Genomic DNA, 576,716 nt, shown 5'->3' with positions numbered 1-576,716 from the left:
ACCGAGAACCCTCACTAATGAGAGGGTTAGAGATTTTTGTGTTTTGTCCAGAAAACTTTTGCCTATTCCCAAAAATCAATGCTTGGTGCCTTTCCTGGTCAGCAGACAACCAAAAGTCCTTCTTTCATCATGAAGGATCAGTAATGTTACTTTTGTAACCATGGACAGGGCCTTGTTCTGGCCTTTACCTCCAGCCTGACATCTCCCAAAGGTCTTCTAATCTCTGTAAAATAAGAGAATCAGAATTGCAAATGATACACCATCTGAGAGGGTTCAACTTCCATAGTCCTTGACCTAAATATATACCCAGTATCAAGTGTATCTAACCTCACAGGGAGATTCTTTTTTGGCATACCCGTCATGCCCCACTCATTGCCTGAGACCCAGCCCTCCTCATGTGTGGTTGGAAGCAGGGCGCACCGGGGAAGAGAGTACCTCAACCCAGCAGAAAAACCCAAGTCAGCACCAGAAGTGATGTGTCAGAATCACCCAGATTCTTTGTGCTGGACCCCACTCTGCCCCCAGAGTCTCTGGGGCCTGAGAATGTTCATTTCTAACAAGTTTCCTGGCAATACTGATGAAGCTCTGCATTAGAGCTCAGGGCTGGGGAAAAGGGCAGGAAGTCAGAAGCCTCACACAGAAGTCAGGCAGCAGAGGGTGAGCAAGAGAAAGACCAGGACATAGGCGAGGGACCACACCAAGTTGCCAAGAGATTTTCTTACATTGGATGCTGGCCTCTAACAGTGGAGAAGGGGTGGGTTATTGAAACACACAGGGCCAGACCACACCTAAACAACACAAGTGTGAACCCACCCAGGCCTTCCTGCCTCAGTCCTTGTGGCAGGTAGCATGTATGTCAAGTTGGAAAGAGCAATGCCTTCTGTCAATATAGATGTCCAGTATGAAATGCTCAGTTGACACCGATTTTCAGACTTAGGAGATGGGAGCTGGACCATGTTGCTTAACTAATGAGACACAATTAGAGCACAGATGGGACAGTATGTTCTCTCTTGTTTGTAACATGTAAAATTTTCAGAACTTCCCTGGTGGTCCAGTGGACAAGACTCCATGCTCCCAATGCAGGGGGCCTGGTTTGATCCCTGGTCAGGGAACTAGATTCCACGTGCCACAACTAAGAGTTCACATGCTGCCATTAAAGATCCTGAATGCCTCAACAAAGATGGAAGATACTGCGTGCCACAACTAAAGACCTGGTGCGTCTTTATTACATTTTAAAAATGTAATATTTTCAGTAAGTCATAGATCCTCAGGTTAAGGCAGAATTTACTCTACAATGCTATTTCTTCCCTTCTTCAGCCTTGAGTCTGTTTTACAATCACTTCTTAGTTTATCCAGATTTTCTCCCCTTTTCTGCCCTTCCCACAAGTGCTTTAATTCCCTCCAGCCCATTCAATATTAATCCTTTTCCATTACCTTAGAAACTTTAATTAGCTATTTTGATATATTCCCTAGGAACTCTGGAGTCTGATTCATCAAAGTGATAACAAGAAATTATTTGGGGAATTTGTTCCAATTTAAGTGACAAAATTATGTCCCCCTTTGTTATTTATCTGCTTATAGATATTCAAAGGCTCAATACCAAATTTATACTTGGTTCTCTGTAAGCAAGCTTTTTCCAGTGTAAGTGGAGCACAGACTGAGAACCTGCGTTGTTTCCTGCAGCAGTACAATTGTATTTGGCTGTGCTGGGTCTTAGTTGCGGCATGTGGGATCTAGTTCCCTGATCAGGGATCAAACTCAGGCTCTTTGCATTGGTAGCATATATTCTTGGCCACTGGACCACCAGGGAAGTCTCTAGCAACCCATTTTTAAGCCAATATAAAGAAGTAAGACTGATTCAGAAGAAAATGGGCCTTGCTTGAACATATTTCCCTGGGAAGAGTGGTGTAGTGATGAAAGTGACATCTGATCAGGAAGGAAGTGGATCCCATGTGAAAAGGATTCCACCCCAAGCCTGAGGCTTCTGAAATACAGCTTTTCCACCCCTTGAAAATCAGGCCTCCTCTTTTAGTGGCTGGCCCTCCAAAGAAATAGAAGATGCATCACAGTGTGCTTCTTGTACAGATGGGACATGACTCTCCTACCTTGAGGGTCCATCTCTACAAAGCCAGAAGGCCCAGGGCATCCCATTGACTACAGAGCTGCTAAGGTAATTCTTAAGCCACCTGCAGTTTAGTGTCTGGTCTGCTTCCCTGACTCCACTTCTTCTCCCTTATCTGTGAATCCAGAAAATAAAGTACACTGTGAAGAGCTACTCAGGGCATCTGTTGTGTGGGCTTCAGTCACCACACAAGAAGAAAGGGGACTCACAAAGGAAAGAAATGAACATTTATTGAGGGCCTGCTGCTACAAGACTAGGCATTTTAACATATCTCATGTCCCGGGGGCCCATGAAGTGAGCATAACGGGTCAGTCATCTATCAGCGCAGTTGATAAATGAGGACACCAGTGCTTAGCTTCACCATGAAGAACCTTACTTAGCTCTTTTTATAAACAAAAAGAATGTGGAACTGTACTGCTTATTATATACTGTTGTCAGGGACTGTTTACTTAATCCTTACAACATTCATACAGGAGGGTACCTGGTGGCTCAGACAGTAAAGAATCTGCCTGCAGTGCCAGAGACCCAGGTTCGGTCCCTAGGTTGGGAAGATTCCCTGGAGAAAGAAATGGCAACCCACCCCAGTGTTCTTGCCTGGGAAATCCCATGGACAGAGGAGCCTTGTGTGCTACAGTCAAGGTCGAGGTCTCCGTAATTTGCTTGCTTTCTTCTTCATTGTCTTAAGATAGCTGCTCCAGCCATCAAGGCTAGGCAGGAAGGAAGTGGAAGGAGGGAGGGAAAGGGTTGCCCATTGACAGGAACCTCCTGTTACTCCAAGCTCTACTCATTACTTTTGTATTTGTCTGTGAGGGAGGCCTCTTAATGAAAGTCTCTTGGTGAAAGTGAAAGAGGAGAGTGAAAAAGTTGGCTTAAAGCTCAACATTCAGAAAACTAAGATCATGGTGTCTGCTCCCATCACTTCATGGCAAATAGATGGGGAAACAGTGGAAACAGTGACAGACTATTTTTTGGGCTCCAAAATCACTGCAGAAAGTGACTGCAGCCATGAAATTAAAAGACACTTGCTCCTTGGGAGAAAAATTATGACCAACCTAGACAGTTTATTAAAAAGCCGAGACATTACTTGGCCAACAAAGGTCCATCTAGTCAAAGCTATGGTTTTTCCAGTAGTCATGTATGGATGTGAGAGTTGGACTATAAAGAAAACTGAGCATTGAAGAATTGATGCTTTTGAATTGTGGTGTCAGACTCTTTGAGAGTCCCTTGGACTGCAAGGAGATCCAACCAGTCCATCCTAGAGGAAATCAGTCCTGAATATTCATTGGAAGGACTGATGCTGAAGCTGAAACTCCAATACTTTGGCCACCTGATGAGAACTGACTCATTTGAAAAGACCCTGATGCTGGGAAAGACTGAAGGTAGGAGGAGAAGGGGACGACAGAGGATGAGATGATTGGATGGCATCACCAACTCAACAGACTTGAGTTTGAGTAAACTCCAGGAGTTGGTGATGGACAGGGGGGCCTGGTGTGCTGCAGTCCATGGGGTCGCAAAGAGTCTGAACTGAACTGGACTGTGAGGGAGGCTAGGCACCTAGTCATCGCAGTGACTGCTATAGAACAAAGGGGAGAGTAGGGATCGATGAGGCAGCAAACAATCTCTGCAACAAGGTCCTGTTGGCCCAGGATTAGACAATCATCAACTCCAGCATCAATCCCCAAGCCTCTGCTGTCTGCTACAGAAGCCCGAGACTAGGCAATCATCAATTCCATTATCAGTCTCCAGGTCTCTGCTGCCCACTGCAGAAGCCATAGGAACAAACAGTGGGCTGCTTCAGCACTCCAACTGGCTTGGACCAAGATTCTAGGATTCGAAGAGCCCAGTGCATTTCAAACTGTGAAAGATCAAAATGAAGACAATCTATATTTCTAAAGCATTCATTTTTTAAATGGAGAAAGAACCCAAAATTTTTTTTTCAGTTTTTACTCTTACTTGTGATTGGTGTGTTGGTGTGGTTGGGTGCCATTTTCTATACTTGTGAGTCAGTATAGACTCACAAGAAATGTGGGTAGTGCATGTGGGTGGTGCCACAATAGTGGCCCAGTGCATCTACCAGCTGCCTCAACTTTTAAGAGATCTTCAGGAGCCATAGAAAAGACATATTCAAAGAGGAGAATATAACTATCCCCTTGTTTCGTTTTTTTGTTTGTCTTTAATTTTTATTTGGCCGTGCTGTGCAGGATAGGGATCTTATTTGCCTGAGCAGGGATCAGACCCATTTCTCCCATATTGGAAGCTCGGAATCTTAATTACTGGACCACCAGGGAAGACCTGATTATCCTCTTGTTAATCAAGGCTGAGGGAGAATAAGCCTAAGACATGTATCAGATGGCTATGCTGCTGCTGCTGCTGCTGCTAAGTCGCTTCAGTCGTGTCTGACTCTGTGCAATCCCATAGACGGCAGCCCACCAGGCTCCCCCGTCCCTGGGATTCTCCAGGCAAGAACACTGGAGTGGGTTGCCATTTCCTTCTCCAAGGCATGAAAGTGAAAAGTGAAATTGAAGTCACTCAGTCGTGTCCGACTCTTAGCAACCCCATGGACTGCAGCCCACCAGGCTCCTCCGTCCATGGGATTCTCCAGGCAAGAGTCCTGGAGTGGGCTGCCATCACCTTCTCCAATCAGATGGCTATAAACTATGCTTATTACCCACATTTCTTTTTTGGCCACACAGGGCAGCTTGTGCCCTTAGTTCCCCGACCAGGAATTGAACCTGTGCCCTGGGCAGTGAAAATGCAGAGTCCTAACCACCGGACCACCAGGGAAGTCGCTACCCACATTTCTTGCTCTGAGGATGTCTGGTCCTCGTATCTCTGTCTGTTAAAGCTTAGTAGAGAACAAATTAACAACCTCTTACCCCTCTAGAATCTGGGTGTCCAGGACTTTCCTTCACTGATTTTCCAAGAAACACTGAGAGCAGAAAAATGCTAAATAGATTATGATTGGATAAAATGCAGTATTTCATTCTAAAGTAGTTATAATACAATCTGAATTCCAAGGAATTGGGCAATGCTAGTGTTCAGGGAAAGACCCGTAGACTCTTTGGGATAATTCCTTACAGAAGCACTCATAGTTATTGGTGTTCAAACCCAGGAAAGCTCCAAGAGGCCCTATTGTTTCTTTTTCACTTCACTAAGTGTATTACCATGTTATCAAAGCACAGCTTGCAGGCGTCTGCAAAGACTGCAAATGGAAACAGAAGCTAATGTACCAGTGCATTTCGCTGGCTGGATTCCAAGCTGCACGCAAGTTTGCTGAACTTAGAATTGACTATAAACTTGGATGTCTTGCTCTTGTGCTGCCAACCACGCCACCAGCATCCCAGGAAGGATCAGCTGAGCCACAGGGGCAAAATACTGAGAGCTCTGAATCATCTTTGATTTTTCTGAAACAAGAGTTGAATCCCCTGAAGACGGATTTTGAGTCTCTGGGAACCCACACAAGATAGCAGCTATCAACATCAGAAGAGCTATTTGGAAAGGACACCAGGCAAGTCAGAGTCAGCTGGAGAACAGTGCCAGGCCCTCAGGGTGGACCCCCACTCCTCTCAGAGGAGCCACAAACAGCCCCAGCAAAGCAACATGGCATTTCCTTCTTGAATCATCTGAGTTCCATGCTCATGCTATGATTCTCCAAATATCACACCCAGTGACCCCTGTCCTTCTGAGGCAGACATGTGACTCCATATACGCACCTGCCCCTGCCTCTCCAAGTGAGGTCGAAGCCATGCACGTCTCCCTCCTGTCACAGCCAGAACCTGGGTGGACCTTTGACCGACAGGGGCTGGGAGATGCTTGTCTTCTTGGAGTTGACCCTCAGTGATCTTAGTCAGTCTTTGTTAGTATGAACTGAAAGGTGCAGGGCCCTTTCCTGCCATGGACACAGAGAAGTATAAAGCGTTGAGGGTCTTAGAACCCCAGATTGGGGTCAGGGAGCAGACTTCCTGGGGTCCTCTTGCTCTGCTTTCACATTTTCTATGGATTGTGGATGTCTTGATTGCCCTTGGATCCTGAGAATTGTATCCTTCACTCTCTCTAATTCTTTATTTTATTTATTTTTGGCTGTGCTGGATCTTCATTGCTGCACGCAGGCTGTCTCTATTTGTGGCAAGCAGAGGCTACTCCCTAGTTGAGGCATGCCAGCTTCTCACTGAGGAGCACGCACTCTAGGACACACAGTCTTCAGTATCAGCAACACACAGGCTTAGTTGCTCCACAGCATGTGGGATCTTCTCAGACCAGGCTCGAACCCGTGTTCCCTGCATTGGCAAGAGGATTCTTATCCACTGGACCACCAGGGAAGCCCCTCCCTTGTAATTCTGTATCTCCCCATCCCCTTATCCTTCCAAAACAGCCCTTGTTACTTAACTCAGTTTGGATGGATTTCTGGGTTTTTGCCAAATTTCTCCACTAAGACATTGAAGATCCCTCGCTTATCATTTTATGACAGATCCAAAGACAGTTTTTTACGTTCAAAAACACACTCTTTCAGAGGGGAAAGAAGATTAGTCTAATAAATACCTAAAACACAGACATATCCTAGTAAAATATGGAAAAGATATATATCCAAAACATGGTTCTTTCCCCAAATGTCATATATTTCATGGTAAAACAGTGCTGGGGAAAGCTATCATTTATTGTGTTCTCTGTGCCCAGCACAGCAATAAACATGTCACAAATGCTGGTTCATTTCGTCCTCACAACAACTCTATGTTCCCATTTTACAGATAAGGACACTGAGGCTTAGCCCTGGGAGGTTCTGTAAATGTCCAAGAAGACCCAGCAATTAAACCTCCACATCTATCTTCCTTAAATGTCTGCATTCTTTACGAGCACACAAACACTCTCTGGGCAATTTTCTCCACACTCTTGGCTCTGTGGGGAGTTAATAGCTGTTTGTTTCTGTTAGAATGCTTTTGCTGCAAGTAGCAAAAACAGCAATTTGAATTGGCTTAAAGGGTAAGGAATTACCATAGAAAACAGAAGTTCAGAGTCGAATGAGCTTCAGAGTTGGGTGAGTCAATGGGTTTGTTCCTCTTCCTCCTCCTTCATGGTGACACCTGTGGAGACTGTATTCTCCAAATATGGCCTCCGTGCTCTGTTCTTCTGTGATGTGACCTTGGCAGACTTCCCACTGATAGAGGAGTCTGCCTCCCAACCCTTTGTGTCTGGGTGGGCTTCTTTTAACCAGTAGAATGCAGTGGAAGTGATGTTTCCAGGTCCGCTGATGCTAGGTCAGCAAAGGCCTGCATTGTCTGCGTACTGGAACACTTGCACTTGGAGCCCTAAGTTGCCATGTAAGAGGTCCAGCCACCCTGTGGCTGCCATGATGTGAGGAAGCTAAGCCCCATGATGAAGTTGTTGGCAGTCCTGGTCTGAAGTCCTCCTAGCCCTGCCGCCAACCTCGTGAGTGAACGAATCTTCAGATAATTTAGCCCCAACTGTCGAGTCGCTCCAGTTTTTGTCTTTCCAAATGCGGTCTCAGAAAACATAGACAAACTGTGATCCCAGAACAAGGTCACTTTCAGGCTGGTAACAAGATGACGTCACAGTGAGACATGACAGTACAGAGATTAAAGAGGAGCCATCTCTTTCTGTGACTCTCTCTCCACAAGGACATAATGCTTCCCAAAGACCCTCAGCAGGCATCACAGTCTGTGTCTTTAAAAACGGGTCACATGAGGGCTTCCTGGCGGCTCAGTAGTAACGAATCCACCTGCCAATGCATTTGCAGGAGACACATGTTCGATCCCTGGGCCAAGAAGGTCCCACATGCAGTGGGGCAACTAAGCCCACGTGCCACAACTATTGAGCCTGTGCTCTCTAGAGTCCGGAAGCTGCAACCTCTGAAGCCCAGGAGCCCTAGAACCTGTGCTCTGCAACAAGAGAAGCCACCAGAATGAGAGGCCACACACTGCAACTAGAGAGTAGCCCCCACTCACCACAACTAGAAAAAAGTCTGCGCGGCAACCAAGACTCAGTACAGCCAAAAATAAATAAATACAGTTGTTGTTTTAAATGGGTCACATGCTCACCTGGAACAGGATGGTTGTTAGTGGACATGTCAGCTACATGTCAAACACAATGTCACCTACAATCAATTCAGTTCAGTTCAGTCGCTCAGTCGTGTCCGACTCTCTGTGACCCTATGAATCACAGCACGCCAGGCCTCCCTGTCCATCACCAACTCCCAGAGTTCACTCAAACTCATGCCCATCGAGTCGGTGATGCCATCCAGCCATCTTATTCTCTGTCGTCCCCTTCTCCTCCTGCCCCCAATCCCTCCCAGCATCAGCGTCTTTTCCACTGAGTCAACTCTTCGCATGAGGTGGCCAAAGTATTGGAGCTTCAGTTTTAGCCTCAGTCCTTCCAATGAACACCCAGGACTGATTTCCTTTAGGATGGACTGGTTGGATCTCCTTGCAGTCCAAGGGACTCTCAAGAGTCTTCTCCAGCACCACAGTTCAAAAGCATCAATTCTTCGAAAATCAGCTTTCTTCACAGTCCAACTCTCAAATCCATACATGACCACTGGAAAAACCATAGCTTTGACTAGACGGACCTTGGTTGGCAAAGTAATGTCTCTGCTTTTTAATATGCTGTCTAGGTTGGTCATAACTTTCCTTCCAAGGAGTAAGTGTCTTTTAATTTCATGGCTGCAATCAGCATCCGCAGTGATTTTGGAGCCCAAAAAAATAAAGTCTGACACTGTTTCCCCATTTATTTCCCATGAAGTGATGGGACCAGATGCCATGATCTTAGTTTTCTGAATGTTGAGCTTCAAGCCAACATTTTCACTCTCCTCTTTCACTTTCCTCAAGAGGCTTTTGAGTTCCTCTTCACTTTCTGCCATAAGGGTAGTGTCATCTGCATATCTGAGGTTATTGATATTTCTCCCAGCAATCTTGATTCCAGCCTGTGCTTCTTCCAGCCCAACGTTCCTCATGATGTACTCTGCATATAAGGTAAACAAGCAGGGTGACAATATACAATATTACCCAAGAAAACATTTATCTGGTTAACTACTGGCAAACACTACACTAAAAAAGGTTAAACTGATCTCTAACTATCAGTACAAGACAGCTCAGAAACATTTATACTAATCATAGTTTTAATTTCCAGTAAGGGAAATCATATGCCACATTTCTCATTCAAAATTCACCATGAAAGATTTTTTTTTAAATGTAGAGGTGGAGTGCAGTTGAAGAACATTTCGTTTCCTGGAACTATTTTCTACAGAAAAAAAAAAAAAAACTGGAAAAAAACAGTCCAATTATATATAACCTTTAAAGGTATTTCTGTTAAAATCAGAAACAAGACAAATGTGCCCATTACCAAAATTGTCATTTAACATTCATCTAGTAACCAGTGCAGTTTGTAAGAACTCTGCCCCTATTTAAAGAAATTACATAGAATTTTTTTTTCTCTCCTCTTTATTTCTCTAGTTCCTACTTTTTAAAAGATCTGTTTACACAGTATGGGATTTAAATTCAATGGATTATGGTTAAATTGTTGGGGTTTTGTATTATGTCTTCCCTTTTAAGAAGTAGCCACCTTATTTGCATTTGGTTCTGTAGTCAAGTCTATACATTTATTTCATTGCATTTTAGATTTGGATGGTTTCAGTTCTCAGAAAAGTTTCCATTAACCATGATTTCTACCTTCTGGAATTCCTTTTTTTTTGATTCATCTCTCAGTGGGCTGATAGGATTTTCAATACTTTATTTATGAAGGGTGTTGACTTTTTTGTTTTCTGAGCTCTTGGATAGCTGATTTATGCTCTGTTGCCATTGTGTCAAATTCTAAAAGCTCTTTCCTCTAAATCTCCATTGCATTTCACCACTGTCTCCTGGAGTTAAGAGTTGCATAGGACATGATTCTCTTACCCTATTGTTCATCCACTTTTTATGCCAAAATGTTTGCAGAATTTTATTCTTTATTCTTGCATTTCAAACACATCATTGACATACATCTATTTGTGTTGACAGTTTTAAATGATGTTACCTGCTTAACAATAAGCCCTAAAGATCCAGAGAATTAAATTTTTAGAAAGTGGGTGGGTTTGTTTTTGTTTTACTTTCCTCATCTTTACCATCTCTTACATGTTTTTCATCCCTGACTCCTTCTCTCTCTGTAGGTCAGAGCTAATGATATTTATTTTGCCATCTGAATCACTGAGTCCATTTTCTCTTCTGTAAATCTTGCTCTTTACTGCTTCTCTGTCCTTTCTGCTATGATATTATTAGAGTCTTAAAACACTGAAAAGTGAAAGTGTTAGTCACTCAGTCATGTCTGACTCTTTGTGACCCATGGACTGTAGCCCACCAGCCTCCTCTATCCATGGGATTCTCCAGGCAAGGATACTGGAGTGGGCTACCATTTCCTACTCCAGGGGATCTTTTCAACCCAAGCGTCGAACCTGGGTGTCCTGCATTGCAGGCAGGTTCTTTACCATTTGAGTCACCAAGGAAGCCCTCTTAAAACATTACCTCTTTTATAGTAACCAGTTTTCTTCTAATCAACAAATTTGTGTATATTTTGGATTGGCCAAAAAGTTCATTTGGCATCTCTGGAAGATGATTTGAAAAACTCAAACTTTTGGCCAACCTATGACTGCTTCAGGGAGCCTAATGCAATTGCTAGATAAAGGTTACTTTTATTCCCTATAAACATTTTTCAAAAGGATGTTTTCTTCCGTCTCTATAATGTTCAGTTCTCCTGCAATTTTTATGTCTTGAATCCCTTTCACAGATTGCAAATTTTGTCTGTTCTCATTTCCTTCAGTACAAGCGTCCTTTGCAGAAAGAAAGATAATTAATGGAAGAGAATTTGCCATAAAATAGTATAAGCCTCATTAAGGCAGCAACATTATTTGTTTGCTTTATAAATGTATTTCATTGAAGTAAACTTGATTTACTGTGCTGCGTCGGTTTCTGCTGTGCAGCACAGTGGTTCACTTATTGCCGTTGTTCAGTCGCTCAGTCGTGTCCGACTCTTTATGACCCCACAAGCTGCAGCACGCCAGGCTTCCCTGTCCTTTCCGTTCCGCTCTGTTCCAGTCGCTCAGTCGTGTCCGACTCTTTGTGACCCCATGGATTGTAGCCTACCAGGCTTCTCCATCCATGGGATTCTCCAGGCAAGAATACTGGAGTGGGTTACCATTTCCTTCTCCAGGGGATCTTCCCGACCCAGGGATCGAACCCGGGTCTCCCGCATTGGAGGCAGACGCTTTAACCTCTGAACCACCCCTGTCCTTTACCATCTCCCAAAACTTGCTCAAACTCATGTCCATTGAGTCAGTGATGCCATCCAACCATCTCATCCTCTGTCATTCCCTTCTCCTCCTGCCTTCCATCTTTCCCAGCATCAGGGTCTTTTTTAATGAGTCAGCTCTCCACAGTAGGTGGCCAAAGTATGGGGGCTTCAGTTTTAGCATCAGTCCTTCTAATGAATACCCAGGATTGATTTACTTTAGGATGGACTGGTTTGATCTCCTTGCAATCCAAGGGACTCTCAAGAGTCTTCTCCAGCACCACAGTTCAAAAGCATCAATTCTTCGGTGTTCAGCCTTCTTTATGGTCCAACTCTCACATTCATACATGACTCCTGGAAAAACCTAGCTTTGACTATATGGACCTTTCTCAGCAAAGTAATGTCTCTGCTTTTTAATATGCTGTCTAGGTTGGTCATAGCTTTTCTTCCAAAGAGCAAGCGTCTTTTAATTTCATGGCTGCAGTCACCATCTGCTGTGATTTTGGAGCCAAGTATGTCACTGATTCCATTGTTTCCCGATCTATTTAAAACATCTATTTCAGTTATACATATATATATATCTTCTTTTTCGTATTCTTTTCCATTACAGGATATAGAATATAGTTCCTTATGCTCTACAGCAGGACCTTGTTGTTTATCTACTCTCAATATAATAGCTTGCATCTAGTAATCCCAAACTCCCACCTCTTTCCCCATGGCAACCACAGGTCTGTTCTCTTTGTCCATGATTCTCTTTCTGTTTCATAGATAAGTTCATTTGTGTCATATTTTAGATGCCAGAATATAAGTGATAGCATATGGTATTTATCTTTCTCTTTCTGACTTCACTTAGTATGATAATCTCTAGGTCCATCCATGTTGCTGCAGTTTTTTATAACTGAGTAGTAGTCCATTGTATACGTATACTACATCTGCTTTATCTATTCCTCTGTTGATGGACATTTAGGCTGTTTCCATGTCCTGGCTATGATGAACAGCCATAAGGGAGCAACATTTCTTGGGAGCGCCAAGAGCATGGGCCGATCCATTAAAGGAAGTTCATCACTTTAGGGCTTCTTCTCCAGAGGGGTACACAACAAGCCTGCCCCCCACTCCAAACTCAGTGACTTAGAAAGAAGCACCGATACAGATGTTTGTGGGTCTGCAAGGCAGCTGAGGCTCAGCGGGAAGGCTCTGCTTGTAATGTGATTGGGTTCAAGTCTTCCCGGCATGTGTTCATTCTGAGCCCAGGCAGCAGGAACTCAGGGAAGTTTTTCTCATGGGTATGTCATCGTTTGAGAGGGTGTACCCAACCGCCTCCGCTCATGCCACACCCTCTACCGTCTCATTGGCCAAAGCAAATCACCTGACCAAGTCCAACGCCAATGGGGCAGGAATAGTCTCCAGTCCGCGGCAGAAATAGGAGGAGGAGTAAATATTTGCTTTGCAGTAATTCAACTTATAATATGGCTCTCTTCTCCAATGCTGTGATTCACAATTTCAAAAGAACTTAAGATAGACGGTCCACGGCCTATCTCATTGCTGCTCAGATGTCCTCACATCACCCATTCTGGTGCGGTTGGTGTGTTTCTCCCGGAATCCTTTGCCTCAACTCCCTAACTTTCTCCCAACGATCTCCACCTGGCTTTTCAGTGCTTTTATGGAGCTGGTGATTTTATGACCTCAGTTATTTCATTTCTATAAAATGTTTGTTTTTCTTTAGCTAATTAGAGTTTCACAGGCAACAAATAAAGTTTTAAAAAATGAGACCGGGATGTATAATTGAATCCAATAAAGGCGGCACTGCAGCAGCTTAGCCCGGCGCTCAATTTGTGATCTGAGAGTTAATGCTTCCCTCCAGCCGCGTGATCTGTTTATTAACAGGGAGAAGCCACTGCTTAACCATGGTCTGATGTTGTCTTTTGGTTCCTAAGTTGGAAAGTCCTATCAGGTACCCACATGCTCTGTTTGTGATCTGGTTACTAAAACAGTTGTCACTTTTAACCACATGCCTTATTTGTGATCTGGTGAGGAAAACAGAAGGAAGCACAATTTAACCCAAGGGCTGTATTTGTGATCTGGTTACTGAACAGGTGACCGTGCAGCTTGACCACATTGTTGCATTTGTGATCTGTTCTAAACAGAAGGCCAGGGGCTTAACCAAGTGCCATTACTGTGGTCTGGTTAGTAAAACAGAGTGCCTCCTACATACCCACACACCATATTTGGGTTCCAGTTACTAAAATAAAGAGGCACATGGCTTAACGCAGTCTACCTTTGTGATTTGGTTGATGAACAGAGGACCATGGACCTAACCTTGAACTCCAGTCTGGCTCTTTCCTGGAGGAAGAAGGAGGTCACTGAACTGCACAGGGTTTCTTCTGGGAAATAAAATTGGGTCAAGGATATTCTAACTAAATTACGGGTTCTAAGGAAAAAAATAACCACCTTAGTTTCACTTCTCAATCTCAGAACAAAGTATCTTAGTTCTCTTAATTTTTAACAATTGATCGTAATATTTCTATGGCATGGAAGGGACACACAGCCCTACCCTGCCATGCTTTTCGCTCACTTCTACATACTCCTTTTGTTTATTACACTCCACTTAGCCTAGACCCATTTGATTTTGGTCTTCTGATTTTTTAGCCTCTGTTTGGTCATCTTTTCTTTTCTTCATACACTTTGCATCCCGTGTTTTCCATATACTCTAGCTCTCTTCATTGTCACTAGATCTTGCTCCATTCCTCTTTTTGCTTCAATGCTCCTATCCATTCAAGGCCCCTTTCATTGAATATTTTCATTTGCCGTGTATTTCTCTTCATGCATGGAGGTCTTCCTTGATGCATTGGTTATTAATGCATTTAACCCATTTTTCAAGAAAACAGGCATTCATTCTCTCATTTAACAAATACTGATCAAGGGCTAACTTCTGCTAGGTACCTTGGAGATAAAACTGCCAACAGGTCTATTCCAAAGTATCTTGTAGTCTAGTGGACAAAGCAGAAACATCAGCTGGTGATCTTCATACATTGTTGCAGGTGTTGAAGGGCATTCAACCTCATGCGACACCAAAAGGCTGACCATAGCGATGTCAAAGAAGTTGAGGTCTTAAGGAGGAATTGGTTTGGAGGAGGACATGAGGTGGAGAGTGTGTTCTTGAGAGAGGGAATAGACAAAAACCCAGAGATGAAAGAGTATCCAACGCATATGGCAGCCTCGGAGGAGCTTAGGATGGTTGGCAAGTGGAGGATTCAAGAATAGGGGGTTGGATGAGGCAGGGTGGATGGCAAGGCCAGATGCTAGAAGCACGTGGGAAGCTGTGTTGTAGACATTGGACTCCATGGTGAAGGTGCCAGGGGGGTCATGGAAGGGTGTTCAGTGTCACTTGGCTTCTTGGCCTTGTTTCAGAATAAGTATTCATGTCTAGAATGGTCACAGTTCATGCAGACAGCATCAAGGTAAATTCAAACCTCATTCATTTGTGCAGCCTGAGAAGGTTTACAGTTTCTCTTTTTCTAATAGACACGTTTGTTTATTTATTTGGTTGTGCAGCATGTGGGATCTTAGTTCCCTGAACAGGGATCAAATGTATGGCCCCTGCATTGGAAGCTCGGAATCTTAACCCCTGGACCACCAGCGAAGTCTCAAAGATCCACATTTTCTTATCTATATTTGCAGTGGGTTACTGTATGGCTCTCCCCGCACCCCCACCCCTATCAGAAATGGCTCTCTTCTCCATCTGAAGGTACTCACCAAGAATGACTTGTCTAGGGTCACGGGTGTAGTCAAAGGAATGCTCCAGAGTGAGACAAGTGATGCAGTGACTCATCTTACTGCTTTGCTGAAAGCCAGATGGAGGCTGTCAGGAGCATCCTGAAAGCCTAAATGACATTCTTAAAATGAGAAAGAAAAGCTAGTATGCTCTGGCCAGGAGGAACTTAAGTCTCACGCTTCTCAGAGAGAATTATATGTTGGCCAACTTCAACCTACAGCCTGGAGCAGACATGGATACTACGAGCATAAATTCGAGATGAGTTTGGATAGGTCATCATTAACAGGCTATCAAAATTCTGCCTTATATTCCTATTGCCTTGCAGTTTTCGTTAAAAAGATTTAACCTTTCTTATTTGATTAAATATTCACAAAATCTCTATGAGGTGGATAAGGCAGATCTTCTTCTTGCTTTTATTATTGTTAATATCTCATTATTACTATTCTTATATTTTTATTATTGCTATTATCTATTCAACAGATGAGGAAATAGAGTCCAAGCTATTAAGTGACCTGACTAAGGACATTAAGATAGTGGCAGAACCTGTTCTAGGTAGTGAGTTGAGTCTTTGCACATAGGACATTTCCATCAATCTCCCCAAATACTCTGAACCTCTTTCTGTATTTATTTGTGTGATGGTGCAGATAACTCAGCTGATTAACTTTGTTTTCTGAAACTGCCACCACTACCAGCTAAAGTGTGAGGAAGGGACTTGACGTGGCATGTAGGCATCAGTCGAGTCTTACATCTGTGATAACTAACCCAGTGACTCAGGTTCCACATAACTTTTCATGTGTGAGCCCCAGCAAAACAAAGGGTTGGAGAAGCAAAATGTATGAAGTCCAAGGAACTGTGCCTTTGAGAATAAAAAGACCTTTATCCAGATAGCAACCCAATGACATGAATAACATTATCTCAATTCTCAATTTTCCTTTGTCTTTTTTTTTTTTTTTGGCTGCACCACTCTAGCCTGCAGGGTTCAGGATCTCAGTTCCCCCACCAGGAATCGAACCCATGCCCCCTGCAGTGGAAGCACGGAGTCTTAACCACTGGGCTGCAGGAAAGTCCCTATCTCTGTTTTTCCTAGGGAACACTGAGGAACAGAAAAGTTCAGTAGCTTTCACTGGATCATGCAGTCAGTAGGTGACAGTCTACATAGAACTTCATAGTCTACACAGAAATCAAGGTTACAGACTTTTTCACAATTTATTCCTACCGAGAACACATGCACGTGCGCACGCATGCACACACACACACACACACATGCTTCTTCATTGTGCCTTCCTTCCCCTTCAGTCATATCTGTCTTGCATTAACACCCTATCTCACATTAACAGCATGAATCCCTTGGGCTCATCAGCACACCCTTTTAGACGTGAAGAGGGGAATTTTTTATGTTTTTTATTCTCAAGAGTTGCTGTGAGGAAATGAATATTATTCCTGTGCTCTCCTGCATGTTTCCCATCTTCCCATCGCATCATCCTCAGACACCACAGACTCTGAAAATATCTCCCAGGAGTTGGCCAGAGTGGGTTCCCCATTAGGACCCTCTTCCTGTGTCTCAGGAGAAGAAGGTCTTCAGGAAAGCACTCACAGTTTATCCTGTGCCCCCAAACTATGCATCCAGGAACTGTGACACCTCACCCAACAAACCACGGCATACCCTGTGTCCAAACTCACAGACGAGATGACTTCTTTCCAGATCTAAATGTTTTACTTTACGAACGAAAACAAATGTAGGCCTGTATTAGATTCTTCTTGCTGCTGTAACAAAAGACCACATGCTTTGCAGTTTAAAACAACAGAGATTTATTCTCCTAGAGTTCTGGAGATCAGAAGTCTGAAATCAGTTTCACTGGGCTGAAACCAAAGGGCTGTGTTCTTTCTGAAGCCTCTGAGGGGAGACTGTTTCCCATCATTTCCTGCTTTTGATGACTGCCTGCATCCTGTGACTTGTGGTCCCTTCCTCCATCTTCAAGGGCATCACTCCAGGGACTTCTGTGGCAGTCTAGTGAAGACTCCGTGCATCCAATTGATCGGGTTCAATCCCTGGTCAGGGAACTAAGATCTCACATGCTGCATGGCGTGGCCAAAGAGTAAAACTTAAAAAAATAAAAAGAGCATCACTCCAGTCTCTGCTTCCTTCGTTATACTGCCTCTGCTCTTTAGCCAAATCTCTGTCTGCCTTCCGTTCAGAGGGACCCTAGTAAGTATAATAATTAGGGCCCACCCAGATAAGCCCAGGTAATCCCCACCTCCACCCCACATTGCAAGGTCCTTAACTTAGTCATATTTGCAGAGTCCCTTTGTCACATAAAAGAGCAGATGTGTACATTCCTGGGACTCGTATGTGGGTATCTTTGGAGCTGTTATTCAATCCACCACAAAACCCACTTTTCAGGGGTAGGACTAAATCAAACTCTCATACGTTTACACGTGAGCACACAGACAGTTCATGTCTGAAATCATATATCCCACCCCTTTGCTCCTTGCCTTCTACCACATTGTTTAACCTCTCTGAGCTCCACCATCTTTATCTGTAAGATGGGTGTAGTGTGGGCTCCACCTCTTGAATACATTAACCCCTGTGAGGCTTAAATGAGGTCTATGATGTACCTGGCACAGAGGAAGCTTGCCCTGCCTCCAGCCTCTCCTCCCACCTGCTACCAGACAGGCCAGCTGGATGCTGAGCATTTGGTATCCAAACAGTCCAGTCTTGGGGGACCTCCTTTCTCAGATCTACAGCCAGAGGACCCATCGATGAGCTCAGCTTCCAGGCGAGTTCTCTGTATCTTCATCTGGAAGGGCACTTGCCAATTGAAATGCAGCCTCCCCTCACCCGCACTGTGGTCAAACACATCTTCTGTGGAGCCTGATTCTGTCACAGGGCAACAGTCACAGAGAGTCAACCTGACCCTGGACTCTTGGCAATTGCGTGTCAGTACAGGCACAGTTTCCTCCAGAGCTTGGAGACCATTTCTCCATCTGAGCATCACTGATGTGGCTGTCTTGTGTTCAGGCCACGCTCTATAAGAAATTTGGAGCTGGAAGCACTGCTGCAACCTCAAGTGGGCAGAGCCACCTGGTGTGGAAATGAGAGCAGAGGGAACAGCAAAAGCCCACCTCAGGTGCTGGACGAGTGGTGGGGAGAAACGGGCCTCTTCAGCACCCCCTCCAGCTGCCCTGTGGTCCATCACCTTTGAAGAGGAGTGGAGGGAGAATTGCTCACCAGGAGGGCTGGGGTCTGAGCTGCTTCAGGAGCAGAGACAGGGGAGGGGACCTTGCCATGGGTGTGTCATCCTCTTCTTGCCTTCATTCAGAATGGAGACATTTCCAGAGGGCAAAGCGTGTCAGTGTCAGCTGCAGACTCTGAGTCACATGTCCGCCCCACAGGGCTGGCAGGAAGTGAAAAATTCCTTCTAGACCGTGGTGGTAAATAGGTGCTCAATCTCAGTTTGGGTGTGACTCTGGGTTTTCATCTTTCTTCTGAGTCGCCACTGCATTCCAGGGGGAGTTCGCAGAGGCTGAATCCCGTGTTACAACCCAGTCCAGGAGCTGATTTGAACAATACCTTACAGAACGAAACAGCACAGTGCTTTCCTTCTCTCTGTGTCTGCATGTCCTCTGTCCCAAGTGCCCGAGTCCCGATGGTGCCATCCCAGCCTGGCATCCACTGTCGGTTTGTTTTTCTCCAGTGCTTTTACCAGTCTCGATTCCTTGCCCAACCTGTGCACCTTGTTCAGGCCTCCAGGTGTCCCTGCCTCTTTGTTCATGGTTGGGGCAGGGGACTCCTAAAGCCTTTCGTTTCAGTCTCACCGTTTAATTCTTCGTATGGAAAAAATCTTGGAGCAGAAAGGACTTTAGAAATCTCCCTGGTTATGCTGGTGTTGCCTGCACTTCACATCTGGGTACCATTGGCAGGCTGATGGTGGGACACCCCTATGAGGGTCTCCTTTTTTAAAAATAAATCTTTTTAAACTTTTTTTAAACAAGTTTTATATTTTATTATTATTGTTTTAATTTTTGACCATATTCTACAGCATATGGGATCTTAGTTCCCCGGCCAGGCATCGAACCTGTATCCCCTGCAGGAAGGTGGAGTCTCAACCACTGAACCAATGAGGAAATCCCAGGAAGGTCTCCTTCTTAGACAGAGGAACCTGTGTTACCCATGATATAGCGCCAACCATGAAACAAAAGCTGCAGGCAGGAAGTTCTGTAGCTCTAATGACCTTGCATGACTTTGCCACATGAGGTTCAAGGCACACTTAGTAAATGGTTATATTTTTATGTTTGGATGCGAGAGTTGGACTAGAAAGAAAGTTGAGCACCAAAAATTGATGCTTTTGAACTGTAGTGTTAGAGAAGAGTTTTTGAGAGTCCCTTGGACTGCAAGGAGATCCAACCAGTCCATCCTAAAGGAAATCAGTCCTGAATATTCATTGGAAGGACTGATGTTGAGGCTGAAACTCCAATACTTTGGCCACCTGATGTGAAGAGCTGACTCATTTGAAAAGACCCTGATGCTGGGAAAGATTGAGGGCAGGAGGAGAAGGGATCAACAGGGGATGAGATGGTTGGATGGCATCACCAACTCAATGGACCTGAGTTTGGGTAGGTTCCGGGAGTTGGTGATGGACAGGGAGGCCTGGCGTGCTGCAGTCCATGGGGTTGCAAAGAGTCGGACATGACTGAGTGACTGAACTGAACTGATACTTTTATGCTGCACCGAGATAAATGGATGAGCCATGTGGGTGGGACTCTGCCCCAGAACGTATCCAGATGCCCCAGACTACAGGGGTCACCACCATGACAAATGTAACCATTTCCACCCCTGGTTGAGAAGCACTAACCCACTGACCTTCCCGGCAGCCCTCTGTCTCGGGGGCATGATGCCTCCTGAAGATGAGCAGAGGAAGGAATAGACGTGGGCCTGTCCCATTGCCTTCTCCCCAGAGGAGAAAGGGCTGTGTCGTCAAATTCATTTCACACCTTCTGTGAACTTTGAAATGAGTTAGGATTCATCCAAAAGCTGGTCAAGGAAGATGTGGCCTCCAGCTGTGCACATCTCCAGCTTGAGGCAGGGGTGGGACCTGGGGGCAAAGGTCTGGAGACCAGAGCAAACCCGCAGAGAGCAGAGGCTCCATCCTTTCAGCAGGGCATTTTATCTGATCAAGGATTCAGGAATTGCCTAGAGGCGCAGGGCCCCCCTGAGGTTCCTCTCTCAGCAGGAGAACGCATTCAATTTCTCGGCTTTTTCACCTTGGAAAGGTAGAGAATCTGATCATGGGAGGTTTCATTGCACTAAGAGCTCTTCCTGGGCTTCTCAGGGATGTGGCCAGGACGGTACTGGGTCGGGGAGCGAAGGCATGCAGGGAAGTCTCTGCTTTGGAGCCAGTGGAGGAGTCACAGTTATTCATTCAGCAAGCGTATGTCCTGCATCCAGCTGGGACCAGGCTCTGTGAGAGGACGGGGTGTAAATGCTGTGTAGGGCACCGTGCATGCTCTCAGAGGCCTCACCAGCTACTGGCAGAGGCTGATAAGCAGACAAAAGTAACTCCCAGTGGAAGAGCAGCGATAAAGAATTCCGAGGCTCCAGGGCTGCCTGCCTACAAACCCTCTGAACTGGTGGAGGGAGGGAGACGTCTAGAGTGTCCAGCTTGCAGCCGATACTGCATGCTCCTTCCTCTGAGTCCAACTAGGAGAGATGACCCCACCAAAAGGCCAGGGGAATCCTTTGACTCACCCCACCATCTATATCAATTCCCTAGAAGAGAAAAACAGAAGGGATCCTGAGAGAAGGATCTTTGTTGGAGCCACGGAGCAGCCTGTCTTCTATGACCCATCAATTCCGCTGTTTATGCATCTATTTATTTTTTTAAATTAATTTTTATGGTAACATAATTGCTGTACAATGTTGTGGTTTTACTGCAAAGTAGATCAGCTATGCTGCTGCTGCTGCTAAGTCACTTCAGTCGTGTCCGACTCTGTGGAACCCCATAGATGGCAGACCATCAGGCTCCCCCATCCCTGGGATTCTCCAGGCGAGAACATTGGAGTGGGTTGCCATTTCCTTCTCCAATGCATGAAAGGAAAAGAGAAAGTGAAGTTGCTCAGTCGTGTCCGACTCTTAGCGACTCCATGGACTGCAGCCTACCAGGCTCCTCATCCATGGGATTTTCCAGGCAAGAGTACTGGAGTGGGGTGCCATCAGCTACACATACATGTATATCCCTTCTTTTTGAATTTCTTTCCCATTCAGGTCTCCACAGAGCACTGAGTCAAGTTTCCTGTGGTTCTCATTAGTTATCTCTTTTATACATAGTATCAATTATGTAAATGTGTCAATCTCAATCACCCAGTGCACCTATTTAGAGATGATGATTCCCAGTTTACAATGAGGGGGAGAGCACAGAAGGCTTGGATGTTTCACCACCACAGTGGGCAGCCACATGCTAGGATAAGGGTCTCCTTTTTGAACTAGAACTTTATATACCTTCATACAAACATAGGTATATATGAGTGAACACATTCACCTATATACCTTGAGTGAACATCAGAATCCTCTGGAAAGCTAGAGCCTGTGATTCAGCAGATCTGGGATGGGGCTTTGTTGTTGTTCAATCTTTCAGTTGGATCCAACCCTTTGCGACCCCATGGGCTGCAGCACCAGGCCTCCCTGTTGACAGCTTCATTATCTCCTGGAGATTGCTCAAACTCGTGTCCATCATGCCATCCAACCATCTCATCCTCAGTCATCCCCTTCTCCTCCTGCCTTCAATCTTTCCCAGCATCAGGGTCTTTTCCAACAAGTTGGCTCTTCACATCAGGCTGCCAAAGTATTAGAGCTTCAGCATCAGTCTTTCCAACCAATACTCCAGGTTGATTTCCTTATTTGTCCTCGGGTCTGTCTTGTCACAGCAAAGATTTGGAGTGATGGACATTAATGCCCTCAGCGTGTCACAGCTCTCGGGTCTTCAACAAACCGTGTTATAGCTCTTAGACAAATCAGTGTTACAGCTCTATTTTATTTAGAAGATAGCAGGAGGCTCCATCCGCGAAGCATGAGGGCATGCTAACCCAAAGACGTGAAGAGAAGAGAGTGGAGGAGTGCCAACGCACAGAGGAGAGAGACAGAGAGCCCCAACCCTTTGGCTCCTCTTTTTATATGTTTATTTCCTCCCCCTGGGCCTGCCCTATGTAAATTGGACGAGCCAGGATTGCTGTTTGTTCTGCCTGAGGTCCTCACTCTGGTCCTTGGACCTTCTTTTGTTCTATTTTCGTGGGCTTTTCCCTTCCTTGTCTTTTAGCCACTGCCATTCTGGACTCCTGTTTCCTATTCTAACTACCTAACAGATTCAACCCTGGAATAGGGATGGGGCTGGAAGTTTGCATTTCCAACTGGTTTCCAGATGACTGCTTGTCCAGGCAACACACTTTAGAATTGCTGGGCTAGATGAATCAGGGATGAACAGCCATCTTCCTGCTTTAGGAGAACCAGGCTTCCTGAGCAAGAGATGATCTGTATCACAAAGCAGCAGCTGAGGAATGGCTGTAAAATTTGTGCACTGAGCTCATAGACACACACACAGTGTCTGATGCTCAGAATCCCCACAACCGTCTGGGCAGTAGGGCTCCAAAACATCCTCATCACTTTCTCCATTGGCTAATCCAGCATTTGGGTCACCAGTTTCTCATTTGTGTATTTTGAAACAATAATAACCATAGCACTGGATTAATTACAGTTTAGCAAGTCTAAGGAAAAGAGCCCAGAGAAGGAGTTAATAATGTGAGAAATGTAGAAGAGGTCTGTCACATGTTCCTTAATATTTTAATCTTTAAAATTGATGCAAGGGGGAGGGGATGAATTGGGAGACTGGGATTAATTTATGTGCACTGCCATGTGTAAAACATAGCTAGTGGGTAGTTGCTGTATATAGTACAGGGATCTCAGCTTGGTCCTCTGGGTTATCACAGAGAACCCTATTGGGATAGGGTTGGGGTGGGAGGGAGGCTCAAGAGGGAGGAGATATATGTACATACATAACTGATTCAATACATTGTACAACAGAAACTAACACAACATTTTAAAGCAACTGTACCCCAATTTAAAAAAAAAAAAGTGATGCAAGAGACTTTTAGATCTTTTTTTTTTTCAGAGCAGCAACCATAACCAAGGGGGGCGGGCACAAAAAGAATGGATAAATAAAATAATAATATAATACATAATACAATAAATGATATAAAGTAATAAGATTAGGGAAGGAAACAAAATTACACTGCAGAATTAAAATCTTCCCTGGAGATAGTGGGAACAGAATTAACAGTGCAAAAAAAAAAAAATGAGTATTATGAAATACAAAACAAAGTGGTGAAAATTATTAGAGAAAAGATGAAAACTTTGGAAACAAAGAATAGCGATCTAAGAAGCATTTGTGTTCTGGAGAAAGGAAGGTATCAGAACAGGAGAAAGACATGATCTAAAGTGGTTGTCAGGAAACAGGAGGCAGAAAATGACATGAGTGTAAAAATTATTGATAAAAGCCTGCTCACAAAACTCCAGCCAAGATTAATGCAAAGACATCATTTAGCAGAGTATGGAAAACATTTATTTTTAGTTTCACAGATAATAAAATTCCTACTCGTATCTAGGTAGAAAAAGGAAATTATCTTCAAAGTGAACAGTTAGGCCAATCTCTTTGCTCCTCCCCCACAATAAATAACACTGGAACTGAAGACGTTCCAAAGGAGCTTGGAGGGGAAATTTTGTGCAGCTCTAGAATTTTCTACGAGACTAAGTGGTCTGTCATGGGAATTGGAGAATGAAGCTAAGTATTTTCAGATTATAAGAACTCAGAAAAGGTAATGTTCACAAATGTTTCATTGTCAAACTTCTTTTTAAAATTTTGTAGCAGATAATTGGATGGAAATCAGGTACTCAGGTTTGAGAAAGTCATAGAAAAGTGCAACTGAGCATTGAAGTCAATTAAAATACAAAGGAGCAGCAGTAGCTGTTAGAAATGTTGTTACAAAATTAAATGTGGATGCCAAATACTGTTCTAGAACAAGATGGAAATAGTAGAAAACGTGCCATGATAAATCTCAAATAAATCTCAAATTAAACTTACAAAGACTTTAAAGTGTAGGGTAAGAGATAGGAACATGAAGGTTTATGAATTTTCTTATCATATGTAAAGAAAGATGAGAAAATGCAATTCAATTTCTTGAATTTGATAATATAAGCAATTATGAGCTAAGTAACGCGTTTGATAAATGGAAAGATATCCACCACTATAATCAAAATGAGGAATGCTGCAGGTTTTCTCTTTTTAAAGACAAAAGGCAAGGAAAGCATAAGGAAGATCCAAAGGCTAGAAAGCAAGAGATAAAACAATGAAAGTACAGTCAAACTTGTTTAAACAATAGATGAAAATGTAACTAGACTCCACCATTGAAGGCAAAGAATCTCAAGTTAGATTTTTTTTTAAAATCCAACTCTCTTGTCTTTATAAGAAACATGCCTTTTTTTTGAAGTTTTAAAAACATTTTTATTGAAACAGTTGATTTACAATGTTGGGTCAGTTTCAAGTGTACAGAAAATGACTCGGTTATATATATATGGTTAACTATATATATAGTATAATATATATATATATACTATATTCCTTTTTAGATTCTTTTCCATTATAGGTTATTACAAGATATTGAGTATAGTTCCCTGTGCTCTATAGTAGGTCTTTATTGGTTACCTATTTTATATATAGTAGTGTGTATATTTTAACCGCGGACTCCTAATTTATCCCTCCCAAGAGTCATACCTTTTATTTTTCAGCTTAATTCTCATGAGTCTTTATTTCCTTCAATGTTTAGGATAATACCTGTTACCTAGTAAGTTAGGTGTTCCTTATATGTTGTCCTCATTGGTTATAAATTGTTTCCTGGTTTTTATGAAAATAAGAAACGTTTTATTTTTATTAACATGTTTCTTATCATTTAATATGTGGAACATGAATTTTTAAAAATTTTACTGGAGTATAGTTGTTTTACAGTGTTGTGTTAAGTTTGCTGTTCAGCAAAATGAATCATCTATGCACTGACATGGATCCCCTCTTTTTTGGATTTCCTTCCCTATTAAGTCAGCAGAGCATCCAGCAGAGACCCCTGTGCTACACAGTATGTTCTCATTAGTTACCTATTTTGCACATAGTATCAGTAGTGTATATTTGTCGATTCCAACATCCTAATTCATCTCACCCTCCCTTCTCCCCTTGGTATCCATGCATTTGTTCTGTCTATGCCAAGAATCATACCTTTATAAAGAGATGTATTTAATATAACATAAGAGGCATTTCTTTCAATAACCTCAGATATGCAGATGACACCACCCTTATGGCAGAAAGCAAAGAGGAATTAAAGAGCCTCTTGATGAAACTGAAAGAGGAGAGTGAAGAAACTCAACATTCAAAAAACTAAGATCATGGCATCCAGTCCCATCACTTCATGGCTAATAGTTGGGGAAACAATGGAAACAGTGACAGACTTTATTTTCTTGGGCTCCAAAATCACTGCAGATGGTTACTGCAGCCATGAAATTAAAAGACGCTTGCTCCTTGGAAGAAAAGCTATGACAAACCTAGACAGTATATTAAAAAGCAGGCATTACTTTGCCAACAGAGGTCTGTCTAGTCAAAGCTATGGTTTTTCTAGTAGTCATGTGTGGATGTGAGAGTTGGACCATAAAGAAGGCTGAGCACTGAAGAATTGATGCATTTGAACTCTGGTGTTGGAGAAAACTCTTGAGAATTCCTTGGACTGCAAGGTGATCAAACCAGTCAATCCTAAAGGAAATCAACTCTGAATATTCATTGAAGGACTGATGCTGAAGCTGAAGTTCTTTGGTCTCCTGATACAAAGAGCCAACTCACTGGAAAAGACCCTGATGCTGGGAAAGGTTGAAGGCAGGAGGAGAAGGGGACAACAGAGGATGAGATGGTTGGATGGCATCACTGACTCAATAGATATGAGTTTGAGCAAGCTTCAGGAGATGGTAAAGGACAGGGAAGCCTAGTGTGCTGCAGTCCATGGGGTTTGCAAGGAGACACAACAGCAGCTGAACTGAAGAGAGACGTTTAATAGAAAATGCACACAGAGCAAAAACAAGCATAGCCATGTTGATGTAAAAATTGACTTTTTTCAAACAGAAAGCACTGAAATATTTTTTTAATAATGGATTGGGTATATTGAAAACAAGGCACACTACAATTCTATACCCATTTCCAATGTGTGGATTTTTTTCCCCACCACCAAGCAGTTCTCCATCATTGGCTGGGTGTCCTACCATTCAACTCAATTCTGACACTCTCTACCCAAAGACAGTATCAGATTCCAGAAATTAAGGGCTCAACCTCAAGACTGCCCACCCACTCCGCTACCTCAGATGCCAGTCACAAGTCCAGGTTGTCACCTGTACTTCCCCACTCCTTGGTTCTATTAATTTGCTAGAGCAGCTCACAAAACTCAGGAAACCAGTTTACTTACTTGTTCAGTCACTAAGTTGTGTCCAACTCTGAGACCCAGTGGACTGGAGCACACCAGGCTTCCCTGTCCTTCACCATCTCCTACAGTTTGCTCAAGCTCATATCCAATGAGTCAGTGATGCCATCCAATCATCTCATTCTGTCTCCTCCTGCCCTTAATCTTTACCAGCATCAGGGGCTTTTCCAATGAGTATCAGGTGGCCAAAGTTTTGGAGCTTCATCTTCAGCATCAGTCCTTCCAATGAATATTCAGGGTTGATTTCCTTTAGGATTGACTGGTTTGATCTCCTTGCTGTCCAAGGGACTCTCAAGGGTCATCTCCAACACCACAAATAGAAAACATCAGTTCTTCAGTGCTCAGCCTTCTTTATGGTCCAACTCTCACATCTGTACATGACTACTGGAAAAACTATAGTTTTGACTATATGGACCTTTGTTGGCAAAGTGGTGTCTCTGTTTTTTAGTACACTGTCTAGGTTTGTCATAGCTTTCCTTCCAAAGAGCAAGCATCTTTTAATTTCATAATTTCAGTCACCATCCACTAATCCACCATCCAATAATTTTGGAGCCCAAGGAAATAAAATCTGTCACTGTTTATACTTTTTCCCCTTCAATTTTCCATGAAGCAATGGGACTGGATGCCATGATCATTGTTTTTTGAATGTTGAGTTTTAAGCCAGCTTTTTCACTCTCCTCTTTCACCCTCATCAAGAGGCTTTTTAGTTCCTCTTCACTTTCTGCCATTAGAGTGGTATCACTTGCATATCTGAGGTTGTTGATATTTCTCCTGGCAATCTTGATTCCAGCTTGTGATTCATCCAGCCCAGCATTTCTCATGACTTGCTAGATTACCAGTTTATTACAAGGCTGTTAAAGGATATAAATTGATGGCCTGATGCATAGGGTGCTATATGGAACAAAGAGGCATCTACCTCATGAAGCTGGTGTGGCAGAGCATGGATGCATTCTGGTTTACTAACTGGGAGGCTCTCTGAACCCCCTCCTTTTGAATTATTATGAAGTTTCATGACATAAACATGATTGATTAAATCACTGGCCATGAGTGAGGGATTCAACATCCAGCCCTTCTCCACTCCCTGCATAGCAGGAGATAAGACTGAGAGTTCCAGCTATTTATGACTGATTCTCCTGGTGACCATCTCCATCTTTCATCTGTCTGTCAGAGATTTGCTCAGTCGTGTCCGACTCTTTGCAACCCCACAGACTGTAGCCTACCGGGCTCCTCTGTCCATGGAATTCTCCAGGCAAGAATACTGGAGTGGGTTGCCATTCCCTTCTTCAGGGGATCTTCCCGAACCAGGGATTGAACCTGGGTCTCCCACATTGCAGGCAGATTCTTTACCATCTGAGGCACCAGGGAAGAGGGTTTCCAAAAGTCACCTCAGTAACATAAACTCCGTTGTGGGTGACAGGGACTTGTTACGAATAACCAGATAGCCACTTACAGTTCAGCTGAGGACAAGAGACCAAATATGATAACAAAGAAACTCCAGTGCTCTTCTCACTTAAGAAATTCCAAGGGTCCGAGGAGCTGTGAGTCAGGAAAAGGGACAGAAGACCAAAATATATACTTATTCCTAATATCAGGCACACTTTGCCCATTCTGTAACGGAGGCTGCCCATCTGTTTATCTTGATATCCTCCCAATGCCTGGGCTTTTTCGTATTCAGTACACTCTTCCCAGGCATCACCATTCTCTCTGATGACTTTTATTTTCATCTGTATGCGAATGACTTTCAGGTCACCAGCCCATATCTGTGCTACCTCCTGCCTCTGGGGCTGTTCTGCTGGGTTGTCCCTCGGAACAGCCACAGGTCCACGTGTGACCTTTCTCTTCAAGGCTGCTCCCTCTGTTTGCGTTCAGCTGGACATAAAGCCCGGTGTTTTCCTGAGCAGCACGTGCAGCTTCAGCTTCCACACACAGGGACTCACCGTGGCCACCTCTTTCTCACACAGCTCTTGAATGATCTCTGTCGCCACAGCCCACGGGTAAGAACCGATTAAAGAAGGCAGTTCCGGTGATATCAGCAAACTTTACTTAACGCCTCATGAAGCAGACAGTCTCCATTCTGAGAACAGCACCATGGGGCAGAAGGCAGGACGCTTTTGTAAGATAAGAATAAAGAACAAGGAAGAGAAACATAGGAAATAGCAGATTGGCTGGGGTCACCAGGTCACCCTTGTTTGGGATGAGAAGGCCCAGAGTTGGGTTGGCATTTGGGAATTGGCTGACTGGACATCCTGGGTTTCTGGTCAAGAGAAGTGTTTACAGGGACATGAAAGTTACACAGGTTTTGATTTGCTAATGTGATGCCTCAGGTAGAAGTGGCTTCATCTTGGGCCTAGCAGCTTCCCCAATGGCTCATCAGTAAAGAATCCGGGAGATGCAGTCGCGGGAGATGCAGGTTCAATCCCTGGGATTGGGAAGATAAACAACCAACCAAGCTATGGGTGGACCTAGAGATTACCCTAGTAAGTGAAGTGAGTCAGACAGTGAAAGACAAATATCCTATGATGTCACTTATATGTAGAATCTTAAAAAAAAAAAGAGATACAAACAAACTTATTTACAAAATAGAAACAGACTCACAGACATTGAAAACACACTTACCGAAGGGGAGAGGGAGGGAGGGATAAATTAGGAATTTGGAATTAATAGACGCATACTGCTGCTGCTGCTGCTGCTAAGTCACTTCAGTCATGTCCGACTCTGTATGACCCCATAGACAGAAGCCCACCAGGCTCCCCCGTCCCTGGGATTCTCCAGGCAATAAACAACAAGGACGTACTGAATAGCACAGGGAATTATATTCAATATCTTATAACCTGTAATGAAAAAGGATCTGAAAAAGAACATATATACACAGACACTCACACATATATATGTGTATGTGTATGTGTGTGTATAACTACATCACTTTGCCCTACACCTGACACTAACACAACACTGTAGATCAACTATACTCGCATAGAAACAGCAGCAACAACCAAGCTCCGTGTCATGGCATACAGGTATTTATTGACTAGCCCCTCAGCCACAACTCTCACCTCATCCCCATAAACCTTCTGCTCTAAGTCCTTAGACGAACTCAACATATGGCTGTTTGATGGGCATTTCCCAGGGGTTTCCAAGCCATCCTGGGCTGCCCTTGTCACAGCCAGTTATCCCACTGAATTGAAATCGCTCGTTTGTTTGTCTTTTGAGAGCAGATCAACGTCTTGCTCATCTCTGTGTCTCCATCACAGCGTCTGGTGTGGAGCTGGCCTCCACAACTATTTGTTGAATTAGGAACTCAGTCGTCTTGCTATCAAGAAGAGCCCCATTTAAAAAATATTAGACTAAGAAAACAACATATGGAGATGTGATTCTTTTCCACGGACTGTAATGCGTTACTCATGGTCTTTGACAAATCAGTCAAAGAAAATAAGGTTACAGGAGATACAGATTATAATTATAAGGCTACATAATATAATTAACAAGGGCAACTATATTTGTGTAATTAACTCTACAGAGGCTTTACCATAATGGGAAACTCCTTAGAGCCTCAAAAACCGCAGATGTACAGGTTACATTCTTTAACCATGATCCACTAGAAAAATCAAACCTAGAAGGAAGGCAAATAGGGTTAAAAATACAAAATGAGATATAAGAAGTACTGAGAGAAATTTAAAATTGTGGTACTCTTGTGCATAGTTCCATGCTAACTATAATGAAAACCTTTCTGCTGGTTTTCTGAGAAAGGACATAATTTCAAAATTGACTCAAGAGAAATGGATTGCCCATGATGGAAAAAATACTTGTTGGCACTGTGCCCATACTGTTTCATAGTGACTTCTTTCAAACTTGTAAAAGATCTATTATGACAATATAGAAAACATGGAATTCTACTCAACTGATTTTGCTTAAATCATAGTATTCTAACATTCAACTGACCCAGAGAACCAAATAAAAGGAAAACTATAGATTTCTGGAATCTCCATTTTTCCTTCTCTTTTTACAGTCCTTGAAGTTCTTTTCACCTAATACCTGAATTTCAGCAAATTCTCAGCTGGGGAGAATTTTTCAGACACTGCAGTCCTTCGACTGGTCTTCCAGGAACTGGCTGCTCATTTTCTGAGTCTCTTTGATGTTGTCACTCTTAGTCTCTAACTGTGGCAGAGGGACCCCAAATTTCCCATCTGTGAGGTCCATCATCCTCACCATACATTTTTCCAGGCTTCTCTCAACATCCAGGCTAACAACCACATGTTCTCCTCTCAAATCTAAAGGGAGATGATGTCATGGGTCAACCCTAAGTGTATCTCGGAATTCACTTTCACAGTCAATTAAACTGTGATGCAGAAAACAAATCCACTTACACACACCCTCCCCCTTCAATTATTCTCACTCATATAAATGGCTTTGAGCTCAAGTCATTTAGGTTTCCAGCAAGTTCCAGTAACCCAATTTAATTTGTCAATTAAATTATTGAAAGCAAGGTGGCAATTGCTTTACAAAGAAATCAGGGAGAAAAAAAAACGTCTTTTTTTTTTAAAGACAATTTAAAAGACATTTTTAAAAAATGCTCAAACTTCCTTTCATTATGATCCATACTAACTTCTGAGTTACACTGCAGAAATCCCAAAGGTGTGGTGGCTGACAACCAGGGTTTATTTCCCACTCAAATTACACGCCCCTTGCGGATTAGCTCCATGCTGCGTTCATTCTGGGAGCCAGGATGAAGGAACACCCCCTATTTATGTGCTTTTGTGGCAGAAGAAAAAGAGAAACAGCAGGACACACTGACGGGTTTGAAACTTTTCCTTGGAATTCCATCACTTTCATATACAAATTTTGCTCTCATTTTATTGGCCAAAGCCTGGTGCTAATGGGCAGGGAGACATCCTCTGACAGGAAAGGGGAAGAAATCACTGGAAATAATATAATCTGTTACAGCCCACACTCTTGCTCCTAAATATTCAGTTCCCTCCCTTCAGACACAAAATGTAATCATCCCCTCCCCAAGGAAGACACTCAGAAGTCTCACCTGAGAATGACAGAAGACTCCAGATCTAGAATCTCAAGATGTACATGACGTCTCTTGATCTGGAGACATATGAACTTACAGAGACAAATTACCCACCCCCACCACCATGTATACACACGTATAATAATGGCAGAGTTGGGCTAACCACCAAGAACATTCTCATCCAGAAAACAAACAATGGAAGATAGACATCAGTCAAAGCCTCAGAGCAATTCTGAAATCCTGTTGAACAGACCTTGGGGTGAAGAATGTTACTTGATTAGATTAGACCCTAGTTCTGTTTCCTGGTGGCTCAGATGGTAAAGAGTCTGCCTGCAATGCAGGAAACCTGGGTTTGATCCCTGGGTCAAGAAGATCTCCTGGAGAAGGGAACGGCTACGCACTCCAATATTCTTCCCTGGAGAATTCCATGAACAGAGGAGCCTGGCAGGCCACAGTCCAGGGGGTCATGAAGATTCAGACACAACTGTGTGAGTCGTGTAGGAGGGTTCCCTTTTCTCCACATCCTCTCCAGCATTTATTGTTTGTAGATTTTTTGATGATGGCCATTCTGACTGGTGTGAGGTGAAAGCTTTTGCACAGCAAAGGAAACAATAAACAAGATTAAAAGACAATCCTCAGAATGGAAGAAAATAATTGTAAATGAAACAATATGACAAATGATTAATCTCCATAATATATAAGTAGCTCATACAGCTCAGTATCAGGAAAACAAAGAGCCTAATCAAAAAATGGGCAGAAGACCTAAACAGACATTTCTCCAGAAAAGACATACAGATGTCCAATAAACACACGAAAAGATGCTCCACATTACTAATTATTAGAGAAATGCAAATCAAAACTACAATGAGGTATCATCTCTGATTTATTTCACTCTGAGTTCATTTCTTTCTTATAGATGAGCAACCGGTTGCAACTAGACCCTGCTGCTGCCTCCCAAACTTTTTATCTAAATCCACAGACTCATTCAATATATATCTACCCTCTGAGTTATCACAGGCAATAATTTTACCAAATGTTTTGCTACTGCGTAACATGGGTTGTTATCTTCCCAGCCACCAATACCATTTTCTTTTTTTTTTTAATTTTGGTTGCACTGTGTCTTTGTCACTGTGTGCAGGCTTTCTCTAGTTACGGAGAGCAGGGGCTACTCTCTAGTTGTGGAATACAGGCTTAGTTGCCCCAAGGCATGTGGGATCTTCCTGGACCAGGGATCAAACTCATGTCCCCTGGATTGCAAGGTAGACTCTTAACCACTGGCTCACCAGGGAAGCCCCCAATACTGTTTTCTTATTTCCCACTGCCTGCCTGACCCGGGAATCCACACATCATATTTTAGAATTTTTGTTATGGTAGCTTCTCCTTACTAATTTCTGTATTGTTGACTCCAACCAAGTTATACCATAGCAATAAAGAAGCCCCAAACGTCTGTGGCTAATAATGACAAAGGACATTTCTTACTCACATTACTTTTCCTTTATGGGCTGTCTTCTCCACTTTATCCTCATTCTGGGACCTGTTCTTTTTAGGGCATGCTGTTCTTATCGCAGAAGGAAAAGGTCACAGACTAGAACCACATGACAGCCCTTAAGGCATCTGATCGATAATACCCTATGTGAGTTCTACTCTCATTTCACTGGCCAAAAAAGTGATAGAACCAAATCTGACAGAAATGGAGTGGAAAGGTTAATCTCCCTTGCCCGGGAAGAACATAAGTGGAAACGTTACACCTTTTTTCTCAGCTTTTCTTCATAAACATTACTTTGAACGTGCAAACGCGCATTTTTCTTGTTAGAACACGATACATAACTTAGAGCAAGATGAGAGTTGCTGGTTTCTTGGAAGGTTTAAAACTTTCTAGAGACATATGCATTGTCTGAAGTATGACACAACTCCAAAGTACGTGAGGTGTGGAGGGGTGACAGCAGATGGCTGGATGAGCAGGAAGAAGCCAAACGAGCAGGTGGCGTATTTTTCACCAGGAGTCTCGACGGAGCGGGGAATGTCGCACTCCCTGAATTCTGAGACGTTCCTGCAAGTTCACAAGTGTGCTTGGAGCTGAGTGTGGCGGAAAACTGCTCATCTGATGTCTTGAAAAGCTGGGACAAGTTTGCGTAGAGGAGGCTTGGGACTTGCTAGTCATGTCCCAGGTGGCGCTAGTGATGAAAAGCCCATCTGCCAAGGCAGGAGATGTAAGTTGTCGAAGATCGAATCGCAAGACACAGGTTGGGGAAGATCCCCTGGAGGAGGGCAGGGCAACCCACTCCAGGATTCTTGCCTGGAAAATCCCATGGACAAGGGAGCCTGGCGGGCTACAGTCCATGGAGTCACAGTCAGATACAACTGAAGCAACTACGCATCATACACAGCCATGCCCCAAGCTGAGTTCTCACCCCCGTGTGCCCAGACCTTCTCATGCCTCTCTTATCCCCACAGTTCGACATGCAGAGGATAACTCTGGAAGAGTTAAAGCACATCCTCTATCATGCCTTCCGGGACCACTTAACGATGAAGGACATTGAGAACATCATCATCAATGAGGAGGAGAGCCTGAATGAGACCTCGGGGAATTGCCAGACTGAGTTTGAGGGCGGTAAGTACCCTTTTTTTAAATCATCAGTGCTTAGTTTAAAAAGTAAGTGTTTATTTTTCATATTTATTTATTTATTTGACTGCCTGGGGTCTTGGGCTTCCCTGGTAGCTCAGATGGTAAAGAATATGCCCGCAATGTGGGAGACCTGGGTTCAATTCCTGGATTGGGAAGATCCCCTGGAGGAGGGCATGGCAACCCACTCCAGTATTCTTGCCTGGAGAATCCCATGGACAGAGGAGCTTGGTGGGCTACAGTCCATGGGGTCGCAGAGAGTCAGACATGACTGAGCGACTAAGCACATACATGGGTTCTTAGTTGCATCATGCAGGATCTTCTGTTGTGGTACACAGGCTCAGTAGTTGAGGTGCTTGGGCTTGGTTGCTCCACAGCATGTGGGAGCAACTTAAGTCCCCTGACCAGGGCTTGAACCCACATCCCCTACATTGCAAGGCAGATTCCTAACCACTGGACCACTGGGGAAGTTCCCGGTAAGTGCCTTTGCTTCTGCTCTCTGCCTGCTTTGGAAGAGGCCAATGCCTCCACATCCTCTGGATGAAAAATGTGTTTACAGACTCCTGGGGTGAAGTGGCCATGGATGGAACCCACAAATCCAGGACCAAAGCTAAAAGATCCTTTATGCAAAGATGCAGTAGGTTTCTATTGTTTCTATTTTTCCCCCAAACTGAGCATTTTGGCAAGACTTGTGTTGACCCTTCCTTCCTTTGGTGACTCTAAGGTCTGTGACTTGCTGAGAGGCTTAGTGATGTGGGTCTTTAGTTAGTGGGGGCTTCTTGGGTGGTATAAAGAGCCTGTTTGAGCTATTGGTGAACCTGGATCAAGTCCAGTGGCTATTTGTGTGACCTTGGGCAAGGGGTGTAACTTCTCTGAGTGTGTATCTTCACCTGTAAACATCAGGATAGTTACATCTACTTCACAAGATCCTTAGAAATGGATTACTTTTATGCTATGGTCTCTGAATGCACTGGCAAAAAAAAAAAAAAAGCCACACTCATGAGAAAAACTTTGATGAACCCCACCAAGTAGTTACAGAAGAAATAGGTTCTCCTAGGGCCAAAAATGAGATCATGAGAGGTCATTTCTCTTAGGTTCATGAAAGAAAAATAAAACCTACCTTATTCCCTAATCAGTAGAGAGTTCCAGGGAAGTTAAATAATTGAATCCTTCTTTCCAACTTTGAAAGTTAGAGCTGTTAAAACTCTGATGTACAGATATTTTTTTAAATTACCTTAAAACAGCATAGCAGGCTACCAGCAATTTTTAACTTAAGGTTGAGACTTTTTAAAAAGGTCTACTACTTTCTTCTATTTTTTTTTCTGAACATATTGCAACAAGCCAATATGTGCAGATGGTAAGCTGTCACAGAAAGACCAGAATGCAGTTTGGTTCCCTGGTCTTGGAGTTGCTGCATTAGAACCGGCTGAAGCCCACAACAGGCAGACAACATGGGGCTGAGTTAGTCCTGGGCACCTGTGGGCCCTGTCTGGACTGAACTGTTGCGGGAAATGGCTTATACTCCGTGATGGCAAAATTAACCGAAGCCTGGGAACTAGGCAGGAGATTGGGATAAACTTAAGAGCAGTGCATCCTTGTTAAAGGTGTTCGCATTCAAAGATTTCAAAAGTGCTGGCTTCCCAGGTGGACCCAGAAGTAAAGAACCCATCTGCCAACGCAGGAGATGAAGGCTCAATCCCTGGGTCAGGAAGATCCCCTTGGAGGAGGGCATGGCAACCCACGCCAGTATTCTTTTCTGGAGAATCCCATGGACAGAGGAGCCTCGCAGGCTACAGTGCATAGGGTTGCTATGAGTCGGACACGACTGAAGTGACTTGGCATGCATGCACACTGTGTACAGCAAACAAAACCCACTTGTGGTTCAGAAGGTGCCTTGGTCACCCTGCTTGGGACCTGGGCCATAGCATCAATGACTGCATTTGGAGTTGGAGCCACACAGACCACAGTAGGGCAGGAAGGTCACAGCCAATGCCATTTACAGCTGGGCAGGCAGGGGAAGTGGGAGGACGAACAAGGGTGAGGAGGGCAGGGATTGGATTAAAATTTCGGATAACAGCAGGCCTGGCTTCTCCGTTCCATCTGGTTCTTAGCTGATAGACTCGGTACTCAAACAGTAGAAGCATTGTGGGGTGGGTCCCAGCTGTCAGACACACTCTTGAGACGGGTAGGAAGAGTATTTCTGGGCACTGCTTTTTTCCACAAGAGCCTTTGTTTATGGATTGGTGTTTTATTCAGAGAAATGTCACAAGTCTTAGTAATTTGAGAAAGGTCAGACTGCCCTGGGAAATCATCTGAACTCTAAGCACTGTCTTTTTATTACCCAAAAGCTCATCTATTAATAAAATAAATGGCTGACTTAGGGGTTTTCTGGGTCTGCTTTAATGATTAGTACAAATAAGATTAGCCACAGTTCCCATTTAGGGGTGATTGATAAGGACCAGGAAACTGTGCTTTAAAATTCATGGTCTTATTTAATAAAAGAAATATTATTTGTAATTAGCACCTTGCTTTCTTGAGTGATCTATGTGACCTTGATTACACAATCCCTTTTATGTATTTTCACGGCAGAGAGGGTTTTTAAAGTATACGTCAGCGTTTTTGGCCCCAAACACAACCTCATGTGTTTAGTGGTAAGATTTTTCCAACCTGGGATATGATCCGTGTCACCAGTGCATTTATTTAATGCCTGCAGCTCTCCCCAGATTCAGGAAGGAGCCTCCCCAATTTTACTCTGGGCAAAGATGTCTGGAAAGAGACGGACACACGGACACAGAATTCACCCTGGTGCCCTAGGACTGAGAGTCCATTTGAGACCTGTGGTGATGTTGGCCTTCTCCCTTCCATCTTTCCCCTATGCCTGCTGCCCACAAACAGGGGCCTGTTGGCAGTTTGAGCCTCTCCCTGCTTCTGCCGCTGTCTGATAGCCTAGTTGCATGGCTTGTGCCTCCTGAATCTTCTTGGCCGTCAGCTTCTTCCTGTCTGCTCTCACCCTTGATCCAGGCTGCACGCTTGCCTGTCCAGTCACTTCACCTGTAGCCTTGCTGACATCTCAAAATCCCCCTCCAACCTGGCAGTATCCACCATCACACATCTAGGTTGGTAAACGCAGCATCTAACTCTGAAGGGACATGGTGGTTTCCTTTCTTTCTTTCGGTGATGGTCCTCTTTATTTATTTATTTTTGACGGCACTGGGTCTTTGTTGCTGCTCGAGGGCTTTCTCTAGTTGCAGCGAGTGGGGGCTACTCTCTAGTTGCAGTGCATGGGCTTCTTATTTTGATGGCCTCTCTTGTTACAGAACATGGGCTCTGGGTGGACAGGCTTCAGTACTTGCAGCTCCTGAGCTCTAGAGCACAGGCACAGTAGTTGAGGCGCATGGGCTTAGTTGCTCCGCGGCATGCGGAATCTTCCTGGACCAGGGATCAAACCCTTGTCCCCTGCATTGGCAGGTGGATTCTTAACCACTGGACCACCAGGGAAGTTCTGCGATGGAACTCTTCTCTCTCCAAATTTTATCTTCTTAGCAACCCCAAGTGACCGATGGAGAAAGGGAGCTGAGACATTCCCCCAGACTCCAGAGCCCTGCTCCCAGGCCACCTCCCCTCTTGCTGCTCCCCACCCAGGATGCTCTCTCCTCCTCCTCTTTTTAGAGCTTTGCTGAAGCCAACATATTCCCATACAGATTAGCTTGCCTGTAAAGCTGGGTGATCCATGGTGCTTGGAAATTCTGCTCTATTTGGTATCAGAGGAAGGAATCAAGGAGGAATAAAAACCTAAAGATGCAGGAAGTCTTTGCCTTAAAAAGGTGAAAGGGCACATCTGTTTCAGAGCAAAGAAGGAGGAGATAGCCAAGGAAACAGGCATTTTGCAGCAGAGTCAGAATCTGAAGAAGCCCACGTCAGATGTCTTGGAGCTCAGCAATGCTGGAGCTTCTGGAGTGTGAAGGAAGTTTGAAAATGCTGTAGTGTGAGTCCCTTAAAAATTAACAGGAGGGTTTTCAAAGGCCGTCAGCATCATTTTATGTCAGTGACTGTATTTTTTTAAAGGTCACTAGCCTTTTATTTATTTATTTAACAGTGAAAATGTGTTAGCCACTCAGTCATGTCTGACTCTTTGCAGCCATATGGACTGTAGCCCACCAGGCTCCTCTGTCCATGGGATTCTCCAGGCAAGAATACTGGAGCAGGTAGCCACTCCCTTCTCCAGAGAATTTTCCTGAACCAGGGATCAAACCCAGGTCTCTTGCATTGCAGGCAGACTCTTTCCCATCTGAGCCACCAGGAAGCCCATTTAACACTGATGGCTTTTAAAATATAGATTTGTGTGTTTATTTGGCTGTGCCAGGTCCTAGTTGAGGCATGCGGGATCTTTAGTTGTGACATGTGGGATATAGTTCCCTGACCAGGGGTCAAACCCAGGCTCCCTACATCGGGAGCCTGGGTTCTTAGCCACTGAACCACGAGAGAAGTCCCTCAATGGCTATATTTTTCACTTTTATGAATCTTGGGTCTGATACTTTCACAAAGGTGTTCAGATTCTGCTCATTAAGTTAGGAAGTATTGATTATTTCACATGAATGGAAAAATTTGAAGAAACAGGTCAGGAGTCTGAAGGGTGAGGTGCCTCTGATGGGAGAAGTTTCGGGGGGCAGTTGTCTACTTTTTAGGTTTCATTTTGCTTTAGTTTCATTTTATTTGTTGGATTTTTAGGTCAACACAGACCACACACCCACTCCACCCCACTTCATGCACACACAGCCCTTCGCACAATCCGATCTGCCTTATCTTCATGGTAGGTAGGGTTCTGCAATCATTAGGTAAGCATTACTTTTCTCATCTTCTCCCACAGAAAGGACCAGAGGAAATAGGATGAAATTCTGAGTTACATATACGGAAAGTTTTCCTGACATCTTCAAGAAGTCCTGAATTAGGGCCTCACAGCATGGGTAGATTTTCCTAGAGCCCCAGAAGAAGTCATTTACAGAAAACCCCAGGAAGAAAGAGAAGAGACTAGAAGACTCTAGAAGAACCTAACACAAAGATTCTGATGTGGACTTCCCATCATTCACACCTGGTTTAATAGGGAGAAAATCATCAACTTGAGTCAGACACTTGACAGGTGTCAATCCATGTCCTGGGTGCTTTGGGTAACAGGTCATTAACCCCACTAAGTTCAGGGGCTCCCTAGTGTTACCCAGTTGGCAGTCTCCGTGTCCCCAGTCCATTGAGGCTATTTCACTAAAAGTTGAACTTACAGGCCCACTCAACCCCTCATTTTAAAAATTCCTTTACTAAGAGTAAACTGATGGACTAATGTGTTGTCAGTATTTGTGTCCCAATTATTTGGTGAAATAAATAGGTCAGCATCTGCCAGCACAGGTCAGATATAAGACTTTGTGACCACTCACAATGCCCACTCATCCATCCCAATTGTGTGTGCTCAGTCGTGCCCAACTCTTTGTGACCCTATAGACTGCAGCCCCCCAGGCTCCTCTGTCCATGGGACTCTCCAGGTAAGAATATTGGAGTGGGTTGCTGTGCCCTACTCCAGGGGATCTTCCTGACCCAGGGATCAAACCCTTGTCTCCTGCATCTCCTGCACTGGAGGCAGATTCTTTATCCATTGAGCCACCCGGGAAACCCATTCATGCTAATAAGGGAGGTTTAAGATGATTTGCTTTGGTTGGACCACCTGTAATCACTGGCTATTTTGACTCTGGAGAAACATAAGCTTGGTGACACTAAGAGACAAATTTCACATTTTATTATTTGGTTCCAGTCACTTGACATATATGGAATTAAATGGCCTTGTGTTTGAATCATCTATTCTCTCATCACTGATGCCTTTTTCAGAGTTCTTACAATAAATCATGTTGAATTTTAAGTTCAGTAGTGTTTGCTTCCAGAATGTTTATGGCTTCATTCACATTGACCAGTCCAGGAGGATTGGAATAAGGGTTAGCTGTCTGGCGTGCCTGCCAAGTGCTGTCCATTTGTTAACACACTGGACTGACCTGTAGGCAGGTACTGAGGGATCAGTTCTGTGACCCCCAGGCAACAGATGAGGAAACTGAGGCTCAGCAAGGTGGTCATTTATCCAAAGTCAAACAGTGAGTAAGGATTTGAATCTGGGTCCACCTGACCAAACCATGCCCTGGCTCTCCACTCGTGGTCCTGGGTCATTTCCCCAAGCTTAGGCGTTTCAAAGACACTTTACAGAATGGCTCTTCACTGTCCTTACTCCTTTTCCATTTCTTCGAATGAAATCATATTAACATATCTGGAAGTAGAGTAGAAGTGCATGCAGCAGGATCTGTATGTGAGCCCTTTCAAGACACATCCCCCAAGTGTTGTCCCTAAATGGAATACCAGCTGTCAGGGTTTTGTAGACATTCTGACAACATTCACGGGAGAGGGAAATCAAGCAAAAGTCATCAACTGGGGAATAAATAGTTTCTCTGAAAGACACAGCAGACCTCTTCCATACCATTCAGCATGATGGACAAGAGAAACAACTGTCAGAGGGGTGACCCAGGCCAGGCAGCCCCAGAGGATTCCTATGCAGTCATTTGGGTTCTCTTCTCTGCCCTGTGTAGACTAGCCCTGTGATCCAGGGAACTTATTTTAAAACTCTCTGAGTTGTGCAGATATAAAGAACAGAGTTTTGGAAACAGTAGGGGAAGGAGAGGGTGGGACAATTTGAGAGAGTAGCATTGAAACACCGGAGAAGGCAATGGCAATCCACTCCAGTACTCTTGCCTGGAAAATCCCATGGACGGAGGAGCCTGGTGGGCTGCAGTCCATGGGGTCGCGAAGAGTCGGACACGACTGAGCGACTTCACTTTCATGCATTGGAGAAGGAAATGGCAATCCACTCCAGTGTTCTTGCCTGGAGAATCCCAGGGATGGGGGAGCCTGGTGGGCTGCCGTCTATGGGGTCGCACAGAGTCGGACACGACTGAAGCGACTTAGCAGCAGCAGCAGCAGTAGCATTGAAACATACATTGAAAGTGAAAGTCACTCAGTCATGTCTGACTCTTTGCGACCCCATGGACTATACAGTCCATGGAATTCTCCAGGCCAAAATTCTGGAGTGGGTAGCCTTTCCCTTCTCCAGGGGATCTTCCCAACCCAGGGATCGAACCCAGGTCTCCCGCATTGCAGGAAGATTTACCAGCTGGGCCACAAGGGAAGCCCAACATATACATTACCATTTGTGAAATAGGTAGCTGGTGGGAATTTGCTGTATGATACAGGGAACCCAAATCTGGTGTTTGGTGACAACCTAGAGGGGTGTGATGGGATGGGAGATGGGAAGGTTCAAGAGGGAGAGGCCATATGTATACCTATGGCTGATTCATTTTGATGTACGGCAGAAACGAACATAATAAAGTAATTATCCTCCAATTAAAAATAAAAATTTTTAAAAATGCCCTGCATTTAGCACAATGACACAAATAGCAGGTACTCAATAAATATTTGCTGAATGACTGAAAAAAAATTTTTTTTTTTTCATTCAATCCCATGGAAAGTTTGGACAACAATGGTGGTCACAAGTAGATTCAAATACTTCTGGGCTCCTTGAAAGGTCAGAAAGGATTTTGCAGCTGTGTCTCCTCAAGTCGTCCCTGCTGAAGTCACAGTGTCTCTGTTGGATGTCAGATGGACGTCTGGATTTGGAGACCTGGCCATGCACCTTGGGTGTCACATGCCCATCCAGCTGAAAAGGGCATGATATGTCATCCACACCATCTTCTCCCAGCTCAGCGGGGGTGATAACTTTACTAAAATAAAACCTGTTCTCCTGGGGTAGGTGTCAGAGGTTAAGGGGTAGGTGAGGTCCATGGCAGGTAGTGAGACAGCAGACAGTTTGAAAGAAAGTTAGGGCTTTGGACAAAAATAAAAGATTTTTCTTCTACTATTTGGGGACCTGTCAAAGCAAAGCTGTAGGGAGGTTTTTCTGGAGCTGTGAGAGTGAGGAGATTCTGAGATACATGACAGAGACCTGGGGAGGTCTCTACCCTGCCCATGCTCTATTTATTTTTGACAAATTGGTATGATGGTTAAGAACTCCAGCTCTGAGCTCTGGACAGGGCTTTCTTAAAATCTTGCCTCACCACATATGGTTTACATGATCAAAGCACTTAAATAAATACTAAGAGCTGAATATTTTTCATCTATGAAATGGGAATCATATCATGACCTACCTCATATGATTGTTCTGAGTATATAACACGTGAGAATTTTTTTAATTAATTTATTTTAATTGGAGGACAATTCCTTTACAATATTGTGATGGTTTTTGCCATACACCAACATGAATCAGCATAGGTAAACGTGTGTCCTCCCCATCCTGAAACCCCTTCCCACCTTCCTCCCCACCCTACCCCTCAAGGTTGTCCCAGAGCACCGGCTTTGGGTGCCCTGCTTCATGCATCGAACTTACACTGGTCATCTATTTTACATATGGTAATGTATATGTTTCAGTGCTATTCTCCACATGAAAATATTTAGCACAATGCCTAGCACATGACTCAGCTGATAAAGAATCCACCTGCAGTGTAGGAGACACAGGAGATGAGAGTTCAGTCACTGGGTCAGGAAGGTCCCCTGGAGAAGGAATACCCACTCTGGTATTCTCGCCTGGAAAATCCCTGGACAGAAGAGCCTAAGCGGGCTACAGTCCAAAGGGTCACAAGCAGACACGACTGAACATGAGCATGATTTAAAAAAACAAACAAACAAAAAGTACTCAAAACAAACAACCAAAAAAAACCTGGCCAATCCCTGGCCCCAGTTCTCTTCTTGTTTGTTTGTATTTTTCAACCTGGAGACATTGCAGAGTATGCAATGCTGGAACACCACATCTTTGAAAATGATCCAGGGACCAGATTTACAGGGTTTGAACCATATCCTCTTGATATGTAAAGTCAAGTCCTTGCCAACATTGGAGTTCCCATGAATATTGGTCAAGACTCTTTTTGCGTGTAAGTAACAAAAACTCAACCCAGACCCCCTCAAACTAAAAGACACTGGCTCACATAATAGGGGAAGTCAAAGGGATGAGCTTTGGTTGACTTGGACCCAAAGAGCTCAAGCAACATTTCTCCCTCCCCTCGTCTTGCTCTCCCTCTCTCTTTGTTCTATCTTCTCTCTTGGCATCATTCTTGGGGAGGCTGTCTCTCCCCAAGGTCAACAGGATTCTCTGTTAAGATTCAGTTCCCTTCCAAAAAGGGACTCCAATCAAATCTGCGTGGCCTGTGTGCCTACCTCTGGACTAAGCCAAGAGCTCAGGGTACTCTACTAGCCAGTCTGGTTTGTTATGGGGGAAAGGTGAGGCCCTGGATTGAGAAGTCCACCAGGTACAAAGGCACAGATCCCTAAACCAAAAGATGGATTTTGCTACATGATGGGGAAGGACAACTGGAAAGGCCACAATAACACCTGGCCACACCACGCCAAGGATCCTTGGAGGACCCGCAAAGCCAGACACAGCTGTCTGACCTCTAGAAACCCGAGAAGATTTTGTAGAGAAGAGACCAGCTCATACCCACACAATTACAGGTGGCCTGTCCTCCTCCTATGAAAGCATCAGAGGCACATCCTCCACCTCTAACTTCAGGTCTTATGTGGGTGCCTGGCCATTTCTGTTATCACTGACGTATAGAAAAATCTCTTTCACAAGCTCTTAATTAGTTCCACTCTAGGCTATGGAACTATCCAATTTCATACAATCATAAAGTGTCAGACTTGGAAGGATCACAGACCTCTAATAGCTCCCAGACCTTCTAGGTCTGGTTTATGAGTGAGAATCACCTGAGCTGGGTTATATATTGTTTTACCATTTCCTTGGGCCCCAAACTCCCTGCCAGGACTATCACTTACATAGGTCTATGTTGGGGCAATTAGTCAGAATTGTTATGATCCTGATTTGCCTTACTCGGGAGCCTGTGTCTCTGAAAATTGAAGCCAAAAAGATTTTGAACCCATTCTATCTAGGATCACCCAGCTGATCAGTGGCAAAATTGGTGTAGACTCCTGTCTCTGGGAAAAAATTCAAGAGCCAGTGCCTGGCATTTGCCCAGTGGAGCTGTGTGAATCTCTGTTAAAATAAGAAGGGGAAGGAACAGTCTATCACTAGACCTTTACACACCCAGGTCCTGTCACCGCAGCACTAATGAGCTGCACTAAGTCCTGCACAGATTCACTAATGAGCTTTTAAGAAAACAGGAAACCTCGCTTCTATCTCCTCCTGTGTCATCCTCCCCCAATGCACATTCCATCCCCATGTATTTTCTGGACTCCTATTGTGACATCTGTGTTCTATGTACTATGTAGAAAGAGATCAAAATCTACCTGGGGGACTTCCCTGGTGATCCAGTGGTTAAGAACCTACTCTCCAGTCCCAGGGACCGAGATTCAATCCCACACTAAGTCCAGGAGCGATCCCACATGCCTCAGGGTGACTAAGCCCACATGCCACAACTACTGAAGCCCACGTGTCTAGAGCCCATGCTCTGCAGCAAGATAAGCCCCTACCTGCTACAATTAAGCCTACACTCTGCAACTAAGACCCAACACAGCCAAAAAACTATATATATATATATATATACACACACACACACTCAGGAGAAAGACATAGAAAAGATCACCAATAGCATGATGCCATTTTCAGTGTTCAAAAAGATCCAAGGAATAGGTTCCTTGAGAAGTTAAACACAGACTTACCATATAACCCAGCAATTTGGCTCCTAAATTTGTACCCAAGAGAACTAAAAACAGGTCCACACAAACACTTGTATCAGTACATGAACGTTCATAGCAGCATTATTTAAAATAACAACAAAAAAAATAGAAACAACACAAATGTTGGTGAATGGATAAGCAGAATGTGGCACATCCATTCAATGGAATATTATTCAGCCACAAAAAGGAATGAAGTACTCATCAGTGCTACAGGATGGATGTACCTGGAAAGGATGTTAAGTGGTAGAAGCCAGACACAAAAGGTCACATAGTGTATGGTTCAGTGTATATGAAATGCCCAGAAGAGGCAAATCCATAGAAACAGAAAGTGGATCAGCAATTGCCAGGGGCTGGGGAGGCTAGGGGATGAGGAGTGACTTCTAATGTGTTTGGTATTTCTTTTTAAAGTGATGAGAACATTCTAGAGTTAGGTGGTGGTGATGGTTTCACAACCCATGGGAGTGTACTAAATACCACTGGATTGTACACTCTAAAAGGGCGAATTTTATACCATGGATTCTACCTCAATTAAAAGTAAGTAAATATTAAGAGCTGGTACAAAGAAGAACAGTCCTGCCTGTCGTGTCCAACTCTTTGCAACCCCATGGGCTATAGCCCTCTAGCCTCCTCTGTCCATGGAATCTTCCAGGCAAGAATACTGGAGCAGGTTGCCATTTCCTTCTCCAGAGGATCTTTCTGACCCAAGGATCAAACCTGCATCTCCTGTATCTCCTGCATTGGTAGTCTCTTAACTCAGAGACAAAGAGCTTCATTATTTAACAAAATGTAAATATGAGGCACTTTGAGAGCAGGATGATGTCAGGAGACGCCTCATGGAAAAGTTAAGTTGGGGTTAGGTCTGGAAGAAATGAGAGGGAAGGTGGGTGAGCACCATTAGCAGAGGCAAAAGTATGAACAGTACTGCAGTCTTAGAGAAGAAAGCTGCTAGGCTGAGACAGAGGTTACTGGGGGAGGGAAGGAGCCATGGTCTCAGAACAGAAGGAGACAGGAGGTCATCTGTGGTTCTACTTGTGAGCTCAAGAGCTGGACAGAACTGCTTCCCCCAGCTAGGCAGCGGGTGGGGGAGCTTGGCAGGGAGATTGCAGGGGGTGGTGACACAGAGCAAGCATGGCTCCAAGAGGGTGAGTCTGGCTGCAGCGCAGGATGCATCACTGAGGCAAGAGACCAGGGCCAAGTTCTGGGAGTGTCTGCTGCAGGCTCAGCCCAGGACTCCCAGCAGGAAACAGGCGGAAAACCAGCACCGCTTTCCTCTGGTCCTCAGAGGGTACAGGGAGGGGGCGGTGCGTTTCTCTGGCAAGTTTGGGTTGCACCTAGCTCTTACTTTTTCATGAGTTGGTTCACCTCGGAACTAATTCTTGACGTTAGCAGAACAGTTGTTATTGGCTCCTTTTACAGAGAGGGAAACTGAGGCTCAAAGAAGTTCAGCCTCTTGCCCAGGGTTCTTCCTCACTGCAGTGAGAAGTCCTGTCTCCAGCTTCCAGTGCACCCTGGGCTGACCTGTCATCTTGTTGGGGAAACCAAGCATAGACATAGAGAATAAATAAATACACCAAAGTATAGTGCAAGGCAAATATGTGATAGCCAAAGACAGGCATTCAGTTATTATCAACAAGCATAGTGATTAGTGCCACGTTAAACTGCTGACCACACCAAGTGTTTGAAGTGTATTTCCTTTTAATTAAAGTTTAAAAATTGAGACAAATGAAAGCAACATGTAGTTAACATTCTCTTTTTGGGAAGACTAAAGCATCTTCCTTGTATCTTTCTAGGCTATATTTTTCTATGGCTAAACAAATGATCAAGAGTTTGTACAGAACTTCGGAACCTGCATGTTAGAATCAGTTCAGTTCAGTTCAGTTCAGTCGCTCAATCGTGTCCGACGCTTTGTGACCCCATGAATCACAGCACGCCAGGCCTCCCTGTCCATCACCAACTCCCGGAGTTCACTCAAACTCATGTCCATCGAGTCGGTGATGCCATCCAGCCATCTCATTCTCTGTCGTCCCCTTCTCCTCCCGCCCCCAACCTTTCCCAGCATCAGAGTCTTTTCCAGTGAGTCAACTCGTCGCATGAGGTGGCCAAAGTATTGGAGTTTCAGCTTCAGTATCAGTCCTTCCAATGAACACCCAGGACTGATCTTTAGAATGGACTGGTTGGATCTCCTTGCAGTCCAAGGGACTCTCAAGAGTCTTCTCCAGCACCACAGTTCAAAAATCCCACCTTTTTCATTTGTCAAATGATCTTGGACTCTACTTCTCCGAACTTAAGAGCCCTCACCTACTGAATGAGGATGACATATCCAACTCATTAAGGACTATCACTAGCAATTCTGCCAGGACATCTATAAAGCACCTAATGTATACCTTACCCACTGATGTGCGTGTTCACTAACTAAAGAGATTTTTCAAGGTTTACAAAGGGGAATTAGAACTCACTAGGCACAGACAACATCCCAGTACCTCCCTATGTTCTTAATCCTCAACACAAGGTAGGTCTTATTAACCCCCATTTTACAGATGAGGAAACCAAGGCCCAGGGAACTTGGCTTGCCCAAGGTCACACAGCTACTGTGTGGGATAATATAATCGTGATTCAGATTTGGGTCTGGCTCAAGAAGTCATACTTTTTCACTCTGCCACACCACTTCCCTGTGAGTGACTTCCCTGATGGTCCATTGGCTAAGAATCTGCCTTGCAGTGCAGGGGACACAGGTTTGGTCCCTGGTCAGGGAACTAAGAGCTCAGAAGTGGTGGAGCCACGAAGCCCACATGCCACAACTACTGAGCCTGGATGCCACAACCAGAGAATCCATGTGCCTCAAGGAAAGATTCTATGGCATGCAATGAAGATTCTGCATACTCCAACTAAGACCTGACACAGCTAAATAAGTACGTATTTTTAAAAAGAGTAGAGCAATTATATTTTTAAAAAAAAACAAAAACTGGATGTGAAGGGAGTCTCCTTCTTGTCCAGAGTCTGAAAAACAGACTCCAATGATGAGGGGTTTCAGAGCGACCCAGGCGTGAGCTGGAGGCTCCCCTCTGCTTACAGGGCTCGGGTCTGGAATCCAGACTCATGGCCTCTGGAACCAACTATTAGGTCCCCAGACCTTCCCTCCGTTCTTATCTCTCCCCTCCCACCGCTTTGAAGGATTTTTAGATCAAAGGTGCAGCCTCTCTCCTGGGGGATAATCCTGTTGCCTGTAACCTTGTTTTCTGAGTGTCCTTCACAAAGAAGGGCTTCGGCAAAAAAATCCCTCCCTCAGCCCAGTCACACAGTTTTTCTTTCCCTTAAGCCTTCGCCAGCCCTCAGGATAGGAAGGTAGAAGTCTGCCTTCAAAAGCATTTCTGTGCTGAGGAGCAGCTCAGAATAAATTAGCTAGTCCTCAGAAAGTGTGAGATACACCACTTCCACATCCTCATCTTATTTTCTGCTTGGGTCCCTTCCTTCCCAAACGCTACCTCCCTTTTCCTTCCTGAGGGCTGCTATCTTTTCACGCTTTGCCCATTCCTGGGGGCAGGCACATCTCCACACCAAGGAAATTTTCTTCCTCCAGGTAAGAACTTATAAGATTCTGAGACCCAGGCATGATAAGCAAATGGCAGAGAACAGAGCCCAAAATACTTTCAATCACCCGAGGGAAGCAGAGGCCCAGTGGGCCCAGAAGGATTAAAGATAAGACGAGGCCTAATAGACAAAGGCAGAAATAACCAGCAGGTCGTGGGGAGGGTGACAGAAGCTGTGCTGGGGGCGCTGGGTGTCTGTGGAGTGTGACTTGCTAGAGGAACTTTCTGGTGGATGTAATTTTTAGAGGCCCCTTGACGTCTTATCTCAGGGGAAGCTAGAAACATCACACGCTACCTGCTTCTTCTCTGCTATTTCTAGGGCTTTAGATGAGCCATTGAGTGTCAAGGAGGAGAGGAACTTGAACTTTTTTTCAGTTTTTTTTTTAAAGGTATGTGGACCCTACTTTGACCATTTTCTTTTGCCATGCTTCTTTCCAGCAGAGAGTAATTTTAAGGGAAATTATATTTCTTTTCTCCACTTAATTTGGCCTAAAGAAAAACCAAGGTACAGTAGAATGTCTAGCAGAAGGACCCCTTTGCAAAATGAAAGATAATGTGAAAATGTTCTTCTGTCCTGGTCTTGGGTTTCCACAATACCCCCATCCCCATGTCCCTAAAGCTCGTACGCACGCGTGCACACACACACACTCGCACACGCACAAACACATGCAGTCCTCCTGTCCCCAGCAACTCAAACTCTTATCAGATTTTGGGGCCCCACCCAGATCTCCTGAATCAAAAACTCTGAGTGGGGGAGGGCCCAGAGATTCCCTAATCACCTGGTGCATGTTTACTAAGTCGCTTCAGTGGTGTCCAACTCTTTGCAGCCCCATGGACTGTAACCTGCCAGGCTCCTCTGTCCATGGGATTCTCCAGGCGAGAATGCAGTGGGTAGCCATACCTTCCCATGTTCAACCCAGGGATCGAACCCCAGTCTGTCTCCTGCACTGGCAGGAGGGTTCTTTACCACTAGAGTCTGGAGAGCTTATTAAAAATACACATTCCTGGAAGAAATCCCAGGATTTCTGCCTCAAGGTAGGTGGGAAACTATAAACATCACTGCAGGACCAGGAATGGACAGGGAAGGAGGTGGAGACGAAAAGAGGAAAAAGGAGGAAAAGAAATTCTGTCCTGGGAAACAATGCCTGGAGGAGAGACCTGTCCCTCTGTTTTTCAAAGCTTTTCCTTTCTTGGGACTTCCCTGGCAGTCCAGCGGTTAAGACTATGCTTCCAATGCAGAGGGTATGAGTTCTATCCCTAGTTGGGGAACTAGGATCCCATGTGCTGAGCAGCCAAGAAATAAAAAAAAGCTTCTCCTCTCTTGCTATTTCCGTTTCCCTATTTCCAGCCCACGTCCGTAACCCACGTTCCTTAATGCTTCCTTATTGAGACCAACTAACGGTTTCCTGTGGATCTTGTAAAAATGGTGACACAGGACCTCGCCCAACAAGAAGATTAAAAGAGTGCCAGCCCAGGATCCAAGGTTAGACCCTTGGGGCCACAGAATCTGGGGGCAGGGCCACCCTGCCCCTGAAAAGTCTGAGAGGAGTTTGTGCCTCCCTGCTTCATGCTGTCCACGGCACTCATGGTCCCCATGTCTCAGATTTCATCAGGCACCTGGGTAAACACAGAAGATCACTGGCCCAGCTCATGCATGCTAAGACATTTCAGTCGTGTCTGACTCTTTGAGACCCTATAGACTGTAGCCTGCCAGGCTCCTTGGTCCATGAGATTCTCCAGGCAAGAATACTGGAGTGGGTTGCCATTTCCTACTCCAGGGTATGTTCCCGACCCAAGGGTCAAACCGAGTCCCTTATGTCTCCTGCACTGGCAGACAGGTTGTTTTACCACTAGCACCACCTGGGAAGAACCCACTCCCAGAGTCGCCCATTCAGTAGATCTGTGGGATGCAGGGGTGGCCTGAGAATCTGCATTTGAATAAGCTCCTGATGATGCCATGCTGCTCACCCAGGAACCCTGCTCTCGAGACACTGACATGGATCGTATCTGCCATAAAGCCGTAAGTCGCTTAGAGTCATTTCAACCACCAGCCACCCTAGGAACAATCCTAGGGAAGGTAAGTGGCTTCCAGCCCAGCAGGAGTCTGCAGCGAAGCACTGGATCCTGGTTCTGTCTGTACCAGCTGCCTCAGACATGGGAGGCTGGCGCTCTGCAAAAAACGGGCATGGCCGGCATGAATGATGCCTTCGGTTAAACTCACTCTAAAAGGTTGCCTATTTCCTTGCTCTGAAATCGCTGTAGCTCCATTATCACGTCCAGAAGGCTGTACCTCCCTCTGAACATCACATCTGTCATGATTTTTGTTCTAGAAGTTTTGCCACCTCCTACCACCTGCCAGGACATGGGATGCCCAGTGTCCTCCCAGAGCTGACCTGGAGATGCTTTGTTGGAAGTGACCAGTCTTCATGCTCGGGGCTGGTCCCCGGGCTTTTTGAGGAAGAGGTGCCCGGTCCCCAACCCCTTCTCACTGTCATTTCTCTCTCCCCTCCCCACCCTCCCTCCCCGCCCTCTGACCCTCTGCTCCCCTCTCTCCTCTCCTCCCCGCAGTGCATTCCCAGAAGCAGAACAGACAGACCTGTGTCCGGAAGAGCCTCATCTGCGCCTTCGCCATGGCCTTCATCATAAGCGTCATGCTGATCGCGGCCAACCAGATCCTCCGGAGCGGCATGGAGTAGCCGCCTCCCCAGCAGCTGCGCTCCCGGCTCCGCGCATGTGCTTGCCCCGCGGGCAGACTCGTCCTCCACACAAGCGGATGCAGACGGTGCCAACCGTCCGGCGCAGCACCCAAGGTTGCAAAGCAACCCCGTGTCGTGGCAAACCCACTCCATCCCCTTGGCAGGCACACAAAAGGGCTGTCTTTAATGCTTTAATGGTCTTGTTTCCAAATGCAATAAATAGCCAGGAGTTTCGGACGACCGCTTCAAACGCCGGTAGGACCTCGAAAAGAGAAACTTCACGTTCATCTCGGAATTCCCATGGCCATCCAGATGGGCGGTGTGAGGGAGCAAGAGAGAGGCTGACCATGCAGTCACCACCGCGCCCCCGTCGTCCTCCCCAGGGGTCAACTGGAGACCCCCCCACCGCCACCCCCACCCTAGGGCGACCCTCAAGTCCCAAGAGGCTGACTTCTGGGTTGCTGCGGAAGTGGACGTTCCCGTCCACCCTGGCTTCCTTCCTCCACCCAGGGGAGCCCCCTCCCCGCCCAGACGCGAGGGGAAAGCCATTGAAGCGGGTGCAGCGCCCGGCGGGCTGCAGGGCGCACCCCCTCCGCCTCCGGTCCACTGCCTTTTCCACGGGACTCTCGTTGGCAGAGTTGGGGAGCTCTCGGTTTCCGTCGGCACTTGGCTTTCTGTTCCTAGAGCACATCGCGCACCAGCATTTTGGAATCTGCAGAGAGCCTGTCTCCCAGCTTTGCCGCCTGTGCTGCCGTTTAGACAACAGAGAAGCGTAGCCGTGGGCATCTCTGTAACCTAGACACACAGACAGACGTATCTATCGGGCTTCTTCAGGTGTGCCATCCATCCATCGTCCCTCATCGCTTTACTGCCGATAGAAGCCTGTCCTCCGACACACATCCCTGCCTCTTGGGGTGGGTCGTTTGGGGACGGGGAGGGGCCGCGGCTGGTGGTGAAGGAGGTGTGCGTTGCATGTCACGCCCCAGCTGTCCAGAGTGATGGAGTCTGAACACATCACCATGTGTAAGAGACCTCTGTAAGTCAGGGTCCTTGCGCCTCTCGCCTTTCTCTCATCTTCAGATTTGCTTTGTTAGTCTGTCTTTCCCAGATAGAGAGAGAAACACCGTCCCAACGGGAAAGGTGGAAGGATCCAACCATTGTATTTTATGTAACATGGTCCCGCAGTTGGATTCTGCAACTGACTCATTTTCACGAGAAAACGAAAAGATGTTCATAAGCTCAGCCGACTCCACGAGTAAAACACTTCTGTTGGGGAAGGGAAGCGAAGCCAACCCCATCTCAAGTCTCTGATTTCCGGACTTTTCCCAGTTGCCATATCCACCGCCGTCACTCACCCAAGCTCCAGTAGTCTGATTAGCCAGTAATCTTTCTAGCAGTACTTCCCTTTGTACGTTTCCAAGCTCAGGTCTCGATTTCTGTGGTGGGATTGTCTTGCTCCTCTTTCTTTCCATTGCATCCTAGAGCTTCAAGCTTTTCCTCCCTCCCTTTTCCCTTTCCATTCAGTATGGAGGTGCCAGACTCCTCTTTTGTGGCACCAAGTGGTTTTGGGAGTGCGGTGTGTGTTTTGGAATCCCTCCTCAAGCCTCCCGTCCCTTTCTGCCCTCTCCCTCCCGTCTTCTCAGACTTGGAGCATCCAAGCTGTCAGCTTGGGGTCTTCTTCCAAATTACCCCTGCAAGCACTTTGGACAACAGTCCAGGAGCAGCTCTCAAAATTTCCCCACTGCAAATATCCACAATGAGCACAAGTAGAAATCAGGTTTGAGCCATAGCATGGAGGGAGGAGCAGGAGTCAGCTCCCAGGAGCCTGGGAGGTTGCGAGTGAGTCCCTCTGTGAGAATGCCTGGGGGCCCCCACATCCAGGCCAAGCAAGGCAGCCACCTGCCCAGCCCTCTTGCCAATCCAGCCCTGCCAGGCACTGCGTGTCTGTCTGCCTCTCCTCTCTCCCCTCTTGCCTGACTCACCTCCATCCCTCAGGACCAGACTTCAGAACAAGAACAGGTGCAAATGCAGAATATAAATGCACAGGACAAGTTCACCATTAGTTTCCACCCTAAGCAGTTTGCTCCTTCTCTCTCTCTTTTAGCTGGATTTAAGTAAAAGGGACCCCATGAATGACTCAGCCATGTCCTCCTGGGAGAAGGGTATGAGAGACACCAGGTATGCTGGATCAAGACCCCAGGGATGATTCTTAACGGACACTGCCCTATGAGAGGGCAGTGCTGCAGGTGATGCTGGACTTCAGGGCAAAAAAAAGTAATTCTGTAAAGTACAAATTCTTCTGCCTCCACCTGGGGAGAAGGGATCTTGAAGGATATGAGAGTTAAACCTTAGAGAAATTAGAAGCGAAATTAGCTGCTGTGTAAGCAAGGAAATCTAGAAAGACACTGACAGCCTGTTTCCCAACAAGTCCTGAGCATCCTCTCCCTAAAAAGGACCCTTTTCATCTCTCCTAGTGACCAAGAAGTAAGTTCATCCTACCCAGGAGAAAATCTAGGAGAAGGTGTCCTAGAGAGGATGACTTCTAAGGGTGTTGCTAAGGAGAGAAGGCAAGAAAGAAGCCATAGACTTCTCTTTGATGGTCTTGAAGTTAACCTCCTACCGTGGTAACCTCACACACCGTGCCAGGACCTGAGTGTGTGGGAACAGCCCAGAGGCAGTGGTAACCTGCAGGCTCTGGGTGCTAAGAGCTTGCGCCCTGGCAGCTTTGCCTGGATAGTCTGTCAACGACACTGGGTATAAGATGTTGGCGTCCCACTGACCCACTCCAAGTCCTGTCCACACCCACTCTACTCCGAGCCAGCTGCGGAAGTTCCTGGATGCCTGAACGAAGACTCTAGGAGTCCCGGTCCTCCAGTGTGCCACGTGGCCCCTGGCTGGGGGAGACCTCTGCAGAAACTGAGAGGGAGTAACCCAACTCTTACTCTGTCCTCCCAGAGAGTAGACTTAGGAGTCTCCTGTGGGGTGGCTGAGTGACTGGCAAACCAAGCTTGGCTCATTCTTGCCCTCTACACCACCTCTTCCAACCACACGAGTGATGATTCGGGAGTCATTTGCTTGAGAGACAAGGGGTGCAGACCCTGATCCCCAAAGAAGCTGTCTCCCATCACTCCCAGAGCCCCCAGACGGGACCCAGCCCAGGAACTATTAACTGTGGCTTCCAGCATATGCGTGGGTCTCACATGACCACCAATCTGTAAAAAAAAAAAAAAAAAAAAAAAGGTGTTGCCATGGCAACCCTTGCATTCCACCCTGAGTGTGCCAAGGCACACAAAAATAGGGAACATTTCCTTAAAGAACAAGCACTTGGGCTCAGTCTGCTTGCATCCTGACTCCCTGAATCCATAGCCTGCTGGTGGGAGAACTTGGCCTGAAAGAAGCTCTGCCTTTTTCTCTTCTGTTTGGACCTGTCCTTCTATTTGCTCAGGAGAACAGGAGCCAGGTGGTACCTTCCCCACCTCCCAGATCCCAGAGCAAAGACCCCCTGAATCTGGGCAAAAAAGGCAGGAATGCCATCTGGAAAACAAAAAATATTTTAAGCCCATCTTTAAAAGCATCTGTTTGCCTGTTGAGAAGCTTTCCCACAAGCCAGAAACGTGAACTAAAGTGAACTGAGGTTTACATGTGGTCCTCGGCCAGTCCAGTGGTTTCAGAAGTTTCTAGGTGTTTGATTTTCCAAGAACAAGATGCCTACAACATGTCTTCTGTCTTGAAACCTGCTTCCAGTCTCAGTTTGCACCTGATAAATGGCCTCCTATCTGCTGTTAAGCCAAAAGAACCTAATGAAAGAAAGCACGCTTATTTTGATAATCATGTCCCCATCCCAACCTCCCATCCACAGAATCACAAAGTGATGTATCGGAGAGCTGGGAGAGAGAAATTTATCCTTTATTCAAAACACCTTCTCTCAGCTTACGTCCATACTCAGGTCATAAATCAAAGAGAGCTTTGCTCTTAACCAATAGCTAGCAGCCTCCCTGGGACAGTATGAGGGCATGACCAGAAAAGTAGGGTATGACCACCAAGCTCCTCGGCATGGCTGGCTTGGCCGTTTGCGGCTGCACGCCTTGAAGCCCTGTTCTGCTGTGCTCTTGTGCTCTATCCCCATGGAAGCTACTGAGTTCTGCTCCTCAAACCATATTGGGTCATTTTACTGCACTATTTGTCCAAAAGCCTGTAGTGACCGTGTTACTCATTCTATTCCACTAAGATACACAGAAGTTCTGGAACCCGACTGCAAAAAAAAAGGGCCCTTTTTTCTATAATACCATGATGATATAGATGGACTTGGGCTTCTAAACTTGGGCAATATAGTGGTTGTGTTGCCAGGAGGACTGTGGAGCCATATTCCCTGGAGATCATTTATCTGAAATAAGCTCAGATTTCTCCTTGGCCTCTTCTGCAGTCACGCCAGGGCGAAGAGTTCATAACCTAAAGATCTGGCTCTAGCCATCCTCCACCACCACCTCAACTCCCCCAGAAGGGGAAAAATATCCATCAGGAACAGAAAATAAACATTATTCCACAGCTAAGGTTTTCAATTTGAATTATTTAAAGCAATGGAAAAATAGAGCAGGGTTCAGGCTGCTTCTTACGGACACTGTCTCCATGACAATTTAAATATCAGAACTGTTCAGCTTCACTTCTTCCTTCCTTTGACTAAGTCACTCAGGGGACTGTCCTCCGTTATGTGGCCTTGTCATAGACACTTGGTTTGGAGGGAAAAGGTCAGGCATGCAAACCAGCCAAGCACTTCTCTTAGTGTCCTATGCGCTGTGCTAAGTCCATGGTCATTGAAATAACCATGGTTTCTAGTGAATATTGGTTTAGGGCCCTCTTTATAAGGTCTCAAGAGACCAGATAACAATACTCAAAAAGCCTTGGAGGCAAAATTAATTTGATTCAGTTGGCCTGAAATATAGTCACAAAGAATCAGGTTCTGCCAGTCCCCCAAAGATAGTCCTCTGAAGTTGGGAAAAACTTGCCAAGTATCCTGCCTTCCTGCCCTTGTCTTGGGTAGCTTATCCATTGAGCACATCCCCCCCCCCCCCCACCGACTCTGTACCCCCTGGGCGTAGCTCTCATCTGCCTCTTTTCCTTGAGAAAGCTGGCTTGGCTTTCAAACCCATGCTTCTCGCATTGTTACACATTATTGTCCAAGTGAAACAGAGGTAGAGGCTGGAATTTTCCAGGGGAGTAGAGCAGCAGGATAATTAGAAAGGAATATTCCAGGGAATGCAAAATTCAAGTATGATGTTGCTTCATCCCTGTACCTGGGAGAAAAAAAGTTTCTAAAAGATGGCTATGGCTGATCTCTGAACATTTTCCACGTACATCTGGTCTACCTTGGGAATCTAGATGGACTTGAGTGCCATAGTGCTGCTGCCCACCAACCTGATCCCAGCCACATGCACTGGGAACTTCAAGAGGGGGCTGGTAGCTCACCTTTCCTTAGGGGATGGTGATTTGCTGAACCCCAAAATGCCTTTCCCAGAGTGCTCTATCTGGGCTCAGACCTGTTGAACTGAGGCTAGGAGAGAAGACATTAGCACAGGATATGTAAGCAACTCTGTCAGCCAGAAAGACCACAGGAGGCAGGGCCTCTAGGTGCCTCTGCCACTCACCGGTCAGATAATTCTGAGCGATTTCCCCTCCCAGCCTCAGTCTTCTCATCTCTAAAACAAGAGGAAAGGTCAAGCTGATGACTCAGGAGAGCCCTCCTCTTGTGACTATCTGAAACAAATCAAAGTGAATGCCCACACTTGATAGGGTCCCTATGTCCCCTATGAATTGTATTAAGAACTTTATTTTTTTAAAAAATACAAATGCCCGGAGGCCGTTGTAATATAGTATCTCTTTTGGTGTCCTTTGTCTATAGATGAAACAATGCAAATAGACCTCTGTCCAGTGTGTCTGTAGGCAGGAGGTTTTGTTTGTTCCCTGAGGACTTGCTGATTCAAGGGAGCATCCAGGAAGGGCTTTGTGTCCTGTCTGAGCCAGTGTCAAAATGAAGGGCATGGGGTCACCGTACCACAGGTCACGTGGATCAGAATTCCTGACTAACTAGGGTAAAACAAAGCCAGATTCCGGGAAAAGATGCAGTTGCCCCATCTGAAAAAGCCTGACTGGAAGTTACTGAATATAAAGAGCACAACTTCTGATCATTTCTTTCTTTACTTGTTTTTCTGACCCTTGGAACAGCAGTTCCCATACGTGTGATAGTGGCTTGTAATTATTCGTACCACTGCAGAAGGAAGAGAGTCACGATCTCTGGGGATTGTTACGAATTCGATTAACTGTCTGGGGAGACAGGCACCAGCAATGGTCCTTAGATGGCTGATGAGTGATGCTGAGCACAGGTGCCTGCTTTAGAAGCGATCCACCCATGATGAAGGATAAAGGGCACAGAGAGGGCGGCTGCAGGGTCCACACAAGTCTCCGGCGCTTCTGCCAATGATGACCTAAAATCCTATGTCTCTCTCCTGTGTTGTGTTTTTTTTTCTTTTCCTGAAGTAAATGGAGGTCCCAGTCATTGTTCTGGTGAGCCCCAACTGCTCTTCCCTGCGAAGTCCTCGATTGGCCAGGGAAGGGTCCTCTCAGCTCCTGGTGGAAACTGACACAAGTCGCCATCAGCTCTCTCCAAGGAAAATCAAAGAATGCTCTTTCTTTCTAATCTGGAAGTCAGGCTTCGGGGGTCTTTGAATGGCTTCTTAGTGGGGCTTGGTTTTCTTTCCCAATTGTAAATCTAGGAAGAAGCTATTTGTCCAAGGACAAGGACTCACCAAAGACAATGTCCTTGGAGGAAAATCAGCCCCAAAATCTGGTCGGGGAATGGGTTGGCAAGCTGTCCTCTGCTGGGGGTGGGGGGTTGTTGTGATCCTAGGGGTCCTTAAAATTGAGACGTGAGTTTTTTTTCCCAAGCACAGTGGTAAATGGCAGGATGCAAATCGGAGCACAGATAAGGATTATTATAAGCAGAACAACCAGAGCTTGGCAGATCTCCTATCCAGAATGGGCCACTAAGACTGCAATCCTGGGTCACAATCTTCCCATTTACCTCATTCATATTCCATCTCTTTTATTTTTCCATTCAGTATTCATTGATGATTTCTGCTATTAAATAATGAGAGACTCAGCAGATTAGTCAGAAGAAAACCTTTATATAAAATGTAAATATTAATATAAATTAACTTGGCATGCAACTTAACTGATCTTATGGAGTACATATTATTATTATGTTATCTTAGTGTATAAAGGAAACCTGACTGCCATATTTACCAGATGTTTTCTCTAACCAAACTTGTCTGTAAATATATAATCTGTATAAAAAAGAGTCTAATTTACCATTATTTATGCAATAGAAAAAAATAAAAGTTTTTTTTTTTCTTTTGATGAGAGATTCAGCTTGTTATCTGGGGGTATGATTTGCAAAAGGGTCGTGAAATTCATTTCCATGACCCTGAAGGGCAACCAAATCTGTCTGATGACTGGCCAGCAACATCCAAGAAGCAAGAAGCCTGCGAGAAAGCTGCCGGGGATCTGGTCTTTGGCGGGGCTTTGGAAGGGAAATGATTGACAGCAGGGGCAGTAAGCCAGCTCCGGAGCATATGGTGAGAAATAGGAACCAGCTTCTGGCTGGGGAGCAGACAGTCCAATTAAGAAAACTTTGCAGACACCCAAGCTAATGGTGTCAGCCTCTGGGATTCCATTTGCCAAACCCTTCCCAATATTAGTATTCAGGCACTGCTTAGCTTTTGCTTAAACATTTGGAATTTTTAATGTTAGTTAAGCTTCTTAGGCATAGGAAAAAGAAACCACACATTCCCTTATAATATATATAAAGAAATGAGCTGTGCTGTGCTTAGTTTCAGTCATGTCCAACTCTTTGCAACCCCAGGGACTACTGCCCCCCAGGTTCCTCTGCCCACAGGATTTTCCAGGCAAGAATACTGGAGTGGTTTGCCATTTCCTACTCCAGGAGATTTTCCTAAATGTCTTAAGTCAAAAATCTTGAGTTTCCTGTGAGTAGAATCTCCCAGTAGGGTCCTCCGTTCTGAGTACTGCATCTTATATACCTTCTCAGGGGAAACTTAACGAGGTAAAATCACTAAGCTTTGCTTTTTGTTTAAAAATTCTAAATATAGAGTGTTCTACAAAAAGCACATGTCCCCCCCAACACACACCCCCCTTCTATTAAAGGGGGCCTCTGGCAAATTCCAGTGAGATAATAGCTTGGGTTTTATGGTCTCTGATCTGGGCTTTAAGAATTATTTTTTATTATAAGGGAATGGTTGGTGATGAATATTCATTCTTCTGGGTATTTACCCCAGCAGGGGGTGTCCTGCAGGACAAAAGACCCACCAGAGGGCTGAGAACAGAACTCCAGTCTGACCCATGACCATGGAGATCATGAAGCCTGAAGGCTTAGAGATAATATCCTGGGCAAAACAAAGCTATCCCTTAGAAGGTAAAGTATCTTTGAATTTACAGGGATTTTTCCATACTTCTGGTGATAAGTGAATGCCTTTGTCTTTTTCTTTTTTTTAAGGTAAGTGAATTTCAAAGGCTTTTCTTTCAAACAAAGGTATGTCTGTGGCCCTGTGCACAATTAGAAAGCCCTGTCCGGGGACTCCCTGGTGGTTCAGTAGTTGGGACTTCATCTTCCAATGCAGGGGTGCAGGTTCAATCCACACTCAGGGAGCTAGGACCCTGCGTGCCTTGTGGCTAAAAAGCCCCAAGACATAAAAAAGCAGAAACAATGTTGTAACAAATTCAATAAAGACTTTAAAAATGGTTCATGTCAAAAGCCTTTAAAAAAAAAAAAGCCATGCCCATCTCTTCTCCTGCCAGTTCTGGAAAGTGTACCTGTGGTAGGTTGCCTGGCCTTGAACGACAAAGGATGGGTGACCACCCTGATGGAGGAACTGAGGCCATGTTTCCAGGTTGGTCTCACTCACCCTCCCTGGTTTTACTTCAACCCAGTACACCTGTGCTTCACTCACTGGCGATGGTCCAAGAGAGGACGCGGCTGTTCTCCAGCCCACCGGCTAATCGTCCCCAGGTCCTGGGGCATCCACTGTACGTGGGGCCACGCTGCAGCCCCCCCAAGCACAGGCCAGTGTGTAGCCACAAGACTCTTCTGACTTGGGGAGTCTCCAGCCCTGTAGCAGTGCTCAGAGGCAGCAAGGCCCGCTCTCACTTCTGAATTTTCCACAATGAGGAAGTAAAGGCGCCATTGATGCTACAGGGCTGTGCCAAGGTGACAGGCTGGCAGACGCTTCGGGGCTTGGTGCCCCACTCTGGCTCTCATAACCTTTGTCCCCATTTATTTTCTCTACGCTGTCAAGATAATTTGAAGTTAACTGAGCTTTAAACATGGCAGCGGTTCCCAACCCTGGTTGCACATAGGAATTGCCTGGGGAAAAAATCCAAAGTCTTGGCACCAGCCCCAGATACCATGATTCCATCGCTCTGGGATGCAGCCTGCGCTCAGGGATGCTGGCTGTCCAGGTGATTGTCATCAGGGTGAAGCCCCAGGGCAGTAGGTTCCTATGCTTTCTGATCTGGATCATTTCCAGAGAAACAGGTCAGTCCTCTTAGCACTGTGCTATGCTCAGTCACTCAGTCATGTCCAACTCTCTGCAACCCCATGGACTGTAGCCCGCCAGGCTCCTCTGTCCATGAGATTTCCCAAGCAAATTGGAGCGGGTTGCCATTTTCTCCTCCAGGGGATCTTCCCGACCCAGGGATGGAACCTGCCTGTCTTGTGTCTCCTGCATCGCGAGGCAGATTCTGTGCTACCAGTGCCACCTGTCAGCACAATGGCCTTCAAGGTGGTCCCTCAACCAGAACCTGGGAACTAGTTAGAAAGGCAAATTCTCAGGCTACATGGAACATTTCCTGCCCTGTCAGTGAACAAAGGGCTTTCTTGGTAGCTCAGCTGGTAAAGAATCTGCCTGCAATGCAGGAGACACTGGTTCGATTCCTGGATTGGGAAGAGCTGCGGGAGAAGGGATAGGCTATCCACTCCAGTATTCTTGGGCTTCCCTTGTGGCTCAGCTGGTAAAGAATCCACCTGCAATGCGGGAGACCTGGCTTTGATCCCTGGGTTGGGAAGATCCCCTGGAGAAGAGAAAGGCTACCCACTCCAGTGTTCTGGCCCAGAGAATTCCATGGACCCTATAGTCCATGGGTTTGCAAAGAGGTGGACACAACTGAGCAACTTTCACTTTCACTTTTTTATCAGTGAACAAGGATGTCACAGTCCAGCGTGGGCTCCAGCATGAGCCGGTGAGCCCTTAGACACTTGGGAAGGAGAAAACACCTGCCATCAACAGCCATCCAACTGCAGCCACTCCCTACTGCGAGCCCTAAGGGAACTCAGTATACTGGTCCCAGACAGCTTATCAAAGGAAATGATTTCAATGAACCCAAACTCTTGCATCTTCCCATACATAGAAAAGTCCTAAATTCCTTTTTTTTTTTTTCTTTTTCCTTTCCTAGTGGGGTTTTGTGAGGAAGAAAAAAACTTATGTGTTCAATCCAACCCAAGTCCCTAACTCCTTCTTAACACATATTTTCAAAATATACTTAGCTTGTTGTTTTCCCCCTGACAAGGATAAGCACAGGGGAGGAAGTATGTTACTGCGAACAGACCAGTTTTTTGCCAAGGAAATCACATTTTTCCCCTCTGAGAAAGATTTTCCCTCTTGGGAAACTCTAAACTTATATTGGAGTCACTGCAATTTCAGTTAGATCCTAGGATACAACAGTTACCAAGATGTGGCCTTTGCCTTCAAAAACCCTATCCTAAACAAAATCATGGACAAAGGGAAGCAGTTGGAGAGAGACATGTGAAAAGCTGACCAGATGACAATCCTATCACCCGGCACAGTGCCTGGACCATAGCAGTCAAGCGCACACTGTTCCCTGAGTGAATGAATGCTTTATTGGTCTGTAAACATAGTATGAGATCACAGTGGAGGAAGTAATTAATTTTGTCTTGGGAGTTCATCTGGAAAAGTTTAGTTTTTATGTAAAAATTATTGTGACAAACTGCCCTTTGTCACAAAAATTCTATATAACCTGGCTCCTCCCCAAGCATGGGAGGAGATGCTGCCTCCCATGCTTGAAGTCCTAAAAATTCCCATTGAGTAAAACATGACTATGGCTTCCCTGGTTGCTCAGTGGTAAAGAATCTGCCTGCCAATGCAGGAGACGTGAGTTCAATCCTTGGGTTGCGAAGATCCCCTGGAGAAGAAAATGGTAACCAACTCTAGTATGCTTGCCTGGGAAATCCTATGGACAGAGGAGCCTGGCGGGCTACAGTCATGGGGCTGCAAAAGAATCAGGCATGACTTAGCGACTAAACAACAACTCAATTTTAGGTTGTGAATATTTTTTTAGGTCTACACACCCCAGACTATGGAATCTGAGATTCTGGGCGTGAAACAGACAACAAGCCGTACAGGTGATTTGGAGGGTGATGCTCCCTCAACAGTGTCACCTGCTTCTTAGTGACACTGTTTTTCACAATGATGGACAGCGGAATCAATATATAATTATGATTATGATCAGATTCACCGGGTGCTTTATAAATGTTGAAATGCTGGGGCCTCTCACCGCACATCTATGGGATCAGAACCTCAGGAGAAAGGGTTGTGGGTGGGGGTCATTCCAGAACCCTCTGGGTATATTTGGAAGGGAGGTTTGAGCTCGAGTCTGCTGAGCAACTAGACACAGCAAGCCAGGATCAGGAGCCAGTTCTTTGGTGGTGGTTGCTTTTCAGTCACTCAGTCATGTCCGACTCTTTGAGATCCCATGGGCTGCGGCATGCCAGACTTTCCTGTCCTTCACAATCTCCTGGAGCTTGCTCAAACTCCTGTCCATTAAATCGGTGATGCCGTCCAACCACCTCATGTTCTTTGGTGGCCCTGCAGAAATGCTCCCAGCACTGGGTCTCAGGAGGAACTCCCTGGGCATGGTCCCCAGGTCATCACCTGCAGTGTAGCCCACATCCCCTCAGGACAGCAGCAGAGACCCACGTGGACTGCAGAGACCTCTGCTCTCCATTGGCTTAAAAACCGGAGGCTCTCAGTGCCTTTCAGATGTCAAAGCCATGGCCACCAGGCTTGTCGCTAGGAAGCCAGGAGGTGGGGGTGGAGCATGCAGGATGAGTGACGCTCTCCCACTTTCCCCTAAGATTCACCCGGATGAGAGCAAAATAAAACTGAGCACAAAGAAGGAGAGAATTGTCGGGGGTGTGAATTACATCTCTCTAAAGCTGTTATAAAAAGTGAGCACACGTGCAGCTCTGAAAGAGGAAGAGAAGCCAGAGATGGAAGGCTGGGGATAGCGCTGAGCCGCCTGTGGGTCTGGCAGCCTCGGGTCGCCACCTGGGACAGCTGGCATGGGCCTCCCGATTGCCTCAGGCAGAAAGTCCTGCATCTCAGAAGCAACACGGCCAGGCAAGAGCACCCCATCCTTGAGCCTCGGCTCTCCCCTGGCCTGTCAGAAGGAAGAGGACCTGGCCTGGTCCTCGTGAGGGTCCAGGAACCACATGGACTGCTTTTTCCTTGGTCTGCGTCACTCCAGGGCTAGCCCTCCATCCCTCCGCCAGCCATTTCCTCTAAGGATGACGTGTCCACTCTGGAAAGAGACTGTGGGGGTTAGGAGTCCCTGGAGGTGTCTGCAGTGCCACCCAAAGGGAGGAGACGGGGTTGTGTGGACAGGGCATGGACAGGCTATGCGGAGACTCCAGTTTATCTGGGACCCTGGAAGGACAGTGACTTCAGTCATGTCACTAACATAAGGTTATTGAGCCACAGGATAGTTTATTTTGCTCATCTTTGCATTCCCAGCACCTGGCATTGCACTGATCGCATAGTGGGTGCTCAACAAGTCTTTGCTAAAGGAATAAACACAGCAGATTAGCTCACCGTGTTCAGATCTTCAGCCTCTCCAGTGGCTCAGTGGTCCCGGGCCCTCTTTCTCTCGGCCGCGTTCCTCTGTCTCCAGTCCTCTTGTGCCCCTGGTTCCCATGCCTCTGTCAAAATCAGGTGTGCCCTGTCTTTACAGGGTTTATTTGCTTTTAGTTTCTGCAGTCGATCCAGGAATTCTCTATCCTCTTTGAAGAACCAAGTTCAGGGATTTTCCTGGTGGTCCAGTGGTTAGGAATCCACCTTGCAATGCAAGGGACCCGGGTCAGTCCCTGGTAGAGGAATTAAGATCCCACATGCCTCAGGGCAACTGAGCCTGGCTGCCACAGCTACTAAGCCTACACGCTCTGCAGCCTGTGAACCAAGCTAGAGAGAAGCCTGCAGGCTGCAACAAACCACACGGTGCAACGAAGACCCTGCGTGCCACAACTGAGACTCGATGCAACCAAATAAATTAATTAATTAAAAAAAAAAAAGAACCATGTTCAGCCCCTTCAGTTTCTTCTTACGGGCACTCCCAACTGGCCTTTGGCGCCACAGAGCTGGACTCCCCTCTGGCAGGAAGACAAGCCCATCACCTTTCCTGAAAGCCACAGCATCAGTCCTCTTAGTTTGGTTCAATGCTGGGACCTTAAAAGTCGTCAATCCTCAAACACATCCTCCTGGGCTGGGATGAATGTGGTCCTGCCGACAGCTCTGTACAACTCTCTCTCATCTCTGGGGGCAGAATCACACCTTCAACTGCCAGTCCTACTGTGGGGCACGAGCTTTCACTATCTGGCTGATGCTCCTTTAAGAAACTAGCAAATGCCCACCAGGTACTGATAGGATTCAAAAAGAAACATAAACAAAGCACCAAAAGTTTCTAGTCTAGCAGAGAAGCCAGACAAGTAAGCCTGCAATGATAGCCCAGGGTCAGAAGGCCTAGGGAAGAACCCCCTCAGAAGATCATAGATCAACAAAGGAGGGGGCACTGCTCATTCTAAAACTTAGAAAACTAATGATGAACTATCTCACACACACAAAATAACAGACAATAGTACATTCATCACCCACATGGAACAGCCGTGAATGTTTTCACTGAGACATCTGTTTCTCTTTTAAGAACTAAAACATCACAGATATGGCTAATGTCGTGGCCCACTTCATTCATTTTTCCTCCCCTCCTTCAGCTGATGTGACCACCTTCCTGAAACTGATCATTCCTATCTGTATCTTTCTGTAGAGGGGTTTCTGGAGGGATAGGACAAAGGCACCTGGAACGTTAGGTCCATGAATCGAAGCAGACAGGAGATGGCAACAGAGAACATGGACATTTTAGGAATCAGCGAGCTAGAATGGGTGAATTTAACTCAAATGACCATTATATCTACTACTGTGGGCAAGAATCCCTTAGAAGAAATGGAGTAGCCATCAGAGTCAACAATAGTCTGAAATGCAGGACTTGGATGCGATCTCAAAAAAAATAGAATGATCCAAGGCAAACCATTCACTCTCACAATAATCCAAGTCCATGCCCCGACCAATAATGCTGAAGAAGTTGAACAGTTCTATGAAGACCTACAAGACCTTCTAGAACTAACACCCAAAAAAGATGTCCTTTTCATTATAGGGGATTGAAATGCAAAAGTAGGAAGTTAAGAAACACCTGGAGTAACAGGCAAATTTGGCCTTGGGGTACAGAATGAAGCAGGGCAAAGGCTAATAGAGTTCTCCCAAGAGAAAGCACTGGTCGTAGCAAACACCCTCTTCCAACAACACAAGAGAAGACCAAACATGGACATCACCAGATGGTCAACACCGAAATTAGACTGATTATATTCTTTGCAGCCAAAGATGGAGAAGCTTTATACAGTTAGCAAAAACAAGACCAGGAGCTGACAGTGGCTCAGATCATGAACTCCATATTGCCAAATTCAGACTTAAATTGAAGAAAGTAGGGAAAACCACTAGACCATTCAGGTATGACCTAAATCAAATCCCTTACAACTATATAGTGGAAGTGAGAAATAGATTCAAGGGATTAGATCTGATAGACAGAGTGCCTGCAGAACTATGGATGGAGGTTTGTGACATTGTACAGGAGGCAGTGATCAAGACCATACTCAAGAAAAAGAAATGCGAAAAAGCAAAAATGGTTGTCTGAGGAGGCCTTACAAACAGCTATGAAAAGAAGAGAAGCTAAAGGCAAAGGAAAAAAGGAAAGATATGCCCATTTGAATGCAGAGATCTAAAGAATAGCAAAGAGAGATAAGAAAGCCTTCTTCAGTGATCCATGCAAAGAAATAGAGGAAAACAATAGAATGGGAAAGACTAGAGATCTCTTCAAGAAAGAGATACCAAGGAACTTTTCATGCAAAGATGGACACAATAAAGTACAGAAATGGTATGGACCTAACAGAAGCAGAAGATACTAAAATAGGTGGCAAGAATACACAGAAAAACTACACAAAAAAGATCTTCACAACCCAGATAATCACCCAGGTGATCACTCACCTACAGCCAGACATCCTGAAATGGGAAATCAAGTGAGTCTTAGGAAGCATCACTATGAACAAAATTAGTGGAGGTGATGGAATTCCAGTTGAGCTATTTCAAATCCTAAAAGATGATGCTGTGAAAGTGCTGCACTCAATATGCCAGCAAATTTGGAAAACTTACAGGACTGGAAAAGATCAGTTTTCATTCCAATCCCAAAGAAAGGCAAAGCCAAAGAATGTTCAAACTACTGCACAATTGCACTCATCTCATACGCTAGCAAAGTAATGCTCAAAATTCTCCAAGCCAGGTTTCAGCAGTATATGAACCATGAACTTCAAGATGTTCAAGCTGGATTTAGAAAAGGCAGAGGAACCAGAGATCAAATTGCCAACATCCGTTGGATCATTGAAAAAGTAAGGGAGTTCCAGAAAAACATCTGCTTTATTGACTATGCCAAAGCCTTTGACTGTGTGGATCACAATAAACTGTGGAACATTCTGAAAGAGATGGGAATCCCAGACCACTTGACCTGCCTCTTGAGAAACCTGTATGCAGGTCAAGAAGCAACAGTTAGAACTGGACATGGAACAACACACTGGTTCCAAATCAGGAAAGGAGTATGTCAAGGCTGTATATTGCCACCCTGCTTATTTAACTTATATGCAGAGTACATCATGAGAAATGCTGGACTGGATGAAACAAAAGCAGGAATCAAGATTGCCAGGAGAAATATCAATAACCTCAGATATGCAGATGACACCACCCTTATGGCAGAAAGTGAAGAGGAACTCAAAGGCCTCTTGATGAAAGTGAAAGAGAGTGAAAAAGTTGGCTTAAAACTCAGCATTCAGGAAACAAAGATCATGGCATCCGGTCCCATCACTTCATGGCAAATAGATGGGGAAACAGTGGAAACAGTGCCTGTCTTTATTTTTCTGGGCTCCAAAATCACTGCAGATGGTGACTGCAGCCATGAAATTAAAAGACGCTTGCTCCTTGGAAGAAAAGTTATGACCAACCTAGACAGATTATTAAAAAGCAGAGACATTACTTTGCCGACAAAGGTCTGTCTAGTCAAAGATATGGTTTTTCTAGTAGTCACGTATGGATGTGAGAGTTGGACTATAAAGAATGCCAAGCACAGGAGAATTGATGCTTTTGAACTGTGGTGTTGGAGAAGACTCTTGAGAGTCCCTTGGACTGCAAGGAGATCAAACCAGTCCATCCTAAAGGAAATCAGTCCTGAACATTCATTGGAAGGATTGATGCTGAAGCTGAAACACCAAAACTTTGGCCACCTGATGCAAAGAACTGACTCATTGGGAAAGATCCTGATGCTGGGAAGAATTGAAGGCAGGAGAAGGGGATGACAGAGGATGAGATGGTTGGATGGCATCACCGACTCGACAGACATGAGCTTGAGTGAACTCCAGGCGTTGGTGATGGACAGGGAGGCCTGGTGTGCTGCAGTCCATGGGGTTGCAAAGAGTCAGACACGACTGAGCAATTGAACTAAACTGAACTGAAAGGAGAAACGATGGTGACCTCAGCTCAGAAGGGGAGAGTGGGAGTGGAGAAGGAAGGCAGGACCCGGAAAGGTTGAGGAGAGAGTCGGTAGGACTCGGTGACTGATTTGGTGTGTGGTGTGATGGAGAAAGGCAAGGATGACACGACTTTCTGGTTTGAGAAGCGGTGGGGGAGACATGAATTTAATCGATCATGATTCACTGGGGCTACCTGCAGGGTATCCTACTGATGATCAGACCATCTATCTGGGCTGTATCACTTTTGCTGGAAAAACAAAGCAAGGAGCAGTTTCTCAGAGCTATCTGAGATGCTCTCTCCTGGACTGCAGTCCTCATTTTACCCTAAATAAAATTTAACTTGCAACTCTCAAAACAAAACAAAACACAAGCGACCATTTGATCTGTCTGTCCCTCTAGAGGAGAAAGGCACCCAACTAGAAAAGTTTGTTTTCACACCCCATCCATTTCTTCCTTCCTTCTCCACCTTGTGGCCAGAGAGAAAACTGCAGCCTGCCTGGGGCGGTTTCCTCAGTCCAAACCTTTAGTTGTATCGCGCCTCCTGTCAAGCAATTCCTCACTTTCCTTTCAGTTCTTTGGTATCAGGTAGACCCGGCATCACGCTGGCTCTTCAGGAACTGTGAAGATGAGACAGTTTCAGGTGAGTGGCCGGCTAGGGGGTGGGAATAAAATCAGTCATCTTTGAGCTGTGGTAAGCAGGCTGGTGCCATGGGGACAGAGCATGGCGACTCAACTGCCCACACGGTAAGAAACCCTGCTGCTGACTTTGTCATGTTCCTTTGCAATCAGTCATGGCTTTGCAAAAAAAAAAAAGGGGAGAGAAACTCTACAGGGATTTCCTAGGGTCTGAATAGGCAGAGGTGGAGGTTGTGGGGTCAGATGATCACACTCAGAGCTTTGTTCTGCTCTGGTCAGGCGAACAGAAAGCACAGACACCTGGAAACCTTTCACAATGTGGACACCTAAGCGGCTGGTCACTCACACCCAGACCCCCCCACCCCACTGTCCCGCCACACACGTGATTCATCTTGACCTTTGCTCTATTATTGAACGGATTCCTTGCCAACTGGGGTTTTCATAAATGATTTCCAGGAAATGGGAAGGTTGAAATCAAGTTGAACTCATGCGGTTTTGCTCTTTAACTTGAGCTTCCTCTGTGATTCCTGGATGGTCTCGCAGCTCTGCCTTCCATAACCACTGAGGGTTGCTTGTTTTGACTCCAGGAAGCTCCGAGGTAATCTATCCTATTAAACTCAAATAGAATGTTGGCAAGTAAAAAAATGTCTGAGCATCAGCCCACACAGAAGAAGAGTTTATCTTGCCCGGGAAGTAGAAAATTAAATCTCCATCGCATGGGAGTGAATTTCCCTTGCTTGACTTTCACAAAAAAACATGCTTTGGACTCCCTCCCCAGAGGGAAAAATAAAAGAGCGAAAGTTCTTTGTTAGAGTCATTTTGGCAAGACCGCTGTCCCTTAGTCTGGCCGTCAGCTGGGAGACTTCAGAATTTTTACGAGTGTAAGCGCTGAGCCACTTCCCAAGCATTGTCACTACAACTGCATATTAAAGACCCTGAGAATCATTTTACACCTACTTTTTTTAAAGGCATTTTTGGCTATTATTAACTAATTAATTTATTTTTGGTTGCTCTTGGCTTTCACTGTGGCTTGCACACTTTCTCCAGTTCTAGTGCATGGGTTTCTGATTGCAGTGGCTTCTCTCACTGTGGAGCATGGGCTCCATGGTGCGTGGGCTCAGTAGCCGTGGCCCATGGGCTCAGTTGCCCTGTGGCATGTGGGATGCTAGCTCCCAGACCAGAGATTGAACCCGTGTCCCCTGCGTTGAACAGGGGGACTCTTAACCACTTAGACCACCAGGGAAGTCCCTGTACTCACCTGTCAGGACAGAAACCTTTAGGAAGAGCTGATATAAAAATATGAGACTTCACAGCACAACTTGATAATTGGAACGTCTTCTGGTTTTATGTGGCTGTTCCTTAGTTTTTAAATATACTTTAGCTCAATTATGAGATGTATACACCCATACCTGGCCCTGCCCGACAAGCCTCCCGTTCGCCATTCCACGAAGCAAACAAAGAAAGGCAGCTATTCACAGGGAACCATCTTCCAGTTTCTTATCATGGTTCTTTTCTCCTTGTTTTTCTTTACTTCACTGCTGTGTTCTTCTCAAGTGTGTTAGTCACTTAGTCGTGTCCGACTCTTTGCAACCTCATGTGTCAAAGCCACTCAAGAAGTTATAAGCGTGGTTAAAAGATAACGCTGCATTTTCCTTCTCCCCAATTCCATTCAAATAATCATGAAGATGGAAAAGTGGAAAAATACAGCACTGAAAACTGAAGAGTTTAAAGGAAAGTTTCTAATTATCACAGAACCAATGAGAATGAATAAAGAAATATAATGGATAAGATCAACTCACATTCTACCTTTTGGGCCATGACGACTCTGCCATGCTACAACTGGTAGAGACTCTTCAGCCAGCTTACAGCACAGAGGCACCTCTCTGACATAATAAGGGTCCCCTACTAGCCACTACTTCCTCCAACTTTTCAGGGAGCCAGAAACTCTGCACTCTAGAGACACTGATTGTTCTCTCCTTGAACTCATCAGGGGAAACAGCAACTAGGACCTAACGGCTGATTTCTTATCAGAGATCCTGAAGACTCAAAGCCAGTAGGATGACATGTTTATTCAAACTGCTGTCCTGCCCGTGTCCACCCAAAGCTTTTGGAGGTTCAACAGTCTCGAGGCTTTCAAAGGGGCTGCTCCCAAATACCACTCCCTGTCGTGACAATGCCTGTTATCCCACCGCCATGGCTGAGTGGAGTGGAGACTTTTCTGTTTCAACAGGAGTCTCCGTGTTGTTGTTGTTGAGTCACTAGGTCATGTCCGACCCCATGGACTGCATCAGGCCTTCACCATCTCCCGGAGTCTGCTCAAGTTCATGTCCATTGAATTGGTGATGTTATCCAACCATCTCATCCTCTGTGGTCCCCTTCTCCTTCTGCCCTCAATCTTGCCCAGATCAGGATCTTTTCTAATGAGTTGGCTCTTCACATCAGGTGACCAAAGTACTGAAGCTTTGGCTTCAGCCTTAGTCCTTCCAATGAGTGTTTACACTTGATTTCCTTTAGGACTGACTGGTTTGATCTCCTTGCAGTCTAAGGAACTCTTCAACAGTCTTCTCCAGCACCATGTTTCAGAAGCATCAATTCTTCAGTGTTCTGCCTTCTTTATGGTCAAACTCACAACCGTACATATTACTGAAAAGACCGTAGCTTTGACTATACTTGTGGCCAAAGTGATGTCTTTGCTTTTTGATACACTGTCTAGGTTTGTCATAGCTTTCCTTCCTTCCAAGAAGCAAGCATCTTTTAATTTCATGACTACAGTTACCGTCCGCAGTGACTTTAGAGGGGTCTCCTATGAGAATGCAGACATTTCTTAGCAGGAATTAGATGCCAGAGGTTTCCCGGCCCTGGCTGCACATTCAAAGCATCCGAGGAATTCTGAAGAAGTATGGGTGCTGCACTCCACCTCCGACCAGTTACATCAGAAAGGCGGTGGGGTGGGGGGAGAGAGGGGGAAGTACCCAGGCCATAAGATTTTAGAACTCCCCAGGGAGTTTTCATCTGAACCAGGGAAGGCTGAGAACATGGACCATTTGACTGCCTGAAATGTCAGCAGAAAGGGACTCTAGAAATTAGCAGAACCTTTTAGGCAGGTGGGGGAAACTGAGGCCCAGAGAAGGGCGGGTTGGGGAATCTGTGGCAGAGACCAGGCTGGGAGGGGTCACTCTGCTTGCTCCTCCACCAAGACTCCCTCTAGAAGTTCCAAGAAGGCAGTGGAGAGGCACTGGGTGGTTGAGGCACTTGTTGGCACCAAGATGAACTGCCAGATTCACCATTCTGTCCCCAAGGTCCTGGCATGAAGTCCCCAAGGCCAGGACTTCTGGCACAAGGCTTCCTCTCTCTCTCCCCTGTTTCCTTCTTTCTTCCTTCCCTTTCTTCCTATATGGTCTTTATTCAAAGCTTGCCCTCGCAGAGAGTTTTTCCCCCAGTGCCCTAGAAAATCATATACTAAAATTAAGACTTCACAGATGGGGTCTGGGGTACACAAAGACAAGGGGTGCGGGGGTGGGGGTGGAGAGGGGGAGGGGGTACCTGCCCACGGGGACACAGCAAGCTTCTCTCAGGGCTGGTGGGTGGACTTCCAGGAGTTTCTGTGGCAGAAAGGTTCTTAGCCAGCATCCTCTCTTTGGCTTCTTAGCTGGGAGTTAAGGACACCGGCCCCAAAGGGCTGCTCCGCCTTGTATGACATTGAGCAGCTGGAGGATGGAAGGCAGACTAGGGTTGGCAGGGGCCCTCCGTGTCTACAGGCACAGATTTCCGCCCACACCAGCAGCGTGGGCGCATCAGGGGTCCCCGGGGGATGCAATTAATTCTCTGAGCCATCCTGTGAGCCATGGGTGCCCAATTCTGCCAGGTGTCATCCCTGAAGGTGTGAACCCATGGTTGGGCACAGAATCAGGCAGATGGCCCGATCGCCCCAGTAAGGAGCCCCTGGGATCAACCTCAAAAGAGAGGTCCGGAGTGTGACCAGGAGGGCTGCACGGGGGCGGTGCTCCAGCCTGAACGAGTCGGGGGCCCACCTCTGCATACTGCGGCCACAGGAAGGGCGGAGCCGGGTCGGCCAAAGCTGCCCAGAGCGCGAGGGCTGGTGGGAAGCCAGGGCGGGGCGGAGGGCGGTGAGGACCCCACCGCAGGGAGCGGGGCGTTCCCGCAGCGCCCCGGGATCCGGCTGCTCCGAGTAGCTTCCCGCGGCGGCCGCTGGCGCCCTCTAGCGGCCAGCAGTGCTCCCTGCCGCCCGCAGCCGGCAGCTCGGCGTTGTCGCCTGCGTGCACCCCTGATCCCCAGCTCATCACCGAGCTGCCGCTGGCCCTGCTCCTATTGGCTGCTGTTGCGGGGTTGCACTCCCCGGGACCCCGCTCTCTGAAAGATTTTTGTCTTTATTAAATAATAACACATATCCATTACAAAACATCTGAAAAATTTAAAAAACGAACAAGATGGACCGAGGCAGCAGGTATCACAGCAGGAATTAACAATCCCGCAGGCAAAGGGAAGAAATAGGACCTTCGGCCCACCTCTGCTGCCGCCAGCCTCGCAGAGTGCGACCCTGTGCCCTCATGCCTGTGTGTGTACACAGCCACACGCGCTGCCTGGCACCAGGCTGGTGCACGCTTCTGCCCTGGGACGTGTTCCCTGCCGCTGCTCGTCGGCTGGGACCGCGCCTAGGTCTGCTTTAGGCCAGCCTCTCAGCTAAGGTGAGCCCAGACTCTGGCCGGATCTCTCCGGGTCTCTGCCCTCTGGGAGTTCTTTCTGTTGCTGCTTTCCATCTGTGTCTTTTCACTGGTGTGTGTGTGGAGGGGAAACCAATCTTCTTCTGCATTCTGAGAGCCTATCTTGTGAGTTATTGACCTCAAGGGCGATCTGGGGGTCCCCAACACACTGCCTTATGGGTGGCCAGACCAAGTGGTGCATTTAGAGAACAGGGCTCAAATCCTGGTATCCAGGCCGATTGCCAGAGGGGCTGAAATGGAGCCTGGAGGAAATGCCTGCTCCGGGTCCCCCACCACCACCCACTGTCTCCACCGACCCCACTCCCTCCCCTCCGCCCAACCGTACACATACATTCAGGCTCCACCAGAACCGTGGCAACACACAATGCTGTCTCCAATGGACTTTCACCAGCTTGCTCTCGAGGCTCCTTGCAAGAATACTGGAGTGGATTGCTATGCTCTCCTCCAGGGGATCTTCCTGACCCAGAGATAGAAACCGCCTTTCCTATGTCTCTTGCGTGGGTGGGTGGGTTCTTTACTTCTAGCGCCACCTGGGAAGCCCCTAGGAATCACTGGGGAACTTGATAAAAGCAGTTTCTCGGGCCTCTGTCCAGGGGATTCTTACCAGTAGGACTGGGGTAGGGCCCAGGAATCAGTTCAGTTCAGTTCAGTCGCTCAGTCGTGTCCGACTCTTTGTGACCCCATGAATCACAGCACGTCAGGCCTCCCTGTCCATCACCAACTCCCAGAGTTCACTCAAACTCATGCCCATCGAGTCGGTGATGTCATCCAGCCATCTCATTCTTTGTCGTCCCCTTCTCCTCCTGCCCCCAATCCCTCCCAGCATCAGAGTCTTTTCCAGTGAGTCAACTCTTCGCATGAGGTGGCCAAAGTGTTGGAGCTTCAGTTTTAGCATCAGTCCTTCCAATGATCACCCAGGACTGATTTACTTTAGGATGGGCTGGTTGGATCTCCTTGCAGTCCAAGGGACTCTCAAGAGTCTTCTCCAGCACCACAGTTCAAAAGCATCCATTTTTCAGCAATCAGCTTTCTTCACAGTCCAACTCTCACATCCATACATGACCACTGGAAAAACCATAGCCTTGACTAGACGGACCTTGGTTGGCAAAGTAATGTCTCTGCTTTTTAATATGCTGTCTAGGTTGGTCATAACTTTCCTTCCAAGGAGTAAGCGTCTTTTAATTTCATGGCTGCAATCAGCATCTGCAGTGATTTTGGAGCCCAAAAAAGTCTGACACTGTTTCCCCATCTATTTCCCATGAAGTGATGTTAATAAAAGCACCCCAAGGGCAGCAATGGTATCTACTGATGGCCCTGTTAGGCCAAGCCGGAGGCACAAGCCTACTCCACAGGAAAATTTGAAATAACTCGGTTTCATGCCTACCCCAAATATTAAAAAAAATTTTTTTACCCTAAAGACTCTGATGCTGGGAAAGGTTGGGAGCGGGAGGAGAAGGGGACGACAGAGAATGAGATGGCTGGATGGCATCACCGACTCTGTGGACATGAGTTTGGGTGAATTCCGGGAGTTGGTGGTGGACAGGGAGGCCTGGCGTGCTGATTCATGGGGTCGCGGAGAGTCGGACAGGACTGAGTGACTGAACTGAACTGTAAATAACTGCGTTTAGTCCCCGTGGGGAAAAAGCATTCAAGATCAAGGCAGTGCGCCACCTTGTGGACCTCGTTGGAAGGCCTAAGCATCGGCGACAAGAAGGCTGTATTAGGTTGCAAGCTCCTCCGGCACACAGCAAGTCAGCGACAGGAACCTACACGCTGCAGTCATGAAAAGCCACCTAGGGGATCACAGCCTTGCGCAGTGGCCTGTAGGGAGAAAGTAAGCAGAAGGATAAGAAGGAGGAGATGGGAGGAAAAAAGAGAGGTAGGAAGGGAGGGAGGAAGAAAGAGAGAGGGAAGAGGAGTGCCATAGAAGAAACACTAACTTTAGGGCCAGCAGACTGTCGTGCTCAGTCGTGCCCGACTCTTCACCGCCCCGTGGCTCCTCTGTCCATGGGACTGCCCAGGCAAGAATGCTAGAGCGGGTTGCCACTTCCTACTCCAAGGGATCTTCCCAACCCAGGAATCGAACCTGCGTCTCTGGCATCTCCTGCATTGGCAGACAGGTTCTTTACCACTAGCACCACCTAGGAAGCCCCAGGGACTGTTACAAAAATAATTTTTTTAAGGAGCGGGAAGAGTTTGCTCGGTTTTTCCCGTGGTCATGTATGGATGTGAGAGCTGGACTGTGAAGAAAGCTGAGCGCCGAAGAATTGATGCTTTTGAACTGTGGTGCTGGAGAAGACTCTTGAGAGCCCCTTGAACTGCAAGGAGATCCAACCAGTCCATTCTAAAGGAGATCAATCTTGGGTGTTCATTGGAAGGACTGATGCTAAAGCTGAAACTCCAATACTTTGGCCACCTCATGCGACGAGTTGACTCACTGGAAAAAGACTCTGATGCTGGGAGGGATTGGGGGCAGGAGGATAAGGGGACGACAGAGAATGAGATGGCTGGATGGCATCACCGACTCGATGGACGTGAGTTTGAGTGAACTCCGGGAGTTGGTGATGGACAGGGAGGCCTGGCGTGCTGTGATTCATGGAGTTGCAAAGAGTTGGACACAACTGAGCGACTGAACTGAACTGAAGAGTTTGCTCTGCCTTATATAACACTTGTAGGAAAATTTGCCTTAGCAGATCATGATGCTGTTGGCATTTACCGAGCCATTAAAGATAGTGATTCAGGAAAAGGATTATCTGCAAACTGTCTTTAATGCCAAGGACTTTGATTTGTTTTGAGAAGAGATTCCTTACAAAACGTTTATTAGCTGTGTTTTTTAAAATGTATTTAATGCTATTTTTAATCTCCTTCCAACCTTGATCTTGCCAATTACAGCTGGCAACAATATTTCCAGGTACAGAAACTGTCAAGAAGGTCTTCTGTTTCCAGGATGCTAGGGTTTCCGTTTCTCTGCGCCCCGTTTCCAGGACTGATCCATTTATGAGGCTGCCAGTCTGTCTGGCCACTGATTGTGACAGGGTGGGGAGACAGAACCCTTTCTTTTATGGAGCTTCATTTCCTCTGAAAACAAAAATGATTGGCTGAGATACCCCCCCAAGGTGCTTCTCGGTCTGATATTCTAGGTTCTGATGCCTTTTCTGAAGTCAGCCAACGGCCCTACTTGCTGGACCAGAATGAGAAAATTAGTGCTTTGGCTCTCTCACCTGTAAAGTTGGGGGTAGGGGATAATACTGCCTTCAGCACGACAAAGATAGGGGACTCCAATGTGCAAGAAGGTAATTATAATTAATTTTTATAAATTGAAACTGTAACAGCCTTTACAAACATGTGGGGCAAAGTACACCTTCAAGACCAGCCAGATAGATGCCTTAAAACAGCAGCTCTTAACTTTTTGGCAATTTGATATTTTGAGAATTTAATAAACACTTTGAACTCCTTTTCCCATCCCCCCACCGCCCCAAATGGACACACAGGCAAGTTGTGCTTAACCAGGGCTCACATTTTCTCGGATAATAATCCACTGTGTTTTCATTCCCCTAACCCCTAATCGTGCCGTTCTCTCCCTCACATATTAAATAAGAGGGGTCATTGCTTCAAAGCGCGGTTAGTGCAGCCTGGGACAGACACATCCTCGTTCAGTTCTGTATTTCAAATTACACTTTTCTGGGTCGATAGGAAGCTCACTGTTGTAGGCTTTGTTGACAGAGAAGAGGATTCCTAGGATCCAACAGCCTCCCTTTACAAAGCAAGGGCAAAGCTGGGTGGTCTGAATTTAGACTTTCATGTGGTTTCTGGTACAGGGAGGTCCTGTCCGCTCCCCTTTCCCCAACCAGGAGGGATGGAAGCCCCCTTTCTCTTTCAAGTATGGAGTTGTGCCGGGGAGATTTGGCGATGGAGGGAGAATAGGAAGAAGCCAAAGAAGACAGGTCTTTGGAATTTCGCAGGGAATTTCGCGGGGGAACAGACTACCCACAGGGTGCCCTGGATCAGCACATGGCCAGTGACAACGTGCTCAGTTGTATCTGACTATGCGACCTCATGGCCTGTAGCCCACCAGTCTCCTCTGTCCATGGTATCGTCCTTTAAAGAATACTGGGTAACCATTCCCTTCTCCCGGGGATCTTCCCCACCCAGGGATCAAACCTCAGTCTCCTGCATTGGCAAGTGAATTTTTTTTTAACCACTGAGCCACCAGGGAAGCCCAACATGTGGCCAGAGCACTGTGGAAACAGCGCGCAGCCCAGCCAGGGAGATAAGGCTTCTTTCCCATGGCCTCGGTAAGGTCCGTAGGAAGCCTAGAAGTCTCTGCAGACACCATTGTGGGGACCCCAAATCAGTGAAGGGACCGATGATACAGAAGAATCCTGGGGGCAGGATAATGTGGCCACAGAGATGGCCCCTTTGTGCCCAGAAGGTGCCTCTGATTATCAGAGCTGAAACCATCCATGAGGTCAGCAGTGATCCTGAGGCTGAAAAAGAAAAGGGAGGTCAGGGGCTTAGAGTCAGAAAGGGCTTTTCCTGAAGTTTAGTGGAGCTGAGGGGACTGGGAAGGTCAGCATTTTCTGGCCGCCCAAGTTCAGGGGCCAATTCGAGTCTCATCCGAAAACTGTGACACTTCCTCTCTTGCCCACTAGATGGCACTGCTGCACGTCTGCTTCACTCTGGGAGGTGGGCTCTCACATCCAGGGGCTTCCCAGGGGGCTCAGTGGCAAAGAATCTGCCTGCAGTGCAGGTGACCCAGGTTCGATCCTTGGGTCAGGAAGGTCCCTGGAATAGGAAGTGGCAACCCGCTGTTCTTGCCCGGAAAAGTCCATGGACAGAGGAGCCTGGCGGGCTACAGTCCACGGGGTCGCAGAGTCAGACACAACTGAGCGACTGAGCACACAGGGGACAGAGGCTCAGTCTGAGCCTGAACAGGAGAAACGGGCTGAAAATTGGTCATCGAAGCAGGTGACATTCGCAAGCCTCTTGGGTCCGGTGTGTGGCAAAGTGGAATTTCGAGCCCAGAAGGCTGGGAGCAAAGAAGAACAGGGAAGGGTCAGTTACCAGAACAAACTCTAGTCTGAGACCCTCGTGCAGTGGCTGAGAGACCCCCCTTCTGGCCTGCATCCTCTAGAGACCTGGGGCTGGGGGCTGGCCATGGCGACCCAGGAAATCAGCTGGGATACCGTCAGGTTATCTGGACTGGTGACAGGGCTTGGGGTGGGCAGACTGAACGTGATAAAGGCTTCTGCAAGGGATTGGCACATAAGACATTCTGGTTGTCATTTTTCCCTTGGGTGTACACTGCTACTATTATCAGTGACCGGGGGGGCCCATTCACTGAAACACTGCATGCCTTTAACTTACTTGGGAGTTTTGGCTCAAAAAAAAAAAAAAAAAAACTGTCTTGTACCATGTGGTGCTTTGGTGAGATGAGATATGGATAAGAACCTGTCTACGCAGCTTCCTAAGTTCAGGTTCATGGACTCCTAAGGGCTTCATGTGTAGGATTCAGGAGCCTGTGAACTCGGATGAGAAGGGAATGATGCTCTTGGTTTCTTTTACCTCTAAATGAAATTTAGCATTTCCTTCAATTGTGAATCTACCTGCAATGCACAAGACCTGGGTTCTATCCCCGGGTCAGGAAGATCCCCTGGAGAAGGGAATGGCAACCTACTCCAGTATTCTCGCCTGGAGAATTCCACGGACAAAGGAGCCTGGTGGGCTACAGACCATGGGGTCACAAAGAGTCAGACATGACTGAGCAATTAACACTGCTAATCAACTGTGAAAGGAGATAACAAACCACAGTAGGTCAAAAGTACCTGTACCTCAGTCACCAATAGAAATCACAGATAGTTTCATGTCTAATTAGTTGTTGTAGAAATCTTATAATACTTATATCCATACAACTTTATAAGTATATAAGTTATAGTGGTGTCATGTACCTTATTTAATGCACTAATAAAATGGCAAACATTTTTATTTCATGACATTTGTATGTTTCTATGTAAGTGGATTTCTTGGTAATCTTATGTATGTTATTCTACACATTTCTAAAATGTTATTCTAAGAAGGGATCTGTAAACTTCCACGGACTGCCTAAAGGGTTTGTGGCAAGGAAAAGATTAAACACCCCTGGTAAGTCCGACAATGCCAGAAGGGACAAGGTCAACCAAGGCTGGTGCCACCTACCAGACCAGAGGCCAGAGCACACAAAGATCCCAGAGGATGCTGGTCTCCTTGGCTCACTCCTTCCCACCTCCCAGGGAGTCTCTGAAGGGACACAGCTTCCCCTGGTTTCCTTTAACTCGTTTCAGAGGAAAGGAGCCGCGGAAATCCACGCAGGCGCCGGCAGGGGGTGCAGCCGCAGCGCGCTGAGCGCCCGCAGGGAGGCCGGTCAGCCTCCGAGCCTGGCCCGCCGCCTCCCACGCCGCGCGCCGCGCCGCCGGCCTCGGCAGCCACGGCAACCGCTCCACCCCAGGCCGGGCCGCGGGCAGCAGGGGCCGGCTTCCGATCCTCCGTCCCTCCCGACCCCGCCATTCTCTGTCCTTGCTGCAGTCTGGGGGCCGCGGGGTCCCCGCCGCGGAGGAACGGAACTCACGTTTCCAGCAGGGGCGCTGGGTGGGCAGGAGCGGGGGTGCGCCCGGAAAGGCCGGAGGTGACCAGCCTGCTCCCTCCTAGTTTTCTTTTTTTAAAATATCTGCCTGTCCATCCGGAGAAGGCAATGGCAAGCCACTCCAGTATTCTTGCCTAGAAAAATCCCATGGACGGAGGAGCCTGGTAGGCTGCAGTCCATGGGGTCACTACGAGTGACATGACTGAGCGACTTCACTTTCCCTTTTCACTTTCACACGTTGGAGAAGGAAATGGCAGCCCACTCCAGTGTTCTTGCCTGGAGAATCCCAGGGACGGGGGAGCCTGATGGGCTGCTGTCTATGGGGTCACACAGAGTCGGACACGACTGAAGTGACTTAGCAGCAGCAGCAGCCTGTCCATCACACTCTCTGCTTATCTCACTCTTTCTCTTCCATCTTTTTGTTTTTTCTTCTTCTCTGTGTCTTGCTGTAGGAATGTCTCTCTCGTCGCCATTTCTAACACTGCTTATTTCTCCCTGTCATTCTACGCCTGTTTCTTTCTCTAATTTTTCTCTTTATATATGTCTCTTTCTGCCTCTCTCCTTTCTTCTCCCTCCTCCTTCTCTCTCTCTCTCTCACACACACCCTCATGATTCCCCTCCTAAGGCTGCAGGCAGCTCTTTGGGGCTGGGGGCCAATCCTGCAGCTCGTAAAAGCAGGGTCTATGCTGAGGGATGGGGTGGGTGGGCAGTTGCTCTTTTCCAGGCTCCTAGGTGAGTGGTTTCTGTTTCCTGGCCTCACAGCTGGGGTTGATATACTTACAGCCTGGATGGGGCCATGGTAAGACAAACACGGGTGCTGGCCCCCCACAGCTGGTTCTCCGTCTACCACTGAGGACCCATGTAACCCTGGACAAACTACAGAACTTCTCTGGGGCTCAGCTTCCTTGTTTCAATGCCCTCACCAAATCGGAGTAAATGGTGGATTTAAGTAGGATTCTTGGGAGTTCTAAATATGTCTAGTGGGCAGCTTTGGTTGATCACTGCTTCTTGACACCCAGGTCCTGTGTACCCCCTCCCTGAGGATGGACCGGACCAAGCAATTGCTTCTAGCAAACGGAATATGGCGGAAGTGATGAGCTTTCACTTCTGAGGTTGGGCTACACCAGACTGTGATTTCCATCTTGCTGACTCTTTTTCTCCTTGGTGCTCTTGCTTGCTTGCCCAGATGAAGCTGCCAGGTGATGAACTTCCTATAAAGATGACCACGTGGCAAAGAACTGTTTGCTGGCCAATGGTCAGCAAAGAGCTGAGGCCATCAGTCCAACCGAATCCTTCCAATAACCATGGATCTTGGAAGGATCTCATCTATCAGCTGAGTTTTGAGATGATTCTAGCAGAAGACAGCATCTTCACTGAAGCTGGAAGGTCCTGAAGCAGGGGACCAGCTCAACTGCCTTCAGAAGCTGAGCCACAGGAGCCGTGGGATCATGGATGTATGACCTTACATGACTAAGTTTTAGGATTGTTTCCTATGCAGCAGTAAATAGCTAACACAGTACATGAAAGATCTTGTATTAGCTAGGGTAGGCTAAAGTGCAGGAGCAAATAGACCTAAACATGCAATGGCTCAGTGAAACCATCCTATGTCAGTATTCAGGTCAATGAGAGGGTGTCTCATGTTCAGGGCCTGAGAGTCCTTCCACCTTAAGGTTCCACTGTTCCTTAAGACCCCACTGTTGTCTGCATCCATCCCAGAAATGGAAAGGAAGATTGGTGAAGGCAGGGGGATTCCCTGGTGGCTCAGTGGTAAAGAATCTGCCTGCCAAAGCAAAAGACTGAGTCTCTGATCCAGGAAGATCTCACATGCTGAGGAGCAATTAAGCCCGTGAGCCACAACTACCGAGCCTGTGCTCCAAAGCCCAGGAGCGGCGACCGCTGAGGCCATGTGTGCCATGGCTGCTGAAGCCTCGCACCCCTTAGAACCTGTGCTCTGCACAGGAGGAGCCACTGCAGAGAGAGGCCCAAGCGCCAGACATTTTAGACCAGTCTCAATCAGGTTTCCTGAGTCTGCAGAGATTTTGTTTCAAAATTAGTAAAGATTAGATTCATATATCAAGAAACCAAATAACTGTGGCATAAACACTTGCTCCTTGGAAGAAAAGCTATGACCAACCTAGACAGCATATTAAAAAGCAGAGACATTACTTTGCCAATAAAGGTCCGTCTAGTCAAAGCTATGGTTTTTCCAGTGGTCATGCATGGATGTGAGAGTTGGACCATAAAGAAAGCTGAGCACTGAAGAATTGATACTTTTGAACTGTGATGTTGGAGAAGACTCTTTGAGAGTCCCTTGGACTACAAGGAGGTCAAACCAATCAATCCTAAAGGAATTCAGTCCTGACTATTCATTGGAAGGACTGATGCTGAAGTTGAAACTCCAATATTTTGGCTACCTGGTGTGAAGAACAGATTCATTGGAAAAAACCCTAATGCTGGGAAAGATTGAAGGCAGGAGGAGAAGGGGACGACAGAGGATGAGATGGTTGGATGGCACCACTGACACGATGGACATGAGTTTAAGTAGGCTCTGGGAGTTGGTGATGGACAGGGAAGCCTGGCGTGCTGCAGTCCATGGGGTTGCAAAGAGTTGGACACGACTGAGCAACTGAACTGAACTTAAACAGGAGGTTTATTTTTTCACTATATTTTTCTCTCATGTAAAGAAACCTTTAAGTAGGCAACCTGGGGTTAGGATGATGACTTCACTAGAAGCCCAGGTCCCATGATTTTTTGCCACAGTACCCTCAAAGTCACCTTCTAATTTAAAATGGTTGCTGCACCTCCAGCCATCACATCCATGTTCCGAGCAGCAGGGAAAGGGGCAAGGACCAAAAGGTACCTCTCCAACTTGAATGGGCCTCTTTAAAGACTATTTTCTGTCTTCAAGGGAGACTGGAAAATGTGGTTTCCTAGCTGAGCACTTTGTTCTACACAGTAATCCTCAGGTTCTATTATTGAAGAAGGGAAGTTGAGGAGGCAGCTGACAGTCTCTGATACATCCTCTCACTGCCTGCAGAAGCAGAAAGATTCCCACAGACCCAAATCCCAATTGGCTGTTTTGTAATAGCCGTTAATGGTATTGACGAAACTGTCTGTATCATTGCACTTTTATGGCTCTGCTGAAGGATGCCCCCAGGTCACTGTGTCTTTGTTACAGCTAATAGTGGCCGAGTATAAGAGAGTGCAGTGCTGTGTCCTGGGCAGATGGACAGTCACTTCCCAGACTCTGGCATACAATGCCTGAGATGATTGGATAAGACCATGCTCATGTCTTTTTAAATTTTTAAAATTTATTTTCTTGTTGACGTTTAATTGATTTTCAATGTTGTGTTAATTTCTGCTGTACAGCAAACTGAGTCAGTTATCCACGTACATACATTCTTTTTTATATTCTTTTCCATTATGGTTTATCCCAGGATGTTGAATGTGGTTCCCAGGCCTATACAGTACGACCTTGTTTATCCATCCTGTATATAATAGTTTGTATCTGCTAATCTCAAACTCCCAATCCATCCCTCCCCCAGGCCCCTACGCATCCGCAATCCCAAGTCTGTTGTCTGTTAAGACAAAAGTGTTCTGTAGCTGGAATATTAGGAATCAAGAAGGGTCCTTGGGAAAACTGATGAAGCCACTGAATATTTTGTAAAGCTTATTCGTTATGATCCTGTTGTAAAATAAGGAAGATGCCTATTGTAATCTCATACCATTTTTTGTTAGAAAGGTCACACCAAAGAAATCTGCAACCAGCATTTGATTTGTTCCCAATGTTTAATGTTCCCAAAGACTCTTCTCTACTCCTGATATTCCAGTTATGGAACACATTTTTTTTTAAATTTTAGTAGCAGGAGACTTATTTTAGAACAGTTTTAGATTTACAGAAAAATGAAACAAATAGTACAGAATTCTCATAATATACCCCAACACACAGTTTCCCCTATTCTTAATACCTGACATTATTATATTTGTTGTAATGAATGAATCGATATTGATATCATTATTCACTGCAGTCCATAATTCATTCAGATTTCCTTAATTTTTTTTACCCAATGTATTTTTTATTGTTCTAGGAGCCCATCCAGGACATTGCATTACATTAGTTTTCTTGTCTCCTTATTGCCCCTTGACTGTGACAGTTTCTCAGACAATCTTGGTTTTGGGTGACCTTGATAGTTTCTGAGGAAGGCTGGGCCAGTATTTTTCAGATGTTCCTTTAGTGCAAGTCGTCTAAAATTTTTCAAAAAATAATGATTTGACTGTGGCTGTGGGTTTTTTGGGTGAAGACCACAGAGGTAAAGTGCCCTTCTCATTATACGGCCAACAGGATCTGTTCTGTTCACGTTGACCTTGGTCGCCTGGCCACAGCAGTGTTTGTCAGTTTCCTCCACCATGAAGTTTTTCTCCCCACTCTGCTTTCCAAACTGTATTCTTTGGAAGGATGTCACAAGTAATACGGAGTGGGGAGTTAGGCTTCCTCTTCTTAGAGTGAAGAATCTCCATAATTTATTTGGAATTCTTCTGTACCTGAGATTTGCCTCTTCCCATGGAGAAATTTTAAAACTATGAGTCTGTGATCATTTCTTCTTTTCACTGCTACACCTAAAATAAACCTGTTTCATTTTCTGAAAGCAAAAACTTAGGAATGCACATTTTGATTTGGCCCATCATTAAATATGTAGCAATGTCTTTTGAAAAAAAAAAATGTTTTATTTTCTTCTTTGTGAGTCAGCCTGTTAAATAAACTATGAACTGTCAAGGCATTCTTCTCTTCAAAAGTGACATGTGACAAGGATAACTTTGATCTCTCAGCTGTCACGTGCATCTTCACGAAAAGACATTTTTCTGACATCCTCTCTGTCAACCAGCATACAGCTCACCTTCTTACCAGCTGGAACCATCAGAAGATTCCCCAGTGGAGTCACATAAGCGCAGGACTGGCACTAACATTAAAGGGCACCTATTCTGCTTGAACTTCTCCAGGAACACAACTTGCTCCCTCCTGAGACCTGATCCCAGCTTTGGGTGAACGGCTCTGTTAAAAGGCAGATTCTTACCGTGAGCTCTAAGCTGCAGTCTGGCTTCCATCCATTTGGCCCCATTCTGAATCTCCAGGTCATAAAAAGAAACAAATCCAAGCCATCTCTGATGGGTGTTCGCCTCCTCCCGGCCCATAGCACTAAGTCTTCAGAGAAATGACCATCTCCTCCGGGTTCAACATACTCGGTTTCTCCCTTAATAAGACTCTATACTTCCCCAGCTTCCCTCCTTTCAGCGGACTCCAAGGTGGCAGGACCACCATTCCTCCTGGATTTTCCTAAGATCCCATTCACTTCTTCTGGAGACTGCTGATCCCTACCGAGGCAGCTATTTTATAAAGCCCGTTTCTTTTAATACTTGATGCTTGCTAAGCTGTATCTCCCCCAGCACGCATTAGACCAGCTGGCTTTTTAGACCAAAGTACAGGAACGTCAACTTATCCCATTATATTTCATTATGTCGTGACCCCACTGTGTGTGATATCCATGAAGCTATAGTTACCCATATGCAAGGAAAAGGTAGGGAAGTATGTTCGGAAGTGCAATGAACAGTAGTTTGGGGGAATGGATCCTTGTATATGTATGGCTCAGTCCCTTCACTGTCCACCTGAAACTATTACAACATGGTTTGTTAATCAGTTATACCCCAATTTGAATTAAACTTTTTTAAAAAAACAGTAGTTTGAGGGGGTCTCTCTAGATGGTGAGATTCTTTTTTTTTTAATTATTTTATTGACGTATAGTTGATCTACAATGTTGTGTTAATTTCTACTGTACAGCAAAGTGACTCAGTTTTATATATATATGCACTTTCTCATATTTTTCCATTATGGCTTATCATAAGATATGGAATACTGTTCCCTGTACTATACAGTAGGACCTTGCGGTTATCCACTTTAAATGTAACAGTGTGTACCTGTTGATCGCAAACTCCCTAACTATCCCTTTCCTCCACCCTTCCCCTCCCCACCCCCCCCACCCCCCCCACCCCCCCACCGCTGGCAACCATAAGTTGGTTCTCCAAGTCTGTGAGTCTCTTTCTGTTTTGTAAATAAGTTTATTTGTATCATTCCTCCTCTTCTCTTCTCAGAGGCTTTCATGTTAGAAGAGAGGCCTTGGAGCAAAGCTGCTGGGCAGGTACTGTTGCCTTATGGTTAGGAACAAGTTCTTTTGAGTGAATTTGAATTGCAAACCTGCTCCTTCCAGACTCTGAGACATTGGGACACGCTTGGACCTGTCTGAGCCCTAGTGTCCTCACCTGTAAAGGGAAAACAATAGTCCTGCCCGGGAGGTTGCTGGGACAATCAAGAGAGAGGGTGCTTGTTAAAGTCTTTGCTGTATGATGCAGGGAACCCAATGCTGGTGCTCTGTGGCAACCTAGAGGGGTGGGTGGGATGGGGAGGGAGGTTCAAGAGGGAGTGGACATACGTATACCTGTGGCTGATTCATGTTGACGTGTGGCAGAAGCCATCACAATATTGTAATTATTCTCCAATTAAAAATTAAAGTTTAAAAAAAAAAGCCTTTGCCTACAGCCTGCACACCGACGAGCTTAAATAAAGGTGGCCATGATAGTTATGGTGACAATGACATTTTCCGTGCCCCACTCACAGGCACATGGCTGGCCCTGTCCTGCCAGCAAATCCCACCCCCTCCCTGACCCTCACCCCAGAATCAGCAGTTAGCACTAGACTGATGAGGAAACCAGCCCAGCAACAATGAAAATCCAGGGAAAGCAGTAGAAACCAACCAACAAAAAATGGCAAAACTAAAACAAAAACTCCAGGAGTTGGTGATGGACAGGGAGGCCTGGCGTGCTGTGATTCATGGGGTCGCAAAGAGTCGGACACGACTGAGCGACTGAACTGAACTGAACTGAAAACAAAAACAAACACTCTTTGTGCTTGATAAGAGACTCTCACCCACGCTCACCTTTGCCCAATTCAGCTACCGGTGGGAGACCTCCTCACCCTTCTGGATAATTCTTTTGGGGATAAGAAAGGTTTTTCAGCAGCAAACTTAAAACTAAACCCCAGAACTTCAGCCCCGATCAAAACCAAAGCATGGCAACGATAACAAACTTCCCACCACAGCGACCAAAAGTTCAGACTACTTCCTCCACGGAGATGGCAGCTTCCTTCCACTGAGAGGGCATCACGCACGTTTTTCCCACAGCTGTCAAGTACTGGACACTGTTTGACACCTTTGGGAGACTGCCACATGCACTGGGAGGGCCACAAAGAACTGAGACTCCCTCAAGGTCACCGTCAGGGTCAGGGTCAGGCTGGGGACCACCTGAGCACAGGGTGGATGGGAAGCGGAAGTTTTAAGGGTTGTTTGCTGCTGCTGCTGCTGCTAAGTCACTTCAGTTGTGTCCGACTCTGTGTGACCCCATAGACGGAAGCCCACCAGGCTCCCCCGTCCCTGGGATTCTCCAGGCAAGAACACTGGAGAGGGTTGCCATTTCTTTCTCCAATGTGTGAAAGTAAAAAGTGAAAGTGAAGTCGCTCAGTCGTGTCCGACCCTTAGCGACCCCACGGACTACAGCCAACCAGGCTCCTCCATCCATGGGATTTTCTAGGCAATAGTACTGGAGTGGCTTGCCATTGCCTTCTCCGTAAGGGTTGTTTAGAGAACCAATTTCCTCTGCTCCCTGCCTGCTTCCAGCCTAGCGCTGTGCTGGTTACTGATGAGAACCTCATGAAAAATGCTCCAGAAAGAAACGCAGGTTCACTCCAGGGGCTGGAGCAACAATTCCATCCTTGAAACGAATTCTAGAATCAGTCCCAAGACAGATTAAGAATTTTTGGGCAAATTCGTGGCAGATTAGGATTGGGCTCCTGGGAGCCAAGGGACCCTGAATTGTGATAGAGTGGAAAGGAGACACATTCTCAGTGTACATGGGAACCAGAACTTTTTTCTGGTTTCTACCTTGGTACTAGATGGGGGACACGCTTCACAGAACATTCAAGAAGTGGGTATAAATATCAGAGTGGTGGGACGCATGTCCAAGGGGGTCTCGGGGGGCACTCTGCAGCCATGCAGCTAAATAGCCTTCATTTTCCGAGCTTCACTCATAAGAGCAAATGTCCAGGCAAACACAGACTCAAGCATCCGGAATCCTGAATTAGAGGTCAGGACTGGAATGGTGCAGAGAAACCCGGACCCGTGAATTTGGGCATCAGAACCTTGGTTTGGTGACTTGGGCCAGCACGGGGAAGCTGCATTCTCTCCTTTGTGTGTTTTTTAGGGCAAAAAAGTCTGGCGAGAAAGTTCTAAGCAGAGCAGCCTGTACATTTAATAAAAGCCTGGACATTTTTTACAACGTTGCTTCTGTTTTTAATGTTTTGGTTGTTTGTCCAGGAGGCATGTGAGATCCTAACTCCCCAGCCAGGAATCAAACTCACACCCTTTACGTTGGAAGGCGAAGTCTTAACCACTGGTCTACTAGGGACGGTTTCCCCATTCTATGTTTTTACTAGTTAATTGCTGTTGATCTCCCATTGTGTCTAATGTATAAACTAAACTTTGTCACAGGTATGTATGGACAGGGAAAATACAGTCTAACACAGGGTTTGGTGCTATTGTGGTTTCAGGCTGTGGCCCATGGAATGTGGCCACCCAGCCAAGAAAGTGAACCACTTCACCAGGTGGCAGAGATGAGTTTTGTCTGTGATAAAGTTGCCGCCAAGGGAATACCGGTTGCTTCTCTCTCAGAGACAACTGGCAGTATGAAAGCTCCAAGGGGGCCCTGACTTAAGGTGCCAGGCAGATGTTAAAGGGGAATGAATCTTGTTTTTGCTTCCCAGGTGGCTCAGTGGTAAAGAATCTGCCTGCCAATGCAGGAGGTGCAACAGATGTGAGTTCGATCCCCAGGCTGAAGAGATCCCCTGGAGGAGGAAATGGCAACCTGCTCCAGTATTCTTGCCAGGAAAATTCCATGGACAGAGGAGCCTGGTGGGCTACAGTCCATGGGGTTGCAAAGAGTTGGACACGACTGAGCATACACACACACCTCTCTCATACCTGATCTTGTTTTCAGAACAGTGGGAAGTGGTTAGTGAGCCTCAGACTTTGCTTGGTTCACTGTCAGAAAGAGTTTTCTGCCCTAGGATGAGCTGACTCTAGAGTTTATCAAGCTAATGCTGAGTAATTACCTGGACAGGTAGGCGGGCATCCAATACGAGAGTGAATTAGATGGTATTTTGACCCTGGAGTAACAAGAAAGCCCAACCATTTACTAAGGGCGATGCTGACTGGCAAGCCTGACAGCCTCCGGGGTCCTGGAACAGGCAGCGGCCTCAGTGACTCCTGTCTGGCTTTCTCACGTCCTGTTCTGGGCGCTGTGCTTGGACGGGGCTGGGGGCCCACAGCAGTAGGCAGCAGACAAAGAGAAGCGAGAGCCACGCCTGTAAGCTCCCTCCATCAGCTGCAGCCTCTTTGGGGAAAGAACACTGGAGTCTGCTAACATGGCGGGGTCTATGGCAGACCCCGTCTCATGACCGCCCCAGCTCCAGGGGTGGCGAGGCCCAGTATCCTGTGTCTGTTCTCTTCTTTCACATATAAGCTTTGAGGGTAAAGAGCACGACAGTCGTCATTCATCACGGTGCCCTCCACTTGCTCAGTATCCGTGAGCTGCTGCTGCTTCGGTTGCTCCCTCCCTCTTGCTTCCTTCCTCCTTCTGCTCCTCTCTCCCTCCCTCCCTGCTTCCCTCCTTTTCTTCTTCCCTCCAAGCAGTCTTAAAAAGGACACAGAATAGGTGTCCAGATATATTTGTTGAACTGAACCAGAGTTTGGCGTCCAGAAAAGCTATGACAAACCTAGACAGCATGTTAGAAAGCAGAGACATCACCTTGCTGACAAAGGTCCATATAGTCAAAGCTATGGTTTTCCCAGGAGTCATGTACGGATGTGAGAGCTGGACCATGAAGAAGGCTGAGTACCAAATAATTGATGCTTTCTAATTGTGGTGCTGGAAAGGACTCTTGAGAGTTCCTTGGACAGCAAGGCAATCAAACCAGTCAATCCTAAAGGAAATCAACCCTGAATATTCATTGGAAGGACTGATGCTGAAGCTCCAATATGTTGGCCACCTGGTGTGAAGAGCTGGCTCTTTGGAAAAGACTCTGATGCTGGGAAGGATTGAGGGCAGGAGAAGGGGACGACAGAGGATGAGACGGTTGGATGACATCACTGACTGGATGGACATGAGTCTGAGCAAACTCCGGGAGGTGGTGAAGGACAGGGAGGCCTGGCGTGCTGCAGTCCATGTGGCTCCAATGACTTGGACACAACTTGGCAACTGAACAACAACAGCCCATCCCTCTCTGGAGCTCTCTGAAACTGACCTAAGTGAGGAAGCAGAGTGCCGAGAGACTCAGGGATCTGTGTTCCGGATGAGGAAGGGGCAGCTGACAAGGAGCTGGTGATCAGCCAGCCCAGCTGCTCATGTGAAGCTCAGATCAAAGCAGGAGGCTGACATGCTGGCAAGGAGTGGGGATCCGGAACCCGAGTCTGGCTGCCTGGCGGTTTCCAGACTCCCTGGACCACCTGGCTCCTCATGCAGATTCAGCTCCTCCCCAGTCCATGCTGGGCTGCTGGCACTCAGCCACTCTCAGAGCAGCCCTCGAAAGCGAAGTGGAAGGAGTCGAAAATGCATGCAAATCAGGGACAACTGATCACTGGGAGCCTTGGGGAAGTTGCCTGCTCTGCCCAGGCCTGACTTCTGTCCTTTGTGAAAAAGGATTGCTGCTGCTGCTAAGTCACTTCAGTCGTGTCTGACTCTGTGCGACCCCATAGACGGCAGCCCACCAAGCTCCCCCGTCCCTGGGATTCTCCAGGCAAGAGTACTGGAGTGGGGTGCCATTGCCTTCTCTGGAAACAGGGTTACTTTTCAGGATTAACAACAACAACAAAAAAAATCAGCTGAAAAAACATGGCTTCAGAAACCCAAGTCAAAGGGCTTGGGCTCATGGCTTAACGTCGGTGGCTTCTGGCCCAAACTGAGGTTCTCAGTCCTTTCTGTTTCTTCTCCTTCTCTAGCCCCCTGAATCAGCTTCCTGGTGGCTCAGGTGGTAAATTCAGTTTAGTCGCTCAGTTGTGTCCGACTCTTTGTAGCCCCATGGACTGTAGCACGCCAGGCTTGCCTGTCCATCACCAATTCCCAGAGCTTACTCAAACTCATGTCTATTGAGTCGGTTATGCCACCCAACCATCTCATCCTCTGTTGTCCCCTTCTCCACCTGCCCTCAATCTTTCCCAGCATCAGGGTCTTTTCAGATGAGTCAGTTCTTCGCATCAGGTGGCCAATGTATTGGAGTTTCAGATTCAGCATTAGTCCTTCCAAATATTCAGGACTGATTTCCTTTAGGAAGGACTGCCTGGATCTCCATGCTGTCCAAGGGATTCTCAAGAGTCTTCTCCAACGCCACAGTTCAAAAGCATCAATTCTTCAGATGGTAAAGATTCAGCCTATATTGTAGGAGACCCAGGTTTAATCCCTAGATCAGGAAGTTTCCCTGGAGAAGAAAATGGCTACCCACTCCAGCATTCTTGCCTGGAGAATTCCATGGACATAGGAGTTTGGTACGCTACAGTCCATGGGGTTGCAAAGAGTCGGACGTGATTAAGTGACTAACACACTTGAGAAATAATACATTCAAAGGCATAAGCTTTGATGGCTTGGGCCTGGATCAGGAATACCATCTCTGATATTTTTTCTCCCATATAAATTGAGGGAAAACAATGAATGAGAAGGAATTGGCCACCAGACGGAGAGTGGGCAGCTCCCATGTGAGAGGACTGTGTGGATGGAGGGAGATGCACAAGGGTCGTCAGAACTCAAGCCTGATGCTTGCAGCTTGCTGCCACGTCATCACGCAGAGATGTGGGTCTCTGGAACTTCTGCATTCCCCCAAAGCACTGAGACCCAAGGCTCCCCTGGGACCCTGCTTTTCTCTCCTTCTCCTTTGGCTATGGTTAATTTCTCTTCTCTGCTGTGGCCACTGGCCAGCCACCCCCAAGCCTTCAGGTCCATGGGGATGCTGTGGGGTGAAGAGGATGCTGATTGGACACCGGCCTCAGGCTCCACCCTTTGGGAGGAGCCAGTGCTGATATGAGTGGACTGCTGGACGCTGGAACCGAGGCCCAGAGCCAGGATTTGGAGGACACGTACTGGTGCCAGAAGGCTAAGAGCCTCCCACGGTCCTAAACCAGCACCTTCGTTCCCCACCCCCATGTAAACAAGTAAACCCAAGCTATCCTGTGACCCCGAAGAAAAGTAGCCATTCTCAGGGCTTCCCTGGTGGTCCAGTGGCTAAGACTCTGAGCTCCCAATGCAGAAGGCCCAGGTTCAAGCCCTGGTCAGAGAATTAGGTCCCATGTGCCACAACTAAGAGTTCACGTGCTGAAACTAAAGATCCCGTGTGCTGCAACAAAGACTGAAGATCCCTTGACACAACTAAGATCTGGTGCAGCCAAAAAAATAAATACATTAAAAAAAAAAGAAAAGCAGGAATTCTCTCTGGAAAACTCCAGGGCACTTCCTGCTCTCTGAAGGCTAGGGGTACAGCCTTGGGGAGTACAAATGAGCCCAACACACAGTGATCATGTCAGAGGGTGGGGGCTCCGACTCCACTGGGGAACCAGAGTTTGGATGTTGGGAGACACAGAACAGGTCTTGTGCTTCTTTGGTCAGAGTCCGTTCTGGCCCATTTCCTGGAGGATGAAGGATCCCACAAGGGCTCTTTGAGTACCTCATGAGGATTTAGGCTCAACGCCTCAGCTAATGGTAAAATGGAATATTTGCCCTTTTTGAGTTTTTACCTTGAGGCCCGTGGCAGGTAGGGGAAGACTGGCTCAGTAAGGGCAGGACCTGCCCCCCACCAAAGCACCACCTTGGAATACTACCTGAAGACCCTCTTGACCACACGTGGGGACCTGCTGATCTTTGGTTCTTTGGGCTTAATAGTTACCCTGAGATTCTGACATTTAAGTTTTTAAATTATTTTTATTAATTAAAAAACTTTTATTTTTTGGCTGTGCCCTGCAGCATGTGGGGTCTCAGTTCCCCAACCAGGGACAGAACCCGTGCCCTCTTCAGTGGAAACACAAGAGTCTTAACCACCAGACCCCCAGGGAAGTCCCCTGACAATGAGTTTGATGAATTCCTTATCACCAAACAGCAGAATTTTCCATCAATGTGCTCATGGACCCTGATTCTCACAGAGGTCCACAAAGGGCAACTGACAAGCATGTCTGGGGGTCAGGGGACACCCAACAAGTTAGATCTTCTTGGCTTCCTGGAAGGGAAGGGGCAGGGGGCTGTCAGTGCTGAGGGGACTTCAGCCCATTTCCTTCCAGCCCCATTTCTAGGACAGAAGGCCTCCCATCTTTTCAGATTTCACTTTTCCACAAACAGAAGGTGCAGCTGCTCCACCGCAGGCTCCCTGGTCTCGAGAGACAGAGTGGCTGCGGACAGCAGGAAGGGTGCTCAGCTGGATCACCCTCAACCCTCCTCTGCCACACAGCTGTCCTCACCTACCTGACCCTCCTAATGTGGAGTCGACAGGGAGTTAGCAAGCAGATGCCAAATGTCAAGTTCTGTCCCGCTTTGGGTGGAGATGAGCACAAGGGCAGGCTGGCTGTTCCTCAGCCCCACGGGGTGAACCATCTTTGCCTTTAATCAACCAAAAGCCCTCTGCCAAGTCCCAGGAACTACCTCCTGGCCCGAGCTCTGGAAAAATGATACCGATGAGTCTATTCGCAGAGCAGGAACAGAGAGGCAGATTAGAAAACAGACTTGTGGACACAGCAAGGGGAGGCGGGGGGGACGAACTGAGACAGTAGCATTGACATAATACACTACATGTGTAAAAGAGACAGCTAGTTGTTGTTTAGTTGCTAAGTCGTGTCCAAGTAGTTTGCAAACCTAGTTTGCAGGGAATGTAGCCTGCCGGGTTCCTCTGTCCATGGGGTTTCCCAGGCAAGAATACTGGGAGTGGGCTTCTATTTCCTTCTCCAGGGGGTCTTCCATGACCCAGGGATCGAACCCATGTCTCCTTCATTGGCAGGTGGATTCCTTACCACTAAGCCACCAGAGAAGCCCATGATAGCTAGTGGGAAGCTGGTATGTAACACAGGGAGCTCAGCCCAGTGCTCTGTGATGACCTAGAAGGGTGGGATTGGGGGAAGGTGGGAGGGAGGCTCAAGAGGGAGGGAATATATGTATACTTATGGCTAATTCATGTTGTTGTACAGCAGAAACCAAGGTAACATTGTGAAGCAATTATCCTCCAATTAAAAATAAATTTAAAAAAAACGGAACCAGGCTGAATTGGGAATTGCTCACATGTATTTATTTCACAAGTGTGTGGGGGGGGAACTTTCACCAGTAAGATGCCACCAAATGAGAGACACTGTGAGCCCCAAACTGGGCAGGGACAGAGTTTGGTTCTGGGCCACGCTTGTCCGGACAGCATGAGGCAGACAGATGGGAACTGGCGGAAGGGCAGCCTTCCATCTGGGGCGGCACACCCGGCAAGGCCCAGCCGCGGCCTCCCGGCCAATGAGCGTGGCCACCCCCCTCCCCGACCTCCGGCAAGCTTCTTCGCATCCTTGACCTGATCCGGGTGGACAATAAAGCGACAAGTCCAGGGCCACACCTCTACGTCTGTTCTACCATGCTCTCAGACGCACACACCCGGACACACACACACACCATGCACGCACTAACGCGCCCCACCAGGCACACACCCTCATACGCATGCACACGCGTCCATATATTAACTCTGATTTATAAGTGCACCCTAACCAGAGGGCAATTGGAAAATATGATTACTCTTCCGCGAGGACTTGGCTGCCTTCTCCCGTCAGCCAGCAGAGTGAGGGGAGACACGAGATGAGCGCCCTCCAGGGTCGTGGCCCCCCGTGCAGTGCTGACAGCAGTCCTTAAGCTCCCGGTGGAGGCTGTTTGCCGCCCCCCGCGGCGGCAGTGCAGGCGCGTCTGGGGATGCTCCGTCCCCGGGCAGGCAGGGCAGAGCAGCCGGTTCCCGCGGCGAGCCCCTCGCAGCCGAGGCCGGCCGTGTGCTCTCTGGCTCCCTCCTGAGGACACCTAGGCACCTTAGTGCCCAGGTGACCAGGGAAGCATCCTCCCAGGTCATCTCAGGGGCAGGAGTCCAGCAAAGTCCAAGGCTATCCGCTGGAAAGGTTTGGGGCGGTGATCTTGGGCTGTAAACGGGCATCTGGGCAGAGGCAGCCTGGGGGAAACTGAGTCCCAGGGCCTCGCTGCCTTCTTGGAGGAGGAGGAGCTGGGACGTGGCCTAGCCCCCCTCCCCTTTGCTGAAGGCTGTGGAGAAGCTGCCGCGAGGTGAGAAAAAGGAGGGGCCCCTGTCAGTCCAGTCCTGATGGAGGGTGGGAAGATGACCAAGAGGAGATGTGATGCGTTGCTTCTTGGTACCAGGTACACATCCGGGCTGCAGAAGACATGGCTTCTGGGTTCCCAGAGAAGGGTCAGGGGCCTTTTCCTGGATGCATGAGCCTCGGGAAGCTGGATGCCTGATGAAGACGCAAAGTCTCCACCGGGGGCCCCGGGCTGCCCTGGAGAAGCCCCACTGAGCACCCCCCGGTGTCTCGCTGTTTCTCTCCCAGTGTGGCTGGTCCAGAGGACAGCAGGCCCTGTCCCGGGGGCCGGCTCCCCCCACTACTTGATGGAGTTCTTGATCGTCCACCTCTGCCCCGTGCAGCTGCGGAGGGTGAGGTCAATGCCCGCCAGGCCGCGGTTCTCCACCTCCAGGCAGCGCCCCGTGCCTCTGTTCATGATGGCACCGTTCTGGGAGGATGCCCGGGTGAGAGAGGGGAGACAGACAGAGAGGGAGCCAGAGACAAGGACAGACAGATGGAGAAAGATGCAGAGGATGAGAGAGACGGGGAGCCAGAGACAGGGGAGGAGGCGGGGTGCGGAGAGAGAGAGTTACTACAGCGCCCGGCACTAAGAGGGAAAGGCCCCTGGGATCCCCCTGAACACGCTTTGAGTCTAGCGCCTGGCCTCAGCTGGGAGACCTTGGGTGCACTTTTTTGTTGCCCTTCCAGGGGAAGCCCGTGGCATCCTCACCTGCTCTGGGCTGCCTGCCCGGCATGTCCGTGGAGGGCTCACCTGGATGAAGTTCCAGCGCTTGTACAGGCTGCTCTTGACCTTGTCGCAGTCCAGGAGCTGGGGCAGCCGACTCTTGGCGTTGTCCACCAGGCAGCGGGTGTCAGGGAGGAGTGTGGTGGTCCCCAGGGCACCCAAGTGCAGGAAGCCCTCCTTGGTGTAACGAGCCAGCTGCGGAGAAAGCAGAGCGGCAGGGCCGTGGGCAGCAGAGGTGAGACCACGAGGGGACATGGGTGCCCCACGACTGTCTGGGCCGCAGTCCCGGCCACCGTCTCAGGCCTGGCACTGCCCCCCACCCCGCCACAGCCCCACTCACAGGATCGCCCCGCCCAGGAGGCCCTTGGCTTGTGAAGCCTGGACACAGATATCCCGGGCCTCTCTCTGATTTCTTCCTAAGCATGTCCACGGCCACTGTTTCAGGAGTCTGGCCTTCTGTTCAACCACACGGGGAGCAGGAATAAATGAAAAAGCAGGACATTCGAATTCTAATGTTGGCTCTGCTTCCAGCTGGCTGGGCCAACCTGAACAAGTCACTTGACCTCGCTGAGCCTCCATTTCCTCCTCATTTGTTAACTGGGATCAATTAAATCTACCCTGCTGCAAAAGGGCCCAAAGAGGCAGCTCACTAAAGAAGAAACACGCATGGATAAAAGCATTCAACACGCTAGGTGTTAAATAAAAATCAAAACAATAAGACACCTTATTTAAAAAAAGAGATTATTTGTATTTTGTCAAGGTGAGCCTAAAATGGGCTGGAGGGAGGGTAAATGACTACCACCTTTTGAAAAGGAATTTCAAAATATGAACTTTACACTTTTAAAATATTTCTCTCCTTTGATCCAGTCAATCTACTTTAAAACATCTTGGGAATTCCCTGGAAGTCCAGTGGTTAGGACTTGGTGCTTTCATTGCTAAGGGCCCAGGTTCAATCCCTGGTCGGGGAACTAAGATCCTGTAACTATGTGGCACAACCAAAAAAAAAAAAAAACCAAACAAAAAAATACTTCCACCTATCCCAAGAAAATAATTATAACTGTGAACAAAAGTTTATGTAGGGAGGGTGGGGGAGGAGAAGGACCGGATAAAGGCAGTCAAGAAGTACAAACTTCCACCTATGAGATACATAAGTACTAGGGCTGTAATGTACAGCATGATGAATGTAATTAACACTGTTGTATATTACAAATGAAAGCTAAAACAGTGAATCCTGAGTTCTCATCACAAGAAAAACATTCTTCTTTTTCTATTTCTTTAATTTTGTATCCATGTGAGTTGATGGATTCTCACTAAGCTTACACTGATAATCATTTCAAGATGTAAGTCAAATCATTATGCTGTATACCTTGAACTTATAGAGTGCTGTATGCCAGTTACATCAGTAAAGCCGGAAGAAAAAAATTTACATACAGGGTATTTTGCATGCTCCGTCGCTCAGTCATGTTTGACTGTTTGAGACCCCAAGGACTGTAGCAAGCTCCTCTGTCTATGGAATTTTCCAGGCAAGAACACTGGAGTGGGTTGGTGTTTCCTACTCCAGGGGATTTACTGCAATGTTATTTCTAATGTTGAAAAGGCAGAAATGTTGAAATGTGCAGTCCAGTGCTGGGCCTTGCCCTGTGCTCCATGTACTGCAACAAATGGTAGGTAGCACGGGTGGATTCCCAAAGCTGGCCACGTCTTTCTGGGCAACATGACTTTGCTGTAACTTCCATTAAGAAGTGGAGTCTCTCTCCTCACCCTGGAATACTGGCTGGCCTTGTGACTTGCTTTGACCAACAGAATGCAGCAGGAAGCAGGAGGTGTTTGTTCCTGTTTACAGCTTGCAAGTTTCCACCTCCTGGAACCCTCCTGCCACCGTGGCAGTAAGCCCAGGCTGGCCTGCTAGAGGATGATAGACACGTGGTTCAACCAACCGGCCGGTCAACCGTCAGACAAGTGACTGAGGTCATCATTGATCAGACAGCGTTCAGCCAGTCTGCTCACTGATCGGAGCCACGTGAGTGAATCCAACCCAAAGCATCTGAGCCTGGTCCAGATCACAGAACTGCTCACCTGATCTTTAGACTCATAAGTACTAATACATGTATACTGTTTTATGCCACTAAGGTTTGCGGGTAGTTGTTACACAGCAGGAGCTATCTGATACACAAATAATGTCGCCTGCCAACCCTTTGCACAACTAACTGTGAGTCCATACTAGTTTGGTGTCTTGGCCTCTCTTGCCTGCTCATGTTGTTTAAATCCCTGTATTCTAATTTTTGAACAGATACATTCACCTGTCTTTCACATTCCTTTGGGGACAAGGACTGTGTCTAATTTATTTCATTCCTTCCGAGGAGACAATCACAGACCAAGGGCTCCCACATGTTTGTGAATGAGCATATGACAAATGTGATGAACATCAGCATTTACAAAATGCAGCCACGGCTGTTTCCTGAAACTCCACAAACATGTCCTCTGGGTGCCCAGCCCGGGGACAGGCGGTGGAAATACGAGGATGTTCCCACTGAGATGATTCCAGTGCAGGCTGGCGAGACGCAAGCACGACCTTCATGTTTGTTCTCACGATCCTATGAGGGGCTGGAGCTGCAGTGATGATTATTAATAAACAAGAGATCCCTAATCCGTTACAAAATAATATTACCAGCCAGCATGCGTTGGAGGCATCCTTGGCCCCAGAGAAGAAATAATGTAATTTCTACAACAACCTATGAGTTAGAGCAGAAAAACAGCCCTGCCCAGGTCACATGTGCCTTTTCTCCAGGGGATAAGATCTTCTGTAGGGGATTTCTCTTCCAGTGAAAACAGCTCAGAAACCCTCTGCTCTGATCCCCAAAGCGAGTCTTCCTGATTTCCTCAGAAACAAGTGACAGGGAGTTTATTAAATGCCCATGAGAGAGAGGGAGATGTGGTTAACATGTGTTTTAAATCCAAATTAGTTTCAAATCAGAGTAATTGTTACAGGCAAAATGGTTAAAAAAAAAAAAAAATCAAAAGCCCTCCCCCATCCCTCCTTCAATAATGTCTCTCTGAATATATTCAAATTCACCAAATGCAAAGTGATGAATGACAGCAAGCTGCCTTTATGTTCAGAGGAAAGATATACACAGCTGCTTATTGAAATTATGAATCAATCTATTATCCAGCAGGCACACGAGCAGCGCTAAGAACATTAATTAACTGAGCGTATCTGTGACCCAGATGTTTAAAGAGCGAAGCTAAATGCCACTGGGATTAGAAGCTCTCCTTTCTGAGGTCTTTCAGGCCATGAAAACAGGAGACCCAGACTTCTGAAACCCATAAAGGCCAGCCCCCAGCCCCCAGCCAGGTGGGCAGGGCAGGAGAGGAGGGTACTGCAGGATCTCCGTTCTAGGGGAGGGCGGTTTCTCACACCAGGGGATGGATGCTTGGTTTGTTTCCACTTTGGAGCTATTCTAAATTACATCACTACAAACCGTCATGTATAAGTTTCAGTGTGAGCATCAGTTCTCTTGGTTATACAGGTTTTCTCTCTCTCTTTTTCTTTTTTGCCAACTCTATATGTGGGATCTTAGTTCCCCAACCAGGGATTGAACCTGCGCCCCCTGCATTGAAGTCTCAACCACTGGACCATCAGGGAGGTCCCCTCTTGGTTATACGGTTGACTCTTGAACAACACAGGTTTGAACTACACAGGTCCACTTATACGTGGAAGTTTTCAAGAAATACGTATAATATGATTGGTTGGTTCAATCTGCAGGTTTGGAACCACAGGTAAGAAGGGCCAGCTTCTTATGCATTTCCTCCTAAGATCCCAGCTGATTGTGGGACCTGAACTGCTGAAGTATGACTGGTCCTCTTCCCTCCAGCCCTTCCCCATTTCCATCTGTCCTCCCTGATCCTGCACATTCAAATCCTATCATTCTCTGCCTCCACCTGCGGTGGCTCCCACTGCCCACAGATTTACAAATACACTTTCTCAACCATGATCTTTTGCTATAGGTTCCCCAACTCATCTTTTCAGTCTTAACACTTGGTTTCTTGGCTTAGTCTGACAGACGAAGCTTCTCAAAAACAGCCAACAGTCTTCCCTGTATAAAATATACACTGGACATCGCTGGCGGTCCAGTGGTTAAGAATCTGCCTGCCTATGCTGGGGACACAGGTTCGATCCCTGGTCTGGGGAGATTCCACATGCCGAACGGCATCTAAGCCCGTGTGCCACAATTACTGAGCCCGCGTGCCACAATTACTGAGCCCGCGTCCTAGAACCTGTGAGCTGCAACTACTGAAGTCCGCTCACCCTAGAGCCCTTGCTTCCCATCGAGAGAAGCCTGTGTGCTGCAACTAGAGAACAGTTTGCCGCAACTGGAGAAAGCCTGTGCAGACCAAGGAAGACCCGCACAACCAAAAATGAATAAAATGATTTAAAAAAATTTCTATTTTGAAACCTATGCCCCCCAGTTATACCTACTCCTACCCCTTCTCCCTTCCTTCTGCAAAGCCACCCCATCATGTGGTCTATTTCAGTTTATATGCTTCTGTGTTCTATTAGCGTGTCTTTCCCTGTTAGAGACTTTTGTCTTTGCTGTTGTTTCAGCACCGCAGCATTCTACTCATTGTCAAATACCATAAGGACCAAGAAAAGTATCTCGCAAAAAGCAAACGCTCTATAAATGTCTTTTGAATTGACCAGGATTATTTTAGATTTGGCTGCTGGGCCCATGAGGAGAAATAAATGTCATTATCCACAACCCTAATGCATTAGGAAAAAAAAAAAAACCTTTGAGCTCAAATACAATTAATTCTCATTTAGGAGAAAAAGGAATTTTCTATTTGAAATGATCGAAGAGGTGCATAAAACTATTAACCCACATTTAACAGCCTTGAGGGAAAACTAAAATATGCAGGTTATAGCCAAATAAACAAAAGCCAGCCAAATAATTGTGGAATGACTTTGGAACACAGCAAAATCTATCGGATTGTCAATAAAAACATGGCTTGCAATTGCTTTCATATTAAGGGTCTCTCTCATTATTTCAAAATCAGGCCTAGTCAGGGTAGAAAACCATTGGTAAATGAAAAATGCAGTTTATTTAGCTTCTACCCAGGAGACAGAGAGATGGGTTCCATTGATTCAGAACTGCTCTGGAGTGAATTTATTTGTTTGTTGTGTGGCTGAAGCCATGAGAGTGGTTTCTGGGGACTATGAGTACACGTGTACATTTTAAAAAACAAACAGACTTTCTTCATCACTGTCCAGGGCATGCCAGAACTCAATTCAATCCAGAAAAAAAAATATTTTCAACTGTATCAGTGTATGCATGGTGGCTGCCTAGGATCTGGGGTGCAGAAAAGGAGCAGGAGGAATCTTTAGGGGCGACAGTGGAAATGCAAACATACACACTAACATACGTAAGATAGATAGCCAGTGGGAATTTGCTGAATGACTCAGGGAACTCAAACTGGGGCTGGGTGACAATCTAAAGAAAAGGTGGGATGGAATGGGAGGTGCGAAGGAGGCTCACGAGGGAGGGGATGTATGTATACCTACGGCTGATCAATGTTGATGTATGGCAGAAATTGACACAATATTGTAATTGTCCTTCAACTAAAACTAAATTAAGAAAAAAAATGGAAATGCAACAGAAACTTTCTGTATTTTGATTAAGCAAGGGATTTCATAGGTGCGTACTCCTGCCAGAACTCAGCCAACTGTGCACTTAAAGCAGATGCAATTTACTGTACCAACCTTATACTTCAACAAAGTTGACTGAAAAGTCTATCTGGGGATTTCCCTGGTGGTACAGTGGGTAGGAATTCGCCTGCCAATGCAGGGGACACGGGTCCGATCCCTGGTCTGGGAAGATGCCACATGCTGTGGGGGCAATAAGCCATGAAGCCTGGGCACCCTACAGCCCGTGCTGGCAACAAGAGAAGCCACAGCAGTGAGAGGCCTGTACCTGCAACCAGAGACTAGTCCCCGCTCACCGCAACTAGAGAAAGCTTGTATGCAGTGATGAAGACCCAGCACAGCAACAACAACAAAATACATAAATAATCATTATTTTTTAAAAAATCGATCTGGGAGCTTAAAGGCATGCTACAGAATTAGCTCTGTTTCCTGTAAAGAGGGTCAGATCCCAGCGGGGTGGTGGTCCCCAAGGCCTTCCTCCTCACCATTATGACTCATCATGCTGGATTTTTATTTTTATTTTTGGCTCTGCTGGGTCTTCATTGCAGGCTTCTCTAGCTGTGCTGTGAGGGCTTTGCTGCTCTGCAGCATGTGGGATCTGAGTTCCCGACCAGGATAGAACCCCCGTCCCCTGCCCTGGAAGGCGGATTCTTAACCACTGGACCACTGGATCACCAGGGAAGGCCTGCTGTGCTGGATTAGAGCGCGATATTTCCAGACAATGAATGGGGAGACACCTGCCTTTCTGGGGTCCAGCACTCTGGCTCCCTCACCCACCAAATACGGAGCTGCACTAGGGTCTGTCCCAGGACCCCTACCCCGCTGTCCCCTGCGACACAGCCGGAGCCCCATCAGCCTCTGCAGCTCTGCCCTCAGCACCGAGTTGGAATGTTCAGAACTGTCTGAACTGAACAATCAGAATATGAGGCTATTTGAACAGTTTGCACTTGCTTTGCTGTGTGTCATGGTGCGAAGAGCACAGAGCCCTTTTCTCCAGGTGGTTTCACCTTCCCCGCTTGTCATCCTTCAGAAGTAGTGATGTTTCCTTACTAATTCAATGATATGAAAACCACCTCAGAAATCAACATATTTCTTTGGGGGGAAAAAACGCTGAAAGCAAGCCTCAGAAATGATAATGGTTGTTTGAAGGTGGTAGAATTATAGATGATTTAAATTTGTCTTTTTCAAATTCACCAATTAGGTGCTGCACCTTTAGGAAACAAGAAAAAGATAAGGAGTGACTCACTTTGAACTGCAAGGCTCTGGATGAGGCAGGAAGGCTCAGCTGCTAATGTGGCCACCATTTAGTGTTCTGTCCGAGTGCCTTATTCCAAGCCTAACAGTAACACAAAAACCTGTCTGGAACTTCTCTGGTGGAACAGTGGCTAATACTTGTGCTTTTAATGCAGGGGGCGCAGGTTCGATCCCTGTTGGGGAACTAGGATCCTGCATGCTGTGCCTTGTAGCCAAAAACAAACAAAAACCTGCCTGGATCACTTTTGGTGTTTGGAGGAAGATCAATTCAACTTCTAAGGAGATGTAAAACTTTTAACCAAGAATCTCCACTGGAAAACAACTTATGACTGTAACTCTGATTTTCTGGAAAGAAGAGCTCATCAACCCCTTCTGGCAAGAAAGGAAAAGTACAGGAATTCCTCCTCCATCCATGGGATTTTCTAGGCAAGAGTACTGAAGTGGCTTGCCATTCCAGTGGCCACTCCAGGTGGCCTTAACCTGGAGGCCCCCTTAAACAAAACCAAATACACATGCCTTTAGTTCTGCATGCCGTCTAAGACATCATGCACTTGTTCTCTGTATGTGGTCTGCGAAATCCACTTTTCAGGGGTGATTAGGAAGCGAGAGCCAGGGATTGGAAATGGAAAAGCAAAACAGATGGTAGACAAAAAGGCTGGGGTCCCCCGCCAAGTCTCAGGGAGCAGAAGGGAAGTAACTCTGCGCTTCTCCCAGGTCTGCAGAGAGGGTGGGCGTGAGGGATGCTCCTGGGTACTGGATGAAGGGACCGCCCAGGAGTTAAGAGCTCAGAGCCCTGACATAAAGAACCCAGAAACGTTTTGAATATTTTAAGAGAAGATGAGTTAGAGGAACAACAACAAAAAGAGACTCTGCGGCGAGGCATCACGGACTTACAGCGCTGCACTGGAATGCAAGGGGAGGCTTTTGTTTTTTAATATTGCAGGTGCGTGCGTGCTCAGTTGTTTCACTCGTGTCCAACTCTTTGCAACTCCATGGACTGTAGCCCTCCAGGCTCCTCTGTCCGTGGGATTTTCTAGGCAAGAATACCAGAGTGGGTTGCTATTTCCTCCTCCAGGGGATCTTTCCAACCCAGGGATCAAACCCAAGTCTCCTTCATTGCAGGTGGATTCCTTGCCGCTGAGCCACCAAGGGAGCCCCAAATATTGCATAAGAGACAAGAAGTGGAGACACTGCAGCACAGAACCTCCAGGGTGTCCCACTTCAGGTATGGTCTTTCCTGTTTCCTGTGATCTCTGTTGTGTGTGTGTAGGTTTCCCAGACATAAAAAAATACCTGCCCTCACTCCTCCAACGCTTGTTTCCCTCAAGAGCTAAGGCTTCCCTGCTTTGCAGTGTTTTCCAGGAAACGGAGAAGGCAATGGCAAGCCACTCCAGTACTCTTGCCTAGAAAATCCCATGGATGGAGGAGCCTGGTAGGCTGCAGTTCGTGGGGTCACTAAGGGTCGGACACGACTGAGCGACTTCACTTTCACTTTTCACTTTCACACATTGGAGAAGGAAATGGCAACCCACTCCAGTGTTCTTGCCTGGAGAATCCCAGGGACGGGGGAGCCTGGTGGGCGTCCGTCTATGGGGTCACACAGAGTCGGACACGACTGAAGTGACTTAGCAGTAGCAGCAGCAGGCTTTGCTTCTTACAGAAGGTGAGACGTTTGCTCCCAGAATCACAAGCCTGCTTTCCGGGGCAGAGCCACCTCACCCTGGGGTGCAAACTCCAACATGCTCTCCGAGGAGCCGTCCCCTGCACCCCACCACTTACATGACTTTATCTGGAAGCGGAGGCTGCTGGGTGTCATTAACTTAGGCATTTTGAGTGCCTTCCACACACTAAGCCCCGTCACTCCATGGGGGCACCAGTGCCTTATTGGCAAAATGCATCATGGTGACAAGGTGTTTGAATGATGGATCATTTAAACGATGAAGCCATCAAAGAGGAAGCCCAAGATCAGATTACATTTAATTATGGGATAAAGGAATTCTCATCTATCACCCTGCTGATGAATTAGCTGGGGGAGGGAATGTGTGCTTCTCAGAAAAGGGGAGAGGAAGACTAAACGTGCTGACAGACGGACAAACAGGGGTGAGACCTGTGATACCCTCCCTGGAACTCACTGGGGAGTTCCTAAACAGAGCTGACTCCTCTCAGTTCCTCTCCAAGCGGCATACCTCATCTTCAGAAGGCCCCATCAGAGCTTGGAGCTCTTTCAAAGAGTGCTGTGTGGAGTCCCCAGGGCCCCTGCCCTTGGAACTCTTGCTGGCCATGCCCTGTCCATGGCGTGGCTACTGGGTGCTGCGGTCCTCAGCTCAGGGAGGAGGAGACCGCACTGGAATCGGTGAGGCTGTACGGATGGTGCACAGGAACTCTCCCAGTGCAGCTGATCCTCAACTTGGATGTGGATAAAAGCACTTGGGGGCAGAGGGAGGGACAAATGAGGAGGGGCTTCAGGGGAGTGTTGGGGGGTGTGCAGAACTGCTCTTGATTGTGGTGGGGTTACCTGACCATATGCTTTGTCAACAACTTGCAAAACTGGGACTTCCCTAGCTGTCCAGTGGCTAAGACTTTGCCTTCCAATGCAGAGGGGGTGGGTTTGATCCCTGGTTGGGGAGCTAAGATTCCATGTATCTTATGACCAAAAATCCAAAAACTTAAAACAGATGCAATATGGTAACAAATTCAATAAAGACTTTAAAAATGATCCACATTTAAAAAATGCTTAAGACTGTTCTCTCCAAGGAAGCACAGTGGGGCAGCACAAAAAGTCCTGTGAAATACTAAAAAGTATTGAAAATAAAACTTCAAAAGAAACTTGCAAAGCTACATTATAAAAAGAATGAATTAACCTTAAAAGTGAAAATAACATTACATAAAAACTGAAATAGCATTATAAATTGAAAAAAAAAACAAACAGGCTGGTATACTAGGCATAGGGCTTCCCAGGTGGCGCCAGTAATAGGCAGAAGGCACAAGAGTTGCGGGTTTGACCCTTGGGTGGAGAAGATCCCCTGGAGTAGAAAATGGCAACCCACTCCAGCATTCTTGCCTGGAAAATTCCATGGACAGAGGAGCTTGGCCATGGAGTCACGAAGAGTCAGACACAACTGAACACAAGTACACACTAGGCATTAATCTATGTTATGTGGGCAACCAGGGACACAGGATCGCTACCTTATAGCCTCGCCCATGACGGATGCTCAATAAATGGTGTTGTTGGAAAAAGAAAGCATCTGGAGATGCCTGTGAATATGCAGATTCCCAGGGCCCCACCTTCAGTAGATCTGGGGTTGGACTCAGGGATCAGCATTTGTAATGAGTTCCTGGTGGCTCCCTGTGGACCATGGCTGAGATGCTGGATGGGGAGTCCCGCCCTTCATCCTGGCTCTCAATACTCTGTCCCTGTTGGCTGCCCTGGGGCTTCCTGTTGGCGCTAGTGGTAAAGAATCCACCTGTCAATTGAGGAAATGCAATAGATGCAGGTTTGACCCCTGGGTTGGGAAGATCCCCTGGAGAAGGAAATGGCTACCCACTCCAGTATTCTTGCCTGGAAAATCCCATGGACAGAGGAGCCTGGTGGGCTATAGTTCCTGGGGTTGCGAACAGTCAGACACGGCTGAGCTCACACACAGACATGGCTGCCCTGGATCACAAGCCTCAGCCACGCGTTGATGTTCCCCCGAACACGCCGTATCCCACCCCACCCCGGCCTCTACACCTCTGCTCTTACATTACACTTGTCTGGCACTGCCTCCACGCTTGCTTCAAGTCTTCCTTCTATGTCTTGCTGTGAACTGGAGGACACTGAGGGCTCAAGGACATGAGCTAGGTCTCCTCCCATGAATCAGATGGTATAGCCCAGCACTGAAGATCAGAGGTCACGGGATGGTTTGAAAAGTGGCCTGGCATAGCCCGAATCTCAATTTTCAAAGGGAGCTGGGGGGAGGGTGGTCACTACCTGCCTGACAGGTACAGGATTAAACGTTGCCCAAACCAGAAATGGGTTTATCGTCAACATTTTGTTCCCTGTCTCAAGCCAGCCATGGCACTGTCCAGAAAGCTGGCATGAACTGCATCGTAGGGATCTTGGGCAGCAGCTTGGACACAAGGACTTGAGAGGAGCCTCAGAGCCGTTGGAGGAGAATTAAAAGAATGATGCCCCGGGCCCAGTGCTGCCCACACTGTGCTCTCTTCTTGATCTTTGCCTTCCAGAATGGGGGAGGTTGACAGGTTGACCAGGTCAACCGGTAGAGAGAGCAAGAAGGGGCTGGCAGCCTGGCAGGAAGACCTTGGCTGTTCCAGTGAAGTCACCCCGCCAGCCCCCCACCCCACACCAGACCTGGGCCCAAGATGGCAAAAGCTGGGGGAGGGGAGCCCTGGGCCTCCTTGGAGAAGACCTCCCACTCTAAATAGGATCAAGCTGACCCCAAAGGCTGCTACTGTGCCCTTGACATCTATTTTTTCAATGCTTGTGATATAAAGTTTATTTTAAGATAAAAGACAGCTAGTTTAAAGAAAAATACCTTTAAACAAAACACTGGCTCAGAAAAGAAACCGATGTTTGTCTGATGCAAAGTAGTAACCAGACCAGAGCAAGGCTGGTCACTAGCTCATGATTGAGCAGGCTCTTCTGAGAGGCCGGGAACCATTTCCATCTTGTTGACAAACACACGCTGAAGACAGGAAATTACCCTCCTCAGTGCCTATTTTATCTCTGTTTAATTGCTGTCTGATAATAAATTACAACAGAGTCCATTAATTAAGCTAACAATGTCTGTGGAACATGCCTAGTTACAGGAGCTTTGATTCAGTTTGCCCACAGCACTTTACAAGGTGGTTTAAAAGCATGTCAGGACATGTGACTGGTGGCGAAACACTCTGAGCCTAGTGTGAGTAGGTTTGGGAAGGAATAGGAGGAAAGCTTGATGTGTGAGGGGAGAGGCAGCCTGGCAGGTGGAGAGCAAGCAGTACCAAGGCTGCACTCTAATTCAGGACATGTGGTAGAACAGAAAAAAAAAAAAAAGATTAGATTTGCTTTCACAAAATCAGCTGATGGAAAACAACCATGGCCCACGAGTACAGGTGTTCCTCCCAGAACTGGGGGGATTAAGGATGAGCCTGATTTGGTTTGCTGTTCCATCATCAACTAAGTGGTAGGGGCATCCATTTGGAAAAGTTTGTGAATGCAGGAGGGATAGGTCAAAGATGAATTCTAGATATTTTCTGCACTGGGTTATGAAGGCCACCAAGCTCCCAGCAGGAGAGGAGAACTCGGTGACCAGCTCCTGTCTGGGCAGGGAGTAGGCAGGAAATTGTCTTGAATTCAGTGGACTGGATTTGAATCTAAAGTTCCTGGGTTCTGGTCGGCTTTGCTCACAGGCATCTTCGTGCCTCAGTTTCTCCACGCTGCCTGCTTGTCTCCTAGAGTGACCACAAGGAGCAAAGGACTCAGGATTCAATCTGCCTGGAATCACTTTCAGAGGACCAGTCACACAGTGAAGGGAGCGGGGGTCTGGATTATGGGAACTACTTGCGGTGACAGCAGAGGAAATACGGCTCGTCTCTTTCCAGATGCCAGCTTAATAGGAAAGCACGTGTCCAGAGCAGAGCAAACGCACGAGCCATGAACGCACGCGAGAGGATGTGTGTGCCTGATGCCCGTGAAGCTGCAGGTGAGCGTGAGCGTTCAGAGAGCATGAGAGAGGCGAAGGCAGCTTACGGGCGCCGTGTCCACTGCCTTCCTTCACGGATGCGCAAAAGGAGAGCATCAGTCTGGCTTAGAGCCAGCCATCTCGTGCGCCTCTGAAAGTGAATGTGTCTCCCCAGTTTCTGGCGTGCCTTTTATTAGGACTGATTGACATAGAACTGTTTTACATTTTTATGCGTGTCAAGTCTAATGATACCTTTGGATCTGTTTTCTCCCGGTTCCAGAGGACCCGCTAAGCTCTCCCGGTGCACAAGTCCATGCACGCACGCACGCGCATGCGCGCCACGGGCTAACACAAAGTTGTCAAAGGAAATTCATTTACCAAGTTCTCCTTTGACTGTGTTCGGCGATTGTTTTGCCCTCTTTGGTTATCTTTGCTATTTCCTGAGAGACCAGAAGACACGTGTATCCTTCAAAATGTTACTGCCAGCACGTCACTCCTTCCTAGTCAATGCTCGGCACTTGTACCAGTGCTTGCAGACCGGGCCATACTCACCACCAAACTGATGATAGTGGCTAAGCCTCCACACTCCCAATGCAGCGGGCCTGGGTTCGATCCCTGGTCAGGGAACTAGATCCCACATCCCACAGCTACAGATCATCTGTGTGCCAAATAAGACCCAGGGCAACGGAACTGATAAACATTAAAGAAAAGCTTATGATGGTCTTTCAGAGCAGACACACCAATCAGGTTCTCATGAGGGAAGCGACCAACTCTCTTTGATGTTGTAATCAGGCTTGCTTGGTTATCAGTAAACGTACATACACATGACATCTATTTGCCTATTAAAATGACACCAAAATGTAAGCACAGCTTCCTTTCAGTAGGAAATGTGCTCCTTTATCCTCTTAATATCTGTTGATGCAGCCACCTGTGACTCTTCTCCCTCGTTCCTGTAGAGAAACCACCAGAAAGCCCCTCGGCTGCTCAGAACACAGGCAACAACTACCAAAGGAGAGGACAAAAGAAGTTTCCAGAAGTCCTACGAATCCCTGGTGGGTCCAATGAACTTCCTCCCTTCCTGGTCAGACGGGGCTCCTACCTGGGGTCCCCAGCCGTGGCACGGGTACAGTATGGCCGTGTGGTTCTCCATTGGCCCCTGGTCCAAGCAGACGTCTTTCGCCTTGTTGTTGCGAAGCTGTGGGAACAGGCCAGACAGGACCCGTCAGACCTTGTCTGGTGGAGAGACTGTTCCCCATCCACCACTCCACCCCGACTCGGTTCTGACTTCTTAATGCAGAGGCCACGAGACCTCCCCTCCACACCCGCACCCCCAAGTGAGGACCAAAGCTTGAATCTTGGAGGAGATCATTTAGCAAGAAAGACAGTCCTCCAGTGGGTGGTGTGGGCACTGACCCTCTGCCTGTGACCGCGCACCCCACCAAGCAAGTAATCGCTCATTTTCAGCATATGTGACATGTTAGCGAACATTATGGTGGTCATTTTGCAATACCACTCCAGTGTTCTTGCCTGGAGAATCCCAGGGATGGGGGAGCCTGGTGGGCTTCCATCTATGGGGTCACACAGAGTTGGACACGACTGAAGTGACTTAGCAGCAGCAGCAGCAGCAGCAAAGGTATCAAATTAACAAGTTGTACCATTTAAAGTGAAGTCGCTCAGTCGTGTCCGACTCTTTGCGACTTCATGGACTGTAGCCTACCAGACTCCTCCGTCCATGGGATTTTCCAGTCAAGAGTACTGGAGTGAATTGCCATTTCCCTCTCCAGGGATCTTCCCGACCCAGGGATTGAACCCAGGTCTCCTGTATTGTGGGCAGACACTTTACTGTGTGAACCAGACTTCCCTGTAGCTCAAACGGTAAAGAATCTGCTTCCTTTTTGTCTCACCTGGTAAAGAATACACCTGCAATGCTGGAGACCTGGGTTCGATCCCTGGGTTGGGACGATCCCCTGGAGAAGGGACAGGCTACCCACTCCAGTATTCTGGCCTGGAGAATTCCATGGACAGAGAAGCCTGGCGGGCTACAGTTCGTGGGGTCACCCAGAGTCGGACTGGATTGAGCGACTAACACACACAGGGCCCAAGGGCTGTGAAAACACATGTCTCCCACATTCATCTTGCACCTCCCACCAGATTCACTCAAGATGGCAACCTGGGGCGATCTGAGGTGGTTGTGACTGTTATTGTGGAGATTATACCACTTAAACTTATATAATATTAGCTTCCCTGGTGGTTCAGGCAGTAAAGAATCTGCCTGCAATGGGGAGACCCAAGTTGAATCCTTGAGTGGGGAAGATCCCCTGGAGAAGGGAATGGCAACCCACTCCAGTATTCTTGCCTGGAGAATCCCATGGACAGAGGAGCCTGGTGGGCTACAGTTCCACCAGAGGAGCCTGGTGGGCTACAGGGGTCACAAAGAGTAAGGACACGACTGAGCGATTAACACCTTCATATGTCAATTATAGGTCAATAAAGCTGGAGAGAGAGAGAAAGAAAAAGAACCCAGCTTGGGGAAAAAAAAATCAGTAGAGGAGAATTTTTTTGTAGCCTACTGGTTTCAAACCAGAGGAAAGGCAGCTTCTGATAGCTGAATATCACCCCTTTTCTCCTGGAACCAATTCCTTGTCTTAAATACTTGTGTTTGAAATACCTAGGAAGGATTCTCTTTTTCTTTCTTTTTAAAGAGAATCATTCTTTTAAACTCAAGATTCCAAAAGTCCATAAAGAGGGGTATAGAGAGAAGTGATGAATCAGACATTCCAAAGATGGTCCAAAGCAAGCACTCGTTAAAGAATGACAAAGCTAGCTTAGGAGACCACAGCGTAGCACCACAACTTTAGATCCTTTATATTAATAGATGCTTTAAGAAATGCTTGTTGCCAGTGCTTTCAGTGGTGTAAAGATTAACTATACGGAAAAACCCAGACAACTTCTGAGTAAAAGTGTAATTCAGAAGAGTTAGATTTTTGAAAGTGATGAAATTTTAGCAATACTTTTACACAGGCATTTTGCTTGTATTCTTCTCTTTTTTTGTATACAGAAGAGCAAGATGGTAGAAATGTCTAATGAAGTCTAACAAAGTTTTTAAAATAAGTAAAGTAAAAATTAGAGGTGATAAAATTAATGGAAAAATATTGTTTGGAGGACTGACAAAAGATATCCTATTTTTATAAATTTACACTGAATGGAAAGTTGGAAGGCTTCATGTTTAGCAATTATTTCCCTTTTTGAGAATTACTGATTTCCGCATTGAGATCTCAAGTGGTTTTATTACAGATTTGTAAGAGCTCTTTACATATTAAGAATATTAATGTTTTATGGCATATGTGTTCCATATAATGATGTCAGAATGCTAGTCTTTTACATTTTTTCCTGATGTTTTTGCAAACAAATCTATTGTGCAGTAACTTAATGAATGTTTTCTGAAGCTGGTAAGGGTTTGGTATTGTGCTAAATTTAACAAACACAAAGACTGAAAATACCAAAAGAGTACCTGCTCTGAAGGATGGGCTAAAGAGAGAGACAGAGATAGGAAGAGCTAGCACAGTAATTGAATTATGCCAGGGCAGCGAAGAGAATGCCCTCACCCCATCTGAGGCTTCAGAGACTAAGGGAGGTGACTCCTGAGCTAAATGTTAAAAAGGATTAAGTGAAAGAGATGCTAATGATGTTCTATTTTTCACTCGGGGCATGTCTACATGGATGTTAACTTTATGTTATTATGCTGCATGTGTTGTATTTATGTATACTTTATGTGTGCTCTATTTCATATAAATAATGCTTAAACGGAAAAAAAAAAGATGAGCAAAAATGAACTAGGGAGTAGAGGTTTTTCCATAGGAGTCAAGCACAGAATTTTGAGCAAGAGTTGGTGGCTTAATGTTTCTGTACACATCGAAGTGCCTGTGCATTGGGAAGGCAATATCTTACATGTATGAGTCAGGACATAACGTATTTGCATATCTTTCTTTTTACTTTTTTTTCCTTTTTATTGAAGTATGTTGTTCAGTCTCTAAGTCATGTCCAACTCTTTGCAACCCCACGAATTGCAGCACACCAGACTCCCCTGTCTTTTATTATCTCCCAGAGTTTGCTCGAACTCATGTCTGTGGAGTCGGTGATGCCATCCAACCACCTCATCCTCTGTCGCCCCCTTCTCCTCTTGCCCTCAGTCTTTCCCAGCATCAAGGTCTTTTCCAATGAGCTGGCTCTTCGCATCAGGTGGCCAAAGGATTGGAGTTCAGCTTTTACCGAAATATGTGTGCATGCTCAGTCACTTCAGTCATTTCTGATTCTTTGGGACCCCATAGACTGTAGCCCACCAGGCTCCTCTGCTGATGGGATTCTCCAGGCAAGAATATTAGGGTGGTTTGCCATTTCCTTCTCCAGGGAATCTTCCCAAACTATGGATCGAACCCATGTCTCTTAAGTCTCCTGCACTGGCAAGCAGGTTCTTTACCACTAGCGCCAACTGGGAAGCCTTACTGAAGAATAGTTAATTTAAAATGTCATTTTAGAGTCCATGTTTCCAATGCAGGGGGCATTGCCGCCTTCCCTGGTAGGGGAACTAAGATCCTGCATGCCACGGGCACTGCCAAAAAAAGTTTAAAAAAACCTTTAAATTAGAATTTTTTTTAAAAAATAGAAGTTACAAAAATGTGACTAAGAACAGGATATATACAGTTTACAGGATTAGAAAGCTTTTCAAAAAGCCTCCAAACAAGTGAGTTAAAAACTGAGGAAAGAGACTGGAGCATTAAAACCAGAAATAGTCAGTGGCCTACGGAAAAACACTCAAACAGAACTGTACATGAAAAACAAAATTAGAAAGTACACACAGAGTAGGTGGTCAGGCAAGGTTGTAGTGAAAAGAACCCACAGGAGTGTTAAATCAGAGTTGTCTAAATAATGCTAGATTTTGTTACCAGGCTAAATTTGACTCAGTTTGATTTCTTCCACTTAATACTGTCGTCCGTCTGAAATGTATTTCAGTACATGGTGGGCTCAGCAAGCAGAGGACTAACAGAGGCCAGGGCCCTGACATGTTAACACTGACCATAGCCGGGAATTGGCATTTGAAATAAGTTTTGTTTTTATCTTCATGTTTTCTGTATACTGTAGGTATTGAATTTATTACTTAAAAAAGATAGGAAAATTTGTAAAATCAAAAGCTTTCCCTCCTCCAAGAATCAGATTATGATCTCTATGTTACCTCTAAGACCATTCCAACCTTCAGTTCCAGAGATGTCCTTTACGCTCTGCTTCGTGTGAAATGTGCAGTGCACAGCCTGTGGGACGCTGCCCTAGCCTCCTAGCATTTTATCATTTTTATTGTTTCTCTTTTCGTAACTATTTTTCTCCTAATCATGAAATGATCATATAAACATTAGTGATAATTGAGAAAACGTGAGAAAACACTACATTACAAACTGCCTGTCCCCCGCATCGAAGTTTCACCCGCCACACTCTTGTCTTTGCTGTTCTTGTTTAGTCTCTAAGTCATGTCCAACTCTTTTGTGACCCCATGGACTGCAGCCCGCCAGGCTCCCCTGTTCATAGGGTTTCCCAGGCAAGAATACTGGAATGGGTTGCCATTTCATTCTCCGGAGGATCTTCCTGGGCCAGGGATTGAACCCACGTCTTCTGCATTGCCCAGGCAGATTCTTTACTACTAATCTAAAAGAGTGGCTCATCTAATTTCATAATCCTGACTTTTTTCTCTTAAGGTTTATATTATCAATATTTTTCTTGCATCAAACTTTTGTATACATCTTTTGAAATGCTGCAAACTATTGCAAACTACAATTTAACTAACCTTCAAGTTAAATTCAAATTTTTGATCGAGGAAACAAAAATCCCTGAGATGAACTTGCAAATCTTTGTCCTCATTTCAGATTATTTGCTTGGGATAAGAGTGGAGAGGAAGTGTGACTATCATTAAGCCTTTAATACATGTGGTTCAAATTGCTTTTTAAAAAGCTTGTTTCAATTTGCACTCTCATCAGAGGATCTGTGGTTTTCATATTATCAAGACCTGGCTGGCAAAGCACCAACAGATATTCCAAAAATGAATCTTTGTTCTTTTGGTATAAGACAAAAAGCTACCTCAGTGTATTTTATTTTTTACCCCAGTGTATTTTAAATTTTGTTTTTAATTTCGTTGGTTATGAAACAAATATAAAAATTTCACCCACTTGTATTTTCTCTTGTACTTTGTCTCTTTTTCTTTGGGGATGTTTTCTCATTTAAACAAAAAATTTCATTTAAAGTCTATTTGTGGAGTTCATTATACATTAATGATATTATCTATTCATCTATCGCATTTATGATATACAGATTTCCACCTTGGCATATTATTTCTCCATTCACGTGATATATAGGTTATTTTAATATTTATGAGCCCATATCAAATGTCGTTTTCCTTTGCATTTTCTTCCATAGCTTTCATCTTAGAAAGCCCTTCCCCTTTAAGAGTTCAGATTCATATCTATTTCTGGATGGTTCCATTATGGTTTCTTTTCTTTCACTTATTGCTTATAGTCCATCTGAAATATACTTTGGGATTTGCTTTAAGAATCTAAATTGTTCTCTTTTCCAAAGAGCTGGGTGATTTACCCAATTGTCTTATGAATAATCCTTTCACCGCCCACCGTTTTTCCATGTGATCTTTATGTTTGATCTTTGAAAACCAAAAACAAAAAGAAACATGTTTTTATTTTAAGGAAGACAAGGCAGTGTGCGCCTATTAATAGCTAGTAGGACGTGCCAGGTACTGTTCTAAGAAGTCTGTAAATGGCATCTTGTTTTTCATCTTCCCAACAACCCCAACCCAACCACCAGTAGGTACTTTCACACCCTCATTTTACAGATGAGGGGACAGATGCTAAAAGAAGCCACTCGGGCTTGAATCCATTAGACTGGCTCTAGATCTTCCTGTGTCCCCAACCACTACACTTATGGGCGTGCACACTCAGTTGCTCAGACTTATCCATCTTTTTACGACCCCATGGACTGTAGCCGAACAGGCTCCTCTGTCCATGAGAGTCTCCAGGAAAGAATACTAGGGTGGGTAGCCATTTCCTCCCCTAGGGGAGCTTCCTGACCCAGGGATCAAACCCATGTCTCTTGCAGCTCCTGCATTGGCAGGTGAACTCTTTACCACTGAGCCACCTTGGAAGCCCCATAATGAGCAAGCTCTGCATCCAGATTCCAGCTCGGAAGGGACACTTTGCACTTTGATGATTTAACCTGGGGCTGACTTAATTCCTCCAAAATGTTTCTCCGATAAAATAGAAAAATGCACAACTGTAGAAAAAGGAAATGCTCTAAGCCCATGAGGGTTTTCTCAGCTTCAGGACTTCCAGGGAGCCCTGGGAAGAAACCCAAATGCAGAGCTAGTGGGGCATCTGTGCTGGGTCCAGAGCACCCGGCTCCCTGAGCTCTGATCATAGTCTGTGTCACCAATCCTTCATCCAAAAACACAGGGCAGATGCCCCAGGGCTCACCTACATGCACGTTGTCAGCAGTGCTGCTTACAATATTAAAAAAACAACAACAGAAATGTCTATGTTTTCAAGCAAAACATAGCCATACCAATAGGTACCATCTTATACACCCATTGATAGGGTTGCATAAAAAGGCTTAACTACACAGGAAAATATTGTCTTGTTAGTAACATTTCAAATTATGGGGCACTGTGGACAGCCTGGTTTTAGTTTAAAACATATATTTTAAAATACCATCTTATACAGCCATTAATAATGTTGCAGAAAAGCGCTTAAGGATACAGGAAAATATTCTCTATTATTAGTAACATTTCAAATTATAAGGCATTGTGGACAGCCTGGTTTTAGTTTAAAACATATATATATATATTTTAATACCATCTTATACAGCCATTAACAATGTTGCAGAAAAATGCTTAAGGACACAGGAAAATATTCTCTATTATTAGTAACATTTCAAATTATAAGGCATTGTGGACAGTCTGGTTTTAGTTAAAAAAATATATATATATACATATACCAATACAAATAGATGTGTATATAAAAAGTATATGTATAAACCTGGCAGGCTACAGTCCATGGGGTTGCAAAGAGTTGGACACAACTGAGCACACACACACACACATATATAAAAATAAATATTTTTAGGAAAAAGATATACACACATGTAACAAATCAGACCATACATCCAAATGTGCACATTATCTTTGGGATTAGAATGCTTAAGTCTAGTCCTGGCTCCATGATTTACAAGCTATGAGACTTTAGATAATGTACTTAAAGTCTCTAAGTCTCAGTGTCCCTATCAATAAGATGGAAATAACGCTGCTACCTGATAAAGTGAGGATGATTGAACTCACACGTGAAAAACACTTAGAACAGTACCGGCACATTTTACGTGTTCACTGCTATTGTTGCTATTTTCAAAATGCAGATTTATGGCATTTGTACTAGAGAAAGGTCGATCTGTTTTAATGTTCAGAAAAGTGACGTTGTCTCAGCATAGAAACTCTGAGAAGAGCATCTGTATCCTTCTGTGGCAGCAAGTGACTCCGGTGCACAAGGCAGTGGCCCTGGACAGACAGGTCTAATCTCCGTCTCTCTGTACCCCCAACTTGCCGCTCAGCGGCTCAGCACAGGTCCCATGGCACCTCACAATGCCCTAAACAGAATTTATGGTCCACTCCACACCACAGGCCAGACGATGGCCCACGTCCCCATTGCGACATTTATTACATATGTCTCGCCAGCAGTTGGTGGGCCTTCCCTGGTGGCTCAGTGGTAAAGAATCTGCCTGCAATGCAGAAGACAAAGAGATGAGGGTTCGGTCCCTGGGCTGGGAAGTGAAGTGAAGTGAAGTCGCTCAGTTGTGTCCGACTCTTTGACACCAGGCTCCTCCATCCATGGGATTCTCCAGGCAAGAATATTGGAGTGGGTTGCCATTTCCTTCTCCAAAGATCCCCTGAAGAAGGAAATGGCAACCTACTCCAATACTTTTGCCTGGGGAATTCCATGGACAGAGGATCCTGGAGGGCTACAGTCTGGGGGGATCACAAACAGTCGGATGTGACTGAACACGCACGCACAATTTACAATTCATTCATACCAGCTAGTGACAGCCTTGCTGTGAAGGCTGGCACCTCTAAAAAAACTAACCACTGAATGACTTTGTCATTCACCCCCAGCCAAATGATCCACAGCCCCCTGCACAGCCATCCGAGTCGAGAGCAAGTGTGGTCTTCATTACCTCCCCGTAGGCGACGGTGTTATTGTATCTTCTCATTTCTGGGTAGACGTGGTCCAGATACCACTGGAAATTCTTACACTTTAAACTTTTCCTTAAGGCTCTTCTTTCGGAGACATCGCCAATGTCAATTCCTGGATTCTGAAAGTAAGCAAAGGGTTTAGTGATTGGGAGGCTCTGGCCAGAGCACAGGACGGGCAGTGTCACCTTCAGGGAAACCATCAGAGAGAAATCTGAAGCCCATACATGATTCTTTAGCCCTGAGCTAGCCAGTACTGTCCCCCTGGGCACAGTATGCAGCCCCCCAAGCCAGCCTTCCTCATCGCCGTGAAAAGAATCCTGCAACACACAGATACTGACGACCTGCCTTCCCAGCTCCATCTCTGCCATTTCTTCAGTGACTCTCAGACCCAATTATCACAGGAATTATTTGATTAAGACGAGAAAAGAAATGCCTATAACCACCTCCTGCCTTCCTTTATTGTACATGTGTAATTCCCCCTTCCCCCCTTTGCAGGCTCTTTGTGAAGTTCATTATATGCAGATGTGAAAATAATTTTCCATTGCAAAGCTTGTAATGATGTTCTAATGAATAATTCACTCTGCTTTTACAGAAATGAACCTGTAATGGGCTGCTGTGTGCTGACAGGGGAAAATAAAGTAGCTGAAATACGACTCCAGTGTCAGCCACAAGACGGCTCTGACCCGGTAGAGACAGGATACCCTCTTCACTATGACGGGCAGCCAAGCAGCACTTTAGAGCAAGAGTAGAAGAGTTTAAATGATTTCATTAAGATTTCTTCTTTGGCAGCCGAACAGGGATTTTTAAAAGAAAAGTCCCTTTAAATGTCAAACTTATTAACATTCAAAGGCAAACCTGGCAGTGATATTTTAACTCTTTAATATACTTAGCAAGATTAATGAGGATGGTCATTTGTGAAAAGCCAGGTAGGGAACACTGGAGTTAGGGACCTAAGGTGGTTTGTAATGGTGGAGAAAGCATTGGGAGACCAGCCTTGAGTTCTTCTGACCCGAAGTCACATCCCCATCCTAGGTCACTGCTCTCATCTCAAACAAGAAAAATAACAACACTTGTTCCACTGATGTCACAGGGTGGTGGGCAGAGCTGAACGAAGACACCATTTCACATCCCTGCCCTGTCATGTGCTGGGTGTAGGACCTTAAGCAAATCAATTTAACTCGCCAGAGTTGCGGTTTACCCATCTGTAAAATGGACATCATAACAGGTTCACATCAAACTAGCAGTTACTGAACACAGCATTTGTCATGCTCTGCTTTAAGGCTCACTTTTATCTTCCCAGGAGCCCTATGAGATCAAGGTTAACAGTCTTGACTCTATAGATGAGGACATCAGGGCAGGTAGTTCCTCTGTCACGAGGTTGTTATGAGAGGTACATGAGATATTGCAAATAAGAACCTTAGTGAGTGCCTGGGACAGTATAGGGGCTCAGCAAAGGTTGCTATTTTACACAATAATGCAGAAAATCACTTCTACCTTAATGGCTATAAAGTGCCATGTGGCCGGAAGGGGGTTTTCAGTGCTTTAGAACATTATTTTAATAATTGTAACAACAATGATAAAAAATCCTTCACTTTTATCCTGTTTATCCACAAACCCAGACTCAACTGCACTTCTGTTGTCTGGGGTTGCAGCCTCCTGAAGCACAGGGGCTGCCATTTCTCAGTGGGGACAAATCCATGGCTCGGACACCTATAGGAGCTCCAGCTGAACAGATAAACCTGACTATGGCTGAGAGTACAGGTCACCAAACTGGGCTATGGAGGACAAAAGTGCTCGCCAACATTTCACATCCTGTGCCAGGCATTGCTCCAAGTACATCACATGTCCTTAGCTTTAGTACTTAATCCTCAGGTTAGGTACTTACAATTTAGTTCTCACAATCGACCTAAAGGAAGGAGGGCTTGCTATAATCGCCATTTGATAACTGTGGAACCTAAGCTATAGAGGTGATAATTAGATTTGTTCAACATGTCATAATTACAAGCGGCAAGGCTTGGATTCCAAACAAGCCCGTGTACAACTGCCGTACAAGACCTCTGTGGGGCTGTGGCAATGGGAATTTTCCTAGACTATATTCTGGGCGGAATATGGAAAAGAACTGAAGAGCCGTGAAAACAAGGATCCAGCGTGCAGTAGGGACCTACATCATGGGGCAGCTGGAGCTCTGTGGGAACTGAGAGTGGATGATGGAGTCTGGTGCCAAAAACTGGGCTAGGATCTTCTAGACACAGTGCACCCTCAGGAGCAGGTCTTGACACTCAGTGTCAAGATGAATATAACGAGACTGGAATTAACACACTATGATCCTTCTAATCTCTGTAAATGGATTTAGAGATTTCCATTGTGCCAATCCCCATGTAAAGCAGGGGTTCTAAAACCTGGAGGTCTGTGAGCCACCTTAAAGTGTATTTATAATCCTGCAAGGGTGAGCATCTTTCTGGGGAGGAAGCATTGGCTTGGTAAAGGGATCAGTGACTGGTCAAGCACAAGGTCAGTGTTCTAGGGTGATGGGGAAGGTTCTACCTCTAGCGGCAGATTCCATGCTATGTACACGTGAGACTTGTAGTCGTCCATCCAGACTTCGGCAACCCGTAGAGCATTCCTCTTGGTGTAGAAGCCGATGTTACTGTTGTATGGTTTCTTCTTCCTCTCGATGTGGGCCACCCGTGAGCAAGGCAGGACCTCCATGCTGCCCCCACACAGCCACACCTGCGGGGGTAAGGACTTCATGAACTCAACAGAGAAATCCCCAAAGACCACTGCTTCCCCCCACCCTCAACTTGAAAGCAGCAGGTCAGGAGACAGCATGAGTGAGAAATGTATTTTATTATATAAAGCCACTGAGATTTCAGGGTTGGTTTGTTACTGCAGCAGAGCTTAACCTCACCTGACTAAAACTGGTAGAAAAAAAAAGGTTTGGAGGAATTTCTCTTATAGATACAGCAGCTCAGAATATTAAAATCTATCTCTTCCTAAGATATACCCATACACGTGAGATGCCCCTGGTGACATGGGTTTTCTGAATTTCCCAGTAGAGCACAATTGGCACCCATGAAGGTTTTCTTTCCAATCTGAAGTTGTGTCCTATAGAACTATAAGGGAAAATTCAAACTAAAATAACAGACCATCTTTATTCATAGAAGCACAAAGTGTACAAAGGTCTAATTCTACATTATCAACATGCTCTATTTTGGAGTCTCTTAAGAGCACAGATGCCCAGCCTTCTGGAAGCATCCACCCCAGTGCCATCATATACAGGTGGCACTTCTGGCTGGAATATTTAAGTGGAAGGCTGAAATGTTAATTGCCTTTAGGAGATGCAGAAGCCCAAGGAGGTGACAACTTGCCATCTTCTTCAGGGGCACAGCAGGCTTCCAGGATCAAATGGCCCTGCTCCCAGAGGAAAATGGGACCATCTGACTTCTCTTGGTCCCAAGCAGGACAAACAAAACATTTACAATTGTCAAGAAAGACTAATTTGTTGGGGCTTCCCTGGTGGTCCAGTGGTTAGGAATCTCCCTGCCAGTGCAGGGGACACAGCTTAAGTCTCTAGTCTGGAAAGAGTCCGCATGCTGAAGAGCAACTAAGCCTGTGTGCACAACTAGTAAGCCGATGCACCCCCGAGCCCGTGCTGGGCAACAGAAACCACCGCAAGGAGAAGGCTGAGCGCCAAAACTAGAGTTGGCCCCGCTCGCCGCAACTAGAGAAAGCCCTCGTGCAGAGAGGAAGACCCAGTGAAGCCAAAAATAAAATAAATAAATTTTTTTTTTAAAAGAAGGACTAATTTGTAAAAATGAACTTCCTGGTACTGATGAAGGAGAAGAGGAAGAAGAGACAGAGATGTTTCAGGGATCCGTGAGACTCTCGTATACTCTCTGTGAGTGAGAGTGCCCATGAGTGTTTGAGGTCAGCACAGACCCACCTCAAGTTCTTCTACCTATAGTTTCCCCAACTCCCTCCGTGAGGATACCGGGAACTTCTTGAGTGTTTGCACACCTCCTCTGGGCCTTTATTGATTGAATTTAGTGGCAAATGCATGCAAGTGTGTGTGTGTGCTTGTGCACGTGCTTCTGTTTCTATACGCAACCTTTGGCTACCCCACAGAGAAATGATACAGATGGAAAACTCTCACCATAATCAAGAATCCTCACCCTGCCTGTTTCTTCAAGGAGGAGACTGGGGGCTAAGAGACTGTAGATGCTGGGTGGTCCAGACTAGTTTGATTGTGACCTGACAACTAGACGCTCCCATGAGATGGGACAGACCCAGCTGCTGGCAGTAGAAGAAGTCAAGTCAGGGAAGTAAAATATGGCAAGAAGTCTGTGAGGGGAATTAGGGCAAGAGACCTTATGTGGTAAAAGAAGGTGGCTGAATTTCCAGGAGTGGGCAATACACAAACACACAGAATTCCAGGATATGTAACCCTGGACAGTTTCAAGATTCTGTGAATGAATGAAAAGACATCCCATGTATACAGATTCGAAGACTTAATATAATTAAGTTAGCAGTACTTCCCAAAAGGATTTAAATAGTCAACACAAAATCTTTATTAAAAAAAAAAAACCAATGGCTTCTTGGCAGAAATTAACAAACTGGTTCTAAATTTCATACAGAAATACAAGGGGCCCAAAATAATCTAGAAGAGAACAAACTTGGAGGACTTCCACTTCTGATCTCAAAATTTATCACAGAGCTACCATAATCAGGACAGTGTGGCACGGCGAAGAGGAAGACACACAGATCAACAGAACAGAATCCACTGAGAGTCCAGAAATAAACCCTCACATCTGTGGTTAGCACCAAGACAATCCAGTGGGGGAAAAATGGTTTTACAAAAACTGTTCCGGGACAACATGCAAAACAGTGATTTTGGACCACGACCTCGTAACATATACAAAAATTAACTCAAAATGGGAACTTCCCTGGTGGTCCAGTGGCTCAGACTTGGCAGTCCCAATGCAGGAGACCTGGGTTTGATCCCTGGTTAGGGAACTAGATCCCACATGCTGCAGCTAAGAATTTGCTTGGCACCACTAAAAGATACTGTATGCCACAATTAAAATCTATTGCATGCTGCCATGAAGACCGACGATCCTATGTGCTGCAGCTAAGACCAGGTACAGCCAAATGCACTGTTTGCTTGTCTGACTTATATTCGGCAAAGGTATTTTGAGACTGATCTTTATAGTTGTATATATCAATAGTTTGGGCTTCCCTGGTGGCTCAGATGGTGAAGAATCCACCTGCAATGCAAGAGACCTGGGTTTGATCCCTGGTTGGGACGACACCCTGGAGAAGAGAACAGCTACCCACTCCAATATCCTGGCCTGGAGGATTCCATGGACTGTACAGTCCATGGGGTCGCAAAGAGTCGGACACGACTGAGCACCTTTCACTCCACTTCACTTCATATCAAGAGTTTACTCCTTTTTATTGTTGAGTCATATTCCCTTGTATGGATATACTAGAGTTTTTTCCCATTTATCTCTTGATAGTTGTTCTGAGTTTAGTTACACTACAAAGAAAGCTGCTGTGGACATTATAAAACAAACAAATCAGTAAATAAATACTTAAAAAATTAACTCAAAATGGATCAAAGACCTAAATGTAAGAGCCAAAACTATACAACTCTTGAAAGAAAACATGAGTAAATTTCCATGACCTAGGATTAGGCAAAGATTTATCAACTGATGAATGGATAAACAAATTACAGTACATTCGTACAACGGAATATTATTTAACAATAAAAATAAAATTTAGACACATGCTACAACATGGAAGAACTCTGACATTATGTAAGTGAAACAGCTGGTCACAAAGGACTGTATATTATTTGATTCCGTTTATACGAAATGTCCAGTAAAAGAAAATCCACAGAGACAGAAAAAATCGATGGTTGCCAAGGGCTGCAGGTAGGGTCACAGGATTAGAGTGACTGCTAGTGGATACGGAGTTTCCTTTTAGGGTGATGAAAATGTTCTAATATTGATTATAGCGAATACTGCAAAACTTTTTGAATCTACTAAAAACCAATGAATTGGACACTTTAAGTGGGTGAACTCTAACAGGATGTGAATATCTCAACAAAGCTGTAACAAAAATAGATAAACGAACGTATACACAGAGAGATGGGGAAAAGCAGAGTCAAGGGATGGATTCCAGTTTGGGGAGGGGTCGCAAAGAGTCAGACACGACTGAACGACTTTTACTTTCACTTTTCAGGAGGACTGGAAAAAGCAAGGCTGAGCCTGGTGAAGATCTCAGATGGTTGACTTCTTCTTAGCATCATGTTTTCATCTTTTATCCATGCTGCAATGAATTGCTGCATTGCTTTATACAGCAGAATACTATTCCATTGTACAGATGTCCTACATTTTGTTTATACATTTATTAGTTGATGGCCACTAGGGTTGTTTCCATTGGGCTATTAAAACTAACCCTGCCGTGAATATTCATATACAGGTTTTCATACATATGGATGTATGTTATCATTTCCCCTTACCCTGGCAGTGGCATTGTTGGGTCATAGGGTAACTCTATGTTTAACATTTGGGGATCTACTAGACTTCTCCAAAGTGGCTGTACCATTCTACATTGCCCCCAGCAGTGTCATGAAGTTCTTAGTTCTCCCCATCCTTGCTAACCCTTGTCACTGTCCATCTTTTTGATTAGAGCCATCCTAGTGGGTGTGAAGTAGCATCATATTATGGCTTTGATTTGCATCTCCCCGATGGCTAATGATGTTGAGCACTTTCTCTTGCACTTCTTGGCCATTTGTCTGTCTGCAGAGCAGCCTATTCAGATCCTCCACCCAATTTTTAATTGGATCATTTGTCTTTATATGATGAGCTGAGGCCTCGGAGTGAAAATGAAGTTGGCTTCCAGGGTCTCTTCTCTCTCTCTGATCTCGCACTTCATCATCTTTCTGGATTCTAGTGTGCAAGGTCTTTCGAATCATTCCTTACGGGCAGCCTCTTCCACGGACTCTGTGTAGGGCTGGCGTGGAGAGGGCAGTGAGGTGCAGAGGAATGAACCAGGCAGCGGAGGCCAACATTCTTGTTCTGCCTCCTCCCAAAACTAGCTGTGTAACATCAACCAAGTCACTTTCTCCCTCTCCCCACCAGGTGCCCGAGACTGTTCATCCCGGTGTCTCAGCCAAACCTAGAAAGGCAGCTCTGCAGCTCCCCGGTCACCCAGGGATGAAGCGGTACCCTACTCTGCTGTCTTGCAGGACGCTGCTTTATCATAAAGTAAGTTATGTTTGGCTTTTCTCGGCATGAGAATAAGGAACCCCGGGACTCCAACGGGAGAATTCCAGACAGTTGACAGGTCAGCCAGCCGGAAAGGGAAGGGTTTCTCTGTGAAGGCCTCCAGTCTGTTTTCAGCAAGCTTTCTTTCCAATTCATGAGGACAGATTCCTGAAGTAACAGGAGATGTCACTGACACCTTTCTTCATCTCAGGAGAGAAGAAAGAGACGTTTCTCTAGATTCTGTCATGAAATTTGGAATATAGGAGAGAAAAAAGTTTACCCCTAAAAAAGTGAGGGGAGGAGAGTCAAAGAACCCAGAATTAAATAAACTGATGTGGTTCCTGTGACCACATCCTGACAATCTAGATCAAAAGGTGTTTGAGGGCCACCTAGGCTCCTGTAACCCCAACACTCCATCCCAGCAGAGAGGTGGGGAGCCTCCTGACCCTCACCTCCAGAGTCCTTAGTTCTATAGTCTCCTTTCAAGGCCTGACCTAGTATGAGACCCTGAGAACCTGGAAGCCCAGTTCTGGGGCCCCTTTCATCCTCTCTCTCGTAATGAAGCCCTAAAGCTCTGGGGCTGGTCTCTCAATGTCTCCTCCCCACGGACAGGAATTCTTCCTGGTATCAGATTGAAGTCACTTTGGAAACCATTTAAACCTATTTACAACGTTAAAAGCAGCGTTGGAGGAGTGCTCAATGCAGAAATTACATCAACAACCCTATCCTGTGATCCAAGAGCTTGCAAATTTTAGCCTTTTGTTTGTTGGCAAAGATCTGTTCAAAACAATGCAGATTTCTGGCGAAGAGAACATTTACTTTGTTACTTCTGTTCTTCCGATCTTTTTAGAGACTCCTTGATAACTCACTACCCAGATGGACAGGATCACCCCTGATCCTCGGTGCTCCCCTCTGCCAGCCTGGAGACGGTGAGCTGGTTTTTCCCAGTTTAAATGCACATTCCATCCCGCTAAATTGGATGGACACATACTGCTTTCCTTCACAAGTCCTTTTCCAAAAATTCAATTTCAAACCTCTCTTTTATTTATGATTGTTTCTCAGAAATAGGATTTACCAATATGGACTTCAAGACATATTTCAATTTAAATACCACAGGGGTGAGAACCTCTAAAATACCTGATTTCTATTGCCTGTTGATCCACGTCATTTCTCTTAATGCGAGATGAGGAATTAAAACGAAGCTTGGCAAATGACATGTGATTTCACAGGAGGAGAGAAACGCATATTGAAAGCAGCTTGATTGATGGAGCATGAAAAGAGTGTTGGGAAAGCTTTTTGTTCCTTTCTTTTGATTTCTGTTGCTGTTGCTTGTGCATGTAAAAGAATAATATTGGGGAGGAAAATAAATAATATCAGGTCTATGTGCATCGACTTAAAATTTTCCCCAGCCTTACTATCTATAGTCTGCTAGCATGTAACTGTCAGAAAGGTCTGGGCTTCTATGTTAGAAAAACAGCTCAAAGCTGCCTCAATCAGCCCCCTCAGGGTCAGTTTGGCCCTGTCCTCCCCCATCCCCCACCTCTCTTTTCCTGTACTTAAGACTGCCCCATGCTGGCTTTCTCTGGCTCCTTCCATCTCTGACCTCTTTACAGACTCCTCCCTTTGGCCTATCCCTCCTTGCAAAGGGCAGCTCTGACCAAGTAGATATCAAACATTTTGTCCATCTTTGTACTCCTACTGGTAATTCTAGCAATTTCCCTCTCTTAGTCATTTAAGCTACAGATATGTATACTAAGACCAGAGCTTGGAGCTAAATGCTGCCAGGGATATAAAGGTAATTGAAACGTGGATCCTACACACAGTCTTTGTTCTGTACTCAGAGCTTATAACTGGAATTCCAGGAGAGTGTTGAGAACTGCTCTAGAACCTTGGGATGGAAGCAGCCACAACGAGGTGGCAGGGTGGGGCAGTGATAACCTCGTGTTCATTTCTCCAAGTACACATCCATGCTCTACTACCACCCAGTCTGCAGGTTGCCTGGGATTAAGGAGGAGCTGGTAGGATGTGGATGAACCAGGCTTAACCACAGGAGGACAGTGAATGAGATTTGGCTCTTTTTCTCTTTAATCTTTATTTTTTATTGAAGTAGAGTTGTGTTTATATATACTATATATATAATAGAGTTTATATATATATATATTTATTTTTCAAAAAGACATCTACTTTTTTAAGGTCTGTTACTACCATTGGCCAAAAATGTCAATTAATTTTTAAAATGTTGGACAAGTAATTGGGTTAGGAGCCACGGATATCAGGGAAGTCTGGGGTTTCTGAGACTGATGATAAGCTGTGAGTCAGGAAAGACACAGGATGGAATGTCAGGATCCAGGGACTTGGGGGCAAAGTAAATGATCCAGTCATTATGACGACCAACAGGAACCAGACGGTTGGCCTTAGGAGCCAGAATGCTGCCACCATAGCAGAGTCTAAAGACCAGAAATTCCAGACCATCATGCCCATCAATGCTCTTGGGAGATGCTGAATGATTCAGAGCCAGGGAAAGACAAACGCAGATCCCAGTTCACTTGGGTCTGGGCACAAAAGGAAACTCAGAGCCATCAGATGACCCTCCTGAGTCAATCCGAGCCTGAGGCTGGGGGCTGGGGGCCTGATGGGTTACAGCATCAGTGGATTTCACCATCTCTTCAATTTTTTTGGTGTAAACCTTAGGACTTTGATCAGGAAAGGATTCTTACAATGGGAGAGGACACTCAAATGCCTAGAAGATGGTGAATCTCCATCCCTCTTAATGAATTCCAACTTCTATTTTGGTGTCAGACAGACTAGAGAATAGTGGATGGAATTTTCCTTGGGCGCGTAACTGTCCGCTGACAAACCAAACCCAAACATGGCACCACTCATGGCAAAGATGAGGCCAACCTTTGCCAGTGTCAGCACGGGTTCCTGCAGACTCCACCACAAAGGCTGTAACCTGGGCAGCATGGCCTCTTGGGAGCTGTGGCCTTAATCTCCACCCACCCCACCCCCAGAGGTGTGGCCTTAAGACAGAGCCTAGGGGAGGTGCATCCCCCAAGGCTGATGTGGCTGAAAAGCCAGTGTGCTTTCTTCATCCTCTCTCTCCCACTGCCCAGGGACTTGGAAGTCACCTGTTATAGGTGGAAAAGCCACATGGAGAAGAAGCCAAAGTCTCCGAGTGACCACAAGGAAGGCTACCTTTCCACCCTGAGCATCCACAATGGGTTTTTGTTAAATTCTCAAAGAGAGACTTCCCTAGTGGTCCAGTGGTTGACAGTCTGCCAATGCAGGGGACACGAATCTGATCCCCGGTCTGGGAACATCCCACATGCCACACAGCGGCTAAGCCTGTGCACCATAACTCCTGAGTCCCTGCTCCTCCAGTCAGTGCTCTGCAGTAAGAGAAGCTACCGCAGTGGGAAGCCCACGCAATGCAACTAAGGAGTAGCCCCCGTTCGCGGCAACTAGAGAAAGCCTGCAAAGCAGCAACAAAGACCCAGTACAGCCAAAAATCAATTTAAAAAAATACTTAAAAAAATAAACTCGCAGTGAAGCCAGCGAGATGAAGAGGTTTGCCTCTTCTAGCAGCCAGAATTACCAGCCCTAGAGACACCCCATCCCTTGTTTTGACTTGTGTGTAGAATTTGAAAATGTCTACAGGAATCCCAGGCTTTGAATGGATTAGATGACCTGAAGCAAGTGGCCTCCCAGAGGTTCCTTCCAACCTGGTAATCTCATTTCTGTTTCTCTCTCAGAAAACAATCCACTGCTGAGCATCCCTGGAGGCCGGTTACTGCATCTGCATGCTGATGATGGCCGCGATGTGCCCCCAACCCACGTGGTCCTCTGCCCTGCGTGGGGTCATTTTCATGTTAGGCAAATGGCTGAAACGTTTGGCCAGCAGCAGCATGGATAAAGGGAAATAGTCTTTTAAATTTTTAAACAGTTCTCCCCAGCACTGCTTTGTTCTTGCTCTCCGAAAGTGGTATCTGGCATATCTTCCAGGCCTGGGGTCTATTGGAACAATTGTAAAATGTCATCTCTTCTACCCGCTGACTTCTGCGGCTGTAAGCTGCTGGTGGCCGGGCTCCCACAGAGTCCGTGGGACCGAATGTGTGAACTCACTTCCCATTCACAGAAAGCTCGGTCCAAAAAGGCCAGCCTGACTGAACTATGTCTATCCTCTCTCTGGCTCAGAGAAAACACAGGAATGTCGTTGTATTATCTCGAATGTATCCCCTTCTTTTCCCTTTTGTGAAAATCCTGGGATGTGTGGGGTTGGGTTTTGATAGTTCTCAGAATGCCAGTGAATGGCATTGATCTTGACACCTTAAAGAACCAGCAGCTCCGGGTTGCTTCAAAGGCCGCCTCCAGGCCTTTGTCCTGGAGAATTTGAAACACAGCCCAGCCCGTGATTGAAGTTCATGTGTCTGACATGCTTAACAGATGCCCTGTGCTCCTGGATTTTCTTGTCACCCCTGGGTCCTAGGATGAGTGCTCAGGGGGCAGGAAGGAATCATGACTGCTGTAGGGAAACTGCACCCCTCCACACACACACCTAACCCTTGGCCAATTGATTCATTGAAGTCCTCGCTCCCAGGACCTCAGAATGTGACTAGATTTGGAGACAGAAACTTAAAAGACAGAACTTAAGGTTTGAGTGAGTGAATGCAAGTCACTCAGACGTGTCCAACTCTTTGTGACCCCATGAACTATACAGTCCATGGAATTCTCCAGGCCAGAATACTGGAGTGGGTGGCTCTTCCCTTCTCCAGGAAAGGATCTTTCTGAAAGGTTGGGATCTTCCCAACCCAGGGATTGAACCCAGGTCTCGTGCATTGCAGGCAGATTCTTTACCAGCTGAGTCACAAGGGAAGACAACTTAAGGTTTATTGAAGTCATCAGGGTTTGGTGGGGCCCTAATCCAGTATGACCAGTATCTTTATAAGATACTTCACTGGCGGTCCAGTGGTTAGGACTTCGCCTTCCAACACAAGGGTTGTGGGTTTGATCCCTGGTTGGGGAGTTAAGGGGCTTCCCTGGTGGTTCAGATGGTAAAGAATCTGTCTGCAATGTGGGAGACTTGGGTTCGACCCCTGGGTTGAGAAGATCCCCTGGAGAAGGAAAAGATTACCCATGAAGAAGGGAAGGGAAAGATTACCCATCCTAGTATTCTGGCCTGGAGAATTCCATGGACGGTATAGTTCATGAGGTCGGAAAGAGTCAGACATGATTGAACAACTTTCAGTTAGGGGGTTAAGACCCCACGTGCCTTCTGGCCAAAACTCCAAAAACATAAAATAGAAGCAATATTGTAACCAATTCAATAAAGATTTTAAAAATGGTCCACATCAAAAGGAAAAAAAAAAAAAAAAAAGACTGCAGGGCTTTGCTATGGCAGCCTTAGCAAACGAATACAATATCCCTCCTCTGTTTTCCCTGGGTTTCATCCCAGGGCACTTCTGTGGAGAATCCAGGGCAATTCTGTAAAGCAGCGATCCCCAAGTCAGACCATGGACTGGCACTGGTCCATGGCCTGTTAGCAACCGGGCTGCACAGCAGGAGGTAAATGGTGGGCAAGCCAGCGAAGCTTCATCTGTATTTACAGCCGCTTCCCATTGCTGACATTGCTACCTGAGTTCCACCTCCTGTCCGATCAGCGGGAGTGTTAGATTCTCATAGGAGAAGAGACCCCACTGGGCTTGCATCATCCTGAAACCATCCCCCTTCCCAAGCCAGTCCGTGGAAAAATTGTCTTCTTTGAAACCAGTCCCTGGTGCCCAAAAGGCTGGAGACAGCTGCTGTAAAGGAAAACATTCTTTCAAAAAAATTCATCTTGAAGTAGTTAGTTGCCCATGAAATTGTAGCACCTTCTGTCATTAGCTTAGAGGCCTGCTTTGGGAAACCTTTCCAAATCCCCTCTCGGAAACAGAGGAGCTTTGGTTAAAGAGCTTCCATATGGGGGAGAAGCACTTTCTGGCGTGCAGACAGGAAGTGGCTTCTTCCACAAAACGAGACGTTCCATTCCGACAGGAAGGGGCTTCTTCCACAAAATGAGAAGTTCCATTCCAAGTGAAGAAGTGGGGTTAACATGAGGGATGCTGCTTTCTCAGCATCACAGAAGGGGCACCAGGAGACAGCCCTGAACACTCCTGGTGACATGTCAGCCTGTCCAGGAAGGACTGATGCTGAAGCTCCAATACTTTGGCCACCTGATGTGAAGAGCCAACTCATTAGTAAAGACCCTGATGCTGGGAAAGACCGAGGGCAGGAGGAGCAAGGGGTGACAGAGGATGAGATGGTTGGATGGCATTATCAACTCAATGGACATGAGTTTGAGCCAACTCCGGGAGACGGTGAAGGACAGGGAGGCCTGGCGTGCTGCAGTTGATGGGGTCACAAAGAGTCGGACACGACTGAGCGAACGAACAAAAACAATAAGACCTACGGTGTGATATACACGAGTCTGTGTTTACTACTGGAGACAAAAGCATGGTATAGCTAATGGTCCAGAGATCTACGGCCTCCATTCATAACTGAAGTAATTACTAATGTCAGTTAGAGATGAGTGAACATAAAACATATATTTGACATTCCTGACCAAGCTGCTAGACCATCCTGTCTTATCAGACCCATCAGAGACATAGGGAATCTAGGCTAAACACCCTTGTTTGGGGGTTACAGTCAGCTACCATCTAAAAATTTTAAATGGAGATTTCAAGAGTTTTTTTTTCATCTCTCCACAAACAGGTTTTCCAAGAGGCAGAATCAAGCTGAAGAGGTATGTGATTTTCTTTGGCAATGCAGAGCCTGCGTGGGTATTTTGATCTGTATTAAATGATTGATTTAAAAATTAACGATTGCTAGTGGAATAGTAACCGCAAGAAATCAGATTCATGCAAATCCCACAAGGGAAAAATATTGCATGATTTATCTCTTTGTCAGCATTCTGGCATTCTCAGATGAAAGTTAGTTTTTTTTCCACCCTTGCTTTGTTTTTGTACTTATCCTAATTTTCTACATAACACAGTTTCCAGATTGCGAGGAATGATTATCCTTATTCAGTGTGAATGGTACCAGAGATCTATTTGTGAAAAGGGCCACGTTCCTCCCATCATCAACCACCCTCCCCTTTGCCTTGCCAGAGTACATCCCCCTCTGATGAGATTAACTGAAAGTTCAACGGGATAAAGGGGTGGCTTGTTGGTTTAGGGATATGATTCTTGCTTTGGGTGCGAGAGGTTCCAGGTTAATGTCCTAGACAAGCCTGGGTTATCCGCTCTGGTTTACCCATTGTTGAGGAGGGCACGGCAACTTACTCCAGTATTCTGGCCTGGAGAATCCCCATAGACTGAGGAGCCTGGTGGGCTACAGTTCATGGGGTCGCAAAGAGTTGGACATGACTGAGCGGCTAAGCACAACTGGATAAAGCAAAAATTCCAAGCTTCGCATTTCAACTATGAACAGTGGCACTGGAAAGTTTGCTGTGCCGAGCTTTGCAATAGGTCCTGGGGTAATAGGATTTTGTGATGCTCACAATACATTCCATAGTTTGGAGTGTTTCTTGCTTGCCATTTTCAGTTGTGTGCTGCGCTTAGGTGGGTTGCAGTGTTTCTTGGGCTGCTGACAATTATTCACCTCCATGACAGAGGGAAAAAGGAGTTCAGCTCCACCTGCTGGAGTGAGCGGAGCTGTCCCCAAGGGCTTCCTTGTACAACTACCCTGCAGCAGAACCTCTGGTGATGGGACAGAAACATCAGTCTGAAGAGGATGGACAGCTGCCGTGTCCAGGATGCCAGTGGGCACAGCCCAAATCGCCGGGAGAGGAGACAGTGGAGTCTTTCTCCCAGGTTTGCACTCTGGCGATGAGGGTGTGGTTCACCCAGACACAGCTTCATCCTCAGAAGATTCTCATAAAACTGCCCAGTGCCACTGACATCTCAGATCTTTTTCTCTGCTGACTCCTTTCCTGAAGCAATGTTCTTCCCTCACATAGCATCACAAGCCTCAGTTCCCAGGATCCAGACTTAGAGGGCTCCGTATACACTGAGGGCAGATACCCAAACTGAATGGTTCACTTCATTATTTCCATGTGTTCCTCCAGCCCAAGCCGACACTCCTAAATTCACCTCCTGCATCGTCCCGGTTACACTCACTCTATGCTCTCCTGTCTATTCTAAACTCAGCCACTGCCCACGCTGTGTCCACACCAGGACCGCCCTCCTCTCCTGTCCTCTCTGCCTTGTCAAATTCCACCCACTTTTCAAGGCCCAGCGAACTCCCCTCTCCCCACAGGAAGCACTTTCCTAACCCTCCAAGGGAGGGACAGCCCCCTTTCCTCATCTATAATAACACTCCTTATTTGTGCCACTATTTCACAGATGGAGCAGATGGTCTAAACTGCGGGCTGCGCACGGGCACACTGTACATGATGCCAACTCGTGAGCGGCATACAGAGCCAGTGTCGAGAAATATCCCAAACTCCCTGTCTCCGCTGATCCTCACCCTCTACGACAATATCCTGCTCCACAGTTCCTCCCTGACCGATGCAGAGTGACCCACTCTGACCCCAGGCTCCTTTTCTTTGGCTTCCGTCGTTCAGTTACTCCTACTAAACCTTTTCAGAAGGAGGGGCCTCAGATCATGATGCCTATTCTGATGAAATAATAATAACAAAGTAATGAGAGTTAAACTTAACTGTATTGTAAGCACTTTACATTTATTAATTCATTACTAACTCAATCACAAAATAACATAATGAGGAACGTGCTGTTATGTTTCCCATTTTAGAAACAAAGAAAGTGAGGCAGAGAGTTTTAGCAAATTGTCCACAGATACCCAGTATCCATGGGACTTCCTGGCGGTCTGTGGTAAAGCTTCTGCCTTCCAATGCAGGGGCTGTGGGTTTGATCCCTGGTTGGGGAACGATTCCCACATGCAATAGAGCAGCTAAGCCCACGGGCCACGACTAGACAGTCCATTTGCCACAACTAGAGAATCCTTTGAACTGCAGGGAAAACCCCGCACACCACAACAAACCCCAGCACAGACAAAATAAATAAATAAATTTAAATAAAACAACTTCCCCCTCAAAAACCCAAAGACACCCAGTGTCCTGTGTTTTCTTAGACTCTGTCTCTGTTCGTGTAGCATCCATTAATCATGGCACCAAACTAACAGCCACATTTTTAAGCTCTCCCCTGCCATCCAGGGCCCATAATCTGATCCGTCTCCTTACAACTCTCAGTAACCAAGTGGAGGTTTTCCTTGCTCTAAATCACCCAGGGCCAGGCACCAGACACTTGGGACAGCCCCTATGACCCAGGTTGCCGGAATTACTCAAACCGGCCAGTCCTAAGCTGTTTACCCTGCCCCGTGAGCCATCCTGGTGGGAAACCCAGTAAAGGCTTTGGCCAGGCTTTCCCCTTGCTCCTTCTGCCTCCCGACATGTGGCACAGCCCTCATTTCGAGAAGTGTGAGTAACAGTGAACTTCTCTTCCAGTGGCATTGGTCCCTCTGTGCCACCATTATATAACCTTTACAAATTAAGCCAAGGCACAATCACTCAGCGAGGAAGTAACCGAGTTGGGGGATCTGAACCCTGCTGTCTGCACATCCCATCCTTCCTACTTGGGCTCTAAGTCTTCAATTCGGCTCAGCTTAGTCCATTCTCCATTACTTGGAATTTTTTCTGGAACCCTCTCATTTTACCTCTGCATCTGCACGCTCCTTTGCACTCTCTTGGAAAAACCACTGTGTTGGATTAGACCAAGAGTCTGCATTGCCTGGACCAATATCCAAACTACTAAATACTATTGGAGAAAAATCTCATAAGCACACAGAATTGCCTCCATAAACGTAAGTAATCAATCTCAAGGGGGCCCTAAATACTGTTGGGGAAGCCTAGTAGGTCTCCACGGGAAGATCTCTCTTTGGTTCTATGGCTGCTATTTCAACCTTCCCCATTCTTCTCCAATCTCCAACTACCCCTCACTTTCAGCTGATGCCTTTTTATTCTTTTAAAATTAATTTTTATTGGAGTATGGTTGCTTTCCCTGGTAACTGAGCTGGTAAAGAATCCGCCTGCAATGCAGGAGACCCCAGTTCAATTTCTGGGTTGGGAAGATCCGCTGGAGAAGAGACAGGCTACCCATTCCCGTATTGTGGACTTCCCTGGTGGCTCAGATGGTAAAGAATTCTCTTGCAATGGGGGAGACCTAGGTTCGATCCCTGGGTCAGGAAGATCCCCTGGAGAAGGGAAAGGCTACCCGCTCCAGTATTCTTGCCTGGAGAATTCCATGGACAGAGGAACCTGGCAGGCTACAGTCCATGGGGTTGCAGAGTTGGACATGACTGAGTGACTTTCACTTATGGTTGCCTCACAATGTTGTGTTAGTTTCTAAAATACAGCAAAATGAATCAGCTATACATACACGTATATCCCCTCCCTTTTGGACTTCCTTCCCACTCAGGTTACCACAGTGTGTTCAGTAGAGTTCCCTGTGTATGCAGTAGGTGCTCTTTAGTTACCTATTTCACACACAGTATCAATAGTGTACTTGTGTCGATCTCAATCTCCCAATTCCTCCCACTCTCCCCCTTCCCCCTTGAAACTGAAAAGTGAAAGTCACTCTGTCATGTCCAGCTCTTTGCAACCTCATGGACTATACTGTCCATGGAATTCTCAGAATATTGGAGTTGGTAGTCTTTCTCTTCTCCAGGGGATCTTCCCAACCCAGGGATCGAACCCAGGTCTCCCACATTGCAGGCGGATTCTTTACCTGCTGAGCCACAAAGGAAGACCAAGGATACTGGAGTGGGTAGCCTGTCCCTTCTCCAGGGGATCTTTCCAACCCAGGAATTGAACCGGGGTCTCCTGCATTGCAGGAAGATTCTTCACCAACTGAGCTATGAGGGAAGCCCTTGGATCCATATACTTGTTCTCTAGGTTTGCGTCTCTATTTCTGCTTTGCAAATAAGATCACCTATACCATTTTTCTAGATTCCACATATATGTGTTCATATATGACATTTGTTTCTCTCTTTCTGACTTTCTCCTGTGTGACAGGCTCTAGGTCCATCCATGTCCCTACAAATGATGCAATTTCTTTCCTTTTTACGGCTGAGTGATATTCCATTATATACATGGACCATATCTTTATCCATTCCTCTGCTGACACTACTGCCTGCATTTACTGCATTTCAACAGAAGCCACCAGGTGGGAAAGTGCACAGCCCCAGACTCCCACCTTCCTCTCTTTATAGGGAAATCTGCTCTCCCTAGTGTAAAAGATTCCCTTCCTGCTAAATCCAGGAGCACCTGGAACTCCTTATCATACGTATCTCAGTCTTGCTGACACATCTCATTCATTCATCTGTCGAGTATATACTGTGTACCAGGTGTGTGTTAGTTGCTCAGTAATGTCCGACTCTATGCGACCCCATGGACTGTAGCCCGCCAGGCTCCTCTGTCCATGGAATTCTCCAGGCAAGAATACCAGAGTGGATTGCCGTGCCCTCCTCCAGGGAATCTTCCTGACCCAGGGATCAAACCTGGCAGATTCTTTACCATCTGAACCACCAGGGAAGCTGTATCAGGTACCAGTGGGGAAAAAACACTAAAGATCCCTGCCCAGACAGTGAATATTTTAGCAAGGGCAGATATGTATTAAACAATACCTACAATACATAAGTAAATTATGTAGTACATTGGAAGGTGGGAAGCCTTTGGAGAAGAGAAGTAAAGTGGTGTGGGGGACTCGGCAGGGCTGGGGTGTGGGCAGGAGATGAGAGAGGTGGTAGCATGAAGGAGGGAAGAGATCTTTGTGGGAAGAGCATTCCAGATGCCGAGAAGAACTGGATCAGAAGTCTGATGGTAGGAGCCTGCCGCCGGAGCTTAAGGAATGTCGAGGAGGTCAGTGGGGCTGCGGAAATGAAGGTGGGAGGAAGAGGAGATGAAGATAATTCTCAGAGGGTCTGTCTTGGAAACTGAAAGGACTCTAGCTTTTACTTTGAGTGAGATGGGGAGCCATTGATGGTTCTGGAGCAGAGGAGTGCCGTGATCTGACTTAAGTGGTAAGAGCATCGCTCTGATTGCTGTGTTGAGATGGATTATGGGAAGCAGGGTGGAGGCAGGGAGACCCAAGAGATGGCTCCTGCAGTGATCCAGGCAGGAGGTGAAGGTGACTCAGCCAAGAAGGGAGCAGGGAGCTGGCAAGAGGTGACTGGATTCTTGGAACTCTTCCCTTCCTTGGCTGCTATAGGGCCACTTTCCTGTGGTCTTTTCTGCCATGCTGGCTGCTCCTTCTCAGCCTCCCAGAAGGGATCTCCCTTTACATGCTGGGGTACCCAGGGCTCCTCTCCCAAGTCCTCTCTGGTCAGTTGCTAGCTTCCTGCTGGGGAAGTTGAACATCAGGCCGGTAAATCCAATGGTCTGCTCATCTCTCTGTCCACATGGGTCACAGACCTCAGACACTTAGTCTCAAACTCACCATAAATTTTCCCATGCCATCTCAGGAAACAGAACCCAAGACCTAACCCAGATGTTCAGAGAAGAAACCTGGGAGCTTCGTTCTCCTTTAATAGCAAAGCCAACTTGTCACCAGGATCTGGTGAGCTTGCCTCCGAAGTAGCTTCTGAAAGCATTTGCTTCTTTCTATCCCCGCTGCCACTCCCCACTCAGCATCCTCCCAGGAGGACCACGGGGCCATTCCTGATTGGTCTCCTTGCATCTGTCATGACCTGCTTCAACCCGTGCTCCACATCCCTGCCAGAGTGAGCTTTCAAGAAGCCCAACACACCTTAGCTCTGCCCATCTTCCATCTCCAAGGGCTCCATGCGACCTTGGGAGAAGGTCTAAAATCCACCCACAAAGCCTGGCAGACCAGGTCACTGCTGATCTGCTCCTGTGCCACCCCCACCCCCGCCACAACTGATACCCTGAAAGTGGAAGTGTTAGCTGCTCAGTCGTGTCCAACTCTTTGTGACCCCAGGTTCCTCTGTCCATGGAATTCTCCAGGCAAGGATACTGGAGCGGGTGGCCACTCCCTTCTCCAGGGGACTGATGCCCTAGCCACAGTGAAAGGCTCTCTGTCCCCTCCCAGAACAGTCCTTTGTGGCCCAGGGGCCCTGCCATCTGCAATTCTGCCTGATGACAAGACTTCTCACCCACCCTACATCCCTCCCCCTCATCCTCAGGTCCCATCACAAAGATGCCCTCTCTAGAAGCTTCCTTATCCCCCTCCCCTTAGGGCTGCACCCCCCACAGAGGCCTCCTCTACTCCTCCAGCCACAGCGTCTCCATTCTGCCTGCTGTTTCCTTGTTTACGTCCCCATCACGCTGTAAGGTCACCCAGGGCTGGCACCCCACCTTGGATTCCTCATCGGAAGCCCAGCAGAGAGGGGATGTCTCTGACATCGCAGGCATTTATTAAATGAGCAGAATTTTAATCATCAGAGCCAGGATTCTCAGGAAGTCTAGTTTCTGAATAGAAAAGTGGTTCCCCGAGTCAGTCTGATGATCCATGAGGCCTGACAACGATGCTGGAACATCTTTCATGACCGTGACCATTACAATCTAAAAAATAATAATTATGTCTCTGCTGTGTAAGGTCTTGAAGTAGGTACTTTATAGATTATTTCATTTAATTCTCACAATTATTCTATCAAATTACTTTTATACTTTTCACTTTACAAATGAAAAACCGAAGCTATGAGAAGTTAAATAATTTCTGCTGCTTAGTGAAGGAGTGGCAGGCTTGGACCGTCACTCTGGATTTGTGAGTCATCATTACCCCCTATGATGTAGTCCTCGACACGTAGGAAAAATAATCCTGTTTCTCCAATTTATCTGTTGTTCTCCTATCCCCCAAATTTCTCAGACCTCTTCCTGAATACATTTTATTTGTGGCATGCATAGCTTTAAGTTCCCTGGTATCCAGACCTCAGTGTAAGGAGATATGCCCTCCTCTGCCCTTAAAACTGGGGTGGACATGTAGTGCGTGGTCCTTGCCAGGATCTCACAAGTGTCCTGGGGCCACTTGATGCTCTAGCCCTGGTGTCCTGAGGGTGAAACAAGATGGAAGGAGGCAGGGCACCATCTTTAGAAGAATGACACAGGCTTTCCAGGTGGTGCCAGTGGTAAAGAACCTGCCTGCCAATGCAGGAGACATAAGAGACGAGGGTTCGATCCCTGGGTTGGGAAGATCCCCTGGAGGAGGGTGTGGTAGCCCGCTCCAGTATTCTTGCCTGGAGAATCCCATGGACAGAGGAGCCTGGTGGGCTACAGTCCATAGGGTTGCAAAGAGTCAGACATGATTGAAATGACTGGGCACAGTTTGTGGACATGACATAAACTGATCAGAATCAAACGGGTCTGAGATGGCAGACAAGTTGACTTCCAGTAGACCTTGAACCTCATCATACACTCACTGTGATATATTCCCGTTCCGTTCTGTCGCTCAGTCGTGACCGACTCTTTGCGACCCCGTGGACTGTAGCCTACCAGGCTTCTCCGTCCATGGGATTCTCCAGGCAAGAATGTGATATATTAGCATATGCTAAATGATACGCTCCCCAGTGCCATGACAGTTCTGAGACTAACCATAAAAGGACAAAAAGTAGGTGATGACCCAATTTCTGGAAATCTCCTCCCCTTCCACCCAAATAATTGGAATAATCCTCTTGCTTATTAGCCTATGAAATTATCCAACCCATAAAAACTAACCATGCCACATTCTGAAGTGCTCTCCAGCCCTCTGAGATGGCGTACCCTCTGTCTATGGAGTGTGCTTCTCTCTAAATAAATCCACTACTTAACTATTACTTCATCTCCGAATTCTTTTGCGATGAAGCAAGAACCTCAATTCCCTGGCAACAAGGGGGCTTCTGAGAACAGAGATCTCCATCAGCATCTCCATAAGTGGCTCTGGTGGGCCCTTCTTACAGAAAGTGACCCCAGTTGGGCACCTGTGACTTCAGACCCCAGAAGTTCCAACCTCAGGGTAGAGAGCAGGACTGCACCTCACCCCCTCACCCCCACCCAAGGATGGCAGCTGGGCGCCACATGGGGCAGGAAACAGACCTTGCTGGAACTAGATTTGGAGGGAGAAAACAGAATTTAATGAAATTTAATGCTGCTTATTTACAAATAAGAACTCAACGCCAGAGGGCTGAAGACAACTGTCTGGTGATGCCGGGTGACTTGGGCCCAGGACAGTCTTGCAGAGAAAGGGCAGAGAAGGTGAGTGTCTCCCATCAGGATCTAAGACATTTGTAAGTAACCCCATGGCCCATAAAATGTACGGTAAGGGGGCATCAATGCCCAAAGAGTAGCCTAGGGCTGAGGTCTGGGGAGGCAGGAAATGCAGAAAACATGGGGGCGAGCACATGGGTTCTCAGGGAAGACCTGCCTGTCCAGACAGTCACCCTGGCCAACGCCTCCTCACCCAGTGCCCAAGGCATCACCCCTCCCAGGGAGCTGGTCTTCTCTCCAGGCCTCTGGGGACCCTGCCAGTATGCCTGACAGATTTGAACCCAGGCAGGGAGGGAGCGGTGCTTTCTAAGGGGGAGGCTCCCTGCGCCGTGGGTCCCCCTCCAAGCATGGGCACCAGTCTCCCTCCTCTGTCTCTGCCCACCCAGGGCTGCCACCCTGCCCTCACAATTCCTGGTGGAGCCGAGCACTTGTTTCACATAGAAAGTAGGGGGAGGAAAAAAAGGGCTTTCTGTCCTTCAGATCTTACCTGCCAAGGTCAATGACCAATGGCCCTGGATGTGCCATCAGGTGGCCTGCCTCTCCTACAATTCCCTTCCTTTCTGACACTTCCAGGCGGGCAAGTAATGAGAAACCAGAAACAGGACTTCAAGAACAAACACGGCCAAATAAATGCTACGAGAAACCTCTCAGGGCCCTCAGAGGGCAATGAGGCATGTGATATGAAGATTAGCAGCGGGAACAGCAATCCTCCTAAATAAACAAATAACGAGGTGGCACATTCTGACGGCCGCGTTCATTTCCTCGGCCGCTTATGCCTCTTATACTCCCGTCTGTGTAGAAGAACTTTGTTCCTGATTCAGAGGCGTCCCCAGGGAGCCCTCCCTGAGCACATCAGCCAGCTTCAAGACTTCGCTAGCCTCAGTCTGCCCCTTTGTAAGTGTCAGGATAAATGGGCTGTGATTTCAAGGCGCCTTCTTCCAATTCTATGATGCAAACTTCCCACATTGCCTGCAAATGCCCCACCCTGAGAAGCCTCCCCAAACCAGAGCAGGGCTGAGCCTGGAGTTAGGCAAGTGAGGGACTGTCTGCGCGTAACATTTAAGGGGAGCCCTAAAAATTCAAGGATGGAGATAAGTAAGATTCTGATGCAATATTTTAAGAAGTAAAAATAACACACAAAAAATCCACGATGAGCAAAATGTCACAATGTTCAATAAAGACAGACTCCCACCCTACAGGACTTCCCTCATGGCTCAGAGGGTGAAGAACCTTCCTGCAATGCAGGAGACCCAGGTTCGATCCCTGGGTTGGGAAGATCCCCTGGAGAAGGAAATGGCAACCCACTCTATTATTCTTGCCTAGAGAGTGCCATGACGGAGGAGCCTGGTGGGGGACAGTCCATGGGGTGGCAAAGGGTCGGACACGATGGAGCAACAAACACTTTCACTTTTTCCCACCCCACAGGTTCTTGGCTTACCTCGCATGCCTCCCCAGTTTCACTTCAGAGAATGAGCCCATCCAGGAGACGGAGGCACCTTCTGCATCCCCCACTGCTCCTCCCCACTTACCAAGCTCTGGTCATATTTTCTATGTTCCAGGAAGTGCCTGGCTCTCCTCCTGCCCAATGCACACAGAACCACAGATCACTTACATGGCTAACAGTGCTTCTGCTTCCAAGCCTGGCTACAGCTATCATGCTCTTCACCCTAAGCCTGATGGAAGCCCCTCTAGGAACACCCCCACCCACTCAGAGCAACCAACACATCCTTCCTCTCTGAAGGATGGGACGGTATTTTGCTCAATATTCAAACCCCAGTAACTGGCAAGAGAACTCCATGTGTATCAGACAGATAAAGTCATGCACAGGCGACTCTAATTTGGAGTAGCTCCCAGTGCCCACAGCATCCTAATGAGGGGGTCCCACGGGATGTGACGGGAGCTTGTCATTGCTGCAGTGGCCTGTTCCACGGTGGGAGAGCTTGGTGGGACAGAGGCCCTGATCTAAAGCCATAATGGTCCTCCTTGTAAAGGCATCTTTTTTCTTTTCCCCTGAGGCCAAACTTCCCTGGATCCTTTCAAGGATCCCCATTTGATGTGGCTCCTGGGCCCTTGGAGAGGTGTTGGAGCCCTCAAAGTCTTTTAGAGGCGTTGCTGGCTAATTTTTCTCTTCCTCGAAGTTTGCCATCAGCTTCAAGCGCCTCCAGTTGCCCATCTGAGTTGAAGCCACCCGCTGATCTTACCTGGATTATTATCACCCTGACTGCCACACTGGACCCCTGCTTCTGATCTCGTCCCAGTGGAATCCCCATATAGCAATGACAGATCCTTTCAGAGCATCAGTCAAACTTGTCCATCCACTGCTCAAAACCCTCCCCAGGCCCCACTGTACTCAGAGGACACACCACAGTCCAGACAACAGCTGATGGTCTGCCCTCTTCTGCCCTGAATCTCCTCTCTGGCCTCTGCTCACGTCCCTCGAGTCACACGGACCTCCCTGCGCTCCTCGGCTGGGCCAAGCTCATTCATGCCACAGGGCCTCTGCACTCACTGTGACTTAACCACGCGACAGTCTTCTCCCAGAAACCCACATCACTTGTCCCTTGACATCACTCAGGTCTACTACTTCAATACTTCCTTATCCTAAAAAACCTTCCTGGTCTACACTATTCAGCACAGTCTCTCTGGGACCTCCCTGATGGTCCAGTGGTCGAGAATCTGCCTTGCAGTGTAGGGGACTCGGATTCGATCCTTGGTCAGGGAACTAAGATCCCACAAGCCATGGAGCAACGAAGCCTGAATGTCGCAACTACTGAGCACATGTGCTCTGGAGCCCTTGTACTGTCCTGCAACTGAGACCCTATGCAGCCAAATAAATAAATATTTAAAAAACCAGTGTCTCCCCTAACCCCCAACCTCTCCCCACTGGCTCCATAATATATATCGTCTGCTTCATCAGGGCAGGCACTACGTCTGTTCTGTTCACCGTGCATGCTGGTGTCAGAACAGGGCCAGGCACACAGTAAGTGTCCAGTGAATACCTGCTGAGTGAGCGAATGCTCAGATAAAGAACCTGCTCCTGCGTTTACACTCTAATCATCAACACAAAGAATTCTGGGGTTTGAATCCAACAGTGGAGCCTACATCGGACTCGCTGTTTCTTTACATCCCAACCGCACCTCTCTGGAGTCCTCAGTGCCAAGCTCCACGGTTGTTGGAGAGCCCGGGAAGATGCAAACATTTTGTCCTTGCCATTTTCAACTCTTGCAGAGTTGAGTCCCAGGCCTGCCTTTTCAGTGTTACCCCAGTATTTTTAGAAGAGCACTTCTTGTGTGTTCGTGAGGGCCAATTATCCCAGCTGCCTCTCTGGCTATGTTTCCACTTGCCGGTTCATTTTTACGTTTTGTACAATCTGATGAAATTGCCCACTCAGTGTGTTCTAATCCTAACAAACCCCAGCAGCATTCTGGTCCAAGGGGCCTTGTTGCCATCCAGTGGAAGTTCACAAAAAAAATAAGTCCACAAAAATAAGTGCTGGGGTGCTTCTCTCTCACCCCAGCACCCCCATGCCAGCGCTTCCTGAAGCGTGGCCACAGTCTATCCACCGACAGTCTGCAAAAAAAAGACAACTCTGATGGAGAGTGTGCTGTTGTTCAGTTGCTAAGTCGTGTCTGACTCTTTTGTGACCCTGTGGACTGTAGCCTGCCAGGCTCCTCTGTCATGGGGTTTCCCAGGCAAGAACACTGGAATGGGTTGCCACTTCCTTCTCCAGGGGATCTTCCTGGCCCGGGGATTGAACTTGCGTCTCCTGCAACGGCAGGTGGATTCTTTACCACTGAACCCTCACCTTGAAAAGCATTTCTAGCAATTCTGAGCAATTTTATATCTGTTGAATCTAGTAATGAAAACTGGGGGCTTATGTTTGTTCCTTTTTTTCCCCATCTTATTTTTCAAGTAAATCATGTTTATTGCATTTTTATAAAAGTATATATCAGTTTGCGATAGATGGGAAATAAGAAACGATCTGGTCTTTTACTAGACATCAGGTTTCTCAACACTTTTTTTCACTATTGCCCTCCTGCGGAGTGTTTTAGATCTCCTCTCTCGCCACCCGCTCTACTCCATCATGAATTTTTAACACCAGAGATATTCTGTGTATCTGTTTGTGGGCTGTATATATGCTTATGATTTATACATAGAAAGAATAGTACCCTTCTCGCATTCCCCTCCAAGAGCCAATTTTCACCCTGTTGGGGACCACATCACTCTTGATGAGAATGCATGGCACGGACAGCTTGAGAAGCACTGTTGGGGTGCTGGGTGAGGCAGGCACTGCCCCCAGGAGGGATCTGGAAATCTGTGTGGGTGCTCTTGTCAGCTCGTTGTTATGCCAAGCATTGAAACACACCTATTCTTGTAAATCCCCTTTCCTGTATCTCCCTTGTACATTACAGATAAGGCATTATGCTGATTTTTAAACTATGGATGCTGGTAGGTTTCCTTATCTATTATCTACCTGCTGGGTTTTGTGATTTTTTGATAGACAAGGAGGAGGCGGCTGTGGTCATGCCCACTGGTGTTCCCCAGTGTTCTTGCTCTGCTAATCATTTGCCCTGTAACCACTCACTGTGTATCATCTGGACATCTCCAGGCAAGCCAGGGGGAGCCCAGTGGGCCATCTGGGGAGCTCCTTCTGGAGTGTGGGTCATTGGTGGTATGCAGAAAACACGAATCTGGGAAATGCTCCTCTCTAAGCTACCTGCAGTGCACTCACCCCATAAAGCCATCAAGACGTGCCCTGGTGGCCCTGTCCTCCTCCATCTGTGGCAGGCTCTCTCCTGCCAGCTTCCTTGACGTCCTGAGGGACATTCTGAGTTCTCATTCTGATGAGGGTTCTTGGTTCACTGTAGATTCATCTTTGAGGTCTTTCAACAAACTGAATTTTGGTCTTTCCTTTTGCCATCACCTGGTGATGGGAGAAGGGAGGAGGGAGATGGTGGAAATGGGGTTGAGAAGCAAGGGGGCAGGCCCCACGATTCTGTGTGTGTGCAAATCTGAACACACACAAAGGCTCACTGAGTCTATGTTTCCCAGGAACTCCACGCCAGGTAGTTGTGACCAGAGCTGACACCGACTAAGCATTTCCTCTGTGCCAAGCAAGTACTGTTTTAGTCATCGCATGCATTTATTTATTTAATAAATTAATAAAAGCACCAAAGAATTAATGTTTTTGAACTGTGGTGCTGGAGAAGACTCTTGAGAGTCCCTTGGACTGCAAGGAGATCAAACCAGTCAATTCTAAAGGAAAACAGCCCTGAATACTCATTACAAGGGCTGATGTTGAAGCTGAAGCTCCAGTACTTTGGCCACCTGATAAAGAGTCAACTCATTGGAAAACACACTGATGCTGGGAAAGATTGAAGGCAGGAGGAGAAGGGGATGACAGAGGATGAGATGGTTGGATGGCATCACCGACTTAATGGACATGAGTTTGAGCAAGCTCCAGGAGATGGTGAGGGACAGGGCGGCCTGGTGTGCTGTAGTCCATGGGGTCACAAAAAGTCGGACATGACTTGGCAACTGAACAACAACAACAAATTTATTTAAATCCTCACAACTCTGGGAACTGGGTACTCTTGTTCACCTCATTTTGCGAGGTTAAGTAACTTGCCCAAGGCCACACGGCTAGTAAACTGCAGAGAAAGGGTTTGCATTCAGCAAGCCTGATGCGAGAGTCTGCGCTCTTCATGGCTATGCTGTACAGACAGAATACGATGCAACATCCATTCTCAGGGGGCAGAGGAGCTCAGAGTTTGAAAGGAAGGGTCATGAGATCCAGGAAGACGGGAAGGGGCAGATGACTCGTGCTGCAGGTCAAACACTGCACTCATGCAAAAGAGAGACTCTGGATGTGAACAGGAAGAGCATGCAGACAGGAGATGGCAAGGAGGGGCAGAGAGGTGTCGTGAGCAGATGGGCCAGTCAGGAAAGTCCAGGCGTGAAGACCCTGACCCAACTCCCTGTGGATCCTCCAAGCCCAGCCCAGAGTTTATAAGAGGTGTTCTAAACACTACCAAAGAGCCCACTGCCCACTGCTACGGCAGCTTAAGACTGGCTGGGAGAATTCACATTTATGGAGGATTTTTTTGAAGAGTCTGCAATCACCCCAGTTGTTCTAATGCCTCCTGGTTCAAACCAGACCCAAAGGGCAGTCTCTCAGCTTGTGAATGGGAGTGATCAAGCCCAAACCAGACAGAGTCAGGTCAGCTCCTGAGAGATGCCACATCCAGAAAGTGTCAGATCCTGAAACGACCTGGAGAGAAGCTTCAGGTTGTAGGGAGGCCAGACAGGTGTCAGGGCAGGTGGACGCATCGAGAATAAAGCCAGCACAAGCTAAGAGACACAGAGGCGTGAGTGAGAGCAGGTTCACAGAGGGCTGGCGGGCAAAGGCCACTCATCCTAAGGACGAAAGGATTTCTTCTGAAGACTCAGGGGTCCAGCCACTCAGTGAATCTTAGCAACCTTTGTGTCCAGTGTTTGAACTGATGTCCTCCCACTTGGGAAAGTATGCTGTCGTTTTCTGCTCCCATATATACAGCGAGACCACCATTTTGTGCTCAGAAAGCCCAAGAAAAAGAATGCCTAGAACAGTTTGATGGATACAGTGAGGCAACCTCATAATGTTAGCCTGCACAATAGGCTTTCTACCTGCCCAAGAGCAGGGTCACCATGTTGCATACTCTGGGGACTCCATTCATGGAGATTCTGTGCTCTTACCCCATATGATCTGCTCTGAAGCCATCACTCCAAAGTGCCAAGTGTCAGAAATCCCCCCATCAAAGGAGCTGAGCTAACTGACTTGGGGGCTACTGGTTCTTCATCTCCCAAGGAGATGAAAAACAAACAGGTTCCAAGGCATCAATCTAGAAAGGACATTCTCTTTTTCTGGTTGACAGATGGCAAAATTAAGCCCCAGAAACCAGAGTCAAAGGAAAGATACTTTATTGAACTTGACTAAAGAAGACAAGAGCCCTTTCCTAGAGATACACTATGTGGCCAATCTGGAAGAGAGGCCCAGGGGACCCTTTAAGACAAAATGAAGGTTGTATTTCTACTCAAGGATGCTATGATCTTATCACGGTTTCCAAAAACAGAAGATAGGAAAATAAATATTTTTTTATTCAGTGTCCATCTTACGATCCATCCATCCATTGGTCAATCCATCCATTCATTCCTCTGTTGATCCATCCATCCATCAGTTCATATACCCATGCATCTGCTGATCTGTCTGTCCATCCATCCATTCACCCACCTTTCCATCCATCCTACAAAAGTTTCTTAAAGGCCAACGGCATGCCAGGCACCACATGAAGTTGCCCAAAGGATACATTTATGAATAAGACAGACACAGGCCCTCTTCTTAGGCAGCTTGCAATAGAACAAATGAGGGGACTGATGAAGCAATTACAAAGTATTTCCAGCACACTGAGAAGAAAAAGATGTTCTGGGCGCCATGAGGGCACAGATGTAAGGCAAGGGAGAAAAAAGAAAACCCGGCATTTAAAAAGGAAGTGTGTTCCCACTGAAGTTGTTCACACTGAATTAATACCTGGCTCCAGCTCTCTGTACCTAAGGATCCAATTAAAATGTGGGATTGCTGTATCTCTCATATCTGCATTCAAATATACGACTTAAGCCTATAATTAACTGAGTTTTAAAAAAATGCAACCCAGTAAAATCTCAGACCCAAATCCCGTCCTTTGAGCTATACACTAAATGGCCGATTAGCAATCGGACAAAGGCCATTGTCTCAAAGCCAGTAATTTGGTCTTCAGTGTGATCTGAATTTGCAAGCTGATGGAAACTGAGAATCAGAACGAAACTGATATTTATCCAAAGGAGAAAAAAAAAAAAAATGCTTGCTGGTGCCGGAAAAGAATGACAACCAGAATAGCTGAAGAGGTCAGCAGAAACTTGACACAGAGAAGGCTTTATGCTTCGGACAATTATTTCTTTTCTGACAAAAAGATTTGGTGCCTTTCTTATTTTCTCACCACCTTATTTCAAAATTACTCTCTGGGTGAGAAAAATGATCTCAAGAAAACTTTCAGAAATGGTGAACAATGAGAAATGTTTTGATAAAAAAGAAAGCAGAAAGGTTCATATTGCTTCAAAATATAACACCAAAGGCAAAGTGAAGGGATCTATGTCATTTCACACTTTCAACTAATTTTTAAGGACAAAGAGGAAGGAAGGAAACTTTACTCCTTCTTTTGGGATCTTATTCATAAGATGAGTAATAAAAAGGGTGACAAGGGCCTCACTCCTCCATATGGGAGTCCCTGGGCAGAGGTGTCTGGAGAATTGGTGTTTTCTTAGTTGACAGATGGAGGAACATTGAAGGTGACGGGCAGTGGTATGTGAAGCCCATCTTTTATTTCCGGGAGTCTGGATGAGAAGAGGAGGAGGGAAAACCAGAGCTCAAAGGGGAGGAGACTAGACAGTTTATAAGATGAAAAATGGTGCCTGGGAAAAAGGGGAAGAAATCTTGGTTCTAGCCGACTTCAAGCTTGCCTTGAGGCACCATTGTAAACTGCCCACCTCAGGCTCCAAGAACAGGTCCAGATCCTAGGGAGAGCCCCATTCTTGACTGGCTGAGGCAGCAGTGGGAGACCGCCTGCCAGACACGTGTGTGCAGTGTCCATCAACAGGCGAGCAGATAAACATGATGTGGTATATATAAACACAGTGGAATACTATTCAGCCATAAAAAAGAACAAAAATTTCTTTTTGCCATTGGCAGCAACACAGACAGGGAGGGCATTATGCTAAGTGAAATAAGTCAGACAGAGGAAGACAAACGTTGTATGGTATCACTTACACATGGAACCTAAAAAATACAACAAACTAAATTAAAACAAAAGAGGCTCACAAATACAGCGAGCAAACTAGTGGTTTCCAGTGGGGAGGGGAGAAGGGGCAATATGAGGGTGGGGGCGTGGGAGGTACAAACTGCTGGGCGGAAGAGAAGATCGGCTATAAGGATGGATTGCACAACGCAGAGAATACAGCCAATATTTTGTAATAACTATACATGGAGCATAACCTTTAAAACTATATTACAATATTTACATGGAGCCCCGACAGGTATTATCTCAAGGCCTCCCGTCCCATCCACCTGTCAGATCAGTTAGACAGACACTCACTCCACGTGACAGAGGTGTGGTTGTGTCCATTCAAGCACCACTTAGAACTGGAATCGAGGGTTCTGAGCCCACGCTCAGGACACTTCCTGTTGCCTTAGGCTACACCTGGCTTTGTCAGAGGTGGGAGAGATGAGGGCTCAGCCTCCGTGGAAACCTTGCTGTTTCCCACCTGTCAGGCGAAGAGAAGGCCATGCCTCTTCTCATGGCCTCATTCATTCAGAGCCCTTTGGAGAGAAAAGAAGCTGATGCAAAGCAAGGCAATCAGAAAGTACTGGGTTGCCAAAAAGTTCATTTGGGTTTTTCTGTAACATCTTACAGAAAAATCTGAATGAAATTTTTGACCAATTCTAGTACTTCACTTCTAAAGAGTAGACAGGGCTTCCCTGGTAGCTCAGAGGTAAAGAATCTGCCAATAATGCAGGAGATGTGGGTCTGATCCCTGGATTGGGAAGATCCCTTGGAGGAGGGCCTGGCAACCAGCTCCACTATTACTGCCGGGAAAATCCCACGGACAGAAGAGCCTGGAGGGCTACAGTCCATAGCCGCAAAGAGTTGGACACATATAAAGAGCAGGCAGAGACGGGAGTCTGGGTGCTCCAAGGTTTCCCACAGGCTGGAAAAGCCACACCTGGGGCTGACTTCCCATGTTATCTGGTGGGTGGTCAGCAGATGGAGGGCTGGAAGAGTAATAAGTTGATGGAGCCTGGGACAAGGTGGGCAGAGCAGGCTTGCGGATTTGGAAGCAGGATAAGTCCCCAGCTGAACAATCACATCTGAAATTAAATATGACAAACAGTCTGTTTAGCTCCACCAGAGCACTGGCAATGCATTAGCCTCTGTGAGCTCTGCCGACACTCTTGCCTCTTCATCCCCTGCCCCTCGCCACCCGTGCCATCCCTTCCAGGCAACGCTCCTCCCCACCAGAAGCCAGCACACTGGTGCCAGATGATTCTTGCCAGTCACACTGGTCTTGAAACAAGTTGTCTTCAAAGGAAACAGTCAATGACTTCTCCCTTAAGGAAAATTGGGTGAGGATGGAAATGACCCCAGGAATGAGCTCTAGAAGAAAAACTGGGGTTGGCGTAACTTAATATATTCACATTAAAAAAGAACTGGGAATTAAGAGACCTTTTTTTTTTTGGTTTTGAAACACTAACTTCATTTGTGATGAAACACTAAGTTTTAAAAACACTAACTTTCTAAAAACAACTTGTCAGCGATATTTATTTATACAATTTCTTAATAAGGTGCTAGTCCTTTTTAAACCAAACTTTGAGATTTTTCTAGCTCCACATATCATAACATGTCATTTCTGAAATTGTGATGCTAATAACTCGTTGTACTATTTGCCAGCTGTATGATCTTGGCATGCGTGCATGCTCAGTCGCTTCAGTCATGTCGGACTCTTTGTGACACAGGGACCACAGTCTGCCTGGTTCCTCTGTCCATGGGATTTCTCAGGCAGGAATTCTGGGGTGAGTTGCCATGTCCTCCTCCAGGGGATCATCCTGATCCAGGGATCGAACCTGCGTCTCCTGCAATGCAGGTGGATTCTTTTCTGCAAATCCCCTATGATCTTAGACAAGTTACTTAATCTGTTTGTGCCTCAGTTCCCTCATCTGGGAAAAAATGGTGATAATCACGGTAATCTACCTATTAAAGTGGGAAGAAAGATTGAGTTAACAAAGCACTATAGATGTTAGAGGATTTTACCATAAAATCCTGGACTATCAGGACTAAAATAAAATTGGCTAGTTGTATTTCCAACACCCAGAGAGGTTCAAAGACTTGTTCTAGCTGGTGAATGAGCCAGACCTGAAATAAGCCAGGACTCTTGACTCTCACTGCTTTGACTTTTTTACACTTGATTTTTTGTTGTTGTTGAAATTATGTGTCCTGGAGCCAAACAAGATAGAGGGGGGTGACTAAAAATATCCAGACGTAACCATTCAACCAGTGGAGGAGACTGAACGCAGTGATCTGGAATGCCTCTCCCAGCTCTGTCCTCATTGGTCTTCACGGAAAGCGGCAATTGCCCAAGGATGCTGCTTCGGCTGACGTGCCTGGAGAATGACACTGCTTCCCAGGGCTGGTTAATGCAGACCCTTTGGCGTTTTTGCATTTGATTTCCTTAATGTGATGGCTCTGTTTCCTCGCTGTCTAGTAAAAGGTCAATTCCTATTTGTCCTCTAATAAATGGGCTATTTAACGCCAGGGGAAAAAATCAACAACAGAAAACCCTGATTGCCATCTCCAAACAACTGCAAAGTAAATCATCTACTCTGGGTTTCTTCTCTGAACTTTAAAATTTTTATCACCTACACACAGAGGCTCATCAGCCTTCCCTGGCAGCATCTAACCCTTTATGGAGTAACTGCTTCTCAAAAAAAGATCCTGCTTTTTTGCACATGTTGTATTTTGGGCTTCAGCCTTGAACTGCTGGGACTGCAACTGCTTTTTAATTGGAACCAACAACCAGGGCTGGCTTGGATTCAGAGCTGAGCCTCTCTGCATCAGAACTGTCTGCTGGAGCCTGGAGATGAGGGAAAGAGGGGCCAAGTCCTCCACCTTTGGGTTATGACTCTCAGGGGAAGCTGTCTCTGTGCCTGGGGACTCTGCCGGCTCAGGAAACAGAATTCCATTCTCTGACCAGAAAAAAAGAAGCCCTGTTTGTCATTCCTGGGGATCGGCAGATAGAAACTTAAGTGGTTCATGTAGAAGTCTTCACATCACCCAGCTGATGTCTGACAAACCAGAAGCTCAGATGAAGGGAGACAAAAGAATCACCGAGGATATTTTAAGTGCTTTCCTTCAACATGCCAGGCAAAGACGTCCTTTCCTTTCCAAAGGGAAATGAATGTGGGTTTCCCCCTGCCTTCTGTGACTGAGAAGAATAATTAGCATTCTGGAAAGGAAACTGCCGCTTCAGATTCTCATTCTATCAGGCAATTATTTAGAATTTACAGCTTATTAATACAACGCATCTCATTGACACAGTATGCTAAAAAGTTTATGCCTAATCAGAACATCGGCACGATAGATGGCTAAACACCATCTCTTCTCCACGCATTCCTTTGATTTAACCAATTTTAACAAGGCGCGCAAAGAGCATGTGCTGATGGCCAGTCGTCCATACTGAAATGCAGGCAGAGTAACTGTGCACCATATAAAATGACTAGTGCTAAGCATCTAAAGGGCTATTTCCATATGCTCAGCACTTTTGATGGAGTGTGTGCCGGACGAGACTTAGCTGCTGTGGGATGAAAACCAACATAGGGAGAAACCCAAATACTTCGGTCAAATTCCCTCTTCTCCCACTCACGCTGTCTCAGGGCCTGACCTCAAATTCCTCTCCACCCTCAGTCAAACGCTGCAAACAGTAAAGTTTTCTACACTGGGGCAGTGTTCCATTTGAACTCACTGACAAGGTTAATGCCAGTTGAGAATGTTTTCCAAGAACAAAGAGACCTTCCTTGGTCTTAATGATACCAATTTCTTCCTCCACTGATGCTTTAGAGACACGAGGTGGGGCCAACTATCACCCACATCGTGGCTGGGTGTGTCTCCACACTCACCTGTGCTCCTCACTGGGGACTGTTCCCTGCAGCCAAGGTGGTCTCTCCACTGTCCCCGCACTCACACCCTCTCCCTGCTTTGGGTCATATTCCTCTAGGCAGAAATTCCTAGCCGCTTGTTCCAAGGTTTTCCCTTCTGCAAGGCCAGCAGGGTTATTCCACACTACTGTCTCCCTCTTTCTCTGAATGCCTTTTGCATTTTCATGGCACCAGATAATATGTTGTCTTCCCAAGGCCTCCCTGATAGCTCCGTTGGTAAAGAATCCGCTTGCAATGCAGGAGACCCCGGTTCAATTCCTGGGTTGGGAAGATCCGCTAGGGAAGGGATAAGCTACCCACTCCAGTATTCTTGGGCTTCCCTTGTGGCTCAGCTGGTAAAGAATCTGCCTGCAATGAGGGAGACCTGGGTTCGATCCCTGGGTTGGGAAGATCCCCTGGAGAAGGGAAAGGCTATCCACTCCAGTATTCTGGCCTGGAGAATTTCATAGACTGTATAGTCCATTGGGTTGCAAAGAGTCAGACATGACTGACTGACTTTCAATTTCCTTTTCCCAAATGTTTAGTATATTAATGCCAACAAGCAAGTAAAGGTTTTCCGAGTGTCTACAACTGGCCCTGAGAAGGATTCTCCATCATCTAGCAAACATTTGTCTTGCATTTCTGTGCTAAAGGCATTCTGCTCGGGCATCGTGAGGAAGAGGGGAGGCAAAAAGATTCATGAAGGCAGTAGGGCGGGCATGGGGAGGAAGCTTATAAAAGGCTACTGGGAACAAAGACAAGCCCACAGAAGTGTGTTTGTCTAAGATACAATAATGTCACACCGTCTATGGGTAAGGGTGGGCATCTGGGGCTGGGATGAGTGATGACTTGTAACTGGAGGTAACTGGCACTTGAGCTGTATCTTGAAATCAGTGCATTGGACTGGGGTCCTCTGGGGAAAGGGATCTTGAGTACCCATGTGCAGAGGACAGATTTAAATCTGACAGCAGTAGGGATACAGTAAATGTTTCTCACAAGAGGAACAGCAGGCCTTTATCTATTTCAGAACCAGGAGATGGTTAAAAATCCCAGGGGGTGGAAATAATAGTCTAAATGAGGGTAGGCAAAGGGCAGAGAGAGCAGATGTTGCTCAGAGACAGTCTGAGGGTTCTCAGGAACCCCTGGTTGAACTGGATGTGAAGGAAAATAAAGAGCTGGAGACACACATTCAGAAGCTGTGTGGCCACTGGTCAAGGGAAATATTTTTTAAGCCACTCTACAAGACATGTGGGGGTCTTAGTTCCCTGATTAGGGATTGAACCCATGCCCCCTGCAGTGGGAGCACGGCATCCTAACCACGCACAGCCAGGGAAGTCCCCTAACTTCTCTGTGTTAAGCCACTTAAAGTTCCGGGTATAATTGTTACTGTAGCACAGTTTATCTTATCCCGACTGATATGGTTCCTTGGAAGGAAGGAAGCTTGGTTCATATTTAGTCTGCTCTGTGGCATGCGTGTGGGTGTGTTAAGTCACTTCAGTTGTGTCTGACTCTTTATGACCCCTTTGACTGCAGCTTGCCAGGCTCCTCTGTCCATGGGATTTTCCCGGCAAAAGTACTGGAATGGGTTGCCATGCCCTCCTCTAGGGGATCTTCCCAACCCAGGGATTAAACCGGTTTTCTTATGTCTCCTGCATTTTGTAGGCGAGTTCTTTACCACTAGAGCCACGTGGGAAGGCCCCTGCTCTGTTGAGGAAGCACCAAAGGAAGAGCAAAAAAAAAAATCAAGGGACAGGAAATTCTTCTCATACTCCTTTCATCTGGGGATTCTTTCCCTCTTTTCTTTGAGAACTTTCATTATTAGATTCTGTCTCTATGTTTTATGATCACGCCAGTCATCTTTCCTTACATTCTTCTGGAAATATTTAAGTTTATCTCTTTATCTTCCTCAGCGTTAATTTTGCTTTTTAACGCAACCAAAGAAACAGCATCTGGTTTCTTACAGTTTTAACGCCATTTTCTTATGTGCTACTCTGTTTATGATTAGCAGATATAAAGCCCCCCCTCTGTCTCATTGAGAATTTGTAATAATGGTTTCCTACCTTTTCAAGTAAGAAATCATTTAGATGTACCTGTAAGCTTTTATTCTTTTGTGTTACAAAACGTTTTCATAGGCTTTAGATTTTTTTTCTCTTTGTCCACACACTTTCTTGAGTCCACTGAATCGATGAAAAAACTCTTTTATTTCTCAGGCACTATTAGAAGTATTTTTAATGGGCTTCTCACCACATCATCATCTTGGGTCATATCAACTTGTATTTTAATAAGACATCCAGTTGGGGAGAAATGGGTCGTTTATTTCTGACCACCGAATAGTGTTTTAGCTTTGTCTCTCCCTGACACTGTCCCTCTTTTCAGATTCATCATAAGCTCCATTAATATTGCCTGTGTCCTCTTGAATATGTCAGTCTATCTCACTTGGAGAGATTTGTAATCCAAGATTTTGAGCAAGAGAAATCAAAACAGGATTCCTGTGTGTGTGTGTGTACATGTGGGCATGCGTGTGAGCATGAATGAAAGTTAACAATGGCTAAAACTGACAGAAGGAAATTCAGCAAAACCAAGAATCTAAGAAATATTCGCCAATCACATGACCACTGACATATCAGAAAAGCAGAGGGTGAGAAAGACGGGTGATCAGGCCGATTCAGTGATGAGATGCTACGATCAGGACACCGAGATGCCCCAAGTGAGAACCTTCACATGCTCCACGAAGACTGAGACGCACCATCTCTGCTGTGAGATAAGATCAGATGGTACCAAAGATCCATAGAAACAGAACATCCCTCCAGTGGACGGAGAAAGGACAGTTTCACAAAAAGATAACCCTGCCAGGAGCCGTGAGTCTCTTTTACTCTCTTCATGTTAAATGCTGGCCGTCGGAACACACCAGCCACGAACGGCGACGGGCTCAGAATGAGGTGTCTGGAAGAAGGCACACTCTTAGTTGCAGTCCATAAATATTTAAATTGGTAAGCCTCTGCCAATACGATTTTTATTAACTTGCCTCCCTTGATCTTGGAGAGCATCCCTTAGGCTAAATGAATTTCTCTTCTCTCTGATCATGCCTTTTTCTTCTCCTGGAACCCCATTACCCCCATGTGCCTTTTAGGGTGTAGCCAGATGTGATTCTGGACCTCCCAACCCTGGAATCCTCTTCTGTAATCCCAGGGGGTCCTGGCACATCTGCAATATGGGGCTCATCACACTTTCTTCTAAGTATGGATTTCTTCTTTTTCTTCTTTGGGAATAAGACCTATAACTTCCTTACAGTATATCCTCAAACCCAGGGCTCTGCTTGAAACCTACTAGGTTCACAACTGCTCTCTAAATATTGAATGAATGAATAAACGGAATGTTGGCACAAAAGCAAATCTTCCCTAAGTTTAAACACAGTGTTAGGGACTTCTCTGGTGGTGCAGCGGATAAGAATCTGCCTGCCAATGCAGGGGACGCTGGTTCGATTCCTGCTCTGGGAAGATTCTACGTGCCAGAGAGCAACTAAGCCCATGCACCACAACAAACTACTGAAGCCTGTGTCCCTAGAGCCTGTGTTCCGCAAGAGAAGCCACTGCAGTGAGAAGCCCATACACCACAACGAAGTGTAGCTCCTGCTCACTGCAACTAGAGAAAAACAGAGAAGCAATGAAGGCCCAGTGAGACCAAAAAGCCCACAGTGCTGAAGGATTGGTCAAGTCCGAGGGTGAAGAATAGGGACAGCTTTCTATGTATCCCTTACTCAGATCTTCCAATGTAGCTTTGGTGATTAGCTCTGAAGGAGATTCCCCCAAACATTTGTTTTTCAGTGAGAAAACAGGTGGGTTTATTCACTCAATATCCACAATAAGATGTAATCTAAAGCCTAACCCATAACTTCGAGAATAAGGAAAAGGATATATTCCTTGCCCCCCACCCAGATCTTGGCCATATATGAAGAGTCAGGTTCTTTTCTGGGCAACAGGGACTTTCCTGGTGGTCCAAAGGCTAAGACTCTGTATTTCCTAAGCAGGGGGCCTAGGTTTGATGCCCAGTGGGGGAACTAGATCCCACATGCTGCAGCTGAAAATCTCACATGCTGCAACTAAGACCTGGGCAGCCGAATAAATAAATATATGTCAAAAAACAAAGAACAGGGCTTTTTCTGGGCAATACAAGAGGAGAAGATCCTAGATAGTAGGAGATTCAAAACATGAAATCAGAACCAGAGAAGAACTGGGTATGTTCATCCTACAGAAGAGGGGAGTGGTGAGGGATGGGGTAGGGGAGAGTATGCCATTGGGGTCTTCTATCTGAAGAAATTTTGTCAGAAGAGGAACTGAACTTACGTGGCAGAGCTCCAGTGGGTAGAACCATGCCCCAGACAAGACCCACAGGGAGACACTGCATTAAAGCTACTGTGAAATAAATTATAAAGCGATGCTGCATGATGGTTCATTCTGCCTGAGCCTGACATCTCGCTTCTCCATTTGCTTGCCCTGCGACTCAGTTTCCCATCTATGCAATGGTGATACTAAGAGCTCACTGGGAAGATCTGAGCATTAAATAAAGCGATAAGCACTTAGCACAGTACCTGGCTTCTGGTTAGCATTCTGAAATGTAAGCCATTTGTAGCACCAGTATCGGTGGTCTCATGAGTCTGGCAATAGGAGAGGTGTCAGGTGATGAGCACCTTGTCACCAGGGGAATTCAAGTGCAAGCTGACATATGAACTTTTAGGTCCCTCCCAAAAGACCCCTACACTGAACCTGAGCCTGCAAGTGATCTGCTGGGGTATCTCCCTTGGAACGTGTCTGCAAGCACTCTGGACCCTTCAAACAGCAGACAGAGGGGGAGAGGAGCCACGTGCTAATCTGTGTGCAAGAACCATCTAGGAGAGAGTGACACACAGAGTCAGTTGTCATTATCCCATTCCTAGTTTGAAATGCTCTAATTACTCTACATTAAAGCAACTTTTTCAAAGTGGAAACATCAAAGATGCAGCTTTTGCCATCTTCCCAGGTCACCACTGGTGAGCAAAGAAGGGTTGATCTGATTGGGGGCAGGGGTGCTGGGGGGGTGGCGCTGGGAGCTGCCTCCCCAGCAATGGGTGCTCCGAACAGAATAGAAATAGCTCGAGTTTGGAGTCTGAGAGGGAGTTAAGAGTTGGGCCCCTCTGTGTTTAGTTGCTCAGTCACATCCGACTCTTTGTGAGCCCATGGGCTATAGCCCACCAGGCTCCTCTGTCCATGGGATTCTCCAGGCAAGATTATTGGAGTGGGTAGCCATTCCCTTCTCCAGGGGATCTTCCTGACCCAGGGATTGAATCTGGGTCTCTTGCATTGCAGGTGGATTCTTTGCCATCTGAGCCACAAGGGAAGCCCTATTTGCACCCCAAATGGCATGATACAGTATTATTTTTCTTCGCAGATAAGATAGCTTGGGTGTGAAAACTCTACTTTAAAAAAAAAAAATAATAATGAGGGATGCTCACAGAATTCCTCCCCTACAAGATCTTGAGCTTGGGAGAAGAAAGACATCAGTTGAGACAGGCCCAGGGGGAAGTCAGGAGGCATCCTGATTTACTTAGCGGGTGTGAAAGGCCAGGCTAAGGCCAGCCTTGCCTGGGAAAGAATTCATTTGCAGATAGCTTGGCCAAGCTTGCTTCAACCCAGCTCTACAGCTGTTGGGGTGAAAAAGGCACCCAGAGAAGGTCAAGCGAAGGATCGCACTGAACTCTGAGGTTGACTTTATTTCATGCTCTGGGTCCTCAGCTCCCTCCCTCCCTCCTAATCTCAATTTTCAGCTTTGTTCTGATTCACATCCCACAGTCATGCCTTCCTCTCCCCTGTTCCCAGCTCTGTCTCCATCATGTTCCAGAGTTTCCCTGCTCTTTTGATCCTGAATTACACTCCAAGGGGCAACCCCTTCTCACCTAATTGGCTCTGACCCACTGAAGTCAAGGGCATGGCCTCTGGACATTCAGAGTTCACTGTTACTCTGCATGTGCTTCCGCTTCCCAGCTGGAAAGTGGGAAATAAATAAGAGTTCTTATTGTGCATGACATTGCTTGTGTGCCTGAAACCAGCTGGCCCAGTGCCTGGCACGTGGTCAGTGACTCGAGTTAGTTGTTGTGATGATGAGTGGTCCCCTGTGCCTACTGTGATCGCTGGTTCCCTATTTCTATCTCTAAATTCCTTTCCTACAGCCTCCAGAAAAACTGGCTCCCCTTTGGTCTAAATCAGTACTTCTCAATCTTGTTTTTTATTTTCACTCCTCCCCCCTCCCCTTTGCTAATTGTCTTCCTCTCTGAGTACCATGGATGTGCTGTTTGTATACCTACTGTGGACCTTTCAAGGGTTACAAACCACTGTAATAGTTAAGATCTGCCCCCTTTAAGAATCAGTGTTACTTCCCTTCAGTGGTTAAGACTCTGGACTCTGAGCTCCCGATGCAGGGGACCCAGGTTCGTGGTTGGGAAACTAGATCCCACTGGCCACAACTAAAATAACCCATGTGCCGCAACTAAGACTCGGCAAGGCCAAATAAATAACGAATAAATAAGCATTAAAAAAAGAAAAGAACCGTGTTACTGCAGGGGCCACACTGACCCAGGGAGAAGGCATGATCTCCACCAGTGGTTCTTCACCAAGGCCAACTTCTCCCTTTCCCTCTCCCCAGGGACATCTGGCAACTTTGGAAGAGGTTTTTGGTGGGTGAGGCGTGGCCATTACTGGCTTCCGGTGGGGGTGGGTAGAGGCCAGGGATGCTGCTAAACAGCCTACAACACATAGGACACCCCCTCCCCACCCCCAGACAAGGAATTACCCAGCCCCACAGGTCAACAGTGTCCAGGTGAGAAACCCTGACGTTTGAGACCTCTAGGAGCCTTACCGCCAGCAGAAGAAATCTAGGTTGAAAATTCAGCCGGGCTGTGGCTGGTTTTGGAGCTGGTCTTGTAGGTGGAAGGGCTTTTCTTAAGATGCCATGGAGTGATGCAGTGACAGCACATGGGCGAACTCAGGGCTCCTTGAGAGACTGGCTGAGAACACACCTCCACTGCCAGTGAGGCTCCCAGTCTTCCCTCTCTGCCAGCACAGGGCCTGATGCAATGCTTAGCTCACTGTCTTGCACACAGGACTCCAGAAATGCCCATTAGACTAAATGCCACTCCTTCTAGGCTGGAAGACCAGACAAAAGGTGCAAGGATCAGATGCGGCAGAAGGGACACCACACAAAGGAGATGGCTGAGCCCACAGAGGCAGGAGGGAGGAGAGACTCCAGAGGCTGTCCCGTCTCTTTCCCTTGGATGGCAGGTGTCTAATCCGCTCAAGCTGGGGTGAGGGCACGTGCTCAGTCACTCAGTCATGCCCAACACTCTGCGATCCATGACCTGTAATCCGCCAGGCTCCTCTGTCCATGGGATTTTCCAGGCAAGATTCCTGGAGGGGGCGGTCATTTCCTTCTTCAGAGAATCTTCCCGATCCAGGGGTCGAATCCAGTTCTCCTGATTTGCAGGTGGATTCTTAACCATCTGAGCCATCAATTCAGTTCTCTGTGTTCTCTGGCATTCCTTGGCTTGTAGCTGCATAGCTCCAATCTCTGCTGCTGTTGTCATAAGGTGTTCTCATTGTGTCTCTGTGTCGTTGTCTTCTCCTTTTTAAAAATAATTTATTTATTTTATTTTTGGTTGTGCTGGGTCTTCCTTGCTGTGTGCTGGCTTTCTCTGGTTGCAGCAAACGGGGGCTTCTCTTCATTGCAGTGTGGCTTTCTCATTGCGGTGGCTTCTCGTGGCAAAGCATGGGCTCTAGGCTTGCAGGCCTCAGCAGCTATGGCTCGCAAGCTCGAGAGCGTGGCCTCAGCAGTTGTGGTCCAGGGGATCAGTTGCTCCGTAGCGGGTGGAATCTTCCCAGACCAGGGATTGAACCCGAGTCCCCTGCACTGGCAGGCAGATTCCCATCCACTGTACCACCAGGAAAGCCCTTCCTCTCTTATCCAAACAATGGTCATACCAGACTAGAGCCAGACCTAGTGACCTCATGCTATCTTGATTACATCTGCAGAGACCGTATTTCCAAATAAGGACACAATCTCAGGTATAGGAAATCAGGACTTCAACATCCCTTGGAGGGGGCCACAATTCATCTCACAATACACTGTGCCCTGTCTGAATTCTTCACTCACAAGAGGGATAATGAAATGAGGGGTTATTGTTTAAATCACTCATTTAGGGGCTATTTTCCATGCAGCTAGAACTGGAATATCAAATAACTCCCTCAAGGCCATCCAACTCTTCCATCATCTGGATCTTAAGAAGCTGGGCCTTTCAATTTCTTGCCTGGGTATAGATCTCTTCCTATCTTAACAGTTTTACTAGAGTTTTTCATAGCTGCCAGTTTTTAAAGCAGCCTGAGCATCTTGCCTCTGGGCTAATTTTTCTTTGATAACTTTCTCAAAAAGAGCTCCAAATTTGCTATAAAACCATTCCAAGCCCAAAGGACTGGCTGATTTTCTGGGTGAGAAAAAAAATAAATAAAGGAGAACTTGGTGTGAGCATCAGTGGAGGAAAAACCATTTTAAAAAGAAAATAATAGCCTTTCACTGAAATCTGCACATTCTTTTGGCCTCTTTTGCATCAATAGAATGGACCTTTGTAATTTCCTACATGATTGTTCAAGTAGGAGGAATGGAATTTGAATGTGTCTCCAAAAGGTTAAAAAGACACTAAATGCAAGTTTTGAAAAATATCTGAGGTTTTTAATTCTTTTCATTTTTGTCACACAGAGGAAACACATAGATGTATTTCTAAGCCTGAGTACTTTAAAATGTATGGTGTTGTCAAATGCACAATATATTTCCCTTTTAGATTTTCCAAAGGAGAGGGAATTAATTATGAAATAGTCAAACAGAGTACCATTTCATGCTCTGCGAAGCAGACAGTGGCTATGCATGGCTGTCATTGTCATATGGAATGCCCATACAAGGTATTTTGCACACGGGTAGATGGTAGCTTCAAAGCTGAGGGTCACCATCAGCAAGTCCATCCACCATATTTCCAAACGAACAGTATTAAATGAGTTTCCACAAAAATAATGGCCATTAGCATAAACAAAGGCTATCCTTGCTGCGATAGCCTGGTGTACAATATTTATCACAGGAAATGACCTTTAAAGACAAATGGTTCCAATGAGGGAAAGTTCCCAGCCCAAGGGCTTCCCAGGTGGCACAGTGGTAAAGAATCTTCTGCCAAAGCAGGAAGTGCAGGAGATTTGGGTTTGATCCCTGGGTTGGGAAGATCCCCTGGAAATGGCAACTCGTTCCAGTATTCTTGCCTGGAAAATTCCATGGGGAGAGAAGCTACATGGGGCTGCAAAAGGGACTTGACTGAGCGACTGAACATGCACATATGACCCAGCACAAACCTCTCAGATTCAGAACGTGATAAAAAGATGCCAGAGGTGCTTTCCTGCTCGAATCCAGGTCTCAGCGGGTCCTGCAGCTGAGTGAAGGGTTGCCCTAGTGCCATGACCTTGAAGTGCAGCCACCCCACCCACGCATCATGCTTCAGAGCGCACGGGGGAGCCAGCGCAGGGCACCAAACCCCCGTCTCAGGAACCCTTCTGGGATTTCTCCCCACGTTTCACGCCCAGCCCACCGTTTCTCCCTCTGGTCTTCCTGGCTCTCCAATTTCCTCTGGCTACACACTGCAGCCCCAGTTCCTCCTCAGGCCCTACTTCCTCATTCTAGTGATTATCCAAGCTCTCTTCCCACTGCCCACGGCCCTGGTTCTGGAAGCATCAGATTTCCAAGCCCAAACAGCCTTGGTCTCAAAGGATCCTGGGCAGCTAAGGACATCGCCCACCTTGGCATCTTAGCGAGGGAAGAGGGGCTAAAACACTGACATTCCCCAGGCAAGCTCTCCTTCAGTGGGCCAGAAGATGGGACATCGAAGATGGATAACCTGGGTTTGTCCAATGGGCAATCCATCTGACAGCAAATATCTGAGATTCCCCTAGACAGTCAACTACTTTCCTGTTGAAGCCCTGACAATTTTGCAATGGCAGTTTTCCTGAAGACTGAGCACATCACCATGCCCAAGGCGCATGTGTGCAGTCCTCCAGCCAACTACTAGATCTAGGGCTGAATGGAATGGCTCAGGACCTTGGTGGCTGTTCTTTGTGGCATGGCATTCCACCAAGCCCACAGGGTCCAGGGAACAAAACAACTGTGCCCTAAACAGAATCGGGACAGGCTAACTCCCAACTCCTTTTGTGTAAAAATAGTGGAAAATGGAAAGAAACACACAGGGCAAGGATGCTACTACCATCCTATCCCCTGCCCCAGAAACCCAGAGCTATAAATCACCCAGGTCACTACAGCCGCACCTGGAGAGGATGGTGTAAATTCAGGTTCACGTTTATAGGGAATCAAATTATTGCTTTATTCCCAGGGAGATGAATGAGAGTGACAGACTTTTCAGAGTTGTAAAAATAGATGGATGCTTCCTATAAAATAACTCACAGACACCTACAATAATTTACAAGAGATCTGGCAGTCTGGGAGCAGGCAAGTGAAATTCCAGACAGAATACCACACTATTTTCCAGGGGTAGAGTAAATGGTTTGGCTATTATGATAATACATTTCAGCACAACAAATATATCTCCCCTTAATAGAAATACATTAGACACCATTTATAAAAATATCAACATCGTGGGTCTGTTCCTTCAGCTATAACTTAGACATAAATATAACACAATTTATGGATGAGGAAATCCAATTTCATGCTGTTTCAAACACATTTGTGTTTATTGCATAACTACAGTTCTCTATATACGAAGCACTGCATTACATGATAGAGATGAACGGGCATGGGATCTATTTGTGTGTCTACATGGGAATCATGAGCATTGTATCTTCTGCAAATGGAAGTACTTTATGATATGTATTATATACAGTCAACACCTTGAGCATCTACTATATGACATCATTACATAATCGCCAGTGTTAGGGACGCAGCACCTGGGATGAATAAATATTCTAAGCAATAGGTGACTGAAAACCTCAGACAGTTTTGCTGTTGCTGATGCTAAGTCGCTTCAGTCGTATCCGACTCTGTGCGACCCCAAAGATGGCAGCCCACCAGGCTCACCCGTCCCTGGGATTCTCCAGGCAAGAACACTGGAGTGGGTTGCCATTGCCTTCTCCAATGCATGAAAGTGAAAAGTGAAAGTGAAGTCGCTCAGTCGTGTCCGACTCTTAGCGACCCCATGGACTGCAGCCCACCAGGCTCCTCCATCCATGGGATTTTCCAGGCAAGAGCACTGGAGTGGGTTGCCATTGCCTTCTCCGTCAGAGAGCTTTAGAGTCAGACAAATTGGTCTTGACTTCTGGCTCCCCTGTTTATCAGCTGTAAGATCTTGGACACATTACTTGCCTTCTAACAATCCTGGTATCATCTATAAAATGGGATCGATAATGACTAATTTACACGATTCTCATGAAGACTGACGAATCTAACGTTTGTAAAGCACCTATGAGCACAGTTTTCTGGCACAAACTTGTTGCCAACTGACAGCAGATATTAGTTTCATTTAAATGCATTTGTGGGGACTCTCCCATTTAAATGCATTTGTATCTCTCCCATTTAAATGCATTTGTGGGGACTTACCTGGTGGTCCAATGGTTAAGAATCCACCTTACAATGCAGGGGATGTGGGTTTGACACTGGGGAACTAAGATCCCACATGTTGCAGGGCAACTAAGCCTGTACATCGCAACTAGGGAGTCCGTGTGCCACAGTGAAAGATCTGCATGATGCAATGAATATTCTGCGTATCAAAAAAAGACCCAAGGAAGCCAAATAAATAAACAAACAGACATACGTACATTAAAACAAATGCACGTGTGGGAAAGGCCCAAATTTCTTCTTAAGCACCGCGTACAGACTGTGGTGCAAAAAAGTGCTGCAACAGTGACGGTTACAGAGAAGGTCCAGCCCGTGGTTTCCTCCCTTCTCTTCTCTCTGGGGTCCCTTTACTTGTTGATAATAGTGTAGGTGTTTCTTGACATTCTCTGCCTACTTTCAGAATTTTGGGGGCCCTGTCTGTATCGGTATCTGGGCAATTTCTCCTCTCTGGCTTAGCTTTGATTTAATTCAGCTTTGACAATCAATAAGATGCTTTCTTTTTTTCGTGGGGGACGAGGTAGGGGGAGTATTTTTTCATGTTTAGTAGTGGTTGGATTTTTTTTTTCCCAAAGCTCTAACAACAGAAATAATCCCAGAGCCTACAGTGAATCAGATACACAAGCTCAGCCTCAGTGAAGGTGAACTGGGACGATTTACAACACCAAATGAGCCCACGCGAAGCAGCAGGACAGACTCGCAGCTTCTCTGGCAGTATGGGTTTCTGGATATCACAGAACCAAAAGCCAGAGAGGGCATTGGGTAGAAATCAGCCTAGAAGCAGGGTGTTTGGTACACACTGCCATGAACATACAATGCTACCGATTTCACACAGATGTTTATAGCAGTTTTAGTCATAATTTTCAAATCGTTGAAGCAACCAAGATGAACAGATGAATAAATAAACAGTGGTGCATCCAAATGATGGAATATTATTCAGCACTAAAAAAACAGCAATCGATTCCTGAGAAGACATGGTGGGACTTCAAATGCAAATTACTATGTGAAGAAGCCAATCTGGAAAGGCTACATACTGTAAAATTACAACTAGACATTTTGGAAAAAGCAAAATTATGGACACAATAAAAAGATCAGTGGTTGCCAGCGAGTGGGGGTAGGGGTATGAATAAGTGGAGCACAGTAAAATTTGAGGGCGGTGAAAAAACTGTACGATACCACAATGATTGATACCTGTCATCGTCCAAACCCATAAAACGTACAACACTAAAAGTGAGCCATAATGCAAACTCTGGACTTTGGGTGATTAGGGGAGGTCTGGGTCGATTCATCTCTTGTAATAAATGCAGCACTCTGGTCAGGGATGTTACAAGGGGACAAGCTATGCATGTGTGGGGAAATCTCTCTACTCTCCTGTCAATGGTGCTGCGAACATAAAACTTTAAAAACGTCTTAAAAAATAGCCAAAACTTTAGGTCAAGTAAGTTCAGTTACCTGACCTGTAACCTCAGTAAAATAGAAAAAAAGTGGACTTTGTTGTTCATTGAAATTTAGCTCTAACATCCTATATCAAGGGAGTGGCATAATCACACAGAGAAAAATGATTTCAAACACCTTTAAGACAGCGTTGACCACACATGACTTGTGGAAACATATCCTAAGGACAAAACAAAATACAAAGAAATATTGAATTTCATTCAGTCAACTTGTTAGCTGGCATTCTTATACTGAAATCATACATATATACATACATATGTGTATACATATATATGGAGAGAGAGTAGAACATACACTATATATGCGTATATAATATATATAGTGGGATAAAGCAAATGAGAAATTATGTCAATAAGAATCAGACTTATTCTGCCAATTAGAATAAAGCTTTCAGTGAAAGATAAGCATAAAATCAAAGAAGTAAAACTTCTGTAATCACAAATTTAAATTGGCAATACTGGTATGACAAAATGACTTACATTTTTCTTTCTAAAAAGGTCATTGTTATCCAGCTTTTTTGAAAAGTCTTACAAGTAATGAGCACCTTCACTGACAAGACTTTGGTCTCTAATCTCCCATGAGGGGGAGCCAGGGGTCCTTAGAGTGATGGCTGATTCCAGGTTTGGGACATGAACTATATAGGACAAAGCTGAAACCTCTTGGGCCAGAAAGCTAGGAAGCTCTGTGACGTGGCTCTTCAGATGTTTTGCCATTTTTTTAGTCTTAACTTTTAGGTGTCATTATATATAGTCTGGGCTCCCCTGGTGGCTCAGAGGTTAAAGCGTCTGCCTCCAATGCAGGAGACCCAGGTTCGATCCCTGGGTAGGGAAGATCCTCTGGAGAAGGAAATGGTAACCCACTCCAGTATTCTTGCCTGGAGAATCCCATGGATGGAGAAGCCTGGTAGGCTACAGTCCACGGGGTCACAAAGAGTCGGACACGACTGAGCGACGGAACGGAACGGATATATAGTCTGGATAAGATTCCTTTGTCAGATATAGCCACTGTAAAATATTTTTCTCAGTGTGTGGCTTGCCTGTATCTTTTTATTTTATTTTTTTTGCCTGTATCTTTTTAAATGAGCTGAAATTTTAAATTTTTATTAAATCCAAACTAGCACTTTGTTTAAAAATTGTTAATGCTTTCGCATCCAGTCTAAAAAGTACTGCATACCCCAAGATATTCTCTTTTGTTTTCTTCCGGGCTTTATGGATCATAGACCTAAATGTAAAATCTAAAGCCATAAAGCTTTCAGAAGAAAACATAGTGGAAAATGAATAAAGAAGCCACAAATTGGCTTACATATACTTACACACACACATAAATATACACTATATATCTGAAAAAGAGATCATAATCAGAACACACAATGAATCTGTATAAATGAGCAATAAAACAAAACAGTGTTTTAAAATGGGCAAAAGATGTTGTGCAAATTATTCTTAAGCACAAGAGGAAGTGTTCAATATCTTCAGCTATGAAGAAACTGCAAACGAAAACAACACTGAGGGACCAATTCAAACCTAATGGATTCGTTAAAACAAACAGCAACAACACCAAACACTGGCAAAATGTGGACACCTGGAACTCTCACACAATAACTGGTGAAAGAGGAAAATGACCCAAACACTTTAGACACTTGTTTGATCATTTCTTCAAAAGTTAAACATACATCATTCCCATATTCTAACTATTCAGTTCTTATGTATTTACCCAACAGAATCCAAACATATGTCCAAAAAACATGTTTTTTCATAACAGTCCTAAATTGGTAAGAACCCAACTATCCTTCAGCGGGAAAATGAGTGAACAAATGATCATATTTTTACACAGTGGAGTGGTGGTTTAGTCGCTAAGTTGTGCCTGACTCTTGCGACCCTGTGGACTATGGTCCGCCAGGCTCCTCCATCCATGGGATTTTCCAGGCAAGAATACTGGAGTGAATTGCCATTTCCTTCTCCAGGTGATCTTCCCAACTCAGGGATCGAACCCCAGTCTCCTGCACTGCAGGCAGATTCTTTAACAACTAAGCTACCAGGGAAGCCCATACAATGGAGTAATTCTCAGCAATACAAAAGGACTGAGTTTCTGATATAGATACAACCACCTGGAGGAATCTCACAAACATTCATTAGCTGGAAGATTAAGGACTTCCCCAGTGGCTCAGTAGTGAAGAGTCTTCCTGTAAAGCAGAAGACCCAGGTTCGATCCCTGGGTTGGGAAGAGTTCCTGGAGAAGGAAATGGCAACCTACTCCAGTGCTCTTGCCTGGGAAATCCCATGGCCAGAAGAGCCTGGTGGGCTAGTCCATGAGGTCACAAAAGAGTTGGACATGACTGAGAGACTAAACAGCAACAAAGTTGAGGATTAGAGTATATGAGGCATGATTCCACTGATGAGAAGCTCTAGAATAGACACAACTAACCTATGGTGATGAAAATCAGAAAATGGTTGCCTACAGTGGGTGAAACAGGGAAGCAGAGAGAAAAGACAGAAAAATGACAACAGGGGACTTTCACAGGCAAAGGAGATGTTCAATATCATGTTTTGGGAGGCGATTATTGGGATGTACACAACTGTGAAGCCCGTTAGACTGAAGACTGAAAATCTGTGCATTCTACTGTATTAAGTAAGGCTTTAATAAAAATACACAAAATGAGCAAAAAATGAATAATGACTGTAATGGATTTAGAAACATAAAATATCTATTAAAAAAATAATTCTACTGGAGAAAAGCCCATTGGTCACCATTGGAGGCTGCTATGTCATCAACTTATTATTCTAAAACTGTTTAAATAAAAGGAAAGAATCAAGCATTTATTCTGCCTTTCCTATCTGGACTATATTTGGGAGTATCCAAACAGGTGATGAGGGTAAATTCTTTTTTAGTAACAGAATTATGGCTTATAAACGCAGGATGAATGTAAAATTTTAAAATCACCACTTGTAAGCCTTAATGAAATAACGGATCTGGGCAAGGATTGTCAGTGGCTGCTAAAATCATTAAGTGAAAGGTTGATGGAGAATTTTATAATGGATGAATCAGGCTGAAAACACAGGGACCCACTGTTAAATCTTAACATCACAAAAATCCAGACAACCAGATTGTAGGCATCTCCTGATGTGATGTGACAGGAAGTTTACAGCATCACCTGAAGTGTTCTTGTGGGAAAGAAGGAAAGGGTAGATGAAGGAAACCGAGTCTAATCAACCTTCCAGATCTAATTACAGTTCAGACAAAATGGAGATGAGAGGAACATGTTAAAGACATTAAGTAGGATCATCTGCCAAGTTCAGAGAGTGCAAACTTTTACAAGACAAATGCTTTGGTATCTTCAGTAAATGAATGACATGAGACTAACAAAAGTAAGGGGAAATGTTACAGATTAAAAGATACTTAACAGGCAATGGCACCCCACTCCTGTACTCTTGCCTGGAAAATCCCATGGATGGAGGAGCCTGGTAGGCTGCAGTCCATGGGGTCGCTAAGAGTCGGACACGACTGAGTGACTTCACTTTCACTTTTCTTTTTATGCATTGGAGAAGGAAATGGCAACCCACTCCAGTGTTCTTGCCTGGAGAATCCCAGGGACGGGTGAGCCTGGTGGGCAGCCGTCTTTGGGGTCGCACAGAGTCAGACACGACTGAAGCGACTTAGCAGCAGCAGCAGCAGCAAGAGGCATATGGGTTGGGGGATAAATTAGGAGTATGGGATTAACAGATACACATCTCTATATAAAAAACATAAACAACAAGGATTTACTGTATAGCATGGGCTTCCCAGGTGGCTCAGTGGAAAAGAATCTGCCTGCAATGAAGGAGACGTGGGTTCACTTCCTTGGTTGGGAAGATTCCCTTGGAAAAGGAAATGGCAACCCACTTCAGTGTTCTTGCCTAGAAAATTCCATGGACAGAGAAGCCAGGTGAGCTACCCACCCTGTGCTCACAAAAGAGTTGAACATGACTTAGCAACTAAATAACAACAAAAGGGAACACTATTCAATATGTTCAGTTCAGTTCAGTTCAGTTCAATCGCTCAGTTGTGTCCGACTCTCCACGACCCCATGAATCACAGAAAAGAGCCTGAAAATATATATAGCTGAATCACTTTGCTATACACATGAAACCCAATATTGTAAACAACTATACTGTAATTAAAAATAAAAATAAATAAAAATTAAAAACAGGGATATCAATCAAATGCAATTTGTAGACCTTGTGTGGAACCCTGCTTGAACAAGTCATCAATGATATTGTTGTTGAGAAAAATTGCACAGAATTTTGAGAAATACTTTTGAGAGACATGAACTGGGTAATGAATTTTACTACGTGTAAATTTATTTTGAGCCTATGCTTTAAAAAAGTCCTTCTATGTTAGCAGTGCACTCTAAAATTTTTATAGGCAGAACAATTCGATGTCTGGGGATTTGCTTTTTGAAGGCTGAGAGGCAGTAGCTGAAAAACACACAGCAAAATGTTGATATTTGTTGAAGCTGAATCATTTGTATGTTCGGATTCATTAGACTGTTCTATTTTTGTTAAGTTTCAAATTTCCCATAATAAAATGTTGAATTAAAGTAAAGGAAACTAACATAAAATGTAATGACAATTCTTCATTCTCCAATTTATTTTGTGGGAGAAAATGTAGCAAGAGACAATATTATCTAAACCCCTCACCCACTGGGGGTGGAATTCCCAGCCTGTACACAATTCTAAAATTGAATTTTAGAAATTCTATGGAAACCATTTTATTCTACAATCGACATCACATTGCTTCTTTTGTAAGATCTCTCAGGGAAGGTTTCTTTTGGAGTGTGTGTGTGTGTGTGTGTGTGTGTGTGTGTATTCATGCATGTGTGTGTTTTTTCAGCTTTCTCTATATATCTATACGTCTATTTTTCTTACTTAAGAGGATGGCACATTGCTTCTTTTGTAAGATCTCTCAGAGAAGGTGTCTTTTGGAGTGTGTGTGTGTGTGTGTATTCATGCATGTGTGTGTTTTTTCAGCTTTCTCTATATGTCTATTTTTCTTTCTTAAGAGGATGGCAATACATTTCAATAAAGATAGCAAAATGGTCCTGCTGTCTAATGCCAGCAACCTCTGTTTAAATGAACCTTCTCCTGCTCTTTCCTACAAAGCACCATTCTGTACTGTGAGGTATAGGTCATGGAGCAGTGAAGGCTGGAAGAACCACATGTCACTGCAGATTTTAAATCTTTACAGGTAGGTGACTCACGAGCTCTGGCTCCAGTGGTGTCTTGGCCGTCTCCTTTTGGGAGGTGCCATATAAACAGGCAAAGGCAGGCGGATTGGATGAGCATCTGGAAACTCACATCCTTGCATGAAACTGGAGTATGGAGCAGAGATTCTAAAGTTCTAAACATCTTAAAAAACTAAGATCTTTTCCCCAAAATATTTTAGAAAAAAAGAGATGAGTCCTTATTTTTTAAAAAAACAACAACAACACTATTTCCTAACTCTTTAATTCTTGCAGGATAGCACCTATGGCTGTTTGCTGTAAGCCATGGGCTCTTATCATAAAAGGAATCACCACGTCCTACCGCTGTTGCTGCTGCTGCTGCTGCTAAGTCACTTCAGTCGTGTCCGACTCTGTGTGACCCCATAGATGGAAGCCCACCAGGCTCCCCCGTCCCTGGGATTCTCCAGGCAAGAACACTGGAGTGGGTTGCCATTTCCTTCTCCAATGTGTGAAAGTCGTGTCCGACCCTTAGCGACCCCACGGACTGCAGCCTACCAGGCTCCTCCATCCATGGGATTTTCTAGGCAATAGTACTGGAGTGGCTTGCCATTGCCTTCTCCGCCTACCGCTGTTAAGTCAGCCCAAATCCTAAACCCCGCTTAGGTCCAGTAGATCCCGGGATAGGATGGTGAACACTCCACACTTGTCCTAGAACCCTGTTCCAATTCCCGCTCTTGGCTGGAACCCCACCTTACTCCTATGTTCTTTCAACATCTTGTGGCCCAGCCACAGAGGACTCAACATTTCTAAAATGAAATTCCTCGCATTTTCACCTACACACCTTATTCTCTGCCAGTGTTTCCTAAGTGCATCTATCTGGTTGCTCAGAGACCTGGGAGGTACGCCACACTGCTCCCATTCATTCCCCACGCTGAGTCATCACCAGGTCCCTGTTCATTATGCCTCCTGAATGGTACCTGGATCCACACCTTCCTGTCCATGCCTGCTCTGGGTTTCTTCTTAGTTGTTTCTGCAATTACTCTTTCCACGCCCTAAAGGTGGTTTTTTTTCTGCATTTCTGTCTTATCCCCTCTCCTCCTTTCTCCAGGCACCCCCTTCCTTCTTGCAACTTCAAGTATAATCTATGTACAGAAGATGCCCAAGTCTATCTCACGCTTTGTCCTCTCCCCTTTGTTTAATCTCCACACACCCAACTGCCTCCTGGATGAACTGGATGGTGTCGGGAACCCTCTCAGACAGAAAGCATCGTCTTGTGCCTTCATTCAGACCTCCTCATCTCCGAGAAGAGCACCAGCATCTCCCAATTGTTCAAGCCAGTAACTCAGGAGTTCGCCTTGCCCCCGACTCGCTTTCATCCCCTCTATACACTCAACCCTCAGATCCTGTCTCTTCTGCTTTCTGAATTTGTCCATTTCTCTCCCGCTGCCCCAACCACAGTTTAGGCTCTCCTACTGCCTCTCCTCTGAGTCCATTCAGTTCTATCATCCATTCTCGACATGGCAATCAAGATCTTTTCATGGCAATAATGATCTTTCTTATATAAAAAAATGTCTGATAGCCACACTCACCTTAAATGCTTCCAAAGGATCTTGGTTATAGGTCCAACATGGGAGTATATATAGACACACACACACACACACACAGATGTCTTTTTCTTTATCACACGTCTTCTTTTTTTCCTTTCAAAATATTCACAGTGGTCCTTAAGAAAAAGCCAAAATACCTGTTTAAAGATCTTGCATAATCTAGATGCCACTCAAGACTGCTGCCACCGCATCTGTTTTCCCTAACATTTACCTTCTCCAATCACCTGGAATGCCTCACAGTCTCCAGAATACGTTTCCTTCTCAGAATGCCAAACCTCTGCACATGCATTTCTCTTTGCCTGGAATATATTTTTTTCTTTTAAAAACTGTTTTATTAAGGCGTGATTGACATTGAAAAGCTGTACATATTTGTCTACTGTGGTCTCCCTAGTTCAGTGTCTGTCAGAGCAGAGAAGGCTCTCAACATGCCTCCCTATTATATCCAAAAGCATTCAGTTGAACTGCTGGTCACCTGAAATATTAATATATGGATCCAGATTAAACACTAGTCTGTGAAACCCCAAAGTTGATTCTGTCTAAACAAGACCAAGGACTTTTGCTCTGAGTTTTATCACAGGTATACTCTAATCTTACATTGTAAAGATATTCCCATAGTCAGAGATCCATCAACAGCAGAGAAAGAAGGACCAAAGACCCTTGCAGTCTAAGGATAAGGCAAATGGGACTGAACTGGTGGTCTGCTTCCAGGAGTGACCATTATCCAACCACAACATTCAATAGATAGAGCGGACTTAAGCCCAAGAGATCCCAATGGAAGACAAAGGTCACAGGAGGCTTCTGGACATGGGGGATTCTGATGTCAGGGGTCTCAGAGAATCTTCTGTGGGAGAATCTTTTGTGGTTAAAATGGATGCTGCATGATAAGTCCCAGAGCCCGTGGACAGAGGAGTGGCTGAGGTGGGGATCAGAGCATCAGTCAACAGGGCTGGTCAGAGGCGTTTCATGTTTTCTACTTGAGCTGAGATATGCATCTTCACTCTCAGACACTGGTACTCGTGACACTTGAACTTTCAGAGTCAGATCAGGACTGTTTATACCATCTGCCCCCTGATTACCAAATCTACTGCTGAAGGGATTCCAGTTGGCATGGGACTCATAGAGCCTGAGTCTGTGGACTATCCTGCAGGTCTTCAGTACCTTCACCTCAAGTGCTGGGCTGAGCAAGATGGCAGAGATGCCAACCTTGGGCCCACTGGAGTCTTAAGAAGGGCATCCCAACTCCTCAGGACAATGCGGTTCTGGGGGTATCATGAACTATGCCACCAGCAGTTGTGGCACTAAGCTCAAAATCTGCATTTTAAGAATATCTTTCTTACCTGGTGTAAAATAAAATACACACATTCATTCTACATCATTCGCTGTGTGTGTATGTGTGTGTATGTGTTAGTTGCTCAGTTTGGTTTGACTCTGCAACGTCATGAACTGTAGCCTGCCAGGCTCCTCTGCCATGGAATTCTCCAGGTAAGAATATTGGAGTGCGTAGCCATTCCCTTCCAAGGGGTCATTCACCATGACATGAGTCTGAATCCTTTACCCGGGACTGCTGTGGAGCCTCCTGCAAAAGTTGTACCAAGAGGAAGGTCCTGGGGCTGGGCTGGGCCAGGTAAGAAGGTCATCACGCCTGGGTCCCCCTCTCACCCTCCACCCTCTTGATGACTTCACCTCCGTCATGGGTCGCTGGTCTCAAAAATATTTTCAACAACAATGTGCACACATAGGAATTCTGCCTTTTATTCAGTCCTTGAGATTCCTGTCAAGCTGAGACTTTTTCTGATGGCTGGAGGATCTGGCCGCATCTTTCTGTTGCCTTTCTTTCAGATTCAGGGAGGCAGGATTCAGTAGTGGTGTGTGTCAGTCGTTCTTTTATATGAGGGTTCAGAACAAGACAGTGCCTTTTCACCCCCAAGAAGACGGATACATTGGAGAAACCTGGAGCCATCTGACACCACTTAAAAGTAATCTATTTGGTCTTTTCTCCTTGAATTTTTTTCCTCTTACCATTTAGACATGTTACCATAATATACATCGTTAATAGTTGCTGACCTCATGCGACGAGTTGACTCACTGGAAAAGACTCTGATGCTACGAAAGGTTTGGGACGGGAGGAGAAGGGGACGACAGAGAATGAGATGGCTGGATGGCATCACCGACTCCGTGGACATGCGTTTGAGTGAACTCCAAGAGTTGGTGATGGACAGGGAGGCCTGGCGTGCTGTGATTCATGGGGTCGCAGAGAGTCGGACACGACTGAGCGAACTGAACTGAACTGAATGTTACTCAGAACACGATGAAACCTTTCAATTTCTGATCTCATTTATTTTCTCAGCCCTAGAAAACATTTCCCACCCCACCCCCCTCCACTGTACTGATTGCTTTGGTCACTGACAAGCTTGCCTTTCATCCAAGCAATAGCCCTAGAGTTAACCCTGCTGTTTCCCCCCCTCCCCCGAACCACAGCAAGGCTTTCAATTCTTCCTATTCTTTAATTACTGAGGATGGAATTAAAAGGTAATGAAAAATGTCAGAGAATAGTTTGATCACTAATGGACCTATTTCTTAGTCAAAGAAATCACAAAGAAAAGGTAAGTGTTCTCAAATTAAAATTTCCCCACATAGCTAAAGCATATGATTTTATTTCTTGCAGGTTATTATAGGTTAATCTGTATAAATGTATCTGTGTACACTTTATACAATTTGATACATGTATATATGAGTGTATATATTACATAAAGCTCTGATTTTTCTCAGGCAGCAGGGATGGCTTTCATAATGTGTTTTTCAAGGGAGGTGGGGCTTGAAGGATGTGGACTCTTTCCTGGGCTCCTTTCTGAGAATAGATAACTATGTGCCAGGAAGTTGGTTAACGTGAGGGCTTCCCTGGTGGTTCAAACGGTAAAGAATCTACTTGCAATACAGGAGACCCAAGCTCAATCCCTCGGACGGGAAGATCCCTTGGAGGAGGAAATGGTTAGCCACTCCAGTATTCTTGCCTGGAGAATCCCATGGAAGCATGAGCCTGGTGGGCTACGGTCAGTAGACCTGCAAAGGGTCAGACACAACTGAAGCGACTGAGCAGGCATGCACGCTTGCATTACCACCTGAACCCACCACCCGGGACACCATCCGTGTAAAGACTGCCTTCCACAAAACCGGTCCCTGGTGCCAAAAAGCTTGGGGACCGCTGGGCTATGGGAAATAAGAGCATGCTGCTGCTGCTAAGTCACTTCAGTCGTGTCCGATTCTGTGTGATCCCATAGACGGAAGCCCACCAGGCTCCCCCGTCCCTGGGATTCTCCAGGCAAGAACACTGGAGTGGGTTGCCATTTCCTTCTCTGATGTGTGAAAGTGAAAAGTGAAAGACATAAACATTCCCAAATCTCCAGCGTGGATGCTGGAGGTGCCTGGGATAAGAGACTGGTGATTGCACACGAGGAGAGGATGCAGGCGCCTCCACCCGACGCCTTCACAAAGACGTCTGGAGAGCAGCCAGGTAATGGCAGACCAGTAGAAGACAAGCCAGGGAGCAGGCTCTGGAAACCATCACTCCAGCCTGTCCCTCGGAGGTGCGGCGCGGGACTCACGGGCGCCCTCAGCTGGTGGTCAGGGGCGGTGCTGTACTGGGTGGTGCTGTCGCAGGGCGAAACTGACAAGCCCCGCTCCTCCTGCGAGGAAGGGGTACCAGGGTAGAAACTGAAGTTAGAGGCCAAGTTCAACATTCTGGGTCCAGATCTTTTCCATCAGTTAAATCCCAAATGGATTGATGCTGAAGCTGAAACTGCAATACTTTGGCCACCTCATGCGACGAGTTGACTCACTGGAAAAGACTCTGATGCTGGGAAAGGTTGGGGGCGGGAGGAGAAGGGGACGACAGAGAATGAGATGGCTGGATGGCATCACCGACTCTGTGGACATGAGTTTGGGTGAACTCCGGGAGTTGGTGATGGACAGGGGGGCCTGTCGTGCTGTGATTCATGGGGTCGCGGAGAGTCGGACACGACTGAGCGACTGAACTGAACTGAACTGAACTGTAGTTATGATCACATATCCATGGGATTTTCAATTGCTGGGCTTTCAAAGAAATCCTATGTAAATTCCACTTAGGAAAGAACCCAGCCAGGAACTGAAAATACAGGAAGAGTCTGCAGTCTCCAAAAGGGAGTGACTTGAGGGTTCAGAAAATGTCCCCACCATCCACTTTGCTCCTGCATCTTGGACGCTCATTACATCATAAGAACACGAAGTCTTTCATTCCATGAAGGGGGTGTGAGTGTGGATGAGGGGCTGGCGGGGTATCTTTTTTTAAAAATTTATTTATTTTTATTTTTGGCAGGGTATCTTAAAGGTTCTGAGCAATTAGAGATAACGAGTGAAATCTGACACGGAGAACAGGCTTTGATTGTGGGTAGGGATTCTGCGCTGGGTACCTGCCTGGCAGCACAAAAAGGAGATTCCAGCAGTGGAAGGAGGAAGAAATTCAATAAACTTAAACCTTACAATTGTGTCTGAGTCGTTTCCAACAAGCTTACTTCCCAAGTATGCAGAAGTTCAGGACAGGGGCCAGTGGGGACCCAGCGACCCTAAATGGGCACCCCCAGGAGCCCCCTATTTGTGGCATGCAGGAAGACACACCAGTTAAGTGGTGACCAGGTCCTAAAGGATTCCCCTCACCCAAACCTTCACTGAGATCCATTTATTTTAACTCTAATATGAAGAAGTTGGAATGCATCAATATGCCCAACTTTTTTTACAGTGAAATTCATTTTTCAAACAGAATTTTAAACAAAACCCAGCTGAAGCAATGGAGCTGATCTGAACGTGGGCCAGCAAGAGCCCCTCCTGCATCTTCTTCCTCTTCGCTCTTCCCCAAGAGCCTCCTTAGAAACCTTTCTAAGAAACAGGAGAGTCCCACAGAACACGATCCTCTCTCCTCTGGCATTTTATGGTTCCTTTACGTACATGAACTGTCCAAATATGTAGGCTGGAAATTCTAATTTAAGGAGATGATTTAATTTTAAGAAAGATTTAAGGAGAGAATGAAACTGGATGGGAGTAGGAACCATATTCTTTAGCTAACGTCTAGATTGGATCACCCAGGCATGGCCAAATTGTTCAACCTCTTGAAGCGGGTAAAGCCCAGGTCTCTTCTGTCTAAGCTTGGCGGGGGGGTGTACCAATCCTGCTGGAACATCCTTAGGAACAGAAGTGGGGTGAACCATACTGTAATTCACCCAGCTAAGGAAGCTTTAAACACACATCAAAAATGACCAGGTAGTACTGCTCACAAACATGAATAGACCAAGAAAAAAGGACACCATGTCACAGACCTTGATTCCAAGTTCGATATTTTCTCCTCCATACACATCCATCCCAGGGTCCAGAAGACCGATTTCACCAAAGAACTTCCTGTTGACCACAAACGAGCAGCCGATCATGGCTGGTGTCCTGCAGGAGAGAGAGAGAGAGAGAGAGAGAGAAGCGATTGTCACGTGATACATAGAAAACGGAATATTACTCTGTCACGAGAAAAGGAAATCGTTTTCTCCAATTTGCAACAACACTTCTGAACTTTGAGGGCATTGTGCTGAGTGGAATAAGAGAGACAAATACTGTAGATCTTGCTTATATGTGGAATATAAAAAAGTGAAACTCATAGAATCTACTCAGAGAGTGGACTGGTGGTTACCAGGGGCTGGGGGCAGGGTGGAGGAATTGGGGGATACTGGCCAAAGGGTCTACACTTGCAGTGAGAAGATAAACAAGTTCCAGGGCTCTCATGCATAGCATTGTAATTATTATTAAGGGTATTTTTCCTATATACTCAAAGTAGATATTAAATATTCTCACCATAAAAAAAGAAATGATAAGTATGTGACCTGTTAGAGAGCTGGACCATAAAGACGGCTGAGCACCGAAGAACTGATGCTTTTGAATTGTGGTGCTAGAGAAGACTCTGAGACTCCCTTGGACAGCAAGGCGATAAAGCTAGTTAATCTTAAAGGAAATCAACCCTGAATATTCTTTGGAAGGACTGAGGCTGAAGCTGAAGCTCCAATACTTTGGCCACTTGATGTGAAGAGCCAATTCATTTGAAAAGACCCTGATGCTGGGCAAGATTGAGGGCAAGAGCAGGAGGAGGCGGTAGAGGATGAGATGGTTAGACAGCAGCACTGATTCAATGGACATGAGTTTGAGCAAACTCTGGGAGACAGTAAAGGACAGGGAAGCCTGGCGTGCTGCAGACCACGGGGTCACAAAGACTTGGACATGACTGAGCGGCTGAACAAGAGAGGCATGAGCTAATGCTACGGTGGTTACCTTGTTGCAGTATAGAGATCAAAACAACATGTTATCTACTTTAAACTTGCACCATGTTATGCAATTATATCTCACCTGAAGAAGGAGAAGGAGGGTGAGAAGAGTAGGGGGAGGAGGAGAAAGAGGAAGGAGAGAAGGGGGGCGGAGGGGGAAGGGAAGAGGGACAGGAAAAGGAGGGTGAGGAGTGGGAAGAAGAAGAAATAGAAGCAGCCTCCTTTAAGGCATTTTACTGGTGCTGTAAAACCTCCTGCACTCAAGCAACTAGGTTATTATTATCACTGTTATTATGGCTGCCGTTTATTGAGTGATTACAGTCTCCAGCATGAGGGCAAAGCACATTTCATGCACTGTCTCATTTAAAACCCCCCACGGTTGTGTGAGAGAGGGAAGACCTCTCCTGCTGAAGCCCGCGGAGAACTAGCGACCCAGCATGACTCACAGAGCAGAGGTCAGGACCATCTGCCTCTCAAAGCCCTTCATTTTAGTCTTTCTGCCTCACTGCACTCCCCAGAAATGGCTTTGTGAAAGAGCCAGTAAAACCCCAGTCTGCCAAAGGCCAGAAATGCTGGTGAGATGCTTTCCTAGGTGATAGAGACGTCTCATATGGGAAGTCCCGTGAAAGTCCACTGGGGCTGCTAGGAAGCTGTTAGGTGGGATTCTAACCCAACAGCCAGGTGGGCTGGCCACCTGTTAAACCGAACTATAGATCTCAACAATAGATCTTTATCTGCCCCTTCAGATCTCGAGCTTGACTTTAATGTCCAGATTTCTGTCCCCACGGGATACTTCTTGGTACCCACGTGGTGTGGCAGCAGTGGGGTCAATGGAAAGACCAATGTTGAGAGTTGAAGGGACCAAGGTTGATGAATGCGGGTGCTGCCATGGGAAACTGAACTTGTGTGAGGTGAATGGAGCCTCGAGATCCCAGTTAAGTCTTTGCAGAGCATCGCTGTGAAAAGACATGCAGGGAGACCACTGCAGAGAGAGGAGGAGCTCAATAACAATGCTCCTTCGTCCTCCATGTTTTCCCGGCAATCTCATACCAATCACGCCTATGGACACAGGATATCACCCTCTTTCGGGGCGTTAGCTACCCCAGAACAGCAACCACTTCACTGTCAAGCATTCCTTGCAGCTCTTGGCCCCTCTCAGAGAAGCAGCTGGCCCCTCTCTTGGAAAAGCATATGAAGTCCAGCCCCTGTCCAGCCCCAGGAGTGATCATGGATCCCAAATAGGGTCAGTCAAATTATGTTTTTCTGAAACTTGGAATTGAGACAGTGCCGGGAGTTAGAACTAGAGGGTCTCAGCCATCAGTAGGGCTCAGGCTGCCATTTGGGGGCAGCTCCGGTTCCCTGTGCACACAGATGGCTGAGCAGAGGGAGGCAGATGCCTCTCGGAGGGGTGAGACCAGGGAGTTCAGGGCAGCCTGGAGTCCTGGGCTGGCCACCTGCTGACTGGCCTCGCTCTGCACTCTGCCCCTGGGTGATGTGAGAGCCCCTGATGTCTTTGTGATCTGTCCTCCTTGACTTAATGAGGTGTGTTAGATCGGTTTCTGTTTTTGCAGTTGAATAGCAAAGCTATGACAAACCTAGACAGCGTATTAAAAAGCAGAGACATCACGTTGCTGACAAACAGCTGTCTAGCCAAAGCTATGATTTTTCCAGTAGTCATGTACGGATGTGAGAGATGGACCGTAAAGAAGGCTGAGAGTCAAAGAATTGATGCTTTTGAATGGTGGTGCCAGAGAGGATCCTTGAGAGCCCCTTGGAGAGCAAGGAGAGCAAACCAGTCAATCCTAAAGGAAATCAACCCTGAATATTCATTAGAAGGACTGATGCTGAAGCTGAAGCACGGTGGCCACCTGATAGGAAGAGCTGACTCACTGGATGCTGGGGAAAATTGAGGGCAGGAAGAGAGGGGAGCAACAGAGGATGAGAGGGTTGGGTGTCATCACTGACTCAACGCACGTGAGTTTGAGCAAACTCTGGGAGATGGTGAAGGACAGGGAAGCCTGGTGCGCTGCAGTCATGGGGTTGCAAAGAGTTGGACCAGAGTTAGCAACTGAACAATAACAACGATCTCCCCTCCCTGCGCTTCTGATCTGGGGGAGGGTGGACGTTTCATCAGACGGCCAGAGAGGCAAACTGCAGAGAAGACTCCCCCTGGGAGAGTTACAAGCCACAGTCACTCAGGTAATGGAGAAATGCCAGTGACAGCCGCGCCTGGAGGTGGAAAAAGTGGTCCTGAGAGGACGCGAGACTGAAGAGAAGGGGGAAGGGGAGGGAGCAGCGGGATCACCGCAGGTTTGTAGAGAGCCACTGCTGAGCACATCGAGAAATTCTGAGAAGTTAGAATACTCTCCAACCCTGAAGTGCGACATCTGAAAATCCCCAACATTATCACGCATGCGTGGTAAGATCTTTCTCTAAGACACTATGCTTTCTAACCGCCCAAGGACCAGCAGGGCTGTTAGAACCACAGTGCACAGCTGTCAACCAACACTCTTGAGCAAGTGGTCCTGGGCACAATCTCAAGACTGAAAAGAATGCTTCTCTGAGATTGGCCTAGGATCCACCAGCATCACCCGGACGGCTCCTTAGGAAAACGCAGCTTCTCAGGTGCAGCCCAGATCACGGAACCAGACTTATAGAGACAGGACTCAGGAATCTGTGTTTGTTCCAGCAGACCCATCCTGCGGAGCCTGCTCCCTCTTGAACCATCAGGTCTCCAAGAAATTCCTCTGATTTCTCACTGCATTCCCAGGAGCGAGTGCCTTGCTGACGTTACCGCTAGATGCTGCTGAGTGAATGAATGGGTGTAACAGATCTGGTGACCACCCCTGGTGGGGAAGGGCTCCGTGATGTCCCAGGGACGAACTGGCTGACCTGACCTTGAAGCCAAGGACAGCAGGGGAGTGTGCAGTCACTGCAGGGAGAGACAGAGAGATAAACAGAGAAGGAGGAGGGAAGGAGGGGAAGAAATGGAGGAGGGAGGAAGGAGGAGGAGAGGAGGCGGAGAGGCAGGAAGGACTCAGGGGCTAGCTTTTCACTGTCAAGGACCCAGGACGCTTCTTCCTCCCGGCATCCCTCACATCTCCCTTTAGCAAACACCTTCTGCCATCACGCAGCCTGCTCTTTTCACACAACTGGCTTTACCTGGATGATATTTTATTTTTCGGTTGCGGTGGCAGAGAGAGACGGATTCACTGTATGAGTCCCCCTGGGTCCCCCACCTGCTGCTTACAGCTCTGTTCAGTGTATTCATTCAGAATACAGAAGCTCCAGGATCCCCCACAATGGGAAGGAGGGGTCCCCCAGGGCCTCCTCATTAAAACTCGACCACAGCAGCCACCCACCTGGCACGAGGCCCCACCAAGAGGCCACAGCCAAGCAGCCCGCTGTCTGCATCCTGGGCAGGCCGTCAAAACCCAAAGATGAAGGAGGGCAGGAGGCTGGTCCCCGGGCCCCGAGGATGTGGAATAAGCGTGTGACCATTATTGCTGTTGGTGGCATGTGGAAAGGTCCCCTAAAAGCCATGGTCGAAAACTTGCCATGGGGGACTTCCCTGGTAGTTCAGTGGTTTAAGAACTGCCTTGCCGTGCAAGGGACGCAGGTTCGATCCCAAGTTGGGGAATTGATTCCACTCGCTCGGGGAGAGAGAAACTAAGCCTGAGTGTTGCAACTGCTGAAGCCCATGCGCCATGACTAGAGAGTCCGTGCAGCGCAACGAACGAAGATCCTGCCTGCTGCAACCAACCCCTGACACAGCCAAATAGATAAACATTGAAAAAATTGCCATAGAGTGTCAAGAGGGTGCCTGAGTAATGGTTCACATCCTGGTGTCCTACTGAGGCCAAGCTTGACACGGATGGTGCAGAGGAGGGACTGGAAACAGCCTGGGAGACCAGCCCCTGGAGGGGTGGCCTCCCTGCTAAGCCAAGACCCCTGTCCTGCAAACAGAAGGGCTTAGAAGCAACCCTGCGATGCTGGAAGCAGGGCAAGGCTCAAGCAGGCGGCTGATGCTTCAGTGGTTGATGCAGAGATGAAATAAATCATTACAAGGCAGATCCTCACCTCGGCTGGGCCAGTCAGCATTGCCGGCAATCTCAGGGGGGTGACTGCTCTGAATTCTGGATTGATGATGGACAGCTGTCATCTCCTCAACGGGAAGCCCTTGCCTGGCCCTACCCGGACCTGCCACGCCGTCAGCGGGGTGAGCCAGATCTGTCCTTATAACCAGAACCAAGAAGTCGCCGGGGCCCTGTGTCCCCTCCAGGGTTTCATCCCCACCTGCCCAGGAGCACGAGCCACAGTCGACGAGCTCCTGGAACGTGAGTCTACAGCCTCGTTCTTCAAACGCCACTGCAATTACCAGCATCAGCGCAAACATTTCAATTTGAAATCATTCAAAAAGGATAATCATATTAAGGGATCTGCCAAAGTCTAATAGCTCCATTATGGAGGAGAAGTGCAGAAATTAAAAATAATCGCTTTTATTGTTGCTGTTCCAAAGAATATATGCAACACACCACAACTGTTCCAGCTGACAGAGAGATAAGAAAGGGAGAGACAGGGAGGCAGACCCAGGAATTTCCACCCAGATACGCAGAGCTTTGTCACCGTCCCTGCTTCCTCTCCTCATCGGTGAGAAAGGGTCCATCTGTGTTCTGGATGTGTCCACCCTCAAACCCCCTTCACTGGCTCCCCACCCTCTCCTGAGTGAAGTACAAGTTCTTCCTTAGCATCTCCTCCCTCCTCAACATCTTTCCTGCCATCAGCCCTACAGAGTCCATGGCCAGTTACACGGGGCCATTCATTGTTCAGGAAACGCATCCCAATTTATGCCCGGCTGTCCTCCTCCAGAAATGTCATCCACAAGACCACCTCCGTCTGGCCAGATCCTACCCACACCCTGAAAAACACATTTATCTTCTGTGAAAAAAAAATTATGTTGCCAAATATGAATACATACGTCTTACAGAAAACACAGCTTGACAAAAATAAGAAAACAAACAAAAATCATGTGTTCTCTGGCCATAAACACTCCACTCTCTCATCCAACCCCTGCTGTTCCAGCTCATCTCAAGTTCACCAGATTCACCCCTCCTCCCGCTCCCCTGGGACCCGCAGTCCACTGGCCTTGCCACCTTGACAGTGGACTCCCTCCTCTGGCATTCCCCCCGCCCCCTAAGTCCAAAGCCATAGTTGGTTGTTTTAAGAGTGGCCTGGCTTCCCCACTCCCACTTGGCTTTGTTGGCAAAACTGATGCCAGTGATCGCATCTCTCTGTTGGCTGACTTCTCCTTAAATTCAGGGCTTTGTGTGTGTTCGCCGGGTCCTCAGAGCTGCCCTGCGATCCTGCTCCAGGGCCCGAGTTCCTCCTCCGTCACTCCTAGAAAACTCTGCCCCAGCCTGTTCTCCGTCAGCAAACCTCCGACGCCTCCTGGCAACCTTGCTTCTTATTTCCTTGGGAGATCAAAAAGCAAAAGAGAGCACCCCCACCTCTCACATCCACGTGTTTAGTGGTGTGGCCACCCTTTGGTTGTAACTGTTCTTGCTCTTAGCTGAGGCCAACCCTTCCTCCCAGCCTCCCTTGCTACTCTCGCTACTCCCATCCTCACTCCTGCAATCCTTTCTCCCCTAAACACACCTATATATCTTTCCTCATTTCCACAAAGGCTTCCCTTGTGGCTCAGCTGGCAAAGAATTTGCCTACAATGCAGGAGACCTGGGTTCAATCCCTGGGTTGGGAAGATTCCCCTGGAGAAGGGAACAGTTACCCACTCCAGTGTTCTGGCCTGGAGAATTCCATGGACTCTATAGTCCATGGGGTTGCAAAGAGTTGGACACTGAGTGACTTTCAATTTTTTTTAATTCCTTATTTATTGAGGGTGTGCTGGGTCTTCGCTGCTGCGCAGGCTTTCTCCAGTTGTGGCCAGCAGGGGCTACTCTTCATGGCGGTGCTCAGGCTTTCACTGCCCTGGCTTCTCTTGTTGTGAAACATGGGCTCCAGGTACACGGGCTGGGCTGCTCCGCGGCATGTGGGATCCTCCTGGATCAGGGATCGAACCTGTGTCTCCTATATTGGAAGGCAGATTCCTCACCAGTGGACCATCAAGGAAGTCTGAGCTCAGAGTCCTTATTGTGGTTTCTTCTAGAAGAAATGGGTGAGACAACGCAAGCAGCTGATATAGCTTATGACTGGCTAGCTGGAGTATTTGGAGGTTAGGGAGCTATCTCCAGCTGTCTGGTTCCCGGCCCTGGGATGATCAGGGTAGAGGGCTGTTGTCTCCTGGAGTCTAAAGACCAGGTAGAGGAGGTGGCTGGGAATGTGGGCTCGGGCTGGTTAGCTTGCATAGGAAAGGCATGCTCCCAGCGGGTCTTTTGCACTCTCTTAGAACTGGCTAGTGCTGGGAGGGGTGGTCTCTCCCCAGTTAAGTGCCAAAGCATCAAGAATTTAGAAAATAAGAAAAGGGGCTTCCCTGGTGGTCAAGAACTGAGCCTGTGCTCTAGAGTCTGTGAGCTGCAACTGCTGAGCCCATACACCTAGAACTCACGCTCCACAGCAGGAGAAGCCACGGTAACGAGAAACCCTTGCATCGGAACCAGAGTAGCCCCTGCTCACTGCAACCGGAGAAGACCCAGTGCAACCAAAAATAAATAAATAAAATAAACTGGGGACAAAAAGGTCTCGGCTCACACTGTCTCTCCACTGCTTCTCCTCCTAACTCCCTCAGGTTCTTCCCCAGATGGCACTACATGGCATGGCAGGCCTCCTCCTCTTGAAAATTGAGAGTGAAAACTGTCTTTTTAATGGCAATAATCTCCCACTTTGTTATCCTCACCATCTCTGAATTTTAAAATCCTGGGTACATTTTAGAACAACACCCACAGTTACCATCTTCCCTTTTGGCTGGCGCGTTCCAAGCCGTTCACAGTCTACAATCCCCTTCTCTTTTGACCCACTTTCCTTACACCCGTCTCTCCTCGTTTTCTGCTCCCCTTTACAGCAAAGCCCCCTTTCAGAGCTGTCTACACCTGATGCCTCCAATTTTCTCTCCCGTTCTCTCCTAAGCCACTCAAGCAGGCTCTCATCCTCGCCACTCCACTGCAAGTGCCTCTGTCAAAGTCAGAGATGACTCATCTGAAATTGAATGGCCAGGTCCCGGTCCTCTGACACAGCAGATCATCCTCCTTCCTTGGAAGCAGGCTCTCCACACCTGGCTGTCTGCCGAGATGCCCCTTCCGATCTTCCCTCTTGACGCTTTCTTTTCTCCCTGAGGTTCAGAGGAGGAGGACTCCAGGGCAGAGTCCTTGGTTCTCTCTCTTCTCCATCCACACTCACTTTTTGATGATCATGTTTGCTTTCTTGGCCTTCAACAGCATTTATATTCCAATAGTTTCCAAATACACACTCCTGTCTGAATCCTTCCTCTGCACTCCTGACTGGGTACATCCAATTGCCTGCTCAGTGTCTCATTACGTCTAAGAGAGCCCTCAGATGTGGCTAGAAAGGAATCGTTAACCTACGCTCCACTCAAGCCCATCCCACCTATCTTTCCTATTTAGACAACGTTGACTCCATTCTTCCAAGTGCTGGGGTAAAAACCTCGGTGTTGGCCTTGGTGCCAACTGGTCAGAAGTCCTTATGACTCCACCTTCCAAATAAATCTTGGATCTGATGATCTCCCACCATCTTCACTGCCACCATGTCAACTGAGCCATCATCATTCCATTGCCTGGATTACCGCCATGGCTCCTAACTGGCTTCCACTCTGCTCTTGCGCAGTCAACTCTCAAGGCTCTACTGGAACATAAGTCAGCTCAGGCTATGCATTAGCTGGAAACCCTCCAATGATTCCCCATTTCCTTCAGAGTAAAGCTAGGGTCTCACAACATAGTCCCAGGCTCCATCTAGACAGTCTGAGATCCTCAGCTTCGCCTTGCCCTCTCTGCTCCAGTCACACCCCCAGGAATACACTCAGAGTAACTAAAAACAGAGATTCCAGCAACCACTTGTGCATGTGGTTCACAGTAGCATTCTGCACAGTAGCCAAAAAGTTGAAACAACCCAAATGTCCACCGATGGATGGATGGATAAGCAAAATGTATAAGGTCTACCCATGCAACGGATAACAGCTCTGAGACAGGCTATAACATGGATGAGCCTTGAAAACATTATGCTAAGTAATAGAGGAAAGAAGGTCACATACGATTTCACTGTATGAAATGTCTAGAACAGGCAAATTTATAGAGATAGAGGCAGATTGGTGGTTGCCAAGGGCAAGGGAGAGGGGATAGTAGGGAGTGACTGCTTAATGGATGCAGGCTTCCTATTTGGGAAGATGAAACTGTTCTGCAAGTACATAGCGGTGACGGTTGCAAAATATTATGAATGTACTTAATGTCACTGAATTCTACACTAAAGATGATAAATTGCAGAAGTATTTTACCTCAGTAAAAAAATGTGGAGCTGGTGATAACAATCCTTAAGCTTCCTTTGATTTCCATTATAAATGGGAACATAAATTTTCCTATTGCCATGAGAAAGCTGGAGACTGGAGGAGTGGATCTACCTCCATCCTGACCTTCTATTCATGGAGACAGATTTTCTAGCACGCTATAGATAAGGTCCCAAGATACTCCCAATTTTAACCCAAACACCGTGTTTTTAATCTGGGATCAAGGGCGCAGCACCAAGATGCTCACTCTAGGATGGGCGGGGACACAGGGTCCTAGGGCTCAGGGAAAGCACATTAATCTAAACGTCCTGCTGGGCAGTCATCCAGCTGTCTGTGACCCAATCTCTTCATCAGTAAATTGGGCATGAGACTTTGCCCTGAAGACCTAAAAGCACCGTGGTAAGAATCTGACGAGATGAAAACAGATGGTCTCCATGCAGCACGATGTACTCAACACATGTGAAGTGTTATCAAAAACTTTAAAGAAGGGACTCCCTGGTGGTGCAGTGACTAAGACTCCACGCTCCCAATGCAGGGGGCCCAGGTTCGATCCCTGGTCAGGGAACTAGATCCCACGTGCTGCAACCAAGCATTCACAAGGCGCAACAGAGATGAAAGACCCCGTATGCTGCCAAGACCTGGTGCAGCCAAATAAACAAATATTACAAAGAAAGAACTTAAAGTGAAGCAGAAGGATAAAGGACGGAGGAGGAGGGGACGAAGAGGGAGGAACTGGTGAGGGGTATCCTGGCAAACGGTGTCACTCGTCTAGAATGAGATGGACAGTGAAGGAAGGCTGAGTTCTAGGAGGAAAGAGAAATAAGAAAGTCGAGTTCACCATGTGGTATAAAGGTGTGAAGTCTGAGGTCAGTGTCAGGGGTGGGTTGTAAAAACACCCCAAGGAAGAGAGGGGAGTAGTCACAGTGGCCCCAAGAGAACTGGCCGTCTAGCCTGCCCCACAGATGGCCCAGCCCATCCTGAGGTCATCTCCTCTCGGCCCTGAGGTCAGAGTCTGTGTCTCTGACTGTGTTGTCTGTGAGAGATGCACCCTCCCCGATGCTCCTGGCACCTCTTCAACTCAACACCTTATCCTTGCTGCACAGAAAGGATCTGAATAGAAATCAAGTGTGCCTGCTCGTCCCTGCAATTTGTTCATCTGGTCAACCAGCACTGCCAAGCAATGGAGGATGCCTCTGTTAGACTAAGTGCTGAGCACTTGTGGAGATAAAAAAACAGCAGGAGATTATCCTAATGGGGCAGCAACACAAACACTACTTTCTGTTGTTCCTTAGTAAAACGGTTTCTGGTTGCAGTTATGGAGTTACAGCTATATATCTTTATGTGTATATCTATATCTATAGGCTTCCCTGGTGGCTCAGATGGTAAAGAATCTGCCTGCAGTGAAGGAGACCTGGGTTCGATCCCTGGGTCGGGAAGATCCCCTGGAGGAGGAAATGGCAACCCACTCCATATATTCTTGCCTGGAGAATCCTATGGGCAGAGAAGCCTACCTATACCTATGTGTTAGTTGTTCAGTTGTGTCCGATTCTTTGCTACTCCATGGACTAGGGCTTGCCAGGCTCCTCTGTCTGAGGATTTCCTAGGCCAGAATACTGGAGTGGGTTGCCGTTTCCTTCTCTAGGCGATCTTCACAGCCCAGGGACTGCACCTGTCTCTCCCTCATCACAGGCAGATTCTTTACCGTCTGATCCACCAGGGAAGCCCAACCTAAACCTATGTGTATGTGCTAAGTTATTTAAGTTGTGCCCAGCTCTTTGCAACCCTGAGGACTGTAGCCTGCCAGGCTCCTCTGTCCTTGGGATTTTTCAGGCAAGAATACTGGAGTGGGTTGCCGTGCCCTCCTCCAGCAAATCTTCCCAGCCCAGGAATCGAACCTACGCCTCTTACATCTCCTGCATTGGCAGGCAGGTTCTTTATCACTAGCACCACTTGGGAAGCCCATCTATACCTACACCTATATCTGTATGCATGAGCAAGGCTGTGGGAGGAGAAAACTCCAGCGGGTACAGGAGAAAGAAGGAGCGAGAAAATGGAGACTGTGTGTCTGTGGCCTGTGGACAAAGCGATGAGCTGCCTTCAGAACAAAAGCCCTCATCAGGAAGGGTCTTTCTTCCACCCTTTTCATCAGCTGCTCCTCCCACAATTCCAGGGTGTATGTGTGCCACAGTGTGGCTGGCTGTCGTCATCACCACAGGATACAGGGGCTGGACAGTCAGTCTGTCCCCTGTTTTGCCCTCCCCAACTCATACCTACTGCCGCTCTTAGAGCTCCCAGCTAACCCCCTGGGTGGTCATGTCTCCAAATGCATGTCTGGCTGATGGTTCAGGAGCCAGGGGTCTGGAGATTATGCTGCTTTCTATTTTATCTTTTCTCCAGGCCTTTTTGCTTTTCCCTGACCTCAGGTTCAAACAGCTGCCATTTTCCTTGGTCTCAGCTCTGCTTTAGCTAATACCCAGGCCTGTTAGCTGAGCATCTTCTAACGCCAAGGCCCCATTTGTAGAAGCACAGACAACTCAATGCCATCCCTGGGGTTGTCTTTGTATGAATATCTGCCAAATCATCTTCTCAGGGTCCAACCAGCACTGGGTATTTTAGGGATTCCATCACTTTTCTGGCAATAACTGGCTTGGTTAATCAAAATGCACTATTTCAGTGCATTTTGTTACAGCATCACACATCATGAATTCTTTTATACCATTTCCTAACAAATACAAGTTCCTGACGTGAATGTCGCCCTCCTCAGTCACCCTCTGGCATAGACACTGGTATCTAAACTGACCAAAAGACAGGGCAGGGGTGAGAGAGGAGAACCCGGGAGGGACCTCAGCACCCAGACCAACAGTGCCCTGAACTGAGCGAGCACACGTGTCTGGTGCTGCAGGAGACAATTTGTAACTGCTTCTAATAGACACCGGCTCCAGCGCAACTGACCGCGCACAGAAGCACGGCCGAGAGGAGCTACCCCACGCCCGAGGCCAGGGCCAGCGGCCGAGAGGAGCTACCCCACGTCTAATAGGCGGTGGCTGCGCGGGCGCAGGAGGGCTGAGAGGAGCTGCTCCACATTCAAGGTCGGGAGGGGCGGCCCTGAGGAGATACCCCTTACCCCAAGGTAAGGTGCAGTGGCTGCGCTTTGCTGGAGCAGCTGTGAAGAGATATCCCATGACCAAGGTAAGAGAAACCCAAATAAGACGGTAGGTATTGCGATGGGGCATCAGAGGGCAGACACACTGAAATCATAATCACAGAAAAATAGTCGATCTGATCACATGGACCACAGCCAAATGTGGTCCACTGGAGAAGGGAATGGCAAACCACTTCAGTATACTTGCCTTGAGAAACCCATGAACAGTATCAAATGGCAAAATAATAGGATACTTAATGAGGAATTCCCCAGGTCAGTAGGTGCCCAGTATGCTACTGGTGATCAGTGGAGAAATAACTCCAGAAGGAATAAAGGGATGGAGCCAAAGCAAAATCAATACCCAGTTGTGGATGTGACTGGTGATAGAAGCAAGGTCCGATGCTGTAAAGAGCATAGGAACCTGAAATCTTAGGTTCATGAATCAAGGCAAATTGGAAGTGGTCAAACAGGAGATGGTAAGAGTGAACGTAGACATTCTAGGAATCAGTGAACTAAAATGGACTGGAATAGGTGAATTTAACTCAGATGACCATTATATCTACTACTGTAGGCAGGAATCCCTTAGAAGAAATGGAGTAGCCATCATGGTCAACAAAAGAGTCCGAAATGCAGTACTTGGATGCAATCTTAAAAACGACAGAATGATTTCTGTTCATTTCCAAGGCAAACCATTCAATATTACAGTAATCCAGGCCTATGCCCCAACCAGTAATGCTGAAGAAGCCGAAGTTGAACAGTTCTATGAAGACCTACACGACCTTTTAGAACTAACACCCCAAAAAGATGTCCTTTTCATTATAGGGGACTGGAATGCAAAAGTAGGAAGTCAAGAAACACTTGGAGGAACAGGCAAATTTGGCCTTGGAGCACGGAATGAAGCAGGGCAAAGGCTAATAGAGTTTTGCCAAGAGAACGCACTGGTCATAGCAAACACCCTCTTCCAACAACACAAGAGAAGACTCTACACATGGACATCACCAGATGGTCAACACCGAAATCAGATTGATTACATTCTTTGCAGCCAAAGATGGAGAAGCTGTATACAGTTAGCAAAAACAAGACCAGGAGCAGACTGTGCTTCAGATCATGAACTCCTTATTGCCAAATTCAGACTTAAATTGAAGAAAGTAGGCAAACCACTAGACCATTCAGATATGACCTAAATCAAATCCCTTATGATTATACAGTGGAAGTGAGAAATAGATTTAAGGGACTAGATCTGATAGATAGAGTGCCTGATGAACTCTGGACAGAGGTTCGTGACATTGTACAGGAGAGAGGGACCAAGAACATCCCCATGGAAAAGAAATGCAAAAAAGCAAAATGGCTGTCTGAGGAGGCCTTACAAATAGCTGAGAAAAGAAGAGAAGCGAAAAGCAAAGGAGAAAAGGAAAGATATAAGCATCTGAATGCAGAGTTGTAAAGAATAGCAAGGAGAGATAAGAAAGCCTTCCTCAGCGATCAATGCAAAGAAATAGAAGAAAACAACAGAATAGGAAAAACAAGAGATCTCTTCAAGAAAATTAGAGATTCCAAGGGAACATTTTGTGCAAAGATGGGCTCGATAAAGGACAGAAATGGTATGGACCAAACAGAAGCAGAAGATATTAAGAAGAGGTGGCAAGAATACACAGAAGAATTGTACAAAAAAGATCTTCATGACCAAGATAATCACGATAACATGATCACTGACCTAGAGCCAGACATCTTGGAATGTGAAGTCAAATGGGCCTTAAAAAGCATCACTACGAACAAAGCTAGTGGAGGTGATGGAATTCCAGTTGAGCTGTTTCAAATCCTGAAAGATGATGCTGTGAAAGTGCTGCACTCAATATGACAGCAAATTTGGAAAACTCAGCAGTGGCCACAGGACTGGAAAAGGTCAGTCTTCATTCCAATCCCAAAGAAAGGCAATGCCAAAGAATGCTCAAACTACCGCACTCATCTCACATGCTAGTAAAGTCATGCTCAAAATTCTCCAAGCAGGGCTTCAGCAATATGTGAACCCTGAACTCGAATTCCCAGATGTTCAAGCAGGTTTTAGACAAGGCAGAAGCACCAGAGATCAAATTGCCAAAATCTGCTGGATCATGGAGAAAGCAAGAGTCCAGAAAAACATCTATTTCTGCTTCATTGACTATGCCAAAGCCTTTGACTGTGTGGATCACAATAAACTGTGGAACATTCTGAAAGAAATGGGAATACCAGACCACCTGACCTGCCTCTTGAGAAAACTGTATGCAGGTCAGGAAGCAACAGTCAGAACTGGACATGGAAATACAGACTGGTTCCAAATAGGAAAAGGAGTACGTCAAGGTTGTATATTGTCACCCTGCTTATTTAACTTACATGCAGAGTACATCATGAGGAACGCTGGGCTGGAAGAAGCACAAGCTGGAATCAAGATTGCTGGGAGAAATATCAATAACCTCAGATATGCAGATGATACCACCCTTATGGCAGAAAGTGAAGGGGAACTCAAAAGCCTCTTGATGAAAGTGAAATAGGAGAGTGAAAAGGTTGGCTTGAAGCTCAACATTCAGAAAACAAAGATTATGGTATCTGGTCCCATCACTTCATGGGAAATAGATGGGGTAACAGTGGAAACAGTGTCAGACTTTATTTTTGGGGCTCCAAAATCATTGCAGATGCTGATTGCAGCCATGAAATTAAAAGACGCTTACTCCTTGGAAGGAAAGTTATGACCAACCTAGATAGTATATTAAAAAGCAGAGACATTACTTTGCCAACAAAGGTCCGTCTAGTCAAGGCTATGGTTTTTCCAGTGGTCATGTATGGATGTGAGAGTTGGACTGTGAAGAAAGCTGATTGCTGAAGAATTGATGCTTTTGAACTGTGGTGCTGGAGAAGACTCTTGAGAGTCCCTTGAACTGCAAGGAGATCCAACCAGTCCATTCTAAAGGAGATCAATCCTGGGTGTTCATTGGAAGGACTGATGCTAAAGCTGAAACTCCAATACTTTGGCCACCTCATGCGACGAGCTGACTCACTGGAAAAGAGTCTGATGCTGGGAAGGATTGGGGGTAGTAGGAGAAGGGGACGACCGAGAATGAGATGGCTGGATGACATCACTGACTTGATGGACATGAGTTTGCATGAACTCCGGGATTTGGTGATGGACAGGGAGGCCTGGCGTGCTGTGATTCATGGGGTCGCAAAGAGTTGGACACGACTGAGCGACTGAACTGAACTGAACTGAATCCTCAAAGTAGCTCTTTCGTGTGGCTCAGTCACTAAGTCGTGTCCAACTCTTTGCAACTCCGTAGACTGCAGCATGCCAGGGCCCCCTGGCCCTCACCATCTCCTGGAGTTCTCCCAAGTTCATGTCCATTGAGTCAGCGACGCCATCCAACCATCTCATCCTCTGCCACCCACCTCTCCTCCTGTTCTCAATCTTTTCCAATACTGGAGTCTTTTCCAATGAGTCGGCTCTTCACATTAGGTGGCCAAGTACTGGAACTTCAGATTCAGCATCAGCACCTTCCAATGAATATTCAGGGTTGATTTCCTTTAGGATTGACTGGTTTGATCTCCTTGCAGTCCACGGGACTCTCAAGAGTCTTCTCCAGCACCACAATTAGAAATCATCAGTTCTCCAGCATTCAGCCTTCTTTATGGTCCACCTCTCACATCTGTACATGACTACTGAAAAAACCATAGCTTTGACAAGACACACCTTTGTCGGCAAAATGATATCTTTGCTTTTTAACACACTGTCTAGGTTTGTCATACCCTTCCTTGCAAGAAGCAAGTGTCTTTTAATTTCATGAATGCAGTCACCTTCCACAGTGATTTTGGTAGCTCTGCTACTGCTACTGCTAAGTCACTTCAGTCGTGTCCGACTCTGTGTGACCCCATAGATGGAAGCCCACCAGGTTCCCCCATCCCTGGGATTCTCCAGGCAAGAACACTGGAGTGGGTTGCCATTTCCTTCTCCTTGGTAGCTCTACTTGGTAGTTATTATTAGCCCCATTTTCCAGCTAAAGAAACTGAGGCTAAAGGTCAAGGGAAAACTATCCAAGGTTAGACACATGCAAATAAGTATGGAGTTGGAAGCAGTCTGGTGCTGTCTGATCCCACACCGTCCTAGGTATCCCGCTGCTTCCCAGACAAGATCAGTGAAAACAGGCAGCAGCTAAGAGCTCTTTCACTGGGTAAAATAAAGTGGTCCCGCTTTGAAGATTTCTGGGAACTTGCAGCTGCTGAACAGTAAAAATACAATTTGGGGGAAGGAGCCGGCTGGCTCGCACAGAATTCTCAACTGGCACAGTACAGTAATTTAATACTCAGAGTTCCATTTGCTTCTGCTCTACATATAAATACCAAAAGGGTAAGTACTGCTGCCTTTTTAAAAAATCAAATGCTGGATCCAGCACACACATTTCGCACCGGAAAATGGGACCCAAAGGCCAGAGCTTTGCCTGTTAAATGGAGGGAGCACGTTCCCTTTTGTGGCTCAAAAGATAATTCACGCTGAAACAACAACTTCCTCCAGATTGGGAAGTGGACTGCCTGGGTATTAAGAGCCTTTTCTGGTGGAGGTTAAAGGCAGTGCTCATCTCTCTGCAGTGTGATTTTTCACAGATGCAGAAAACGCCAGTGGGGATTGAAGTTGTCAGTCCCAAATGCTTTTCCTTGGCTTGCTGATTTGCCTGGGCTGGATTTATTAAAATGGAGACCCTATCAAAACTCTGCAGTAAGATATTTCTTATGAGTGATTTTCTCAGCATATCACTTTTGTTCTTTGCTAATCATAGCTTGCTTAGGTTTTGAGAAACCACTTTGCAAAGAATTCATTGAAAGTGATTTTGGTAAAAGCATCAAGTTTCTGAAGAAGTGGTAAGATATTAAATAATTATCAGCCATTGATGTATATATGGCATACACACATACACACACACACACACACACACACACACACGCTATCTTGTGAGATGAAACATAGGTTTGGTGACTGTTTGGGGAAGAGAAAAAGAAGAAAAGTCCAGAACAAGATTCTGACTGTTTTTGTCCAGCCGGAGCGCCAAGAACATTTTTCACAGATGAACATCTATAATCCATTTGAAGATGATGAACCTCAGTGAGGCAAAACATTACCCTTCCCCCAGCAAAAAATTCCAATTTCCTCCTTAGCAGACCCAGACTCCAAAACATTGAACTTATTATTATAATATTTTGAATTCCACCAGTAAAATATTGGTAGAAGTTGGTTTTCCTTTTGTTTAGAAGTACGTATCCATAATAGCTTTGATTTAGCTTCTCTTGGTTCCTAAAGCCTAAAAATACCGACCATTTTGCCCTGTACAGAAAAATTTTTGCTGAATTCTGTTCTAGAACAGGAGCTGTAGAGGGGAGTGCAGATGCCCACATTGAGCAACTTGGTACCTACCTGGCGATTGGCAGAAGGTAACTTGGAAAACAACAGACTGGTTCCAAATAGGAAAAGGTGTACGTCAAGGTGGTACATTGTCACCTTGCTTATTTAACTTATATGCAGAGTACATCATGAGGAACGCTGGGCTGGAAGAAGCACAAGCTGGAATCAAGATTGCCGGGAGAAATATCAATAACCTCAGATATGCAGATGACACTACCCTTATGGCAGAAAGTGAAGAGGAACTCAAAAGCCTCTTGATGAAAGTGAAAGAGGAGAGTGAAAAGGTTGGCTTGAAGCTCAACATTCAGAAAACTAAGATCATGGCATCTGGTCCCATCACTTCATGGGAAATAGATGGAAAAACAGTGGAAACAGTGTCAGACTTTGTTTTTTTGGGCTCCAAAATCACTGCAGATGCTGATTGCAGCCATGAAATTAAAAGACGCTTGCTCCTTGGAAGGAAAGTTATGACCAACCTTGATAGTATATTAAAAAGCAGAGGCATTACTTTGCCAACCAAGGTCCGTCTAGTCAAGGCAATGGTTTTTCCCGTGGTCATGTATGGATGTGAGAGTTGGACTGTGAAGAAGGCTGACCGCCGAAGAATCGATGCTTTTGAACTGTGGTGTTGGAGAAGACTCTTGAGAGTCCCTTATACTGCAAGGAGATCCAACCAGTCCATTCTAGAGGAGATCAATCCTGGATGTTCATTGGAGGGACTGATGCTAAAGCTGAAACTGCAATACTTTGGCCACCTCATGCGACGAGTTGACTCACTGGAAAAGACTCTGATGCTGGGAAAGGTTGGGGGCGGGAGGAGAAGGGGACGACGGAGGATGAGATGGCTGGATGGCATCACCGACTCTGTGGACATGAGTTTGAGTGAACTCCGAGAGTTGGTGATGGACAGGGAGGCCTGGCGTGCTGTGATTCATGGGGTCGCGGAGAGTCGGACACGACTGAGCGACTGAACTGAACTCAACTGAACTTGGAAAAGGACAGATAAGGGGCTCAGGGGAGAGAATGATGTGGAAGATGGATGGGGGATAACAGTCTTGCTCTAGCTTCCAGGGCTGATGTAAGAACACATTTGATATATGCTTTGGGCCATACACTTGAAAATGGTATCAGGCTAGCGACACATGTTTTGTTCTATAAAAGAAAGTGAAGGGCTAGCAGAATGTGCCACCCCAAAATATGCCTCTTGGGCACGGGATTATCTTGAGCTGGTTATTTTTTAAGAAACAGCAGACTTAGAAGCTCAGAAAAATCTAGAAGTTACTCTTTTGAAAGAGAAATTTACATTCAGAAAAGAAATCTCCATTTGTAAGGGTATCTCTCTCTGAACACCAGGAACAGGATGACCCTAAATCTTTAGACACGCTCATCGGTGACACGGATGCTAGCTTTACTCTATGTCACAAACCTCGCCCTTCCTTACTGTGCTTTTCTTGGTCACCTCCCACTAACAGGCCTTCCCTCCCTCCGTAACATCTTCTTTTGTCTTTAGCTGGAGATGGTATTTAAGGTGGTGGCCTGGGCCATTTCTGGGAATTACTCGGTTTTCTTGGGTATCTCCCATGTATATAGGAAGCATACTGGGTATTAAACAGAATTATGCTTTTCTCCTATTAATCTTTTTTCTTACAGGATGGGCGGTTCTCAGGCAAAAACCTAGAAGGGTAGAGGGAAAATTATTTTTCCTCCGGTACAAAAGGAAGAGTATTGATACTTGTGCATGCTGGAGAATTTTCTTGAGAAGGTTTTAGAATATCCTATATAAATGCAGGCACTATGGAATAAGGTACAATTAAAACATAAGTAAATGGGAGCAAGAGGACAAAGGGGAAATGAGCAGAATAGATGACACCTTAGGGGTGAGCTTTAGTGCACAAAATAATTGCTTAATAAGGGAGACCACAAAGTCAGCTCTGTGTCACTGCAGACAGAAGTACTGGCAAGATCTGCAGCGTCTAAAAGATTTTTTTAAAGAGAAATACAGCTGCTTGGCCAGGCTACCCAGGTGGTGCTAGTGGTAAAGACCCTGCCTACCAGTGCAGTGGGTTCAATCCTTGGGTCGGGAAGATCGCCTGGAGGAAGGCATAGCAACCCATATCAGTATTCTTGCCTGGAGAATCCCCATGGACAAAGAAGCCTGGCCTAGAGCCACAGGGCTGCACAGAGTCAGATACAACTGAAGCAACTTAGCTTGAAGCAGCTTAGCACGCGTGCACACTACTTGGCCATGAAGACTCGAGAGAAATTTCTCTACTAAATAACTTGATAAACAATTTCCTCACAACACCACTTCAGTAATACAAGCTCCACAAATATACCTCTAAGAGGACTCCTTAGCAGTGGTTCATAGAATTCGAAAGTGTTAGTCGCTCAGTCATGGCTGACTCTTTGTGACCCCATGGAGCACACCAGGCTGTTCATGGAATTTTTCAGGCAAGAATACTGGAGTGGGCAGCCATTCCCTTCTCCAGGGGATCTTTCTGACCCAGGGATTCAACTGCAATCTCCTGCATTGAAGGCAGATTCTATACTGTCTGAGCCACCAGGGAAACCCTCATAGCATTTACCCAAGTATAATAGGATGAGAACAACTGTTTCCAAGGCCAAAATGAGGTCAGCATAAGAACACAGCTTTCTGATGGCCTTGCTTATTTAAGGGCTAAATTAGTAGTAAAAACAGTTACCCAAAAATAGTCAAGTAGAATAATAATATATTATGAACTATGTGAGAGGACTTTTTTATTCCAGAATTGCCGTTTCATCCAGAGGCAGTCGTAGTGAGACAGGAGATATCTGGACCTCAGGCTGATCAGTCGGAGGTCATTTCCTATGGACAGATACTCCAAAATAGCAGGAAGGAGGAGAAGCTGAGCCCTGCCTACATAAAAGACAGAGGCCACATATTTCTCATTCTCAAGGTCAAGGAGACCTTCCCAACTACACAGGCACAGAAAGGTTCCTTGAAGGTCAAAAAGGGATGGGGCACCAACCCATAGTAGGCGATAGCAACCTACTCATAGACCTCTTTGCTGGAATCCATCTTGGCTGAGATGTGGGCACACACATAGGAAGATCTTGAGATAAACCCAATGCAGACTCAGAAGCAGGCAAAGCAAAGATGACTGGCCAAGGGAAACTAGGAAGAAATGCCCCATACAAGAGATTAAAATCACCATGGGCGTGATTCTCTCTGAGTCTGTCTATCTACATGTACTCTTTTTTCTTCCTAACAAACACTTTGTGTGTTTCACTACTTTCTGTCTTTATTGGGAATTCATTTCTACACAGCTGAAGGCCTGGGGCCCTGTCACTGGAAACTGGTCCCGTGTGGTCTGAAAGTGAAAATCACTCAGTCGTGTTTGACTCTTTGTGACCCCATGGACTATACAGTCCATGGAATTTTCCAGGTAAGAATACTGGAGTGGGTAGCCTTTCCCTTCTCCAGGGGATCTTCCCAACCCAAGGATTGAACCCAGGTCTCCCACATTGCAGGTGAATTCTTTACCATCTGAGCCACAAACGAAGCCCAAGAATACTAGAGTGGGTAACCTATCCCTTCTCTAGCAGATCTTTCCGACCCAGGAATTGAACTGGGGTCTCTTGCATTGCAGACAGATCCTTTACCAGCTGAGCTACCAGGGAAGTCCAGGATTCAGTACTCTCACTGCCATGACCCAGTCTCAATCTCTGGAGGGAAATAAAAATCCTGCTTCAAGCTGCTGCAGGCTGAGGCCACCTGAGATCAGCAGCTTTGAGACAGGAGTGGGATGCTTTAAGATTAGGATGAAAAGAAGTAGAAAGATGTTCATTTTCCACCGTGCTGATAAAACCGACCCTTGAAGCTAACTCTTGAAACAGTCTCGAAGCTAGGATTTCAAGAGCATGAACCATACACTAGAGAAAGTATTTTCTAAACTTGGAGCATCCCTTGAAAATACTGAGGAGGGCAGTCAGGCCAGAGGATGGAGGAGGTAACAGGGTCATGGATCTCTGCTCACCTTAGGCTCACCTGGGGAGCTTTGAAAAATGACCTGTGCTCAGGCTTCCTTCCAGATTCTCTGATTCAATTGTTCTACCTCCACCTTTGAGTCCAAAGTGAAACGAGGGTTAGGAACCATGACAGATGGGATGTTTGCAATTCCAAAAGGAGGCTAGCTTTTCCTGGGTTGAAGGCTGAAGGGAGAGAGGAGAAAAGAACAGACCTGAGGGAAGACTTCCTGGGGTCCTACTGCTCAGGTTGGAAGTCAGGGTGGGGAGGGAAAGCCTGCAAATAGACTTGAGGGCAGGAAGGCAGAGATGGTGCTCTGCTTGCTGACTAGCACCCTGAGGGGAGGGAGAAGGTCTTGCAGGATGCCTCGAGTGGGGCAGACATGATGGAGAGCTATTTAGGCTGAAAGAAGACCTACAGTAGCATTCCCAGCACTCAGAGCCAGCTCCTGGTGTCACAGGGAATCCTGATGTTCCTGCATTCCCCAGGGCAAGGGTGGTGAAACAGTGAGCAGGCTGGGTCACGAAGAGGCAAGAAACAGAGGGCACAACAGGGTGCCTCGGGTCCACTGGGACCAGGACCAGGAACATCAGCAGTGAATACAGAATCTGAAGGTGGGTTTGCATAAGTCAGCAGGGGTCAGAAGGTTTCAGAGGGCAGCCTGGAGCCCAGCACGTCTCCCCACGGCCAGCTCCCCTCGCTCTGACTAGGTGTGCCCAGTCGTGTCCAACCCTTTTGTGGCCTCATGGACTGTAGCCCGCCAGGGTCCTCTGTCCGTGGAATTTTCCAGGCAAGAATACTGGAGTGGGTTACCATTTCCTTCTCCAGGAGATCTTCCCAACCTAGGGATCGAACCCCTGCCTCTTAGATCTCCTGTGTTGGGAGGTGGGTTCTTTACCTTAGCGCCACCTGGGGAGGTGTTATTCAAGAGGGAAGCAGGAGAAGGACACACTGTGAGGAGGAAGCGGGGCCCTTACAAAGAATATAGACTGTTTAATCCTGATTTTACTGAGCAATTGACTTCAAAGAGATGAAGATTAAACTGGAAGAAACTGAGTTACCTTGAAGTGACAAGATTAGTGTCCTTTTCCATCATCAGTGAAACAGGAGTTTCAAGTTTAAATCCTTTCAAACAGGAGACCAAGTTAAATGCAAATATGAAAAAAATATGTCAATATTTTTACATCTGACTTGCAATCACAAGTTAAAACCATAGGGCTTTCCTGGTAGCTCAGCAGTAAAGAATCCACCTGTCAATGCAGGAGACACGAGTTTGATCTCTGGGTCAGGAAGATCCCCTGGAGAAGGAAATGGCAATCCACTCCAGTATTCTTGCCCGGGAAATCCCACGGACAGAGAAGCCTGGTGGGCTACTGTCCACGGGGGTCACAAAAGAGCTGGACACAACTTAATGGTTAAGTAATGACAACGGAATACTTAGAAGTATTGAGAGTACTTAGAAGAATAAATGGACTCTTAAGACATCAGCAGAACACTAAGAGGAAAAAAGAACAAAGGAATCACATAGGAAAAACAACTTTTCTGGAAAATAATTTGGCTATCTGTTACAGAATTCTCAGAAATGGACATTCATTGGACCTAGAAATTCCATCCTTAGGAATACACCTTAGAGAGGCATAATGATGTCTGCCTCTGAGAATATCAGATTATGTGATTTGGACAACTCTCTAGCTGAAAACCATGGAAGAAGCTGGACAAAAAATTTAAATCTCAATAAAGAGGAACAAATGGAAGTTACTGAGTTGAGATCTGATTGAGAATGGAAGTAAGAGACAGAAATCCAGGAAAGGATTTTCTTCGGCTTGGAGGTACATGTGTGTGTCAGTTGCTCAGCTGTGTCCGACTCTTTGCGAGCCAGGCTCTTCTGTCCACGGAGGTACATACTAGTCCAGAAAGGGGGTTGAGAGGCTGCGTCCCTTTTTAAAGTTTCATTTTTGGTCTGAAGATTAGGACTAGGAATACAAACATCAGCAGTGAATACAGACGTGAGCTACACTTACCCTGTACAGTTCACATCCTAATTATTCTAAGTATGTTGGCATTAATACACTGAAAGACAGGAGATGGTTAGAGTTCAAATATGATGTTACTTGAGTGAGGTGAGTATTCAGCTGCTCTTCTCTGGACAGACTGCCAAGTTTTCCCTCTAAATCTTTTCCTTTGTTCTCCTAACAGGAGAACATGTAATAGGCTGAAATTCTTTTCCCAGAAATACTCTTCCAGGGTTTTGGCATGGCCCCATCCCTTTCTGGGCCTGCTGTATACCCAGCTGGGGTAACAAGGAGGGCATTTCCAACACAACTCAAGGAGAGAAAAGAAACACTCTTTAGCATAAGGAGACATTAAATCTTATACTATAATCAGGTTTATATTATGATCTTTTCTCATGGTCTTATAGAATCTTGACCTAGAAGCTCATGAAGGAAAACTTTCTCCTATCACCTCTTCGACCCCCATGAGTCTAAAAGCCTCTGGACTACTTTTCTAGATTCTACATATATGAATTATATGCCCTTTTTATTCTCTTTCTGATTTAATTCACTCTGTATGACAGACTCTAGGTCTATCCACATCTCTACAAACAACCCAACTTCATTCCTTTTTATGGCTGAGTAAAATTCTATTGTGGGCTTCCCTGGTGGCTCAGGGGTAAAGAACCTGCCTGCCAATGCGGGAGACACAGGTTCGATCTCTGGGTCAGGAAGATCCTCTGGAGAAGGAAACAAGCAACCACCTCAGTATTCTTGCCTGGGAAATTCCACGGACAGAGGAGCCTGGCAGGCTACATACAGTCCATGGGGTCACAAAGAGTTGGACATTACGTAGCAACTAAACAATATTCCATTGTATATATGTAGAATCTAGAAAAGTGTACAGAGGAACCTATTCCCAGGGCAGGAACAGAGATGTGGATGTAGAGAATGGACATGTGGAAATAGTGGGCGGATGGGAGAGTGGGGTGAACTGGGAGAGTAGCATTGACATACACCCTTACCATGTAAAATAGACAGCTAGCGGGAATCTGCTGTAAAGCACAGGAAGCTCAGCTCAGTGCCCAGTGATGACCTAGAGGGGTGGAATGGATGCGGGAAGGGAGGATCAAGATGGAGGGGTTTCATGTACACACGTGGCTTATTCACTTCATTGTACAGCAGAAGCTGGTACAACACTGCAATTATACACCCGTTAAAAAGTACATAAAAGCCTCTGGAATTCCGCTCAGGAATCAACTTGACAAAGAAGCAGGTGTCCAGAAGGACTGATAACCCTGGTCAACTAGACTTGGAGTGTATGTAGGAAACTGATTAAAGTAACAGCCAGTGCACAAGAAACATGGACCATACTGTCACTGTCCCAGAGATGAGGAAGGGGTTTTTCATAGAGCCCAAGTGGTCACGAGGGTCAAGAGGTTGGCAAGGGGCTTCACTGGACCCAGAACCCCCAGAAACTCAGGAGTGGCCTCTCACACACCCTCACACTCTTCCTGGCTCAGTGAAATCAACCACAGTCCATTATTTCCTTCCAAGGCTGATTAGCTGATAATTACATGGAGATGTAACACATGTAATTAAGCAATATGCTATAGGAATGGGATTTTGGCTGCCTTTTTTCCGTAATGAAATCATTCCTTTTTAAAGGGCTCTGCTCAGAGGAAGAAGAGATAGGACACTGATTGTAAGCACAATGAGACCAGCTGGCTCAGCTTCTAAACACTATCCCTGAAATGCTTCCTCCCAGCCACATCCCAGTGCTTGAGCAATAGCCTCTCAAAGGTCACTCTCATGCTCACTTTCAAGGTCTCCCCAACACCTGCCTGAGGGATCCCAAACTCCCAGGCAACATTCAAGGCTGGCAGAGATCTGGACCCTTCCTAGTTTTCCAAATTTCTTATCTACACTCCCTCTGTGAGTCCTCAAAGGCCAAGAGCAGTTTTTGTTTCCTCCTCTGTGTTTAGTCCGGGCTTCCCAGGTAGCACTGGTAGTAAAGAACTCATCTGCCAATGCAGGAGACATAAGAGACGCAGGTTCAATGGCTGGTCGGGAAGATCTCCTGGAGGAGGGCACAGCAACCCTCTTCAATATTCTTGCCCAGAGGATTCCAAGTTCAGAGGAGCCTGGCAAGCGCCAGTCCATAGAGTCACAAAGAGTCAGACACAACTGAAGTGACTTTTCACACACAGCACTGTTTAGTCCATTTTCTGCTCCTTTCTTTTCAAGTCCTTATATTTTATGGGGTTAGTTTCAGCCCCTCTGGACTTCCTATGTGGCACTCGTAGTAAAGAATCTGCCTGCCAGTGAAGGAGACACAAGGGACACAGGTCCGTCCTGAGTAGGCAAGATCTCCTGCAGTAGGAAAGGGCAACCGACTCTAGTATTTCTTGGCTAGAAAACTCCATGTTCAGAGGACCCTGGTGGGCTACAGTCCATGAGGTCCCAAAGAGTTGGACACGACTGAGCACACACATGTCATGTCAGCCCCTCTGCCTCCATGAATCCTTTGGTCAGCTCAGCACAGTGGCTCTCCACTTCTAGAGTACCTGTGGTCTGTAACCATCCTTTGGCAAGTGTACTGTTTGGTTTTTCATTTTCCCCGTGTCTTCCCACCCCTGTCTCCATAGGCAAATGGCCATCTTGCTCTTTTCCTAATCAGGCATTGTGCCCGTAGCCTTCAGTGATGTGAGAGCTCGGGTACCATGAATCAGCAGTAGCGCCCGTGTCAGCCTTTAACGGATATGATGACTGCATTGCATCCCTGCCATCCACACATCAAGTTGGGTCCAAAAGAGCAGAATAATTCTGTCACTGGGGGCTTTGAGAGGAGGCCAGAAAGGATGAGATACTGAAAACAGCTTTGACTCGTGGGAAGCAGCTGGTTAGGAGGAGGGAGCTTGGCAGAGACAGAAGCCAGAGATCAGGCATGAGGCTAGTCTTCTGTACAGGACTGGGATGTGCCTGGCAGCCCAGCTGGGCTGAGAGTTTCAAAGACAAGGCTCTAAATGTTTTCCAGGGAGAGGCCAGAAAATCCAAGTTCAGGGTCAGAGTCAAGTCCAGATCCAGTGTGAGGAGTTGGAGGGTAAAAATCAGAGCAGAAGTGTAACCCCCCAGGACTGTCTGGGCAGCTACCATTTCAGCTGGCTTCTATGAGCCTGGGGGTACCTCTCTTCCCCTGTCCACTGTGAGTAGCCTCTGCTACCTAAGGGTCAGTGGTTTTTGAGCCACTAAATCTGCTGCTTTGCCACCAATGCCATCACAGCTCACATTAATTGAGTGTTTTCCAGGTCCGAGGTACTCTTCTGGGCTTCCCTGGTAGCTCAGTGGTAAAGAATCCACCTGCCAACACAGGAGACGTAAGTTCGATCCCTGGGTTGGGAAGATCCCCTGGAGAAGGGAATGGCTACCTACTCTAGTATTTCTCGGCTGGAAAAATTCCATGGAGAAAGGAGCTTGGCGATCTACAGTATGTGCGTGTGTGTGTGCTAAGTAGCTGCAGTTGTGTCTGACTCTCTGAAACCCTAAGGACTATAGTCTGCTAGTCCCCTCTGTTCATGGGATTTCCCAGGCAAGAACACTGGAGTGGGTTGCCATTTCCTCCTCCAGGGGATCTTCCCAACCCAGGGTCTGAACCCACGTCTCCTCTGTCTCCTGCATTGCAGGCAGATTCTTAACCCCTGAGCCACTGTATAGTCCATGGGGTAGCAGAGTCAGACATAACTTAGCAACTAAACAACATCAAGGCACTGTTCTAAGCATTTATGTACATTATTTCTCCTAATCTTTCCAACAACCTACGCAGTAGAGGCTATTCATATCCCCATTTACAGATGAAGAAACTGAGGCACAAAGGAAGTTAAACATTTTCCCAGTAGCAAACCACTGGTGGTGAAGCCAGGACAGGAACCCAGGATCTCTCAGGTAAGGCCCCGGAAGCTTTCTCTCCACCTGGCCTTCTCCCCGTTTGCATCACCTTTGGGTGGGTTGTGGCCCTTTCCTGGGGAGAACCACACGACAGGAGTGGTCCAGAGAGCAGTGATGGGGCTGGTCCTCCCCTGGGGCAAGTGCCCCCTCCTCCCTCCAACTCCAGCATCTCCCTGACTTTCCAGAATCCAGTCTCTGGTCTCCAGGGAACATCTACCTTCCCAGCTCCTCCAGCCTGCCTCCCTCCAGCTTTCACCAGGCCCCCCATCTCCTGTTCTTTCTCTGAGTCACAAGCCCTGTTGAGAATCACAGCCTGTGCTCTGAGTCCTGTCTAGTCGAGGGTGTGATGGACATGATTAGGGAGTCCAGGGCACTGTCACTCAGTCTCAGTTCTAATGACATCTGCACCAGCGACCACTTCCAGGTTTGAGTGTTCACTAGGAAGATTCATAGGATGCAACATACGGTCACATCCATGGTTATGAGTCATTACATAAAAAAATACACAAAGAAAAATCAGCAAAGGAAAGGGGTGAGGAGCAAAGTCTGGGAGAAACCAGGCATACGCTTTCAAGATCCTCTCCCAGTGGAGTCACACAGTACATGATTTCCCCAGCAATGAAATCGTGTGAAATGCCGTCTACCAGAAAGGCTCTTCAGAGACTCGGTACCTGGGGGTTTACTCGGAGGGTGATGATCCTTAGCAAATGCCAAGATTCCACCCAACCAGGCACTCAGCATAAACCATACTGTTTGTTCAAACAGTTTAGGTGCAGTGAGTTACATATATCAGATACCCAAGATCCTGGTTAAGGGCCAACCTTGTAAACAGGCCTTTTTTTTTTTTTTTTTGGCTCTGCAACAAGTCATGCAGGATTTTAGTTCCCTGACCAGGGATCGAACCCACACCGGCTGCATTAGAAGTGAGGTCTTAATCACTGGACCACCAAGGAAGTCCCCTTAAGTGGGCCTTTTTAAGAATAAATGGTGAGACCTGCTATGTTAACCATTTTCTGCTATGTTAACCACACAATCCAACACAGACAATATAACACCCCAACTGAATCTTTTTTTCTTATGTTTGTGCCAGATTCCACACTTTCCAAGTTTGCCTATTTTATTTTTTCAATTTAAATTTTACTGGATATTGGCGTGTAGCTGATTTACACTGTTGTGTTAGTTTCAGGTAAACAGCAAGGTGAATCAGTTATACATACACGTTTGTTTACTCTTTTTCAGATTCTTTGTCCATATAGGTTATTCCAGAATATTGACTACGGTTCCCTGTGTTATTCAGGAGGTCCTTGATGATTATCTATTTTATATATAGTAGTACGTGCGTGTCAAGTCACTTCAGTCGCATCTGACTCTTTGCAAACCTATGGACTGTAGCCTGCCAGGCTCCATGGAGATTCTCCAGGTAAGAATACCCATGGAGTGGGTTGCCATGCTTTCCTCCAGGGGATCTTCCTGACCCACGGATCAACCCGGCATCTCTTATGTCTCCTGTATTGGCAGGTGGGTTCTTTACCACTCACACCACCTGGGAAGCCCCATATATTGTAGCGTGTATATGTTAATCCCAAATTCCCATTTTTCCTATTTTATTAGAGTCTCACGGTAATCTTGTAGAGGAGAAAGTCAGGAATTAATCCCCTCATAGATCAGCAGGTCAAAGGCTTAGAAGATGCTTGCTTCTAGGTCACTGAGAAAATGATTGGAAATGCTGGATCCCACAACCAGCCAATCTCCTCCTTCTCGACAGAGAAAGGAAGGGAGGCATGGAGCTTGGCAGAAGGTCACACCTAGATAACCCTGGGCATAGAAATGTACAGAAAAGTTGTGTCGGGACTTCCCTAGTGGTCCAATGGTTAAGACTCTGCCTTCCAATGCAGAGGCATGAGTTCAATCCCTGATGGGGAGACTAAGTTCCCACATGCCAGCCCAGGGTGCAGCCAAAACTTAAAACAACAACAACTAGAAAAGGTTGTGTCTTTGTCATCATTTGGGGGTAGAGCAAGACAGGAATGTCTCTCCACTGCTCAAGAAAACTAAAAGATGAATAGAACTCTCAGTCTTCATGAACTCTGAACTCTTCTAAGAAGCCCTCAACTAAACCAATTCATAATTAGCGCTAGAAGTGTCTTGAAGAAATCTCCGTGTATGACTCATTTCTTTATTTGAAAAATACCGAGAACAATTAGCTTCTGCCCTTGTTGCACGTGGCTAATAACCTATTGTTTAGAAAAGGCGAGAGAATGGGTAATGAAAGCCACTGCGTGAGATAGCTTTTATCGTGCTTTCCTTACCATCCGAAAATTGCCTTCGTCCCAGTGAAAATGGTGATGGCCTCTCCTCTCTGCTTCAGCTTCTTTCCTGCTGCAGGGTGACACCAGGGACCAAACTCTTACGTTTGGGACAGAATTTAAGAAAGTGACAAAGGCAAACTGCTTAGCCCTTCTAATGTTTAAAGGCAGGCAAGTTTACCTAGATGTGGTCAAGTGGACCCATGGAAGGCTTTTTGAGAAGAGGCTAACGGCCTGTGTATACTTCATCTGGCGGTGCCATGGTTGAGTCATTCTGGGTCTGAAGTTTTCTCATCTCCGCACTCAAGAGACCAAGAACAGCTCCCGTTGAGGATCTGCTTTCTCTACGGAGGCTCCGCAGTCATGAGTTTCACCATATATTCGTGATCCCATCTGATTCTCATAGCAATGATTTTAGATGAGTAATAGGACCTGTTGTTGAGGACTGGGAATACTGAAGTTCAGAGGAGTTGGGTGCGTTGCTCTAAAACAACTAAGAAAATGCCAAGCTCTCTGACTGTCAACACAGTGATTAAGTAGGCTGTCTGCATTCAGAAAAATCTGCTCTATACAAAGTCCCAAGGAAACACAAGGAAATTTGTCTGTCTCTTCCTGAGCTCTGGGCATAAAAAAAAGTGACCCCTGAAAATTTACAGTGTCCATAAAGGGGTTTGCGATTTTAATTTAATTAGCTGTATAGTCAGCAAACAAGCAGCCTAGAAATTTACATGAGACCTAATAGTTCACAGCTGGTGACAACTAGGAGTGACTGGCAAAGATAAATGCAAAACCTCACTGGAGAGACCCACATTCAACCTAGAGGGAGACCACAGAAGCTCCACTGAACTCATCGTCTAAAATTACAAAAGTCTAAGGAAACAATCTACTATGAGTGAGAGTCAGAGAATACAATAGGATCAGAATCCCCGAGGACTTGAGATAATAGAACTATCCTGGGGCTCAGGGCAGACCTTCCCAGAATGTGCCACAATGGCATGTTGATTATTTTGAATTACAGTGACTTAAGAGTCAAGGGACTTCCCTGGTGGTCCAGTGGCTAAGACTCTGCACTGCCAATGCAGGGAGGGCCTGGGTTTGAGCCTGTCAGGGAACTAGATCTCACATGCTGCAACTAACATGGCATGCTGCAATGAAGATCAAAGATCCCACGTGACACAAGTAATACAGTGCAGCCAAATAAATAAATAAAAATAAATAAATACTAAATTGGCTGTGCTGGAAAAAAAAAAAAGCCAATGCAAGAGGGGTACTCCGACTTCCCTTTCTGTCTCTCTGAAAGCTGGAAACAGATTTCTCAAGTGAGAGGGGCATTCCCTGTGTCTGGAGGTAGGAGGCCACCCTTATTGCCAGAGACAAGGAATTCAGGCTCAGATATAACAACCTTTGTTACTTCCTTAATTTGCTACTCTTAGCCCAGGCTCTCTTTAGAGTCTCCACTAATTGGGAACCCAAAACCCAAGTTATTTTGTCTTATCAATTCCTTCACAAACTTACTATATTAGCTAAAAGCTGCCTGCTTTGGTCACGTCTGAGGTTCCATTTCTATAAGACCTCCATGCACATGAATTAAAATTTGTTTCTTTTTCTCCTGATAATCTATCTTGTGTCCATTCTATTATTAGTCCAGCCACAGAAGTCAAAATGGGTAGAGGGGGAAACATCCCCCCTCAAGTATCTGAGACTATAAAATAATGTTCAAAATAATTAAAAACATGAAAATTAGGATCAAAAACATAAGAAGCCCTTATGAAAAATAAGCAGAAGTGAAAAACAACCAAACAAAACCTCTAGAAATGAGAAATATAGTCCTTAAATTAAAAACACAGCAGACAACTAACTAGACAAACAACTAGTAAATTTGTAAATAATAAATTCGTAATAGCAAAGTCAAATAGTAAATTATATAGCTGAAGAGAGAAATAAAGTGAACAAAGGCAGAGAATGATGAAATTGCCCTTAGAGCCTATAAAGAGATGGAAAATATGCAAAAGAGATTAAGAGATACGAAAGTTGGCTCCTGCCACATGCCACTGTTAGCCAGCAAGCTAGTGGAGCTTGGGCAATTTCTCCCCGTTGCCAACAGCAGTGCAAATTACTAAGCGATCTACATTCGAATAAGGCTTTATAATTTATAAATAAAGCTTTAGAGGTTAATTCCTATCACTCACTTGATCTTTAAAAAATCCATTCGATAAAGGTGTAGGTATTAACAGGTATTAAATTACTCATCTTACAGATGAAAAGATGGAAGCTAAGAAAGATTTGAAGGACTTACACAAAATCATACAGCTCATCAATGATGAAGTTGGAAATCAAAGAGGATCTTCAAAAACTGAGTCCTCCCCCTCTTGATGAATAGTTCTTAATGAAAGAGAAATGCTGTCTTAGTCTGTTTGGGTTGCTATAACAAAGTACCATAGGCGGGGTAGCATATAAACAACAGAAATTTATTTCTCACATTTTTGGAGGCTGCAAGTCTGAAATTAGGGTACCAGTATGGTCAGGTAAGAACACTCTGTTGGGTTGCAAACCTCTCAGTGTCTCCACATAGTGGAAGGAACAGGAGAGTTCTCAGGCCTTTTTAATAAGGATATTAATCTCACTCATGAGGGCCCTGCCTTCATTACTGTACATAATCACCTCCCAAAGGCCCCATCTCCTAAGACCATCACATTGGGCACTGGCATTACAGCATATGAATCTGGGGCTGGGGGTGGGGGACACAAATTCAGACTATAGGAGTTGCCAAATGGATGATAATGGAGAGAAATTTGCCAGTTTAACTCAGTCTCCATAGTGTGAAGTCAACCACAGCCTCAGGTCAGAACCACAAAGCAACTTTCCTTCTTGATTTTGAGAGTCCCTCTATCTGCTTAGGGCTTCCCTGGTGGTTCAGACGGTGACACCTGGGTTCAACCCCTGGGTCAAAAAGAGAAGGGAAAAGGTGACCCACTCCAGTACTCTTGCCTGGAGAATTCCATAGATGGAGGAGCCTGGCGGGCTACAGTCAATGGGGTTACAAAGAGTCGGCCAGGACCGAGCGACTAACACTTTTTTTCTGCTTATGCAGAACTAGCCTGGGCTGGCTTGCAAAAAAGGTGGATTGACTTCGGCCAGTTCTCAGAATGAACTCCTACCACTCTGGGCTTCATCATTTTGGGTGGGAGGGAGACAATGCTTCATTCATTTCCTCCCCATTTTAAGACAAAATGAGCGGGATGGAAAGTATGTCAGGGTCAATTTCATAGGCAGGGCACAAGATAAGAAACATATTCTCATCTGTAGGTTGAAACCATAAGTCAACCATGGGTTATTGCAACTCTCTGACCAAAGGACAAGGGAAAATGAAATTCTCCGGGAGCATGGGCTCTCTTTTTAAAAGGTCAAGCATTTGCTCCCAGAGACATGGAAACAAACTATACAGCTGTCTTCTTCCTTAGACACGCCTCATTCATCAAACAGGCTTGATTTCTATACTCTGATATTCCAAATTTATAAGTTATTGGGATTCAACACATCTCGAGGTGGGATTTTAAATCTGATGAGCCTCTGGATTCATTAACCTTGGCAAAAGGAGTCTGAATAAATCTACTTGCAAAACATCCGTTCTATATTTTAATTACCCAAAGGGCAGGGCATGGGGCTTCCCTGGTAGCTCAGTGGTGAAGGATCCACCTGCCAACGTAGGAGACACAGGTTCGATGCCTGACCCGGGAAGATTCCACATGCCATGGAACAACTAAGCCCATGAGCCATAATTATTCAGCCTGTGATCTAGAGCCTGGGAGCCACAACTACTGAAGCTCAGTGCCCTAGAACCTGTGCTCTGCAACCAGAGAAGCCACCACAATGAGAAGCCTAATCACCAAACTAGAGAGTAGCCCCCACTCAGCACAACTAGAGAAAAGCTAGAGCAGCAACAAAGACTCAGCACAACTAAAAATAAATAAATAAATAAAAAATTTTAAAGGCAGGGCAAGTAGAAGGTAGATCTATGGTTCCTGCTCTAGTTAATTCACCTACAGTTTTGAGTTCTCCTGCTCAAAACGTGCTCATGCTCTAGTTCCCTTGTAGATCATCAATGGCACTTAACACAACTTCCACTGAGTAAGTGCCCTATAAATATTTGTTGGGTAGCAAATGAATGGCAGGACTTTCTTCCTTTGGTAACTCTTCTTCTCCATGAGGGCTTCCCTGATGGCTCAATGAGTAAAGAACCCCTCAGCAAGGCAGGATCCACAGGAGACTTGGGTTCAATCCCTGGGTCAGGAAGACCCCTCCACCACCCCCACTCCCGACCCCTGGAGAAAGAAACGGCAACCTACTCCAGTATTCGTGTATAAGAAATCCCATGGACAAAGGAGCCTGGTGGGCTGCAGTCCATGGGATCACAAAGAGTTGGATACAACTAAGAGACTGAACACTGCTTCAAGAAGTTTTCTCTGCAAAGGGCCTCCCTGTGTAATCATAAGAGAGCAACAGGAATTCAGAAAGAAATGGTGTTCAAGTCGTTAAGCAATCGTATTCATAATTAAATTGTCCTTTTCATTATTGTTTCAGATTCTTCCTGAAACACTGGGGGTTTCAGGAAGAATTCACAGAAAGGTGTACCAGGTTCTGTTTCCTTACATCGTCTCAGATTGAGAAAGAGTAAAATTGTGGTCACATTACCTCATAGAAATGGGGCTGGAAGTGAGAACAGAAGAGGTGGTGGCTTAAAGATTCAGAGACCAGCAAATGCAAAGTACAGATTCAAAGTCAAAGTGGTTCTATCGTGCTATTGACCGTAAGGAGCCTTGTGTTAAGGAAGAAAATGGCACATTGGTGAACACTGCCTTCATGGGCAGTTCAAATCTCCAGTTCTGGTTTGTGAGCTATAACAGAGATATGCTTATAGGATTGAATAGAACACTTCTACTTTGAGGAAACTGCCCTAGATATATCTGTGTATATACATGTGTATATGTCTGTGAAATATACATGTAAGGCTAATCACTATTGAATGTCAGAATAAAAAAATAAAAACAACATAGTACCCAACAATAGGTTCTGATTAAAAGGCTCCAAGGACAGATGGACATCCTTCTGTCCTGTGTACTGCCCTAAGCTCAGCAACCAGAACTGTGCTGGCATACGGCAGGTGTTTCATTAGTATTTGTTTATAAGATGAAGGAGATGGCATTCAACTGTTAAAGGGATTGAGGCAGAACTAAATTCCAGCTACAGATATGTGTCCTTGATGGATATTAAGTTTAAAAAAAGCCAAGCTGCAGGATAATGTGAATGGTTATTCACTAGGAGTCTGGCATATTGCAGGTACCATCAAAATATTGGGTTGGCCAAAAAGTTTGTTTGGGTTTTTCATAACCTCTTACTCCGAATGAACTTTCTGATCAACCCAGTATTTGTTGGAAGAAATAGACTCACAGACACAGAAAATAAACTTACGGTTACCAAAGAAGAAAGGGAGGAGGAGGGATAAATTGGGAAATTGGGACTGACATATACACACACATATACACGAGAAAGATTAAACAACAAGGACCTCCTGTGTAGCATAGGGAACTGTATTCAGTATCTTGAAATAACTGTTAATGAAAAAGAATCTGAGAAAGAAATGTGTGTGTATATATATATATTTATATATACCCATACTCACACATACCTGATTCATTCTGCTGTACATCTGAAAGTAATGCAACATTGTAAATCAACTAAACTTCAATCTAAAATGTGCTGTGCTTAGTTGCTCTGTTGTGTCCGACTCTTTGAGACCCCGTGGACTGTAGCCCGCCAGGCTCCTCTGTCCATGGGGATTCTCCAGGCAAGAATACTAGAGTGGGTTGCCATGCCCTCCTCCAGGGGATTTTCCCAACCCAGGGGTTGAACCCAGGTCTCTCACACTGCAGGTGAATTCTTTACCATTGGAGCCACCAGAGAAGCCCAAGAATACGGAAGTGGGTAGCTTATCCCTTTTCCAGGGGATCTTCCTGACCCAGGAATTGAACCGGGGTCTCCTGCATTGCGGGCAGATTCTTTACCAGCTGAGGTACCAGGGAAGTTCATATATGTATACATATTTGTATATATATTATATATTTGTTGGAAGGTATTTGTTGAATTTGCATAGAATGTGTTATATATGCTGATGAGCACAGGTATATGCTACATGCACAGGTACACTTATTGGTAAATGCACAAAGGGTCTGGAAGACTATACACAAACAGTTCAAAGGTAGGAGGGCTTCCCAGGTGGTTCAGTGAGTAATGAATCTGCCTGCAATGCAGGAGACAGGGTTCGCTCCCAAGTCGAGAAGATCCCCTGGAGGAGGGCATGGCAACCCACTTCATTATTCTTGCCTGGGAAATCCCATGGACAGAGGAGCTTGGCAGGCTACAGTCCATAGCGTTGCAAAGATTTGGATGTGACTGAGCACACTAAGAAAGGAAGTAAGATAAGTGACTTTCAGTTTATACAATTCTCCAAGGGATGAATTTTTCTTTTTTTACAACAAATGTTTTTATATTTTTGTAATTTTAACATTGAAAACAACAACAACAACACAAAACTCAGCCTCCAAGCAAATCTCCCTGCTCCAAGGACCAGGGCCAGTACCTAAAGGGTAGTCGGTAAGCACTGCTGACCTGTGCTGCTCCTCCCAGCCCTCCAATCGGATGTGAGGTGAGGGACGAAGGAGAACTCATTTCAGGGGCTCAGATCCTGAACTCACAGCAAGCGAAGGGACTGGGAAAACCCTTCATAAAATGAAGGCTAATTTGCCAGTGGAGAGACATCACCCAAAAACGGGAGGTTGATAAGAGCGATTGATAATTTTATTTCATCACTTTAAGGGACTAGGAAGAGCTTCACAGACACTGAACTCACTCTCAAGTTGAAAGGCCTTTAAATCAACTTTATTAGGTTAATTGATGATCTCTTCTGTGCACTTTTGCTCTGCAATCTGTCCCGTCCAATCGGGATGATAGGAAGGCTCAGTGTGGAGCTCTTGGTCTCTTATCCCCACTGAGAACAAAGCAGAGGGGGTGCAGTCAACATCCATGTGCCATCAGCTTTTAAGGGCTAAAGAAATGAGGCCATTCCATCCTTCCAGAAGGATGAAGGATGGAGTACAGTGCTGGAAACGGCATTGGGTAGCTCTGATTTCCAGGGTTTCAAACAGAATGTGAAGGATCTGATTCTTCCAAGTCTGTATCTCCCCAAGCTCTTGCCGTCACTCAGCCTTTCAGGGGCTGACCTGTAGTCACTTCCAACTCGTCCATACCTGTGTGCACCCCATTACAGAAGGAGCTCTTTAAGACTGAAGGTCTGTCCTCCCTACTTCCCCCTGAACAATGAACAAATGGCTGTGTCCGAGGCTGGACATCCATGCCAGGCTGCTCCAGCTGTGTCTAGAGAAAGGAGGAGGCCCAGATGTAGCAGCCCCCCCAACTGCAGGGTATTGGGTAGAATGGGAAACCTGGGGGAATACGTCTACTAATGAAGGCTGGCTCCCTGTATCTCCGGGAAAAAGAATTTCATGAAAAGCGTTGAGACTAAAGCTGATAAACAATCTCTCCTGCTATGAACAGCCATTGATGTTTGGTCTTTAATCTCTGATAGCTAAATACCCAAATAGACTGATTGTTAAGACAGTCAGTTGAGTCATAAAACGAGTTGTTAGACTGAATTCATTGGGTTTTATGACTAAACACGCTTGGATAATGGCCTGGCTGGGGTGTTATATAGATACAGCTTCAGCATTACTGTACACAGAGTAAAAAAATTCCAATTGTTGGAAATTTAAATGCATTAATTTCTATAAATTAAATTGCCTTGGGGAGGTCGGTCTCAGGTGCAGAAATACTTAATGCTTACCAACTCCTATCCAATTGCTAAGTAACCTTTGGTAGGGTCTTGACACCTGGTTTAGAAATGACATCTGTCTTAATAAGCAGATAAAATGAAATGGTGACCACACAACCACAGATTTCATGCCCAGCACTTTTCCTAACACAGATGCCTGATGTACACACTAGAGACAAAGGCAGCGTGGTCATCGCCAAGCCATATGTTAGAAGGAAACATCACAAAGTGGGATGACTTATTGTTTGTACAATTATCCACTGAGACAGAACGCATGGTCCCCCAACAGATTTTTATAGACTTTGACTTCACAGTAAAAATGCTTAGAAGTTAAACGAAATGTACCAGGTTTTATTCAACTGCTCCTCTTTTCCATGCAGATCTAATCTGGTGCCCTCTTCCGCCAGGGAGCATGAACCCGGGGAATATTCCAGAACAAAGAGACAGAAGAATAAGAATGGCATGAACTGGATTCAGAGGTCAGTTAGCATCTGGCTAATATCCACCATGCCACGTAGTGAGATGGGTGAAAATACAGAAGAACCTAAAAATTTCTAATCATTTTAAAGCTTGGATTCAGGCAAGCTATGACCAGAATCTGACCGAAATAGTTACTGATCACAAGCCAGTGGGGCTGGATGGACAAACGTAACTCTGGCCTCTCTCTTGAAACATAGCGTTCTTGACCTCTTGAAGGATGATGAGAAAGCTATACGATGCTTCCTCACCATCTTCCCGTTGGCAAAAAGGCTTAGGGGTAGAGAGAGAGAAAAAAGCTGGGCAGCTTGGCTCTTACTATTGTAGGAGAAAAGACAGTGGGTTGTACCATTCTCCCTTAGGAGACTAAAACTCCCAAAAAACTAGAGGTTGGAAATATGGCCAGAAGGGACATATGTACTCTATTCTAGAAGTGTAGTTCTCCCGAGTGATCAGAGAAGGGAGAAGGTAGCACTGAGACTCAATATGAAAAATGCATGCAAAGAACTCCCAAACAAACACGCAAAAGCAACTGTTCAATGCCCCAGGCATGGGGTAAAGATACGATGCCACCTTAGCCCAGCAGAGGCTCAGAAATGAGGCATAGAAATGTACACCTGTGATCTGTGTGCATCCTTCTGCCTCCAGCTGTAAGGCTGGAAAACAGGCTCCGACTGCCAACCCAAGTCTAAGATAATCAACCATTTTTCCCAGCATGTCTCCTGAGGATGAGAGTCTGTGGGGAAACACTGCAATGCAAGGGAAAGAGAATAGTTTCCCAAAGTCCCCAAGAAAGAGTAGAGCTCTGAAATTATTGGTTCCAGGAACCAGAAATTGGAATTTAAAAGTTTGTCATTATCCACTGCATTAGTCCATTGATCTCATGTCTATTTTCTAAGACATTATACTTCACATTTATTTTCAAATTCTGGCAAGGAAGATGGACACGTATTTGTTCTCCTCCAGTTAAACAGGTTCATGAGCTGGTCACTCATATTACTGACTCCTGTTAGTTCCTATCTCAATGCCTTAGCTTTACTTCCATGGGAAGACTTTTAACTCCTATGATGAAGATAAGTTCCCTTATGTAATTCAAAATTTTAAATTTATTTTTATTGATGTGTAGTTGATTTCCAATGTGGGGTCAATCTCTGTGGCTGTGACTCAGCTATACACATACATACATTCTTTTTTAATATTCTTTTTCATTATAGTTTATCAGTTCAGTTCAGTTCAGTTCAGTCGCTCAGTCATGTCCGGCTCCCCGCAACCCCATGAATCACAGCACGCCAGGCCTCCCTATCCATCACCAACTCCCGGAGTTCACTCAAACTCATGTCCACAGAGTCAGTGATGCCATCCAGCCATCTCATTCTCGGTCGTCCCCTTCTCCTCCCGCCCCCAACCTTTCCCAGCATCAGAGTCTTTTCCAGTGAGTCAACTCGTCGCATGAGGTGGCCAAAGTATTGGAGTTTCAGCTTTAGCATCAGACCTTCCAATGAACACCCAGGATCGATCTCCCTTAGAATGGACTGGTTGGATCTCCTTGTGGTACAAGGGACTCTCAAGAGTCTTCTCCAACACCACAGTTCAGTTTATCACAGGATATCAAATACAGTTTTCTGTGCTATACAGTAGGACACTGTTGTTTATCCATTCTAAATGTAATAGTCTGCATCTACCAACCCCAGGGGAAGGCAATCAATACTGAATATTCTTTGGAAGGACTGAAGCTGAAGCTGAAGTTTCAATACTTTGGCCACCTGGTGCGAAGAGCCGACTCATTGGAAAAGACCCTGATACTGGGAAAGACTGAAGGCAGGAGGAGATGGAGGTGACAGAGGATGAAATGGTCAGACGGCTAGCATCACCGACTAAACGGACATGAGTTTCAGCAAACTCACGGGAGATAGTGAAGGACAGGAAAGCCTGGCATGCTGCAGTTCATGGGGTCTCAAAGAGTTAGACACGACTTGGCGACTGAACAATAACTGCAACAGCAACAACCCACCCCATATTCCCAGTCCATCCCTCTCAGAGAAATTTTTATTAAGAAGTATATTTCTAAATGTTTGGTCTAAGTGTTGGTAAAAGAGAAACTCAAGCATCAGCTACTCCGGTCCCTACATGGGGTTGGGGGTGGATGCTCTGCCCGGTTCAGCTCCAGAGATGAAGAGCTTGGCCAGAAGGAGGGGACAGAGAGGTCCTACTAAGGCAATGGGCCTTTTACTGGGAGAACAGAAACTGTAAACAGGTGAAGCAAGAGGTAACTTCTCTTCCATGGATTTTTTGTGCCTTTTTCCCTCCCCAAGGGGCGCAGCAAGCTTTAGAGGGCTATGGAAAGAAGCAGGCTCCTTGTTGCCTCTAGAGCTTTAAGCTCTGCATAAGAGACTCCTCAAGGCTTATCAGAGAAGAAACCAGTTAGCAAAATAAGGATGAAATATCTATGAAAGGGGCTGGTAGCCCTGTTGTGCATTTATACTTCTGCACAGTCTCCCACTGAGGGGAATATGGAAATTAACAGTCAGTCAAGATTTGGCTCTTTAGACCCAAACCATCTCGGGAGACATGGAATTTAGAAAAATGGTAACCTGAACCCTGTATAGGAGACTGCAAAAGAGACATAGGTATATAGAACAGTCTTTGGGACTCTGTGGGAGAGGGTGAAGGTGGAATGATTGGAGAGAATGGAATTGTAGCATGTATATTATCATAAGTGACCAGTCCAGGTTCGACGCATAAATTTTCCTCTGTTCATTTCTTGCAAAAAAAAAAAAAAAGAAGGGGAGCAAAGAGGAGGATTTAACAGGGAGGCCTAGCGACTTTGCTTAGTATGGTGGTAGAAATATGCATTCCTAGTCACTGGCCTCTTCTGCAGTTGGAGGCAAGGCATGAACCTGGTGTGTCTGTTGTCTGATGCTCCCCTGTGCATGTGCCATGAAGCATACTGGGCGGAGATAATAGGGGTGGGGTGGAGCGGGGAATAGTGGGGCATTCCTGAGCACTAGAAAAAAAAATAAATAAACAAAAATAAAGATTAATTGTGATCATCAAAGTAGAACATTTGCAAAACAATGAGCTTTGTGCTTAGAAAGGTCAACAGGAATAGATAAATTGGTTTGTGATTCAGGCTACGTTTAGCTCCTTTCTTCTACTTACCTGGTCACCTGTCACATGATGAGATTTTGACTGAAAAGGTGGCAAGAAAGAGTCCCTTCTGTCCCTTCAGGACAGTTAATATGTTCCTGGTTATCTGGGTTAACAGAGATTTTAAGTTGAAGTCATCTCTAAAACTGTGATTTCTGTTATTCTGGTTAATTGTGAGAGAACAGGTTTTATGTCAGTCTGTACAACATACACGCAGACTTCTCTTAAAGACATTTTAGGAAGAATGTTAGGAGGTAAATACCTCATTCCCCTTCTCAGTTACTCTTAGAAAGTGTGGTCGGGGAATACCCACATCAGCTCACTCGAGGGGCTCGGTTAATCATCACTGATTGCACAAACCCTCTAAATCAGCATCTTTTGGAGGAGCTCAGGAATTCTATTTTTAACAAGCTCTCCAGTTGATTCCTAAGCACATGGTGATCTAGATAAGCATTGTCCAAATAGAGCTTTCTAACTATGATGAAAATGTTCCATATTTGCACCACCCAATATGGTAGCCACATGAGCCCTTGAAATGGAACCAGTGCAACTGGTTATTTTTGTTAATCGATTTTAAAATTTGCATCTCCCCATGTGGTCAGTGGCTGCTGCCTTGGAAGTGTAGAGACAGGTGACAGTTAAATAACAATAGCAGATGTAGCAATAGTAGTTCCAAGAGCCAATTGTATATGACTTGACTCTTGGACGTTTCAAGTTTAGCAGACGTCAGACACTAGTCTAGGTCCTTTCCACGTAGTAACACATTTAAACCTCACAAAATTCTAGGATATTTCCTAAAGATAGTGGGTCAGTCAGGAACATGATCGCCAAGCCTGGTATTGCAAACAGAGAGAGGTTTGTTTTTTTTTTTCATCGATGTATAGTTTATTTGTAGTGTTGTGTTAGTTTCTCCTGTACAGCTAAGTGAATCAGAGATACACAAACACACACATACACACACACACATGCACACACATGAGCTTCCATGGTGGCAGGCGACCTGGGTTTGATCCCTGGGTCAGGAAGAAGGAAATGGCAACCCACTCCAGTATTCTTGCCTGAAATCCCATGGACAGAAGAACCTAGTGGGCTACACATGGGATAGCAAAACAGTCAGACACAACTTAGTGACTAAACAACAAGTGTATATATATACTCTTTTTTAGATTCTTCCCCATATAGGCCATCACAGAGTGTTGAGTAGAGCTCCCTGTGCTATACAGCAGGCTCTTATTAGTTATCTGTGCTATATATAGTAGTGTCATTCCCAGTCTCCCATTTATCTCTTGCTCCCTATCCCCTGGTAACCATAAGTTTCCTTTCTCCATCTATGACTCTACTTCTGTTTTGTAAATAAGTCCATGTGCTCAGTTCAGCTGGGGATGCAGTGTAGGTGGTACTGGACCTCTGAGGTTCCCTGGAATTTGGAACTCTTGTCTTCCTTTGCTTCGTGAGTGATGCAGCTCCAAGCTGGAAACAGAAAATGAGTCCGATTTCCTTCTCCTGATGCCAGCCTCCTGCCAGTGCTTCCCATTGGCAGACGTCTGATTTTATGGCACATAGAATCCGCATAACCTAATTTAATCAGAATCTAATCAGAATCTAATCAGGCAAAGGGATCTGGGAAATGTCATTCCGAGACTTCCTGTCCCAGTATCACAGTGCCGTATTGAGAAGTGTGGGCTTGGCTCTGAGGGAGACTAGAAAAAAATCACCTAAAGAGAGTTTCTTGATTAGCACGTCTCTCTCTCTTTTTTTTTTTTTTTTGGTCAAACCGCAAGGCCTGTGGGATCCCAATTCCCTGGCCCAGGGATCATATCTAGGCCTTCTGCAGTGAAACCTCAGGTTCTTAACCACTGGACCACCACGGAATTCCCTGGCACTTCTCTCTCTTTTTAAATTGCTGTTTATCGGAGTATGGTTGGTTTACAATGTTGTGTTAATTTCTGCTGCGCAGCAAATGGGTCAGTCATACACATAAATATATGCCCTCCCTTCCCATTTAGTCACCGCAGTGCTTTAAGTAGACTTCCTGTGCTGAACAGTGTGTTCTCATGAGTTATCTATTTCATGTGAGTGCTCAGTCACTCAGTTGTGTCCGACCCCATGGAATATAGCCTGCCAGGCCCCCCTTAGTGCATATGTGTCAGTCTCAATTTCCCAGTTCCTCCCATCTCTCCTTCCCCCTTGGTATCCATATATTTGTCCTCTTTGTGTCTCTTTCTGCTTCACAAATAAGATCATCTATACCATTTTTATAGATTCCACATATATGTGTTCATGTACAATACTTGTTTCTCTCTTTTTGACTTACTCCTGTATGACAGTCTCTAGGTCCATCCATGTCTCTGCAAATGACCCAATTTTGTTCCTTTTTATGGCTGAGTAATATTCCATTGTATGTGCTGCTGCTGCTGCTAAGTGGCTTCAGTCTTGTCCCAACTGTTTGCCACCCCATGGACTGTAGCCTGCCAGGCTCCTCTGACCATGGGGATTCTCCAGGCAAGAATACTGGAGTAGGTTGCCATGCCCTTCTCCAGGGGATCTTCCTGACCCAGGGGTTAAACCCTTATGATCAAATCTCTTACATCTTCTGCATTAGCAGGCAGGTTGCTTCCCTGGTGGCTTAGAGAGTAAAGCGTCCACCTGCAATGCAGGAGACCCAGGCTCAATCCCTGAGTCAGGAGGATTCCCTGGAGAAGAAAATGGCAACCCACTCCAGTACTCTTGCCTGGAAAATCCCATGGATGGAGTAGCCTAGGAGGCTGCAGTCCATGGGGTCGCAAAGAGTCAGACAGACATGACTGAGCGACTTTCCTTTCCTTTCTTTACCACTAGCGCCACCTGGGAAGCCCCAATCCACTGTATAAATCTACCAAACGTTCTTTCTCCATTCTCTGTTGGACATTTAGGTTGCTTCCATGTCCTAGTTATTGTCAACAGTGCTGCTATGAACATTGGAGTGCTTATATCTTTTTGAATTATGGTTTTCTCTGGTTATATGTCCAGTAGTGGGATTCCTAGCACATCTCTTAAACCTGCATATGTTTAACTGTGTGAATAACAGCATCACTTTCCGAGCTCAGTGGCACAGATCAGCCCATGTCTCCCGAGATGGTTTGGGTCTAAAGAGCCAAATCTTGACTGACTGTTAATTTCCATATTCCCCTCAGTGGGAGACTGTGCAGAAGTATAAATGCACAACAGGGCTACCAGCCCCTTTCATAGATATTTCATCCTTATTTTGCTAACTGGTTTCTTCTCTGATAAGCCTTGAGGAGTCTCTTATGCAGAGCTTAAAGCTCTAGAGGCAACTCCAAGGAGCCTGCTTCTTTCCATAGCCCTCTAAAGCTTGCTGCGCCCCTTGGGGAGGGAAAAAGGCACAAAAAATCCATGGAAGAGAAGTTACCTCTTGCTTCACCTGTTTACAGTTTCTGTTCTCCCAGTAAAAGGCCCATTGCCTTAGTAGGACCTCTCTGTCCCCTCCTTCTGGCCAAGCTCTTCATCTCTGGAGCTGAACCGGGCAGAGCATCCACCCCCAACCCCATGTAGGGACCGGAGTAGCTGATGCTTGAGTTTCTCTTTTACCAACACTTAGACCAAACATTTAGAAATATACTTCTTAATAAAAATTTCTCTGAGAGGGATGGACTGGGAATATGGGGTGGGTTGTTGCTGTTGCAGTTATTGTTCAGTCGCCAAGTCGTGTCTAACTCTTTGAGACCCCATGAACTGCAGCATGCCAGGCTTTCCTGTCCTTCACTATCTCCCGTGAATTTGCTGAAACTCATGTCCGTTTAGCCAATTATACAGAGTGAAGTAAGCCAGAAAGAAGAACATCAATACCGTATATTAACGCATATATATGGAATTTAGAAAAATCACAATTAATCTTTATTTTTAAACCAAACTATGTTTATATTTTCTTGGTATTTATACTTCAGAAGCTTTCGATAGAGAAGCCCTCGAGTCAAACTTAAACAGTATGTTTGTAACAATGAATTCTTGATTGTGTAATTGGCTTTGCAAACACTAAAGTAAACAGGACTAAAATTCACAGATTATTAATTACCTAGCGGTGCTCTAACACATGCCCCTGATCTTCCCGCTTACAGATGGGATGTACACAGCATGTGCAATCTGCAACTGAGTCGAGAGGCTGCTAATTCCCTTTCTGCAAAGAACCAGATCATAAATGTTCTAGAAGCTCAGAACTGGGAAAAGCTGTCTCTTGTAGTGTGCCTGTACACACCTCACCAGCACCAGATGAGAGCTGGGTATTCCATTCCTGTTTCTTGGCCCTGACAGCGAGGGTAGGGGCCATTTCTATCACGGAAGCGTCATATTTCCATTTTATTTTTAAAATTAATTTCTATTTATAGTTGCTTTACAAGGTTGTGCTAGTTTCTGCTGTACAGCAAAGTGAATCAGTTATACAGATACACATATTCCCTTCCTTTTTAGATTTCCTCCCCATTTAGGTCACCACAGAGCATTGAGTAGAGTTCCCTGTGCTGTACAGTAGGTTCTTATTAGCTGTCTATTTTATGCACAGTATCAATAGTATATATAGGGACTTCCCTGGCAGTCTTGCCCAGTGGTTAAGACTTTTGCCTTCCAATGCAGGGGGTGTGCGTTCCATCCCTGGTCGGGGAGCTAAAATCCCACATGCCTCTCAGCCAAAAAACCAAAACATAAAACAGAAGCAACTCTGTAACAAATTCAATAAATACTTTAAAAAATGGTCCATATTAAGAAAAAAAATCTAATAGTAAAAAAAAGAAAAAATAACCCAATAGTGTGTGTATATATATATATATATATACATATACATCAATCCAAATCTCCCAATTCATCCCATCCCCCCCATGGTATCCATGTTTGTTCTCTACATCTGTGTCTCTGTTTCTGCTTTGCAAACAAGTTCATATGTTTTATATGTAAACTTATACTTTATTTTATATTCCATCTTTTATTTTTACACGTTTAATCCTAAGTCACATGGTTCAAGTCTTAGACACCTGTGCTTTTACTGTAAGTCTCCTCACATTTCTTCTACAAATAGTTATAAATTTATCTATTCATCCACTCATCCAACCAAAGTCCTCTTTGGTGCTGCAGATAATAATGGCTACGACTTGGTACCTAAATTCATTAGGATCTCTGATTCCTCCTAAATATATCAGAGTTACAAAGGGAGATGGACTGTACTAACTGGACAACTGTTCATCTAGTCACCGCTATGACCATGATTTCCCGAGTGCTCCCTTCCTCGCTGACCACGATCTTGGTCCTATGACTTGCTTGGGTCAATGGTGTGTAAATGGAGGTGACACACACCGTATTCAAACAGGCTCTTTAAGTACCCTTGTGTGGACTGCTCCGATTGCTCCTGCCCCTCTATAAGAATATCGTGCACCCTCAGATGTGACTTTATATCTGGGTCCCTGAACAAGAAGACATAGAACAAATTCCCAGTCAATCCACAGACTGAAGAAGTTACAGGGTGGCCTATAGATGACATATGACATGAGCGATAATGACCTTCTATTGGTGAGGCCACCAAGGTTCAAGGTCACTGGTTATGCAACATAACCGAGCATAAGCACTCCTCCTAACTTGGTTGCTGCTGATGCAAAAGACTGGAATACTGGCCCCATCCGAGGGAGCACCCTGAGCTGAGATCAGCTCACGGGGCACCATGCCAGATCTAAGGTCAGAGACACACACGTGTATTACATGTGCCTGAAACCTTCTAGCCAAGAAAACAGAAGAATGAGAAACAGAAAGAATTCCCAGACGATGAGGTGATACCAAAAACTGCAACAATGAAGTCCAAGGGGGCTCCATAATCCTGTATCCCAGATGGAGAGGAGAGGCTGGAGCCCCATCCTGTTTTGAATCAATTTTGGGCTCTTTGCCTGGTTGATATCTCCCCTGCAGAGACCCTCTGAGCTTGGCACACTGGCCTCAATGATTTGGGCCCTCAAAATGGAAGGGAATGTTGGTAAAATTCTTGGTTCGACAGTCATGTTTCAAAAGTGGAGAAAGGATAAATACAAAAGGGGAATGGTGATAAGGAGTGTGAGTGTGTGTATGAGTATGTGTGCGCGTGTATATGCAAGCAAGAGAGAGTACACACACATATGTGAATTTTTAAGAAGAAAATCAAGGTCTCTTGTGATGAAATGCCAGGTTCCTTTTCCCACTTTTTACTGCAGACATTTTAAGATTTTGTTATATCTGCAGACTGGCTACAGATGGCAAATATTTATTAACAAACCAGCTATAAAATGAGCACAGTGAGAAAAGACAGTTAAAAGTTTACACAAGCCTTGAAGTCAGGAGTAAAGTAAGGCTTCAACGTCAGCCTGTGGAGGACAGGATAATAATCAGACCAGAGTTGAAGGAAAAAATGGATCTCCATGTAGTTATGGCTTTGAAATCCTCAATCCTCTTTCAATTACCTTCCAAGAAACCTAATGACATTCTTAGAGGGCTGGTCTCATATAATCAGGGGGAAACCAGTCATTCTTCACACTTAAATGATGGCGTTCCGTGATGACTTGGTTTTAATTTTTCTCTTCTGTGGATTTGTATTGCTTAATGATCTGTATGATGGCTTTTCCATGTGATTTTTAAATATCATACTGAACTATCTTTAGACCTTCCTTCCCTTTTAACATTTTACTGAAGGGATGTTCCCATGAATGCTGAATTAAGGTTCTTCATTCAGAGTTTATTGAATATCTCCATCAACAATCATAATTATTACAACAGTGGATGGCGTGTCTTTTATAAGCAATATATTGTGCTAGATATAGGCTGGACACAAAAATAAGCAGGACTCTATGTTATCTTAAAACTCTAATGAAAGACTCTCAGAACTCAGAGGTTGACGGAAGTGATAGGGATAAGAAATTTAATAACCAATAAAGCAAAGAAAATGATCACTGACACAAGAGAGGTTCAGATGGAGGGGCTGTAGAAAGATGATATCAAATTTGAGATGAAGGTGGGCTTCCTGGAGGAAGTGGCACCAGGAGAGCTAAGCCTTTATGGGCATTGGTAGACAAGAAGAGCACTTTAAGGAGATGTAACCTTGTTGGTTAAGCAAGTGAGGCAGGGCGGAGTCTGGAAATATTGAGAGCTTGGTGTGACTCCTGTTTAACAAAAGAATATATTTTGCATCTTAAAGTGAGAAGCTTTGCCTGGTCATCTGGGTAGGTTCAACCAGTTTGTGAAGAATAGGCTGTAGATTCCGGTAAAGAAGTCAGTGTTTGAGAGAGAGAAGGAAATCGAAATGACCCAGGTCCTGTTTCTATTTCTGGCACCATCTGTAAGCAGCAGTCACATCAACTCTTTTCTGAGAAAAAAGTCGAACATCCTACTAAAAGAAGAATCCAAACTAAAAAGGAAAAGTGGAAACATTCTGGATTAAAAGAATTTGTGTGCTGGCACTAAAAACATTTAAACAGGTAAGTCTCGTAATTATAATAAATGTGATGACAGAGGTACCTGTAACTCAATCTTATGCTTCAAAGAGATGACTAATGTAACAATTAATAAACTGATAATAATGTAGGCTTACATCCTCATATTTGTAAATAGAGAGAAGGAATGGAGGAGAGAAGAGAAATGTCAGGACAAATTTAAATGAGTTAAACACCTTGCCTTATTTGGAAAGAAATCAACCAACAGGGATTTCTTCTTGAGTTTGATCATTTAAAATATATAGGCTTCAGCAAGTCAACTTGACAATATGTTATGTACATGAACAAAAAGGAGAACATTCATTGTATCTTTACTTTTAATATAAAAATAGTTAAAACCTAATAAATCTTCATAAAATAAGGTTTACGTAATGTTGGCCCTAGAGTATATTATGAAACAGATAAAACTGAACTAAATCTATATTTACTAACTTGTAAAACCTTTCCACACAGTCAAAGCTTTGGCATAGTCAATGAAGCAGAAATAGATGTTTTTCTGGAACTCTCTTGCTTTCTCCATGATCCAGCGGATGTTGGCAATTTGATCTCTGGTACCTCTGCCTTTTCTAGTGGACAGGGAGGCCTGGCGTGCTGTGATTCATGGGGTCACAAAGAGTCGGACACGACTGAGTGACTGAACTGAACTGAACTGACTGAAAACCTTTCCAGATATGCTTTTAATAAAAAACGTCACCTGACTATACAATGATTTAATCGCTATAGGGAGACTGGGATTGACATAGACACATTACTATATATAAAATAGATAACTAATAAGAACCGGCACTGGGAACTCTACTCAATACTCTGGCCTATATGGAAAAGAATCTGAAAAAAAGAGTGTATATATGTACATGGGTAACTGTACATATATATGTACATGTATAACTTTGCTATACACCTGAAACACCACAATGTAAATCAACTATACTTCAATAACATTTTTAAAATAAATAAATGGAACTACATATATATAGGCTTAAAGTGTTTTAGAAAATATAAACAAAAGTAATAGAACACAAAGGAAAACGTATGTTTTCCAAATCACTGGAGAAAATAAAAACAAAGAAAACAGACAGCAGAGAAAAAGAAAGTGAAGGCCAAGGGAGTATGTAGGTAGAAGGCATAAACTAGAACACAAAAGGGCGATGGTGTTTTTTCCTGAGTTCAGAACCATATCCTAAAAAGAAAAAACTCTTATGTGGAGTTTAAAAATAAAATCCACCCACGTGCTACTCACAAGCAACATGCTGAAAACAGAAAGACACAGAAAGGTTAAAAAGATGGGCAAAGGTTTACGGGGCCAAAACAAACAAAAAGAAAGCAAAGGGAGGCAGCATTCATTTCAAAACAATGAAAGCCAGTGCCTGCTCCTCCCACATAAACCAGAGAGCTGCATTGAGAAGGCTCTCTCACTAATTTTCATAAGATTAAAACAGAGGAGTTATAATCTCAGGAACACAATGATTTCACTCCGTGAACATCTTTCTCCCGTGAACATCTTTCTCCAAGTGCATGTGTGCTAAGTTGCTTCAGCCATGTCCTACTCTTTGTGACCCAATGGACTGTAGCCCGCCAGGCTCCTCTGTCCACAGGATTTTTTTTCCAGGCAAGGATGTTGGAGTGGTTTGCCATGCCCTCCTCCAATGGATCTTTCTCCAAAGGCAAGTACCAAATGTTTAAGCAAATCCATCTGATTTACCATGGCCATCTGCTCAGCTAGTTGGAAGACCAAGGTCATGCATGGACTTTGGGTAGAGTTCTACTGGAGCTCTGTGTACTGGGACAGCCTGGACCAGTGGTCTTCTGACATGGGTGGCATCAGAGTCACTTGGAGGAATTGCTGTGCCCCCCAGAGTTTCCCCGTCACTAGGACTGGGGTAAATAAGAGAGCTGCTCAGTCATGTCCAACTCTTCTGTGACCCCATGGACTGCAGCCGACCAGGTTCTTTTATCCAGGGAATTCTCCAGGCAAGAATACTGGAGTGGGCAGCCATTCCCCTCTCCAGGGGATCTTCCCAACCCAGGGATCAAACCCAGGTATCCTGCATTGCAGGCAGATTCTTTACCGTCTGAGCCATCAGGGAAGCCCAAGGGAGCTGAGGACCTGCATTTCTATTAAGTTTCCAGGGGATGCTGATGCTGCCGGTCCAAGAAGGAAAATATGAGAACCATTAACTTCGATAATTTATTCCCCCACTGATCCAAACATTCTCAATGAATCAATAAACTATCTCAGGGACTTCTTGGTGGTCCAGTGGATAAGAATCTCCCTGCCAAGGCAGAGGAGACAGGTTCGATCTCTGGCCCGGGAAGATTCCACATGCCTCAGGGTAACTAAGCCCATGTACCACAACCGCTGAGCCCAAGTGCCCTAGAGCCTATGCTCAGCAACCAGAGAAATGATCACAGTGTGAAGCCCATGCACTACAACGAGATAAATCCCGAGTGCAGCTATGAAGACCGAGCACAGCCAAAAATAAATAAATGTCAAAACAAGAAAGAAAACAAAGGAACCATCCCGGGTGAAACTAGATTCCACCAGGGAGGAGGCCTGGGCTCTGTGATCACCTCACTAGCCTGAGGAGAGGGCTGGCAAACCTGTGTGATCAGGTCATGCCAGCCGAGGCCCTAAGAATCACTTGCATCACTGCAGAAAGGATGTGAGGACTGTCTGCAGCTCAGAGCTGATATTGTGCCAGGAACACATCAACCCTGTGGGCTTCTGGCATATTCTGCTTTTTTTCTCTTGAAAGAAGACCAAGCAGATCCCCAGGTCCCAGGGTACTGCAGAAAGAACATCGGATTGAATGTCAGGGGCTCCAGTTTTATTCTCAGCTTCACCACTAACTAGCTCAGTGACCTTGGGCAAATCACTCAACGTCATTGGACTCTGGTTTCTTTGTTTGCAAAATGGGACATCTGGACGAGAAGCTTTCCAGGGGCCCTTATGGTCTAATGTTCTATGATTCCTTCGAGAAGCAAAACTTGAGGGGAAAACAGTCTCTAGGATTGTGGGAGCACTTACTCTACATTTACACTTTTAATACAGACCATCTGTTCCGGTTTCAGACATGTCATAAACACAACAGTGCCATCAACTAGTAATCTGCATCTTTTCCTTACAGTATGATTGATGATATTCAACCTGCCACCAAATGTGTCAGGAAGAAACCATTTCCCAGAAAGCCAGGGTGGTGACACATGTTGGGCTTGGAGCCTGGACATGAGAAGTCCAGGCAGAAGAGAATGGAGGAGAAACTATGTCAGCAGCTGGGTCCAGTCACTGCCATCAGAATGAACACCCGTTCTTACCCACAAGGGGGCAGACAGGCCGCCATGTTGGTCCCACGTTCCAAGGACTTTCCATGGAGAAGGTGTCGGCAGCAGTGGTTGGTTAATACAAAGATGCAGTCCCAGACAGGCCCTGCAAATCTGTGGCCTGGACCCCATGGAAAGGTAAGCAGGGGCTGAAGGAGGTTCCCTGGGCAGGTCAGCAAGAACAGGGAAGGCAGCTTCTCTATCAGGCAGACCTGCCTGGCCACTCTGGCCACCTGGGGACAGGTGTGTTCAGCCTGGCCTTTGTCTGACTCACTAGTACACACAAACACAGAAGTAAATGCATGCCAGCCCTGGAACCTGCCTTCAGAAAGACAGCTGGCATCTGTCTGGCATCTATAGCCACAGCTCTGTTGTTCCACAAAGAGGTGTATGTGACAATCTGAACTCCGAGCACACACACACACGCGCACGCGCACACACACACACACACACACACACCCAGAACCATCAGGCTCTCCATGGCCCTCAGGAATCTCCCTCGTCCTTTCAGGGAGATTTCCCACCCCCACCTACCTGGAGAGAAGGTCCAAAGATCCGCCTGACCTCCTGAGCAGATTTTACTGTAGGTTCCACGGTGAAACAGAAGGACATCAACCACCACTCAGCCAAACTGAACCCAAGCCACCCATCCGCTGGCCACCCCCGCTCATTCCTTCCTCTCTCTTCCTGGCAGTCCTTTTGCTGGGCCCCTGTGGCCCACACCCCATCTTCTCCCTCCAGTTTGCTGCAGACTCCGAACCTCCACCTCGTAATCTTTCCAGGAATCACCCCAACCAAGAGTAAGGTATCAGCTTACTGGCATCAGGATCCAGGGCAAAGCAGGGTGGCCCCTGCATCTACCCACCTTTCCCATAATCCACTTCAAAGATGCGTTTGGAGCTTCCACACACAGCGTCCTGCTTCCAACCTCCTTGCCTGTACTGGTCCCATCCCGCCTCCCTTAACACGGAACTCTAGGAAGAGGCCTGGGGAGGTGACATAGGATGGGAAGCCCCCCGACTCTAGGTCCTCATGGGACTGTGTCTAAATCTGCCACAGACTAACCTCAGTGTTTTATTATTACCTATCTAAATGGATGTCTTCCCTTGAACTGTGAACTCTTGGTGGGCCAGGGGTGCACCTCACTGACTTCTCAGAGCCGTGTACAAAGCCCAGCACATAGTTATTGCAAGATAAATGTTCACTGAATGAATGAATATTGTTGCCGTCTGGTTATATAATGGCCCTGGCTCACTCATTTTTAAAAACTTAATTTAGGCTGCACTGGGGCTCTGCTGTGGCACAGTGTAGACCCTACGATCTTTGCGGGGCATGGGCTTCTCACTACAGTGGCTTTTCTTGCTGCAGAGCACAGGCTCTAGGTGCGTGGGCTTCAGGAGCTGTGACTCAGTAGTTGTGGAGCACGTGCTTAGCTGCCCTGTAGCATGTGCAATCTTAGTTCCTGGACCAGGGATCAAATCCACGTCTCCTGCATTGCAAGGCAGATTCTCAACCATCACCAGCAAAGTCCCCCACCTCATTTCTGTGTCTGCATCCTTCCTACCCCTCCCGCATCCACACTGACATGGTAGTTACAAGCATCTCTTTAGAATAACTGCTGACCCCACCTCTGGATCACACTTCTCTGCTTGTCACCAGCGTCATCCCCCCAACCCCAGCCCCAGGCCAACTTGACTGCTTCCTCCCGGCTTTTTTTCCAGCTCTGAAGGCATCCCCCACCCCCGTACTTGATGTTAACACTTTGACTTGGAAATCAGGAATATTCCTAAATTTTCTCAGCCACAACCCTGAAGAGTCCCTGTGATTTCTCGCAGGGAAGAAATGACGTCTTTCTGCTCTCAGCGCTTTTCAGGACAGCTGGGAGGGTGTGCCGTAACCAAAAGAATGAATGTGAAAATAAATGAATCAATTGGCCAGTGTTTACTGATTAAACCACTGGCCTAATCCAAGCAAGGGACAGGTTAAAAATAGGCATGGAACCTTTTATTGGAACCCAAAGAATCTTCCAATTTCCTTCCAGACAAAGGTTTTAATCTTGCCTGGCAGTGGGCTTTCAGAAAGATGCGTTTTTCAGAACATCCATCTTTTCTCCTCCCACCCTAGGGCCATGTGAGAGTCTATCGGAATCATATTTAGAGAAAGCTGTGCTGTTGTGGAGCTTTACAGCTACCCTGAAGCTTCCTGATGAGTTGCCAAGTGAGAAGACGTTCTGGAAATAGCAATTTCCAGCCATATTGATTTAACGAGCACAGGCTAGACTGTGGCTCTTGAGTGATTAAATCTCATGACTTACCCAGGACTTTCAGAAGCTCCATAATCAGAGAGGGTTAAGATGACTTGCATTTGTGCTAAGTCGCTTCAGTCGTGTCTGACTCTTTGCGACTCTATGGACTGTAGCCCACCAGGCTCCTCTGTCCTTGGAATTCTCCAGGCAAGACTACTGAAGTGGGTTGCCATGCCCTCTTCCAGGGGATCTTACCGACCCAGGGATCGAACATGCACCTCTTGTGTCTCCTTCATTGGCAGGTGGGTTCTTTCCCACTAGCGCCACCTGGGAAGCCCTAAGATGACTTGAAGTCATGGCAATTCACCCTACCAGAGTCCCATGGGGAAAGTAATTTTCTGGCTGAGAACCTGAAATCCAGAAAGAAATGGCTAGCTTAAAATGATGATATGAAGACCAAGTAACTGTCTTCTGCAGAAATCAAGGGAAACCAATGAGTAGAATCAGTAGAAAATAAGAGAGAATATACACAGGCTGGTCCTTATGGATGAATCCTTGGCGCTTCATTTCTATTTTTATAAACTGGGTCAGATCACCCATGCCCCTGTGTAAAACCCTCTAAAGGCTTCTCCTTGAGCTAAGAATAAAACACTCCCTGTTTGCCCTGGCAGAGAAGGCCCCCGCCCCGATCTGGCCCTGGCCGCCTTCTCTGCTGCCTCTCTGCTCCTCCTCGAGTTGCCACAAGGCGCCAAGCGCTGTCTTCCGTGGGGACTTTCATAAGCTGCTCCCCGGGAGATGAGAACTCCTGGTCCCTTTTCCCATGGCTGGTCCTTCCTGTCCTTCCCCAGAGCATGTCACACTCATGTCGATCTACTCAATTTCCTACAGAACACTGGACACAGATTCAGGTTTTCTGTTTTAATTTAAGGGGTTCTCTGTATCCTACACCATGGAGATCCCTACATCTGCAATAGCCCCTGGCACAGGAACAGTCATCCCTCTTATCCAGGGCTTTGCTTTCTGAGGTTTAAATCACCTGTGGTCAGGGGGGAAGGATGGGAGGTAGCAGTAGTTGGGGAGTTTGGGATGGACATGTACACACTGCTATATTTAAAATGGATAATCAACAGGTCCTACTATATAGCACAGGGAAAACTCTGCTCAGGGTTATGTGGCAGCCTGGATGGAAGGGGAGTTTGGGGGAGAATAGATACAAGTATAGTCATGGCTGAGTCCCTTTGCTGGGGACTCATTCACAATGCTGCTAATCAGCGATACCCCAATACAAAATAAGAAGTGAAACAAAATTACTTGTGGTCAATCATGGTCGGAAAACACTAAATAGAAAACTCCAAAAATAAACAGTGCATACTCCATCCCAACTGGCAGGTGAATTGCTCTATTGTTCCGTGTATCCCTCCCCTCAGTCACTTAGCAGCCGCCTCGGTTATCAGATGGACTGTCGAGGAGTCTGATTAGGGCTTAGATTCAAGTGACCCTTATTTTACTTAATAATGGCCCCAAAGCATACGAGGAGCGATGCTGGCAATTTGTGCCAAAGAGAAGCCATAAAGTGCTTCCTTTAAGTGAAAAGGCGAAACTTCTCAGCTTCATAATGAAAGGGGGGGAAAAAAAGCATATGCTGAGGCTGGTAAGACCCACAGGAAGACAGAACCTCCTATCCATGAGACTGTGATGAAGGGAAAAGAAATTCCTGCTAGTCTTGCTGTCACATTTCAAACTGCAAAAGTTAGGGCCACAGTAGGTGCTACATGTTTAAGATGGAAAAGGCATTAAATGTCTACAGTAATGTGTTCAGTGAGAGACCACATTCAAGTAACTCTTATTATAATACGCTATTATAATTGTTCTATTTTATTGTTAGTTGCTGTTGTTAATCTCTTACTGTAATTGTTTTATGAATTACACTCTATCAAAGGTTTGGATGTATAAGGGAAAAGGTCATTCCAGGGGGTTTGATACCACCTACTGTTTCAGGCATCCACTGGGGCTCATGGAATGTATCCCCCAAGGAGGAGAGACTACTGTAGTTTCAGTCAATAAATATTTTTTGTTAAATGATTGACCTTCATCATCCTATAATAATCTTAATAATCTTTTTTTTTTGTTTTAAAAAAGCCTGAAGTATGGTTGATTTACAATGTTGTGTGAGTTTCTGGTGTACAGCAAAGTAATTCAGTTATTCACATATATACATTATTTTTTTAACATTCTTTTCCGCTATGGTTTATTACAGGATGTTAAATATAGTTTCCTGGGCTATACAGTTTGACCTTGTTGTTTATTTTATATATAGCAGTTTGTATCTGCTAATCCCAAACACCTAATTTATCCTGCCCATACTCCCTCAAGTCTTACATAGCGATTTCTAATCTAATAGGGAAAACAACCACCACAAAACTAAAATGAGAATTTGATGAAGTGGATTGGAAAAAGGACACCTTGAAGTGTCATTCCTAAAACATTTGCACATGAAAATCAGTAAGATGGGCAAATAAGCAGAGGAAGCAGAGTCCCCTCCCGAGGCTCTGACATCCCTACTCAACTGTCAGCTACCCCTGGGGTGACTTCAGGCTCTGAGAAATAGTGATGCAAGAGACAAGATATCGCTGGTCAAGAGCACATTCATCTCAGCTGGCCCAGGAAACCCCAGAGGGTGGCGCTATGAGCTCAAAGCTTGAAGACACAAGGACAAGACTGGGAGAAGAGAGTAGCTTCTAGCCGTCTATGGGGTCACACAGAGTTGGACACGACTGAAGTAACTTAGCAGCAGCAGCAGCAGGATGAATGCAGTACATCCAGCCCCAAAGGACAAAGCAGGAATCCTGGGATGAACAGGGACTCTGTGGTGGGTGAGAGGGCGACAGGCAGAATGGAAGAAGTGGGTGCCAACCCTGGCAGGGGGGGCAGGAGGCTGCCCCGCCAAACTTGTGGGCTGACCTCAGGTACCCTGGCCTGTTTCCATCTTCCCCAAGAAACCCCCACATACCCGAGGAGCATGAGCTGCATTCCTGGCCCCTCTGCCTTCTGACAGAGGCCCTGCAATCTGTAGCAAGCTCCCCAGGAGGCAGGCAAGGAGAAGCAGCAGAAGAAAGGCTGTTTCTCCACTCCTTAGATGAGTTTTTCTAGAATGAAGGGGTTCTACAGTCGACTCCATGAGCCTGTGAACACAGGCTGAGGACTCTTCCATGACTCCTCCGAGACAGTAAGATCCAAGTCCTAATCCTCCTCTGCTACTAATCACCACGGATGGCGAACAATTAATTACTCAATTCCTTAACTATCAGGAGGAGAAAGACAGTATCTCTCCTCTCCCTGTGAGGAAAGCAAAGGAGAAAAAGAAAAGATGATCCAATTAAAGAGGACCTGCATCCCTGATTGAGGAGAGATGGGGGACCATCAGAAGTCCTGTCGGAACCTTCGGGAACATTCCTAAGAAGCCCAACCTTGAAAGGCCCTATTGCAAGCACTAATGAAGTCCTTTCCAGACCACAGAGACCACAAGGGACAAAGTGAAAGACACAGGGAAAGGGGGGTGATGTAGCCTGTTACACACGGACAAGCTTTGACAGGAGACAAATAGTGACAACTACCTAGGGGGCCTCCTGGCAGCTGCACAGCCCCCAGGGGAGTCAGGGGGAGGGAGAGGGGCACTTCTTGGGGATGTCAACTCCAGCTCCTCACTAGCTCATGACATTTCTCTCCCTTTAATGAGCCACGGCATTTGTCTCCCTTGCAAATGAACCACGGGGTGGTGAGAATCCAGTGCAAGGAGTCTCCCTGTCCAAATGAAACAGACCAAAGCAAGAAATTTAAATCTGGAGACTCAACCAAGGCATTTGGATTTCGATCTTGTGCAGGAAGGGACGTGGCTGCAGGCAGAGCAAGGCTGAACGAGGTAACGACAGGATGAAAGCAGGTTTCAGAAACATTAACCAGGTATGAGGCTGAGAGGAGTGAGTCAGTTGCCAAGAGAGAGGGATGGGATGAGCACCCGATGAAGGCGCAGGTGGAGAGGGGACAGATGGTGGAGACTTATGATGGCAGAGCCAATAGGACCCAGCACCTCATCTCCCAAGGAAGGCGTCTCTGACAGCAAGACCCCCGGTCCTGAAAAGCAAGGAACACTGTTCATCAGTTCAAAAGGCTTTTACCTTTCACCTGGCTAATGCCTACCCATTCAGGTTTGACCAGGATGCTTCCCTGATCACTCTACAGCTAGGTTAGGGACCCTTCATCCCACAAAACCCCATACTGCCTTACAGGGGCAATAACACCAACCACATCATCACTTTCTATAGCTGACTCATCAATTTTCCCAAATGTTCCTTAGGGCCTAGGTACCATTTATCTTAGAAATCACTGCATTCACAGTCTTAGGATCCAGAAAGCTTTTTTTGTTTAAGTTTTTACTGAATTTGTTACAATATTGTTTCTGTTTTCTGTTTTGGTTTTTTGGCCATGAGGCATGTGGGACCTTAGCCCCACTACCAGGGATTGAAGTCACATCTCCTGCACTGGAAGGCTAAGTCTTAATCACTGGACCACCAGGGGAGTCCTCAGGAAGCTTTTATTTATTTATCTTTATGGAAGTACAGTTGATTTAAAAACTGTGTTAGTTTCAGGTATATATCAAAGTGATTTGGTTATGCATATATATGCATATATATATGCAATATATCTTCTTTATTCTTTTCCATTACAGTTTATCAGAAAGCTTTTAGTCCATGTCAGTTTCTCTTCCCAGAATTGTCCCACATGGTTTTTCTCTTTAGAAAAATGATAACTAATACTTTTGAGGAAGAAAAGAACAACCCAAGGGAGATGGCCTGTGAGTTGATCACTGCTGACTCTGGGTGATGGGTCCATGCATGGAGTTGTACTGTTCTCTCCACTTTTGCAAATGCTTGAAATTTTCCATAATAAACAGCTGAACATAAAAACAAACTGAAATCACCAGGGGAAGAAGAAAAGATTTAGAATGCAGGGTTCCTCACTTCCCATGGCACGAGGCTCATTCCCTAAAAAGACGACTCAGCTTTTAGTTACAACAGACCATCCTTGAAGAGCTCCACAAACAGCCAAACCAACGCGGGAACACGGAGAAGGCTGTTTGGGAAACTTAATTGCCATTTTAATGTGTTTTCATTGCACAGAAATGCTATTTAATGTAGTGTTTTAGTTTCCATGTGCCATTTTGGGAAATCACAGAGCTCCGAAAGAGGAAGCCAGGTTGTAGCTAAAGGAATCTTGGCCCATCTGACAACAATGAAATATTCCCCTTGACAGGCGGCCTGGGCCTCGGGCTTGTTTCTCTCCATGCACCCCTTGCACCATCCCTCATCCCCAGTACACACACACACACACACACACACACACACACACAGTGCCAAGTCCATGCCTGGCTGTCAGAAGAGAGAGAAACCAATGCCCAAGGCAGCACCAGGAGCACAGCTCGGGAGCACAGCTCAGGATAACTGGGGCAAAGCCGAACAGGATAAGTAGGCCACTTCCCAGGTGGTGGAGCTGAGAGTCTGGAAAATATCCCCAGCCTCAAAATATTTCTCACCCCCACATCTACGAAGGGCCCCCAGAACAAGGAAGCAGACAGCAGAAATCGAAGCTGCCTCTGAATGTCTGTGTAATGACGCAGGCAGATATTTTCTCACGAGGCAGCTCCCTGAAAGGTGAAGCCTGCAGGTCTTTCGTGAGGTCCAGGCAGCCAGGCCGACCCAGGTGCTCCAAGCCAGGGGCTGTCCACACAGGTGATCAGGTAAGAGCTAGAAAGACCACCCCCTAAGCTATTTCTCACTGTCACACCTCTTAACAGCTGGGCAGGGAAGGGTGACCTCAGTGATGCCAGGGGTTCAGTTCAGTTCAGTCGCTCAGTTGTGTCCGACTCTTTGTGACACCATGAACCACAGTACGCCAGGCCTCCTTGTCCATCACCAACTCCCGGAGTCCACCCAAACCCATGTCCATTGAGTCAGTGATGCCACCCAACCATCTCATCCTCTGTCGTCCCCTTCTCCTCCTGCCTTCAATCTTTCCCAGCTTCAGGGTCTTTTCAAATGAGTCAGCTCTTCACATCAGGTGGCCAAAGTATTGGAGTTTCAGCTTCAACATCAGTCCTTCCAATGAACACCCAGGTCTGATCTCCTTTAGAATGGACTGGTTGGATCTCCTTGCAGTCCAAGGGACTCTCAACAGTCTTCTCCAACACCACAGTTCAAAAGCATCAACTCTTCGGCACTCAGCTTTCTTTATAGTCCAACTCTCATATCCATACATGACCATTGGAAAAACCATGCCAGGAGAATGGACCCCAAATGAGCTGGACATAATACAGGCAGTTTGAGGGGAACAAACGCTATTGCAGGTAAAAAGAATATTATTTAAGTTAAAAATTTTCAACTATATCTGAATACAAATACATTTAAGGACTTCCCTGGCGGTTCAGGGATTATGTCTCCACCTTCCAATGCAGAGAGCGATCTCTGGTTGGGGAACTAAGATCCCACATGCTGCAAGCTGTGGCCAAAAATAAAAATCAGTTCAGTTTAGTTGCTCAGGCATGTCCGACTCTTTGTGACCCCATGGGCTGTAGCACGCCAGGCGTCCTGTCCAGAGCTTGCTCAAACTCATGTCCATCAAGTTGGTGATGCCATCCAACCATCTTCTCCCTTGTCTTCCCCTTCTCCTCATGCCTTCAATCTTTCCCAGCATCAGGGTCTTCTCAAATGAGTCAGCTCTTCGCATGAGGTGGCCAAAGTATTGGAGTTTCAGCTTCAGTATCAGTCCTTCCAGTGAATATTCAGGACTGATTTCCTTTAAGATGGACTGGTTGGATCTCCTTGCAGTCCAAATATTGTTGAAAAAAAGTTCACATTAAAAATACATTAAAAAAAGAAAGCAAGTGAACTTTCCCGGTGGTCCAGTGGTTAAGACTCCTCTCCTTCCACGGCAGGGCACACGGGTTTGATCCCTGGTCAGGAAGATCCTGTGTACCACGTGGTGCAGACAGTAAATAAATAAATAAAATTACTATCTTAAAAAAAGAAAGAAAGAATTCCTTTCTATATAGGGAGATGGGACCTGGGTTCTAGGAGGGAGTAGAGTGGCACATGTCAGTGACTATCAGAAACATCTAGCAGAAATAGGACACTGGGATGTCTGATAAGAGAAGGGAACCCTGACTACTCCAAGCAATAGAGTCAGAGAAGTCTGTTGGGGAGCACACAGGGCTGCCACACATGTAGGTACAGGTTGTGCACTGCCCAAATTTAGGGGGCACCACCACAGATTTTATTTTCTTCAGCTCCAAAATCATCACAGACGGTGACTGCAGCCATGAAATTAAAAGACGCTTGTTCCTTTGAAGGAAAGCCATGACAAACCTACACAGTGTATTAAAAAGCAAAGACGTCACTTTGCCGACAAAGATCCATCTAGTCAAAGCTATGTTTTTTCCAGTAGTCAAGCATGGATGTGAGAGTTGGACCATAAAGAAGGCTGAGTGCTGAAGAATTGATGCTTTTGAATTGTGGTGCTGGAGAAGAGTCTTGAGAGCCCCCTGCACCACAAGGAGACCAAACCAGTTATTCCTAAAGGGAATCAACCCTGAATATTCACTGGAAAGACTGCTGCTTAAGCTGAAGCTCTAATACTTTGCCCACCTGATGGGAAGAGCCAACTCACTGGAAAAGACCCTGATACTGGGAAAGGCTGAAGGCAAAAGAAGATGGCGGCAGAGGATGAGATGGTTCGATAGAATCACTGACTCCATGGACATGAATCTGAACAAACTCTGGGAGATAGTGAAGGACAGGGAAGCCTGGTGCACTGCAGTCTGTGGGGTCGAAAAGAACTGGACACGACTTAGGGACTGAACAACCACAGATGTGTAATTTACTTATGATGGTTATCCAGCAGATGGCAGTAAAATGTCTCATGCCTTTTATTAATCTGCACAGAGTGGGTTTGAGTCAACAAGGGTGGTGGTGACATATCATGGGGTTGGAGTTTAATGACTCGATGAGGACCAGGGGGGTTGGAGAAGGCTAACAGGAATCCAGGGCTAAAGGGATGAAGTCGCAAGCAGATGGACTAGGTTCCAACAGGAGGTCAGATCTGGTCGCATCCCTGCTAATTAATGCTCTTCAAGGTTTCCCATTGCTTCTGGAATAAAACCCAAACATCTTACCAAGGTTACCAAGAATCTGCATCCAGCATCTTACTCCCACCCTCGCTCCAAACTTCATCATGACCCTCACCCCTCAGGAGCTCCAGCCCTCTCTGGTTTGCTACCTGAGCCGTGAAAACTCCAAGCCTGTTCCTGCTTCCTCAGGTTGCCTGTGGATGCTCTTCCCCAAGAACTCTGCTCAGCTGTCCAGTCTCCCACTTCAGACCTCAGAGAGGAAACGCACCATCCTTTCTAAAGCCACGAACCCTCCCACCTGGGAAGAAGATGCAGTAAATGGGACGAACATGAGGGGAGACTCTTCACGACAGTCTTCCTGGATCTTGGAAGAAAGAGGTGCAATCTATGGGAAAGAAGCAAAGATAACGTGGATGGGAAGAGGACCACAGCAGCAGATAGCACCATGGTAAGGCGATGCTGTCGGAACCTGCCCACAGCCCAGAGCACTGCCCCCACCCCCACCTCCTGAGGTCTTCAGCTTCCAGGCCTCTCCGCCTGGGGATGGATTGTTCTGTGTTCTTCGGGTGGACACAAGATTGGCCTGTGAGCTTGCACTCTGGACAGATTGGATGTGTCAGTGAATCAATACCCAGCAGTGATCCAAGGGATGGGAGGACAGAATTTGAGCAAAACCCCCAGTGTTTGGCAAATCCATGGACACAAAAAGTAGACCAGCAGTTGTTTAGGGCTGGGAGGGCTGGAGGAGGCGGAGGATGGTGGCTGACAAGCACGAGGTTTCTTTCTGGGATGATGGATGTGTTCTAAAGTTGACTGTGGTAATGTATATACATAGCTTCATGAATACAGCAAAAGTCAATGAGGTCCACTCTTTAAATGGGAGAATTGTTTGGCATATGAATTACACCTCAATAAAGCTCTTAAAAAAAGACCCCAAGTCCTCTTCCCTCCTGGGAAAATGCTGACGGTGTTCCATGTAGGTTTTCTAGGTTCCCACAAGGCTGAGCTCCATCACCCCCAGCAAATGCTCACTTGCTAAAAGCCTCCCTGACCGCCTTCCCTTCCCCTGTGCTTTCTGGAATCTTCCCCCCTTGCAAATGGCTTGCCTCAAATCCCAGCCTCGGGATCTTTGGGGGCACTGCCCACTAAGACACAGGCTCTGGTTGGAATCCTCGCTCTGCCACAAACTTGTTAGCTTTGGGCAAGTTTAAGACTCAGGGAAGCTGAGTGTTTCCTTAGCTACAAAACAGAGATAATTACACCCACTTTATAAACATGTTTGCGAAGATTAAATAAGACAGCAAATACAAACACCCAGAACATCGCCGAACACAAGAACTAACAGAGAGAGGAGGCAGTGGGGTGGATCGGTGAGCAGCTGGATGAGGAGCTGTCCACACACACACGTGTACACACGCACACGCATGATGCCCTCAGCACACACACAATGGCGTTCATGGTCTCTTCCCAGGAACGCGAGATGCTCCAGAATGCAGTTCTTGGGTCTGAGGCTTGTCATGGGGAGGGATCATGATCCTCTGGAGGGCAGTGAAGCACGAAGACTGTCACATCGCCTACAGATTCCTAACCTGCAAAACCCCTAGCTGAGCAAGGCTGGGGACCCAAAGGACCTGGCTCATCAAGGCTGGTGCTGACAGGGACCACAGTCACCTCAACCAAGGACAGAAGCTCCCACCAAACACCAGGGCTCAGCACACCTGACAGAAAAGGCTGTGCGTGTTCAACCCTCTGGTTTTTCATGGCTGCTCCCACTTCGAAGGAACCAGAAAAACGGACAAGGCTCTGTATCGCATCTCCATCTTAAACAGCCAGTGGGAAATAGCGCAGAGTCACCAATGCAAATCCAAGACCAGCAGTCTCTGCTTGAGGAATTTGCTATGATGTTTCCAAGTTGCCGAAACTTAGACCCAGAATTAGCTGGCATACCTTACCACAGTCACAAAAGACTCCTAAGATGTCTTTTAGAAATATGCTGATGGATGTCACACCCCTGTGGTCTTCAATTAGATTTCATTTCTTTCTTGGCCTGGAAACAAGGTCCCCAAGCACTACAGGTCACCCCAGGGAAATATGCAAAGCAGAGAAAAGGTGAAGCCTGCTCATAACAAGTTGGGGGAAGGCTGTGGACCCTCGCAAACTCAACATCTCACACTGGCAGCTAAGCCCCATCTCACACAGCTTAGCTTAGCCATTTCTTGTCTCATTAGGATAAGAAAAGCCAGGCACGATTAGAATGCAGCAGCTTAATTTCTTGGGGGTGGACTAGAGCAGCTTAAAATAGTTAATATTTTGTTTTATCTTCATTGACTTGTCTAATAATGCAGAAAATATCCTTCTCGGGCATTGAACAAAGGAGATTATCCTGTCACACAAGCTTAGCAAAGCCTATGAGCTGAATGCCGATCCCGGGTGTACAGAACTTGAAATCCCCCTTCTTAAAACAATTAGGCTTATTCTAGAAGGAGACGCTTCTTTTCTCTCCCTCATCCCCTCTGCAAACACTTCCCAGCCATACAGATCTGCCTTGTAGCTCCTTTCCTCCTGTGGGAAAATGTGCAATGTTCTAGACTATTCTTTTATCCAGCAGGTAGTAAGTAGGCAATCAGAAGACACAAGTGACTGCTGCGTTAAAGGAACACAGCTGGATAACTGAGCAACACACTGGCTCGGGGACCCAGTTGTGTCCACAGACAGCAGTCTGTTGATTTTCTCCGTGTATCAAGGCAACCCACAAAAAAATTCCATCTTGAGAGCCAAAATGGGCTGGGGTAAGTGTTTACTTTCAGCAGAACCATTTAAAAAATTTTCCAGACCTATGACAAGGTTTTCTCCAGAAACACCTCAGTGGCATACATAAATACCGAGTGTTATTCATCATTTTGGCTGAACTTCATTTTCATTGTATTGGGCTGGCCAAAAAGTTCAGGTTTTTGAAGTTCACATGATCTTACAGAAAAACTCAAATGAACTTTTTGACCAACCTATCTAAAAAACAAAAGTCCCAAATAAGTTCAGGGTCAAAACTGTGTGTCCAAGTAGGGGAGGGAGGGGTGGGTTAACCTCACACCTTCTCATGCAACAAACATGGCTTTTTGAAGTCTTCCTTCCGTAGCTCAGCTGGTTGGCCTCTGCCTGCTTTGGATTCTTGGTTTTGCTTTAGCCAAGATGCAGAAAGAGAAAAAAAAACAAAACCAACACCAGAGCAATGAAGCCTGTGGATTCCACATTTCAGGTATGTATCCTAAAACGCTTACAAAGGAGGTAAGAGAAACGTTAGACGCCATTGCTTCTTTCTCTCTCTGTCCTCACGTCTTTTGTTAAGTTCTCTGAGAAGAAGCATCTACAGCGGGCCTTCAAAGGTCTGATATGCAGGAGGAAAATGTAATCGAATAATCACACAATTAACTGCAGAATTGCTGGAGTTGGACACTCCAAAGGAGAGGCATGTGCTAAGAACATATAAGAAGTTTTTAAAAATTTTTCTAAATTAATTGATTAATTTTGGGGGTGGATATGCTGGGTCTTTGTTGCTGCACAGGCTTTCTCTAGTTGTAGCACACAGGCTTCTCACTGCACTGGCTTCTGCTGTCACGGAAAACCGGTTCGAGGGGCACGCGGGCTTCAGTAGTTGCAGTTCCAGGGCTCCAGAGCACAGGTTCAGTAGTTGTGGTACACGGCTCAGCTGGTCCTCAGCATGTGGGATCTTCCAGGACCAGGGATTGATCCCATGTCTGCTGCATTGGCAGGCAGAATCTTTACCACTGAGACACGAGGGAAGCCCTAAAAAGGATCTGTTCTGAACAGGAGTGCTCTGCAGGTCCTCCAGAGGAGCTGACTTCTGAGTGACGAGCAGGAATTAACTGGTGGAAGAGGGAAGACAAGACGTCCCAGGAGAGGGACAAGCGTGTGCAAAGGCCCTGTGGCAGAGAGTGATGTGGCAGGAAGAAGAGCAGGAGGGCTGGTGGGCTGAGACCAAACAAAATGAGGGGTCAAATTGGTCCAGCTGGGTCTGCAGAGGTAGGCACCCAGACTCTGGGGGTCAAGTAAAGGATGAGACTTCTGATCCTAAAAGTTGAGCCAACCCACTGCATTATGTAGGGTGTGAGCACTCAAGCACACGGGGTGTGATCCGATTTGCATTTTGACAAAAACCCAGGGGTTTTGAGAGAATGTCGGAAAGGGATGGAGGCAAACCAGTCTGAAGGTTACAGCAGAAGGACACAGAAAGGAGGCAGCCGCTGAGCCTAGGGAGGCTGCAGCAGAGAGGCAGAGACGAGAGAGATATTCAGGATGCGGCGCTGAGAGCTGAATGGGACCCGGAGCGTGAGGGACAGCAGGCGTCAAGGACGGCGCTTCTGGCTGGGGGGCGGCATCTGTCACTTTCTCTTTTGGCCAAAGGCACCTTGCACCCTCTTGGGTTTCCTCTGTGCTCCTGGGCTGACCCTTCTCTGTATGTGGGTGTCCCCAGCTCTCCATGTGCTGTTTCTTTTCTACTTTTCTCTCTATGTAACTTTCCCTCTTCTCTAAGCGATCTTTCTCAGCCTTATAAGTTTAAATAATGATAATGAGCTTCCAAATCTCTCACACCAGCCCCGAATTCTGTGGACTCATATATCTAGCTGCCCACTTCAGCATGTCCACGTGAATGTCCAACAGGCATCTCAGATTCAACACAGCCAAGATAAAACTCGCAAGTCACCCACTGAACCACAGCAAGCCCTCAAGTCTCTGCCATCTCAGGAAATGGCATCCCCATCCTTCACTGCATGGCAGCTAAGGGTCTAGACAGTCTCGATTCTTCTCTCATTTTCATCCTCCCCACATTTGTTTGTTGTGCAGTCATCAAGTCGTGTCCGACTCTTTGCGACCCCGTGGATTGCAGCACGCCTGGCCTTCCTGTCCCTCACCATCTCCCGGAGTTTGCCCAAGTTCATGTCCATAGAATTGGTGATGCCATCCAACCATTTCATCCTCTGTCACCCTTTTCTCTTTCCCCACGTTTAATGCACCCACAAATTCTGCTGACTGGTATTAAGAAGCAGGAAAAAGGAAGATTTAAGAAAGAAATGACATTTCATTAAATGGTAGTTAACTTGGACATGACGCTAGGGGATGAAAAAACACTGTCGCACTCTCTTCCTGCCTCTGGCGCCTCCTAAGAATATACTTCTGCCGAAAGAGTTGCTATGGAGATTCACAAAGTATTTCAAAGTCTTGCGGGTCATCCTTACAGGTGGAGTTGGCAGAGTGCAGATTTCAAAGAAAATATCAACAGATGCTCTTAGCATCAAATGTCACTGTGTCCTCAAAGATAGCTTAACTCAGGGGTTTTGCATTTTCATGGAACCACAGAATCTCAGGGTTAGGAGGACCCTTAAATGCCATCTATTTCAGCCCTATTCATCTCTTGGATGCAGTTACCTGGCTCCTGCTGGAACATCCATCTCCAGGGTTTTCTAACACAGCCTAACAGTTCATTGTCACAGCTTTGCAATTACATCTATGGGTCCTCTGCTCCCAACCTCCACCATATCCTGACCCTCTGCTTTGAGTCATCCTGACTCTGGGCAAATGAATGTTCCATTCTCTCCTTGTACCCCCCTGCCCATCACTCTGACATTTCAAGTCCTGGCTCAGAAATCCAAATTCCACTCACTTACACCAACTCTGAGGCTAAACACCCACCTTTTCCGTATCTTCCTTCTTCTGGGTCCCCTAACCCTTTCTCCGGAGAAGGCAATGGCAACCCACTCCAGTGTTCTTGCCTGGAGAATCCCAGGGACGGGGGAGCCTGGTGGGCTGCCGCCTATGGGGTCGCACTGAGTTGGACACGACTGAAGCGACTTAGCAGCAGCGGCAGCAGTAGCCCTTTCTTTCTTGTATATAAGTACACCGAGTGGCATCATAGAAAACATGGAAAACACAAGTGAGGACTTTGTGAAATGGCGATCACTCATCTTCCAGCCCAGGTGGGCTGTCACATGAGTTCTCTGCGTGCACAGATAAGAGGCGTGATCACACGTGCCCATGTGCGCACACACGCTTCTGGAGTAGACTCATGCGGCACTGTGTGCTTTGCAAACTGCCCTTTACACAGAATAATAGTAGAGTGGGCGTGCTTCTCCCTCCAGTCCCAGCCGTCTGCAGGACGAATCGCTGCAAGGAGCACCCGGGTTCCCAAGGCGAGCTGCTCCAGCCGGTGCCTCCCAGGGCAGCACATCACTTCCGGCTTCCCGCTGGCCCACAGCAGGGAAGGCAGGTGCGGGTAGCAGCAGTGACTGCCACTGACCTCGGCCGGCTGTGTGCAGCATTTGGAGGGCGCGCTCCAGGAAAACGGCACACTTCTCAAAGGGCACGATGGGTCCACATGTAACACGGGCTGAGTCATGCGGCCCCACTCCACCCCAATTCACATAAATCCTTATTACCCCTGTATGTCAAAATGTGACTACGTTTGGATACAGGTCTTTAAAGAGGTAATCAAATTAAAATGAGGCCGGGACTTCCCTGGTGGTCCAGTGGCTCAACTCCGTGCTCCCAACTCAGGGGCCCAGGTTCTATCCCTCATCTGGGAACTAGACCTCCATGCCGCATCTGAGGGTTTCAGTTCAGTTCAGTTCAGTTCAGTCGCTCAGTCGTGTCTGACTCTTTGCGACCCCATGAATCACAGCATGCCAGGCCTCCCTGTCCATCACCAACCCCCGGAGTTCACTCAAACTCATGTCCATCGAGTTGGTGATGCCATCCAGCCATCTCATTCTCTGTCATCCCCTTCTCCTCCCGCCCCCAATCCCTCATAGTATCAGACTCTTTTCCAGTGAGTCAACTCGTCGCATGAGGTGGCCAAAGTATTAGAGTTTCAGCTTTAACATCAGTCCTTCCAATGAACATGCTGCAATTAAAAAGATCTCATGTGCTGCAACTAAGATCTGATGCAGCCAAATGGATAAATATTAAAAATAAAAATAAAAACAGGGCTTCCCTGGTGGTCCAGTGCTTGAGAATCTGCCTGCCAATGCAGGGGACACGAGTTCAATCCCTGGTCCAGGAAGATTCCACATGCTGTGGGCAACTAAGTCCGTGCATTGCAAGTATTGAAGCCCGCAAGCCCTAGAACCTGTGCTCTGCGAGTGGCAAGAGAAGTCACAGTGAGAAGCCCGTGCACTGCAACAAAGAGTAGCCCCAGCTTGCCACAACTAGAGAAAGCCCACTTGCAGCAACGATGACCCAGTGCAACCAAATAAATTTAAAAAATAAAAACTAAGAAGAAAAAAGGAATTGAGTGCTTCTATGGGTGTCAAGGTTGGAAAGTTCTAGCACAAGGTGCATTTCAGGAAAATGGGTACAAGTGAGGCAGCTCTGGGCCAGAGGAGAGCGCCTAAGACAGGTCCAGGTACCCCTGGAAGCATGGACATGGGATGCAGCTCCTGTTTACAGAAGAAAGATCTCAGTGCAGATTTCTCCAGGTCAGTGCTTCTTAAAGCCTTGCCCCCATACCAATGGCATCCGTATTAACCAGTGACGTATTAGAAATGCAAATCTTTTGGACAGCAAGAAGATCAAACCAGTCAATCCTAAAATAAATCAACCCTGAATATTCATTGGAAGGAATGATGCTGAAGCTGAAGCTCCAATACTTTGGCCACCTGATGCAAACAGCCTACTCACCGGAAAAGACCCTGATGCTGGGAAAGACTGAGGGCAGGAGGGGAAGGGGATGATAGAGGATGACATGGCTGGATGGCATCATTGACTCAATGGACATGAGTTTGAGCAAACTCTGGGACATAGTGAAGGAAATGGAAGCCTGGCGTGCTGCAGTCCCTGGGGTCACAAAGAGATGGACAGGACTTAGCAACAGAGTTGCCCTAGACCTAATAAACTGGAAAATTCTGTCTGGGGTGCAGCAACCTGTGCTTGAACAGATCCTCTGCACAGTTGCTCTAGGGTGTCTTCTCCGACTGCATCAAGATGGTGCTGGGGTCTGCCACCAAGAGCCACTTCCAGCTGGCCAACCTGCCTGAGCTGAGAATGGAACTCAGCCTCTCCCCTGGCACAGATAGTAGATTGATTTACCAGGGTGTGCGGCTGCTTTAAATCTTCTCCAGAACAAGGCAGGGAACAAACATATAAATAATGCTGCGTGCTTCTCGGGCCAGGGTAGCCCTCACTACACATCATGAGCTGTAAAACGCAACTGGTGGAAAGCAGTCGTCCTGACAGTTTCTTATATTCTCTAAGGAAAAATAATCCCACCTCCACTGCCACCCTTACCTCCGTTCCCACCATTTGCACCACCTCCACCACCTGTCCCCCAGCTACCCAGTATCACCAAAAAGACCCAGGAGAATGGGCAGGAGATGGAGCCCAGGGCATCAGAGGCCAATGTTTCGAAGGGACCGGCTCCCCTTGCCCATGAAACACCAACCTGGCCCTTTAAGATGCTGTCCTGCTCTGCCTGTAGCCACCACGTGCTCTACAAATGCTTACAGGGCTTTGCTGTCATCATTCCACCCCCCGATCACTCTTTCTAGCTCTCTTTCACTCTATCTAGTTATTCTGTCTTGCCATCATTCTGTCTGTCTGCTGCTCCTGCTAAGTCACTTCAGTCGTGTCCGACTCTGTGCGACCCCATAGATGGAAGCCCACCAGGCTCCCCCGTCCCTGGGATTCTCCAGGCAAGAACACTGGAGTGGGTTGCCATTTCCTTCTCCAATGTGTGAAAGTGAAAAGTGAAACTGAAGTCGCTCAGTCGTGTCCGACTAGTAGCGACCCCATGGACTGCAGCCCACCAGGCTCCTCTGTCCATGGGATTTTCTAGGCAAGAGTACTGGAGTGGGTTGCCATTGCCTTCTCCGATCATTCTGTCTCGTGAGGGCTTATTCTAGTTAGCACCTCACCTTCTGCAATTGATCTCAGTCACTTGTCAGTTCTTACAACCCCCCTCGGTGATACCAGGCATTCAGACGAACTTTGTTCAGATGAAGAACAAGCCTCGGAGCAGGTGAGCCACTCCCCATAGTGAATACCTGACTCCAAAGTCCGCTGATGAGATCACGCTGTTTCTGAAACTAGGACTGTCACACTTGTGATCAGATTGAAGGCAGAGGCCGAAGTAAGATCTCAAATTAGTGAGCAAGAGGCACTAAAATATCTGAAGCAGGGCGCTCAGTGCACAGTCAGGGTTCAAGCTGACAAGAACAGCTAGGATAAAGAGACACAGATGTATAGATATATAGATATACGGCTTGTTACAGAGAATTGACCCCACACAACTATGGGAGATGGTTAGGCAGTCTCTGGAAGGCTGTACTCTTCATGTTCGATGTTGGAGCTTCAATCTCACAGAGCAGATGGTCAGGAAGGGGAGACGAAGGTTATAAGATGAAGAAGCAAGAACAAGCTGGAATCCAAGCCCACTCCTGGGCAAGAGAAAATCATGATTTAAAATAAATACATGGATCCCAGTGTTGATCGCAGTACTATTTACAGTAGCCAGCACATGGAAACAACTTAAATGTCCATGGACAGATGAATGGACAAAGAAGATGTGGCATATATATACAAGGGGATATTACCCAGTCATAAAAACGAATGAAATAATGCCATTTGCAACAACATGGATGGATCTAGAGATTATCATACCAAGTGAAATAAGTCAGACAGAGAATGACAAATATCATATGATATCACTTACATGTAGAATCTAAAAAAAAAAGATACAAATGAATTTATTTACAAATCACATGCAAACTCACAGACACAGAGAACAGATTTATGGTTACCAAACGGGAAAGGTGGGGGGAAGGATAAATTAGGCGATTGGAATTAACATGTACACACTGCTGTTACGTAAAATAGATAATCAACAGGACTTACAGCATAGCACAGGGAACTCTATACTCAACACTCTGTAATAACCTACAAGGGAAAAGAATCTGAAACAGAACAGATGTATGTATAACTGAATTACTTTACTGTAACCCTGAAACTAACACAACATTGTAAATCAATTACACTCCAATATAAAAATAAAAATTTTAAAAAAGGACAAGCTGGAGACCACAAGCACAAGCTGGAGCCCAGAAGGATGAATGAAACTCATCAAAATATCTCCTTGCCTCTAACCTGGGTGGCCTGGCTTCCTGCAGAAGCCAAGGCCCTTCACTGTGGAACTAAACACACACACACCAGACCTAGAAGTTGTAGCCCCTAAAGAGGCTCTCAGGAAAGGTGGAGCAGCTGCAGAGCAGCCAACAAGGGGAGGCAGCAGAGGATCGAAAATGTACATGAGTCACAAAATGGCTGCTGTTTCACCTCCATTGTCCATATCTCCCCTAGGAATCTCTCTTGTAGTCCGTCCTACTGGAAAACACACAAGGAAGGGAATCGGAGGAAGCGTAGTTAGCCAAGCCAAGTCAACACATCCCCAAGCTGCCACACCCAGCTTTTATCTAAGCTGGGCCCGTTGGAAGGACTCATCAGGTGGGCTTTCATAAAGGACTCCTAGCTACCTCCTGAGAAAGTGCACTGGCATAGTACAAAGGTGGAAGACCACATTCAAAAGAGAGAGGTGACTGCAAGCCTGGGGTATGTGGTGTCTTTGCTTTATGATCTTCACAGGCAGGCTGCAAAGGCTCCCTGCTCTTGAACTCTGTGCTGACCGGGCTGCGGTGAAAGGACTTTTTCAGGAAAATCTCTGATGGGTTTTGAAAGCACAGGCCTCAGCAGGATAGGCACTGGCCACTTTTGCAATGATGAGAGGGACAAAGACCTTGACATCAGACACCAATGGTGTCACTGACAGGCCACATGGGTTGCCAAAGCACCTTTGGTGACCATGAACAGCTGTGCCAGCTACGGGCACCGTCCTACCCATGGTGTTGGCATTTTGGACATCAAGGCAACAGGAGAAACCCCACAGAGGATCAGGCAAGAAAAGTGGAGAGCATCGTGCTGCTGGCAAGGAGAACTGACTGCATGATCCTGCCAGAACTGTGTGGGAGTCCTCAGAGGGGATCCCAAGAGCCTGTGACCATCCCTGGGACCAAGTTTTAACCATCGGCCCAATGATGTTATTTAGTATAGCCTAGAAAACACGAGTTAAAGTCCTCAAAGGGCCAAAGCACACCTGGAACTAAAGGCGTCTTCTCAAAGGAGAGACCTGGTTGGCTGAGAAGGGGTTTACTTCAAAGGAGAAAGAACATGGCTCCATCAGCCTCGTGAGAGACATGACATTCCTCACAAGAGGAGGTCTGGTGCAGTGTCTCCATTGGAACACTTTCTAGAAAAACAGCTGGAGCAGCCCCAAAGTGGACTCTGAAGCCTGAGGACATCAGAGTAACCCAGAGAAGATTCTTCAAGCCCTGGTCCATTCAAATGCAACGTTGTTATGCATCTGAGTGCGAGTTAGACCTCATCTCAGCAAACATAATCTTCCATGTTACAACCTCTGGACATTTCAACAGACATTGAAGCATCCTTTTATTTGCAAATGAATGAGCTCCAGCAAGAAAAAAAGAAAAGAGCCCTCCTCTAAGACTGACTTAGGGAGACTTCTTTCTCAATGACCAGCTGAAAAGAAAAGGTCTGTGCTGCAGATCACTCACAGATTATCTCACCTGCATCACTGAACTCCTTGAGTGTCATTTGAGCCATACTGAGCTGTAATCAAGGCAGTGCTGTCAGCCTGTTGTGGCCAGTTCTCTGTGGCTTCCACCAAGAACCTAAGACAGAACCCACTTGAAACCCTATGTGTTGAGAAATATGGTGAAAAACTTAAAAATTTTTTTTTCTAATAATTTTTTAAAAAATTAACTTTTTGGTTTTTTCACTTGAAATATTTTTTGAAATTCAAGTATAGAGATTGAGACAGTCATTCATATGGTCACCATGGGCTGTGCAAGGCTCTGTCATAAAGCCGTTAGTCTTTTATTATTATTACTGAAGTATAGTTGATTTACAAAATGTATTTCTTTGTGCTGTGCTGCAAAATGATTCAGTTATACATATATATGTATTCTTTTCCATTATGGTTTATTACAGGATATTGAATATAGTTCCCTGGACTATACAGTAGGACCTTGTTGTTTTTTATTTTATGTATATAGTAGTTTGTATCTGCTAACCCAAACTCCTAATTCTGCCCTCCCCGCCACCACCACTTCCCCTTTTGGTAACCATAAGTTTGCTTTTTATGTATGAGTCTGTTTCAGTTTTGTAGAGAAATTCATTTGTGTCATATTTCAGATTCCACATACAAGTGATATCATATGGTGTTTATCTTTGTCTGACTTACTTCACTTAGTATGATCATCTCTACGTCCACCCTAGTTGCTGCAAATAAAGCCACTGTTCTTGCACAGACAAGATACTCCTGTTACATTGTTCTCCCCAAGACTTCCTCATGACAGTGGGCAACAGGGAAGAGATTGGAGCCGTGAAAGTTTGTCTGATGGTTACAGTTGAATATTTCCCCAAAATGCAGAAATACAAAGGGATCTGGCCTCTGAGATGGTTCTATTGTTTTTCTCCTTCTGCAGCAGGTGGGCTTCTGAGTTCCAGTCTACAGCTGACCTTAGCTCGTTTAGCAGAACAGGAATTTATGAAAGGATGCATAAACTCAGCTGCCATTGTGGGTGAGAACAAGATGCCACAGCAAAGACAGGCACCACTTCTCCTCTCAGAGGCCTCTGCTCCCTGTGGCCAGAATAGTCGTGACACCTCTTCCTCTCACTATCTCCCCAAGCTCCCGGTAGCTGAGTCTGATTAGAGAAGATGATTCTCAGACTGGCCTTAGCTGCAAGGGAGGCGGGAAAGCCAGTTTCTACTTTGAGCTTGGAAAGGAGAGACTCACGGTGGAAGCTCCCCCAAAACATAAGGAAGGTAAACCCAGGTGCTAGGCAGCCACCAAGCAGGGTGACAGACAACAGACAGCAGAACCCCCAAGAGGTCCCTATTTTTTCTGGCCCTTACCACTCTGTGGTTCAGAAGAGGCAAAAACATCAGCTGTGGATTTATTTAAAACTCCAACTTCCAGAGTATGTACTGGAATTGGATCATTTCAGCTGTAATTCCTAGAGTCTCTAAGTGTTCAGAGCCAAGTACAGGTAGGCACAGGAGACCTCTCAGTGAATGGTCTCAATAAGATTCTCAATCAAAGAAGAATTCTTTCATTGTATCCAGTTTGATGTGTTTGTTATGGTCAGAAACTTACATCAATTCACACCTGGAAGATTTTCAGCCATGGGTTTGAAACCCCATAGGTTTTACTAACAGAGTCAGAGTGGATACATGAGAGGGTAAGCAATAGCACAGGGGAAGCCAGGGCCCTGGGTCCCCACCTGGGACTGTGACCTGTGCTATAACCATCAAAGGCTTACTGTTCAAGTACAAAATGGAAGGATTAAAACACATCAATTATTTTCAAACTTCTGTTGAGCAGCAGGAGGGTCAGCTGAAATACACAATCTGCCATCAACAAAAAAGCAGAGGAAACAGGGGTGATGATGGGGTGATGCAAGGGGTAATGCCTGGAGAACCCCTCCCCCTCCCCTCTGGCCCCACTATAGACACTGGGACCCCCTCATCACACCCTGTGGACCTGAACAATGTCATTTGAAAATCATTGACTACACTTCCTTCCGGGGCTTTGAGTCTGAGTCTCAGACTCACCCTGGATGCAAGCTTCCTGGCCTCAGCACTCTTCACGTCTTGGGCTGTGTAACTCTTTGGTATGGGCTGTCCTGTGCCTGCCAGGATGTTTAACAGTATGCCTGCCCTCCACTGACTAGATGCCAGCAGCACCCCTAGCTCTGATGGCCAAAATTATCACCATCTATTGATTGCAAAGGTTCCCTCAGAGGACAAAATCTTCACCCACTCCCTTGAGAAGCAGAGTCCTAGAATGATTCAAAATTCTATTAAATGTCACACTCCACTTCTTCAGCATTCTCATCAACCTATGTTTTATCCTCATTCGTTAAAAAAAAATACAATCTCCTTTTAAGCTAGCAATGAAGCACTTGCTTCTGTTATTCAGGGGATTTGTGAGCAAGCATTTTTATATCCTGTGGGCATGCTCCATGACTTTTGCTCATTGAAAATCACGCGTCTTTTCATGTAACTGTCCTTTTCACTGTCTGTATCTCCCCAGCAGCTGAGAGGCTTGGATAACACAAAACCCATCACTGCTAACACCTTCCACCTCCACCTAAGACCTGGAGCCATAATCTCCAACTAGAGCAATCATCCTTTCACTCATAATCCTATTCATTATTCTCTTCCATGGGTCACAGATCCCCATCAGCCAACTGAATCATTGGGTCCTGAACCACACAGTCCACCAACTGAAAAGGATCAACTGGGAACCAGAAGGAAACTGAATATGATAGTAACAACTATGATGGTGGTGACAACAATGATAGATAATTATTATTAACAAAAGACTCACTGGAAAAGACCCTGATGCTGGGAAAGATTGAAGGCAGGAGGGGAAAGGGACGACAGAGGATGAGATGGTTGGGTGGCATCACCGAGTCAAAGGACATGAGTTTGAGCAAACTCTGGGAGATGGTGAAGGGCAGGGAAACCTGGTGTTCAGTAGTGCAGGGAGTCACAAAGAGTCGGACATGTCTGAGCAACTGAACAGTAACAATGATAAAATACTTACATAGTAAACCTTACTGTGAGTCAGATGCTTTATATATACTCTGAGCACTTTAGACTTTACAGATATCCCAGGACTCCCAGGAAGAACTGTCTGAACTTGGGGATGGCTAGGAGATTCCTGATCCTTTCAGTGAAAGGCTGGGTGTGATCCAGCAGAACCTCTGGGGAGAGGGTATCTTTGACTGACTTTCTGTTGAGGGAGCTATTTGAAAACTCTGCAGTCAACTCCTGGAGCTTCTGTAACAAACTTCCACAAACTGGGTGGCTTTCAAACAACAGAAATTTATTCTGAGTTTCACTGGGCTGAAACCATGACCTTGACCTTCACACTCTGCAGGAGTGATTCTATTTCTGTTTCTTCCAGTATGCGATGGTTGCTGGCATTCCTTGGCTGGTGGACACAGCACTCCACTCTGCCTCTGAGGTCACACTGCTCCCTGGTGTGTGTGTGAGTGTATGCCAAATCTCTCTTTGCTTCCTTCTAGGATACATGTGGTTACAGCTAGGCCTTTTCAGGTGGCGCTAGTGATAAAGAACCATCCTGCCAATGCATGAAACGTAAGAGATGTGGGTTCGATCCCTGGGTCAGTAAGATCTCCTGCAGAAGGAAATGGCAATTCACTCCAGTATTCTTGCCTAGAGAATCCCATGGACAGAGGAGCCTGGTGGGCGAGGGTCCAGAGGGTCGCAAAGAGCTGGACACAACTGAAGTGCCTTAGCACACAACACACGGGATGATCTAGGATAATCTTTTCACCTCAAAACCTTTACTTCAGTCACATCTGCAAAATCATTTTGCCATGTAACAGTCACAGGTTCTGGGCAACAGTCCTAATGAATATGGATATCTCTGGTTGGGGGGTGCGGGGGAGCGTTAGTCAGCCACCCCCTGCAGAAGTGTCTGCCACATTCTAGAAAACTGAGAACAGTGCAGATGCCACTTGTGATAAATTTTTTTCTGAAAAGAACATAAATCTTTGAAAATCAAAATTTCATTTGAACTGGGCTTGACATCTTATTGATTCTTCCATGAATTAACATCTTGAATAAAACGTTATATTTTCAATTGATATTTACATGTAAGACCTGATTATACCTTTTTGAAAATTACACTTCTGCAATATTAACTCATTAATCCTCATGGCTAGCCCATCAGAAGGGTGCTGCTATTTTTCCTCATTTTAAAAATGATAAGATTCAGCCTGGATGGGAAAGGAGTTTGGGGGAGAATGGATACATGTAAATGTGTATAGCTGAGTTCCTTTGATGTCCACACAAAACCATTACAACATTGTTAATCATTATACTCCAATACAAAATAAAAAGTTAAAAAAATAAAGATGACAAAATTGAGTTCCAGAGAGGTCAGGATATTTGTCCAAGGTCACACAGCGAGGGAGGATGATGCGGCTTGGGGAGCAACTGTATTGTACGGTCATAATGTGGTAGCTAGGGGCTTCGCTGAGAGCTCAGTTGGTAAAGAATCCACCTGCAATGCGGGAGACCTGGGTTCGCTCCTTGGGTTGGAAAGAACCCTGGAGAAGGGAAAGGCTATCCACTCTGGTATTCTGGTCTGGAGAATTCCATGGATTGTATAGTCCATGGGGTGTCGAAGAGTCAGATACAACTGAACGACTTTCACTTTCAGACTAAAAAACCTGTAAGGTCCCATCAGATCGGCTTTGCCATGAGTCCATAAATGCCTGGCATTTGCTTTGCGAGTTCAGGAAACATCTTCCGTGACAAACCGTGTGAAAAATGAACCACAGGTAAGGCTTCCTGAGGTTAGATATAGTGATTGGTTTGGTTGAGGAGAGTTGGGGTATTTTCCTCTTACTTCAGAACACAATCACCAAATGCAAATATTAGGATTGAGCCAATACACATATGCAAACTGAAAAGTAAACATCTAATGACAGAAAAGCATTATGGGTTACTTAAAATCCCCAACTGCTAAGGATGCAGCTCTAGAAGGGTCCTTTGTTTGCTGAAAGAGATGATGGGCTTGAGAAAATCAGATTGGAAAGGCTAAGAGGGAATGTACTTAGTGTCAGAGAAGCAGAGAAAGATATCAAGGGAGGAGGGGGAGGTAACTGGGAGCCAGTGAGAAAACTGAAGGGTAGAATCAGGTTTTAATGGCAATTACGTCTAGTTCTAATGTGGTATGTGACATGGCCTTCTCTACAATACCTGTCGTGTTAATTGCCTGTGAAATCTATTTTACACAAAACATGCTCTGTGGAGCCGAATTTGTTTTTGGAAGATTCAGTGCTGAGCTCTACTTCTAGAAGGCTGAGGGATAAAAACAGGGACCCAGTCACATTGGACCGTGCATAATTATATTTTAAAACTATATGTATGCTTTTCAAAATGTCCAACGGATTATCTGTGATGCAGGGAATCAGACTGGCAGGATTTCAGGCCATTACTGCATCTCAAATTTAATGAATGTGCATGAAAAAAAGCAAAAAATAAAAAGGAAAGGGAGAATCAATGATTGGGCTGTTTTTTTTTTTTTTTTAAATAACAGTCCAAGTATTATTCAATACGCAAAACACGTCCCCTCACTCTCTGAAATCCAAAAGTCAGACAGATGACTTCGTCTGCAATTCTCCATCACCTGTTTTGAGAACTCAGGTTTCCATGGGTGTCTTTCAGCTGAGCAAGTTCTCCAGTCTGTTTGTTTTCCAATCCACTTTAAATATCTGCCTAGGTTGGGGGGTTTCAGCATCATCTTGCTCCTTCTGCTTGGATCAGTTTTTTCATCTCTAAAAACTTGTAGTTTGAAAAGAGTTCTTCTTCCTGAATCTGGGTCTGAACAACCAGAGAGAAATCTACTGACTAGCCAAAGCCAAGGGACTTCCCATCCAAGCGCGCCCTTCAACTTGGCTTCTGCTTCCAGTGGTGTTTCTCCCTCAATCACTAGAAAGAACAAAAACCAACCAACTAACCAACTCAAATCCGCCTCCCCATTCTTACCATTGTACTTATATCTTAATTCTTATTTTTTAAGTACATCATTGCTATTAATTTCCTACTCAGACTACAATCCTAAATATAAGGGTACCAAAGATATTGAGACCAACTATTTTTTTTTCCCCTGATGAACAATATTTGTAATTGCATGATAAAGTCCCATTGGTCCTCTGATCCCTGGCCTCAGTTTTATTTAAAGACCACAAATAGTGGCTGATATTAAGGCCCTAGGGATACATACTACTGTCACTATTGTTTTGAGGCTTTTGTGGTTTAGTCACTAAGTTGGGTCCGACTCTTTGCGATCCCATGGACTGTAGCCCGCCAGGCTCCTCTGTCCACGGGATTCTCCAAGCAAGAATACTGGAGTGGGTTGCCATGTCCTCTCTAGGTCTGTCTCAAGTCCTCTTTCAAGGCTTAATTAAGATAAAATTGACGGACAGCACTGTGTATGTTAAAGGCGTACAAAGTAATGATTTGATACATGTATAAACTGAGAAGTAATTAGTATGGCAGGGTGAGTTAACACCACCATCACTTCACGTAACTATCTTTTCAAAATAATTTAGAGACTTCCCTGGTGGTCCAGTGATTAAGACTTCACACTCCCAACACAGTGGGCCTCGGTTCAAGCCCTGGTCAGGGAACTAAGATCCCCCAAGTTGATACTAAGAGCTAGCACATCATATAATTTTTTAAAATTTATATTAATAACTATTTTCTATTTTGTGCTGAGAACATGTAAGATCTACTGTCTTACCAATTGGAAGGACTGATGTTGAAGCTGAAACTCCAATACTTTGGCCACCTGATGCGGAGAGCTGACTCATTACAACGACTCTGATGCTGGGAAAGATTGAGGGCAGGAGGAGAAGGGGACGACAGAGGATGAGATGGTTGGATGGCATCACCAACTCAATGGACGTGGGTTAGGGTGGACTCCGGATGTTGGTGGTGGACAGGGAGGCCTGGCGGGCCTCAAAGAGTCCTGCCGTGGGGTCGCAAAGAGTCGGATACAACTGAGCGACTGAACTGAACTGATTGCAGTATAATCACCATGGTGGTACTAGTGTTAATTTACAAAGGACAAAATCCGAGGCTTTAATAAAGTTTAAATAAGTTGCACAAAGTGACACAGTAGAGCCAACATTTGAATCCAGGCCTCTGAGACTCCAGAACCTTCTTTTACACGGTTCCTCTATCCCTTCAGCAACACTGACCCCCTAGCAGTTCCTATAAACTGATACTTTTCCTTCCCCTGCTCCGAACCTCCACTGACCATTCCCTCCCAGAACCTAGACCTTCCTCCCTCCTCTCCCGTTCTTTTGCCCATCGATCTAAGTGTTTCACATCTGTGTTGTATCTCTGCTGCAATGTCCCTGTGGCGGGGAACACTTCCCCATAACATTCTCACATCATATCTTTATGGGCCAGGCACTTACCTCAGTTTGCAATTGTGAGTTCATTTCTCTGATGATGGGGTAAATGTCTCTCTCCCCCACCAACCTCTGAGCTCCTTAAGAGGCAGGAGCTTCTATTTTTTGACTTAGGATTATGGCCTTGAAGCCAGCAAATAGTAACAGCTCAATAAATTTTAACCGAAGGAAAGGAAGAACAAGTGACTGGCAGACCACAAGGTGAATGAACGAAAGAAAAAGGGCAGTCCGAGGTGGAGACCCCAAAACTCACCACGCAGCGACAGACGCCGTGAACGGCCGGGTGAGCAGCACAAGCCAATGAGAATCCGGAGGAGTCCATCTATGATATCAAGAATGACCCCCAGATCATACCCACATTCACTCCCACATGCTAATTCATAAAAGCCAGGTACAAGGTCCCTTTGGCGCAGAAGCCCTATTGAGAGCCCCCGTTGTCATGTTGCTAGTCTGTAGACACTGCCCTGGATGCCTTGGCTCTGAAACCCCTTGGTCCCCATCAAGCTGTCATCCACGTCTGATTTTCCCAGAGTTTATGAAACAGGAGAGAAGGGGCAGGATACAGACTTTAAAAAGAATGACATAGCCACAGGATACGACGAAAACTGGCTGGAATCAACTAGGTCCAAGATGGCAGAATCTGTGACTTCCAGCAGACCGTGAGCCTCACCATATGCACGTGTGCATGCTTATACCCAGTCATGTCCGACTCTTTGTGACCCCGTGGATTGCAGCCTCCTCTGTGCACGGATTTCCCAAGCTAGAATACTGGCGTGGGCTGCCATTTCCTCCTCCATGGGATGTTCCTGACCCAGGAATCGAACCCACGTCTCCTCACTGGCAGGTAGATTCTTTACCACTGAGCCACCTGGGAAGCCACTGCAATACATCAGCTAAGTGACACACCCACCAGGCGTCATGACAGTTCTGAGGCCGACCATCAAACACCAAAAAGTGGGCAGGCCCAATTTCCATAAATCTCTGCCTCTTCCCAAAATGAATAATTTGCCAGTGCATTAACCCATGAAACTACCCAGCCCATAAAAAACAACCACACCATATTTCAAGGACTCTCTCACCTTCTGAGATGGCCCACAGTTTGTCTGTTGAGTGTCTCTCTCTCTCTAAAGCAAGGCACTTCTTACCTATCACATTGCCTCTCATTGAATTCTTTCTGCGATGAGACATCAAGAACCTGAGCATCAGTAAGTCCTGAAACCAAGTGTGTGATCTCAGTTAAAAGACTATTGGTTCAAGTCCCAGTCAAAGTTACATGGTTTCACTTAAACTTCAGGTCTACCCAAAGACTGATGTTTCTTTGGCTTTCCATGTTTCCTGTTGTCTAGAATGGAACTCTCTGTACAAGCCGCAGGCCCCCAGAATCCCAAACCTCTTTCCATCACTAAGCTGGTAGCTCATGAAGCTGAATCCTGACATGAGGAAAGGGTCAAACAGATAGGGTTCAAGTACAGAAAGTATCTCAAAGGTCATTTTTCCAAGCACACATCTCTTATGTAAAACAAGGTGATTCTGTACTTTGCATGAAAAAGAGGGCGTCCTGCCCTTCAGTTTCTCTACTTATGGTCACTATTTTGCAGTCATGGCTGTGTCCCCCAGTGACCCAAACTAACCCAACTGTTCTTAGCAATGTGTTTGTAATACAGACAAAGAGCATGTACTCCATCTCCTGTGGGTCTTATACGAATAAAAGCCTATTTAGAAGACACAGTTGACCTTCCTGATGTGCAGAGCTGATGTGCAAATGGCCCTAAGACATGTTGCTCAATCCAACCCCAGCCCCTTTCCAACTAGACAACTGTCCTTGGGATGGAAAAGGACAGCTTTCTGACTTTATAGATCCTGGAGCCATTACGGCTGTCCACCTATGAACTAGGTAGACGGAACAGGAAAGAGGGATTAGAATTGAGGAAGAAAGCAAGCTGATGGGTAGAAAGCAAAGCAAGAGCCAATGCTTCTACTAAATGACCCTGATGAGAGAAGGAAGCTGTTTGGGAGCTTCATTCCCACCCATGTCGGGTGCTGGTAGCTTAGACACAGTAGGAGGAGACAGAACTGGGTGGGAAAGCTTCATCCCATTGATATGTGTCTACCAGTCATCTTGGGTACAGAGAAGGCTATCAAGCCTCATGAATGAAGAAGTAGATCTGGGGAATTCCCTGGTGGTCCAGTGGTTAGGACCTTGTCCTTTCACAGGGGTGACCTGGGTTCAATACCTGGCTGAGAAGCTAAGAACCCACAAACCATGCAGCCTGGCCAAATAAAAAGAAGAAGAAGAAATAGATCTGGCAAACTCTCAAAAGAGCAAGCTGAGTAGGTTAAATTAAGATTCCTTAAAGTTTTTCTTCTTTAGCTTATGTTGAAACTCTGGAAGTGAAGTGTGTTTAGGAGGCTGGAGGCAATAACTGGAGGATGGGAAACAATCAGAAAAGGAAGTCATCTCCTCTCTGTTTCTCATCAGTCCCCTAGCACCAAGGTTTTAAGGATCCTGATGCCATCAATGGACCACACAGGAGTCAGAGACAAGAAACATGAAAGGAGGGCCAGGGAGTGTTTTAACCTCTGCCCTTGTCTTGGCACAAGGGGATGGGAAAGAAGGAAAAGACAGTTTTCCCAGCAAATCTTTGTGGTCTGAAAGCTGTGCTGGGGCAGCGGGAACCGAGGGTCAGTAGAAGAGCTCCTTTCTGTTCTGGGGGCATCTGTAAAGAAAGCGCCCAGTGCACCCCTGCTTAGAGGTCAGGTCTACCTTGGGCATGGAGGGCAAGGGCCATAGGCAGACTTCCCTTGACGAAGACTCTCTACTTGACCAAACTTTAATCATGCTCCTCTGAGTCCTCTTCTTCACCAGGCCTTGACCTTGGCCTTCTGTGTCCATCCTTGCTGAATCCAGTTTCAGCCAGTGCCAACTACAAATTGGTACTTGCCGTCTTTGTCTACAAGGATTGAATCATGAGCTGCTGCAGCTGCTGACGTTCAACACCCCCGAAAGGAGTTCAGGGTGAAGAGCAGAAATGAGTCTTTCATTTCAGTGCTCTGGGAAAAACTGGCAGAGCAGGTCTTCAGATAGCTAGATATTTTCAAGAGAAGATATTAGGAGACCAATTCTTGCATCTCCTCCTACCTAGGAAAGCATTAACATCATTTAATAGTGACATCTGCTCCTTGTGACTAACAGCAAACCTCTGCCAAATTGTGTGCTTGACTGCACGACCCCCTATCACTCACTAAAATCATATATATACCGACCTTCCCTCTACCTCTGTGGAGCAGTTTCTCAGAGCTGTCTGGAATGCTCTCTCCTGGGCTGTAGTCCTCATTTGCCCCAAATACTTCCCTGGTGGCTCAGACATTAAAGAATCTGCCTGCCATGTAGGAGACCACCTGGTTCGATCCCTGGGTGAAGAAGGATCCTCTGGAGAAGGGAATGGCCACCCACTCCAATATTCTTGCCTGGAGAATCCCACGGACAGAGGAGCCTGGTGGGCTACAGTCCATGGCGTCACAGAGAGTCAGACACGACAAAGCGACTTTCACAACTCTCATGCTGTGCTTTTTTTTTTTTTCAGTTGACACACGGATGCTGAGAAGCCACTATAAAGAGGAATTATTTAATCAAGTTCTTCCTCTCATACCTTTCATGTCTAAATCCGTGGCCTGCCTTCAGCAAGAACTTATGAGTTCAATTTAGCAAGAATTCTCCCACTTGGAAAGGAGGGGTGGTGGGAAGAACTGGGAGATTGGGATTGATACAGAGATACACACACACACACACAGACACACACACTATAATACTATGTATAAAACAGATAGCTAATGTGAATCTGCTGTATAGCCCAGGGAACTCCACTCAGTGCTCTGTGGTGACCTAAATGGGAAGGAAATCCAAAAAAGACAGGTATGTGCATACTTTGTTGTACAACAGAAATTAACACACTGTAAAGCAACCATACTCCTATAAAAATAAACAACAAAAAGAATCCTTCTACTCTTGATGTTCCTCTTACTAATTTTCTATCCACTGACCCTGTCACTCTGATTCTTGGCTAGACATCCCCATTGTCTTTGTATTCAGAGCTGAGTCTGACCTCTCTTCCCTATTATGAGAGCTGACTCCTATTGCAATAGTCTCGGATAATGTCTTCCTTATCACTAAACAAATGTCATAAAAATTCTTAGTGCCCGTTGAATGGAGGGGATGAATGGCTGCAGTGTGGATGAGCATGACTGTACAGAAGACCTTTGCCCTGGTCCCCACTGTGCCCCAGCAAGGAATGGTTGCACAGATGTCTCTGGAAGGTTGGGCAGCAGGGAGCATCCTTCAGATCGACACAAAGGGTGGTTCTGTAACCTGGAGACACTCTTATTCCCCACCGTGACTGAGCACAAGGGTCTGCAGTGCTTTCCCAGGACTTTCATGTCCTTGATAAAACAGATGGAAATAGGGATGGTAAATAAAGACATTTCTCGCACATCTAGCTAATTAAGACAGTTTTCAATCGATCCCCAAACCAGAGTTATTTCTTGCTCCAGAGAATCAGGCAACAGATTCATAGCAGTTGCATGATAAAGAACCCAGCCTCACTGGGGCATCTGTAGAGGAAAGTGCTAAGATGAAGAACTTGCTGGGGATGACTCTCTGGAATCTGATGGCAAAAGGCAGAGAACCAGGAAGGGGTCAGCGGGTGGTCCTGGCCAGGCTTGCCCAGCTCCAGGGAGGCAATGGCATCAGGCAAACCTGTGGGAAGTGCTCACTCCCTCCTTAGGATACGTTGATGGAGGTCCCATTTCTGACTTTTTATGCTAATTTAAATGATGTATGTCCATGCCCCACCAAGTGAAAAAGACAGTGAATTAATACACACATGAAAGAAAACCACAGCCCTCAGCAATCACTGTACAAGTACTCTTCTAAAGCCTTTTGGATGAAGGACTGCTTTTCTCAACTTCTAAGAAATCCTCTACTATCACCTCTCTGTTTTGAATTCTTAGAAGTCATTAAATACTTGGTTTCTTAATGAGAAGAGAGTGCGGTCAACAATCTGTTTCAACACTTCCTGCTTAAGAACAATGAAAGGCCCATTCTTACATCCTGTCTGCAGTCTCCAGTTTTTACTCAACTTGTTTTTTTTAAGTGTTTGTCTAGTATCCGTGACTATGTATCTCTGAAACCATGCAACTCAGACTGGCTTGAACCCACACAGTGGGACTGGAACCCAGCCTTCAGCAGAGCAAACACGCTGACTACTTCCCTGGGCTTCCCTGGTGGCTCAGCTGGTAAAGAATCCTCCTGCAATGCGGGAGACCTGGGTTTTATCCCTGGGTTGGGAAGACCCCCTGGAGAAGGGAACGGCTACCCACTCCAGTATTCTGGCCTGGAGAATTCCACGGACTGTATAGTCCATGGGGTCACAAAGAGTCAGACACGACTACATGGCTTTCACTTTCACTTTACAAAACAAAACTTGTTAGGAAAAAAAAATGCAATGTGAATTACTTTTGTTCCAGAGCCCCTGGACCTGTCACCCACTGGATTTTCTCACCCTCATAAGATACTGAAAGTGGACAGAAGACCACCCTAGCTCAGCCCAGCTTGGACCACTCCTCAAGGACAAATCAGAAGCAAAAACCAATGAGTGAAAAATGATATTTTTCCCCCAATGGACAACACAATGAAAATACAACTTCTTTTCCAGTAATCATTTTCAACGTTGATCCAAAATCTTAATAATAATGAAATAATTAGTTAAACTTTAGAAAATCATCACAATGCAGTTAAAGCAAGAAGTGAAGAATAGAAGCTTAACATTTTTAAAAACTAACATTTAAATGTTGGGTAATAAAAAATACTTCTAAATAATTTTTAGATTGAAGAGGCAATAAAAATTGAAATTTTACACTATTTACAAAATAGTGACAATTTTAATTCAAATATAAACTTATGAGGTGTGGGAAGATTTGTGCTCAAGAGAAAAACACATTAACACATTACAGTAAATGCTTCTGCTATTAAGTAAGACAAAAGGAAAATAAATGAACTGATTTTTTTTTCAGCTAAGAAGCATAAAAAGCAAGAAAGCAAGGGTAACAGATGAAGAGACAAAACAAACTGTAGAATTCATATACAGGGAAGAAAAAAAAACTGATAAATAAGGAGTTGATTCTTTGAAAAGGCCAATGAAGTAGATTTTAAAATTAAATCTAATTTTAAAAGGGGAAATAAAAACCATATAAATGCCATGAGGTCTGAGAAAAGGGCTTTGACTACAATTGTAAAAAAGCTTTTAAATGTTTTAATGACAAATGAATGGCAGATTGTCACTACAGAAAGCTTTCTGAGAGGAAGCACATGCTGGCAGAGACTATTCATTGAAAAGCCTGGAAAAGTCATCAAGAATTACCATCCAAAAAGGCACTAGACCCAGATTGTACTACAAGAACATTCTGTCAATTTTTTGAGGAATAAAAAATACCATGGAATATGAAGTAGCCAGAACATAAAAGAAAAATGCAAAAGTTTGTAATTATCTCCAAGCAGGTATAATGCTCACGATAAAAGCAGTAAATCCATCACACACACCTTGGAAACATTATGCTAAGTGAAAGAATCCAGTCATCAAAATATCACTTTTTCTATTTATATGAAATGTCCAGAACAGGCAAATCCATAGAGACAGAAGATTAGTAGATTAAGGACTGTGGGGGTCAAGGGATATGAGTAACAGATTTAAGGTGATGAGTATGTACTAAAATCATGGTGATGACTGCACTACTTGGTGAAAAGTGAAAAGTGAAAGTCACCCGGTCGTGTCCAACTCTGTGACCCCATGGACTATACAGTTCATGGAATTCTCCAGGCCAGAATACCGGAGTGGGTAGCCTTCCCCTTCTCCAGGGCATCTTCCCAACCCAGGGATCAAACTCAGGTCTCCCACATTGCAGGCAGATTCTTTACCAGCTGAGCCACAAGGGAAGCCCAAGAATACTGGAGTGGGTAGCCTATCCCTATCCCTTCTCCAGGGGATCTTCCCAACCCAAGAATCGAACTTGAGTCTCCTGCATTGCAGGTGGATTCTTTACCAACTGAGCTATCAGGGAAGCCCAATTTGGTGAATATACTAAAAACCATTTAGTTGTACACTTTAAATAGATATAACGGATGATATGAATTAAATCTCAACAATGCTGTTATTAAAAAGAAAAAAGAACACACAAAAGAGAAGACTACATATAACTTTCACTAATTGAGTGTTGAAATTTTTAACCAAAATCTAACAACGAACACACCAGGACCAAGGAGAGTTTATTTCGGGGATACCAAATGCCCTATCTTAGATAATTTATTAATGGAATTCAAAATATTAATAAGGCAAGAGAAAAAACATATAAATGCAAAAAAAAAGCCATGTGAAAGCATTCAATATGTATTCCCAAGAAAAACTGCTGCTAAATTAGAAAGAAAATTTCCATAACTGGCTATCTCTTTAAGACAAATATCTCACCTTAAGCATAATGGTGAAACACTCACAGGATTTCATTAAGTCAGGAATGAAATAAAGATCTGCTGCCATCATTCATATTTAGTGTTGTTCAGTAGATTTCAGTGGAGGCAATAAAAAAGTTAAATACAGTGAAAGGAGAGAAACAGGCAACAGTATGTTTATTTGTTCACAATGTAATGCTCTACCTTGAAAAATAAAAACGAAGGAGCAAAACTTATTAGAATTATAAAGACTTCAGAATTATTTCTAATGAAAGTTTTTTATTGAAGTAGACCAGATCTACAGAAAAGTGTGCAAATCTCAAGTGTTTGGCTTCTATCAGTTTTCACAAATAGAATACATCCATTTAAGCATTACTAAGTCAAGAAACAGAAGATGACCAGTGTCCCAGAATCCCTCTGTGCACTCTCTCAGTCAAGACCTTCTTGTGGTCTGCTCACATCCTCAGTAACAACACTGTATAGATGAATTGTGCTTGATTTTGAAATCTATATAAAAGAATGAAACTATGTATTCTCTTTGGGATCTGGATTCTTTGATTTAATATTATGCTTGACAGATATGCGTGCTTTTATTTTTTAAATGTAGCATTAATATCCTCAGATAATACATTGTACTTATAAAAAAAAAAAAGAACCGGGTGCTATAACAAAAGATAAGTTAGAGAATCAATACGAACTCTTGAAAAATTGAAATGCAAATACAGGAAAAGAAAGTTAAGGAAATTTCTGAGAAAGTATAGTCAAAACACAAAAAATGAAAAATAAGAAAGTAAAAGATAAGAAAATCAGAGGACCAGTCCAAGAGATTCAACACCCAAATATTAATGAAAAGAGTTGCAAAAAATAGAGAACACACACAAACAACAAGAATATCAATAATGAACATGAGTTTCCATTGGAAGGTTCTACTAAGGGTTCAACATCATGGATAAAAAGTACATCTCTCCCAAAGCACATCATCTTGAAATTTCAGAATACCTGGGTTAAAAGGATTCTAAAGAGATAAGCCACCCTTAAAGAACCAGCAGTCAGAATGACCCTGGACTTCCAAAGAACCACTCTGGAAGTTTGGAGACAACAGAACATATGAGGGAGAATCTTTCCAAGTGGAAAGTGGGAATCTAGGTATTTTTAGATACACAAAGACTAAACGATTTGCGTGAAGACATGCATCACTAAAATGAGGGAATAAGCCCAGAAAAAAAGAAAAGACATGAGACCAGAACACAGGGGATACAATACAGGGGAGAAGTGAAGGGAGCCTAAGAACCTGTGTTCCAGTGGGCAGCCAGTTCTGATGGAAAGGGTCAGAGCACTATGGAAAGTTTTCTTTCAAAAAGATGAACTGGATGGAATATCTGATGTGACTGAGAGGATTGAGAAAGAATTCAGACAAGAGGTAGAGGGTTTGGGATGGAGTTAGTGAAAAGCACATACAGAACAAAGTAAGCAAACAACAACAACAAAAAAGGCAATAATTAAGTACACAGAAAACAAAAAGCTGTGCAGGAAAAGCAAAATAACCAAAATATACCACTTGAATAAGCTGCAAGTAATTATAATAAGGTAAATATTAAAAATGATCTAGGAACTTCTCTGCTGGTCCAGTGGTTAAGACTCCACACTTCCACTGCAGGGGGATGTGGGTCCCATACCTGGGTGGGGAACCAAGATCCCGCATGCCACAGGGCATGTCCAAAAAAATTTTAAAAATTAAATAATGTCTTTTAAAAAATATATAAATGATCTGAACAAAATTACAATTATAATGGAGGATGGGGGAAAGAATGAGAAGGATGTGTAAATGCAAATGGGTGTGGGTGAATGACAGAGTTATTATATCATCTTTCAAAGTAGGAAGTTAAGAAATCACACTTACACCTCAAAAAACAAGAAGTAGAACTGTAAGTCTGGTGACAGAGAAGTAAACAAAAGGATCATTTACAACAGTGGAGAGTGATGCCTCTAAAGAACGAGCAAAGCCTTGTAGAAGATATGTTTGACTTTTTAAACACATCCATCTATAATCTTTATAAAACTACAAAATAATTTAAAACATGTAAGAAACTAATGAAATATTAATAGTGGTTATCACTGGGTGGTGTGATTATGAGTGATTATCTAATCTTCCTTTTTATTTTTAAATTTTTCAATGAATATTAAACTTACAATGCATACATAATACATTTTACCATGAATACTTAATAAAAAAGGTATTTTTACAATGTGATTTTAAAATTCTCTAGTCTCCTCGTCACTGCCCTTGTTCTCCTCTGCTGGGCTGGAAGACAACATCTGGATTAGAAGCAGGGCAGAAAATTTTTCTTATTTCTTCCACTCCTGAAAGCCTATAGACAAATTACAGAGCTCTAATTTCATGGCTGTCAGCCTCAGCTCCTCCTTCCTCATATTCTTTAGGATTTGAAGTCTCTGCAATTTTGAGTTTCTTCAAGCCAATATTCCAGTTTTTCAGAGATAACAAGATTTAAGGCTTTTTCCCCCTCTTCTATGCATAGTTATTTTTAAGAAACTACTATAGGGTTTTGGGTGGCCAAAGTATTGGAGTTTCAGCTTCAGCATCAGTCCTTCCAATGAACACCCAGGATTGATCTTCTTTAGAATGGACTGGTTGGATCTCCTCGCAGTCCAAGGGACTCTCAAGAGTCTTCTCCAGCACCACGGTTCAAAAGGATCAATTCTTCGGCGATCAGCTTTCTTCACAGTCCAACTCTCACATCCATACATGACCATGGGAAAAACCATAGCCTTGACTAGACGGACCTTGGTTGGCAAAGTAATGTCTCTGCTTTTTAACATACTATCTAGGTTGGTCATAACTTTCCTTCCAAGGAGTAAGCATCTTTTAATTTCCTGGCTGCAATTAGCATCTGCAGTGATTTTGGAGCCCAAAAAAATAAAGTCTGACACTGTTTCCACTGTTTCCCCATCTATGTCCCATGAAGTGATGTGACCAGATGCCATGGAGGGATTGGGGGTAGGAGGAGACGGGGACGACAGAGAATGAGATGGCTGGATGGCCTCACCGACTCGATGGACATGAGTTTGAGTGAACTCCAGGGGTTGGTGATGGACAGGGAGGCCTGGCGTGCTGTGATTCATGGGGTCGCAAAGATTCGGACACGACTGAGCAACTGAACTGAACTGAATAGGGTTTTGGGAGAGGAGAATATGGATGTCCTGGTCACATAAAAATTCAGTCAATGAGACCACCCTCTTTCACAACTTCTGTCTGTTCTGTTCTGTTCCGTCGCTCAGTCGTGTCCGACTCTTTGCGACCCCGTGGACTGTAGCCTACCAGGCTTTTCCGTCCGTGGGATTCTCCAGGCAAGAATACTGGAGTGGGTTACCATTTCCTTCTCCAGGGGATCTTCCCGACCCAGGGATTGAACCCGGGTCTCCCGCATTGGAGGCAGACACTTTAACCTCTGAGCCACCAGGGAAGCCCTTTCACAACTTAGAAGCATGTATATACAAGGAGGTGTACCTAGACAGGGGTTGGGAAAGTCAAGGCAGCCATTTGGAGTCAAGGAGGCCGAAGAATTGATGCTTTTGAACTGTGGTGCTGGAGAAAACTCTTGAGAGTCCCTTGGACTGCAAGGAGATCCAACCAGTCCATTCTAGAGGAGATCAATCCTGGGTGTTCATTGGAAGGACATATGCTAAAGCTGAAACTCCAATACTTTGGCCACTTCATGCGACGAGTTGACTCACTGGAAAAGACTCTGATGCTGGGAGCGATTGGGGGTAGGAGGAGCCGGGGACGACAGAGAATGAGGTGGCTGGATGGCATCACCGACTCGATGGACATGAGTTTGAGTGAACTCCGGGAGTTGGTGATGGACAGGGAGGCCTGGCGTGCTGTGGTTCATGGGGTCGCTAAGAGTCGGACATGACTGAGTGACTGAACTGAACTGAATGCTATATATCAGCCACAGAGGCACAAAGGTGGTCTGAAAAAGTTCAGCCCTTCAGGCAAAATCACTGCATTTGAGGGTCCCAGCAATTTACAACCAGAGCTCAGCGATCTGTTGGGACACGAGGAATCCAAAGGGCCATCTTGGGGCTGGGGCAAAGGGGCACCCCAGGCCAATAGAAAGCAGGATTCAGAGGTGTGACTCCAGGGCAGGCAGGCAGGCACCGCAGACACTTCCAGAAGCCTAGGGCTCACTGCACAGCTGGTATCCCAAGTGACCGACTGGCCAGAGTCAGAAAGGCCCCAGCTCTCAGGAAGTCAGAGCAGTCTGTGAACAGGGCACCCTGGTGGACTCTGGAGCATGTCAAGTGGGGACACCACCCCAGAGTCTCGTAGAAGGGAGTAGAACAGGAGTAGCGGTGGCAAGTGGAAGGAAGGAGGGCTGGCTAGGATGCTCAGCGGCTCACAGTTCAGGATGGGAACCCGGCTTCTCAGCTCACAGTGCAGTCGCTGGAATTGCACCTTGACCCCCATGTCAGATGTCCTGGCCCAGGACCTAGAGCAGGGCTGGGTGTGCAGACCAGAAAGTATGGCAGGGATCTCAGAGGAGCCAGAGAGAGAACAAGCTGGGGGCCTGAGGCAGGGCTGACCAAAGACATGGGTCCTTTCTGCTGTCCCCACTTGTCTTCCAAAACCTGGGTAGCGCAGGGCTTGGGAAGCAGCCTTCCTTCAGAAATGCCCTTCTCTTTGCTCTGTAAGAGGAAAAGCCTTCAGGAGGTGATGTTCCGCTCTAAGCACCAAGGAAGCAGACCACAGCTCTTATGATTTGAGAGAAAACCCTCTTGCTCCAGTAAAGCCAAGTACTGGGACTGGTGCTGGGGAGAATTCAGAAGAGCTCAGAATAAAAGCCCACACTTTTCCTACCTAAGATCTCATAAGGAGGAGACAAGGGACAGGAAGGTAGTGAGAGGGGACAGGTACCTGGTTTTGGTTCAGAGAGAGAGAGGGAGAAATATGTCTGATAGTGAGGTTGGCGCAGAGGTCGGGGAGGGAGGTGCTTTGCTCCCATTTTCTATGGGGACCTCGAAAGGAGACTGCCCCACAGGTGGCCTCATAGCCTTCGGGGACCCATCTCACCCCCATGACCACTATGGTGCGGTGTGGCATGTGACAGGAGACTCTGCTCCCATGGAGGGAAGTGGGGCTGAATGAAAACCGGAGGAACAGCGGAGGGTCCCCCTCCCAGGAGATGAGCCTGCAGCAGAGACTGGGAGGGGTGGTGGGAAACGTGACCGAAGCTCAGGTGTCTGCAGCCAGTATGGGCCACGAGGACCTAAGCGAGACAAGCCCTCATCACAAGTTAGGCCAGCTGCACACATCTGCCAGTGACAATAGTCAGAAGGGCTAAGGACACTGCCCAAGGGAAAGAGAGACACACAAAGACCCTGAGGCTTCTGCTCAGCCATTTAGGGCAGGGGTCCCCAACCCCCAGGCCATGAACCAGTCGTCCTCAGCCTGTTCAGAACTGAGCAGCATAGCAGGAGGTGAACAGTGTTTCATTTCTTCCCAAGGCTCACATGACCACCTGAACCATCCTTTCCCTGCCCTGATGTCCATGGAAAAATTGTCTTCCACGAAATCGGTCCCTGGTGCCAAAAAAGTTGGAGATCACTGATTTAGGGGAAATAACTCTGTGTGTCCTTACACACTCAGAAACCATCTGAGATGAGCATTGTTTCCTGAAGAGGCTGAGCATTTCTAAAGAAATGAACTATTGCTAGTAACCCAAACCCAGCAGCAGTCCCTAGCCCTTTTCTGAATTGGCTGAGCCTGGCGTATAGTAAGGGCTTAATAAGTATTTGCTGGAAAGTGAATGAATGATTCAGTAGTCTGCTCTTCCCTGTCCAAGAAAGATTTAAAACTATAGAAATTTTGTAACAACCTAATGGCAGAAGTGATAATTTATCTTTTATCTCCACATCAGAGCATTTAATTGAGGAGAGGATACCAGAGATGGTGAGAAAAAGTTCATGTTCATCACCTTTCTTTGGCCTCATTGCCTTTTCACTTCCATTTACTTCATCATCACATACATCACTGTTGGGATGCCCTGTAGCGGGAAGGATGGGGTTGTATGTAGAGAAGGAATTGTAATGTCTGGATTAAGAGTTACTGTCAGCTTGTTTTTCAGTACAGATGAAAGCAACTTCCTAGAAACCTTTACTGAGCAATGGCAAAATAAATGATAACATGAATGATGAATGGATCGATGAATAAATAGACACCAAACTACTGAATTAGGATTGGAGAGGGGTTGACCTCTAAAGTGAAAAGCTGTCACCTGCTAGGAGTCATTCTCAGAACCCTTCCCTCCACCTGAAACTTCAGGTAAGGCTGGAGCATGAGAATGGCTCACACCACAGCCAGCTCTGTTTAGGAAACTGCCCGCAGCTATCACGTATGCTGCAGTTGGAAATTCAGTGTTAATAAAAGACACAGCCATTAAAAAGAATACATTTGAATCAGTTCTAATGAGGTGGATGAAACTGGAGCCTATTATACAGAGTGAAGTAAGCCAGAAAGAAAAACACCAATACAGTATACTAACACATATATATGGAATTTAGAAAGATGCAAATGATAACCCTGTATACGAGACAGCAAAAGAGACACAGATGTATAGAACAGTCTTTGGGACTCTATGGGAGAGGGTGAGGGTGGGATGATTTGGGAGAATGTCATTGAAACACGTATGTTGTCATATGTGAAACGAATCACCAGTTCAGGGTCGATGCATGTTATAGGATGCTCTGGGCTGGCATGCGGGGATGACCCAGAGGGAGGATAAAGGGAGGAGGGAGGTGGGAGGGGGGTTCAGGAGGGGGAACTTATGTAAACCCGGGGCAAATTCATCAATGTATGGCAAAACCAACCAATATAATATTGTAAAATAATTTGCCTCCAATAAAAAATAATATAACTACAAAAAAAAATAAATAAATAAAAGACACTCAAGGAACATCTCTCTCCATTTTCCTTTAAGTTAAACTTCTTAGGAACCTGGGGTCCATTGAACTTCATGCACAGAAGTCAGACTCCAAAATGCAGACTTGAGCATCCTACCTAGTCTATAAAGGGCCTCCTGGGCGGGTGAGCTTTCCTGGGCCTCCCGCACCACCTGTCCTCAAAAGACTTTGAAGGGGCTTCATCATGCAGAACGGGTAGTTACATTGTTCAAAACAGCAAGGCAAGCTGGGCGCAGCCTCTCTGCTGCTATGAGGATATGCCACTAGCGTGGTTGAAGACATAGGAGCCTGGAGTTCTTGGAGAAAATGAAATTCATTGCCCCTGACTTCTCATGTGCTTGGTTGCAGAAGCTATTTTTAGAGCCATGTTGGCAGCAAAAAGACTGAAGACTGTGACCTAAAACTCCAGAGAGAGATTGCAAAAGTGTCAGCCTGAATCTCCCTACTTTGAAAAAGTCTGGGTAAAAACTCCTGCAGCTTTCAAAACGGTGCTGGGTCCCCAGGATGAAGAATGTCTCCGTGTCCAGGAAGGTAATAGCAAATGGTCATTTGTGTACGCAGGGCTGCCGACAGTTCATTATTTGGTGGAAAAAGTCACTACAGGCTCTGCCATCAGTGCTTATGATGAACTTCCCGAGCTTGGAAAGAAAATGCTATTTGCTTTCTCTCCCATCTAAGAGAAATGAGTCCTGTGTTCCTGAATTTCCATAAAAGAGGGGAGAAAATGGATGAGGGCTAGGCTCCAAGTGGAGCCTTGAACATAAAGGCTGTGCCAACTGGTGAGGCCTGATAGGGACTAACCAGTCTTGAAAGACAGAAACCCTCCCCCAAGTGCTCTGAACTCAATCTGAGAGTCTCGTCCAGTTACTTTTTGGGTTTTGAGGGTGGAGTGGAAAAAAGGAACAAGAAGAAAGGGCAGGGGAAAGAAGGAATATAATATAGTCCAGAAAGACTTCCTTGGTGGTCCAGTGGTTAAGAATCTGCCTGCCAATGCAGGGGACACAGGTTCAGTTCCTGGTCAGGGAAGATCCCACATGCTGCAGGGCAGCTAAGCCCCTGCACCGCAGCTACTGAAGGCCACACGCTCTGAAGCTCTGCTCCAGAACAAAAGTAGCCACCGCAACAAGAAGCCCGAGCACTGCAACGAAGACCCAGAGCAGCCAAAACAAATGAATAAATAAATAAAACAAAAGATAAAGAACCCAAAAGGCAATACAGTCTTGAATCCTCAAAAAGGAGGGATTAAAGCTATTAGAATTAAAGGCTGGAGCCCACTTCTCCCGACATACCTGAAATCACACCCATCCAGCTCCAACCAAAGAGGAACCTGAGTCCTACAGCGCTTCCCCACCAGATCAGTTTGCTCAAATTAATAGTACTGCTGCTCCCCTATTCATGTTCAGGAATAACTCAGGAACAATACATTTAACTCAGCGATAAAGTGTCTTCCATATTTAAAAATCTGGCTTCCCTGGTGGCTCAGATGGTAAAGAGTCTGCCTGCAATGTGGGAGACCCGGGTTTAATCCCTGGGTCAGAAAGATCCCCTGGAGACGGAAATGGGCAACCCACGCCAGTATTCTTGCCTGGAAACTTCCATGAACAAAGGGGCCTGGCAGGCTACAACAGTACATGGGGTCGCAACGAGTCAGACATGACTGAGTGGTGAACACTTTCACTTTTCAAAGTGAAACTCACCTGCCCTCGGCAGCCCGCCACACTGAAACTCTCTGTGGGTGAAGAGAAAAATCTTCCCAACTATTCAGATTCACCTATGTGGCTGCTGTGAGCTGTCACAACACACTTTGGTTGATGGAGGCAAGATGATGCTTGTCAATGCCGAGAACAGTTACCCTGCAAGCTCCACTCTCGCTCCAGGGCACTGCTTAGGAATTTTGCTTCCAAAGGAAAAGTGTCTAGCAGTGATATCAGTGTGTCACGCAGAAAGAAAAACTGATCTACTCAGATGGCATTGAAGGTACAGAGTTGATGTCAAGAAATACCATTAATTTCCCAAAAGTAGTGTGTTCACCATTGTAAAAGCATAGTTCATTCTATAATGAACAGTCTCCCTCAAGAGACTGACTTGGCAAATGTGGGTCCTTTATTTTTCTATGCAAATTCCCATGGCATTAAAAATGCCTCTCCTTAAAAGGGAACCCTCTTACACTGTTGGTGGGAATGTAAATTGGTGCAGCCACTATGGAGAACAGTATGGAGGTTCCTTATAAGACTAAAAATAGAGCTACCACATGATCCAGCAATCCCACTCCCGGGCATATATCTGGAGGAAAACATAATTTGAAAAGGTGCACACCCCAATATTCACTGAAGCACTGTTTACAATAGTTAGCACACAGAATCAATCTAAATGTCCATTGACATATGAATGGATAAAGAAAATGTGATCCATATATACAATGTACAACTAATCAAAAAGAATAATGTCATTTACAGCAATATGGATGGATCTAGAGATTATCATATTAAGTGAATTAAGTCAAAGACAGGTATATAATATTGCAATACATGTGGAATCTAACAAAATGGTAGAAATGAACTTATTCACAAAACAGAAATAGAATCACAGATGTAGAAAATAAACTTATGGTTACCAAAGGGGTCAAAGGGGGGACACGATGGGGAGTGTTGGGACTACTCTATCTTTGTCTCCATACTAGACCCTAAACATCCACAACTATACACACACTACTACTATATATAAAAAAGATAACTAATAAGGACTTACTGTATAGCACAGGGAACTCTACTGAATACTCTGAAAAGAATCTAAAAAAGAGTGGATATATGTATAACTGATTTACTTTACTGTACATCAGAAACTAGAGGAGCATGAAACCTCACCGTTGACCAGTATTGACTGAATCAACACCTTCTATCAACAGGGCTCCTCGAGGACTGTCCCCTGAAGAAAGCAAGAATTCTGTAGAGGATTTTTAGCTGTAAATTTTCCCATGTCTTGCTTCTGCTGTAGAACTCTATTAACCGAAACATTTAATTATCTACAACACCTCACACCATAAACTCAGAGAGCTTACAATTAGAGCTTTTCATCTGAAGGACCAAGAGCTTTGTTATGAAAATTTTCCACTATAGGAACAATATACCTTCAAGTGCTGGGTAGGTTTTATGGATAAGAAAATTAAAAGCTCATTTATGCAGATGGTGAGTGACCTGCCTAATGACACAGACCCTGTTGGTGGCAAAATCGAGCAAGTCATTCCTATTATTGGAAAAATGTCGGGGGAAGGAAAAGAAGGTGGAGGATGGTTAGCTTTTCTACCATGATTCTTCTCTTCCTGAATTGTGACAGGCTTCCCTTGGCCCCTGTGCTAGACTTCTTCTCTGACTCTCCTTTCCTAGACTCAAATCGAAGTCCTGAAGGCCTGTGGCCTCCAGACCCAGTCCTTTACCCACAGTGCACTTCACTTTGCCAGCATCATATACACCATCCAGGTAGGTCAATGGTAATGGTGGGTCTATCTGCGAGAGATTCAACTTCTTCCCAGGATGCGCCATGGCTTCTGAATCCCTGCTTCTGCGTCACCCATGACAACTTCTGCTGCTCTGGAACTGGATCCCAGTTTTATCTCCTTGTGTTCTCTGTGCTGTCCTGTCCTGCCACTTCCCCTGCTCCCCAAAGGGGACACCACACAAGACTCCAAGCCAAGAATTAATATCTGACTATCTTCATCTTGTTTCAAGATTGGCCATCTGCTATCTGTTGATGGCCACCAGGTCCTAAGGTAGAATTCACATTCCGTACAATCCACTTATGTAAAGCCTACAATTCAGTAGATTCTAGTATGTTCACAGAGTTGTGCAATCAGCACCAAAATCAATTTTAGAACATTTTTATCATGCCCCCCAAACCCTGTTTGTTCTCATTAACAGTCATTTCTCTCACCACTCGTCTCCCACCCCTCAGTTCAGTCAGTTCAGTCGCTCAGTCGTGTCCGACTCTCCACAACCCCATGAATCGCAGCACGCCAGGCCTCCCTGTCCATCACCAACTCCTGGAGTTCACTCAGACTCATGTCCACAGAGTCGGTGATGCCATCCAGCCATCTCATTCTCCGTCGTCCCCTTCTCCTCCCGCCCCCACCCTTTCCCAGCATCAGAGTCTTTTTCAGTGAGTCAACTCGTCACATGAGGTGGCCAAAGTATTGCAGTTTCAGCTTTAGCATCTAGGCAACCGCTAATCTACTTTTTATCTCTCCCAATTAGCTTTTTATTCATATTCACATTGGCTCACTGGATCAGTAGATGGAGCCCGGACTCTCCTTTCTGGCTCTCCACAAAGTGGATCTCCTGTTTCAAGTCACTCAGTCTTCCATCTTCCCTCTACTTTATCTTCCCCTTCATTTTTAAATGCACATTCTCTACCTTTGTCTCCACACCCGACCCTAAACACCCACAACATCTCTGCTGTGCTGTCAGTAGAGGGACTCAATGGACTTGAGTTGCCCAAACCCTGCACATCCCAAAGAAAGAACTGACCCTTGCCAGACTCCTGGAAGATAACCACTAAACCCTTGGAATAGCCTGCCCAATAAGGGTATCTTTGAGGCCCTGGGTCATGCTGTAATTAGCTCAACATCTGCAGAGGGAGGTAGGGAGGAGTGGAGACTGAGTAGCCAAGTTCAATCACATGGGAGCTCCACTCCTACAGGACTGACTCCCAGTAAAAACCAGGAATACCAAGGCTCCAGTGAGCTTCCCCAGTTGGCAATACCTTATGTGTTGTTACACGTCACCTCTGGGAGACTAAAGCACTGTCTGTGCAACTCCACAGGGAGAGGACAACCAGAAGCTCACGCTTGGTTTCTCCTGGACTCAGCCATATGCCTCTTTTTGCTTGGCTGATTTGAATATGTATTCTTTCACTGAAATAATCTATAACCATGAGCATGATTGCTTTTCTGAGTGGTATGAATGCTTCTAGTGGATTGTCAAACCCGAGGGTGGTCCTGGAGACCTCAAACACACTCATTTTCTAAGCTGACCTCTAATTGCATCATCTCCCATATACTTTGCCAGGGAAAATCCCCTGCAGCTTGCATGACTCAACAAGTCACCTCCTTTCCAGAAGAAAAAGCACAGTGTGGAAGGGCATAGATTCTGAACCCACTATATCCAAATCCCAGATTCATCTCTTACTGGACGTGCAACCTTGAATAAAGCGCTGCCAATGCACCTCAGTAGCCATACCTGTGAAATGAGAATGGTAAGAATACTTATCTCATGGGGCTAGCAGGATGTGTACATGGATTTGTATTGTGTAAAACAAAAGAAAAATGCAGGCATATAGAAAATTCCAGCATCACTGATGGTTTATATAAGCTTTCCTAACCACTCGAGACTATACAGTCCATGGAATTCTCCAGGCCAGGATACTGGAGTGGGTAGCCCTTCCCTTCTCCAAGGGATCTTCCCAACCCAGGGATCAAACCCAGGTCTCCCGCATTGCAGGCGGATTCTTTACCAGCTGAGCCACAAGGGAAACCCAAGAATACTGGAGTGTCTATCCCTTCACCAGTAGATCTTCCCAACCCAGGAATTGAACCGGGGTCTCCTATACTGCAAGCGGATTCTTTACCAACTGAGCTATCAGGAATGACAGTGTCTAAGAAAAGCTGATTCTTCACTTAAAGATTTCCTCTCTGTAAGCCAGTCATTTTTCCTCTACAGGAAAAAAATCACCTTCTCCTTTTGTATACATTTGCACACAGAATTTGAGATTCCAGCAGCTATACATTTCCAGGACAGCCCTTTCAACTCTCAGAGTCTAACAGGCTCTAATGGTTCCTGTACCTTGTAATTTATGATCAAATTATATGTTGGATTAAGGACTGCTAATTGTTAATCATCAGCTTGAATTAGTTATTAATGAGTAATGTCACTAATTACAGGGTCACCTAACACAGAGCAGGCGGGCACCACTGGTACATCCCAGAAGATGCCTGATGACTCAGCTTCAGCCAGTGCCCTGAAAGCAACGTGCTGTAAAACATCCCACCTCTGACAACTCCACACACCCTTCCCTCCCATGGTCAAAGTCATGAGATTATATAGCTGGAAAGAACTGTGAAGATCAGCGGTTCCCAAGTCGTGAGCTACAGACCTGTGAAGGCTGCTGAGCTAAGGCAGGTGCCCAGGAATTCATGGTGCCTTCAGGCTAAAGATATTATATCCCTCTTCCTTATCGTTGCTACTATTTTTCACATCTATGGACATAACGCTATGAATAATACAATTTAACTTGGCATTAAAGCACAATGGAGTTCATAGTAGTTTTTTGTCAAGAACCCGTCATGGAAAATCTATTGATTTTACATTTCTAGGCCCCCAAAGCAGTCATCAGTTAGTTTCGGGGTTCCTGGTCTGCTCATCCATTCCAGATCTTTATTTTTTAATGTATTTTTAATAGGAGGATAATTGCTTTATAATGTTGTGCTGGTTTCTGCCATACAACTATGTGAATCAGCCAATAGTATACATATATCCTCTCCCTCTTGAGCCTCCCTCCACCCACCTCCACCATCCCACCCCTCCAGGTCATCACAGAGCACTGAGCTGAGCTCCCTGTGCTAAACATTTACACATGGTAGTGGATATGTTCCAATGCCACTCTCCCAAACCATCCCACCCTTTCCTTCCCCATTCGCTATGTCTGTGTCTCAATTCCTGCTCTACAAATAGTTTCATCAGTACCATTTTTTTCTGACTCCATATATATGCATTAATATACAATATTTGTTTTTTCTCTTTTTTGACTAATTCACTGTGGAAAACAGGCTCTAGGCTCATCCACTTCAGAGATCATTTTTTTCTGTAGCACCTAATTCAAGATCTACCTTTTACTCTTAGCGATGATCTCATCTCAATTCTTAAGGAAAATGTGGGTCACCCAGCATAAGCTCTCTTCCGGCTCTTCAAGACCAAACCACTCTTCACGTCCTTGACTCTACCCCTGCTCCCTTTTCAGGGTCCTTCTTTCCCAGTCAGTGCCATCCCTCCTTTCTGTGTCCCCAGACCCTCCTTCTCTCCTTGCTTCGTGCCCTCAGCTGTATGTACTGTGTTAAAGTGGGACCTATTATGCCCATATTGCATTTCCCTCGTAGCTCAGTTGGTAAAGAATCCACTTGCAGTTCAGGAGTCTGTCCCGCAATGCAGGAGACCCAGGTTCGATCCCTGGGTTGGGAAGATCTTCTGGAGAAGGAAATGGCAATCCACTCTGGTATTCTTGCCTAGGAAATCCCATGGACAGAGGAGCCTGGCGGGCTACAGTCCATGAGGTCGAAAGAGTCAGATAGGACAGCAACAAAACCACCATGTCCATACTGGGGCTGAGGATGTTCAGGCGATAGACGCTGTATTCCAAGAAATCATGCAAAAAGAGGTCCAAAGCAGATAATCAAAAACCAGCTAGCTGACAAATGAGAGTGAGCTAGTGAAGTCTGGGAGAGGAATGTGTCTGGAGAGATTTTCCGGAGTGAGCTGTACCCTGAATCCCCTCTTCAAGGAGAGAGGGTGGTATCCTACCATCTAACCCCAAGCCTGTGGTCAGCGATCCTGGCAGTGGAGAAACACCCTCATTGGTGCCTGACTCGTGCTAAGCAAGGGAAAGGTGGCTGGCGGGGCAGATGGGGACCCTGTGTGTGGAAGTAGCCCCTCTCCTCCCATTTAGGACAAAGATGTGTGAATCCTGGAAACCAGATACGGAAGCCAGAAAAGACGTTGATCTGTCATTCATCCATTTGTTCATTCGCTAAATACTTTCGGCATCCCTGCTAAGTGCTAAGTACTTATTATTCTCCGGAAATACAACAGAAAAGCTTACAGGCCTGGCTTCATAAAGCATGTAGACGAGTAACGAATTAAGAATGATAAAGAAAGGATCTTCCACTGGAAGAAACAGGTTGAATATCTAGCAGTATTTTTTTGTGTGTGTTTTGTTTTTGGGCCCTGATAACCAAACAGGAAGGAAAAAAGATACCTAGGAAGAAAGAGAAAGAAAAGAGTATAACAGAAAGAATATACATGCCCTGAATGCAGCATCTCCTATATTTGTATTGCCTACCGGGAAGTCTCAGTAGCTAAAGATTCATCTAATCTAATACCATTTGGATGGTGAAAAAGTTCTCCTCACCCCATCCTTTACCAGATTAAAACCATTACTATTAAAATACTGAAATCACAAGGAGAAGGGAAAACCATAACATCCTGACATTTAAGAAAGAGTATTGTATCTGCTTAATAACATCAGAAGCACCATAAAAAGTCCTTCCTTCAATTAAAATCTCCATCAACTATTAACAAATTAAGCATTTCATAAGTTATGATACATTAAAAAGACATCATTAATATTTGATTGTATTGTGTACATCAGAGATGCATGTCATGTCAACGACTCATGATCATGACTCCATCTTTCGAGTCTTTTAAAAATGCATATTAATCATCTCCACTTCAGTTCAGTTCAGTCGCTCAGTCGTGTCCGGCTCTCCGCGACCCCATGAATCACAGCACGCCAGGCCTCCCTGTCCATCACCAACTCCCGGAGTTCACTCAAACTCATGTCCACAGAGTCGGTGATGCCATCCAGCCATCTCATTCTCCGTCGTCCCCTTCTCCTCTCGCCCCCAACCTTTCCCAGCATCAGAGTCTTTTCCAGTGAGTCAACTCGTCGCATGAGGTGGCCAAAGTATTGCAGTTTCAGCTTTAGCATCAGTCCCTCCAATGAACATCCAGGATTGATCTCCTTTAGAATGGACTGGTTGGATCTCCTTGCAGTATAAGGGACTCTCAAGAGTCTTCTCCAACACCACAGTTCAAAAGCATCGATTCTTCGGCGATCAGCTTTCTTCACAGTCCAACTCTCACAACCATACATGACCACGGGAAAAACCATTGCCTTGACTAGACGGACCTTGGTTGGCAAGGTAATGTCTCTGCTTTTTAATATACTATCTAGGTTGGTCATAACTTTCCTTCCAAGGAGCAAGCGTCTTTTAATTTCATGGCTGCAATCAGCATCTACAGTGATTTTGGAGCCCCCCAAAATAAAGTCTGACACTGTTTCCACTGTTTTTCCATCTATTTCCCATGAAGTGATGGGACCAGATGCCATGATCTTTGTTTTCTGAATGTTGAGCTTCAAGCCAACCTTTTCACTCTCCTTTTTCACTTTCATCAAGAGGCTTTTGAGTTCCTCTTCACTTTCTGCCATAAGGGTAGTGTCATCTGCATATCTGAGGTTATTGATATTTCTCCCGGCAATCTTGATTCCAGCTTGTGCTTCTTCCAGCCCAGCGTTCCTCATGATGTACTCTGCATATAAGTTAAATAAGCAAGGTGACAATATACATCCTTGACGTACACCTTTTCCTATTTGGAACCAGTCTGTTGTTCCATGTCCAGTTCTAACAGTTGCTTCCTGACCTGCATACAGGTTTCTCAAGAGGTAGGTCAGGTGGTCTGGGATTCCCATCTCTTTCAGAATTCTCCACAGTTTATTGTGATCCACACAGTCAAAGGCTTTGGCATAGTCAATAAAGCAGAAATAGATGTTTTTCTGAAACTCTCTTGCTTTCTCCATGATCCAGCGGATGTTGGCAATTTGATCTCGGGTGCCTCTGCCTTTTCTAAAACCTGCTTGAACATCTGGGAGTTCACGGTTTATATACTGCTGAAGCCTGGCTTGGAGAATTTTGAGCATGACTTTACTAGCGTGTGAGATGAGTGCAATTGTGCGGTAGTTTGAGCATTCTTTGGCATTGCCTTTCTTTGGGATTGGAATGAAGACTGACCTCTTCCAGTCCTGTGGCCACTGCTGAGTTTTCCAAATCTGCTGGCATATTGAGTGCAGCACTTTCACAGCATCATCTTTCAAGACTTGAAATAGCTCAACTGGAATTCCATCACCTCCACTAGCTTTGTTCGTAGTGATGCTTTCTAAGGCCCACTTGACTTCACATTCCAAGATGTCTGGCTCTAGGTCAGTGATCACGTTATCGTGACTATCTTGGTCGTGAAGATCTTTTTTGTACAGTTCTTCTGTGTATTCCTGCCACCTCTTTTTAATATCTTCTGCTTCTGTTAGGTCCATACCATTTCTGTCCTTTATCGAGCCCATCTTTGCATGAAATGTTCCCTTGGAATCTCTAATTTTCTTGAAGAGCTCTCTTGTTTTTCCTATTCTGTTGTTTTCCTCTATTTCTTTGCATTGATCACTGAGGAAGGCTTTCTTATCTCTCCTTGCTATTCTTTGGAACTCTGCATTCAGATGCTTATATCTTTCCTTTTCTCCTTTGCTTTTCGCCTCTCTTCTTTTCACAGCTATTTGTAAGGCCTCCTCAGACAGCCATTTCGCTCTTTTGCATTTCTTTTCCATGGGGATGGTCTTGGTCCCTGTCTCCTGTACAATGTCACGAACCTCCATCCAGAGTTCATCAGGCACTCTATCAATCAGATCTAGTCCCTTAAATCTATTTCTCACTTCCACTGTATAATCATAAGGGATTTGATTGAGGTCATATCTGAATGGTCTAGTGGTTTTCCCTACTTATTAATCATCTTAGTGTTACATAAAATATAAGATCAATTTTTGCCTAGCGCTTCACACATGTAGGGATAGTTGTGTGTTTGGGGCATTACAAAGCACTTTGTGTGTGTGTGTGTGTGCCTCACACATGTAGGGATAGTTGTGTGTTCTGGGCATTACATAGCACTTTGTGTGTGTGTGTGTGTGTGTGTGTGTGCCTCACACATGTAGGGATAGTTGTGTGTTCTGGGCATTACATAGCACTTTGTGTGTGTGTGTGTGCATGTGTGTGTGCGTGTGTGTGTGTGTGCCTCACACATGTAGGGATAGTTGTGTGTTCTGGGCATTACATAGCACTTTGTCTGTGTGTGTGTGCGTGTGTGTGTGTGTGTGTGCCTCACACATGTAGGGATAGTTGTGTGTTCTGGGCATTACATAGCACTTTGTGTGTGTGTGTGTGCATGTGTGTGTGCGTGTGTGTGTGTGTGCCTCACACATGTAGGGATAGTTGTGTGTTCTGGGCATTACATAGCACTTTGTCTGTGTGTGTGTGCGTGTGTGTGTGTGTGTGTGCCTCACACATGTAGGGATAGTTGTGTGTTCTGGGCATTACATAGCACTTTGTGTGTGTGTGTGTGCGTGTGTGTGTGCGCGCGCGCGTGCATGTGGACTCAGTAGCTCAGTCACGTCCGACTCTTCTGTGACCCCACAGACTGTAGCTCACCAGGCTCCTCTGTTCATGGAATTTTCCTGGCAAAAATATGGGAATGGGTTGCCATTTCTTCCTCAAGGTGATCTTCTCAACCCAGGGACCAAAGTGGAGTCTCCTGCACCTCCTGCACTGGCAGGCAGGTTCTTTACCACCGAGCCACCTGGAAGCCCAAAGCAGTGCACTGTATCCATTCCTTTTCCACTGTCACACTTTCATTCCCTTATCTGTCACGGCTGGAGGTCAGCTTCCCTGTGTGTCAGGGAGGAAGCAGTGCGTGGCCAGAAATATGAAACTGACTTTGAATCCATGGCCTGAACCCTGTCCCTTCAAGATCTGAAGGCCCTGGGGTCTTTAGGCATGCCCCGTTTAAATTCTGTTATAATACACATAACACAAAATGTACTGTTCTTAATCATTTTTATGTGTACAGTTCAGCAACATTAAATACATTTGCAGATTATGCAACCAGATGCCAGAACTCGTTTCATCTTGCAAAACTGAAACCCTACACCCACTGAATAACAAGTACCCATTTTCCCATTCTCCCCAGCCCCTGGAAACCACCACTCTGTCCTCTGTCTCTCTGAATTTGGCTATTCTGGGCACTTCACAGGAGTGAACTCATATAGTATCTGTCTCTTCATGAATGGTTTACTTCTCTTAGCATATAATGCCCAAGGCTCATCCATGTTGTAGCATGAGTCAAAATTTCCTTCTTTTTTTTTTTTAAATTATTTGTTTATTTATTTTTGGGTGCACTGCATCTTCCCTGCCTCACGTGGGCTTTCTCGAGTTGTGAGTGGGGGCTACTCTCTGGCTGCAGTGCATGAGCAGTGCATTCTGGTGATTTCTCCCGTTGAGAGGCAAGGGCTCTAGGGCAGATGGGCTTCAGTAGTTCCAGCTCTAGAGGGCAGGTTCAGCAGTTGTGGCACGCGGGCTTTCGTTGATCCTCAGCATGTGGGATCATCCCAGACCAAGGATCGAACCCGTGTCCCCTGCAGTGGCAGGCGGATCCCTATCCTCTGTACCACCAGGGAAGTCCTCTTTCTTTTTCTTAAGGTTAAATGACATTTCATTATAATTTTATCCATTTATCTGTTGATGGACATTTAGGTTACTTCCACATTTTGTTGATCGTGAATAACACTGCTATGAACACGAGTGTGCAAATATTCCTTTGAGATCCTGCTTTCAACTCTTTGGGGGTATATACCCATAAGCAGAACTGCTGGACCATATGGTAACTCTATTTTTAATTTTTAAGGACGATTACACTGTTTTCCATAGCAGCTGCACCTTTTTATCTCCCCACCAGCAATACTCAAGGATTCCAACTTCTCCACATTCTTGCCAACCCTTGTTTTTTACCTTTAAAAAACTATGGTAGCCATCCTGATGGGTGTGAAAGGATATCTCAACCAAATATCCCTTAAGGTTATGCTTTGGTTTTCAGATAATACCTCAGTGATGAGTCTACATTATTATTTGCAGAAATCTGAGAGTGCAGCCCTGCCGTAGTACACGAAGCCACTGAACATCTAGGTTGGGATGGGAACTGAGCTATGAGACATCCCCAGCTGAGCAAGTGATTAGCCCCAAAGGTTACCTTCCCTGTTGCATAAAATTGGCTTATTGGTAGCTCTACCCTAATGCAGTCTGTCAGCTTTCAATTTATGCTCGAAAATAAGAGAATATGGAACAAGGGTTGTTGTTCAGTCACTAAGTCATGTCTGATTCTTTGTGATCCCATGGACTGCAGCACGCCAGGCTTTCCTGTCCTTCGCTCTCTCCCGGAATTTGTTCGAATTCATATCCATTGAGTTGGTGGTGCTGTCTAACCATCTCAACCTCTGCCACTCTCTTCTCCTTTTGCATTCAATCTTTCCCAGCATCAGGGTCTTTTCCAATGAGTCATCTCTTCACATCAGGTGGCCAAAGCATTAGAGCTTCAGCTTCATTAGTCCTTCTAATGAATATTCAGGGTTGATTTCCTTTAGGACTGACTCGTTTAAACAGGGGTCTGTCCATTTCAAAACCCTACTCTGGTTTATCAAAATTTTATAAACTAAGAAAGAATTTCATGAATCCTTGCAGAAAATCCTCACTCCTGTTTCACAGTTGCCCGTTTATACCAACAAACACAGCCCCAAAACAAGGGCAAAGAATCAGTAAGACGGCCCCTTCCATCTCTTTGAACATAGAACCATGAAGATATTAAACCAGCTTTGATTCTCACGTAGAACTCATAAAAAATATTGATCCGTAACTCGGGTAACACCTTGTTTAAAAATCAAAGAATCTGTGGTGGGTTGAACAATACCCCCTGCTCCCTTCCTCCCGAAAAATATCCATATCCTCATCTCTGGAACTTGCTTATGTTACCTTATATGGAAAAAAGGGCTTCACAGATATGATTAAGTACACAGATGTGATTAAAGGATCTCAAGAAGCGGGAGATTGTTGTGGGTTATTCACACTGATCCCAATTGTCATCACAAAGGCCCCTATGGGAGGAAGTCAGGAAAGTCAAGGGAAGAAGGTGACCACGTGATTAAGGAAGCTGGGGGAGAAAGTGATGCAGTAGCCAAGAGCCAAGGAATGAGAACAGCCTTTAGAAGCTGGAAAAGGCAAGAAGTGGATTCTCCCTTCCAGCCTCCAGAAGAACCCACATGCAGACACCTTGCGTTGAGCTCTGTAAGGTTCACTGCAGATTACTGCAGTGCCTCTAGGATGTAAGAAAATAAATTTCTATGCTTTAAGCCAGGGGTCCCCAACCCTTGGGCCATGAACCGGTACCGGTCTATGGGCTGTTAGGGACCAGGCTGCACAGCAGGAGGAGAGCTGCAGGCAGGCGAGCGAGCAAAGCTTCACTGTGCTTACAGCAGCTTCTCATCACCTGCACTTCCTCCCATCAGATCAGAGGAGGCATTAGGTTCTCAAGGGAGCCTGAACTCTACTGTGAACTACGCATGCGAAGGATCTAGGGTGTGCGCTTCCTTATGAGAACCTAACACCGAATGATCTGATCCTGCATTACGGTGAATAACAGTGTATATACGGTGTATAATTACTTCATCACATGAAAGTGAAAGCATTAGTCACTCAGTCATGCCTGACTCTTGCGACCCCATGGACTGTAGCCCACCAGGCTCCCCTGTCCATGGAATTCTCTAGGCAAGAATACTGGAGTGGATAGCCATTCCTTTCTCTAGGGGATCTTCCTGACCCAGTTATCTAACCTCAGTCTCCTGCATTACAGGCAGATTCTTCACCATCTGAGCCACCAGGGAAGCCCACCTCATTATATCTCACGGTATAATAATAGAAACACAGTGCATAATAAGTGCAATGGGCTCCAATCATCCTGAAACCATCTCCCCCACTCCTGGTCTGCAGAAAAACTGTCTTCCACAAAACCGGTCCCTGGTGCCACAAAGGCTGGGAGCTGCAGCTTTAAGCCAGTAAATTCATGGTCATTTATTAGAGCAGACACAGGAAACGAAAATGGCATCAAAATCTACCAACTTCATTCACTGTCCCTTATATTTCAGCTTCCCAACTGCTCCACCACAAAGGACCTATCTCCTTGCCTCCAAGAGAAGCTGGTTGGGGTTTGGGGCAAAAATCCTACCAAGCTGTCCAAAGGCCCTGGGCTACCCATGGGGGTGGGGGGCAGGTGCCACACAGAAAATGTCCTTTGTGATGTGTTCCTACATCACGGCAATTGTAAAGCACCCAAGTATGGAAAAGTCCCAGGAATTAATACCTTTTCAACTTCATGCTTAAAAGCTCCTGAACACAGTTCAACAGAATACGAGGAAGAATAAAAAAGTGTGAGCGTTCCTACTGACGGCCATCCTTCAGGACTGCTGTTTAATAAGCTGAGGCAGAAAATTTTTAGTGAAAAAGAAGCAAAATGTAGCATCCTCTCTCAGCAAGAAAACTTCAGTGGGAAAAGATCCCAAATCCTCAAGCAACTGTTTTCCCCCCACTGCAGCTCCATCCCCAGGTGGTGTCTCCCAGCCTCTCTCCCTCCCTTCCTCCCTCCCTCGCCTGGGATCTGGGGACGCAAAGGCCTCCGGAGCATGCGCACTTGGCACAGACCTGATGGGGAGGGAAGGGTCTCCGGCGTCCCACCAGTCTTTCGGGGGGCTGATGTACATGCACCATAGCTCCCAGCTGTACCCGTGGGCCGAGTTCTCATACCGCTGCACCTCGAAGGTGTCCTGCTTGATGTTGTCGATGGAGGGAAGGATCACACGCTTCCGGTTCTCCTGGATCCGCGAGAGGACCGGTTCGGCCCTGAAACACACAGAAGTAGAAATAAAAATCTCTCCTGGGCTTCCCTGGTAGTCCAGTGGTTAAGAATCCACCTTACGATAAAAGGGACACTGGTTCCATCCCTGGTCCGGGAAGATCCCACATGCAGTGGGGCAACTAGGCTGCAGCTGCTGCTGCTAAGTCGCTTCAGTCGTGTCCGACTCTGTGCGATCCCATAGACGGCAGCCCACCAGGCTCCCCCGTCCCTGGGATTCTCCAGGCAAGAACACTGGGGTGGGTTGCCATTTCCTTCTCCAATGCATGAAAGTGAAAGTGAAGTCGCTCAGTCGTATCCGACTCTTAGCAACCTCATGGACTGCAGTCCACCAGGCTCCTCCACCCATGGGATTTTCCAGGCAAGAGTACTGGAGTGGGGTGCCACTGCCTTCTCCAGGCAACTAGGCTAGGGCACCACAATTACTGAGCCAGTGCTCTAGAGCCCGGGAGCTACAACTACTGGAAACATCCTTTGGTAGACCCTGCAATATCAACCGGAGAAGGCAATGGCAAGCCACTCCAGTACTCTGGCCTGGAAAATCCCATGGATGGAGGAGCCTGGTGGGCTGCAGGCCGTGGGGTCGCTAAGGGTCGGACACGACTGAGCGACTTCACTTTCACTTTTCACTTTCACGCATTGGAGAAGGCAATGGCAACCCACTCCAGTGTTCTTGCCTGGAGAATCCCAGGAACAGGGGAGCCTGGTGGGTTTCCGTCTATGGGGTCACGCAGAGTCGGACATGACTGAAGTGACTTAGCAGCAGCAGCAATATCAACTCCGGTCAAAAGTTAGTAGCACTGAGAAACCAGAGAAGCCACCACAATAAGCCCGTGCACCCAGTGAAGAGTAGCCCCCGCTTGCCGCAATTAGAAAAAGCTCGAGTGTGGCATCGAAGACCCACTACAGCCAAAACATAAAATAAATAAAAATTTTAAAAATCTCACTCCTGAGGCTCACCTGCACCCCCACTGGCCCAGACCTCAAGACCACAATGCATAGAAGCATCATAGCTGAAGGCTGGGCTTTGAGCAGGCTGGAACTCACAGGGAGGAGGCTCTAGATGGATCAGGAGGCTTTAAACGAGCCCCGTGGCCTGCAGCTCAAGCCCTCGCCCCTGTGGGGTCACCACAGTGTCACCTGTGCTGGCTTGAAAGGCCGGAAGCGAGAACTGAGAACCCCAGGGCCTCTGCCCCAGAAAGCCTGGCCAGTCTTTTATACCCACAGTGTCTAAGTCAAGGCCAGGCCCTCCCAAGAGAATCTGCACCGCCCTGCAGTTTCGTCCAGTTTCCAGTTTCCCCTTTGGCACTGGCCGATGCCTCCAGTTTTCTTTTTTCTGCAGGAGCTGAATTGTCTTTCCCCAAATAGGTCACTTCTGCCCTTGATGGCCTGGTTTCAATATGCATTTCACTAGCTTCTTTGTGCGTGTGACTATTTCAGTTGTTTTAATTGATTACTTAATTGATTTCTTAAAAGGCATCTAATTGGATGGGTTAGGGATGGCAGGCAGGAACTAATTGAATGCAAAAGTGGGCAGAATCCTGCCTCTCAGTGAGCCTGCCTCCTCGGGGCTGCAGCAGGAGAGAGGCAGGGACCTGGCTCAGGGTTCAAGGAGCAGCCCTGCCAGCTCAGGAGAAAGCAGATGGCCAGACACCCTTGCCAGGGTGTGTTCTCTGAGGCAGATGTAGGAAGGGATCATTTCCCACATTCGAGAAGGAAAAGATGGCTCTCAGAAACCAGGGCATTAATCTCCCTGCTTAGAACAGAGTGCAGGCTTTGGAAGGGAGTCAAGTGAAAATCCCATTCCTCTGCATTATTTGTAAGAATAATGAGAAAGCTCGGCCTCCATCCCATCTCTTTTCATTTGCAGCTATTGAATTACCTGTTGGCACATCTCATCTTTCTATTTAAAATGAGCAATAAAATATACCTGGAGCCATTTACTGCCTCTGATACTTTTGCACACGCCATAGAAGCTGATGCCAAAAGGGACTGACTTCTCACGATTTCTAGATGTGCTTCAGCACTCTGCCCCTTCCAAGTCCTTACTCTTGCTGTTGTCCTCCAGGAATGCCCTTGTGACTGGGCAGGAAGTCTAGTCACCCACATAGGCTTTTCCAATCAAGTGCCACCTCTCCCAAGAAGCCTGCCTTGATTTCTCCCAGTAGAGATTCATCCCTTCCACTCTTAGACCATCTTCTCCACCATATTCAAGTCACTCCGATGACATGCTGTCCAGGAACGTGGAGGTCAAGACAAAGAGGAACAGGTGGACGTGTGAAATAGAAGGCAAAACCAGCTAAAGCTGGAGGGGGATTGGATAAATTAACACAACATGATGGAGAGAGAAGAACTGAGTGATGGGGCCATGGGTGGTGCCACCTGATTGGACAGGAAAGAAATGAGGAGAGAATGACGTGGAGGAAAAGGCGAGACAGAGCAAGGCTAAGGCTCCATGTGTTCAGAAGGATTCTGGCTCAAGAGTTGCCAAACTTGAGTAAGCAGCAGAGTCTCTGGGTGGGGGCTGGTTAAAGCAGATTGCTGGGTCCCACCCCGAGAGCTTCTGATGTCATAGGTCTGGGTGGAACCCAAGGATATACATGTCTAACAAGTTCCCAGATGATGCTGGTCTGGGGACCACACTTTGAGAATGATTACGTGATAACGACAAGGCTCAGGGGACGTCAGGGCTGCAGACCAACAACTGTGTGTATCAGGGTCTGATAGCGGCAGAAAAACAGAAGGAAGAAAACTGGGCTCTGAGATGGTAACAGATGCCTGTGTGCACGGGAAAGGGCCAGTGTTAATGGTGACCCCAGGTTCCAAACCACGGTGTGCTCATGTGCAAAACCATCCTTTTATCTGGCCTTTAAAAGGATTCTAAAGTTGGTTTCAAACGAAAAATAGACATTTCAGTGTTTAATTAGTGATGGGATATGGGCTTTTCAAATAGGGTACTATGAAACAGCTCATATTCGAGATGCTATCATTCCTTTTTTTTTTTTTTTTTTGGCTGTATCGGGTGGCACAAAGGATCTTAATTCCCCAAACAAGGATCAAACCTGGGTCCCTTGTAGTGGGAGCGTAGGGTATCAACCACTGGATCACCAGGGAAGTCCCTCAAGACAGTATCACTGAGCATAGATAAATATTAATGAAGTTAAAGACTCTGCTTCTTACTAACCCTCTGCAACCTGGCGTAGGGGTTTAACCTCTGACTTGATTTACCATTGGTTAGTTAGAAATACTGAGTGACTTCACTTTCACACATTGGAGAAGGAAATGGCAACCCACTCCAGTGTTCTTGCCTGGAGAATCCCAGGGACGGGGGAGCCTGGTGGGCTGCCGTCAGTGGGGTCACACAGAGTCGGACATGACTGAAGTGACTTAGCAGCAGCAGCAGTTAGAAATAATCATATAACTGTAAAGCTCGAACCTAATTTTAACATGCTCATTGACTGATTTGGGCATTTTGGATGCTTCACTCTCTTACATACAAAATCTTCTCTTCCTTGTGTGCTCCCCAATTTCTCTCATATTGTTCTTTTTACCAGGAAATCAGGCAGGGCATATCGGCAGAGAGAAACCCTTCTCTTCCTCTAAATGATGTTAAAGACGATCCCATAAATTCTAGGAAGCTTTGCCTGAGTAGGCAGAATTAGAAATGAATCTTTTTCTCCCCCCGTAATAGTTAACCATCCTCCCCAGAAATGGAAACAAACAAATCAGCAAAAGAGAACAGGAATATGACTGCCTTGTCTCCTTAGCAAGGGTCATCTTGAGTCCTGTCTAACTAATATATCATTTTCACAGGGATTTTCATAATGGTAATAATATGATGATGACGGCAAGGATGACAATGATAGAATGAGTAAACAGCAGATGTATTTCTCCCTGCTTCCCAGTTTTATCCCAAACTACGGTCTCACCTTCTTTTCACCCACCCTTCCCCATTCTTCCCAGGGCCCCAGAAAAAGCAGGCCAAGTGCCCCCACCTCCCAGACTCCAGACTTCCTGACCATGCTGCAGGTCCCAAGAGCTTCCAGGTTTTCGCTTGTGACCTACCAGCCAGCGGTGAACTCCACGTGGGCATCAAAGAAGCCAGTGACCTGGCCGGTGGCCACCTTCCAGCCCTCAATCCGAGCTCGGATCAGTCCCTCTCTTTTCTGATTTCTCACCACCTTCACCAGCCCGGGGTAGCGTTTGTGGACGTACTCCTCCAAGGGGGCCTTCAGCTCCTCTGCAAATGACAAAACACAGGAAGATCCATAAATAGGCCAAATGTGCATCCAACCCATCGTGAGGCCAACGGATCTTCAGATAGTCCAGAGACTGCAGAAAAGTTTGCATGTTAGTCATTTTAGTAAAAAAGGACAACTGGGTCTGTGTGAGTCAGAAGGCATCTCTGACTGATGTCCTCTGAGATTTCTTTTCTTTCTACTCCTCCCTCCTTCCTTGGCCAGCATTCCTGTGCTCGCACTGTCTCTTGGGTCCTGTTTATCTGCTTTATATGGTTTTTTCCATCTGCACATACACTAGTCCTCACAGGATGTGTTCTGGGAGGTCCAGACCCATAGTTACACCCTAGATGTAATATTAACAGAGTTTGTGCTTTGGTCAAAGGATGTAAAATCTTCACCCAGCAGTAGAAATGCTACTGTGATGGCAAAAGAAATGCCAACAGGACTGAACGCTCCCTTCTGCCACCAGCAGGTGGTACAAAGTGCATTATTTATATGATCTAATTGAATCCTTGCAGCAACCTGGGTGGTTGCTAGATTAATCCCATTCATTTACTAGATGAACTCCACTTTGCAAATTAAGAACAGTCTTAGGAAGTGGGCTGCCCTGGTGGTCCAGTGGTTAACAATCCACCTTGCAGTGCAAGGGACATGGGTTTGATCCCCGGTAGGGGAAGACCTCAGAAGCTGCAGGGCAACTAAGCCCGTGCACCCAACTACTGAGCCTGCGCTCTGAAGCCCTTGCTCCACAACAGGAGAAGCCGCCGTAATGAGAAGCCTTTGAACAGCAACTAGAGTAGCTCCTGTAGCCTGCAGTTAGAGAAAGCCCTTGCATAGCAACGGAGACCCAGCACAGCCAAAAATAAATAAATACATAAATATAAATAAACATTTTTTAAAAAGAACAGTCTTAGGGAGGCGAACCTGTTCCAAGGGCACAACCTAGGAGCAGAAGAGATGAATCACAGGCCAAACGTGTCTAACTCCACAGTCATAAAGGGATACTCTTGTGTACCTGAGAATCATCATCTCATCACAAGGAAAAAAGAAAACCCACATTTTTTTATTCTATTTTTTAATAGCAGTATGAGACGCGGATGTTAACTAAGCTTATTGCAGCAATTACTTCACAATATGAAAGTGAAAGTCACTCAGTCACGTCCAACTCTTTGTGACCCCATGGACTAAACAGTCCATAGAATTCTCCAGGCCAGAATACTGGAGGGGGTAGCCTTTCCCTTCTCCAGGGGATCTTCCCAAAGCAGGGATTGAATCCAGGTCTCCCACATTGCAGGCAGATTCTTTACCGGCTGAGCCACCAGGGAAGCGTCACAATATATGTCAGGCAAATCATTATACTGCACCCCCGAAACTTACACAGTGCTGTATGTCAACTGAATCTGGATAAAAATGGGGGAAAAATCAGCAGGTGTAGAAAGACAAGCAGGGAAGGGTTGACAGAGAGGGAATTCTAAAATACACACACTCCAAGGACCCGCCCTGGCCTGGGAGAGTTTCTGGATCTGGAAACAGCCCAGGTGACTCAAATGTGAGTGGTCCACAGACAGTACGTTAGGAGACATTGTCGCCTCTGACTCTGCTCTAGAAAAACTCCAAAGATTGTATTTACAAATGTTGTACAGACCCCTCACTTGCTACTTCTACATGGCAACTTTTAGCAAATGCCCTTTGGGCTGCCATTTCCTCTTGCAGGGGATCTTCCCAACCCAGGGATCAAATCCATGTCTCTTATGCCTCCTACAATGGCAGGCTGGTTCTTGAGCACTAGCGCCACCTGGGAAGATCTGGCATTGCCAAAAAAAGACTAAAAAAAAAAAAAAAGAATAAATAAGATTTACATATAAGACCCTTTATATGCATTCAAAATCTTATTTCTAATACTAATTGGTCTATTATTAATATTATTCATATAGGTCTACTTTTAACTCTCCATCAACAACAATGCATCTTTCTAGCTAATCAATATCATTTTAAAGTCCAGCCACTATCATTCTATAGCAGTAGTCACCATCTTCCAGCTTACAAGATTTAGGAACACACTGTTCCAAACAACTGAAGTGACGGCCTGGGGGCTATCATGGGAACGCTGAGTGAGATGCCAGCATCCGATTAGCAAGGCCCAAGAACAAGTGACACTGAGAAGGCTTCACTTCCCAGGCCCTGCATGTGATTCCGGACCTCCTGAAGTATTGGGTTGTTTCCCTGCCTGGATTTAAAATCAATCTGGACACCAGCACTTTCCCAAGATGCTTACATTCTGGGTAAGGAGATGAGACATGTTCAATATTCAGAAGCTAAGAGGCAAAAAAAAAAAAAAAAAAATGGCCACAGAGGGCAAGGGTTACAAGGGGTGGGTCACAGACAGAGAAATGATTTTGGTTGGAAGTATCCAAGGAAGAGGTCGTATCTGAGATATGCAGCAGGTTAGGACATCTGCTCTTACTATTCCAGAATATACACGCACACTGCAAAATACACAGTGAGGAACTGGATCTTCTTAGGTGAGAGTCACTCATGTCTGGGGGACCAGGAAGATGTAATTAATGACAAGAGAAGACAATAAGAGAAGCAGAAGAAGGTGGGACAGGCTGAGGGGCCAGCAGACATCGGGGGTTGACTGCTGAACCAGGATAATGTCCAGAGTGAGAAGACAGGGCACAGAGTATTATGGACACAGTGGGAAGAGATGATTGCTTAGGAGACAACAAGAGTTCCAGAAGGAGACTTCAGATCCCACTTTGGGAAAGGTGTGTATTCAGGAGGCAGGGGGCAGAGTCAGAGGATGAGAGAAGCTACAAATAGCATCACAGGGGCAGAATCATACCAAGGGTTTGTGTGAACTCGCTTCAGTCTTATCTGACTCTGTGACCCCATGGACAGTAGCCCACCAGATTCCTCTGTCCATGGGATTTCCTGGAAAGAATACTAGAGTGGGTTTCCATGCCCTCCTCCAGGGGATCTTCCTGACTCAGGGATCAAACCAGCATCTCTTACGTCTCCCGCGTTGGCAGGCAGGTTCTTTACCACTAGTCTGCCTGGGAAGCCCAAATCAAGGGTAGAGTTTCCAAAAGGAGAAGCTGTGCATTCATGTCACAGATATTTACAGAGCGCCTCCATGGCTGAAAATGACACAATCCCTATTCTCAAAGAGTTGTTCAACAGCCAATGATAGGAAAGTCAAATGCGTTAGAGAAAATGAGAGCTAAGAACAGGCCATTTGATCCAGACAAATAGTAGATTCCTAAAGTGACCAGTGAGGGGAAAAAAAAAAAAAAGAATTCCCTTCTGGATACAGCTGGGTCCTCTGGGGAGAGGGTGAGTTTAGGAAGAAGTGAATGAGCAGAACAGCTCAGGACTGATTTCGAGAAAAGCTGGTCCTGATGGAACAGAGATGTGACAGGGTGCTGAGATTTAGAAGTCACTTCCTTGGCTCAGATGGTAAAGAATCTGCCTGCAATGCAGGTGATGGGGGTTTGATCCCTGGGTTGGGAAGATCCCCTGGAGAAGCGGATGGCTACCCACTCCAGTATTCTTGCTTGGAGAATTCTATGGACAGAGGTGCCTGGTGGGCTACCATGGGATCCTAAAGAGTTGGACACGACTGAACGACTAACACTTTCACTTATCATTTTAAAGTGAGAAAGTCCACAAACTAACTGAATAAAAACAAGGCCCCAGGCTCATCATGGAAGGAAACAAATCCTCAACCTGACAGCAGTAAGAAATGTCACACCCATCACCTAAGATCCTTTATCATCCTTAACAAACAAAACCACTCCTGGACATTATAATGACAGCAAGAAAAACATTTTACATAAGATTTTTCTCACTGGCAGACTCAGAAAAGACAATAAAACACTTCTATGGGCTTCCCTGATGGCTCTGTGGTACAGAATCCACCTGGGTCTCGAAGATTCCCTGGAGGAGGAAATGAAAACCTGTTCCAGTATGCTTGCCTGGGAAATTCCCTGGATAGAGGGGTCTGGCAGGCTACAGTCCACAGGCTCGCAAAAGATTTGGACATGACTCAGCGACGAAAATAGCAACTTTGCAAAAATAAATGTTTACCTATGAGTGTTATCAAATCCAATCCTAAATTGGTCTAGAGCCATTTGGGAATGCTTGTGTTTCTTAAGGTTTGGATCAATAACATTTGAGGTCAAGAGGGGAGAGGCAACTACTGCCCTGGATTGGAATGGACCAGAAGGGAGATCTATCTGCTTCTTCACAATGAAAGGAACAGCCGTCATCCAGACTTAAGGAGTACATATTGCAACAAGAAAGTTACAGTGAGAACAAAAGCAAAAATCATTATTACAGAATTTTATCCAGACCCTGCAATTTCAGTGGTATTGGAGAATAAAACATCAGTCTAGTCCCTTGTCTCTAAACCCTGTTCAGAGAAAAGTGTTGACCTAGAAGACTCATCTCCACGTGCTCCCAAAACATGTGCATGAACCTGGGCACCACACGTATGTGAGCTTGGAAGTGGCCACACTGTCCAGGATTGGGCTCCATCTGTACTTCTCAGCCCTCCTAGTTATCAAGTCTTGACAATGAGACTTAATGAATGTGCAATTCTCCTCAAGGTATGGAGACTCAATATAATCAGTCCAAGTTTAGATGTTGTTTCTTCTTTTTTTTATGCACTAATTAAAAAAAAATTATTGGAGTATAGTTGGGCTTCCCAGGTGGTGCTAGTGGTAAAGAACCCACCTGCCAGTGCAGGAGACATAAGAGACACTGGTTCAATTCCTGAGTTGGGAAGATCTCCTGGAGGAGGGTATGGCAACTCACTCCAGTATTCTTGTCTGAAGAATCCCATGGACAGAGGAGCCTGGAAGGCTCCAGTCCATAGCGTCACAAAGAGTTGGACATGACTGAAGTGACTTAGCACACATAACTGATTTACAATGTTGTGTTAATTTCTGCTGTACAGCAAAGTGAATCAGCCATATGTGTATATATACATATATATATGTCATATGCATGAGAATTGCCAGTGGGTCTGGGGTGTGGCCCAAGAAATCACATTTCTCACAAGCTCCACGAGGCTGCCGCTGCTGTTCTGGTGAACTCTCTTGGAGTAGCTCGGACTTAGAGCCAGTCCCTTATCCAGCCCCATCTGTGATGAGTTAACCCCTGCTCATGAACTAGGTCTTATCTGAAATGAGCAGACGTTCCATAATCCCAGTGTTGGCCACAGCTAGTCTCTGCTTTTGCCTGGACCTTCTTGTTCCACCCTGTCTGAAAGATGGAGCCCCTTGGAGAGGACTTCAGTCTAGACAGTGAGGGATTTGTCTTGCCCAAACTGGGATCCTGATGGCTTCCTTCCATCCACCCCTCACATGGAGCAACCTCCCCATCAAGCGCTTCAACAAGGACCCGGGTGTTCCCGGCTTTGGCTCTTACTCCCACAATCCGTTACGATGAGTGCTACAGTTCCACCAACACTGCTTCTGCTGCCGTCAGCAGCACCATCGCCACCACAGCCACTTAGAACCAGCCAACAGCTGCCGAGGTGTGGGCATACTGCTCACTGCGAATGCATGGGCTGTGACAGCTGGGACGAGAAAATAGCACATATGGCATGTTCCAATTAAAAAAAAAACCCGAAAAACATAACCATCTGCCTCAAAGCCATTGTTCTGCAGAGTGTGAGTTTCCTCTCTACCTGGGAATCACCGGGCAGGTGATGCAGGTTCCTGGACTGCCCTAAACGGCTCTACTTTACTGGGCTTGGTGGGGCTGCCCAGAAGTCCAGATGATTCTCCCACAAACCCTGAACTTCTCAAAAGCACTGCTTGATTTTTTTCTTTCACTGGTTTTACCATGTTAAGATACACGTAACATAAAATTAACCGTTTGACCATTTTAAAGTGTACAATGGCATCACGAGCATTAACAGTGTGGCTCAACCATCACCCCCATCTAGTTTCAGAAATTCTCATTACCCCCAAAGGAAGCCCCACATCCATTAAGCAGTCACTCTCCGTGTCTGGCCCATCTTCCAGCCCCTGGCACCACTAATCTGCTTTCACCTCTATGAATGTGTCTATTCTGGATATTTCAAAAACTGGAGTCGTAACAAGATGTGGCCTTTCTGTGTCTGTAAGTCCTGGTCAAATTTGAAGGTGAGGGGAAGCAAATTTTGTTTTTTTAAGGTGTGACTTTAAATCCCTTGGCCTTCCTGAAGGTCTGATTCATCATTCTGCTGCCTGTTAGTTTTTTTGATGCCTATTTTGGCTATTTGGTTGACTGAAAGCTTATTTACAAAACCCCTCCAGATTCATCGAAGGGGGTTCTGGTTTCTCTGAGGGGAGGATCCCGCCCTTGGATCTGTGTTCACACCCCTAGAGTCCCCCTGACTCTGATACTAGCCTTTTTCCTGTTCCTGATGGAAACTTCCAGCTCACCGTGCTTGGGGGGTCTTGAGTTAGCAGAGGGGAAAACCACCGTCCTTAATACAGGTTCAGCACAGTCATCAGGCATGATGCCCTATGTTTCTGCAGTGCTTTTTTATGAGGGTTTTTTCTTTTTTAATGTGTGAATCATCCATGATGCCATCAAAAGTCCTTCTCTCACCAAACTCTGAAGGGACAGCGATAACCTAAGAGGCACCCCCCGCCCCTGCTGCCCTCCTCTGCCCCTGCACAGGTCCATTGCATGGACCTGCCTCTGAAATCCTAGCCCTTAAGGACATCCATGGACTTCCCAGGTGGCGCTAGTCATAAAGAACCTGCCTGTCAATGCAGGAGATGTAGAGGCAAAGTTTCCATCTCTGGGTTGGGAAGTTACCCTGGAGGAGGGTCATTGCAACCCACTCCAATATTCCTGCCTGGAGGATCCCATGGACAGAGGAGCCTGGCGGGCTACAGTCGACAGGGTCACAAGGAGTTGGACACGACTGAAGTGACTTAGCATGCATGCAAGAACATCCATGAGGTTGTCACACCAAGTGAAATAAATCAGAGAAGGAGAAATATCGTATGACATCCCTTATATGAAGACTCTATAAGGAAATGATACAGATGAACTTATTTACAAATTAGAAACAGACTCAGACTTAGACAGCAAACTTACAGTTGCCAGGGGGAAGGATGGGGAGGAGGGACAGTTAGGGAGTTTGGGACGGACAAGTACACACTGATGTATTTAAAACGGATACCAACAAAGACCTACTGAAGAGCACAGGGAACTCTGCTCAGGGCTGTGTGGCAGCCTGGGTGGGAGGGGAGCTGGGGGAGAATGCATACGTGCGTATGTATGGCTGAGTCCCTCTGCTGTTCACCTGACACTATCACAACATTGTTAGTTGGCTATACTCCAATACAAAAGAAAAAGTTAAAAAATAACATCCATGGAGAGAGGGAGAGCAAACATGTGAAGACACAAGACCAAATAACACAGACGGTGGCTACATTGCATGTTTTATTCTCCGGGCATCTCAGCTTTGCAGACTTAAATAACGCATTGTCTGACTATGGGAGTGAAAAAAAGAGGCGAGGTGAGAGCTAGAAACTTCAGGAAGAATGGGGGAGATTAAAAAGGGATGCTTTCGGCATGTATGAAAGCATTTTAAAGGCGATGCCACAGTGAGATCAAAGCAAGGGGGAGAGAAAGCAAAAGACGAAAAGAAGCAAGAAAAAAGATGTGACGTGCAAAATACCGAAGTGTTAAACTAAATATATCACACGGAGCAGTGCATTCAGGGGAGAGACTTTGAAAAGGAAAGCCATCTCTGCTTTTATTCCTTTGTTAAGAAATTCCTCTCTACTGCTTCTTCCATTTAAATTTCACCTTAAAAAAAAAATACAAGGAGCCCAACCCCACAGGAAAATATCATAATGCCTCTTTGGGGGTGGCTCCAGATTGCTCCCCCAAATTAAGAGCATTCCCCTATCTCACCCCATCAAAAGGCAGTTGAAAATCTGGTACTTGCAGCTGATTCTAATAATAACATGTGAATTTAAGCGATAAAATTTGTCTACAGCCTGCAGTGTGTTTTTCTTTCATTACGTTTATTTACTGTGATATTGATTCTGAACTCTCTGAAGCTGGCAAATCTCTTCTCTGAAATAACCAAACTCACCATCTGGAGGAGGGGGGCGGTGCTCAGGGGGAGCAAAATGGCACACAGGAAACCCTGGAGAGAACCAGGGTCAGAGCTCAGAGTTTGGTTACTTCTTGGAGTTTTCCTTAAATGCAGTTGTCAGCCAGGAATGGAATAACAGTAAGTTACCTGGTCAGTCTCCTCCAGTATTTTGGGTACCTCTGTATTCAGAGCCCTGAATTCTCCAAGGTCAAAGGCAGTATGAGGCCTTTGAAGTGAAATGAAAGTCGCTTAGTTATGTCTGACTTTTTGCGACCCCATGGTCTGTAGCCCACCAGGCTCCTCTGCCCATGGAATTCTCCAGGCAAGAATACTGAAGTGGGTTGCCATTGCCTTCTCCAGGGGACCTTCTGGAACCCAGGGATGGAACCCGGGCTCCAAAATCATTGTGGATGGTGACTGCAGCCATGACATTAAAAGCTTCTTGGAAGAAAAGCTATGACAAACCTAGACAGTGTATTAAAAAGCAGAGATGTTACTGTGCCTACAAAAGTCTGTACAGTCAAAGCTACGGTTTTTCCAGTAGTCATGTACAGATGTGAGATCTGGACAATAAAAAAAAGGCTGAGCACCAAAGAACCGATGCTTTTGAACTATGGTGCTGGAAAAGACTCTTGAGAGTCCCCTGGACTGCAAGGAGATCAAATGAGTCAATCCTAAAGGAAATCAATCCTGAATATTCATTGGAAGGACTGATGCTGAAGCTGAAGCTTCAATATTTTGGCCTCCGGATGGGAAGAGCAGACTCACTGGAAAAGACCCTGATGCTGGGAAAGACTGAAGGCAGGAGAAGGGGATGACAGAGGATGAGATGGTTGGATGGCATCACCGACTCGATGGACATGAGTTTGAGCAAACTCCAGGAGATGATGTAAAGAGAGGGAAGCCTGGCGTGCTGCAGTCCATGGGGTTGCAAAGAGTCGGATGAAGCTTAGCAACTGAACAACAATGGTCCCTACCTGAGAGGGTTGTTCAGGGTGTTAAATAAGAGGATGTCTGCAAAGCACTTAGCTCAGGGCCCAGCAAACAGAAGACACTCGGTGCATGTTAAACTTATTGCTCATTTTTTATTGTATGTGTCTTGGGAAACAAGGGGATGACTGGACAGGGGACAGGAGGGCCTCGAGGGTGGGGAGGGAGTCTTGAACCAGAAGGAAGAAGGAAAGCACAGAGAGAGGTGACCCTTGCCAGGGACTCCTCCAGAGTCCTAGTTCCAGGACCAGGATGGCTGAGTAGGAGCCCCGACTCCTGCAAATTCTTTTATGATTTTTTTCTTTTTATCGGAGTATAGGTGCTTTACGCTGTTGTATTAGTTTCACCTGTACAGCAAAGGGAATCAGCTATACCTGAACGTCTATCCCCTCTGTTTTGGATGTCCTTCCCATTTAGGTCACCACAGAGCACTGGGAAGAACTCCCTGTGCTGTAGAGCAGGCTCTCGTTAGTTACCTATTTTATTCATAGTGGTGCGAATATGTCAACCTCAGTCTCCCCGGCCTTCCCACCCGCTCTTCCCCACTTGGGGTCCATCCATTTGTTCTCTGCGTCTGTGTCTCTATTTCTGCAAATAAGTTCACCTGTACCATTTCTCTAGAATCCACATGTATGTGCTTCATATATAATACTTGTTTTTCTCTTTCTGACTCTGTACAACAGTCCCTAGGGCCATGAACTTCTTTTCTTAAATGGGTATCAGTGACCATCTCCCAGTGTCAGAGGGTGTGGTCTAGACTCTAGGAGATGTGTGCCCAGTTAGCACCATGGAGCCGTGCCCAGGACATGCCCCCCACCCCAGGGTTCCTTGACTTCCTTCAGCGATCATTCACACGCAGGCCCCCTTGAAGCCAGATATCCTCCCATGTGTGTAAAACAAGGAAACTAGCGGCCAGGCAGGACCTGGCCGTCAGGATTCAGAAGGCAGCCATGGTGCCCCGAGGGTCAGAGATAAGGAAGGCTTTATTCCAACCTCTGTGCAAGTGCCAGGCACAGACCCTCCCGGACTCTGCAGCACAGCCTGAGGCCAAAGAGCCTCTGTTCAGCAAACTGCTCAGAGCTCAAGAGATCTAAAGATTCTCTTGTTAGGACCAACTCAGGATCCACTTCACTTTTCCAAAAAAATAAGATTAAAGCTCCAACGCTGCTCCTTGGGGAAAAAAGGTGAAAATGGCCACGCCTGGCCTTTCTGACTATTTCCACCGACCCCTGGGCTCCCATGACCCACCTCTCCCTCTGTCTCACCTGTCCACTTCCCTGATCCCATCCCCAGCCAGGCTGTTCAAGGAGCCTTTTTTTTTTTTTTTAATCCCTCCTGCTCTGAGGCTGCTCAGCATTGTCACAGGACATGATCATGCTGTCCCTCTTCAATCCTGTGGCTCAGCAAGTCCCCCATCTCTGACTGGGACTCTCTCTCTCTGAAACTCCATCAATTCTTACATGTTGAATCCCACTGCCCACCTTCCTCTCTGAGACAGGCTGGGAGCTGGGACCCTCTGCTGCAGCGCTGCAATGCCTACATCTGAACACACCTCTTCTTGAGCAACAGAATACAAAAAGACTGCATGAGACTAAAAATGACTGTGAAAGTGCAGTTGGGGCAAATTTTGGACAAAAGCTCCAAAGAGACCAAATTACCCAACTGCCACTTTGGAAGAACCTGGAGCAAAAGCAGGGTACTGCACAGACCCCCTGCACACAACACCACCTAAGGGGTGGGTTAACTAGCTTAGCCACCCCTGCACCCACCCCTGCCCTCGTCCCATGTAAGGAATAAGCTGGACCCCCACCTCAGGGAGCCAGCAAGCAAGGGAACCTGTTGTTTGTTCTTGCTCCCCTCGGCGGCAGCAGGGGCCCCAATAAAGCCCCACCTGAGTTTCTCATCTGGCTTCTGATCAACTTCTATTCCCTGGTGGCTCAGGCAGTAAAGAATCCGCCTGCAATGCAGGAGACCTGGGTTTGATCCCTGGGTTGAGACGATCCCCTGGAGGAGGGCCTGGCAACAAGGCTTCCCTGGTGGCTCAGATGGTAAAGAATCCGCCTGCAATGCGGGAGACCAGGGTTCAATCCCTGGGTTGGGAAGATCCCCTGGAGGAGGGCATGGCGACCCACCCCAGTATTCGTGCCTGGAGAATCCCCACGGACAGAGGAGCCTGGTGGGCTACAGTCCGTGGGGTCACAAAGCGTCGGACACGACTGAGTGACCAAGCACAAGGAAGCCAAGAACCCTGGTCGGTAACACGTCCACATTCCAAGCACTTGTGCCCTGAGATCCAGGTTCGTCTATTTCACTCCACTGCTGTTCCCTCCCATCCACATGTCCAAGTTCTAACTGTCTCTCGTGGTCCAACTCAAGTGCCACATCCTTCTCAAAGGCCCCACTGATTTCCCCAACTTGTGGGAACCCCAAGCGTGAATCCCATGGACGGGGTTACAACAAACAAGGTCCACGGTGTGCTTGTCCACCCTGCTCCCTCTATTTCTTGAGATTTCGCCCAAGGTCACTGGAGCGTGGCAGTTCTATGCATTACCCTGTCCTCCTGCCACAGTTAGCAGGTCCAGTGAAGGCCATCTGACCCAAACGAGAGCACCAATTCCCTTCCCTGGGATTCCCCTGGAGAGGTGGTCCTGTCCCCCTACAATGACTGAAGCTGTAATTACAATGTCAACGTTGGGCCATCTTTGCAACCACGCTTCCCTCCAGATGGCCTGGAAAACTGGAAGTGGCCAGTCTTCCCAAGCCAACAGGGGAAGGAGGAACTCAGGGACAACGGAGCCCGGGCAGAAGAACACTACTGTGTGTGAGTGCCTGGGTCTCACTTTCCCTGGGCCCAGCCTCATTCTCATCTCTGGGGGTGTATAAGCCCCTCCAGGACCTTGTATTGTTGGGTCTTGTGTGTGTGTGTTTAGTTAATGAGTGTATGACTCTTTGCAACCCATGGACTGTAGTTCACCAGGCTCCCCTGTTCATGGAATTTTCCAGACAAGAATACTGGAGTGGGTTGCCATCCAGGGGATCTTCTCAACCCAGGGATTGAACCCGAGTCCCTTGTATCTCATGCATTGGCAGGTGGATTCTTTACCACTAGAGCCCCCTGAGAAGCCCAGTGGGTCTTATCTAATGGAAAACCAAATCTGATCCCAAGGGAAAACTTTCAACATACATTAAAAAAAATATATATTTTTTTGCCACACAGCATATGGGATATTAGTTCCCCAACCAGAGATCGAACCTGTGCCCCCTGCACTGGAAGCGCAGAGTCTTAACCAGTGGACCACTGCGGAAGTCCCTCAACATAGTTTTTTAATTACCCCTGGTTCTGTAGGAATGCAACCCATTCCCCTTGGTATCACAGTCAAGGTTGCCAAGGTTAAAACAGAAACTTTTCCTCCACTGGAAGTTTGGCTGGAAGACACACAATTAATCTGATTTCTAAAGAGAAGTTGTCACATAGATGGAATAAATGACCAGAAAGTTCGACTGAATGTGTGTTTACCATAATTCAAGCAATGAGACCCTTAAGCATTTATCCTAGAGAAATGAAAATTTATTTTTGTATCGACATCTGTACGCCAATGTTCACAGCACCAAAATCTCCTTCCATTGATGAAGGACTAAACAAACTGGGATCCTTTATTGCAGTGCAGACTCTCTAGCTGCAGTGTGGCATGTGGGATGTTAGTTCCCTGATCAGGGATCAAACTTTCATCCGCTGCATTGCAAGAAGGATTCTTAACCACTGGACCACAAGTCCCCGTACTAGAGTTGTGCAAAAGGTTACCAGTGGGGGGAAACTCAGAGAAGGGCACATAAGACCCCTTGTACATTTTTGCAACTTTTTGTGAATCTAAAATTATTTGAAAATAACGAGGTTTTATGTTGTTTTTTGGAGCAGTTAACATAGGAAGGTTTAGCTGAATTCTCACATTATCTCTAGTGTAAAGATACACTCACTCCTTCTCCTCTCCTCCCCATGGCCTGAAAACACCACAGGGAGAAATGCAAATGTACAACCTAATTGTGATTACAGACCCACAGAGCAAATGCTGTCACATTGCAGTGATCTGGTTGGGGAAAAAAACAAGTATTATTTCCGATTAGTAAGGCTCTTTACAGGTTGGGGAGAGGCAGGTGCTGTTCCAATAAGGAAGCCTGGCCCAGTATGGAGCAGTGTGATAACAAGGTGTCCCTTGGCTACTTCACTCAGAGCCTCAACACAGGAAAAATGTTATCTTCCCGAAACACAAGACCTCTCCTATCTCTGCAATGATAAACCAAGAAGAAAAGCAAACAATGCCAGTATGCCTTCTCTAAAATCCCTTTTGAAAGCCTGGAAGGTTGAGCCTTCCATTGCAAAGAGTTTTCTAACTCGATACATCGTGCTTTCAACCACTGAACACACAACCAAGAGAAGTGCTTCATCAGGGGTGCTCACTCACGGAAATGTGAGTCTACAGCCACCCAGGGCACCAAGAGTGGCAAATCTTGATGACTGGAGACAGGTGCCTTTTGAGATCTAAACAAAAACAACAAGGGCATTGACGCCAAGATATGTATTGGATTGGCCAAAAAGTTCATTTGGGTGTTTTATATAGAAAAACCCGAATGAACTTTTTGGTCAATTCAATAGAACAATGCTAAACACAAGGACTGATGCTAAAGCTAAAACTGCAATACTCTGGCCACCTCATGCGACAAGTTGACTCGCTGGAAAAGAGTCTGATGCTGGGAAAGGTTGGGGTCGGGAGGAGAAGGGGACGACCAAGAATGAGATGGCTGGATGGCATCACCGACTCGATGGACATGAGTTTCAGTGAACTCCAGGAGTTGGTGATGGACAGGGAGGCCTGGCGTGCTGTGATTCATGGGGTCGCAAAGAGTCGGACATGACTGAGCGACTGAACGGAACTGAAACACAAAAACACCCAGGATGATGCCAGGGGAAGTACAAAAAATGCTTTGCATGCATATCTTTTAAGGGAACATATCCAGTCAGCCTATGGGTGAATTTAACTCAGATGACCATTATATCTACTACTGTGGGCAGGAATCCCTTAGAAGAAATGGAGTAGCCATCATGGTCAACAAAAGAGTCCGAAATGCAGTACTTGGATGCAATCTTAAAAAACAGACAGAATAATTTCCATTCGTTTCCAAGGCAAACCATTCAATATTACAGTAATCCAGGCCTATGCCCCAACCGGTAATGCTGAAGAAGCCGAAGTTGAAAGGTTCTGTGAAGACCTACAAGACCTTTTAGAACTAACACCCAAAAAAGATGTCCTTTTCATTATAGGGGACTGGAATGCAAAAGTAGGAAGTCAAGAAACACCTGGAGTAACAGGCAAATTTGGCCTTGGAGCACGGAATGAAGCAGGGCAAAGGCTAATAGTGTTTTGTCAAGAGAACGCACTGGTCATAGCAAACACACTCTTCCAACAACACAAGAGAAGACTCTAAACATGGACATCACCAGATGGTCAACACCGAAATCAGACTGATTATATTCTTTAAAGCCAAAGATGGAGAAGCTGTATACAGTTAGCAAAAACAAGACCAGGAGCAGACTGTGCTTCAGATCATGAACTCCTTATTGCCAAATTCAGACTGAAATTGAAGAAAGTAGGGAAAAACCACTAGACCATTCAGATATGACCTAAATCAAATCCCTTATGATTATACAGTGGAAGTGAGAAATAGATTTAAGGGACTAGATCTGATAAATAGAGTGCCTGATGAACTCTGGACGGAGGTTCGTGACATTGTACAGGAGACAGGGACCAAGACCATCCCCATGGAAAAGAAATGCAAAAAAGCAAAATGGCTGTCTGAGGAGGCCTTACAAATAGCTGTGAAAAGAAGAGAAGTGAAAAGCAAAGGAGAAAAGGAAAGATATAAGCATCTGAATGCAGCGTTCCAAAGAATAGGAAGGAGAGATAAGAAAGCCTTCCTCAGCGATCAATGCAAAGAAATAGAAGAAAACAACAGAATAGGAAAAACAAGAGATCTCTTCAAGAAAATTAGAGATTCCAAGGGAACATTTCATGCAAAGATGGGCTCAATAAAGGACAGAAATGGTATGGACCTAACAGAAGCAGAAGATATTAAGAAGAGGTGGCAAGAATACACAGAAGAACTGTACAAAAAAGATCTTCACAACCAAGATAGTCATGATAACGTGATCACTGACCTAGAGCCAGACATCTTGGAATGTGAAGTCAAGTGGGCCTTAGAAAGCATCACTACGAACAAAGCTAGTGGAGGTGATGGAATTCCAGTTGAGCTGTTTCAAATCTTAAAAGATGATGCTGTGAAAGTGCTGAACTCAATATGACAGCAAATCTGGAAAACTCAGCAGTGGCCACAGGACTGGAAAAGGTCAGTCTTCATTCCAATCCCAAAGAAAGGCAATGCCAAAGAATGCTCAAACTACCACACAATTGCTCTCATCTCACATGCTAGTAAAGTCATGCTCAAAATTCTCCAAGCCAGGCGTCAGCAATATGTGAACCGTGAACTCCCAGATGTTCAAGCAGGTTTTAGACAAGGCAGAGGCACCCGAGATCAAATTGCCAACATCCACCGGATCATGGAAAAAGCAGGAGAGTTCTAGAAAAACATCTATTTCTGCTTTATTGACTATGCCAAAGCCTTTGACTGTGTGGATCACAATAAACTGTGGAACATTCTGAAAGAGATGGGAATACCAGGCCACCTGACCTGCCTCTTGAGAAACCTGTATGCAGGTCAGGAAGCAACAATCAGAACTGTACATGGAACAACAGACTGGTTCCAAATAGGAAAAGGCGTACGTCAAGGCTGTATATTGTCACCTTGCTTATTTAACTTATATGCAGAGTACATCATGAGGAACGCTGGGCTGGAAGAAGCACAAGCTGGAATCAAGATTGCTGGGAGAAATATCAATAACCTCAGATATGCAGATGACACCACCCTTATGGCAGAAAGTGAAGAGGAACTCAAAAGCCTCTTGATGAAAGTGAAAGAGGAGAGTGAAAAGGCTGGCTTGAAGCTCAACATTCAGAAAACAAAGATCATGGCATCTGGTCCCATCACTTCATGGGAAATAGATGGGGAAACAGTGTCAGACTTTATTTTTTTTGGGCTCCAAAATCACTGCGGATGCTGATTGCAGCCATGAAATTAAAAGACGCTTGCTCCTTGGAAGGAAAGTTATGACCAACCTTGATAGTATATTAAAAAGCAGAGACATTACTTTGCCAACAAAGGTCTGTCTAGTCAAGGCTATGTTTTTCCCGTGGTCATGTATGGATGTGAGAGTTGGACTGTGAAGAAAGCTGATCGTTGAAGAATTGATGCTTTTTTTTTTTTGTGACTTTCTCAAAATTTATTTATTTTTTTTTTTTATAATTTTTTTTTTCTTTACAGTTAAAAGTATTTTTATTAAAAAAGCACAAATGCAAAGAAATGAACAGAGGAAAATTTATGCGTCGAACCTGGACTGGTCACTTATGATAATATACATGCTACAATTCCATTCTCCCCAATCATTCCACCTTCACCCTCTCCCACAGAGTCCCAAAGACTGTTTGAACTGTGGTGCTGGAGAAGACTCTTGAGAGTCCCTTGGACTGCAAGGAGATCCAACCAGTCCATTCTAAAGGAGATCAATCCTGGGTGTTCATTGGAAGGACTGATGCTAAAGCTGAAACTCCAATACTTTGGCCACCTCATGCGACGAGTTGACTCACTGGAAAAGACTCTGATGCTGGGAAAGGTTGGGGGCGGGAGGAGAAGGGGACGACAGAGGATGAGATGGCATCACCGACTCTGTGGACATGAGTCTGAGTGAACTCCGGGAGTTGGTGATGGACAGGGAGGCCTGGCGTGCTGTGATTCATGGGGTCGCAGAGAGTCGGACACGACTGAGCGACTGAACTGAACTGAACTGAACTGATCCAGTCAGCCCTGTAACTTGGCAGTACACAAGGCACTGGGGACACATGTGCAGAAGGGCTCTGGTTCTTGCCGTCAAGGATCCTATAGTTGAGAGATGGGCAAGTGCACAGGGATAATACAGCGAGCTAAGTGCTGAGCCAAATGATACACCGGTTTCCAGGAGCAGAGGTTGAGAGGGTCCCCAACTCAGCTACAGCTAGGAAATCCAGGAAGTCTTCCCAGTGGAGGTGATGCAAAAATAGATGTTGAAGAATAAGCTGGAGTTGGCATATCAAGTACACAAGCACACTCAATAGTTACACATTTTATTATACTGCCAGAACTTTTACTGGATTGGCCAAAAGTTCATTCGGGATTTTCCATACTATCTTATGGAGAAATTGAACCATTTTTTGGCCAACTCAGTACAATGTGCTTTACAAGCATCACCAAGAAAGCCCATAATTTATGCATATAAGCCTCTATCACCCACAATTTACTCAAGCTCAGAAAAGGTAGGTGCCTTAGCCAAGACCTCCACATACTGCTTAAGGAAAAGAGAAAAAAAAATTTTTTTAGAAACTACTGATAAGACATGTATTATGCATATAATTTTATGCATTAAAGATTATAGTAGTGGAAATAAAGAAGTTTCTAATATTATTTCAACTTAATGGCTAATGTTTCCCTTCAGTTTGGAAGGCACAGCAAAGTTCCAGGGGAACCCGGCCATGACATATCCAAAAGGTGAACTCAGTCCCTCTCCCAAGCCTGGTGGTGGTTCAGCTGCTCAGTCATGTCTGACTCTGCGATGCCATGGACTGTAGCCCACCAGGCTCCTCTGTCCACAGGATTTTCTAGGCAAGAATACTGCAGTGGGTTGCCATTTCCTTCTGCAGGGTATCTTCCTGACCCAGAGATCGAACCTGTGTCTCTTGTGTCTCCTGCACTGGCACGCAGATTCCTTACCACTGTGCCACCATATTCCTTATCATAATGGAGAGTACCAACCTGTCCTGTCACTGTAGCCAGGACCCTGGGACTGCTCTCTGACACCTCCCTCTTATTTACCCTCCTTCATAACCAATCAGTCCTCATGTGATTCAGCCTCAATGTTTCCAAACCTAAAATATTTTAGCATATGAAAACAAATACTTCAAATAAATGGTGAGGATGAATTAGTAAATACCTCTAGATAACCATACTTTCAGACAAGAATCTCTAGACTAAAACTTTCTCAGACCTGATCTAAAAATATTTAGTTTGCTAGAATTTACTTTGAAAAGAAATGTTTACCTATAAGAAAATATGCATAAATATTTGTACCTTCTAAGAATTATAAATAACTTCCTTAGGACATTACTCAAGGAAAAGATTGATGGGTTTGACTATATAAAAATGCAAAATTTATGCTTGTCTAAAAACATTGTCAACAAATTAAAGTGAGAGCTCAAATTGAAAGAAGTATCTATAAAATGAAGGTTAAAAAGTTTTTTTAAAATATATACAAAGTTCTTATAAATCAATCAATAAGATAAATATCCCAATAGAAAAAAATTGAGTGTCATTATCAGGCAAATCCATTAAGAAAGAAAATATGGTCAAATATATGAAAAAGTGTTCAACACCACTAACATCCCAAAATTGCAGATTTAAAAATGAAAAATGATATGCACTTGTGACTCACCAGAACAGCAAAGATGACAAAGATGAATAAGGTCTAGTGTTGGTGAGGATACAAACAAAGAGACACTTTCACATACTTTTCATGGGACAGTACATGCATTTGGAGAACAAATTCAATTTCTACGAAAGTTCTTAAAAATGAATATAGAATTTCTGGGATAAGATGAAGAATGTAACTCACAAATTTGACACCAGCTGCTGAAGACTATAGGAAAGGGATTAAAAAATAAAATAGACAAACCTATGACCTTCAAGGTCAGAGAAGACACAAAGTGAGACGTCAGCCACAAAGCTGGGGAGCCTGGAAGGGGGTCCACAGATTGGCAGATGTGTCTGACGCCTCTGCTGTCAAACCAAGGAAGTCTAAACACTCAGAGTGTGTGTGCGTGTGTGTATATATATATATATATATACATGCATGTATATATAGTGTGAAATTTTACTTTACAGTTCAGTGAGAGTAAATATAATCACATTGTTGTACAAGCACATCACCACCATCCATCTCCAGAACTTTTTCATCTTCTCAAATGAAACTGAATCCATGATACAATAATGCCCCATTTTTCTCTCCTCCAGCCCCTGGCTGTCCAATCACCTTTTAAGAGGTAATCATGAGCAGACAACAGGCTAGCTGGACATGCAAGAAAGCCCCCAAAGGCGGGAGACAGAAACTACATACCAACGAGGAAAAAAAGAAAGCACCTTGTGGAAACAGAATACACAGGGAGAAAACTGAAAAACCAAACAAGACATTATTAATATCCTCCAAGGGATCAGAAAACATATTGCTTCCACTAAATGAAAACAATACACTATAAAAAGAAACTTACAGAGAATAAAAATGAGGACTTGGAAGCAAAATCGTGACAGCAGAAATTTAAAAACTGAAAAGAAGGGAAAGGAAATAAAATTGAAGAAAGCAAACATATCAGATCAAAAAGATAAGGAAAGATAGAAGATAAGAAAATTAGGGCTTTCAATCTAGGAGGTTTAATAATGGAATATAATGGGAGATGCCTAAAGAGAGAATTGAAAAGAATGGAGAGGAATTACCAATTAAATATTCCAAGAAATTTTCCAAAAACTGACAGTAGATTCCACATTGATGCCACTGAATGACCAAAGGTTGAAAATGAACCTACAAGGCTCATCATTGTGAATTTCCAAACTCCACAAACAAAATGAAGATTCCGGAAGGGAAAGAAACATGCAAAAGATTAAGGAATCTGGACTCCTCTGTTTCTTCTAAAAAACACTGAAAGATATAAAATAATGGCGCAAACCCATCAACATTCTGGAAAAAAAATAAAAGGTGATATCTAATTTAATCAGGTCATCATTCACACATCATCTTTCTGTCCTAAGAAAGATTAGGACAAAGCTTCTTTCAGACATGGATGATCTCAAAAGATTCTATCTTCCTTATAATATTTCTCAGGAAGCCTGAGACGCTGAGTTTCACCAAAATAAGAACATAAACCAAGAAAGAGAGATGGAATCCAACACAGGTGGGGGCAAAAGAGAGCTGCAGGAGGACGAGGAAGACAGATAGATGCACCATGGCCAACTGTCCATATGGGAGTGGTGTGACTGGATGCAGATGTGTTGACGGCTAATATTACTATCTCCCCTGCAAGCTGACCACACTTAAAGCAGAGGGTAGATCATTCGAAGGAGTCTGGTCCCCATTCTTCCCTATAACTAGATGTTCTGAGCAGAGGCTAAGTGTGTGCTGGTATTTCACATGTGCTGCCTGGATCAGCTAAGGACATTGATTTCATCCTTATACTTCCCCCTGAAGATAGGCAGTACACCTCGATGAGGTCAGAAGCAGAAAACACAGGTCAGTTCATTCCATCGGTCCAGCTTTCTGCCTTACACCCACTATCTGGTTCACACAGTAGCTCTGCCAGCTGCCCCCACCAGGGTGAGCCCTGTGCTTCTCTGGGGTCACTGATGACCGAGATGCCTTCCCCAGAAGAAGCTTTTGTAGGCCTTTGTTGCTGTTCAGTTGGTCAGTCGTGTCCGACTCTTTGTGACCCCATGGACTGTAGCCCACCAGGCTCCTGGCTCCTCTGTCCATGGGGATTCTCCAGGCAAGAATACCGGAGAGGGTTGCCATGCTTTCCTCCAGGGGAATCTTCCCAACCCAGGGATTGAATCCAGGTCTCCTGCATTGCAGGAGGATTTTTTTTCTCAGCTGAGCCACCCAGAAAGCTGGAGAACCATGAGTGATCCCAACTGAAGCAGAAAGAGGAAGACTGGAGAACAATCAGAAGACAGTGGTGCCAGGGCCTCCAGATGAGAAAGATGCCAAGAAGGAAGCTGCTAGCAAGGCCAGATGTGGCCACATATGAGTGATTTCAGTATAATAACTCACAAGCATACAAAGAATTGCCCCTTCCTTGGGCTTAATGTAGGCCAATGTCAATATTCAAGGTGAATGAAACAAATCACTTAGAAAAAAAAACTAATTAGGAAAGTCCCTGATTTACGTGTGTACACAGATCCAGAGTCACCTGACTATTAGCCCTTTTCCCTGAGCCAGTCTTTTTTTTTTTTTCTTAAATTCCTTTAAAAGCCTATTTTTTTTTCCTTAAATGTATGTGATAACATGGAGGTGAAGGGCTACATCCCACCTGAGCTGGTCTTTACCGGCCTGAGAAAGACCCATTCTACCCTCATTAAAATGAAGGTTGCAGAACTTTTTTTTTTTTTTTTTTAATAAAAAGGGATATTTCTGCTTCACAGTTCAGGGAAGGAAAACAAGAAAAAGATTAACTTGTTTTTATTACAGGAGCCTAATGTAAAACATGCATAAAAAAAGAGGTGAGAACATGGGTAAATTAGCAGTTGCTTCTGGTTAGTCTCTTGGTATTTGTTTCTGTCCAATTATATGCACTTTTTGATAGATTCAAATGTCCCTACAAAGAGCGTGCATTACTTTTAAGATCAGGAAAAAAAAAACCGGTAAGGTTTGAAAAAATGTTTTAATCAAATTCAAACAGAAGGTAAGCAGGGATAACAATATTAATGTTAGTCAAACTATATTCATGCAGGGGGGAAAAAAGCATGTTTTTAAGATAAAGGGAGCATTACATAATGGTAACAACCACTGCTAATAGTGAAGCCATGCAGATACAAATCTATAGTTGCCAAAGAAACTGACAACAAGATACAGGAATCAAATGTTATTAAGAACACAGGAATGAGTAGATATTGTAGGAAGAGATTTTAAAACACCATTATCAAAAAGACTTAAGAAAATAAACTCATAGTCTAGCTAAATACACAAAATTGATGTCTGGCAGGAATTCAATTTCATGATTACAGTGTGTGGGGGTGTCTTTTCAAGTGTGTATAGAACATTTACAAAATCTGTTAATACTAGTCACAAATAAAAATAAAAAGTTAAATTCCTCTTCCAGATATAGAGAAGGCACGTTTAGCCTGGAGAAAAATACAGGTGCTAGTCCATTCTAAAGGCGATCAATCCTGGGTGTTCATTGGAAGGACTGAGGCTAAAGCTGAAACTCCAATACTTTGGCCACCTCATGCGACGAGTTGACTCACTGGAAAAGACTCTGATGCTGGGAAGGATTGGGGGCGGGAGGAGAAGGGGATGACAGAGAATGAGAAGGCTGGATGGCATCACCGACTCGATGGATATGAGTTTGAGTGAACTCCGGGAGTTGGTGATGGACAGGGAGGCCTGGCGTGCTGCGATTCATGGGGTCGCAAAGAGTCAGACACGACTGAGCGACTGAACTGAACTGAACTGAACTGAGACCTGGGACAGAAAAGATGGAAACTCTATTAATGGAGTCCATTCTGGGTTGCCTAGGTATCTCAGGGGACAGGGAAGGATGAATGAGAATTAACTTTAGGATCAGACTGAAACAAATACCTCTTCCCCACTTTTTCTCACCCACTAATCATCTTCATTTAGACCTCAAGTGTGAACCACTGAAATGGTACTTAACCCATTTCAAAGTGTGGTCCCTACACCAGTAGCACACCAGGAAGTTTGTGAAAAATGTAAATTCTTAGACCCACCCCAGATCTCATGATGCAGAACTTCTTCCAAGTCAGGGTTCCAGGAGGTGCTGATGTGAAAGCACCTGATGCTAAAGGTGTGTCAATACCCCAGCTCCCTCGCCCTTGAGAAGATGGACTCTTGAGGGGTGGGCGTTACTCTGGCTTTGCTTCCCTTCTTTGTCTTACTTCCCTACTCCTCTGATGATGCACTTTATCTCCCAAAAAAACTACTGCACTCAAATCTTAGTTTCAGGGGCTGTTCTGGGGGACCCCACACTAAGACATCTATCAGAGACCCCTGTTCTCTCAGAGCTCATGTTCTGGTTGACACTAGCTTGTCCTTCCATGCCTTCCTCGCAGGCAGAGTCTGCTGAGATCTCCCCTTGGGGAAGGAGTCCCACTGGTGGTGTGTCCTCACCCCAGTTCAGTCTAGCACCTACTGTCTGTTTTCTTCTCTGGGTCTTCCAGCTCTGCTCTGCACCACCTCTGGTCGCTTCACTGCTAGCCCCTAACACCCCTTTCCCAGCCCTATTCAGCTTCTCTGCTTACTGTCCAGCTGAGTTGTAAACAGAAGAACAAATCTGACTCCATGTTAGATCTGTTCCTTTTACTTTAACCTTTGTGCTCCGTTGACTGTCATGCTTAGCCATGCTGGCTCTGCACCTTTTGTAAAAGGATGTTGGCGATAGCCTGAAACATACAAGACAGCCTGTTTTCAAGGCTCTAACCTTTAAGGGTATATAACATTTTTCCATTCATCCAGAGATAAAAGTTGCAGAACAGAGAATAACATTAGTCTTGTTGGAGGTTTACAGGAACATCCTGACCTGGCCTAGTGGACAGCTGCAAGAACAAAGGATTCCAACACCAAGAAGTTTGTGAAAGCTAACATGGTGCCTCCCTCCCCTGCCTTTAAAAGTGCTTTGCTGAACTGTTACCAGGAGTTTGGGGCTTTTTAAGCATGAACCACCTGTCTCCTTGCATAGTCCTGTCTGCTCCAAACTCCAGTGTTTCTGTTGGTTTGACCTAACTGTGTATTGGGCACACAAACTTTTGTTCAGTAACAGGGTCAGACTCACAGAGAGTTGGCTAGCAGCCAGGTCCTGTGAAACCAGATCCTGCCCAGCATAAGGAGTCCAGCTGTGCAGGACACAGTGACCTCACATGCTGTGTGCTACAGGAGGGCACAGGGAGCTGAAGCAGCACAGAACAAGTGTCTCAGGATGTCAACAAAGGAATCTCCCATGAAGAGACAGACAGGGGACACCTGGGGAATAAGCGGGGCTTAGCCAGCAAATGGAGTGGAAGTAGAGCCAGGACTCCTTGCAGAGAGTTTGTAAGTACGTCTGAAGCCAGAGGTCTGCAGGCGCAAGCTGAGAGGTTGCAGAGAAAGCCATTGGAGCCACGACTTATCAGGCTTCAGGGAACTGAAAGAATCACCTTCTCCCAAGAAGACTCTCAAGGTCAGTTTTAGAAGAAAATAGATCATGAAATGGCCAGAGAAAAAGGGAGAAAAATAAGGATATGAAAAATCCAGTAAATGACTCATTAGCCTCAAACTCTGGAGGCCCAGAAGATGGTGATGCCCTGAGGGCACATTCCTGGATCCAGACCTAAGCAAACCCTTCCCTGGTAACAGTCAACAGGTTCAGGAGGGGCAAGGGGACTTCAACTCCTGGGCTGATGAAATGCGATAGACTCCTCAGAGCTCCTGAAGATAATCAGGTTTCCAACAGGATCCATGACACCGTCCTGCCTTTACCTCACCCTCTCCTGACCCAGGAGCACAGGGTAATCCTCTACTGATCACAACGAAAGCAAGGAGTTCACTCTGCCGCTAATCCTTCTGTTTCTCAGAAGATAAACCTCCCTGGCCTTAAGTATGCACGCTGGCTGCCTTCCTTTGAGGTCCTCAGCTCGTGTGGCTTTCTCCCTGCAGTGAATTTTGTAGGCTGAGAGGCAAAACAAAGGCACAGTTAGCCAAAGCAAGCCCTCTACAACCACCTTGGAATTAGACCTCCATCTCCAAGGACTTAAAAGGCATTTTGTTATTGCTATCCAATATTTGCTTGTTTTATATTTTTTAATTGAGCCATCATTCCTAGCAGAACTGAACGCCAAAAGATGTGCAAACACGGTGCACTTCTACCGACAATCATTTTGGGCACAGTGGCACAGAAGGAAATTCTGACATATGGTAAACAGTTCCCATCACAGGACAGAACTTTCCTTTCTCTTTTGCCTCTCAGAAAAGGACAAGGGAGATGGGGTGGGGGGACTGCAGAGGAATTCAGCTCTTCCATGTCATCTACTTTAGGTAATATGAAGAGGGGAATTAGTCTAGACACATAACCAGTTATTTATTCTTAAGAGCCCTAGAGCAGTGGTCCCCAACCATTTTGGCAGCAGGGATGGATTTCATGGGAGATAATTTTTCCGTGGAGATGGGGATGGTTTCCAGATGATTCTCATAAGGGGCATGCAACCTATATCCCTCGCCTGTGCAATTCACAGTAGGGCTGGCGCTACTATGAGAATCTAATGCCGCTGCTGATCTGATAGGAGGTGGAACTCCTGCAGTGATGTGAGCGATGGGGAGTGGCTGTAAATACAGATGAAGCTTTGCTCCATGTGCTAGCCTGCTATGCAGACTGGGGGGTGGGGGGGGATTGGGAGACCCCTGCGCTAGAAGACTCAAGTAATGAACTAGTGTTTGCTTGAATTACTTCCCCCCAAACAGCCCCCATTCCCCAGCTCTGCCCCAGAGACAGAGACACTTGGGCTCAGGGTGGAATGAAATAAGGGATCCCCCGCTGACACTGTGCACCGTGTGCTTGCATCTTCTCAGAAAACGGCACGCAGGCTGGCGGCCCCCATACCTTCGTCACTGTTGTCATCCACTAGGATGATCTCCTTCAGCAGGTGGGTTGGCGTGTGGTTGACGGCGCTGTGAACTGAGCGCAGGATCACCGACAGGGCCTCGTTCACGAAGATAAATATGATGGATATCTGGGGCAGCTCCTTGGAGTACTTCAGCTCCTTACACCTGGGGGAAGAGAGCAGGGAAGAGCAGATCAGTGGAAGGAGAAAGGCAGCGGCACTGTGGCTGCACGCGGTCAGGATGGCAGCTGGATCCCGGTACCTGTTCTCCCAGCCCGAGAATCATTGGTTCCCTCCTGGCCTCTCTTGGCTAAGAACAGAAAAAAAAAAAACCTAAGGAGGAGACAGTTAAGAAAACCAGCTTCACGTCTCCCAAATTTACCACCCCATAGGAAGCACGCGGCTTGGGCACACATAGGCTGTATCCTGGAGGCCACAGCCGCATGGACCACCTGATCTCATTTCAGTACACACACACCCACCTAGTCTGAGTATTCTTGCCTGGAGAATCCTATGGACAGAGGAGCTGGGCGGGCTGCAGTCCATGGGGTTGCAATGAGCTGGACACGACTGACGGATGCGCACGCACACCACCATTAGTTCTCATCCAGAGGTGGCTGGGAAACGATGTATAAACACCCCCAGCTGCCTCAGCCCTTGAGCTGGTTGACTCTGAGGGGTGGGTTTAACATGGGCCCCTAGAGTTTTTCCCCCTGTGGGATTAATCTCCATCACCCACAACTTACATAACACCCACTTTGGGGGATGCCTTCCCTTCTCAGTTATACTTCCCCTTAGCGGTGGTCTTTTCACTGCCCAAATAAACTAATGCTCTCAAGTCTTTGTTTCAGAGTCGGTTTGTGGGAGAACCCAAACTAAGACATCTCTCGGACCTACTAAGTACCCAGCACTATACAGGAGATCTCTGCTCTCATGGAGCTCACACACTGGGGAGAGACACGAAACGCACGTGAAATTAATCAAAATCAAGGACGCGGGTCCTCTATCCACTACGACTGTGCTGCCTGACACGCCCTAACTCTTCTTGCAAGTGTTCCTAGAATCCGCCTGACGGCCGGAAATGGGACCTAACATCCAGCATTTTCCCATCTCTGAAGACAGGAGTTCAAGTGTGCACTAAGTCACTTCACTCGTGTCCAACTCTTCTGCGACCCTATGGACTGTAGCCCGCCAGGCTCCTCTGTCCACGGGATTCTGCAGGCAAGAATACTGGAGTGGGTTGCCACGCCCTCCTCCAGGGGATCTTCCCGACCCATCTCTTATGTCTCCCACACTGGCAGATTTTTACCACTAGCACCACCTGGGAAGCCCTGGGGTTCAAGAGAAGAATGTTTTTCATCCAGGCTGGACTCTGGGGCTTAGAGCTTGGGCCTCCCTGGAGGCGCCTGATGATGTAAGAGATGACACTGGTACCCTGGGATCCAGCTCTGCATGGTTCCATGATGGAAGCACCAGTACTCTCTCCCTGGAGCACTGGGGAATTTGGTTTTATGTTTAGTTTAAGGCACTTTGAAATACCAAGTGGAAACAGAGCAGAATGGAAGTCAGAGCTGGTGCATTTCAAACGCATCCTCTTCCTCCGCGTGTGAGCCTGTACAATGGATGAGACCACGTGTTCCAGAGCAAAACAAAGAGGACAGGATGAAGGAATGGAGTGAGAGGGAGCAGGAAATACAGCTGTTTTTTATGCTGAACAGCTTGGGCTGTGTCGGGCCACATTAATCATGTAGGCAATTTTCGGAAGAAAATAAAGTTTTGTTACAACATACATTTGTGTCTCCTGGAGGAGACCGTCTGGGGATCCATTGATCATGCAGCCCCATTTTTACCACGACGCTGTAAATTCACTTCTGGGGGCTGCCAAGGAGATTAGAATGGTTATTGACAGGCTCGCGGGCTGTTGGCGGGAATCATCTCATTTACTGTGCACTGATCCAGGGGAGGGGGCACATCCCAGAAGGTCCCTCGGAGGCCCTGCGATGTGGCCGGCAGCCATCCTGAGCTGGCAGGCTGGCGGCTGCTCCCTCCCAGGCCGTTCCCCACCATACACGCGAACATCCCCACCGTACACACCCACCTACTCTGAGTGTGCACTCCTGGGCCTGGTTTCTTTGGGCTTTTGTTTTTAACAGATTCTGGCCCTGGAAATGAAGAAGCAAAGAGGCCAGATGGCACTGTACCAGCAGCAGCATCTTCTCCGGCTACAGGCAATGGGATCAGGCTGCCACTGAGGCTGAGTTGTGGGTTAAGCCTCTCGGCTGGAACAGGCAATTCCCTCTCCTGAGCGGGACCTCCTGAGACCCTCTGGGGAACAGGGACCCCGATCTTGCCCCTTCATGGTCAAGGTGGCCATTCAGTAAATTGTGGGGGCATCGCAGAAGTAAAAAGCTCTCTGCCACACACTGAACCTGTCACCCTGGGCACACAGCTCACACTTCATCTCTGAGACCGTCCACATCATCACCGTAGTTAGCTCTGGGTGCCTGGCTAAGGTCCTTCTAAGGATCAGGTGAGCTCAGTCTTTGAGAGCCCTGGGAAAATGCAATGTACCCACCATTGGAAAGACCAGCCTACCTGATCTAGAGAGTGGATGTATGGATGGATAGACAGATGGATGGACAGACAGGTAGGTAGATAGATAGATATCTTATTAGTTCTACTTCTCTGGAGGACCCTCATTGATACACTGCCCTGTGGTGGTTTGGAAAAAAAAGTTTACACCAAATTGAGTTGTCACGACTCATTAGAACCCTGTCTGTACAATCTCTCCTTCCTGTGACAGCCTCAGACACCACCTCGGCACAGAAAGGGAGCCTCTGGCGCATGATGAGAGATGACCAGAAGGACTCCCCTAGTTGGTCAGTGGAATTATCTCAACACCCCCATGGCCTCTCACTGTCCAGAGCCGCTGCACCAAGGCTGTCTCCACCTCCCACAGCCACAACCTCCTTGGCTTCCGGTTCTCCCCACTCTGTGTCCCCAAACACCCACTCTGACCCCGATGAGACCTCCCGGTCCTGGGCCACTCTGCTGTCACTCAGTGTATCAGCTCCGCTCGTGCTCTTGCTCAGCTAAAATCTACACACTTCCTTCACCCCTGCCTTCATCCTCCACTCACTCCCTCGGCTTGCTTTCTCACCAGCCCTGAAGAACCCCAGCTGCGAACCAATTGTCCATCTGACTTTCCTCCCCTTTGCACTCACAGGAGTGGAGAAAGCATGCCCCCCACGGCAGTGGTGACAAGACACATCCAAGGTCCCCAGTCCCCCGGGGCCCTGGTCGCTGCCCTGCACCCTTCAAGGCAGGTCAGAATTCTCAATTCCCCCATCCCCGCCCCATCCCTACTTCCTACTTTCTCCCCTTCCCTCCAGGCAACCTCCCTCTTGCAGGTCCCTCCTACCCCACAGAGGGAATCGAGGCCACCAGCAGGATTTTCCAAGTGCAGCCGCAGGCCTGTAACAGCAGCAGCATTCCCGGGCAGCCTGATAGAAAAGAACATTTTCGAACACCTACTGTAGGGCACAGTGAATTCTGCTCAACCTTATGGGGCAGCCTGGATGGGAGGGAGGTTTGGGGGAGAACGGACACGTGTGTACGTATGGTTGAATCTCTTTGCCATTCACCTGAAACTATCACAACATTGTTAATCAGCTATATCCCAATACAAAATAAAAAGTTAAAAAAAAACAAAACAAAGAAACGCACATTGAAAGCCCATCTAGAACCACTGGCTCAGAGAGCCTGACCAAGTTCTGCAAGTGGTTTCTGCACATCACGTGGAAATGTGGGAGCACTTCCCTGGTCCCCCTCACCACCTACAAACCTATCCACCTCTGAATTCAGCATTGAAGGAAACGGGCTCAGGAGGCCAGAGGTAACCCTCTCATCCATGCTGTGGACTCTCCAGCCTCCTCCCCTCCAAACGCCCTGCTTCATCCATTATTCTCTCTCCTCTAGCTTCACTCTCCCTTCACTGACTTCTTCCACTCACAGAAGGGACCCAAGTCTTTCCCATTTTCACCCATAAACTCCCTTGCCCCACTGCCTTAATCCCCATCTTCTCTTTGCCCGCTTTGGCTCTCTCCTTTATCTGTCATTCATCCCCCATCCCACCATTATTTACCTCCTAGGAATAATCCTATTCCGCTAAAACTGCTCTTGTTAATTTCCAGTGACAGCTAGGTGGCCAGAGTCAATGGAGACTTCCCAACTTCACCCCAGCTGATGATCCTCTCTGCAGTATTTAACACGGTTCCCTCTCCCCTTCCAGAAACAATATTTACCCTTGGATCCTGGCACCCTTGCCATTTTCATCCCCATCTCTGCTTTTTCTTCCACTGGAGGATCCACCCTGGCCATTTGTTCATTTCAAAGGTTGCCCTTTTCTGCTAATACTCCAAATTCCAAAATTCCTAAAGGCTCTGTCTTCCACTCTCTGCTATTCTCACTTGATCAACCCTTTCTGGGTGACCTCATCCCAGCCTGATGCCATCAACTTTCAAGATGCATCAACTTTCTAGATGCTTCAAGCTTCTGTTTCCCACTGGGCTTCTCCACTTGGATGTTTCATCAGCACCCCAAATACAGCCTTCCTAAAACTGACACCTGCTCTCTCTGTACCTCCCTGTCTTCACTGAGAGGCACCACTCTTCCTCTTTGGGAGTCAAGTCAAAATCATGACACGTTCAACGTAGCCAACTGGTCATCAAGTCCTAAAGCCTCTGCCGTCTTTAGGATCTCTTCGCAACGCTGCGCTCCACCCCTATTTCTACTTCTGTGTCTCTACACATCATCAATCTCTCCTGAATGACACTCAAGGCCACCTAACCCGTCCCCGGCCTCCAGCTTGTCTACCTGCAGCTCAACCCCATTCTATCCACCCCATTAGTATAACGATCTTTCAGAGATGCTAATAAAATCCTAATTTCCACTATCTCTTTGGCTTTCAGTAGCTTTCGGAATTAGCTTCAAACGTCTTTGCCTGACATCTAAGTTCAGACCCCTGGCTCACCTCTCCAACTTCATCTCCTCCCTGGGAGGGTAAATATTTGTACTTCCCAGAACCAGAAATGCTGCCTCTCAGTTCGCACACCTTTCTCTCTGCCTAAAGTGCCCTTCCTCCTGCCTAGCCTGCCCTCTTCCCTCAGCCCAGCTCCAGGCAGCTCTCCAGACTCCCAGCAGCATGTCAGGGCCCTCTCCTTTGTCACTTTCTCTCCCTCTGCCCCTGTCATCCTGTCACTCTTCACTCTGTCCTCCAGCATTGCAGGGTGGCCAGGGGGTCTTTTTTCCCTTTTCTGTTTCCCCAGACCCCAGCAAAATGTTGGTAGATAAACACTTAGTGAATGAACAGATAAAAACCCTCCTGTCTTCCCAATATATTCCCTCCACTCTTCTTATGATCAAAGGTATCACTTATCTCCTCCCGCAATTAGAACATCAGTGATGGCACCTCCACACTTTAAAAGGACAGCATCCTGAACACAACTGCCTACTGTCTCCCTTGACTGACTAATCTGAGCTCAAATTCTGAAGGCTGCTGGGGTCAACTGCATTAACCAGGCCCAAATTCTCTTTTTTCTTTCCTTCCCTCCTCATCAAGCCTTGCTTATACTCCTAGGAGAGAGGGATATCATTTTTAGTAACAGCAAACCTTGCAAAACAAGATACGGGCTGAATAAATGAGATGTATGAGGCCCTTCTTTTGGATCTCTCATTATTAGGGAAAATGCACACTTTGCTGAGTGGCTTAATTTTCTCTTTTTGAGCTCAGTTCATCCAGGAAGGAGCAGCACACCTCATTAACTTACTTCTCACACAGAGCAGTCTCCAAGACAAACTGCCCACTTCAGCATTTGAGTCTGCATGCATCCTGCCTATCAACTGTATTGGGGCAAATTTTCATGAATCAAGACTCAGCCTGTTCCATGCATGGCAAGGGTTCTTACTTTGGCGTCCAGGAAGCCCCAGGAAAAGCTCCAGAAATTAGATACAGGATGTTATAGGTGAAGGGGGATTTGTTTTTTCTGGGCCCCACTGGCTTCCCAGAGGAGCACAGTGGGAGGGGAAGAACTCAGGCCATAGAGCAGAGAGGACCATTGTGAGTTGCAGCCCCCTGCCCTGGTCAAGACCAGTGCCAGACCCACGCCCTGTTTTCAAACACCATGGGGTCAACAAAGCTCTATGCCTCCCCTGCCAGCCTGGTTTCTACAAATATTTATTTTGGACTATTCCCCAAAGCACTTCTGATTTTTGGACTGAATACCTACTGGTCCCATGGCTTCCTGGGAAGTCTCTTTCTCTGAGTTGTAAAGAGTTGCTTTTCCAAGGGCAAGGCAATCATCTTTAGCCAGAAAATTCTTGATACCCAGCACTGCAACAACTATGCCAGTTTCAAGTAGACTAGAGTCCAGACATGGACAAAAAACCAACCAACCAACCAAAAATAAAAACCAACCCAACTTGTCTCTAACTTCCAAAGTTTTCTTTTTTAAGTCAAAAGGGTTCATTCACCATTTTTATCCTCAGTTCCAATCACAGTCCCCTGTGTTGTGCAGCACTGCTCTCCCTAAAACGGAAGGGGAATCACACACATGGGGCTGGGGCAGGGCGCCACTCAGTTCCCCGCCTGGTGGATGCATCTGCCTGGGTATGATGCAGCTTCTCGTGCTGTCTTCAGCTGAAGAGAACAGAAAAAGGACAGAAAACCCCTCCAGTTCGGTTAAGCAATGGCTCAGGAGGAGAATTTCCAAAAACAATTAAGGGTAAATTCATGCAGACAGTTTCAGGCCACAGCTAAGAAAGCCCCTAAGACACAGGAAATGCTGCCTAAGCCATTCATACCTAGTATTTATCCTATAACCTTTCTAAGTGGAGTGGAATGAGAGGGGACCATCCCAAGTGCTGCAGGAGGGACATAAATACATTGCAAAATACTCAGATTAGAAATAATAAATAGCAGTGTTCCAAAGCCCAGCAGATCCAACATTTGGTCAAAAAGATTCTTCATAGAAACTGAGGGCCATACTGCGCTCTGTTCCCAGTCAGTCCCCTCCCTCTCCATGCTCAGTCCCTCAAGCGCAGTGCCAAGCTCATTCTAAAGGTTGTCACCCTGTCATTTTTAGCATAGCAACGAGACACATATTACCAAACTAGCTATTTTTCCATTTTTCCTTTTAATTGTTCAGGCCAAATTGGCCAGTCAAGGCCATCTTTCTACTGACACTAACCCTGAAAACACCTCTGTTTATTCCTGCATGTGGGCCATCCCTCTTGTCCTCGCATTACCGTTACTCCCCCACCTCCCCCCACCATTTAAAAAATCCAAGTATAGCTGATGTACAGTGCTATGCTAGTTTCCGGTGTACAGCAAAGTGATTCAGTTATGTATCTATTATTTTTCAGATTCTTCTCCATTTTAGGCTATTATAAGATACTGAATATAGTTTCCGGTGCTGGAAGGCGGTCCCTATTGTTTGTCTACTTTATATGTAGGAGATGTAAGAGATGTGAGTTCAGTCCCTGGGTCAGGAAGAAGGAGGAGGAGGAGGAGGAAGAGGAAACGGCAATCCATTCCAGTATTCTTGCCTGAGAAAATCCCATGGAGAGAGGAGCTGGTGGGCTGAGTCCACGGGGTCGCAAAGAGTCAGACGTGACGGAGCACACATGTATGTACACATACTAGTGTGTATCTGTTCATCCCAAATTCCTAAATTTATCACTGTTGTTACTTTTATCATTGTTACTTCCACCCAGAAAGTCTTCCTCAAGGATGAGCCCTCCTCGTTCCGAGCCAAATCCAACACCCCAGCCCCTCCGGTCTCAGCTTAGTCCTAATTTGGCCACACCTGTCTTTGCTCTTGTTGTTCAGTCACTCAGACGTGTCCAGGTCTTTGAGACCCCATGGACTGCAGCGCGCCAGGCTTCCCTGTCCTTCACTGTCTCCCAGAGCTTTCTCAGACTCATGTCCACTGAGTCGATGATGCCATCCAACCATCTCATCTTCTGTCGTCCCCTTCTCCTGCCCTCAGTCTTTCCCAGCATCAGGGTCTTTTCCAAATGAGTCAGCTCTTCGCATAACATGGCCAAAGGATTGGAGCTTCAGCTTTAGCATCAGTCCTTCCAATGAAGATTCAGGGTTGATTTCCTTTAGGATTGACTGGTATGATCTCCTTTCTGTCCAAGGGACTCTTGAGACTCTTCCCCAGCAACACAGTTAGAAAGCATCAATTCTTCAGCGCTCAGCCTTCTTCATGGTCCAACTCTCATATACATCCACGACTACTTGAAAAACCATAGCTTTGACAATATGCACCTTTGTCGGCAAAGTGGTCTCTGCTTTTCAATACACTGTCTAGGTTTGTCAGAGCTTTCTTCCAAGGACCAAGCATCTTTTAATTTCATGGCTGCAGTCACTGTCCTCAGTGATTTTGGAGCCCAAGGAAATAAAGTCTGTCACAGTTTCTATTTTTTTCCCCATCTATTTGCCCTGAAGTGATGGGACTAGATGCCATGATCTTTTCTGCATGTCTAGGTGCCTGTCTTACTGGACAGAAAATGCCTTCTCCCTCTCTGAACCACTAAAGCAGCTTAGCAGATCCCATTTCTCCTGTGGGCAGAATGTATGAATGCCCCCAATTCTTCACCCCCCAAGGTAGTCAGGTGCTTTGCCACAAAATTCTGAAGTTGTTCTCACTAAAGAGGCGAAGTCTATTTCTCCACCCGTTGAATCTGAGCTCAGCCCATGACTTGTTCTGACTAGCAGGACAAGATGAAGTGCTCGTGCCAGCTCCAAGCATAACCCTCAAGAGAGTCTTACGCCCTTGGCGATCACCTGAGATGCACCAGGCTGGCCCTCAGGTCCCAGATGAGAACGGAAGCTGGGTGCTAAGAAAGTGAAAAACAGCACAAGACACACAGTTTTGCATGTGTGAGCCCAGCCAATGCAGCTGCTCACCACGTCAAGCACTTTACAGAGTATACATTATCTTGTCACTTTTCCCAATGAGCCAGTCATGTAGGTATTTCCATTTTGCTTATGGGAAAACTGAGGTTCAGAGTCATGAGCCGATAGACAAGTGAGTGGTAGGCAGAGTGAGGCTTTCAACCCAGATGCCCCTGACTGCAAAGCCCCTTGTTTTAGCCTTTGCAAAAAGAAATGACTTACCAAGGAGGGTTGGGGTGGAGGGATTTTAATGGCATCTGTTTCTTCTATATTTCATTGCAGTCTCCATTGTCCACACCAAACATGTATTACTTTTATAACTTAAACACTGTGAATGGTACTTTTTGAAAGCTTCCTCTGAAAATCATTATAGCATTTGACAGGTAACTTCAACATTAACTTGAAAGAGTAAACAAGTAAGAATAAATAACAAAACTGCTGAGGGGAAAAGGGTATTGAGGAAACCCTGAGACAAACATGATGCTGAAATCCAATACAAAGCTAATATAATTTAATCAATAACAAGTTGACTGACAAGTGAAACTTAAAGACCAGAAACAAAGCTGATCTTAGAGAATTTATGCCAAGAACATACCACAGACCAAAGGGTAGGGAAAGAATCATTCAAAACAATGTGTTAGGACTACTCTCTCTCTATTGAGTAAAAGTGTAAGAGTTCCCCCTCTAAATAGGCTTCCCAGGTGGTGCCAGTGGTAAAGAATCTGCTTGCCAATGCAGGAGACATAAGAGACACTGGTTCGATCCCTGGGTCAGGAAGATCCCCTGGAGTGGGAAATGGCAACCCACTTCAGTATTCTTGCCTGAAAAATTCGATGAACAGAGGAGCCTGTTAGGCTACAGTCCATGGAGTTGCAGAGAATCAGACGTGACTGAATGAGTGAGCACACACGCCCCGCTAAATACAGTGAAGAACAAACATCAGAGAGATAAAACAGTTAAACTGAGAGCTCAAAATATAAGGAAAGCAAAAGAAAAGAAAATGAACGTCCATATAAGCTCTTGTTGAAGGAGCAACAGTTTGACAACAGTTGCAAACCTCTGATTATCAAAAATAATAAAATTAAGACAACAGCAAATTGCAAAAAAAAAAAAGAATTTACAGCAAGTACAAAAGAATAAAAGATAATGAAAACCCAAAGCACATAATTAGGTAAACAAACAAAAAACATGAACGTGCAATTCAGAGAACAAAAGAAACAAACAAACATGAGAAGAGGTGGACCCTCAAGAGTAATAAGAGAAATTAAAATTAAAACAATAATGAGATGTTATTTTGCCTTTGGGTGGTGAAATTATCAATAATTTTTTCTGGCTTCTTTATACATTTTCTGTTCTTATTTTTTAGAGTGAGCAAGTATAACACAGAAAAACACATCAATTTAGATTAATGCATGATGACAGGACCATATTGCAAAATTAAAGGGAACAGCAAAGCTTGGCTATACTCTCTTGGATTTTTGCATGAGTGTGACATCAATTGGCTTAAACAATCAACACCCCCACGCCATCCCACAGCTTGCCCTCTGAGACCACAATTGGAAACAGAATTCTGAGTCAAAACCAAAATTACAACTATTCTCTTTTCAAAGGCAGATGTGGGAGCAAGATGACATGGTCTGATCTCTAAGTTATTCATTCTAGAAAACAAGCATACCTGCCGCTGAAATGGACCTCCAACTTCTTCTCTATCCAGAAGCTATTTCATGATGGCCTTGTATAACAAACATAAAGTCAATCACTCACAGACCTGCCTCTGTTAGACAACATGTGGCTTTGAAAAGGCATGAGAAACTTAAATATCAAATGACTGTCACTTGATAAAAACCCAGTTAGCTCCAGCCATATGCCAATTTCTTAAGGTTAGGGAACTGCCATTTACAAGGAGAATAAATGCTCCACAAGAACAGAAACCCAAGCCTGGGCATTATATAAGGAAACTAGTCATCCAACTGAGGTTTCCAAGCCTCTAGTCTCACCTGTTAATAACCACTTATAAAACAGTCTAATACTGTGGGTGACCAATTTTTAACCTGAGGATGTACTTCTGCTCTGGAGTAAAATGGCCTGAAAAGAAACCTCAATCCTCTTTAAACCTCAAATCCATTGGTTTCTCAAAATCCTATAGAATTTCTCCTGCCACTTGTACCATCTCTCAGACATGTGTAAATAACACGTTTGCTAAGTCACTTCAGTTGCGTCCGACTCTGTGCGAACCTATGAACTATAGACTGCCAGGCTCTCTCCATGGGATTCTCCAGGCAAGAATACTAGAGGGAGGATAAGGGGAGGAGGGAGGTGGGAGGGGGGTTCAGGAGGGGGAACTCATGTACACCTGGGGTGGATTCATGTCAATGTATGACAAAACCAACCAATATAATATTGTAAAATAAATAGCCTCCAATAAAAATAAAAATTAAAAAAAAAAAGACTTCAGCTTAAAAAAAAAAGAATACTAGAGCAGGTTTCCCTGCCCTCCTCCAGGGAATCTTTGTGACCTAGGGATCAAACCTGCATCTCCTGAATTGGCAGGCGGATTCTTTACCTGCTGAGTCACTGGGGAAGCTGTGTGCAAATAGTTTTTAAAAACCTGAGTACTACTATAACACTGTGAACATTAATTTGAATGTTGTTACAAGTAAGAAAAATTGCATTGAAAGGTTTTTGCCTTATTCCCACCAAAAGAAGAATCTACAATCATAGGGAAACAGAGTCCCCTGAAGTTGCCACATCAGATCCCTGTAGAAGCAGGCCACCTGGCTGAGGATGGTGACTTTATTTCATTCCAAACATTTTTTTTTTCTGCCCCACTAGCAAGATCCAGGAGAGAGAAAGCTCCTAGAAAACTAAGCAATACAAATACACCTCAATGCTTATGACAGATAGAAGGCAAAGCCTATCCCGTGATTTAACATGGATTGTGTATTCACCCAAAAAGCCTGTTCCTTTATTTTTAACACACCGAAGGACAAGTGTATCTGTATCACCAGGAAACATTAGCTTAACTGTGACATTTGCTCACACTGAACATCAATTACGAACCAGCAACGTGTTGAAGATAGAGAAATTTTTTTAGACCTCCCTAGTTCCTGGGAAAGCTCATAGCTCCGTAAGGGGAAAAGATAGGCAAATCATAATTATGATTACGGGATGATAAATGTCACAAGGGAGGTCTCTTCAGGATGCTCTGGGAACACAGTTCTGCCTGCGAGGAGATAGATGGGGGCCCGCCCAGGAAAGGGTTCGCAGAGGAGATAAAATTTGATCTGGGCCATGAAGCATGAAGAGGTAATTTCCAGGTGAGAGCCTGCGAAGACAGAGAGAAGACTAAGGGAGAAACTCCTGTAGCAAAAAGACATGAGCAGCATGTGCAAAAACAGAGGAGAAAAAATGTGTAGCGCGCTGACAGGAAACAGAAACAGGTGTTCCACAGGGTGACGGCGTGAGGAAGAGAGAGCAGCAGCCAACCACCCACTGAAGGCAGTTTATCAAATCAGACGTGGGGACCTCTCCCGCAGCCCAGCGGTTGAGGCTTTACCTTCCAATGCAGGGGTGCAGGTTCAGTCCCTGGTTGCGGAATTAATATTCCACATGCCTCCAGGCCAAAAATGTCTTTAAGAAAAAAACAACAAAAATAAAGTAAAAGATGATAAAATTCAGACTTGATCTGGGAGCAGTGGGAAGCCAGGATATTAAGGGCTGTCGAGCAGGGAAGTGACACAACAACACATGCTGCTGCTGGTCGGTGGCTAAGTCACGTTTGACTCTGTGACTCCATGGACTGCAGCACGCCAGGCTCCCCTGTCCATCAGTATCTCCAAGTCCAACAAGGCTATCGGCACCATTTTTCAACTGCATTTGCTCACTTTGCATCTCCGTGTCACACTTTGGTCATTCTCACAATACTCCAAACCTTTTCATTATTATTATACTTGTTATGATGCTCTGTGGTCAGTGATCTTTGATGTTAACTGTTGCAAAAAGGTTACATACTGCTCCTTGAAAGCTCAGATAGGTGACATTTGTATTACATCAATAAAGCAGTTTTAATTAAGGTACGTCCATTTTTTAAACATAATGCCTGAATAGACTACACTATAATGTAAGTATAGCTTTTCTATGGACCGGGAAACCAAAAAGTTGTGTGACTTGATTTTCTGTGTTATTGATTTTATTTGCAGGGGTCTGGAGCGGAACACACAATATTTCCGAGGTTTATGCAGAGTCCTGGAAGGGATGACAGATCCACTGAATCAAGATGTTTCCTTCCAGAAGACTGGGAGTGGAAGGAAAGGAAGGAGCAGGGAAGCAGGTTTAAAAAGAAGAATCTTGGAACTTCCATGGCCGTCCAATGGTTAAGACTCTGCCTTCCAATGCAGTGGGGGCAGGTTTGATCCCTGGTTGGGGAGCTAAGATCCAACATGCTGCCTGGCACAGCTAAATAAATAAATAAAATAAAAAGAGGACTCTTCACTTGGCATTCAGCCCCAGGCAACAAATCCCTCTGGTCCTGTGCACCTACACCCTTGAAGAATCTTGTTCCTCCTTTTGCCAGGAGGCCTGACTGTGGGCAGAAAACACGCTAAGGTCTAGCAGGCAAAGTAATGACTTGTTCTCAAAAGTCCACGTCTGCACATCCAACTTTTCTCTTCCTAAGACACTTTATGCCCTGACTCTGTGTCTGTGTGGGTGTTTAAAAATTGCTGTAATGAATAATTACAAATGAGTTCTAATGAAAAAAAGGAAATAGGTGGCAAACTCTCTGCACATTGGTCCCAAGGAATATTTATAGGAATGCCACCACTGGGCAAAATGGTGTTCCACTGGGAATTCCACCCCTACATAAACATCTCACTGAAGCAGGGCTGACTTAGGCTTCACTGGGATGTTGATGGAGGCCACCAGGTCCTGTGAGTTTTAGGGCTAAAGCAACAGACTTCACCAAGACAGAGTTGGCAAAGAAAAAAAAAAAACTGTATAGGAGCAAAAAGGTCCAAAATGCCAGGTATTGAGATGGCAGATCACCAAATCTGTTTGAGGAGTTAAGAAACCAGTATATTGAGCCAAGAGTTTGCATCCAGTGTTCACAATAGGAAGCTCAATACCTGGACCAGCCAGTATATGAGAGGGGGCTGACAGCCTGGCTTGAAAGGTCAAGACTAAGGAAGACCCCAGCCCCTGGGAAGCTACCTCTCAGTAGTCTCGTCTGTCCTGATACATATGAAGCCTTCCTGAAGTAGGGGGGCTGGCTCCAAAGACTCGTCTTCCTTATCTGACTTCCTCTTGATGTTCAGTTGCCCAGTCATGTCCGACTCTTTGTGAGCCCATGGACTGCAGCACACCAGGCTTCCCTGTCCTCAACTATCTCCCAGAATTTTCTCAAACTCATGTCCATTGAGTTGATGATGTTATTCACCCATGTCATCCTCTGTCATCTCCTCCTCCCGCCTCTAATCTTTCCCAGCATCAGGGTCCTTTCCAATGAGTCAGCTCTTGGCATCAGCTGGCCAAAGTATTGGAGCTTCAGCTTCAGCATCAGTCCTTCCAGTGAATATTCAGGATAGATTTCCTTTAGGATTGACTGGTTGGATCTCCTTGCTGTCCAAGGGACTCTCAACAGTCTTTCCCAGCAGCACAATTCAAAAGCATCAGTTCTTCAGTGCTTAGCCATCTTTATGATCCAGCTCTCACAGCCATACATGACTACTGGAAAAACCATAGCTTTGACTACATGGACCTTTGTTGGCGAAGTGATGTGTCTGCTTTTCACTACACTCTATAGGTTTGTCATAGCTTTTCTTCCAAGGAGCAAGCGTCTTTTAATTTTGTGGCTGCACTCACCCTCTGTGGAGATTTTGGCACCCAAGAAAATAAAACCTGTCACTGTTTCCACTTTTTCCCCCATCTATCTGCCATGAAGTGGTGGGACCAGATGCCGTAAATACTGGTTCTTGAGTAAATTAACAATGTTAGAGGTGGAAGCATCTGGTTTAAGGGCAAATGTTTACAGCTGGAGGAAAGTGTGTCCAGGGTGGCTGGGACCAGCCAGCATCACACAGGCAGGGCACGCTCTCTGAGTTGGGACCTCATTGCCCTTTCAATGGCTATGAACTGGCCATGCTTTCTTCAGAAGCCACTGGGAAGGCTGTCACTGCAAAAGAGTTGGGTGGAGTATTTCCTCTAAAAATATACATAAACTGATTTGTTTTCTTGAGACACTTTTGCCAAGAGAAATGCCATTAAATCAGCATCTTGGCCAGAAAGGAAAGCCGCGTGTGCTGGACTCCCTGAGGCTGATGCACCAGCTCCAAGGAGGCAAAATGGGATCAGTGAATTTCTTTGTTAATCTTGATATTTGCAGGAAGCAAACGAACCAAGCACTCTGCAAATCGCCGGCTTTAATCTTCAGAATTACTTATCCTGCCATTTAGGAGAGTTTTGTTTTCTGGGGAGATGTGCACACAGCGGGCGGCAAACATTCTAATTGCTGTTAAGTACATTTGGTGTAATATGTTGGGGAAACGGAGTCGTTGAATCAGTTAAGCATGAACACACACGCTTACGGGCAGAATGGGAGTCGGCACACAGACACACTCACCAGAAGTGTTTCAGTCACGGAGGCAACATCTCATACAGGCAAAGAGGTTGCCTCTTCCATGCACAGCCTGGAAGGCTGCATAGGATGCAGTTCGATCTCATAAACAAATGGCCAGACAAACTGTGTTCAACCTTTCCTGTTCCTCTCTGCCCAGTCTCCCCCTGAGTTCATCTGCGGTCAAGATGCAACACTATTTATAACATATATTGTTTGTACTGTAGTCAAAAGGATTTGCAACCTGCAGCCAGATATATTCAATCTACCCAACTGAAGTAAAGGCTCAATGGAAACTCAAAGTCAAGGCGATTTCATTCTGCCAAGTATCACAGTCACACATGCCCACTTCCCATACTAGATTAAAAACCCCTTGCAGTTAGGTAGCATGTCTTATTCATTTCTTCATTCTTCAAGCTCTTAGCTCTGTGTCTATCCCATTGTAACGATGCAATCACAGTTTGTTAAACTGAATTCTTTCCAAGAATTACAGTGAGAAAGAACAGGAAGTGTTAGTTGCTCAGTGGTGTCTGACTCTTTGTGACCCTATGGACACAGAGAAGCCCACCAGGCTCCTCCGTCCATGGAATTCTCCAGGCAAGAATACTCCATTCCCTTCTCCAGGGGATCTTCCAGACCCAGGGATCGAACGCGGGTCTTCTGCAATGCAGGCAGATTCTTTACCATTTGAGCCAACAGGGAACAGAAAAGAGCATGAAAAGAGGAAGGGAACTTTGAAGCCATTCGAGGACTTGGAAAATTTGTGTTAGTGGGTTTTAAGTGCTGAAACTTGCCATGAGAGGCACACTGATGAAGCTTGCAGACTCCCAAACCACAGTGAAAATGCAAAACTCAATTTTTTTTAATGCTAATCCAATCCCCGGTTGATTTCCATTTATATCACTGAAACCATTTGAGGTCTTCCAGTCAAGTGTGAAATAATTCATTTAGCCCTTGGTGCATAAGAAGAACTTTTTAAAAAATCTGACAAGTTGTCACTAAGTAAATAATTTATCCATAATGGAGAAAAAGGCACAGTGTGGTTACCTGACTATTCGGATTAATGGGGAGTCGCTAGCTAAATCATACACAGAGCCAAGTTGTAAAACACTGAAGGTTTAGGTTGCCCCACATAAAACTGCCATTTCTGGCTGAAACTGGCAATTTCACATTGCTCTACCAAATACAATGAAAACCCACACAATTCTGAAGATTAAATCAACTAAACACAACTTGATATATTTGTTGTTTTATAAGGACTCTTACTGAACTCCTTTGTTTCATCTGATCATCCAGATATTAAGATGACCTGTCCAGATGATCTCCACCTTCATGACTCACGACTAAAAAGAAGAAATGTGACTTCCAGTTCAGATGACTCACTGAAGCAGGAATCCAGAAGGAAGAACCAGTTTGTGACAGAAAAGTCATTTTCCAAGTTCCCAGGAGCATGGCTGTGAAGCATCATTTATAACTCTAAATACAGCAGGCAGACAAGACATGGGAAATTGGCCTGATCTGTTTGTAATGACAGATGCCGAAAATGCTTTTTCTTTTTTTTTTTTTACTAACTCTCAGATATTGGATTGCCATTTGTTCTTCTATCTTAATAAAAAGCTGTAAAACACATATATGGAGAGATTATTTTAAACTTAAAGTTTTTTAAATTGGGGTATAATTGCTTTACAACGTTCTGTTAGATTCTGTGGTACAACAACACGAATCAGTTATGTGTTGTTGTTCAGTCACCCGGTCCTGTCTGACTCTCTGCGACTGCATGGACTGAAACATGCCAGGCCTATCTGTCCCTCACCATCTCCCGGAGTTTGCCCAAGTTCATGTTCATTGCATCGGTGATGCCATCCAGCCATCTCATCCTCTGATGCCCTCTTCTCCTTCTGCCCTCAGTCTTTCCCAGCATCAGGATTTTTCCAATGAGTCGTCTGTTTGCATCAGATGACCAAAGTACTGGAGAGCTTCAGCTTCAGCATCAGTCCTTCCAGTGAATATTCAGGGTCGATCTCCCTTAAGATTTACAGTCCAGCTCTCACAATCGTACGTGACCACTGGGAAGACCATAGCCTTGACTATACAGACCTTTGTCGGCAGAGTAATGTCTGCTTTTCAGCACACTGCCTAGGTTTGTTATCGCTTTCCTGCCAAGAAGCAATTGTCTTCTGATTTCACGGCTGCAATCGCCATTCGCAGTGATTTTGGAGACCAGGAAGAGGAACTCTGTCACTACTTCCAACTTTCCCCATTCTATTTGCCATGCAGCAACGGGGCCAGATGCCATGATCTCAGTTTTTTAACGTTTAATCTTAAGCTGGCTCTTATACATATACATACATCCCTTCCCAGTTGAGCCTCCCTTCCCCACCCATCTAGGTCACCACAGAGCATTGAGCTGAGCTCCCTGTGCTATACAGCAGCTTCCCAATAGCTATCTATTTTACACATGGTAGTGTATGTATGTCAATCCCAATCTCCCAATTCATCCCACCCTTACCCATTCCTTCCAAATCTACGAGTCTCACTGTCTGCATCTCTGTTTGGGCACTTCAATTAAGTTCACCTGTACCATCTTTGTAGTTTCCATGTATGTGACTTAATATATTTGCTTCTCTCTTTCTGATTTACCAGGCATCCAATGGCTATAATTCACATCAAGAAGCAAAAGATCCTGATAGAAGTCGTTGGTGGCAGTAAGTTCTTGTTGAATGAATATATAAATGAACAGCACAACGGCACACATAAATACTGTGTGAGTTACCCAAAGTCCCCCAAATTTCTGTTTGCAGTGTTGAGGCCAACAGCAGTCATTTCTATACCTGACTTTATATTTTTTATCATCTGTATCAGTAACTCTGAAGCTTCAGAGACTATGAGAACCCTCTGAGGTATTATTTGAAATACACATTTCTGAGCCCTGGTTCCAGAGATTCTAGTTTAGTCAATATAGGGTACTGACTAGGAATAAAGCCCAGGAATCTGTAGTTCAACAAGAGCCTCAAGGGACTTTGATGCCGCTGTTCCACTGATGTAGGTAAATATCCCATCAGTATAAATCTTGAATCTAAATATCCACAAACAATAAAAAAACTAGCATAACATAAAAAAGTGATAAATAATGGCTTAAAAAACAAATGGGCTTCCCAGGTGGTGCTAGTGGTAAAGAACCCACCTGCCAGTGTAGGAGACATAGAGACATGGGTTTGATCCCTGGGTCAGGAAGATCCCCTGGAGGAAGGCATGACAACCCACTCCAGTATTCTTGCTTGAGAATCCCCATGGACAGAGGAGCTTGGCAGGCTATGGCCCATAAAATTACAGTATTACTATAAGACAGAGAACCCCCTAAGCTTCACATTATCTTTGAGTAAAAAAAATAAGAAAGCAGGGGTGGTTATCCTAACATATCACAAAAAGTAAAATTCGAAAGTATTAAATGCAACAAATTAAATATGACAAAGGTCATTTTCAAACGCTAAAGGCCACGATTCACAGTGAAGATATAACAAGTTTTCATATTTATGCACCAAAAAATATAGCAACAATCTTTATGCATCAGTAGAGGAGATACAAAAGACAGAGGGCAGAACCCATAATAATAGTAGATACTAATGCTCCACTATTAGTATAAGTGAATCAAAGAGATAATGAGTAAAAATACAGATTTAAGTAACATAATCAATAAGATAGAACTTACAGATATTTATACTTTACTCTCAGAAAATAGATAATATACCTTCTTTTCAACTTCAGGGAAAGAGTTATAAAAAACAGTCCCAAAGGAAACATCAGTGTTTCACAGGATAGAAATATTACAAACAGCACTCTGATCAAAATGCAATAAAATTTTAAATTATTAATAATTTTTTAAAGTCAACCACCTGAAAACTTGAGACCTAGTTTCCAGTAAACAAATCTTGAGACAAAGGTTAAATGCAAACCAAAATTTCTACGTTTCTAAAGTAATGACAATGAAAACACCACATAGAAAAATCAGGAGGACACTTTCAGGCAATAAGAAGAATATTCAAAGCCTTAAAAACTTTTTGCAGTAAAAATACTTGAACTTCCTTACCAGTTCAGAAAGCTAGGAAAAGAATAACAAAGTAAACCAAAACGAATACAAGGGGAAAAGTAAAACTATAAAAGCAGAAGTCAATGAGTGAGAGAAAAGAAAACTAAAAAACGCAATCAATAAATTAAAATTCTGGCTTTTAGAAAGTAATCATCAAAATAAGACAACTTTTAGCTAATTTATAAATTTTCTTATGAAATAAGGAAAAAGAGAAATAACCACTGAAACAAGAATTTTTCAAAAAAGTGAGACTAATTTGCAGATGTCTGCAAATAAATTTGAAAACCTAGATGAAATGGAGAACTTCCTAGGGAAAGGCAGTTTGCCAGTGTTGACTCTGTTAGAGACAGAAAACCGTAACAGACCTATTGCCCCAGGAAAAATAGAGAAAATCATCAAGAAACTACTGCGTTAAAAACCATCAGGACCAGATGGTTTCACAGGTTAATTCTACCCAACTTTCAAAGACTCTACAGTCCTAAAGCTCCAAAAACTGTTTCAGAGCAATGAAAAGGAAAGAAAACTTCCTATTTCTTCTTGTAATTTTTTATATGTAAATCTCTTAAGGACAGTACAAAAAGAGAGAGAATTATAAATATTACTGCAAAATTATAGGTAATAAACTAATGAATATTACATTAAGAAAAACTAAATTATGACCTAGTAGAGTTTTTTCCAGGAATGCAAATTTGGTTAATATTAGGAAATCCAATAGTCTAATACACAATATTAATAGATATGGGGAGAAAAAAAATCAATGATTATTTGTTTAGATAGTGAAAGTACTTTAAAAACCTTCAAAAATCCCACTCTCTTAATAAAAACAAAAAATAAGAATTGATGGATATTCTTAACATGGTAAACAACTATATCATAGTTATAAAGCCAATATTTTAATGGGAATATACAAGGCTCTTGTATTAAGGTCTAATAATGTCAGGAATAAGGCATGGGTGCCACTTTGCTCTTCTAATCCCACATTCTACTAGAGGAATCAGGAAATGTAACCAACTAACAGGCAGACACCACCTGTAAACAAATGATCAACATTAACACCCCCAAGAACGAGACAAATCCCATGTGCATCCTCGTAAGATGCACGAAGATAAACACATCACTTTTGCAGCATTCCTGCACAACAGCATAGCCTGAATCTAATTCCAAAGAAACAGATGAATTCAAACAGACATTTTTCAAAATGGACTGCAGTCTTCAAAATTATCACTGTCATGAAAGACAATGAAATACTGCAGGACCATTTCAAAACAAAAAAATCCTGACAAATGAATGTAATACCTACCTGATCTAGGACTTTCTTCTTCTATAAAGGACCTTACTGAGACGCTGAAATCGGAATAAGATCTACAGATAGTAGATACTATAATATCATGTTGTACTGTGGTTATGTAAAAAATGCCCTGTTCTTAGGATGCTGTGCCATGCTGTGATTAGTCACTCAGTCGTGTCTGACTCTTTGCATGGACTGTAGCTCCTCTCTCCATGGGGATTCTCCAGGCAAGAATACTGAAGTGGGTTGCCATGCCATCCTCCAGGGGATCATCCCAAACCCAGGGATCGAACCCAGGTGTCTCCCGCATTGCTGGTGGATTCTTTTACCATCTGAGCCACCAGGGAAGCCCAAGAATACTGCAGTGGGTAGCCTATCCCTTCTCCAGGGGAACTTCCCAACCCAGGAATCGAACCGGGGTTTCCTGCCCTGCAGGCTTCTTTACCAGTTGAGCTACTGGAAAGCCCTTGTTCTTAGGATATGCACACTATTTAGAGGGAAAAGGGCACATGTCTGGAACTTATTCTTAAATGCTTCAGGAAAAAAGTACATGCACAGGGCTTCCCTGGTAGCTCAGCTGGTAAAGAATCCCCCTGCAATGCAGGAGACCCCGGTTCAATTCCTGGGTCAGGGAGATCTGCTGGAAAAAGGAAGGCTACCCACTTCAGTGGCTACCACTCCATGGATCCAGGGAAGATCTGGATCATGGATCCAGTGGATCCATGAAGATCTTCCCTGTAACTCAGAAGGTAAAGTATCTGCTTGCAAAGCAGGAGACCCGGTTTCAATCCCTGGGTCGGGAAGATCCTCTGGAGAAGGGAATGGCAATGTCCACTCCAGTATTCTTGCCTGGAGAATCCCATGGACAGAGGGGCCTGGCGGGCTACAGTCCGTGTGGTCACAAAGAGTCGGACACAACCACGCAACTGACACTACACTACTACCCACTCCAGTATTCTTGCCTGGAGAATTCCAGGAATAGACGGAGGAACCTGGCAGGCTACAGTCCATGGGGTCACAAACAGTCAGACACAACTGAGCGACTTTCACTTTCTTAGAGATCTAAAGGCTGTAAAATGTTCACTTTTGTGGAATTGGGGTAAAGGGTATATAGAAGTTTTTTGTACTATTCTTGCAACATGTTTGTAAGTCTGAACTTATATAAAAATAATATTATTAAAAATAATAATGATCATAAAAACAACCTCCCCTGATTCCCAAAGCCCTCAGGCACAACCCCACTCCTCTTCTCCCCTTCACAATAAAATCCGTCAAGACTAGTTATTTGCTCTCTCCATTTCCTCCCTCCCATTCCTTCCTTAACCAACCCCAATCAGGGTTAAATACCTTCGCCAAGATCATCAAAGAACTTCCTGTTGCTAAGAACACTGATCATCTCTGGCATCTCTGTACCGTCGCTGCTAAGAACCACTCCTTCCTTCTAGAAATACTCCCTTTTGTGTCACTGTGTTCTCCTGGATTTCTTCCTCCTGTTAGCTGTTCCTTGTCCACACCTTTTGCTGAAGTCCTCCCATACTTCTCTGCGTTAAGTTGAAGCGACATGGCACTCAACGCTGGGCCCTAGCCACATCTCCAGCTTTCCTAAGTGACCTCAGCTTTGATGGCCATCTCTATGCTGAGGCCTCCAAAGGCATGTCTCCAATTCCCGCCTCTCTCTTGAGTTCCACAATCATCAATCAGTCACCTCTTTGATATCTCCAATCTCACGACTGCAAGTCAAGTCAAACTTAACACATTCAAAGTAAAATTCGTAAAAATATCTTCACAAATCTGTTTGTTTCCCAGTCTTCCTCAGCTTAGTAAACGGCACCACCTTCTCCCATGCGTTTCCATCTGAAACCAAGCCTCCTGTGATTAACTCCAATGTAAATCCCTGTCTTCTTTCTCCATCTCAACTATGCTCACCCTATTTGGAATCATTGTTGCCTCCTACCTGAACTATCCTCCCAACTGGTCTTGTTTGCTATTGCTCTCTGTAGCCCATTCCCCAATAGCAAACAGAATGACCTTTTAAAAATATGAACCAGGGACTTCCCTGGTGGTCCAGTGGTGAAGACTCTGCCTTTCAAGCAGGGGGTGCCTTTCAAGTTCAATCCCTGGTAGGGGAGCTAAGATCGAACACTGCCGCCTCCCAGTCAAAAAATCAAAACAGAAAAAAGGAATAATATTGTAACAAATTCAATAAAGACTTTTAAAAAGGTCCACATCAAACAATTTTTTTTAAAAAGACACATATAAACCAGATCACAACACCTCCCTGTATCAAACCTGCAGTGGCTTCCATTACTATTATCATGAGTTTTCTAGGGCTGTCATCACAAAGTATCACAAACTGGATGACTTTAAGCAGGAGAAATTTACTCTTTCACAGTTTTGGAGGCCAGAAGTCTGAATTCATGGTGTTTGGCAGGGCCAGGCTCTGAAGGCTCTAGGGAAGAATCCATCCTTGCCTTTTCAGAGCTTCTGGATATTGCTGACAATCCTTGGTGTTCCCTGGCTTCTAGACGCATTACTGTAATCTCTGCCTGTGTCTTCCCACCGTCTTCTTCCTTCCGGGTCTATCTGCATCTTTGTGTCTCTCCTCTCCTTATGAGGACACCAGTCATCCTGGATTTAGGGCACACCCTCATTGAGCATGACCTCATTTTAACTAATTTCATTTGCAAAGACCCTAGTTCCACAATAAGGTCACCTCCTAAGATTCCAGACAGAGTTTCAACCCAAGATGGAATAAATCCCAAATTCTTTATTATTGCTCATGGCCCTTCACCATCTGGTAACTACATACTTCTCCATCTTCCTCAAATCATTTGCCAGTATCTCCTATCACTTCCTAAACAAAGTCAAACCCACTCCAAACTCAGGGCCTTTCCAAGGACCTCTCTTTCTGTCGGGAGAGTTTTTCCACCAGATGTTGGCATTGCAGGCTCCCTCCTCAGCTCCTCTACTTTCTCAGTGCAACATCTTTAAAAGCATACCCTCATTTCCACCTATTCCAAATATAAGCATCTTGTTTATTTACTTTAATGCAATTATCACAACTTATTATGACCTGTGTTTGCTTTTTTACCAGTTTGTTCTGGTTTGCATTGCCATCTTAGCATCCAACATAGATGCCAGTGGATTGGAGCTATTCAATGAATATTTACAGAGTGGATGATAAATTCAAACACACCACGGACTTTGTCATACTGTTATAACTCCCAAGGTTACCTACATGGTCCTTGAAAATGCTGGTTGAAATCAATCAACTAACAAATCCCATCCATTTTCTCCATGTCACAAAGTATACTTACACAAGAATTCTCTGGACAAGACTTTGTAAGACAAAAACAACGGCTCCAATTTTGCCACTAAGGTTCCAAATATTTAGTAAGAATTACATGTCTAGCCTAGCATAGTCCCAGACTCATCAAACCACCCGTTACCACAAATTGCTCAAGCAGATCCATGTGTAAAGTGGGATTAGATTCACCATGACGATAAGCCACGGCTGATTTAACTTCTTCAAGGTTATGGTATGAAATAGGACTGTGCTCCTAAAAAATTCATTCGTATCCACAAAACACTGGAGAGTTATGGAGGGTTCAATATTATTATCAGGGGTCAAGTATATAGGAGATGCTGCCCACGGAGGCAGATCACATAACTTCATCATCACAACATACACCAATGAAAGGAATTTTCCAAGGATAATAATTCACAGTACATCTACTCGAAGCAATTTTGTATTTATTTATTCAATTGAATTATTTATATTATTCATAATGAAATGAAACACAAACAGCACTGGTTCCATCACGTCTTCCTTTGCTTTCATTTGGTTTGCTGCCGATGACTATTTTTATGCAAATGAGGTTATGATGACATTAAACATTTTCTACTGATTTTGCAAGAACAAATATGTTCTCTCCATATGCCACAGTCTCCTTTTCGCTGCATCCATCCTCAAAGTTCTGTTGGCTGATCAGAATTTCTTCTAAATTAACTCCGAGGACGTTCCATCTGTGATACTGATGAGCCTGTCTCCCTTTGCAGTGCACATAGAACATGCCCATTAATGCCTGAATTTAGCCCGTTTTGCCCGTTCCACCAGAAGCCTTATTCATCCCTCCAGCTCTTACAGCGCTGTAAGTCTCACTTGGTTACAAAGTACGGTGGCATTCTCCTGCTGCCACTTTGGAGGATGTTTACTCCACTCACAGAGCAAAAATAACCAACTTCACACATAAAAAAAAAAGGTGTTGTGATGGCAGAGATGTTTGCTCTATCGATTATATTCATGACTGAGAAACAAATGCTTCCAGGAAAGTAGTTCACATAACTATCCACTAGACACATCAGGGTGGAATTAGGTGAGCTGGCTGAAACTGACTTGTATAGGCTAGAGTGGGCTTTCTTCCAAGGTGTGTGTGTGTGTCTGTGTGTATATCTGCTGCCCAAGGTCATTTTATCTCAGATTACACTGCAAGAGTATGGGGCATAGTGGGACTAAGCAGACAGGAAAACCCCTAGAAACATACAGGCTGTGGGTTTCAAGTCTACAGTCCCCAGTAACAGGTGTTGTGGGAATTTCTCAGAATGACATGAGGTGAGCTGTTCTACAATTCTCCTGTGTCAGTCCTCACGTAAAGTACTCAGAGGGCCGTAGAAGCAAGAACCGCCACTGCTGGAGACCCAACATTGGTTTGATTCAAGGCTCTAAGTTCATTTACGAGAATTCCATTTTCCATAGTCACATCCACATCTGGGGAAACAGAACCTGGAATTCAATGACCCTATTGGTTGTAAACAGACCACAGAGCAGATCCATTTATGTAGACTGGACAACATTCACGTTGGTTTCTACCCACTGATTGCGAGATTCCCATGCAAGAAATTGAAACTTGTCCAGAAAGCTCTCTAGAATAGAGAAATAAAGGGGACTCTTTTTGCAGCCTCACTTTAATGCGTTTAGATGAGAATCTTTTTGGATTCCCAATAAAAAATTAAATTAACTTTGCCAATTCATAAACTTGGGGGCAGTCAGGCTGGCACTATCTTCAGGAGACATGAAAATCCTTTCCCGTAAATTAGCTAAGTCCTTGATCCCCATCACATTAATGACACCCTCATAATGCTGATAGTATCTCAGCTTCATATTTATCTTTCTACTCTAAATCTCTGCATTTGAAACACCCCCAGAGAGTTTCAACCATTTTATGGGGTATAATGAAATTCTAAAAGGAAAGTCACTCAAAATGAGGTCGGGTTCTATTCATTTTCATTCACTAAATAAACAGACACACTCAAGGATATGGGGTGGAAAGGAAGAAGCCATATAGAGGGATGGGACACAAGATAAACCAACAAAGGACAGGAACTTCTCAAGCATGGGAATCTTTACCCTGTTCCGACCCTCCTTTCCTCTTCCATCTGCCTCTACAGAATCTCAGAAAATGGCAGAGCCCAAGATCCTCCAAATTTAAAAATAAGCATCATTCAGGGAGCCTGTGAAACAATGCAGATTTCCCAGTCTACCAGCTCTGTTGCTGGGCCAAGATGACGCTTTAAACCTGCCAGCAGCAGCCTTGGTGATTCCAGTGCAAACAATGTGGTTCTCCATGTTTTGAGACATTGTGTGTGTCTGCTTCCTGAGAGTGGGCTTTCTTACAGGGCGTGTCTGTTTGTGTGTGTGCATGTGTGTCCGTGTGTGTCTGCTGCCTGAGGTCATTTTATCTCAGGGTACACTGCAAGAATATGGGACACAGTGGAAGAGTGTGAACACAGTGCAAGAATATGCAACTAAGCAGACAGGGAAACCACCCCCTAGAAACATACAGGCTGTAGGTTTCACGTCTAGAGTCCCCAGTAACAGGCATCATGGGAATTTCTCAGAACGACACGAGGTGAGCTGTTCTTCTACAATTGTCCTGTGTCAATCCTCACATAAAGTACTCAGAAGTTACCTGGACAGCCTATGAACAAGAAATTAAGGGAGGTACTTCCCTGGCAGTCCAGTGGTTAAGAATTTGCTTTTGAAGGCAGGGGGCTCGGGTTCTATCCTTGGTTGGAGAACTAAGATCCCACAAGCCTCAGGGCAACTAAGCCCAAGCGCTGCAACTAGAGAAGACTGCATGCCACAAGCCGGAAAAAAAAAATTAAAAGCATGAAAATAGAAATTAATACTGATGTTTGAGCCCCCACTCCCAGGGATTCTGATTTAATTACAATAGTCCTCTGTATCCATGGGTTCTGAATCCATGCATACACTCTAGGGGGGAGTCTGGGTTCCCAAAGTTAAAACACACCCAGGTGATGTCAATCACTTCAAACCAGTGAAGGGTGAGAATCTGTGTCAGGCTTTCCCGTGTAGGGAGACTGGGAACCAAGGTGGGACGCAGGCCCTCTACAAGCTTCTACATCTACCTCTTCAAATTTCTGACATGTTTACCCCAAGAACAGTCCAGACCCCTGTCTGAATCATCATAGTTATTCTAAGATTCCCAGGAAATGTTGCAAATGAAGTCTTCTGTCCCTTGACTGTAACAGCTTCGGGTACTGAGAAAGGAGCAGATGGTGGCAGCAAAGGGTGGTCTTTGTGCCAACTAGACCCCACCGCAACCTGGAGCGGGGAGCCCTCTCCCAGCTGATCTCCCTACCCTCACCCTTCCCCCTTCACCTACAGTCGGCTTCTGAGACCCAGTCAAACTCCACATTGGAGCAGCTCCATAGAAAGTCTCAAAAAAATCAAAACTTCACCGAGAATACAGGCTTTCTGCAGCGAAGGCCACAGTTGAACAATGCCCGCTCTTTCAAAACTCTCCTTACCATCTCAGAGGGTCTCAACAGAGGGAATTAATTCATAGAAAGCAGCCAGGACTTCAGCCCAGGAACTCCATAGGGCCCAGCAACCTACATTTTTAACAAGTTCCAAAGACCTCCCTTTGTGAAACACTTTACCATGTGTGGGTTTTTTTTTAATATTCAATCCTTTTCATCGAATAGATGATTTTCATATCTGGGAAAAAAACAACCATTTCAACTTGTGAAAAAGTAACAACAGACACTATACTGTGTTTTGGTCTGATCACCATGGATGACGGCTGAATGGAGGCAGGAGGAACTGCCCTCCACTCCACTAGCCTTCCTTAAAAAAAAAAAAATTATTGTAGTAAAAGTCACATAATATAAAGCATACTATGTTTATCATATTTAACTGTGCAGTTCAGTGGCGCTAGGTACATTCACTTTGTTGTGCAACTCTCACCATCATCTATCTCCTGAATTTTTCCCCTTCCTAAACAGAAACTTTGTCCATCTGATGCAAACAGCCAACTCATCGGAAAAGACCCTGATGCTGAGAAAGACTGAAGGCAGGAGGAGAAGGGAGCAACAGAGGATGAGATGGTTGGATGGCATCATTGACCCAATGGACGTGAGTTTGAGCAAACTGGGAGACAGTGAAGGCCGGGGAAGCCTGGCGTGCTGCAGTCCATGGGGTTGCAAAGAGTTGGGCACAACTTAGCGGCTGAACTACAGCAACAAGCCACCGCCCTCCCAGTCACCCACCCAAGTTATGGCCCCTGACATCTACCCCTGTACTTCCTGAGTATGAATTTGGACTATTCTAAGTACTTTGTATCGGAGAAGGCAATGGCATCCCACTCCAGTACTCCTGCTTGGAAAATCCCATGGATGGAGGAGCCTGGTAGGCTGAAGTCCATGGGGTCGCTAAGAGTCAGACAAGACTGAGCGACTTCACTTTCGCTTTTCACTTTCATGCATTGGAGAAATGGCAACCCACTCCAGTGTTCTTGCCTGGACAATCCCAGGGACGGGGGAGCCTGGTGGACTGCCAACTATGGGGTCGCACAGAGTCGGACACGACTGAAGTGACTTAGCAGCAGCAGCAAGTATTTTGTATAAGTGGAATCAACAGTATTTGTCTGCCCCTCAAAAGTTAGATTTAAGACACGGTAACATTTACTTTGCCACCTGATGCGAAGAGCTGACTCATTTGAAAAGACCCTGATGCTGGGAAAGATTGAGGGCAGGAGGAGAAGGGGACGCGACAGAGGATTAGATTGTTGGATGGCATCACCGACTCAATGGACATGGGTTTGGGTAGACTCTGGGAGTTGGTGATGGACAGGGAAGCCTGGCATGCTGCAGTTCATGGGGTTGCAAAGAGTCGGAGACGACTGAGCAACTGAACTGAACTGAACTGAACTGATGTATACTGGAATGCATTTTTAAGGTTAACTTAATTGGCCTTCCTCAATAGGGAAGCCACGGTGAATCTCAAAGCTAAGCCTCCCAATCGGCCCTGGAAGAGCCTTAGGAAGCAAACGTTCCTTCCCAGCTGCTCACCACAGACTGGCACTTGTCTCAGGCCAGGTGCCCTGGAATTCAGTGCTGACATGGGGACAAGGGAATGGCCATTACTGTAGGCTCGTGTTTTCCATACTGAAGTGAGGCACGCAGTTGTACCCACGTTTCATTTGGGTAGATGCTTTCCTAAAGAAAGTGAAAGTCACCCAGTTGTGTCCGACTCTTTGCCACTCCACCGACTATACAGTCCATGGAATTCTCCAGGTTTCCCTTCTCCAGGGGATCTTCCCAACCCAGCTATTGAACCCAGGTCTCCTGCATTGAAGAAGGATTCCCTACCAGCTGAGCCACAAGGGAAGCCCCACTTTCCTAAAGATTCTGTCATTAAATCTTCATGGTATTTTAAGGATAAGGGATATGTAAGGTAAAGGTGCTTTTAAAAAATAATCACAGCTAACACTTATTGATCAGATATCATTAATTCACGAGAAGGTCCCAAAGTAATGCCTGGTATATTAGTCTCTCCAGGTCATATGTAATGATCAATTTACTCTTCACAACAATTCTACGAAGCCAATATCAGCATTTCACATGTGAGGAAACAGAGGCACAGAAAGGTTAAATAACTTGCCCAAGGTCACAGAGCTTTTAAGACACAAAGCGGGGATTAGACTCAGTCATGTGTCCAAGTCTGTGCTCTTGAGCTCCATGAAAAACTCTCATTAAATGTTTTTAAGTGACTCAGACACACTCTTCAGACCTGGGGGACTCATGAAAATGGGACAGACATTCACTGACAAATATTTCAGGAATCACCACCCTCGAGTACTGAAGGGAAGGGACCCATCCCATTCAGATCCCTCTTCACTCTCCCACCCCCCCAAACCATGTAAGAACCAGCTCGAGCCAGAGAAGTGTGTCCTGGGTATGCCTGGAGGTAAAATTAACTCTCTGGTGAGACACTTTCTGAACCTAGTAACATTACCATAGTTATTTTTCCTGAATTTTATCCCGCTCAAAATTCCATATCCCTTAGAGAGGATTTCAACTCTATTATAGTATATACCAGGACGTTTTGGGCTTCCCTGGTAGCTCAGCTGGTAAAGAATCTTCCTGCAAAGCGGGAGACCCTGGTTCAGTTCCTGAGTTGGGAAGATCCCCTGGAGAAGGGATAGGTTACCCACTCTAGTATTCTTGCCTGGAAAATCGCCATGGACAGAGGAGCGTGGGGGGCTACAGTCCATGGGGTTGCACAGAGTCAAACTAAGCACAGCACAGCACCAGGAGGTCTTAATGGGCAATAGTTAATCAAATTCAAGATACAGCCCCCTAGTGGAATTTGGGTAGAGTTGGAAGTGGTAAACAGGAAACAAGCAAAGAAAATGTAGGAGGTGAACACACACAAGTAAACACATGTATGCACACACACACATACACACGCACATAAACACACAGGTGTGCATGTATGCACACACACGCACTTCTCTGAAGGAACAGTCCCATCTCTAAGACTCGGAATTCTTTTCCTTCTAGTGATACCAGCATGGAGCAGAAAATTCCATCACACAGATACGGATCGGTAAGCAGAGGCAACTCTGTGTACGGGGATGTGCACAGGTCCTGAAGACACCCACTCAGCAGGGTCCAAACCAGGCTCCAGCGCTCTCAGGCTGTGTGACCTCAGGCAGGTTGGTTCACTGCTCCAATGTCCCTTCCCTCATTTATAAAACAGGCATGGTCACAGCTACTTCGGCAAGTGGTTAAATTCAAACAAGATCAATAAAACATGCAGCACAGTGACAAAAACATAAAAGGCAGTCAATAAAAGGGAATAATTATTGTGGTTAGTGATTCAAAGACATTCCTGAGCAGGCAACTACTTATTATTTCAACCAACAAGGATTTATTGGACGACTACCCTCTGTGCCCATGTTTATGAAAGAGAAAAGTTTAACGTAAGATGCTTGAGCTTTGAAAGGTGCTTTCAGTCTATCTGAAGACCAGCGAATGAGATGTAGGATATGTATCCTCAGAGGAATAATTTAGGGGGAAAAAAAGCCCAGTCATAGCTGTAATTATCAAATGTGTCCTTTTCCTAGGAAATGGACAACTTGAGTTGGGCCTTGAACAATGAGTAGATGCATTCCCCTGAATGATTAACACCACAACACACAAACTCAGCCTAAAATACCCACTGGACTTGGATGATTCAAAATCTCTGTGGTTGGGCCAGAGCATCCTTCCTGACCCTCAGACCCAAACATACAGTTGTCTGATAGACATGACTTAAAGATAGTCCACAGACAGCTCATGCTGTATATGTCCAAAACAGACACTGGTAGCCTATAACAGCTTCAAACGCTGACAATAGAGGAAAGAGGAGACTTTGTGAGTGAAGCAAAATGAATTCCAAAGAAACTTGACATCGGGGATTTATAAGCAGGAGGCCAAAGGTGAAATTGAAGATAACAGCAGCAGAAACTGCCCGTAAATTACCTACATGGTCTGGGAGGAAGAAACAAGCTATAAAACGTAGGCAGGGATCTCAGCTGTGGCTTTAATAAGCTCAGACAGATTTCTGTGCTGCTGGTTGGCCCCTCCCCCATACTATGAGATAAGTGGGCAAGTGGATAATTAATATGTCATGATATGATATAAAATGGGATATGCTGGCAAGGGAATGGAGTGGGGGTTAATAAAGCCTTGTCTGGCTTTCTGGTGTCTGCAAACATCATCTCCTTGCTTGCACACACATAGTCAAATAATGAATAAAGCCAAGCTGGACATATTCATCTCACAGTTCCCTCAAGAAAGCCATAACTAAGGGGACCCCTGGACAAGCAGCATTGCCCTCCCCTCCACCACATCTCTGCAGAACATGAACCTCTCTGCAGGATTCTCTCTCTGGCTTAATGAAATCACTTCCACTGTATCCCAAGCTAGAAACTTCTGATTGCGCCCTCTTCCCCTCTATCCAATTAACTGACTCATCTTGCTGATTCTTAAACAGTTTTTCTGGAACTTCCACTCCATCCCGTTTTAGTCTCCGGTTTGTTACAGAAAATCACTTCTGTGAAAGGAATGGGACCCTTATAAAACACTCACCATATTATCCAAAGTCTTTCTCTTCTGTCAGGCAATGCCTAGCAAAGAGTTGGCACTCACCAGGTATTGAGTGGGAAAAGAAGAGATTTTATTCAGCCATCCTGCTCCCAGCTTCCAACTCCTCTAACCTTTCTCACATTCTTGCCACAGTTAAATATGATTTTTAAAGAAAAAAAAAATCACAACAATGGGCTTTCCCAATGGATCAAGTGGTAAAGAATCTGCCTGCAATGCAGGAGACACAGAAGATGTTGGTTCGATCCGTGGGTCAGGAAGCTCCCCTGGAGGAGGAAATGGCAACCCACTCCAGTATTCCTGCCTAGAAAATCCTATGAACAGAGGAGCCTGGTGGGCTACAGTCTATGCGGTCTCAAAGAGTTGGACATGACTGAGCACGCACATCACAATAATACCATCTTGCCCCAAGTCCTTCATTGGCATCCAATGACAAGGATGAAAGTCCCCACCCAAGGCGGGGTTGGCACATAACATGCTCCACAATCTGCTTCCTCCTTCCTCTCCAACCTCTTCCATGATTCACTCTGGAGAGTCTATCACTCAACCCAAAGTTTCTGTGCTGTTTCCGCAGCCCCCAAATCAAGAACTTCCCCAGTTCTCCTGCCTGTGCTGCTCACTCTCTCCAATGTTCTCTCTTCTCTAGAGAGGGAGAACCCCTGCCCACCATTAAGATCAAGGTAATCTCTTCCCTGCCCGCTGACTCTCCCAGAAACGTGCACTTCCTTACCTCTCCTTAGGGTCTCAGGTCCTCTGAAAACAACTCAAAGGACCGCAAAACACCACCTGACTGCCCCACCCACTTTGACTTCCCAGGGGGCCAAGGTGTCATCATGCCTTTAACATGGGCAGACTGGAGACTTCGGTCAAAAATGATTTTTTTTAAAAAAAAAAAACAAACAAATAAAAGAAAAGAAAATGAAAAAAAAATAGACCAAAGAAATAGCACAGAGCCTAGAAAACAAGCCCACTTGTGTACAAAAAAGTACAAAATGCATTCCATTGAACAGCTCCAAATAAGAGAAAGAGTTATTTCCAAAATCATTTTGAAAAAGCTGCTTTGAAAAAATAAAGGACAGACATTTGAAACAAAAGATACATACCTCATACCATAATCAAAAATAAACTCTAGATGGATGGAGGAGCAAAATGTAAGAGTCATGGAAAAGGAACACAAAACAAAGCAGAATATTTATCCGTATTCTGAGAGGTGAGAGCTTTCTCTCCTTTAAAGCAGTGAAGGAAATGAAAATGGAAAAGATTGGCAGTTGGGGGTTCACACAAATTTAAAATATTTGTCCAGGGGAAGAAAAAAACACATGGAATTAAAATAAAACACATTTTGGAATCCATTTGCGTGAAATATGACACATAAATAGTTAATCTCACAATTACCCCCCAGTTCATTCATATTTATGAGAGAAACAATTCTGTCGAGAGTAGTAGAATAATAAAACAATAAGAATTAAAGCAACTTGAGGTTCTGTATAAAAATGCAATGAAATTAGCCCATTTAAATTCTCTAAACCTGAGAGAGCTTTTGGGGTGTGTCACAACAAAGGTCTCGCCTGTGGGGCACAATTCTCCAGGGTCTGGGCTGCAGAGGGAGGAAACGAACTACTCTGGCTCCAGATAGCTGTCTCCCCTCATATGCCCTGGGCTCAAATATCAGAGGAGCAGCTTCTACAGGCAAGGCGTTTGCCACCATTTGATGGCAAGGATTAATTAGCAACTAACCAAGGTTAATTCGGTGTCTTTTTGGCTGTGGAGCCCAGAATTTATAATGCTACCTTTGGTCGCCATGTATGGCATGTGGGCAAGCTCTCAAGTTCCTCTTTAATTTCACCTTCAAATTCATCCTCCACATACCTCCCCAGATTCTAAAAAGGCAGAGGTTGGTCATGTCCTTCAACGCGGTTCTCCTCTTTCTTCTATCATACTTTCACCCTTCCTAATCTTGCCCTTAATACTCTGGTATAGATTTACATTTATTGCTTCATTAAATTTTCATTTATAAAAAAAATTAAGATTTTTGTTTTGATGTGGACCATTTTTAAAGTCTTTAATGAATTTGTTACAATATTGTTTCTTTTTATGTTTTGGTTTTTTCTTTTTTGGCCATGAAGCATGTGGGATCCTAGCTCCCGTACCAGGGATAGAAACCACAATCCCTGCATTGGAAGACAGTCTTAACCACTGGACCACTAGGCAAGTCCCTAAACTTCTATTTTATTAAAACAAGATGTATACAGTCTCATCCCATTTCTGTAATTTCAAAGTTTCTAAATAGCAATCATTATGCTACTATTTCCTTATGTTTAAAGTTTAGACATTTTCAACTGATTTTCTGTTTCTGACCATGAAGATTTCATTTTCTTACACTACAATGAGCTATCACACCTGGTATTATAGAGTGGCAATTAACAACAACAATAAAAGAACTAGAAATAACAAGTGTTGGTGAGGATGTGGGGAAAAGGCAACCCATGTGCACTGTTGCTAGATACGTAAACTGGTATAGCCACTATAGAAACAGTGTGGAATTTCCTCAAAAAATTAAAACTAGAACAACCATATGATCTAGCAATTCCATTTTTGGGTATTTACACATTAAAAGAAACCCCACTAATTCAAAAAATGTATTTTCCCTCCCTACATTCACTGCAGCATTATTTACAAAAGCCACAATATAGAAACAAAGTGTCCATTGTTGGATGAATGGATAAGGAAAATGTGATACATATATAAATATATACATATTCAGTTCAGTCGCTCAGTCGTGTCCGACTCTGCGACCCCATGAATCACAGCACGCCAGGCCTCCCTGTCCATCACCAACTCCCAGAGTTCACTCATTTACCCATAAAAAGAATGAAATCTCAATTGCAATGATATGAATAGACTTTAAGGGCATTATGCTAAGTGAAGCAGGTCAGACAGAGAAATGCTGTAAGATCTCACTTGTATGCAGGCACTTCAAAAAACAAAAAAACAGATCACAGTTGCCAGAGGTGAGGTGGGACGTGGGTAGTGACGGATGAAGAAAGTCAAAAGGTACAAACTCCAATTATAATATAAGTAAGTCATAGGGATGGAATGTACAGCAGGATGACTAACACTGTATTAGTTTCAGATGTTTAACATATTGATTCCATATTTGTATAAATTGTGATGGGATCACCACAATAATTTATTTACCTAACCTTTCGTTGAACTATTTATTTCTATCTTATTTTTAACTTCCAAGATCTCTATTTTTCTCTGATTATTACTGAACATAGCACTTGATTTTTGCTTTGTGAATAAAATAAAACATTTCATGAACTAAGACACTAATTATAGTTTTAAACTTTGTTATTAGGCTCTTTCTTCTAAATGCCTTTTCTATTACAGTTGTTATCATCAGGGTCTTATATAATATTCTCCTGAAATGTCGACAGATCCTGGTTCTCCTTTCTGATTTTAGAGTAAGACAGGTCTAGGTAGATGGATGGAGCCTCACTAATGATTAATGAGCAGAACCCAGATATTTCGGGGATGGAAGGGAACCATTGGATCTACTGGCCTTTTTCTTAGGTTGGATGGGTTCTTCCTCAGAGTGGCTTCTTCCAACTCTTGACTACAGGAGTGTGAACACCTGCAAAGGTAATGATGCCAAGGGTGTCCTCACGTAGTATACAGCCCTGTCCTCTGTCATCAGTTCAGTTCAGTTGCTCAGTCATGTCTGACTCTTTGCGACTCCATGGACTACAGCACGCCAGGCCTCCCTCTCTGTCCATCACCAACTCCCAGAACTTGCTCAAACTCATGTCCTTGAGTCAGTGATGCCATTCAATCATCTCATCCTCTGTTGTCCCCTTCTCCTCCTGCCCTCAATTTTTCCCAGCATCATGGTCTTTTCCAATGAGTCAGATCTTTGCATCAGATGGCCAAAGTACTGGAGTTTCAGTTTCAACATCAGTCCTTCCAATGAATATTCAGGACTGATTTCCTTTAGGATGGACCGGTTGGATTGCCTTGCAAGGGGCTCTCAAGAGTCTTCTCCAACACCACAGTTCAAAAGCGTCAATTCTTCTGCACTCAGCTTTCTTTCTAGACCAACTCTCACATCCATACATGACTATTGGAAAAACAATAGCCTTGACTAGATGGACGTTTGTTGGCAAAGTAATGTCTCTGTTTTTTAATATGTTGTCTAGGTTGGTCATAGCTTTTCTTCCAAGGAGCACACGTCTTTTAACTTCAAGACTGCAGTCACCATCTGCAGTGATTTTGGAGCCCCCCCAAAATAAAGTCTCTCACTGTTTCCATTGTTTCCCCATCTGTTTGCCATGAAGTGATGGGACTGGATGCCATGATCTTAGTTTTTTGAATGTTGAGTTTTAAGCCAACTTTTTCACTCTCCTCTTTCACTTTCATCAAGAGACTCTTTTGTACCTCTTTGTTTTCTGCCATAAGGGTGGTGTCATCTGCATATCTGAGATTATTGATATTTCTCCTGGCAATCTTGATTCCAGCTTGTACTTCATCCAGCCCAGCGTTTCGCATAAGCAGAGTGACAATATACAGCCTTGTCGTACTCCCTTCCCAATTTGGAACCAGTCTGTTGTTTCATGTCCAGTTCTAACTGTTGCTTCCTGACCTACATCCTCTGTCATCTTACAACTAAAGCCCAGAGTTCATCTTCTCCAGACAATAAACCTCCCATATTCCACCAGATAGCAAAGGGCAGTCTCTGGCTGTGTAAAGCTGAGGAAAGGATCTGGGGACATAGCTGTAATTCTTCTATTCAAATCTCCCTTCAGTCATCAGAAGGACCCAGAACCTCCAGTTCCTAAGTCTCTGGTTTCTGAGGTGTGACCAGGCGATATTATTCTGCCCTCCCCACTACTTCCCATCAAACTAGAAGGCTGGGGCTCAGCCTCACTCAGTTTGCTTTGTCAGTTACCACTCATTCATCCTCTTTCCATCTTCCAAATCTTTGTGGGTGTTTCTTCCCTGCCAGCTCAGTGTTCCTCATGATGTACTCTGCATATAAGTTAAATAAGCAGGGTGACAAAATACAGCCTTAACACACTCCTTTCCTTATTTGGAACCAGTATGTTGCTCCATGTCCAGTTCTAACTGTTGCTTCCTGACCTACATACAGGTTTCTCAAGAGGCAGGTCAGGTGGTCTGGTATGCCCATCTCTTTCAGAATTTTTCACAGTTTATTGTGATCCACACAGTCAAAGGCTTTGGCATAGTCAATAAAGGAGAAATACATGTTTTTCTGGAACTTTCTTGCTTTTTGAAGCACAAGCTGGAATCAAGTGGCTGGGAGAAATATCAATAACCTCAGATATGCAGATGACACCACACTTATGGCAGAAAGCAAAGAACAACTAAGGAGCCTCTTGATGAAAGTGAAAGAAGAGAGTGAAAAAGTTGGCTTAAAACTCAACATTCAGAAAACTAAGATCATGCCATCTGGTCCCATGGCAAATAGATGGGGAAACAGTGGAAACAGTGGCTGACTTTATTTTGGGGGGCTCCAAAATCACTGCAAATGGTGACTACAGCCACGAAACCAAAAGACGCTTACTCCTTGAAAGGAAAGTTATGACCAACCTAGACAGCATATTAAAAAGCAGAGACATTACTTTGCCAACAAAGGTCCATCTAGTCAAGGCGATGGTTTTTCCTGTAGTCATGTATGGATGTAAGAATTGGATTGTAAAGAAAGTTAAGCACAGAAGAATTGATGCTTTTGAACTGTGGTGTTGGAGAAGACTCTTGAGAGTCCCTTGGACTGCAAGGAGACCCAACCAGTCCATCCTAAAGGAGACCAGTCCTGGGTGTTCATTGGAAGGACTGATGTTGAAGCTGAAACTCCAATACTTTGGCCACCTGATGTGAAGAACTGACTCATTTGAAAAGACCCTGATGCTGGGAAAGATTGAGGGCAGGAGGAGAAGGGGATGATCGAGGATGAGATGGTTGGATGGCATCACCAACTCAATGGACATGAGTTTAAGCAGGCTCTGGCAATTGGTGATGGACAGGGAGGCCTGGTGTACTGCAGTCCAGTTGCAAAGAGTCGGACAGGACTGAGTACTGAACTGAACTGAACTTCCCTGCCATGAAAGTCTAACCTGTTTTTGTCCCTTATAGGCTGCCATGCACTCTAGTCCTTAATATCATCTAAGTAAACTTTCTTGAGGGACCAGATCTAAGTGTATATTCAAGCCACCATGCTACTCTAAAGAGCACTACAGAGCTCTATATTCCTCCCTGGGTGAGCCATGTTCTTATCTGCATCCCCAGCTCTGCTCTTGATGTTCCCCTACTTAACTGTCTTTATCTGTCTCCTCTCTTTAATTTTCCAATCCTTCACGGACCTTCGAGATTAAGGTCAGATATCATCTCCAGTGGGAAACCTGCCTAGGTCTTATTATGGACAATAAGGACATATGTGGTCAATCGAGGACATATTGTGTATGTCTCTGGCCTGACACACCCAGGTAGATCACAGTGTGCTGGACTGATCTGGTTGTACAGCTGTCTCCCTCCCTAGACAAGACATAAGCAGACAAGGACCATCTTATCCAAAGCTCTGCCTCCAGTGTGGGGGAAAACCATCTGGCACATAATAGGTGCTCACTGATATTGTTCAACTGACCCATTTCCACTAAGCTCCACATTAGAAGCATCTTCAGTCTCAAAGGAGTACAAAAAATACGGCTGTGTTTATTTGCCAACGTCCAAATAAGAAAGGCTAATCAAAGAGCACCAGGAAATGAAAACATCCAGATGTTTTTCAAAGCAAAAATCCAGAAACACAAAATAGCTTGCAACAGGGGTGATGTATGTTTTCCCAGTGATTCGAAATGAAGATATGCTTATTAGGCAGAGAGAGAGATTTAACAGGTTTCTCAGCTAATGCTGCAATTTTAAATCCATTTAAGATAATTTTCTTTATCTTGAATCTATTTTTCTCAGTAACCAGGATACTTAACTGATTTGTACAAAATCCATTTGAAAAAGAAATAATCTAGTCTAAGCAAGGGCACACTCTAAATGAAAAAAGAGAGACACCACAAATCTAACAGAAGATGAAGCATCTGCTTGAGAAGCCAAGGAGGACTACTAACTAGAAAATAGGATTATTTCCCCCACCATCTTGATTTTCCCACCAATCTCTCTTCTCTCTTTCCCAAGGAGAAAGCAAGTAATTCTTAAATTTGAGAGCACAGAACAAAGACTTCTCATAAACCAACCAAGATGCAAACAAACTGTTTCAAAGGTAAGACTCTCACACAAAAATTACATGTTGAAACAATCATAGGATGTACTTTCTCACCTACCAGCTAGGAAAAGTATTATTGAAATGCTAGTTTGGGAAGGGTCAGGTAAAATTCTAACAGCAGCAGAAACTGCTATAAAGTTTCTGGAGGAAAACATCTCTCTGTGTATCTAGAGCCTCCAAAAGTATTCCCACAATGCGATCTAAGGATTATACCATTAGAACTGTGGATTAAGAAAACAAATGTCTGGACTTCCCTGATGGCGCAGTGGATAAGAGTCCGTCTGCCAATGCAGGCGACACAGGTTCCATCCCTGGTCCGGGAAAACCCCACGTGTTGCAGAGCAACTAAGCCGTGCATCACAACTACTGAAGCCCACACGCCTAGAGCCCTTGCTTCACAACAAGAGAAGCCACCAGAATGAGAAGCCTGGGTATCGCAATGAAGAGCAGGCCCTGTTGGCTGCAACTAGAGAAAGTCCCAGAGCAGTAATGCAGACCCAGCACAGTCAAAAACAAATAAACAAAATTTTTTAAAATGAAAATAAATATCAAATCAACGTACATAAAGATTTGAGAGGGGAGATATTCATCAGTGTTATTTGTAATAAGGAAAATTAGAAAAAACCTAAATTTACAACAACAGAAACAATGATCATAACTAATAACACCAGAAAATGCTTGTGAAATAATGCTGCATGAAAGAAGGATAAACGAAATACAGGTTCATAATCTGCATAGAAAAATAGACTCAAGGACAAGATGCTAAGATTTTACCAGTCACTGCCTCTAGGTCATGAGGTCATGGTAGTTTTTTTTTTTAATTAAAAATTTTTTGGATTATGTTTCTGTACTATTTGTATTAAAATTTAAAATTTTTACTTAGCTTTATTTTCATAATTAATAGCATTATTTACTGATTTTGTTTGCGTTGTGGCCGACTCTTTGTGACTCCATGGACTTTAGCCCAACAGGCTCCTCTGTCCATAGGATTTTCAGGTAAAATACTGGACGGGGTTGCCGTTTCTTTCTCCAAGGGATCTTCCCAACCCAGGGATGGTACCTACATCTCTGGCGTTGGCAGGTAGATTCATTACCACTGAGCCACCTGAGAAGCCTCATTTATTGATTACGGAGGAGACACGTGAGATAAAAGCTTCTCCACTAGTTACAAACAGCAGGAAATAACGTCACAGACACGCGTTTACACTATAAAGCCAACTCCTCTGAGCGACCGAATCAGAACTTACTTGGTGGGACGATAATCCGGAATGGAACGATCCAGTGAAATTTTTTCACTGAGGTAGGAATTGTAGCCATACTTCTCATGGGGTCCCTTGGCTTTCTCTTCTTCAGCAGGGGAAAGGGTGGCAGGAAGGCCTCCTTTGCCCCGCCCACCATAACCTTCAATGAGCCCAAGGGATTTGGATAAACCTAGAAAAAGAGAGAGGGGGGAAAAAAAGAATTAGTTGAAAACACCATACCAGGATAAGTTACTCAGGCTAAAATACAGCATCACTGGAAATTTTAACATTACCCATCACAGAAAAGATTATGTCCTCAACTTGTCAATATTGGGAATATGCCCTGAGCACATTTAAACTGAGAGGAAGGGGACTTCCCTGGTGGCCACGGGTCACGACTTCACCTTCCATTTCAGGGGATGAGGGTTTGATCCCTGGTCATGGACCTAAGATCCCATGTGTATTGGGGAAAAAAAAAAAACAAAAAAACGGAACCAATACTATAAAAATTGAATAAAGACTAGAAAAAACAATTAAAAATTAGATTAAGAGGAAGGTCAAAGCAATGACAAAGGTCTGTATAGTCAAAGCTATGGTTTTTCCAGTAGTCATGCACAGATGTGAGAGCTGGACCGTAAAGAAGGCTGAGCACCAAAGCATCAACACTTTTGAACTGTGGTGGTGGAGAAGACTCTTGGACAGCAAGGAGATCAAACCAGTCAATCCTAAAGGAAATCAATACTGAATATTCATTGGAAGGACTGATGCTGAAGCTGAAGCTCCAATACTTGGGTCACCTGATGCAAAGAGTTGACTCATCGGAAAAGAACCTGACGCTAGGAAAGACTGAGGGCAGGAGGAGAAGGGGACGACGGAGGATGAGAAGGTTGGATGGCATCACTGACTCAATGGACATGAGTTTGAGCAAACTCCAGGAGATGGTGAAGGATAGGGAGGTCTGGTGTGTTACAGTTCACGGGGCTGCAAAGAGTCTGACATGACTGAGCAAGCGAACAACAACAAAGCAACTACGGGGTGTGGGATTAAAGCTGGTCACACTCATGAAGAACCTCTCCTTCTTTTTGGGAACTAGGGTGGATCGGGTATCAGGATGATGTCTGTAAAAGGGAGAGACTACCAAAAGCAGGGCACATGTGGACCAAAAATGGGCAGAACAGGGCCTGTCATTCCTGCCCAATTTCCTGTCTTCATGAGCAATTACCACAAGGCTAGATATTCCAGGAGGTGCCCGGTAACAATGCAGAATAAGAACAGCCAGTAATAAGAAACTGCCAGACAGCAGGTGTTTTTGCTTCATTTGAACAGAGAATAATATACAGATTGATTTTATCATGAGTTTAAAGTGTGTAACCGTCTGACACCGTTCTATACCTAATGGTTTTATTTAAATCTCATCTAAATGGCAAAAGGAAATACAAAAGTGTTTGAGAATAAATCACAGAGAAGAAAAGCCCATAAGGGTGATAACCGTGCCAAGTAGAGTAGGAGGCCTCTGTAACAAGCTTCACTGAGCAATTGCAGGTTCCGGGGATGGTGGCAGCTTTATACCTATTGTTCCATTTATACGATAAACAGCTTGATGGGTAATTTTTAAATCCTACAGTTACAGGAGCTTTTATTTCTTGGCTTGAAAACTTTTGTTGTGAAGGGCTCTTATTCTCTTTCACTGTTTCAAATGTTCAAGCTACTCTGTCCATAAAACCTCAGGTGTGCTCACATGCGTGCATGCACACACACACACATAAACACTCTGTCCACAAAAGTCCCACTGCTGCCATTGGTAGGAAGACCATGGACCAGAGATGTCAACAGCGTTCTCCGCTCTCATGATGGGCAGCTCACAGGGCCTAGGAGGATGCTGACCTCCCAGGAAAGCATTCCCAAGCAAGTTAAAGACCAGTAGGTCTGCTCTGATCACATGATGGTTCTCCGGAGAGACTTGTAGTCTCTTTCTCACTCCACTGAAACTACAAATTTATTTTCTGTGATAAAAAATCAAAAAGCAAAGCTTAAGCAGGCACCTCAGGGTTGATCTCAAGTGAACATCATTTTTCTACCTAAAAATCGTTTCTGCTGTCCACTGTGTTCCTCAGTATTCCTGACATCTTTTCTGCCTGTCACCATCCAAACAGAGGAACCATCAGCTGAAAACTGGATCACTCCAGCACTTTCTGCTTCCTGGTCTTTAACCTCTCATTCCACATCATTGTGCAGCAACCATTCCAATAACATCACCTTTGCTGTGCTCCAAAATCGACACAAACTCTTCAGATGTCAAGGACAGACACCTGCGTTGGATTTTTAAATCACTCATGAAAGGACATTGCTAGTGCGAATGTAAAATGGTGTATTTACTTTGTAAAACAGTTTGGAAATTCTTCAAAATGCTAAGTATAGTTGTACCATATGACCCAGCAATCCCATTTTTAGGTATATACCCAAGAAAAATGGAAAGATATGCCCACACAAAAACTTGTACACAAATGTTCAGAGAAGCATTATTCACACTAGCTAAGTGTCTATCACTTGACAAATGAATAAAACAAAGTGTGGTATATTCAGACTATGCGATAATATTTAGCAATAAAAATGAAGTACAGACCTTCCTCAGTTTATAAGAGTTACATCCTGATAAATCCATCATAAATTGAAAATATCCTAGGTCAAAAATGCATTTAAGACATCTAACCTACTAAACATCATAGCTCAGCCTAACCTACCTTAAATGTGGTCAGAACCCTTCCATGAGCCTTGCTGTTGTGTTAGCCGCTCAGTCATGTCTGACTCTGCGAACCCATGGACTGTACCCCACTGGGCTCCTCTGTCCACGAACTTTTCCAGGCAACAATACTGGAGTGGGTTGCCATGCCCTCCTCCACGGGATCTTCCCAACCCAGGGATCAAATCCACTTTTCTTATGTCTGTAGCATTGGCAGACAGGTTCTTTACCACTAAATTCACCTGGGAAGCCCTATATATATGATGTATAGAATATGACATAATTTTAAAAGATGAAAAAGAGATGATACTCTGTGGGCTTTTCTTCTTCTTTTGTGTAGTTTCATTCACTCATCCTGGGTTTCCCTTTCTCTCCCCAATATTTTCAGCCTTTTCTTGAAAGCCACAATCTCAGTCCTCTGTGGATTTCTGGCCAGCATGGAACCCAAGGATCAAGGAGGGAGGCTGGCCAAATGGGACAGAATTGACCTCCAACATAACTCAACAGCGTTCATGGAAAACATCGGATTCTTCCGTTTATTTCATCTGTGGACTCCTTTTTCTCTCCTTGGCTCTACAGTCTCTCTTTTGTCCAGTCTAAATAGATATCTTGACTAGACGGACCTTTGTTGGCAAAGTCATGTCTCTGCTTTTTAATATACTATCAAGGTTGGTCATAACTTTCCTTCCAAGGAGTAAGCGTCTTTTAATTTCATGGCTGCAATCAGCATCTGCAGTGATTTTGGAGCCCAAAAAAATAAAGTCTGACACTGTTTCCACTGTTTTTCCATCCATTTCCCATGAAGTGATGGGACCAGATGCCATGATCTTTGTTTTCTGAATGTTGAGCTTCAAGCCAACCTTTTCACTCTCCTCTTTCACTTTCATCAAGAGGCTTTTGAGTTCCTCTTCACTTTCTGCCATAAGAGTGGTGTCATCTGCATATCTGAGGTTATTGATATTTCTCCCAGCAATCTTGATTCCAGCTTGTGCTTCTTCCAGCCCAGCGTTCCTCATGATGTACTCTGCATATAAGTTAAATAAGCAGGGTGACAATATACAGCCTTGACGTACTCCTTTTCCTATTTGGAACCAGTCTGTTGTTCCATGTACAGTTCTGATTGTTGCTTCCTGACCTGCATACGGGTTTCTCAAGAGACAGGTCAGGTGGTCTGGTATTCCCATCTCTTTCAGAATGTTCCACAGTTTATTGTGATCCACACAATCAAAGAATTTGGCATAGTCAATGAAGCAGAAATAGATGTTTTTCTGGAACTCTCTTGCTTTCTCCATGATCCAGCGGATGTTGGCAATTTGATCTCTGGTGCCTCTGCCTTTTCTAAAACCTGCTTGAACATCTGGGAGTTCACGGTTCACATATTGCTGAAGCCTGGCTTGGAGAATTTTGAGCATGACTTTACCAGCGTGTGAGATGAACTCACTGGAACAGACTCTGATGCTGAGAAGGGTTGGAGGCAGGAGGAGAAGGGGACGACAGAGAATGAGATGGCTGGATGGCATCACCGACTCTGTGGACATGAGTTTGAGTGAACTCCAGGAGTTGGTGATGGACAGGGAGGCCTGGTGTGCTGTGATTCATGGGGTCGCGGAGAGTCGGACACGACTGAGCGACTGGACTGAACTGAACTGAACTGAAATAGATATCTTCCGTTCCCGTCATTAAATGCCACCTCAAAGATACAATGTATCTCAGCTGTGTTTGCCCAGCACCCTCCCATAGGCAGCCTTTCTAATGCAGGCAGAGGAGCCAGGGAGGGAATTTATTACAAAAGGTCATAGGAATTAAGATAAAGAATGCAGGCTAATCCCACCAAGGACACTTAGGGAATGAAACATCCCAGTGAGACTTTTTTCCCCTTTCTGAGGCATTATTTCTTCCATCATGAAAGGCACCCACGTAGCAGTCTCAAAAAAAGATCATTCTCCAGAGTGCAATGTGACAACTACGAATTATATATTTTGTGGTCCATGTGCTCCCATTTTCCCCCCAATTGAATCTGCCAGAAAGGTTCAACAAAGTGGCAAAAATGTTCACTGGCATTTTAATGTGCTTACTTAGCAGGCCCCGGAAATGGCTGGCAACAACAAATACAAGTTCAAGTTCATCAACAAGACTCAGGTTGGTCTTTACTTAGCTGGGAAGAGATGCCACCAGGGCGAGTTGGGATGACTCCATGCACCCTGGGAACTTTTCTGAATGTGCCTTGTGCTTTTTGGCCGGAAGCAACTGTAGCCACAGCAAAGGGATGTGAACTTGTAGGCATGGAAGCCGCAATTGACAAAAAGAAGAGGGGAACGAGGGAAGAGAACGGGGTGGCTGCTTGGGACCAGATTAGAGAGGACTTGGCATTGCCTTCTTGTCCCTTAGGCACTGCCTCCTGAGTTACTGTATGAAGACTGCTAAGCCAAGGGACGGTATTGGCAAGAAGTTGAAGGCGAGGAAGAAAGAAGAACAAATTGAGGTCAGCCATCCCCTAGCACCTTTACTGAGTATTCTTCATGTTTCTCTCCACCCTGTTTCTCTGCTTCATGCCCCAGAAGACAAGACCTATATAGACAGTATCATGGGTTCCCTTAGACTTCTGGCTTTGGGTTGGACTTAACCACCAGGAGTTACCTGGAGAAGACTGATGGCTGAGAAGAGAGAGAGGTTGGGGTGTTTGGCCCCCAGCTCCCTCCCAACCAGGTGTGGTTTGGTGGAGACCGCATTCTTCGGTGGCACAGTGGTGTTCAGACAGGCATCTCCGACGATTAGCCTAGGGTTAGAGCCAATCCCGTGTTCTGTTCTGCTCTCTTCGGGACCCTTCAGGCGTTGGCATGGCAACTGCTTCCTCTTCTGGTGCTAGCCCTGGAGTCATACACCATGCCTGTTCCATGCCTTGCTGATTTCCCTTAACATTGTCATGCAAACTTTGTAAATGTTTTGCTAAAATCTCTTCAGTCAGCCCTTCTGGGTGTGCCACTTGTTTCAGCTGGGATCTTGACAGAGCATCTTACTCACACCCACAGGAAGACTTCTCCCATGGGACCACAACTAGATACTCTCTAAGGGCAGGCATGTGGCCACCCTAGTGCCTGACCTGTAGAAAGTTCTTAAGAGGGACTTTCCTGGTGGTCCAGTGGCTAAGATTCTGTGCTTCCAATACAGGGGGCCTGGCTCAATTCCTGGTTAGGGAACTAGATCCCACATGCTACAACTAATAGTTTGAATGCAACAACTAAAGACCTTGTATGCAACAACAAAGAATAACAACAACAAAAAGTCCATAAAAAACCCCAAAATGGTTGAGCATATGGATGAGTAGAAATGAGATCTGGAGACTAAAACAGGAGCCATCTTTTATAAAGTGATGTCAAGAAAGAAAATGAAATACACGTGAAAAAAAAAGACATCTACTAGGAGAAGAGAAGAGGGATTAAGACTACATATTATAGTACATTTATATTCATAAAGAAAAAGAGTTCACGCTGATGAATGTCACAGGGAAATCAAGCCTGAAAAAGGCCATTTGGTTTGGCAGAGAAAAGGGCCCTGGTGACCTTGGAGATGGCCATGCCAGCGACATAAGAACTTCCAGGGCGGTATTTTGTTTTCTGGCTGTAACCAACCAGAATCTAAAATGTAAAAAATCCTATTTGTAGAAGCAACAAATATTACAATGCACTTAGAACTTTAAACAATAGGAGGAAAACTATGAAATTTCATTAAATGGATGAAATAAAACACAAATAAACAGCAGAGAGAGAGATGTATTTTTACTTAGAAGATGGAATGCTACAAAGATACCATTACTTCTTTTTAATGTATGGATCTAATGTAATTCCAAATAGAATCATTTTCTGAAACAGAACAAAAGGTTCTAAAATTAACCCAGAAGAACACAGAGGTGATAACACTTGGACATTTTGTTTAAAAAGAAAAATGAAAGGGGGGTGCCCTATCCAATATTAAGTTAAGAAATAAAGCAATAATAATTCAAGTGATAAGGTCTAGGAGGAAATTTTACATAGATGCAGAGAGGTAAGGCTCTAAACTGTATAAATCTCAACCACACCCTTACTCCTGTCCTATTACAGGTGCCCTTGACTGTTCACTTCCAAGGACACAGGCTTCCTGTGAACAGGAAGACATCTCTGTGTCTTGCAGTTAGCCTGGCACATACATGCACCTCACGCGTGCTGTACACATGAATGAATGGACAGAAAAGCAAAAAGCAAGTGACTAAATGAGTAACTGCAGGATAAGCTGGGCTGCCCAAATACATGACCAGGTTCTAGTGTGGATACAGAAATCTCCTGGAGACATGTCAGAAGTGGGTAAACACTGCTTCATGGACTCAGGTCGAATCATTATTGATTCCCCAGTTCATATACTAGTATGATGATCTTGACATCTGTTGACATCTGCATTATTATGCTGATTTTGACATTTTCTGCCATGTATGCTCAGCGCTTCCCAGACATGATGTCCAAAGGTTATGTTAGTCTTAATATCTTCAATGAAGGCTTAGGAGTTCAGTTATATCAGTTGCTTCCTGATGGAAGAGAACTGAATAAATCATCTTCTAAGATTCGAAAAGACTCTGATGCTGGGAGGGATTGGGGGCAGGAGGAGACGGGGACGACAGAGAATGAGATGGCTGGATGGCATCACCGACTCGATGGACATGAGTTTGAGTGAACTCCGGGAGTTGGTGATGGACAGGGAGGCCTGGCGTGCTGTGATTCATGGGGTCGCAAAGAGTCGGACACGACTGAGCGACTGAACTGAACTGGACTGAACTGAAGACAAATACCGTAAGTCCCTTACACACAAGCCAGTTCTGTTCTGAGAGCACGTTTTGTCCAGCAAAGTTAGACTAGGTATCCAACTAACACAATCAGCTATTTAGTACTGTACTGTAATAGGTTTATAATACTTTTCATACAAGTAGTACATTTTAAAAACAAACACAAAAAATAAAGCATACATTTTAAATCTTATGGGATTCCCTGGTGGCTCAGATGGTAAAGCGTCTGCCCGAAATCCAGGAGACCCGGGGTTCGATCCCTGGGTTGGGAAGATCCCCTGGAGAAGGAAATGGCAACCCACTCCAGTACTCTTGCCTAGAAAATTCCATGGATGGAGGAGCCTGGTGGGCTACAGTCCATGGGGTCGCAAAGAGTCGGATACAACTGAGCGACTTCACTTTCACTTTACTTTAAACCTTATAGCACAGTGCCTTGAAAAGTATGGTAGTACAGCAGCTGGCACAGAGGGGCTGGCATTGAGTGAACAAGCATGAAGTTACTGACCGGAGGAGGAAACGGATGAGAGACGGTAAAGCTGAAGGACTGTCAGTAATAGGAGACGGCAGGCAAGCTGCAATTTCACTCACACCCGACACTGATGGAATGCACAGTCACATCTCTGAAAGTTCACTACTTGAAGGTTTGTATGGAGGGGACTTACTGTACATGAAAAGATGGCCTACATCATTTGTCATCAGGGAAATGCAAATCAAAACCACAATGAGAGGTCACCTCACACCTGTTATCAAAAAGACTAGAAATAACATCTGCTGGCAATGGTGTACAGAAAAAGGAACTCATGTTCACTGCTGGTGGTAATGTAAATTGGAGCAGCCACTATAGAAAACAGTACAGAGATTCCACAAAAAAATTAAAAATAGAGCTACCATATGATTTGGCAGTTCCACATCTGGGTATCTATCTGAAGAAAATGAAAACAATACCTTGAAAAGCTAACTGCACCATCCTGTTCACTGCAGCATTACTTCCAATAGCCAAGATACGGAAACAGCCTAAGTGTCCATCAATGGAAGAACGGATAAAGAAGCTGTGATATATATACAATATATACACATAGCGGGGTATTAGTCAGCCAGAAAAAAAGAATGAAATCTTGCAATTTACAACAACATGAAGGGACCTTGAGGGCATTAAGATAAATGAAATAAGTCAGACAGAGAGGGACAAATACCATATGACCTCTATCATACATGAAATCTAAATGGGAATCAAGTGTGTTCAGGGTGGTATGGCCGCAGACTGAAATCTACAAATACACACATAGTTATCAAGCTCACTGATGCAGAGAACTGACTGGTGGTTGTCAGAGGCAGAAGGTAGGGGGCAGAAGAAATGAGTGAATTGTTTCCGTTTTATTTTCTGGTTTAAATCAATTGAATTGTTAACAAATGTGTAGCTTGGCTTCTTCTATTCAGGTGTCCTACTTCTCTCTTCTACACCTATCATGCAATAATTACACTTCCACGTAATTTTCAAATATTTCAAGGCATTATCATGACCTCTCTTCATTTTTGTCCAGACTAAACATATACATTCCTTCAACCACCGTTATACAACCACGTTTTCAAAATCTCCCTGCTACTTAGTCGCCTTGGGCTACTATAACAAAATACTAAAGATTAAGTGGCTTTAATTAGGGGTACTAAACCTCTGGGGACTGATGCTAAAGCTGAAACTCCAATACTCTGATCACCTCATGTGAAGAGTTGACTCGCTGGAAAAGACTCTGATGCTGGGAGGGATTGGGGGCAGGAGGAGAAGGGGACGACAGAGAATGAGATGGCTGGATGGCACCACCGACTTGATGGACATGAGTGTGAGTGAACTCCGGGAGTTGGTGATGGCCAGGGAGGCCTGGCGTGCTGTGATTCATGGGGTCGCAAAGAGTCGGACACGACTGAGCGACTGAACTGACTGACTGAAAGCTCTGGGATCTAACGCCTGATGATTCGAGGTGGAGCTGACGTGATAATAATAGAAATAGAGTACATGATAAATGAAATGCACTTGAACCATCCTGAAATCATCCCCCCAACCAGGTCCACAGAAAAAAATGTCTTCCATGAAGCTGGTCCCTGTTGCCAAAAAGACTGAGGGCCACTAGTTTAAATAACAGGCATTTATCGGAATTCCAGAGGTTGGGAAGTTCAACATTAAGGTGCCAGCATGTTGGGTCTTTGGTGAGGGCCTGCAGACAGCCACTTTCTTGTGTCCTCACATGACAGAGAAGGAACAAACCGTGTGTCCTTTCTTCTTCTTATAAGGGTATTAATTCCATCAGGGGACCCAACCGATGATCTCATCTTGTTCATAGTCATTGTACAGTGTCTAAGTCGTGTCTGATTCTTTGCGACCCCATGGACTGCAGCACGCCAGGCTTCCTTGTCTCCACTGTCTCCTATAGTTTTCTCAAGTTCATGGCCACTGAGTCACAGATGCTATCTAACCATGATCTCATCTAACCCTATTTAATTCCAAAAGTCTCCACCTCCTAACATCATCACATTGGGGGTTAGGGTCACAACATATGAACTGGAGGGGTGGGGGGAACACACACCTTCATTCCATAACAGATGGCCATCCACTGCTGGATTCTGTCCCAGAAGACAAAGCGATGACTAATAAGTCTCTCGACATGTGCTTCCCACCCCCGGAGCCAGAATCCTGGAAGTACATTTCTGCACATTATCCAAACTGCTCATGCAGTCTTTACAGTTCCAAGAGATATGAATCACTGTTATTTGCTTGAAGTCCTTTTGGAACAAACTGTCTATAAATTTTCAAACTGCAGTTTTATTCAAAATGACATGTCTTACACATATTATGAACTTTAGACTTCCTGGAATCTTTCTACAAAGATCATTTAATTTGAGCCTAAGAATAGCCCCATCCACAGTCAGCATATAGGAGAAGGGAGGCCCAATGAGGATGAAGAATGTTCTTTAGGTCACTTAAAGTTGCCAGGGGTGGATACAGATCCTGGGTTTCTGTATACCAGGCTGCCAAGCATGCCTTAATGAAATGCACTCTCAGATTTCATGCCACTGTGATGAAAAGGATCAAAAAGTCCCGAATCCCACTCTCGATGCCAAGCAAACATTGGCATAAACAACCCCTGTGTGTGGAGGTGATAAATAAATGTCTTTGGCCTGGCCCAGGCTCTGGCTGATGCATCTGCCTGAGTGTAGAAGTGAAAAGAGTATTTCTAACAAAATAAAGAAAAGTTTGGCAATTGTCAGGATTGCTCAGAGCAGATGGATGAAAGACCCTGGCTTCGCAGGTTAACTGTGTCACTTAGCCGCACATCACTTACAAAACTACACAAAAGGAAAACAAAGCTGACCCAGGGCTGCTTAGGAAACGTGCTGAATTGAAGAAAGCCCTCTGCCACAACCTAAGAAATCTGCTGGCGTCAAACACGCACAAGACTCTGCAGACCAGGTCACCTGCCACAGTCGCTCAGCACGGGTTTGATGGCTTTCAGAGGAAACTCCTCTCCTTCCTTCTCATGCCCTGAGCCCACCTAGGATTTTATTCCTAGTGAGGGGGTTAAAGAGGAGAGCAAGAGGGCAGTGAACATTAGCAACACTGCCGCTGCTAAATCGCCTCAGTCGTGTCCGACTCTGTGCGACCCCATGGAGTGCAGCCCACCAGGCTCCTCCACCCATGGGATTTTCCAGGCAAGAGTACTGGAGTGGGGTGCCATTGCCTTCTCCGTTAGCAACACTAACCTTCACCAAATTCTGCAAAAAGTGTATAATTAAAAAATATCATATGTGGAGATCCACATGTCACCGTGTTCATATCAGAGAAAGTAAATTATGAATTCAGGAAACGATAAGGAAGAGTAAGACAAACAAGAATGAACCACCCTAAGAAAATGTCGCTACTTCCCTCACCCACCAAAATTATTGGTATCACTTTCAACATTCACAAACACACACACACCCTGCCATCACCACCATCACTGCTGTCACTACCACCTTACCACCACCACCACCACCATCGTGCCTAATCAACTGGAACTTTAAAATAAGATACCTATTCTCAGCTTCAAAATAAGATACCTATGCTATTGAGAAGCACCACAAGTTTAAAAAGCACACATCCAGTTTCTCACAAAAAGGCCCTATGACAAGATTCCATTTACTTATAAGGGAATTTTTTCTCCTCTCCTTTAAGCATGTCCCCAAGGTAGTACCTTGGACGTTTGTTCAACAAATATAGACTCTCTGCCCTCCACACCCCTGGGAGGAGTACCCATCCCACCTCATTAACATTAGGACTGACCATCTGGCTGGGCAGAGCATACTTCCCCACCCTTAACTCTGAGCTTGATCATAAGACTTGCTTAGGCCAAAAAGGGACTAGTGGCTGTGACATCAGTAGAGGCTTGAAGTGTGCTTGCATTGTTGGTCTCCTAAACTTGGTATCTTCATAATAACGTGCTTTGGGTGGCCCACTGGTCCAAGGAAAGGAAGAGACACATGGGGTAGCTGGATCCAATGTGTAGCTTAGAACCAAGCCCAGCCAAACTCAGCACAGATCAGCCAAACCTGAATTTATCTGAAAACACACAGAGAAAGAAAAGCTTCAAGAATAGCTTCCTTTCACAATTCTGGCCTGATTAACAGATTGTTGGATGTTGGTGCCACTAAGTAAGATGGAGAAACAGGGAGAAAAAGATTTGGGTATGAAGCGGTGTGACACAGAATCAAGAGTCTGGGTGGGATATAGTCAATCGGTGATGCCTATGAGACATCCAAATGGAAACATCAAGCATCTGATATGATGAGGTCAGGTTTGAAGACATAAAATTGGGATTCACCAGTATCTAAAGGGAATTTAAAGATACAGTCCTTGAGGAGTCACCAAGGCAACATAGAAATACAGAGAAAAAAAAAAGGCAGCCTGAATCCTGAGGACTAGAAGGAGAAGGGCCAAGAAAGGAAAACCAATAGGAATGTAGACAGAACACTTAGAAATGATGGGGTCTGAGAAGCGACCCATGGATTGGATAATACTGAGGCATCAGTGAATTTTGCAGAACTGGTTTCAGAGAACCAAAGCCCAAAGTAGGTTCAAGAGAGAACAAGAAGTGAAGGAATGAAATCAGGAGGTTCAGGCAGACTTGGAGGTGCAGACTCCTCCAAGGACTCTGCTGTCAAAGAGAGCAAAGAAATGTGCTGCTTCTATTCTAGGGATCGTGACAGAAAAACACTTACCCTGACAGAAAGAAAAAATAAAGGTCAGCACATGTGGGATGTGGGTCTGTAGATCCTAGGACCATCTCTGCCCCTGTCGCTGATGGCTTTAGACAAATCTCTGCCGCAAAGCACACGTGTGTAAAACAAGGATGTGACTGAAGACTGCCTGGACCCCTTCGAGCTCTCAGATTTCAAGCTCCTCTCTCTGCAGCTCCAGTGTGAAAACATACACAACAGGATAGGACACAGGAAGAAAGCACACCTGTCAGTAAGCAAGGACCACGGAGGAACACGACTGTACCCGGAAATCAACAGATTTTCTTACAGCGGCTGTGTGGCTCCTGCTGGAAAAATGTGACGTCTCTGATTCAAACCCCAGGAACCAGAGGAAGGGAAGTAAGAGGCAAAATTCTTCATGATCTTGGTGGGCCTAGGTACAGTAATATAAACACTAGCTTAGGACACATCCACTAGAAGGAAGGCACAGGGTAAAATCCAGCTTCTTGGAGAATTGATGAATTCAGCAGATACAAAATAGCTCCCCCACCAATAAATATGAACTGACCAAATACACAAACACCTAAACTCTCCGGATCGTGCAGGGCCACTCTGGTCCTTTTCTTAATGCAATATGCATCCTCCACATTGATGTCAGAATGGAGTCCAGACTCATTCTAAAAACCTCCAGAGGTACAAACTCATTTGTGAGCCCTCCAAACAGCCTCCTCTATGGGGCTCATTTTTAATGTTCTCGAAATAGTCAACATCAGCCTCATGGTGATATCTTCCACATCTTGGTCTTAATTCTGCCTGTGAACACACAATGAGCAAAAAGGCTGATTCCCCAGAGCTCCAGAGTTGTCAATGCCACCACGATCCCCCGAGATCAAGGCATCCTCTGACCAGGATGGATTTCTCCATCGTCACTCTTCTCCAACTCACCTCTCCTGCTCCTCCCTGGTTCCATATGACTATGCTCTCTTCCCTTGCTAGAGCTCTCAGATGAGAAGAACAGGCTCAGTAGATGTGAGCATTTCACAGGGAAACAGACACCTGTCCCTCGTGGTGGGTAGGAGACCTGCCCAGCTCAGTTTGGAGGCTGCAGGTTTATGCAGGTGAAGCAGCAGCACGGTTTGCAGGTTTCACTAAAAAAAGATGAAAGAGGCAAGAAGAGACCAAAAGAAAACACCTATACTTCCAAGCCCCAGCTACTCTACATCTCTTAGAAAAGAACCTTTAGAGCCAGAGTTTGAGGAAAACAATCTATGAAAAATACCCTGTATGTACTGCTCTTGACTTGGGAAAACCTAGAAGCCTTGGAGGGATTAATGACCTACAGAATATGTCTATTCTCATAGGCCCCAACACCGAAATGCCAGTGTTCATTTCCAAAGGGCTGCCATGAATGGAGATGGAAGGAATGTTTCCACTGCTCTTCTTTCTGGCATCTGGACCACTCTCCCCACCAAATCAAGGATAAGGATTTAACCCCAAGCCAACACCAGAACTTTCGGGAGATGTGAGGCAACACCTGCCCAGGTGTGGGTGGCATCACCAGCCTTTCCTCCCTGCAGAGGAGGTAGCCAGGTAAGATGGTGCTCATTAGCCTTGGGCTGAAAGAGCTCTTTCACTTGGGATATATTTCTTTATATTCCTCCATTTGGCAAAAATAACAAAAACAGAGCCAAAAGTCAAGAATGATAACTGAGAATGATATCATTCTCAGGGGAGAATGATAACTGAGAAATGACAAAACGAAATCATGGATCAATACTATTTGGGTTTCTAATCTAAGGCAGGTGTGGGTGGCTGTGAACTGAGACAGCAGATACTGTGTACGGTGGTTAGCCTTGAGAATGTCCAGCTGCTCCCAACTAGTGGAGCTCCAGGGACCACAGTTAGGGACCAGTCCAGCCCATTCTGTCCTCGCTCTGGTTCTGACCCACAGCATCCTCCTGGGCCCCAGATGGCCTGTGAGGCTCTTGGCTTCCCTTGTTTCTGCCCTGGTTCCAGCCGCAGACACAGCAGAAAGGCTAGTTACTCAGGAGAGATCCTGCCGCTAAGCTGGACGCAAAGCCTCTTCCCAAGGCTGGTTTACTGCATTACCTGACACAGGGCTGGTTTCAAGTAACCCTCACCAAGTCCTGGGGCAGGAATTTGGGGTGCGGTCCTAGGGGAGATCCCACATGTGGTCATATAACAATAACTTCAGTCATCTTTTTCTCTGTCTTTTCTTTTTTGGCCATGGCATGGCATGTGGGATCTCAGTTTCTGGATGGAACCCACACCCCCTACACTAGAAGTGTGGAGTCTTAACCACTGGACCACCAGAGAAGTCTATCTCTCTCTAAACACTCAGAGCCTCCATTTCTTATCCTGTAAAGAGGGAATGAAGACTATAAGCTCATTTGACAGATATACCAAGAGGATAGCATAGCGCTTGGCAGACAGCAGGGGCTCAAACAGTAAAGGACATTTTTGTATATCACTGGTTGGAAAGTACCATCACGTGGCTATTTTTGAAAATAGTTTAACAGTTCCTCAAAGGTTAACACAGAGTTACCATATGACCCACCCACCCCACTCTTAGATGTACACTCTAGAGAAATAAAAACATTTCTCCCACGAGCATTTGCACACAAATGTTCACAGCAGCATTATTCTCAACAGTCCCAAAGTGGAAACAGCTCACATATCCATCACCAACTGAATAAAAAAAATGCGGTGCATCCATAAAATGGAACGATTTTTTAGCCACAGAAAAGAATGGCCATTGCACAATGCATACATATCACTATGCTGCACACCTGAAACTAATATGATGTCACATGTCAATTACACCTCAACAAAACACAGTTGTTAAAAAGGATGAGACAGGTAATATCATTCCCACTTCACAGTAGAAGGCTTTGGGGAGAAGACCTCATCAGCAACAGAAATTCAATGTGTATTTTTTGCCTCCTACCAATCATTTTGCCCAAATAATTGAGTTTTTCAGTGTGTTCCTTGCAGATATAATTCCTCAAGAACATAGACACTTATATGTATTTCCCTGAATATCTGGACCATGAAAGGTGTTAAGAAAAGGAAGAAAGGAATGTAGTATCTACACACACTGGCACGTGGATAAACCGTGAAAACAATCCGCTACGGTAAAGAAGCCAGACAGAAGACCAAACATACTGTATGGCTGCATGTGAAATGTCCCAAATAGGCAAAAGCACAGAGAAAGGAAACAGAATTAGTGGTGACCAGGGGCAAGGTGGAACACGAGTTGCTAACAGTTATGAAGTTTGTTTGGCGGGGGGCGGGGGCGGGCGGGGATTGCTGATGATAACACCCTAGAATTAGCAAGTGGTGATTTGAATATTTTTAAAGGGTGAATTTAAGGCATGTGAATTATATATTTAAAAATAATAGAAAAATAAAATAATAAAAAGAGAATCTGCAGAAAAAAAAAAAAACTAGGCTGGTCAAAAAGTTTTGTTTTTTTTTTGTAAGATGGTATGGAAAACCAAAGGAACATTTTGGCCAACCTGATAGTAAGGACTCTATTCCTCTTTCCTTGACTTTCTTGTGCTCACATTAAAGTTTTATGATCATCAAGCCCAGAGCAGCCTCTCTGGGCCCTAACACAGTGGCCTGAGACTAACACAGCAAAGGTCTTTGCTTCTTTCACTACTGGGACATACAGATCAAGCTCCAACACTCCATCTCCCTATCCACCTATTTCTCCATCTATCCGTACATCACCCACCTAAAATTTCCTACTTCCTTTCCTCTGCACAGTTCTCTAACTTTATCCTGCCTAACAAGTTGCTGTGCTGCTCAGTTGAGTCCAACTCTTTGTGACATTACGGACCACAGCCCGCCAGTCCATAGAATCCAGGGGATCTTCCCAACCCAAGGACCGAACCCATGTCTCCTGCATCTCCTGCATCGCAGGTGGATTCATTACCACTTAGCCACCAGGGAAGCCAGCATAATAAGTTACTCTTGCCATATAAATTAGAAGCTGTTTTGTGTCATGATCTCTCACACACATAGTTTTCTATTCTTCAGGAATAATGACTATAAACTTTCCCATTCCACTATCGGCAGAGTCATAAACTGCAGACAAAAATTGTATTTCAGTTGCATTTTATTTTATAAAGGTAGAAAAACTCACAGTCCCTAGAAAGATGAAGGGCATTACCCGCCTCGCCCCTGCCTATGATAGCTAATCATGAGCTAAAATTAAATTACCTTTTTCAAAATCCATTAGGGGGGTAAGATTTTTTATCAAGTAGACAACCTGCGGATCTCCTCATAAATTTTCCCGACATTTCGCATGACAAAGCGTTCCCTCTAATCCCTTCCCAAGGCTAACAGCGACAGCAATGCAACCCTTCACATTTAATTTCCTTTTAAAACCAGGTTTCTAAAGGGGCTCCGCATCCACAATAGTTGCCCTGGAAGAAAGCCAAAGAGCCTCCAACCCAATGTGTAATCATTGTTATGCAAATTGCCTTTGGAGAAAGAAACTCTGAGTCAATCTGCATTTTCTCCCTAGACTAGCTCTCTCTCTCCCCTCATTAGCTTTGACTGAGCTATAGTTCACCATATTTTAAGGTCAAAAAGTCTCCTTCGCAGAGTATTCACCTGATACATGGAACTCTTTTCCCCCCCGAGACTGCTTTCCTTCTTATCATTCTTCTGTCCTAAAGAGAAACAAGCATGATGGATCCTCATTGCCTTGGACAGTTGGCCAAGCTGTGGAAGGACCTTTACCCTCCATCACTATCTTTTCTCAATCAATCTCTCCAATGTCAACTTCCTGAAAAAAAGAGTCACTCCAGGCACTCAGATGGGTGCGTGTGTGCTAAGTCGCTTCAGTCATGTCCATCTCTTTGTGACCCTATGGACTGTAGTCCACCAGGTTCCGCTGCCCATGGGATTCTTCAGGTAAGAATACTGGAGTGGGTTGCCATTTTTTCCTCCAGGGGATTTTCCTGGCCCAGAGACTGAACCTGTGTCTCCTACACTGGCAGGCAGGTTCTTTACCTCTAGTGCCACCTGGGTACTTGGAAGGAAAAAGCATCCTGAGATACAGCCTTGCTTTCCTGGAAGCTACAGTCTGGACAGGAAGCTGAGATGCATCCACATGGCTTCCTTCAGTGGTCAAAATACAGACTCCCTGAAAATAATCTTTAGGATGATTCAGAGAACTGAGAGATCCATATAGGCTTAGAATAACATATTCATGGTCATAATGTTCAAGGATGGTAAGAAATGATGGCCCTAGTTCAACAAGTGGAAAAGTCTGTGGTGCTCCCTAGCATGGATTCTTGAGTTGAGATTTTATCAGTCTTTCTTTGGGGAAGCCCTTACCTGCCATGTTCAACAAGCATGTGTCCAACATGTGTCCTACTAATAAGCAGAGGTAGGAAGGGAGCTGTGGGTGGGTGGAGGAGACATGTGAAAAGCGTACAGCAAGTGGAAGACAGAGGAAGAGATTCATTCCTGCCTTCAACCAATATAGGTTTATTGAGCATCTATTATGCTCCAAGCCTAGAGCTTTAGCCACCAGTAAAACAGACACAATTCCGTCTCATGCTTCTTGCAGCCTAAAGGCTTGTTTGTTGTTTAGTTGCTAAGTGGTGTCTAGCTCTTTTGTGACCCCATGGACTGTAGCCCATCAGGTTCCCCTGGCCATGGGATTTCCCAGACAAGAATACTGGAGTGGGTTAGCCATTTCTTTCCGACCCAGGGATTGAAGCCAAGTCTCCTGCATTGCACGCAGATTCTTTACCAGCTGAGCCACCAGGGAAGTCCAAGAATACTGGAGTGGGTAGCCTATCCCTTCTCCAGTGGGTCTTCCTGATCCAGGAATTGAACCGGGGTCTCCTGCATTGCAGGCAGATTCTTTACCAGCTGAGCTACCAGGGAAGCCCCTAATTAGACAAGTAACTCATTTCAGTTTAGTAAAGTGCAACAGGCGAGGTGGATGCTATGCTAAGAGAACAGGTAGCATGCCCTGTACCTGCTGTTTTATGTTGAAGTCCCGATTCCCAGGACCTCAGAAGGTATTTGGATTTGGAGAGAAGGGCTCCAAAGAGGTGATTAAGTTAAATGAAGCTGTGAAGAGGGGCCCTAATGCAATCTGACTGGTGTCCTATAAGGAGAGGAAGAGACACCCGGGGTGGCCACACAGAGAATGGGGATGTGAAGAGGGAGGCTATCTGCAAGTCAAGGAGAGAGGCCTCAGGAGAAGCCAACCCTGCCCACATCTTAATCTCAGAATTCCAGCTTCCCATCTGTGACACCGATACCTTTCCTTTCTTTAAGCCAGGGGTCCGTAACCTCTGGAATCTAATGCCTAATGATCCAAGGAGGAGCTAATGTAAAAAAAAAAAAAAAAAAAGTGCACAATGAATGCAATGCACTTGAATCATGTTGAATCCATCCCCCCACTGGTACATGGAAAACTTGTCTTCCAGGAAACAGGTCCCTGGTGACAAAAAGATTGGGGACCACTGCTTTTAGCCACCCAGTCTGTGGATTTTTGTTACAGCAGCCGCAGAAAACCAATACATAGTCACAGACAACTCTGCTAAATTTTCCAGGTCTTTTTATCACCAGTAATGTTGAAGCAGGAGTTAACATCTAGATTTCTATGAAAGGATCTGGTGGAAGCAGACAGAGGGACAGGACAGGTGGTGCGGGAAGGAGAGAGGTACTCCTGACTGATGTTCTCTCCCATCTCAGCGATCACCAAGATGCTACTTGGCTGAAGCCTCTTCTGCTTCTCCTACTCAGTGGGCCGCTGGGCACATCCATGCTCGACCTTTAAAATGAATGTTCCAGCTACTTCTTAGCCCACCTCAAGAATCAGAATGCATCCAGGGAAGGTTCTCCCACTGCGTCCCCCTGGCAGCTCTACATAGATGAGCTGTGCTGTCCTGGGAAATCCCTCCAACACCCTGGAAGTCAGTTTCCTCATTTACAAAATGCAGTGCGTGCATGCTAAGTCACTTCAGTCGTGTCTGGCTCTGAGTGACCCCATAGACTGTAGTCTGCCAGGCTCCTCTGTCCATGGGATTCTCCAGGCAAGAATACTGAAGTGGGCTGGCATGCCCTCCTCCAGGGGTTCTCTCCGACCCGGGAACTGAACCTGCATCTCTTCTGTCTCCTGCGTTGCCAGGCAGGTTCTTTACCACCAGTGCCACCTGGGCAGAAACATGGGTAAGACCACACACAGCCTCCACCAGAGGACTGGGAGCCACACTGCCCACCTCCAAGCTGCCATCCAACCCTTTCTTCCTCTGCAGAGAGCCTCAAAGGTTTGACAAGTGTGAGTCACCACAGTAAGAATAGCACTATTCTTAAATAGCAGCCTCTATATGCTTTGTTTCTCTCTCCATATCTTGTCACAGCACCTACCCCCAAGTGACAGACTCCCGGGACCCAGAACCTTCAAACATCCCCAGAATGGATGAAATACCAAACATACCTCACCTGGGTTAGGCTCCGTGAGCACCTCCCACCTACTTACCGGCCCCAGCGATCTCAGTTTGTCTTCTTTCTGATAACCAGAAACTGTAAAGTAAGTATCCCAATTAAGTGACCTTTACATTTCAGAGCCAGAGAGACACACAGAGACGAAAAATGCCTCCAACGTCATTCTCTTCCAAAAAAAACATATGGCTCTAACCCAAATCCATCGACCACTTAGAGTTTAAGTTTAGTTTCTCATTTTTCTAGGTCCTCGTTCCAAAGTAGGCTTTTAGTTCAGTTCAGTTCAGTCGCTCAGTCGTGTCTGACTCTCCGCGACCCCATGAATCACAGCATGCCAGGCCTCCCTGTCCATCACCAACCCCCAGAGTACACTCAAACTCATGTCCACAGAGTCGGTGATGCCATCCAGCCATCTCATTCTCCGTCGTCCCCTTCTCCTCCTGCCCCCAACCTTTCCTAGCATCAGAGTCTTTTCCAGTGAGTCAACTCGTTGCATGAGGTGGCCAAAGTATTGCAGTTTCAGCTTTAGCATCAGTCCCTCCAATGAACACCCAGGATTGATCTCCTTTAAAATGGACTGGTTGGATCTTAGAGAATGCTTTAAGACGCACCCCTGAACGTTTTCCTGGTAGTCCCGCGGATAAGGATCTGCCTGCCAATGAAGGGGACACCAGATAGATCCCTGGTCTGGGAAGATTCCACATGCCGCGGGGCAACTAAGCCTGTGTGCCACAACTACTGAGCCCACGTGGCCTAGAGCCCGTGCTCTGTTAATAAGAGAAGCTACCACGGTGAGAACCGTGGTAACGCACCGCAACTACAGAGTAGCCCCTGTTTGCCGCAAATAGAGAAAGCCGTGTGCAGCAATGAAGACCCAGTACAGACAGAAATAAATTATATTTAAAAAGAAGTACCCCCACCTCTGGGAAGTCTTCCTTGATTGCATCCACTCTGTGTTCTCTTAAGACTTGTCCCCATCACAACACTTTTCATGCTGTGTTACAATATTCTGTCTAGCTGCCTCTCTTCTTCAACAGACCATGAGAGTTGTCCCCTGTGGCAGGAACTGGGTCTTACTGTCTCTGCAGAGTAAGACATCTGAAGATGTAACGCACACACATCAGGCCCTTGAAATTGTGGCAGAAACCACCATGACATACCACCTCACACCCAGCAGGATGGCTGTGCTGGAAAAACAGAATATAGCAAGTACTGTCAAGGATGTGGAATAACTGGAACCCTGTGCCCTGTTGGTGGGAATGTAAAATGGTGCAGTTGCTGTGGAAAACAGTATGGCAGTTCCTCAAAAAAACTAAACATAGAATTACCAGATGACCCAGCAATTCCGCTTTTAGATAGATACAGAGATAGAGACAGTGGGAGACACGAGAGATGTGAGTTCGGTTCCTGGGCTGGGAAGATGCTCTGGAATAGGAAACGGCAACCTGACCCAGTATTCTTGCATGGAGAATCCCATGGACACAGGAGCCTAGCAGGCTAGACTTGCGGGGTCGCGAAGAGTCAGACACAAGTGAAGTGACTGGACATACACTCACAGACACAGATATACAGACTGTCGTTGCTGTTTAGTCACTAGGTCGTGTCTGACTCTTTTGCGAGTTCATGGACTGTAGCCCACCAGACTCCGCTGTCCCAGGCAGGAATACTGGAATGGGTTGCCATTTCTTCCTTCAGGGAATCAGTTTAGGAAGATGAAAAAGCTCTGATGATTGCGTGCATAACAATGTGAATGTACTTAACACCTATGTGAATGCACAATTAAAATGATTAAGGTGGTAAATTTTATCTTACATATACATTATGTACATTTTAACCACAATTGAAAAAAATGTTAATGTAAATTAAGTCAAGACGCTCTCCTGTTTATAACAGTCAGTGGCTTTCTAGGGAACCTGGATTTAAATTTTAAAAAAGAAATGTCAGAATGTCAGGGAAATGGTCTTCATCCCTACATGGACATTTGGATTGCTTCCACCTTTGGGCTATGGTGACTAATGCTGCTATGAATAAAGCACTATGTTAATGCAAATATCTCTTTGAGATCCTGCTTTCAGTTCTTTCATATATATCTATAATAGGAGTGGGATAGCTGGATCAAATGGCCAGTCGGCTAAATCCATCGCTCCTGAAATCTGAATGTTAGCTGAAACACTGAAACTCTCCAGCTCCATGGTCAAAACCCATGACGTCAGATAACCAGCCTGGAGTATCCATGACCACCGACCCCCATGGAGCTGTGAGGACAATATCCAAAAGAGGCCCTGCCCTGGTTAACTTCCGGACATCCACCAAAAACCTGGCGCTGTGAGGAGCACAGGTGACAGTTTTACTCTTCAAAGGCAGGTCAGAGACACATCTCTGCAAAAAAAAAAAAGATAGGGCCAGATTTTAAGAACAACTGCTAACAATGTCACTCCTCCTGTGAATTTCCAGGACAGAGTCTGCCATACTACAAAAAAAGAAAAATGCATTCTTGCAGTGAGTCAGCCAGGAAGAGAAAAGAGAAATTGTGGTACTTTAGCCTGGCACTGGATTTGATCTACAACTTATGGAGAGTCACCCCAGGAAGAAAGAAGCCGGGTCAAGTTTTGCTAATATATAAAGTTTTATATTTGCATCTACTAATTGACTAATCCTGGGAGCAGGAGTGTGAAAAAATAGATAAATAAACCTATCTTAAGAAACCAGCAAAATTAAAATGTGCTCAAAGCTTTTTTTTGCCAAATCGGATTATGTTTGATAGGAGAAAAATAATGAAGTTAGGGATTAAGGTATTTAATTTTAAATATCCATACACTTGTATCTATATCTTCATCTACTTCTATCGCAAACTTCTTTTTCTGTTTGTTTCCCCATTGTATTCATCTGAAAATACCACACAGACTGGAGGGGTTCATACAACAGACATTTCCTTTCTCACAGTTCTGGAGGTCTACAAGCTCAAAATCAAAGTGCCAGCATAGCTGGCTTTTCCTGAGGCCCCTGTCCTTGGTTTGCAGATGGCTATCTTCTCCCTGTGTCCTCGTATGGTCTTCCCTCTGCATGTGCTTGTGTTAATCTCCTCTTCTTAAAAGGACACAAGTCAGATTGAGTTGGATTAGGACCATCCTAATGGCCACATTTTAACTTAATTACCTCTGTAAAGACTCTATCTCCAAATACAGTTGCTCAGTCGTGTCTGACTCTTTGCAGCCCCATGTACTGTAGCTTGCCAGGCTCCTTCTGTCCATGGAATTCTACAGGGAAGAATACTGCAGTGGATAGCCATTCCCTTCTCCAGGGGATCTTCCCAACCCAGCCTGACCCAGAGATCCAACCCGGGTTTCCTGCACTGCAGGCAGAATCTCTACCTTCTCAGCCACCAAGGAAGCTCTGTATTCTGAGGTACTTTGTGTTGGAGCTTCAACATAAGAATTTTAGGGGGGCACAGTTCAGTCTATAACACCCATAGAAGAAAAATACTGAATTTCTAAGCTTAAAATAATGAACAAGCAATGGATGCTCATTTAGTAGATCATTTTTCAACACAAACACTGGGAAAAGAAGCACAAACCAAAGGTCTCCAAACTGCAAGTATTCCCGTGGCACAGGTAAGCAAACTTGGGTAATGTGCATCTTGGGAGACCTGAAAACTGAGTGATTGCCAGTTGACCACACCTTAAAATAGCCTAAGAATGATGCCTCTGGAGTATTTCTAACAAAAACATGCAAGTAACCCTATGTCATCAAAGCCCTCTCTATGTTCAGTGTTTTATCCATTGACTGAATGTAACCAAAAATATACAGACACCTATTGAGGATCATTGGGCTCCCCTGGTGGCTCAGTAGGTAAAGAGTCTGCCTGCAGTGCAAGAGAGCCATGTTCAATCCCTGGGTTGGGAAGATGCCCTGGAGAAGGAAATGGCAACCCACTCCAGTATTCTTGCCCAGAGAACTCCATGGAGAGAGGAGCCTGGTGGGCTACAGTCCATAGGGTCACAAAGAGTCAGACACGACTGACTGACTAACACGATCACTATTGAGAATCATTAGGAATTTCCCCAAGGTCATTCAAGCAGCACAGAGAGAGATCCATTACCTGAACCAATGCCGTCATCTCCTCCTCCCCCAATCCCAGAGCCTTCAGGTTCCACCTACACATAGATGAATCCCTGATTCATCTCTTCACCCCTTTTCACTTAATTTAGCTTTAGATCTGTATATACAAGTATTGACTCTTCCAAATTAGAAGTCGGTATTTTTTATCCCTAACTTCTCTTCCCCACCTCTGTGCTTTGTCTTTTCTCAGTGGGTAAAAAATACTAAGTTTCTGGGTAAACACAGCAGACTGAGCACACGCGTATGATTTTGTCCTCTCCCCAACCCCACCCCTCAACCAAACTTCTGAAAAGGGATTTATTTCTGAAGGCACAACCTGTCATGGATGAGGTGCACAGAAGTCTCCTTTGGTAATTCTTTCTCCGGCTTCAAAAAATGGTCCCAGGCTCTGCTCAGCCCTGTCCTCTTCTCAGGACACTCTCAGTCTCTAAGTCCCTTAAAGTCAGCCCCATGACTCTGAACATCCTCTGTATGTTGATGATCCATCCATTCCAAACAGCTTCCCTCAACGCCAACTGTGCACGGAACATCTCATCCTGGATGTCTAACGGGCATCCCAAACTCAACATGTCCAAACCCAAATTCCCAAAGCCCTTCCTAGACTCACCCCAAATTACCTTCCCAGCTCAGCGGGGGCAGCGCAACACTTCCAGGTGCCTGGCTTACTCTCCGCTCCTTCCCTAGCCCCCACCAAGGGCTGAGGAAACCTTTGCCTGCCCCACCTTTGAAACACATCCGAAACTGACCACTTCCTCCCACCCAGTCACCACCATCCCCCCCAAAAAAACTGTCAGTCCATCTCCCCTACCTCCCACCTCTTCGTGCTCCCTCTCTCAAAACTTTCAGCACAGAATTCTGAGTGATGTTGTACAAGTATGAATAAGATCATGACACACCTTTGGTCACACTCCATCCCACTCACTCAGAGCAAAGGTCAAAGTCCTTACCATGCCCTGTGACCTATGAATACAAACTGGCACTTGCCATGGGCGCTTGCCATCTACCTCCACAAGGATGAAGTCATGTGCCACTGCAGCTTCTAATTTTCAAGACTCCCTGAAACGAGTTCAAGGTGGAGAGCAGAAATGAGGCATTCTGTGTTCTGGGAAAAACTGGCAGAACAGGTCTTCAGATAGATATTTTCAGGAGCCGACTTCAGGAACCCAATTCTTGTATCTCCTCATATGTAGAAAAGCATTAAAATCCTTCATGTTGATGTCTGCTCCTTGTGGGCAGAAACCTCTGAAAACAATACGTGCTTGACTGCATGCACTCCCCCCTTACCAAAAGCACATATATACTGACCTTCCCCCCTACCTGTTTGGAGCAGTTTCTCAAAGCTACCTGGGGTGCTGTCTCTTGGGCTATAATCCTCATTCACTCGAAAAGACCCTGATGCTGGGAAAGATTGAAGGCAAGAGGAGAAGGGGACGACAGACGATGAGATGGTTGGATGGCATTACCGACTCGACGGACACGAGTTTGAGCAAGCTCAGGGAGTTGATGATGGACAGGGAAGCCTGGCGTGCTGGAGTCCACGGGGCTACAATGAGTCAGACATGATTGAGCAACTGAACTGATCGACTGCCTCAAATAAAATTCTTAACTCTCGCATTATGCATTTTTAAAAACTTGACAGCCCAGACCAGTCTTTGGAGGTATAGCAAAGGTCTACAAAGCCTTCTGCCGCCTCCCTAACTCATCTCCTATCACACTCCCTCACCTGCCCTCCCCTAAACTACAGAGGCCACCCTGTGGTTCCTTCATGATGCCAGGGAGGCTCTTGCCTCAGGGCCTTTGCGAGTGTTGTGTCCTCCAACTAAAGTCCCCTGTCCCTAGATGTCGGCATGGCTTCCTCCCTGGCTACTTTGAGATCTTTGCTCAAATGTCACTCTAAAGAAGATGCTTATGTGGGATCTAAAAAAAAAAAATGATATGAATGAACTTATTTACAAAACAGAAACAGACTTAGAAAATGACTTTATAGCTACCAGGGGGGAAGGGTGGAGGGGAGGGATAGATGGGGAGTCCTTGAGATTAACATGTACACACTGCTATATTAAAAATAAATAGACAACAAGGACCCACTGCAAAAAATAAATAATTTTTTTAAATTAATAAAAATAAAGTATCCTAGAGTATAAAGAATCTGCCTGCCAATGCAGGAGACACAAGAGATGTGGATTCAATCCCTACTTCAGGAAGATCCCCTGGAGGAGGAAACAGCAATCCACTCCAGTATTCTTGCCTCGAGAATTCCATAGACAGAGCAGCCTGGTGGGCTACAGTTCATAGAGTCACAAAAGAGTTCTGACTGAGCATTTTAGTGAGTGAATGAGAGGCACTGCTGATAAAAAAAAAAAAAGTATTCATATAAGTAAAAAAGAGAGAAGGCAATTTCTAGCACTTTCTACTTCCTACTCTGTCTCTCTTTTCTTTCCAGCCCTCATCCCTGTCTTACGTAGGTATTTGTTTGTCAGTCTCCCCAGAAAATAACCTTCAGCGGCCTGGAACATTGTATTCCCAGAGCCTAAGGCATGCCTGGCACTTTGTAAATGCGCAAACACTATTTGTTGGGTAAAAGAACAAACTAACCAGTGAATGAATGAATACTGTTTGACTACTGCTGATTCTCTCACCAAGGAGTGCTTGCAAACATTAAGCTTGTGGCTACCCAAAGAGTAAAACGACTCAGTGCTGAAGAATCCTCCCGCCAAAGCAGGAGACGCAAGCGCAATCCCTGGGTCAGGAAGATCTCTGAAGGATGGGAAATGGCAACCCACTCCAGTATTCTTGCCTGGGAAATCCCACAGACAGAGGAGGTGGGATACAGTCCATAGAACTGCAAACAGCTGAAAACAACTGAGCGACCAAGCATGCATGCAAAAGAGCAGAAGCAAGGTGTGCTTCAGGTCAGTCTAGCAAGGTGTGCCTGAGAGATGAGTCAGAGAAATTAACTCTGCATCCATTCTTGAGAGACGCCCTCGTTTCACAATTTAACGGACCCACATCCACACATGTGTTCCCTGAGACCAGTGCGGAGGAGTAAGAGCTGACTTTTATTTGCAGACCCAGACAACTCAAATGTGCTTGTTTTTAAAATACCTGACTCACAGCTGTCCCTGAGGAGTTTAGCTATTATTTGAATCCTGGAAAGAAAAAGGCACCAAGGTTTGTTGTCGGACTTCTAGAAAAGAGAAATTCCAAGAGCTAATCTCAAATGTGTGGGGTCAAGTTTTGCAAGGAACGTGGCTCTTTATCAAATTTAAGGGCTTCCTCTTTAGAAGGAAGGGAGTGTGTATGCTCAGTCACTTATCATGTCTGACTCTCTGCGGCCCATGGACTGTAGCCCACCAGGCTCCTCTGTCCATGGGATTCCCTAGGCAAGAAAACTGGGGAGAGTTGCCATGCCCTCCTCCAGGGGATCTTTCCGACCCAGGGATCAAACCTGTGTCTCTTGAGTCTCCTGCATTAACAGGCGGGTTCTTTACCACTAGCGCCATCTGGGAAACCCCTTTACAGGGGTGGCAGTGGTTTAGTTGCTAAATTGTGTCTGACTCTTGCAACCCCATGGACTATAGCCCGCCAGGCTCCTCTGTCCATGGGATTTTCCAAGCAAGAATACTGGAGTGGGTTGCCATTTCCTTCTCCAGGGCTTTACAGGGGAGTCCAACCTAATTGGAGTCACAAAGAAACAAAGGGAGTAAAGCCCCGATACCAGAGACTGTGTGAACCACTTCCAAGTAACAGATCAGTGGGCTAAGTATCTGCAATTACCGCATTAACAAGGAAGATTAGAGTCAGACATCTTTCCAGCACAAGTCGGAAAAATGACCCTGTTTGTATCTGACCCTGCTCGCTTCCCCCTCAAGCAATCCAATGTAGATCCAAGCTGCTGTCATGAACAGACCCCTCCAATTCAGTCTTAGGGATCATTCACTCCAAATGGGCTGGCTGATTTCACTGTGGTGTAATTTGTGAAGAAGATGAAATGAAAGCAATTAAGAGGTATAAATAAACCTGCCATGCCTGACCTACAGAAGCCATCATATTTTTAAATATCTTAGTACACCAATTACGTGCATGAAAATCTCTGCTTCAGATAACAAATGCATGAAATGAGGCAAGTTCAACAGAGACTCAATTTTAGACAAATTTTTTAGCAGCAGAGTCAGGCTATGTTTCAGAAAATAATATATTTACCAAAACTAATAAAACTCAGTAAAATAGTATTTCCAGGTTTACACCAAATCAGTCCAGCAAACTCTCCCCACTGCAGTAACATTCTATGTGGTTACAGGATCTGGGTTTTGTAGCAAGGAACAAGCAGACTTAAGTGTCAAGAATAACCAAGAGAGGGTGTGTGTGCATACACAGCCTAGTGCTCGTATGCTTCTTGAAAGCTTTTAAATGACTGTTTAATATTACACCATGATCAAAGTTAATTAGATAGGGCTTCCCCGGTGGCTCAGAGGTTAATGCGTCTGCCTCCAATGCGGGAGACCCGGGTTCGATCCCTGGGTCACGAAGATCCCCTGGAGAAGGAAACGGTAACCCACTCCAGTATTCTTGCCTGGAGAATCCCATGGACGGAGAAGCCTGGTTAGGCTACAGTCCACGGGGTCGCAAAGAGTTGGACATGACTGAGCGACGGAACGGAACGGAACTTTGAGAATGCACATTCTGAAATACAAATTTTAGTCTGTGTTTAAGAAACTATCTCATTGTTTTTGCTCATGCTTCATACTACTGAGACTACTTTTTCAAAGTTACCGTTCATAGAACTTATGGTTAGTGGGTGGGAAGGACGGGGTGGGGGAAGGGATAGTTAGGGAGTTCAGAGTTGACATGTACACACTGCCATATTTAAAATGGATAACCAACCAGGACCTACTGTATAGCACAGGGAACTCTGTTCAGTATTATGTGACAACCTAAGTAGAAAGAAATTTGAAAAAGAATGGATACATGTCTTTGTACAACTGAATCTAGCACAACACTGTTAATCAAATATATTCCAATATAAAATAAAAAGTTCCCCGAAATTCAAAGTTACTGTTCATAGCAAGTTCTTAATCTTCCTCTCCTCAGTAAAAAGCAGAAGCTACCAATAAGTTGTTAATTCAAATGAGAGTGAAATTCCTTTTTCACTGATGCATACTCTTTAATTCATCTACCATTTACATCATTCTTTTTTAAAATTTTATTGTATTGTGGTAATAACACTTAACATGAGATCTACCCTCTAAAGAAACTTTTAAGTGTCCAACACTGCATTGCCAAATACAGGCGCAATGTTGTACAAAAGATGTCTGTAACATGTTCATCTTGCTTAACAGAAACTTTACACCTGTTGAAAGACAGACAAAACAACTATAAGACTAACAGAAAACAACAAAATGGAAACAACAAATCCTTCCCTGTCATAATTACTTTAAGTATTAAGAAAGTAAACATAACTCATTTTAAAAATAACCATCTGGAAAGTTATGAGCAACCTAGATAGCATATTAAAAAGCAGAGACATTACTTTGCCAACAAAGGTCCATCTAGTCAAGGCTATGGTTTTTCCAGTGGTCATGTATGGATGTGAGAGTTGGACTGTGAAGAAAGCTGAGTGCCAAAGAATTGATGCTTTTGAACTGTGGTGTTGGAGAAGACTCTTGAGAGTCCCTTGGACTGCAAGGAGATCCAACCAGTCCATCCTAGGAGATCAGTCCTGAGTGTTCATTGGAAGGACTGATGCTGAAGCTGAAACTCCAATACTTTGGCCACCTCATGCGATGAGCTGACTCACTGGAAAAGACTCTAATGCTGGGAGGGATTGGGGGCCAGAGGAGAAGGGGATGACAGAGAATGAGATGGCTGGATGGCATCATCGACTCGATGGACGTGAGTGTGAGTGAACTCCGGGAGTTGGTGATGGACAGGGAGGCCTGGCGTGCTGTGATTCATGGGGTCGCGGAGAGTCGGACATGACTGAGTGACTGAACTGAACTGAAAGTGAAACTGGAGTAAGAAATGGCAACCATTCCAGCATTCTCGCGTGGAAAATTCCATAGACAGAGGCACCTGGCGGGCTACAGTGCACAGTGTCACAAAGAGTTGGACACAACTGAGCATGTGTGCAGAAAGTGAAATAACCGGCCAATGGTCAGTTATGGAGAAGGGCCTATTCCAGTTTCCAAGGCCATTAAAGCAGCTGTGTCTCCTCAGCTCTGGCAGGGAGTTCTGGAAGCTGAAGACCAGCCTCGAGTCCACCCCATGAACATGCTCTGTATGCTCAGAATGTAAACAGATAGTGTGAACACTATGAGGAGATGCAGCAATGCGAACCATGGTTGATAAAAATCTCTTTCCTCTTCTTACCCCTTTAGAAACACTGTGTGGGGCTTCTCTGATAGTCCAGTGGGTAGAACTCTGAGTTTCCACTGCAGAGAATATGTGTTCGATTCCCAGTCAGAGAACTAAGATCCTGTGTGCCTTTCTGTGCAGCCAAAAAAAAAAAAAGCTGACTTAGAAACACTGTGTGCAATTTTTAATTTTCCCTTGCAGCATGCGGGTAACGACGTGTACATGTGTGTGCGAGTGTGTGTGGAGAAAACAAACGACTTGCCTCCCAAGCTGGGAAGAACAGCTGTTTCTCACTTATTAGGATCAGAAAATAACCCTCTTCCATTTGTCCTCCTGTCTAAGCCCATGAACGTCCAATAGTCAGTGATTCGGAAAAGCTCAGCCACGTTCACTCTAGCAGAGAGGGAGGGACATGCCAGAAAAAGACAGACAGGTTGCTTGTTTTCCAGCATGCGTTTCCATGTCCTCTTGATTTTTAAAACTCAACAAGTCTACTTGTAGAAAGAAAGACTTCAAGGCCGGAGCTTAGGTCCACCTTCTCTCTACAATGAAAGCACATATTCTTTCACCCTAAATTATTAAAAGAAGCCCCAACTTCCAAAGGTGCCATCAAAGCAGTTTAAATCATCTCCCTCTAAAGTCTGGTTGAACAGAGCAGGCATCTGTCTCCACTGGGGCCAGGCCTGAAGGAAGGGCAGGCTCAGTGATGCTCTGATGATGAGGGTGACACCAGAGAACTAAGCGTACAGGCATGAGAAGGACACACAGCTCCCCTGACCCTTGGCGCTCTGTCCACCACACATTATGTCTGCACTAAACCCACTGATTCTCCAAGTGTGGAGGAAACAGCACAGATTGCCTCCTGGTGCAGCCCACACTTCCCTTGAGGACAAAATGTGTGTGCCCAGTGCCCGGCTTACAGCAGACATCCACTGGGGGCTCAGATGGTAAAGAATCTGCCTGCGATGCGGAAGACCCAGGTTCAATCCCTGGGTCAGAAAGATCCTCTGGAGAAGGGCACAGCAACTCCAGTATTCTTGCCTGGTGAATCCCACGGAGAGAGGAGCCTGGCAGGCTATAGTCCACGGGGTCCCAAAGAGCTGGACACGACTGGGTGACAAAGTCAACAAAACCAAGGTTGTAAGATCATGATGCACAGGGGTCAGGGGGCGGGTGGCCCTGGTGGCACAAATCCTTTTGGTGTAAGGCTCAGTTTCCTTATCTCTTCAAGTGGCAGTGTTAGTCACTCAGTCGTGTCCAACTCTTCGCAACCCCATGGTCTGTAGTCAGGCTCCTCTTTTCATGGGATTGTCCAGGTAAGAATACTGGAGTGGGTTGCCATTTTCTACTCCAGGGGATCTTCCTGACCCAGGGATTGAACCTGGGTCTTCTGCACTGCAGGAAGTTTTCTGTTTTTGTTTTTTTTACCAACTGAGCCACCAGGGAGTCATTTTTTCCTACGTCTTCAATGGGGCAGATAATCCCCACCTCATAGGTCCACTGGGAGGAATCCATGAGTTTGATGAGCACCTCATTCATTGGAGGTAACGTCATAAGTAGCAGTTCCCATGCCCTCTGGACATAAGGACTCAGGACAGAACGATTAAGTACAGGCAGACCCAAACACCCCCAGGAGAAAGGTTAGTAATATGCCAAGAGCACTGGTCTTGGTGGGGCCCAGCTCTTCTCAAGCCTCTTCACCTTCCTTCGCACGCAGGCTGCTCACCTGCACACTCAGGGCTGGGCCCCGGTGCTCTAAGGTCCATGAGCGGAGCCTTCCTTTCTAGGCCTGTGTAGCCGAGAGGTCTCACCCTCTCGTGATCACAACTCTGCTGGGCAGCTACAAGCGAAGTGACGCAGCATCCCCAGGTCACTGGCAGATGAGCAGAGATGAGCAGACCCACTGTCACGCCATCAACCCTGCCCAGCGCCCTCAGGTAGCTACTGTCACTTCTTAATATTTCATTTATTTATCTTTGGCTGTGCTGGGTCTCAGTTGCTGCACACAGGCTTTCTTTCGTTGCGGCGAGCAGCGGCTGTTCTCTAGTTGCGGTACAGGGGCTTCTCACTGCGATGGCTCCTCTGGCTGAGGAGCACCGGCTCTTGGGCACACAAATGTCAGGAGTAGCAGCACGCGGGCTCAGCAGTTGTGGCTCACAGGCCCTAAAGCGCTGGCTCAGTGGTTGTGGCTCACAGGCTCAGTGGCTCCATGGCATGTGGAATCTTCCCGAACCAGGGATCGAACCCATGTCCCCTGCATTGGTAGGCAGATTCTTAACCACTGGACCACCAGGGAAGTGCTTTTAAAGTCATATTGTATATCATGGGGTTAAAAATAGTCTGCCACTTCTGAAACAGGCATAAATACATTTCCATCAATAGAGAAGGCATACAGGTCTGTGAACACACACACACACTGCAGTCACTAGAAATAGACATGATATACAAATGATGGAGATAGAATGAAAAATATAAACAGTGATCTGAATACACCTTTACCCCAAGAAAGCGAAAAACCCAATCAGCCAGAAGAAAGACGGGAAACTCTGGCTGTCCTCCAGTGACTCAGGGGGAAAACCCAGGGCCTGAACCAAATAAGGGAAGGAGCAGTTTCTACACAGGACCAATCCTAGGAGATGCTAAGAGTCGTTCCTGACTCCTGAGGCAGGCTCCCAACTCCTACTTCAGTACATCTTTTCTTGAATCAAACTCATATTTTACTTTGGCTACCATATTTCTTTGTTCCCTGAATTTTTTTGTTCATGTTGTATTGATTTTTTAATTAAGGTGAAGTTTCTTGACATAAAATTAACTATTTTAAAGTGTACAATTCAGATATTCCCCTAGAGAAGGAAATGGCAAGCCACTCCAGTATTCTTGCCTGGAGAATCCCATGGAGAGAGGAGTCTGGCAGGCTACAGTCCATAGGGTCGCATGAGTCAGACACGACAGCACTATCTTTCCTTCTTTCTTTTAATACATTCACAATACTGTACAACCAACACACCCAGTTTCAAAACATTTGCATCATTCATATGGGGACTTCACACGCACTAAGCAGTCACACCCAATTTTCTCCTCCAGTCACTAGCAACTATTAATCTGCTTTCTAGATATTTCACATAAATGAAATCAATTAATATATGACTTCTTTCATATAGAGGGCCTTCTTTCAATTAGCATAATGTTTTTGAGGTCCATCCACATTGCAGAGTACACTAGAACTTTATTGCTTTTTTGCCTGAACAGTATTCCATTGTATGGAAAGACTACATCCTGTTTATCCATTCATCCACTGAGGGACACTTGGATTGTTTTCATCTTTTGGTAATTGTAAACTGTGCTGCTATGAATGTCTGTGGGCTCTACTGGTGGCTCAGCAATAAAATACTCTGCCTGCAATGCAGGAGACACAGCAGACATGGGTTCGATCCCTGTGTCAGGAAGATCTCCTGGAGGAGGGCATGGCAATCCACTCCAGCATTCCTGCCTGGAGAATCCTACAGACAGAGGAGCATGGGGGTCTGCAGTCCACAGGGCTGTAGAGGGTTGGACATGACTGAAGCGAATGAGCAAGCGCACATGAATGTCTATGAACAAGTATTTGTCTGAATACCTGTTTTCAATTCTTTGAGGCATATACCTAGCAGAGAAATTGCTGGGTCATAGACTAATTCTGTTTAACTTTTTAAGGAACCACCAGAGTCTTCCATGTGGCCTCATCATTTCATATTCTCACCAGCAATGTTCAAGATTTTCAATTTCTTCACATCCTTACCAGTATGCTATTTTCTGCTTGTTTGACTACAGCCTGGGGGTTCTGAAATAGTATCTCGTTCTTCCAATTTTTTCCTTTTTTACAAAAGCATGACCATGTAGGCTGTTGATGTAAAACTTACCTACAATGAAACACACAGATGGAAAGTGCAATGCATTTTGATAACTGTAAAGACCTAATAACTACCACCCAAGACAAGATCTAGGACACTTCCAGCCCATGAGAAAGTGCCCACGTGGCCCCAGAGACAAACACCACAGGGCCACTTCATCACCAGAGCTCACACATGCTGTTCTTGAACTTTAAACATGGAATCCTATTGTAGGAATCCTTCTTGTGTTCAACGTGAAACTTCTCAGATTCACCCATTTTGCTGCACACATTGGCGGTTCGTTCCTTTTCACTGCTGAATAGTACTCCATAACCTGATTATAATAGTTTGCTTATTCATTTGCCTGTTAATTGACATTGGGGTTGTCTCCAGATTAGGGCTATTTTGAATAAGACGTCTATGAACAGTTTGATCCAAACTCTTCTTGTTTCATAAGATCAGTTTTGAGACTGTGGCTGCCAAAAAAGTGTGTGGTCGAAGGCAGAGATTGGAGCAGCAGCCCGTGTGAGATGTGCCTTCCTAAAGGGAAAGAAGGGTCTTGAGAGCTCTCACTTCATCCACAGAAAGGGTAAGGAGAGGCTTCTCCTTCACCCACCAATGCAACAGTATAAGAACGCAGGCAGGCAAGTGGGGATTGGGCTGAAGAACTAGAGTCCCATCTTTCTCAGCATCTGTAGCTTTGAGAAGAGGAATCTGCTAGCATGGCAGGTTCATGTGCCATGACGGGGGCCAAGGTCATAGCACACAGCAACACACACATGTTTACGCATACACACACACCTTTCATAGTGCACTGTACTACATATATTTCTGTCACTAGACTTAACGTGGTGATCATTTGGCAATATATATAGATTATATATAATTACACAAATTACATATAATTATAATCATATAAACAGTCATTATCTGAAGCTAATGTAATGTTATATTGTCAATTATACCTCAGTTTAAAAAAGTATGTAGGAATAACCCTGGTGATAAATGTTTAGAAAGAAAATATTTAAACCAATGAAAAGGTACACCCTCTTTCCAGATGATAAGACAATATTGTGAGGAATAGTTCTTAAGAATATACAGAAGAACAGGAAGGTAAGATGAGTCAAAATTCTTTTAAAACTGTGAGAAGCAGTGCTCCAAGACATTAAACCATAATCATTAAAATGATGTTATTCTAATAAAATAATCAAACAGACGAAGATAACAGAACCAGTTCATCAGTAGACCAAGGATACACACGAATCTTCATACAGGACATAAGAACCTACCGCACAGCACAGGGAACTCCACTCAGTGTTCCATGATGGCCTAAATAAATGGGAAGGGAATCCAAAAACAGGGGATATATGCATATGCATAGACTCACTCTGATGTGCAGCAGAAACTAACTCAACATTGTAAAGCAACCACACTCTAAGAAAAATTAATTTAAAAAATTTAATATATGATCTTAAAAAGGTGTTACAAATTAAGGACTTCATTATTTACTAAATAGAGCTGGGGAAACTGAGTGTTAACTCTGGATGGATAAGCCAGTTTATTAAGGTCAATACGTTAACAATCATAAGTATATTTCAATTAATAACCATTAGAGGCACCTAAGCTTTGTGCCAGGCATTGTGACAATGGATTTCCATGCACTATCTCATTTAATCCTGACAACAACTTCTATGAAGTAGGTATTGTTACTTCTAGATCATCTGTTTCAACCAACTCACTTAAAAATGATTGGGAGTTTGGGACTGACATGTATACACTACTATATTTAAAATAGATAAGCAATAAGAACTTACAGTATAGCACAGAGAACTTTGCTCAATATTCTGTAATAACCCAAATGGGAAGAGAACTTGAAAAAGAATAGATACATCTATATGTATATGCTCAATCGTGTCTGAATCTTTGTGACCCCATGGTCTGTAGCCCATCAGGCTCCTCTGCCCATGGAATCTTTCAGGCAAGAATATTGGAGTGGGGTGCCATTTCCTACTGCAATGTATATGTAAAACTGAATCACTCTGCCATACACAGCAGAAATTAACATAACATTGTTAATCAACTATGTTCCAATATAAAATAAAAATTTCAAAAAGTGAGCAAACCAAAGCCCAGAGAAACTAAGTGATTTGGCCAAGGTCACATAGCAGGCAGAGAGCCTAGATGAGCACTGTGTCTATCAGTATTACGTCTATCTAACCATACTGTTTCCAATTATCACCTTTTAGAAACGGATGCAGATCTCAGGAGTTTGCACATACGAGTTTGCAGAAGAGGAGTTGATAATCCACAGCAGACGGATGCGGCGAGAATAGAAGAACACATGCAAATGGACCTTCAGGGAGGCTTCCCAGAAACAGAAGCTAAGGATCTAAATCAGGATGAGACCAGCCAACACTGGTGCTTTTGTCAAAATTGTGGAGGGAGCTTTTAATAGCCCAACCACCCAGGACCTTGGCTCACTGCCTCTCTGCAGACAGCCCCTCTGCAGCTCAACTTTCTTGCTTGCCACACTGGGTCTGGCTCATCGGGGCTCAGGAAGCAGAGGGGCATCCCCAGGCCCCACTCTCCCTCCCCATCCACCACACCGACAGCAGCTGTTAATGGCCTCCCTAGAGCATCTTCCCACATGGCCCTAGAGGTAAAGAACCTGCCTGCCAATGGAGGAGATGTAAGAGACTCAGGTTTCATACCTGAGTTGGGAAGATCCCCTGGAGAAGGGCATAGCAATCCACTCAAGTATTCTTGCCTGCAGAATACCATGGGCAGAGGGGCCAAACGGGCTACAGCACATAGGGTCCCACAGAGTCAGACTGAAATGACTTAGCACGCATAGAAGGCATCTTCCCCAGTTCACTCTTACAGCATCAGCCACGAGTGAGAAAGAAGGCTCTGCAATTCAGGGCAGGTTCATAAAAGAAAATCATTCCTGAACCTCCCACCGGGACAGACACCACTCCCCGCCTCAGAGGAAGAAACACACACAAATAAGCACACCCTTTGCATCACGATTTAGCAAATCCTTTAAAAAATGTAATATCTGACAGCTGATGGGCATGGAGTTTCTCTGGCAGTGAAGAAAACGTTCTCGAATTAGATGGTGGTGATGGTTATACCATATCATGAAAACACTAAAATTCACTGAACTGCACACTTTAAAATGGTGAAATTTATGCTATGTGAATTTTGTCATAATAAAAACATAACATCTTGGAAAAAGAAAATTAAAAAAAAAACTAAGAAAAGAAACACTTAAATGTAAATACTGAAATATAAAGATACCTTTATATTTACATGTAAAATTAAATAAGTAAATATAGATAAAATGTTTCCGGGGTCAAGGGATTCCCCTCTCCTGTACCTTCCAGGGGGACTTCCTCTAACAACGTGTGTCCCCTAACCCAGCTCTGAAATCATGGGAGCCTCTGAATTTCCAGGTGAATGTGTGCATTGAAGCAAGGGATGGAGCATTTCCCTGGCAACACAGTGGTTAAGAATCCACTTTGCAATGCAGGGGACTCAAGTTCTATCCCTGGTCTGGGAACTAAGTTCCGACGTGCCACGGAGCAATTGGAGCAAACTGGAGCCACATGCTGCAACTACAGAGCCCACTCCCTCTGGAACCTACATGCCACAACTAGACAGAAGCCAGTGCCCTGCAAAGAAGAGCCCTCATGCTGCAACTAAGACCCGATGCAGCCAAACAAGCAAATATTAAAAAGAAAAGAAAAAGGGGACAAGACAGCAGAACCCTAGTCAAGGAACTGTCCAAAAGGGCAGGGCCACTACGATGCCACTGGGCCCATGAGCCTGCGGAGGGACCATCCGGGGAGATTCAGGTGCTTAAATACCTGCTCGTCTGAGCTCTGCTTCTGAAGTCAGAGAAGCAGGAAAACAATTTCTGCAATGACCCAGCCAGCTCAGGGCTTACAGTCAGGAAAACAGACACTGACAGGAAGTCAGAACGATGCCAGGATGTAAGAGGGTAACAGGAGTCAGAGCGATGAGGAGGGTAAAATCTCCATTTCTCCTCTTTAGATGTAAGACAAGAGGCAGCAACACACCTCTTGGTCAAGCAGAGCAGTGGTTCCCAATCTTTTTGGCATCAGGGACCGGTTTCTGGAAGACAAAACTTTTCCACAGACCAGGGAAAAGGGATGGTTTGGGTATGATTCTAATTCACTACATTTACTGTTCACTTTCTATCATTATTACATCACCTCCACCTCAGATCATCAGGCATTCGAGCCTGGAGGTTGGGGATTCTTGAAATAGAGGAGAATGTAGGAAAAGGGCCTTAAAGGTCACCTCTGGGAGGTCATTTCTCAGTGACGAATCAGGAAACTGAGGCCCGGGAAGGTTGAAGACAAGAACTTAGGGGCAACTTGTGCTGGAGTTGGCATGGTCCCAGGCCTGTGGGCTGGTGCCCGTGGTCCCTGATCACACCTAAATACCTCCTGCTGCAAACGCTCCTCCTGAGAGGCAGATGGAAAAAACCCTGGCAGGCTCAGAGCCAGTTTCCTTATTTGCAAACAGGAATAAAACCAGCCCTGTTTGGCTTCCAGGGCTGGAGTGGTGATGAAATAAAATCAAGCATTGTGAACCCTTGCAAACTGTAAAACCACCACACAGATGTAAGGAAATGTCATTATCATTTGGGCAAGGATTCTTAATGCCTATTTCAAAGGGAAAAAAAAATTTTTTTTGAATATTTAAAGGTCTATTAGAGAAGAGAAAAAACCAGGATGTGCTATCCCAGGTTCCTCACCTAGGGATTTAGTAAATATTCACATTCAGCGGTAATCGAAGGGTACAGAGCCAGATTTACCACCGAGCTTTTGAAGCTTAAGCTTCAGGGGCCCCTCACTTACACTGGCCCCTTCCAAGGTGTTGAAAGAGCCCCTGCAGTGTGTGCACATGGTCAGTTTGTTTCTGCAACATTTGCAAAAGCAAGATACTTTTGCTGCAATCTGCTAAGATGACTGTCTCTCTCTCTTATTTTTTTGGAAAGATCTTAGTCCCCAGACCAGGGATTGAACCCATGCCCCCTAACTGGAAGCAGTCTTAACCGCTGGACTACCAGAAAAGTCCCTAAGATGACAGTCTCTCATCACTCCAGTTTGCTCCCTAGCACAATGCTGGTGGCAGGAGGTGGCAATCGGTGAGGGGCAGTTTATCAGAATTTGCCTTTGGGAAATTTAGCCTAATACATTTGGTTTAGCTTGAGTGGAGTATGTTTACAATCATTTCCAGTCTCCCAGATTTTATTAAGCTTCCCTGGAATAACAACAGCTTACAAGAACACTCACTGATGTCACCAACTCAAAACATACAGAATACTGTTGTTGTTCAGTCCCTAAGTTATGTCCAGCTCGTTGCGACCCCATGGACTGCAGTACACCAGGCTCCCCTGTCCTCCACTATCTGCCGGAGTTTGCTCAAATTCATGTCCATTGAGTCAGTGATGCTATCTAACCAGCTCATTCTCTGTCTCCCCCTTACCCTTTTGCCGTCAATCTTTCCCAGCACAGCCGGCATAGCAAATGGAGAGAAGTCAACCCTAAATTGACAACCGCACTACAAAGGTACCCGACATGGACAATATTGAATTGTGAAGCGAAAATTCATTTTCTAAAGAATCAACTCTTTAAAACAAAAGTATCAGTCAACCATCCTGAAAGAAAGACCAAATTGCCTCTCAATTCTCTCAACAGAAAAGCATATTCCAGATTGCTGTCATATGAAGAGTCAGTCAAATAACATGTAATCCAAAAATGTAAGAAAAAAAGATTATTGAGGTATGCAGGGTAGCCAATAAAAACATTATTTTCTGGGAATTTGACGTTGCTGATATTTGTCAGCTTTTTTAACTTGGCACTTTTTAAACAATTTTTTCTCATTCTAGATAAATATTTATTTTGCACCTAATTCTGTATTTCTAATTTTACATTCTTTTTCTCAAAGAAGGATCCAAAATTGTATAAGCTTCAAGCCCCAATAAACCATGAATCCCAAGCTTCCTAATTTAGTACTTGAACATTTTTCGTTGCCATCAGTTTTATTCATTTATGAAAAACAGCTCAAAATTTCCTTTCAGAAAAAAAATATGCACTAATCTTAAAGCCTCTCCACCGAGGACCAAAAGAAAACAGGTTTGAACAACAATGGGTAGCACATCTGTACAGAAGAAAGAGAATCTTCTAACCACAAAACTCACAGACCCCTTTGTCTAGAACTCTTTAAGAAAATGCATTGTCTGGAATAGATGGGATTACCCAGGTACACATCGATGCTGACTCTCCGAGACAAGAGTGTGGCTTTTTAAGCTTGAGAATAATTTGAAGGTAGCTTATGGTATAATAAAATTAGTACTATTAATCCAAGACCAGATGGAACCACGGGCTTCCCTCATAGCTCAGTCAGTAAAGAATTGCCTGCAATGCAGGAGACCCGGGTTCGATTATTGGGTTGGGAAGATCCCCTGGAAAAGGAAATGGCAACCCACTCCAGTATTTTTGCCTGGAGAATCCCACTGACAAAGGAGCCTAGCAGGCTACAGCCCATGGGGTCGGAAGAGTCGGACACGACTTAGCAACTCAACCACCACCAAACTGGAACCACAGTTTTAAGGGAAAAGAGAGAGAAGAAATGAGTCTTGGAAACCACATTGCTGAGAAACATCACAGCTGCTTGCTTTTCCCACCTCGGCTCTCTCGGACTCCTCCTCTTGCTAATGCCAACCCCACCCCACCACCTATGTGTCCTGGTCAGGTTCAGAGCCCCTCCTGCCACCATTCCTTTGTGAAACTCACCCCGCCCTGCCCAGTGCCCCTCCCTCCTGGCAAACCTCTCTTCCCTCCCAGCAAACCTTCTCCAGGTAGCCTCTAAGACACCCTCCCACAAGAGGTAATCCCATATGGTTTCAGTCTCTTCGTCACACACCCACCCCGCAGCTTATCTGACCGAAATCTGACCCTCCCCAAAGAGGCAGACACCTCCTCCCCTGAGGGGGTCTCATCATCACCCAAGTCCTGAGTCCATATGGCACATTCTCCCCAACTCCTAATCTATTTTTCAAGCTTTCCTTCCTCCTCCACCCTTGTACAGGGTTTTCTTTTGGTGCATACACATGTTCCAGGCTCTCCAGGCTGGCTGAGGCCCTTCCATCCATCCATCTAACCATCCATTCATCCATCCGTCGATCCATCCATCCACTCCTCCATTCAACGCATATGGAAAGAGCATCCACCGTGTGCCTGACATAGCACTAGATGCTGGGACACGGTGTGAGAGGCTCTCATGGGAGCCACGATCACCACCCTTTCCTTTCCCTTCTCCCTAGCACTCCTCTCCCCACACTCTTCTGGTCCCCCAGTCCCTCCCAGCATAATCAAAGGTCCCCACGTGGCTGTGTCTCAAACCCCAAAGGTTTGCTAAACTGAACTGAAAATAAAGTAGCCCATGTTGGTCCCATTCTCGCCATTGGGAATTGCACGCATGCCAGCTGTAATTGGGATGAATGAGCTTTGGCCTGAGCTTGAGCTCATCAAAGAAAGCATCCCACAGAGAGAGTGTGGGGTTTCAACTGGTGGCCTGAACCACATGGATGCCTCTTGGGTTTGGCCCCATAAAAGGAAGCTTCAGTAAAGACCCCAGAGCCTGAGGAAGAGGGCCTTCTCACTCTTCACCAAGGGGAAGCTTGACAAACCTTGAGGAAGAAACAGTTAACACATCACTATTAACACATGGGGTCCTGTGACCCACACCCTGGTAGGGATGACAAGGAATCAGGTTTGTTTCAGAGTAGAATCGGCTCTGGCAGGTGACCCATCTTCATCCCAGGAAGCTAACATGAAATCTATGGGTCACATTTTTTTTTTTTTATTCCAACTGAATTTTCAAAACAAATAGAAAATCACAGATCATTCCCACAACAGGGAACAATAGTGAGGTGGTTGGTCAAAATGCCCTCCTCCAAGGGATGTTCCCAACCCAGGGATCAAACCCAGGTCTTGTGTTTTGCAGGCTGATTCTTGACTAACTGAGCCACCAGGGCAGCCCAAGAATACTAGACTATCCCTTCTCCAGGGGATCTTCCCAACCCAGGAATTGAACCAGGGTCTCCTGCATTGCAGGAAGATTCTTTACTAGCTGAACTACCAGGAAGCCCAGTTAGGGAAAAACCTCTTTATTCTGGAAAAGGAAATGGCAACCCACTCCAGTATTCTTGCCTGGAAAATCCCATGGACAGAAGAACCTGGCAGGCTACAGTCCATGGGGTTGCAAAGAGACGGACGTGACTGAGCGACTTCACTTTCACTGGGTCAAAATGGATTTTTCTGATCGCAGAAAACATACAATTTTCTTCCAAATTCAAAACCATGGACACCATCCCCAGCAGAAGGAAACAGTGGTGCCCTAACACTATAGTTGACTATGGAAAGGGCTCAGTTCCGTGATGTGATCACAAAGGGAAAGGTGAGAGATGGCAGAAGACCACAAATAAAAGGGCCGATGAATTTCTACCCCAATGCTCATTAGAGCTCGGCTGAGAAGCTGTTTCTGGGACCCTGTCACTTGCTGGGAAGCACGTGGGAGCCAAATCCTATCAAAGCTGCAGAGGCAGCGCTGAAATTACTTTCTCCAGCCCACGCATCTGCATGGGGACATTTGCTGATTCCAGGAAAAGCACGATTTTCTCATCTGCACTGGAGCTGGAGATCAAGGGACCAAGTCCTTCGAGCTAAATGGCCTTCTTTTGTCTCTCCTTCCTCGACAAGATGGCCCTATGCTGGAGCTCTGAGGTGGCCACCTTCCTTCCAACCTCAGGAAGGCCACCACAACTGCCTCTACCTGTGGACCCACGGCCTTCACACTCTGGGGCTGAGGACAGGACACGAAATCAACCAGAGCTTAGGGTCGGGAGTGGATTTCTCCTGGAGTTAGAGCTCTTGAGGATGGCTAGGCAGGCCTTGAAAAAATATATATATTTTTAAGAGTTTTTTGATGTGGACCATTTTTCTTTAAAGTTTCTATTGAATTTATTACAATGCTTGCTTCTGTTTTATGTTTGGGGTTTTTTGGCCATGAGGAATGTGAAATTTTAGTTTCGTGTGTGTGTGTGTGCTCAGTCGCCAAGTCATGTCTGACATTTTGCGGCCCCGTGGACTCTAGCCCACAAGGCTCCTCTTGTCCATGGGATTTCCCAGGCAAGAACATTGGAGTGGGTTGCCATGAGATGTATCTTCCCGACTCAGGGGTCAAACCCATGTCTGCTGCATTGGCAGGTGGATTCTTTACCACTGAGTCACCAGGGAAGCCTAAACCCAACCATACTAACACCCTGATCTCAGACTTCTCAGCCTCCAGACTGTAGGAACAAATGTCTGCTGTTCAAGACAGAACAGACAGACCTGCTAGACAGATAGACCTGCCTCCCCAGTCTATGGCATTTTGGAGCTGCCAGAGACAGCCTCCACCTGAATACAGTCTTAGACCAGACAGTGCCCAGCGGTGATGCCTGAGCTTCCTACTGGTACTTAATACTGTGTAATGACATGGCATTTATTTCAACTGGGTCTTCCCTATTTCTGAGTGTTCCTCAGACCTACATGTTGAGTATTCCCAACATCCAGTCCTCTGCTTTCTGCTTTTCTTCTCTTTATGATTCCTGGGCTGAACCATCTACTCCCCTGGTTAGAGCACCACCACCTCTGGGCATCTGTGGCTCTGATCTGTGCAGCAAATCAATCCTCTGCCTGTGGGAACAGGATTTGGCTTCCTCCTCCTCTGTGAACAGAGATACTAACAACAAGACTGACTCATAGAGCTGTCAAGCGAACTAAGTAAAAGCATGGCATGATGGTTAATTACACATGTCAACTTGGCTGGCCACGATGCCCAGATCAAATATTATTTCTGGGTGTGTCTGTGAGGTTGTTTCTGATGAGATTAGCGCTTGCATCAGTAGACTGTAAAGTAGATGCACCCTCCCCAGCATGGCTGGGCATCACCTAAGCCACTTAGGGCCTGAATGGAACAAAAGGCAGAGGAAGGAAGAAGGTGTCCCTTCACTTCCTGGCTCACTGCTTGAGCTAAGACATCTTAGCTCATCTTCTGCCCTCAGACTGGCATTTACACCGTCAGCTCCTCTGGTTCCCATGCCATTGAACTCGGACTGAATCATACCACTGGCTTACCTGGGTCTCAAGTCAATTCCTATAATAAATATCTTTCTCTCTCTTCTCTACCTATATACATACATAATAAGTAATAATAATAATTGTATTCTATTAATAAATACAATTTAATAACTATAATACAAACAATAATAATTTATTATTAATAAAATACAATTATTATTCTGGTATATATTAAATGTAATAGTATTAATAAATTACATTATAGCTATAACATTTATATAATTATTATACATTACATATTACATAACTATATATAGAAACATATTACATTATTAATACCTACTGTATATATACTAATTGCATTATTATTAATTATTAGATATTATACCTGCTATAATACATAATGCATAAGATACATAATATAAAATAACATATTATATAATCTAAAATGATATAAAATATAATAACAATATATAATGCTTATATAACAATACATAATGTTCTTATTATTACTTATAGATGTATCCCTCATCCCTCCCTGACTCCTGCCCCTACACAGGTGCATGCCTTGTTCTCAGCTGTGTCTGACTCTGTGACACTACGGACTATAGCCCACCAGGCTCCTCTGTTCACGGGATTCTCCAGGCAAGAATACTGCCGTGGGTAGCCATTTCCTTCTCCAAGGGATCTGCCTGACCCAGAGATCGAACCCACATCTCCTGCATTGGAGGATGAATTCTCTATCACTGAGCCACCTGGGAAACCCTTTTTCTTAAGCACTATCAAAAAAGAAGTTACGGGAAAAAACTCCCAATTATCTTGGGCTCCAGACACAAGCTGTGTTCACAACTTAATTTTTCTAACTAAAAAGAAACAATGGATTTCCAGTTTCCTTCCCTTTTGTGTAACTGAGATGCTTTCTTTCAGAGGGAAAACGCGGGGCACAAAAGCAGCACGGAGATAAGGGAAAATCGAGACCCCAGATGGGGACGGGACGAGAAAAGCTGCTCTCATCGTCAGTCGTGAAGGGAGAAAACCCGCCCCCTCCCGGACGGCGCCTCCTTCCTTTCCTTCTCGCTTTCTTCCTCTTTCCTCCCTCCCTCCCTCCTTGTTTGTTCCTTCCTTCTCTCTCTCTTCCTCCCTCCCTCCCTTTCTTTTTCCTCTTTCTCTTCAGATTTCCTGAAGTATAACTGATATACAAAAACTGCACATATTTTAACATATATAATTTGATGAGTTAGGACACATGCATACACTCATGAAACCATCACCATAATCAAAGTAATAAACATGTTTCTTTGTGTCCCCTTGTTTTTTGGGAAGGTGGTGGCAAAAAGAACATTTAACATGCAATCTGCTCTCTCAATCACATTTTTAAAGTGCACAGGACAGTTCTGCTAACTACAAGTACTATGCTGTACGGCAGATCTCTAGCACTTATCTTGCATAATCAAAATTTGATACTCAATGAACAACAAGTTCCCCTCTCCAATCCCTTGGCAATCACCATCTAACCTCCACATCTATGAGCTTGACTAGTTTAAGTACCATGTATCTGTCCTTCTGTGACCCCACTTTCACCAACAAAATGTCTTCCAGGTTCATCCGTGCTGTCACATATGGCAGAATTTCCTTCTTCTTAATGTCTGAATAAAATTCCACTACACATATATACCACATTTTTTTATCTAATCACCTACTGATAGATATTCAGGTTGTCTCCACCTCTTGGCTATTGTGAATAATGCTACAATGAACATGATAGTACAGGTATATCTTCAATACCCTGATTTCAGTTCTTTTGGATACATACCCAGAAGTGGGATTGCTAAATCATATGGTAGTTCCTTATGATTATACAGTGGAAGTGAGGAATAGATTTAAGGGACTAGATCTGATTGATAGAGTGCCTGATGAACTCTGGACGGAGGTTCGAGACATTGTACAGGAGACAGGGACCAAGACCATCCCCATGGAAAAGAAATGCAGAAGAGCGAAATGGCTGTCTGAGGAGGCCTTACAAATAGCTGTGAAAAGAAGAGAAGCGAAAAGCAAAGGAGAAAAGGAAAGATATAAGCATCTGAATGCAGAGTTCCAAAGAACAGCAAGGAGAGATAAGAAAGCCTTCCTCAGTGATCAATGCAAAGAAATAGAGGAAAACAACAGAATAGGAAAAACAAGAGACCTCTTCAAGAAAATTAGAGATTCCAAGGGAACATTTCATGCAAAGATGGGCTCGATAAAGGACAGAAATGGTATGGACCTAACAGAAGCAGAAGATATTAAGAAGCGGTGGCAGGAATACACAGAAGAACTGTACAAAAAAGATCTTCACGACCAAGATAGTCACGATAACGTGATCACTGACCTAGAGCCAGACATCTTGGAATGTGAAGTCCAGTGGGCCGTAGAAAGCATCACTACTAACAAAGCTAGTGGAGGTGATGGGATTCCAGTTGAGCTATTTCAAGTCTTGAAAGATGATGCTGTGAAAGTGCTGCACTCAATATGCCAGCAAATTTGGAAAACTCAGCAGTGGCCACAGGACTGGAAGAGGTCAGTCTTCATTCCAATCCCAAAGAAAGGCAATGCCAAAGAATGCTCAAACTACCGGACAATTGCCCTCATCTCACATGCTAGTAAAGTCATGCTCAAAATTCTCCAAGCCAGGCTTCAGCAGTATGTAAACCGTGAACTCCCAGATGTTCAAGCAGGTTTTAGAAAAGGCAGAGGCACCAGAGATCAAATTGCCAACTTCCGCTGGATCATGGAGAAAGCAAGAGAGTTTCAGAAAAACATCTATTTCTGCTTCATTGACTATGCCAAAGCCTTTGATTGTGTGGATCACAATAAACTGTGGAACATTCTGAAAGAGATGGGAATCCCAGACCACCTGACCTGCCTCTTGAGAAACCTGTATGCAGGTCAGGAAGCAACAGTTAGAACTGGACATGGAACAACAGACTGGTTCCAAATAGGAAAAGGTGTACGTCAAGGTTGTATATTGTCACCTTGCTTATTTAACTTATATGCAGAGTACATCATGAGGAACGCTGGGCTGGAAGAAGCACAAGCTGGAATCAAGATTGCTGGGAGAAATATCAATAACCTCAGATATGCAGATGACACCACCCTTATGGCAGAAAGTGAAGAGGAACTCAAAAGCCTCTTGATGAAAGTGAAAGAGGAGAGTGAAAAGGTTGGCTTGAAGCTCAACATTCAGAAAACTAAGATCATGGCATCTGGTCCCATCACTTCATGGGAAATAGATGGAAAAACAGTGGAAACAGTGTCAGACTTTATTTTTTTGGGCTCCAGAATCACTGCAGATGCTGATTGCAGCCATGAAATTAAAAGACGCTTGCTGCTTGGAAGGAAAGTTATGACCAACCTTGATAGTATATTAAAAAGCAGAGACATTACTTTGCCAACCAAGGTCCGTCTAGTCAAGGCAATGGTTTTTCCCGTGGTCATGTATGGATGTGAGAGTTGGACTGTGAAGAAGGCTGATCGCCGAAGAATCGATGCTTTTGAACTGTGGTGTTGGAGAAGACTCTGGAGAGTCCCTTATACTGCAAGGAGATCCAACCAGTCCATTCTAAAGGAGATCAATCCTGGATGTTCATTGGAGGGACTGATGCTAAAGCTGAAACTCCAATACTTTGGCCACCTCATGCGACGAGTTGACTCACTGGAAAAGACTCTGATGCTGGGAAAGGTTGGGGGCGGGAGGAGAGGGGGAAGACCGAGAATGAGATGGCTGGATGGCATCACCGACTCTGTGGACATGAGTTTGAGTGTACTCCGGGGGTTGGTGATGGACAGGGAGGCCTGGCGTGCTGTGATTCATGGGGTCGCGGAGAGTCGGACACGACTGAGCGACTGAACTGAACTGAACTGATGGTAGTTCTAGTGCTAATTTCTTGAAGAATGTCCATACTGTTCTCCAGAGAGACCGCACCAATTTATATCACAGCAGAAGTGTACAAGGGTTCCAATTTCTCTATCTCCTCACCAACATTTGTTGGTTTTTTTTGCTTTTTGATAACAGCCATCCCACCAAATGTGAAGTGATATCTCATTTGATTTTCATTTCCCTGTTGATTAGTGATGCTGAAGACTCTTTCATATGCATGTTGACTGTTTGTATATCTTCTTTGGAGAAATGCCTATTCAAGTTTCTGCCTGTATTTTAATCGGATTATTTTGTTTTTTTGCTATTGAGTCATAGGAGTTCCCCATGTATTTTGGATATTAAACTCTTATCATACATATGATGAGTTGGCAAATATTTTCTCTCATTCTGTAAGTTGCCTTTTCATTTTGTGATTTGTTTCCTTTGCTGTGCAGAAGCTTATTAGTCGGATGTGGTCTCATCAGTCTAGTAATGCTTTTGTTGTTTTTACTTTTGGCGTCATAGCCAAGAAATCATTGTCAAGACCAATGTCAAGAAGATCTTCTGCTATCTTTTCTTCTAGGAGTTTTAGAGTTTCAGGTCTTAAGTCTTTAATACATTTTGAGTTGACTTTTATATATGATGTAAGATAATAGTACGGTTTCATTCTTCTGCAGGTGGATATCCAATTTTCCCAGCACCATTATTGAAAAAAAGATCCTTCTTCACTGTGTGTTCTTGGCACTCTTATCAAAGATCAGTTGACTGTACGTGTGGGGGTTTATTTCTGGGCTCCCTATTCTGTTCCACTGCTCTACATGTCTATCTTTATGCCCATACCATACTGCTTTATGTCTAGTCAAGGTTATGGTTTTTCCCATGGTCATGTATGGATGTGAGAGTTGGACTGTGAAGAAAGCTGATCGCCGAAGAATTGATGCTTTTGAACTGTGGTGCTGGAGAAGACTCTTGAGAGTCCCTTGGACTGCAAGGAGATCCAATCAGTCCATTCTAAAGGAGATCAATCCTGGGTGTTCATTGGAAGGACTGATGCTAAAGCTGAGACTCCAATACTTTGGCCACCTCATGCGACGAGCTGACTCACTGGAAAAGACTCTGATGCTGGGAGGGATTGGGGGTGGGAGGAGATGGGGACGACAGAGAATGAGATGGCTGGATGGCATCACCAACTCGATGGACGTGAGTTTGAGTGAGCTCCGGGAGTTGATGATGGACAGGGAGGCCTGGCGTTCTGTGATTCATGGGGTCGCAAAGAGTCGGACACAACTGAGCGACTGAACTGAACTGAACTGGACTGATACTGCTTTAGTTACTGTAGCTCTGTAACATATTTCAAAACCAAGAAATGTGATGCCTCTATTTTATTTAGCTGTCTACTTTCTAATGAATTTTGTCAGTGCTTCCAGATCACCAAAGAAATATACAAACTGTGATGTGAATCCCACTTCTTTACATCTTTGAAGTCTCTGGATTTGCACACTTGCTGTTTCTCAGAATACCCACTCACCATCCCACTCAGCCTCTCCACAGACATTTACAGGGACACCTATTGTGAGCTGGCCACTGTTCAAAGGTACTGGAGAGACGGCAGCAAGTAGAACAGATAACGTTTCTGCCTATGTAATGCTGATATTCTGCCGGACAGGAGAGATAGAGACAAGAGGCAAGCCCAGACACTGGACTAAGCGTTCACACCCAGGCTACAGCGATCTGCAAATAGCTCCAGGGCTTAGTGGGTCTCACACCTGAGTGGGCATCAGCATCAACCATGAGACTGGGCAAACACAGGTGCTTTGCTGAGTCCACTCAAGAGCTCTGGTTCTAGGGTCTGGGGTGGTGCATTTCCAACAAACTGGCAAGCTGTGCTGCTGTTGAAGATCTGGGGACCCCCACTCCCCTGAAAGGGAGAGATTACTATACCTACTTGACCAAGAAGGAAACGGAGACTCTGTGATCTAAACTAATTGCTAGGAGGGAAGGAAGCAAACACGTTACTCCTGCATTCATTTCAGCAGGGCCCCCCAGCACTGATATCACACAGCAGTCAGCTCGGGGCCCTGACTCCTCGGACCGGCCCTGAGAGCCTTGCTGACTCCCCTCTGTGGAGACCAGGGACCAGAGGGCAGGGGCTGGGGTCTGCTCAGCTGTGGATGTCTAGGGCCCAGGCTGGTCCCCATCACTTCCTCGATAACCACACTGCCCATCAGATAACTTTTTCTTCAAGGAGTTCTGGTCTTCCCTTTGAAATGCAAATCAGAAGAAAGCCCTGAGCTCTCTTGCCCTCCCAGCTCCTGCAGCATCCGCAGGCCCAGTGCACCCACGCAAAGACACCAGGGTACAGACCTGAGGGAGTTTTCCCATCAGACCACTGAAACCAGTCAGGGGACATCTTTGAACGTCCTTTAACCTACTACCATGTGCGCTGACGTCAAGTGCTATGCTCTTTTTTTTTTTTTAAGTATTTTTATTGAAAAAGCACAAATGCAAAGAAATGAACAGAGGAAAATTTATGCGTCGAACCTGGACTGGTCACTTATGATAATATACATGCTACAATTCCATTCTCCCCAATCATTCCACCTTCACCCTCTCCCACAGAGTCCCAAAGACTGTTCTAAATGCCTATGTCTCTTTTGCAGTCTCTTATACAGGGTTCAGGTTACCATTTTTCTAAATTCCATATATATGCGTTAATATACAGTATTGATGTTCTACAGATGTCTTATGAGGGGAAATTAAACTCGAGACAGTGGAGCGCTAAGAGAAGCAGAATTGTCCCTTGAAATGAGTGTGGGCAGGACTAGGCTCTGCCAGAACCGCTATTCAATATGCAGAAGCTTTGCAAGCTGGCTGTCAACCACTGGAGGCCTGAGATAGACCATGGCGGGAAGATTTATACCATGGCTCCCCCACCCCCACCACCACATGCCTTCTTCCTTCTCCCTGACTGGAGAATTTGTTACTAGCACAGCACTGCTTGACAGGAACATGAGTATTCTTAAATGTAGTGCTCACTGGGCTTAGAAGTCAGGGACTTTCTGGGGGTGGATGTCTCAAAAATCAATCTCTGGAATTAAAACAGAGGTCACTGGAAACCTATGATTCTCTCTCTCTCTCTCTTTCACACACACACACACACACACACACAAAATCACGTTAAGAGAAAACTGTTTAGAAATGCCACTATTTTGACCATCAGTAACAATCAAACTTTTTTCACAGCTGATCAAAAGAATATTCTATTCTCAGCCAAAGGCTCTTTATTCTGCCTCCTTTTTCTATTTCCCAGAAAGAAATATTTGTTGCCTCCAAAGTCCCTTAGGAGAACTAAGCTCCTAAGAAATTTCACCTCGTATCCTCTTTGAACAGTTCTGGTGGATAGAGCACAGATCCCATGGACCACAAATGAGAATATCTCTCTGTCCACCTTCGTCAACTCTTCGCTGACTTTGCAACCAGAGAAATGGGGCAGAGCATGAATAATTTAAATCCCCAGAGGACCCCCAAAAATACATTTCCGCCAAAGTTTCAACTATGGCCATAAACAGGGAGAAGATAATCCAGCCTACATTTCATGATCTTCCATTTCTCCTGTCTGAACCAACAGAGGTTGGCATTGAACAGTAAAACAAATGGTCCAAGAGGGAAAAGGAATAATCCACAAACTATATAAAAGCTCCTTTTATGAGCAAGAGTTGACAGTGTTTGAAATTGAAGCAAGGTCTCCAACAACATTTCAGAGGACTGGTATCCAGGAAGCAAGGTGAGTGATTATAAGAGGTCGCCTACGCCTAAAGTGAATTTTATGTTGAAAATCACAATGGAATATGCAGCTTCTACTCCAAGCGGTCTTTGTGACATTTCCACAGAATTATATGTCTATAAAATGGTTAAAAATAATAAAGCAAATGAAAAACAGTCTTGTCGACCTTCATTGCTAATAACAGTAATGCTTTATTTCAATCCTGGGGTTTTAGCCAACAGCAATAAAAATGGCTCACTAACAATAAAAATAACCATACCCTCTTTTCTTCTTTGGATTGTACTTTTTGTTTTCAAGGCTCTTCTTCACTCTCTGGAAGGTGGGAAAGCAAGCTACAATTATCTCCATTTCACAGACGGGGACAGACAGGTGCGGGCTTTAAATGATTTGGAGGATGTTATAACACAGCACGCCAGGCCTCCCTGTCCATCACCAACTCCCGGAGTTCACTCAAACTCATGTCCACAGAGTCGGTGATGCCATCCAGCCATCTCATTCTCGGTCGTCCCCTTCTCCTCCCGCCCCCAACCCTTCCCAGCATCAGAGTCTTTTCCAGTGAGTCAGCTCGTCGCATGAGGTGGCCAAAGTATTGCAGTTTCAGCTTTAGCATCAGTCCTTCCAATGAACACCCAGGATCGATCTCCCTTAGAATGGACTGGGTGGATCTCCTTGCGGTACAAGGGACTCTCAAGAGTCTTCTCCAACACCACAGTTCAAAAGCATCAATTCTTCGGCGATCAGTTTTCTTCACAGTCCAACTCTCACATCCATACATGACCACGGGAAAAACCATAGCCTTGACTAGACGGACATGGGGTCGCGGAGAGTCGGACACGACTGAGCGACTGAACTGAACTGAACTGAACTGAATAGGCATGATGGCTCAGTGGTAAAGAATCTGCCTGCCAATGCAGGAGATGCAAGACACGTGAGTTCAATCCCTGGGAGGCTCCCCTGGAGTAGGAAATGGCAACCCACTCCAGTATTCTTGCCTGGGAAATCCCATGGACAGAGGAGCCTGGAGGGCTACAGTCTACGGGGTCATGTTGAAAAGAGTAGGATGTGACTGAGCACACACATATATATACACACACACAGGCATGATAAGTAGTAGAAAGGGAATTTGGTCCCAGGCTTCTGAGAGTATGTTTCTACCACCCTCCCACCTGGGCCCTCATCAGCCCTGTCGCCTTGCCCACCTCACCAAGCATTCCACAGCAAAGTCTCTCACTGAAGCCTCACTTCGGGGGCACAAAGTACACTTGACCCCAGGGAATCCTGCAGTCAAGTTCCTGAACTATAAGCTGAATGCATACAGGAGAAAGAGGCTTATAGGGCAATAACTGAAGCTAACTTTTTAGCAATGCATTCCTGCCCTTCCACATATAAAAATCTGCACGACATCTACATACATAATAGAATGGTTAAAAGAATACCAGATAATAACAAGTGCTGACAAGGAGGTGGAGCAACTAGAACTCTGATACATTACTGCTGAGAATAACACTCACTCACCAGATGGCCCAGCAATTCCACGCTAAGGTGTCCATCCAAAAGAAATGAAAACAGATGTTCACACAAAGACTGTCTATGGATGCAGCTTTATTCATGATCTCCCCAAACAGAAAATAACCCAAATGTCCACAGTAGTTCCATACACTGGAAAACTACTCAGCATTAATAAGAAGGGAATGAATTTCCGATAGATGCAGCCATGGCAATGAACCTCAAAAGCGTTGAACTGAATGAAAGAGGCCAGACCCAAAAGGCTACGTGCTGGTCTTCCCTGGTGGCTCAGATGATAAAGAAAAGGCTACACGCTGCAGGAGTCCACATTTATGACATTCTAGGAATGAAAATCACAGATGCGGAGCGCAGATCAGTGGCTGTCTGAGGACAGGGCTGAGGACCGACTGCAGCAGGGTACAAAGGAAGTTTCTAGGGCGACAGAACTGCTCCCCATCCCAACTGAGGGGAGAGATACATGGCTGCATACATTTTGTTTTGGCCATACCATGTGGCATGTGGGATGTTCCCTGACCGGGGACTGAACCCATGTCCCCTGTATTTGGAGCATGGAGTCTTACCCACTGGAACATCAGGGAAGTCCCACAGCTGCATTCAAGGTAAAAAAGCATGAAACTGTACACCAACAAAGGCAAAATGTTATATGCAAATTAGAGAGCTGGATCATAACGAAGGCTGAGTGCTGAAGAATTGACACTTTCAAGCTGTGGTGCTAGAGAAGACTCCTGAGAGTCCCTTGAACAGCAAGGAGATCCAACAAGTCAATCCTAAAGGAAATCAACCCTGAATATTCATTGGAAGGACTGATGCTGAAGTTGAAACTCCAATACTTTGGCCACCTGATGTGAAGAGCCAACTCATTGGAAAAGACCTTGATGCTGGGAAAGATTGAAGGCACGAGGAGAAGGGGACGACAGAGGATGAGATGGCTGAATGGTATCACTGTCTCAATGGACATGAGTTTGAGCAAGCTCCGGGAGACAGTGAAGGACAGGGAAGTCTGGCGTGCTACAGTCCATGGGGTCGCAAAGAGTGGGACGTGACTTAGTGACTGAACAACAGCAATATAGATAAATTAGTCTTTGATAAATTTCACCTAAAGGGAAAAACCTGAACAGGGGTCAGATGTTTTAAAATTCATTCCCATAAGATCACACTCCTTCAGAAACTCCTTCTGGCACTTTAGCAAAGCCTGCTTCTTAGACATGAGAAATTTGAGAGCAAGCAAAGATTAGACATGTGGTGGGATGACCAAGGTGCCTCTGGCCAGCGATGCCCCTTTGGGAGCCCCAGTTCCTCTCTGAGCACCAAAATCCTCACAGAAAGAGCAAGGAAGATGCTCCAGCTGTAACCAGCAAATTCTAGGGGGTGGTCATTTCTTACATTAAAGGATTCGGGGCAGGGATCTGGGACCAGGGTATGTGATTTTTACTATAACTGTGGGGTTTTTTAAAGGAAAAGTGCAGCACCCTCAGGCAGAAAATATTGAAAGGAAATGAACTGGCAGTAAATTGTTATTCTCAGCTTCTCTAACACATTTGAATGAGTGAGTCTTTAAAAGCTTCTGTCAGCTCACTTTAGAAATGAAATTTGAGATTAAGATTATCCAATATGAAACAATTATATAAGTATAAATGGAAGATTCATTTAAAGGGTCAGGATGAAATCCTCAGAAAATGCCCTCCTGATCCTTTCCTTTTTTTTTTTTTTTCTTGTCTGACTAAATAAGGTCAGATAAGATGAGGACAAAACTAAGTCAGCATGCAGAATTTAAATTACTTGAATTACTTTTATTTTTTCCTGCAGCTGAACTTCAGAATGTGGGAGGGGAAATGAACAGCTTAAACCAAAGTTAAGCCCTTCTGTTCAGTATCAAATGGCAATTACTCTTCAACTATTTTTTTTAATCCATCCGCTCAGCAAATATTCACCACTTCAAACAAATCTGTTAAAAGAGGGGGTTCAGAGCACAGCTTATAAACAGAACCACTGAGGCTGAGTGACTGTATCTCGAGTTCATTATATTGCTCTCTCCACTCTGTATGTTTGTAAAATTCTATAAAAAGAAATTGAAAAATGAAGATGATGGAGATGATGGGAGGGGGACAGTGGAAAAGGGCAGAGAGAGAGGGAAAGCCAGAGAACGGCCCAGGGAGCCAGAAGGCCTAGAAGCAGGTCCCCGCTCCTCCACACTGGCTGTGTGCCCCTAGGTAAGTGTCTTGGCCTCTCTGTGCCTCAGTTTCCTCTTTGTAAAACAGTGCTAACAACAGCATCAACTCACAATGTTGTTGTGAGGATTAAATGAGCTTAAAGCACATTTATTATATGTGTGGGGCAGCAGGGAGACATTTAAAAGTACCTGCCCTGTGTTATTACATAGAGACATGATACACACATACACACATGCACGCGCACACATGCTTGCAGGGACACATATTTCTAAAGCCTCTAAATCATTACAACGCAGCTGATAGGCTGTATTAAATCTCTGAGCTCGAGTTGATACCCTGCATTGTGCTCCTGTCAGGCTCTGTAACACGTTTATTGAATGGGCTGCTCTCCATGGAGTGAGAAGGCAAATGGCTCCATTTTTCTTCCCTCGTTGCCTCTGTGCCGCTTTGCCATCTCCCCACTTTGCCCGATGATAATCTGGAGCAGACCCCTCAGCTTCCCGTTCAACGTTCAGTTAGAAGAACAAAATATGTTAGGAAATTACGACTCAGTTTTGAGATTTAAATGGTGCGGCGCAGCCCAGTGTGAACCCTTCCCTTCCCGGCTTCCTTCCTCCCATCAGCTTTTGATCCCATAGGAGGGGCGTGCACCTGCACAGACAGGGGGGCTGACCGGTCCTCCCCAATTCCTTATGCTGCTCCCACCTGCCTCTCAGCTCCTCCAAAAGCACGGCGGAGGGAGAGTGGATCCCACGGCGGAGGGAGAGTGGATCAGACAGAACCAGAGAAGCAAACTTCTGCCTTTCAGACTTTGTTGCTGCTGTCTGTCATTACTTCCTGGCAGGCGATCCAAGGTGGGCTTCCTTGAAGCACACATCTGAGGGGTCCATCCAGGCCCTGCCACTGTGTGCTCCCTGATATGGGGATCAGCTCCTCTAGGAGGTTTTTTTTAATATTTATTTATTTGGCTGCACCAAGTTTTAGTTGCCGCATTCAAACTCTCAGCTGCAGCATGTGGGATCCAGTTCGCTGACCAGGGATCAAACCCCAGCCCCCTGCACTGGGAGTGCGGAGTCTTAGCCACTGGACCACCAGGGATGTTCACTCTTCCCTGAATTTTACTGGACCTGACCTTGGCAGTCTCGGTGCCCATGTCTGCTCCAGAGCAGACCCCCTTTCCAGGCGGTCCCTCTCCCCACCAGGCCTCCAGGTATCCCTAGGAAACTCACACCTGCTTCCCGTGTGGGTAGGGGAGACCGCGCAGGGCAGCCACCCTGCTTCCTGCTGGCCTCCTGACTTTAGAATTTCCCCATGTCCACAGAGGTCCCCCCAAGCCAGGGAACTCAGGTCAATTTATCTTCCACATCTCAGAGACTTCCAGGAACATTTGCATCAAACTCTGCTCACTGGTCCAAAGATGGACCTATGAGAGCTGCAACTCAGCAAGCATCCAGGCAGGGAGGGAGATGCCAGCCTCCTCTCCAGGACGGTACCCTCAGTTTCTATGCGTGTTCTGCTTAGATCATCCCATTTGACCTGGAGGGATTCACTCCTATTGGGAGAGAAGCAGAAACAGCCTCTCTCTCCCCCAACTGTCTCCTCCATGAACTCATGAATTCGTCTTGTTTCTATACAGAAGAGGCTGTTGAAGTGCTGGACCCATCTTGCTATGCTGGGATAGATATTCCCCTAAGGGCTCTACCTTTTCTATGAATAATAGAAAATTCTCCCCGATCGCTCTCAGCTTGAGGGCAGAAACCTGAATTCCCAAGCAAAAGGAAAAGCCCTCTTCAGCATCCCACTCCTTGCTTTTTAAATAAAGGAAATTATTCTTCTCCCTGGCTTTAAGGAGTAAGCAGGAGAAGGGAGGCTAAGAAAGAGGCAGAACACTCAGACAAAGAGGTTCAAAAACCCATCAGCAAGTGAACAGAACAGATATTTACTGAATCAGATGCAAGAAGTAGCATCTCAAGGGAGAGCACATTTCTTGGAAACAATCAGGCAAGCTGTCTTAAAAACTGCCTTCTCATATTTCCAGCTGAATTATCCCTCCTTGATCAACGACTTCCACATCATTTCCAGCTATTAGGTTTATTTATACCCATTTTAAAGACTTTATGACATCCTGGAATATACGAGACTTCCTGAAGGGGCGAAAACTAAAGAATTAATAACCGGTGAGATCAAGGCTAATAACTCAGCCCCTACTGTCGTTCTGGGAAGGCATAAGGGTGAAAAGGGAGTCCTAGCAACAGCAGATCTCCTGGTTCCCAGCTTCAGGGCTGCATAGGTGAGTCCAAACCTCTACATACAAATGGAGGAATTCAACAGACCAGAACCAGAGCCTGCTAGGCAGCCAACATATCACAAGCTGCTCGAGAAACTTGCAGCTTAACACACGAGCCAGGTGGGTAAGCCTGATGTCCAGACCACATGTGGTGGGCTAATGGGAAGCAGGGGGGTGCTTTGGGAACCCGAGGGTCGCACTCCACAGGCCAGGGAAGGATCCTGAAAGTTCTAAAGGCCAGAGAAGTTAGGCAGGCGAGGAGATGAAAGGACCTGCACCCCTTCTCTTGAGTCACAAGACCGCTAGGAGTGACCATTTCAGAACTGATCTATCAAACAGACTCACAGACTCGAGAACAGACTTGTGGTGGCCAAGGGGGGCGTGGGGGTGGGAGAGGGATGGAGGAGGGGTTGGGATTAGCAGATGCAGACTATTATACAGAGAATGGATAAACAGCAAGGTCCTACTGCAGAGCACAGCGAACTACACTCAATATCCTGCGATAAACCACAATGGAAAAGAATATGAAAAAAGAATACATATGTATATACTGAATTGGCTTCCCTGGTGGCTCAGAGGTTAAAGCATTTGCCTCCAATGCGGGAGACCCGGGTTCGATCCCTGGGTTGGGAAGATCCCTGGAGAAGGAAGTGGCACCCCACTCCAGTACGCCTGCCTAGAGAATCCCATGGACGGAGGAGCCTGGTAGGCCACAGTCCACGGGGTAGCAAAGAGTCGGACACGACTGAGTGACTTCACTTTCACTTTCATGTATATACTGTTCCAAGTCACTTCAGCCATGTCCAACACTGTGTGACCCTACAGACCATAGCCTGCCAGGCTCCTCTGTCCATGGGATTCTACAGGCAAGAATACTGGTGTGGGCCGCCACGCCCTCCACCAGGGGATCTTCCCGACCCAGGGACTGAACCCACATCTCCCACATCTCCTTCCTTGGCAGAAGGCTTCTTTACCACTAACGCCACCTAGGAAGTCACATTCAGGAATCACCTTCCTGTACAGCAGAAATGAACACAACACTGTAAATCAACTATACTTCAATATAAAAAGAAGCAAAAAAGGTTTAATGACACCATCTTAAACTGCAGAGTTTTATCAGTGTCTTCTATGTCTTCTGCCTTCACTACTGAATTCCTACCAATTTCTTTCCTCCCAACTCAAGTCTCCATTTCCTCTCCACCCCCAATGACACACCCTTCGGGTTCAGACCCTCTGCAACCCTTACAAGGCCTTGGGGACAAGCAAAGCTTGGATTTCTCTGCCCTTGTGCAGGTGACTTAGCATTTTTCAGATGCCCTGTGGTAGGCTGAATAATGGCTCCCAAGGGGTATCTGCATTCTAATGCCCAGAAGCTATGACACCATCTTAAACTACAGAGGATCGGTGGAGGATCTTGGGTTGGAGAGATTATCCTGGGTTGTCTGGCTGAGCCCCCTGTAATCACAAGGGTCCTTAAAGAGGGATGCTGGAGAATGAAAGTCATAGGAGGCCAGGTGACCACAAAAGCAGAGACGTAGCAGAGGGACGTAGCTACAGTCAAGGAAAGCCAGCAGCCTCCAAAAGCTGGGAGAGGCAAGGTACTGATTCAATCCTCCTCTGGAGCTTCTAGAATGAGTGCAGCCCCACCAACACATTGATTTAAGTCCTGGTAAGACTAATTCCGGACTTCCGACCACGATCATTGTAAAAGAGTGCATCTCGGTTGTTTTCAGACACTAAGTTTGTAGTCATTTGTTATGGAAGAAATATGACAAGTGACTAATACATGCCCTTATTTCTTTTTTTAAAAAAATTATTTACTCATTTATTTTTGGCTGCACTGGGACTTCCTTGCTGTGTGCTGGGCTTGCTTCCTTGCTCGGCTTCTCTCCAGTTGCGGCCGTCAGGGGCTACTCCCCCCACTGTGGTGCGCAGCTGTGCCACGGCTTCTCTTGCTGCAGAGCACAGGCTCCAGTGTGTGGGCTCAGCAGCTGCAGTGCAGAAGCTTAGTTGCCCTGAGGCACGTGGGATCTCCCCGGTTCAGGAATCAAACCTGTGTCCTGCGCTTTGGCAGGCGGACTCTCAACCACTGGACTAGCAGGGAAGTCCATGCCCTCATTTCTTAAAAGATAAATAGCAAACCCACAGTAGATGGAGGTGGCACTGACCTACCTCTCCCACTTCGGCTCCCACCAGGCCTCCACCCCCAGACCTTATGCTTCAAGCTACCCTGAACTCCCTAACTCTTTCCCAAAAAGGCTAGCTTGTTTCCAGACCCAGGGCCTTAGAACATGCTCCCCTCTCAGATGACAATACCTTGAGCTTTCATCTCTGCCAGGAAAATCTCTGTTCATCAGTCATCCTCCTGGTGTGATTCTGCTCCCTGTGTTCAGCCTTCTATTTTCTCGCTATGCAAAGTTAGCCACGCTGCACTCTTATCATCACATGGTATTCCCCACAAAGAATGTCTTCAGAACTTATCACATTTTTACAATAGCCATTTATGGGACTGTCTGCCTTCATGACCTCTGTAATCCCAGGGATGGACCTGCCCAGGTGAGACCAGAACAGACAAGAACCATAACAATACTGGGAGAATGACTGACAACAAAACTAGATTCAGGCTATACCCTTCTGCTTTGCCAACAAAGAGGGCCTAGGAGAGAGGAAACGTCTACTGAATGCTCAGACCCTGAAGAGTGGCCAACTTTAAGGGGCTCCAAGAAGTCAAATCACTTCCTCAAGGAACATGGGCTGCAGGTGGGAGAACCGCAAGTCACTTTGCTCAATGCCTTTAAGGTCCAAAATTAAACAGGAGCCAAGGGGTCCTGCCAGGGGGAATCCAGAATGGATCTTAAGCTGTGATTCTAAGACCTGACTACATGCTGGAACCACCCAGCCAGCATTAAAACCCTCTGATGTTGGACCCCACCCAGCGTTTCCGATCCAAACAGTCTGCATCCACCTGGACACTAGGATTTTTTCCACTATTCCCAAGTGACTCCCTGGTAGCTCAGCTGGTAAAGAATCCGCCTGGAATACAGGAGACCCCAGTTCGACTCCTAGGTCAGAAAGATCCACTGCAGAAGGGATAAGGTCCCCACTCCAGTATATTCTTAAGTTTTCCTGGTGGCTCAGCTGGTAAAGAGTCTGCCTGCAATGCAGGAGACCTGGGTTCGATCCCTGGGTTAGGAAGATCCCCTGGAGAAGAGAAAGGCTGCCTACTCCAGGATTCTGGCCTGGGTTGCAAACAGTTAGACATGACTGAATGACTTTCACTTTCCAACTGATTCCAAAGTGCAAGGCTGAGAGCCCTGCTCCAAAGCCAGCAGCCCACTTGGGAGGAGGTATTTTCTGTGACAGTCGATGAAGTGAAGTGAAGTCACTCAGTGGTGTCTGACTCTTTGCGACCCCGTGGACTGTAGCCTACCAGGCTGCTCTGTCCACGGGATTCTCCATGCAAGAATACTGGAGTGGTTGCCATTTCCTTCTCCAGGGGATCTTCCCAACCCAGAGATCGAACCCGGGTCTCCCACATTGCAGGCAGATGCTTTACCCTCTGAGACACCAGGGAAGCCCTGTAGGGTGTTGTCTCTATTTACTGAAATCCAACATGTGTGCTCGAGTGCTCAGTCGTTTCAGTTGTGTCCAACTCTTTGCAACCATACAGACTGTAGCCCACCAGGCTCCTGTGTCCATGGGATTCTCCAAACAAGAATACTGGAGCGGGTTATCATGCCTTCCTACAGGAGATCTTCCTGATCCAGGGATGGAACCTTCATCTGCTGTATTGCAGGCAGATTCTTTACCGCTGAGCCACTTGGGGGAAGTCCTGAAATCCAACACCTGTGTTTTAATCCTTCTGGAATCAAATGGGCTTAAGAGACAAAAAAAGAAAATAATCCAAATAGCACCCTAAGGAGAAAGAATCCTGGGGGATGGTAAGGTGTGACACGAAAGGGAAGGAATGAAGCATTTCTAGGAAACCAGGTCCCATAAAAGCAAATGCCTTGGCTAAAAATACCTTCCCCAATTTCTTTCGGCAAATGGCTCCCACGCACTGAAATAATGAAAACCAGGCTGGGTGTCAGTCAGCCACCCTCTTATCCTCTCATGTCTTCAGAGTCAGGCCTCTCCTGGGAGCCAGGGGAAAATGGCAGAAATACAGAAACATCAAGAGACGTGTAGAACCCCCAGACTGGAAGAGACACTACTGCCGATCAGCTGCTGGGACCTCCCACCCACAGGAGGAGGCTCCTTGATGGCACTCCTGCAGCTTCTGCCTCTTGTCTGGGGAGCCTCACAGTAAGGCCTCAACATATGAACAAGTTCTGTGCTGAGAGCACGTTTATAAGTCCACTTTGTCCGTAAGTCCAACAAAGTTAGCTGAGGTACCCAACTAACACAATTGGCTATATAGTACTGTACGGTAATAGGGCTTCCCAGGTGGCGCTAGTAGTAAAGAACCCACCTGCCAACATAGGAAATAGAGATGTGATTTGATCTGATCCCTGGGCAGGAAGATCCCCCTGAAGGAGGGCGTGGCAACCCACTTCAGTATTCTTGCCTGGAGAATCCCATGGACAGAGGAGCCTGGGGGGGTTCCGGTCCATGGGGTCACAAAGATTCGGACACGACTGAAGTGACTTGGCATGCACGTAACAGGTTTATAATACTTTTCACACAAACAATACATTAAAGAAAAAAAGAAAACATTTAAAAAAGTAATTTAAAGCTATCCCCCGACCTTCAAGTAGCATGTAATCTACATGAAGAGAAAAGGCATCCAGGCATGAAACTGGAAAAGGCAATCATTCATTCACACCCGGCAAAAACAACCTGTTTGTTTCTTCTCATACTTTACTCCCTCCTCTCACTCAGGGACCTGTGGCTTTGACCCCTGTCTTTGACACTTCTAGGCTTGGAATCACCTAGGAATTCAGATTACGTCACTCTTCCTGCAGGTGGGAGCTCCATGCTCAGCTCCGTCGCCGGTGAATTCACTCAGCGTCCGCAACCTGGCCCCTCCCGCCCAGTGGACACCACGTACCAGGCTCAGTGTCTAAGGCAACCGCAACTTCACGAGAGGCTCCAGCCTCATGCTTGCTCCCTGTACCCACACTCCGAGCATCAGTCCCCAGAAACACACCAAGCCCCAACCCCATGGCTTTTCAAGTCTTGCTTCTGCCTGTGTCCATTCCACCTCAACTATCCTCCCCACTCCCTCATCCTGCTTTCAACTTGGCAAACTCCTGTGAATGTATCAAAAGCCAGCATAAATATCCTCCTCCCTTGGAAGGTTTTTCTAAGCCTCCCAAGTAGACGTTAAAGTGTTCTTTTCTCCAGGTCCCTGTGGCACATGCCTGAGACCTCTCTCTAGCACTTTGCATGTTTATCTTTAATCTTTCCATTCATGCATCTATCAGCCAACTGAGAAATCCCTGGGGACAGATCCATGCTTCATTCAACCCTGGATCCTCAGAGTGCAGCACACGGCTCAGAATACAAAAGGTGCTCTATAAACATTTGTTGAATAGAACTGACTTGTAAGCTAGCATTAGCCAGGGTTCATGAAAGAAATCATACTTGAGTTAAGCCTTATCCGGCTAATACAAAACAGAGAAAGAGTTCATGAAGAAGGCAGAGTTCATTTATGGACACAGACCAGCATGGCACTTTTGAGAAATCATGAGCCTCATGAAGGGTTTTGGATCTGGTGACAAGCAAATGCGTCTTTTTGACACAAACAATGTGGGGGTGGTGGTGGTCAGCCTCCTGGTCTGTGGAGGTCTGGCCTTGTGTTTTGTATCCAGGAAGAAGCAGCAGAGGGCAGCTGCTTCTCCCCAAGGAGGGACTTTTGGGGTCTGAGCTCATGTAAGCTCAAGGAGTTGCCTGGAGGCGCTCATCATGAATTCCATGTCAGTTTCTGGGTGTCAGCAATGGTGGGAGGCCAGAGAGGTGGAAGAGGGAAGTGACCATCTGGGTTTACCTGTATTGAATACAAAAGGCTAACACGGAGGGTCAACATACCAGGGCCACAGTGCCACACAGGTCTTCTAGGAGTCAGTCAGTCTGACCATGCCCAGGATGGCGTGGGAGCAAGTGATTCACTGAAGTCAGGCCGCACACAAAGCTGATCCCCGAGCAATGTAATTTCCCCACTGTGTCAAATTCCAAGTCCTCCTGAAACTCACAGTGAGACCCACACCGGACAAGCTGAGGTTCTGACACTCCGCTCTTGGTAATTTCCTGCTCCAAACCCATCTCCAGCTTCTCCATCATGGACTAGAAGTGACCAGGGGTGCCTTTCAGGTGCACTGACTGAATATAGTTATCTTCGCAAAGCCAATGCTAAGTGTCACACTAAATCCACCAATATTAGTGGAAAAGTATAACGCAGAAGCCTTACAAAAACCGTATCAACTCTACAGCTTTTACTTGGTAAATTATATTGACAAGCCATTTCAGTTTTCACTTCTACTTTTTCCCTCTTTGACAAATGGGCAATGGAAGTTCTGGCTGTGCTGGGAAAAATACACTTGCCTTTGGAGAAGAAAAATTCATTAGCTAATCCACCTACTTGGAGAATTTATTTCCAAGGCTGAACTTTGGGGAGGTTTTATAATGGATGCCCTGACTAATGGAGGCACGAATCTGTTCCAGATGGTTAATTACTTTTTATCATTCCTTTTAATAATAGTTAAGAATAATAAGACAACTGGTGTGAAAAATGAGAATGCAGAAGGAATTTAATTGAAGTATCTCGCACCCATTTCCCAAAAAAAGAACAAATTAAAGTTGTGCCGACAGGCTTAAAATATCAGCCTTTAGAACTAGTGCAGGTTACAAATTGGGAGCTGCATAAAAGAAATTAATTTCTGTGTTAACCAAATAACATCCCCCAGAAGTGGTCAAGCAGAGACCACTCAATCATCCATCAGGGATGCTAAAAAAGGAATTCCAGCGATGGCCAAGTGTTAGGGAGCACTTGTGACAAATGAGTCTTTCCCCTGCTCAAACGGGTTCACTAGTTCCATGTAGGACATCTATATCCCTTCGGTACAGGGTCTGAGTGACAGCACTCAAGTTAACTAGGCTGGCTTCAATCTCCCACCTCTCTTACTTCTCACATTAACTCGCAATAATACTGAGTTATTGAAATATACTAAGATATACTGAGATGTCTCCCAGCCGGCCACCATGGCTTTAGCTCCTGTGGATGACAAATGTCACCTGCCTTATCAGTAAAGGATGTTTCGGCCATCAAACCATCATCCACTGCAGCTGCCCCCAACCATGAGCCCTGGGGATTCAGGCTGTAGAAAAACAGGATACCGGCCCTAGATACCTGAGGTGAATATCGAAGCATGATTTCAATGAGTCCAGACTCTTGCATCTTCCCATACAAAGAAAAGCACTAAATTCATTAACTTGAGATGTCTCATTTTCTTTAATTAGTAGCCATCTTTAGATGTCCTGAGACTACCTGGGTTTTTGCTTTGTTTTGTTTTTTGTTTTAGGGGGTGTTTTTTGGTTTGTTTTTTGGTTTTTGTTTCTTTGCAAAACAACAGGATCCTATAGATTCTGACTCTTCCCTTACCTCTCCAGAACAATCCCTCAGAGCTATCTGAGAGGCTGTCTCCCAGGCTCAAGTCCTCAGTATGTCTGCCAAATAAAACATAATCCTCAGACTTCCCTGGTAGTCCAGCAGTTAAGACTCCATACCTCTTCTTCAGACAATGCAGGTTCGATCTCTGGTTTTAAGAACTAAGATCTTGCATGCCATGTGGTGGCCAAAAATTAAAAAAATAAATTTTTAAAACTTTAAAAATAAGAATAGTAATTTAAAAGACAACAACAACAAAAGAAAATAAAAACTAATAATTCTCAACTTTTAGGTTGTGCTTTTCTCTTCCCAGTGGATACCATGCTGCTCCCTCAACAGGAATGCCGTCTCCAGACAACTGACCTGAGAAAGTCCTGGTCAATCAGCAAGTTTCCAGTGAAGAGCTCTTTTCCCATCCTAAGCCCACGCTCACTTGTCCACAGAGGAAGAATTCTCTCTCCCACAACTCCACAGGCAGTTACCATGGAACTGTATGCTTGCAATCTGCACGTATGTTCCACAGACAACTGAAGACGCCTTCGGGGCAGCAGAGATGAACAGACTCTTTCTCCTGACCCTCCCAACCTCAGGCCCAATCTCAGCAGAGGATCAATAAATAATTTGTTGAATGGGTGAGTGAAATGGAAATGAATCCATTGACAAAGTGTTCCGACTTGAACATTCTGTGACTTTGGATTCTTCTCAGTTGCTGACGGCACCTCTCACAGCTGATGCTGGCAGGAAATGAAATCTTGTCTTGGCAGAAGGCCACTGACATATACATGTTCTCTTGGGGAAGCTTGGGGTTTCAAGCAGACCCAGAATCTTCTCAGATGGGCAACAGGATGTGGGATTCAGAGAAAGCAGCCCTGGCCCCAGTCTCATTTTCTGTTTCCAGAAAATGCTGGTTGACTTGGAGCAAGTGGCAACTCCCCTGGACACGGGGTTCACTGTCCACAGGCTAAACACTGGGTCCAAGGAGACCAGAACAGTCCACAGGGCTATGCGAAGAGAATAGGAGTCACAGCCCCATATCCAAAACCTTGGGCCCAGGTGGACTTCAGAATTAGAATTTTTGAGGTTTTAGAAAGACCCGAGGTCAGGGACGGCGACCAAGAGGGGCTACCCCACGCCTGAGGTCAGGGGCAGTGGCCGAGAGGAGCTACCCAATGCCCAAGGAGCGGCAGCTGCACGGACGCAGGAGGGCCGCGAGGAGCTACAACTCCACGTTCAAGGTCAGGAGGGGCGACCTTGTCCAAGGTAAGGAGCAGTGGCTGCGCTTTGCTGGAGCAGCCGTGAAGAGATACCCCACATCCAAGGTAAGAGAAACCCAAGTGAGACGGTAGGTGTTGCGAGAGGGCATCTGAGGGCAGACACACTGAAACCATAATCACAGTAAACTAGCCAATCTGATCACATGGACCACAGCCCTGTCTAACTCAGTGAAACTAAGCCATGCCATGTGGGGCCACCGAAGACAGGCAGGTCATGGTGGAGAGGTCTGACAGAATGTGGTCCACTGGAGAAGGGAACAGCAAACTACTTCAGTATTCTTGCCTTGAGAACCCCATGAACAGTATGAAAAGGCAAAATGGTAGGATACTGAAAGAGAAACTCCCCAGGTGGTAGGTGCCCAGTATGCTACAAGAGATCAGTGGAGAAATAACTCCAGAAAGAATGAAGGGATGGAGCCAAAGCAAAAACAATACCCAGTTGTGGATGTGACTGGTGATAGAAGCAAGGTCCGATGCTGTAAAGACCAATACTGCATAGAAACCTGGAATGTTAAGTCCATGAATCAAGGTAAATTGGAAGTGGTCAAACAGGAGATGGCAAGAGTGAACGTCGACATTCTAGGAATCAGTGAACTAAAATGGACTAGAATGGGTGAATTTAACTCAGATGACCATTATATCTACTACTGTGGGCAGGAATCCCTTAGAAGAAATGGAGTAGCCATCATGGTCAACAAAAGAGTCTGAAATGCAGTACTTTGATGCAATCTCAAAAATGACAGAATTATCTCTGTTCGTTTCCAAGGCAAACCATTCAATATCAGGGTAATCCAAGCCTATGCCCCAGCCAGTAACACTGAAGAAGCAAAAGTTGAACGGTTCTATGAAGACCTACAAGACCTTTAAGAACTAACACCCAAAGAAGATGACCTTTCCATTATAGGGTACTGGAATGCAAAAGTAGGAAGTCAAGAAACACCTGGAGGAACAGGCAAATTTGGCCTCGAGCACGAAATGAAGCAGGGCAAAGGCTAATAGAGTTTTGCCAAGAGAATGCACTGGTCATAGCAAACACCCTCTTCCAACAACATAAGAGAAGACTCTACACATGGACATCACCAGATGGTCAACACCGAAATCAGATTGATTACATTCTTTGCAGCCAAAGATGGAGAAGCTCTATACAGTCAGCAAAACAAGACCAGGAGCCGATTGTGGCTCAGATCATGAACTCCTTATTGCCAAATTCAGACTTAAATTGAAGAAAGTAGGGAAAACGACTAGACCATTCAGGTATGACCTAAATCAAATCCTTAATGATTATACAGTGGAAGTGAGAAATAGATTTAAGGGACTAGATCTGATAGACAGAGTGCCTCATGAACTATGGATGGAGGTTCGTGACACTGTACAGGAGACAGGGATCAAGACCATCCTCATGGAAAAGAAATGCAAAAAAGCAAAATGGCTGTCTGAGGAGGCCTTACAAATAGCTGTGAAAAGAAGAGAAGCGAAAAGGAAAGATATTCCCATTTGCATGCAGAGTTCCAAAGAATAGCAAGGAGAGATAAGAAAACCTTCCTCAGCGATCAATGCAAAGAAATAGAAGAAAACAGCAGAATGGGAAAGACTAGAGATCTCTTCAAGAAAATTAGAGATACCAAGGGAACATTTCATGCAAAGATGGTCTCAATAAAGGACAGAAATGTTAGGGACCTAACAGAAGCAGAAGATATTAAGAAGAGGTGGCAAGAATACACAGAAGGACTGTACAAAAAAGATCTTTATGACTCAGATAACCACGATGGTGTGATCACTCATGTAGAGCCAGACATCCTGGAATGTGAAGTCAAGTGGGCCTTAGAAAGCATCACACTACAAACAAAGCTAGTGGAGATGATGGAATTCCAGTTGAGCTATTTCAAATCCTGATAAAGATGATGCTGTGAAAGTGCTGAACTCAATATGCCAGCAAATTTGGAAAACTCAGCAGTGGCCACAGGACTGGAAAAGGTCAGTTTTCATTCCAATCCCAAAGAAAGGCAATGCCAAAGAATGTTCAAACTATCACACAATTGTACTCATCTCACACACTAGTAAAGTAATGCTCAAAATTCTCCAAGCCAGGCTTCAGCAATACGTGAACCGTGAACTCCCAGATGTTCAAGCAGGTTTTAGACAAGGCAGAGGAACCAGAGATCAAATTGCCAACATCCACCGGATCATGGAAAAAGCAGGAGAGTTCTAGAAAAACATCTATTTCTGCTTTATTGACTATGCCAAAGCCTTTGACTGTGTGGATCACAATAAACTGTGGAAAATTCTGAAAGAGATGGGAATACCAGACCACCTGACCTGCCTCTTGAGAAACCTATATGCAGGTCAGGAAGCAACAGTTAGAACTGGACATGGAACAACAGACTGGTTCCAAATAGGAAAAGGAGTACGTCAAAGCTGTATATTGTCACCCTGCTTATTTAACTTATATGCAGAGTACATCATGAGAAATCTGGACTGGAAGAAGCACAAGCTGGAATCAAGATTGCCGGGAGAAATATCAATAACCTCAGATATGCAGATGACACCACCCTTATGGCAGAAAGTGAAGAGGAACTCAAAAGCCTCTTGATGAAAGTGAAAGAGGAGAGTGAAAAAGTTGGCTTAAAGCTCAACATTCAGAAAACTAAGATCATGGCATCTGGTCCCATCACTTCATGAGAAACAGATGGGGAAACAGTGGAAACAGTGTCAGACTTTATTTTTTTGGGCTCCAAAATCACTCCAGATGGTGATTATAGCCATGAAATTAAAAGACGCTTACTCCTTGGAAGGAAAGTTATGACCAACCTAGACAGCATATTAAAAAGCAGAGATATTACTTTGCCAACCAAGGTCTGTCTAGTCAAGGCTATGGTTTTTCCAGTGGTCAGGTATGGATGTGAGAGTTGGACTGTGAAGAAAGCTGAGCGCCAAAGAATTGATGCTTTTGAACTGTGGTGCTGGAGAAGACTCTTGAGAGTCCCTTGGACTGCAAGGAGATCCAACCAGTCCATCCAAAGGAGACCAGTCCTGGGGGTTCACTGGAAGGACTGATGCTGAAGCTGAAACTCCAATACTTTGGCCACCTCATGCGACGAGTTGACTCACTGGAAAAGACTGATGCTGGGAGGGACTGGGGGCAGGAGGAGAAGGGGACGACGGAGGATGAGATGGCTGGATGGCATCACCAACTCGATGCACATGAGTTTGGGTGAACTCCGGGAGTTGGTGATGGACAGGGAGGCCTGGCGTGCTGCAATTCATGGGGTCGCAAAGAGTCGGATACGACTAAGCGACTGAGCTGAACTGAGAAAGATGTTACTCTTATTTTCTTATACATTTATTTATTTTTGGCTGTGCTGGGTCTTTGTTGCTGGACTTTCTCTAGTTGCAGCGACAGGGGGCTACTCTTCTTTGCAATGCATGGGCTTCTCATTGCGGGGGCTTCTCTTGTGGCAGAGAACCAGCTCTAGGGCCCTCGGGCTCAGTGGTTGTGGCTCGTGCGCTTAGCTGCCCTGAGGCACGTGAGATCTTCCCAAATCAGGGATCAAAGCCACGTCCCTTGCTATGGAAGGTGGTTTCTTAACCTCTAGACCACAGGGAAGTCCCAATATGTTACTTTAAACTATAAGACCTAATACTCTTTGATGGGCCTAGGCGAGCACCCCAGATTCACATGTGAATATTCCTGCCTTATATATAGTAAACACAGTCACGCCAAATGGAATAAAGGCATACTATAAATAGCCTTTTGTTCAGTTAGGACTAGGTTTTATTACCTTTTAAAAAATAATTATTAACAATTTTTATTTTTTTAGAGCAAATTTAGGTTCACAGCAAAATAGAGAGGAAGGTACAGAGATATTCTATGTATGCCCAACACCCACACAGGCACTTCCCCTCCTCCCCAACCACACTCAACATCCCCCACATTTGTCACAATCAATGGACCTCCACTGAACATCATTATGATCCCAAGCCCGTGGTTTCCATGAGGGTTCACTCTTAGGACTGTACATTTGGGGGGCTTAGACACCATCAGTTTTGAGTTTCAGAATTGCAGATAAAAGGCTACAAAAGCCTCTGCTACAACTTCTGTTAGAGTAATGCTTATTGATCTGAAAACAAGAAAAGGATATTGGGTCTAAGTGAATATAACACACTGGCCGTGGCATCCCCCTGGGGGTGATGTCATGTATGATAAGAACATGGGCTGCTCCCAGTGAGTCCAGCAACTCGACAGCCTGGAGGAAGCAACAGGAACACCCCTGCTTAGATATTATCAGAGCCTCTACTGAACACCCAATTTATACACATTCCCGTGCAGTAAGCGGATAGATTCAAGGACACTGGTTTCACAAAACTAGCCCCCATCAAACAGATCAGAGACTTAAAAGATTTTGGCCAAGAACCTGTGCACCAAGGATAATGACAGAGCGGCAACACAAGACGCCAACCCAGCAGGGCAAAGTCGACAGTTTCCCTGCAGATGGGAAACTAAGTTGTTTAGTCACTAAGTCATGTCAGACTCTTTGTGACCCCACAGACTGTAACCCACCAGGCTCCCCTGTTCATGGGATTTCCCAGGCAAGAATACTGGCATGGGTAGCCACTCCCATCTCCAGGGAATCTTCCCAAATCAGGGATCAAACTCACATCTCCTGCGTTGGCAGGCAGGTTCTTTACCACTGAGACACCAGGAAAGCCCCAGCTGGGATACAAGGTCAAAACAATGATAATCTGACAGATCTGGTAAGAAAAAAAGGAAGCATCAAGAAGAATATTGAGAAACTAATACAACATTGTAAAGCAACTATTCCCCAGTAAAAAATTTAAAAAGTATTTAAACACATGGGTGCAGATCCAGTATCAAACAGTGACCCTAACCTTAAGAAAACTAAGTGACGGGAGTCAGACAAAGATAAGTATCGTATGATACTCAGTTCATTCGCTCAGTTGTGTCCAACTCTGTGCGACTCCATGGACTGGAGCCTACCAGGCTCCTCTGTTCATGAAATTCTCCAGGCACGAATACTGGAGTGGGTTGCCATTCCCTTCTCCAAGAGGCCATCCCAGGTCTCCTGCATTGCAGGCAGACTATTTACCATCTGAGCCAAATTTAATAGATGACTAATAAGGACCCAGCACAAGGAATGTTACTCAATACTCTGTAATGGCCTATATGGGAAAAGAAACTAAAAACAGGATGGATATAGGTATGTTTAACAATTCACTTTGCGGTACACCTGAAATTAACACAACATAGAAAATCAACTATACTCCAATAAAAACTTTAAAAAAATTTTTTAAAAATTAAATACTACGTTAGAACAAAGAGAAAGAATAGATTGTGCCTTGAGCTATTAACTAAGCATAGCAAGAAACTATCTCCCTTGAGATGACATTTAAAAATGAAACATACAGAAATTGAAGACACATCTCACAATGTTTTCAGTGATATTTAACATCATACCAGACACACAATCCAAGCACCTTCCAAATTTTCCTCCAACCACATATAAACATCTTGACTCTCTTTGAAGGTTTCTGACTCGACTGCAAAAGGCAGAGAAGCCACCTGGGTGAGATTTTTGTGCTCCCAGCAGCAGCAAAACTAGCTGAACCATCACAAGCTCCGCAATCTGGCCATAAATTAAATGCATGCACGTCTTTGTCAGCAAATACCTCTGAAAAATGTATGGAAAACACTGGTGACAATTTGAAGAGAGAAACATGAGAAAGAGTCACACAGCACGCGGGTTGGCTCAGTTCTCTGGGGTGATGGGTTCATAACATAGTTCAGTCTGCGGCATTTGCTGGATTCCATCTCTGTAATGACACACACAAAGTGCAAGTTGACTCTGTGTGAGTCAATTAATGAAAGATTTACAGTAAATTCATATTCAGAACTGAACGGCTTCTTAAATGAGAATCGAGTTCCGGGGGAAACTGAATGTAGCTCCTGATGCAGTGGCTGCTCTGCCTGAATCAAAGCAGGGTTAGGGAGATAAAGTAGCAGAGCTCGGAGCACCTAGAAATTCCCTCGCTCCATCACCCCGGCCGGTGACTGCAGCAAGACTCTAGCACCAGAGCCTTCAGGATATCAACTGTAAAAAGACAAGGAACACATCTGAGTCAGTTCTAGCGAGGTGGATGAACCTAGAGCCTGTTATACAGGGTGAAGTAAGTCAGAAAGAGAAAAACACTATTGTATATTAACGCATACAAATGGAATCTAGAAAAATGGGACTGATGAACCTCTTTGCAGGGCAGGAATAGAGACGGAGACATAGTGACCAGACTTTGGACACAGCAGGGGAAGGAGAAGGTGGGACAAACTGAGACAGTAGGGAGTGGGGAGCCTGGTGGGCTTCCGTCTATGGGGTCACACAGAGTCGGACACGACTGAAGTGACTTAGCAGCATCGAAACATATACGTTACCATATGCATAACAGCTAACGAAAGTGTTCGTCACTCAGTCGTCTACGACTCTTTGCGACCCCATGGACGGAGCCTACCAGGCTCCTCTGTCCATGGAATTCTCCAGGCAAGAATACTAGAGTGCGTAGCCATTCCCTTCTCCAGAGGATCTTCCTGACCCAGGGATTGAATCTGGGTCTCCGGCATTGCAGGCAGATTCTTTACCAGGGAAGCCCAAAATAGCTAATGGAAAGTTGCTATATAACACAGGGAGCTCAACCATACTCTGTGACAGCCAGGACGGGTAGGATGGGGGTAAGGGGCTGGGCGGGAAGCTTCAAGAGGGAGGGGACCTATGTATACTTATGGCTGATTCACACTGTTGTATGGCAGAAGCCAACAGAATATTATAAAGCAGTTATTCTCCAATTAAAAATAAATTAAATAAATAAAATCTTAAAAAGAAAAAAAAAACCCACAAGGTATTTAAAATACAGCTGCATCTTTTTTTAAAAGATTTTTTGATGTGGAACATCTTAAAGTCTTTAATTTGTTACAATACTGCTTCTGTTTTATGCTTTGCTTTTTTTGGCCACAAGGTGGGTGGGATCTCAGCTTCCTAAGCAGGGATTGAACCTGCAGTCCCTGCACTGGAAGTCAAGGTCTTAACCAATGGACCCTGAGGGAAATTCCAATGCAGTCACATTTTTACCTAACTTTGTGAACAAAACGGGCTATCTTCTGAGACACCCAGAAGTTTGCTGGTTATCGAGTGTCAAAGAACTTTAGAGGAGTTACAAATATAAAAATATATTATGCATTCTTTTTTTAAGTTCAAAATTTGGTGACCTATTCTTAGATGATAGGTGACTATCAAGAGCATATGGTATCCAGAAGATATTTTCAGGAAAAATAAACATACTTAATTTGTTCCCTCTAGGTACAGATGACATTTTAACAGTGGATGAGAAAGCAATGTTTTCCCCCAAAAAGAGAAGTGTTCTATTGGACAGGCATTTTGAAAACGGACGTTGAGAAACACTTCCGTGATTAATGATTTGTAGCTGAAAGTGTTGTAGTTTGATTTATAAAAATTCATATCTGTACACTTCAAAAACTTGGAAATGGATTCGTCTAGTCTTTTAAACATTTTCCAAATGAAGAATTTCGACAGGCTTTGAACCCATTTGTTAAAAATATTAAAATATGGCACCTTTCAGTTAGTTTACAAGAACAAGTGGCTGACATCATGAGAAATGGAAATTTACTTGCTGAATTTCAACAAAAACCTTTGCATAATACATGGATGAGATTGAAAAATGAGAGTCATAATTTAGTAAGCACCGTCATCTATGAACTTCTTTCACTTGGCTCTACAGATCTCAAGGTACCTTTTCAGCTACTGAGCCCAAGAATAAGTGAATTAAAACCAGACATTTGAATTACTGTAACACAAAGTACTAAATCAAGATTTTGAAAATAGTAAAATATATCGACTCACACTGCTCTGACTGAAAATATGACTAGTCATGATATTTTAATGAGAACAAAAAGGTCTCCTATGCTATTAAACAAAACATTATGAAAACTATGCTTTAAACACTGTTTATTTCATCTTATCATCTCATGCTTTTACAGACAATCCCTCAGTACTGTGGTCTGTGCATATAATTTATAAATCAACAAATATACAGGTATTAGAGAGTGTGCTCAAAATTTTTCACCAATCAGCATAAAAATTTTTCTTAAATGAGAAAGCACAATCTGTTAAATGGGGAGACCAGCCACGTAGCTTACCAACTTCAGGAGAGAAAACAATAACTATGAAAATGCTTTGAAAGAAGGATGGAGTGTCAAAGAAAAACAAAGCATCACGTAAGAAAAGAAAGGGACTTCCCTGACAGTCCAGTGGCTGAGACCATGTTCCCAATGCAGAGGGCCTGCGTTGGATCTCTGGTCAGGGAACTAGATCCCACATGCCACAACTAAAGGATTCTCCACTGCGACTAAGACCCGGAGAAGTCAAATAAATACTTTTTAAAAAAGAAAGAAAGATCTAACTAGAGCGAGCTATTGTTGTTTCTGACCCAGCTGGTCAAAAGTCAGTATTATTCTGGCCTCATCTAAGCTGAAAGTATCCAGTGTTCATTATAATAAGGCTTTGTTGAACTAAGGCAATAGTTTAGGTATCATTGCAGAAGGTATGCTTATGCCACAGAACAGAAAACCTGTAATAGATGCCGTGGTTTAAAGATGGACCTTAAGAATTCATTCCAAGAGGACAGGTATCTGGAAATATTATCTGGGAGTTTTACTCAGCATCTCCATGAACCCCAAGGTACCAATTCTACTTTTCTATTTTTTCTTATTACTTTATCATGCAAACATTATAATGAGGTTGGTGATTAGCAGCTACTGTTTACTGAATTTGTACTAAATGCCGGGCCCAAAGGGAGCATACATTACCTCTGCTCTCACAGCACACTTAGGAAGTGTCAGGAAAGCAGAGGAGAAGCAGACTGGATGGAGAGGGAAGTAAGGGTGCTGCCTTTGGAGTCAAACCTCGTGTATCTGGAAGTCCAACCCCACCCCCAGTGACTTACAAGTTCAAGCTCTCCTGCCTGTCTGTAAGTACCTACCCCAGGGGGATGGAGAAGTCTAAAAGAATGGACGGATGGGCCATGAACAGAACGTGGAGGGAGATGAGGTGGTAACATAGCCACTTTACAGATGACAAAACAGACTCACGCCAGTGACAAACTAGGATCTGACCTCTAGCGGCAACACTGAAGATACTCAAAAAGGAAAAACAAGCCCTCCTGTTTTCACCCCCTGAAGCCTTCATTCTCATTTTCTGCACATTCCTTCCAGACCCTATTCATATGTACAAATCTTTATAAATAAATCACAGTTCGGACAGCAGCTTACATTATGCTTACTTTCACTTATGAGAGGTTTGTTTCTATAAATATTTCAGATATATGCATGCTTCTACATGGTATTCATAATTATAATGTTAATGAATGCATGATACTCTGTGATTCGATGTACCATCATTTCAACGGCCATTCCATTCCTGTTGGCCTTTGAGATGGCTCCCAAATTCTTAATATTAAAAGCAATGAGGCAATCAGCATTTTTATGCATGTGGTACTTTTTTTTTTTTTTTTCTTTCAGATTGATGGCCTTAGGATAGATTCCCAGAAGGGAGATTACTAGCTCAGAAGGTATGAAATATTTTTATGGCTCATGAGATGCACTTCCAAATGGCTTTTCAAAAGTGTGACTCTAAATTTACAAGGCCACCAGAATGCTGGGAGCCTATGGGTCCTGGCAAAATTTTAACTATATCGGGGAACAAGTATTTCTTTGCAAAACTTTCTCCTCTCTCGAAATTTCACAATTCACGCTAGCCTTCACCTATTGGTTTCCTATGCTTTTAGTGTTTTCTGACCTTTATTTTTCCTCATTTTTTTCTTTTTTCATTTCCAGAAAGTTAATTTGAAATACCAATTTACACACAGGCTTTCATTTAATTATCTCTAGCCTTATGCCCATCAGAGAGCCAAAAAACCCAAACACCCAACTGGTCCAGTCCCCACTATCCACAGAACCGTAGAAACTCAGGAGTAACACAAGCCTTCAGGGCCCCCACCGCTTTCCAGCCAGTGTTTCTCCAGCGGCTCGCAGCCTGGGGCTGTATATTCCGCCTGCCTCTTCCTGTCCCAGAAGCCCAAGGATTTGCTTGCAGGGTCTCCATCACTGTGGACAACCTCAGACCCTTGCTCTCTTTTAATCTTGGCTGACAGGCAGTGCAAAGGGAAAAACGGCCCAGCGGTCCCCACATCAAGCTAGTTTTGCAAAGAGCCCATCTTGTCAGCGCATACTCTACCAGGGCTGCCGCAGAGTCCTCTCGATCACTATGCAGAGTGCATTGAGTTACAACAAACCACAGGTCGCAATCACACCATTTGTGGGCTGTGACAAAGGTTCCACACAGCCGGCGGGGAGAAGACGAGGGCGACTGGATGCCCAACACTGGAATGTAATTACTGAATGGCCTGTTGTCTGTGACTCCAGAAACAACACAAACACCTGGGGAATCTGGGAGTGTCTAGGGTGGGGCTATGGGACACGGGGCAGTCCTTCCCAACAGATGGATGGTTTCTTTGGTTGATTTCTAATCCAAGTTTTGGCAATGTTAGGCATCCCACAGGCTGTGTTCATTCTGAGAGTTCCATCCCCACAAAGCTCTCGTGGAAACTCTTTTATTCGTCACCCCAAGCCTAAGAAGTTGCAACTTCTACTATAACCATTTTACAGATGAGAATAAAGAGGCTGAATAATTTGCTCAGCTCAACACAGCTGTGTGCATGCGTGCTCAGTCGCTTCAGTCATGTCTGACTCTTTGTGACCCCATGGACTGTAGCCCACCAGAGTGAAGGTCAAATTTGTGTCTGTTTGACTTCAAACCTCAGCTCCTGGCCTCCAAGCTCTCACTGTCTCCTAAAAGAATGAACAAGTCCCAGAATGGGAAGCGATGGTCTCAGATCTCTGAGGGTTGGGAAAAGCTGACAGGGTCTGGGCGCTCAGTCAAAGCCAGAATGACAATGGCAAGCTTTCTCCATGATGACAGCAGACCCATGGTGAGACAGCCAAGAAGAACTGATCTAGAACAGTCCAGACAATGCCTGCACAGCCAGGAGAAATCTGTACTGCATAGGGATGGGCATGGAGTGGTGGGGGCTGGACCCTGGGACAGGGGTGGGGCAGAGAGGAGGTCAGGAGATTCAAGGAAGAGACTAGACTGAAGACCAAAGGTGGATGGGCAGGAAAACACACAGGACTGTCCTAATGGATAAAGGCAGCATCTTCTGGGGCCAGAAGGACACGTTCCCTGTCCACATCTGGGAGAAACCCGAGCAGAGTCTTCCACCTCCCCACATACAGCCCCTACCTTCAGGGGAAACCACCCTAACAAGGCAGCACCTCCTGCAGTGTCCTTTCTCTACTTGCCTAGAGCCCAAGGTCAGCCCCTGCAATGTTCTTTTTTTTTTTTGACGCATGTGTGCTTAGTCACTTAGTCATATCCGACTCTTTGTGACCCCATGGATGGAGCCCACCAGGCTCCCCGTCCTTGGAATTTTCCAGGCAAGAATATTGGAGCGGGTTTCCACTTCCTACTCCATGGGATCTTCCCAATCCAGGGATCAAACTCGTGTCACTTTCATCTATTGCATTGGCAGGCAGACTGTTCACCACTAGCGCCACCTGGGACATCGAGTGTGGACCATTTGTAAAGTCTATTGAATCTGCTACAATATTGCTTCTGTTTCATGTTTTGGTTTCCTGGCCACAAGGCGTGCGGAATCTTAGCTCCCTGAGCAGTGATCAAACTTAAACCTCCTGCATTGGAAGGGGAAGTCTGAACCACTGGACCGCCAGGGAAGTCCCGTGCACTGTTCTTTCACTCTCATTTCCACTCCCAAGCAACCCTGGCCTTACAGAGTATCACCCCACCCAACCCCTGGATGAAAACTAAAATCCACAACCTCTGGGCCTGTATCACTATGGACACACACATCGTATGAAATGTCTCTACAAGTAAGTTTTGGAAGCTCTAGAACATCAGCTGGGTACCGTGGTCAGCCCTCATACAGGTCTTTAAGGCTTCTCCTCCCTCGTCCGTCGCAACTGTTGCAAATTGTCACCATGTTACTCCAGCTTCTTGTTGAAAGTTCACCCCTGCACTCGGCACACAACCTTGCCTCCTACCTCATTAATTCCACCAAGCTTATCTCCCTGGGCTTCTGGACAAAAAAGATTTGCTAGGGCTTCATAGCAAATCCCCTTTGGCACATCTCTCCTCCCTCCTTCTGGTCGCAAAGGATGAAATGTCTCTCCATCTGCTCACAGTTGAGCAGCCCAATTTGATTCCCACTGCCCTCCCCCCTCTGCAGCGACAATGCTCCAGCAGCCTTCTCGGCCTTGCCTCTTTTCCTCTCCTCAGTCTGAACTCTCATAGCTGCCAAATCTGTTCAATTCCCTCGAGTCCTAACGAAAGACACAGCAAACACTTCCTGTAACCTGGCACCTCCAACTCTCTTCCGATCAGATCTCAATCCATCAGCTCCCTTTTCTCATTTTCCCACCTCACATCTCAGCCCACTTCCATCTGGCTGCCACCCCTTTTTTCAGAGGCCAAGGACACACACGACCTCTGAACTGTCAAGTCCAATAGAGGTGCTTCCATCCTGATATTAATGGACATTTTTCATTTTTACACGAGCTTGCACTCTGTTTATCACTGCCTTCCTGAAAAATCTGCCCCCAGTGTATTGTTTGGAGAGGGCTCAAAAGGGAAAACATGGAGAAGATCAAAGGTGGAAGTTGGTACAATTAAGACTGCCCCATAGGGCTTCCCTGGTGGCTCAGTGGTGAAGAATCCACTTGCCAATGCAGGGGACACGGGTTCAATCCCTGATGGAGGAAGATCCCACATGTCATGAAACAACTAAGCCTCTGTGCCACAGCTACTGAAGACTGTGGATCAAGAGCCCATGCTGTGCAACAAGAGAAGCCACTGCAACAAGAAGCCCTCACACCGCAACTAGAGAGCAGCCCTGCTCACGCAACTGGAGAAGGCCCAAGCGCAGCAAGGAAGATTCAGTGCAGCCATAAATAAATAAATAACTCATTTTTTAAAAAACTGCCCCACAGGGACTTCCCTGGCAGTCCAGGGGTTAAGACTCCAAACTTCCACTGCAGGGGATATGTATTCAATCCCTGGTCAGGGAACTAAGATCCTACATCCTGCGAGGTTCAGCCAAAACAAACCAAAAAATCCCTAAGACTGCCCTGTAATGTTAGGCATCATCAAGCTGGGAACTAGACTGGCCAAGAAAAACATGCAGAAATTGATGCTAGTGAAGGGGGGACAAGAGAGGTGACCTAGAAGATTCTTTCCTACTCTAAGATTCTAATGATCTAAGTGGCTGGAGGTGACAGACTGAAGAAGGAAGGCAAAGGTTATCTGCAGAGGTTGTCTTTACCCAGGGTGGTGACTTGTGTTCAACCCTATAATTCAGCGAATCCTGAGTACCTTCTCCAGGCATCCCGGGAGAGATAAAAGGGTACGAGTCAGGATGCTACCTACTGTGTGTGATGGAGACTGGAAGCAAGGCAGGTAGCAATCTTGTTCTGCTCTTCCTTGTGGTCCAAGGTGGCTCAAAACTACACGTACATTCCAGCCACCAGGGACGGGGAAGAGGAATGCATTCTCCTTCCATTGAGGGCAGGTGTGGAAACAGCACAGGGCAAATCTCATCAGTTCCCATCTCTGGAACCACAGTGCTGGGAAACGTAGTGTTCTTCCAGGTAGCTGTGTATCCAGCCATAAAGCATCTACATCGAGGGAAGATGGGGAGCTCAGAAGCCAGGTTGGGGGACCACAAACCATCCTCATCGCTAAAATGTGAAGGACACACAGGAAGCATGATGTCTGTCCCCAAAGAGCTCATTTACCCAAACAACTCTCCCATCACAGCCCTTCCCAGATCAGCCAAACCAGGGAGGAAAAGAGGAAACAAGAAGGCAGAGGGTCGCCCAAGGGCATTAGTCTCCGAGGGAATGTTTTGGGGAATAGCTTTGCTACATATATAGGTAAAATAAGACACTTTCCAAGATCTTACGGACAAGCTCAGAGACTCGGAAGTGTAGCTGATATCTGAGCTATGTCTTATCTAAATATAATTGACAATTCCTCCAGTCTGGGCTCAGGAGACTGGTGTAACACACATGTATCTCTGTCTATTTCCAGCTCTTCCCCAGGCACCACACAGGAGCTAGCTGGTAAGAATTTAAAAGAGTGAGCAAGCATGCTTTTAATGCCCCATCCTCTAAGAGGTGCAAAAAGTCGTTTCTGCATAACTGTGAGGCATCCTTTTATTTCAATATGTCCAAGGTCCCTTAAAACACCCAAATTTAGGAAAACTGAGTTCTAACTCCCAGCGACTCCGATGTAATATAGGGCGAAGATGACAGCTTATTTTTCATAAACTCTGCAAACCATCACCTCCTCCGACTCCAAAGTCACTTATCACTTTGTTCTTGAAGAGTAATAACATAAAAATCATTTTCCCAGCTATGCTCAGTGTTTCCTAAATGGATGGCTTAAATTTCATCATGTGAGCTACGAATGTAATTTTTAAACCTGTTTGCAGAACCTCATCACATGCTCCAGTTCAGTTCCTGTGTGTCCCCAGTCTGGGGCTTGGGATGAAAACAAAACAAAACAAAATCCTGGGTGTGGTTTGGCTGAGCTGATTCAAGCAGGCACTCTTGGTTCTTTTTGGATTAAAGAGAGTGTGGTTAAGACTTCACTGGGCCTTCATGACCATGCTATTAATACTTTATAGGACCCCTTGTGCAGGGAGAGGGAACTTCTGTCTTAGTTATCTATCATCACATAAAAGATTACTCCAAAATGTAGTGGCTTAAAATAGTATTTATTGGGACGTCTGTACTAGTTATCCATCATCACATAAAAAATTACTCCAAAACGTAGTGGCTTAAAAATAGTCTTTATCAGGACTTCTGTATTAGTTATCTATCATCACATAAAAAAATTACTCCGAAATGTAGTGGCTTAAAATAGTATTTGTGGGGACTTCACTGGTGGTCCAGAGGTTAAGAATCCACCTTGAAATGCAGGGGGTGTGGGTGTTATCACTGGTCAGGGAATGAAGATCCCACATGCCTTGGGGATCTTGGAGCATCTGAACCTGTGTACTGCAACTACGGAGCCCACAAGCTCCAGAGCCCACACGCCACAACTAGAGGGCCGTGCACTGCAATGAAAGATCCGATGACACAGCGGAGATCCTGCAGCCCACCACTAAGACCTGATGCAGCCAAATAAATAAATAAATATCTTTCTAAACTAAATAGTATTTATCACCTCACAGTTTCTAAGGGTCGGAGATCTGGGCACAGCTTAGCTTGGTGTCTCCGGCTCAAGGTTTCTCACTGGGATGCAACTGAACTGTCAGCCAGGGCCACTGTCTCATTTGAAAGCTCAGCATGGGGATGAGTGAGATGAAGGCTCTTCCAGGCTCATGTGCGTATCTGACACCCTCCATCCTTGGCCACATGGGCGTTTCTACGGGGCTGCATCTTGATGTGGCAGCTGGTTCTCCCAGGTGAGAGATCTGAGGGCAACTCCCAGATGGAAGCCACAGTCGCTTTATAATCTAATTTCACAAGGGTCACATGGCATCCCTGCTATACTGTATTTATTAGAAGGAATCAACAGTTCTACCACCCTTGGGAGAGAGGATCATGCATGGATGCTGAGTCACTTCAATCATGTTGGACTCTTTGTTGACTATGGACTACTGCCCACCAGGCTCCTCTGTCCATGGGATTCTCCAGGCAAGAATACTGGAGTGGGCTGCCATGCCCTCCTCCACAAGTGTGTACACCCGGGAGGCTGGGATCCCGGGGGCCACCTCAAAGGCTGCTTATCATGACCTCCTTGTGATGATAATGGCAGAGTTTTACCTGCATATAAAGTGAGGTGTCATTTCATCATTTTACTGGGGTCAAGAGCAAAGACGGAATCTGAGAGATGCCTATGGCTGGGGAATCTGCAGTCCCCCAGCCTTTCGTAATTAACCCATCAGTTTAACAAATACTCAATGTAGCCAGATGCAAAGGCGAAAGGCTTCAGAAGTCACCTCTCTCCCACACCCCACATTCCCTGCCCCCACCCCGGAACCAAATGACCCACCCAATGGAAAGAGGAGGGAAGAAAATCACTGCTTTTGGCTCAGCAGTGGGGGCCCTCATTCTCTCTCTCTCTCCCTACTCTGCCTGCCACAGACAGGGCATGGTCTGCGCTCTACCAATGGAACTAGCTCTGTCCCACAGGGGAAATGACCAGCTCTGGCTGTGTTCCACAGGTAAGTTTCATTCTGGGATGAAATAGCAGAAAACCCACTCTGGCCACAGATTTAAGCCACACCCTTCCAGCCAACTTCTGTCACTAATAAAGTATATGTGTTTTTGTTTTTTTTTTACTCCACTGTCCTGATTTCTATGCTTCTCTCTCAAGTGATTTCAAACTCAGGAGGGGTAGACAGGGGTGCTGACAACCACCTTCCTTAAACCATCCCCCCTCACACCCTGGGATCCAGGCATCTGGTCCATACACCTATTTTACAGGCAAATATTAATAAATCAAGACACCAAAAGGCAGGGACAGAGCATGGATAGATAACACCCCCAGGGTCCCCAACTCTGATTTAGCCATCCACTGTGTATGTATATGGGCTTCCCTGGTGGCTCAGGCGATAAAAGAATCTGCCTGCAATGCAGGAGACCCGGTTCGATTCCTGGGTGGAGAAGATCCCCTGGAGAAAGAAATGGCAACCCACTCCACTAATCTTGCCTGGAGAATCCTATGGACAGAGAAGCCTGGTGGGCTGCAGTCCATGAGGTCACAAAGAGTCAGACAAGACTGAGCGACTAACACTTTCACTTTCTATAGAGCACCTAGTGTGTGCTAGGCTGTGGGCTGGGGCCTGAAAGTGAGAGACCTTCCCATCCTGCTCCAGGAAAACAACTGGATCTCTCAGAGTACCAGTTCTCTCATCTTAAAAATAGGAAGCAAGTAAAACCATGCACACAGAGGTGGTGCAGAGTATACAGTAAACAGTCAGCAGGTGTCCGCTACTCTGCCCACCACGCGGTTCATGAAGGGGGAGCCTCTCTAGGTTGCAGATGGGGACAATGAGACCCTCTTTCAGGGCAGAACAAAGAAGGATTCAATTTGCTTACAATCTGATGACTGCCGCTCCCCTCTCATGACCAACGGCCCCACCTCCCACTCTCTGGCCCCCCATGAAGCACGTGCTTGAACGGTGTCAGGAATTCACAAGATTTCCTGGGAGTTCTGGCGAGCAATGCAAGAAATTCTGCCAGGGCAGGAACAAACCAAGACAAAGAAGGGAGGCAAGTCCCTCAAGGACACTCAGCGAGCATGAAGCAGAGACAAAAATAGAGCGTAGGACGGCTCATTGCCTTCCTAGGACTAGCTTTCTTTTCTTCTCTCCTTCCAAGCATTTAGATGATGATTTTTTTCCCCCCAGCAAAACCATCAGCAAAGCAGCAGGTGCGGTTTTTGTAAACACCCCACAGAAGTGCTGTGAGCGAGGTCAAGGGCAGGTGCCCCCCCACCGAGGGCTGGCCCGGATTCCATTATTCTTGTTAGTGTCACTCTGGTTCAGATCAGTGGCCTGGAGATTTCATCTGGAGATTCAGAAGCACCTGGTGATGGAGGGGACACCAGTTCAGCCAGCCCTCCAGGTGGGACAGGCAGGAGCTCTGGGGCAAAACAATGCAACTGTCTCCTCCTTGGATAAAGAATCACGCAGTCTTACAACCAACAGAGGGTGTGGCCACCCAGGATGCGTGGTTTGCAGAGCATGTGGAAAGCACCCCCAAAACGACACGGGGCTCATCCAGCCAAGAGGCTATGAGAAGTGAGTTCATGTGGCTGAACCCCAAGGATGTGCACCCTGAGAAGATACGGCCTGCTTTCTTGTGTAGAACATTCCAGTTTCCCAAGTTCAGCTCTTGGATCTTGATTTCACACCATTCAAAATCAAAATACCCCAAAAGAAGCAAGCAATGAAGCCCTGTCCACAATGTAAACCTCAGTGCGGATGAGTCTGTAAGCTCCTTTTCTTAGAGAGCAGATTTTTCAAAGCAAAAGAGATGAAAGGATGAGGGTTACTGATAACTCGGGGGAAGTGGGGGTCACTCAAGAGGAAGGAAGGGCTGAAAGGAGAAAAATACACCTTCAAAATCCTTCCCTGTGCTAGGCCCCCGCAAAACACAGGCCAGAGGCTGGACTAAGTGGATCTCATTTAGTGTTAAGATCCACTTCCCACCTCTGAGAGCCTGAAAGGGAGGCATGATGGAAGATTGATAAAAGCCTGATTTTTCAGTAAAAAAGAAGGAAACTATCTGACGATCCTTTGTCTCATTCTTCTGCGTTTTCCGTCTCATCGGCACTAATTCTGTACAGCGGTGATTCTATCAATGGCCCTCTTTCTCCCTCTCCCTTCCCCGCGTGGTACTGGACAAAGATTTCTCATTTCATACATCATTTATTCCAGCGTTAATTCCATCCAAGTCACTTCAGGTTCTTAGCAAATAGAAACAGCAAAATGAAATATTGTTGCAGTATGAAGACTCGAGACACAGAGTAAGGAAGGCTGCTGTGTAGCAAAGTCTCAAAGCCTGGACAGAGGGTCTCCTTCTCAACCAAGGACCGAACCAAGATGAGAAGACTGAGTTTTTGTCATTAAGGGCAAAGTTAAGCCTCCAGTGTCTGCTAACAGGCAGGAGACCCAACAGTCCCTAGGCAGGGGAAGTCAAGGCACAAAAAGCCATTTAATGTCCCCAAACTTGTCCCCAAACTCAGGAAGCAGCATCCTATGCTGCAGCTTGCTTCAAAAGTGGGAACAGAGTCATCTGGTCCAATTCCGTGGTTTATCACTGCAGAAAGCTCCATAAGCAACGGTTAGCTATGGCCATAGAGGAAGATCCATTCCATAACATCTGACCGACGCATGGGAGTTAGAGCTTCATTTCCCTCCCTTCACCCTACCCCACCCTTCACATCCTGATCATCCTCCAAGATTAAGTGTAATGTCAGGACACGCTAATTCAGAAACTGAATGTGCAAAGTCACCCAAGACAGGATGGCTCCCACACGGTAGGCTGGTTCACTGTGTTAAACAGCTAAAGCCATAGTGTGCACGCCAAAGAACCAAGTTCAGCCTGGAATCCCAGAATGAGAGCCCCAAAGACAAGATCACCCTCCAGGAGGCAACATGGATACAACAGCTGTCCTAGACCGGGGGCATCACCCTGATTCATCTGGCTCCCTTGTCTGGATTCCAGACTCACAAAGTAACTTCTATTATTCTTCGCTTTCCATATGGTCAACAGAGAGCTGTTGTGCTGGTCGTGCATGCCTGCATGATAAGTCGCTCCAGTCGTGTCCGACTTTGTGACCCTATGAACAATAACCCATAGCCAGACTCCTCTGTCTGCGGAATTCTCCAGGCAAGAATACCAGAGTGGGTCGCTATGCCCTCCTCCAGGGGATCTTCCCGACCCAGGGATCAAACCCACGTCTCTTAAGTCTCCTGCACAGGCAGGCAGGTTCTTTACCACTAGTGCCACCTGGGAAGCCCTTGTGCTGGTCGTGCCAACATAAACCCTCTAGAGTTGTAGCTCTCTTTGCAGTGTAACCCACTGGAATCCTAGGGTCTACTTCTATTGAATGTGATTTCCAGTTAATGAGTCCTTCACCCGGCCTCCACCTTTGGAGCCTTCCGGACAGAGGACAAGATAGCGGTCCAGGATGGGCCGTCTAGGAAAGGTGCTCCCCAGCTCCAGCTCCGTCCTCTCCCTCCTCTATCTCATCCCAGTTCTGTGAAAACAGGACGCAAGACTACAAAGTGGGGGGTGGTCCTCCATCTGGCACTGCAGTCCACGAAGCCTGGAGCTCAATAACTCACAGACTCCGCACTCAAAAAGGAAGGGATGAGGGGAACTCCCTGGTGGCCTAGCGATCTGGCACACGCACATGGACACATACATCACTATGTGAAATCACCTATGAAATGCCACCCCCAACCTCCCACTCCTTCTGATGTCCCCTCCGCACCTCTGCTGAAACACAAGGGACCCTGGGCCGGTCAGTGGAGGCACAGCACACTATGAAAGGCTGCGCCCTCCATTGACACTGACCACCAAGGCCCCAAGAGAAGCTGTCACCCTTGCCCCAGTGAGAAGGGGGAGGGCAATTAGAGAAAGGGGGACAAGAAGTCAAGTCCAGGGGGAGAAGGCAACAGAGGGCTCGCCTTGGGGGTTTAGTTGATGACCCTCCCACTAAGCGTCCCAGAACTCACTGGTCACCATGGCAATATGAGAATTCTCCAAAGTGGATGCTGACTTAGAGCTGGGGATGCTAAAGACCCTCTTATGTCCCAAGGGAGGGCAGCCATCCAGACCCTACCATCCCATTGTTCTGGAGCGAATGTTCGTGTGCCCTGAAAATTCACATGTTGAATCCGTACCCCCAAAGTGATGATGGTAGGGTGGAGATGAGGCTGGACGTAGGGTCTTCCTCCATCTCTTCCTTTCCACCACGTGAGAACACAGCAAGAAGGTGACCTCTTGACCTTTCTGGCGTGATGACCACAAGCCACAAAGGAGGCTCTCACCAGAACCTGCCCTTGCTGGCATCCTGATCTCAGACTTTCCCACCCCTAAATCAGTGGTTCTCAAATCCAAATGTGGACCAGGATCACCCAGAGGGCTTCTTAACATACAGAGCACTGGTCCCCACCCTAGAATTTCTGATCCAAGAGGCCCAGGAGGGGCCCGAGAATTTCCATGTCTAATGAGTTTCCCAGTGATACTGATCATGCTGTTCTCGGGACACTTTGAGAACCACTGTCCTACGTGGCCTGTCTCTGGACACACCCATCAGGGGTGGGGATCTGGAAAACCAGAAGATTATGGAACCCAAACTACACCCAGGGATGAGCCTGGATTCCATCCCTGCCTCCTTGGCAGGGTTTACTGCTCACAATTCTCTCTTCCTGCAGGTGCCCAGATACTAAAGATCCACAAGCAGTGTTAGGCCAGCCCCCAAATATTCACCATCCCAACCTCCTCTGAAGCTGTGACTTTCCAGGTGACAAAGTTCTGACCAAAGAGAAAAATCTAATGCAGGAAATGGGGAGGAAAGCCTGAGAAAGTTGTTGTTACCCTGATGCTGGTGCCAATTTCCAATCCTCTTTCTTGAACATAGGTGGTATGTCTGGAGCTGCGGCAGCCTCTTTGTGGCCATGAGGGAATCTCTGCTATTCAACTTCTGACTCTATGCAGTAGCAGTCCATTCCCAAATTCTTGATCTTGGGTAAAACAAACTCATTATTTAAGTTGCTGTTAGTTGGCTTTCTGTTTCCTGAGGCTGAGTGTTTTCTTAACTGATATGACCCTATTTTAATTTTAACCAATTATCTCATATTTGGACACTCAGCATCTGTCCAATGCTGACAGATCGGGGGGGTGGGGGGATGCACAGAGCAGAAACAGCAATAATAATACAAGATACAGTCTTGGCTTTCTCTTCTCCAGTTCAAACCCACTCCATTCTTTTGTCTCTTTACTCATTCTTCCATAAGCCTCAGCCACTGGCTCAACACAGTTCTTGGTCTGCACTGGGTAATGCCTAATATCTGCTTTGTAAAGGGTTAAAGTTAGGGAGTCAGGGTGAGCTGGCATTTGACTCAGTCGGAGCCCATAAGAGATGCAGGATGCTGCTCTTGGCTCCGTCCCATTATTTTCTTTCTGGCTGTGGGGTGACTTAAAAAGGAACCAGTCCCACCCTGGGCACTGCCTGTCACAGACACCAAACTTTATGAACAACGTGGGTGGATTCCCACCCCTTCTCACAGCCAGTACCTGTGACCAGAGCCCAGCTATCAGCACACACTTAACATCTGCTGAATTGATACAGAAACCTTTGAAGAGTCAGGGTATCCTGTCCTTCTGTTTGCCTGGACACCAGGGGCTGCTGGGGATAGCCTGGGGACTTCCCTCCACCTCAAGAAGAGAAATGACTCATAAGAGTCCCGAAATTTGTCTTCCACACGTGGATTTCCCTGACTTGACCTTATCATTCAGACACACTGGCTACCAGACAGCAAAGCTCAGAAACAGCACAGCCTGTGGCCGAACCGTGTGGCCAACAGCTGCTTCTCAAATGTGCTCTGGCCACTGAAAGAGCCTAAAAATACTCCAAGAGATGACTCTGGGATCCAGACTGGGTCCATGGTAACCTGATCCCGCCCCAAGGCCACTGAGGTCAGGTTGGCCTGTCAGCCAGGGCAGAAGGAACCTTCCGAGTGGATTCCAAGTCAGTGAACAGCCTTCTGGCTGCAACTCTCAACAAGCAGCAGCTTAAGCCAGAGAGACGTGGAGGCGGCAGTCTTGCCTGAGCTCTGTGATTCTCTCAGACATCCTACCAGGACTGTAAAAAGGCTACCTCGGCTCTGAAAGTCAGGTCCTCAGAGCACCCAGAAAAAAAAAGCAGAAAAGAAAGAGCAAAGGATATCTTCCCTGTGCTGCTCTCTTTGTCAAAGACAGAAACAAATCTTGGATGCCTAACATCAATGTGCCCCTCACCTCCCAGACCAGCAAGATGCAGGGGAATAGACCTTCAGTAGAGGAACTGGCCGTGTGTGCGTGTCCAACTCTTTGCGACCCCATGGACTGTAGCCCACCCAGTTCCTCTGTCCATAGGATTCTCCAGGCAAGAATACCGAAGTGGGTTGCCATGCCCTCCTCCCAGGGGATCTTCCAAACCCAGGGATCAAACCCACCTCTCTCTTATGTCTCCTGCATCGGCAGGTGGGTTCTTTACCACTAGTGCCATCTGGGAAGAGGAACTGGCCAAGTAAGATCAAATCAGGACCTTGCCAGGGATAAAGAAGGACTGTTGCACTTTGACAGATGTCCCCCAAACAGCAGGTCCAAATCCCTGGAACCTATGAAAACAGTCTATTTGGAAAAGGGGTCCCTGCCGATGTGGTCAAGCTAACAATCTTGAGATGGGGAGGTTCTCCTGAATTATCCAGGTGGGCCCTGAAGTCAATCCCAAGTGTCCTTCCATGAAGGAGGTAGGGGGAAATTCACCAGACACACACAGGAGGCGAGAAGATGAGATGAAGACAGAGCAGAGAGAGATGTGGAGATGCTAGCCTTGAAGAATAGAGGCGGACCCAGGCCAAGGAATGCCGGCAGCCAACGGAAACTGCAAGAAGCAAGAGACTGCCCTGGAGCATCTAGAGGTATCAGCGCCCTGTTGACACCTTAATTTCAGTCCAATGACTTTGGACACCAGCCTCCAGAACTACGAGAGAACAAGTGTCTGTTGTTCTAAGCCCCAAGTGTGTGATTATTTGTTACAGCAGCCGCAGGAAACCAATACAAGGGAGGGTGGCTTCTCAGCAGGATACCAGCTGTGTCAGCCCCAGGTTCCTTCGCTGAGATTCTGAACTCTTTCCCCCAACCTGAGTCGGCAACACACACGTGTGTGTGTACACACATGCACATACACACACTGACACCAAGCAAGGCCCTCCTGATGATCTGCCCTGTCATATTCTGAAGGTGGGTCCCTGGAGCAAATACTGAGCTGGGACCACTGTTTCCTCCTTCTCTGGGCTGAAGGATCCCGAACGTTCTCTACTGATTACAACGATAGGGAGCCCTGGGCAAGAGGCATCCAAGAGCCACCATCATAGATGCAAAGGACCTGACCGTGGCACAGCCTAAGGAGACAAGGCCAGTGGAATCTTGCCCTGTGTTTCATTCAGTCCACATGCTGAAACTTAGAATCTCGGACTTATTCAGCCAAACACAGGATGTTACCATTTGAAGTGCTTTTCAGCAAATCATTCATTAAAAATTCATGACTGCAGCTGACCCTCATTAGAATGTATTTCATTAAATTAAAACATCAATCCCAGAAATATATGCTTGCTTAACACGCAGAAATGGCTGGAGGAACCTCATGCTGCACACCATCAAATCACAGTAAATGGTGGGAGCAAATGACATGAAGCCATCAAGCAGAGCGGGTAGGAAGAATAACAGGGGTCTCGTGCCAAAGGAACAGAATCATGGCTTACAAAGAGCCTGAAGCATCCAAACTGTACATCCATACAAAGCAGTAGAGAGGGATGAGGCAGGTATTCAGACAGGATGCCCAAGGGAGGCAGACAGACTGACCTCAAGAGAACCGGGTTCTCCCCTGAACTCTCCCAGGAAACTGCCACTCAACCTCCAGATTCTCCCGACTCAGTGCTTGAAAGATGGAATCTGGGGTGGGGCTCAAAGAATACAGAGATAATGATGATGCCCCAGCTTCTCCCATTCCAATGATGCATCATCGCTCATTAGAACAATGGTTCCCACCCTTTATGGCACCGGTGACTGGTTTCGTGGAAGACAATTTTTCCATGAACTGGGGAAGGGGGTGGTTTCAGGATGACTCAAGAGCATTATATTTATCATGCACTTGAGTTCTACTATCGTTACATCAGCTCCACCTCAGATTAACAGGCATTAGATCCCCAGGGTTGGGGACCACTGCATAAGAAGGCAGCACGGGGTGGTAGAGACGAATGAACACGGCCGACATCACAGTTCTCTTCCAAACAACATCTGAGAGGTGCACAGAGGCTTTCCAGTGACCTTCCATAAGGCGCTTTCAGGTAAATTACCTCTCCTGTTACTGCACGGCTATGAAGCTCAGAAGCCATTTCCTTGCCCCAGTGTAACCAGGACAGGAAATGAAATTTCCCGAGTGAGAATCCAGGTCATTGCTTTTTACGCTCACCTTTGCTCTGCTGCTCCCCAAGGAGGTCTCGCCTCCCCACCCCCAGCTGTTCAAGCCAACTGCCCAGAAGGGCAAGTGTGTGGTAGGAAAATTATCCTACTTAAGACTTGAACAGTTCACTAAAAAGTGTTAGTCGCTCAGTTCTGTCTGACTTTCTGTGACCCCCATGGACTTCAGCCCACCAGCCTCCTCTGTTCACAGAATTCTTCAGACAAGAATACTGGAGTGGGTAGCCAATTCCCTTTTTCAGGGGATCTTCCCAACCCAGAGATTGAACCCGTGTCTCCTGCATTGCAGGCAGATTCTTTACTGTCTGAGCAACAAGGGAAGCCCAACAGTTCATTAAATGATCACTTATTAATCACCTTTTACATACTCAACTCATTGCTCAGAAATGTCAGTTCCCAAAGAAGGACACTTGTGTCATATAACTCATTTTTAATTAATATACTATTAGATTGCAAAGAGTTGGACACAACTGAGTATGCGCACATGCGCGCACACTCTCTCTCTCTCTCTCTCTCTCTCTCTCTCTCTCATAACTATACGGGCTTCCCAGGTGGCTCAGTGGTAAAGAATCCACCTGCCAATGCAGGAGACACAAGAGACATGGGTTAAATCCCTGGGTTGGGAAGATCCCTTGAAGAAGGAAATGGCAACCCATTCCAGTATTCTTGCCTAGAAAATTCCATGGACAGAGGAGCCTGGTGGGCTGTAGTCCTCGGGGTCGCAGAGAGTCAGACACAACTTAGAGACTGAGCACGCACACATATTACTACACAGTAATATTTTTATAAATATTACTACATAGTAGTATTTTTATTAATATACCAGTTTTACTAAGAATACACATAAGTGATATTTATTTGATTCAGAAAAATAAACAAATAATCAAAGGACAAAAATACCCTAGAACAGAATCTCTACCCTCTTATCTACTGCATATAAATTTTTACAAAATGCAATCATACTATACTGTACTTACTGTATGCAACTTTTTTAACCTAACAATGCATCATAAACAACATTTCATGTCAGAAAATATACATCAACATCATCATTAAATGTCTGCATAGCATGCCATTGCATGAATGTGCCATAATTTACTTAACCAATTACCCATTATTGGTCGTTTATGCCATACTCAATTTTCTTGGGTAGTAACAACACTGAAATAACCTTCAGGAACATTCTTTCCCAGTGTACTACACACTTGTCTGCTTATTTCCTTGAGATAATTTCCTAAGATGTAATTGCTTGGTCAAAGGGTCAGCTGTGTCATCCACTGCAACAAGATATTTGGAGAAATTTCTTAAATAACATGCTACAGAACAGCTCCGTGGGTGAACACTAACATGCAGTCCTATTTATAGATTGGACTGAATGCTACCTATCTACAAGACAGCCCAGGGCAGTGAGTTTATAGCCACAAACGTCTCAGATGTCAAAGCAGCAGTTCCCAAGCCATCAATGCCATTACGACGCAGCAGAAACCGCTTACCAACCTGGAAATAGAAAATAAGATGTGACTGCTCCAAACTAGGTGCAGATCAGGGGAGATTATACCTATCTCCACAGCATGCCCTTCTCGTACATTTAAGGTAGTGAAGCACAGTTTCTGTGAGAATGAGATTATGCTAGTTAGGCATGAAGGTGCCAGGAAAAGGAGCAAATTGGCTTCAACAATAAAGGGAATATTTTGGTTCATGAGAATGATGACCAAACAGAACGGAGTTCAGGTGAAGCTTCCTACAGCAGCAATTCAATATGAACTTTTCATATTTATTTTTTAAGGTTTTTAAAAATATTTTTAATTTATTTGACCTCCTTGCGTCCTTGTTTTGGCGCGCAGGGTCTCCTGCTGTGGCACATGAGTTCTCTATTTGTAGCCCAAAGAGTTAGTTGTTTCACAGCACGTGGGATCTTAGTTCCCAGACCAGGGATCGAACCCATGTCTCCTGCATTGAAAGGCGGATTCTGAACTACTGGACCATCAGGGAAGTTCCTAACCTTTTCTATATTGTTAAATAGCTTGACAAAATAAAAAAAGTGGGCAGTTTGGCAACTGTTGAGTTTTAGGCCTTATATTTTAATGTCTGAATTTTGTTATTACATTTGGAAGGTACAGGAAAAAAGGAAGAAAAGTTCATAATTCAATTGTTCAAACAAAACCAGTGTTTTTTATTTGCAGGGTTAAAAAAATGATATATATAGTTTTATAACTAAATTTTCATTTTTCATAATGTCATGTGCAATTTTTATGTCATTTGATTTGATTATAATTTGCATTAGCATATTTAATCATTACACTTATTCCATTAGGTTACATACCACTGGTATACCTGCCATGCCCTTGTTGAGGGACTGATTATTTCTAATTTCTCACCATTATAAATAACACAGATTAATTTTTTTTTTTTAATGTGCTGGTTCTTTCAGTCTCTTTCTCCCTCCTAGGTGGGCTTCACCCTCAGGCTCTACATAGAGATGGCTCCCTGTAGCAGCTCCCAGCTCTTAACTCATGGTGGCAAAATGGCTGCAGCAGTTCCAGATCTGAGAACACATCACCATCTAAGGAAAGAGAGAACATTTCTTCTGGTTGCTTCTACAGAAGAAAGAGAAAGCTTCTTCCAAGAAGCCCTAGAAAAGGTTTTCTTTTGGTTTGGTGTTTCTGGCCAAGATGGAATGTGCCAAGTATCTTAAATCAAGTAGGGTTCTGTGCTGGAGTTAGAAGTATGGTGAGTTTCAAGTGCACCAGGATAAAGATGAGTGAGGAAATTCGTGTTACTATTTTCGAAAGACAGAGACTGGATGTACTCCTTCAAACAGACGTCGACTCAGAGATGATTTATTTAGACAACAGTAAATATAAATTAATTAACCATAACATCATAAGAAACAGAAAATCTTTACAATCAAAAAATTTAAGGAAAACATTTTGTTGAACACATGCTTCTTCTCTGCCTCCTGAAACCTGATCAAAACAGAAGTAAAGAATTTTTTAAGTCTATGGACTATAAAAGATAAGCTTGAAGCATCTTGTGTTGTCAGTAAGGAAGTGTTAAAAAAAAAAAGAGGCACATTGAAAGGATACAAGAAAAAAAGACAACTTGAATGAGCTAGCTATGACCAGTGCTACAACCTGAGCAGAAAGAGAAACAAATGTGGCCTTAAATATAGCCCAAAGAATAAAATATTCATCAAGTCCATACTGATAGAAATAAATCACTGAGATAAGCAAAAAAATGAAGGAGAAGGGATGTTTTCTTGACAGAAGAATTCCAGTTCAGAAGGGTGAAAGTTTGCAGCATTATTTTTAATAGCCAGGACATAAAGCAACCTAAATGCCCATAGGCAGAGGAATGGATAAAGAAGATATGGTACATTATCTTCAATGGAATATTACTCAGTCATAAAAACAGAATGAAATAATGTGATTTGCAGCAATGTGGCTGGACCTAAAATATTACCACACATAGTGAAGTAAGCCACACAGAGCAGGAAAAACATCACGATATTGCTTATATGTGGAATCTTAAAAAAAAAAAGATACAAATGAACTGATTTACGAAACAGAAATAAGAGTTAAAGATACAAGAAACAAACTTAAGGTTACCAGGGAAAGGAGGGGGATAAATGGGAGACTGGGATGGACACATACACACTACTATATATAAAACAGATAACTAATAAGGACCTACTGTACAGCACAGGGAACTCTATACTCTAATGACCTAAATGGGAGAAGAATCTTAAAAAGACTGGATATATGTAGATGTAACTGATTCACTTTGCTGTACACCTGAAACTAACACAACATTGTCAATCAACTCCACTACAATAAAAAAAAAAATTTTTTTAAAGAAGTGTGAAATGAATGAGAGAAAAAGAAAATCTCTCTTAGAATCCACAGTAATCATCAGTGCGGGCAATGTTCACCAATGAGTGCTAAAAACAATGGGAAAGGGACTTCCCTGGTGGTCCAGTGGCTTTCACTCTGAGCGCCCAATGCAGGGGGCCTGGGCTCGATCCCTGGTCAGGGAGCTAGGTCCCACACACCACAACTAAGAGTCTGCATGTTGCAATCAAAGATCCCGCATGCTGCAGGGAAGATCAAAGATCCTTGGGGCCTCAACTAAGAGCAGGCACAGTCAAACAAACATTTTTGAAAATAATAATCGGCAGAAGTTTAAGGAGAAATAGGATACTTGCATTGCATCCAAGTATCCCCCAAATATGTATTAATTAAAAGAAGAAACCTTTGCCCTCCACTGGAATTTTACAGGGGAAACATGGTGGACACCACGTTAGTAAGTGATCAGATGAACATCACTGGTCATGTAGACACCAGGTACCTCCTGATATGAGGCACTGGGAGGGCTCATCACCTCTGTGGTGTCCTTCCCCCAAAGCCCAAACCTCAGTCAAATCATAAGAAAATGCCAGACAAGCCCAAATTAAGAGATATTCTATAAAACACAGAGCTCTTCAAAAGTGAAACACGGGGGAAGTTGACAGAAGAGACTAAGAAACCTGGACAAATACAAAGTAGGATCCTGGATTAGAGCTGGGAAATAAATAACATTACTGAAAAATCTGATAAAACCTGAATCAGGTCTACCATTTAATTATCAGATGTAGTTTAGTATTCAGTTTGGTGCCGTACCAGTGTTACTTTCTTAGTTTGGCTAGTCGTACCAATGTTATATAAGATGTCATCATTAGGGAACTCACTGTACTATTTTTACAACTCTTCAGTAAGTCTAAAATTGCTTCAAAATAGAGAGTTAAAAATGAAGCTTACCCTAGGGCAGCAGCATGGAGAGATGGAAAGAAATAGGTCTCAGATCCCATTTGTCCACTGCATAAGGATGTTGATGCCCCCCACTCCTGGACTACTCACTTCCTCGAACCAATAAATTCCCTTCTTATCCACAGAGGGGAAATCCACGGACTTACAAGGACAAGAAGTAGGACAGACTGAACTAAAGACAGGCAGTACGAACTGAAATTTCAAAGAGAGAGGAGGATCCAGCAGAGTGGAAGACCAACTACCAGCAGAGAAAGATACCAGTTCGTGCCCAGAACTCCAGAAAGAAGGCTCCAGAACGTGAGGACAGAGTATAGGGCTAAGAAGGAAGCATGGCTGCAGTTTTACATCAGGTACAACTATGCCCCTGCCCTCAACCTTCCATCCCTTGTGCCTATTCCATCCAGACAGCTGACTGCATCTTCTCACAAGAGGTTCCAGTGCCAGAGCTTCAGGCAGAGAGGAAGGTGAGGGGTCACATGGAAATCTAGCTCCCTGCCTTGAACTCCATCACGAGCTCCCACATGCACACAGACAGGCCTACAACCCTGCTGAAGGTTGGGTGTGTCTTCTCTAGAAAAACTTAAAGACCCCAGAGGAAAGAGCTACAGATACTGACACGTGACCATCTTCTGGTGTATCAGTCAGCTCAAGCTGTGTAACAAAGCACCACAGAATGGCTGGCTCCAACAATGGTAATTTATTTTCTCACAGTTCTAGAGGCTGGAAGTCTGAAATCAAGATGCCAGCACAGTTGTTGTCTTCTGAAGTCTCTCTCCTAGGGTTTTAGATGGTCATCTTCTCCCTGTACCTTTACATGATCTTCCCTCTGTGGGCCTCTGTGTCCTAAGCTCCTCTCCTTATCTGGACACTGGTCAGATTGGATCAGGACTCATCCTAATGACCTCATTTAACCTTAACTCCCTCTTTCAAAGTCCTATCTCCAAACACAGTCACATTCTGAGGTGTTGGGGGTTAAGATTTCAACAAATGAATTTAGGGAGAGACAAAGTTCAGCCCATTACATCCAAGGAAACAGCAGCCCACCTGCTTGAGTTGCCCACTGGCGGGAACCATTGATTGTTCTGCCCTACAATGAACAAAAAACACTCAAATGTTCTCAGCAACTTCCTCCTCAGCATGAAAGAAGAAAGCATCATCAGGCCTTGAGGAAAATTAATGACAAGAGGGCAGATGCCAAAGGCAACAGATGACAGACACTCGGAACCTGGAGCATGCAGACCTCCTGCAGAGCACGGGAAATCACCCCCATGATGCTTGGAGACGTGAGGGAAAGATACAACACTCACAAAATAGAAACAGGGTGTTCAGAAGAAGTTCACTGAAGAATGGGACAATATTTCAGAATTTAAAAATAGCAAAATTTTTACGTTTTATGAGTTGGGAGACCAAATCTCCCAGGAAATTGGATAAGAAGGCTGAAACTCAAGAAATAAGAAACATCATAGGTTCAGGCAAGGAAGTTTAGCATTTGATTTAGAAGCAGCCCAGAAAACAGAGAACAGAGAAAACAAAGGAGTTAAATATTTAATAAAGGAATACACACTTGAACCAAAGATCCCAAGGGAGCAAATTTAAAAAGAGAGAGAGGGAAAGAACAAGAGTGGCTCGTGGAAACTGGGCACTGAGCCCAGGAAGAGGCAGAAGGAATTCCCAGGAATTCCCAGGAGGCTGTCCACCAGGCACCCCAGGGCACTGGGAAGATCATCTTCAAGGAAAGAACAAAAACACAACAGAAAACGGAACTAATGTGCTTGACCATGTGGAAAAGAGCGTTCAGAGGGGGTTACAATTTTGTTAGAGCGTATGACGTAGTAACCCCAAAGCTCAAACCAAAACATCCAAACAGGGAAAGGGGAAAAGTGAGGCAATTATTAACTGTAGAAGTTGTACAAGATTCAACATGTTGTCAGAGTTTCCTGGGCTACTGGGAAGCAAGCCATATAGAGTCATAAGAAGACAAATGCTCAATACAGATGCAAACAACCACCATAACATGCAGGTACCAGGAGAGAGGGGGCAGAGAGGCAGGTCATGGTGCTACATGCTCACAGCTGTGCAGCAGTTGCCCTGCAAGGAAAGGGAGACAGGGACATGACTCAGCCATTGTAGTAACCCAACTCCTCCCTCCAGACACAGTCCTAAAGGATGAGCTGGAGTTGGCCAGAGAATAACCCACACAAAGTACCTAGAGAGACTGTCCAGCCTGTTTTAGCTGCTCAGTAAATAGTAGCTGCCTCAGATATGCAGATGACACCACCCTTATGGCAGAAAGTGAAGAGGAACTAAAGAACCTCTTGATGAAAGTGAAAGAGGAGAGTGAAAAGTTTGGCTTGAAGCTCAACATTCAGAAAACAAAGATCATGGCATCTGGTCCCATCACTTCATGGGAAATAGACGGAAAAACAGTGGAAACAGTGTCAGACTTTATTTTTTTGGGCTCCAAAATCACTGCAGATGCTGATTGCAGCCATGAAGTTAAAAGACACTTACTCCTGGGAAGGAAAGTTATGACCAACCTTGATAGTATATTAAAAAGCAGAGACATTACTTTGCCAACCAAGGTCTGTCTAGTCAAGGCTATGGTTTTTCCCGTGGTCATGTATGGATGTGAGAGTTGGACTGTGAAGAAAGCTGATCACCGAAGAATTGATGCTTTTGAACTGTGGTGCTGGAGAAGACTCTTGAGAGTCCCTTGTACTGCAAGGAGCTCCAACCAGTCCATTCTAAAGGAGATCAATCCTGGGTGTTCACTGGAAGGACTGATGCCAAAGCTGAAACTGCAATACTTTGGCCACCTTATGCGATGAGTTGACTCACTGGAAAAGACTCTGATGCTGGGAAAGGTTGGGGGCGGGAGGAGAAGGGGATGACAGAGAATGAGATGGTTGGATGGCATCACCGACTCTGTGGACATGAGGTTGAGTGAACTCCGGGAGCTGGTGATGAACAGGGAGGCCTGGAGTGCTGTGATTCATGGGGTCATGGAGAGTCGGACATGACTGAGCGACTGAACTAAACTGAACTGAACACTCATGTTCTTAAAAAAGCTTTTATGATCCCTGAAGGGCATGGAGCAGTTCACCATGCACAATGTACGTAAATATCTACACCATGCCTGGACCACTGTAGACACTTCATTGGATGATGGCTATTGTTGACACTATTACTAGTTGTCCTTTAAATAGTCTCTAGCCCTAATATTAGAGAAGGCAATGGCACCCCACTCCAGTACTCTTGCCTGGAAAATCCCATGGACAGAGGAGCCTGGAAGGCTGCAGTCCATGGGGTCACTAAGAGTCGGGCACGACTAAGCGACTTCACTTTCACTTTTCACTTTCATGCACTGGAGAAGGAAATGGCAACCCACTCCAGTGTTATTGCCTGGAGAATCCCAGGGACAGCAGAGCCGAGTGGGCCGCCGTCTATGGGGTTGCACATAGTCGGACACGACTGAAGCAACTCAGCAGCAGCAGCAGCCCTGATATACTTAAAGCAATTATATATGCCTCACCGCTTCAGTGACCTCTTGCAGCATAAGAAACAATCCCTAAACCCAGCATTTTAAAACCACCTTATTTTTTTATTTCTCAAGATTCTGTGTGTTGGCTGGGCTCAGCTGATCGGTTCTCCTGCTGTTTCTGTGGCTACAGTCAGATGTGGGATGATGCTGCAGCACCCAAGACAGCTTCACTAACAGTTTGGGACCTGGGCTGGGATGGACAGAAACATGGGCTCAGCTGGACACTGGCACAGGTGGCCTTTCTCCTCTTCTCTGTTTCCATTAGGATCAGGGCCTCTCTCGTACACAGTGGCCCCAGTTATGCAAGGGTACACAGGCCTTGTTGTTTTTAAGTAAAAGCATGGCTACTGTTTATTCTGCATCAAGACATTTTACATGAGTCAGAAATAAAATGTTTAGGAGTAAAAGCAGATTCAATTTTCCATTTACAAAGGCACAGTTAAGTAACACACTGAGGCCACAAAGCCAGGAGGTAGGTTAGTGAAGGATTTGAACCAGGGTTTCTGAACCCAAAGACCATGCTTTCAGTGTATCAGACAGCCTCCCGTCTTTCTTACTACCAACTTCCAGGTAAAGGAAATGACTCTTTCTCTTATAAACTATACACCATGTGTCTTAAAAAATTTCTTTTTAATTTATTTATTTGGGCTGTGCTGGGTCTGCATTGCTACACTCAGGTTTTTTCCAGTTGCAGTGAGTGGGGGCTACTCTTCTTTGAGGTACATGGGCTTCCCACTGTGGTGGCTTCTCTTGTTGCAGAGCACAGGCTCTAGGGCATACAGGCTTCAGTAGGTGCAGTGCATGGCCTTAGTTGTCCCACGGCATGTGGAATCTTTCTAGATCAGGGATAAAACCCATTTCCTCTGCACTAGCGGGTGGATTCCTATCACTGTACCATCAGGGAAGTCCAATATATCATATTTCTAAAGACGTTTAGCAATAAATTGAAGCAGGTTTGCAAAAATGTTCTATTAGAGAAGGTTAAACAGATTTCTAAAATCTAAGACTTCTCCCAGCATCTCACCTGCTAATCCCCATTGTAAATATCCAAGCCAGAGAAATGATAAATAGAATGTCCCAAACTGAATTGACTTTGGCACCATGTTTTTTTCTCAGATAAAGTTTGGCCAATAGTTGGTCAACGTGTCTACCACAGGTATAGCTTTATTCCTTTGCACACTGACTTTCTTAAAGCTAAACACCCAGAATCAGCATGACCTCACTTCACCACGCTGTACTGGCTAGAGCAAGTCAAGGCCAGCGTGACTTCAGTGTTGGAGGGCATTAGGCACTGGCGGGGTACGAGGAGGAATGGTGCATCAAAGATCGCCTTTGGAGAGGACCATACTGGCCCTTGCAGGAGAGTGAGTAGCAGCAGAGATGACATATTTGATGTACCTCTCAGGGTGCCCGGCATGTTCCCATCACTCAATAAACAGCAGCCAAACAAAAGCGGGGTCCATTCCAGCTGGAAAATAACACATATACCAAAACAGGCATGAAACATCATAGAGAGATTAGAGACTGCAAGATACTGGCAGCTGCGGACAGAGCACAAGAAAAGAGCCAGATTCAGCGTCATGTACCCCGCGAACCGCCACCACAGTGCCCTTAACCCAGCTTTTCTTCAGACCTCTCCAGAAATCTGGAGTAACGAGGTTACCTGTCTGGCATGAGTGACAATGGTGTTGGAAGTAAATCTCAAAGATGTCAAAAGACATTAAAACTTTTAAAGTACTGCATGCAAAAGACAAACAGAAAACATTTTAAAGGGACTGAGGAATTTTACTGCAGAAAGAAATTAACAAATTCTAAGAGATTAAAACATTTAACATGCAGATGAAGCTAAGAGCCACACAAAACACTGGAAGCAAACATTTGCCACAGAAATAAATGAAGGAGGCATATAAATTTTAAATATAATATTCATGCCTGCAAACAACCCTGTGGGAAAATGGACAGGATATGAGAACAGGGAATTCACCACTTTGGTGTAGTTGGGAGAACTTGGTGGTGTCTGTTACTGTTTAAGATATACAGAACTTTTTACTGGATATTCCTATTTCTAGGTTTCTAGGTGGAGAAACACTATAAATATCCCAAACAAACTGCAACAAAGATGATAACTGAGGCAGTGGTTGCTATAGGAAAACAATGGAAACATCTTAAAGTCCATCAATAGCAGTCTGGTCAAATAAACTGTTGTGAATCTACACGAGGCCAAGCGACATCTAAAAGAATGCCTTCAGAGCTATTTTACCAACAGAGACAGATCTTCAAGACATATTGTCAGGTTAAAAGACAAAGTAAGTCACAGAAAAACACACAGTGTACGTACCCATTTATCATTTTTTGAAACCATGAAAAAAAAATAACAAGCATTTACTTTTATGTCTATGTGGGCCAATACTTGTGGATAACTGCATAGAAACAGTTCTGGAAAGGCACATGCTAAACTATCAACAGTGCTAATTAGCATGGGGTGGGGAGAAGTTTAGGAAAGAGCTTTGTGTTTTTTCATTTCCCTATTACTGGGATTTCTCAATAATAATGAATGCACATATGAGTTAGGTACTTTAATGTAAAATTTTAAAACAGAAGATAGGACTAAGAGAAGCAAGAAATAAAAGGTGTAAAAACTAGGATGATATCAGGTATTTCAAATAAAAGAGTCACAGCCTTAGACATTAACAATCTAAATTGGTCTGATAAAGAAGAAGGAAATTCTCCATTGAGGTAAATCAGACACAAGAATATGCTGATTACAGAAGGCTCATGGAAACAAACACCCAAGATTAAAATATAAAACTGGGTTAATCAAAAGCAAGAGCAACATTATACTCACATATGAAAATTTAATCCAGGAAGTAAAAACAAAAAATTTTAAGTAAAAACAAAAAATAAACTAAACAAGCATGTATATAAGGAAAGCATATAACAGTAAAGTACTAAAAATGAATAAAATATTAAAGTTGCATCCCCAAACACTATAATATATATAAAAGGCAAAAATGTCACACATTCTAGAAAAAAAATTTTCACAGAAATAGGGCCAAATTAGAATACTCAGAATAATATGGTTACCAAGTGAAAAATTAAAATACTTAAATAAAGCAACTGAGAAAGTAGAATTAACTCACTATAAGCTTACGACAGGAGAAACAGAAGAATATATTATTTTTCAAAGGTACGTGAAACCATCACCAAAATAGGGCCCAACTCTACGGTCTCACCTGTAACTCAGATCAGTCTCAGCATCAGTAACAGGTCAATCAGACAGCACCTGCCCCCTGATGGGATTCAGTAAGAACGCACAGTATCACCTAGGTGTATTCTTGCCTTTCGCCACCCAGAAAAGGATGAATCTGAATGTACCTGAGTCTCTCGATCAGCAGTCCTCAAACTGTGACGTGGAACTTCTGCGGGTCCCCAGGACTACTTCATAGATTCCACAGGATCCAAAATATTTTCTTGGTAATATGAAGATACTGTCTTCCACTCTCATTCTCTCCCAAGTATACAGTGGGGCTTTCAGAAGCATACAGAAGCTACATGACACATGACGGCATCATCTACAGTCAATGGAGGGTGAGCCTGTATCCAGTTGTGTTTTAAGAAGTCTCTGTTTTAATTTCTAACACAGTATCAATAGATACAACTCACATAAATAAAAGCATCTGGGGGGTCCTTGATAATTTTTAAGATTGTAAAGGGGTCATAAGGTCAAAAAGGTTAAGAAGCCCTGCCCTTGATCCCACTCCCAGTTTATAAGAAGTAGGGGATCTATGGGAGTTCCCTGGTGCTCTAGTGGTTAGGATTCTGGGTTCAATTTCTGGATGGGGAACTAAGATCCTGCAAGCCACATGTCTTGAGGAAAAAGAACAACAACACAGGGCCTAAGGGAGCAAATTAAATGACCCCATGAAGAAACATCAGCCATGCCCAGGAATCTAATATCTGACATTTACAGGTGAAATGACATGGTATCTGCAGGCAAGCTAAGTCGCTCAGTCATGTCTGACTCTTTGCAATCCCGTGGACTGTAGCCCACCAGGCTCCTCTGTCCATGGCAGTCTCCAGGAAAGAATATTGGAATGGGTTGCCATGCCCTCCTCCAGAGGATCTTCCTGACCCAGCTATCGAATCTGCTTCTCTTACATCTCCTGCCAAGGCAGGCAGGTTCTTTGCCATTAGCGCTACCTGGGAAGGCCAACAGGGTATCAGGGATTTGCTTTCAAATACTCCGGAACAAACAAGGGAAGTCGGTGGAGTAGGAACAAAGCAAGAAAGAAAAACTGATCATTACTGAAGCAGCATGGTACATGGGTCTCTACATGCTGTACCTGGGGGAACATTATATAATCCTTTCTACTTCTGTGTAGAATCTTAAATTTTATTATCACAATACAACTAAAATAAAAGTGAACATAATAAACTCTCAATCATTTACAGTAATAGTTACATCAGGGAAAAATACAAATACAATAATAGACCATTCTAAAAAATAATCGTAATGAAAACAGTTTTCAAATGGCAAAACAGGCTCTTCCATTAACAATACTCATAAAACAGAAAACAAAACAGAAAAAATAAATTTTAGCACAGCAAAAGTAAATTTAAAAACCCAGGATGGATGAAAATGTATTATATATGGCATTAGTGCAAAACCCTGGGAGCTAGCCAGGGATGGGTGGGCCCATGGGACCGGAACCACATTTGATAAGCAAAACTGTAACAACTACCAGACTCAATAATGGCATTCAGACAGCTGGCATCTTTTCTTGTAGAGATGAAAGAGTGCATTACAAAAATCAATCAAGATTAGCCTGGAGTTTCCAAGAAGACTACGATAAAATGATAACACAATTAAGAACATTCCAGAAATGCAGTCACTAATAGAACTGTTTCTGCAAAATGCTGCATCAATGGAGCAACACTCTGGAGGATGGAAGAAAGCTAAACCAATGTAGGGGAGACATAAACTATACAACAATGGGAAGCCTGGCAAGGGCATCTCTAAAAGATGAACCAAGAAGTAAGAAACTTCACTGTGTACCATGTATCATTAGGCATCGATCAAAACTCCCCCTTTGGCAGAAATACCCATTTGCGATAAAGACTTTCTCATCGCAGCCATAAGACAACTTAGAAGATAACACTCCTTGATCTTGTAAAGGGGTCACAATGACCAACCACTCTGTACTTGCAGATCTGAGTCATGTAAATGGTCAGTAATACGTCATGTAATGAACAACCTTCTGTCTCAAAAAAACTTAGATAACTGCACCTGGATTTCTAATGGGCAGAAGAGTTCTCTGAGTTTTCTGAAATGCCCTTCCCAGGTTATAATCCTCTGTGAGAGCTTAGTCACTCAGTCGTGTCCGACTCTTTGCCTGCCAGGCCCCTCCGTCCATGGGGATTCTCCAGGCAAGAATACCGGAGTGGGCTGCCATGCTCTCCTCCAGGGTATCTTCCCAATTCAGGGACAGAAACCAGGTCTCCCCCATAGAAGGTGGATTCTTTACTGTCTGAGCCACCAGGGAAGCTAATTTGGCTCAAATGAAAATTTCCATTTCTTTCTTTAAAAATAGAAAGAAGAAAGGAAAAGCATCCCAGAAGGAACCAGTTCGTTAAAATCTTAGGTTGGAGATGAAAGGGACTCATGCGTTCCTCTGAGAATCCACATGCAAGGAGGAAGACACCAATCTCTCTCCCAGGAAATGCCTCCTCAGATGCATGTGAGCACACTCAGTCGTGTCCGATTCTTTGTCACTTCAAGGACTGTAGTCCGCCTGGCTCCCCTGTCCATGTAAAAATACTGGAATGGGTTGCCATTTTCTCCTCTAAGGGAACTTCCCAACCCAGGGATCGAACCCTAATCTCCTGCATCTCTTTCATTGGCAGGTGGATTCTTTTACCACTGAGCCACCTGGGAAGCCCCAAATGTCTCCTTAGTGCACTAAAAATCAAACAGCAGGTCATGAAGCACAACAAATGAGCCGTTTCTCGTCATTCTTGTCTTAGATCTTAGCGATAGGCATAAACCCTCAAAAATAAAAACAGAGACTTCAGGTATTCTTTACCCTGCAAAGCTGTCACTTCAGAGGCCTTCAACAAAAGGACCTAAATGAGTCCGATGCCTGAAGGCATTGTTTATTGCTCACACTTCTTACTGACAAATTTCCCTTCTGAAATGACTTCAAAGCAGCAACAGAGTTGAAATGCTAACTCTGAAAGATAAATAAAGGGCACTAATGGGAAGGGCTGCCACACGGTGAGGAGCTGTAAGAATGAACACAATCACAGATCAATGAGAACCAGGCCCAGTGTGGCTTCAAACACAAAGCTACTGAGAAGGAAAGGAAATAGGTACCTGAGCTTCACAAGTTTAAATGGATGGAGGAAAGGCTGGGGACAGGGCAGGGAGTTGGGGAATGTTCTTCTTCCATGGAGGGCATCCCAATTGCTGACATTGTTGTTTAGTCACTAAGTCGTGTCTGATTCTTCTGCAATCCCATGGATTGCAGCCGACCAGGTTTCTCTGTCCATGGAACTTCCCAGCAAGAATACTGGAGAGGGTTGCCATTTCCTTCTCCAAGGGATCTTCTCAACCCAAGAATTGAACCCATGTCTCCTGAATTGGCAGGCAGGTTCTCCATTGAGCCACCTGGGAAGCTATGTAGAATCTAAAAAAGTTGAAGGACTTCCCTGGTAAAGATGTCACTCTTGCAATGCAGGGGGCGTGAGTTCAAACCCTGGTTGTGAACTAAAATTCCACATGCTGCATGGTCAAAAATAAATAAATAAAAACTGGAAAACACAAAACAGAGAGGAGAATGGTGGTTACCAGGGGAGGGGAGGTAGGGGAAATAGGGAAATGTCAGTCAAAGGGGATAAACTTCCAGCTATAAGATGAGTAAGTTCTGGGGGTCGAGTGTACAATATGGTGACTACAGTTAATGATACTGTACTGGATGCTGGAAATTTGCTGAAACAGTAGATTTCAGGAGCTCTCATCACACACACATAAAAAATGGTAACTCTTGAAGAAGACGCTAGATTAGATTAGCTTGACTGGAGCAATCATTTCACTATGTGTGTGTATACCAAATTGTCATGTTGTACATCTTACCTATGAATGATTTTGTTTAAAAAAATTTTCAAAGGTGATGGTTTAAATCAATCAAAGTTGCTGGTTTAAGTGGTTAAAAATTTAAACATATGTACATAGAAATAAGCATTTGCTAATCCATTGGATTCAGCAATATTACAGTGCAAAGAGCCTGGTTACTCGAAGAATAAAGCTAATAGGAGGATTAAAAAAAAAGGAATAAGGATGCTGAAGAACGGCCAGGATTATGTAGTCATAATTGGAAAGAGATGTCAAAACAACTATAACACTGAAAATAAAAATTAAGATGACAGAAGACGATCCAAATGTAACAGCAAATACAAAAGAATGTAATTATTATCCCATGGTTGGGAGGAAAGAGTTTCCGGCTAGATTAAACAGCAAAATCTATTACACATGAACCAAAAGTGAATATAAAAGGATGTGTGCAGATTTTTTTTAATTTTAAAAATATTTTCTGGCTGTGCCAAGTGGCATGAAGGATTCTTGTTCCCCAACCAGGGATCAAACTTGCACTTGTTGCATTGGAAGCGCAGAGTCTTAACCACTGGACCACCAGGGAAGTCCCCAGATTTTTTTAAAAGGAAAAATGGCTAGACTGCTAAGTGTATCAGTTAAAATTAATTTATGCTAACATTAACTAACTTAATTAACTTAAATTTTTTCTTTTCCTTTTTTAAACTTTTTATTTTGGACTATAGTTGATTAACAATGTTGTGTTAGTTTCCAATGTAAATTTATTAAATTATATATGGTCATTATAAAGGCACACTGAGAAATGAAAACCAGAGAATGCTGAACATTGCTCAAATAATAAATGCTGATAAAATACATAAAAACAGACTGCCCATGTACAGAACATCAGAGAATCTCTGTTTTACTGATATACCATGAAATCATACTCTCAGAATTCAGTCATCCATTTTAAACTTTAAAACACAAGCCAATGAAAAATATAAAATTTAAACAAATCAGTAATTGGGGAGATCATGTTGATATATGGCAGAAACCAACACAATATTATAAAGCAATTATCTTCCAATTAAAAATAAATAAATGTTTAAAAAGAAAAAATAATTGGGGAGAAAACAAGCAATTATAAAAAGGAAAATAAAAAACTATACATATATAGACACATATACTCACAAAACCCTTCCAAAAACTGAAAGATCTACAATAAATTTCAATAAATGTAAACACAATTTGTATTTCTGTTTACAAGTGAAGAAACAGGCATAGCAAAGATGAATAACTCAAAGGCCACTGTACTTCCAAGCGGTAGAGACAGATTCATACTCCAACTCTCCTGTCTCCAACACCATCATCAGGAGTGACAACCCAACAGCTAAGCTCAAACCAGGCTTTATTAATATGTTGTCTCTAGCGAGTTTACTTATTAGTTGAATGATAATGACATCCTATTACAATTACAAAATAGCTTAATTACCCACTGCATTCCCCACAAGTCTGTAAATTCCTCACAGACAGCAACATTATACCTAACCTTGGGCAAGTAAGTGATTTAACCTCAGTAAGCCTCAGTCTTCCCACCTGTAAATAAATAAATACACAATTCAGAGTTTTCCTAAGAACTATGTGTGCTGATTTATGAAAAGCATGAAGCATACTACCAAGCAACAGAACATGTTAAGTAAATCTTAACTATCCAGACCCCCAGTGAATTACAATCTAAGCTAAGTGAAAGTGTGAGTCTCTCAGTCATGTCCCACTCTTTGTGACCCCAAGGACTGTAGCCCACCAGGCTCCTCTGTCCATGGAATTCTCCAGGCAAGAATACTGGAATGCATTATCATTCCCTTCTCCAGGGGATCCTCTGGACCCCGGGATCAAACCCAGGTCTCCTGCGTTGCAGGCAGATTCTTTACCATCTGAGCCATCCACCAGGGAAGCCCAAGCCAAGAGGTCAGTAAATTGATCCCAAATCCAGCCCACTGTCTGTTTTTGTACAGTCCATAAGCTAAGAATACTGTAATATTTTTAAGGATTGAAAAAATATTCAAAGAATAATATTTTGTGATACATGGAAATTATATGAAATTTCACTGTCTGAAAATAAAGTTTTATTGGCACATGGCCCTGCTCTTTTGTTTATGAAATGCCTATGGTTGCTTTCACATGCAGTAGCAGACTTGCCCAGCTGTGACAGAGACCATAAGGCCTGCAGAGCTGAAAATATTTACTCTCCAGCCCTTTTCAGAAGAAAAGGGCCAGTTCAACCTAATCAATTATTGGACAAAGGTAGCAAGTCAAATAATTACAAATCAATGATGTCTTTCCTGTGAGTTTAATGTTACAAATGGAGATTCCATTCCTGGAGGTTCATATTATCCCATAAAATATGATAAGGAAAGAAAGACACTGTATGACTTTATAAGCATTTATTACTTTAAGTAAAATGCAGTGCAAAAGCCGTGTCAAATATGCTTCTTTGGGGGGGATTTGTCTATATGGGTCAGTCTGCCTGATTTGTTTTGATTAAAGTAATTTTTGGAGGGGAGGCACCATCTTCCCATGATTGGTCTCTCCGTGGGAGGAGGCATTCTCCCTCCCTGTTATTCTGGGGACCATCACATTTAAATCAAGAGTTATGATGCGTTTTAAACTGTGGTTTTGGAGAAGACTCTTCAGAGTCCCTTGGACTGCAAAAAGATCCAACCAGTCAATCCTGAAGTCCTGATATTCACTGGAAGGACTGATGCTGAAGCTGAAGCTCTACTACTTTGGCCACCTGATGAGAAGAACTGACTCATTGGAAAAGACCCTGATGCTGGGAAAGATAGAAGGCAGGAGGAGAAGGGAGTGACAGAGGATGAGATGGTTGAATGGCATCACCGACTCAATGGACATGAGTTTGAGCAAGCTCTGGGAGTTGGTGATGGGCAGGGAAGCCTGGCGTACTGCAGTCGATGGGGTCGCAAAGAATCGAACACAGCTGAGTGAATGAACTGAACTGACTGTGTATCCATCTCGTAATCTGACTGTACATCAATGGCTCTAAATGCGTGTCTATGACAAATGCCCAGGCAAAGGCAGTGATCAGAAAACCTTCTTCAATGAACCTTTGCTCCTCCATCTCAAAAAGACGCTGGCTTATCTCCCATGGCTCAACATGCCTCAAAGATCAAGTTCACATCCAAGAGCATGGCACAGACAGCCCCCAAAGACTGGTGACTGGTTCTCAGTCCATTTCTCACTACTTCTTCCCTACACTCCAGGCACTGGAGACACTGACAGTGGCATGCTGATTCTCGCCTCTGGAAGCCTTTGCTCAGACTGTCCGCCTGGCAAGAATGGCAGGTACCCTACTCTAGCCTCATCGCCGCCCAGGTCAGCTTCCATCACCCCCACCATCCACTCTGCTTGATGAACTCACTTTAGTCCTTAGAACACAGTAAAAGCAGAATGGACTACGGTATCTGTCTTCTTCATCACTACAGAAGATGAGCGTAAAGGAAATTATTCTGACTCTGTATAGCAGAAGATCGGAAGGTGGGGGCAGGTGATGGGAAAGAAGAGGGCTGTAACATGTGCATATGCTCAGTAGCTTCAGTCATGTCCAGCTCTTTGCAACCCTGTGGACTGTAGCCCACCAGGCTCTTCTGTCCAAGGGATTATCCCAGCAAGATTACTGGAGTGGGTCACCATTTTCTCCTCCAAGGGATCTTCCCAACCCAGGGAATAAACCTGCATCTCCTGCATTGGCAGGTGAGATTTTTACCACTTGAGCCACCCTGGAAGCTCCAACACAATAATACATGATGTCAAAAATAAAACAAAGATACAATATAACAAATATAAAAGTTATAAAAGAAGCAGTCATTGAAATTGCATTACAATCTAAATATAGATTGCTTCCTAAGATACAAAATAATCAATGGAAGGCAGGCTCAAAGAAAGGCTCTCTTTGATGGGAGGAGAGAAAGGCATCACAAATTAGACTGGTAGATTCCAGAGAGACTGAACTTCACTCAGCAGTCTTAAGGAGAAGAGGGGGATCTTGAATAAAGAGAGAAAAACAAAGGGAGAAAGTGGAAGAATGCAGAGATGGTCAGTATCCTACAGCCGGCGATATAAAGGAGTCTGCCCAGGTAGAGCTCTTCGTCACAGTTGCCCTAGAAACCACCACCTCGGCTGTCCTGACAACAGAACTTCCCCCTCCCTACACCTCACAGAAATGTGATCACTGGTGAGAAAACCCTAAAAATAATACTATTAGAATCAGGGCTATATATTGCCTAGGAGAGAATTCCTGAGGAGAAATTTAGGGAATGAGTTTCACTTCAAAGGGTAATATCACTAGACTTCTCCAGTGGCACGGTAGATTAGAATCTGCCTGCCAATGCATGGGACATGGGATCGATCCCTGGTCCAGGAGACACTACAGGCCTCGAAGCAACTAAACCCATGCGCCACAAGTACTGAGCCAGCATGCAGCAACTACTGAAGCCTGTGTACCTATTCCCTGTGCTCCCCAACAAGAGAAGTCATGCAATGAGAAGTCCATGCTCTGCAGCTAGGGAGCAGAGCCTGCTTGCCACGGCTAGAGAGAGCCCACTCAGCAACAGAGACCCAGTGCAGCCAACAATAAATAAAGAAGTCCCGCATAATTGAACCAAAGGAGAAATGTTCAATCTCGAAGAAACACAACCTGAAATGATGTGGTCACTTCGCATGCACAAATACACACACACATATGTGTGTGTGTCTTTGTCACTCGGTCATGTCTGACTCTTTGTGACCCATGGACTGTAACCTGCCAAGCTCCTGTGTCCATGGGATTTCCCAGGCAAAAATACTGGAGTGGGTTGCCATTTCCTACTCTGGGGGATCTTCCTAACCCAGGAATCGAACCCAAGTCTCCTGCATTGGTAGGCAGATTCTTTCCCACTATGCCACCTGGGAAGCCCTAATTTCATGCATACAGGAATGACTATTGCTACATATATATGGATATGTTTTATGAAATATATTGATATAAATAGGGCTATATATGTATGGATATACATTTATGAAATGTTTACAGTAATGTAACATACAAATGTATGTTTTATGATATAATATATTGCTATATAGCCAGCTATATGCATATATATTTTATGAAATATATATAGCAATATATGTTTATGAATATATATTTTCTAGAAAAGCAAAGCTGTGGTAAAATTCACCAAGCATTTGTTTACATTACACAATTTGTACATATTCTCAAACTGGGAGAGCAATGTGGCAATTTCTATAAACACTCGTATGTCTATATGTTTTGGCCTAGTGACTTCATTTCGGTGACATATCCTAAAAAATCATTCTCAACAAGAAAAAGCCATATGGACTACAAAGTTTATTACTGCATTATCTATAATAGCAAAATGTTAGAAACAGCTCAATCATTCAGCAAAAGATCTAGTTAAGTAAATTGCCAAACAATGACTCAATGTAATAGTTTACTGACTCACGTAAAACAACCATTATTAAAGCATAATAATACAGAGAAATCTTTGTAATATGAAGTTAAATGGATAAATTTCAAATAGAAACTAAATTAAGCTAAAATTAAAAACTGTGTAAAATTTAATGTACACTTAAACAGGATTGTTTGCATTTCGGGCTTCTCAGATGGGGATAGTGGTAAAGAGCCTGCCTGTCAAGTCAGGAGACGTAAGAGAAACAAATGCGGTCCCTGGGTTGGAAAGATCCCCGGGAGGAGGGCATGGCGACCCACTCCAGTACTCTTGCCTGGAGAGTCGCATGGACAGAGGAGCCTGGCGGGCTGCAGCCCATAGCGTCACGAAGAGTCAGACACGACTGGGAGACAGGTCACACACAGGTGCACTTCAAGGTGACCGTGAGTAAGTTTTCCACTTTAGTTTCTTTACTATTGTTGTAATATCACCTGGGTGATGATTTTTTTTATTAGTGAGATATAATTGACATAAACATTGTATTCATTGGGTATACAACATAATGATTATACATATATAAATACATTTATATATATGTGTGTGTGTATATAGATTACCACAATCAGTTATGTATGAGGCATTTTTTTAAATATAACTAAAACTTCTCTATTATATTTCACTGGAACTAGAAAAGGGAAAGCTGCCCTTTATAATCCTTTGACTCCATAAAACTTTTTCTTACTTACTTATACTGCTTTATATAAAATCCATTTAAACAAAAAAAGAGAAATATCTTAGTATTGGAGGAAAAGAATAAATAAAAAGGAAGGAATAAAGGGAATTTTCTCCATTATATACTAGAAAATGCTCAAAACAAACATATCAGAGACAGTAATAATGGCTTAAAGCCAAGCCTCAGATCGGTGAGGCAAAAGAGAGACCCCAGAAGTAGATCCAAACTTCTAAAGAATTAAATAAATGGAAAAGTAAAATAAAATTTAATAACATACAAAATAGAAACCAAACAACAAAATGTAGGAAAATAAGCTTAGATCCATATTCAACTAAATTTTTTGGGGAAAAAAAAAAACTAAAAACAACCAATCAAACCACAGGATAGACTAGAATAAAACAAAATATTCTTCTCCCAAGTAAAAGGCTTTTAAAGGTATTATTATTAGAAGAGATTTCAAAGGAAAGATAAATATTCATTCATTCAATAAATATCTGAGTACTAAGCAAGCAGCAGTTACTATTACATGTAATTTTATAACTATTATCAACTTTTAAGCCTAGAAAACCTTACGTAAAAGGAAGACAATAGCATTGAAAAACTCAGACATAAATATTATTATTACACACATGGAAAAAAAAAAAACCAGTATATATACAAACTGCCGCTGTTCAGTTGCTAAATCATGTTCTTTACCGCTGAGCCACCAGGGAAGCCCCATATATACAAATACCTCATACAGAGGAAAAACATTCCACCTGTCTGCAGCCCAAACATGAACATGTAGGTGAACAAACTCCTTTAGTAAAACAGTAACAGAAAATGATAAATGAAAATAGGTTTAATGGTGTTGGTAATTACAGAAATGTAAATCAAAACAGTGGACAAATTCTTGAAAATTTATTAAATTGGAAAGACAAAGAAAAATTAGTAAGCCTGGCTTTGGCAGGGAGGTGAGTAAATTGGCTCAATTCTGTGGGAAGAAAGTCTGACTAGTTACATAAAGAGTAATTAAAATTATGACAATAGCCCAATCTCAGAAATGTATGTAAATATTCAAAAGAAGAAAAAAAGAGTTTGCTTGTGTTTTTTTTTTTTTTCACCCTTTCCCTATACAGATGCTAAGAATGGCAAAACGCATTTGGTTACTTCTAAAAGATAGAAATGATCTAAAATCCAGCAATAGAAAATGAAAAAGCAATAAAGGTATATTAAACCATGGACTATTACAGGGTCATTACAGCCGTGTAGGAGCAAGAAAGAACATTTACCAAGTAATGTGAAGCTGAAAAAACTGAATATCCATAATAACTTTAACCATGTAAAAAGGTCCATGTGTTTAAATAAAGATGGAATGAGGACAAGGAGAGATGGAAATAATTTGAACACAGTAATAGAAGTTTATAATGCAATTTTTTAAACACTTTTGCAGGATAAAATACACACAGAGCAAATGTACCACTTTAAATTCTTCCAAGCTGGCTTTGAGAAATGGTTAAAGCATGTCACACCCACAGATATGTGCAGTGAAGGCCAAAACCGTACCTGGCCACAGGGTCCCAAGGAACGTATTCTGAAACTATTTACAGGGGTGCTCATAATGGCAATGAGTACATAGCATAGGCAGATCAAACTGGGGTGATCCATCACTGCGAAAACACCTTCCACACACTGCCTGCCCAGAACCACTGGTCAGGCACAGACATTTCAAGATAACCTGATTACATAGCAGAGGATTCTAAAAGGAAGCATCCTGAGTCCAAGAATAACCTGCCGTTATCACAAAGAAGCTATGAAAGCTTCTTTGGAAGGAATTGCTTTTCAACACAAGGTACTGAGTTAAAAACATTTGTGCCTTTACTTCAAGAAATCCGCAGCTTTCTCTGCTGGGGAAATACGTGTTTATAGGGAAGCAGCAGTATTAATCCAAAGGGAATTGACTATTAACTCACTAAGAAGAAGTGCACGTTTTACTTTAATGAAGACAGGAAAGAGAGTTTCTATTACAGTGACATCAACCTCTTAAGAGAAGGCAAGAGGTTTTATTCTTCTTTATAACTCTACAGCCTGCTAGTATACGATGTTGGGTGGATAGCAGGATGGGTGGCTAGAGAGATAGGTGAATGGTTGGCTCAGTAGCTGAGTGGGCAGGTGAATGGCTGGCTGGCTGGGTAGATGGCTGGGTGGTTGGGTGGGTGAATACCTGGGAGAATAGGTGGGCAGATAGGAAGATGGATAGGAGGATAGGTAAGCAGATGGTCCGTCCTGCCAGCCAAACTTCCCCTCTCCCCACAGCTCCCTAATACATGGAGAGTACTCGACACTGTGCCTGGCCACAAGTAAGCATCAAGAAACATTGGCTTATCAATATTATTAGTTTGTGACTACTTGTGAAATAATGGTTAAGAGTTTAGGCTCCAGAGTTACCCAGGCTAGGTTCAGATCCCAGCTCTGGCACCTTACAGCTTTAGGAAGACTTCATCTGTGAAATGGGGTTAACCATAGTCCTCAGAGTTATTATGAGGACACAAGAAGGTAAGTGGGGCTTCCCTGGTAGCTCAGTTGGTAAAGAATCCTCCTGCAATGCATGAGACCCCAGTTCCATTCCTGAATCAGGAAGATCCGCTAGAGAAGGGATAGGCTACCCACTCCAGTATTCTTGGGCTTCCCCTGTGGCTCAGCTGGTAACCCACCTGCAATGCAGGAGACCTGGGTTCGATCCCTGGGTTGGGAAGATCCCCTGGAGAAGGGAAAGGCTACCCACTCCAGTGTTCTAGCCTGGAGAATTCCATGGACTGTATAGTCCGTGGGGTCACAAAGAGTTGGACATGACTGAGTGACTTTCAATGTTAAGTTCTGAGCAGGCACCAGGCACAGGCTAAATATATACATACGGCTTCCCAGGTGGCACTATTGGTAAAGAACCCACGGACAGAGGAGCCTGGCAGGCTGCAGTTCATAGGGTCGCACAGAGTCAGACACAGCTGAAGTGACTTAGCACACATGTACGTGTGTATATATACATATATATGTATACATATATAATATATTTATTAGCTACTATTGCCTCTCCACTTACTCCCTCCATCCCAGGCCAGAGCTGGGCAAGCATGCTTCTGTATCAACTCATAGCCCTGGATCTAAAGATGGATTCAAGAGTCAGAAGCTGTGGCCAGAGTCCATTATAGTGTCTCCAGACACAGGGACAGACAGCTCTTATCCATCTCTTGGTCCATTTAATTCCTTCCTTAAGAACTTCACTCCTACAGGACCATACAAATCTGAGGCAGCACTAGACACTGATGGGCATCAATACCAAAGGATGACAAAGACATCGCTCTTTAATTCAAGGGAGCAACTAAAACTAAAATTACATTAGATAATCAGCGAAGTTTAGAAACGGAAAGAGAAAAGATCATATCCAAGAACCCATTTTACAGATGAGATAACAGAGGTACAGAGGGATTAAATGACCTCTCCAGGGACAATGCTCCATCAGAGCTGTTCATCAGAGCCCAGACTGTCACCCCATCATATCAGGTCCCCACTGGTAGGCAGCAATGCCAAAGACAGGCTTTCTTTCATCACACAGATGAATCTCTATGTAAAGGTCACTTCCCCAAAACCTACCTGTCCTTTCTTCTTCCGATAATTTCAATACTGTCCCTTCCTACATTAGCATTATTTGACCTTGAAGATCCAAAAACTTTTCTTTTACAATCCCTTATCTCTTTTTCCAAAATGAGGGGGGAAATTAGTCATTCTAAAAAAAATTCTCTGAAGTATTTTACAACAAACCTTGAAATTTGCAATGTCAGATTCCTATTCAACCAGGACCATAATCCAGGCTAAGCAACCGTGGACAAGTTACCACACCCCTGTGACCTTCAGGTTCCTCACTTATGAAAGGAGCATCATATCTGATAACACCACAGGGTTATTTTTACTAGTGAGTAAGAGAGCAGATACAATAAAGCTTTATATCTAAGGAACCGCACTGATACAAGTCAGTGTGCTTTTTGTCAATTCACATCAAAAGAAAGTAAAACATTCTTCCTTTTTTAACTGCACAGGGACCAACAACTCGTTATTTTATCATTCACTTGCTATTTCTGTAGTTAATTTCCCAGCTTTCATTCTTTCCTTTTATAAAAGAAGGAAGAAAGAAATCAATGAAATAAGAATACTGTTATTTTCCAACACAAATTAAACTCCACATCCAAACACAACAGAATAACCAGCAGCATATAAGTCTCTTTTCTCAATCTTTCCCCTCACCCTCAGGGAAAATCAACCATATGGCAGGAAAGAATTGACTGAGTATTTCAATAAAGGAGAGCCAGCCTGGTCTGAAAGCTCTGAAGGAAGAAAGACCACGGCACTTGTGAAACCAGAAATGATGTCGCTGCTGCCTTCTTTCTCCCAGCTCTGTTCCATCGCCTGAGTCAAGGAAGTGGAGTCTTTACAGCAAAGAAGGCAAATGGGGATCAGTGTAAAATCTGATTCATGTGGACAATTAAAGCAGACGATGATTAAAGACCAAAATACACACTGTCAAAGATTCCGGGCCAATACACGCCACTTACTCACCCAGGTTCTGCGCGAGGTGCTCACGCTCATGCTCAGTGGCTAAGTCGTGTTTAACATTTTGCGACCCCATGGACTGTATGGAGCCCGCCAGGCTCCTCCGTCTATGGGATTTCCCAGGGAAGAATCCTGGAGTGGGTTGCCATTTCCTCCTCCAGGGGATCTTCCCAACGCAGGGACTGAATCCATGTCTCCTGCGCTGGCAGGTGGGTTCTTTACCACTGAGCCACTTGGGAAGCCCTGTGTGTGTAAGGAGAGGGTACTGAATGCCTGGGAGGTTAATAACAGTAAGGGATGTGTCTTGAAATAAAGACAAAGCCCAGGATTGAAGCCCATCGATCCAGAAGCAGGCAGAGTGTGATAAGACACCGCTCCACACCCACTATCATGGCTAACATGAAAAAGATTGACAACACTGAAAGTTGCAAGGGTGAGGAGCAACCAGAACTCTCAGATGTTGCTGACAGAAGTGGATCTTGGTAAAAATGACCTTGTAAAACTGTCTGGCAGTTTCTTCAAAACTTGCATGCATATGTGCTCAGGAGCTAAGTCGTGTTTAACAGTTTGCGACCCTATGGACTGTATGTAGCCCGCCAGGCTCCTCTGTCTATGGGATTTCCCAGGGAAGAATACTGGAGTGGGTTGCCATTTCCTCCTCCAGGGGATCTCAGTTGTGTCTGACTCCTTGCAACCCCATGGACTAGCCCTCCAGACTCCTCTGTCCATGGCATTTCCCAGCAAAGAATACTGGAGTGGGTTGCCATTGTCTCCTTCAGGGGATCTTCCCGACCCAGGGGATGCAGGGATAGAACCCACATCTCCTGCATTGGCAGGCGGATTCTTTACCACTGAGCCACCAGGGAAGGCCCTCTTTCAAGAGTTATGACACAGTAATTCCACTACTCGATTTTTGCTCAAGAGAAATTAAAATTGAGGCACACAAAAGTCTTACACAAAAACATTCATAGCAGTTTTATTTATAATAGCCTCAAACTGGAAAGGGCCTGGGTATCTATCCATCAACAGGAAAATAAATAAATAAACTATGATATATCCATACATGGAGGCCTTCTCAGAAATAAAAAGGGACAAGACTGTTGATAAACAAAATGACACCGATTAGGGGTCAGCAAATTATACCTGCAAACCAGCGACTCATTTTTGTAAATAAAGTTTTATTGAAACAGAACTGCCCCCAGTTATTTGCATATTGCCAGACACCTTGTGACCACCAGCAAGCCTGAAATATTTACTATCTGCTCCTTTAAGAAAAAGCTTACAAACCCCTAACAAAGATAAATGCAAAAACATTAAGCTGAGTGAAGAAAAAGCAGTATATACTTTAAAATTTCATTTCTCTGAAATTCTAGAACAGGGGAAACTAATTTATAGCCAAAAATATCAAAATCATGCTTGTTTCTGGTAGATGCGGAAAACTCACCAGGGAGAGGTACAAAGAGAATTTTCTGGCATGACAGAATTTTTCTATTACATATTGGTGGGGTGTGGATTACACAAATGAATCAGATTTGTCCAAACTGATCAAACTGTACAGTTAAGTTCTGTGCATTTCACTCTATATGTAAATTACACCCCAATTTAGAAATACTAAAAAAAAATTTTTTTAAGAAACGGAAGGGCGGGATCTTAGCTCTAAATTGAGCTCTCTCTCTCTTTTTGGACTCTGTGCATTCTTAGCTTCACATTTCAAATTTAAGTTCAAGCTCATGTTGTGCAGCTGCTTTTCCTTAATGACCAGCTGTTCCTAACAACCAAGCCTCAAGTCTTTTGGGATTCCTCAGAAGAAGTGGTCGTTAACCTTATTTTATCTATGGTTTTTGTTCAAACAGTCCTATGGGACATGCCCGATACATAAGAAGTTCAAAGTAAAGATGCTCTGCCTGAGGCAAGGGTGAGGACAGGGCAACCCTTCTCCCGACTTCTCACCCAAAACATCCTTTGAGAGGCCTCTTCAGAGCACGGCCACAGCATCAGTGACCTGCATCCTTGCTTGCTCTCTGCCTGCAACCACCACTGGACCACAATGACTAGTCGTCAGCTCTCACGGCCAAGATCGCCCCCGCCTCCCACTCTCCAACTGCCCATCCTCTCCAGGAACTGACCAGTCAGTCTCTAGTTCTCATCGACCCCTCTGGCACCTAAACACCAGGCATACCACCCCATTGCCTCTGTTGGCAGAAACGACTTAAGTGAAGGACCAGGAGAAATGTTGTCTTACAAGAAGCATCAAACCCTCTTGTACATACAGCCTTCCTCTCTTTCTGTTTCAAAATCTTGTTTTATCTTTTTTATTAGCTATGGGATATGAATCAATACACAGATACTTAATATACCCAGGGGTATTTTACATTTAAACCAAGATTCCCTACCAAAAGGGGATATGGCTTCCCCTGCATCTTCACGTCCCCAGGACCCATTTCTCGTGACATATACTTGTGTCCAGTGACCCAGTGATGTGTCCAGAGTTTTGCTGCAGACATTTCAACATGTAAAGTGACATGGTTCTCAGCAAGCAGCACTGTCCTCCACACACTAGCAGGACAGAAACTCTTGACTTTTACGCACAAGCTACACTCTCAAAGGGCTTCCCTGGTGGCTCAGTGGAAAAGAGTCCGCCTGACAATGCAGGAGATGTAAGTTCAAGCCCTGGCTCCGGAAGATCCCTTGGAGAAGGAAATGGCAACCCACTCCAGTATTCTTGCCCGGAGAATCCCATGGACAGAGAAGCCTGGTGGGCTACAGTTCATGGGGCCACAAAGATTCAGACACAACCAAGAGACTAAACAACAAAAACAAATACTCTCAAAAGAACAAAGTATCCCAAGACGGAAAATGGACAGGAGGAAAAAAGTAATACTAGGAAACAGCTTATGTTTGTGGCTTCTCTGAAAACAAAACTACTGAGCAAAACTAACAACAATGATCTAAATAGACAAAGCAGACAAAAGCGAGCATAATTCAGGAGAGGTTTCTACTTGTCCCTTGCCAGTTTCACCATATCTTTATCCCAGATTTTCTTGTTTAATTAATCATTCTAAAATATCTACTAACTTGGAAACGTTGTCTTTTTTTTTTTTTTTTCAGTTAATGCCTTCTCACCCTGTGGCTAGGTCCATTTGTCAGGGATTTACGACTTAACACTCTTAAACACAAAATCCAGAGAAAACAGGAAAGGGATTTATGGAGCAGGGTTGGGGGCAGCTACCTGCCTCGGTGTTTATCTTTGGGGAGAAAAAGAGAAAATAAGAGAAACAAAGGCTCTGTCCTGAGGGAAAGAGTTGCAGGATGCAACAAGCCCAGCATTTCTTGCTTCTTGCCACGGGGAAAATACTTATTTTCCATTACAGTGTTGATCTTGCCTTACAGGACCAGGTAGCTGAGTTTGTGACTATCGGCTCAAATCCCACTTTCATTTTAGTACTGCATAGGGAAATCATGGGCTTCCCCAGTGGCTCAGGGGTAACAAATTCGCCAGCAATGCAGGAAACGCACGTTCGAGCCCTAGGTCTAGAAGAACCCCTGGAGGGCTATGGCAACCCACTCCAGTATTCTTGCCTGGAGAATCCATGGAGAGGGGAGACTGGTCCATGGGGTCACCAGAGTAGGATCTACACACACACACACACAAAGGCAATGGCCAATGCAAAGTGAAATCTGGTTGGTTTAGGAGTCCTTGGATAGAGCTCTAAGAGTCTCTTCCATCTGCTAAGCCCAAACCCAAAATGCAATGCTCCATGGAGCGCCCACAGGAGAAGAGCACAGACATTAATACAGTCAGGCTTCCCCCAAGAGGCACAGCCCAGCTCAGCCTGGAAGGGAGAAAGCAAGAGAAGCCATACACTTACGCACAAGGTTTTGCCACAACCCAGCTCACCGTGAACATCTGGGTCCTAGATTCTAAACCCAAGCAGGTAAGTGTTTCCTCCCCTTGGGGAGGAGAAAGAAAATTTAGAAAGAGATGCAATTTTAGCTTCTGCTTCTACATCACAAAGGAAGTTAACCAGGAAATACACATTGAAGGACTTAAGACCCCACAAAAAAAAGCTGAATTCTCTTTGTTCAAAGACAGGTTCCATATCAATTACATGGATTACCATTTTTGGAGATCTTAAATAGAATAACTGATACTTAACATAAAGATTATAACCACCCTTGTTTTACATATCTCTGGTGATTCAGAAGGCACATAAGAATCTTGAATTAGCCTGGAGGTCTTTCCTATGAAAGTAATAATGCTAACAGTTAACTAAGTTTCCTGAGTGTTCACTCTGGCAGAGCTTCTGCTTCATATGTTCTAAGTGTAGAAATACACGATGACCCTATGTGTGTGTGCTTGCATGCCAAGTTGTTTCAGTCGCGTCTGACTCTGTGACCCCATGGACTGTAGCCCCTGGGCTCCCTTGTTCACAGGATTCTCCGAGCAAGAATACTGGAGTGGGTTGCCATGCCCTCCTCCAGGGGAGTCTTCCCGACTCAGGGATGGAACCTGCATCTCTTATGTCTCCTGCACTGACAGACAGGTTCTTTACCACTAGTGCCATCTGGGAAGTCCAATGACCCTATGGATGACTGTAATTATTTTTCTAATACTTTTTAATACTTATTTATTTGGCTGCACCGGCTCTTTTTTGCAGCACATGGGATCTTTTGTTGGGGTGCATGTGGAGTCTTGTGTTGGACTCTAGTTGAGGCTCTCAGGCTTAGCTGTCGTGTGGTATGTGGAATCTTACTTCCTTGACCAGGGATTGAACCCACATCTCCTGAATTGCAAAGGGGAATTCTTAATCACTGGATCACCAGGGGAGTCCCTGGCTGACTGTAATTATTACCCCCATTTTGCAGACATGGAAGCTGAGTTGTAGAACGTGAGATCATGCCTGTCACCTGTTTCCACAGTTTGCATGGCTGGCTGATTCCAGATTCAGCCCTGAACTGCCCTCTCTTTCCCAGGCAATTTTCAGTGTCGTTGTAAGAGTCAATTTAGAGTTCTAGGTAACGCCACTGGCTCAGCATTTGCAGGTATGGCTGCTCGTAGAATCATGTAAAATAGGTCTTTAATAATACCTGCAATACACCAAAACCAAGAAGGGAAAGAAGTGTACAGCCTTTCATTTTCAAGAGCATGCCCTTTATTATTTTTAAAATTAATTTGTATTGGCATATAATGGCTTTACACTGTTAGTTTCTACTGTACAGCAAAGTGAATCAGATATGCATATGCATATTTCCCCTCTGTTTTGGATTTTCTTTCCACCTAGGTCACCACAGAGCACTGAGTGGAGTTTCCTGGGCTATACAGTAGGCGCTCATTAGTTATCTATTTTATACATAGTGTCAGTGGTGTGTGTGTAGACCCCAATCTCATGGCCTTTCCTAAGTAACCAGCTGTTCCCCACCTTGAGAAAAGAAAAGAAAGTCAGAAAGCTGGGCTGAGGATTGGCAAAGTTGGCAAATTTAGTCAAAGAGGGCATTCTCCCAACCCCACAGAGCCTCTCCCTAGAGGGTAAGTCTCTTAGACGGCTGAGCTGAAGATGGGGAGGGTTCACCTAAGGTTAAGTGTGTCAGTGGAAACAACCACCAGCAGACCGCGTCTGAGTACAGCTTTCGACATAGGCCTAAGGGACAGAGCTGGAGAAGATGGATAAATGGGCCCTGGCATCCAAGCCCAGAAAGGTGATAAATCGTCTGAAAGATCTGGGCTCCTTCAGTGGCACGACACTGTGGTTTGGGGGCTTCTCTGTTTTGTTTTCACCATGCGGCATGCGGGACCTTAGTCTGTCACCAGGGATTGAACCCCTGTCCTCTGCAGTGGAAGCGGAGCCCTAACCACTGGACTATCAGGGAGTTCCCAACACTGTGTACTAGCCTGGTGTGTGGGGGTGTGTGTACACTAGCCTGGGGTGTGTGTGTGTGTGTGTGTATGTACACTAGCCTGGTGGGTGTGTGTACTAGCCTGGGGTGTGTGTGTGTGTGTGCGCGCACACACACGCACGGATCAAACCTGCATCTATTGGCGGGTAGATTCTTTATCACTAGCGCCAGATGGAAAACCCATGAGCTTGTTAGGGCTGCCTTAACAAAGTACCACAGACTCAGTGGCTTAAACAAAGGGCATTTGCTTTCTCACAGGCTGGAGGCTAGAAATGTGAGATCAAGGTATGGGCGGGGTAGGTTTCTCCCGAGGCCTCTCTCCTTGGGCTTGTAGATGGCCACTTTTTCACTGTGTCCTCACATGGTCTTCCCTCTGTGTCAACCTCTCCTCTCTATTATAAAGACTGTGTCCCACTGGATTAGGACCCACCCCCAAAGACCTCTTTTCAATTTAATTACCTCATTAAAGACCTTACCGGGTTTCCCAGGTGGCTCAGTCATAAAGAATCCACCTGCAATTCAGGACTCGTGGGTTCAATCCCTAGGTCGGGAAGATCCCCTGGAGAATGAAATGGCAACCCACTCCAGTATTCTGGCCTGGAAAATTCCACAGACAGAGGAGCCTGGCAGGTTACAGCCCCCGGGGTCACAAAAGAGTCAGACATGACGGAGCGACTAAACAACAGCAGGAAAGACCTTACCTCCAAATATGGTTCCATTTGGAGGCTCTACAGGTTAAGACTTAAAACATACATTTAGCGGGGGAGGGGGAGAATGACAACTCAGCCCAGAATACATGGTGTGGCAGTTCTTTAGTGAAGGTGTGGTTGTTGCTGTCATTTTTCCATCTGTTGGTTTTTATTTTTTATTAGGAAACTGAAATTTACATTGTGTTTATATCACTCACTGAGTACATGGCATTTAAAAACAACATCATTAAAGAAAGATAGCAAAAATACAAAGTCTTAAAACCTACGGGATATGGAAAACATTATCCACTGAGGCCTTAAATGTAGTAGACTTTACATAAAAAGGAAAAGCAATGAGTATACAAGTATACAGCCAGTTTAAGAAGTTAGCAAGATGAGCAGAATAATCATAAAGAAAATAAAGCACCTAATGCATACCAGGTATTAATGCAATAAAAGTAAAATTGAGACGCTCAACAGAGTCAAAGCTGCCTTAAAAAGCTTCTCTAAAAAGGGAAACATCAGGTAACAATAATCAACAAGAAAAATCTTGCAAATAAACAATATTCAAAATGGGAATTATTCATAGAAGCATTAAGAATATAAATAATAGAAACAACTTTATGCCTATACATTCAAAGATTAATTGTCTCCTATACAGGGTTATTGTTACCGTTTTTCTAAATTCCATACATCTGTTGGTTTTTAAAGACAAGCAGCAGCAGACACTAGACTTTGGCCGAGGGGAGGGTTGGGGGTGCAACTCTGAGATGAGTTCTGGAAGGGCTCAGACATCAGGGTCTTGGAGAACCCAGAATCAGCTCTCACCTAGAGAAACACTAAAGGGGAAACTCCTTGGGAGGAATTCAACAACCCTGTAAGGTCCCTGGATTTAAAACACAGGCCTGGGAAGCCTTTGTAAAATACATACTGTCCAAACTGAAAGGTAAGAACTAGGAAAACTTCAAGGTCTGGACCACTGGTCCAGGCCAGTGTTGTTTGCTCAGGGTGATTCCTCCTGTCTTAAAGCAATGCACTGGGGGCTGGGGGAGGAATGTATGCGACCAGCAAAGCCATCAGCTACCCTGGACCAGATGGGTGAAATGCTTAAATGTCCAGCCAGAGAGTGGGTATGCTGCCAATGGTTCAGGCTTAGTTCCTGGGGAAATGACACTGTCATGTCTCAGGCGTGGATCCTGCAGTAAACTGACACTAAATGGATAAAAAGCTGAACCCAGGCCTCTGCACATCTGAGTCTTAAAATCAGAGAAGAGTCATGGCATTCTGCAAGGTCCACGGTGCCCCAACAGCCCTGACATGAAACGCACATGGTCCATTCTAAGAAATAATCAATTACCCTCTGCATCCAAAGACCCAGCTTGCAAAGCCTAAAAACATTAAGTGATTCACAATCAGACACATCATTTTATTTGCAATCCAAAGGGAAACCCAAGAAATAGTCCAACAAATTTGTAAGATGTCAGGACATCCTCCCCAGGATTTGCAAAAATTCTGCAGATAATCTAATGAGCATCACAGAATTCCAGAACCTCCCACTGCATCAGCTGCCAGAACAGCCAGCTCTGCCCTCCCCAGGACACGGCCACTGCTGTACCATTTGGAAAGCTGTCTCGTTTGCTCACGAAGAATCTGCCGCAGAACATGCCGTGCTCTCCAAACGTTCCCCGAGAGGCCCCAGAAACAAGGCTCCAGAGTTCAAGCGAAGTCATAAAGTAGATTTCTTACAAATGTTAAATCATGATTAATGATCCCAAAGACACCTCTCTGACTGTCGACTGCAGTCGACAAGGTTGGGAGGAACACATTCACATACAGTCAGCCCCAAAGAAGAAAGGGCAGACGGCGGAATTCGCAAAGGTTCACTTGACCTTGAGCAGTTCCTTCTCCAAGTGTGGCCCTGAGCCTGCAGCCTCAGCAGGACCTGTGGGAAACGCAGACCGGGAGGAGGGACCACTCCAGGTCTCAGACGGTGATTTTGACACACAGGCCAGTTAGGGAAGTGTTGATTTAGTGGTTTGGAAGCAAGCTTTGGGGGGTGTCCCTGGTGGCCCAGTGGTAAAGAATCTGTCTGCCAATGCAGGAGATGCAGGTTCAATTTCTGGGTCAGGACAATCCCCTGGGAGGAAATGGCAACACACTCCAGTATTCTTGCCCAGAAAATCCCATGGACAGAGAAGCCTGGTGGCCTACAGTCCATGGGGTGACAAAAGAGTCAGACATGAATCAGTGACTAAACAACACCTTACCTCCAAATATGGTGACATTCAGAGGCTCTATAGGTTACGACTTAAACATATGACTTATACACTACCATGTGTACAAGAGACAGTTAGTGGGAAGCTGCTGTATGGCACATGGAGCTCAGCTCGGTGCTCTGTGATGACCTAGAGGGATGGAAGGGAGGCTCAAGAGAGAGGGAATATATTAATATGTACACATATAGCTGATTCACTTTGTTGTATGTTAGAAATTGACACAACATTGTAAAGCAATTATACTCCAATTATAAAATTAAATCTTTTAATTTATGGAAAAGAAAAACCCAACTGGACATTCACAAGGTGTCTGAGTTCAGGGACAGTTTACCAGAGACTGGACAGCTTAAACAACAAATCTTTATTGTTCATAGTCCTGGAGGCTAGGCAATCCGAGGTGCCAGCAGATTCTGTATGTGGTGAACGCTGCTTCCTGGTTTGGTGATGGCCACCTTGTGGTATCCTGACATGGTGGGGAGCAGAGAAGGAAAGTAAGCTTTCCTGTCTCTTCTTATTCAAGGCACTAATTCCATTCACAAGGACTCCACCTCATGACCTGCTCACCCTCCAAAAGCCCCATCTCCTAATGCTATCATATGGGGAGTTAGGACTCAACCTATGAACTTGGAGGATGGGGGAGAAACAAACATGCAGTCCATAACTCAGGGGTACAGTGAAGACCAAAAATGAGACATTGCTTTTGAAAGCGGTCTGTAAAATATAAAGCATGACACGGCCTATTTCCTACCACTCACTTTCATATGATCTTAATAAAACTCAAAAACTCACCATTATGTGATTGCAGTGATGGTCTAGGGTGTAAACATATATCAAAGTGTATCAAATTGTAGATTTTAAATATGCACTGTTTATTAGATAGCAGTTATGCCTCAATAAACCTGTAAAGAAACTCTAATTGTTGATTCTGGCTTTCAATATGTCTGAATAGTTTGTACAGACTAACTCTTCGGCAGGTAACAATGATCAAATCTAGATAAAACATATTAACGATTTTTTCTAAAGAAAGTACTTAAAGGTACTAGAGAGGGACCAAAAGCAGGCAGAAAATGGACAAGAGTCTACCTTTGAAAGACAATTGCTGAAGGCAAGATCTGTAAATTTGCAGCAGCCTTTTGCTAGAAGTGTTAGTTGCTCAGTCATGTTCAACTCTTTGCTACCCCATGGACTATAGCCTGCCATGCTCCTCTGTCCATGGGATTTTCCAGGCAAAAATACTGGAGTGGGTTGCCATTTGCTTCTCCAGGGGATCTTCCCAACCCAGGGAGGCACTTACCCAATTTGCATGTATCTAGGGATGGCAGGTTTCCCAGGTGGCGCTAGTGGTAAAGAACTCACCTGCCAATGTAGGAGATCTAAGAGACTCAAGTTCAAACTGTAGATCAGGAAGATCCCCAAGAGGAGGGCATGGCAACCTACTCCAATATTCTTGCCTGGAGAATCCCATGGATGGAGCAGTCTGGTGGGCTACAGTCCATACAGTCGCGGAGTTGAACATGACTGAAGTGACTTAGCACACACACAGGAATGGCAGAAAGCCACAGCCTTAACTGGCTTGAAGCATCAGAGGAAAACTCAGTGGCCAGAAGAATAGCCAGAAAGTTACAGGTAAAATCCTGGGAGGAAAGCAACTATAGATGGGGTGAGCCCAGAAACTCTGTGTGCAAATTCACCCAAATTTCTGGCTGACTTCTAAACTATACATGGAGGTGAGAGACCTCAGGAGGTGACGTGAAAAAATTAATAAGTGGAAATTAAATTAATTAGTGGAAATTAAATAAGTGGAGATGTCAGTTGCTCCCCAGCACAAGGCGCTGAGCTTGGACTTTGAAACCAGCCAAGTCAACTATTAGAACAAAAATCTTATTGAAAGGAACAGAACAGGATCCAGAATTTCTAAAACATGTATTTCATAATGTCCAAGAACCGATTTTAAAAGTCACTATGCAAAATATAATCCATCTTAGACAAAGGTAATTTTTAAATTAACTCAAAGATGATACAGATGTTCAAATTCCAAATAAGGACTTAAAAGCGGTTATTGTACGAATGTTCAAAAAACTTTTAATGAAAATACATGCACAATTAATAAGCAGCTGAGAGATCTCAGCTGCCGTCAAAGGTCCATCTAGTCAAAGCTATGGTTTTTCCAGTAGTCATGTATGGATGTGAGTATTGGACTATGAAGAAAGCTGAGTGCTGGAAAATTGATGCTTTTGAACTATGGTGTTGGAGAAGACTCTTGAGAGTCCCTTGACTGCAAGGAGATCCAACCAGTCCATCCTAAAGGAAATCAGTCCTGAATATTCACTGGAAGGACTGATGCTGAAGCTGAAACTCCAATACTTTGGTCACCTGATGCAAAGAGCTGACTCACTGGAAAAGACCCTGATGCTGGCAAAGATTGAAGGCAGGAGAAGAAGGGGACGACAGAGGATGAGATGGTTGGATGACATCACTGACTTGATGGACATCAAGTCTGAGCAAGTTTCGGGAGTTGGTGATGGACAGGGAGCCCTGGCATGCTGCAGTCCATGGGGGTCGCAAAGAGTCGGACACGATTGAGTGACTGAACTGAACTGAGAGATCTCAGAAAACTAGACACTAAAAAAACAGAACCAAATGGGAATCCTAAAAATTAACAATAACTGTTAACAATAACTGGGATGATACTAACAGCATATTGGTGATAGCAGATGAATCAGTGAACTTCAAGATGGATCAACAGAAACTAACCTAAAGAACAGAAAAATAAATTGAAGAATAATAAACGGAGCCTCAGAAACTTGTGTGACAAATCAATCAGTTCAACTTAAATTTGGAGTACCAGAAGCAGCAGAAACAGTTATTGGGGCTGGAAAATTTTTTTAAGAAATAAATGTAAAACTTCCAAATTTAATGAAAGACAGACAAACATAGATTTATAAAACTCAACAAAGCATAAGTAGGATAAAGAAAACTGCAACCAAACAAACTGCTAAAATATAAAAGTTAGCATCCTGAAAACAGCCAGAAAAAAAAGACATGGTACATCTCTGGGAACAATAATAAAAATGACCAAAAGAACAATAATAAAAATAATCCAAATGGTGAACTTCTCATCAGAAACCATGGAGGACAGAAGACAATGGAATGGTATCTTTAATCCACTGAGCAAAAAATCCTGTCAACCCAGAATTCAACATGAAGCAAAACCATCCTTCAAAACTGAAAATGAAATAAAGGTATTTTCAAATAAACAAAATTATAGAATTTATCATAAGCAGACCTGCAGTACAAAAATGCTAAAGGAAGTTCTTCAGCCTAAAGGAAAAATGACTGCAGATGGTAATTCAAATCTACAGGAAGGCATGAATATCATTGGAAATGACACACATCCAATGGTCTCTGAATTAAGAACACAGGATGATGGAAAATACACAGTTTAGAAGATCACTTAAATCTTCAGGCAAGCAAACCTTACCCTTCTGGTTTATTTTCCTTAATTTCCTGAAATAAATACTCATTCTATATTAAACTTCAGTGTTGATTTTAAAATGCTACAACTCGTTGCAAAACATCTCAAAAGTTTCGAGCAAAAATGTTCTGGCAAAATGTTCCCAATTTGATGATTCTATTCACGTAAGACATAATCTATAGTCTAAATTCAGTTGAGTGGATCTACTCAGGTTTCTTGATAAAAGCTAATGTCCGTATACAGGCAGGATGCGATAATTTTAACAAGAATTTCAAGACATAAATAACCTCACACAAATTATCCATGTGCTCTTTTAAGCAGACTGCTGATAAGAATCATTTAGAACAAAACATCCCTCTGTCCTGTTCCCTGTTTTTTTCCAAGCTGGTACTCTTAACTGGAATGTTTTTTTCTATCATCTCTGTCATCTCAGATATCCAACTCTGACTCTCAAAGTATAGCTCAACGGCTTTCTCAAAGAAACTTCCCTCTTCTCTCTAGGCAGAAAGGCTCCTTCCTTCAATAGAACTCTTTCTATATTTCAGTGCTTTCTAGCTTGAATGAGAGTCATTTATGTACAAGCTACAGTGAAGCAGAATAAACAGAACCGGGGGACTTCCTGATGGTCCAGTGGTTAAGAACCCGCCTTCCATTGCAGGGGACATAGGTTGGATCCTTGGTTGGGGAGGATCCCACATGCCACAGAGCCACTAAGCCCACGCACCGCAATTACTTGAGCCCATGAGCTCCAGAACCCCTGTGAACCTACAGTCAAGATTCTGCATGCCGCAACAAAGACTCAGCACAGCCCCAAACTAAATAAATATTAAATATATATATGTACCAGAACCTACCCAGGAAGGATGATACTAAATCAGATTCCAGAGGTAGGAAGCCAGGAGTGAGGAGTAGGGTGCAGTGTCCCCAGGGAAGCAGGCTTTCTGGGACACCGGGTGGATGGAGGCAGTGACCCTGCTCAGGGTCATCTGGGCACTGGCTCTGCTCTCTGCCCTAGGGATGCAGGAGGGGATGGAACTTTGTTGATGCTGAGTCTGACCTGGGAATCAAGAAAGCCCAGGGTCTATCAATGCCCCATACAGTGTGGCTTGCCCTCTCCTTCGGGGCAAAAATATACATGCTCCAAGAGACACCAGCAACAGTGGACACCATGCAGAAGCCAGAGGCAAGGAAGGGCCCAGTGGGCGTATTTCACATCTGCTCCTGCTCAGAGCTCTGTATACTTGGAGGTTGATGATCAGCATGTAGCCCCAGGCATCATCACTCCTAAAGACAAAGCTTTTTCAAGCAATGTTAGCCTTCAGTTTACAGTTGAAGTCTTTCAGTCCCAGCATACCACAGGTGCTCAATAATTGCCAGGTGTATGAATTGGAGGGACTGATGCTAAAGCTGAAACTGCAATACTTTGGCCACCTCATGCGACGAGTTGACTCACTGGAAAAGACTCTAATGCTGGGAAAGGTTGGGGGCGGGAGGAGAAGGGGACGACGGAGAATGAGATGGCTGGATGGCGTCACCGATTCTGTGGACATGGGTTTGAGTGAACTCCGGGAGTTGGTGATGGACAGGGAGGCCTGGCGTGCTGTGATTCATGGGGTCGCGGAGAGTCGGACACGACTGAGCGACTGAACTGAACTGAACTGATGAATTCAGTAAGTGCTGGAAGTGCTGGGTTCTGATTGGTGGCTCTGACTCCACTGAAGGAAGCAAATGCTGAGAGTCCCAGCACTCTCAGCAGGCAGAGAGGCCAGGAAACCCAACTCAGTTCAAAGCTAGGAGAAAACTATTACTAGGAAACTCAGTTGACCAATCCTAGAACGATGCTGCATCTATGGCTTTACAGCTTATAAAGCTATTCTGATGCAGGTTTTACTGACAAATCAATGGGACCCCAAACCCAAACTCCTTCCTTATCATCTCCTCTTTCCTGGTGGGGTCTGTCCCTCTACCTGTTGGGTTGGCTATAAAGTTCGTTTGGGTATGGAACCCAAAAGAGCTTTTCGGCCAACCCAATATATTGCCTTTCTATGAAGGATGAGCCTCACTGTAGATGTCTGGGTGCCATCTGCGACTCCTTGATCTTCCTTTTCCCCCCACATCGAACTACAAATTCTGTCATTTCAGCCCTTAGACTACATTTTCCAAAAAGGGTCAACAGCAATAGAGGAAGTCCCCTACATACAAATGAGTTCTGTTCTGAGGCCACGTTCATAAGTCCAACTTGTTTGTAAGTCCAACAAAATTAGCCGAGGTACCAACTAACACCATCAGCTACACAGTACTGTACTGTAATAGGTTTACAGTTGTTGTTGTTTAGTCGCTAAGCCATGTCCAGCTCTTCTGCAACCCCATGGCCAAGATCTCACACCTTACTGCCAACGCTCTGGTATGACCTCTGCATAGAGGAACTCCTCTCTGTTTTCTTTTCCTGTCCTTGTCAACACTCAGTTCAGATGGCCCCTCCTTCCCCCAGTATTCCAAGCAGACCCCATAGCAGCATTCCAGTGGCTATGGTTTACTCTCCATCATCTCACCCCAGCTTGAGTAAGACCTTCTCAAGGGCAGGGCAGGGTGGCACCCATTGGTCCTTGATGACTGATGCTGTGTTGGTGTAACCAAAAGTTGGGTCTGGCTGCTCACCAATGAAGAGGCAAGGTTAGTGGAAAGGAATGTGTGCTTTATTTTGGATGCCGGCAACCAGGGCGGCTGGTGGGGGTGGGGTGGGGTGGCGGGGAGGAGGGATGGACTCCTGTCCAAAGGCCATCTAATCAGTGGAAGTGTTAGTCACTCAGTTGTATCCAACTCTTTGCAACCCCATAGACTGTAGCCACCAGGCTCCACTGCCCATGGGATTGATTCTCCAGGCAAGAATACTGCAAATGGGTAGCCATTCCCTTCTCCAGGGGATCTTCCTGACCCAGAAATCAAACATGGGTCTCCCACATTGCAGGTAGATTCTTTACCACCTGAGCCATCAGGGAAGTCCCTGATAATCAGGGCACACGAGCTTTTATAGATGAAAGCAGGGGGCTACATGCAGAAACAGCACAGTCAGCTCTGACAGTCACCTTGAAATTGGTCATGCAGTGGTCTGATCAGTGCCATTTTGATTGTTCTAAGTATGGTTAGTATTCAGTTCCAGGGTTGCTTTGCTTCCATTTCCTTGAGGCCAATTCTCAGAATTATGGCAGCTTATCATCATGGCTGCAGTCTGGTCACCATGTAGTTAACTTCTTCTATCGGGTAGGGGTTTCAGTATCCACAAACAGCTCATAGGATATGGCTCAGAATATTACCTATAGCCCTTAAGAAGAAACTAAAGGTTCCTGACTTTGCTTACTGTGTATGTGTGTGTATTAGTAGCTCAGTCGTGTCTAACTCTTTGCTACTCCATGAACTACTCCCACCAGGCTCCTCTGTCCATGGAATTCTCCAGGCAAGAATACTTCAGCGGGTAGTCATTCCCTTCTCCAGGGGATCGTCTCAACCAATGACTGAACCTGGGTCTCCCTCACTGTAGGTAGATTCATTACCATCTGAGCCACCCAGGAAGCCCTTGTTTACCAACTAAACTATTATTATTTTGTCCTACTTTTCTTTGCTTCTGCATTTTCTCACTTCTCTGGTTAAACTTATTCTTTGGTTAAAGTTTTCTGACAGACAAAAGGCAGGTGGAGGACACGGGGTCCTGCTTGGTTTCACTGGGACGCAGAAAGCACTGGAGAGGCTCAAGAGTTGTCTCAAAGGAAAAAACCTCAGACAGAACTCGGTTCAAGTACAAGTGTGCTCAGTCCTCCTCATCCTCTCCCACCCTCACCTGACCCCCACTTATTGTAGTTACACAATGCAAATTCAACTGACATCTACTGAGTGCCTACTCTCTTCCAAGTACCGCTCTAAGTATTGATACAAAGTGAAAAAATCAGACAAAAGCCCCTGTGCTCATGTGGCTTCCTTTTAATAGCAAAGATAAAAATATTAGAAAGATAAACTATTTAGTCACATCATTAGGTTAAACACTCTCTCATCCCAGGAAGCAATGACACATATCATCTTCTCAGAATATGCACAGCCTAAGAGTTAAAAGCCATGGTCACACCACGACCCCAGGAGGGCAAGCCCGCCATCTTGTTTCCCACTGACATGGCTGGGGATTCCAGGATCCAAATCCAGAACCATTTCACCAAGTCCTGAGAATTCCTGAGGTCGCTGCCTGCACCACCTTCCCCATCTGAGGCTCACAGAAACAACCGAATCATCACGTATTATCACCACAGGTTCTCCTAGGACAGGCAAGACAGTGCCCAGGGACAGGCTCCAGCATCTGCACAGAACACTGTGTTGTGACCAAAAAAAAAAAAAGGAAAAGACTTCCTCCTCTTAAAACAGAGCAATCTTAATCATGATAACAAGAAATATATAGTCACTTGACAGTGGCATAAAACCCAAATCCCCATCTTCTCCTGGATTTCTTTGTCCTGCTATCAGGTCCTTCATAATCTCTCTTCTCTCTGCATTTAGGACAGAACAACATCCTCATTCTAAACCAAACATAATGCACCAAGACATCTCAAAGGCACTCAAACTGCTTTTCTGAGTAATCAGTGTACTCTGTTCATTTAAAAAATCATGAGGTTTGCATGCAATTCCAAAGCTAGTAGTGGCGCTAGTAATACAGAACCTGCCTACCAATGCAGGAGATAAGACATGAGGGTTCAGTCCCTGGGTTGGGAAGATCCTCTGGAGAAGGAAATGGCAACACACTCCAATATTCCTGCCTGGAAAATCCTATGGACAGAGGAGCCTGGTGAGCTACAGTCCATGGAGTTGCAAAGAGTTGTACACAATTGAAGTGACTTAGCACACCAAAGCTAAGGGATATTTATCCAGTAAACATGTATTAAGCTCTTACAATGTGTAAAGCATTGTGAAAACAAGGAGATGGTGACACAGTCTTATCCTCAGGTAGCTTTCATTCTAGAGGGCTTAGTCTTTATGAGGTCTTCAGCACTAAAGAGAAATCAAAACCAACAAGGTCCTACTGTAGAGCACAGGGAACTATATTCAATATCCCCTGATAAGTCATAATGGAAGGGAATGTTTATATATGTATGGATAACTGAATCACTCTGTTACAGAACAGAAAGTAATACAACATTCTAAATCAACTATACAATGTAAGTTTTTAAAAAAAACAAAAAAGAAATATTTTCAATGACACAACACTCATTAAAAAAAAAAAGCATCTACCCATTGCTTTGGGGCATAGCCAAGATTCTTAGATAAAACTAGAGACAGAAAAGGATTATTTCAGGGCTCTTATAATCCATTCTTGAACCTGGCTAACTTTACCAATGGTTCTGATGAACACACACACCTTCGACTCTCTTTTCACTTTTTTGCCTTCTTACGAAATTCTTCCTACATCATTTTTTCTTTTGTCCCACAGGGTTATCTCCTATCTAGTCCTCAATATCTTTCTTTTCCATAAAATCTCTCTCACATTTAGCACATACAGGTAATGCCAACAACTGAAAGGTCAAGCAAAAAGATCAGGTGGGGGCAGGCATTCTTTACAGAAGGTAAATCCAAACCAAATGGAAAATCAAAACTAGTCAAGGAAAACACTCTAGAAACTTTCATTCATGTCGTCCTGGCTGCAACCCCCCTATAATCCTTCATTCTTCACAATCTCTTTTTACAAATGGGATCACAAAAATCAGTTAAAGAAAAACCACTTCCAAGCCCAGCAATAACTCGAGGAATAATTTACAACCTACACACCCTCACGCTCGCATTCAACTGCATCATGTACATTTCTAATATGTGTATGTGCTAAGTCTCCTCATTCATGTCCAGCTCTGTGCAACCCTATTGACTGTAGCCCTCCAGGCTCCTCTGTCCATGGAATTCTCCAGGCAAGAATACTGGAATGAGTTGCCATGCCCTCCTCCAGGGATCTTCCCCACCCAGGGACTGAACTCGTGTCTCATGTTCTCCTGCATTGGCAGGCTGGTTCTTTTCCACTAGCGCCACCTGGGAAACCTGTATTTCTAATATAGTTACAAGCAATTCCCAGTGGTCTGGCAACATCCAAGCACCTTTCTCAAATAAAGCAAAAGTAAACAGCACAAAAACTTCAGAATCAAAAATCCTTTGGCACTACACAGCAAATTCCATTACAGCGGGATGCAAGTTTCCAAACCGTTCAATGAGATCAAAAACCCAGCTTGTATTCATTTTACATTCTGCAGTAGCTATAAGCACAAACCACAAAGAATTGACCAAAGTACATGGTAATTCACCTCTCAAATTAGTAACTTACAGATAATTAGAAATCAAGAATTTCTAATGAGCATATTTCTGAGACATACATTTTCTTTCTAAAATAATTACTCATAGAGATACTCCCTCTATGAAACTTTTTTTCTCTAGTACTGTTCTTCCCTCAATCTCACTAGACACCCTGAACACAGAAAATTCCCATAAAGACTTTCCACCAATCATGTATCATGTAGTCATGTAATCATCTGCCTCTATCCCATTTAACAATAAAAGCGAAAAAAAAACTAAACAGCACAGAGTATTTAAAATAGCTATAAAGTATAATTGCATTTGTTTAGTAAATGTCCATTAAAAAGCAAAGTTCAGGACCATATGTTCCCAGACCTGTATCGCCTGGAGAGAAATTTATCAAACACCATGAATTATTTGAGGGGTAATTTAACTCCCAATGAGCCATCCCTTTACCAGTGTTAAAACACCAAGCACCCCATCATTACAGCATGCATGCGTGCACACACACTTAAAATTCAAAACAAGCTAAATTTTAAATAGAGCTTCGATCTTAGAACATACCCTTTTTTGATCTACTTCTTTGAGAGGGGAGGGGAGAACAACATCCTATATATTCTTATGGAAATGGAAAATTTCACTCTCATTCATTCACTAACTCATTTTATAAACACATTTACTATCAAGGCAAGACATAAATATAATAAAACTCAGCCACACTCCACATGGAGACTATAGTCAAACAGGAACAAGAAACAAAAAACAAAACAATTAAAAAAAACAAACAGAAGTTAAGACAATATGTTGTAAATGTAACACAAAGAAAGGAGACTGGATGAACAGAACTTGCACTCACATAAAAAAAGGTCAGACAGCCTGGCCACAGCAACAGCCCATTTAAAAAGTAAACAAAATGATGTAAGAAATCATGATGTAAAACCCAAGTAAGGGACTTCTACTTCCAACCAAAATGGAGTAACAGAGACAAAATGTACTCTCCCACCTGAAACCAGCAAAAAAAGAAACAAAATATATAAAGAGAACCCTTCTCAAGACACTGGGTATCAGGCAACAAAGCACAGTGATCCCTAAGAGACAGGAAACAGATGAGGTGAGCCACTACCTTAAGAGCCATTTCCAGACCACAGTGCAGGGGGTAGGAACCCAGGCAGCCGGCAGCTTCCCTGAGTTGAGGGGATAAAGATGAGAGTCCAGGGAAACCAAGGCAGTGTGCTGGAGAGGAGAGAGCTGAACAGAGAGAGAATTCCAGAGATCTGCAGAGGGGACCCTCCTGTGTCAGCTGAAGACCGGTCAGGGCATTTGTGTGAAGAAAGGATCCAAGGCTGGGGAAAGAACCTCCCAGAAGGATTAGAGGTAACAGTACCTGGAACTCATAAAAGTCCAGGAAAAAATGTCCGTTGCAACAGATACACAGATACAGTAATTATAAATTAAATTTTAGCAAATCAAATACAGCACTAAATTTAAAAGATAGCTGGTGGAGGGAGATGAATTAGGAGTTCAGAATTAACAGATACACATTACTATATATAAAACAAATAAACAACAAGCACCTGCTATATCACAGCACAGGGGACTATATTCAGCATCTTGTAATAACCTCTAATGGAAAAGAATCTGAAAAGTGTACATATGTATGTATATATACACACACGTGTGTGTGTGTGAACTGAATATACACATATACATATATATGTATAACTGAATCACACTGCTGTATACCTGAAACTAACAATGTAAATCAACAATATTTCAACTAAAAAATAAAAATAATTACAAAATTAATAGATGACCAACTGGGGTTTATCCCCACTTGCAGAAACTGACTGGTTCCAAAATTCTTTGGGAAATGTAAAGGACTGAATACAGCCAAAACAACTTTAAGAGAGTACAAAGTTGAAGGACTAATACCATCCATTGCAAGACTTATTATAAAACTATAGTAATCAGAACAGCATGGTGTTACTGCAAATGCAGATGACCACAGCAATGGAACAGAATAAGGTGTCCAGAAATAGACCAACACATACACAGAAAACTGATTTTCAACAAAGGTACCAAAGCAATTCATGAAGAAAGGATAATCTTTTCAACAAATGATGCTGGAACAACTAGATATCCATTCACAAAAATTTAAAAATGCACTTTAATCCATAACTTTGTTCATATACCGAAACAAACTCAAGACAGATCATAGACCTAAATGTAAAACCTAAAACTAGGAAATGTAAAAAATAAAACATTAAAGAAAACTTTGGTGTCAACTGGTTAGGCAAAGATTTTTTTATATAGGATACCAAAAGCACGGTCCATAAAAGAACAAATGGATAATCAGACTTCATCAAGATTGAAAACCTGCCCTGGAAAGACATTTAAAATGAAAACAAAAGCCACAGACTAGAGGCAAATATTTGTAAGTGACACATCTGATAAGGTACTTCTATCCAGAAGATATAAAGAATTCTCAAAATTCAATAATGAAAGAAAAAAAAGGGAAAATACATGAAAAGTTTTGAACAGAGCCTTCACCAAGGAGGTAAACAGATGGCAAATAAACACACAAGAAGATGATCAACATCATTAGTCATTCAGGTAATGTAAATGAGAACCACAAAGAAGTATCACTACATACATTCAAATGGCTAAACTGCAAAAGTGTAGATAAGGATCTGGAGGAACTGGAATTTTCCTACACTGTTGGAGGAAATATGAAATGGAAAAAAGGTTGGCAGTTTCTTAAAAAGTTAAATATATATTTACTATATGATCTAGCCATTCCGAGTCTAGGTATTTACTTGAGAAAAATGAAAGTTACATTCACCCAAAGACTTGTGCACGAATGCTCCTGTCAGTCTTCTTTGGCATAGCCAAAATTTGGAGACAATCCAGTGTCCATCAACAAGATAAACAAGCCGTGGCTTATCCCTATAATGGAATCTATTCAGCAATAAAAAGGAATGAATTATTGATACACACTACAACATGGATGAGTCTCAAAACAATTATGCTGAGTGAAAGAAGTCAGCTATATTACACCCTTTATCTAAATCTCAGGAAAAATGCAAACCAATCTACAGTGATGGATGGCAGGTAAGTAATCGCCTGGGGAAAGACGGATGGAAGGGGCAGGTGGACAGAATTACAAAAGTGCACACGGCAACTTTTGGGGGTAATAATACGTTTATTCACTTGACTGTGGTGATGGTTTTAGGGGCGCATGAATACACTGTGTGTGTGTGAGTGTGTGTGTGCGCGCCCACGCACATTCGGTCATGTCTGACTCTCTGCTACCTCACAGACTGTAGACCACCCGGCTCCTCTGTCCACGGGATTTTCCAGGCAAGAATACTGCAGTGGGTTCCCATTTCCTTCTCCAAGAGACCTTCCCGACCCAGGGATGAAATCCACAACTCTTGGGTCTCCTGCATTGGCAGTAGGGTTCTTTACCAGCTGAGCCACCAAGTAAGCCCCCATGCATACATAAAAACTTATTAAATCATACCCACTCAACATTTTCATTTATATCATGTTAATTACACCTCAAGCTATTTTTTTTTTTTTTAAGTTTTAAGGAATTCCCTGGTGATCCAGTGCTCAGGACTTCATACTTTAGTGCTGAGAGGATGGGTTCAATCCCTATTCGGGAACTAAGATCCCACAAATCACAGAGTGCAGTCAAATAAAATGTTTTTTTAAAAAAAAAAACAACAACATTAAAGCTTATAAAAAGTCCAAATAAATAATGAGGAATGGAGATTTCTGGACACATAAAGGTGGGTATCCCCATTTTATTCTGGAGGAAACTCAGCATTACTTGTCAGATAAACAGCTTCATTTTTGTCTCTATCAAGTCACTTGACATTGACCACCAAGATTCACTTGCAAAAGCAAAATCCACAGATGGGCACACTACGATTTAAGGATGAGGTTAGGACAACTCTGCAAAGGACAGCCCTTCAGAAGGAAGACAATTCACCAGTCTCCTTAAATATTTACAGTAGGTGGCTGTGACGGTTGCTGTTTACTCGCTGAGTCGTGTCCAACTCTTTCAGGACTCCATGGACTGTTGGGATTTCCCAGGCAAGAACACTGGAGTGGGTTGCCATTTCCTTCTCCAGGGGATCTTCCAGACCCAGGGGTCGAACCCACATCTCCCACACTGCAGGCAGATCCTGTAAGCTTGCCCTGAACTCCTAGATTCCTGCTTCACTGTTACATCTAAGAAATTAAACAGGTGTAATTCCAACATTAAAAACCAAGCCTATTCTATTCGCAACACAAAAGAAAAGAGTTTCCACGTCGAAACTAAAACACATATTTGAAATAAAGTAATCAGCAACATCAGAACTCAACCAAGGAATTTCCCTGGCGGTCCAGTAGTTGAGACTTCGCCTTCCAGTGCAGAGGGTGCGGGTTCAATTCCTGGTCAGGGAACTACAATCACACATGCCTCTCAGTCGAAAAACCAGAACATAAACAGCAGAAGTAATACTGCAACAAATACAATAAAGACTTTAAAAATGGTCCACATTTTAAAAAAATCCGAAAAAAATGAACTCAAACCAAGATCTTCAGACGCCAAGCCCAATCCTCCTCTTCACCCCTCTGAGTTACCCCTACGACAATGCCAGCCTGGCCCTTCCCCATCCCTGAAAAAAAAAAAAGCCTTTTTGTTAGGCTTCCCTGTTATTTGGAGCTGTGGTCCATCAATGTAAAGCGAATTATTTTTCAAGCCTTTTTTATTTTAAATATTCATCTTCTGGAAGTAGGTCACTCTTTTATGAGCTTGAGCTTCTCTCTGAACTGATTACCTGTTTCTCCGTATCTCCCCTAATAGGAACGTGTAAGGCATTCAAAGTGTGAAATCCAATTCCAGTTAATTTTATTGATTCCTTTCACAGGCTCCTTATTTCTTATGCTAATTCATGTTTATTTGAAAAAGAGAAAACAAAACAGCCCTTTCGCAGAGAATGCCTTCAAAATCTGGAAAGAGCTACCACATTCTTATTCAATTATAAATGAGCTATACAATATTTAAATCACTCACTGGAAACACAGACGGGTTTTAATCCATTTCAGAGCGCAGCAAAAATGTCCTCAGATAACTTAAGCTCTCCTTTGAAAGTGAGTGGCATACTGAGATGGTGGTAACAGCAACACCTTGTCACAGCACACACCCATCCGCACAGGCTCCCTGACTATTTGCCTGGCCCCTCACTGAATTTATCAGTGTGATCTCTGTCCTCTCACTGAGTTTCCTCCTGGAGTCAGAATACACACGGCAAGTCCCGCTTCACAGCACTTCTCCCAGATTTCCCTTCTCTGCAAAAAAATGTCTCTTAAGTATGAAAGGGGATGTGTATTTTTCCCCCCGTATAATTCACCACTCTGGTCAGACACCCAGTCGGACCAGAAAGACCTGGTACCCAGCTGGCTCCTTTCTGTGTCTTAGAAATGTTCTGCTTCAGTTCCAAATCTACAGGTTCTAGAAGGCCCATCTTTCTCCCTGGTAACAGATGAATCCCAGACAAATAGAGACTATAAGCAAAGATGAGATTCCAAAATGTGCTGAGGGCTTTCCTGGTGGTTCAGTGGTTAAGAATCCACCTATCAATGAATATGGGTTGGCTCCCTGGTCCCAGAAGATCCCACATAAGCAACCCCCGCACCACAACTACTGAGCCCGTGCTCTGGAGCCCACGAGCCACAACTACTGAGTCTGTGTGCTGCAATCACTGAAGCCGGTCATCCTAGAGCCCGTCCGTGCTCCACAATAAGAGAAGTCACTGCAATAAGAAGCCCATGCACTGCAACTAGAGAGTATCTCCCCACTCCCTGAAAATGTAGAAAGCCGGCAGCCAAGGTAAAAATAAATAAAAAAATACATTCTTTAATAAAATAAAATGTGCTAAAGTGTCATAATTAAATTGACCCTAGACTTGCTTCCAAAATCATGACTGCCTGGACCCAACCCATAGAAGGTAATCACTGCAACCCCTTTCAAAAATGCATCAACTCTTTAGGTGGGTCACTGAAAAGTAATTTACTACCTGGCCTCTATCAAACAGGCCTTTAGAATTGGTGTTTCTGAAAGAAGTCATTTCCTCCTACATCATTAATAATGCAACACTTAAGTGCCAGTAATTCTGTCTTGATCATAAATAAGTATCAAGAAATTACCTTCAACATCTCCCACAGGAATCTGACCACGAAGAAACACTTTCAAGATTGGCTTTTTCCAAAAGAATTCTGACCCCATATTCCACAAGACCCCTCTTTGGCTAATGAACGAGGGAGAAAGATCCTTTAAAAGCTGGTCAGTTTCATTGTCTAAATCTGTTTCTGTCTTCTCTCTGTATCCAGTCACCAGGAACATTTCACTGACCGTGTCTTTCTCATCTTCTCAACAACCTCCTTGGCAAAGCCTCTTCCTCCCCTCCCTTTGATCAAACCCAAATCTAGACGTGCACATCCAACTGTCCATTCAGTATCTCCACTTTAATAAGTATGTTGTTTAATAGGATACATTTTGTTCGGGACACTCATAGGTAAGTAGGATGCTTAATAAGTATCTCAAGCTCATGTTGGATGTTTCATCTTCCCCCACCAAACCTGCTCCCCTGCAAGTCTTCCCCCGTCTCAGTGAATGGTGATTGCATTTTTCTCTAATTCAATTAAAACTCAGAGCTATCCTTAACTGCTCTTTCTCTCTTATCTCATATTTATTTCACCTACAGATTGTCACAGTACTGTCTTCGAAATATATCTAGACCATGACTGCTTTCTCACCACCTCCACTTTTCCAAACAGGTCCAGACACCATTGCCACCTTTCCTTGCCTGGAGTATTTTAATAGCCTCCTAACTGCTTCCACTCTTGCTTTCACCCTGGTCTCCTAAAGCATCGTATCTATACAGCAAGGTGTTCTCTTAAAAGCATTTGAATTGGAGCATGTCACTTCTTGGAGCTCAAAACCCTCCAAAGGCTCCCTGTATCACTCAGCGCAAAAATCTGAGGACATCTACAAGTACCATCTCCTCCAGAAACTTTCTCTAGAAGCTGGTCTGGTGGAGTTCTCTCTACTCTGTGCATCCACAGATTTCATGCAAACCTTCACCAAGTACTAACGATGCCACAGCTGACATGCTTGTGTCCTCCACTGAGTGTCAATATCTGGAGGGCTCTTTCCCTTAAAGCACACAAAACAAAGTGGAAACGCTCAATAAATGTCCATGAAATGGATGACTGACTGCAGGGCTGACTCCATAGGGACTTCATGCAGGCACACAGTACCCTGTACTTAGAAGGGCCCTGGCACTTGGTTTAATGCTCTGTTGCCACCATCTTGAAACTGCTAATAACTGCTGAACATGGTACCTGCATTTTTATTTTTTACTGGGCCCCATAAATTACTGGACTTCCCTGGTAGCTCAGATGGTAAAGAATCTGCCTGCAATGTAGGAGACCTGGGTTTGATCCCTGGGTCGGGAAGATCCCCTGGAGAAGGGAGTGGCAACCCACTCCAATATTCTTGCCTGGAGAATTCCATGGACAGAGGAGTCTGGCTGGCTACAGTCCATGGGGTTGCAAGAGTCGGACACAACTGAGCAACTTTCACATAAATTACATAGCTCATCCTGGATGAGTGGATGGATGGATGGATGGACAGACAGACTACCTGGACTTATGCACTGCAATACTGAATGTCACAGCTTTCAAAGGAAAGATTCTGACAAAGAAATTTTATAGTTAGCCAAGGGGTGTGTGTGTGTGTGTGTGTATATATATATATATGTAAAGGCAAAAAGAATAAACCAAACAATATCTCTGAAAATGTATCATCCATGTACCTTTTCTCTCGGGAAGGTTAATGGTCTTCGAAGACAAACAAAAGTAAGAATTCCAAAATGTAGATGTTGTGACCAAAAAAAAACAGCAATAGCATCTCTTAAAAAGAAAAAAAAAAAGGAAGAAATGAGAAGTGATGGGGATAATATGATCACATAAAGTTATGACCAACCTAGATAGTATATTAAAAAGCAGAGACATTACTTTGCCAACCAAGGTCCGTCTAGTCAAGGCTATGGTTTTTCCCGTGGTCATGTATGGATGTGAGAGTTGGACTGTGAAGAAAGCTGATCACCAAAGAACTGATGCTTTTGAACTGTGGTGCTGGAGAAGACTCTTGAGAGTCCCTTGGACTGCAAGGAGATCCAACCAGTCCATTCTAAGGGAGATCAATCCTGGGTATTCATTGGAAGGACTGATGCTGAAGCTGAAACTCTAATACTTTGGCCACCTCATGCAAAGAGTTGACACACTGGAAAAGACTCTGATGCTGGGAAAGGTTGGGGTGGGAGGAGAAGGGGATGACAGAGGATGAGATGGCTGGATGGCATCACCGACTCGACGGACATGAGTATGAGTGAACTCCAGGAGTTGGTGATGGACAGGGAGGCCTGGCGTGCTATGATTCATGGGGTCACAAGGAGTCGGACAGGACTGAGCGACTGAACTGAACTGAATTAATAGAACATGGTAACGATTCAGGTACAGATATAGCACTACAGCAGAACAGACATCTCAGAAACATTATCTTTTTTATATCTAACAATTGAGAGCAAGATAAAGGAGGATGACAAATCAATGGAAAAGGCAGCATTACTCAACCAATGGGGCTGAAATAACTTAAATAAGTGTAAAAGATCAAGTTAGAACCTCAAGTCCCAAGAATAATTTCCAAGCATAATTCCCATGTATTTTTAGTCATATGCTAAAAATTAAACTTAATTCTTAAATAAAACCAGAAAAAGATATGTGAATATTTTTCAACACTGAATGAGAAAAAAACTTTGTAAGATTAAATGCTCTGCTGCTGCTAAGTCATGTCAGTCGTGTCCGACTCTGTGCGACCCCATAGATGACAGCCCACCAGGCTCTGCCATTCCTGGAATTCTCCAGGCAAGAACACTGGAGTGGGTTGCCATTTCCTTCTCCATTAAATGCTCTATGAAAATGTAAAACCTATACAACCCATCCCAAAAAAATCAACATGAATAAGTAAGCAATCAGTTTGAAAAACCTATTTATAATAACCACTGAACACAGAGATCATTTCTTCACTACCTAAAAAAAAAAAATGCAAATCAACAATTGAATTAATCAACAGAGAAATTGTTTTTAACAGATCAATCAGAACTTAAAATTTTTACAATAATGCAAATGCAAATAAATATTTGGAAAAATATTCAATCTCACTACCAATCAAGAAAATGCACACTAAAACAAGAAGATGTGATTGCTTATCAAAACAGCAAATTTTAGAAATTACAATATCTAGTTCTTGTGAAAGAGGATAAGGTAACACCAGGACTGTTCGACTCTTTGTGACCCCATGAAGAGCCCACCAGGCTCTTCTTGTCCATGGAATTCTCCAGGAAAGAATACTGGAGTAGATAGCTATTTCCTACTCTAGGGAGATCTTCCTGACCCAGGGATTGAACTCTGAGTCTCCTGTACTACAGGCAGCCTCTTTACCATCTGAGCCACCAGGGAAGCCCATCGGTGAAAGTATAAAATGGTAAAAGCGTAATGGAAATCAGTTTGGCAAACATATCTAGAGCTTTTAAAAATACCATATCTTTTGGCTTAATTATTCCACATTGAGGCTATTTCTGACACTGGATATAAAGTTCTATCTATAAAGATATTTATCAGGTCATTATTTATAATAAAGTCTGAAAGCAATTGTAAGATAACAGAAAATATATATTTGGTCTCTGCCTCCAATTCCTGGCAGAGTTTCTGAAAGTCTTGTAATTTCTTAAGCGAGAAGAACACTAGAAGCATCTTTTGTGCTAATTTTGGCCTTTGACCTCAGTTCCTGGCACAGATCTCCTAAAACCCATAGAATTTCCTGGGTAACAGGAGTGTCTTTGGCTCTAATGAGGTGACTCCTGGATGGCTCTTGGATGGGAGCTGGTCACCAGAAAGACCAAACCACGATTAAAGCTTGGAATTTTCAGCTCACTCACATTCTCTTGAGGAGTGAGAAGGGCTGAAAATGGAGTTAATGAGATGATAATGAACCTCCATAAAAGCCCCAAAGTACAAGGTTCAGAGAGCTTCTGGGTTGATGAACACTCAGAGGTGCTGGGAGGGTGGGAGGTGGGGAGGGCCCAAGGCTCCTCACCTCTTCCCACACATCTTGCCTGACTCAGCTCTCCCATCTGGATGTCCATCTGTACCCCTCAGCATATCCTTTTATAATTAGCTGGTAAAAGTAACTAAAATGTTACTCTGAGTTCTGTGAGCCACACTAGCAAATTAATCAAACCCAAGGAGAGGAGCTTTGGAACCTCTGATGTATAGCTAGTTGCTCAGAAGCCCAGCTGGACTCACAACTTTCATCTGAAGTGAGTGGTGGGGGAGGCAGCCTTGTGGGACTAAGCCCTTAAACTGCAGAATTTCATTCTATCTCTAGGTAATGTCAGAATTAGGGCTTCCCTGGTGGCGCCAGTGGTAAAGAACCCACCTGCCAATGCAGGAGACACAAGAGATGTGGGTTTGATCCCTGGGTTGGGAAGATCCCCTGGAGGAGGACCCGGCAACCTGCTCCAGTATTCTTGCCTGCAGAATCCCATGGACAGAGGAACCTGGTGGGCCACAGTCCATGGGGTCACAGAGGTGGACATGACTGAAGCAACTTGGCAGCAGCAGCAACATCAGAATTGAGCTGAACTGTAGAATACCCAGCTGGTGGCACAGAGAACTGTTTGGTGCGGGAAAACCTCCACCCATTTGGTGACCAAGTGTTTAAAATATTCTTTGCTGTTGTTTAGTTGCTAAGTCGTGTCCAACTGTTAGCGGCCCACAAAGCTTCTCTGTCCATGGGATTTCTGGTCAGGAGGATGATAAACTGAGAGACTGGGATCAACATATACATAATACTATACAGAAAATAGATTAACTAATAAGAACCTGCTGTATAGCACAAGAAACTCTGCTCAATACTCTGTAATGGCCTATATGGGAAAAGGATCAAAAACAAACCAAAAAAAAAGAGTGGATGTATGTATAACTGATTTACTTTGCTGTATGCCTGAAACTAACACAACACTGCAAATCAACTATATTACAATAAACTTTTTTTTAATTACAACAAAGTATTCTATGAGGGCAATAAAGTAGAGAAAGAGGAGGAAAGAAGTGAATTTTTGCCTGCTCAGGAAGAAAATAATCGAAGTCTTGCGGTGTATATCTCTGCCTACAGGGAAGTGAGAAAGTGACTTATGGGTCAAACCACTGCACGAAAGTGATATATGACAACTAAAATTAATGTTAATAAGATGTTTAATAATGTGGGGACATATTTATATAACAATGTTTTAAGAGGAAGGCATAGGAGGCAAACGTTGAAATATGAGTATCAATGATACAAATGAACTTATTTATGAGACAGAAAGAGACACGCAGACATAGAAAACAAACCCAGTGACAAAGGGGGAAAAGGCGATGAAGGGAGGGACAAATTACGAGTTCGGGATTAGCATATACACACTATTATACACAAAAACAGATGACCAACAGGGTCCTATTGTGCAGCACAGGAAACACCACACAATATTTTCTAATAACCTATATATATATGTGTATATATATATACACACACACATATATAATTGAATCTCTGTACACTTGAAACTAACGTGATACTGTACATAGCTATACTTCAATAAATAAATAAGAGTATGATCTTATAAATGTAAAATGTAAAAATGTAAGATGTAAAAATGTAAGATGTAAAAATGTTTATAGGGCAAAAAGCAGCAAAATGCTATTATTTGGGGGCTTCCTAGGTGGCTCAGAGGTAAAGAATCCACCTGTCAATATAGGAGACACAAGAGACCCGAGTTCGATCCCTGGGTCAAGAAGATGCCCTGCAGTAGGAAATGGCAACCCACTGCAGCATGATTGCCTGGAAATTCCTTGGATGGAGGAGCCTGCCGGGCTACAGTCCGTGAGGTCACAAAGTCAGGCACGACGGAGCGCACATATGTGCACACATTGCTATTTTAATGTTGTAGAACGAGAACCATTTTATCTTCTCATTTCCGTCTCTCCCTGTTTCCACAGTGAACATGCTCATCCCGCACAACAGAGGCTCTCTTGACTGATGCTGGAAACCGCACTCTCCCCAACATCTCTGCAAAAGAAAATACAGGCAGACACCCAGGGCATTGTCAGCCAGGCTGGTAGGCACCCCTCTCTCTAACGAGCCCTTCTGTCTCTTCTCTCACCCATTGAGTTGTATACCTGCCAACAGTGTGTTGGTTTTTTCCTCAAACCTCTTCACGCCAGCTGTGCTTGTTACTGTAATTATGTAATTCTATTAAATTACATAAATTGATGACATTATGAATGAGACAAGAAAGGGGGTGATTGTTTCCTTGCAAACCAAGTTGAATGCTTCAGAAAGACTCCACAGACAGAAAGGAAGGTAGACAACTAGCTGTGGGCAAGACAACCACAAAAGATTTGGAAAAGTTTCTAAAATATGGAAGGTTTCTTGTAATTTATCTATTCAGTATGTAATAGTTTGCATTGACTAAACCCAAACTCATAGTCAAGCACAGAGAACTGCATTCAATATGCTGGGGTAAACCATAATGGAGAAGAATATTAAAAACAATGTATATATGTGTATAACTGGGTCACTTTGCTGTACAGCAGAAATCAACACAACACCGCAAATTCTAGGAAGAAAAGTTATGACAAACCTAGACAGCATATTAAAAAGCAGAGACATCACTATGCAGAGAAAGGTCCATACAGTCAAAGCTATGGTTTTTCCAGTAGTCATGTATAGATGTGACAGCTGAACCATAAAGAAGGCTAAGGGTCCTTCTTTATGAAGAATAAATGCTTTCAACTGTGGTGTTGGAGAAGACTCTTGAGAGTCCCGTGGACAGCAAGGAGATCAAACCAGTCAATCCTAAAGGAAATCAACCCTGAATATTCTTTGGAAGGTCTGATGCTGAAGCTGAAGCTCCAATACTTTGGCCACCTGATGCGAAGAGCTGACTAATTGGGAAAGACCCTGATGCTGGGAAAGACTGAAGGCAGGAGAAGGGGACGACAGAAGATGAGATGGTTGGATGGCACCACCGACTCAATGGACATGGGTTTGAGCAAGTTCCAGGAGATGGTAAAGGACAGGAAAGCCTTGCATGCAGTCCATAGGGTCGCAAAGAGTCAGACATGACTTAGTGACAGAACAATAACAACAACAACCTGTTTATAAAGCCAGAGGTCAATACTACCATATACGGATTTAGGAAATGGTAAAGGGAAAGCTTCCCTCATAGCTCAGTTGGTAAAGAATCAGCCTGCATTGCAGGAGACCCGGGTTCGATTCCTGGGTTGGGAAGACCCCCATGGAGAAGGAAATGGCAACCCACTCCAGTATTCTGGCCTGGAGAATTCCATGGACAGAGGAGTCTGGCAGGCTACAGTCCATGGGGTTGCAAGAGTCAGACATGACTTAGCCACTAAAGAAAGAGAGGAAAAGCAGGCTTTACATGAAAAGTTAAAAAATTGTTCTCTGAGCAAACAAAATGAAATAGATGCACCCAGATTCAGCTTATCAAACAAAAGACACCCCCGTTGGCATGAGATGAAGGCTCGGTGCTGGCAGAACAGAAGGCGCCATAAGTCCCAAAAGGGGTGCCAACTGCCTGAGCCACCAAAACACGAGCCACAGCAATGCCCATATCAAGAAGGTAGGTTCTCATGTTAAATGTTCTTTTAATTAGGGGGAAAAAAAATATCAGTTCTGAAAGTGCCTTTTGAAATCTTGAAATTAACAGGCAAATGCTGGTAATGAAGTTAATCAAGTGTTAGAAAGCAAATCACCATCATAGCCACCATCATCATCTGCTAGAAGCCAGGAACATAAGAGACACCCTGTGTGCATGCTGCTAAGTCACTTCAGTCGTGTCCGACTCTGTGCGACCCCATAGACGGAAGCCCACCAGGCTCCCCCGTCCCTGGGATTCTCCAGGCAAGAACACTGGAGTGGGTTGCCATTTCCTTCTCCAATGTGTGAAAGTGGAAAGGGAAAGTGAAGTCGCTCAGTCGTGTCCGACCCCTAGCAACCCCACGGACTGCAGCCTACCAGGCTCCTCCATCCATGGGATTTTCTAGGCAATAGTACTGGAGTGGCTCCCTGTGTGCATAAACTCATCTATTCCTCCCAACAGGCTTCCCTGATGGCTCAGCGGGTAAAGAATCCTCCTGCCAATGAAGGAGATGCATGTTTGATCCTTGGGTCAGAAAGATCCCCTGAAGGAGGAAAATGGCAACCCATTCCAGTATTCTTGCTTGAAAAATCCCATGGACAAAGGAGCTAGGCGAGCTATAGTCCAAAGGATTGCGAAGAGTTGGACATGAGCGAGCGACTAAGCACAGCATAGCACACAATCCTCCCAACAGCCCTATAAAATGGATTTTTTTTTTTTTTTGCAGATGCAGACATTGAAACGAGCAGTGATAGATAGCTACCCTCCAAGAAGTAGTTCACAGGTACGAAGGCTTTAAAGCTTCTGGCACCAGGAAAGGACTAGAAAGTACTTCAAAGTACAGAAGTCAACCATCCCCGTGGCTCCCAGCTGCACTTCAGAATCACCCACCGAGCTTCTGAAAAATAAAGATTTCCAAGTCCCGCCCCACATCTGCCAAATGTGAACCTCCAGGCAGAGGGTTCTGAAAACTGGTATGTTTTTCCTAAAGTTCCCCAAGTCAACAGAAAGCTCAGACAGGCATGGAACCACTGACCAATGGCATCCCCTAGTCTGTAGTCAGGGTTTCCCTAGTGGCTCAGACAGTAAAGAATCCACCTGCAATGCAGGAGACCCAGATTCAACCCCTGGGTCAAAAAGATCCCCTGGAGGAGTGCATGGCAACCCCTTCTGTTGTAGCCATGCATTCCGGGAAACAAACTCACTCAGAAGGACAATGCAGATAGTGGAGTGCAGTTTATTACACCGGCGGGCCCGAGGCAGAGTCTCCTCTTAGCCAAGGACCCTGACCAGTTTTTGGAAAACCTTATATACCCTAAGTGTATGTGCTCAAACCCACCTCCCCAAATTCCTTGAAACTAGTCTGGACAAAGTGAAAGAGAGATACGATCAAAGTTAACCCATGATTCATGTGTCATAAGCCTAGATAGTTAAACAGTGGACATTTATCAATAGGCCTATGGTCATACCCCGATAAGCATAATGGGATTTATGACTTTGTTCTGCTACAGAGATAATTAGCATATTCTTTTAGGTGACGAAGAGCCTAGGTACAAGTCCTGAGGCTCCTTCATCTGGGGGGTCTGATTTTCCAGTTTGTATGTCATTTCCATAGATTCAGGGCACATAGCTCAAAGTCCACAGTCCAGCTCAAGATGGAGTCTTGCTTTCAAGATGGAACCTGTTCTGTCTGTTTCCTCCTTCACTTCCAGTATTCTTGCCAGGAGAATCCCATGGACAGAAGAGCCTGTTGGGCTACAGCTCTTCCACAGAGTCACAAAGAGTCAGACACGACTGAGCAGCTAACACTTTCAGTCTGTAGTCAGTGTTGACGCCATAGATAGCACGTGTATTCGAGTTAAGACGGAAATAAAAAATGTTCTCACTCTGGGAAAAGTGGGACGTTAACTTGTTTCTTATGTTATAGTTCAGACAAGCCCCTACGTCCCACTCTACTTAACTAGAATAAAAGAAGTTTGCAGTATTACTGAAAGTTCTGCAGAATAAGGTATTCTGTAGGTTTGCAGTGTGTATCCTTTGCAGAAACACCAAATTCTCCAGGCTCCCCAAAACGTAGGAAATCATTTGTCTTCTACAGAAACAGGCCCTGTCAACTGTGTTCTTGTTTCTGCTAAAAGACCTGAAATAGTGCAGGACTGGAAACTCTGGTGCGAGGGTCCATGAGAGAGGACATGATGTTCTGTGTTAAATAAGTGATGCTCATATGGGCAGGAGCCACCAGGTCTGGGCTCCTTTCCTCTTCCACCTAAATACAGTGATTCAGGCTAAAAGAGAAACTTGGTTAAAGGATGCCTCCGCTTCTTGGCCAACCTAACCCCATCTGCAATAGTCAGGCTGCTATCGGCAGTCTATCAGTGGTATGTAAACCTAAGACTTAGAGAAAATATTCATTATCTACTTTTATGTCCATTTAAGCCTTCAGCACGGTGCTGAGTACTTTTAGCAAGTGCACAATAAATGTTAGCTATTGTTACATTTATTACTGTTAACACTGTTATCATCATCATCAAGTCCCCTATTTCTTACAGTGAGGAGGAAAAAAAAAAAACACTTGATTAAACACAAGGAGACTGACCCAGTGTTCCAGTTATTTATTGCTATGAAACAAGCCACCCCAAAAGCTAGTGGCTTCAAACAACCACTATATTTATTTTGCTCATGAATCTGCAATTCAGGCAGGGTGCAGGGAGGGGAAGGCTTATGGCTGTTCCATTGGACATCAGCTGGGGTGGCTGGAAGGCAGTGGGAGTAGGGGGTCCTGGGGCTACTAAGGCTTGTCCGCTTACACGTCTGGCTCATTCACTGGGAAGAGAGAACCAACTGAGAGCTGGAACAGGTGAGACTTCTTGGACCACCCTCTCCATCTCTCAGTCCCTATCTTTCTCCACGTGTCTCCAGCATGGTGGCTTCAGCGCAGCCTAGTTTCTAGGCTTCAAAGATGCCTCAAGGCTTCCCCAGAGAGAGCATCAGGTCGGAAGGCTGTCACCCTTCAGGATCCCGCCTCAGAAGTCATGCAACATCAACTCCACTCAACTCCATTCACTAGAAGGAAGTCACTCAGGTCAACCCATAATAATCAACGGGAGGGGAATGCAACTCCACCTTTTGCTGGGAATGGTGTCAAAGAATTTGCAGATACGTTTCAAAAACCACCACACCTAGGAAAATCACTTCTTCTTCCTTTAGATTGCACTCTGTATTGCTGCCAAAAGGTGCAAATCTAACCCATCCTGACTAGCCATTGTTTACATGAAAAGACACTGCAATTCATGGACTACCTTTCTGATCCGTAAAATTATACAACTTGAACAGACTTTAAATCTTCTCTAGAGTTCAGCAGGGAGAAAGTGCAATCCCGGAAGAACTAAATATTTGTTCCAAAAAGCAGGAAATAGTTCTGTTAACACTGCTATGGTATTAATAAAACTGTTTATCAACATTCTCCTAAATACAGGCACTCCTCAAGGTACTTGACAAGTACCATCTTGCACAGGCTTTATCATACTTCTAAACGCAGTGGCTGTCTTCTAGATGGGCAAACTGGGGCTCAGATTATGTAAACTGCCCTAAATCCAAGCTTTGGCTTGTCTGCATTAAGTAGTAATAAGGAAGTCTGAGATTTCATCCACCTAACTGGAAAGCCCAAACTCAGTCCACTGTATGCCCCCCACCCTGAGGTCATCTGGTTAGGGAAGTAGCTGGTGGGGTCAGATGATGGGGTCAGAGTTGCATCTCTGTCTCTTGCCTGGAACTCAATGCTATTGAACTTTCTCCACTGAGGATTAGGCTTTCAAGAGATCCATCCATGAGAGGTAACCATGAACTTACTAAAGGAATGTGCACCATTACACTAGATCCCTTCTGGTGGGAAAGAGGAAGGCTGAATCTGGACCCCCAGGACCCATGGGAAGCTGGAACACCCACGGAGCAGGGATGCTGGGGGAACCACAAGCCTTCACTGGCTGCAGTTGTGCCAAGCTGAGATCTAAGGAAGGAGGATGAGGATGAAGAAGTGAAGACAGTCTACTCCTTCCTAAGGGTCTACGCATACAAGCCTCCGTTCCATTAAATGGAACATGTTTAATCCAAACCACCCCTTAGTAACTACTGTTTAGCTTTTGTTTTCTCCCCCAAACTGTTTTGTGCAAGCAAACACAGCCTGAGGGTTCTTAAACCTTCCCCAGTGTTCACCTTCAGCTAATGAAGGAAAAGGAAAAGACTCTTGAAATGATATTTCATGAGATTTGTGTATTTTTCATATTAGTTTCAGACCCTTTCTTCAAATCTCCTGGAACCAGTTCAATTGCAGGAAGATGGGTAGGCAGGAAAAAAAATTGAAGTGGATTTCAGAACAACTTGGCAAATTAGCAAAGTTTTTAACATCATTAAAGAGCTCTTAAACATTCTTCCCCGAACTCCATTTTTTATCTTGTAAATGCATTTCAGTAATTGCTCTAAAGGAAATTGTGGATCTTTGGCACAAACATAAATGTTTGCATGATTTAAAATTCAGTGGCAGCAAAGATCATGATTTTTTTAATTGCTAATTCTTAAACTAACCTTTTCAGTTTGTCTCATCTTGAAGAATGTCACTGCCTATCAGCTGAAGCCGTAATACAGACAATGCATATATTATTTAGTTGTTTATAATTGCAAACAACTTAGCCATATTTTAATACTTAGCCCTCAGCTCCAACATGGAGCATAAGTAGGAGATGATTATAATCATTCCATCATTCTGTAAATAGAACACTGGGACACTGAAAAACAAGACTGCTTTCTTAAAGCCAGCAGCAGAGAAACAGAAGCAGGTCTGCAGCCAGGTGGCTTTTAATTCAACCACCTTATCCCAGCCCACTGATTGCTCAGTATTTGCTGGTCATATTCATCAAGGATGGAGACAGACTGTCCTGTGACTCAGGGAGACTAGTGTTCCAGACCTGCCTAATTGAATTAGCCAGGATGATTAACACTAGCTGTCACAACAGATAAGCTCCAAGATCTCAAAGGCTTAACACAAACAGCCAATGCACAGAGATATCAAGAGAGGGCTGGGGAAGACAGGATGCTACTGTTTCACACAGTCATGCAGGGATTGAGGATCCTTCCATCCTTTCTGCCATCAAGATGTAGACGCCAAGGCCACTACAGGAAGGTAAAGAGGGAAGGCATGGAGGACCCCACGGGATATTTTGTGGGCTGAGTTTGACAGTGTAAACATCACTTTCTCTTATCCTCCAATGCCCAGAACTCAGTCACATGCCACCCCCCATATATCTACCCCCAACCCTGCTTTACCTAACTGCTGGGAGTCTGAAGATAAGCTCTGTGCCCAAGAGGAAAACCCAGTCTCTCAGTGAATACGGCATTGCCAATGCCACCCCAACCAGAGACCAAGGTAGTTCTAGGCTACCTAATATCCACCTCCTTAATCCAGACCCTGATCTGGTATAAATGGTTCCATAAGAAAGATAGTCTCCACCCTTCTAGGAATTCCAGATTAAAGTTCTACACTGCACATGCCAACCCAATCTGTGACCTAATTCAGGATGATGAACAGAAATGACCCAGGTGTGCTGGCCCAAAGGGAATACCTTCTGGGCATGAAGGAACCACCTCCATCAATTGCATTGGCTACATGTTAACACAGAGTTTTGAAGCACCATATACACATCTCAAGGGCCTAAGTCCTAACAGGATAGGGTGGTTCCTCTTCAAGGCTTACTATCCATTAAAAAATGACCATCAGAAGATGATATTGCATCTTGCCCAATTAAAGCCACCATGATACCAAAAAGATGGAGATTCAATGGGAGGGAGCACACAGGGCAGAAGCCAAGAACAAAGCTTGCCCCAGGCCTGCTGAGAGTTGCCCAAACGAAGAAGAAATTAACAATGTGCACTTGTCAGCACTCTTGTTGTGCTAATTTCCTTGCAAATAAATATAAGCAAAGCCTTTTAATTAACTTAATATCAATTTCACTTTTCTCACATTTTGTTCTAATTATGGCCTGGATTTAATGCTCACACAGCATAATTCAGAGCTCTAGAATTAACAGCTTTACAGCTTTACACACACCAGTAGCTACTAAACCTAAGGGAAGCCAGGTTCCCTGCTGCCTTCCTGACACTGCATCCCCACGCCTCCCTCGGCAATCCCTGGACCAGCCACCAATGCTAATTGGGACCGAGTCCCACATCTGGAAGTCAGAAAGTGCCAACTTCATAAACAAAGACAGATAAAGGCAGCTGGTGGCTGTCTCTGGACAACTGCTTTCTCAGAGTTTCAGCTTCCTAACTGTCAAATGGGTAATAATGTACATAGGTTTGATGTGGACTTAAGCTACACGAAACACTGGATATGTATTAGTATGTATATGCTCAGTCGCTCAGTCATGTCCAACTCTTTGTGACCCTGAAGACTGTAGCCTGCCAGGCTCCTCTGTCCATGGGCTTTTTCGAGCAAGAATACTGGAGTGGGTTACCATTTCCTCCTCCAAGGGCTCTTCACAACCAAGGAACAGAACCTGCGTCTCCTGCACTGGCAGGTGGATTCTTTACTGCTGAGCCACCAGGGAATCCCTATGATATGTATTAGATGTCCAACGAAAGCACTGCATATGGTACACTATGGTACGCATGCATATTTACAAAGACCATCAAATCTAAGATGCCTTCAATCGTCAGTGGCACCATTTTTATATACCCAGAAAAGAGGAAAGTGCTGCCAATTAAACTGTGACACACTACTGATCATAAAGTGAATTTCAATTTCAGAGATGTAAAAATGTGCATCTCAGCATTGACAAAATGTGGTTGTACATGGTCGTTTCAATCTATGAGATGTCTTCAGATCAAATCCAAGTTAACCAGAATGCCCAAGGACTTAATATTTTAGTTCATTGAATTTCTAGACAGCATAGAGTCTTACTTTATTTTACTATTTGCTGAAAAGGTATTGGGAGTGCAGAAATGGCAGATACCACAGTTTCGCAATGCCAACACCATTCCTCTCTCCTTCTCTTTGCCTCCACCATACTTACTTTCTCTGAAAAGCAACTATTCTCTTGAAGCAAGGTTGGCCATGTGTCCATTCTCTGGGCCACATGAGCTTAGCAGGTAGACTTCTGGAAAAGATTTTCTTCCCTCATTAAACAATAGGAGATGTGACCAGTGGCACAGTACATCCTACCTTGTACAAAGATGCAATGACCGGAACTACTGCAGCCATCTTGCAACCATGAAGAAATGACCAAGAAAACAGCCTTCCATGCTGATGGGGCACTCATTCCCCCGTGAAAGGCCACCTGGTGGGGAGCTGGCATCCCCAGTTGATTTTCTGAGTTCCATCACTTGGTCCCCTCAGCACAGGAAGCAGGTCTTCTCCTGTGACAGGGCACTCCAGCTGAATCCATGAAACGCAGGAGGACCCAGATGCCTGGTGGTGGCCTTGGAAGGCAGACCTGTAGGGACTGTGGCTGCAACAGCCACTGCTGGGTTAAAGCCTCCATGCAGGGGGCTGATGCCGCAGCAGCTGCAATGGACAGGCTTCTGGGTGATCTGAGAGCAGCAGCAGGGGAGGGGCGGGAGGAGATGGGTCTGAAGCAGAGAACTCTTCCCATCCATCGCCACCACAGAATCCCTCCAGTCCACTCCTACTTCCTCTTTGACTCAGAAACAAATGGGGGATAGAAAGGAAGACCTACCAGCAGGTGCTGGGCAAGCTCAGGGCCAACCTAAGACTGCAGAGTGCACGGTGAGGGCGCCAACTCCCGCCTGCGCGGGCCTTTCCTTGGCAATCAGCCGATCCGGGACTAGGAGGCCACAAGATGGATGAAGCAGAGGGCACAGAGGTGAGGATCCTGGAGGAGCTGGGAAGAGAATTCCTGTCCAGGCTGAGGTGAAAGGCTGGAACCATAGGAAAGGAGAGCAATGGGCGTGGCTGAAGGGCTGAGTGCACCTCCATGAACTCATGGAATGGGGAGCTCCCCACAGGGTGGGGAGCATGCAGGTCAGAGTGCCAAGGGCTAAGTCTGATTTTCCAAAGGGCCAACTCAGAATGTGGCCAAGGAGATGGGTCAGAGGTGAAGGGCACGTGGAGTCACTGAGGGTCAGAGGGCTCATTGAGCCCTGAACCAGAGGCATGGCTGGGCCAGCGACACCAGAACCTTCTACCGATCGTTGGATTCTAACTCACTTTCCCACCTATTCGAGTGCACACTAAATCCCAACACAACATCAATCCCCTTACATCATCACTGCAGTGACCAATGCATCCAACAGCTCCCCATGTCTACAGAATTAACTCTTACTCGGCCAGAGGCTCAAGCCTGGCTGGGTCCAGCCTCCATTCGGTTCTCTAAACAAGCTCCACGTGGCCAGTGAAGGTCACACAGCCTTCCTTCTGTCCCCCCACCCATCTCTGCCTCTACTCATTGCCCACGTCAATCGCCCTGCCTGACCACTTTCTATGATTTGCTTCCATGTCAGGCCCCCAAGTGGTCTCACTGCCCGGGTCCTCTGGTCTATGCGTTAAAACTTTGGAGTTCTCGCCTTCAAGTTCAACACTGCTTGGTCAAGCACCTACTGAGGGCCAGGTCCGGTCTCACCGCCCCCATACTCATTCTACCTCCAAAACCTTGTGTCTACCTGGTGAAACTACAAACCCACCCTTCCAACTGGACCACAGATGTCTAGGCGGGCGTGCCATCCACATCTCTGCATCCGTGCAGCTAACCCACACCCCGCAGTGAGGAAGTGCTCACAAATAGATGGACATGACCAACATTTCCGCGATGGGATTTGATATATACAGGCGACCATTTCTTCTCCCAGGCCTCAAAAGCGATTATCCAAAGCCACCACTACTATAAGTTAAGTGGAAGACGGGAAAGAAGAAAAGAGAAGGAAGAGAGAAACAGAATTCAGCCTCAGACAAACACATGAAAAAGAGAAGATCCTAGGTTGATTCAAAGAGTTTAAGCAACTTAAGGGCAAAACAGACCTTTCGTGCCCTATCTTGAGATTTACACCTCAGGTAACAAGGACCAGCACAACTGTTCATGCATTTGTTCCAGAAATATAGCTGAACACCTATGGTGGGCCAGGGGACTTCTCAGCATCAGACATATGATGAGTAACAAGCAAGCAAGGCTCCTTTCCTCAAAGAGTGAGCATTCATTCAAAAGACACGTACCCCGATCGATGTTCACTGCAGCACTATTCACAATAGCCAGAACATCGAAGCAACCTAGATGTCAACAGGTAAATGGATGAAGTTGTGGTACATATGTACAATGGAATATTAGTCATTAAAGGGAACAAAGTTGAGTCAGCTGAACTGAGGTGGGTGAACCCAGAGCCCGTCATACACAGTGAGGTCAGCCAGAAAGAGGAAAACAAATATAGCATATGAACACATATATACAGAATCTAGAAATATGGTACTGATGAACCTATTTGCAGGGCAGAAATGGAGACGCACATGTAGAGAACAGACAAGAGACATGGGTTCAATCCCCAAGTCAGGAAGATTCCCCTAGAGGAGGAAATGGCAACGCACTCCAATATTCTTGCCTGAAAAATTCCACGGACAGAGGAGCCTGGCGGGCTACAGTCCACACGGTCACAAAGAGTCAGACACGACTGAGCACACACACGCATGGACGCTGATGTACAGCAGAAACCAACACAACACTTGTTAGGCGATTAACCTCCAATTAAAAACAACAACAAAAAGTCAGCATTCTCTCAGCTGCCACACATTGGGCACCGTGGCTCACGCTGTACATTGTGAATCCCTGCTCAACCTGACTCACAGCATCCCCATTTCACAGCTGAGAAATGGTAGTGAAACTATCACTATTTTACACACGATAGTGTACACATGTCAAAGGTATTCTCAATTCGTTCTCCCTCCCCTTCACCCGCTGTGCCCTCAAGTCTGCCCAAGGTAGATCACACAGTTAATAAGTGACAGAACCAGTCATCAAACCCAGACTGTCTGCCGCCCAAGAGAACACCCTTTCTCCCAATATTATATTCTTAAAGACTCAGAGGTGCCTTAGGTGTTTCTCCATTCAATGTGGGCTCCACCTCTCCATTGTCACTTTTAGCTCTAACTGCCAAGCCTTTTCCCTGTCCACAAAGGACACTCCAGATTTGGCAACAGCAAAGGTCAGGGCATCAGAGTTCTTCCTCGAAAATGACGCTGGTAGCCTCTCCCCAATTATTCTGGGCTGGGCAGGCAGCAGCTGCCCCTGCTGGCAGGGTGCCCGGCACACACACTGGCCAACACAGATGTGTCTGTATCCCAAGGCTGTCCAAGAACCGGGCCCCCCATCTCTCTGGAAGCCACCAGATGTGATCAGTCCGTCGGAGGTAAAAGAAGTGAGCCTCCCTCCAGCACCCAGGCCCTGGCTCTGCTGATCAGCCTTCCACACACCCGGGGCCCTGCTGGCCACTGAGCCCTGATGAAAGCCTGTTGTTGTTTAGTTGCTAAGTTGTGTCCAATTTTTTGCGACTCCATGAACTGTAGCCTACCAGATTCCTCTGTCCATGGGATTTCCCAAGCAAGAATACAAAGTGGATTATCATTTCCTTCCCCAGAGGATCTTCCCTATCCAGCGATTGAACCCACATCACCTGCATTGCAGGCAGATTCTTTGCCACTGAGCCACCTGGGATAAATCACCTACTTTCACTATTCAAGGATCCAGACTCAGGGATCAAACCTGTGTCTCCTGCTGTGGTGGGCGGACTCTACCACTGAGCCACCTGGAAGCCCTAATGAAAGCCTACGTGCAGCTCCTAAGACTCACACTGCCTTGGTACCCTTCTGATGCTCACCTGCAAGGAGTGATTTTAATGCGAACATGTGCCCTCAGCTCTCTCCCCCTTACCTCCTTCCCATTGGGAATGCTAGTACCATCCAGCTCAACAGTCTACATGAGCATACGTATATTCCAGGAAACACGAAACAGCTCAGGGCCAGCTCTGGCATCCAGGAAGAGATGCTTTCAGTATATGATCCCTCTCCTTCCAACACCACCTTGAAGGCCCAGAGTACACACCTCTGCCTCAGTCCTTCTGCACCCACTCACTTTGTCCGCCTGGTGGGCCCGGCTGATGCGGCAGGCTTGGCGGGCTGCAGGTGGGTTGTTTGGGAACGTGTCGGTTTCCTGCAGCTCCGACTCCAGCTTCATCTGTCCGTGTGGCTTGGGGGCAGGACCAGGCTGCGTAATTTTGACTTCTCTCCATGCCCGCAAAGGTTTTCAATTTCTTCAAGCAACCCTGCTTCTATTCAATATCCTTCTGAAATCTAAATTTGGAACCTAACCTCAATCGATTGCATTTCCTCTTACGACAGCAGGGCCCTAGGCTTACTGGATGGAGTAGTCACATGTGCCCTTGTGAGTCCCTGCACCAGGGCGTGCATGAGGGACGAGGTTACCAGCCAGAGCTCGGGGCTTGCATAGGGCACGTGACCGTCCACCACCTTCATCCTGACCTATCGGGGGATGCTGAACCTGGGAAAAGGACCCTGATATTCTGGAATCTTGACTCTGTCCCTCACCGTCTGTGTCATCACGACCAAGTCGCACAGTATTCTCTATGTCTCACCTTTTCAGCTCTAAAATGATAAAAAACAAATAACTTCCTCAGAAGGTGACAGACAGCCAAAAGCCCTGTACAGAGTTACACAGGAATTCTACCAGGAACTCTGTCTGTCCCTTCGTCCATTTTCCTAAAGTCAGTACAAAACCACCATTTAAAAAAAATTGTTTTAACACAATATTATTTTCTTCTGCATAATGGTTTTGAATTTTCTAAAATTTCCATGATAAAATATGAATTAAGCCTACTCTAGAGAGAAAAGGCGGAGAAGGCAATGGCAAGCCACTCCAGTACTATTGCCTAGAAAATCCCATGGATGGAGGAGCCTGGTAGGCTGCAGTCCGTGGGGTCGCTAGGGGTCGGACACGACTGAGCGACTTCACTTTCACTTTTCACTTTCACACATTGGAGAAGGAAATGGCAACCCACTCCAGTGTTCTTGCCTGGAGAATCCCAGGGACAGGGGAGCCTGGTGGGCTTCCGTCTATGGGGTCACACAGAGTCGGACACGACTGAAGTGACTTAGCAGCAGCAGCAGAGAGAAAAGGAGCATAAAACCAGCATGTTATAAAACCACACATTCACCAAAAGCATACTGAACCGTGCTGGTCTTTAACCTGGCTAACTGCTTCACTTCCAGGCTCCTCCGAAGGTTCTAGCACCCGTTAGTCAGGGTCTGGTGAAGGACCAGGGGTGGCCTCAAGATGGCGCTAGTCAGGGTCTGGTGAAGGACCAGGGGTGGCCTCAAGATGGCGCTAGTCAGGGTCTGGTGAAGGACCAGGGGTGGCCTCAGGATGGCGCAGGCAAGATGACAGATAACAGAGACAAGAAGAATACCTCACACACTCTCCCCAGCGAAGTCTTTCCAACTCCTTCCTCCAACCACATCCACCCCACACAATCCAGTCTCTACAGAGTCAAGGTTATTTTCTCTGTGATTACCATTTACCTCCTAAAACTGGCTTCCATCCAACTAATCAACTAATAAACCTTTTTGCCCACATGACATACAGGGTGTTATGACAGATGCTGAAGGATGGGCATGGTATTAAATAGTTCAAAACATGGTTCAAGTCCTCAAAACACCTGTAGTCCAGTTCTGAACTCAAAAGATAAAGCCACCGAGGCACTAGAGTCAAAGCCATGGGTGCGATGGACATGGGCAAGAAAGCTCCAAGCAACCTGGATGAGGAAGAGCTCAGACCGTGGGACCTGGCACAACCTTCCACCCCAGGCAGTGACCTTGAGCCAAGCTTTAAAGGACGCATGAATGCAGAAAGGGGGCAGAGAGAGCAAACCAGGACAACCAGCTCTTCTCAAAGACTGGACCTGAAACACGGAAGATGCAACCCTAAGACAAACGCAGGGCTATTTCAGCAAATGGATCAGCCTGGCTGGAGGAGGCAGAAGCACTGGGCCCGGGTGGGAACGTGGGCTGACAGTGGTCGGCCTTGACTATCAGCGTCCTGGCTTGATCACAGATCCTCAGGAAACACAGAACTCCTGGAAGGTCTTGGGCTCTGTGCAAGCAGTGCTTTCCATGCAGACAGCCAGAGTCCCGAAAAGCAGGGTGAGAGACCAGAGCTGGGGCGTGGGTTAAAGGGCACTACAGCAGCAGTAAGCGGGCAGCAGTGGGTGCCCAACGGTAAAGATGGAAGGGCGGATGTAAGAGCGGCTCTGGAGGGGAGAGAACAAAATCATCTCAGTGTGCTTTCCACCTTCCCTTTAAAGTGTCCTTCCCAGCCTGCATCAAGAAAAACAAAACAGCAACAGCATGCAACCATTTTTCAAAAGACAGGCACTAACAGTTTTAGCAGAGAGGCCCGTTCTGAGGAAGTCTGGATCATCTGGCACCCCCAGCCCAGAGGGGCCCTGCAGGACACCCAAGAAACTGTTTCCGGGGTGAGAGAACACTACAGATGGCTGTGCTGTCTCTCCTGCGTGAACTTCGTAAGAGTCCCCAGGAAACGTCTGAGAAACCTGAACATCATTAAAACACCAGCTCCCCCCTGGTACCCAAGGGGCTGGGCCCCTCCTGTATGTCCAGTGCTTGGCTCTCTTGAGCCCTCCATTAATTCCCAAGCAATAAGGAGCACCAAGGTCAAGGTTTCCTTGTCCTCCCGTAGCAAGGAGTGGAGACGCTGCAGAGCAGGCAGACACAGGACTCCAAGTCCCATCTCAGCACTCTCCCGCCGCAGCAGGAGACCTCGGCAGGCCTACAGAATCAACAGGTGGGATACGCTTTACCCAAAACATGCACAGGCAGAGGATGGAGTGCTGAGGGGTGGGGTGGAGAGGGGGAAGGTCACTGTGAATTACACTTGTCAGCCAGAAAGATAACATCTATCCAATTGCAGCCTGAATTCCTGGCTTGTTCAGGAAAAGCTCCAAACCCAGTCTTCCTGCCTGCTTCCCCTCAGAGGTTGCAAGTCAAGAAAACTCGTCTTCAATATGTAAGACAATTACTAACAAGTATGAAAGGGGAAATTAACAATAACACAATAATAGTGGGAGATTTTAACACCCCACTTACATCTATGGATAGATCAACTAAACAGAAAATTAACAAGGAAACACAATCTTTAAATGATATAATAGAAGAGTTAGACCTAATAGATATCTATAGGACATTTCATCCCAAAACAATGAATTTCACCTTTTTCTCAAGCGCACACGGAACCTTTTCCAGGATAGATCACATCCTGGGACATAAATCTAGCCTTGGTAAATTCAAAAAAATTGAAATCATTCCAAGCATCTTTTCTGACCACAATGCAGTAAGATTAGATCTCAATTACAGGAGAATAACTGTTAAAAGTGCCAACATATGGAGACTGAACAACACGCTGCTGAATAATGAACTAATCATTATTAGACATCAAAATATGCATAGAAATGAATGAAAATGAAAACACAACAACCCAAAACCTCTGGGACACTGTAAAAGCAGTGCTAAGGGGGAAGTTCATAACAATACAGGCATACCTCAAGAAACAAGAAAAAAGTCAACTAAATAACCTAACTCTACATCTAAAGCAACTAGAAAAGGAAGAAATGAAGAACCCCAGGGTCAGTAGAAGGAAAGAAATCATAAAAATTAGGGCAGAGATAAATGCAAAAGAAACAAAAGAGACCATAGCAAAAATCAACAAAGCCAAAAGCTGGTTCTTTGAGAAGGTGAATAAAATTGACAAACCACTAGCCAGACTCATTAAGAAACAAAGGGAGAAGAACCAAATCAATAAAATTAGAAATGAAAATGGAGAGATCACAACTGACAACACAGAAATACAAAGGATTATTAGAGAATACTATCAGCAATTATATGGCAATAAAATGAATAACCTGGAAGAAATGGACAAATTCCTAGAAAAGTACAACTTTCCAAAACTGAACCAGGAAGAAATAGAAAATCTGAACAAACCCATCACAAGTACGGAAATTGAAACTGTAATCAAAAATCTCCCAGCAAACAAAAGCCCAGGGCCAGACGGCTTCACAGCTGAATTCTACCAAAAATTTAGAGAAGAGCTAACACCTATTCTACTCAAACTCTTCCAGAAAATAGCTGAGGAAGGGAAACTTCCAAACTCATTCTATGAGGCCATCATCACCCTAATCCCAAAACCTGGTAAAGACCCCACAAAAAAAGAAAACTATAGGCCAATATCACTGATGAACATAGATGCAAAAATCCTTAACAAAATTCTAGCAATCAGAATCCAACAACACATTAAGAAGATCATACATTATGACCAAGTGGGCTTTATCCCAGGAATGCAAGGATTCTTCAATATACGCAAATCAATCAACGTAATACACCACATTAACAAACTGAAAAATAAAAATCATATGATTATCTCAATAGATGCAGAGAAAGCCTTCGACAAAATTCAACATCCATTTTTGATAAAAACTCTCCAGAAAGTGGGAATTGAAGGGACATACCTCAACATAATAAAAGCTATATATGACAAACCCACAGCAAACATTATCCTCAATGGTGAAAAACTGAAAGCATTTCCCCTAAAGTCAGGAACAAGACAAGGGTGCCCACTCTCACCACTACTATTCAACATAGTTCTGGAAGTTTTGGCCACAGCAATCAGAGCAGAAAAAGACATAAAAGGAATACAAATTGGAAAAGAAGAAGTAAAGCTTTCACTGTTCGCTGATGACATGATCCTCTACACAGAAAACCCTAAAGACTCTACCAGAAAACTACTAGAGCTAATCAATGATTACAGCAAAGTTGCAGGATATAAAATCAACACACAGAAATCCCTTGCATTCCTATACACTAATAATGAGAAAATAGAAAGAGAAATTAAGGAAACTATTCCATTCACTGTTGCAATGAAAACAATTAAATACTTAGGAATATATCTACCTAAGGAAACAAAAGACTTGTACATAGAAAACTATAAAACACTAGTGAAAGTAATCAAAGAGGACATGAATAGATGGAGAAATATACCGTGTTCGTGGATTGGAAGAATAAATATTGTAAAAATGAGTATACTACCCAAAGTAATTTATACATTCAATGCAATCCCTATCAAGCTACCAACAATATTTTTCACAGAACTAGAACAAATAATCTCACAATTTGTATGGAAATACAAAAAACCTCGAATAGCCAAAGCAATCTTGAGGAAGAAGAATGGAACTGGGGGAATTAACCTGCCGGACTTCAGGCTCTATTACAAAGCCACAGTCATCAAGACAGTATGGTACTGGCATAAAGACAGAAATATAGATCAATGGAACAAAATAGAAAGCCCAGAGATAAACCCACGCTCCTATGGACACCTTATCTTCGACAAAGGAGGCAAGAATATAAAATGGAGAAAAGACAGTCTCTTTAACAAGTGGTGCTGGGAAAACTGGTCAGCCACTTGTAAAAGAATGAAACTAGAACACTTCCTAACACCATACACCAAAATAAACTCAAAATGGATTAAAGATTTAAATGTAAGACCAGAAACTATAAAACTCCTAGAGGAGAACGTAGGCAAAACACTCTCCGACATAAAGCACAGCAGGATCCTCCAAGACCCACCTCCCAGAATATTGGAAATAAAAGCAAAAATAAACAAATGGGACCTAATTAAAATCAAAAGCTTCTGCACAGCAAAGGAAACTCTAAGCAAGGTGAGAAGACAACCTTCAGAATGGGAGACAATAATAGCAAATGAAGCAACTGATAAAGGATTAATCTCCAAATTATACAAGCAGCTCCTGCAGCTTAATTCCAGAAAACTAAGTGACCCAATCAAAAAATGGGCCAAAGAACTAAACAGACATTTCTCCAAAGAAGACATAAAGATGGCTAATAAACACATGAAAAAATGCTCTACATCCCTCATCATCAGAGAAATGCAAATCAAAACCACAATGAGATACCATTTCACACCAGTCAGAATGGCTGCTATCCAAAAGTCTACATGCAATAAGTGCTGGAGAGGGTGTGGAGAGAAGGGAACCCTCTTACACTGTTGGTGGGAATGCAAACTAGTACAGCCACTATGGAGAACAGTGTGGAGATTCCTCAGAAAACTGGAAATAGAACTGCCATATGATCCAGCGATCGCACTCCTGGGCATACATACCGAGGAAACCAGAATTGAAAGAGACACATGTACTCCAATGTTCATTGCAGCACTGTTTATAATAGCCAGGACATGGAAGCAACCTAGATGTCCATCTGCAGATGAATGGATAAGAAAGCTTTGGTACATATACACAATGGAGTATTTCTCAGCCATCAAAAAGAATGCATTTGAATCAGTTTTAATGAGGTGGATGAAATTGGAGCCAATTATACAGAGTGAAGTAAGCCAGAAAGAAGAAAATCAATACCGTATATTAACGCATATATATGGAATTTAGAAAAATGGTAACCTAAACCCTGTATAAGAGACTGCAAAAGAGACATAGGCATTTAGAACAGTCTTTGGGACTCTGTGGGAGAGGGTGAAGGTGGAATGATTGGAGAGAATGGAATTGTAGCATGTATATTATCATAAGTGACCAGTCCAGGTTCGACGCATAAATTTTCCTCTGTTCAAAAAAAAAAAAAAAAAGAAAACTCGTCTTCCTAACCCAGGCAACCAGTCCCTGGTGGTGGACATCCCCACGCCCCCAGGAAATTGCTTACAGGGCAGAAGGGCACACAGGGGAAGAAGCCAGGACCCCAGTCCATCTGAAGCAAACTCTTAGCTTTCCAGAAGTCCTCACTCTGATTCCCACCAACAGGCAAGTGGGTTTTCCTCTTTGCTCTGCCTGGCATAGGCAGCAGAGGACTCTGGGTCATGGTTCAGGCCACAGACTTGTTAAAGAAATACAATCAGAGGCCTCCCCACCCCAAAGCTACTGAATGAGCGACTCTGTGGGTGGGGCCTAGAAAACGACATCTTAAAAGGCCCTCCAAGTGATTCTCAGTTCAGTTCAGTAGCTCAGTCATGTCTGACTCTTTGCAACCCTATGGACAGCAGCACGCCAGGCTTCCCTGTCCATCACCAACTCCTGGAGCCTGCTCAAACTCATGTCCATAGAGTCAGTGATGCCATCATGCCATCCAACCATCTCATCCTCTGAGACGAGAACCAACCATCTCATCCTCTGTTGTCCCCTTCTCGTCCTGCCTTCAATCTTTCCCAGCATCAGGGTCTTTTCCAAAGAGTCAGTTCTTCCAATCAGGTGGCCAAAGTATTGGAGTTTTGTGACTCTGAGGCACACCTAAGATTGGGACTTCCCTGGCAGTCCAGTGGTTAAGACTTCACTTTCCAATGCAAGCGGTGCAGGTTTGATCCCTATTCAGGGAGCTAAGCGCCCACTTACTTTGCAGCCAAAAGACCAAAGTATAAAACAGAAGCAATACTGTAACAAATTCTTTATTGTTTGGACCATTAAAAATGGTCCACATTAAAAAAAGAAAAAGATTAAGACAAGCTAGTGAAGCAGCTGAGAACCTCAATTCTGGAACCAGACTATTGTAACTTCGATTCCCAGTTCTGACACCCCTTAGTTGGGTGATTGTGAGCAAGCTACTTAAAGGGGAGTGTTAGTTGCTCGATTGTGTCCAACTCTTTGCAACTCCATGGACTGTAGCCCATCAGGCTCCTCTGTCCATGGAATCCTCCAGGCCAGAATATTGGAGTAGGTTGCCATTTCCTTCTCCAGGGGATCTTCCCAACCCAGGGATTGAACCCAGGCCTCCTGCATTGCAGGCAGATTCTTTACAGTCTGAGCCACCAGGGAATACTCCCCTAAAGGGGAGTATCAGTACCTATCCTTAGTGTTGCTGGAAAGACCAAACAAGTCCTGGTGTGTCAGTGGCACTTAGTAAATACCACTTGGCATTTTATTATTCCTATTTGGGGCACTGATGGGGTGTATATCATATTCTGTTACCTAATTGAAATGACTTGTGTCCTTGGGTACAGCCTGACACTTAAGGGAGTCAGCTATCTTGTGCGCTCTTTTGGGTCCTACGGATCAGTCTATGGCCCAGATCTGTGTAAAATAATAAGGCCCATCCCATAAGCATCCAATTCCTCCAGAAATGAATTGTGGGCTTTTGTTTCATCCTGTGCCTTGGTCCTTGGACATACAGGAGAAGAGCTCCCACCAGACCCCCGCAGACAACACCTACAGCTGGTCCACACCTATATAGTCAGGCCCTGCTGTCTGCTGGAGGTCAATGGGATTGCAGCATCCCACTGCAGGTACAAGTTCAAGGCTTCCCCTGGATACTTGTTGAGTGATATCAAGAAGCTCAAGGGGTCCTTTCAGAGGATGTTTCAAATCTGACCCCATCCCACCTGGAAGGACCCAGAAGGGATCATTGGAAAGTAGGAAGAAGACAGTATGGTGACATCCTTCTCCCTGCCTGCCACCGGGCTGGTCTCTAGCTCCAATTGCAGGGAGGACAGTGGTTGAGCCAAGAAAGGTCTTACTAACGTCATCAAAGTGAAGACTCCTTACAATTAGAAGGAGACATTTGATAGAAGCTGTCATAAACACAGGCTCTCTGGTCAACCAGACATGGGGTTCTGACTCCAGACTCTGCCACTAACAGCAGAAGGACCTCAGGCAACTTAGTTAACTAACCTCTTCAAGCCTTCTTGTCTTATTTCTGATATGGGAAATGGAAAGAACCTCGTTGGACTGATGTGAACATTCAATGAGATAATGCACTTGTAACCTCTTGGCACTGTGTCTGGCACACAGTAAGAACTTCACCGATAATTATGATCATTATCTTTATGACTATCAGTAGCTCTGGAATTGGAGCTGCCGGGGTGGCTCTAGTGGTAAAGAACCGGCCTGACAATGCAGGAGATATAAGAGACACGGGTTCAATTCCTCCGTTGGGAAGATCCTCAGGAGGGCATGGCAACCCACTCCAGTATTCTGACCTGGATAATCCCATGCATAGAGAGCCTAGTGGGTTACAGTCCATGGGGTTGCAAAGAGTCGGACAGGACTGAAGAGACATCACGCACAGCTCTGGAATTACCGTAAGGACATGAGTTAGAAGCTCAGCAAGGGAGATGGCAGCCTTGAATCTGCCTTGAATACCAGTCATGTGGGCCTTGGAGAGCTGCCCACACTCCAGTGAGTAATATTCTGACCTTGGGGGCAGCAAATGTCGATCCATCAGCTCCTGGACCAGATGTGACCAGGGGGTGTTAAAAGTCTCCCTGTCTTCCTGAAGCACCGAGAACATTTTAGCTGGGACAGACCCTGGTAACTATCACTGATTGGATGGCACGCCTCTCTTCACTGCACTCCTAAAAACCTGCTTCCCCTACCCACCGCGAACTTGAACGATTAACCTCAGGCAGCTCTCCGGGAGAATCCGGAAGTTTTTAATAGCAGCTTCACCAAGGCAGCGCTGGGAAGGGAGGGGTCCTCGTTACTAGCTGAACAGGCTGCCTCCTAGAGAGATAACATTCCTCCAGCGCACTACCGAAGCGCGTTAGCTCCAGACCTAAGGCCTCTACTTTTGCAGACGTTGAAGCCCGCCAATGGCCCCTCCCTGTCCGACCCCACCAAAGGGCTAAACTGTAAGAGCTATTTCCTCCCTTAAGTCGCCTGCGCCTCCAGTCCCATTCGGCCGCGCGTCTAGTTTCCGCACTTGGGGCCAACTGGCCAGGTAATGATTCCTGCACGCGGAGACCCGGAGCCAGCTATGCTGACGTGTTTCCACGATAAAAGCAAACTTACAGCTGGAGCACAGAAAAGAAGCCGGGAATTCTTTCCAGCAGCCCCGGCCTCCTGGGCGAGACGGGGCAGGAAGAGTAAAAGGGAGCGGAGCGCACGGGAGCCAGGAGGTCTGCCTCCCGCCCCGCGCGCAGGGCCCCCGGGGGTGGACCGGATGCCCACGCTGAACCCCGTGGGCATCCGCGCGCGTCCTTACCGTTTAGTTGCCGGTAGACAATGTCCTCGAGGAGCGAGAGGCGCTTCAGGACCGCATCCTGGATGGGGCTGGCGCTGTGCGCGCTGAGGTTAGCGGCCTCGGCCCGCGGCCGAATCTCATGGAAGGAGTCTCCGTTGCGCACCGAGATGGGCCGGCACTTGGCCAAGAAGAGCACGAAGCCGGCCACCGCGATCAAGTTCAACACCAACAGCACTTTGACTCTTCTCAGTGAAGCCATCAAACACGCCCAGTCGGCCCTCGCCCCGGACCCGCGCCCCTTCGGGCTCCGGCGAGGCGCGGGGCAGCCGGGGGCCGTGCGTGCGAGCCAAGCGCTCCGGACGGCTGGCGAGGATCCCAGCCGCTCCCGGCCCCACGGCGCGGAGGCTCGGACAGCGGAGACAGTTAGGAGGTCCGGGCGGTCGCGGGGAGAGCGAGATGGTTCACGTGGAAGCCCTCGGTCTGCAGGAGTGCTCCCCAAGATGCCTACTCGGTCCTCGGCGCGCGGCCCCTACCAGTCGCCTCGGCTTCTCGGCGAGGAGCCGGGGGTCTCTCCTCTGCACCAGCAAGTGGTTCGCCGCTGGCCCTCCGGCCGCCGGGAGCGGGGCTGAGGACGCAGGGGCCGGCAGGCGGGGCTCCCCGGCGCCGCGGCGGGAGCGGCGCGCAGGTGTCGGGCTCAGGGTTCGCCGCCCGCCCGCGGAGGAGCGCACCGCGCCTCGGGCCGCACAGCCACTACCCTAGTCCGCAGGCAGCCGTCGCGGCGCGCCGGCCGCGGTCTTCAGCCGAGGACCGGCTCCCCGGGGCGGGCGCCTTTGTTACGCACACCGACCCGTTCCATCACGCCGGGCTGAGGAATAGCCCGTGGCCAGCGCCCGCATCCTCGCGGCTCCGCAGTCACGCTCAAGTCTCAATTACTCTTAAAGTGGGGGCAGCACCAGGGGGCGGGAGAAGGGGCAGAGCGCGACGTCCTCTCCGCCCCCTCGCGCCCGGGGACACCCCACCCCGCCGCCAAACTCACCAGCGCGCACAGCGCCGCGGACTCCCGGACACGTTCCAAGTGCTGAGCCCACGCAGTGAGCCTTCGGGGCCTGCCGCTCACGCCGGCCTCTCTCCGAGCTGGCGCGTCGGGAGGCTAGCCGGAAGGCGGAGTCGGACCTCAAAAGTCACAGCAGTTCTGTACCCCCCTCCACGGACGTCGCGGGGAGCGCGGCGGGGAGGGACGCGCGCCGGCGCACCCTCCGCTCGCCAGAACCGGCAGCGCCTGCCGCTCTTCCCGCGCCCCAGGGAGCCAAACGCCCAGTCTTCTAATTGGCGGACGCGGTGATACCGCCGCTGCGGCAGGGAGAGCCCACACGGCCCCGGGGCGCGAGAGCCCGGAGGGGACGCGCAGGTGGCGGCAGAAGGCGGGGCGCGGCCCGAGGGGGCCCGGCTGCAGCGCCAGCTCCTCCTCCGGCGCTCCTGGCCACCCCTCTCCCCGCGAGCCAGTCGGCCGCCGCCGCCCGCAGGCTGCCGGGCGCACAGTTCCCCGGCTCGCCGGCTCGTGCGCGCGCACCCGGAAAGGGTGGGGGCGCCGGGAGAGTGCGGGCCGCGCGGGATGGGGGCCGTCAAGTCATGTTGACGGCTGCCCGCGTTGGAGGGACCCTTTGGTTCTCAGCACTCCCCGAGCGGGCGGGTTTGTTCCATCCCGGCTGGCGATGAAGACATCCCTTTCTGTGTGCTCGCAGCTCCGCTTTGCGTGGCCAGGAATGGCTAGAGGGAAAATCTGGCCTGGAGACTCGGATTCCGTTACTTTGGGAGCCAGGCCGGGCGTTGGTGGGCTGGGTGGGTTCGCTCACCGTCCAGGCGACGGTTTCTGTGTCCAGCCCCCACCTCTATACGCATTTATCATAAGAAGCGTATCTTGGCGACTGCATTTACGAAATCTCTTCTTCTTCCCAAAGTCAGGAGCTTCTGATGCTGAAATTCAAAACCCCGCGCTGACCTCTTTGGTTCCTTGGGCCTGGAAAAGAACAGGCTGTCAACTAACAAAGGTTAGATCTGGCAGTGAAGCCCAGTAAATCTGGTGGTTTCCAGCTATTTCGATCTCATTAAAGTTGTTTTTGTTTTTCATGTTACTGTTGGGGTTTTGTGATTTTTTTGCTGATTTGTTATTTTAAATGTTGATTTTCAGCCTTGAAAAGTGAGTGAAAAAATTTAACAATCTTTTAGTTCCATTCCCTTGGTACTCTGTGTCCGGATTCCATAGGTTTTGCTTTGTATAATCTACAAGAAAGTGACTACAAAACTGTTAGATGAAAAAGCCACATCAGAAGGCATAAGGGACAGTTTTTAACCCCATGGGTTGGGCACAAAAGAGGTTGAGTAGGAAGAAACCCCAGTTTATTGAGAGGTTGTAAAACAGACACTGGGCCAGGCACAGTCTCTAGGTTATCTCACTGAATACCCAGTTGAGTTAGATGTTATTATAACCACACTTTCGGATGGAAGCTAGCCCAGTCAAGGGAAGCTTATGCAAAAATAGTGTTTGGACTTTGATTCAGCCATAGGGATGCAGGTGGGAAGGTTGAGGCATTGGGCTAAGGTGTCAGCTTAGAGCCTTCAACCTAATTCTAACTGTATCCTGAGACTGGATAGGCTGTCTTTTTTTTTTTCAAATTTAGATAAGTTTATTGATAATTTCAGGGCTTTCCCGATGGCTCAGTAGTAGAGAATTCTCCTGCAGTAGGAGACACAGTTTCCATCCCTGGGTTGGTAAGATCCCCTGGAAGAGGAAATGGCAACCCAGTCCAGTATTCTTGCCTGGAAAAAAATCCTGTGGATAAAGGAGACTGGCAGGCTACAGTCCATGGGGTCACAAAGAGTCGAACATGACTTAGCAACTAAGCACAAACACGACATTGGTAATTTCACAGTGTCCTTTCACAGGCTGACAAACAAATAGAAAACTGAATCTTACATCATGCGCAGATGCCCTCAGCAACTCTATATAGTGAGTCAGACAGGACAGCCCTCATTTCTCTTCTTCCATCCAAGTTTGTTTAATCTTAGACCAACCTCAAAACAATCTTAGCATGTGCAGTTGTAAGCTATCTTGTCAGTGCAGACATCTCTGGGGTTTCTGGGACACTTCTGTCAGGGTTGTCCAAACTGAAAACTTGGAGGAAGGGTTTTCACACCAGTGCCAAACAAATTCACCTAAAACTCACCCCATCCCCCTCTGTTACAGAAAAGTTCTATTTCTTCTGTTGCAGAAGCTTAGAGCCCAGTAGTAAGTGGTTCTAAACTATGGTGGGTCTGATTCCCAAGCATAAGCATATTTAGGAATAGGATGCTGGAAGAAAAACAGAAGAAACAGCCTCAGTCAACTCTTTGGAAAAGACCATGATGCTGGGAAAGATTGAAGGCAAAAGGAGAAGGGGACGACAGAGGATGAGATGGTTGGATAGCATCATGGATTCGATGGACATGAACTTGGGCAAACTCCGGGAGATGGTGAGAGACAGGGAGGCCTGGTGTGCTTCAGTCCATGGGGTCACAAAGAGTCCGACAGACTTAGTGACTGAACAGCAACAAGAACAAAGTTTCTAGGCAAGATTTAACTCCAGTGAGATTTCTTTTCGTCCCCCTAAAGCCAGAGATGCCCCTTACCTAAATTAACTGATGGCTTTATCATGAATCTTTAAAAATATATATATTTATGTATGTTTTTATTTTTGGCTGCATCACGTCTTAGTCGTGGCATGCAGGATCTCTCATGGCACACAGGTTTAGTTGCCCCACAGCATATGCGAACTTAGCTCCCCGACCAGGTATCGAACCTCCACCCCCTGTGTTGGAAGGTGGATTTTCAATCACTGGACCACCAGGAAATCCCTTATCATCAGTCTTATAGACTTCTCCCCTCTCATTCCACATGCCTCCTGGACAGCTTCTACATTTCTAAGTGACAACTGACACTCTAGATCCATTGAGGGACCCCCTGTCATAGGTACACCCTGAATCCTGTCACCACACAGAAGTGCTGCACTCACGCAATCCTGCACTGAAATTCCACTGTGTGTCCATTGCTTTTTTACTCTCAATTCCGACCAAACAGATTCTCCAGCCACCAGCTACCCCTCTCTGTCTCCTAAGCATCTAAGCCCTTCCATCTCCACTTGAGTTCCTTCTGTATCCTTCCTGGTTATTCGAGATCTGGTCACTCATTTACTTCAAACACAATTCCCAGGAGTGGCCATGATTCACACACATTCATAGACAGGGTCTCCCGCTGCCCCCAGCCTGTCAATATCCGGGGACTTCCCCAGTGGTCCAGTGGTTAAGACTCCTCACTTCCATTTCAGGAGCATGGGTTCCATCCCTGGTCCAGGAACTGAGATCCTGCATGCCAAGCAGTGCAGCAAAATAATAATAATAATTAAAATAAAACATTTAAAAAATACCCACCTTTGAATCAGTATCACCCAGACAAGAAAGGTCACCTGGGAAAACCACATTACCCCAAAGTGTGCGGACATTACCAACTGATGGTTTATAGGGGGTATAGCATGAACTGCTTAAAAGAACTGTGCCATGTCACTAATAAGCTTCTCTCCCCAGAGATGTCTAGAAGACTCCAGAAGTTTTTAACACCCTTTATTCTGGGAGGAAACACTCATAACTTCCATCAGATTTTCAATGGTGGTCAATGACACCAAAATTTGAAGAACGTGCTGGCATATGTTAGATATGCAAAAACATAAGCAGCCTAATATTTATTGTAGGCAGCTGCTTATGAAATCAGTGGTGTCAAGGCAAGCAAGGTTGATGGAGCTCTCCAGTTGCTTGCATGTCTTGATGGAAGAAAGAAAACTCTGGACTAAAGCCAACATGCTGTGTGAATGTTGAACTAAAGGAACGAAACTAAATAGTTTCTGCCTGCTGAGTAAATTCTCACGCCCAAAAGGAGCACACCTAGCCACTTAAACTACATACACAGAGATTAAAGGGCCCATTTACAGAGTCATCAATCGCTCTGTGCCCAGAGGCTCCTGAAAGTGTGGGTGACCTCCCTCAATCAATGACTGCCATCTGTCTACATGCCACTTGCCCCCAGTCTAGCTAGTAAAACCAACAAAATTAGACCTCAGTGGCTGTGTGGCCTGCTCATCAGGGAATCTGGGCTTCATTCCACCTGTTCCCAAGAAGCAAATCAATTCTCAACTTTAAAATAAGAAATTTCTGTGGATGGCTCCAAAAATCTTTCTAAGCCTAAATTTCAGCTAAACTACAAACATTAAAAAAAATTTTTTTAATAGAGGATAATTGTTTTATAATATTGTGCTGGTTTCTGTCACACATCACTATGAATCAGCCACATGTATACACATGTCCCCTCCCTCTTGAACCTCCCTCCCACGTCCCACCCCATCCCATCCCACTAGGCTGTCACAGAGCACTGGGTTGAGCTCCCTGCGTCATACAGCAAATTCCCACTGGCCATCTGTTTTGCATATGGCAATATCCATGTGGGAACATGCACAAATACTTTTAAAAGAGGCTTATTTGTATAGTGGTTTGTATAGCAAGCAGAAAGGAAGGAAACTGATATATTTCTGTCCATAGGTCACCAAGGGTTTTGATTCCAGATACATTTTTCATTCATCAACCATGATCCAGATGGCATACAGCTTTGCCTGTACTGTGTTACTTTTGCTTGCCTGTTGCTCACCCTAATCCTTCACCAAAGTTAAAAACACTTTGCCATCTAAATATCTTAATTGGTGCAATGTCTGTTTAAATCTTTGGACCATTTTTTTAGAAACTAAATTGTTTGTTTTCTTGTTGTTGAGTTTTGAGATTATATATTTTGGATATAAGTCCTCTGTCAGAAAATGATTTGTAAATATTTTAGTTCTATTAACAGTGTTTTATTGAATAAGAAAGCTTTTAATTTTAATACAGTCCAGTTTATCTTAAAAAAAAATACTTGAAAGTTCATGAAGGAAAACCAGGAGTTCATCTTTATACCATGGCTTTGCCAATCTAGTTATTCTTCCAGAAGCAGAGAGGTTGAGCCCTCACTCTCATAAAAGCCTAAACATTACAGCAGATACTATAGTTGTTATTTGATTTTTTTCAAATTGAGGTATAATTGGCATACATCATTAAGTTAGGTTCAGGTGTACAACATAATTATTTGATATTTGTATATACTGTGAAATGTTCATGCCAAGAAATCTAGTTAACATCCATCACCATAGAAAGTTACAAAATTTTTGTTTTATGATGAGAACTTTGAAGATCTGCTCTCTTAGCAACTCACCAATAAACAAAACAGTATCATTGACTATCATCACCATGCTGTGCTTTACATTCCCGTGGCATTTATCTTATAACTGGCAGTGTCTATCTTCTGACCACCTTCACTCATTTCTCCCACTAGCCCTCACGTCTGGCAACCCCCAATCTCTTCTCTGTATGATTCCAGGTTTGTGGTCTTGTTTTCAGATTTCACATTAAGAGGTTACATAGTATTTAGCCTTTCCTTACTTCATTGGAGGGGTTTTAGTCTTTTGATTATTTCCCCCCAACTTTATTGGCAGTATCAATGACAAAAAAATTCAGAATCTGAATTATACAAGTGATCATTTGATATTATACATTGTGGAAGGATCCCACTAGAGTTTCTTTTGTTGTTGTTGTTATTCTTTTTTTAAAATTAATTTATTTATTTTAATTGGAGTGTAAGTACAATATTGTAGTGTTTTTTGCCATACACTGACATGAATCTGCCCCGGGTGTACATGTGTTCCCCATCCTGAACCCCCCTCCCACCTCCCTCCCCATCCCATCCCTCAGGGTCATCCCAGTGCACCAGCCCTGAGCACTCTGTCTCATGCATCGAACCTGGACTGGTGATCAAATTCACATATGGTAATATACATGTTTCAATGCCAGAGTTTCTTTTTAAAGAAAAAGACAGAATCCATCCTTTCCTCCACTTCAAGGATTCACAGTACAGTGGGGGAAAGACTACACTGAGGGGGATAAATAAACAGGGAGAGACCAAGCTGCTGAGTGTGCCAAGGGTCTGCATTGTGTGCCAGGCACCACGTACACATCCACCTAGACTCACCACTTAGCTCTGTGATTCTGAGCAAGTTAGTTAACTTCTCTGGGTCTCATCTGTTTCCTCAGCTGTAAAACAGGGATAATATCCATACTGCTACCTCCTGAAGTTGCAAGGATGTGTGCACGCATGCTAAGTCACTTTAGTCACGTCTGACTCTTTGTGATCCTATGGACTGTAGCCCACCAAGCTCCTCTGTCCATGGGGCTTCTCCAGGCAAGAATACTGGAGTGGGTTGCCACACCCTCCTCCAGGAGATCTTCCCAACCCAGGACTGAACCAGCATCTCTTATGTCTTCTGTGTTGGCAGGCAGGTTCTTTACCACTAGCACCACCTGGGAAGCCCAGTTACAAGGATAAATATGTGTAAATCACTTAGCACAGGGCTAGGCTTCGCTGGTAGCTCAGATGGTAAAGAATCTGCCTGCAATGCAGGAGACCTGGGTTTGATCCCTAGGTTGGGAAGATCCCCTGAAGGAGGGCATGGCACCCCACTCCAGTATTCTGAACCAGAGAATCCCCATGGACAGAGGAACCTGGCAGGCTGCAGTCCATGGGGTTGCAAAGAGTCAGACATGATTGAGCAACTAAGCATGGCACAGCATATAGTCAGCAGTATGGAAATAAACCCAGATCATTCAACTGAGGCCAAGCAAAGGCTGTATATTCAGTTTGCTGTTACAAGTGTCGACTAAAGAAAGAAAAATCTTCACAACCTAAAAGTTGTCTTATTTGGAAGACAGAACAGAGGACTTAAGCCCAAAAAGTGGCCTCTCAGACAACTCTGAGAAATTGTTCAGAAGAAGTAAGAGAGGAGCCAGTGTATGTAAGAGCTTCCCTAGTGGCTCAGATGGTAAACAGTCGGCCTGCAATACAGGAGACCCTGGTTCAATCCCTGGGTTGGGAAGCTCCCCTGGAGAAGAGAACGGCTACCCACTCCAGTGCTCTTACCTGGAAAATGCCATGGACAGAGGAGCCTGGCAGGTTACAGTCCATGGGTTCGCAAAGAGTTGGACACAACTGAGCGACTTCACTTTCTTTTCTTTCTTGCAACAAAGATCAGGTGGTCAGAACATCAAAAGATTACTATTCATTAAAGAAAATCAGATGTCTCAAGTTAATGAATTTAGTGTTTTTCTATGTATGGGGAGATGCAAAACTCTGGGCTCTTTGAAATCCTTCCTTTAATAGGCACCTCAGTTATCTGGGGCCAGTACCCCATGTTTTCCCATCCCGAGTCTTCTCGGGGGCGGGGAGGGTGGCCGCAGTGGCTGATGGCTTCATGGGGTATCCTGTTTGTATCCTGAGTTCCTCCCAGGGCTCATGGTCAGGGCAGCTGCGGTAAGATGGCTTGATGACTGCAACACCCTTTGTTTACCGGTATGGCAGGCAACATTCTTTCACTACCAGGAGTCAGCCACCATCACTTGTGTTTGGCAGAGACTCAAAGACAAGCAGAGGAGAGAGAAAGCCGTACAGTGGAAGAAGGGGAGGCTCTGGATATGCCCCGACTGGAGTCTGTCGGCCTGGAGAAGGTGGAGGCAGGAAGGCCAGCAGTAGGGCTTCCTCTGTGATTGGTTAAGGGCACATATCTGGCATCATTTGATTGGTCCTAAGTTGGGACCTTGGAGAAGGAAATGGCAACCCACTCCAGTGTTCTTGCCTGGAGAATCCCAGGGACGGAGGAGCCTGGTAGGCCGCCGTCTATGGGGTCGCACAGAGTCGGACACGACTGAAGCACCTTAGCAGCAGCAACAGCAGCAAGTTGGGACCTAAGTGGGAACAAAAATTAGAGAAGCTGGCAGTTACTGACCAAATCCTGACCACTCTGAGCCATTGGTATCAGGTACTACAGTTGGATTTCCCAGGCTGGTTGCTGGAGGGGTTGAGGGTCAGATTTCTGTAGTCACACATGGTCTGGTCATTGTACTTCAACCTCTAATCACCCAATAAATATTGGTTGTGCTTAGCCACTCAGTTGTGTCAGACTCTTTGCGAGCCCATGGACTGTAGCCCACCAGGCTCTTCCTTGGGGACTCTCCAGGCAAGAATACTGGTATGGGTTGCCATGCTCTCCTCCAGGGGATCTTCCCAACCCATGGATCGAACCCAGGTCTCCCTCATTGCAGGCAGATTTTTCACCATCTGAGTCACCAGGGAAGCCCAAATATTGGTTGTTATTGCTGCTAGTAGTAGTGGGTAGCAGGTCCACCTGAGAGATGTCGGCCACCCCTCCACCCCAACACCTACTTCTCTAACCATGATCTCATCAGCCAGCAGCAGTGACTTCCACAGTGGGTGCACAAACAGCCCACTAGGGTACAGAAATAAAATATTAGGATGTCTATATTAGATAAATAAAATATTAGAGTGTTCATCAAATGTTCATGAGAAAGAAATCTGCATATATTGATATTGAAAATATACATGACAGTGACACATGTATATAATTTCTAAGCAATGATAAATATGGAGTTCCCTAGTGGCCTAAGTGGTTAGGATTTTAGGCTTTCATTGCTGTGGTCCTAGTTCAAGCCCTGGGTGGGGAACTGAAATTTCTCAAGACATGTGGTCAAATAAATAAATTACTTAAATAATGATACATAAAATGGACAGATACATTTCATATCTTTTCCTGGTAGGATCTGACACGAAAAAGCAATCCTTGCCTACAGGCCAAGTTTCATGGCAGCTCTCAGCTTGTATTTTCCCTTGAAATGCTTCCTTTCTACCAGAAGTTAGATTCCTTTGAAAACTCAAAAGACCCTTTCAAGGCCCTTTTAGCATCCCGTCCTCTCTCCATGGAACCCTATCAGAGAACCTGAACGTATGCAGCTTTTTATGGAAAAATTACCCATAAATGTATCTACAAATCTACAAAGTATCTAGTCCTTGACTATTTCATTAATTGTATTTATTAAGTACTTGCTGTGTGCCACTGCCTGCAGGGTATTGTGGACATATGTTCCCTGCCCTTAGGAAGCTTACAGTCTAGCGAAGAAGAGGCCAATAGCAAACAAATAGTGAAACCAAAATTATCCAATTGCACTTAGGAGAGGTACTTCCTGGGTGGTCCAGTGATTAACACTTTGTCCTCCATGGCTTCCCTGGTGGCTCAGTCGTTAAAGAGTCTGCCTGCAATGCAGGAGACCTGGGTTTGATCCCTGGGTTGGGAAGATCCCCTGGAGGAGGAAATAGCAACCCACTCCAGTATTCTTGCCTGGAGAATTCCATGGATAGAGGAGTCTGGAGGGCTACAGTCCATGGGGTCACAAAGAGTCAGACAGGACTGAGTGACTAACTTTTTCTAATGCAGGGAGTGTGGGTTTGATCCCTGCTTGGGGAGCTAAGATCCCAGATGCCTCGTGGCCAACAAAACAAAACATAAGCAGTATTGTAACAAGTTCAATAAAGACTTTAAAAATGATCCATGTAAAAAAATCTTAATAAATAAATAAATTACACTTAGGTGAAACAACAAAGCCTAATGCGTGGGCGCTGGTGGGCTGGCCTGTGTGTTCAGAGTCAAAAGTCTTTCAGGGGACCAGGTCCAAGGAGCTGCTGGGGTAATATGCTTCCCTCCTATGTGCTGCTGGACCCCTTCTAATTCTCACTCAGGGACCCCCACACTCCTCCCAAGGATGGCTCCTTTGTTGGGGAATACCGGGGCCCTGACATTCTTCTCAAGTGTAGATGAATCTTACCCCAGTCCTTCATATGCACAAGCCTCTGTTATATTTAAGTACACAGCTTTTCTTAACTAACATTGATAGCAACCAAAAGAGCTGTCACATTTCTGAGTGCAAAAAGGAGAAACTTACAGAGAAGGAGCAAGGAAGGTGACTTTTCACTGTCTGCTTGTCTGCTAAGTCACTTCGGTCACGTCTGACTCTTCGTGACCCCATGGACTGTGGCCCGCCAGGTCCTCTGTCTGTGGGATTCTCTAGGCAAGAATACTGGAATGGGTTATCATGCCCTCCTCCAGGGGATCTTCCCGACCCTGGGATGGAACCTGCATCTCCTTTGTCTCCTGCACTGGCAGGCAGGTTCTTTACCACTAGTGCCACCTGGGAAGCCTAATCTGGTCACAGCTGGCTGTTGCTGTGAATAAAATCCTTCATAGGACCAGTGCTTGTTCCGTCTGTGGGGTGAGGGTGTGGAGAAGAAGCCAAGAGATTGTCATGGGCCACATAGACGCTGTGTGATGCTGACACGGATTAGCAGGACCCTGGCCTGAGTGGGCCAGGCAGCTCAGAAAGAAAGGGGATAACCAGGGGCTGGAACCATCCATGAGACTGTGTTTGTGCTTAGTCAGTCAGTCATGTCCAACTCTTTGCAACTCTATGGATTGTGGCCCACCAGGCTTCTCTGTCCACAGATTCTCCAATAAGAATACTCGAGTGGGTTGCCATTTCCTCCTCCAGAGGATTTTCCCAACCCAGGGATCAAACCTGCATCTCCTGCATCTGCCTACATTGGAAGGCGGATTCTTTACCACTGGGCCTCTTGGGAAGCCCATCCATGAGAGGGGCAGCCTCAAAGCCCCTCCACTCTGCAGCCCCACTCCCTGACCGCCCAGTCCCCACACCAGCTCTAGTCTTACCTGGCAAGTCCAGCTCCTGTTAACAATAGCGGATGTGAGTGTTCAGGGTCAGAGAAGGGCAACTAGAGACATTTGTTCAACCACTGAGCATCCTCTTTTTCAAGGACTAGAACCCTGTCCACAATCTGACCTTGACTCTCCAAAGTCATCTTAAATGTGTATTTGAACACTCCACAATGTCTTCCTTGTTACATATGCCAACTACAGATTGTTGTTGTTCAGTCACTAAGTCGTATCTGACTCTTTGCATCCCCATGAACTGCAGCACACCAGGCTCGCCTGTCCTCCACTATCTCCTGGAGTTTGCTCAAATTCATGTCCATTGAGTTAGTAATGCTGTCTAACCATCTCGTCCTATGCTGCTGCAATCTCCTTTTGCCTTCAATCTTTCCCAGCATCAGGGTCCTTTCCAATGAGCTGGATCTTCACAACAGGTGGCCAAAGTACTGGAGCTACAAGTTGGCACTTGCCATCTACCTCTACAAGGATTAAATCATGGGCCCTTGCAGCTGCTGACCTTCAATGCCCCCTGAAAGGAGTTCGGGGTGGAGATCAGCACTCTGTGCTCTGGGAAAAACTGGCAGAACAGGTCTTCAAATAGGTATTTTCAGAAGCTGATTTTATAAGCCCAAATCTTGTATCTCCATCTAGAAAAGCACTAAAATCCTTCATGGTAGGACATCTGCTCCTTGTGATTAGCAATAACCTTTTGCAAAAAAAAAAAAAAAAATGTGCTTATTTGCATGTACTCCTCCTTTACCAAAATCATATATATACTGACCTTCCCCCCAGCTCTTTGGAAGGGTTTCTCAGAGATATCTGAGACACATTTTCCCAGTTTATAGTCCTCATTTTGCCCCCAATAAAAGTTTAACTCATGTTGTACCTTTTGCTCCCAATAAAACAATTCACATTGTGACTTTTTCCCCCCAGTCAACCTGTATCTACTGGTGGATAAAAAACAAGGACCTCTTTCCAGTGGGTAGTGGCTTGACCTCAGGACTAGCTCTGCTGCGTGCTTCCATGAAGTCTCTGGAGGTAGGTAACCTTGGAAACTACAACATCCTTGGTTATTTTGCTGAATGCAACAACTAGTTTAGAGAAAATACTCAGGAAAGCATAATATTTAATAGTTCGTGTGGAACAGCCCAAAACACTCTGCAAGTATTTTGGAGAAGAACAAGGTTACTAGAGTTCTCGTGGTGCAGGCAGAATTTCTGGAATAAGTAGAAGTTAATGGGATTTTTGTCTTAGCCATCCTTAACTTACTCCATCACCAAGGACACGAAAACCAATTGTCCCAAAGTTCTCCAGGCTCCTCAGTTACGCTTTAACATCCTCCATCACAGTTGCTGTAGGAAGTCCAATGCCCTCTCCCTCTAAGGTTAAGACTCCTTGGGACTGCTCACCTTTACATGGCTGTACTTGTCACCTTGTCTTCAGAATCCTTGGTTTCCCAGTCAATATTTTTCCACATCTGCATGCCCCCTCTTCAACATTTTTCTCAACCAAGGGCATAGGTCTCTGTATTAGTTTTCTTTTGCCACTGTGAAAAATTGCCATAAACTTTCTCCAGTTTTTCACATTACCTTAAATATTTGCAAACAAAATATCCCACTTAATATCCAAAGGTATATAAAGAACTCATACAACTCAAATCAAAAAGAAAAAAAGTAAACTATCTGATTGAAAAAATGGGCAAAGGATCTAACTAGCCATTTTCCTAAAGGAGACACACAGATTGCCAACAAAGCCATGAAAAGATGTTCTATGTAACTAATCATCAGGGAAATGTCAATCAAAGCCACAGTGAGACATCATGTCACACTGGTCAGAATGGCTATTGTCAAAAGGACAAGAAATAGCACGTATTGGCAAGGATGCAGAGAAAAGGGACCCTCGTGTACTACTGGCGGAAATGTAAATTGGCACCACCACCATGGAAAACAGTATAGTGGCTCCTCAAAAAATTAAAACTAGAACTACCATACAATCTAGTAATTCCACTTCCAGATGTTTTTCCAAATGAAATAGAAATATTAATTTGAAAAGAAAAAATAATAAAATAGTCATGTGAACTAATACATTCATAGGTTCTGGGGATTAGGATGATAACATGTTTGTGGTGTTTCAGGGGGCGTTATTCTCTCCCTCACCCATCTTTCATGTCCCAGTCACCCCCAATTCAAAGGAAGTATGTAACAGGTTTTCTCTAAGAGCAGAGAGCATAATGAGAATTATAAAGGAGAACAGAGAAAAGTAAAACTCAGTGTTAACTCTCCATCGGCCCAAAACTCTTCAGGTCTTTCCTGTCACAGGGACTCCCTTAACTACCAATTTGCTTCTTGGCCTTGGACTTAAAAAGACTCCTGCCTCCTCGCCAGCTCCCCCCACCATGAGCAATGTTTCCCAAATTTCAGTTGTTTATGCTCAGAGTCAGCTAGTTCCCTGTCAAAACCTGGGACACAGTCAGGTTACTTGTATGTCTGGACTATTGTAAGTAGTGCTGCAATGAACATTGGGTTCAGTTCAGTTCAGTTGCTCACTCGTGTCCGACTCTTTGCGACCCCATGAATCACAGCACGCCAGGCCTCCCTGTCCATCACCAATTCCTGGAGTTCACTCAAACTCATGTCCATCGAGTCAGTGATGCCATCCAGCCATCTCATTCGCTGTCGTCCCCTTCTCCTCCCGCCCCTAATCCTTCCCAGCATCAGAGTCTTTTCCAGTGAGTCAGCTCTTCGCATGAGGTGGCCAAAGTATTGGAGTTTCAGCTTTAGCATCAGTCCTTCCAATGAACACCCAGGATTGATCTCTTTAGGATGGACTGGTTGGGTCTCCTTGCAGTCCAAGGGACTGTCAAGAGTCTTCTCCAGCACCACAGTTCAAAAGCATCAATTCTTCAGGGATCAGCTTTCTTCAATATACCTTTTTGAATTATGGCTTTCTCAGGAGATATGCCCAGGAGTGGGATTGCTGGGTAGTTCTGTTTTTAGTTTTTTAAAGGAATCTTCATACTGTTCTCTATAATAGCTGTATCAATTTTCATTCCCCCCAACAGTGCAAGGGAGTTCCCTTTTCTCCACACCCTCTCTGGCATTTATTGTTTGTAGATTTTTGATGATGACGGTCAATAGATGGCTAAAGAAAATGTGGTACATGTATACAATGGAATATCAATCATGAAAAAGAACAAACTGGGCCATTTGTAGAGACGTGGATGGACCTAGATTCTGTCACACAGAATGAAGTAAGTCAGAAAGATGGAAACAAATACTGTGCATGAATGCATATACGTGGCATCTAGAGAACCGTACAGGTGAACCTCTGTGCAGGGCGGGAATAGAGACGCAGATGTAGAGACCGGCTTTGTGGACGCTGTGGGGGAAGCGGAGGATGAGGCAAACTGAGCAAGCAGCACTGAAACACACACCTTACCGTGTGTGAAATAGCCAGCGGGAAGCTGCTGTCCAGCACAGGGGGCTCAGCTCAGTGCTTGGTGATGACCTAGAGGGGTGAGATGGGAGGTGGGGGTGGGAGCGAGGCCAAAGAGGGAGGAGATATATGTGTACACACAGCTGAGTCACATCTGTGTACAGAAGAAATGAATACAACTTTATACAATTCTATAATTATAAAGCAGTTATGTGTGTGTGTGTGTGTGTGTGTGTGTGCTCAGTCAGGTCCAACTCTTGGCAACCCCATGGACCGCAGCCCACGTGTCCTCTGTCCGTGGAATTTTCCAGGCAAGAATGGTGAAATGGGTTGCCATTTCCTACTCCAGTGGGTTTTTCTGATCCAGGAATTGAACCCGATTCTCTGCTACTCTTGTACTGGCAGGAAGATTCTTTACCACTGAGCCATCTGGGAAGCCCATATACATCAATCAAAAAAAAAACCCTGGGACACAGCTGGGCTCCTCTTCTTGGTCTCCCCTGGCAGTTAGGTGTGAATATAAGAGTAAGTTTTAGCCAGTGAAATGTGAGCTGAAGTGGTATGGCTATTGCTGGGCCAAGGACTTTAAGACACGCTTCTCCTTAGCTTTTCTATGTGCTAGAACCTGAAGATGGCAATACAGCCTTGACGGTGCAGGTGATGAGGAGACCCAAAGGGGCAAGAGGAGCCTCACGGTGGAGGGCCCCTGGAGCCCTGGACACTACATGGAGCAAAGGTACCTGCTAACTGGAAACAGCTATCTTGTATTGCAAAGAAAATAATAAAATTCTTGCACTTGAAGCCACTGGGTTTGGGGGTTTGTTTATGGCAACCACAACCATCCCTAATGGATGTATTTACAAGTCTTTTACTGTTTACATACCAATTGTATTGAGCTTCCCTGGTGGCTCAGATGGTAAAGAATTTGCCTGCAATGCAGGAGACATGGGTCCTAGGTCAGGATGATTCCCTTGGAGAAGGGAATGGCTACCCACTCCAGTATTCTTGCCTGGAAAATTCCATGGACAGAGGAGCCTGGCAGGCTACAGTCCATGGGGTCGCAGAGAGTCAGACACGACTGAGCAACTAAAACACACACACATGCACCAATTTATTATTAGGCAGAGAATTTTTAACTAAACAAACTCACTTTTCTCTTCAAGCAACTGCATTTTAGACAATAATAGCCACAAAGTAAAAAAAGCCCATTTTATTAGATGTTTACAAGGTGTCATTCTTTTAACACATGTGTTTTAACTTATTTAATATTTCACGTGCATTAACTCATTTTAATCCTCCTAAGAGCCCTATAACAGATACTATTATTGTCATTTTCTAAGAGCCATTTGGGTGTTGATGTGTGTGTTTATTTGTTTGTTTATGTTTTGGCACACACCACTGTGTGTGGGATCTTTGTCCCCCAACCAGGGATGGAACCTGTGCCCCATGCATTGGAAGTGTGGCGTCTTAACCAGTAGACTGCCAGGGAAGCCCCTACCATGTCTATTTAACACATGAGGAAACTGAGGCACAGAGCCGTTTAGTGACTGCCAAGCTCCCACAACCGGTAAGTGGAAAAGTCAGGGTTTCAACCCAGTAGTTTAACCCTAAACTTCATGCTCTGAACCATGATAGGCCACAGCCGTTCTTCATGGGTTTGTTTTGAAAGCTATCTTTGCTCATAATGCACATTGAGGGGTTATCCTTTTTACAGAATATGGTCCATCCACAGACCACCTCATTTTTCTCAGATTCCATTAGAGATCTGGGCATCATGCTTTAGCAAACGCTGCCCCAAACAAACTGAAGAAAACCTTGCAAATGACTCTTTTTCATCATTATACAGGGGACCCAACTCCAGGGGAATGAGGCAGATTGAGGGTAGTCTTCTTGGTGGAGGTGGGGCGGGGTGCCATTCACAGGATGGTGTTCCTAGGGTTCAAGGGAGGCAAGAGGGGTGTGGCAGCAGGCCCTGAGGGAGTGGGCAGAATCAACAGCAGGGGAAGCCCAGGCAGGCAGAGGAAACATGGTATCCAAGGAACCGCGATAGGTCCAGTAACCGAGTGCCTGATCCCATGGGGACAGGAAATATTCAAGGATCTGATCCATACCACACGGGTCCATTATCAGGTCATAGATCCCGGGCCACAGGTTAGGAGGACAGGGGCCTGACTACTTCCCTAGGAGAGAAGACTGACCAGGAAAAAAGAAGGGCATCTGAACTAACAGCTACCAGGCCGGGATCAGAGAGAGAACCAGGAGGCAAGGAGAGACTGACCCGCGTGTCCGGATCAGCGGCGTGGCCCACCAGATGCTGACTGAGCCCCTGAACCTTACTCCATACGATTTCCCTATGCCCCAGCCTCTCGCTGACAACTCAAAGCCAGGCTGGCTCTCAGCCCCGGGAAAGGAGTTGAGCCTTTGGGGGGACCTCAAGCATCTACAGCTGCAAAACGTGCCAGTGACTTGTCTTTTTCTATTGATCTGTTTGCCTGGGGCTGGGGCGGGGGGGGGGGGGTCCTTCCCTGGTGGCTCAGTGGTGAAGAATCTGCCTGCCAATGTAGGAGACGAGGGTTTGATCCCTGGGTCAGAAAGATCCCCTGGAGAAGAAAATGGCAACCCACTCCAGTATCCTTGCCTGGGAAATCCCATGGACAGAGAGAAGCCTGGCGGGCTACAGTCCATGGGGGTTGCCAAAGAGCCAGACATGACATAGCGACTAAATAACAAACTGCCTAGAAGGACAAGTAGGTTGAAGTCATGTCAAATTAAAAAAGGAGAAAAGGAAAGCCGGAAAGAAGAATGGAAGTCAAGAATGACGTAAGCAAATCCAAGCATCTTGTGGGTTTAGGGGGAAATGTATCTGTGTAATTGCAATCAATAAGTTCATCCACATGCAATAAATGAGTGAATGAATTATACCAAAGTGCTATTTTCTTCCTACCCAAAAAGATGGTTTACGCTTCAACAAGATGATCGAAATAAGATTGTCCATCCTCTTCATCCTGGAACTGGAGACACTCTGAACAACTTCACTTATTTTTCTGTTATTTTCAGGTTTATATGGGTTTAGAGAAATCCACAGAAATCCACTGCTGCCAAAATTTGGCTGGCCACGCACTGGGGCTGGATTAAATCTAGTAGACACAGTTTGGGGTGACAGAGTTTGGGGTGAATTAGAAAGAAATGGCTCTATTGCTTTGTCAGGCAAAGGGGACCACTGCAGGCTCACGCCCTCAAGACTGTGTGTCCCACCTGGGAGGGGGTAGTGAGCCCTCTTACAATGTTCAAGGAGCAGGGCATGATCAGCTCTTGGACATTCCTCTGATTGGTTGGTAGTGAGGTAACTGGGAAATAGCATCATTAACCTTCCAGTTTCAACTGGTCTGGGTGGGGTGGGGATGGGGAGTTGTCTATGTAATGCTTCTCTGATAGCTCAGTTGGTAAAGAATCCACCTGCAATGCAGGAGACCCCGGTTTGATTCCTGGGTTGGGAAGATCCCCTAGAGAAGGGAATGGCTACCCATTCCAGTATTCTGGTCTGGAGAATTCGACAGGCTGTACAGTCCATGGGGTTGCAAAGGGGTCTATGTGCTTGTAGGCAGCATACAGCTAACTTCTTCCAGCTGGTGGGGGTTTCAGTATCAGCAAAACAGCTCAAAGGGACTTCTCTCAGAATATTATCTATAGTCTTCAAAAAAGAACTAAAAGTCCTTGACTTTGTTTAATGGCTAAAGTATTATTATTTTGTCTTGCTTGACTGTTTCTCTTTCTGCATTTTCACACTTCTCTGATTAAATTTATTCTTGGACTAAAGTTTTTCTACAGACAAAGGCAGGTGGAGGACAAAGTGTGTGTGTGGGGTCTTCTGGGAAGGCCTCCTAGGGTCTGCTTGGTTACAGTACTCACTGTGGTTGTTGAAGGGAATATTGAAAGTCACAGGCTTCTCACCAAACTGGCCCTAGATAACTCTGTCAGATGAGTATCTTTGTGTGTGTGTCTGTGTGGGTCTGCAAGTGAAAAATCATCCTAATTGCCTGCTGCTGCTGCTGCTGCTAAGTTGCTTCAGTCGTGTCCGACTCTGTGCAACCCCATAGACGGCAGCCCACCAGGCTCCACTGTCCCTGGGATTCTCCAGGCAAGAACACTGGCGTGGGTTGCCATTTCCTTCTCCAGTGTGTGAAAGTGAAACGTGAAAGTGAAGTCGCTCAGTCTTGTCCGACTAGTAGCGACCCCATGGACTGTAGCCCACCAGGCTCCTCTGTCCAGGGGATTTTCTAGGCAAGAGTACTGGAGGGGCTTGCCATTGCCTTCTCCGCCTAATTGCCTAGAATGTGTTAATTACGCCTTTGTGTGTATTCCCACAGCTCTGCGAATGCTCACCTCAGTGATCATGTTGCATTGTGATTATTTGTTCACATTGCTCTCACCAAACACACTGTGAGAGATTTAAAGTCAGAACCGGGGACATCCCTGGTGGTCCAATGGTTAAGAATCTGCCTGCCAATGCAAGAGACATAGGTTTGATCCCTGGTCCGGGAAGATCCCGCATGCAGAGGATGCAACTTAGCTCATGTGCCACAGCTACTGAGCCCACACACTGCAGAGTCCGTGCTCCACAACAAGAGGAAGGACCTCAGTGAGAAACCCACGCACTGCAACTAGAGAAAGCCTGTGTGCAGCAGCAAAGACCCAGCACAGCCAAATATAAAAAATTAAATAGATAACTTTTTTTTTTAAAGTCAGAGCCACGTCCTGTCTCTTTGACAAGTGGCATGCAGTGGTTTTACTGATGCTTATTGGGTGAAGTACGTGAATTAATGAATGGAAGAAACAAGGGAACAGACCCTGGCCTGAACGGGTCATAAGGCTAACCCACAGTGTCCCTTGTTTATATTCTTCGGCCTGAAATACAGAGCATCTCCACTGGAAGTTGATTTGTGTCTGCTGTTGTACGTACAGGGTTTTATTCCTACAAAACAGAACAAAGGAGACTTTTTGAGTCTCCTGGGAGGTGAAAGTCTTTTTATGTCCAATACATGGGAGAACTTCTTTGTGGGTATCTATAAAGCCAACATCTGCCCTGTGCCTTCCAGACCCACAAGAACATCCCTAAGCTTAGAATATTCATGTCCTAGTGCAGACCTATAAAAGCGTGTTAGCTGGCATTTTCTGAGTTCAGAAACCCCTGATTTCCCGTTATCTTCTGCCACTTACAAGTAACTTGAGCTTGATAGATGTAATTTTATAGAGAACCACCTAACCGCTGTCTGTCCTTCAAACTTTACCAGCCAGACCACTGTTTAATTTGGGAAAAGACAGCAGCATATGAACGACTCTGGAGGGGAAAATTCTCCTGGAAGGAAAAAATTCTTCCTGAAGAAACATGAAATGTTTCTGATTTGGTACAGCTGAGTTGCCTCCTCACTTCTTTAGTTCCTTTTCCCCCAAGATAATTCCTCAGCCTACTCAGAAATCTTAGCAATATTTTTGGTTTGTGTGTATGGGTTTGGGTTCAGAGTTGTGCTTTCCTGTTCTTTCTTTCTCTTTCCTTCTTTTTAATTTTAGTTTTATTTATTGGAGTATAATTGCTCTAAAATGTAGTGTTGGTTTCTGCCGTACAGCAAAGTCAATCAGCCATATGTACACATATATCTCCTCCCTCTTGGACCTCCCTCCATCCCCATCTCACCCCTCTAGGTCATCATAGAGCTCCGAACTGAGCTCCCTGTGCTATGTGGCAGGTTCCCACTAATTATCTATTTTACACATGGGAGTGTGTATATGTCAATGCTACTCTCCCAATTCGTCCCATTGTTCTTTTCTAAAAATTTTATTTATTTTAATTGGAGTGTAAGTACAATATTGTAGTGTTTTTTGCCAAACACTGACATGAATCCGCCCCGGGTGTACATGTGTTCCCCATCCTGAACCCCCCTCCCACCTCCCTCCCCATCCCATCCCTCCGGGTCATCCCAGTGCACCAGCCCCGAGCACCCTGTCTCATGCATCGAACCTGGACTGGTGATTCGTTTCACATATGATAATATACATGTTTCAATGCCATTCTCCCAAATTGTCCCACCCTCACCCTCTCCCACAGAGTCCAAAAGACTGTTCTATACATCTGTGTCTCTTTTGTTGTCTGGCATATAGGGTCATCGTTACCATCTTTCTAAATTCCAGATATATGCATTAGTACACTGTATTAGTGTTTTTCTTTTTGACTTACTTCACTCTGCATAATAGGCTCCAGTTTCATTCTTTGATAATATATATGCTCTTTGTATACATGTATATACATGATGATATACATATTCTTTTATCCAAATGCATTCTTTCTAACAGCTGAGTAATGTTCCATTGTGTATAGGTATCACAGCTTTCTTATCCATTTGTCTGCCTATGGACATCTAGGTTGCTTCCATGTCCTGGCTATTGTAAATGGTGCTGCGATGAACACTGGGGTACACGTGTCTCTTTCAATTCTGGTTTCCTTGGTGTGTATGCCCAGCAGTAGAATTGCTGGGTCGTATGGCAGTTCTATTTCCAGTTTTTTAAGGAATCTCTACACTGTTCTCCATAGTGGCTGTACTAGTTTGAATTCCTATCAACAGTGTAAGAGGGTTCCCTTTTCTTCACACCCTCTCCAGCATTTATTGTTTGTAGACTTTTGTTCTTTTTTAAAATCAATTTTATTGAGCTATAAATTCCATGCAATAAACGATACCTGTTTTAAGCACAATTTCAATGGGTTTAAATAAATATATGCATTCATAATAACAACTGCCACTTTTAAGAAAAAGATGTTAGCTATGTATTTATTTAATTTTATTCTTATATAAAATTCTTTATATTTAGGGTGTACAACACAATGATTTGATATATATGTATATATAGCAAGTGAAATGATGACTACAATTAAGCAGATTAACACATCTCCTCATATGCTTTTTTTCCTGTGATGAGAGTAACGGAAATCTACTTTTTTAGCACAGTTCAGTGTTCAGTACAGGATTGCTAACTCCAGTCACCGCGCTGTCCATTAGACCTCTGCACTACAGCATCGCCCCTCCAGCTTTCAACCACTGCCCCCTTGAGAAGTGTAAAGATTCCACAGGCTGTGGATTAGCTGTCAGTTGGTTTATATTCATCAAGAGGGAGGCTCGGTGCCAAGTATATTAGGGTTTTCAACAAGGAGCAAGAGGAGAAGGGATGTTTTTCCTTTCACAGCATCTGGCCAAGCCTGTTGCACTTAGCAGAGCTTTGGAGGAGACTGGGTTGTAGAAACATCAGCCTCTAAGCAGGACTGACATATTTGGGGTCTTCAGGTTTGTTCAGATTAAATGAACTCCCTGGGTCAAATTGCATTGGGAAGCAGGGAAAGGAAGCATGGAGAGGCTAGAACGATTTTCAGAAACCCAGAGGCCTGATACAAATAAACTTATTTACAAACCAGAAACAGACTCGCAGACACAGAAGACAAACTTACTGTTTCCAAAGGGGAAAGGCGGGGAGGGACAAATCAGGAGTTTGGGATTAACAGATATATACTACTGTATATAAAATAGATGGGCTTCCCAGGTGGTGGCAGTGGTAAACGAGAGCTCGATTCCTGGGTTGGGAAGATCCCCTGGAGGAGGGCATGGCAACCCATGCCAGTATTCTTGCCTGGAGAACTCCATGGGCAGAGGAGCTTGACAGGCTACAGTCCATGAGGTCGTAAAGAGTCAGACACAACTGAAACGACTTAGCACAAATAAAATAAAGAACAAGGACCCACTGTGTAGCACAGGGAACTACTTCAATATCTTGTAATAACCTACAATGGAGAAGAAGAAAAGAACAAAGGACTTCCTGGGTAAAGAATCTGCCTGCCAGTGCAGGAGATGCAAGAGACACAGGTTTGATCGCTGGGTCGGGAAGATCCCCTGGAGAAGAAAATTGCAACCCATTCCAGTATCTTTGCCTGGAAATTTCCATGGACAGAGGAGCCTGGTGGGCTCCTATCCATGGGGTACAAGAGAGTCGGACACGACTGAGTGACTGCGCACACACACACACAAATACACACACACGTGTATAACTGAATCACTTTGCTGTACCCTGAAACTAACACGACATTGCAAATCAGTTGTATTTCAACTTTTACAAAAGGCAAAAAAAAAAAAAGACAACTGGAGTCCACAAAGTTAAAACGTATGAATGGGGTTTATTTTAAATAGACTTTGCTGGCCATTTTCAGCTTTTTGTTCCGGTACCGCACCAAGGTGCCAAACCGAAAAAATGGGATGGGTGAGCCAGGAGGTCTTGATGTCTCATGTAGGGAAGTGGAAGACAGTGTTGATTCAAGGTCACTGTGTCACAATTCAGTAGTTTTCTGGCTCTCTGTCATTAAATCCAAAGAGTTCAGTTCACTGCAACAAGATTTTTTGCCCATCCCTCCTACAAACAGCAACCTCTGATGCTCTTGCAAAATATTTCTGTGCTGCAGAGCTCAGGAGCCAGGGAGAGGAGGTCACAGAGAAGACAGTGCCTTGTAGAATATCCGCCTGTAGAATTCCACCCACTAGTTACCCCTCTTCTGCATTCCTTGAACTCATCTGTGAATAGCTGCAAATGCTAAAGCTCTTCAGATAATGGTGCCTAACTTTTATTGCCTCATGGTATGTTCAGAAACCCTAAGGAGAGGGCTTGTCATTTTACAAACCAGGAAGCTGAGGCTCAGAGATGTTATGTGCCTTGCCCAAGGTCATCCAGTATGTGAAAGAATCTGGATCTGAATACAGATGTCAAGTTCAGAGACATAGAAATTGATCACCTGCTTGCTTGCTTGCTTGATTGATTGAAGAGTCTCTGCCTTTTCCCAGAAATAAACTAACAAAGAAGCAAAAAGAGGGATTTTTCCTGCTGGTCTGGTGGTTAAGAATCCACCTTGCAGGGGCTTCCCAGTTTGTCCACTGGCTAAAACTTCATCTTCCCAATGTTGGGGCCTCGGGTCCAATCCTTGGTAAAGGAACTAGATCCCACATGCTGCAACTAAGACCTGGCATAGCCAAAAAAAAAGAATCCACCTTGCAATGCAGGAGTTCGATTCCTGGTCAAGGAACTAAGATCTCGCATGCTATGAAGCAAATAAGCCTGAGCACCACAGCCACTGAACCCGTGTGCTCTGGAACCCATCATCTGGAGAGTCCGTGCAGCGCAACAAAAGATCCTGCTGACCCGAGGAAGAGCCCACATGCTCAGACCCCACTGCTGCTGCTGCTGCTGCTGCTGCTGCTAAGTCACTTCAGTCGTGTCCGACTCTGTGTGACCCCATAGGCAGAAGCCCACCAGGCTCCCCCGTCCCTGGGATTCTCCAGACAAGAACACTGGAGTGGGTTGCCATTTCCTTCTCCAATGTGTGAAAGTGAAAAGGGAAAGTGAAGTCGCTAAGTCGTGTCCGACCCTTAGCGACCCCACGGACTGCAGCCTACCAGGCTCCTCCATCCATGGGATTTTCTAGGCAAGAGTACTGGAGTGGCTTGCCATTGCCTTCTCCGTCAGACCCCACACAGCCAAATAAATGTTTTTTTAAAAAAGAGGCGAAAAGACTCAAAGAACCTTCATGAGTTTGCGCCATAAAACAGAAGAGAAGAAACAACATGGAAATCAAGGCATCCAGAAATAAGCAGTTAACCTAATTCCAGTTTCCTAATTTGAGAAATTCCTCAAGTGTCTCTGCTTCAAATTGAATAATTTTCCAATTTCCTCCTTAAGGTAATTTTTTAAACTACTGATTTTTATAGGCTTGAGCATGTGAAAAGCCGACTACTGTATGTCTTTTTAATTAGCTCCTTTACATGATAATTAAAATCTCTCTTTGCATCATAGCTATTCTTAAACTCTGCAGTAATGTTCCTCTGGCTGGAAGTTAGCTGACCATCTGGAAGCCATAAAATATCTTAACCTTAAAATGCAAACTATCAGTTAGAGATACCACAAATTAGACCTACTCGTCATTGCTTTAATGGGTAAATGCCAGGCTTCCATCCTTCATTCTGTCTAATCAGGAAACTGCAGAATCTCACAGTTGGAACAGAGGTTTTGAAAGTCAAGTAGTCCTTTCTCCTTTGTCTTTGCAGGACAGATCGGTTGAGCCCTCTCTTGTAATGGTCCTGAAGCATATAGCCCAGAAGGAAATTCCAAGGCTGTTTTCAGAAACTTCATCCCAAGTTTATTTGCTGTTTGGGGCTGGGGTCCAAGACAGGCCTTGGGGGCAAAAAGGGAGGGAAATGATTGCTGGCTAGAAATCTGGAAGGGGCTGGAGTACCCAGGACTTTCTTACAATGGACTCAATTTATATTATTAGTTAAACTTGAGAGCAGACTGATGGAAATATTGGGTTGGCCAGAAAGTTCATCTTCAATTTTCTGAAAGAACAAACTTTCTGGTCAACCCAATAGCCAACTAATGGCTGTTGATCATGTGTCCACAGAGATGAAAGCATGACTGATGTAGTTATTGACGTGTGTTTTATTTCGTTGAATAAAAGATTCTTTAAATTTTATAGTGCTTTACAATTTTCAAAAGTTTCACACACACGATTTCACATAAAGTGTTAATCACGCAGTTGTATCCAACTTTTTGTGACCCCATAGACTATAGCTCACCAGGCTCCTGCGACTGTGGAATCCTCCAGGCAAGAATACTGGAGTGGGTTGCCATTTCCTTATCCAGGGGATTTCATGTAACACTCCCCTTTTTTTTCCCTCTGCCTATATTGTCCTTCCCTTCTCCCTCCTGCACTGGTAACCACTGGTTTATTCTCTGTGTCTGTGAGTCTGCTCCTGTTTTGCTTTATTTACTAGTTTATTGTATTTTAGATTCCATATGTAAGTGATATCATACAGTATTTGTCTTCCTCTGACTTATTTCACTTAATATAATTCTTTCCAAGCGTATACATGGTGCAGCAAATGGGAAATTTTCATTCTTTTTCATGACTGAGCAGTATTCCACTGTGTGTATACATACCACATCTTCTTAATCCATTCATCTGTTGATGGATGCTTGAGTTGCTTCCTAATCTTGACAATTGCAAATAATCCTGGGGTATAGCAGTCTTTAAAGTCTGTTTTGTCTAAGCTTTGCTGCTCTGGCTTTCTTCTGGTTTCTGGTCTCACGGGATACCTTTTTGCATCCCCTTATCTTCATTCTCTATGTGTCTCTATATCTAATGTGAGTCTCTTGTAGGCAGCATTATAGGGGTCTTGTTTCTATATACAATCAGCCAGTTTATATGTTTTGGTGGGAGCATTTATATATATATATATATATATATATATATATATATATTTATATATATATTTATATATATATATATATATTTATATATATATTTATATATATATATTTATATATATATATGCTTCCCAGGTCCAGGTGCCTCTAGTGATAAAGAACACGCCTGCCAAGGCAGGAGGTGCAAGAGCCTCAGGCTCAGTTCCTAGGTCAGGAAGATCCCCTGGAGGAGGGCATGGCAACCCACTCCAGTATTCTTGCCTGGAGAATCCCATGGACAGAGGAGCCTTGGCAGACACGACTGAGCCACTGTGCCATTTTAAGCTGCTGATCTCTTAATTTCTAATGAGTTTTTAAACCCCTGCATTTGCACACTCCTTCCCTCGCAACTACCGTTTTTGACATCGTATTTTACATCCGGTTGTTTTGTGTATCCCTAAATGCTTATTTGGAACCAGTCGGTTGTTCCATGTCCAGTTCTGACTGTTGCTTCCTGACCTGCATACAGGTTTCTCAAGAGGCAGGTCAGGTGGTCTGGGATTCCCATCTCTTTCAGAATGTTCCACAGTTTATTGTGATCCACACAGTCAAAGGCTTTGGCATAGTCAATGAAGCAGAAATAGATGTTTTTCTGAAACTCTCTTGCTTTCTCCATGATCCAGCGGATGTTGGCAATTTGATCTCTGGTGCCTCTGCCTTTTCTAAAACCTGCTTGAACATCTGGGAGTTCACGGTTTACATACTGCTGAAGCCTGGCTTGGAGAATTTTGAGCATGACTTTACTAGCGTGTGAGATGAGTGCAATTGTGCGGTAGTTTGAGCATTCTTTGGCATTGCCTTTCTTTGGGATTGGAATGAAGACTGACCTCTTCCAGTCCTGTGGCCACTGCTGAGTTTTCCAAATCTGCTGGCATATTGAGTGCAGCACTTTCACAGCATCATCTTTCAAGACTTGAAATAGCTCCACTGGAATTCCATCACCTCCACTAGCTTTGTTCGTAGTGATGCTTTCTAAGGCCCACTTGACTTCACATTCCAAGATGTCTGGCTCTAGGTCGGTGATCACATTATCATGACTATCTTATTTATGCTTATTTAACTTATATGCAGAGTACATCATGAGGAACGCTGGGCTGGAAGAAGCACAAGCTGGAATCAAGATTGCCGGGAGAAATATCAATAACCTCAGATATGCAGATGACACCACCCTTATGGCAGAAAGTGAAGAGGAACTCAAAGGCCTCTTGATGAAAGTGAAAGAGGAGAGTGAAAAGGTTGGCTTGAAGCTCAACATTCAGAAAACAAAGATCATGGCATCTGGTCCCATCACTTCATGGGAAATAGATGGAAAAACAGTGGAAACAGTGTCAGACTTTGTTTTTTTGGGCTCCAAAATCACTGCAGATGCTGATTGCAGCCATGAAATTAAAAGACGTTTGCTCCTTGGAAGGAAAGTTATGACAAACCTTGATAGTATATTAAAAAGCAGAGACATTACTTTGCCAACCAAGGTCCGTCTAGTCAAGGCAATGGTTTTTCCCGTGGTCATGTATGGATGTGAGAGTTGGACTGTGAAGAAAGCTGATCGCCGAAGAATCGATGCTTTTGAACTGTGGTGTTGGAGAAGACTCTTGAGAGTCCCTTATTCTGCAAGGAGATCCAACCAGTCCATTCTAAAGGAGATCAATCCTGGATGTTCATTGGAGGGACTGATGCTAAAGCTGAAACTCCAATACTTTGGCCACCTCATGCGACGAGTTGACTCACTGGAAAAGACTGTGATGCTGGGAAAGGTTGGGGGCGGGAGGAGAAGGGGACGACGGAGAATGAGATGGCTGGATGGCATCACCGACTCTGTGGACATGAGTTTGAGTGTACTCCGGGAGTTGGTGATGGACAGGGAGGCCTGGCGTGCTGTGATTCATGGGGTCGCGGAGAGTCGGACACGACTGAGCGACTGAACTGAACTGAACTGAAATGCTTATTGTGAACATAGAGGATTTTACCTCTTTTGTCTTTTAACCTCCCAGTTAGCTTTGCCTGTGGACAATTTCCTGCCTTTACTATATGTTTGCCTTTACTGGTGAGCTTTTCATTTTGTGATTTTCTCATTTCTAGTTGTGGCCTTTTCTTATTTTGCCTAAAGAAGTTCTTTTATTTGTTGTAAAACTGGTTTGGTGGTGCTAAACTCTTAGTTATTTACTTATCTATAAAGCTTTTGACTTCTGCATCAAATCTGAAGGAGCACCTTGCTGAGTAGAGTGTTCTTGGTTGTAGATTTTTCCCTTTCATCACTTTGAATATATTGTGTTATGTCTGCAAGAGTTTCTGCTGAAACATCAGCTGATAGCCTTATGGGAGTTCCCTTGTATGATATTTGTTGTTTTTCCATTGCTGCTTTCCATATTTTTTCTTTCATTTTTGTCATGTTAATTACAATGTGTCTTGATGTGTTCCTCTTTGGGTTCATCCTGTATGGGACTCTGCACTTTCTGGACTTCCGTGACCGTTTCCTTTCCTAGTGTAGGGAAGTTTTCAGCTATGATGTTTCTAAATATGTCCTCAGCCCCTTTCTCTCTCTTCTGGGATTCCTATAATGTGACCCTTTCTCTTTCTTCTCCAACTCCTATAATGTGAATATATCTGGTAGGCTTGGTTATCTCCTGTCTTGCTGTGTTGTCAGGCCATAACTTGTAGGGATGCTGTTGACATGGTTAACAGGGTTTGGTCATGAAGTGGCTGACTGCAGAACCCCAGGGAACCCTGAGGATAGTACTGGATCACTGGTGGGTGGATTCAGGGTCCAGAAGACTCTGGGGCTGATCCTCCCCACCACCTGTACAGAGGGGGTGAAGCCAGGTCCTGGGGTTAGTGCAGGTCTACTGGCAGGCAGAACTGCACTCTGGAGTCTGGGTACAGTGTCCAGGGATGCCAGAGGTGGTGTCAGATCACTGTGGGGGTAGGGTGAAGGGTTGCTCTGACACACTTGGGTACAGGGTGTCCTGAAGCTTGTGTTGGTCTGCTAGTGGGCATAGCCAGTCCTGAGCCAGTCCCAGGGCAAGGTCTAGCCTACTGTGGGCAGCCTTGGTTAGCAGGCAGTGGGACTGTGGTTTTCTTGTGTCTGATGTCTGCCCTCTGGTGGATGAGGCTAGTCTAGTGGCTAGAGCAGGCTTCCTGGGGGGCAGGGCCAGGGCTTCCCCATTGGTGGGTGGAACTGGGTCTTGGCTCATTGGTGGGCAGGGCTGCCTCTAGATACAGATCCAGAGGCAGCTATGGGCCTGGGAAGACTTTAGGCAGCATCTGCAGCCATGAAATTAAAAGATGCTTGTTTCTTGGGAGGAAAGCTATGAGAAACCTAGACAGCGTACTAAAAAGCAGACACATCACTTTGCCGACAAAGGTCCATATAAGCAAAGCTACGGTTTTTCCAGTAGTCATGTTCATATATGAGAGCTGGACTATAAAGAAAGTTGAGTGCTGAAGAATTGATGGTTTCAAACTGTGGAGCTGGAGAAGACTCTTGAGAATCCCTTGAACAGCAAGGAGATCAAGCCAGCCAATCCTAAAGGAAATCAACCCTGAATATTCAGTGAAGAACTGACGCTGATGCTGAAGCCCCAATACTTTGGCCACCTGATGCGAACAGCCGACTCATTGGAAAAGACCCTAATGCTGGGAAAGATTGAACACATAAGGAGAAGGGGGTGGCAGAGGACGAGAAGGTTAGATAGCATCACCGACTCAATGGACATGAATGTGAGCAAACGCTGGGAGACAGCAGAGGACAGAGGAGCCGGGCGTGCTGCAGTCAGTGGGGTCACAGAGAGTCAGATACGACTTCGTGAATGAACAACAGCAACTGCTGATGAGTGGGGCTGTGTCCTCACCCAGTTAGGCCTCTAGCACGGACACCTGCAGGCTGTGGGCGGGGTCAGGTCTTGATGCTAATAAGCCGTGGGCCCCGCCCACGTCGGCATCTACGCAGTAGGACAAGCTGCCAAATATGGCTGCTGCAACGGTAGCTGTCCCCAGGGAGGAGAGCCTCTAAGACTAGCATGTAGTCTGACCCAGGCTTCCATCAAGTTACAGCTTCTGCCCGGGGTCCCAGTGTGTGTGAGATTCTGTGTGCACCTTCCAAGAGTGAATCTCTATACCTCCAGTCCCCTGGGGCTCTTGAAATTAAGCCCCAAGGGCCCACAGAGCCAAGCACTCTGGGCCCTGTTCTTCCCAGTGCCGAACCCCCAGGCCTGAGAGCCTGAGATGGGACTCAGAGCTCCATCACTCAGTCGTGTCCAGCTCTTTGCGACCCCATAGACTGTAGCCTCCTGGGCTTCTCTGTCTATGGAATTCTCCGGGGAAGAATACTGGAACGGGTTTCTATTTCCTACTCCAGGGGATCTTCCCAACCCAGGTATTCAACCTGTGTCTCTTGAGGCTCCTGAATTGGCAGGTGGAGTCTTTACCACTAGTGTCACCTTCGGAAGCTCCTCTGCATTATAATTATTCTCCAGTTTGTGGGTCACTCAACTCGGGGGTTATGGGACTTGATTATATCATGATTCCACCCCTCCGACTGGTGTCATTACGTCTTTAGTTGTAGAGGATCTTTTCTGATAGGTTTCGGTCTTTTTCACTGATGATTGTGCTACAGATAGCTTTGGTGTGGTTGGGAGAGGAGGTGATTATTTAAAGAAAAAACAATAACAGCAAGACACAACTTCCTTCACAGTCCAAGGTTTACTAGGATACTAATCCCTAGGGGGTTCCTGTGCTATAATACACACTTCAAGAAATGTAAAGAAACCATTAAATGTGTAGAAAGAGTCAATAGCAACAGTTTAAAATCTAAGTGGCTTCTCAGAAATGTTGCAAATACATAAAAATCTAATTCTTCCTTACTGTAAATCATATCAGCAACACCCAAATCCTCGCAGTTTTTCTCCTGATGCTGATAATAAGCAACACTTGTGTTGACATTCTATTGGTTGTGTACCAGCCTCCCAGGGGGAAGTAGAGTCAGTATGCTTTTTTTTAAAAAAAAAATCCTTTTTAAAAATAGTGGAACATAACACATCTACAGAAATGGTCACAAATCAAAAATGGTTTGCTGCATGATGCAGCAGGCTCAACCTGGAGCTCTGTGACAACCTAGAGGGGTGGGATGGGGTGGGAGGTGGGAGGGAGGTTCAAGAGGAAGAGTGTATCTATGGCTGATTCGTGTGGATGTATGGCAGAAACTAACACAACATCGTCAAGCAATTATCCTTCAGTTAAAAACAAATCAAAAAAGAAAAAAAATTGATGAAATGTAACACACCTACAGAAGTGGTCACAAATCAAAAACGGGCAAGGATTCAACAGCAAGCAGCCCCTTGTGTCACCAATACCCTAATCAAGACCTAGAAGTTCAGCATCAGGCGAGAGCTTTGCACCCTAGCCATCCCTCTCCGCCTCCCCCTCCCCCATTTTTATGTCGGAGATAAACAACTGGCCAGACGCCAATTAAAGTGCTAAGGACAAACTTTGACCAGCAATATGCTATTGAAGCAGAAACAAGGCCCAGCTGGAATTTAACTTTGGTTTGTACAGAGGTGATTGGGTACTGTCTGTTAAAGCAGGGGTCCAGTCCGTGGCCTGTTAGGAATCGGGCGGCACAGCAGGAGGTGAGCGGCGGGTGAGTGAGTGAAGCTTCATCTATATTTACAGCCTCTCTTGTAGCAGGAAAACAAGCTCAGGGCTCCCACTGATTCTGCATTGTGATGAATTGTATAATTATTTCATTGTATATCACAACGTAATAATAACAGAAATAAAGTGCACCATCAATGCAATACACTTGAATCATCTCAAAACCAACTCCCCCCCCTGTCCCCCCAACTCTGGCCCTTGAAAAAATGGGCTTCCACGAAACTGGTCCATGGTGCCAAAAACACTGGGGACCATTGCCCTAAAGCAAGGATGAGTGAGCACGGAGAAAGTGGGGGCTCAGTCGAGTCAGGTGAGTGAAAATTACAAAGGCTTGGTTAGTATCAATGCTGATTAGGACAGGTGTGTCTGTTCACTGGCAATTATCCTTAGGGCTCCCCTCCTCCCATGAGACTGGGCCTTTCGCTTTGTGAAGATCACATTTTAAAGGAATGGCTTTCAGGTGCTTGAGAAGGACAGCTCCAAGCTGTAAGAGATACAGATACATCTCAAAGGGACAGAGGAAGGATTTTTAGCTCCTGCTGTAAAAAGCATGGCTGGGGACTTATCTTCAGGGGTTGGCTAGAACAAACAGTAAATCCTCTTGGCAGCCTTGCACTTTCTCAGGCAGGCACTTTAAGGGGACTTAGGTCACCTTTGGGATGAGCCTTTTGCTGCTAGAAACTGTGTTAGTATTTATTGAAGCCTTTGAATGTGAGGGAATGCAGTGAGACTCTGCAGTTGTTATAAGCCAAGGTTGAGATGAAGTCGAAAAGAGGCTCCTAGGAACCCGGCTAGAGTTTGGCCAAGGAGACAATCTTTGTTGATGGTAAGCACTTCCTTGTTTTTTCTTACAGTTTTGCCACCTAATCACACATCCCTAATCACATTATTTCCCTTTTTCCTGCATCTATTGAGAAGGAAATCAGTCTTGAATATTCATTGGAAGGACTGATGCTGAAGCTGAAACGCAAATACTTTGGCCACTTGATGCAAAGAACTGACTCATCTGAAAAGACCCTGATGCTAGGAAAGATTAAAGGTGGGAGGAGAAGGGGACTACAGAGGATGAGATGGTTGGATGGCATCACCGACTTAATGGACATGAGTTTGAGTAAACTCTGGGAGTTGGTGATGGACAGGGAGGCCTGGGGTGCTGCAGTCCATGGGGTCACAAAGTCGGACACGAGTGAGCGACTGAACTGAACTGAACTGATCATGGTGTATGATCCTTTTAATGTGTTGTTGAATCCGGTTTGCTAAGTATTTTATTGAGGGTTTTGTGTCTATGTTCATCAGTGATACTGGCATGTCATTTTCTTTTTTTGTGTGATATCTTTGGTTTTGGTAATCAGGGTGATGATGACCTTATGGATTGGGCATGGGAGTGTTCCTTCCTCTGCAAATTTGCAAGTTTGAGAAAGATAGGTTATCAACTTTTCTCAGTTCAGTTCAGTTCAGTTCAGTCGCTCAGTCGTGTCCGACTCTCTGCGACCCCATGAATCACAGCACGCCAGGCCTCCCTGTCCATCACCAACTCCCGGAGTTCACCCAAACTCATGTCCATAGAATCGGTGATGCCATCCAGCCATCTCATCCTCTGTCATCCCCTTCTCCTCCCGCCCCCAACCTTTCCCAGCATCAGAGTCTTTTCCAGTGAGTCAACTCGTTGCATGAGGTGGCCAAAGTATTGGAGTTTCAGCTTTAGCATCAGTCCTTCCAATGAACACCCAGGATTGATCTCCTTTAGAATGGACTGGTTGGATCTCCTTGCAGTATAAGGGACTCTCAAGAGTCTTCTCCAACACCACAGTTCAAAAGCATCGATTCTTCGGCGATCAGCTTTCTTCACAGTCCAACTCTCACATCCATACATGACCACGGGAAAAACCATAGCCTTGACTAGACGGACCTTGGTTGGCAAAGTAATGTCTCTGCTTTTTAATATACTATCTAGGTTGGTCATAACTTTCTTTCCAAGGAGTAAGCGTCTTTTAATTTCATGGCTGCAATCAGCATCTGCAGTGATTTTGGAGCCCAAAAAAATAAAGTCTGACACTGTTTCCACTGTTTTTCCATCTATTTCCCATTAAGTGATGGAACCAGATGCCATGATCTTCGTTTTCTGAATGTTGAGTTTCAAGCCAACCTTTTCACTCTCCTCTTTCACTTTCATCAAGAGGCTTTTGAGTTCCTCTTCACTTTCTGCCATAAGGGTGGTGTCATCTGCGTATCTGAGGTTATTGATATTTCTCCTGGCAATCTTGATTCCAGCTTGTGCTTCTTCCAGCCCAGTGTTCCTCATGATGTACTCTGCATATAAGTTAAATAAGCAAGGTGACAATATACAGCCTTGACGTACTCCTTTTCCTATTTGGAACCAGTCTGTTGTTCCATGTACATTTCTGACTGTTGCTTCCTGACCTGCATACAGGTTTCTCAAGAGGCAGGTCAGGTGGTCTGGTATTCCCATCTCTTTCAGTATTTTCCACAGTTTATTGTGATCCACACAGTCAAAGGCTGTGGCATAGTCAATGAAGCAGAAATAGATGTTTTTCTGGAACTCTCTTGCTTTCTCCATGATCCAGCGGATGTTAGCAATTTGATCTCTGGTGCCTCTGCCTTTTCTAAAACCTGCTTGAACATCTGGGAGTTCTCAGTTCACATATTGCTGAAGCCTGGCTTGGAGAATTTTGAGCATGACTTTACTAGAGTGGGAGATGAGTGCAATTGTGTGGTAGTTTGAGCATTCTTTGGCATTGCCTTTAGCCTTTTGGCCTTTTTCCTGTTTGTTTGACTTCATAAATTATGCATTCTTCATGCCTGCATCTTTCAACGTTATGTCTATGAGGTCCACTTGGGTGGTTGTACGTAGATCTGGTTTGTCTATTTCTGTTGCTGTTGAGTGTTCCACTGAATCACTGTATCACAACTGACTTATCTAGGGACTTGGGTTGTCTCATTTTAGGACCATCATAGAAATGAGGCTGCTATGAATGTGTCCATATTTCCTTTAGGTCTATACCTAAAAGTGGAAGAATAACTGTGTCATAGGGTCATGGGAGATACACATCCTGATGCCTAACTTCAGTTCAAACCAATTTGCAAAAGTTTAAACTCCCACCAGCAAGATAGGAGAGCTCTAACCATTCAAATGGTTTCAATGTCAAACCATTCAAATTTGTCTGGTTGCCTTTGGCTAGTCAAGTAGGTGGATAGTGTTACTGAATAGTGGTTTTAATTTGCATTTTCCTGATGATTAACAAGGTTAACATCTTTTCAAATGTTATTGGCCATCTGTACATCTTATTTTGAAAAGTGTTTATCTCCTATATGCTTTTCCTGTTGGTTATTTTCTTCTTGGTGCATAAGAATTTATATATAGTTTGATTACAAGTTCTTTATTACTAACATGTTGTATGAGTAATGCTTTCAAGAACATTCTTATTTATGTCTTTTAGCACACATAAGGATGCATTCATATTGGGTTGAATTTTTAGGAGTGAATTTTTTTGGTCATGTGTCTCTTTAAATTTAATATATCTTAAAAAACTATTTTCCAAAGTTGTTTTAATGATTTACACTATCACAGATAGTACAGGAGAATTTTTCTTGCTTAACATCTTTGCCAACAAATGTGTTATTGTCAGACTTTTAAATGTTAGCCATGCTGGTAGATAAGTAGTGGTATAACTTTGTGGGTTTTATTTGCATTTTCTTGATTACTAGTGACATTTAATACCTTTTCATATGATTATTGGATGTTTAAGTATGCCCTTTTTAAAATTTATTTTTAATTGGAGGAAAATTGCTTTACAATATCATGATGGTTTATGCTGTACAACAACGCAAATCAGTTGTAATTATACATGTATTACCTCCCTCTTGAGCCTCCCTCCCCACCCCGCCACCACACCTCTGCAGATCATCATAGAGCACCTGGCTGGGCTCCCTGTGTTACACAGCAACTTCTCACCAGCTATCTGTTTTACACATGGTGGTGTGTATATGTCTGTGTGACTTTGCCCATTCGTCCCAGTTTTTCCTTCCTCCACTCTGGCCACAAGTCCATTCTCTATATCTGCATCTCCATTCCTTCCCTGCAAACTGGTTCATCAGTACCATTTTTCTAGTTTCCATCTATATGCGTTATTATATGATATTTGTTTTTCTCTCTCTGACTTACTTCACTCCATATGACAGCCTCTAGGTCCATCCATGTCACTATAAATGAGCCAATTTCGTTCTTTTTTGTGGCTGAGTAATATTCCAGTGTATGTATGTACCATAGGGCTTCCCAGTGGCTCAGTGGTTAAGCAATCCACCTGCTAATACAGGAGCTGCAGGAGATGTGGGTTTGATCCCTGGGTCGGGAGGATTCCCTGGAGGAGGAAATGGCATCCCATTCCAGTATTCTTGCCAAGATAATCCCATGGACAAAGGATCCTGGCAGGCTATAGTCCATGGGGTCCCAAAGAGTTGGACATGATTGAGTGGCTGATCATGCATGCACACATATGTGTACCATACCTTCTTTATCCATTCATCTGTTGAGGGACATCTAGCTTCCATGCCCTAGCTATCATAAATGGTGCTGCAAAGAACGTTGGAGTACATGTCTCTTTTTCAGTTATGGTTTCCTCAGGGTAAATGCCAGTAGTGGGATTGTTGGGTCATATGGTAGTTTTATTGCTACTTTTTTAAGGAACCTCCATACTGTTCTCCTAGTGGCTGTATCAATTTACATTCCCACCAACAGTGCAAGAGTGTCACCTTTTCTCCACATCCTCTCCAAGCATTTATTGTTTGTAGATTTTTTTGACGATGGCCATTCTGACTGGTATGAGCTGATACCTCATTATAGTTTTGATTTGCATTTCTCTAATAATGAGTGATGTTGAGCATCCTTTCAGGTGTTGATTGGCCATCTGTATGTCTTCTTTGGAGGGCATACTCTTTTTAAATTTTTTTAATTGAAGGATAATTGCTTTACAGAATTTTGTGATTTTCTGTCATATATCAATAAGAATGGCACACACGTGTCCCCTCCCTCCAGGACCTCCCTCCCATCTCCCTCCCCATCTCACCCTTCAGCCTATCACAGAGCCCCTGTTTGAGTTCCCCAAGTCATAAGCAAATTCCCATTGGCTATCTGTTTGACATAAGGCATTGTAAATTTCTGTTGCTCTCTCCATACATCCCCCCTTCTCTCGCCTCTCCTCCCCACATGTCCATAGGCCTCTTCTCTATGTCTGTTTCTCCATTGCTGCCCTGAAAATAAATTCATCGGCACTCTTTTTTGTTTTCCATTTTATTTATTTTTTTACTTTACAATATTGTATTGGTTTTGCCATACATTGACACGAATCAGTACTCTTTTTTGAAGTACTCGTTCAAGACCCTTGTCAATTTTTATCTTCTGTTCCCTGACTTTTTCTTATCGATTTGCTGGCATTGTTTATATATCCTTTCATAAGCCCTTTTGTTGTTTATTTGTATTGCAAATTTCTTCTGCTGCTCTGTTGATTGCCTTTTGTTCTCTTAATGGTGCTTTTTCTTGAACAAAGTTCTTGTTTTTAATGTTTCATCTCTTTTATTAATATGTTAGTGAGTTTCATGGCCCTGATTAAGAAGTGTTTCCATATTCCAGGCTTATAAAGTATTCTTTCATATTATTTTCTAGAAGTTTTGTTGTTTCATTCCTCACATTTAATTCTGTGATGAACCTAGAATCAAACTTAATGTATGACCCTGTTATGGCTCTGATATCCCACTCTGGCCATCCCTGTATGGACACCCTCCCCACCCGACTCTGGCCATCATGATTTTCACCATGGAACACCTCTATCGCTGTGTTCTGTCTAATGGCCTCAGGACTGAATTGTTTAGGGAAGTAAAGGAAGGGAAAGGAAAAAGTCAGAAAGGGGAGGAAAGAGAAAGGAAAGGAAGAGGAAGGAAGGAAGGGAAAGAGAGAGGGAAAGAAACTCCAAAGTGTCTTGGATTTTAAACTGATCTACTTCATACTCTTAAAATAAGGGCTTAATACGACATTGAAAATATACTACATTATATCATTTAAATGAATTTCCACTGTGGGAAATTGTTTCAATCTAAAAATATAACCAAGAATTAGACTGTAGAGAGAGAAGTAAAACACATGATAACAGTGAACAAATAAAATAAGATGTTTTCTCAGCAGTGAGAAACCAGGAAGAAATGATCTTTTTTCGGTTTCAAACATTCAGCAAATCCGTTCATGGTTTGGTAGATCTATCTTGGTTTCCTATTATCTTGAGTTGCTCAAATAAGCAAGTCTGAACAATCACAAATATTTCTGGCTTGAGGTAGCCAATAATGGTGTCATGTGGGAAATTACTCTGAGGAAATGATACTCAAGTGAATTATCTGGCAGACCCTGCCGGAGGTCACAGAACAGAAAGACCCAGAGACCAGAATAAGGTGCTTAAAACACCCAGAAAGCAGGCAGGAAGAAGAGATGGAGACGGCGTGGAAGTATACAACGTGGAACCTGATTGTAGTCATTTGTTTTCTCTTTCTTTCTCAACTTCTCGCTCCCAGTGCAGGCTGCGGTTACTATGACCACAGTTCAGTTCATGCAAGGAAGCAAGAGGATGGAGGAGCCTGGGGTCAATAAAGCCCCTTTATTTGCTCTATGAGGGGAAATCAGGGACAAGTATGCCCACCTACAGCTGAGGCGCCAGCTAGAGTGATGAACACCTGTGGCATTTCATCTGCATTTCTTGGGCAGAGTAGATGTGGGCCAGACCAATGAAGAACCAATTTGGGCATGAAACAGGTGTCACGCTAGTGGGGACACAATGTGTATCTACTTGCACCCCTTTCTACCCATAAGTAACATTTTTAAGTATTGCATTTTTTTTTCCAGAGGAAATATCTTTCAGGTTACCTGCTTAATTGCTATCTAAACATCACATTCCTTAGGAATTCAGATTATATATCATGGGCTAATGGGGCTTCCTTGGTAGCTCACATGGTTAAGAGTCTGCCTGCAGTGCAGCAGACCTGGGTTTGATCCCTGGGTTGGGAAGATCCCCTGGAGAAGAGAATGGCAACCTACTCCAGTATTCTTGACTGGAGAATTCCATGGACTGAAGAGCCTAGTGGGCTACAGTCCATGGGGTCACAGAGTCGACACAACTAGATTATTCTTTGAAAGTGAAAATGAAAGTCACTCAGTCATGTCCGACTCTTTGCGACCCTATGGACTGCACAGTAAATGGAGTCCTCTAGGCCAGAATACTGGAGTGGGTAGCCTTTCCCTTCTCCAGGGGATCTTTCCAACCCAGGGATCGAACCCAGGTCTCCTGCATTGCAGGCAGATTCTTTACCAACTGAGCTATCAGGGAGGTCCAGACTATTCTTTATGTATCCTTAATATATATTTTTTCCTCTGTAGGATCAAACATTCTCCAACACTACAAAAAAAGTGGCCGTATTGAGGATTTCCTCCATAGACTCCTGTTTGTGTATTATGTATAAGTTTTCATGGACCGTTTAATTCTACTGTAGTGGAGGTTCCTAGACTGACTACCATCTTATGGACATCTCAGTTACCTGCATCAGTACAGCCATAGTGATGGTCAGTAAACACATGAACCAGAAGCTGATCCCTACTTTTCTGGAAGGTTAACAGTGGGGAAGCCCATCTGCTTAGAGCCAAAGTCCCACTCCGTCTGGCATTGCACAAGCATTGCATGCGCCTCAGGGTCTAGGTACAGGCAGCAGCCTGATTCATGCTCCCAGCAGAGCTTCCACTGAGGCAGAGGCCTGGATCCTCCAGCCACCAGAGGAGACAAGCAGCCAGTTAAGCTGAGTGTGCCTGCACTAATTGCATGCACTAGTCAACTGACCATAAATGTAAAGATTTATTTCTGGACATTCTATTCAGTCCCATTAATATATGTTCCTTGGTGGCTCAGATGGTAAAGAGTCTGCCTGCAATGCAGGAGTCCTGGGTTTGATCCCTGGGCTGGGAAGATCCCCTGGAGAAGGGAATGGCTACCTTTCCTGGAGAATCCCATGGACAAAAAACCTGGTGGGCTACAGTCTGTGGGGTTGAAGAGTCAGACACAACTGAGCCACTAACACTTTGACTTTTATACTTGCATTAAAATATCACTTTCTTGATTGTAAAAAGTTATGAAATCAGCTATTAGAAGTTCTCAAACTTTGTTCTTGTTCAAAATTGTTTGGGCTATTCTAAGTTTTTAAAATTTCAATATAAATTTTAGTATTAGCTTGTTAGTTTCTCCTCCAAAAAGTCCTGCTTGGATTTGATAGGGATTGCATTGAATTTACTGCACAACTTGGGAGAACTGTCATCTTAACAATATGTTAACTGTCATATGACTCCAGTACATGATTATGGAATGTCTATTTATTTAGATCTTTAATTTATTTAACTTCCCTCACTCTGATATACCTAGGTTTGGATATCTTTGTGCTTATAATAAATAGAATTCATGGAACTTCTTGGATGTAGTTGATTAATGTCTTTAATGCAATTTGAGATTTCATCCATTATTTCTTTGAGTATTTTTCTTCTGTCCCTTTCTCTCCCTTTTCTGCCCCTGGAACTCCCTTTTGCTTTACCTGATGGTTTTCCCCAGGTCTCTGAGACACTGTTCACTTTTCTTCATTCTTCTCTGAAATTTAGATCATCTTTATTGGTCTTTCTTCAAGTTCACTGATTCTGTCTTCTGCCAACTCATATTACATCTGCTTTTTAACCCCTCTAATGAATTTTTTTCATTTCAGGACTGTTCAATTTCAGAGTTTACATGTTCTTATTTATTCATGTGTTTTATTTTTAGGTCTTTTTTATTGATATTCCTTTGAGAAATTGTCACTACACTTTATTAAACTTGGTTTCCTTTTGTTCTTTTAACATATTTGTAACTTCTTTCAAGTCTCAGCTGCTAATACCAGCAGCTAAACTTTGCAGAGACAGTTTCTATTGACTTCTTTGTTTACTGGGTATGGGTCACACTTTGTTTCTTTGCATGTCTCATAGTATTTATGTTGTTGAAAACTAAATATTTTCGCTAATAGCAAATCTGGATTCTGTTCTATCCTGAGACACTGTTGCTGTTTCTGTTTGCTTAGCGATTTACCCATATTAATTTTATAGACTCTCCCCCACAGCGTGTAATTACTAGTGTGTTTACTAGTTTTTAGTGCTTTTTGTTTGTTTATGTTTAAGCCTACATTTAGCCAGTAAATCTTCTACTCTTTACCAATTTCTGTAGTTTGGGAAACACATCAAAGCTCAGATTGTATGAAAACTCCAGCCTGAGCCAGTTTTATGAGTGTGTGTCCTGTACAGTCATGTGGGGTCCCTTGCTCAGAAGGGCCTCATGGTTTAATGCCATTTTATTGCCATCTTGAAATTCATTATAAATTTCTAACAAGGACTCCTGCATTTTCACTTTTGCAACAGGCTCTGTAAATTATCCGGCTCATACTTTCTCCTGGGCTTTCTATACATGGAGGGGAGATCGTTAGGGTCCTCCCCAGTCTCTCCTGAATTTCTGAGCATTCTTGAGCATGCATACAAATTTCCAGGTTACCAGCAAGTTCATCAAAGCCCATTATGACTGTCTCATTCCCTGGATCTCTTTCCGGCTAAGATGCCTCATCTGTTTCTCAGTGCAATAGTAGGCTAATTAAAACATTGGCTTTTTCTGACGGTTTGCTACCATGATTGCTATAGTTTCCAAGAATGCCCTGGGTGTGGAGTTTTCTGGATTTAACAAAAATCAAGTTAGACCCTTTCAGCAGTAAAGCTGAAGGATTTCTTGGCTTGCCTCGGTAGAGCTAAGGAGGGAAGTATGGTATATAGAAGTGACTCCAGATGGTAAAGAATCTGACTGCAATGTGGGAGACCTGGGTTCAATCCCTGGGTTGGGAAGATCCCCTGGAGGAGGGCATGGCAACCCACTCCAGTATTCTTGCCTGGAGAATCCCCATGGACAGAAGAGCCTGTTGGACTACAGTCCATGGGGTTGCAAAGAGTCGGACATGACTGAGCAACTAAGCACAAAAGCACCAGGCTAAAACACCGTAGATTCCCTCTGTTCGCACCTGGAGCCCAGTTGTTTTTCATATGTAAAATAGATAGCCAATGGAAATTTGCTGTATGGCTCAGGAAACTCAAACAGGGGCTCTGTTTCAATCTATTGGGGTGAGATGGGGTGGGAGATGGGAGGGAGGTTCAAAAGGGAGGGCACATATGTATACCTATGGCTGATTCATGTTGAGGTTTGACAGAAAACAACAAAATTCTGTAAAGCAATTATCCTTCAATAAAAAAATGAAAATGCAACTCAAGTTTTTGTATAACTTTGGCCAATTTCCAGAGTCCAATAATTGATCATCGTGCCCAGTTTTACAGTTGCTTTTGGGGAGAAGATTTGCTGATTCTTGTCTCTCCACCAGTTAGGAAGTCCTGTTTCCCCTCTCACCCACCTCCCCTTCCATTCTTCCTTCCAAATATTGTATATTTTAAGTTCCAGGATAACATTTGGTTCATGAT

General features: G+C 45.1%; 2 protein-coding genes across 3 annotated transcripts in view; one reads left to right on the top strand and one right to left on the bottom strand.

Moving 5' to 3' along the window:
* CALN1 (calneuron 1) overlaps nucleotides 1-51,997 on the top strand; it is a 453,922-nt gene extending 401,925 nt beyond the window's left edge. Inside the window, exons 5-6 of the mRNA XM_088832959.1 lie at nucleotides 34,186-34,342; nucleotides 51,274-51,997. Coding sequence (XP_088689085.1) covers nucleotides 34,186-34,342; nucleotides 51,274-51,401 — 285 coding nt within the window. The 3' untranslated portion in view covers nucleotides 51,402-51,997. The remainder of the gene's footprint in view (nucleotides 1-34,185; nucleotides 34,343-51,273) is intronic.
* A 42,777-nt stretch (nucleotides 51,998-94,774) lies between these two features.
* GALNT17 (polypeptide N-acetylgalactosaminyltransferase 17) lies at nucleotides 94,775-535,716 on the bottom strand. Of its 2 annotated transcripts, none has more exons than XM_055409983.2 (11): nucleotides 534,024-535,716; nucleotides 362,040-362,223; nucleotides 321,103-321,269; nucleotides 295,274-295,448; nucleotides 290,998-291,195; nucleotides 179,027-179,144; nucleotides 121,007-121,192; nucleotides 118,444-118,581; nucleotides 110,273-110,368; nucleotides 96,586-96,753; nucleotides 94,775-96,261 (listed from the first exon to the last, which is right to left on the bottom strand). In XM_055409983.2, the coding sequence occupies exons 1-11, from the start codon at nucleotides 534,259-534,261 to the stop codon at nucleotides 96,133-96,135; spliced, it is 1,797 nt and encodes a 598-aa protein (XP_055265958.1). In that variant the 5' UTR covers nucleotides 534,262-535,716; the 3' UTR covers nucleotides 94,775-96,132. The 2 variants fall into 2 exon arrangements, with proteins under 2 accessions (XP_055265958.1, XP_088689107.1); XM_088832981.1 differs by lacking the exon at nucleotides 534,024-535,716 and adding an exon at nucleotides 435,041-435,882.
* Nucleotides 535,717-576,716: the final 41,000 nt, after the last annotated feature.

Source organism: Moschus berezovskii, chromosome 27 (genome assembly GCF_049115385.1).
Source record: "Moschus berezovskii isolate FMDL1 chromosome 27, NW_MosBer_1.0, whole genome shotgun sequence".
NCBI classification, from domain to species: Eukaryota; Metazoa; Chordata; class Mammalia; order Artiodactyla; family Moschidae; genus Moschus; species Moschus berezovskii.
This window is presented reverse-complemented; position numbering and strand designations above follow the sequence as displayed.

Coding starts and splice junctions, on each gene's coding strand:
- GALNT17 (XM_055409983.2), bottom strand. CDS start 534,261: ATGGCTTCACTGAGAAGAGTCAAAGTGCTGTTGGTGTTGAACTTGATC. Junction 295,449..321,102: donor GGATGACAACAGTGACGAAG/GTATGGGGGCCG, acceptor TGTCATTTGCAG/AGGAGCTGAAGGCCCCCTTG. Junction 96,262..96,585: donor AGCGCTGGAACTTCATCCAG/GTGAGCCCTCCA, acceptor GCATCCTCCCAG/AACGGTGCCATCATGAACAG.